Source organism: Vulpes vulpes, chromosome 11, assembly GCF_048418805.1.
Source record: "Vulpes vulpes isolate BD-2025 chromosome 11, VulVul3, whole genome shotgun sequence".
Lineage (NCBI taxonomy): Eukaryota > Metazoa > Chordata > Mammalia > Carnivora > Canidae > Vulpes > Vulpes vulpes.
Window position 1 is genome coordinate 64328436 of NC_132790.1, and position 576716 is coordinate 64905151.

The 576716-nt window shown below is 39.3% G+C and overlaps 2 protein-coding genes, 2 long non-coding RNA genes and 1 other non-coding gene across 10 annotated transcripts; 4 read left to right on the top strand and 1 right to left on the bottom strand.

Moving 5' to 3' along the window:
- Positions 1–57018: 57018 nt before the first annotated feature.
- GADL1 (glutamate decarboxylase like 1) lies at positions 57019–219015 on the top strand. Of its 5 annotated transcripts, none has more exons than XM_072726622.1 (16): positions 57243–57339; positions 83257–83436; positions 84676–84848; positions 92281–92407; positions 94664–94754; positions 98509–98615; positions 99321–99436; positions 105762–105841; positions 105963–106017; positions 110749–110865; positions 115324–115388; positions 115662–115743; positions 146492–146691; positions 156580–156631; positions 166353–166442; positions 217221–219015. In XM_072726622.1, the coding sequence occupies exons 3-16, from the start codon at positions 84696–84698 to the stop codon at positions 217392–217394; spliced, it is 1509 nt and encodes a 502-aa protein (XP_072582723.1). In that variant the 5' UTR covers positions 57243–57339; positions 83257–83436; positions 84676–84695; the 3' UTR covers positions 217395–219015. The 5 variants fall into 5 exon arrangements, with proteins under 5 accessions (XP_025856685.1, XP_072582723.1, XP_072582725.1 ...); XM_072726623.1 differs by lacking the exon at positions 57243–57339 and adding an exon at positions 79231–79713; XM_026000900.2 differs by lacking the exon at positions 83257–83436 and having other exon boundaries at positions 57019–57339.
- On the top strand, positions 163791–163897 carry LOC112921679 (U6 spliceosomal RNA). Its single transcript, XR_003235290.1, has one exon. It is a non-coding gene; the product is annotated as a U6 spliceosomal RNA (small nuclear RNA).
- Positions 219016–225560: 6545 nt separating the features above from the next.
- On the top strand, positions 225561–255470 carry LOC140594450 (uncharacterized). Its single transcript, XR_011995242.1, has 3 exons — positions 225561–225622; positions 254624–254723; positions 255311–255470. It is a non-coding gene; the product is annotated as an uncharacterized lncRNA (long non-coding RNA).
- TGFBR2 (transforming growth factor beta receptor 2) lies at positions 246397–336175 on the bottom strand. 2 transcript variants are annotated; one of them, XM_072726627.1, is made up of 7 exons: positions 335708–336175; positions 300422–300590; positions 295216–295406; positions 267233–268032; positions 265383–265524; positions 252093–252220; positions 246397–249110 (listed from the first exon to the last, which is right to left on the bottom strand). In XM_072726627.1, the coding sequence occupies exons 1-7, from the start codon at positions 335799–335801 to the stop codon at positions 248931–248933; spliced, it is 1704 nt and encodes a 567-aa protein (XP_072582728.1). In that variant the 5' UTR covers positions 335802–336175; the 3' UTR covers positions 246397–248930. The 2 variants fall into 2 exon arrangements, with proteins under 2 accessions (XP_072582728.1, XP_072582729.1); XM_072726628.1 differs by lacking the exon at positions 335708–336175 and adding an exon at positions 304759–304931.
- Positions 331246–341297, top strand: LOC112921590 (uncharacterized). The gene is made up of 3 exons (XR_003235266.2): positions 331246–334760; positions 336606–336728; positions 337436–341297. It is a non-coding gene; the product is annotated as an uncharacterized lncRNA (long non-coding RNA).
- The last annotated feature ends 235419 nt before the right edge of the window (positions 341298–576716 follow it).

Here is a 576716-nt window from a genome sequence, read left to right on the forward strand (position 1 = left end):
GAGTGGGCATACCTTGCAGTTATACACAGCAAAAATTTCCTTGCTGGGATCATAGAGAATGTCAGCTCTCTGGACCTTAGCTTCCTCATTTACAAAATGCTTTTATTTGGATTTAAAACAAAATAAAACAGAAACTGGGACTCGATTTCTCTTGTTGCTCTGTATAGAGCAACTGGTACTTCCTGGGAGAGTGGATCTGGATTAGCAGTTTTCTCTAGAGACCAGAACAAAGATCAGCAAAGTATGGCCCTTAAGTCAAATATAGTTTGCCACCTCTTTTTACAAAGATCGTTGAAACACAGCCATACCCATCTGGTAACATACTGCCTATGACTGCTTTCATAGAGCTGAGTAGTTGTAACAGAGACTGAATGTTGAAAATATTTACTATCCAGACCTTTCAGAACAAGTTTGCTGCCACAGGTATAAAGTAGGAATCTCTGAAGTGGAAGTATAGGTATCCTAAGGGGACAGGAGGAAAATACTAAGCCAGAACTTCAATGAGTATTTATTATTTTTAGCTCAACCTTTCTAATTTCTATTTTTGATATGTGTCTTATAATGTACTTCTTATTTAAGCACAAGAAATATGTAATGATTTATATCAATAAATATATATACAGAAGCATATTCATAATGATTTGGAGGTCAATAGCCAAGAGACATGAATGTTACAGATGAAATACATGAATATAATCTACTAAGTGATAGCAAATATACATGTGACTTCAATCAGGGCCAGGCTACATACAACACTTTCTGTCCACAATAAGAATCAAGAACTTTAGGAAAAAAATCTGTGCTTTGATAATTTGGAAATGTACATCTTCTACTTATATTTCAGAATAGTACTTCTTGAATTCTGTGAAGGATCAGTTTTTTTTTTTTGTTAATCTCCAAACAACCACCATAAAGCCATGTTTTTGTAAATATAATAAAAATTAATTACCAGAAAAGTGAAATGAAAATTTAAAAATACAATGTCTATTTTTTATTATTAGATTTAATAAACACGTAATTATTGTGTCAAATTGTATAAAAGTCTCTAAATGTTTATTCTCAATGATCTCTTTGTAGACTAGTGACAAAAATGTTTGTACACCATGATTAGTTCACCACCACATTTAGAGCAGCAGTGGTGTACAGGACTCAAGGATTTCTAATAATAGGCTGGCAGTTGGGATTGCTTCTACGTCATCACTTTTGGGGTGGTAGCATCACTTAAATGGGTGTTTATGTCAGCCATATATTAGCATATAAATATTTTTTAATAAAAAGAAAAGTCCTGAAGTCCAGAGTATCAATTCAATTCAAATCATATTCTTAGCTTACTTACAAGGCAGTGTGATGGCCTTATAAAGAATAGAAGGATGAGGGAGAACTTTCTTTGCCTTATGGGCCTGAAAGTCAAATAGGACAGCGTTTTTCAAACATATTTTGACAGAAATCCAATATTAGAAATATTATTTATATCACAAGCCAATACATGGATATAAAACAAAATTTCACTAAATAAATGTTTACCCCTATTATGTATAATTTATTTGATATTTTCTATCTTATTCTATTTCTATTTTATTTCTATTATGTTCTATTTCTAATCTACTTCTCTTCCATAATTTAAAAATTATGATCATGAAACACTATTGATATCATGACTCACTAATGGTGTGCTACCCAGAGTTCAAAAACCCTGAAGTAGGGGCAGGTGACAAATATAAAGATACCTCTCTTTCAAGGAAGAATGTGCCATAAACAGAGATTTAAACTGAAATCCCACAAAATAGCAAAGGAACTATTAAGCTACTTAAAACTTAAGAAGAAGCAGAGCTTCACTGATGGGAGAGTCAGCAGACCTAGGGATATAAGATCACATTCATGGTCGGGACTGAGCAAAAATACTTGGCATGATTATGTTTTTGTTCTCAAAACCAAGAAGGTCTGCAGGGTGAAATATTTCACCCTAGGTGAAATGGTTGGCTTGATGAGAGACCTTCGCTTAAAATTCTTTGGCCAGCAAATACACGTTGAGAGTCTGCTGTGTGTCTGTCACTGCTGCAGGCTTGGGTATACAGCCATGAGCAAGGTAGATCCTTGTCCACATGGAGCTGGCATTCTAAGATGTGAAGTTACTGAACACCATGTGCAAAAAAAAAAAAAAGAAAAAAAAAGAAAAAGAAAGAAAAAGAAGGAAAAGAAAAGAAGGGAAAAGGAAAGGAAAAAAGCAACATAGAATAAATAAGAATCTAGAGTGTCAAGGTAGGGGGTTGAAATATTAAATAGGGGAAGGTCAGCCTCACTGAGGGGGTAAGATTAGAACAAAGATTTAAAGGAGGTGAGGTAGTGAGCCAAGAGAATGAGGAAAGGGCATTTTAGGCAAGGCTTATTCAGGCAGAAATGCTTTGCCTCTCCCAGGAGGAGCAGGCAGGCCCTGTGTGGCTCAGACAAGTGAGAAGAGAGAGTGTGCTAGGAGGTGTGGTCCTCAGAATGCTGGAGATGACTGTGAAGATTTGACGGTTACTATCAGGCACATGGGAAGCCACTGGAAGCTTCTGAATAAAGGAAGGTGATCTGAGTCATGTTTTAAAAGTGTCAGCTGGCTCTTTTGCTGAGAGTAGACTGTAGGGAACACAGGTGTGTGTGTGGGGGGATATTGCAGTAGCCCAGGAGAAAGAAGTTGGTGGTTGGTGCTATGACAGGAATGGCGGATACGGTGACAAGTCATTAGATTTTGAATATATCCTAAAGATGGAACCCAAAGAGTTTTCTGGAAGATTGGATGTGGGGAGGAGAAAATGAGAAAAGTCCCTAGTTGTCCTGCAGAAGGTTTGGAAAATTGGAAGGATGGAGTTGTCCTCAATGGAGAGGGGATGTGCACAGTGTAAATATTTTAAGGATTCAGTTTTGGATGTTTTGAGATTGAAGAATCTATTGGACGTCCAAGTGGAGACAGTTATATATATGAATTTGGAGTTCAGTTTGGGCTGGGTGTCTAAGCTAGAAATATAAATCTGGGATTTACATTTTCACTTTTTTTTTTCTAACATTTGTCACGATCACTACTCACATTGTTATTCTACTTAATATTAGAAGTGGAGAGAAGTAGAGGTGGAATCTTATTTTCTTTAACCCCAGCTTCTTAAAACTGGCAGTTTGATGTGAGAGGTAACAGCTGTTTTGACAAGAGATGCCTTTCTATATAAGAACTGTCTTGATATTGGATCATGGAAAGGGAAATGAGAATTATTGCATGGCCACACTTTGTGTGACAGATGCATCACTGAAAGCATCTGATAATTCAAAATTTATGTCACTCAGACATCCTGGTCAAGAATAACAAGGATTTTGGTTTACCAGCTATAGTGGTGTCTCTGTGTGGCAATAGGGTAAATACAGTTTACAACTCTCACATTGTCCCCCTCTGTACAAGAAGAAAGTCTCCTGTGTATCTCCTTTACTCACACACCACTGCTACATCCTCAGCACTTTTGACCCCAAGTGGGTGAGTTCTCTCCACACTGAACAATTGGCAACACCAGCCCATGTCCTACAAGTCAATCTTGTTCTGACACTAAGTGGAGTTAGTGCAGACCCCAAGGATTAAGTGCTCCGTCCTGCAAGATTGCCTCCCACCCCCTACCTCAGATGCCAGTTGTGTGTCCTAGCTTGTCACCTGTGCTTCTGACCCACTGGCTATAAATCAAGCGTTCCTGAAACTCCTTCTTCAGGTTCTATTGTTTGCTAGAATGGGTCACAGAATTCAAAGAAGTACATGCTTACTTTTGTTTACTGGCTTATTATATAATGAAAGAAATGATGAAGGATACAAATGAACAATCATGGGAAAAGATACATATGGTAGCGAGGTCTGGAAAGATCCCGAGCATAGGAGTATCTGTCCCTGTGGAGTTGGGTTGCACCAGCCTCTTGCTATAGGGATGTGTTCAGTCAAGGTAGAAACTCTCCCAAGCACATGCTTTTGGAGTTTTTATGGAGGCTTCATCAGGTAGGCATGATTGATCATTAACTCAATCTCCAGACCCTCTTCCCAGCTGTACCAGAGACCGAAAGTCCTAAGCTTCTAATTATGCTCGGCCTTTCCAGTGACCAGCCACCATCCAGGAGCCTGCCAAGAGTTGCCTCCTTAGAACAAAAGACTTTGCTATCACCCAAGAAATGATAATGAATTTTGGAGCTCTGTGTCAGGAATTGGGGTTAGAGACCAAAGATTAGAACATCAACAAAAAACTCTATTGCTCTTATCTCTTAGGAAATGATAAGGATGTTAGGAGCTCTGTGCCAGGAACCAGGGGCAGAGACCAATGAACATGTTTTCTATTATTTCATGCCATCTTTTGAAATATCACATTTCCTTGTATTTTATATGAAGAAATCAGCACTTTAAAAATTCACAAAGATATTAAGATTTTAATAGTATTTTTAAAATCAAAACTTACATAAAATGCACTTGTTTCATTCTTCTTGAACGCTCATTCAAGAAGATTTAGCCCAACTTGTGGAGCAGATAATGTTTGCTGTCCCCTAATCTCTATTCTCCTTCTTTCTAAGTACTAGAAACTCTGTTCTTTTTAGCTTGGCATTTGATTTCCAAAATAAAGATAATATTTCCCAGCCTGCCTTGCAGTTAGAAATGGCAATATCATAAGTTTTGGCCAATGGGATATGAATAGAAATGATGTATACAATTTTTATATTAGGTCTATCTTTCTCTCTTCCTCCACCCTGTTGTTTGGATTATGGCCATGGAAATCAGCTATTTTGATCCATTGGGAAAAGGGAAATATCATGGGAATGGTGGAGCAAGAGCGTGGAGCAAGAGGGTGGAAGGAGCCTAAGTCCCACAATGATGCTCTATAACAGAGCTGCTACAACAGCCCTACACTGCCTACCTCCAATCTGCTACACAAAAAAAGAAATAGTTTTAAAGCTTTTGCTTAAACCACTGGGGTCTTTAGAAACGACCAAACTGTTTGGGGTCTTTAGAACATGCAATCTGTATTCTAACTAATGAGAGTGAGTAAAATACTCACTTCTCCAAATTGTGAAAAGATACAAAAAAACATTTGCTTGGGGTGGCATGGCTTAGCAAAAAAGGCATGGACTTTGGTTGAACTTCAGACAATCTGGATTTGAATTTCCAGCCTTTCCTTCTGCCAGCTTCATGACCTTGACAAAATTATTCAAATTCTTTGACTCAATATTTATCTTCTAAACAACATAAAGCAAAACAGAAGTAAAATATCTAACACATAGGCCTCCATAGAATTAAATGAGGTAATGTAACTGAAGTCCTGCAACCAAGTAGGCAATAAGATATATTAGGTCTTTCCCCTCTTTCTTCATATATTCAATGATCTACTGTAGGACTTACATCTAGTGAGTACATCACACTCAAAGTGTCCAAACTGGGCTTCCCTCTCCACCATCTCACTTTATGGTGAATTTCCTTAGAGTCAGAAATCCTGAGAGTCATCCTACATGCCTCTCTCTTTCTCATAAAAATTTATCAGAAAATCCAGTAAATTCTACCTTCAATTTGGATCTAGAATCTGACTTTTTCACAATATCCCACTGTAATCACCGTGGTCAATAGTAGCCACCTACTATTAACTACAGCCTATCTACTATGAATTTTACAGATATAAGCATAGTAATATGGGCTATGTAGATGTTTATCAATCATATATTAAGGAATTTGTCACATTAACAAAGATTTTAGTTCAGTTGTCCCTACATACGTATTTGAGCATCTGAGAATTATGCAGCAGAGTTTTGCCTTATAATTTAATTTACAGCACTTTGCAAATGCTCTGTTTTGCTGAAACACGAGTGGACGCTAAGTGGGATGGATTTTTATTGCACTTTTGGCACACTCTGTACTTTGTAAATTAATTAGCCTTTTTCAGTTTTGTTTTTAAGAAGTAATTGTTTGCAGCTGTCTGCTGCAGTACTTATCTTCCTTTTAAAGGCTTCATTTTGATGCTTTTTATAATAAAACTAGCTGGGATGAGGGCAGATTCTGTATTCTGCCATTTATCCAACCTAAAGAGATTTCTAGAAGAATCAGGGGTGAGACATCCTTTTGTGATCAGAATGGAATTTTAGTTATGTCTCTCTCCTTTTGTTTATTTCTTACTCCAGAAAGAGGAGTGATTCTGGCTGGGTGATATCACCTCTGGAGCCTCAACCATTGATCAAGTGAATGTAAACAGTGTTTTAAATAAATCACCAAGTTTCTACTTACTTTCTTTGGCAAGAGTCAAATTCTAATGCAACTCATTAGGAATATCCTATAATTCATTTAATGCGTCCAACAGATTGAACCATCACTTCCAAGTTTTGTTAATTTTCAGCTTCTCCTCTTCATTGATCAGTTGTTTTCTCATTTAGTGTCCCACCCAGAAAGACAAATATTTCTGTATCACTGACGAACTTAATTTCTAGGACGGGACTTGTTGAAGCACCAGAACACAGAATTATCCAGAAGAGAGAAAGATGGCAGAAGACAGTGATGCTAAAGTAGATTCTCAGGTACCCTCAGGGGAGGTGACAGCTATTGGGGAACAAAGAGACACCACAACTATTTCCTCTAGACTCCTGAGATATAAGAGCTTTAACTGCCTTTCCTGAAAATTCCCTTCATGCAACTCCAGATAATTCTTTGTTTTCTCTTAGAAATGCCTCTTAAAATAACAGAACAGAATTAGTCACAATCTGATGATGTCAAAAGAGCAGGGACCTTGGAGTCCAATAGATTCATGTGCATGTCTAGGCCTTGGGCAAAGTTCTATCACCTCCTAGTGTCTCAAATTTCTAATCTTTAATTTAGAACAATTGTAACCAATTCAGTGTTACTTTCAATATTAGGATGATGATATACATAAAGTAGCTACAGCATAGTAGGGTTTCAGCAAATGTTAATGGCCTCCATGGATAGGATAATTTTTTAGGTAGAAGGTAATAACCTTTCAGAAATATTGCAAGAGTTAACTTCCAGAATTGTTCAAATTGGGAAATACATTGTATTATAAGAGTATATGAATCACATATGTACAGCTTAAGAAACAATGGCAAAATGAATCAATACAGTATGTACTCTTTGTCTGGCTTCTCTTGCTCAGCATAATGTTTTTTGAGATTGATCCATATTGTTGCGTGTATTGAGGGTAGCACTCAATTCGCCAGTTGAGTGCTCTGTGATCAAATATTTCAACTATTTTTCAAGCTGTTGCTGGCATCATGTCTGCCAATTTTCCATCCACCAAAGCAAGTTACATGGTCGTGAGTAAAATCAAAGTGCCTGAAAGTACAATCTAGCTGCTGAAATGGGGAAGGAGGACAATATGAGTAGTTTTTAATCTATCTATGGGGGGAAAAACAACTTTCCAAAATCTCAAAACATCCCATTCAACAACTCGCCCTAGTTCAAGCAGAAGGTAAGAAGCAGAGCTACATTTCAGTCTCAATACTTCCACATCATGTGCTCTTTCCAACACACCACTGTTGGCAACTCATTTTGCGATTTTAGAAGCAAAATAATGTGAAAGAAAAGACAGCTTAATAGGCCTTAGCAAAAATTTTAACAGCATTATCTGAAATCCCTAACCTCATTACTGGTGGTTGATGGTGATAAGAAAGTTAAAAAGTGACAGAAGAAAAAAAAATTTTCCCCCATTCTTCCATCTCCTTCACCAATGCAGAATAATCTACTGAGAAAGCATTTGCTAAAATTTTGTTTAATTACCCAGGAGTTTGATGAGAGTGTTTCATAATTTATAAGCCAATTCTTGTTTACCCAAATTAGGTCTTTAATTCTTGCATATTATAGCAACTATAAAATACAATTACATGTTACATAGGAAACAAACCCATAAAACAAAATGAACCAATCAATATAGCTCATTTCCCCCATGGAATTCTGTTTGGTATTTTAATGAGCCAAACTCCAAAACTAAAAATCAATGTCCATTATGATCCTTTTAGAAAGGAATAGTGGTCATATCTTGTTACAATGAGTATTAGCCACAGAAAGTTCCCTCCAGCTTGTTTCTCCGAGGCCTAGCAGCCGCCCATGGCAATGGCTTGGTTGATCTCATTACAGCGACATTTGCTACTACAAATAATTTAGCAGGTGCACATTTATCTATGTCAAAAACTTTCACTTTGATAGAGAGGAAAGATGAAGTCAGTGAAAAGACAGGCTCAGCTCTCTGACTCACAAAACTGGGGCCTCTCCAGAGGGTGGTATGAGGGTAACATAAACCCCTAGGCTCACCAGTAACAGTGACTCTGGAAAGGTGAATGAGGAGAGCCAGGGCATTTTACTAGGAAAACACAATAGCAAAGATTCAAGTATTAAATATAAAGGGAAAGAATTCACTGATGATCCTTCTAATTAGGGGATAGACTAGCAGGGAGAAAGAACAGAGGAGAGAAGGAAAAGAGGGAGGCAGGAAAGGAGGAAGGGAGGGAGGGAGGTTAAAAAGAAGAGAAAGCAAAGAGAGAACCCACAATTCATATCTGTCTTCTAGAGGAGATTTGACTGAAGAGTTAGAGGTCTGGTCAGTGCACCTGAATTTATTTGGTCCTTGGAAAATAAAATATAGCTCTTATTCATCACTTGCTAAGTGCCCAGGCTCTAGAACTTTCTGTGGGAGTGGAAATACTTCTTTTGTAGGCACATAGGGTAGCCACCAATCACCCATGGCTCCCAAAAACTTGAAATATGACTGAATTTTAATTTTACTTAATTTCAATAGAAATGCAGCTAGTGGCTATGCTATTAGACAACACAACTCTATCTTAAGGCTTTATGTGTGTTAATACCTTTAATCCTTATGATGACTATTGCCATCTCCATTTTGTAGATGAGGAAGTGGGACACAGAAAGGTTATCAATTTGCTTGAAATCACACAGCTAATGAGCATCAGAACTGGGAATCACAGCCATTATGCTTTATACTGATCTTAAGTCCCAAATGAAGCAGATTTTATAGGACAAGACAAAACGTTTTATAATGACAAAAATAGGGCCAACAGATAGATATAGGCAAGATCTTTGGAAATCAAATACAAAAAATCAAGAAGGTCCTAAGGTACCATCCATGGAAAGCTCCTCAGGAGCCCTGCTGGCCATTGGCTTCTTTCTATATGGTCACAACCAGCCACTTTGAATAGACTGGGCACAACCTTTCCCCAGTGTGTTTCTTTTAATATCAATCTTGAAAGAATAAAAATAGGGTAGTGGAAGAATGGGGAGTATGTGATCAAAAACAGAAAAACTCCCATTACAGTGCTCTCTTTGAGACACCTAATGCATGCAATCATTTAAAAGCTCTGATTCCAAACCTATTTTTTTTGCCTTTATTTAGTGTTTCCCTCATTTATTTGACCAGTAAAACATTTTGGAGGTGGGTAGGTCAGACAGTGATGGACTGAACATACATTGGAAAAGGCTGAATTCTGCCTTGAACCTGACAGGGTAGCAGATGTGTAGATGAATATATATATATTCATACCTCAGAGAGTTGGTGGTATAGGTCTAGTCTAAATAGACAGGCTTAAAAACAAGGAGAGACAATGGTATAAGTTCTAGTTCAAAGGTGAGAGAAGCCTGACGTTGCAGCTCAAACAGGCAGTAAGAGCTCTTTCTTTCTTGCTCAACCTTTTTGTTCTTTTTAGGTCTTCAACTGATTGGATGTGGCCCACCCACACTAGCAAGAACAGTCTGCTTTACTTAATTTGTTGATATGAATATTAATCTCATTCAAAAATACCCTCACAGACACACTCAGAAGAGTATTTTGACCAAATGTCTGGGCATCACATGTCAGTCAAGTTGACATGTAAAATTAACCATCACACATAGGATAAACTTATTTTTAAGCAATATGTAAGTTGTATTATCTTCAACCTCCAGACACATGTATTCATTGAAAAGATACTGTAAATTTAAAGCAATGAACCAAAATGTTCCTCTGAAAAAGTTATAATAAATACATTATGCTCTTTATGTTTCCAGACTTTTTGGATATTCTATAGTGCATTCATAATGATACATATTGTTTTAAATTTAGGAGCACTTTCTTTGAAAAGATGTCTAGAGGTTGAAGGCGATTATGTTGAGCCTTTCATGTGAAGAAGAGCCAACATATTCTTTAAAGATAAGTTTATTTTTGGTGTCCTGACTCTACAGACACTTAATAGGCTTTTTCTTTCTTGCCCTCCCTTGTGGACTTAATGTCATTAATTCTTTGCCCACCAGTGTTCTTGTTCTTTCTTTCCCATTTATCAAAACCTCCTCTAGGGGTAATAATCTGATAACTACATCAGTTTGTTCATTGAGATGCTCAGCAGGCATCTGTTGGAATTTCACCCAGTGCCTGGTTCTGTTGCCTGCTAGGATCCACAGAAGAGTCAGACCTCGCCTGCCTCAGTGGCCTAATGAGTCCACAACCAATACAGTCAGAGAGAAGAAGAGCTGAACTCAGTCAAGGCTCCCCCAGTGGCCCAGAGGATGAGAAGTGGAGAAGACTCAAGGCTTTCAGTAGAGCACAGATCACAACGGCTCAAAAATTTCTAACAAGAATTTCCAGGGGATGCCAACTTGGGGATCCCTGTGCAAATTCCTTGGGTATACCTGGAATCTTGCATGTCCTTGCTGGCCTGGAGCTGCAGGCCAGGGAGTCCAGGGTGGAGAAGGCAGAGAGTGTGACTCAGGGCACTGGGCATTCCAGGGGTAGACTTGCTCAGACTTGCTTAGCTCCCTGAGAAGCTCAGGAGAGCTGCTCTATGCAGGATAGAGCCTCTGATGCTCTCATGGGGGAACCCAGTCCAGTTTTCTTCCCAACACAGGGTGATCATATAATTTATCATGCTAACCAGAACACTTCTGAGAATTGAAGAGGGAGCTCTTAATAATTCTACCATGACAATGTTCATGAACCAGGGCTATCCTGGGGAAATTGGAACTATGGTCACTTTGCTCTGGGGTTAGTTAGATTTTTACACCAGTGGCCTTCCATCACCTACTTGGAAAGGAAGCAGTGTCTGAAAATAGTAGAGTTCAATTTGTTCTCAAATAAGGCATGTCTAATTCCCAGGGAAGCCACTAAAATACAGGTTCTTAAATTCCAGTACCAGAAATGCAGATTCAATATGTACAGTATGGTACTTAGAAATAGACATTTTGACAGACTTCCCATGTAATGGTCCAAGGTTCACATCTTGACAAACACCGGCCCTTGGGGTTAGTGCTGGGTGTGGATCTGGAACTTTTTCATCACTGGCTACGTGACCTTGGAAACATAACCTTTCTAGACCTTAATTTCTTCAAGTATAAAATGAACTTCAAGTATAAAATAACATCCATCTCACAGAATATTTTGGGGGCTAGAATAAACATTGCTGCAGTACTTAACACAAAGCCTGGTGCATTATAAGCACTCACTAAATGGTAGATATTATATTATGTTGAGATAAATGAAATGGCAATTTTTGTAGATTGAAAACATCTAGTAGCAGTGATTTCACATGGTTCAATATAATAATTTAAGGAAATATTCCGAAGCCTTCCTGAATTGTGTGGTACTCGGTATTCGTCCTTGAGTGATTCATAGGTGATGCACCTGGCAGGTTCTTTGAGAGAGGTAGAGGGTGAACTCTAACCTGCGGAGTGGGAAGATGCTTCCTTAGATCTTAGCCTAGTGGATTGATCGAGGACAGCATTTCTCCAACTTCAGAAGACACAAATCACCTGGGGCCCTCATTAAAGTGCAGATTCAAACTCAGGTTTGGCCTGTGCTGCTGCAATTTTAACAAGCTCTCAGGTAATATTGATAATGATGCTGATGGTCCAGGGACCCCACTCTGAGAAGCAGAAATCTAAGAAGCTTAAAGGGAGATCAATTTTTAAAGCTGTCCCCAGGGGTCTTGACTCTCCAGTGAATAAAATGAAGTGCTCATCTTCCTAAAATGAATGATATGAAGGAACATCTCTGGGGCATCAGTGTGCCCTGAAGTTAATTGCTTTTTTGATAGCATTTTAAGCAAAATTACTGTGCATTTATCTTAACACAAATCCAGGAATTTGAATATATCCATTTTTCTGATAACTGAAGCAACTTCCTTTATTTTTTTTATTACTATGCAGAGAAGCATAGAATTTTAGAGCTTAAGTGCATTTATTCATTCATCAACTATATCTCTAGCATCAACCATGTGCTTTGCATTCTGCTGGGTTCTGGGATAAAGAGAGAAAAGCAGAAAGGGACCTGAAAAAGAGGTTCTGGAGCTAGTTAAGATGCAGCTGGGACCAGATCACACAATTCCTGAGCCAGTTTTTCTTCCTTCTTACCGGATCATGTTGTAAGGGTGGCCAAGAGTTATAGCACTCATTTAAGATGATAAGGTTTGGAAAATAAAATTCTGCAAGCCCAAATTCTATTTTTCCCATTAGTTTTTACTGGGTACAGTGGAGAAATAGTCTCTCATTGAAAGAAATGGCCAAGGGATATGTACATTTTCCTCTTTGGCACCAGTTTTCCCAACTGTAAGATAGAAATTCGTTTAGATAATTTCTAAGGTCACTTTTGACTACAAAATTCTATAATTCAAAGCAGGGATAGGAATTTTGCTTTTAACGGACATCTCTTCTTTGATCCTTTGGGCCACTGTTTCAAATTGGGACTTCATTCAGTGTCTCCGCCCACAGCATCCCCTCTCCAGGAGTGTTAGCATCTAAGAGTAAAGGATAATGGATTCCATAGTCTAGCTGCTCTGTTGCTCCAGAGAAGTTTCAAGCTAAGGCCATGAATCAAGCTCCCCACCTACTGAACTGTATCTAAATATAGATTTAAATTAATGTATCTGCTCCTAGATTGATGTGCTCTGTAACTGAGAGGTCCTGCACAGCAGCCCACTCCATAAACAATAAGGAAGGATCAAAGCCTAATTAATTGCTTATGGTGGACGTCCCAGGCCTGAGGATTTAGTGTGGCCCGTTTCTTTGAGTTCAGTGTGGAGCTGCTAGCTTATTAGCCAAACTGTGTCATTCTGGGTCCCTGGAAGATCACTATAGTTCCATCTGTTCCATCCATTTTTTTCTTCACCCCATGAGGCCAATTGCTCCCTTGACTCGTTGGCCTATGACAAAAGCCAATCAGTGCCCTTGTCTTTTTGGGGGGTCCAGATGGAAGTGTCCTTTATTGACTCAGCTCTCCATTGGCCTATCATCAATTTTATCTTAATATGTCATCTCTGTGTTATTTTGTTTAAAGGTATTTAACTTTCCCAGAGGCCTGCATAGATAGATGATAGATAGATAGATGATAGATAGATGATAGATGTAATAAAATTGTCATTTCTCTTTTGTGTACCAACTGTAGTTTGAGAGAAGACCTTTACCAGGACTGCAGGAGACACAGTGTGCTAGGCTGTTCATCAGACATGGATTTTGACTATGAAATGAATCTTCTCCAAACTGTGTAGTGAGCTGATGTTTAAGGCCATGGATTCCCTTCAAGGGCTTTGTTCCAGCCTGAACTGGAACAAAGGGACTTTGTTCATTAGAAGTTATCAGGGTAAATACTTACTCTGTCAAGATTCCTATAGCATCCAGAGGAGCCTGGGTAGCACTTTTAACTTAGAAATGCCCAGAGCCTGATGATCATTTATTGTGTCCCTCCTGGTACCATGAGCATCAAACAATTTTAGTTTCAGAAGGCACCTCGCTGTTCCTCCTATTCCAAATCCTCCATGTGTTGCTGAATTCTTCCTGTCTCAATCACATCGTAGGCCAGGCTCACCTCTTTCCAGTAGCCTCCCCACTACTCCTCAATTCCCACCCCTAGCTCATAAGGTCTGAAACACGCCTTAATTGCTCCAGGTGTGTTTTCACTGCTCCATCACTTCCGCCATCCTTCACCCCCTCCTTAAAACCTTTGCATCCACATCAACATCTCTTCTGTTTATTGGTTCCTCTCTGGTCTCAGACTCTTGTTTCCAGCTCCCAATGTGAATGTCCATTTCCAGCTTCTGCTGGATCCAGTAAACCTACTAACCCCACTCCAGGCAGCCTGGGCCTCATGTTTTTTAAGTTGTTTTTTTCTACTTTCAACTTTTAGCTTTACCCAGTCCTCTGGCCTTTCTGGTTCTCACAAAGACTTCCTGCTCCAGCCACTGGCTCCTAATTGGCACACTTAGCAGATTTCTGGATATACCCGGTCAGGGGGATCAAATGCCTTACTATAGCAACCCTCTAAAAATGCTCTGACAGTCCATGCTTAATACTTCAGTGGCAGAAAATTTATTTCACCTTAAGACAATCCAACCCCTTTACAATATATTCCTTTATTGGACCCAAAACGGTCTCTAATTTACTTTTTTTACAACCTGACCTAGCTCTACCCTCTTTGTCCACACAGAGCAACTTTAGCCCTCACCCCCACTCCAAATATTCTTAGGTGGATGTGGCAGATTGTATTTTGTAATGATGGCTGCAACAACATTTTTGGTCCCACAGGCTTTCTCAGAATCTTTCCTCTCTTCTTTCAAGAGAGTCTATGCACCCTCTGGACAATATGCATGCAGGAGAAGGCTCTCTGTGACTTGCTGGCTGAGTAAGAAAAAACAATACAGCTATCACAAGACTCTATCTCTCACTGGGGTCTTTACCTATGAAGCTCTGAACCACCATCTAAGTAGTCCAACTGCCCAGAAGCCAACCTACTGGAGAGACCATGAGGAGAAATCACCTAGAAAGAGAGAAAGATGCATGGGGAGCCCCAGCTGTTGGTGTCCTCCCAACTCAGGCACCAGACATGTGAGCAAAGAAGCTTCTGAGATGATCCCAGCTTCCACCACCATCTGACTGCAACCATTTGAGGAAACCCTGAGTAGGGATCACTCAGAGAAGCCCAGTCAGCTCCCAGTCAGACCATCAGAGAGAACAGTAAGAAATCACTGTCATTGTTTTAAGCCAGTGGTTGTAGAGCAGTTTGTTACAGCAAGAGATAACCAAAGCAGCAGATACCAAGAGACTTTTTTCAAGCTGCAGTCAGTCTTTCAATGATTATTTATTAAGTACCTAATGTGACAGGCTACATTGCCAGTGTTTTCTTTTCCTTTTTGTTCAAGTGAACACTACTCCCTAACATAGGGCTTGAATTCATGACCCTGAGATCAAGAGCATGCTCTACTATTGAGCAAGCCAGGTGCCATAAATTGCCTGTCATTAATTGGGCTTCATGTGATGTGTTTGATGTGGTTCTCTCACTGTCCTGATCAATGTCATTGGCTAAATTTTTGGAGACAGGTGAAACTTTTGTTGAACTAAACCCTATTCTTAGCATTTTGTTGGACCAGCCCAGATAGTTTGAGAGCAAGCCTTTTTGTTCCTAAGCTACATCAGCACAGTGGGGTTCCATTGGCATCCCGGCTCTATGTCACCAGCTGTGTGACGTTAGCCTAGTCCCTGAACCACTCTGGACCTCAGTTCCCCCATGGAGGAAATAAGGTTATTAGCATTCACATAGAAAGGATAATGGGGTGATTAAATGAACTAATGTATGTAAAATACCTGGCCTGACGCCTCACCGTAGTAAATGCTTACTCCATGGTAGATGCAGTTATTGTTCGCATTCCCTCTTCTCTTCTGGAAAAGTAATTGTTTTAATGTACTCTAAAATCAAATTAGCAGATCGAATTAGCTTTGGCAGCCCCTTACATTATTGATCCATATGGAATTTACAGTAAGGGAAAATCTTTAAGGCAGTGCTGCTCAAACCAGGACAGGATGATGACAGAACCCAGAGGCACGGCTCCCAGTCATCTGTATCTTAGAGTGGGCATGTGTCCTTGGGCCCTGGACATGTCTTTTCCTTACACACTTTTTTAGCAGCCACAGACTTTAGCCTTTTCCTCCTCTTGGCTCTCCTGGTTGACTAATAATAAACACGGTTAAATTTCAGCCTGTTCACACTGGCTTTGTTGTAGCACATTGAGGTATCTTTAGATCATAATTCTGTCATCAAGAGTATTCAAAGATAGTCCTTTGGACTTTATGTCTTCTTCAATGTGACCGACACATCTTGTATATCTTCATGTGTCATTGATGAAAAACAATAGCATTTTGAACAGGAGTCCTCCAGCCTTCTGCTAAAGAGCTGCCCCCAGCCTGATGTGGACTCCTAATCCAAGCCTCTGGGGACGTACTTTCAACTGGTCATAAATCCATCTTGCCATGCTATCACCTGAGCCACAATTCCCTCCTTTTTCTAAAGATCACGAGAGACTTTGACAAATGTTCTGCTGAATCCAGGGGCCTTATATCTACAGTATTCCTGTGACAGGCCTGTCAAGAAGCCATAATAAAAAGTAAGAGTCTTGAACAATCCACCTTTAGTGGACCCTGGTGATCTCAGCTTTCTTTGTCTTTGTCTTCCTCTTCCTTTTTTAAATTTCACTTTCACCATTTCAAGAACATGTCCTAGAATCTTACCTGGTATTGCAATTGGAATCATCAGTTTGCCAAATCTACTCATTTTGAAGAGAACTTGGAGGAGATACTGCCCTCTCTGAACATTTCTCTTTCTTTATTCCTTCCTTCCTTCTTACCTTCCTTCCTACCCTCTCTTACTCTTTCCTTCCTTCCTTATTCCTTTCTTCCTACCTTCTTTCCTCTCGCTTTCACTTTTGCTTTCTCTTTATCTCTTTCTCTTTATTCCTCTTTCCCTCTCTCCTTCTCTCTATATTTCTTTCTCTCTTTACGTATGTATTTATTTACAACCTTGAATTTAGAAATTTTTAGACATACTGAAAAGCAGAGAAGCTAATGTAATAACCCCCCACATTCTGATCAGCAGCTTCAAGGCCTATTCCTGTGGCTAAGCTATTTTTGCTATGTCCCATCCACTCCTACCCCAGTCATCAACTGGATTATTTTGAATGATATTAGATCATCTCATTGTAAAATATTTCAAAACTTGTACCCCCAAACAGGGTAAAAAACATAACTATGATACCATTTTAAATTGAAAAATTCCTTAATATCATCAAATATCCAGTCAGTAGTAAAATTTTCTAGGTTATCCCATAAACTGTTTTTCTTTTTTTTACAGATTGTTTGAATCAGGATCCTAACAATGTCCTCAAGTTACATTTGGCTAGTAGGTCTCATAAGTCTCTTAAGAGATTTCTAGGTTCCCCCTCTTATTTTTCCACTGAGTAAATTTTGCTGAAGAAATGAAATCACTTGTCCTGTAGAATTGATCACATTCTGAGTTTTTTTGCACCCCATTGTTGTTTAATGGGTTCCTCTGGTCCCCCATATTTCCTTTAAATTGCTAGCTATATTTAGAGGTCTGCCCTGATTCAAGCATGATCTTTGGCAAGAATATTCCATAGATGGTGTTAGGTCCTCCCTCTTGTATCCTATCACCAGACATATCCTTCCTGGTTGTCTTGCTTTATCATATTAGAATCTTTAAGGATATTTTCTCCCTTCTGGAAACTTACACTATATTTAATATTCATATCTATATCTATATTTGTACATCTCAGATCTCTGAATGATCTCTGACCACATTTTAAGGTTTTACTTTCAGATTGTCTTAGGTCTTTGAATGGAATTGTCTGTATCAGGATTTTTTCTCTTATTTGAAGAACCCAGCTAAGTGTCCTAGATACTTGCTTCTCAAAGTGTGGTCCACAGAAGAGCAGCATTGGCATCACCCAGGAGCATCTTAGCATGCAGAATCTCCAGCCCTACCCAGAACTGCCAAACCACAGTCTTCATCTTAATAAGATCCCTCTGATAATTCATAGACATATTAACATTTTAGAAGTTCTGAACTAATATGCCAGACCTTTCCATACATATACCAACAAAACACTTGAATCCTTGAGGCTTTAGGCATCCCTGGTAGATTTCAGTCTGTGAGTGGGACCCTCTTTCTATTGTGACATAACTTGACTGTCTTATGGACTAGAAGGCCTATCATTTGTCTCATTCACTGTTCCTTTCTCCTCCATACAGTTTTTCCTATTATTTGACACTCCTTGGTTTTGAAAGTCAGAGTTCATGGGTCTCAACATTGTGAACCTCTTTGGAAATAAAGATGCCCATGAAATAGCTTTTCAAATCATCAGTGTGGGATAGAGGAGAAAATACCAAACTGTGTGTCAGGAGACTGCCATTAATTATGTGATCTTGAAAAAGTCATGTACATTTATTGGGCCCAAACATTCTCATGTATGGAAAGAAGGGGATGACTTAAGCACTCTCCAAGGCCTTTATATTAACTGTGATGATTTCAAGAGAGGCAGCATATGGAGATGTTAGTGTATAAGCTTGAGAGCCAGAATGCTGGTTCTGCCAATTCCAGCTTCATGTCCTTGGGCAAAACTGTTCCCAGCTTTCTTCATGGGAAAAATAATGTTCTTCATGGGAAAAAGTAGGGATAAGGTTCATGCCTACCTCATATGCCTCCTAAGACAATTCAGTACTAACTCACAGAAAGTGCCAGATAAATATTTCTTAGTTTTAAAAAAAGTAGTGGATTCTATGATCATTTGGACATATTCCCTCTAAGAAGAAAGCTCCATGCTTCCTGTCTACTCAGCAACAGACACAGAGAGGCAAGTCACAACTGTGAGTTGTCAGGCCACGTACTTACTCTACAAACATTTCTTGAGCTCCTCTTGTGTGCTAGATCCTGGTGAGAAAGCTGAGCATTGTCCCTTCTTATGGAGCATGCAAACAGCACAGGAGGCAGCTAGTGAAGGGCCTGCCTTTCCTTGTCTTCCACTTTTCACCTGTTTCCCACTCATGATCCCTACCCATTCTCTGGCATAGTCATTGCTATATGGTATTCAGATATCATGCTTATGACTTATGTTCTGCATCTGTGTGTGTGATCTTGTTTACAGAGCATTCCAAGCCCCATCCTGTGGAGGCTCCAATTTTAGCTCCAGAGCCACAGGATTTGAGCCCATGATAATTCAGATTCTCCCAGCCCTCAGTGCTGGCGGGGAGAGATAGTTACCAGACCTTCCCACCAATAACAGAATTAATTGTGAGGTGGTATATCAGTTACCTATTGCTCATGAAAAAAAAATCCCACCAAACTTAGAGTTTTAAAATAGCAATCATGTTTTTAACTTATGATTCTATGGGTCAACAATTTAGCGGAGGCTTAGCTGGGTAGTTCTGGTCTTGGCAGGGTTCCTTTGTGCAGCTGTTAGCTGCAGGCCAGGTGGACAGGTTTGCTGATGTTGGCTGGGCTTTCTCATATCTTTCAGGCTTTAATTTCTATAACTGGGCTCACTTAACACTGGTCCACATGGTCTTTCATCTTCTAGCAGGTCAGCTTGTGCTTATTCTCATGGTGGAGTCAGATGTCAAGAAAATGCATGAAGGGTACAAGGTTCTTGAGGCCCAGTCTCAGAACCAGCACAGTGTTATTTCTACCACAATTTGTTTGTCAAAGTCAGACAGAAAACTCAAAGAGAGGTGCAATTAACTTTATTCTTGATTGGGGTTGCTATAAAGCCACAATGCAAAGGTGATGCATATAGGAATGGGGCAAAGGATTATGACCATTCTGGCAAGCACTGGTACTGTGAATGGTTTATGTGTAGTCCTACCTGAGAATGGAGGGCTAGAACTAAGTACTTTTTCTGGTATTCTACTGCCTTCTGTCTGCATCTAAGTAAATGAATGACCTGTCAGCCAATACATGACCAATCACTCTGAGAGTGAATCACTTCGAAATGGATCATTCTGAAATTTAATATGTGCAGAACCAAGGTAAAGAGTTTCTGAAACCAAGGACTCAAAGCTGAAGATACTTGTACTGGCCTCTCCAGGAGATCCCAGACAACAGTTAGGGGAGAGATGCAAGACACATCTTGCATTGATCTTTGAATAATTTGAAACAAGTCACAGAGACTCCCATATGATAGGTCCCCAGGCAGCCCACCTCCCTTTGTGTGTTATTTCCTTCTAACATAACATGCTTGTCAAAGCAGTGCAGTATTACAGAGAAATGGGCTGTTGAAATGCATGCAAAGCAGCGTTTTCTATTTTGATGCACCAGGAGTCAAAGTAAACATCATACAAGCCATTTCATTTTGAAATCAACGCTTGTGAAGCTTGTTTCATTGCTGTTCAAAATTCAATTGCCCTCCTTCTGAAAGTACCTTCTCCATGGAACATTTTTTTGCCCCAGCTTAGTGTATGGAGGACTTGTTTACTGGAGGAATGCATTATGACCTGAGACGAAATCCCTCCAGGCTTTGGGGGAATTGATTCTACCCAAGAGCTTCCCTATTGCAATATTTTCTCTATGATTGTCTATTTGATGCCTCCCAATTGAGTGCAATGGCCGTTTTATTATTTTGTACTTCAATTTAGCGGGAAATTGTGCAAATTGTGCCATTCACTTCTTCCTTTCCTGTTCCGCCACACACCCCCTAACCCAAGAATCAGGGGGATCATCCTGGTGGTGACTTTTACCTTACTTCTAAAAGGAAATGTCATTGCATATTGACTCATTTTTGGTTTTGTGGATATTTAAATACCACAAAGTTGATAGGTGTCTATCTTTAGGATCCATGCTACTATCCTGTGTGCCTTCTGGGCCTAAAAAGACACAGAACATCTTTAGAGGCACTGAATAGTATGACAGTTCAGAGCTTGGGTTGAGTGTCCAAAGGCCTGATTTAGTATCCTAGCCCTGCTATTTATGGGCAGTGTGACCTTGGCAAGTTCCTTCACTTCGCTAAGCTTCAGTGTCCTTATATGGACACAGAGACAGTGTCTACTCATTGGATAGTTGCAGTGATTTATGAGATGATGCACAGGAGATGCTGAGCATGGGGCCTGGTATATAACAGGAGCTTACTAAATGTGGGCTATGGTTTGATGCCATTTCTATTGTGGTGTTGGTGATGGTGGTAGAGTTCTTCCTTTTATCTTTGAGTGAGGTCACCAGCTGGAACAGAGGCTCAGCCAGGAGCACCTAGAACCTTGTTTTTGGAGATATCTTAAGTTTTAGATGATAAACTGAATTTAATTCCAGTGATAAAATGCCATGCAAGTGGCTAAAAGAGAAACATGATATTCCTTTCCCTTTCTTTCCTCTCTTCATCCTTCCTGCTTCCCTCCCTCCCTGTCTTCTTTCCTCTCTTTTTCCCTCTCCTTCTACCCACCCCCAAAATATTTATTAAGGCCTATCATGCAGCACTGCACTGGACCCTGGGATGCATCCAAATATAACAGTCTCTGCACTCCAGATGCTCCCAACTCCTGTTAAGGAGATGTAAGGAATCAGCCATTACAGTCCAGTTCTGCAGGGAAGCACAGTGAAAGTCCACGTCCTTGAGCTAGACAGAGAGAGGGTGTGGGGAAAAGTTAATGCTAAAATGGAAGGCGGTAGGTGAGTACAATCTATCCAGGTAGCTGTAGCCAAGGGTGGTTTTATGGGGAAGAGAAGAAGACTCAAGACAGGAAAAGAAGGGCATCTGAGAAAGACAAACAGCATGTCCTATTTGGGCCAGATGAGGAAACCACAGAGCTGCCTCTGCCAAGGTGCTGGCCTGCTCATGCCCAGGTAGATCAGAGCTGCCCAGGTAGATTAGAAAAAAAGTTCATACCACTGATTGGTAAAAAAAAGCTCATACCACTCAAAAAAAGCACATACCCTGATTGGCAGAAGTGGTTGTGATATGTCATAGAATGTGAAACATCAGATACAGTCTTGAAACTGGTCTCAGAAGCTCAGAGGGAGAAAGGGAAGAGGTGAAGGTCAGAGGAGGGATAAGCAGCCCCCAAATGCACCAGCATTCAAGAGAGCCGATTGAGGCTGAGTTCTGAGGCATAGAGACCTGAAAGGCAACAGAAAAAGTCAGCAAATCGAATACAGACTGTTACAAAGCATGTAAACGCAGGTGGCCCACAGCAACTTTAGAAAAGTGCCCCTCCTGCTATTGGCTTGGTGGGGAATTTAAGATCCTCCAAAAGGGTTAAAGTGCACTGAATGGTCAAGCCCGTAGGAATGGGAAAAGTGCTTTTTTAAAAAAAATTATTTAAAAAAATATTTTATTTATTTATTTTGAGAGAGAGAGAGTGCGCTCATGCTCATGAAGGGGGGCGGGGCAGAGGGAGAAGGAGAGAGAGAATCTCAAGCAGACTTCACACTGAGCATAGAGCCCAATGTGGGGCTTGATCTCAAGACCCTGAGATCATGACCTGAGCTGAAACTAAAGGTCAGATGCTCAAACAACTAGGCTACCCAGGCATCCCAGGGAAAAGGGCTTTTAAAATGATAGCACTTGAGATCAAGTGTTCTGGGTCTTTAAAATTTTTATTACCTAGCATGAGGTATAGAACCTGAAACATAGTGTGTACTCAACTAATGCTGGATAAAGAATGGAAAAAGTAATTAACAATGATCTGGAAAGTTTTACTTTGTGCCTACATGAGATGCCATGGAAGATATGGAAAAGGCTTTGGATCCATACGTAGAGGTTTAAATCTCAAGTGGAATGCATACCAGCTGTGTGACCCTAGGCAAATTATTTGCCATCTCTGGGCTTCAGTTTCCTTATCTCTAAGATACGAACGATGATGCTAACCTTTCAGAGCTTTTCTGAGAGTTGAACATATTTGTTTGTAAACTGTCCAGCACTAGGTAGGCATTCCTGGGATAAGAGCTTGGGTTTTTTATATAAGGCACAGAGTCACATGGTTAATATAAAAAATATGAGCTTTTGGTCTTAGGACTGGCAACTTCTTTTGCCTCAAATTAGAAACCTTTTAAAGAGTGCAGGAACAACCAGAAAAAGAGTTTTAAAGGGCATGACCTTCTTAAATATCTTTTAAAAAAACTTCAAGGAACTCATGCATTTAGAGAATTTCAACTTTTAAAATTTAGGGATTTTGCATTCTTTAGCTATGCTATTAGTTAGGGTCCAATCAGAAGACAGAAAAAGAGAAGTCTAATAGGAAAAGCTATTAACAGGGGAATGGAGTAATAGGAAATTGGCTAAGAGGAGAGATCAAAAACACTCCTAAGGATACCCTAAGGCTGAGAGAGGGTACCCACGGAAGGAACAAACTTGGGAGGGGAGTATCCTTCTCAAGGCTGGGATTCAGACCTTGTTGGCAAGGCTGTGATTGAAACCCACTGGATGAAGGAGAATTGTCTGTGCTGTGGTGTCCAAAATCAGTGTGATGATGCTGAGGCTGGCTGGTAGAGAGCCACCTGCTAGGAGAGCTCACCAGGAAGCTTCCAAGGGGGAAAGGTGTGGGTGCCATTGACTTCCTAAAAGGCCAACTGAGACATTCAATAGATTTCCTAGAAAATTTCGGAGAAGCTCTCTAAAATTGTGGTGAGATACTGTTTCCTCATTGGGAAAAAGCTGTCATCAGGGAATTACCAGAAAATGAACTGGGTGCCTGGGGAACTCATTCACTGTCCTTAGGAGCTGCTAAACTCCACATGAGTGGGTGACTCTTGTTGCTGGCTATGGGGACACTGCCACAAAAAGCTACCCACTTTGCAGGAACACAACCAGGCCAACAAGAGGGACACACCAGAACCTCTTCCCTCTCTAGCATTGCTTTAGTGCCCTCTACTGACAAGGCTTAACATCATCCTGGCCATTGTAGGAGAAATATTCATAAGGTCCACTTCCCTTATCACAGAGCAGGCAAAACGGGTGACTTTGGAGCTTAGAGGCAATGAATTGATGACTGGCACAGCCACATGGGAGGCAGAGATATATTTGAGAATTCAGCCCCATTTGCTTTGTCTTCTCCAGAAAAGAAAGGATGAGTTTGTACAATGATAACATATCTACATCTTCCTGTATCTCCGAAGAGAATTCTCAGAAACTGCTTATAAAATTTCTGTAACTTGAATGAATAATTCTTATGAGTTGATAAGTATGCTTGTCATCTTAACAGTGCTTAACAATGCTAGTACAGAGCATAATTTTTGTATCAAAATTACTTATACAGTTTTATCTATGGTTTATGGATAAGTGTCAGAAAAACTATATATTCAAGCAAATTATTACAATTGGCATTTTTAGGCTTAAGGACCTGTAGCAAACTATTACTTCCCAGAAACAACATTGTAATATTAAAAAAGGTAATATGAAAACCTCAAAAGCTATCTTAATGTAGTAACACATCTGGAAAGACTTGTTTGGTTTTGTTCAGTTCCTCCTGGCCAACCAATATTTATTGCCAAGTTGTCTTAACACTGGTTTCCCAGAAGTGTGCAAGTGATTTATTGAGGAAGTGCTCTTGTTGAGGGCAAGTAAGAGAGTGGCGACACGGGACACAGAAGGGAAGGCGGCCAAGCAAAGTCCCACAGAATGTAGCTTTAGCCTGATCCCACAGGGAGCTCTGGGTTATGTCTCACTTTCTGAGGCAAGGGAGCAGGGACATTTACTCTCTTGCACCTGTAGGACAAGGGATGTTCTACTACTACTTCTAATTCTCTGTTCATGTCATGCAGGCAAAGTGGGTTCCAGTAGGTTGAAAGGAGTCCTCAGAAATAAAAGTATTGGACATGAAAGCACGCTACTGTCCCCAGCAGAGGCAGACAAATGCACACACATACTAACTAACAACTAACTAACTAACTAACTAACTAAATGCTACAATAAACAGTGTTCATATCTCCATATTTGAGGGAACCTAAGCAGAGTATGACATTAACGTCTTCACCATTCTGTCTTTGTTCTCCATTCCTTCCTGACTAGCTTTAGCATAAAACTATTGACCTTGGAAAGCTAATGTGTTTGACAAGGACTCTTAAGTTCAATTCCATGTGTACATCGACTTGTGTGGAAAATAAGGTAAGGACAGTCAGTGAGAAATCATGGAAGTCAATAAGATATGGGCTGAAAATTGTCTATTGCATGTAGGAGGTAGACAATAATTGTTAGCTTAGAGATTTTCCATAGAGTGGTAGAAACCAAAGGACAGTAGTTGGGAAATTGCAACTGGTTACATGGACTCCTATAGCAGAGATGGCTGTTTATCTCCCCAATATCCATTTTTCCCTTTTATTTATTTTTAATTAATTAATTAATTAATTAGTTTTGTTTTGCTAAGTGTGGAGTAATTTAATCAGGGCAATCAGCATTCTATGTTAAGTGACACAGTATCAAGTATAGGAAGATGATTTGGTAGAAGCTTGTTGAAACAGAAGCCACTGGAAAGGGCCAGAAGCATAGTTCTTATGATCATAATGGGTTACACTCCTAGACTGCATGTGGCCCAATCAATCCACCAAGTCAGGATCTTCAAGGGACAAGATTCTCATAAACTCCTTTCTGGATTGGCACAATGGTTTTAGATGGCCTTTCTCTGTTAACATCATTTTAACATTTTGTTGAGTATCATAAATTTTTAAGGACTTTCAAACCAAAGTTCAGAACTCTGCTAGCAGTGCTTTTTAAAAAAAATTCAATTCAATTCAATTAATTACATATAGTAATTAATTAATTAAGTAATAATAGTGTTATTAGTTTCATAGATAGAGTTCAGACTTATCAGTCTTAAATAGCACCCAATGTTCTTTACATCACATGCCTTCCTTAATGTCCATCATCCAGTTACCTCATCCCCACCCCTCCCCTCTAGCCACCTTCAGTTTGTTTCCTATAATTAAGAATCTCTTATGGTTTGTCTCCTTCTCTGATTTTGTCTTGTTTTATTTTTTCCCTCCTTTCCCCTATGATTCTCTGTTTTGTTTCCTAAATTCCACATATAAGTGAACTTGTATGATAATGGTCTTTCTCTGATTGACTTATTTTGCTTAGCATAATACCCTCTAGTTCCATCCACATTGTTGCAAATGGCAAGATTTCATTTTTGATGGCTGACTAGTATTCCATTGAATATATATACAACATCTTTTTTAATCTATTCATCTGTCAATGGACATCTGGACTCTTTCCATAATTTGTCTATTGTGGACATTGATTCTTTTTTTTTTTAAAGATTCTTTTTTTTTAAATTTATTTATTCATAGACACAGAGAGAGAGGCAGAGACAGAGGCAGAGGGAGAAGCAGGCTCCATGCAGGGAGCCCGACGTGGGACTCGATCCCGGGTATCCAGGATCACATCCCAGGCTGCAGGCAGCGCCAAACCGCTGAGCCACCAGGGCTGCCTGTGGACATTGATTCTATAAACATTGGCATGCAGGTGTCCCATAGTATCACTAAATTTGTATCTTTGGGGTAACACCAGCCATGCAATTGATGGATCAAAGGGTAACTCTATTTTCAACTTTTTGAGGAACCTCCTACTGTTTTCCAGAGTAGCTGCACCAGCTTGTATTCCCAACAACAGTGTAAGAGGGTTCCCCCTTCTCTGCATCATCACCAGTATCTGTTGTTTCCCAACATGTTAATTTTAGTAATTCTAACTGGGGTGAACTGATATCACATTGTGGTTTTGATTTGTATTTCCCTGATGCTAAGCGATGTTGAGCACTTTTGCATGTATCTATTGGCCATTTGTATGTCTTCTTTGGAGAAATATCTGCTCATGTCTTCTGCCCATTTCTTGATTTGTTCTTTGAGTGTTGAGTTTGATAAGTTCTTTATGGATTTTGGATACTAGCCCTTTATCTGATAAGACATTTGCAAATATCTTCTCGTATTCTCTCAAATGTCTTTTTGGTTTGTTGACTGTTTCCTTTGCTGTGCAAAAACTTTTTATGTTGATGAAGTCCCAATAGTTTATTTTTAACCTTTGTTTCTCTTGCCTTTGGAGATATGTCTAGCATCATTCTTCTTTTTTATAAGAGAAACCCAATATTGTTAGAGGAAACAAAAAGGCCAGATTTTAAAACAAGAAACAAACAAACAAAAAAACAATCTCTTTCAATCTCCCTTGAATTTAGGGTAGTCTAAGTTCTGGTCAATAAGAGGTAAGCAGTTGTTGAATGGTGCCTTGAGGAAAGATCCTTGATACCATGGCTGACTCAGCCAGCCTGAACCTTTTGCCTCTTGCTTATCTGTCTTCCTTCTTCAAACCTGGAGGCAATACTGAAGGGGATTCAGCCACCTGGGGACCATGAAGTGCCCTGGACCTGTGAAGAGTGACGGAGTGGAAAGAGAGAAGGTACCCGGGTCTCTAGTGACATTGTGGAGCTGCCATATCAGCCCCGAAGTTCACAGCTCCAAATTTATCATTCCATGAGCAGTGGAAAACTCTCAACTTGTTTAAGCCGCTCGGGTTCTCTGTACTAGTATCAAAACACAATTTCTTCATGGTTATTATTTTTCTAGAATCTTAGCACTGAAAGAATAAAAAGGTAGGTGGCAACCAGATGTAGACAGAGGATCGAAGGAGGATGTCTTGGTTTGGGTTTTCCCAGAAGCTGATTTTGAAACATGGATTCAAGAGTAAGGCATTTGTTTGGGAGGGAATCCTCGCAAATATTGCTAGAGAGGTACTAAAGGAGATAGGAAAGAAAGGAAACACTGAAAAAGAATGTATTTTTAAGCAAATTACTATTAGGGCCAACTGGAGTTTAATCCTATCAGAGAAGTCTCAGTAACAATATAGAACATGTGCCTTAGGGTTCTTCCTACCTAATGGGTTAGGAAGCTGGGCCATTTCTATACCAATTACTACTAATCACTGGTGGAAAGCTGCTTTGGAGGAAGGGGGCAGTTCATTAATTCCATGGAACTTCTCAGCTTGCTGAATGAAAGGGCCAGAGAAGCTCTCAGAAAAATAGATGGCAGATGTCAGCTGTTTAAAGTCCTGCTGGTGTGCCCTGAAATGGAAGAAGTTAAGGATATATGAGTGGCACACTCCCACTATCTGTTACACAACGGTGTGTTCTCTTTTGTTTTGGAGCATGAGAAATTCGAACATGTTTATAAGTCAAGGAGAAAGAGTCAATAAAGAGTGAGAGGTGTAAGGTTCAGAAAAGAGAGAAACTGACTCATGTTTCATGGAGTCAAAGGGAGGTGCCATCTTGAGCTTCAATGGGAGGAGGGAAGAGCTACAAAATAGCTGCTCCATGTTTAGAGGTGGGAAGGAAGGAGAGTAGGATGGAAGTGGATGTAGACACTTCTTTAGGTTGGGGGTTGACACACTGAGGTCTACCCTATGTCACGATTTTAAGTTATGAATGTACTAGGCAGTCGTCTTTTTAATGAGTGAGGGAATTGAATATTTGTTAGGTAACTTGAGGCAAGTTCTGAAGGTTTGAAATGGTCAATCAAGGGAATGGGAAGGGAAGCTGACCAATAGTCCTGCCGCATTGTATAACCCAAGGGGCACTGTTCACACAATGGTGTGCAACACAACACACTGCCAATCAATGTGGAAACAGTTTATAAAGCAATATGGGTAGGCCAGCTGAAACTGAACATCCAAAAATTTTAATGGCATTAAGATTTTTTTTTTGGCATTAAGATTTATATGGGATGACATTTACTCGCGGGGAAAGGATCACACCTAAAAGTAGGCCGGTTGGATGATTCACAACAGGAGATTTTCCAATATGGTTAGTAAAAAGGCAGAAGAGCAAGAAGAGTTAGCATCTTAGAAGACTGATTGAATTCATGGATCCTAGAGTCAGGGAGACCGGTAAGGAAGTGGTCAAGAAGTTGGGGGTGTTTGTGAAATGAATGAATAAGGGATGGGGGGACACCTGGGTGGCTCAGCAGTTAAAGTGTCCACCTTCAGCCCAGGGCGTGATCCTGGAGACCCCTGATCGAGTCTCACGTCAGGCTCCCTGCATGGAGCCTGCTTCTTCCTCTGCCTGTGTCTCTGCCTCTCTCTCTCTCTCTGTTCTCTCATGAATAAATAAATAAAATCTTAAAAAAAAAAAAGAATGAATAAGGGATGGGGAGCAAAAGCAGAGGAACATGGAAGAAGAGGTGGTTGCAAACAAAGATTAAAAACAAACAAAACAACCCAGGGACACCTGGGTGGCTCAGTGGTTGAACATCTGCCTTTGGCTCAGGGTATGATCCTGCTATCCCGGGATTGAGTCCTGCATTGGGCTCCCCAGGGGAGCCTGCTTCTCCCTCTGCTGAGGTCTCTGCCTCTCTCTCTGTGTCTCTCATGAGTAAATAAATAAAGTCTTTAAAAACAAACAAACAAACAAACAAACAAACAAACAAACAAAAAACCCCGGGTGATGTTAAGTAGGAATCAATACTGAGAGATACAGTCCAGGAAGTGACCCTGTTATTGAGTTGATGGTGTTGGGTGCAACTGATGGTTATGGTCAAAATGGAGAATAAGGATCCTGGGGTTTGTGGGTTGGGAAATACACAGCATGTATGTGAACACAAACGTCTCCTCACCCACGGCAAATGTGACCTGTCGTGGCACTGATAGCTTCATCATCCTTTTCAAACAGCACTGCTCATTTTTGTGTCATTATCCTAGGATGTGGGTATTTTGTACAGAAGGCGATAAACACTGATTTGGACTGAATGTTGTTGTTTGTGCAAAGTGTGTCATAATAGAAAGTGGCTGGACCAGCATCTGGAGCCTTAGGTCCTTCCTATGTCTATTCCTAGCTAACTGACCCTGCGTAGGTGACTTAATTGATCTGTATACTTGCAAATTGGGGGTAATTACACCTACTTTGCCTACCCACTGGGAAGTTGTAAAAAGACTGCTCTTAGAAAAAGTCAGGGGCATGTGAGTGGCTCAGTCTGGTTAAGTGTCCTTCTTCAGCTCAAGTCATGATCCCGGGGTCCTAAAATTGAGTCCCTGCATCATGCTCCCTGCTCAGTGGGGATTCTGTTTCTGCCTCTCTCTCTCATATAAACAAATAAACAAATCTTAAGAAAAAGTTAAAAATGCTATACAAATATTTGTCATTGATGTCGGTATGTAGAAAGCTACAAGTGGTAGCATAAAATGGGGGCAAATATGGGACTAATTGAAGAAGATGACCTATAGAGTCAAAGTTCAAGGATAGATTCTGTGTTTTGTTTGTTTTTTTCTTATCTCCACTTTCTGAGTATTTTAAAATTCAAACTAAAGCATTCATTTCAATGATTGTCACTGTTATTAAAGAAAAAAAAAACCCCAAAAGCTTTGCTATTTCAAAAAGTGTTTAAAAGAACGCTGGAAAAAAAAAGTAAAAGAAAGCTGGAGGTTGGAGGCATTATACAATATTAAACAGTGCTGCCCCATCATGCAGAACTCTGAGATTTCTGATATTTTCTGCTTTTTATTTTCCAATGATCTTCTCCCCCGCATACCCCCCACCCAGCAGCAACTCCTAGCCGGCTGTTCACAGTCAAGTGTAAATTAGACCTGTTGCATTTTATGGCTTGGCCCTGTTTGACCATTCCCATGTCAACCTGACCGCTCTCTCTTCTATTTTTCCAAGGAGAAAATGAAATGTTATTCACGCCTCTCCTGCCGGAACTCACCAATGGACGCAACTTCTTCCCAGTACACTGTGAAAGCATTCAAACGCCACGCTGATTGTTCCCCCTGTGGTCACAACAGAAACTTGTTTGTTTTCTCTCAAATTTATTTGGAAAGGATGTTGTTACAGCAATGCTGTTTGAATTATTATAGCTAACCTTTTCCAGTGTACATGTCCAGAGGCATAATTGGATTCCCAAAATGAACTCCATTGACAACAGCTACAGAAGGATGCTTCAGCTTGTTTATTCTTAAAATTAATGTTGCTTTCATCCCTTCTCTCCCCATGCTTCTCTCTGTCTCTCTCTCTCTCTCTGGCTTGCTCACTTGCTCCCTCAAAAATCCACTAAGTAAGTAAGACTTAGTGAATAGCAGAACTCTTAATTATTTGCAAAAAATAATAGCTTCAGCAGTCGAGATGTGGTGACGAAACCGACCCCAGTCCCTGCCCTTCCCTTGTCACACTGCGTTTACCTGAGCCATGTGTTTAGTCGGGCAGCAGAATCCCTATATTTCTCACTGTTGTATGGTCACTATCCCTTGTGACCTCTCAGATAAAATTTAGTGGCATCAAGCTCTGGTAGCCACTTCTGCTCCTGGAGCATCGTTATTCTTACAAATTGTACATCATTATACTTTTATGGGAAGGCTATTATACCTTGTAAATAGTACAAGCCCAGCAGCTGGCCCAGCAGGCTGCACGGGGGCGTTGCCAGCTGCCTGGACAGGAGGCTCAAGAGAAAACCAGCCCTCTGCCCTGAAGTGCGCATACCTGGTAGCGGAAGGACAGGTGCTGATCACTTTGGGAGGTTGAGTACTTGGGGTGGAGAAAGCCCTCGTTTGGAAAGCCCATGGGTACAGATTACCTTCCAACTCTGCCAATGATGAGCTTGAGCACATTCCTTGACCTCAGCACATTAACTTCTTGAGCTTTAAAAGGGAGATGATATTCCAGCCTCACTGGGATGGGAAATGTTGTAGCCATTTTGGAAAACCAGTCTGGCAGCATCTATTGAAATTAAAAATCTGTGCATTCTTAAAACCAGAAACCTCACTTTTGGAATCTATCCCATAGAAATAAAAGCTCCAGTGCACAAGGCTGTGTGTGCTCGGGTGTTTGTACAGATGACTGAATTGGAACGTCTACACTCTGGAACATTGTGCAGCCCTCAGGATGAATGAGTTTTCACGGAGATATTTTCATAAGGTTTGCTTGAAGAAGAAAAATGATATGCAGAAAGAAGTAAATCATATATGCTATTTAAAAAACCCTTCTATATGTTTGTATGCATGTGTATAAATTAACGTGTATGTGTGTTTATATTTGCTGTGAATATGGAAAGACATGGAGATGGAAAGATGCATGCATGGATTATCTTGAGGGAGGGGAGAGCACAATGAAAAACACAATAGGGAATTAAGAGAAAAAGGGAAAGATTGTTTCCTTTGCTGCGCAGAAGATTTTTATATTGATGAAGTCCCAAGTTCATTTTTGCTTTTGTTTCCCTTGCCTGTGGTGACATGTCTGCTAAGAAGTTGCTATGACTGAGGTCAAAGAGGTTTCTGGAAAAAAACAAAAACAAAAACAAAAACAAAACAAAACAAAACAAAACAAAACCCCAGAGGTTGCTGCCTGTGTTCTCTAGGATTCTGATGGTTTTCTCTCTCATATTCAGGTCTGTCATCCATTTTGAATTAATTTTTATGTATGGTATTAGAAAATGGTCCAGTTTCATTCCTCTGCATGTTGCTGTCCAATTTTCCCATTTGTTGAAGAGACTATCTTTTTTCCACTGGATATTCCTTCCTGATTTATAAGGAATAAAAGTCAATAAATCTTAAAGGCAGCCTACAGAATGAGAGAAGATATTTGCAAACGACATAGCTGTTAAAGGGTTAGTATCCAAAATCTACAAAGAACTTATCAAACTCAACATTCAAAAAATAAATAACCCATTTAAGAAATGGGCAGAAGACATGAATAGACACTTTTCCCAAAAAAGGACATCTAGATGTCTAACAGACACAACGAAACAATGATCAACATCACCCATCACCAGGGAAATACAAATCAAAAACAAAATGAGATATCACCTCACACTGGTTAGGATGACTAAAATTAACAACACAAGAAACAACAGATGTTGGTGAAGATGCAGAGAAAGGGAACACACACAGAGGGAAGACCAGGTAGATGGTGGAAGGAGGCAGCCATCTTTACAAGCCAAGGAGAGAGGCATCAGTAGAGGTCAATCCTGCTAATACCTTGATCTTGGACTCCAGCTTCCAGAACTGTGAGGAAATTAATTTCTGTTGTTTCAGCCATCCAGCCTATGCTACTTTGTTATGGAAGCCCTACCCAACCAATACATTATTATCACACTTAAACATTTCTATGTAGCCCTCTTAATGTATATAATAAATTAAATATATGGAAAAATGCTTGCTTCCCATATAAAGTATCAAATGCTCAATAAATACCAACTATTATCATTGTTATTATTACTATTGCTATTGATTTCACCCCACCATATGCAGCTGGTGTTTTTCATTGCTATTGTTTTGTTTAGAAATTCCTAATTTTGATTTGTAGACAAGAGTTGTTCATAGAGACTTTCCATTTTTAGATTGAAGTATCTACTTTGTTTTACTTTTTCATTCTTATAATTTATTTGAAGTTTTATTCCAATAAGATCAGAGCATGTTGTTCATATTCTTTGACTTTACAGAATTTATTGTGGCTTATGTGCACACTAACATATCAGTTTTTCCACATATGTCAATGACAAGGCTGTAAAACCTAGTAAATCTGCATAAGACATACATTAATGTAACATGTTTTAAGGTCACTCTTACCACTTGCTGCTGTGTGTATTTTGTTATATGTTTTTGTGAGGTTGTTTTTTTTTCTCTGGGTAGTCTGGTTTATTTTAAAAATTCCTTTTTTGACATTTAGAAAGAGTTTGTATTTTTGTTTTAGTATTTACCCATAAATTAATACCTTTTACATGTTCTTAATTTTTTCTTTTCCTTACTTAGACTTCTATTTGTCATGTCATCTTTCAATGATGACTTAGAGTCTCACCTATTACCCATGTGACAATAATGAGCTCATTTTGCTTTCCCCTGTCTCCCTCCCTTTTCACCCATTTTTTTTTAGTTTTGCTGTTTCAACTTTATCAAAACATTTAACATTTATAAGCTATTCTTCTACCCTTACTGCTATCTTTGTTTCTGTCTCCCTCTATATAGATGGCAGGGGCCTCATCCCAGGACTCTGGGATCATGACCTGAGCAGAAGGCAGACACTTAACTGACTAAGCCACCCAGGCTCCCCCTCTTCTGTATTTCTTACTTGAAATGTTCTCCTATATCTCCAAATACTTATTAATGGCATGTAATTCATGTTAGAGTGTGTGTAGTTTGATCCTGCTTTTCTCTTAGAATTTTTCACTGATTCTCATTTTCAACATCTTATAATAGATTTATAGGTTCTGTTTTTAAATGTCTTGAATTTAACTGGATGATCAATAGAAATTGTAGCAATCAGGGGTGCCTGGCTGGGTCAGTTGGTTAAGGTCTGCCTTCAGCTCAGGTCATAATCCTGGGGCCCTGGGATCAAACCCCCCAGTGGACTCCCTGCTCAATGGGGAGTCTGCTTCTTCCTCTCTCTCTTTGCCCTCCCCCCCCCCATTCATGTGCTGTCTCTCTCTCTCTCAAAAAAAAAAGTAAATAAAATATTTAAAAAAAATTGTACCAGCAATAGAAGGGTTTGGGTGGTCCACAGGCTTCTTACTTTAAGAGTTCCCTCTTCTGCCAGGGTACTGAAGTGTGTGTTCTTCATTATGTGGTGTCTTTGGAGGAGGAGGACTGATATGTATTCTGATTCTGTTATGTTCATTTGTTCCATAAGAATCTTAATTACTACCATTTGTTTCATTCTTTTATTTTATGAGATTTTTATTTATCTATTTTATTTTATTTATCTATTAGAGGGACAGAGAGCCAGTGAGAGAGAGCGCAAGCTATAGGAGAGGTAGAGGGAGAAGCAGGCTCCCTATTAAGCAGGGACCCCAATGCGAGCCTCCATCCTAGGAGCCCAGGATCATAATCTGAGCTGAAGGCAGATCTGAAATCGACTGAGCCACTCAGGGGACCCTGTTTCATTCCTTCTCCTAGGACACGTTCCTATTCCATGTTGCCTACCTTTTCCCTAGAAAAAGTGGTTTATGCAGACAGACTGCCACTTCTAGTGCTATGCATTCCAAGACTGTACCTCAGATTATTCCAGAGCTAGTGGTCTGTCGCACCAGGCCAGAAGTGACCTTAGAGTGAGCTCATTTCTTATCTACCAGCATTAGAAACTTGAAACATTCTTCAGGTTAGGGAGCATTAGTATTTGTATAATATTGGTTATTTTCAATCCTTGTATATGGTATGTCTATCCATTAATATAGATATTTAGTAATTGACCTCAATGAGGTTTGGAAATTTCAGTATAGAGGTGCACACCTATTGAATCTCTTATATTAGATATATTTTATTCTGGTGGTTGTGTTCTTTTAACAAGCAGTATACTGTTAGGTTTTTGTTTATTTATCCAGTTGTACAATCCAAATCATTATTTAGAGTACTTAGTCTTTTTTATATGTAACATAATTACTGATATATTGGGGTTTAAATGTACTATCTTTAATTATTTATGTTGACCTAATGTTTCTTCTTCTTTCTTGCTTTATTTTAAGATTAATACAAATTGTAAATGATTTCATGGTATCACTACTTATTTGGGGACTAATTGTTTAAATTGGAGATTTTTAGATATTAACTGCAAATGATGACTATTTTTCAATTAAAAACGCACTTAAAAAAAAACGCACTTAATATCTAACATCAATGAATCTCAATAAAAATAATAGATTTTTGTTTTGTCTTTGTTTTTGGAAACACTTTTACTAGTTTTAGTTTGTTTTTAAGATGGCAGGAGATCAACATAGATTTGGTGAAAGAAGCAGCAGGGGTGAATGTTACAAATAAGGATATTTGAGGGAGAGATTGCTACACGCTGGGCAAGGTGTTCTCACCTCTTTGTAAACCGCCTCAAGATTTTAGTCAGGTTTTTTTTTGTGTTTTTTTTTTTGTGTGTGTGTGTGTGTGTTTTTGCTTTTTTTGTTTTGTTGAATAATTGGATTTGTCTTTCTTGTTCATGTAACTCTGTTGAGGTTGGTCACGAGGCAGATCAATTTCTTTACATTTTTTGGGAACTTGCCCAGGTCTGAGTACCAGTCAGGGTTCAGCGAGAAAAGAGAACCTACTCTGGGTAGTTTGATGGAAGGAAATGACTATAATGACCTGGTAACTAAAGTCTTAGAAGAACTCAAGAAATAGAAGGTAAGGAATCTCAAAGAATATTAACTGCAAAAGCTGCCTCTATCTTTGGGGGCAGTAAGACAAAGGGAAAGGCCATTGTCACCAGATTCCAGGAGTTGTTGCCACCTTGGAGTCTATGTGAAAGGAACTGGACACACAACCCAAAACAAAGAAAGAAAAGAAGGAAGAAGGAAAGCAAGCAAAATTTTTTGGTTTCTTCCAACCATGTTGCAGTCTCCTGTTAGGGCCTCCCCTGATAAAGCAAAATGAAAACCAAGAGGCAGAGGCACCTGGGAAACATAATTTTAAAGAGTTGGTCTTCTGTGATTTAAAGCAAAAGAAAGGAATGGGAGAGAGTGAATATCAGGGTAAAAGGCAAATGACTGGTATGGCACATCTTGTTGTCAAGTCTTTCTTACACATGCTAGGTGACTTCCAGGCACAAGGAGACTGCCTGGGTGGCTTCAGCTGCCCTGTTGATGGCAGTTTGTTATACTAGGAGTAATTGAGGGATGTGGTCTGTGGCCAGTCCTGGCCTGGCTCTGGTGAGTGTCCCGATCTGGGTTAAGAATTGCTTTTTTCAGGGCAGCCTGGGTGGCTCAGTGGTTTAACGCCACCTTCAGCCCAGGCCTGATCCTGGAGACCCAGGATTGGGTCCCCACGTCAGGCTCCCTGCATGGAGCCTGCTTCTCCCTCTGCCTGTGTCTCTGCCTCTGTGTCTCTCATGAATAAATAAATAAAATCTTTAAACAAATAAACAAACAAAAAAGAATTGCTTTTTTCCAGGGCACCTGGGTGGCTCAGGCAGTTAAGCATCCTGATTTCCTAGGATCATGATCCCAGGGTCCTAGAATTGAGCCCCATGTCAGGCTCCCTGCTCAATGGGGAGTCTGCTTCTCTCTCTCTCCCTCTGCTCCTTGTTCTGCTCATGCTCTTTCTCACATTCACTCTATCTCAAATAAATAAATACAATCTTTTTTTAAAAAAAGAATTGTTTTATTCTCACCTATTACAATCTTGTAGGTGGGAGATGTGTTTGAGGAGACTGAGTCATTATTAAAAAACCACAATGCAATATTTTTGTGGGATCCTCTCAGGGGAGGGATGACATCCCCAGGGAAGTTTTCTGATGCAGAAGATCTAACCCAGTTCAACCTCTCCTGGGCACACCCGTCCTCAACTTCAGCCTCTGGAAGTAAACCTTCATCTTCATGCTATTGAGTTGCTCATGCCTGGTGACAGTGCCACCTTGAAGGGAGTTTTGTCAAGACTGTTCAAGCATGGTCATAGTGACTGGCATTCCCTTAATTGACGCTTACCATTACTCGCTATTCTAAACAGTGAAAATGCAGGATGGTAGCTGCCTCTCCATTTTCACCCTTGTCAACTTTTTTTCTAATTATTTTTCCCAAATAAAGAAGTAGGAAGGCGCAAGGAAGATGGTCAATTTCCCTGCATAAGCAGAAGTTAAACCTAGGGAGAAGCTATTGGCCAACTCTGCCTTTTCTTTTTTCATACCATCTTGTTAGTTTATTTACTTATTTGCCCTTACTCCCCAATTATAATATAAGCTCCATGTTTTATTCATCACTCCATCCTCAGCACCTAAGGCATTGCCCAGCACATAGTTTAAGTGGTCAGTAAATAACTATTAAATGAATGAACCTACAAAAGAGACCAAGAAGTAAGTAAGAGATAGGGAGAGGGGGACACTAGGAGGTATGATGTCCTATAAGGTAAAGGAAACGAGTTTTGATAAGTATAGTCAATATTGCCAAATATTGTGGAGAGATAAAGTAATAGAAGTACTTGACAGTAGCCATTGGGTTTGGTGATAAGGACATCATTGGTAACCTTGGCAAACATGATGTCTAGTGAAATGCTGAGGGCCTGAAGACTGGTGGTGGTAAGAGGTGAAGAAGAGGAAACCGTGAGTGTGGACAAGTCTTGACAAGTTTACTAGCTAAAAGGTGAGTGGGGAGGTATGGTAGTAAGAAAGTGTTTCTTTAAAAAGTGGTAGGACCTTGAGTGTCTTTACATTCTAATGGGAAGGAGCCAATAGGTTGGGAAAGTTTAAAGATGCAGATAGAATTAGGAATAGTCAAGAGTAAGACTTGTGAGAAGGTAGAAAAGGCTGTAACCTGGAATATGAGTAGAGAGATTAGCCAGAGCTAGGACCAATACCTCTTCTACGATAATGGGAGGAAAGGCAAAAAGGCTGGGAAGAGAGTTTTAGGCACATTTGGAGGCTGACAGTGGGTGGGAGGGTAAAAAAGCTCTCTGTGGTGACTTATTTCTGCTCTAGAAAGGTGAGGTCACTCATTCCTTTGGTAAGTGCTTACTGAGAGTCTACTCTGTGCCCATATTTTGCTGGGTCCTGCATGCAGTGGTGAGCAGAGACTGACATGGGTCTGGCTCATGAGGAGCTTAGAGGATAGCAGGGACATGGTTCTTGAGCAAAGGATCACATCCCAAATTATAAAAATACAGCAGCACTGTGATTAGCAAGAGGTATATTGATCTGCATGGTTTTGTGATTTTTGTGTGATTGTAAACTCAGGAATCAGGAAGAAGCCCAGAGGAAAGCCAAGGGGAGAATCCAAAAGGAAGAGTTTGAGCACCTGACTCTGGGCAAAAACTTTTCATAGGTTAGGGAACATGAGAAAATTCCTCCTGGTGCCTGAGTCTGCCCAGGTGAAACTGAGTCTGAGACAGTCATTGCTCTGATACTAGACTGCGTGTCTAACCCCCCAGGTGAGAATTCAGCTTGCTGCTCTTCCCATACCCCTCCACGCCCACTGCCTTTCCCAAGGGGAACTGGCTCTGACTGCTGCTTACTCTGCGAACAAACTCTTACCTGATAGAGAATATGTTTCTTCTAATCTCATTTATTTATAAGGTACTTAAAGATAACAGTGAAATTAGAATGGAACTCAAAACTCTAGCTAAGGGATGAGCTTTCTGGAACTTTGAGTTCTTTGTAGAGCTTTGGGGTTCTGTAGGTTGTGTGCTCCTGGCTCTTTTTCTGTCTTAATTTGTTTGAGGGGAGAAAAAAGAAAAACTAATCAAGAGTTCAAATATCTGGATATTAATTTGTGTCCTGACTCTAATTAACTGTGTGACTTTGTCACTTCACTTCACCTCCCTAATTTTATGTTTCCCCTTCATTGGATTAGATGAGCTTCCAGTTGTCTGATCCTACCTATTAATTTGAAGAGGAATTTTTAAATGTACAATCTGCTTTCTGAACAATTCTGGGTATGAGGCACCTCCTATATGTCACAATAATTAGGTAGGTTGACTAAGTGTTGATTTAATTACTAAACTTGTTTCTCAGTCATCATTTTCAGAATTCTCTACCCTCCCATTACGTTCCTGTACTCTTGTTTTACTTACTTTCTTACCTGAGCAGGTCATTTGCACTGGCCTCCCCCGCATTTCTGCCTCTTCGTTTCATACTGTGACTGTGCTTATCCTTCTTTCATTAATGATTTTTCAGGAAACAAGCTACAGCTGATTATTCTGAGGCAGAGCCATCCATTTATAAACTTAGCTACCTCATTATTTGAAAACATTAAGGAGAGAACATACTTCCTTTGACCTAAAGACTTTCAAAAGAACTTACCATAGACCATGAACTATTAGGGATAGAAGAGAGATTCACCCAGATGGATCAGCTCCTTGACAAGTGGCCACCTGGGTTAAGCTTATGTTCTTCTGAAAGGTAGTCTCCAAGCGCTTGCAGCTTGCAACGAGGATCACCCCATGATGAGAATACTGGGCAGGAGGAGCTGTTCTACAATTTTCTCAATTGAACAGCAGACTCTGATATGAAAGCCTGCATGGCTCAGCTGAAGAAATGAGCCACCTATAGGGACACCAAATAGATGATGGCTGACTTAGTGAACTTTCTAGAAGGACCATGAGAAGGTGGTGTCTCTCAGGTCTAATCCTTCCCCTCCCTCAACACACACACACACATACACATACACACAGATACACAGACACATAGACACACATGCACATTAGAACTGGAAACCATTAACCATTGGCTTGTACAGGGTACACTGGACAGAAGGTTGGCTGCACCCCTGGAGACCCCAGCAGCCTATTCACCTGAGGGCCTTCTAAATACAAACCACTCTTCTGGGTGGATACCACCCACTCAGTGAGTATTTCCTTGCTGACTAGGGAAAAAGCAAGACTTTCTGTTTTAACAACCAGAAGCTTATCTATCAAATTTAATCAGAGGTGTAGGTAACAATCAGCTCCCCGGAGCAGAACTTTGTCTCTCCCTTGTCCCTGCCCCCACGCTTCAGCATTGCCATTTTATGGATTTCATTTATCCACATCCCATTTTTTTCCGGGACCATTTTAAAATAAACCCCATAGTTATAAATTTCACCTGTAAATATTTATGTATTGCTAGAGCAGAGGTCGTTATCATACCAAAAAAATTAATAATAGTTTATTAATATCATCTAAACTGAGACCATATTCAATTTTCCCAAATTGAATCAAATGTTTCTTTTTTTAAAAGATTATATTTATTCATGAGAGACACAGGAGGCAGACACAGACAGAGAGAGAAGCAGACTCCCACTGAGCAGGGAGCCTGATGTGGGACTCGATCCCAGGACCCCTCGATCACGATCTGAGCCAAAGGCAGACACCCAACCACTGAGCCACTCAGGTGTCCCTCAAATGTTTCTTTTCAAAATTGGTTCATTCATATCAAGATCCATTCAAGACCACCCCTCCCCGCCCACTCTCCTGTTGGACTCCTCACTGATACAACAAAGGGGAAGACAAAGGGAGCAAGAGGGAATTGTTGATACAGCCCAAACCGGTCAGCCTCTGGAGGCAGAGACCAGAGTGAGGAAAGATGGAGGAGGTAGATCTACAGAAGAAAACAGGAAACTCACCATGCCTCAGAACACAAAACTGAGCTCTGTTTGCAAGGAAGAGTGTGGTGATGCATGCAAGAGCTGCAGGGAGACAAAGTTTCTGCTGTCTCAGGAAACCTCAACCAGTTCTCCAGCTGGAAAGGAGAATGGAATGGGTCCTGTTCATTATCCTCAGCAACATGCAACAAAGGAGAAAGAAGGACATATGGGGAAGGGAAACGGGAAGGAAGAAGGAAAAAGGAAGGAAGGATGGAAGAAAAACACATATTGCATTAATTATAGCCATCAGTGGTACTTGGATATTGCCACTACTGAGACATTAAAATGAAAAAGTAGGGGCACCTGGGTGGCTCAGTGGTTGAACGTCTGCCTTTGGCTCAGGTCATGATCCCTGGGTCCAGCGATCGAGTCCCACATCAGGCTCTGTGCAGGCAGCCTGCTTCTCTCTCTGCCTATGTCTCTGCCTCTCTGTGTCTCTCATGAGTAAATAAATAAAATATTTGAAAAAAATGGAAAAGTAATACATCGGACTGAGTATAGATTTCTAGGGCAGTGAAACTACTCTGTATGATACTATAATGATGGATACTTAATAATATAGTTATCAAATAATCAAATAATGATATGGTTGTCAAAACCCAAAGAGTGCACATCAGGAAGAGAGAACCTAATGTAAACTATGCACTTTAGTTAATAATAGGGTATCAATATTGGCTCATCAATTGTAACAAATGTACCACATCAACACAAATGCTAATAACAGGGACCGCTGTGTGTGTGTGTGTGTGTGTGTGTGTGTGTGTGTGTGTGTGTGTAGAGGTATGGAAAAGAGATATAGGGGAACTCCCTCTGCTCAAATATGTTCTGCATTACTACAAACTTAAACTGCTCTAAGAAATAAAGGTAATTATTTTTTAAAATGTGTGTTAGACTAAAGGAAATACAGTTAATACACCAATCTTAAAACACTTTCTACTTGTCAGAGTATCATGAGCATGGTGAGAATAACCTTAACTCAGGCAAATAGGCAAAGTTAATCAGAACATGAGTGTCTCTGCATTCCTGTTTTGATAAGCATGGATTTCATTACATTTGTATAGCTTGCTCAATGCAGTTACAAAATACACTGTCTCCCAGTTACACAAGACAAAACGTAAAAACAGAGGCAAATGTTTATTTTCTTTCGAGACCTCACTTTTGCTTTAAAAATAATGATAGAAGAAATAATAATAGTTTTCCGTAGTGATGAATATCTAGTTGTCCTTAATATCAGTTAGAATCTAAGGCAGGATCATAATTGGCTACAGAGCAGACAAACTAAGGAATATCAGTGGTTCGGGGTCCTTCAGCCCTGGCAAGTTGCCAATAGATTATTCAGTTTGTTCTTTGGTCCTCTGTGTTGGCAGCTCTCAGTGTCTTTCTATGAATAGAACTTAATGAGCAGAATGGATAAAATAATTTGACTGCAAGATGTAACAATTTGATGGCCAGTCAAAAAGCTAGCCATACACAAAGGGGCAGTGACAGTTTGTTTTTTATCTGCTCTAGTCTCCAAAGATGGCACCCAATGAACCAAGCCTCCAAATGCAACTCATCCCCTCCCACTTATGTGAGCTGGCCCTGTGATTCACTTTTGACCATAGAATATAAGTAGGGTGACAGATATTAGGGAGGGCACCTATTACCACCATGAACACTGGGGGTTGTCTGTAAGCGATGAATCACTGAATTCTACTCCTTCATGAAGCCAATATTGCACTGTGTGATAACTAGAATTTAAATAAAAATATGAAAAGAAAAAATTAAAAAGTGTAGCAGGTCAAAAGTTTTGCATCTTCCACATAGAACTCTTGAAATATTCTGAGGGAAGCCAGTCGCCATCTAAAAAGTTCAACTCCCCTGAATCTATCTCAAGTTCTCCTTAGCAATATACTTCAGAGTACGATGACCTCTGTACCAAATACTGAGTGAAGAGAGCTGTGTTTGTAACGTTCTGATTATCTATTGTTGCAGAATAAACTGCTCCAAAACTTAGTGATTTAAAACAATGTTTTTTTATGGATCAGTTTGTCAGCCAGTCTCAGCTGGGCAGTTGTTGTCTGGGGACTCTCATATGGGTACAGTCAAATATGGGAGTTAAGGAGCACATAGGTGGGTCAATGGTTGAGCATCTGCGTTGGGCTCAGGTCATGATCATGGGGTCCTGGGATCAAGTCCCATATCAGGCTCTGGACAGGCAGCCTGCTTCTCCCTCTGCCTATGTCTCTGCCTCTCTCTGTGTGTCTCTCATGAATACATAAATAAAATCTTGTTTAAAAATATCAAAGTTAAGTCTGGGGTCATCTGTAAGCTCAACTGCACCACACATCCAAGATGGCATCTTCAAGCACATGTCTATCACCTTCCCAGGTAGCTGGAAAAGCTAGAGGCTGCCCCAGGCATCTCTTTCTCCACATGCTGCCTTTTTGGTGGCTAGTGTGGGCATCTTCACAGCATGGACATTTGGGGAGAGCTGAACTGGACTGTATGTAAAAGCTGCAAGACTTCTTTTGACGGAGCCTCAGGAGTCCTGTAGTACCGCTTCTGCCACACTTGGTAGTTAGAAGGGGTCATCTTTGGAGACTAGTGGCCTACAAGAGCAAACAGATTTGAGTGCCTCTGTTCTTCTGTAGAAGTGTTTTGTGTGTGTGTGTGTGTGTGTGTGTGTGTGTGTGTGTATGTGGTTGTTTCCTTTTCTTAAAGGTTTCCTTTAAGTAGCAGGTTCAGATAATAATAACAAAGCAACTATTCCTGGGGGCTTGCGGTGTGCCAGGTGCTGACTGCCCTACTGCTTTATCTCTCTCAGTATCCTGTGAATTACTACATATTTATCTCCATTTTGCAGAAGGTGAAACAGTGAAGAAAATAACTTATTTAAGATCATGTGGTTAAGTCAGGGGCAGGCCCCTGCGCTGTCCATGGCAGAGCCATTCTGATTTCTAGTCATCTATGTAACTGTGTTAAATTCTAATCATTTCTAATGCTTTTGTTTCTTTGCTTCTTTAGGAGAAGCCAAGAGAACCTTGAGGCAGATGCGCTAAAGGCAGGGTAAGAAAGGAAGATGTTGGAAATTACCACCAGAAAACAAAATTATTTCCACTGACTCATCCTGAGGAGAGCACAGATCATTCTCTGTGATGACTCCTGCCTAACATCCATTCCCCCACCTTATCCCTTATTTACTTGTCACTGTGCTTTTGGTCAGTGGTTCTTAAACCTGGCTTACTTTATAATCATCTGGGGAGATTTAAAAACTGACGGTTCAGCAATAGCTTAGACCAATGAAATCACAGTATCTGGGATAGAATTGAACTATCTGTATTTTATAATTCTCTTAATCCCACAGAAGTCAAATAATATAAACACTGCTCAGTTATCGAGAACAGTTTGCATTTATTTCACCAAAAACACCAGGACATTCCATATTGCTGCCTTTTGCTTTTGCCACCCATTTTGCTTGGCAAAACTCAGTTCATCTTTCAACACCCAGAGTGTCTCTTCCTATGCAAAGCCACCTTAACTTCAGACCACCCTTCTTCAAAGAGGACAGACAACACTTCCCACTGCCGGTCATACCTCTGTTGTAGCAGCAACAGATGCTGCTATGATATGTAGCAGCATATTATTTCTCTGGCTTACTTCCCTGGCCCTCTCCTCCTACCACCTGCCATTCTAATCCTCTCCAGGGCAGGTAACATACTTTACTCAATTACTAGCACAGTTCCTGGCACATAGTAGGGCCACGATAAATGTTTATTGACTGATGAATGACAAATGAATAAATGAATACATGGTGGAAGAATGAATGAATGAATAAATGAATGAAACTTGCAGAATGAATAAATGAATGAAACTCTGCTACTTACAGTGGTTTATTCCAGGGCTGAGGTTATGGGCATAAACTTCCTTACTGAGACTATATAAAGAATATCAGACCTGCCCATATGTAAACATTAGGCTTTATCCCTTACAAATGACTAAGCATTGCCTATCAGACAATGATGTAATCAAACCCAATATCTTACCCATAAAGATTTGAAGTTCAGAAAAATTTGAAAGAACTGTTTCTAAACACAAGCAAGATAAAACGGGTAAAGGATATTCTAAAGTAGACAAGTCTATCAGTCAGGGTTCTGGCAAGAAACCAATCCCACATTCACAGTGGAACAATTAAGAGTTTAAAAAAGGGATTATCTCAATGGTGCCCCAGGCGTTAGGGAAACCAAAGAAGAAGGATGTACTATGCTTGGGCTGGCAACATGGGGGCTCTTTGTCATCATCCCTTGACCTGTGTGAAGAGGCAAAGGGAGAACAGTTCCTGGAACTTAAAGAGAATAGCTGTTTGGAGAGGGCTATGTGTCAGGAGCCACCAGGGGTCATCCATGGAGACACAACCAGTTGCAGCAACCAGCAGAGAAGGAACATAGGACCTCACATGTCCCCTCTCTCTGACCTCCTGCCAAAGCCCCTCATTGGCTGAATCCCACTGGGCAGAGAAGGGCAAGAAAGCCCAATATAGGTCCAAATGGGTCAGCCTTCGAGGTTGCAGAGCTCGGTGGACGGGAGCTCTGGGAAGAAAATGGAAAAATTGCAGCAGAGTAAGCCGGGTCAGTCCTTGGGGACAATGAGTACACCCCTGTTGGCCTACATCTCTTCTACCACCTTATTCCCCTGGCAGGTTGCTCAAGCCCAGGCTACTTTCCCATGACTAACGGTGTTACCAGGTCTTACAACGGACTTTTCAGGAGCACAATCTTGCCTTGAACCTTTTATTTGCTTCTTAAACACATCCAAAATAGTTTGAAGTTCCCTAAGGGTTTTTACCATTTCCAGCCACAGAAGAGAGAGAGAATAAACAGAAGGGAAAATCTCAAAGCTTCAAACTTATACTGCAAAACTGAACAAAGAAAGTGCTCTGAAGTCTATGATGCATTACAGATTTGGCCTCTATTTCTTCTCAGTGGATTAGTCTTGGTCCACTCGAGATCTTAAATTCACCAGGGCCAGCAATTTTTGGCAGGAAAGTGCTAGCTCCCTCCAATTTCCTTTGTTTTCCAGAAAGTTCTAGGTCTATTATCTTTTCTGTGGCTTCTACCAAGGGTCACAAATGCAAATGAATATAAGGGCCTGATTAGGAATTTAAATAAATTGAGCTGAGTGGAAACTCTGATGCTTACTATATGCCAGGCACTAAGTGTTTTACATTTATCAGCTTCTTCGCTCATCACAATTCTATGAGATAGGCATAATTATTACCTGGTTTTCAGAGGAAATTGAGACATGGAATACATTTCCTGTATAAAGGGAGCAGCAGGTACTTGGCTCCTCCTTGTAATCAGGCAGAGAGCCGAGTCTTGACCCTGTATTTTTTTAAGAGCTTGAAATCTGAATTTCATGGGAACTCTCTTAATTAAGGAAGAAAAAAATGGCAACATTTTAGAAATTTTTAAAATGCTATGCAGGCCAAAGAAAGTAACTCTGTGGGTCAGCGATGGCTTCGGAAAGATCATTTACAATCTCAAGTCAACGGTTCTAGAAGCCTTTTAAGCAGCGAAGCTCAAATATTTTAAATCAAAAATAGAGAGAACCATTATAAAATTAGAAGTTGCCCCTATAGGTCCCTGCTTTTCCTCAGCAGGAGGCGCCAGCACAGGACGCACCCCCACCACCAGGCCCCAGCCATCCAGAAACAACTGGAAAGACAGCCTTCACACTAAGTGAACTAGAAGCTGTCCAGGATCAAACAAACAAACAAGCAAACAAACAAACAAGTGAGTTTCATTTGCATTGCTCCCAGGAGGCCAGACACTTCGCTTCTCCCTTTCAATTACCTTCTCTTACAGAGAGTTGCCCAGAGGAATCTAATTTCACCTCCAATCATTTTTTCCATTACTTTTACTTAGGAAAATAAATAGCCATCCCTTGTGCTGAGTACTCCAGATGAAACTGTAGAACTGCTACCCAATTGGAGGAAAATGTTTGGTTTGCCGAGCCCATTTACGTTTCTCGCGGTTCCTGTTTTTCATAATGTCAGGTTTGAAACCCCCATACACACTAATGACTGAGTCATAAATACACCAAAAAGTTGCTACGCGTTTCCGAAAGTTAGTTCCTGGGTGTCTACTTGTAACTCTTTTCAAAGTGCTTTCCCCCACAAAGAAAATACCAGCAGCAATTAAAGCAGACAAATGACTCATTTGGGTGAAAGCAGTTTTCGAGTCAAGGGTGTTTAAAAGCAAAAGTTATTTTTGAAAAATCTTCACAATCAGCTCTAATTGGCAGCGCTGTTTCTTCTTATTTTGCATTATTGTGAGGGTTTCAAGAGACCTCTTGGCCATCGTGATCCTCCCATGTGTGGGCAGAGCGCGGAATAAGGCACAGCCAGCCTGGTGGGCTTAATCCTACAGAACAGTGATTCTGGAAGTGTTGCCCTGGTGCCCACCTGCACCAGAATTACCTGAGAAGAGGAGGCGCTCATCTAAAACGCAGAGTGTGGGCCCCCTCACCCCCACCCCTACCCCAGACCAGCTCCATCAGAATCTCTGGAGTTTGAGCAGTGGAAATTGGCATTTTAACAAGCTCCCCTAGGTGATTCGTGGGCAAGCTATAAACTGAGAGCCGTTATGACAGAGGCGTGGGATAAAAACAATAAAAGCTGACATTCCATGTACGTTTCCTCTGTGCTTGACACTCTTGGCCTTGCCCTCCATATGCCAGCTCATTCGTGCCTCACTTGTACTGTTGCAGGACATCAGGAAGACGTGACTGCCAGTTGACCCACTCACGAGCTGGACTCAGGCTCTTGGAACTCCTCACCCCCTCCCCTGTCCTGGTAATGTGGGTTTGGCTTGCATATCCTGCTCCCAGAAGCAAGGATAGAGGACACAGCCTTGAGATGGTGATGTGGGGTTGTGATATATCCTGCGCTGCGGTGTATGTGACTGAACCCAATAAAGACCTCTATATAAAGTTTTAAGATTTGGTGGGTGGGTGTAGGGATCTTGCTGCTGCCCAAGCAAAACAGCATGTCTAAGTTCCCTTTGCTTCTTAAGCCTGGCAAAGGTCAGTTCATCTTTCAACACCCAGAGTGTCTCTTTCTATGCAAAGTCACCTTAACTTACCAATCAGAGTGGCCAGCCTCTTTTTATTACCTGGATCCAAGTATGGATCCAGTTTCAGATTCTACCTGGGAAGCTCCCAAGTGTGTTGGGAACCACAAAATAACCCCTCTGATGAGGTACTATCAATCTTATATTTCAGAAGAGGAAACAAGGCACAGAGAAATTTTAATAAATTTCCCAAGATCATCTATATGCCTGATTAGTGGCAGATATGAGAGCCGAACTCAGGCAGTTTGGCTTCAGAGGCCACTCTTTTGCTATGATTTTGGAGTCTTTCACCCATAGGGGTCCCCCAGGGTGCTGGTTTAAAATGCAGACTCTGGGGCCCATGTGCCAAAGATTCTGATTTGGTGGGTCCTGGGAAAGGCCCATCAGCCTGCTGGGGTTTGGTGAGTATCCTGGGGAGCACCCCCTTGCTCCCTGTGGTCACACTTTCACATACCAGATTTGTCACAAGACGGTCATCAAGGCATTTTCCCTCGTAGATAAAGGCCTTACGTGGAGCATGACCCAGAACCCCTTCCTGCTGCACTGTCAGGCTGTCTTCTCACTAGGTGCTTCCCTCTCCTGGCAAATATGCTCAAGATGTCTGTAGTTGGAAACGTGGTAGAGCTGAAACCCCACCACAGGCTACCTCACACCTCTAGCTGCCCTCCTTGTTTTTTTTTTTTTTTCTTTTTAATTTTATTTATTTATTCATGAGAGACACACAGAGAGGCAGAGACACCAGCAGCGGGGTGAAGCAGGCTCCCTGCGGGGGATTCCGATGCAGGAGTCAATTCCAGGTCTCCGGGATCAGGACCTGAGCCAAAGGCAGGCAATCAACCACTGAACCACACAGGTGTCCCCCTCCTTGGTTTTAACATCAAACCTTTGGAATTAACAGCCCACCTTTCCGTGTCCAACCTCCATTCCCTCCCCAGCCCACCACCTGTGGGTGGCTTCTACTACGATGCCCTGGATGGGGCTCTAACTAAGGTCTCAGGTGGCCTCTCCCCACCACCTCGGCCCCCTAGGGACATTTCCCTGCCCCATCTCTGCACAGAGCATCAGGGCTCACCCCTTCCTGACACCCCCTTCCTTCTGGGCTCCCGTTGCCCTATTCCTCAATTGTCTTTCTGCTATTCCTGGATCTTTCTTCTACTCTTTACTTTCAGGGGCTCCCTGAAGTTCTGCTCTGGGACTTTATTTTCTCTTTCTTCTGGCAATGTTAGCCTTTCATGTGGCTTCAGTAATTATCTATAAAATCCCTGTCCTGACGTTTCTTTCTCATTCTCTTGGTCTTTGGAAGTTTTATTCTTTCTTTTTAAGCATCTTTTGGATAAACTTATTTGAAGGCCCCACGGTGTTTCAGTCTTATCCCAAACAGCTCATTAGATGTGTATCTTCCCCCAAACACATTTTTTAGCTTTTTATTTTTGAAAAATTTCTGTGAATAAGGTGCCTGCGTGGCTTAGTCAGTTAAGCATCTGCCTTCGCTCAGGTCATGATCTCAGGGTCCTGGGATCCAGCCCCGCATTGGGCTCCCTGCTCAGTGGGGAGCCTGCTTCTCCCTCTTCTTCTGCCTGCCGCTACCCTTGCTTGTGTACTCTCTCTTTCTCTTTCTCTGTCAATAAATAAAATCCTTAAAAAAAATTTGTGACTAGTTTCATCATCTACCTAGTTTCCCAAGTCAGAAAGTTGATTCATCCTCAACTCCCCACCCTACATTTAATGCAAGTCTTGAACTTTCTAGAAAGTATGTCCCTACTGCTTTAGTTCAGCTTGACAAATGACCCCAGAACTGGTCTATCTCCAGTTCTTCCTGCCTACTCACCAGGCCTGACTGCCAAAAAAAAAAAAAAAAAAACAAAAAAAAAACAAAACACAACAACAACAACAACAAAAAACCAAAACCAAAGTTGGTGATGTATCTCTGTTGCATGGACATTCAACCTACAGCTCAAGTCCGAACCGCTTGACTTGAATATCCGAGTTTATGCCAGCCCCTTCTCAGACCCATACCACCCCTCCACTTGCACTCTGCCCCTGCCACCCTCCACGGCTGCTCGCCGCATCGAGCCTCCAGGTTCTTGATTTGCACAAGCGGACCCCTCTGATGCCTTTTTTGATTTCTTCATTTGGTTAAACTCTGACTTATTTTCTAAACCCAGTTGAATGCCATCTTGTCTGGGAGGTCCCCATTCCTCCAAGCAGAGACCAAGTTACTCATGCTCTGACTGCTCCAGGATTTGATTCTACCCAATGCATCTGAATTACCTTCTTACACATCTGTCCTCATCCCTCAGCTGAGAGCATCGCAGGGAAAGACCTCTGATTTGTTGGATCTGTCTCCGTAGCCTCAGAGCCTGCACACAGTGGATACTCACTAAGTGTTATTCTAACAGATGGCAATTGCTCCCCGGCACTCAGAGTGCAATCAATGTCACAGTTACTTATCTTCCTAAGCTCCATTAAGTTTGGCTCGAGCACTCACTTGCCAGTGGAAATCTTGTGCAGAGGAATTTTGAGTCTTATAAGACCAAGTAATTGATGATGGGCCAGGGTCCCACACACTGGCTTGTGAGGGTCACCATTGCCCTGGCAGACTAAAGTCATGGCTGCCCTTGCAATGGAACAATCAGGAAGTTTAGGTCCATTATATCCGTACCTGTCTGTAGAGGTGCCTACACTGCCAGCTCCTGCTGAAGCCTGCCTATCTCCAAGGCCCAGGACCTAGGCCAGGACCTAATTACTATAACCATTTGAACCCCTGACCTGTCCTCACCCAGACCTCCTGGGGAGTCCATGGCCTCATCTCCTTCCACCTTCAAGTATCAAATTCTCTGTCTTCTTTGTTCTATCTGGGAAGAAGAGAGGGGGTAAGGATGATGGCTGCTTTTAGTTGCAGCTGATTGACCACAGGAGGGAGCGCAGCCCACTGTGGCCAAAGGGTTCTTTCTAATTTTCTGAGAGAAGTTGGGAGTAGAGTTTTTGTAAGAAATATTTTGGTACTTGATTTTTATAAACATCATTGTTGTGGGACCCCAATAAAACCTGTTTGTAGGACAGATTCAGCTGGTGGCTGGGCAGTTTGTGACCTGTGACCCAGGCCTCTCTTTCATAAGAATTTGAGGGTTTGTCTATGGTGGCCCTCCCCTCCTAGCAAATTTTCTTCTGCTCTGGGAAACACAAGACAACTGCTTACTCTGACTGGAAGTTGTAGAACCTAATACTGGCTGCTTCTCTCTTTGGGGCAATGATGGGAGCTCTGTAGACTTCTCCATGGTGGGTTCTAGGAGCAAGTGCATAAAAAAATAAAGACTGGCTAGTATCTTGATAAGTTATCTTGTAATATTTAGTTATTATGGCAGAGAGATGAAGGATAGGCCAGGGTTGTAGCCTTTCTTCTAAGGAACACTTCTGTATTTTAATAATGACCTGTATCAGTGTGTTTTAAGCTATCTGTGGGGAAGGACCATTTTTAAAAATCTGTCATGAATTAATAGTAAAATATGGTAATAGCAAATTATTAGAAAAGGTGAGATAAAAAGATATACATAGTACAAAGCTCCAATTTTATTTTTATATTATTAGATACAACAGACATAAAATCAGTCTGCCAAATTGTGATAGAGCAGTGGTTCTCAACCAGAAACATTTATCTCATCGGGATTTTTGTCAATGTCTAGAGACATTTTGGCTGACGTAAGTAGGAGGAGGGTGTTACTGGCATCCAATAGGTAGATGTCAGGGATGCCGCTAAACATCCTAGAATGCCCAGAACAGCCCAACGACAGTCACCAGGCCTAAAAAGTCAATAGTGCAGGGGTGCCTGTAGCTGGACCTGTTGAGTGTCTGACTCTTGATCTTAGGTCTTGCTCTCAAGGTGGTGAGTTCAAGCTCCATGTTGGGCTCCATGCTGGGCACGAAGCCTACTTTAAAAATAAAAAATGTCAATAGTTCCAAGGTTGTTTCTATTATAGTTTTTAAATTACTCCCTCGTTTTCTGTCTTTATTTTTTTGTGGACTAGTTATGAGTGCTTCCCCAACTGGCACTGGTCTATAGATCACACTCCAAAAAGTAGCATTCCAGAGGTTTTGCCAACACCTTTCTGGCCAATCCCAAAGCATAAGCCAATAGTGGGATTCCCAGAAAACTTAGCTTATTATCTAGGGGTCCTAATAGCAGGCGGTTAAAAATAAATCTAAGATTGTAAATTCATCAACTTCCATTATGGTACATCCAGATAACATTTCATCCTATCTGGGGGCAGAGGCACAACTGAGGAAAAGTCTCTGTCTTTTTAGACACTATTGTGTCAGGTGTGTCTGAACCTTTCGTATTTAAATCCTATGTTCATGGGGAGAAATGCGATGGTATCCTTAACTTTCTTGAATTTTAAAAACTAAAAATAAAACATGAAAAAATCCCTTGAAAAGAGTTATTTAAGTGAATGATTCATGGTCAAATCACTATCGAGTGTCTTCATTGTTTGCTGGCTGCAAGAATCATGTTCAATTTCAAATGGCTTTTAATTTCTCCATGTCATCCTCCAAGACACTCTGTAGACCCAGTGAGGCAGATATTTCTTACAATACCAAATCTAGATAAAATAAAACATGGAAGTTGTGTCATATATTGCAAAAAGGAGGACCCTATGTAAGGATCTTTGGAATCTATGAGTTTGAATCTCAGCTCTCTTGCTTACTATTGTAGTCTTAGGCAAATAACTGATTTTAAATTTATAAAATGAAAGTAGTAGGACTGCTGTGAAGATGACATGCCAAGTGTTTAGCAAATTTGGCTCATTGGGATAGGTAGTTGGTATTTGTCTTTTTTGTGGCCGTCCTGCATCTATTCCTCCTTCCTATGTGTGTGTGTGAGTCCTCTAGTTGACTATGGTAGTGGTGGGGGCACTTTAGCACCTGGGGAAGCCAAAGAAAGGAGATCAGCCCATCTCTGCCGTTGGATCCGGGTAGGCCAATCAGGTGCACACACCTGATTAATAGGTGATTAATAGGATTAAGTGATATGAAACTAAGAAACTGTATTCTCTCGAGGTACCTGAGGTAGGGTCTGATGGTGGTAATGGGGTTTTCAGGAAGAGAGGATATCCTAGGACAGACTTGTCCCTGCAAAAGTATGCTTGCTGTGCTTGCCATTTATTGACTTTCCCAAACTGGCTTTGTTCTTGTTTGACTTCTAAATCTGATTTTCCACCCTCCAACTCAAGTCTGTGTACCCTTGGTATCCTCCTAAATAAGTGCTTATAAATATTTTTTTAAGATAGCCAGATGCCATTTGGTTTACTTGAAAACAATAAATCTTAGATCTCTTTGTTATTTTTTTCTATTTTACCTCTCCATTTTTATTTCTATGAATTGCTGTAAACTTTGTTTCTCTTGGCCTAGAATTCTTCTGTGAAGTATCTAAATTGGGTTCCTTCTCAAGTTTTTTGCACTAACGTGTACTGATTATAATCTACATGATGTTTCCTGAGTTCTGCTTGAAACTTATAATATGAATGAATGTTCCTTTATGAACAATATCCACTTGATTCAAATTCTTTCCTTTCCCTCCCTGCCCAAAATGCATGTACAATTAGACCGGCCCTATTATTATCTACTTATTTGTGCTTTTTTTTGACTCTCTAACATAGCTACTTTCTCTATTTTGGGGGATGAGTGGGTATTTACTTTGTGCCATGCACCATGTCAGATGTTTTTCTAACTGTGACAGAGATTGCTGACTACCTACCCAATATCTATTCTCTTCCTTTTCCTCAATAACAGAACCTCTAAAGTGCCCATGTTAACACATACACACACACGCGTGCGCGCACACACACTTCTCAGCTTCACTTGAAGAGGGAGTATCTACTGAATTTTACATGGAAATTATTGGATAAGACTTCCAATAAAGTTATTTAGAGGGACCTGACTCAGCTTCAAGGGGCTACTTTTTCCCTTTCTCTCTTCTTTCTCCTTGTTTAAACATGAATCAGTCCAGAGTTCTGGCAGCCATTTTGTGACATAAGGAAGTCCTGAAGCTGAAAGCCTGTATTAAGGATGCTGGAGCAAAAAATTAGAAGCCTCTTAGGTCACTGCTGAAAACATGGAACTGCAGTACCAGCTACAGACCATCTACTTCAACTATCTTAATAGTAAGTGTGAAAAACCATCAATTTATTTAAATTACTGCTAATTTGGGTCTCCGCTATTAGCAAATGAAAGTACTCCTTTACTAATACATAGATGGTCATGCAAAATTCCTACAGGGCTTGTTCTTTTCATACACTTTACAGATATGAAGTTTTAGGCTAGCTAGTTATGTAACTTGCCTGAGTTATTCATTGGACAGTATTGGATTGACCCAGTATTGGGTCACCACTGACCCAGTATCACACAAGTCAGCATTTGAGCTCAGTATTGGTTTGACAACAAAGACTGGGTACCTAATCATTACATTTTACTATCTCTGAGTTGAGCATGAGAGTAGAATTTTAGACCAAAGCTATTTGTGGACCTGCTTGGATAGGTATGATTGCTGGAAATTTGGTTATTGGACTAGGTCCTCAGGCTATTCTTCTCTTTCATGTCCAGTCCAGTCCACTTTTGACTAAATTGGCCTAATGGCCAACTTTGCATGGAAGGGAGATTTCCTTTTCTTTTCTCTGAATGCCAATTTATAATTCCTCAGAGCATTCCTCAGCTTCCAGTAAAGTGTGTGTAACACAGTAAGTGCTCAATAAAAGTTGAATGGATTTATGAATTAATGAATGCTGTTGTCACAGCAATTCTCCCTGGAATACTGATTCCCAGGCTCTTTTTGAAAAGCCATTTTTGTGTCCTGCCTTGTTATGAAAAGTAGAAGCTTCTTTGTGAAAGAATCCTGACTGCCTGGGCACAGTCTGGTTTCTACAATACCAACTACCCCATTTTTGTACTCTTTAAGGATGCATTTTTTTTTTTCTGAAAGGTTCTGGTGAAAAGCTCTTATTAGAGACTACGGAAAGTGTTTTTGCTAACCAATGCAATCCAGTGTAGAAACTGGGCAGAGGCCCTGTAATCATAGAAGCTACATTCCAATTATGGTTCTGAAACTCCTTACCTCTGTGTTTGTAGGCAAGCTACTGAAGCTGAACCTCTACTTGTCCATCTGTAAAAAGTGCACAATAATAATTCCTGTTCTTATAAGGATTATAGGAAGGAATGTATTTAGTGGAGTGCCTCGTTCACAGTGGCTGTTTAAATGATAGCAGCTATCATTCGTGAAAATAGCCACTGCTGGTTGGAAACATTTCTTAATCCTTCAAAGAGAATTAAGCTCCTTGGTGCCCCATATCTTTCAGAAAACGTAAGACCTCTAAGAAAGGTTCTGATTCTAAGCCTGTTTTACCTACACTAAAGTATTCTGAGGGCAGAATTTTTCCTGAAATTACTAGTAACTGACACAGGGAGAAGTAAGTGCTCAATAATCGAAGACTAAAAACATGAAAGAATATAACACAATGCCTTTGTTATAAGAATAAATATGAAAGTTAAGATGAGCTAGTTAGAGGTAAGCACATAGAGCAGTTCCTGGTTTTCAATCTAAGAAATTCTGAATGGAGGGTACCTGGGTGGCTCAGTCGGTTGAGCACCTGCCTTCAGCTCAGGTCATGTTCTCAGGATCATGGGATCGAGCCCCATGACTGGCTTTCTGGTCAGCGGACCAGAAGGATAGTGCTCTCTTACTTTCTTTGTCAGATAAATAAATAAAATCTGTTTTTAAAAAAGAAATTCTGAATTGTATATTCACTGATGGAAGAAGGGAAGAAGAGAGTGTAGGAGGGCTCCCTTGTTCAGGTGTGTAAATGGACATTTCTGCAATCCACTGTGGCCTAGCTGGTCCTGGTTTGTCTCCCACAGAGAGATATATAATTTAGCAGTGGTTGATACCAGTCACTCTTCCGAGCTAAAGTAGAAAGGGTTCACTTACAATAATGCTAAAAGCCAAAAGAAAAACTTGATGAGTGTATACTTCCTTCAGTATCTTTTAAATTGAGTTACCAAAGGTTAACTCCTGGAGTTCCTGTTTATGTTTTCATCATTTAATCTCAGTCCTTCATCTGCTGAAACTGTATACAAGAAATTAGATGGGGGGAAGAGGTCACAGAAATTTCATAAAATTTGTCTTCAGGATCTTCACTTTACTATCTTTAATAACTCTAATTGTCTGTATATTAGGAATAATAATAATTCTTACTTGAGAGCAAAGGTCTGCCCTGTCTTCACTGATAGGGACTTAAACTATGTTAAGAGAACAGGAGAAGTTAAACTATGTTGGGAAGCAGAGGAAAGAATTCACCTGCTAAGGAACCATACTAGGCTCTGTGCAAAAATAAACCAGGATTTTTTTTTTTTTTTAAGCCGGTTGAAAGATCAAGATTACAAATGCAGTTCCCTGATGTAGTTGTCATAAATGTGCTTTGGAATGGCATTAACTGATTGCTCCTCTCATATCAACAGCCTAAGTTAAAAGCTCCCAAGGGAATTTCACTTTAAACATAAAGCTTGTTAGAGGAGTGACAAAAAAGCAGCATTCACTGATTAAATTTAAATTTACAACAGGAACATGGCTACAGCCCAAGTTCCACGGGCTTGCGGGAAGAAATACAACGTGGAGAAAATTTCAGTCTGAAAACCAAATAGATATTGGGTCTTGCTAATTCACCACCTCCTTTTGCTCACCGGCCCGCTGCCTTTCCCTTCTCCAACTTGGAATTTTGCAGAGGCAGGAGAGGCTGAAATCGGAGAGGGGAAAAGGGATTCACTTGTAGAACTCCGAAATGTCAAGGCGGTACTGAATGAATGGGGTGCGGAGCCTGCTCACCACCGCGGCGGCCCTTAAAATAGGTTCCCGGAGCTGGTGGCCTGCAGCAGGCATCAGATTTAGCCGAGGGCTTCTGGGGCCAGATCGGACGCTGCGGGACAGTTACTCCAAAACGCTGGAGTCTGGGAAAGTCACAGGCCGAGGCTCGCTCACCTGCCTGGCTCGGGAGAGGCGCTGGGGCAGTTGTCTGCCTAATTCCACCCATCGAATCACCCACGCTCCTAAAGCCTGTTCCCCAGCGCTCCCCAGCGAGGGCAGAGGGCCCCTGGCCGCGGGTCGAGTCGATGGCATGCAGCCAGCTGCACGCCAAGTATTAATAGAGAGCCTTGGGCTGCAGGAGGCTGGCCCTGGAGCCTCGGGTTGCAAAGTGAGAGGAGCGCCCGGCGTGTGTCCTCGGCTCTCCCTCTGCAGTGGCGCGCGCCCAGCTGCTGCCCGTGCACCTGCGGGGCCCCCAGGGGGGCGCTGCCTCAGCAACTGCAGCCGCCGCCGAGGCCGCCGAGGCCGCGGGAGCCGCGCGGGGGGACAGCCCGGAGCCGCGGAGCAGCGATGAGCGGCCACCCGGACCGCGACGGCCCGCTGGACGGTAACGACTGGCCTCCGCCTCCGCGCAAACGCGGTGCTAGCCCCCGAGGCGCTCCCCACGCGGGCTTTTAGCTCGTGGATGCTGGTTGGCCCGGGGGCCGGGGAGGAGGGCTGTTTCTCTGTACCGCGGCTGGGTGGGGAGGGCGTCCGCTTCCTCGTGGAGTTTTTGCAGCCCTTTCTGCAGCTTTGGTTTTTTTTTTTTTTTTTTTTTTTTTTTTTTAGAATTTAAACAAGTTAACTTTCATAAAGCGCGGGGAGCGGCGCTTGCGCGGCCCTGGCACTGGGCGGGTTTGCTAAATGGAACGAGACGCACGTCGGGGTCTCCCTGCTGGGCGCGCCGCGTGGGCATCCTTAGACCCCGTGGAAGCGTCTTCCCGGGAAGAAAGCTGATTTTGCTTCTACTTTGGGTCCAGCACAGCATCACCGCTCCCACCTCCCAAGAGGCTACCTTGATCTTGCAGAGAGGGCGATGCCCTGGGAGCCTGCGGGTGGGGGGACTGCCCTGGACGTTAGTGCCTGAAGGAAAGTGTGGTGCAGCCGAATTCCCCAAACGGATGCTGTAAGGCGGAGGTCATCCGTTCTACCGGGATGTCCTGGTGGCCAGCTTCAGCGAGCCAAGGGGCTTAGATTGCTCTGAACGTGTGATGAAATACTGCGAACCCTTTTGCCTTGGAAATGCCCCCATGTACAAACGTTTGAATGTTTGCTGAAGATTTCAAGCTGGGCCCCTTACCTGCACCCCCACCCTCCCGGCGACCCCCGCTGGTGAAGAGCCCCTGCTTGGAAAGGTCATTACTGTTGCTACTCAGGCATTTCCACTAACTAGTTAGTTGTTGACCTTTTAGGAGGAGCGTTCCTCCAGGAATAACTCCTCTTTGCATCAATACCCTTTCGGATTATACTGAACACGACTTAATGAAGCTGTGCTAGGTTGAGGCTCTCTGGGGGTTTGGGCTCAACAGGTACGTCAGGTACCCTGGCTTGCGTTCCCTGCGGATCATTCTGAGGGCGGGGAAGTTTGCATGGTAGTTGGCAAGACCGGAATCCTTGTACTACAAGAAATATTTTTTCGTTTGTTCCTTTTAGTGTCACCCCAAAAGTTCCCAGCATAACTGCCCCGGATCCTATCCAAAATGTTTTTGCAAGTTGCAATGTTATTGTGTTTCATTATCTGGTACCCAAAACTAGCGCTTTAAACTGCTGGAGCTTTTCCTAAAGCTATTACTTTTGCGTTTCTAGGGTCAGCACACTGTAATTTAAGACATCTGGCTATTTGACAACTGATTGAGAAGTATAAAGTAGACTATTGATTTAAAAAAACAATCGTAATAATATGGCAAGCTTCTTTATGTGAGGCAAGGATGAGCAGGGTAGTTGATCTGACTACCTGAACCCTGCACTGTGGTGTTTGTTTGTTTTTGTTTGTAATCTTAATTCTTGTTTCAAAGCTATATACCCTTTAGAACTCTGATAGGAACCTAAAAAAAAAAAAAAGCATCTATTCTTCCAAAATTAAACATGCATCCCGAAAACTGGACATGTCTTGTGATGATTTCAATAGTTGCCATGTTTGAATAGTGAGTGCAAAGTTTAACCTTAAATTTGAATTCCAGGGGATACCAGAAGGCTTAGGCTGTGTGTCTGGCCATCCTTGAGCAGGTGATAAGGCGATAACATGTCTGATAACAACTAATTGTGCCAAATGTTAGCTATGACTCTTAAAAGAGCACAGTGTATCTATCTGTGAGACTTTGTAAATCTCTAAGGATGTATGATCAGATCCTGCAAGGTGACATTTGATGAGTATGTTAAATGATATGCCTGTGTTAAACTCCTGTTGACTATCTGTTACAACCCTATACATTATGGAAGAACATCATAGGGAATCCTGTTGCGGATACAGAATTCTTCATGCTTGAAAACAGTTTATGATCTTGCCATAGTACATCCGAGAGAAGTTCAGGCAATTAATTATATCAGATTGAAATTTTAATGCCATTCAAAATTATGAGTTCGTTGGAATCAAATAATATTTCCCCCTGTGTTTTGAAATAATAACACAAACCTTCCACATAAATCAGCCTCCAAATTCATTCTTTTTACTTTATTTAGCTTAGATTCTTGTTAAAACACTTTTAAAATGGAAGCAAATTTCAAGCTTCAATGGCGGGGGTGGGTATAGATAATTTTTTTCTCTTGAAAAGCTGACCTTAAAATACTGTTATAAGTCTGGTATATTGTAATGAAATCAGAACTATGATATCCAGGAATAAATTTTTACGGTAATTTGTTTAGTGCTCCCTTTATGACTCAAAGACAATGACAAAAGATACTAATTTTCCAACATGTTGTCATGTTGAATACACTGCTTTGTTGAAAATCATAGTTAAGCTAACTTTTGATCTCCCCTCTGCCCTTGGCTTTCCCTGGTTTGTTATATAAAGATGCTGTGACAGTTCATGAATAACTAATTTGTAAGTGTTCCCTACTTGTTTTGCAAATGTACTTGAGGTGCTTTCGGGTGCTTGGAAGTTGAGCATCTTTTGCTGATATTTTGTTTGTAGAGTTGGCTCTGGAACACAACTGTTGTGAACTTTTGTAAAGTGGGGTAGCCCTCTTCTCCCCACCCCCCACCTCCTCTGCCCTTTTTAAAAATCACCATTCTTTTGAATGGAAGGGTGGATGAGTAATCTTTAATCGGATATATTTACACACTTTGCAGAAATTATCATATTGCTTCAACACCATCCCTGGGAACATCATGATACTGTTCTTTTCAATTTCTCACTGCTTCTTCAGTTTTCTAACTGAGAAGTGGGATCCTGGGCCTCTTTTTCTAGGGTCTACCAACAGCACCACCTTTCTCTTCCAAGTGGAGAACTTGGTTCTGAAGGAGATCCTGATCTCTTTTTCTGAGATGTTCCCTCATGGGCCCCACTCTGGTAACCTCGCTGAGTGTCCCTGCGACCCCATCCCTGCCTTAGTCAGCCCTACCATACTTCTCTAGAAGTCTGAATCTCTGGATTTGAGGGTGGTACCTCTGTTCCATGGCACTGTGGTAGAATGGAGATGGAAATGGGATAATATCTCAAAGAAAACAATATCACAAAAGTAGAATCTCTCCCCATTAAATTTGTTCCTAATACTCATGGATTCTGGCACAGTCTTTGTCTCTTCCCTCCCCACTCTCCTTTCACCTTGAGCTTCTTCTTCTTTTTTTTTCTTCTAAGATTTTATTTATTTATTCATGAGAGACACACAGAAAGAGGCAGAGACACAGGCAGAAGAAGAAGCAGGCTCCCCGAGGGGAGCCCAATGAGGTACTTGAACCCAAGATCCTGGGATCATGACCTGAGCCAAAGGCAGACACTCAACCATTGAGCCACCCAGGCGTCCCTTACCTTGAGCTTTTGATGATCACTGAGAGACCAGATGGATCTCCATGGTGGTTGGTTCTGTGCTCACTAAACTTCTTTTTGGATTATGAGGGATTGATTATGTAAAACATCTAGCTATTATTTAATACCCTTGCAAGCACCACATATGTGAAGAAATATAATTTTGCTATCATCTTGGGGGCACATATCCTATGCGGCCCCTTCCAACCATAGCCCCTTCCCTCTTCCATAAGTGACCACTACCCTGACTGACTTGGGATAGCAATTACTTTCTTGCATTTTTTTATAGTTTAACCATCTAATTATGCATTCCTAGACATAGCATTTTAGCATTACCCATTAAGAAAAACCTGTGATAGGTCTTTTAATTTATGGATTTATCCTCCTGTCCTTTTCTATTCTTATAATTTATCTGTTAAAGACTCTATGTTATTTGGCCTTTAGAACTCTCCACAATCTGGATTTTTCTGCTTTTGTGCTCACAATTCAATATTTTCCTCAAAGATCATCTTCTTTTGAGCTTGTTTATATCACCCTAGCCCTTCCTCCTACATTCTCATGGTTAAGTTACATTTCTCAGTTTAATCCTTGACTTTTAGAAACAGCCATGATTTAATTTTATCTATTAGGCTTTTTATTATTAGGCAATAAAGGATTTTATTGACCTTCTCATATTCTGCCTTCAATACTTACATTATTTTCATTAAGCATTATAATAAGTTGATTGAAAATTGATGCTCTCATTTACTAATTATTTTAAATACTAGTAATTTGGGAGCACTATGGGAATTTTGTAAACTTTTATATTTTAAGCCCTCTTATGATCTATTTTCAGAATTTTTCACCTTTTCTTCTATGCTATTTTTGGTCTCATAATTAATATTCAGGCAATTATTTCTTCTTTCTATCATTAGTAAGACTAAAATGTTAGAGTGCTTTAAATGTAGGATTTAGTTTGAAAAATGCATATGTTGAGTTACTGAAATTGTAGTAGGCTGCAGGATAGTTTGTACAATAAGAGTATGTTTTATTGAAAAATAATAATTCATTTATACATATTGAACTGGAACTGAAAAAACTTACACTTGAGGATTAAAAGTGGTTGTATACGATTGGATGGATAATGGATTTTTTTCTTAGGTTCTTCTGCTTATCTGTATTTTCTGTAGTGTACTTGCAATGCCTTTGACAGAAAAAAAGAAAAAAATTAATTTGTTAAGGAAGAGTTTGGGGATGGGGTTTTTGCTTTGCTTAAATGTTTTTCTCACTTATTTTAGGCTAGGCTTTCATTTAGGTTTTTTTTTTTTTTTTCTTACTTAAGCATGAATGTCATTTCTATTGTTTAAACAAATCCTGGTATTGGAATCTAAATGTGTTCTTATTAATCCCCGATTGCTGAACACTCAAGTTGTTGTTTCAACAGTTTTTTTTATCACAAATAAGATAGAAGATAAATAATTGGCTAAAAATTAATTTAAAATACAGAAGCAAAAGAAGAGAGAACTCTAGAAATCTAGAAAAGAATTAACAATGTTTTAAGGCATAATATAGAGATGAAAATTAGCATAGGAGTACATTAGGATTGCCAATTCCTGAAAATCCACTGATCAGAAATATGTATTTTTTCGACCAATGGTCATCCTGACCAATTTGCACTTACTCACGGCAGTGACGGGAAAGGACAGAGTTTGAACTTTGTTTTTTATAGACCAAAGCTCAGTTTCTGACTCATAAAACAGTAAGGCCCCTTTCTAAGCATCAGTTCTGTGAGACTGTATGTAAAATACCTGGCACATTGAAAATTAGTATGTCCTACCTTCTTCCCTCAATAAATATTACCACATTGAATTATATGGATAAATATGCATAGAACTCTATATGCATAGAACTTTATGCTTTAAAGTAAGATTTAGTTTAAATAGAACCTTCAAAGCAAGTAACAAATGCATTGTAATAAATGCATTGTAACATGAGGAAGGAGACCTTTGACCTGTATCATGCCTAATAGAGTAATTGAAAATATGACAGTGATTTTTTTTGAGAGACAGAGATTTCTACTAGTCTTCCTACTCAGAACCGAAACAGCACAGACAGAGAATACAATAGAATATTATAGCACAGGACACAGGGTTTTTTGTTTTTGTTTTTGTTTTTGCTGCTGATTAAGTTATGATGGTTGAGGTCAACATTTTCCTGGATCTCTGCAAGGACAGTCTTCCTCTGGAGAATGTAGGGAACTGAAGCTGGTTGGCTTCCATTGCCAGCACTATTTTAAGGACCATCCCTTCAATAGATGATGCAGGTTTGAACACAAAATGAATCACAGAGACCTCCAATGTGGGTTTTCACTTGATACTCCTTTCATGAATAATACAGCATAAAATTCTCATGAAATGGAGTTATTATAGAGCAGGGATTTTCCTGACTTAGTGAAGCTTCATTGCAAGTTCCCAGATGTGGTTTAAATACTTAAAGTTGTCTTGTCTGTGGCTTCTGTGGTAGGGCCCCTTTCAGCTAGGGATGAGTCCCAATAAATGTTGGTCCCAGACTTAAGAGGACGCCATGGAATGCATCTTTGCTGTTCTTTTCCTGCTTCGTATTGGCGGTGGAATGTCTAACTTTAGACTAAAACAGGAAAGCATGTGGATTTAGAATTGAAAGATTTAGACCAATGGGATGCCAGCTATCTGTTCATAGCTGGCTGTCTTACTGATAATCTCTTTAAAAGGTATACACTTAAATTTTGAATAAAAAACCTTTTAAGAGGGATCCTTGGGTGGCTCAGTGGTTTAGCACCTGCCTTTGGCCCAGGGTGTGATCCTGGAGTCCTGGGATCCAGGCCCACATCGGGCTCCCTGCATGGAGCCTGCTTCTCTCTCTGCCTGTGTCTCTGCCTCTCTCTCTCTCTTTCTGGGTCTTTCATGAATAAATAAATAAAATATTTAAAAAAAACCTTTTAAGATTTATAGTAGCTCAAAAAGAATACCTACAGATATACCTAACCAGGGAGATGAACATTTTGACACTGAAAACTGAGAACATTACTGAAAGAAATTAAATAAGACACAATTAAATGAAAAGACATCCCATGTTCATTGATTGGAAGACTAAATATGGTTAAGATGGCTATACTACCCAAAGTGAACCACAGATTCAGTATAATCCTTATCAAAATTGCAAGATAATTTTCTGTAGAAATAGAAAAATTAATCCTAAAATTCATATGGAAACTTAAGGGACTCTAGCCAAAACAATTTTGAAAAATAAGAAATTTGAAGGACTCCTACTTCTTGATCTCAAAACATATTGCAAAGCTATGGTAATAGAAACCATATGGTACTATTGGCATAAAGACAGATAAGTAAACCAAAATGGACTAGAAGAGAGAATCAAGAGATAAACCCTCATATATGTGGTCAAATGATTTACAACACAAGACCACTCAATGGGGAAAGGACAGTCTCTTTAGTGAACAGTGTTGAGAAAACTAGATATCCACATGCAAAAGAATAAAGTTGGACCCTTATTTCACACAATATGCAAAATAACTGAAAAATGGATTAAAGACCTAAACTTAAGACTCCAAACTACAAAATTCCTAGGAGAAAACACAGGGGAAATCTTCATGACATTTGATTTGGCAATGGTTCCTTGGATATGACACAAAAACATAGGAAACAAAACCAAAAATAGACAAGTGAGACTTCATCAATCTAAAAAGCTTTTGTGCATCAAAGGACACAACCAACAATGAAAAAATAACCTATGAAATTGGAGAAAATATTTATGAATCATATACCTGATAAGGAGTTAATATCCAGACTATATAAAGAACTGTTACAACTCAATTACAAAAATTCAAATAACCCAGTTAAAAATTAGGCAAAAGACTTGAACAAATATTTCTTTAAATATGATATACAAATGACGAGAGAGCATATGAAAAAATGCTCAATATCACTAATCCTCACATTCACTAGGATGACTACTATTGGAAAAAAAACACAAAATAACAGGTTTTGAGGAGGACATGGAGAAATTGAAACTCTTGTAGATGATTGGTGGGATTATGAAGTGATGCAACTGCTATGAAAAACAGTACAGAAGTTCCTCAAAAAATAAAAAAAGAAGGGGTTCCTGGGTGGCCCAGTTGTTTAAATATCTGACTCTTAATCTCAGTTCAGGTCTTGATCTCAGGGTAATGAGTTCAAAGCCCAGGGTGAAGCTTACTTAAAAGAAATTAAAAGTAGACATACCATATTATCCAGAAATCCCACTTCTGGCTAAATGTACAAAAGAATTGAAAACAAGATCTTGAAAAGGTATTTGTACACCCACGTTCACAGTAGCACTATTCACAATAGTCAAGAGGTGGAAGCAACCCAAATGTCCATCAGCGGCCGAGTAGATAAACAAAATGTGGTTTATACATACAATGGAACATTATTCAGTCTTAAAAAGGATAGAAATCTTGTCACATGCTACCACATGGATGAACCTTGAGGACATTGTGTTAAATGAAATAAGCCAGACATAAAATTGTGTGATCAAACAAATATTGTACAATCCCACTTGAATGAAGTAATTAAAGTAATAAAATTCATAGAAGCATAAAGTAGAATGATCATTACCAGGGCATGGGGGAATAAGGGAGAACAGGGAGTATTTAATAGTTATAGAGTTTCAGATTTACAAGATGAAAAGTTCTGGAGATCTATTTCACAACAATGTGAATATACTTCAACGTAGTGAACTGCACACTTAAGAATAGTTAAAATGGTGTATTTTATTTTATTTTTTTATCACATTAAAAGAGGACACCTAATTTAAAAGCAAAACAGGCTTATAAGAATAGAATAATTTGTAAAATAATTTTAAAGCTTATTTGCTTCAGTCAACATGTTTAACTCTTTTTTGTGTATCTTGCTTGCCACTATGAGCACTGAATAATATAACATTTCTAAGATTTGAGATGTATCCAGATGTTTTTTCCTTCATTGAATGATGGGCAGATAACAGTTTTTGAATTCTTGTAGCATTTTTTTATACTGTTTCTGCCTCCTTTATCATGATCTCCCATGAGTGTCAACTATAATTTCTTTCTTCTCATAAATCCTAGTCTCTTTGGTCACCACTTGCCACACTTCCTCTAATTTATTGCTTTTAACAAGCTTGGTTATTGTCTCGTGTTCTTGGTTTTTCTAGCCCACAAAAGGCTGGAATTGTACCTGATGGAAGGTAGATTGCTTCTGAATGAAATGTGAATAGGCTTATCTAAGAAGAGTGTACAGGTATCTATCACATCAGTATTGTTCTATTTGTTTATTTTGCATTCTTTTATATTTTTGTGCACATTTTGGATATTTGATGTTGCCTGGAAAGAAGCTTCCATATAAAGTGTATGCCAGTGAAAAAATATTTTTATGTAAACATATGCATGCACAATTACAGTTCATGCTTACAATTTGAAGAAACTGATGACATTTTATTGCTTGAGAGATATACATGTAAACAGATTTGGCAAGTAAGTCCCAGTTTAAAGGAAAATTATAGCTTTCTACTCACTGAACTGTACTGGGAGTATGATTGATCCCTAACCCGTGTGGAAGGGACAATGCCTGCATGTGCTCACCTTGCTTGCTCTGTTTCTATTGCTCTCATCAGCAGTGCCATTAAGAGATCTATAGCACAGCCTACCGGAGGCTGAGCAACTGTGCTCACTCTTTTTTATACTGCACATGATTTTTTAAGAGCTTTACTGAGGTATGATTTACATATCATAAAATTCACCTGTTTGAATGTGCAATTCAATTTTTAGCAAATTTACAGAATTGTGCAACTCTCAGCACAATCCAATTTTAGACCACTTCTATGCATATGATATTTCAAAAAATATTACCATGCTCTTTTTTTTTTTTTCTGTGTCTGAGTACCTGCTCTTTTCTGCAAATAGCTGTCTGCTTAAGAAAGATTACGATCCTTACAGGTAGAACACAAAGTGAAAGATAATTACTATTTAGATTCCAGTGGTCAAAATAGGAATTTCAACAGAAAACAGTAGTTTCATAAGTCAGGCTATTGCCTTGATATAGGACTCTCTAAATTCTTTTATTTCCCCCCTTTAACATGACATACTAGACGTAGAGGACAAATCTGTGGAGTTTTTCCATAGTATAGAGAAGATAACCTTTATGCACCTTTAAAACTAGGATGTAAAAGGGAATATTTAATGTAAGAAGAGTCAATGAAAAATCTCCATTCCTAACATGAGGTGATAATAGGGAGGGAAAAAGAGATTGAATCAAGGGAGACAAGTGTTGAAAGACATGGTATCTATTTCTCACTACTTGGGTTCAAAGCCCATGGGCTGGTAGAGGCATCAATCATTTATATAGTAGGTTTATAGAAACATTGAAGGCAACAACAGAGATCTTTACCAGCTTCTCTTGGAGGAAGCCACCTTGTAATCTCTTCAAAGCAAAAGGATGGCTCATTGAAGTTGGATGAGGAGAGAGAAGCTGGATTTAGTCTTTTAAGGTGTGGAGGTGGCTCTTTCAGAGGAAGGGGGTTGGATCAAGTACTCTTGATCTTTCCAAGGGTCCCTCTGATGAAGATGAAAGCAGAAATCATGGGATGGATCTCCTCTATGGGGGAGGTGATGAAGGATGTGGCATAAGCCCAGAGAGTCTATACCATTATCAACAGCCAAGGAAAGGTCACCTCAGTCATGGAGCACCCCAGTATCTGACCAAGGTGAGGGAGAAGAGACCATGAATATGCCTCAGCTGTGATGGCTAGGTGGTAAAAGATGTAGAAAGTGAGACTGTCCAGAGACAAAGGTGCCAGGGGACACTATGCTAGAACCAAGGACCTTACCATTCTTCTACCATCTTGAAATTGAGTAACTTGCTTTTCTACCCATATACCTAGAAGTCATCAAGAAGAGTATCAGGAGAAGGGAAGGGAAAGTGGAAATCTTAGAGATCAAGCATTTTTACACAGTAAAACTGAGCATTGTCTAAAGAGACTGTTTAATTTATTATATTTGACCCAATTTTAACAGGATTGGACTATATAAGGTAAATGTTGTTACCTATTTCCAACAATGGGGCCTCATGGGAAAGACAAGATATTAGAAATAAGAATAAAAATACTTAAATTTTCTTAGAATACCGTGTGTCATAAAGGTAATGATGCCACAAATAAGCTTGAAACAAATGAAACTGGCTGCTTCAGCCATTACCATTTGACACCGATACTGTCTTTGAGGAGTGCAGTTGACAAAAGTAAATATGCACAAAGCTAGGCCTTAGGTATTCTGATGAAGCTCCCATGGTAAGTGATACTTAGCAGAAAAGTTATTTATTTTTTAAAGAGGGAAAAGCAATAGGTATCAAATGTCAGTCAAGTCACATTGTAATTTGAAGCTAAAGTATTACTTCATTCATTCATGCCTACAAACTTTTAAAGGCAACGTAATATAGAGAGGCTTTTGCCATAAAACAGCTTAGCTGTGTTTAAAATCATCTCCATGGCCCTAACAACCACCTTCTTCATCATTTCCTCCCAGGAACCACCACCATGGCAGTCCAGAAACATTTTAGGAATTCACAGTAGTATAGAGCATTGATGAGGACCTCTTTTAGAATTGTTGGGATATGGGGCGCCTGGGTGGCTCAGTGGTTGAGCATTTGCCTTCAGCTCAGGTAGTGATCCAGGGGTCCTGGGATGGAGTCCCACATCAGGCTCCCTACAAGGGGCCTGCTTTTCCCTCTGCCTATGTCTCTGCCTCTCTCTGTGTGTCTTTCATGAATAAATAAATAAAATCTTTAAAAAAAAAAAAGAAATGCTGGGATGTGATTTGTGTTCATTACATGAATAGGATTTTAACTGAAAAATGGTTCTAGCCATAGAATCATTGACAGGTGGAATGGCAAGACATCTTGTAGAGCATCATTTAACCAGAGTAAAGTTCTACCAGCAGTCACAGAATTATGTAGGGCTAGACTGGGGGCTAGAACTCCCCCATCCCAAATTTCAAAAGGTTCTTTCTGCGCATATTGTCAGAGAAGATCATTAAAATTAAGAAATCAACTGTAAAATACTGTCAAATCAGAGTTAAATTTTACGTTTGTTTCCACCAGCATCTGAGGTGTAGTGCTAAGAATTTCAGTATTTGGGAGTTTCTTAATGGGAAATATTACAGAGCAACTCTCTAAATTACTGGATGTCAGCAGGCCATTGTTAAATATTAAAATCTGGTTTGGTGATTTCGCTGCAGCACTGACAAATTTTGAATTTCCACACTCCAATTTTTGCCTATTAAGTATATTGCTAAGTCCTCCTTTTGTTTGAGTTTCTTGCTGATAAGACTATTCCCAATTCAGCACCTCTGGATGTTGTGTTGTTTGATCTCCTAATGCTCTGCATCGACTTTCAAAATCAATAGAGACTTAATTGGTATTTTATGACATATCTTATCTGTTCTTTCAAATGCTATGCAGGCCAAAAAATACATCCAGGGAACATATTTTCTTCATATGCATTTTCATCATGGTATATTCTGTTATGCCATCAGCTCAGTTTTATTTCAGTACCTAATTTGTGTGAAGCACTGATAGAGGAGAAAGAAAATCTATGAAAAATTGAATTTCCTAATATTTGTCGGTGGCCTTATTTTTCAAGTTGATGGCACAACAAAAGAGAATTTCAGAAAGTAAATGTGGAACATACATATGATGACAGTTTTGCCCAGAAGTGTTCAATACAATATGTCAGTTTAGCAGCTAATTGTTCTCTTATTGTTTCATGTGTGTTCGTCCAGTCTCCCTGGTGAGAGAGGCCGCATGGTTTAGTGAAAAAAGAAGAGACATTGCAATCAATCATAGTTTGAATATCAGCACTGCTATTTATTATACCAGCTATGTGACCTCCACAAAGTTAATTAACTTCTCTGATCCTCATTTTCATATTTATGGAAATGGGAATGATACTCATTGCATGAGGTGTCATAAAAAGTTGTGTAAAAACATGTAAGTGTCTAATACAGTGTCTGTCTGGGCCACAGGCATTCAAAAATGGTAAATATTTGTCTTGATTTGGGTTTTCCAGAAGCAGACCATAAGTCAAGGATTAGAGCATAATTAGTTATTTTGGAAGCTGGTTTCAGAGATAGCTAATGTAGAATATATTATAAAGCAAGGTATCACTATGGGTAATTGAAGCTTAATTCTGCTGGAGAACTCAGGTTATTAGTGAAGAATAGACACCTCAGAGTTATCCCATATAAAAGACAAAAGAGCTGAATATTTATACATTAATTTCTATCAGTGATTGGTTGAGGGATGCTGAGAGGCAACTATTAATTTTTTGGAGCTTCACGCTTGCCACATAAATGGACAGAGCAGGTTTCGCCAAAATAGAAAGGCTTCAGGGAGAGAAATGCAAATGATTGACTTGGGAATCAGATGGCTTGAGTACAGATAAACACGTGAAAAACTGCTCTACTCCATTTTTGTTAACTATTATTACATTTTCTTACTGAAGGACTTTTGTTTCCCTAGCTCCCTACCCTGGGGTGTGCCAAAACCACTTCATACCAGCTCATGAGAGTGTTACATATTCAGAAATGTTGTAAGTCAATTATTAAACTGTTAGTATCTTGAAATTAGGCCATTAGGAACTTTTACACCATAAAAATCAACAAGTGCTACCAATAAGAAACCAGCTTACTAGTGCACTACTGTCCTCATCCCTCTTCTCCCAGTAGATGGAGAATAGGAGTTGCATGCATAGTCTCAGGAATCAGATAGACCTGAGTTCAAATTTGAGCTCTGACACCTTTTGGCTATGTAGCTATGGGCAAGTTACCTAACTTATGTGGGCCTCAGTGTTCTCATCTGTAAAATGGATGTGTTTATAACCTGTACAGCTGTGGTAAAGATGAAATGCAATAACATATTATAATGTAAGGAGTATTCTGGAAGAAGGTATTTATCATACAACTTAAGCCTTATATAATTATGGGAGAGGCTGAGGAAGGAAACTTCCATAAAGAGGAATTGGAAATCAGAGAAAAGTCACTAACTAGTCTTCTGAAGTACCGGTAAGAATGGGACATTTGGAGCTTATAGAGGAATCTGGGAATGCAGGCAGGTACAGTTGCCAAAGTGTGACCAAGAGCAGAGCTGGAGAAAGAAACCTCTTTCTCTGATTAGCTTTCATCTTTGAGAATCAAGAACCACAAATTCAGTTGAGAGAAGAGACAAGGACAAGCCGATATGTGCTGGCATGTCTGCAAGTACTCATCACCGTATCTGACATCAAAGACGGTCAGAGAGGCTGGGTCACTGCTTCACTTCTGAATGTAGACCCAAGAGTCACAAAGAAAAATGGATTAGGAACCATCCAGAGGGCAGAAGCAGACCCTATTTAATATGTTCAATGTGTCCTTGGCTAGATTTCAGAACTGCTGTGGACCAGTGACCGGCCCTGTGTCTTCCATTCTTTCCTGGGAATGTCTATGGCAGTAATCCTGTCCTCACTATTTTATGTTGAGTGTGGTGTCTGATACTTTGTGTTTTTAGTTTTTATGGGTCCCTGAACCAAAAGCAGCTGTAACTGAACTGCCTTATATGCTTGTAGACCTGATACAAATCATGAGATCCTGGACTACAAGTCTGTTTCTGTAACAGGATGAGATTTGGGAAAATTTGGAGATGGGAATAAGAATATCTTGTAGGTGGAAGAAATATGAATAATTTTTAGTAAGAGGGTGAACCCTAGTAGATTAGGGAAAAAATGGCTTCAAATTCCTTTATTCCTTCCTAGTATGCATACCACTTTGCAACATGACAATGTTTTCTGTCCTTAAGAGGTGGGCTTTTTTTTCTTTCTTTGGATCCAACGGTTTTTGTGACTTGCTTTAATCAACAGAGTATGGCAGAGGTGATGTTATGTGGCATACAGTCCAAGGCCTCAAGAGACTTTGCAGCTTTTGCCTTCACTGTCTTCAAACCTGCTGTCACCTTGAGAGGAAGATCAGTCTAATCTCTTTCGAAATGAAAGCCTTTGTGGAGAGAAAGGTCCGGCTTTCCCAATATTTCCAGATGAGTTCAGCTCCCAGCCAATGCACAAGCTAATGCAGTTGTGTGAGTGAGCCCAGGCAAGACCAGCAGAGTCACTCAGCCAAGCCACAGAATCATGAGAAATGATGTATCATTGTTGTTTTAAACTACTATGTTTTGGGGTCATTTGTTACATAACTATAGCTAACTGATACCATCCTCCCAATAAATCATTTTTAGATTTAACTTAACCAGAGTGAGTTTTAGTTGTTTGTATCTTCACAGGATTGCTGTGTGGGATAAATATGCTACTATTTGTAAAGGACTCACCAAAAACCTGGCATGTAGTAAGTCCTAAATAAATCCTAGCTACTATTATATGAAATAAGTTCCAGATGCTTATGAAAGGTGATGTATGGACAGCTCTTAGAGGCTCTTTAGAAGAGAGCACATGACCATCAAACAATCTGTGTGCCACAAAAATCTCATTTTTCTTAAATTCAAAATTAGGACATTTGCTAAGTTATCTGTAAGAGACTGTCAAGCTCCAAGATCCCATGTTCCTACACAAAACTGGCAGCAAACCAACCTTGGCCCATATTCTAGATGGATAGAAACTCATGCCTCAGTGGGTCTCAGCTATAGATTAACCCATACCAATGCCTTTATGTTCTCTTATGCTGTGTTCTGTACTTCATTTATCAACATCAGAGTAGCAATGAGATGTATGTGCATCCCCGAGAGCAACCACATTTGGCACTTCATGGGTACCATCTATAGTAGCTTATGTGACTGTGTTGGCTCTTAGATAGGTTAAAATTTTTATAATATTTGCTCTAATTTTATATGGGGGCAAGACTGATTCTGTGTAGCATAAAGGATGAGAAGGAAGATGCTGGTGGCAGACTCACCTTCTTTCATATTTCACTGAATAGTTCATCTCTGTCCCTAAATTTGCATACTTCACTCAGCAATGCATTTGTCCTGCAGGTGACAGAGTCTTTCCTCATAGAAGGCAGTTTAGACCATCTATTTTTACCTTAAGATGCTCCTTGAAAGGGTCTTACTGCCATTCTAAGCAGCTTCTCAGTATATTCCTCACAATCACATGGAATAGACTCAATAAAAGAGTTTTGGTAAGTGTAGTTTTCTGCATTTGAGGTTGGCCTCGTGTGAGTGTCACAACATGTGTGTTGAGGTGCTAAAGAGATGAGAATAGCTGTCCTCTACTCATCTAGAAGGTGATCTGCCAAAGGCCTGGGCTAGGAGGCAGAACTCTGGGCACAGATGAGCTTCATATCAGAGTTAATCAACAGATCATGCAAATGAGGCACCCATTTATAGCATTTATTTAAATTTTCATTTAAATTGCTGGTTAAATGGAATACATTTAAAATTCTGAAGTCAACACTTGAGCAAATTGGTTTTAAAACTATATATTAAATTGCAGCACATTGCAATTTAATGCATAGTTCCAAGATAATTGCTTATTGCTTTAGGAGTACAAAATATATGTCCAAATAGTTTAGTATGGTTGATGAGACACAGAAGCAGTATCTTCTTGTTTGCCTTTTTCTGAAAAAAGTTACAATGTGGTAATTAGCAACATGATGTCTGAACTCAGGGTGTCGGGCTTTGAATTCTGCCTCTACCACTTACTAGCTCTCTAATTTAGGCAGTTTTCTTAATTTCTCTGTCCTCAGTTACTCTATCTGTAAAATGGAGTTAATAAAGATATTTTCCTCAGAGGGTTATTATGAGGATTAAATGAAGTAATTTGTGCAAGGTGCCTAGCTCAGTACCTGATCTATTATAAATATCCAATTAATGTTAACTCCTGTTATTATTTTATAAGTCTGTTGTGGCATCTGCTACTAGAAAAGATAAAATCACACAAGTGGCTTCATCAGTGGCTTGCAATATATATCGTTTTGGCAGTTTTGTACTAAACTCTTTTTGCTAAGACAGTACTCTACCCATTGACCTCAACCATCCCGATTTGTACTTAAGAATAATATTTTTTCAAAGAGAAAAAAACACCATATTTATTTTCTGACAGTAATTGGGTGATATCCAAGTTTCAGAGAACAATACAAATAGATGGGGGATTCTGAAGGTCCAGAGAGTATACTGAGTATGGTCTGTCTGGTTGGTTTTAACTTTCCTTACTTGGAATTGGCTATAGAAGCTAAGTTATTCAGAGTATGAGTTATGGCTCTCTGGTTGCACAGAAGATTGAATGACTCTTGCTCATTTTTAGGGGGAGTTTATTGAAAGGATCTGGGAACTCACAGAATTGGAGAGAGAGAGAAATAATTAGGCCTTTGAAAAGACAGGAGCCAAGGCAACTCTGGAAATCTGAAATACTTGGTACTTAGAGATAGCCAGAAAAGAGCATAACTTTAATTGACAATCATCACAAGACTGTCTGGTGGGGGAAGGCTGGTTCCATTTGGGATGTTGGTTAACCCCAAAATGCTCTAAGCAAACAAACTAACTAAAAATGGGTATTCTCCCTAATTCAGCCTTATCTCAAAAAACACAGAAGTCACTGATGCAGCAATGAGTTAAGTCTGATGTTTCACAAATAAATGTGTACAAGAAGTAAGATGAAGAGTCAGGACAAGGAGCCAAGATGGCACAGGAAAAAAGTAATAACAAAAACTGTGATGACTAGCATGGAAATGACTAATGAAGGGACACACAGTGAGTACAGTTCCTGGGGAATACATTGCGCCTTGGTGCAGTAGCACCTGCTGAGCCAAATGAAAGTGAATCTTCCATAGCCAAGTTCTCCAGCCTGGGACTGAACCATGGGGCTGAAATTTACTATGTGGGTAAGACAAATTCAGTTTTCTTATAGAGCCTGACTACATTCAGGTCCTTGCAATGTGAAGTTGTACCCATATGAAAAGTTCATAATATTTAGAAGTGGGATGGTGGGTGGGTGGGGTTTCAAGAGCTGCTTATCAATATGACAAGCTAAGCATACAATAGCAGCTTATCACATAATAGTTACTCAGGCAATAGAAATAAATGACTCTAGAAAACCTACTCTCTTGAAAATATCGCAAGGTTACTGTATTCCTGGCCTAGTGTCCAGTGAAAGGAAAACATTTTTGAAATTAAAAAAATATCAATATCCATTATCAGATATCTAATATCAAGTGTGTATAAAGGTCATATACCTCAACATCACAAAAGCCATAAATGACAAGCCCATAGTTAATATCATCTTTAGTGGTAGAAAGCCTTTCTTCTAAGATCAAGAACCAGACAAAGAGGCCCCTTCTCATTGCTTTTATTAAACAGTATTAGAATTCATACCCAGAGCAATTAGACAGGAAAAAGAAATTAAAGACATCCAAATTGAAAAAGAAGTAAAACTGTCACTATTTACAGATGATATAATATTATAAATATAAAACCCTAAGGACTCCATCAAAAAGTTGTTAGAACTAATAACGAATTTGGTAAAGTTGCAGGATACAAAATCATATGCAAAAATCTGTTGTATTTCTGTACACTAATGAACTATCAGAAGGAGAAATAAAATAATTCCATTTAGAATTTCATCAAAAAAGAATAGAATACCTAGGGATAAATTTAACCAAGCAAGTGAAAAACATGTATATTGAAGACTATAAGACATTATGGAAAAAAAATGGAAGAAAACACAAATAAATGGAAAGATATTCCATGTTCATGGATTGGAAGAATTAATATCATTAAAATGTCCATACTACCCAAAACAATGTGCAGATTTGATGAAATCACCATCAAAATTTCAATGGCAGATTTCCAAATAGAACAAATAGTCCCAAAATTTGTATGGAACCACAAGTGTGTGCACACACACATGCACACACAAAGTCCAAAAAGTGAAAGCAATTTTGAGAAAAAGGAGCAAAGCTGGAGGCATCATGCTCCATGATTTCAAGCTATAATACAAAACTATAATAATCAAAACAATATGCTATTGGCATTAAAACAGACATATAGATCAATGGAACAGAATACAGCCCAGAAAAAAAAACACACACACATATATGGTCAATTAGTTTATGACAAAGGAGCCAAGAATATCCAATGAGGGAAAAGATAGTCTCTTTAATAAATGGTGTTGAGAAAACTAAAACTAAATAATCACATGCAAAAGAATGAAACTCAACTATCTTATACCATACATAGAAATTAACTCAACATGTATTAAAAATTTGAACATAAGGCTGAAACCATAAAACTCCTAGAAGAAAACAAAGGCAGTAAGTTCCTAGACATAAGTCTTGGAGATGATTTTTTAAATGATCTGAAACCAAAAATCAAGAGCAACAAAACCAAATATAAATCGGTGGGACTGGATCATACTGAAAAGCTGCACAGCAAAGGAAACCATCAACAAAATGAAAGGGTAACGCAATGAATAAGAGAAAGTATTTGTAAATTGTATCATTTGACTAGCATCCTGGATTCTGAGACACGGGATCTCATAAAACAAAATCCTGGGTGATAGGAGTATGTCACCTCCAAGAAATGTTATATGTTCCGCAATGCTGTGCAGTTAGGAGATGATGCATGGATGCACAAATGATTTTTTCCTGTCTTATTCTGTCACCTTTTCATCCAAAGATCATTAGAACATAGACTTGCTGGAGAATGGGGAACTATCCTATCTTTGGACAGCTCTAGAGCTCATTAGAAAGACATGGAATTCCTGACTTCAAGTTTGCAGCAAAACACTTGTAGAGGAGATATTAAATAAATATAAAGCTACCATCCTGTTCACTATCTAGTTCATGTCCTCCCTCTCCCTAACCCGGATTATTGCCATCATATCTCCCCACCTCTAACTTTTGATCTCCCATCTGACCTCTACATCTATACTCCCTAAATCTTTCTAAAGTTCTCTTCTTATGCCATTTGACATTCACAATGCTTTTCTGAGCAGCAGAGTAGCCTGGGCTGATACAGTTGTGCCCTCCTAACACTCACTTCTCCCCTCTACACACCGTGCCTCTTGAACAAACAAATTCTCAAGAATTCCTAGGCACCAACATACACCTTCATTTCTTTGCCTAGTTCATGCTGCTTTTTTTAATGAATGTTTTGACCATGACCTTTGTTTCTACCCCATGATAACCAATTCCTACTAATCAGTCAGAAGTCTTGATTATCCACAGTCACCCCACCATACTCTTGCTTAACCTGTGGTTTTTCCAGTGGTCCCCATATCATGGTAGGTTTCCACCATTTACCTGGTGGCTAGATGCCAAACCCAAGACTCACCCTAGATTCTTTGTTTTCTTGACCCCTTACATCCAATCCACTAGCAAGTTCTCTTGGCTTTACCACCAAAATGTCTCCCATATTGCACAACATTGCTACATCACCATTGTTACCTCCACATCAAAGCCATCATATCTGTTGCCTGGACTTCCAGGGAGCTTCCTCCTTAATCTCTCTATTTCCATATATGCCTCTGCATAGAACGAAAGTAATCATTTATAAATGTAAATTAGATCATGTTGCTCCTCTGTTTATAATTTTTAAAAATATTTTATTTATTTTTGAGAGAGAGAGAGAGAAAGAGAGAGAGAAGGAGCACAAGCTGGGGGGAGGGGGCAGAGGGAGAAACAGACTCTAGTCGATCAGGGAGCACAATGCAGAACTATCCCAGGATCCTGGGATCAAGACCTGAGCTAAAGGCAAATACTTAATTGACTGAGTCACCCAGGGCCCTGATCCTCTGTTTAAAACCTTTAAATGGATTCCGATTGCTTTTAGAATAAAATCCCTTACCTGGTCTGCCTCCTATCAGTCTTTCCAAAGCTCAGTTTATTCCTTCCTTTTTCCTCACACTTAGGCTGTAGGATCTTTTTCTATTTCTTTCAGAGGCCGATTTATAGATTATTTGCATTTTCTGTTCCTTCCTTCTAGGCTATTCTCTTTACACCTCTTTTTGCATCTGGCTCCTTTTCCTTTTTCACATGTCAATACAAACATCTCTTCCTCAGAAATAGTTCCCCATGACCGGATCTAAAATAGCTCCTTCTTATTCTATTGAGTTATTCAGTTAATTTCCTTTAGAGCATTTATTAAGGTCTGTAATTATTTTAATTAGCTATCCATTTGCCTTTTTATTCACTATATCTTCCATCTACCCCAAGTAAATGTAAATTTGTGTCTTCTTGTTCATCCAGAACATGACAGGCTCTAAATTTATATTTACCGAATAGTTGAATGAAAGGCCATCCTAACTACCATCAAGTCCATTTTTAAAAAGGACTTTCTGCTTCTCACATGCAGAAGCTCTTCTCTGGAGTTTCAGTGTGTTTTCTCTGCCCACAAGCATCATGTTTTATAGAACACGGGATGGGTGGGATTCCAGGTATTCATAAACATGTGTAATTTTCCTTATTAGATTTTGAGGTCACCAGCTATGTGTCTGATTCATCTTTGAGTCTCCACAGTGCCCATCCCAATGTTTTGCACACCGTATTCAATAAATATTTCAGAAAGTATAAATAGAAGAAGTAGCAACTCACTATGGATTTCAACTAAGGAGAACTTATTCCTCAAATATGACTTAACCAATGATATAAATGTTCTTTTCCTTTTTTTCCTTTCTTCCTTTCTATTTCTTTCTCCCTCTCTTCCTTTCTTTCCCTCTTCCTTTCCTTTCCTTTCCTTTCTTTTCCTTCCTTCCTTCCTTCCTTCCTTCCTTCCTTCCTTCCTTCCTTCCTTCCTTCCTTCCTTTCTTCCTTTTCCTTTTGCCAATGGATAGCCATCTTTAGCTGACTAAAATTGAAGCATAGATTTGCCTTTTACTCCTACAAGTGGGTTGCACCATGGGAATTATTCAATCTCTAAGTAACCTTTTTGATTCTACAGAATCACAGAGGTAGATTCAGAATCTAAATCCCTGCATTTGTTACTATTATCCAAATCTTCAGAGGTTTTTCTGCCACTGCTATGTATTGTTATTATTTCTTACTCTTTGTTTATTTCTTATAGTCTTCTTCCTTGTAGGTTGTCCTATAGACAACAAAGGGTAACAAAGTTACCCTCTCGTTGATATGTTGTTTTGAGTAGCAAAATGGCTTAAAAATGGTGTGAAATTTGAAAGGGATGCAAACAATTTAAGAGCCTGGAGTACTAGCCAGGTATATAAACTAAATTAGGTATCCACTCTTTTGAGGTTAGATGAGACATCTGACATAGAAAACTTGAGAACAGAGGAGTGTCTCCTCAACTTTCAACTGTATTTTCTTTCATTCTATTTCCCTAATTATTCTCTTTCTGGATGTTTAGCAAATTGAGAACAGAGACTCTGTGTTGTTTATGTCTATATCCCCAGGCATCAGGTTGGGTGCTTGGCACATAGTAGTCCTTTTTTAATTTATTAATTAATGCTATCCTCTTTTTCAGGCTTTGATTCTCATGCCTATCTTGGACTGACTTGCTGGGCTTACCAGGTCCTGACCCTCAGAACTCCCTTGGTCCTCAATGTCCTTTGACAAGTTTTCTGAAGAGTTCCTTGGTTCCCACCTAGATGCCTGGATTCATTTTTTTTTTTTTTTATTGTTCCTCCTTCCTATCATTTGCTCAAGGATTATTTTCCTATGGCTAATTTTTTTCTTAACAATTAAAGTCTTGGATGGGACACGTGCCTCTACCTGGCAAACTTTCTGACAAAGACCTAAGGCTATTAATTCTAGCCTTTATGTGAGCCAACAATGTAATGTGGGTGCCAAAAGAGAGTCCATGTAGACTCAGTCACATTAATAGTTACTACTTATTGTTCACTTTACTCCCTTCCTGGCACTTTGCTCAGCAGCTTGCATGCTTTGCCACATTTAACCCTTCCAATGACTCAATAAAATGGACATGGCTATTTTCCCCCTTTGTCAGGTAAGAAATCCAAATCAAATGGAAATTAAATAACATGGATGAAGTCACAGAAGCACAATTAGAATTTGGGCCAGGATCTACCTGATTTCAAAGCTTAAGCTTTGTGACAAACTGGGGTGCTAATGGAAACCTTGTTAATGGAATCATGGTGACCAGAGCATGGGAGATATGAATTCATTCTATTTAGTGCTAGGGATACCACACCTGGAGTTTTGTACTAGGCCTCATTTTATAAGATAGAAATAAACTGACCCAGACTAGTGACCATGGGTTACTCAGACACAAATGAACAAACTGGAGCAGTTAACTAGCAGAGAGAGAGAGAGGGAGAGAGAGAGAGAGAGAGGAGAGTGATAGAAGTCGTTCTATATTTGGCTTAGAGTTCTATGGAAGATAAATTAGACTCTGTCTACCTACTCACTGCAAAAGCCTGTGGAAATGACACGGGATGCATATTTGAAGTCACTATAAGAAAAATGTTTGTGACCATTCCAGCTGTCAGTGGACTGGTACTTTAAGTGACAAAGTTTTAAAATTATTATTAATTACTGCAGATATTCAAAGAGAAGACAAATCCTCTAGTTGAAAGGTTTCCTCTTATACCTTAATTTCTCCTATAACCCTAAACCTTAACCTCAAATGTTTGCACTGTTTATGTTCAAAACAAAACTTCTCTTTAAAAAAACAAACAAACAACAAAAAAAACTTCTCTTTAGTGTCCTTCTCATAGCACTTGGCACCTACTATCTTGTAGTGTGTGGTTGTTCAGTACTCTGAGGCTGTCCATTACAAGGACAGGAACTGACTCTGCTTCATCTTGCTTTCATTATTACCTCCCTAATATAGCCTTACAAACTGTAGATGCTTGCAAAGCAGCATCTTACTGCTCTTTCATAGAACTTCAATGTTATTTACTCCGGTTTCACTACCTACTAGCTTCGTGACATTGGGCAAGCCAGTTCAACCCTGTCTGTCTTAGTTTCCTCAGCTATAACACTGAGTCACTGGAGTTTTTGTGACAAACAAATTTGTTAAATCTATAAAACTTCAAGAACAGAGCCTGCCACATAGCGTGTATGTGTCTTGTGTTGATGTAAATGTTGAGCTCTGGAAAGCTGCCCATGCAGTAGGGGCTGAACTATTGACTGCCATCTTGGGGCAGGAACATCATGGCGGGAAGTTCTGCTCTCATCACAGAGGCAATCCCCTACACTGTGGCCCCTCTTTCTACTCTTCCACAAGGGGCAACTCACTGGCCCCTTGTCTAGAGTTCATTATCTTGGCCATTTGACCACTTTCTACTCTGGTAGCTTACTTTCACATGGAGATTCACTTATGTTCTATGCACTTATGCATTTTTAAAAATACTTTATTTATTATTTATTCATGAGAGACACAGAGAGGCAGAGACATAAGCAGAGACAGAAGCAAGCTCCCTGCAGGGAGCCTGATGCAGGGCTTGATCCTAGGACTCTGGGATCACGCCCTGAGCTGAAGGGAGATCCTCAGTCACTGAACCATCCAGGCATTCCACACTTGTGTATTCAATAAGTGTTACTGATTGCCTATTACTGGCAACTAAAATTTATTGAGTTGGCTAATATTAATGACATTTATTGAGTGCTCACTATGTAGCAGGCACTGCTGTCTTTGTCTCTGTTAATTCACTTAATCCTGTGTCAAAGGAAGGGCCCCTGTTCAATATCCAAAACACTATTTGAAGTTGAATTTATTGTTTGTTCAAAAGGGAAATCTGTACATCTCTTTAAACAAAGCAAAAGTTGAGCTTATATAGAGCATCAGAAGGCCTGGGATTGAGGAGCTGGTGGAAATCCAGAAGTTAGAGAGTTTAGAGGTTGACTGCTTTTCACATTTAGAAGCATGGTTCATAGGGTGAGACTTGATGGACTGACTTTCAGAAGTCAAAATCCTACAAGAAAGAGGACAGAGCATGGAAAGAGAGTGGCTGCAGCACAAAGTATGGAGAAAAGAGAACAGGGGAGGTCTCTATTAGTGGTATCCTTTCACAGTCCATAGATCACAACTCAGTTTTGCCTGTTGACCCTGCTCCCTGGTTCTTCTTCTGGTCCCTACCGTGTCTTCTCTAGGCCAGGAGTTGTATAAAGTGTATTCTACATCTACCCCATCCCTAGCCAAAGGTGTCTCTTGCTAGGTTAGATCAGGCAACAGGCAATGACATATCAGAGAAGGAGGACATTATTACTAGTTGGTTGAAGGACTAGGCAGGACTACTTGTATTTAGTGGTCAACAAATGTTTATCAAGCTCCTGTAAACTGCCAGGCACTTTCTGGGTGCTACAGAAACAAAAGTGGAACCAACGGATGCAAGCTTACACTCTTAGAGAGCCAAGCCTCTATTGGAGATACAGATACTTAGACAAGTAAATGAATGAGTATATGTTATCTGTCACCTGGTGGTCACTGATTTTGAGTCAACTAAAGCAGAGAAAGAAGATGGGGTGAGAAGGTGCTACAGTTTGTAATATGGTTATCAAGGAAGGCCTCTTTGAGAAGCTCACTTTTAAGGAAAGAGTGAAGAATAGTGAAGAGGCCAAATTTGGTGGAATTCGGTGAGCTTGGAGCACAATAAGAAGAGGTGAGGTTTGAAGTCCAATAGATGATGGAGACAGGAGATCATTTAGTCTTAGAGCTCATTATGACTTTGACTTTTTGTTTGATGAGATAAAGATCCATTGGAAGATTTAAGTCATCTTGTGAACTGACTTTTCTCTTCAAAGGTATGTAGGAGCTACTATGTTGAGCATAGTCCACACACCTTGCAGAACAAGGGTGAGAGCCATTTGGGGGAAGGGGGGGATGTTAATTGGGAGGCCACTGCACTGATCCAAGCATTTATGGTGGTTTACGCTAAGGTGGCAGGAGAGGGGGTAATGAAAAACAGTCAGATTCTGGATATATCCTTCATAAAAGATTCTTCCCATTGAAAGACTTCATTATTAACTACCATATATACTCTGTGAGTTAGGTTGGAAGTTCTGAGTATGCATCTTAAAAGATCAGTTTGACCTCCTATACAAACTCCAGGGGTCTTTTCCAACCTGGGAAAAGGCAGGTGGAGGAAGAGGCATATTTTCGCCTCTGGCAATAGAAATAGAATGTATCTATCAAGAAAAAAGGCATAATCTATATCCAATTCTTTATAGTTTTTAAGTTGTATTTTCTCATAGATAATTGCATGAAATATAGGATTTCTTAAATTGATTGCTGTGGGGACAAAGATGACTTAAATTTCAATTTCACTGCTTTTCTGGTTGCAAGTGGGTGTTTGACATTTTTTAGTGTGTGTGTGTGTGTGTGTGTGTGTGTGTGTGTGAGAGAGAGAGAGAGAGAGAGAGAGAGAGAGATTCTGAGAGAGCTATAGAGTGGCTGCAATTCCCTGAACAATAAAAACCTGAAATCCTACTAATGAGGTTAAAAAAACCTAACTTTTTCTGTGTGCCTAATAATAGCACTGCCTACTGACATAACCAGGGTTCCCTGAATAATCGCCCTCTTTTCCAGTTTATTTTTAGGACCTAAAATTTGGGGGAGGAATGTGCCTTTAGGTGTACAGCTCAATTCCAGGGCTTCATCATTTGTCCCTAAAGCATGTTGAATACATCCTTTCAAGTGAAAAATAAGTAAAAGTGAAAGCTGGAACTAAAATTCATCATTGGAGCACTGGATGGTTCAGCCTTCAGGGTGAGGATAAAAGATTGATCCTTCACTGCAGACCCCATCTTTCCCAAATTGGGGAATCTGTGCCATTTTTATCTGCCTCCAAGGACACCATTTGAGTTTGCCAGTAATAGAAGTAAAGGGTTTATAAAGGCACAGAATTTTATCAAAACATAGTACTTTGAGGAAAAGGAGGACTTTAGGGCATAATAAATGTCTATAGTGTTGGAGCCCTGGGTAAGTATAAAAATATTTGAAATGTATATTTACCATCAATATATTTAAGGTAGATTTAAAAGTATAAATAAAGCATTGTGCTGGGTGTGGTGCTGAAGGATTGTTTTTAAAAACTGTTTCTGTAAATTTCCACAACTCAGTGAACATGCGCCTCACAGGGAAGAGAGAGAGAGAGACTGATTAGAGAAAGAATAAAATCCAATCAAAGCTTGTGGCAGATATTGGTGGAATATTTCGATTAAGTTGCCAGAATTATTTTTGGGGTGGGCTATTTTGGGTAGGCAGTAACCTTTATTCTCAGATATAGATTTCCATGTTGACTTTTAACCTTTAGTCATTGCCTGGCAATTGTACAGTCCTGAAAATGTTCTATTCCATCTTTCTGTCTGTGCCCAAACTGCAAGTTTGAAAAGTTTAAGGGCATCAAGTGTGGATTTACACCAACCATTATGCGACTCACTTTCTTATATTCTCCCTTTATAAGGAAGTGGCTGAGTACGTGGAAGGAGGGGCTCTCAGGGACAAAGCAGTGTCTTTAATATAGAGGGTTATTTAAACATGGGCTTCAAATGCAAAATTAGGAGAGGTGATATGTCAATAATATTTTCTTCCTTAGGAATGACTTATTCCCACAAAGAGGATCCATGGCAATCCTTAACAAATTACGAAAGAGCGTGTGTGCACAAAATAGACATGGGTTTGTGTCTACAGCAATCTTTATGTACATGTGTTTCAAAGGTGTTTGCAAGAGTGAACAAAATGAGTTGAGTTTACTTTTCTTGAGCTTCTCCACACTCCCTGATGCTGAACAAGATGCTGTAGGAATGGAGAATAGAATTTCTGTCCTTAACTCTATTATGCCATTGGAAACCATAAAAAAAAAACCTGTCAGCTTCAACGCCCCAAAGAAGTATTAATAGAAGATATGCCATTTGAAGCTGTGATAGTGATCCATTTTTTCCCCTTGTGTTTTGTCGTGATCTAATTAGATTATATCTCAAACATGATTTGTTTGTGTGCTTCCAGGAGATACTCATCAACGCGAGATGGTTCCAAGTAAGAGGAGTGCTGTTCTTGTGGATGGGGTTATACTGAATGGCCCCACAACAGATGCAAGAGCAGGAGAAAAATTTGTTGAAGATGCCTGTAGGCTAATAATGGAAGAGGTGGTTTTGAAGGCTACAGATGTCAGTGAGAAGGTAAAAAAAAAAAAAAAAAAAAAAAAAAAAAAAAAAAAAAAAGATATCTATTAGAAATCCTTGGAATGGAAAAGATAAATTCTTTCCAATCTGATGGTTAGATGTAAGGGAGATAGGAAGCTCATGTTATTATTGCCTCTATACCTTTGTTTCAAGGGGATCCCAGCTACCAAAGTGTATGCCCCCCTACCCCTCACCCAGTATCTGCTTTCCTGGAAGGTTTGGCTTATAACCTCACAAGCCATCATTTGATGGGAAACTGGCTGAGACCCCAGGCCTTCTGGACATGAAGCACAGGGATGAAACCTTCTGCCTTATAACAGTATAGGTGATCAATAATCTGATGATCTAATATATACACTCTCTAAAACATACTCTGCTTTCCATTTTCTTGGGCACATTCTTTCTATCACTAGTAAAACAACTAGCAGAATGTGGAAAAGACCATGAAAAGTTTTCAAATTTATCTGAGGGTCCTTCCCAGGAGCTGGTTTGAGTTTAGACTGGAAATCTTGGATTGTAAAGTCTGACTTCTGACTGGCACCAATTATTGCTTCTAGGTTTCAAATTCAGGCTCAAGTTCAGATTCAAACTGATATTGCAATTATTACTAATGACTTCTACTCCTAAAAGTACTCTCTATGTGCCAGGTGTTGTTCTCAGGACTACTCCCTATGAATTCATGTATTTAATTCTTACAAAACCAAGGGCTATATGTTTACTCGATTTTAGGGAGGAGGAAAGAAGTGAGGCACAAAACCAAGGGTTATATGTTTACTCGATTTTAGGGAGGAGGAAAGAAGTGAGGCACAAGCAGTTCAAGTACTTTACCCAATATCCCATGTTAGTAAATATCAGAGCTGGCACTAAAATCCAAGCAGTCTGGCTTCAGTCTGGGCCTTTTACTTCTCCTCTGTATATCTCTTTATCCTTTATCACATTGATTATCTTTCATATTGAAATTGAACGATCAACAAGTAGATGTATAGGAGGGATTTTGATTCCAATTCTGTTGGTCAAAAATAAATGTCATTTAACAAAAAGATTTTGAATCTGAAGTGGTATTTATTCTGAATTTTTGATCGCATGCATTTGGGAAAACCTATTAGAAAACAGATTGAAGTGTTCTGTGAACTTAGCATAGCCGTATTCAAGGCAAAAATCACTGATGGTATTTCTTGATCATATATTTATAATTGCATATTTTCTGGTCTTATCTGTACTTGTGAAATATTTTGGACCTGCTTTACTTTGGAGCACACTGCTTTTCTGGTAAGCTTTTTTTCTTTTGTAATTGGCCTTTATTCAGTCATTAAATATTAACTGAGTGTTAGCTATGGGTAAACCACTATATTTGGCCCTGGGGGATATAAAGACAAGTAAGATAAAGGCTCAGCTTTGAACAGAATTTATAGTCTAATTGGAAGGATAAGTTTTCATTGGAAAAGAGATGGGGGGTCCCCAGGCATGTGATAAATGTGTGTGATTGGGGCAGAGTTGGGGGATTTCATAGAGGAATGGGCTCTCTGAGCTTTGATGTAGGATGTGAAGGTCAAGTAAGATTTTGATGGGCAGTGAGAAGTCAACCCATGTATGTTGAAGAAAGCAGGAAGGTAAGGAATAGAAAGATCATTGCAGAAGAGAACTTTCTCCCTCAAAAAAAGGGGTTATATAGGTGACTAATGGAAGGTAAGACAAGAAGGGGAAGCTTAGGATCCTAAGTTATCAATTAAGGAAGCACATGTTGATTGCAATGGTATAGCCATGCAGGCTCTCCAAGTGAAGGTGGGTTGAAAACTCTGTTAGGGTTGGGGGAAGGAGGTGGGAGTTTTTATGTCACTTAGTCTGACTTTGTTAAAGATCCAACAGGGCACCTTTCAAAGGTGACCTTCAGATAGATCCATCCCCACACTTTGTGAGTTGATTTCTTCTAGTTCCTTCTCTTATAGACATTCTTTCTCAGCCACCTTTTTTCAAAAACCTGAGTTATAATTTGCATTTAGTAAAATTTGTTCCCTTTTTTTGGCATGTAGTTATACGAGTTTGATAAGTCATGTAACAACTCCACCACAATCAAGATATAGAGCAGTTCCATCACCCCTCAGATGTCCCTCTGCCCCTCTATAGTCAACCCTGCCCCTTGCCTTAGCCCCTGACAGCCACTGATCTGTCTTCTGTGCCTGTATTTTTTGCCTTTTCCAGAATGCCAGACAGGTGGAATTCTATCACAATTGTCTTTTTGAGTCTTGCAGTTTTCTCTCAGCAAAATGCATCTGAGATTTGATTATGTCATTGTGTAGATAGGGATTTTTTTTAATTGCATTTTACTTCATTGCACTTTGCAAATATTATGCTTTTTTACAATTTGGAGGTTTGTATACCCCCTGCATCCAGCAAGTTTATCAGTTCCTTTTTTTCAATAGCATTTGGTCACTTCATGTTTCTGTGTCACATATGGTTAATTCTCACAATATTTCAAACTTTTTCAACATTACTGTACTTGTTCTATAACATATTATATAACATAGTATATATATTATAACATCATATTATAAAATATAACAATATTTTATGGCTTTTTATAATCAGGGATCTCTGATGTTACTATTGTAATTGTTCTGAGGGACTACGAACCACATTCATAGAAGACAGTGAACTTACTGATAATGTTGTATATGTCCTGACTATTTCTATCCACTGGCAGTTCTCCTATCTCTCCCCCTCTCCTCGGGTCTCTCTATTTAGAAACATGACAACGTTGAAATAAGGCCAGGGAAGAACCTTGAAATGCCCCCTAAGTGTTCATCTGAAAGGATTAATTTCAACTTAAATCGAAAGCTAGGAGTGAGGAAGACATTTTGAAAGCCAAGAGAGGCCAAAAGTTAGGCCTTTTGTCCCAAAGAGTCAGCCATATTTTGACTACAAAAAGAAAAGTTCTGGAAGGAAATTAAAAGTGCTACTCCAGTCAACACATGAATGATGAGTAAGTCAAACAGCCTTTTTGCTGATCTGGAGAGAGGTTTACTGGTCTGGATAGAAAGTCAAACCAGCCACAACATTCCCTTAAGCCAGAGCCTCATCCAGAGCAAGGCCCTCCTCTCTTTCCTCTACTCTAGGAAGGCTGAGAGAGGTGAGGAAGCTACAGAAGAAAAGTTTGAATCTAGCAAAGGTGGGTTCATGAGGTGTAGGGAAAAAACTATCTCTATAACATAAAAGTTCAGGGTGAAACAGCAAGAGCTGATGTGGAAGTTCCAGCAAGTTATCCAGAAGACCTGCTCTAAACAATGGATGTCTCAATGTAGGTGGAATATCCTTCTATTGGAAGAAGATGCTACCTAGGACTTTTAAAACTAGAGAGGTGAGGCCAATGCCTGGCTTCAAAGCTTTGACAGGCTGACTCTCTTGTTAGGGGCTAATGCAGCTGCTAACCTGAAGCTGAGGCCAGTGCTCAGACCACTCCAAAAACCCAAAGGCCCTTAAGTATGATGCTAAATCTACTCTACCTATGCTCTGTAGATGGAAAAATAAATCCTGGATGACAGAACATCTGTTTAAAACATGGTTTACTGAATATTTTAAGCCCACGGTTGAGACCTACTACTCAGAAAAAAAGATTCCTTGCAAAATATTACTGCTTATTGACAATGCACATTGTCACTCAAGAGCTCTCTCTGTAGAGATGCACAAGATTAAGGATTCCATGGCTGCTAACAGTATCTATTCTGCAGCCCATGGATCAAGGAGTAATTTAAACTCTCAGGTCTTATCATTTAAGAAGTATATTTTGTAAGGTTATAGCTGCCATAGATAGTCATTTTTCTGATGGATCTAGGCAAAGTAAATTGAAACCATTTTGGAAAGGATTTGCCATTCTAGATGCCATAAATAACATTTGTGATACATAGGAAGAAGTCAAAATATCAACATTAATAGGAGTCTGGAAGAAGTTGATTCCAACTATTATGGATGACTTTGAGGGTTCAAGATTTTGGTGGAGGAAGTCACTGTGGATGTGGTGGAAATAGCAAGAAAACTAGAATTAGAAGTGGGGCCTGAAGATGGGAGTACATTTCTGCAATTTCATGATATAACTTGAATGGATGAGGAGTTGCTTCTGATGGATAAGCAAAGAAAGAGGTTTCTTGAGATGGAATCTACTCCTGATACAGATACCCTTAAGACTGTTGAAATGACAGCAGAGGATTTAGAATAGCACATAAACTTAGTTGGCAAAAAGGCAGCAGGGTTTGAGAAGATTGACTGATTTTGAAAGAAATCCTACTGTGGGTGAAATGCTATCAAATAGCTTCACATGTTACAGAGAAATTGCTCATGAAAGGAAGAGTCGATTAAAGCAGCCAACTTTATTTATTTTAAGAAATTGTCCCAGCCAACCCAGCCTTCAGCAACCACCACATTGTCTATCAGTCCACAGCCATCAACATGGAGGCAAGACCTTCCACCAGCAAAAATATTACAACTCACTGAAATCTCAGATGATGGTTTGCTTTTTTTATTTTTTAATTTTTAATTTTTTTAAAGCAATAACTTAGTGTAGGTTCATAATCTCCTCAGGAGTTTCCTGGGTGAAATCTGAAACTGGCTCCTGGCAGAGAGCAGAGAGAGACCAAAGAAATAAATAGGCTGCTCCAGGTTGGCAGGTGGCAGTTTTAATAAGCAAAGGGAACATACAAAGGAGACATGTGTTGGATGGCAGCAAGATGAGTGGACCCTTACACCTGCCTGCCAAACCTTAAAAGTTTTGATAGATAAATAGATAGGTAGTTAGATGGATGGATAGTTAGATATAGATAGAGGCCTTAACTGAGCTTAATCAAATATACTATACAACAGTTTTGAATACCACCTCATTAAGTCAAGGCCGAGTCCTTGGAGACACCCCTAGCAGCAGGAAAGGCAATCAGAACCCACATTCCAAAGACTGGGGAAGGGGTGAGGAGCCTCCAAGTACTCGGGTCCAGCTCGTGGGTCATCTGGTGGTCACCTCTTCTCGATGACCTCCCTCAACAAGTATTTTTTAATTCAGGTGTGTACATTTCTTAGACCTAACGCTATTGCACACTTACTAGACTATATGGTACAGTGTCAACATAACTTTTATATGCACTGGGAAACCAAAATCTTGGTTTGACCCACTTGATTTCAATGTTTGCTCTATTGAGATGGTCTGAACCACACTTGCAGTATCTCTGAGATATGCTTGCATCAGGAGCCATTCTTTTCAATGGTCTCAGTCACTTTCGATTCCCCTCTGCCTATTATGGTTCCCACTTCAGAGTTTAATTTCATCTCTCTTGTACAACTCAGTATTTCTTCCTGCTTTCCCCAACCTCCCACCTCCTTAGTCTCCTGACTTCCTGGCTACTCCCCTGTCTCTCTCCTCCCCTCCACAGTCGAACTTTTTAAAGATTGTCTATGCTCCCTCCCTCCCTCTCTTTCCTCACCTCCCACACCCTCACTCCGTGGCAATCTGGCCTCCACTCCCACCTCTCTAAGTCAAATTGCTCTTGCCAAGAACACCTCCTTGTTGATAAATCTCATGAGCACTTCTCAGTCTTTATCCAACTTGGCTTCTCAGTAGGATTTGAGAGTGATGACCATCTTCTCCTTAAAACCTTCTTTCTCCCTTGTTTTGGTTGCACTGAACTCTTCACAGATTGTCCATCCTTCTCCGGCATGTCCTCTACCTCACAAGTGAGCTCCTCTCCCCTTTCCTATATCTTTCTTAAGTGTTGATGGTACCCAGGTGAGATCCTGTGCCTTTTATGTTAGGGAGTAGATTCTCTCTATGTCACTCAAATTGTATTATCATGGTGTGTGTCTGGAACTCTGTTCTTGGTTTTTCACAAGAGCTTCCTACCAACATCTGAACCCCTTTTTGATGTCCTGAGAGGCCTCAGACTATTTTTGCCCCAAACTCATCATCCCTGCCCCACCCCAACAAGATTCGTTTCCTCATTGCCACCATCAGCCTACATGTGTAAGCTACAGACCTCAGAGTTGTCCTTGGCTCGTCCCTCTCCCTCATCTTTACTGTGTAATTGATTTTTGATTTGTGCATTTGAAATATCTCTGGAAGTACTTCATTCCAATTGTATCTACCTTATCCAGAATACTACCCTCTGCTTGGTTTATTAGTCACCTCTTATTCTCAGTTTTACTTGGAATCTCCATATAGCAACTAAAGCTATTGTCCAAAGCACAAAGATGTTCATATCACTCCCCTGTCCAAAACATTTCAATGGCTGCCTTAGAGCCAAGTTCAAATTCTGTAACATGCCATGGAAAATTCGTCATGATCCAGGTCTCATTTATCTCAATCATTCATTCATCCTTTCATTCATCACATCTTTGTGGAGCACCTCTTGTGTGGTAGGCACTGTGTTAGTTACTTGGGAGCAGTGAGCAAACAGATGGACAGCTCTGCTCTCATGGAGACTATGTGGGACACAATAAATGAGTTACATGGTATGTTGAAAGATGGTAAGTGCTATGGAAAAAGAGAGAGCAGGAAAAGTTAAGGGAGCTGATAAGGGTGGGGTAATGTGAAGCTTGTGATTTTAAGTAAGGGAATCAGATTGCTGTCATTGAGAACGTGATTTTTGAGCAAAGCTTTGAAAAAACTGAGGAGATTAGCCATGAGGACATTTGGGGTAGGAGCATCCAGGCAGAAGGCACAGCCAGTTTGAAGACTCTAAAGGAGAGTGTACCTGATGTGTTTAAGGAACAACAAAGAGGTCAGGGTGGCGGGGCAGAGTCAGCCAGGAGGAAAGCAGTGCTAGACTCAGGAGGAAACACCATGAAGGGAAGCAAATTATACAGAATCATCTGAAGTCATTGTTAGGACTTTGGCTTTACTTTGAAGGAAATGAGCCACTGAAATATCTTAGCAGAGGTACAGCCATGGCTTAGGGTATCATTCTGGATTCTGGGTGCCAGGTTGATAGACTGTATGGGACAAGGGTAAAGGTATAAGCAGGGAGACTAGCTAGAAAGTTATTTTGGCATTCCAGCTTCCCTTCTTGCCTCTCCTTCCACCAATCCCATGTTCTAACTACACCAAACTAAATCCATTCTTCAGATGTGCCCTTATATTTCAGCCTTTACGACTTCTATTAATTCCACCTAGAGTGCCCCTTACCTTCCTCCATCCCCTAATCTTGCCTTGGTTAGAAATCAGTTTCTCCAGGAAATCTTTGACCTTCCAAATTGAAGATGGGGCCCCTCATTTGTTCTAATGACATCTGGGTCACCATCACAGCTTTTTCACACTGGACTATGGTTGTATATTTAAATCTCGGTCTCTCCCACTTCTCTGGAAGCTTCATGAGGGTAGGGTCCGTGATGCTAACATCCTCTTGATGCCTGGCTCCAGTGGGAGCTCAATTAACTACCATTGCTGAATGTCCAGGTTTGTGAGTGGCGGCCCCCTGAACAGCTGAAACAACTTCTTGATTTGGAGATGAGGGACACAGGAGAGCCACACCACAGGCTGTTGGAGCTCTGCCAGGATGTCATACGCTACAGCGTCAAAACTAGTAAGACCTTTCATTTGCCTCCTTGATCTGTGCCCCTAACAAGTTCTTATATTTTCTTAAGCACGTATTTACCTCATAGTAAAGCTTAGTATGGCAGTGTTTCTGGGATAAGAAAATGGATCCCAGTGTTCTGGAATAAAAAAAAAATAGTGGTTCTGATATTTTTACAATGGGCTACTTAATCCTTAATACAGATTTTTGTCAAGGCCGAAGATAAATGGATAGAAAAACTGTTGGTATTAGTCATCATACAGAAATATTATCTACTCCTTGGCAATCCTCTATCCTCCATTTATAATCAAGACCATATAATATGGCTGCTACTTATCTTTGCTTATGTTGGTGCACACTGGCAAAGGATAGTTTGATTATAGAATTTGTTAAGGGACTTTAAATTTTGATGGCTCAGAACATGCAAAATATGTGCTGGAGGGTGTCTTTACTATAAACAGGAATAGATTGGAAAGATACTAATGAAGTCTTGGCAGTTGGTAATGCTGAATTATTTGATCAAATCTAGCAGGATCAGAAATGAAAAACTAGGAAAGTGTAAAAAAAATGAACACATAGGGAGTTTTTGCTGTGATAGCTTCACAATACTGCTTAACCACTATGATCGTTTGTAAATGCAGTAGCATGGTAGCGTGGTATTAGTCTTGTGCTGACATACTATTCCAACCATTAATATCTATGCACCCAGTGAACAAGTTCCAGAACTAAGGAAGTAACTTTCCAAAATATGCATTTCACAGTGTGCTGTAAAGGTAATCTAGTGCTTAAGACCATGCAGGCATTATGCTTTGTGAATTCTGACACTGAACTAAATTTAGTGGAAAAAGCATAATAAAATCCTGGCTAAAAATAATTGGTTTATATTCCCTTGGGAAAGTCTGGTGTATGTATCAAAAACCCAGTTAGCATTTCAAAAGCAGAGATACATATCTTATTATTATGGTGCATGTCAGAAGTGTAGAATGACATTTAATGCAGTAGATTTTTCAGTTTACTGGATATTTTCCATAATGTTACCATGGAAATCAATCATAAATTAACACAGAACTAAAAAAAAAAATCTTATTAAAATTACTTGTAGCAATGTCTGGTTTCCTTTGCCAGATTAGGGGAAGTTTTCCATATTTCATTTAAAAAAACATTCTCTTGGATTTCTGTTTTTTTATGGGACCTCTAGTTTAAAGAGAAAAAAACGCTAAAACCAAATGTTGTACGTTGCAATGAGAAGTCACTAACTAAAAAGGTTCTCAAATACTCAAATTTAGAAACAGACCTCCTGCCTCTTTGTTCTTTGTCATGCTGGGCCTCCTATGATTGAGAATGTCAAGTCAGTTAGCCTGGTGTTTGGTGTGAATATTCGCACTGTGTAAAGCCAAGAACCTTTATGAGACCTTTTATAGGAGGGGGAAAAAAATAGAAAGTTGGAACTGAAGTTGAGTCTTAAAGGCTACTGCCTTTGAAGTAAGTTGAATTAGAAAGTTTATGTAAGCTGCATGATGAGTCACATCTTACTCCATCTACATAATGCCAGTTGCACTATGAAAAATGGTCCAATCTGAAAAACGAAAAGGCCACTCACTGCTGGTAGCCCGAAGTGAACCTTGTTGGTGGGTGAAATGCATTTAAAGATAGGGAAATTGATATTGATAGCTTCTGAAGAGAAAGGTAGCAGGCTTTGATACCAGACAAGTAGTTTGAATAATCCAGTTCTCAAGGGTTCTGATTTGGATCTGGGTTGTAGAAAAAAGGGAACAGATAAACCAGAGTTCTTAAGAGAATGCCCAAGTGTTACTTAGAAGCAAGCTATTGTTTAGTAGAAAAGGTTATGAGGTGGGTCTTCAACATTTATTTCCCTTGTGCATGATTAGATTTTAAATTCTTTTTAAGATAGAGGCATAATTTGCATTCAGTAAAGTGGACAAATCTTCACTGCTCAGCTCAATGAATGTATACATATCCATGAGTGAGTAACCATCACCCATATCAAGATATAGACTCTTCCCAGCACTCCAGAGCCTTCCTCAAGCCTCATCCTAGTGAATATCACCTTCCCAATTCTAACCTCAGTTTCCATAGATCAGCTTTGCCTGATATTGAATGTCATATAAGTGAACTCATACAGTATATCCTCCTTTGTATCTGGCTGCAGTCACTGTCTGAAAGATTGATTTATGTTACTGTTGTATAGAGAGTCTTTTTTTTTTTTTATTGCTGTGTAGATGAATGCTCTGCTTAAATTTACAGACCATCCAAGATTTTTCAACCAGTTGTATGCTGGACTTGATTATTACTCCTTGGTGGCCCGATTTATGACAGAAGCATTAAACCCAAGTGTGTAAGTATCACTTTACTCGACTCTTACACAGAGCATGCATTAGGGATCTCTTAGGTGAAATTTTATTCCATGAATTTCTATTGCATGGTTTCATTTGTCTAGTGTCATCATAAATAATGGAATGACGCTTAGCAGTATTTTAAAGAGATGTTTGATTTGATAGTGGTATTGTGAGATGGTTAATGCACGCATGGTTATCTCCACTTAACAGATGAGAAAATTGGTTAAGCGGCTTGTCATTCATTCCCACATGAAAAGCCATGTCTCTGCTAAGTGCTGGAGAGACACTCTGAATAAAAACAAACCTTGACTTGGCCCCCATGAAGCAAAAAGTCTCATGAGATAGAGATGCTCCATGCAAATTAATCAAAATTCTCCACACAAATTAATGTAAAATTTTAATTTGCATATGAAGAAGTGCATGATGCTATAAATATAAATGGGACAATTTTTCCTGGCTGGGAGCTCAAGAAAGTCTTCTCTGAGGGAGTGATAACTAATAGCTGAAGAATGAGTAAAAGCTAAGTAGGCAAAAAGAGGAGAGATGAGTTTCAAACAGAGGGAGCTGTATGCACAAAGGCCCTGTGGCAGAAGACAGCATAGTGTATCTTATGAACTGAAAAGTCAGTGAAGGTATAGCTGAGAAAGCTATAGGAATCTAAAAGAGGATGTGGTTTGAGAAATGGATAAGAACCAGATGTGCAAGACCCAGTGAGCCACGTTTGTGAGTTATTCTAAGTACAAAGGAAAACCTTTAAAGGTTTCTAATTCATTATATGCCATTAGCTTGTTGAAAAGATCCCTCAAAATATGGAGAGTGGATTTGAAGGGGACTGATCAAGAGGGCATTATCTTAGGTGAGAGATGGAAGTAGCTTGAACTTAGACAGAAATGGTAGGAAGAGAGAGAAAGAAAAGTGTGTTTAGAAGATAAAACAGAAAGATCTGGATGATATATTAGACCTTGGGAATGAGGACAAAAAAGGTGGTTTATACAATGATGCCTCAGTTTCTGACTTTTGTAGCTGGGTTGATGGTCACGTCATTTATTGACATAAGAAGCATTGGAAGAGGGGACTAGTTTTCAGGGATATGGTGAAAAAGGCAAGAGCAAGAATTTAATTTTCAGTTGTGAGCATCTGGGTTTGCAGTGACTTTGGGCTACTCAAGAGCATGTATCAGCCAAACTGAAGGATACCTGGGCCTGGAATTCTGATATCTCTATGAAAGGTATCAATTTAGGACTTATAGGGGAATGATAGTAATTGAAATGGTGGGCATGGATGGGATGCCTTAAGTCAGTGAAGCTCAACTATTCCTGTCCATTAGAACCAACCTGGGACATTTCCAAAAAATTATGTTGAGGCCTGGGTCCTAACCCAGACCAATTAACTCTAAATTCCTGTGGCTGTGTCCCAAACGCTGATACATTTTCAAAGCTAAACATATGATTTTGATGAGCAGGATGAAAACACTTTGAATAAAAACAAACCAAGAGATGGAGAAGCAGGGTCTGCAGGGAAGAATATAGAGTGAGGACCAAAACATAGGATGAGCCTTGAGGACATCTAATACCTCAAGGTTAGGAGGAGCAAGACCAGCCTACAACGGAGAGAGAGAAAAGAGGGAGAAAATCAAGCAGGAAGGCGTGGAAGCGGTGGGGGAGAGTGTGTCTAGAAGCATATATGTTGAGTATTTAACTAAGTCAGAGACTAAAAATTTCCCCTTGAATTGGCAACACAGATATCACTGGTGACTTCAGTTAGAGTCACCCCAAGTCACCCCTAGTTTTGGTGGGGTAATATGAAATGATATTAGTTTACACTGAGTAGAAGGGTTACATGGTAGGTGGGACAGAAGAAACCGTAAAATTACCCAACTCTATGAACCTTTCCTTCTATGCCCTGGGTTTTCTAACTTCCTGTTTGGGTTCTTTTAGTTAAAACATGCAGTGGTTTGCAAAGTATTAAATTGTTGCTAAGCTGAACAATCTGCTGAAAATGTGAGCAAGCGGCGAGAGCATTCCATATTGTCCCCTTCTCCACCTCCATGGCTATCCCCAGGTTTACAGTTGAGCCTACAGTTTTTAAGGCAGGCTTAATATTAATTTTTTTAAAAAGTGAATGATTATTTCATTTATAGTTGCAGGTGCACATAAACATATATACTTTTTCCCCACACTTTTGATATGTGTGAACTGGCTTCCTAGCCTGGTTGAAAATAGAACCTGGATTGTTTGCAAAATGACATGATGTCTGTAGAGTGCTTGGCATGTAGGGAAGTAGGGAGGTGACACATAGTAGGTGTTCTGTTGTTTTGTTTTATATCATTTTGTGCTTATGTTTCCCCTTGTTTCCAAAGTTTTCCCTTCAGGGTGTTAAAATATTTGCATTAAATTCTGTGACTGTAAATTTAAGTGTATCTGGATAGCTTACATATTTGGAATACACATTTATTTAGATACACTTTAATGTAATGGCCTAATTGTTAGAGAAGGAAATTATAGATAATTTAGTCACCCTCAAGTTATCTGGAGAAAGAAGAGGCTCAAATATTATGAAACAAGGCATGGTAACCCTCCCAGGTGGGGTTCCCTGGGATTCTTCTCTAAATGAAGTTTAGTGAGCAGGGTGTTTATTAAGAATGCCCTTGGGATCAGCATGAGTGATGGGGGGAAGGCAGCAGGAGTGGGCAGAGACAGACAGATTGGCTGACTTCATGGTGGTCTCTGGTGTTGCAGTGGCCCGTAAGAGCAGTCTGGAGTTGGGGCTATATGGCCAGGCCTTTATACCTCCAGCTAGACCAATTATAAGAGGAAAGGTTGTGACCTTGGGAAAGATGGCTCCATGCCCCTGAGGCAATTCCCAAAAGGGCTAAATTAGTGTTCTCTGACAACAGCAGTCCAGCCTGGAGAAACAAAGCCTTCAGTGACAGGGGATTTGGGTAGTCCTTTGCAATAAAATCATCACATGATAAGAGAAATCCCACAGAGCACTTCCCATTTGTGGAAACACAGTCATGTAGTGGAGAAAACCCTAGCTCAGGATGAGTAGTTTCCCTGTAGAATAACTAGAGCTGATTGCTAGAGTACTCATGGTAGTAACCTAAGAAAACCTAGTTACCATGACAATAGTTTTTTAAATTATTTATTTATTTATTTATTTATTTATTTATTTATTTATTTATTTGAGATAGAGAGAGAGAGAGAATGCACAAGCTGGGGAGAGGGGTAGAGGGAGAGAGAAAGAAGCAGACTCCCCACTGAGTAGGGAGCCTGACACAGGGCTCAATCTCAGGATCCCGAGATCATGACCTGAGCCAAAGGCAGACACTTAACTAGCTGAGACACCCAGACACCCAATAATGGTTTTTCTTTAATAGCATCCAAAGCAGTATCCAAAGAATGAAATGGTCACTGCTCATGACTAATATTAAGAAATCTAGATGCACTGCTTTTATCTCTCTCAGGGGAACTGAAGGGTTCCTGTAAATTATGATTGCTGGAGTAGCTTGTGTATCCCTAAGGCCACCAGCCAGCTATTGGCCATCATGCTAGCTAATTGCATTTATCAAACCATGACCAGCACCATCACTGACTGCACATTTCTCTATTTCCAATTGGATAAATTTCCAAAAACTCTACCTGTACTTCCGTAGCCACTTGGTTGAATAAAACTCTATGTACATTTCTTGGGACCCCAAAGGGATGGTTTGACTCTAGTCATAGAAGTGAAGTGTTTTTTATATCTATCTAGTTATACGTATGAGGTGTCCCCAGTGTTTCTGTTAGTGGAAGAAGCGGTTCTGAAGAAAATGATTGAATTTATTGGCTGGAAAGAAGGGGATGGAATATTTAACCCAGGTAAGTACAGCTAGTTATTGCCATCTCCCTTCCACTGCAAACACCTAAACATTTATTCATGTGTTATATGAGGAACAACTCCTTGAAGATTTGCACATTCCAAAAAAGTCAGATAAAAATAATGCTGTTTGTTGAAAATCTAGCTTGTTCCTTTCTCTGGAGAGACAACATTTTGCATACATGCTCAACAACTGACATAAATGTTAAGCCAATGAGATGTCTACAATTTAGGACTTATACCTAACAAATGAAATTATCTATTGCTGGAAATTGGGAAGGGCTACAAGGTTTTTAATCAATTTTACTTGAGAAGGTTTCTGAATCACATGTTGTTCATCCTACAGTCCTTTCTTGGGACATAGATGAGCATGTATTGTCATTTTATTGGTCAGGGGACAGACATTGTTAACTATGAAGACTTGGGTACTGGCCCTTGCCCATAGATTGAAACTTTTAGTTTGGAAAAGCTCTGGAATGAGAGAATAGACCCAAACTTCGGTCTTCACTGAGATTGGAAATTGCTGCAGTTGGGGGTCAGGAAGTGTGCAAGAGTCATGGGTGGGGCATGGTGCTCGGATGGCTCCTGGGGGGGATATGTCATTAGACTAGAGCAGCTGTAGCCTTTCATGTCTTCCCCCGTGGTCAGCCTTTAGGGAGCTATAATTTCACACTCTAAATATGTCATTTCAATTTTGTTTTTTGCAGGTGGTTCGGTGTCCAATATGTATGCAATGAATTTAGCTAGATACAAATATTGTCCTGATATTAAGGAAAAGGGGCTGTCTGGGTTGCCAAGATTAATCCTTTTCACATCCGCAGAGGTAAAAAATTATTTTTGATATCAGATCTAGATAATGCATTATTTAAGGGGGTTTGTGTGTGTGTGTGGGGGGGCTTCTGATACACTTTGGTCCTATCCATGTGTGACTAATATGCCTGAGTATAACACCGTATTTCATTTCCAAGGAAATTCTGATGGGTTTGATACTGTAACCCCTGGCCACTCAATTTTGTACATCACCTTTATTTAAAATTTAGAGTCTATGACATTTTTCTTTGAGAAAAGAGAACATTCAATTTGAAAGCGTTATCTCTTTCTGTGAATCTCTTCTCTGAGTGTCTTATTTATTAGAACATAGATGATCACTCAGCGCTGTCAGAAGACTCACATTGCCTTGTATAACTGATTACTTTGAATGGCTAACACAAAGGCTTTTCAAGAGGAAAGGGAGATATTCAGAAACTGAATATTACCCCTCCCCCCACACACACATGGTTCCATGCCACAATGCCTTACGTCCTTTTACCCTCCACCAAAGACGGCGGTCTGATTGTGGCTTCGAGCTAGGCTGCTTGCCTTCAATTCTTGTCTCCACTACTACTCCACTACTATCTGAGTGACCTTGGGTAAGTTGATGATATCCTCTGTGCCTCCATTTCCTAATTTGTTAAAATAATCATCAGTTAACTGGTGTATCTAACGAATTGTCCCAAAGCCCAGTGGTGTAGAACTATAGCTAGATATCATTGCTTACGAGTCTTGGGACAGCCAGGACCCTTCTGCAGCTCTTGGCTGGGCTCCGTTAGGTATCTGGGGATTGCCATCCGCTGGCTGATCTGGGACTAGGTTTTCAGAGATGATTTCAGGGAGTTCTCTCTGCTCCGTGTGTGTCTCATCCACCAACAGGCTAGTCCAGGTGTGTAGTGATGACAGGGATCCAGGGGACAAACAGCATGGAAACCTACTAGGCCTCTTGAGTCTAGGCTTAGAACTGGCTCATTGTCATTTCTACCTTATTTTCTTAGTGAAGTAAGTAATGTCAAGGAGCCCAGATCTAAGAAGTTGGAAACAGACTTTATCTCTCTCTCTCTTTTTTTTTTTTAAGATTTTATTTATTTATTCATGAAGGACACACAGAGAAAGAGAGAATGGCAGAGACACAGGCAGAGGGAGAAGCAGGCTCCATACAGGGAGCCCGATGTGGGACTCGATCCCGGGTCTCCAGGATCACGCCCTGGGCCAAAGACAGGTGCTCAACCACTGAGCCACCCAGGGATCCCCCCAGACTCTATCTCTTGAGGAGACTTGCTGCAAAGTCACCTTGCAAAGGGCATGGATACAGGGAGAAGTGAACAATTTGGGGCCATCATAGCAACCCAGCAGCCACATGAGCTTAGTAGTCACGGCTAAGTGGGTTGTTGCAGAGACTGAATGAGTTAATGCATGTAAAGCAGCATCTGGCACATTATAGATACACAAAAATGTTAGCTAGTTTTACTACTAGGAGGAGAATTACCTAGCTATAGTAATATGGGTAGAATAGATGAGCACAGCTGAAGGGCAGTCTTAACTAAAAGAGATTTTTTTTTTTCCTTTTCTCTTCTTGTGCGATTCCAGTGGGTGGCTCTGTCCAAGCCACCATTGCTTCTTCCTGGCCTCCTGGCAGTAAGAGTTGAGCTTCTGTACCTTCTGTGATAATCCAGGAACTCCTGTGAAACACAGGCAGCATCTAAAAGTTCTCTGTTATTTCCAGTTGGGCCTTTCTGTATCTGTTATTTCCCTAGAAGAGCAGGAGTTACTTTGTTATTGCAGAAGCCTATATTGTGGAGTAAGTGGTAGGCAGTGGGAGAAAACCTGGCCACCTCCCATGTCTTCTACCTGCCCTGGCTTCCCTTTGCCCTGGTTAGTTCAGTGCCAAGTGCAAAGTGGGCGCTGGCTGTGGGAGGCGTCTAGAAGGAATCATCTAATCTGAGATTCTTAACTCAGCCACTCAAGGCCCTTCTTCATGAAAGCTTCTTCTGTAGCAAGCAGAATGTTTGGGAATGTAGACATCTAGGGAAAAACACTTGGTTCTTTGAAATTATTATAGAGTTGAGTTTCCTTCCCTGGGTTCCAAACTTGAGCATTCCCATTGGTGGAAGCCAGCATATCAGAAATGCAAAGTTCCTTCTTTTGAATTGCTATTTCCATTCCTGTGAAAGCTGATTTGGGTGGGCCTCTGCTATCAGCTCAGTGCTTTCACTTTTGCCTTCTTCATTCTCTGGTTTAAAACATACTAGAGCTCTTTTCTGGAACACTTGCTCCAGAAAAGGGGAAGGAATTCTATGGAAGCCTAGAATAAAGATTATGCATGGGACAGATCAGTGACACAGGTGTAGCTGGCCAGATTGGGAGTGAAAAGAAATTGAAACCTCATGCAGTTGGAAAACAGAACTATTGTTTTTTTTAAAACCTCCAGTGGAGATATTTTAGCAAAAAGAGGTAAAATGTGCTGTGGCTAACATGCCAGCTGAAGATGAAGCCAGAAAAACCAAGAACTAGATAGACATCTTAGTTTATTCAGGCTGCTATAACAAAATATCATAGACCAGCTGGCATAAACAAACAACATTTATTCCTCACAGTTCTGGAGGCTGGGAAGTCCAAGGTCAAGGTGATGGTAGACGTGGTGTCTGGTGAGAGCCCGCTTCCTGGTTTGTGGACCACCGTGTGCTCATGTGATCTTTCCTTGGCTTGTGCTGGTGGACAGAAGGAGAGGTCCCTGCCTTCTCTCCCTATAAGGCCAAGAATCATGAGAGTCTTGCCCTCATGACCTCATCCCAACCTAATCCAATTGTATTGGGGGTTAGGGAGTAAACACAGGAATTTTGAAGGTAATTTTTTTTTTTGTTAAGCACTGGGCTCATAACAATGCGAATTCCACAGTAAAACTCCATAGCTCTGAACACACTATAGTTCCAAATACAGATTTTCACCCCATTCATCCAGACTCTACCTTGTTGCTCCTTCCTTTCCCTACTCTGCCAAAGAGACTAAAGTCATAGCATTTGCATCATTTTAGCTCCTATTTTGGTGATCACCTTCACCACTTATTACAACAAACCATTTCATCAGTTAAAAAAAAAGTATTAAAGAAGGTTGTGTTTCCTCAAAGGGTTTAAACCCTATGTCACTCTTTTTGCTCTACCTCCCTTGTTTGCTTTTAGGCGTGAGGGTAACCATTCCATCCCTGTCTTGTATCATTGAATGCAGGGTATATGCACTCACCACTGGAGGTATATTTGCATATTTGGGGTTTTGATTGTAAGTTCACTCTTGACCAAGACCTGGAACATCATGATAGAACCCCTGCTCTGTCAAGTGTACCCACAGTAGATGCCCCCAGACTGAGTAGGAACCAAAGTGAAGGGACTTTTGGAGAAAAGCAATAAAAGTAATAAATCTGTGGCTTGATTAGCAGTTAGATATGACTTCCTTGAATTTATGGAAATCATAGGTTTATAATTCAAGTCATTCGGGGAATTGGCATAAGTAATGATTGCCTGTTACTAACAAGTGAGGGGAGAAGAGAAACCCTTACCTCCCAGCCAGCCAGCAATCAGCCTACTTCCTGTCTAGCAGGATGGAGGCTTGGGTGAGGTGAGAGAGACCAGGGTACACTTCTCCTGGTCATGGTTCCTCACGTACCTCATTCACTCACTCTATTCTGTCTAGGTGAGTCTGACAGGAGTTTGGATGCTATTGCAAGCATTCTCCACAGGCCAGCAGGTGCTTCTTAGGAGGTCGGGCTGAGCATAAGGGAAGCCCATCTGAATTGCGACTCTGCTTTAGGAATTGAACCAGCTATGTGCTCTTGGAGAGGTCCCTATACTGCATTGCTTTTCTCCATTCCCCAATATATGACATTCACAGACCCCCGGTTTCCCCACCACCTGGAGCTCATTTGACCACCAGACTAGTCAGCACTAGAAGGATCCTGAGTGTCCAGCATACAACCTGTGGAAGAGAAAGCAGCAGTTCCTTGAGAAACCCAAGGTCAGAGAAAAAAAAATGCTTGTTGGAATCAGAAAGGCAAATGCCAGGGCACTTCTGTCTTTCAGAGAGCACTTGCTGTTGTATCATTATAGAAATAAATGCCCACTGGGATTTTTGTGTCTTCTGTAGATGAATGAAACCTGGGTGGGGCTTCGGGGGGGAGGGAGATGGGATATTAGAACGAATGACTGACTTACCTTTCACCAGAGATGGGAGCAAATATTTTTGTTTTTAAAGGCAGTGGTTACTTCTGAACTCTGGCCTTCTAGGGTTTTCCCTTCTTTGAAAGTACTCAGCATGTCTGAAGCATTGCCTCTGTCGTCGTTGTCTTCCTCCTCCTCTTCCTCTTCTTCTTCTTCTTCTTCTTCTTCTTCTTCTTCTTCTTCTTCTTCTTCTTCTTCTTCTTCTTCTTCTTTTGCACTTCCAGGGCTCTTTGCCTCCTCTGATGCCTTCAGATGTTTATACTTTGGTTTTGCAGACTTTTATTTTATCTGTCCCTATCCATTTGAGATTGACATTGGACTCTACTTTGTCCTGAGGTAGCCAAAGATAGCTCCACTGAAGCTTTTCTTCAGATTACCAGTTTTTTAATTCAATAGACACATTGGATGGGGACACTTGGCTGTTTTTCAGGGCAAAGCAATGTGATTTTCCTTATTGGCAGATGCCAAGGGGGTAGGCTACTATTTATTCATTACGAGATCAATAGTTGGTTGCCAGAGCCCAAATCTCTGGTGAGAAATAATTCACCTTGGTTATGTCACCCTAGCTATGGTGGGCTGATGTCGCAAGTAGAGAATTAATTACATTTTCGTGTACATTATTACTCTTCAATATGCATACGTTCCTGTAACAATTTGAAATAAATGCATCCTACAGGCATTTGGCCGTGTCCTATTTGATATTGGAAATTAATTATTTAGGATGGTTTCATTTCTCCTGATGGTGTTACTTCTGCATTTATTTTTACAGAGTTAAAAAAAAAGAGCTTCCAATAAAACTCTCTTGACAAAAGAAGAAAAAAATTACCACATTTGGGGTAATATATCAAGTTAAGTGTGAAGGCATGACTACTCTTTTAATGTATTCATACCTACAAATTAAATTACTAAGGGTTTTTGGTACAATAATGTCCTTTAGCACCTTCATTTTTCTGGCACGAAAAAGAATTAATTGACCACCTGTCCACACTAATGTATAAAGAGTGACATCTCCAATGTTTGAATGCTAATTATTTTATAGGCTTTATGTAGCAGGGGGAAAAAAGACCCAACAATCTAAAACATATACTACCATTTCCAATAAGAAATAGACCAGACCTAATTCTAGATCCTCCTATTAGCTTCATGCATGCCAAGGCTGCATAAAGTGAGGTGTCCATAAATTATTATTACTTTTTGTTATTATGATTTTAGCCACATTCCTATGTGTCTCATTTCTTTTTGTTTGTTTGTTTTAAAGATTTTATTTATTTATTCACAAGGGCCACAGAGAGAGAGAGAGAGGCAGAGACACAGGCAGAGGGAGAAGCAGGCTCCATGCAGGGAGCCCGACGTGGGACTCGATCCCGGGTCTCCAGGATCAGGCCCTGGGCTGAAGGTGGCGCTAAACCGCTGAGCCACCTGGGCCACCCTATGTGTCTAATTTGAATCTTACATTCAATTTTAAACAAGATTGGTCAAGTGTTTGATCAGCATTTATAACTCACCGTTGGCTCCCGTTGGCTCTTGAAAATCTTTCAATTCTTCTGTGGTTTGCGATTGCAATTTTTGAAGCAGAGTCTTGCTCACTCTTCAGAAGGTTTTGAGTTGGCAGTGGACTAGATTGTTTCCGTTAATATTGAGTCTTATTGGCTGCATCTTATTGGCAGCATCAAGAGCAATTTCTCTCAACCTTTTGGAAAAACGAAAGCCTCCAGTGACCAAACTTGCTTCCTAGGATAGGCTCTGTGCTAAGTCCTTTACATATATTAGCTCATTTAATTCTACAAAAAGCAGATGAATTAGGCACTGACACATCCCCTTTAAGTGAGCAAATTGAGGCTTGGAAAGCATACGCTGTTTCCTCAAGATTCCATAGCTGTAACTGGGAGAGCTTGGAATTAAATCCTGATTTCCCTCATCCCAACCAAAGTCAGGGTTTTTAACCACTATCTCACGGAGCTCGTGTGAATCATTACTTTCTTTTTCTCTTATGTGATAATGTTGCAAAGATTGGGCTCAATCATACGACTTTATTTTTTTTTTCATATGACTTTAGATTAACAAGCAGTAGTTTTTTCATGTTATGCATTCATGTTTTCCTTTTCCCCCTCAACCCTTTTAATTTAGTGTCATTACTCTATGAAGAAAGCAGCCTCCTTTCTTGGGATCGGTACAGAGAATGTTTGCTTTGTGGAAACAGATGGAAGGTAATGGGGACAGGATCCGGAAGCCTGGTGGGCGGAGGGGGAATGCATACTTTTTAAAAAGCAGTCCCAATGTCTGCTCACGACTAAACATAACTGAACGTCTCCAATCTGTGTCTCCTAGAGGTAAAATGATACCTGCAGAACTGGAGAAGCAAATCTGGCAAGCCAGCAAAGAGGTGAGAGCGGGAGAAAAAAAGGCAAAGGAAACGTAGGCTGTGTCTGGGTATGAGGGAGGGAACACAAGCAGCCAGACCTGTTTCTGTGTGTGGGAGAGAGAAGAGAGCTTGTTAGAATTAAAATAGGGAAACTCATTTACAGATGTTCTATTTCCAGGTGCTTGGCTCTCCATGTTCTGTGCAGTTTCTCAGATGTTCTCATTCCCAGGTGGCTGGAGCCTGTTAAAACACTGACATCACCATATCCCGGATTCTTGCCTAGAATTAGCCTTAAAAGATGAGCCCAGCCTCGCCAGCAGGGCCCCTGCATCCACCCTCCTACCTAACTAGTGACTGAGGATTCTGGAGGCCAGACCAATCCTGCCTGGGTCGCATTCAGAATGATCTGGATTTCTTGATCAATCTCAACGCCCAGGTTGCTTCCACCCAAAGCCCATCACGGAGACCATCACACTGTATTACGTCTGGGTCTGGTATTTTAGCTCTGGCAGGTGTCCTTTCTTTCTTAGCTTCCACAATATAGTAAAGCTGATGTGCTCATTGGTGGAGAAGGTGAGGCCTTGTCCTGCTTACCTGCTATGCTCCAGGTGAGGCTGGCCCTGACCCCTGCTTTGTAGGTGCACCGGTGCCTTGGTGGCAGTCATCTTGCTTCTTGGGCCAAAAGCCGGTTGGATTAGGTGCACCTGCTTCACCGCATCCCTCCCATCCCACCACAGCTCTCCCCGTAGTTGGAGCCTCAGCCAAGAGTCTCCAGTAGGTAGCAGCAGAGTTGAGTGTGAAACTGCTGGAAACTGAAAAGCCCAGGTTTGAGCTGAGATAGAAGTACATTTCTTCTTTACAGGATTTCACACTCTAAGAACGATAGGCTCTTTAATTTTTATGTTTTTGTTTAATACATTTCTGTTATTTTACTCTTTATATTTTTTTAGATTTTCATGAAAATAACCTTATCACCAGGGCATGCTAGTTCACTATATTTGGTTTGAAATTCTGTACTTAAAAATTCTGCCTTTTTTACAGGTGTACCTGCTTCAGCTGTGTGTCCTTAGATCTATATTTATCTTTGTTCTTTTTTTTAATTCCAATGACAAGGGGACTTGAAAGCTGTCTGGTGAGACAGATTATCAGATTTCATTCACTCTTGGGTAAAATTCTTTATTACAACTTGTTTGTTCTGCTGTAAACCACGGATATTGTGTTCTAATTTTATCTTTTTTCTCCCCCCTAGTTGTATCTTCTACAGAAGTTCCTATCAAAGAGAACTTTGTTTATGTCATTAGTGCTTGTTGGGGGGAGAATATTGATTATGCTTTCTGTATGGTTCATATGATTCCTTCCTGCTTCCCTTCCCCCTCTCTTTTTCTCTCTTTCTTTCTTTAATCATAAACTTTTCATTATGGGAAATTTCAAATATATAAGAACTAATATAATGAGCCTCTTTATACCCATCATGCAACTTCAACATCTGTGAGCTTATTATGCTCTGTTCTGTTTCTGCTCTGTTCTGTCTAAACCCTATCCCCTCCCACCATCATTAGATTAGTTTGAAGCAGATCTCACACATCATGCCATTTCATCTATAAATAGTTCAGTATATCTGCAAAAGGTATGTATTCTCTCTTTATTAAAAAAAAAGAAAACCCACACACCATTACAGGAAATAGTTTCTTAGTATCATCAAATTTTCATTCTATATTAAAATTTTTCCTATTGCACTTTTTTAATAGTTGGCTCGTTTGAATAAGGATTCAAGGTCCATATGTTGCATTTGGTTGATTCATCATACCAATCTTTTCTAATCTGTAGCTTCTCCCTCCTCCTTTTTTCTCTCCCAGCAATTGATCTGTTGAAGAAACCAAGTCCTTTATCCTGTAGAGTTTTCCACGTTGTGGATTTTGGAGATCACATCAAGAATTGGAGGATCTAAGTGCTCCCTCCCCAGTACAGTCCATCTGTTCTCTATATTTTCTGTAATTTGGCAGTGAGATCTTGAGACGTACTGAAATTCAGATTTGAACTTTTACCAGGAAGGCTTTAGAGGTGGCGTTTTGTCCTTCAATGAGAACACATCTCCAGTCTCTTTTTGTGCTAATGTTGATCCATGGGTTCTGGTATTACGGATCCATCTATTACAGAGCTCTGCATCAGCCTCTCACCTCATGAATTTTGCTGCCATTGGTGATCATTGTTTAGACCCATTATTTCAACAGGTGATGTTCTTCTAACCTGTTCTCTTGTTCCTCCTTTATTTATTGGTAGGCTCACTACCGTAAAGAAAAACCTTTCCTCATTCCCATTTTGTTTCCCTAAGGAAACCATTTGCACATCCAGGGCAGGATAAATGTATGATTCTTCTCCCTCGTTTATGAGTTTTCAGAATAGTGAGTTAGTTGCCTAGCATCCCCTAAAGATAGCCGAAACAATTTTTCTTTTTTAGAATCATTAGGGATAAACTAGGATATTTGATGGATTTTATTCCACCGCAGTCATTGTTATTTTCATTGTTCAAATTTTTGTTTGTTTTGACTGTGAAAGTACATGAAACTGACATATCCTAAAGTTGAGAATTTGAGAAGAGAAGTTTTGAAAACGTGAAAATTGCTTTAGGCATATTTAAAAGTAGGGCCATGGGGTGAGAGTTGGTATATCTCCTCAGTTTTCTTTCAAGTTAGTTAAAACTTGAGCCTGGATTCACCAAGGACAAACCTTGTATCCATTCTGAGATAATACTTGGTGATTAGTTTTGTTTGTTTTCAGTAGCTTCAGACCTAGCTTTATTGTTTTAAACTTTGAACTCATATTGTTACAGATTTGGGGATGGCACATCAATTTTTTTTCTGGGATTCAGTTCCCTGGCCCACCACAACCCATTAAAAATCTGTTGAGCAGTGACCTTTACTTGATGCCATGACAAAGATGGTGAAAACCACAGAAGTGTCAGAGGTTCTACAGTTCTCATGAAAAGATCAGACTCCTATAACCACTGAATATTTGAAAGTATTTTTGTTGAGTGTTTCAAGTGACAAACTTTCTTAGGGAATACAGCTCATCAGCAGCACACAATCAATACCCTTTACACTGAATTTTCTCATTAATAGCAGGAGATATGAAAAAGGAGAAAAAAATTGGAAGGTTAAGTCCGGATTGCAAAAGTTTGATTTCTGGGCCTGATATTTATAGCTAGATTGTTAAAAAGGTGAGGAAAACTCATTAATAGGCTGTAATGGCTTGCAAAAGTATCTTCTCACAGCTGTCAGGGTGTCACATAGCTTATGAGGAACAGTCCAAACATTAAAGACACCTTCAATGTTTTTAGGAAATTACTTTTTTCTCTTACTTTTAACGATTGATGTGAATCTGGTCTCATTTTGTTTAGGTCACTGACATGATAAAGATGCAATCTGTTGGTAGTTGAGCACAGGGAAAAATTCCCAAAGCCCATGGTTCTTTAGGGGCTCTATCACCCACTGGTCCTGTTCTAACAGCTTCAGGTGGACTAGATCCCATGTGCCACAACCATCTCCATAGATGGCAAATGAATTCATTGGGTACCATCGCTTTGTTTCCTATGCCTCTCAATTTAAAAATGTAGAGCAAGTGTCTTTGCTCTGCTCCATTTTCCACTGAGAAATAACTTCTTTCTGTCAAAGGTCAGCTAAATTGGAAGGAGTCTGGTTCAAAAGGCATAACTCCTGACATTAAATGGGACATAAAAATATATTGCAAGAACAACTGCACTTTAAGATAAAACCAAGAAAACAAAATGACTCCATCCTAAATGGAGATAAAATGACTTTATAGACAGGGAAATGTTCTTGTCACTTATTCCTCAAGTGCTCTGAAGCCTTAGGATTCTCATTGCTCTCCCCACCCCTACCTTTGTCTGCAAATTCACCCTCCGAGGCGCTTCCACGGTGAGCAATGCATCTGGCTGCTATAAAGTTCCTTATGGGGCCAACGTGCTAGGCTAGCTCGGCCAGAATTACCATCCAGCGCTGCATGTGTTCCACAGTCTCCCTTCTCCATCCCCCATGCCCTCTGGCACCCGTTACTTTACAAGATGCGACCATCAGTTGTATGAAGAGGCAGAATCATGGTAGGAGTCATGCACGTTCTCTTTTCTAGCACATTCTAAAGGATTCCTTATGGGAGCACCCAGTTTGGAGAGTGTATCCCAACGAGGTTACTCTGTCCTCTCTAATGCCAATTTGTGCCTAATCACACTGTTTTGTAATTGCACTTACTTGATAAGGAGACAGGCAGACAGGCCTCCGTGGTTTGCACCTGGAACTGTTTATTTTCCCATCGTCCATGTTTTTCTTTCGCAGAGGCTTAGCAATGCTGGCACACGGGCGCCAGTGAATCACCCCCAAAAGGATGTAGGAATCACAAAGAAGGCCAGTTGGCCATTGCAGTGGAGGTTATTCACTTTCTATGTGGGAAATCTAAAGAACAGAAAACCCTTCGGAAAGAAAATGAGAGTAAAAACAGTTAACAATGCATATGGAGCTGAGACAAAGGACTTGTCCTAACACTGTCTCAGTTTCCTTGACTTCTTGGAAATGGCTAGAGGTCATATTCTGGAGAAGCTGAACAACACTCTGTCTGAATGGTTACTTCCAAAGGCAACCAGATAAATTACTGGATGTGTAAGCATTATGTTTACCAACCAACTATAAGACCAACTTAGTGGTGATGGTGATGGTTCTTGTATGTGCGTCCTCCTCACAGGGAGCAGCTCCATTTCTGGTCTGTGCTACGTCTGGTACAACTGTGTTGGGGGCCTTTGATCCTCTGGATGAAATAGCAGACATCTGTGAGAAGCATGGCCTCTGGCTTCATGTGGACGTAAGTGCATTTGAATGTACAATCGGTTTAACTTTCCAGTCTGTTTGCAGCTTTGGTAGGAAGTGTTTTGTGTTCTCAGAAACTAGACGTGAGGTCCCCAGCTCCTCTTATTTAAGTGTAGTGTTTCTAATTAGGAGAAATAAACCTGTCATTTTCCATAAGGTAATAAAGAAGACTATGCCAGATTTGATGTAAAGTTTGGTTTTGTTTTTCAGATTCCATTTTATCTCCTCTTCTCTCATGAATTATTCTCTTTGGTCCCTTGCTTCTACGGTCATTGAGGCAGTATGGTGTGAGGGACACACTGAACTACAAAATCAAGAGGCTTTGCCTTTGGGTTCCAGTCAGCCTCTTCTTCATTGCAACCCACGCCATTTGGGCTTTGGTTTCATTTACAAAGAGGGAAGTGGCTGATGTGGTCTGTAAAACATCTTCTAGCTCTGACATTACATGATTCCAATTAGCTGGAAAATGCAAAAAGCTGCATTACATAATTTCATGCTATAATTAAAGTAGATTTTATCTGGATCCATCATAGATAATTATTTGAGAAGAATTGGGATAACTTACATTCTTCATTATTTTCTGACTTAAAGAATTGGCTTTTTTTTTCTAATTAATTTTGTAAGTCCTGGAGTTGTTCATAATAAAATTTTCCTTAATTAAAGGTAACTCTTCAAATTCTACTAATCCAGGGTTAAAAATCTGAATTCAGACAGTTATGAATGCCTATTGAGCTTTCCCCTTTTTCTTTTCTTTTCTTTTCTTTTCTTTTCTTTTCTTTTCTTTTCTTTTCTTTTCTTTTCTTTTCTTTTCTTTCTTTTCTTTTCTTTTCTTTTCTTTTCTTTTCTTTTCTTCTTTTCTTTTCTTTTCTTTCTTTCTTTTCTTTCCTTTTCTTTCTTTTTCTTTCTTTTTTTTTTTTTTGTTTTTGTAAAGCTGAGAGTTAATTAGTTTGATTCAACCAAATAAATAGAGGAGACTATTGAACTTACTGATGACACTGTAGGGAACTTTCTTCTGGTAAGTGAGTGATTCATATTCTCCTTAGCATTAAAAAAAACAAAAACAAAAAACAAAAAACAAAAATGCTCTTTTTGACTTTCTGAATGGAAGGTAACAGCATTTGGGGGATATACCTACACATAGTTTTATAGTTTGTATGATCTTATGCGTTCAAAGTAAAGTGTCTGTATAACAGAGAGAATTTTTCAGCAGCTCAAGGCCTTCATTAAGCATATGCTAATACTTGGTAAAAGCAGCTGTGATATAAAGCTCACTAGAGTTACAGGCTCTATTAGTATGCCAGTGGCAATTCTTCAGGTAGATTATTTGTGACTTTAAATGGGATTGTAGCATTTGTATCTGTTCACATTTCAACTTTTATCTTATTGATTTTTATAGACTTCGGAGCATAATAATACATTATGTCCTAAAAGATAATATAAAATGAGTACTTTGTGACTATGGAAATAAGGGGGAAAAATCAAATATGTCAGCGGTTATACTTAAAAATTCTATTCTCATAAAAGAAACATCAAATATGGATTATATAGTTTATATAAAGCAGAGCAAATACAGCAGTTTCTAAATTGGGAGTGAGATTAAAAGACTTAAGAGAGGCTCAGAGAGAATTGCGACTTGTATGTATGAATGAGAACCTCCTTTCTAAAAAAAAAAGAAAAAAACAGAGGTTGAATTTTTTAGGGAAACACTTTTATAAGGAAATGTTTAAGCCACACAAATTATTCAGTTTGCACATAGTAGGCATCTAGTTGTATTAGACAAAATTGGACAACAGTATGTCTCACCTGGTAAAGAAATTAGCTCTCACATTGAGATAATATTCGCTCATGTTTTAATATTGCAGGCTGGATATAATGTAATATTACATTATATTGTCATAATAATAATATTAAATCTGTTGATACAATTTGATAAAGGGGCACATAGCTTATCTTGAAGAAATTTCATACATGATGTATAGTTTATTAATTTTAAAGATAAAAATTAACAAAATTGCAGTAGTTATCTTGGCCTGTTGGAAATTTTCTATAACATACTTTAAAATATAAAAAAACTGTCATCTACTTTATTTTTTAACGTAATTATGGTTGCTGATCCTCCTGGGTGTTTCATAAAATTGAGTTGCCCTGCATATGTAACATATTTCATTAATTCTAAGATACACTGATTTTGTTACATATTAAGGTAGCTGAAGTTGGTATGTTGGTCATTTTTTTTCCTTTCTTTGTGGTACACAAAAAAATGGTGACTCTTACTTTTGATAGGCTTATATTTGGTTAATTACAATGCATCTTTATGCAACTGCATAAGGAAAACCTTAGTTTTCTATTTCTTCAGGAGGGCAAATGTTACCTCAGCCTCTGCCTCAGACTAGAAGAGCCGGACCAGCTAGACTAGGAAGTCCCAGCTGGTCTGACACTTCTCCAAAGCAGAAGTTGTGTGGCTGCTGCAAAGCTTCCTGCTCCCAGTAGAGTGTCTTGAAATGTCTCACCCACTCTTAGTTCCAAGTCTCGGGGAGGTAGTAAACACTGTATTTAAAGTCAGGGGCTTGCCTCTACTTCCCTGTGTGTTTGGTCTTACTATTAATTTCTTAACTAATGAACTAAAGAGGACAATATTAAGTAAGATGGTAAGTGTGGTACCTAACAGGTAGTCTTAGCTTGATAAATGACGGCCCTCACTGAGGTGAAAAACCACACTTCTTCAACATTTAGGTAATTGTTTTGCTGTTTTTGCAAGTTGAGGGTTAGGAATTCAGAAATTGAGGCAAATAGAAGTAGGGCACTGCCCTCAGGGCTGTGAGGTTCTTCTCCTGTCAGCTCTTTTGAGGACTAAGTCTGTGGAGGAGCTGTTTCTGACAAGTTCCTCTAAACTGGGAAGCTAATGCCTCAAAAGAGTTCACATGATTTTAAAACTTCCATGCTGCTCATTAGGATAGGGAGCATTTGTTTACTTTTGAGGAAGGAAAAGGAGACCAAGGTGCTACAGCAGATGGGAAGGTGCGGGAGTATGGTGTGTGAGCTCCTGGACTCACCTCCTTCCATCACCCTCCGCTCCCCACACTGTATTCTACCATTTGACCCTAAGCTTTGATGCTATCCTGAAGCAAGAATGGGCTTTGGTTCCCAGATCTAATACTTAGAGCCTGTGAGACCTTGTACAATTCACTTCCCACCTCTGAGCCTTAGATTTTCCATGAAAAGTTTGAGGTAATAATGTCTTCACTCCCAGTGCAATGTTGTGTGGTTTTGATAACCATGGAGGCTTTCAACACGGCCCAAGCTGGTCCCCTCATATTCCCTCACAGCCATGACCCTTTCTCGTCCTACAGATTAACACTTAGAAGTCTGCTCAGTTGCAGGGACCAGACCGACTTCCTTATTACTCATGGTAATTCTCCCTCCCTTCCCTCCAGACTTCCTGACTGTGAGGTTTCCTTCCATTTCCTATTCTCAGCCATCTTGTCCTTTGTTCATAATGCATAAGTCTCCAGGGGACATCTTTCCTAAGTCCCAGGCTTCCTTTCTCCCACTCTTGCATTTTTTATTTGCACTTATTTCTGAAAGCTATTTGGCCAAAAAGATCTAATTAGTAGGATCTACCTAGCCCTTCCTAGTTGGCCATGAGTTCCTGTGTACCCCTCTAACCACCCTGTCAAGCATAAGCCACATTTATTATTCGGAATGCCAGCCCTCAGCTCATGCTTCATTACCAGCATTTGCCTGTTGTGTCTGAGACAATGCCAGCATTGCAAAGGATATGGTCTATTTTACTCTTAAATATAAAAAACAAACTGGTGGTTGCCATGTAGGTGGGTGGGGAGAGGGTGGTTGAAATAGGTGAAAGGGATCAAGAGGCACAAAATTCCAGTTATAAAATAAATTAACCACACAGATCAAAAGTACAGCATAAGGAATATACTCAATAATATTGTAATAACAATGTATGGTGACAGATGGGGACTCCACTTATCATGGTGAGTGTGGAGTACTGTATAGAAGTGTCAAATTACTGTGTTGTACACTTGAAACTAATTTAACATTGCATGACAGCTATACTTCAGTAATGAGCCTAAAAAAAATAAAAAACAAAAGATATTGTCTATTTTAGATTCTAGATTAGAGAAGGGTTGGACTGTGTCTTCTGAATCACTTTTTATCCACACACAACTCAACAGGTTAATATACTAACTTCCTTATGATGTGTGAATTTAAATCCTGCGGGAGGCCATCTATTGTGATGAGGCTCTGCTCTCCTGCTGGAGTGAGAGCCGGTAAGCAAAAGCTTTTGGAATATACATTGCTTAATCTCGGTTTAAAGCAAAGTATCAAGTAAGGCACCTCAAGGTTGTCACTCAGAGTCTTCTATGACAACGGACTGGCCAACAAATAATATTGAAATAACATTGTTGTGATTATATAAATATCTCAACAGGCCTCTTGGGGTGGCTCAGCTTTGATGTCCAGAAAACACCGCAAGCTTCTGCATGGCATCCACAGGTAAATTCATTTTCTGGGGCCCAGCACCTCTTGTTTAGGCAAGGGAGTCTCTCTGGATTTTGCACACTTAAGTGACATGTGAAACGGACAAAGAGACGAAGTAATTGTTTTACTTTAAAACTCCAAGCTTCCCAAACAACTCAAACAAGTAATCCTGTTGAGGACTTGGCTATGAGTGTTGAATGCTTATGCTCCTAAAGGAAAGTATTCCTCTGGCCAGTAGAAGCTAATTAAATTCCCTCCTTCCCATGCCCTTTTTGTTTTACATAACAGAGCTGACTCTGTGGCCTGGAACCCACACAAGATGCTGATGGCTGGGATTCAGTGCTGTGCTCTCCTTGTAAAAGACAAATCTGTGAGTTCTCTTCTGGCCTTTGGGCTTGGATGGGGGTTAAACCACTGTGTTTGCAGAGGGTTCATTTTTTGCTTACATTTTGGTGCTTCGGTACAGATATAGATGAAGGTCTTCGGCGAATGTTGGTGGCCTAGAAAGGAAAAATAAATAGGCTCAGATTAAAAAAAACATTATCTAGTGTTTCTAAACACTAGAAAACATTCTAGTGTTTCTGCTTAGGTCATTTTTCAGGTTAGATTTAGGTATTCAATAATCTCATTAGTTACAGAAAAATGGTCTCTCTTGCCCTCATTTGGATTATATTTTAAACCTCAGTTTTAAACATTGCCAAGATTTTGTTCTCCTTGATTAAGTCTGGGATTTAAGTTAGCATGAAACTTCTGCTTGCTGAGAAAGTGGAACAGATGTGTGTCATACATTAAATTGAATGCCTAATATGCTTAGCTCGGGTTTAACAGCACATTTATACAGGAAGATGTTAGTTCAAGACTGATCACTGAACACTGATTTATTAGCTTCTTTTGGAGCATTGCGGGGAGTTGGAAACTAGTCTGGATCATGGTGGGGCAATTGTAAAGAGTTGCTGAGTTTCCTCCTGGCCACAGGTATAAACCTTGTGTTTTTTCTGGGTAAAATAAGGATTCTTGTGGGAAGTGGCCCAGGCTGGGAAGTGCCACTTCATTCTTAGAAATGCCTCCTCAAGATATGTGTGCAGCATGTGGGTGATCTTTCTCAGCCATCTGTTTACATTTTTTTCTTAGGGGACTCCCTTTGCCAATGCTAAAGTCATTTTCTCTTTTTAAGGAATTTTATTTCAAATGAAAACCATATTTAAAATTAAAACCTAGTCTTGCATGTGCAGATAGTTACAACTCTCTTTAAAAATGAATTGTGACATTTGTATGTCAGAGCCCTTTGTGTTTTGAGATGTCCAAATGGAATACTATAAGGACTAAGGGCAGACCGCCCAAAATGTACCCCAATGGCATACTGATTATTTTGAATTGAAGGTACTTGGGAATCAGCCAGTGCAAGGACACTCAAGCCCGCTCTGTCCTCCTGAAAGCAGGACACAAATCTCCTGCATGAAAAATACCCTCCCTGTACTAAGAAGTAAGAAGGCATCCTACCACCAGAGACAGAAATGTTAAAGCCAGGAAAGCTCTAGAAACAAACCTGTTACTTTTTCATTAATCCACTACCTCAGCCCAAACTACACTTAGAATTCCTTACTAATTAAAACTCACACATCTGTTTTCTTTATCCTATCCATTCCTCACAAATGTATTGTCTCATTGTCTAAAATGTGTAAAAACAGCTTTGGTCATTTGTTTAGGTCTCAATTTCATTATTTGGCCTCTATGTGCATATCATAAAACTTTGGTGTCTTTTTTCCTGTTAATCTGTCTTCATGTAAATTTAATTCTTTGTCCAGCTAGAAGAACCTAGGACAAAGAGAAATTTCTTCCTCCCCTTTGGTATCCATCAGAAACTATGAACAGATTCTGCATTTAGAAGTAGAGACACTTTCGGAAATACAAATATATTCCTTAATATTTTATCAGGTTGGCTTATATTCAACCCCACTTTTTTTTTTTTGCATTTAACTTTTTAGGTTGTGACTTCATTTTATAATGGAAAGGTAGTTTAAGATTACTATATCATTTGTGAACCAAGGAACATCCTCAGCTTACCCGTAGTTACATATTTAGGACAAGACAGAGTTAGGAATAAACCCAGGTTTTCCCTTGCTCTAGATATAAGAACAAAAATATGTCAAGCATCCTTTATGTGCCAGGCATTCTACATCTGCCTTCTTCCCAGTAAGCCAATCTGAATGACATCCTTATCTATTGGTGTGATGCTCTTAGGAGTGGAAAATTCAGACCAAAAATTTTATGACTACTCTTTTAAATAACTTTCTAGCTTTTATATGTTTCTCTTGTTGAATGATATTTGAGTGATTCAGCCAAGAATTGATTTGCATTTATGTACTTGAGGCAATTCAAAATTTTCTGGATCATCTAACTCTATTACAGGGGTGACAATTTTATTTTATTTTTTTAAAAGAATTCAGCTCCGGATCTTAATAAAAATAATACCCATGTCGATTCATATGGCAGGAATTAAGAAGTTAGGAAAATGGCATGCATTGTGCAAAGGATTGAACACTTTTAAAAGTTGCCATTTTTTTAAATAAAAGATTGTTTTAAAATTAAACGGAATGGAGAGCTGAGCCATGAGAGATGAGATGTGACAATAAGCTTAAGCAGTTTTGCGTTGGTAATTTTCTCTCTCTTTTGTACCTATTTTCTGCCCCTGTTCTCTTTCATACTCATTCATTCATCACTAACCAACACTAACTGACTTCCTGTGTAGGCCAGGTGCTGTGCTAATTCTGGGCTTATGAAGCAGACGCATTCCCTGTAGTCAAAGAGCTCATCATCTTACAGAGGAGACGATGAACAAAATGTTCCTATTTAATTCTTTAATTATTAATTTGATAAGTGGTCCGAGGAATGTGTCAGTTGCTGTTGATCATATATTCTCCAGCCATTACAACCTCCTTCCCTTCTCCCTCCTGATACCCATCTAACTAGGCTCCCTTGCACTAAGAGCCACCACATCACATGGTCAGTATAGTATAAAGGAAGTATGATGAGGGTCTTGAGCAAGGTTTTACTTGCAATTAGGGATAATACATATGAAAGGAGAGCATCTTTTCCCTTATTTCTACCTCGAATGCAGTTGTGTCAGAGCATGATGCATGGAACTCTGATAGCCACCTAGTCACCATACGACAATGACCTAAATCAAAAGGTGAACATGCACAGAATTGCAGAGCAGTATGGGGAAAAGTCTTGGTCTTGTGTAATGATTTTGAAATGTTGCACAAATCCTAGAAGTGGTTACTTACAAACATTTTGTGATATGAGGTCATTAAATGTCCTTATTGCTGAAACTGCTTCCATTGGGTAATCTGTCTCTTGGAGCCAAATGCACTCCTATCAGATACAGAGAAGAGTATAATACTCAGAGAATACATAGCAGCGAGTCCTGAGATGTTTCATGGAAGAAACAGCACAGGTGCAATTTTTAAGAAAGGAAGGTTCTTTTCATTTCATTTCATTTTTTATTCTTTATTTTTTTTAAAAGACCGTATTTATTTGAGAGAGAGCACGTGTTCACAAGTGGGGAGGAGGGGCAGAGGGACAAGCAGACTCTCCACTGAGTACAGAGCCCAATACGGCTCGACTCAGGCCTCAATCCCAATCCCTGAGATCACGACCTGAGCCAAAGTCAGATGCTTAAATGACTGAGCTACCCAGGCACCTAAGGAAGGTCCTTTTCATTTTAGAAACTGAAAAAAGTCCACTGTAACGGAAGCATAGAGAATAGTGCTAAGACAGACATGAGATGAGGCAGTGTATGGAACATGCAGAGTCTTCAACCATTTCAACCATTTTAGACTTGATCTTCAGAACAAAGAAAGAATTTAAAATTTAAAACCAGGGAGTAATCTGAAAAGCTTTTCATTTAAGACAAAGAATTGGAGGAGGGCAGGAATGGATGCAAGAGTAAGAAGCTTATAGTCTCCAAGCAAGAGTTGATGGCAAGGGAGGTGGGAAAATGTGATGAAATTCAAGATCTACCTTAACTATTCACTAGACAGGGCTGAATTACCAGTTATATGTGGGAGATGAGGAAGAAGCAAGTGTCAGAGTTGACTCCTTGCTTAGTGATACAGCTACTGCATGTATGTTTGTGTGTAGATAGATGAAGACTGCTGGAGGAGGAGAATATTTGGGAGTGAAATAACTTTATTTTAGCATCCGCTACGTTAAATTTGGGATTCCTAGGAAGTCTTCAAGTGAAGTTTCATATAGGCAGTTGACATGTAGACCCAGAGCTAGGAAAAGGGGTCTGGGCTGGAAAAGTATGTTGGGAGGTGGTGAAATGTAGATGTCTTCCGAGGTCCTAGAAGTGGAACGGATTGTCCTAGAAGAAGAACTTGGGAGTGAGATGAGAAAAGTGCGTAAACTTAGTTTTGAGGAGCTTGTGAATCTGTGAAAGTTGAGGTCAGAATGGCCAGGGAGGGAGGAGGAGGATTAGGAAACAGTGTCGCTAATGAAATACTCCTTGAGGGATGAGTATTATGAGGAGTATGCATGACTGTCACCCTTTATGTTGAAGCTTAAATGTCATCTCCTTAAGGAAGAGATCCCAGTAAGTGCTCATCATCATCTGTAATTATGATTTCTCGTGTATTAAATCTCCTTCTCTCTAGAACATAAGCTGTATAAGAATAGGTATAATGGCATGATATTTGCCACTGTATTTGCAGTGCTTAGCAAGTATTCAGTGAACAGGGACAAAATTAAAATTCACTGAAAAATTTAATGCTTTAAGTGAACGAAAAAACCTCAGAAATATTTGCCATCATGTCAGCAATAACTAGGAGTTCCCAATTTTCCCCCTACCCCAATTTATTCCTTTTGAGAGCTCTGCGATAACAATGATGAAAACTGCAATTGATGAGTTTTATTGCCTGGGTCCTAACACAAGGCTTGAGCATGCCTCCAAGCAATAATTGATGAATAGTGGTTTTTAATTTGGACTTACTTCTCCAGTTAATGGAAGGGGATAACTCTAGTTAAAAGAAAGCAAATTACTTAGTTGATATACTTCTGTTAAGGGAAAAACTAATTCCCTAATTTGTACCCTCACAACCCTGACATTCACAATGCTGTTTTCCTGATTGACTAGCAGTGGTGTTTGCATTTTTAATGTCTTGTATTAGCAAAGAAGACTACTTCCCAAACAAAGCAGAGCTGCTGCTCTCAGAGTTGTACTATCACTAACCGTCTATGCTTCATAGGGAAAAGGAAACTCAGATTATAAAAAATAAACTGTGATTAAAAATAGGTTGACTTTAGATGTAAATGCTGGCACTACATGGCTGTTACAGATCAAAGACAATTTTGATGCTTTGATCTAAAAGAAAAGGCAATATATTCTAAGAATCAGTTGCATAGAGAGGGAAAAAAATCTCAATATTGGCTTTTTGACTTTTAGTGTTTATTAGAAGGACTTTTTAGTTAAAAGAAAACTAACAAAAAAAAAAAAGAAAAAAGAAAACTAACAGATACATGAGAATGAGAAACATGCTAATCAGATGACTTTCTGAGTAGAGATTTTTCCTTTCCATTTCTACTGACCATTATCACCTGATATTAACTCACAGGGACATCCAGTTTCACTAGACAATTTCACTGAACAATTTGAACAATTTTGGTTTTTTTTTAGAAAGACTATGTTACCTGTGGATTTTGTTTATTATGTCCATTTTTATATGTTCATTTCAGAAGTAATTCAAATGTATCATAGATGAATCAGAAAATTCAGATAGGGAGAAAAATGAAGAAAAAAGCAACAGAATACAGACACTTGAAGAGGCCCTTTATATACTTTCTTTTGTATATACACATTAAATGTATACATATTTGCACATACCTAATCTAAAAAAATTATACCATATTATACAATATTTTGCTTTCATGCTAACTTCATTTATTTTTATTTTTTTAGTTTTTTTTAAGATTTTATTTATTTATTCATAAGAGACACCGAGAGAGAGGCAGAGACATAGGCAGAAGGAGAAGCAGGCTCCCTGCAGGGAGCCCGATGTGGAACTCAATCCCAGGACCCCGGGATCATGACCTGAGCCAAAGGCAGACGCTCAACCACTGAGCCACCCTGGTGCCCCGCTATCTTCATTTAGTCAAATACCTTTTGTTTAACCAATATGCATTCTATACATTGTAAGAGTTGCATAGTAGTCTATCATTTTGACATATTATGATTAACTTGACCATCTTGTTATCACTGACCAATTAGGTTGTTTCAGGATATGTACTGCTGAAGCAAGCACTCAATTAGGTCATTTTAATATTTGGCCGTTAGAGATTTGGCTATCATCTTTGAGGCTAAATCTTCATGGATATCCTATATTCTTTCCTTATAATAAATTCCTATGCATTGAAGAACCATTATCATCATTCATGATGCTTTTTTATACTTGTTTCCTAATTTTCCTTCTAAAATACCTCTTACATAGGGGTGCATGGGTTGCTCAGTTGGCTAAGCATCTGACTCTTGATTTCTGCTCAGGTCAGGATCTCAGGGTCATGAGATTGAGCCCCATGTCGGGCTCCGTGTTCAGTGGGAAGTCGACTTGGGATTCTTCTCTCCCTCTCCCTCTGCCCCTCTCCCTGCTCACCTTCTCCCTCTCTCTTAAATAAATCAATCAATCTTAAAATACCATCTACCTTCTCACTAGCAGAGTATGAGTATGTGTATGTGTGTGTGTTAACATTTGACATCACAGTAGTTTTTTGCTTTGTCAATTTGTAGGCAAGACATTTGTATACCCACACTTACAGACGTAGACATAAACATTTCCTTCTATCTATTGACATAGCCCCTTCTAACAGCTCTTTTTACTTTTTTAATTAAAATATATTTATTTGAGAGAATGAGAGAGTACAAGTGGGGCAGAACAGAGGAAGAGGGAGAAGTAGACACCCTGCCAAGCAGGGAGCCCTATGTAGGGCTCGATCACAGGATCCTGAGATCATGACCTGAGCTGAAGGCAGACTCTTAGCCCACTGAGCTACCCAGGTGCCCCCTGAGGGATCTTCTTTAACAAAGGTATTGACATGCAACTCTGGACTAGGTTTCAAGGGTGAGGTCAATAAGCTTGCAGTTCTTTTCTTCATTCTAGAGGAGGATCAGAATATAGTCCCAGGTATTCTTTAGGAGAAGGAGTGGCAGGAAGAAGAGGGTAGGAAATTCATTTAATGCACTCACAGAAGGTATATATGATGGACCAGGTCCTGTGATGCAAAGAGAAAACTAGAAAAAGGAGCCTAATATCATCCTCTCAATGTGGTCCCCCAGGAGAAGGCAGAGAGTTTTCACTGGGATTCTATACCTGAGAAATACATTACCTTTCAGCCCCGTTTATATTTTTATTCTGAGTGGTAACTGATACTGCAAATAACAATTATGTTATGCCATTTTTTAAAAAAAATATGCAAGAAAAAGAAAGAAGGGAAAGTAGATTTATCAGAGAAAGCAGAACACACTGTGCCTGCTTTTGTGAGAATTTCTTTTTTAGCTCTTGTTTTTCTTCATGGAGTTCCTATGGAAGTGCCATCAGGTGGTTTGAAAATACTGAACAATCTTATCATCAAAGAAATTCTTTTTTTCATGCCAGAGAACACTCACACTTCCTCTATGCACACATATTATAAGTTTCTGTGGAATGACAGCCTTCTAGGTAATGTGGCAGAAAAAAAAAAAAGGAAGGTAGGTGTTTAAAACTGATTAGGAGAAAAAGAAGCATTTCACTTGTAAGAGAGACATCAATCTCCTGTGCTTGATGCTGCCAAAATTATTCTCTGTGTCCTGGATGTTCTTGAGTGAACAGAGAAAAGTTTTGGACTTTTTAGCAAGGTTGAGATTGCATGAAACTGTTAGAATTCATCAAATTCATGGTTAGTAAATAGCCCTTTCCTTTTTAAATTATTAGGGTTTTTTAAATTGTAAAAAACAAAAGTTGATTTTCTTTGCAGGAGTCTTTTGGAAATTTGTGCACATGCACGTATATATGTGTGCATGACATCAAAACCAAACAAAAACCTCGCATGGTGTTAATAGTCATGACAAACACCATTATCATGTCTGCTTTCCTTCTCCATAAGGTAAAGGGATATAATAATTAATGTTAGAGTTGCACATATTCAAAATCCATTATGTCTTTCTCCACCAAACAGACCAGTAATATTGGGTTTTAGGGTTTCTGTATTGGTACTGAAATTGACATTAATTTTAACAAAGGATTTGCATTTTGTTTTAGATCTATGCTCTATGTAGCCTAATATGTTAATTCCTTTGTGAACTGTGGATCCAAGGGATGGGTTATTGCATAATTGATTATACTACCATATTTCAATCAGTAGTTACAACTTGCCATAAATGGGCACTAGTCCCAATGCAGAACCCATTCCATGGTCCTTGGGATCATGTATCTAACAGACTGAGCTACTGGAGGGCATAAGGGTCTTATTCATTGCTGTAGTCCCCCTACTTAGTACAAAACCTGACATTCAACGCTCAGTGAAATGTTTCCCAAAGTGAACTTATTTGTGTCTTTTTCCAATACCATCAAATGGTAATATATTCTAAATCTGTTACCTGCATTATGAAGTAGTATGTCCTTTATCATGACAACCTTATCCCTTTCAGGTCTAAAAAACTGTCCCTTCCTGCCAGTTTGTTGGAATTTTGACAGAGTGCAGAAATTGTCTTATCCATATGGTTTGACATACCCATTACCTCCTCACATCCCATTTCATGTTGGCTCTTAAAAAAAGTCTTCTCTAAACTGTGCCAGCATTTGGCCTTTTATCTACATGCCTCAGAGACCAATAATAAATCAGTGACTCATGCTTTCCTTTTTCAGAAACCATATTGTCTTTCCCCTAGGACTTATTTTCGTTTTAGTGTCTAATGATGCTGTTCTTTATTGGCAACTGGACAAGCGGAAGAGATACTTGCTTTTCTAAGGTTCCCTGGGTCCTCTCTTGACCCTTTCTAATGGACAGAATGACATTCACAATCTGCCAGTTTGCTGGTCGTGGCTGTTTGTAATGTTGGATACAGTATCTTGGCCAACAGCTTCCCAATTTCATCCTTGAGTTCCTTCAAACCTTTACGTGACCGCCACCTGGTCCTACTGATTAAGCTACATTAATTTTGTCAGTTTGACTTAGATGAGTTGGGGTGTTGCCCACTATGGGATTTAATATCTTCTGCTTGTCTATTTTTGGAGAACCCGAAGAGTGTGGGAATCTCTCTGATATCCTTCCAGGTAAAGAATTCATTCTTCATGGCAGCCATCCCATGTCAGTAGGGGACCCCAACCTTTGCTTCTCTGCCAATCATCACAAAAGATGACAGATTTGCTAATAGATGATTTAAAGGGGGGGGGGATGAAATTCTACTTTTGTGTCCTAGCAGTTGAAAATACCCCAGAAGGAGGGTTCTATTTACAGATTGTAACTTTCTTTCCTGTCTTACCTTAAAACAAAACTGATTAGGGTCTCATAATATGGGAGAATTATATAAGCTTAAATCTAAGAAAAACGAGAAACGTAGGGTAAGGGCATAAAAGGAAACCTGGAATGAAGCTAATGGAAAAATTCTTGCCATAATTAACATGCTACACCTGCCTCAGGTGGATAAAAGTTGGTTTTCGAGTTTTTAAAGGATTCCAAGCATCTGCCATTTTTTGCCCTTTATTTTACCATGAACTCATTGCAACAAGATTTCTATTTCTACTCTCTGGTATGATGCTGGAGGCCCTTTTGACTTCTTGGAATAAATCGTGCTGTTTGTTTTCCTTTGTACAATTCTAGTTGTCATATATATTGTTTTCCAAGGAAGATATCTAAAAACATACCTGACATTCCTAATTAGGCTTTCCAGCTTTGTTGTTTCAAGGACAAAAGCTTTCAGGGAGTTAATTTTTTTCTGGGTTTTTCTTCCATGATAATTCAAAGTATCAATATGAGTACACATGAAGAGAATTATTCTGATTTTGAAGAAACTCAGAGGTGGTAAATATAGATTTATTTTACATAGGCTCTCAATAATTGTACCTAAACCCTAAGTTATAGGAAAATTGTTAATGGCATATAATAAAGAAATAAATTGTAGGCTCTATAGAAAAATGGAAACTCTGTAAAAGAGTCACCATATCTTTAAATTCAAGGTATGCACAACTCATGTGTGCAAGCACTTGTGCATGAACATTCACACAGCAGATATACCTGCCCTTAAGCCATTATGATACTGATAGAAAATCACAACTTAGGGAGTTTTGTTAATTGGAAAAAGAAGTCAGTATCTTCTCTGGTAGTTCATTCTGAGGGCTTTTGGGAGTCTGGAAGATCTTGGTCTTTTTTCCAATGAATTGTTGTGAAATATAAGACAAATATAAAAATATGTATAAAATGTAAATAAACAGACTGGTTGATTGTTATAAAGAGAATAATCAGGTAGTTCTCAAACAGATTAAAACAAAGAACCTAACCAGAAACCCAGAAATCCTCTATGGTCTCTTTCCTTTTATTGACTTTCTTGCTTTTCTTTTTAGTTTTGCTCTGCAGTGTGGATCCTCAAATAATATAGTTTACTTTTACCCTTCTGAAGGAATTTTGCAGCATATATCTATTTTTTTGGTTTGATATTATTGCTGTTGTTGCTCAGATTTACCTTATATCTGTAAGATTTATCTATGTTTTGGCACAATATGATTATTATTTTTCTCTGTTTTATACTATTCCATCTGATTATGGCACAATTTGTTTATTCCTTTTACGGGTGATGGACATTTGGGTTATTCCCATGTAGGGCTTTTACAAAAACTGGCTATAAACCTTTTTCTGCAAATATCTTCATTGCTTGCTATGTCTCTGAGTTTCCATCTGGTCTAATTTTCCTCTTTCTTGAAGACTATATTTAGGAATTTCTTAGTGGATCAAAAGGTGGCATATTTTGTCAGACTTTGCTTCTTCGAAAATGTCTTTATTCCTTTTTTCTGGGAATAGAACTCTGTCAGTAATTTTCTTTTACACTGCAATGACTTTTTCCTTTTTCTTTTTGTGTGTTAGAAAGCTAACTGTCATTTTTTTCCCAGTTTATTTATTAAGTAATCGCTATACCCCACATGGAGCTTGAACTCATGACCCCTGGGATCAAGAGTCACAAGCTCTTCTGACTGAGCCAGCCAGGTGCCCCTATTATTTTTTTAATGACAAAATTACTTTTTATTTTGGCTTCCTTTAAGAATTTCAAGCTTTCTTTAAGTTTCTGCTGCTTATCTATGGTGTTGCAAATATGTATTTTGTTGGGTTTATCTTGCTTTGACTTTATTGGGCTTGTTGAATCTGTAGATTGTTTCCTAAGCTTTAAAAAGTATCCATTTATTATTAAGTCATTTCTCTTTTTTTTTTTCTGACACTCCAATTAAATGTATATTAGATCTTCTCATTGTTTCTTTTGTTTCATTTAATTTTTAAAGATTTTATTTTAAGTAACCTCACACACAATGTGGGGGTTCAAACCACAACTCTGAGATTAAGAGTTACAGGCTCTACCAACTGAGCCAGCCAGAAGCTCCTGTTTCTTCTGTTTCTTATTGCATTTTGTATATTCCCTAATTTTGTCTTTTCATGTTTTGTTATGAATAATTTTGATGACCTATCTTGAAATTCATGAATTCTGCCTCTAGCTATATCTAATCTGCTATTGAAGCCATCCCTTGAGTTTTTACTTTGTTATTGTCTTTCTAGTTCTATTATTTTAATTGAACCTTTTTTTCATGTATATAGTGCCTCTAGGTTCTTGTTGATGTTTGTAAGATCATCCTTTATCTCCATGAACATTGTAAACATAAATTTACAATCTACCTCTGTTAACTCTAATATCTAAATTCCCTTGAGTGTTATTCCTATTGATTCTTCCTGGCTCTCATATTGTCTAGAGAGTCATCTTATAATTTTTGATGGTTTACTGAATATTCTGTTTGAGAAATTATCTTTAGGAATGATTTAAAACACAGAGTAGAGTTATCGTCCTTGAGAGGACTTTATTTTCATTTTCCTGGGTATCTGGGACAATTAGCAGTCTAGGATGAAGGCTTGACATTTTTCTGATCTCCAGATTATACCCTGTACCACCATTTATTTCAGGGTGGAGACTTTTGCATCCTGAACAAGAGAAAGGATTCCTTCACTGCCCTTAGTGACACTGAACACCTTTGAACTGTTTCCTGAAGTACTTGGAGAACCTGCTGGTGACACGGGATGGTGATATAACAGGTCTCCACACGTGGCTGTCACAGTCTCTGTTCCCTCACTTCTCACCCTTCTGGCTCTTGCCTTAGCTGTCCTCTCTCAGGCTGAAAATGTCCCTGGAGTAGAGATATTTCTGGCTGACCTTCTGGAGCTGAATTCCTCTCCTTGGACCTCCCAGGAGTTTATGCCTGTCTTGTGTAGGTCTGTGATGCTTTTCATTAGATGCAGTTTCTATGTTCTGTTTCAAGCATATTTTGTTTTCTACAGCAGGAGCATTTCCAATTTATCTAGTCCTTTATTACTAGAATCGATATGTACTAGGCTTTAGTTTTTTATTTTTATTAAAATTTTTATTTATTTATTTTTTAGAGAGAGAGTGTGTGCAAGTGGGGGTGGGGAGGAGCTGAGGGAGAGGGACAAATAGACTCTGTGCTGAGCATGGGGCCCCATATGAGATTCTATCCTACAACCCCAATACCATGACCTGAGCCAAAATCAAGAGTTGGATGATTAGCATCCAACTGAGCCATGCAGGTGCCCCTAGTCTTTAGCTTTTTAATAATCAGCTGCTATTCAGTGCTGCCAGCAGGGTTAAGCATTTGTTAGTTTACTCCTCCTTTCATTTAACCTGCAAATATGTATAGCTTCCTGTGTGTTAAATGAGTAAGACATGATCCCTGCCCTCAGTGAACTCAACGGCTAGTAGGGGAAACAGATTTCAAGCAAATAACTAAAATATGATATGTAATGTTTGTAATAGAGTTATGTGATGGAGTAAAAAGCAGGTGTTTAGGGACTGCAGAGCAGGTAAGAGAACAACTCTGCTGGAAAGGTTGGTCCAGAACAATTAGGTGCTGCAGAGGTGACTTAAAATAACAGTTATTTATATTTTCTGTCTGTTTTTAAAGAAATATATGAACATGATAGCACAGTCAAGCATAATGAGGAACATAAAAACTACTTTAACTCATTAGCCAATGTTAAATCCTTTAAAATCTTCTGATAGGTGAATATTATGTATTACTATATCTATGCTGATGTAGATTAATATATTTTGCTTCCATAATCAGCATCTTCCTTTCTTTGTCTATTCCTACCCCTTCTTTATATAAGAAACAGGTAGTTAGTCTTGTAGAGTATTTTTTAAAAATATTTATTTATTTATTCATTCATTCATGAGAGAGAGAGAGAGAGAGAGAGGCAGGCAGAGACACAGGCAGAAGGAGAAGCAGGCTTCATGCTGGAAGCCCGATGTGGGACTTGATCCCGGGTTTCCAGGATCACACTCTAGGCCAAAGGCAAGTGCTAAACTGCCGAGCCACCCCGGGATCCCCAGGCTTGTAGAGTCTTAAGAATACTTACTTCTTTAATGTTGGTTACCGTCATCATGGAAGCTGCTAACTCAGCATTTTGCATCCAGCTCAGAAATGTGCATTTATGAAGTTCTATATATGTTTTTTAAGATTTTATTTATTATTAATGAGAGATACACAGAGAGAGAAGCAGAGATATAGGCAGAGGGCCAAGCAGGATCCCCACAGGGAGCCCGGTGTGGGATTCAATCCCAGCACCCCCGGATCACACCCTTAGACAAAGGCATATGCTGAACCACTGAGCCACTGAGTATACATATCTATCTATATATATATATATACATACTTTGTCCTGAGAGTTTATTTAGGATTATATTAAACCTATGGGTTAATTTGAGATTTAACATCTTTGCAAAATTTTAGCCTTTCTATCTAGGAACATGGTATATCTCTCCGTTTCACACAATGATTCTTTTAAAAATTTTTATTACAGTAAATTTCAAACATATACAAGAGCAGAGATGAATGCCTATATGCTGATTGCATGATTTTAATAAGGATGAATTCATGGCTAATCTAGTTTCATACCCACCCCTTCATACTCTCCTGTATGATTAGAAAAAAAAATCAGATTTTAGGTCACAGAGTTTTGATGGTTTTTCTCACAGAGGACTGGAATATGCTCTACTATTATTTATAAATATTTGTATTGGTTATTCTTATAAACTCTTTTAAAAATCTTCTAATTGTAAATGCTTCTATAAAGGAAAAATTTTAAGTGTTTATTTATATTTAACTACTTTACCAATTTCTTATTACTTCTGAGAGATTTAAGGTTATTCTCTTATATTTTCTAAATAGATAATTAGATCAATATACCACTGTAATTTTGCTTTCTTTCTAATATGCAAATTTTGTCAGTTATCAGCAACTATAATGTACTGATAGAATTTCCAAAAATGTATTCAGTAATAACAGTAAATAGAAAGCATTCTTGTCTTCTTTGTGATTTCATTAAAGGTGCCTTAAAATACACATTCTTTATTTGTTTTTAAGATTTTATTTATTTATTCATGAGAGATACAGAGAGAGAGAGAGAGAGAGAGAGAGAGAGAGAGAGGCAGAGGGAGAAGCAGGCTCCATGCAGGGATCCTGATGTGGGACTTGATCCCGGGACTCCAGGATCACGCCCTGGGCTGAAGGCAGGCGCTAAACTGCTGAGCCACCCAGGGATCCCCAAAGTACACATTCTTTATAAATTATCTTGAGAAAGAATCTAGAAATTAATATTGAATTTTACCATATTCCTTTTTGTTATCTAATAAGGTCGTTCTATCATATTATTCCTTGAATAGAGTTAAATGTGACTTAATAGATTTTTACATCTCTGATTTACCTCACTTTATTGCAGTAATTTGCCTTAATGTATTGATAGATTTGTATGTTTAGATTTTTGCTTCTGTCCTCACATGATTGATCTGCTGTGTGTGTGTGTGTGTGTGTGTGTGTGTGTGTGTGATCTTGGTTGAATTGTATTTTTGAGTGCATTTTTAAACTGTCTTAATTTTAGGATAATTACAGTAACACAGAGATCATCAGTTTTTAGGAATGTTTGGGAAAGCCAATCATAAAAGTGCCCAGAAATTTTGAGGGAGATAATCCTTTGCTCTAGTGTTTATTTTCCCCATTTTTATGGAACTATTACGAATTTCATTCTCTACTGATCAATTTCAAGAACTTACATTTTCTTAAATATTTAATACATGTTACTAAGACTTTCAAATATGTTAGTAGAATATATGCTATCCCTTTATCATTTTCATTTAAGCTTTGCCTTATATGCTTGCCTAAAATCTTAATTTTTAAGATATTTTTTCCTGATTTAGTTTATCTTCCCTTCATAAGGAATGACTAATTGTATTTATTTTTCATTTCACATATTTATTAGGTTTATTTATCTGTTATTCATTTTCTCCTGCTTCTTTACATTTTTGTTCTGTAAGAATGTTGTTTTATATTTGAGTGCAGTCTGGGCTCAGTTCTGTAAATTTTGTTTTGGAGTGTTCTCATTTAAATTATTTTCCAATTAATCCATAATAATAGTGTTGATTTACTCTTCTAACCAAGAATGGTTTATAAAAGAAATATTAACCTCCCAAGTGCTTCAGATATGTTATGAAATTCTGATATGTTTTATTATAGTCAGATAATGACCTAAATGAAAGCAGAAATCAAGAGTGACAAATTTTTACCTTTTCAACTCAAAAGTTACTCTTTTTTTTTAAAGATTTTATTTATTCATTCATGAGAGACACAGAGAGATAGAGAGAGAGGCAGAGACACAGGCAGAGGGAGAAGTAGGCATCATACAAAGAGCCTGACGTGGGACTCGATCCAGGGTCTCTAGGATCACGCCCTGGGCTGCAGGCGGTGCCAAACCACTGCGCCACCAGAACTGCCCTCAAAAGTTACTCTTGAAAGGATACCTTATCATTCAGAATCCATTTTTAGTTTGTACTTTCTTTTCCAAATAGATATACAGTCCTAAAGGTTTGGGGGTGGGGAGAAGAGTGTTTGAAGAGGAACCAAATATTAAATATGAATATGCCAGCCTAAAAGGACCAAGGAAGAATAGAACTTTCTTATAAACGCTATATATGTCCTTTCCTGCCTTGGGTCAAGTTCTAGGTGAGGGTCAGAGAGCTGGGAAGCCTCTTCTTTCTCTTACCCCTCATGTTAATGTGGAAAGTAAAAATTAAGTAGACATACTGGGGGATATATTAAGGTATAAAGTGCCTGAGATAGTGAGATATCCCTGTAAATTTCAGAGTGGCTGGCAGAGAACCAGCTCATCTAAAAGTGACTAAAAATGAATAAGAAGACACAAGAGAGTCTGGAAGTAAGGGAAGAAGCAAAGAGCATGGCTGTGACCTGACAACCAGAGGCTATGGCAGGTCCTTAGCTGTAAGCAGGATGATAGAAAGATCATCTAGGGATGATCTAATGATGGGACAAGTGGTCGGTGGTCAGCACAAGGACATTAGTGACCACACTGAGGAACCAGATGTTCACTCCCCAACTTCAGTAGAGAGTTGCTGGATTTAGCGAAGAAAATACAAGATACTCAGGTAAGTTTGAATATCAGATAAAGAGCAGATAATATTTTAGTATAAGTCTATCCCAAATTTTGAATGGGTTATACTTTTACCAAAAATTTTGGTTGTTATGAATTTATGTGAAATTTTTACATAATTCAGATTCAGTAAGATGTTTTGTATCTTATCTGGCAACCCTCTTCAGTGACATTTGTGAATATCCCAACAATGTTTTTTAAAAAGAGCAAGAAGAAGAAAACTCTCAGAGGAAAAATCTTGATTGTCCATGTTTTATGTCTGAATAGTCTAACATATCACTCAGAGTTTTGAGGTTTTCTGGAAGGGACCAGATTAAATATTTGGCATTAGAAATAAATGTAGCTCTGAATCAGAAACATTTTCAGATAAGGAAAAACAAATTGTCATTTTTGCACATCCACAGTGATGCAATTTTGAAATGCATAACAATGTTATTTGTTCGTAAGTTCACGTGGCAGGTAAAATATGGTATTACACAGTATGATGTTTATATCTCTGTCCAAGAGACCAACAAGAGCTAAGTTAGTATCTCTCAGTGTTAATTCCATATTCCTAGTCTCCTCCATCTCTGGTCCAATCAGCCATGACCAGGCTGGGAGTAGTGTAATGCAACCATCTCAATGGGTGAGAAAGGAAGTTAGTGGTCATTATGGACGAAGCAAAGAGCCTAAATTGTGTGTACTATAAACATCTTCCATCTCCTGCTGTGACAACTTCCTAATGGATTGTTGAGCTTTAAACTTGGTCCAGAAACTGAAAAGAAACGAGGAAGATGGATTGTTATCTTCCCCATTTCTGGCTCTATACCAGTTGTCAGAAAAAAGTTCATGGCTTCTTTTTTATAAGGCTACTCTCTTTCCAGTACATTTCATTATGCCCTTGTCATGGAGTAGCACATGTCACTATTATATGTCCTTTGGATCTTATCTTGACATATTATTCCTCTGTTTTATTACCAGTTTTAGACAGCACCATAGTGCAGATTAAACCCTCGACATCCAGTTACAGAAATACCGATGCATTCATTTAGAGTACTGTCAGAAGCTCTGTGCCCTTTCAATATCCAACTTGCCAGAGATGTAGTGAAATGCAATGAAATACATAGCTTTTTTTCAGAACTAGTGAGAACCGGGAATTTATATATAATAAGGAAAAGATTGTTTTCTGCCTCTGAGGTAGCCACAGCAAGCATTAGAAGCATAGTCTCTCTAAGATGTTTCATTTCCCAATTATGAAAGTTATAGGGGCCCCTGCACTTAAAGGGTTCGGTTGAAATCCAAGAGGAATATCTCCAAGGGAGTGGAGTTCGTTATCTGTCTCTTTAATTTCACAAGACTGTGATTGGGGAAATGACTCACTCATGACTGGTGGGGAGGTTAATTTCATGGAACCATGAGTTGTAAGTGTACTCCGGAGCCTGATATTAGTTTTACAGTTTCACATTGAATTAATGTGAACCCATGGGGTTTGTCTTTCCCTATATGGGATCGCCTCCCAATGCTTCTATTGTGTTAGGCATTCTTCAGAAAGGTCATCACTTATATTCAAGACATTTGTCATAATTGTTGAGAATCAAAAAAGACATTCATCAGTGCCAAGCTAGATGAGATCACAGGGAAGACATTTTGTCTCTCATCATTGTGCCAATTTTATGGATTTCGAGAAGCAGGGGAGAAGGAACGTAGCTGTGGTTCATTTTAGGTCATTGTGGATCTGGGGTACTGTCCCTGCCAGCCCACAATGCCTTTCTAGAGGGTATACTAAGCAGTGTTAGGTTTGAGGGGCATGATAGGATATGGGGCAGGAGTAGAGGTGAAGCCTTCATCCCAAATGCTGTATAGCACAGTTATTCCCTGAACAGTCAGAAATTGAGAATGTGTGGTCTGGGGTAGAGTAAGGCAATGTCCAGGCAGTGACATGTGCCAGGTGTCTGGGACTAGGGAGAGCCGTGTTGAGAGATGGGGCTAGGGAAGGATCTTGGGTGTTGAGAGCTTTAGACTTCACATTAAGAATACATTCATTTTTCTCGCAGATAAGTAGTTCCCTCTGTGTGGATACCAGACAGTCTCTTCTTTGCAACCCCGAATCCTGTTTTTTTTTTTTTTTTTTCTCTCATGGTATTCTGCTCAAGCATTGACTTACCACAGAGGCTTCTTGTTTTCCTGGCTGCTTTACAGGTCTCTTCTCTATCTAAGATCTATTGCAACATGTATTACAAAGTCCTCTGTGATCTAACCATTATGTTAGCCTGTTACCAATACTGCATTTCAGGCTTCTCCATTGCTGTTTTCATGGTCAATACAGTCTTGGACAAGTGTGTTGGACCCAGAGCTGAGTGGAGGAATTTACTAACCCATTTGATCCCCATATCAATCCAACGTGATAGGGACTATCACTCTGACCACTGGTCAGATGAAGAAACAGTACAGAAAGCATAAATAACATGCCCCAAGGCTCCCAAGCTGATAAGGGATGGCCCTGGAACTCAGGACCGGTGAGGCTTCACTCCACAATCCATGGTTTTAATCACACAGCTTTTGTGTTCCTAAATCGAGGTGACAGGTAATAGATCAACCTCATTTCCTACCTGAAACTGTGAATTCTAAAGCCATGAGGGTGTACAGAAATAGAAAATATTGATTTGGGAAGATAAGATTTGAGTGTTTAATCCTCTTAGAACCAAGACAAAATGAAATACTGTTGCTAATGATTTTGCTTATTCTAACACTTTTCACACACCCAGCCAGGCTGGTTAAGCTCACCTGTAAATTTCTTTTGAATTCTTTGGTGCCCAGACCTGGCATGTACGTTTTTCTCATTTGTTTTAAATATAGTCACTCTCTCCCAGGATTTGTAGTCAGGGCTATTCTAAATACTTTGGTCCAATAGTCCCCTTTGAGACACTTGCAGTTCATCAAACGAGGGTTTGGTTTAGAAAATACAATTCTCATACCTAGAGACCAACTGATCCTAGAAGTCATCTCATCTCTGCTTTGACCTACCAGAGAGACCTTCTCTCTGCCCTCCATCCTGCCCTCCTTTCTTGCTCTATGATCAATTGTAGCTTCTACTTGGTGTTTGCATATGAGCTTCCAGTCTGATATTCATAGCTCGTCCTGCTGCATTATTTCAGCAAAGACCTACCATAAATGTCAAAATACAATCTTAAAACAGAAAACAAACCCAGACTTAACCAGTTTTATAACAGAGTACTTTTTTCTCTTCTTGGGGTGTTACAGAAACAAAGGAAATTAGAAATTATAAACCATTGTCCAAATCTATGTGTCTGGATAGTCAAATGCCATTTCCTATGGAAGTTGCATAAAAACAAAATTTCCAAACCAAAAAGAAAAATAAACTGTGACAATTTTATTCTGATTTGTTTTAAATTAAATATTCTTTTTTAGAAGCAACGTATTTACTGATTATTATAAAAGGGATTAAGAACTTGCCTCAGTGAAAATGAAAGACAATGGATTGGAGCCTTCATATAAATGTTTAACTCTTCTTACCTCTACAAATTTGGAAATGGTTGTCTTATTGAGTGTATCTCCTCATTGGATGTATCTTAAAACAAGGGTCTGCAAATTATGGCCCCTGGGCTAAATCCTGCTAGATATTCGTTTTTATAAATAAGGTCTTATTGGAACACAACCATACCTATTTGTCTTAGTATCCCATATGGCGCTTTCATACAGAGCAGAGTTGAGTAATTGTGACAGAGACTGTATGGCTTATGAAGCTGAGAATATTTACTCTCTGGTTCTTTTTTTTTTTCTTAAGATTTTACTTTTTTTTTCATGAGAGATGCACAGAAAGAGAGAAAGGGGCAGAGACACAGGCAGAGGGGGAAGCAGGCTCTCTTCAGGGAGCCTGACCTAGGACTTGATCCTCGGTCTCCAGGATCATACCCGAGGCCGAAGACGGTGCTAAACCGCTGGGCCACTGGGGCTGCCCTACTCTCTGGTTCTTTAAAGAAACTGTTTGCTCATCTCTGCTTTAGAACATCCAAAGAAGAGGGCTTTGCATTCCTTAGTGTCCGAGACCACAGTTTGAACTAGGAAATTCTGGGATTAAATATGATTTCTCAGGGGGAAAAATTCACTTTTGGACCTCAAAGCTCAGTAAGACCTGTGTTCAAATTCCATCTTTGTTTGGGACTACTTTGCATGTAACTTGACAAGTTGCTGGACTCTTCCAAAACTCAATTACTTTATCTGTAAAATGGAGACACTTTTTGTTGTGAAGAACTACTATGCAATCAATGGGATAATGTTCAAAGTGTGCACTATGCTGCCAGCCACATAGTGGACACTTAGTAAATACATTTTTTTCCTTGTTATGTCCGAATTGAGGAGTTGCTACATGTGAATGCACAGATTCTTCAGTCTGGACAAATGTCCATTTGTGTAATGGAAAAAATCTTTGTCATTTTAGAACATTTCTATATTTAATTATGAGTCTTTGGGAAAAAAATATCTTTGTCCACTACATCTCCAGTCCTATTCAAAGATTTAACCGAGTACTTCCTGATTTATTGTAAACTATTCTTTAAAGCCAGTTTTAAGTAGGCTTGCCCATGGTCATGGTAATTATCAATGATTTCCAGCAACTCTTTAATGGGATTTATGCAATGAAGAGCAGGGAACTTGTGTTTCAGAAATTGCCTTGCTGCACAGCATTTTCCCCCTGTATAAAATCAATCTCTTACCTATAACTCCAGGCCTCAGAGGCCAGACCTCTCGAGGATGCTCCAACTCCAAGAAATGTAGGCCTTGCTGCTGAATGTGTAAAATTCCATTTGAGAAGGAACCAGGCCCTTGTTAACAGCATCACAATCAGCTGGAGACCTCGATTGATTTTGTTAAATATTGTGCTCCGAGTGTGGAATCACTTTTCTAGCCTCAGTCCAGGGAAGCACACTTGCTCTGTGTCCATTTTGTTTGAGATAAAAGACACCATTTCTAGAGGCATCTGCCCACTGATTTTGGAGAGATGCAAATAGACCTCATCTAGACTGAAGAAATAGGTCTTGTATTAATGAATATTTTTTCCAGACATTGCTCTTAAATATTATGGCACAAATGCTTATCCCCAGGAGGTGGGCTGCCATGCAGTATAGTTATCCTCAATTTACATTTGAATGAAAATGTGACACAATGGGGCAAAGTGGAGTACTTAACAGAGTAAATACTTAGAGCTCAGAAGAGCAAATGACTACTAGATACTTTTGCCATGTGTAGATTATCAGGCGTTCCAAGAAACTGGCAAATAGTCTATGCTCTTCACCCTCCTTCCAGGATGACTTCTGTGCCCAAATATGACTCCAGTTGCATTGCATTTCCCCATGGCGTTTCCTTTAGCCTTGATCTCATCTCTCCTCCTCCTTTCCCTTCCTTACCTCCCTTCTCTCTCTTTTCTCACCTTCTTCTTTTCTCTCCTTACCCTACCATATTGTGTTTTTGCAAGCTGCCTTAAATCTCTTTTGCAACAAAATAGGGCATAAATAAATAGATAGCAGAGAGAATCACAGAAACTCATAGTTGGAAGTCATGGAAAGGAGACCAAGGATGATAATTCCTCCTGCCAGAGCTGAGTGAATAAAATTTATGTATAGATATGATTAAGCTTCTCCAAACCAATATTTTTTTTGGTTCTATGTCACAAAAGCAGAGCAAATCAACAAGTTGAATAGATTAGGGTTGTGGGGAAATGGTTTTACACATCACAGTCAGGCCACAGTCCTTGGCCTTATATTTCATAGCTTGAAACTTTCCTCCTCCCCAGCTTTAAGAGTCCAGCATTATTAATATTAACCTATATTTTCTTTATTTAGGTGCATAGGATAAAGTCATTCTTCACACAGAAATAAAACTTTGATAACAGGAAATAATAGCCCACAAAGTAGTTAGATAATCAACTGTGTGTATATGCCCTTGTAAAATCACTTCAGAATTCTCTGGACTCAGTGTAAATGTAATGCTCACTGAAACTTCTGGATCGAGAATTTTCAACATAAGATTAAGACCCATTGGAACAATGGTTTTCAATCCTGGCTGCACATTAGGATCATCTGAGAAGCTGAAAAATAAAATACCATTGCTCTTATCCTACACCACAGATTCTGACTTTATGGTCTGGAGTCAGGACTCTGCATTGGTATTTAAAAACAACAACAACAACAACAGCAAAACCCTCTTCAGATAATTCTAATATTAGCTAGGGTGAAGAACTGCCATACTAATTGGTTTTGAGTTATATAGTTGATTATAAGTCACCTCAGCTTTTTATTTTCCTTTTTAATGAAGAGTCAGAACAGATAGTAAATATCAGCATGCTGTCCATGTGGTAATGACACGCACAATGGCATGAAACTCCTGTTTCAGTTTCATGTATATTAGGGTAAATACTGTTACTATTTTCAAATAATTTCTTACTGTGGGTTATAATCAAAGTTTGAAAAACACTGCTTTAGATTATCTTTAGTAGAGAAACTATGTTGATAGCTACCTAGGGAAAATCAGAAAATCTTCATCTGTCCTAAGAGAGAAGCCCAATTGCACTATTTTTAAATGCTTGTAGGGCATGCAGAGGTATCGCCAAGTGATCTCTGCACTATCAAATGTTTCTTGCCTATTTATAGAAGCACTTACACATTCTCTAAGATACTGAGCCCAACTTTCTGCTCTCCTGTAGTCACCCTTGCTGCTTAAAAATTATTAAGTTGCATTTCTTTAAATTTTTTTTTTTTTTAGCTCAGGCTCCGCATTTTAAAATCAGCTCATTCTGACAGATATTTACAGATATTTACAGATATTTATGGAAGACTTACACTTGCCACACTTCGTTAGCAAACACAGATCTCCAGTCTGGCGCTAAAGTACTCTTTCAGTTCTCTGAAAATCCCCATCAGGCCTGCAAGCCTAGCACTTAACAAAACTTTCTGGAATCTTCCAGGAGGCTTTGTGGAAGGAGAAGTGGAGCTTTGTTATTAACACTAAGTGCCCAGCTATTCCAGGATAATTAGTGGTTTTGACAGATGATGTCCAGGTGATTTGGCCCTGCTGATCTTTTAATGGTTCACAGTGATAGTAATGTAGAAACCTTATCAAGAAAACTAGGGAGTTTCTGGCCTCACTGGCCCCACCCCTGGGAAAGGGGACCACCCCTCCCACCTCGTTGTGGGTAGGCCAACAGGCTCAAATGATTCACCACGTGGTAGAAGACAGGAGGGCAGATTGTTCACCCAATTCTTCAGGAATTCAAGCGCAAGCATCTTAAATACAAGCAAACTTCCATACCTAACACCTTCCAGAAAATACACATGACAGAGGGGAGTGAGAATTGGAGAATTAATTGAAGACCTAGGCAGAGGTTGATCTAGGGGTGATAACTAACGTCTGGAAAATGCTTGAATGGAATAAGAAAGAGGGCTGAATCAATTGATCAAAAAATGATTCAGAGCTGCAAACAGAAGCCTCTAGGTCTGGGTGTGAACCTTCTGCACATACTGAGGTGGCCTGTGAGGCACAACGTGTCTGAAACTAGCCTTCAGATGACAAAGGAAAAGGCAAATAAGAACCCCGATCTACTGGGGAGTTTGGGGAAAAAAATCTGTGGCCATTCATTAAAAATAATAAGCTTTCTCTCAAGCAGGATGCAACACCAGATGATTTTTAACAATTTTCTGCTCTGACAGCCAGTGAAAAAGCTTCATGCAACAGAAAGAAAATAAATTAAATAAATCAATCCAAAAAGAAAGGATCAAAGGCATACCATGAGAAAAATGAAAGATGTCTATCCAAAGAATCTGCAAATGAAAGGGTACCTGCTTTGGATTATAGATGAATGTGATTAGGGCAAAATGCAGAAAAACTGTGTGTAGAAGCCCAGAAAGCTGAGATCTAACTGATTACAGTTCAATTCCCAACAATGAGCAGAGCTTACAGCAGAGTTGAGTGTATGAAACAAACACACCCATTCAGTGTCTGTCATTCAGTGACTGTCCGAGACTAGGGGAGTCCAGTGGAAGGTGCATAGCACAGAGGGATGGAGTCGGGACTCTGATGAAGGCAAATGCAAAAATTTTCCTGTTGCCAGTGATTTTGATGACCAGATCTAAGTCCTGCCACAAGGATTAATAAAATGCTCTATACCCTCGAAAGTCAGAAAGGAAACATTTGTGCGACTGAAGGGAAAACAGAGAGAGTCAAAAGTAGTGGATGGACATTCCACTGAAGGAAATGAGGATATATTCTCACCTTCCTACTTTGTAGATCGAAAGCTATTTAGACAAAAAAATGTCAATGATTCCTGAGGGTGTGTGCTAGGACGAGAACCTTGGTGTGTTGGAGGAGAAACTGAGCAGTCTGGTTTCCACAGGTTTCTTTTTTATTTTTTATTTTTTTATTTTTTATTTTTATTATTATTTTTTTTTCCACAGGTTTCAAACACACCCATAAAAACAGATAACTGGGGCATAACTGGGATTGACCTGTACTTTAAGACTTGAAATCTCTCCTTGAAGAGATATCTTTATGTCATCTTTTTTCCTTTCCTTCCTTCTCCCCTACCCCATCCCTTACTGTCTGTTTTTCACTTGTAAAGATCCACAGTATCTCCGAAAGCCATCAAGTGTAAGAGCTTAAGCAAGGTTAAGGCTTATCTCCACTTGGAGGATGAAGACCATGGACAGTTCTTCCTATCGCTCTAAGATTTCTCTTAATAGCCTTAACATAATCTATCAACTTGTCTGTATAGCTACAGACACATACCATTAAAAGGGGAGGAGGGTGAGAGGTATAATATGCTCATTTCATACACAATGAAGACGTCGGGAGCTGGCATCTTGTTCTTCAGCTTGCTTGGGGAGAGAAGTAATCACCGGTATGGGAATATGTCAGAGAAAGGAAGTGAGGAGCAGGATTTTGGCCAAAGACTGAGAGGTGTTCCTGGTTGACATTTCTTCATTAGATTTTCACAGTACTCCTGTAATGGCAGGTAGAACAAGTATCACTGTCTCCTTTACGTTGATGAGAAAAATGAAGGCCAAGATGTTGAGTGAACTTGCTTTGAGCTCTGACACCAGGTGACTAAATCAAAAGCAGACTCCCACATCTGCTGATTCTCACTTTATTCCACCAGTTCAGTAATGAAGTTTAAGTTGAAATATCTGTACAAGCCTGGGAAAATTCCATGGCCAGTCATTCTTATTGTGGCACTTAAGAGCATGGTGACCTGGCTACTCTTTACCTTTCCAGCCTTCCCAGCTCTGCCCTTCCTGGTTAATTAGCCCAAGTCATACTGAATTAATTCTACCTTCTCTTCTACCCAGCTGCTCCCCATCTTTCAGCTCTTAGTAACACATTTCTTCTCCCGAGCAGCCCTATTCTAATGTCTCCAAGTTAATGAAAGTTGACCTGCCTTCACATTCCCGTGTTCCTACCCCTATTCTAGCACCATCCTGTAACTGTTTTCCTATCACTCTCTCCATCTTAAACTCTTAGGGATAGCGATTTTCTTTTTTACTGTTACATGTCCAGTGCCAAGCACAGCTTTTGGCATATACTAAGCCTCTCAGTGTTTGTGCAATTCATCAATAAAGCCAAGATCAGAAGATATGATCATTTTTAAAATTCACTTTTGCATTTTGATGACAACCAAGCCTTTCTGCTATTTATAGCCTAAATTTAGTTTTGCGCATGCAATCAACAAATGTTAGCTGAGATGCTTAGTACCTCTACGGGTTGTATGCCCAGGCTTCTTATAGTGCTTGTTATATAACAGGTCCTCAGTACATAATTTTGTAATGAATTAATTAGTACAGAGATGATGAGTATACCACTTTCCTAAGGCATTTAGACAATGTCTTACATATAAATAATTATATGGGACAGAATATGGAAAGAGCCATATGGGAAGCATTTGGGGTAGCTTTCTTTTGCTAAGCTGAAAAACGTGATTGCAAGGAGTGAGGACTTAAGTAGGCCCAGGTAGTCACTGACTCCTGGGCAAAAGGAGGTAGCATTTGTTCTAGCCTATGAAAATTTAAAAAAATGGCTTGACTCATCAACAAGGAAAACATGCAACCTACCGGGTTCATTATGTACTTGTAGTAGTGATGACCTTAAATATCACAACAATTGCAAGTATTTAGAAACCTATAAAAATGTTTTATAAACAAGATGCCACTGCTAGTAAAACAGAGGTCATACTTACAGGAACAGAGTAAGGATCTGCAACAGGACTATAGTTACTTTGATCTCTATTTCAATGTGTTCTTGATAGGCCATCTCCCATTTTACCTGGCTCTCTGAAGTCTCTTAATGAGCATTGCTGGAGCACTCTTCCACATGTACTTAAGGGCCCACTGTAGAAAGACTGGAGTGTCATGGATAGAGTTCAGGTTCTTAATCCCAACGCCCTGGTTTGAAATCCAGCTCCACCACCTAGTGGCTACGTGATCTTGGGTAATTAACTGAACCTCACCATGTTGGAGTTTTGTCACATGGACAATAGCATTGACAAAAATAACAGAACTTACCTCATTGGGCTGTTTGGAGATTTAATGAGTTCATGCATATCCAGTACCTGACACACAGCAAAAACTCCATTAATTCTAGCTCTGGTGATTACTCTCATGTGCTACATTAAGTGCTGTGAGCCGAACAGTGAAAAGGGAAGTTGTGGTTTCTGTACTCATGCAGCATGCTTGCCATTTGCTTGTTTCCCTTTGCTGTGTAATTCATTCTTCAGCCTTCCTCTGCTTGGCTCTGAAAGGGGCCCAACTCCTACAAACCACATTTCCCAGACTCCCTTGCCAATTGGCTCCCTGTTCAGTTTGGCAACAGGACGTTTAGACAAGAGAGTGAGATTGGGAGGCCAACAGGCCTTCTCTGCTTCAGTGACATCACGGGCAGAGGCTGTCTCTTCTCCATTCCCCTTCTCTCTCCAAACAGAGCTTCTTTGGATGCTTCTTATCAGCTTTCTGCCTTGGGGAAGAGGCCAATACAAAAGAGAACAAGAGGAAAAAGACAAATTCCAGATATGATACTAGATTCACCAATGCCTGAATATTGTCTATGACTAGACTTTTAAATATATAAGCCTACCAAAAAATTCCCCTTTTCACTTAAGCTACTTTGATTGCATTTCTTTCACTTGCCACTGTGTGAGTGCGATAATACAATAGCTACTAATTCCTGAGAACTGTTTGAGATGGCATCACAATATAAACCAATTGGTATTCTCATTGCATCCATGTCCCTGGAAATCACATAACTAGTATTTATAGTCCTGCTAGCATTAAGATTGTAAAGATGAGCAAGATAAACAGGGTGTTTCTCTTTGATGATACAATAATGACTAATTGTTTTCAAAAACATTAACTTTTATTCTACGTATTCCAAAATGCTCTTTTCTCTGGAGATCTGAGCATCTTCTCATACTAGATGTGTATCTTAAAACTAAAGACATCTCATCCATTTTAACACAAGGATGTAAACTAAAATGCAAAACAGGAACTTTGTGGTGAAAGTTTTCATTTATTTTCAATAAAGTGAATCCCAAGCCTCCAGTTGTTCTTTATGAAAGCTTCCCAAGGCAGGAGAATTTTTTTCAGTGTAACGAAATTAATGGTGTCGCGACTACAGGACAATCACTCATTCTGCTCTATGCTTTTTTGGCTCTTCTCTTCTCCATTTGCCTATGATGATGCAATTCATCTCCTGATAATGGATAGGCTTCCTCTCCTTTTCAATCACTAGCCTGAGGCACTGAAACTTTCCCAAGATGTGTCCAAAGTTCATCTGTTTGGGAGTTTTTTTTTTTTTTTGAGTCTTTCATGGTTGATGGAAGTAAATTTATAGTCATGATGCAAGTATAAGAGTGTATGTGCATGCTTTGTCCCTAAAATGTATGCAGTGGCCTTTTTTTAAAAGATTTTATTTATTTATTCATGAGAGACACACAGAGAGAAAGGGAGAGAGAGAAGAGGCAAAGACACAAGCAGAGGGAGAAGCAGGCTCCATGTAGGGAGTGTGGGACTCGATCCTAGGACTCCAGGATCACCCCCTGGGCCAAAGGCAGGTGGCAAACCCCTGAGCCACCCAAGGATTCCTGCAGTGGCCTTTTAATGTTATAATATATGGTCAGGCTGCAGTTGCTATGGAAATAATAACCAAATTTTCTGACCTTTGAGGGTAGGGAGATGGAATGGTGGCAGCTGTGATCACAGCTGAGGATTGCTGATAGAGTTAAAGATTAAAGAGTAGGGAATCCCTGGGTGGCCCAGCGGTTTAGCGCTGCCTTCGGCGCAGGGTGTGATCCTGGAGACCTGGGATCGAGTCCCATATCGGGCTCTCTGTGTGGAGCCTGCTTCTCCCTCTGCCTGTGTCTCTGCGCCTCTCTCTGTGTCTTTCATGAATAAAATAAAATTTAAAAAAAGGTTAAAGAGTAAGGGGCTCTTTATACCTTAATGTGGAAATCAGAGCCATCTCTTCTTCCCCTGTGTCTACCAACAATATATATCAGAGCAAAACTAAGGACTTACAAGTATTCCTTTAGCTATTATTTTATGCTATTTATTTTGGATGCTGGTTGAGTGGAATTTTGGAGTTCTTGATTATAATTGGTCTATAATTTTTTACACAGCATAAAATCATGCATTCTGCTAGTGGAACACATTATATACATATTAGTGTCCACACAAGATAATGTTACTATCAAGACAGCAAGTGCCTGCTTTCATTTGGAATGTACCACATTGATTAGTCAAGTGAATACCCTCTCTGTTTAGAGGAGATCATTTTATAGGACCTCTGTGACCACTGGGGAGTTTCTCTGATAGCTTCCTGTACAGCACTGATCCTTTCATATCATTAAGACTTAGGAGATGTGCCAAATGAGAAGCTCATATATCTGTGTTTATTCTGTTCATACTACATGTCAGGAGAATGTTAGGGAAGTGTGGAATACGGGGAGTGGTATCATCACCCTAATTGCTTAGGGAGGGTCCTCTATGCCCAATACAGTGTTAAGCTCTATCGGTATGGACATGAATAGGAAATGATTCCTGCCCTCAAGAACTTGCTTGGCAACATAAAGAAAGAATCTACACAGACTGCATGTTGAGTACCAGCAGCACAGGAGCAAAGCCAGCAGAGGCATCCAAATATAAAAGGGAGAAGTGAGTCCAATGAGATGGGCAGGGAAGATGCTGAAGGGAAAGCATAACTTGAGATTCCCAAAGGAAGGGAAGATCTAGATAAAGAGGAAAGACTTTATTAAACTTTTAGTAAACTTCAGAACTTGTAAGTACTCCATATGTATTTTTTGAATGTGTTAAATATTATATTAAAATAAAAGTGAGGTCAAGCAAATGGTGTGAGCAAAGATGCAGATGGGGCATGATCTAGTGGTTAAGGGACATTGAGTAGTCTGGTTATGTTGGGGAAGCAGAGGGTTTTACTAGGTATTCTGTAGCAATGAAGATGCTCAGACAATTGGAGGACTATGAAGGATGGGTTAGGAAATCTGGGATTCTGTAGATACCAGGTAACTTTGAAGGCAACAGGTTTAAATTCTAAAAATTTAGAGGTCAAGGTGAAGAATCTAGAATGGTAGTAAACAGAGTAAATTGTTACCCACTGCTTAGAGAGAGGTAACCAGTCAGTAAATGAGAATTGAATTTGGTTGCAAAACCAACCCCCAAACCACTTTGGAATTGCAGCTGATATTTGTGGGGATCATAACTTGCTGGCTCTTGCTGAACTCTTCCACAGTTCTTTCTTCAGTTTTGTTTTTTTTTTTAATCCCTGGGTTGTTTTCACTTCTGGGCTTGTCAACATGGATATAACTTAAAAGGAAGGAGATATAAATGCATAGTTTCTTGCCTATGAAATTATATTAAGTGTGTTCAATACATTAGGTATTTTTTTTCCAATATAGAGGTTTGAGTGAGTTATAGATAGATTTCTTTCATCTTGAGAAACTGATCCACCTTGGTATTGTACAGGTGTTGCCAAGGTCACCTCCAAGCTTCCAAATACTCATCAATAAGATTGTGAAGATGCACTTGGCATTCTCAACTCGGAGGTTTTTTTTTTTTTTTTGTTTCCTTTTCAAACAAAAATGGTAACCTGTGTCTGAAAGTTAACACATATTGCTTCCTATGCAGGGCAGTCATAGAGTGAGAACAGGTGCTTTGGCACAAGGTAGTAGAACATCCTACAGGTTTTGTTTGTGGGTGTGTTTTTGAAATCATTCTAAAAATGGACAGTCTTACAGTCTTTCTTTCTTTCTTTCTTTCTTTCTTTCTTTCTTTCTTCCTTTTTTCCTTCCTTCCTTCCTTCCTTTTTTTTTTCTTTCTTTTTAAAAGGACCTTCTTAAGAAATGCTATTCTGCCAAGGCATCTTACCTCTTCCAGCAGGATAAATTCTATGATGTCAGCTACGACACTGGAGACAAGTCTATCCAATGCAGCAGGAGACCAGATGCATTCAAGTTCTGGATGACTTGGAAGGCCCTGGGCACATTAGGCCTTGAAGAAAGAGTTAATCGTGCACTCGCTTTATCTAGGTACTTGCCTATGTGTGTGTGTATGTCTGTAACAGAATCAATGGAAATAACATTTGCAATGTCTGTATATCTGTTCTTTTGTTTGTGCATTTCTTCTTTCATCGAATGACCATTTTCTCAGTACCTACTATGTGTTAGGAATTGTGGACAAAGCAGTCCTACCCTACCCTCTGGGATCCCAGCCCAGTAAGAGATACATCTAGGTGACAAAGCTGATAAAATGCAAGTGAACTTACTTTTTGGTAAGGGTGGGTATATGGTGCTCCAGGAGCACTCAGGAGGCTTCTTTAATATCCTTGATGGATACTGATAGAAGCCCTAGAAATGGAAGAAAATGGGTGTAGGCAGAGCCCAAATCATGGTGATTTTAAAGACCTGAAAAGTCTGGGAGAATGTGGGGCTGGAATAAAGACACAAAGGTAAGGGTAATGTGAAAGTGCTATAGTTACTTGCTTCATCATAGCAGTGGAGACAAAACTTTTGAAGCCATTTTCCAAGACATTAGAAAAACTCTTGAGATATAGGTGGTGGACATTTGCCACCCAAAGAAGACTCTTCTGCTAAGCGTGGATCAGTGGGTGCAAATGGGCAGATCATAGCCGAATTTAGTTTTAAATCTGATTTGTTGAGCCTGAACTACATAGGCTTAATCTTCTTGGTGTTAAAAAAAATCAAACATTTGAAGATGTAAAATATTTAAAAATAGGGAGATTGTCAAAAATCTGGATTTTTGGCTCCTCTCAAAGGATCAGAATGCTCTCGATCCCACATGGTGACAAACCACTGAACATGTTGATGCCTGTCTAGAGAACCACACTCCCCCTGCTTCCTCCTGTTTTTTGAAGACAACCTGGACTCAAAACTTAGCTCCATCATTTACAACCTAGGTGACTTGAGCAAGTTTCTTAACTTTTCTGTACTACAGTTTTGTCCCAATAAAACGGAGATAACAAAACGGAGATAACAATAGTACATCGTTCAAGTAATCATTATGAGGATTAAATGAATTGACATATGTCAAACACTTAGAACAGTGCCTGATGTATGCTACATGCTATATGATTTTTTGGTGATTCTTACTTGCTTAACCACTATAGGCATCAGCGTTTGTGAACTCTGTTTTGGATTCTCTCTCCTATTCACATTTCACTTGCAAAATCCTGAGGTCCCTTCTTAGAGATTTAAAACAATTTTTCTCTTTCTATACTGGAAGCCGTATGGGTGCTTTGTCTAACAGCGGTCTGAAAATTCAGTGTCTTAAAACAGCAATTATTTATTCTCGGACATCTGCTTGTGGGCTGGAGTGGCTTTATCTCATTCTGTGGTGGCTGTGAGGATTGGTGGAGGGTCTCTGTCTATTCCCCACATGCTTTGCATCTTCCTTGGATTAACAAGTGAGCCAGAGTATGTTCTTGTGTTGAAGATGACAGAAGGCCAAGAAGGCAAGCCCCATTATGCAAGCCAACTTTGTGTTTTATTTTTTAAGATTTATTCATTTATTCATGAGAGACAGACACAGAGAGAGAGGCAGAGACATAGGCAGAGGGAGAAGCAGGCTCCATGCAGGGAGCCCAATGCAGGACTCGATCCTGGATCCCAGGATCACGCCCTGAGCCAAAGACAGACACTCAACTGCTGAGCCACCCAGGCATCCCTGCAAGCTGATTTTGAAGTCCTGATTATGTCATATCTACTGGCATTCCAATGGCCAAAGCAAATCACATGACCAAGCTCAATGTCAAGAGGGAGGGAATACAACCTGCCTTTTAGCAGGAAGAACTGCATATTTACATAGTATTGACCTTGAAAATGAAACAGCCAGATTTTTACCAGCAAAATGGACGTATTTGGGAATGGCAGAGGAATTGAAATTCACGACACGCAAACTATGGCAAGCCATAGGCGAGTCTGGAGAACAAAGGAAAAGGAAGAGTTCACTTGTATAGAGGAAAGGGGGAAGTTGAGAGGGGATGTTTTCAACATGATTCCATTGGAAGAGACAGAGAATGATGGTTTCTCACTGGCTGGTAGTATGGCTTCTCATTGCCTAGAGCTTTTGCTAGACAAAGAGAAAATCTTCCTATTTGCTGTGATAGTAAAACAGGCATCTTTCTGTTGGAAAATACAAGGCATGCCTCCTCCTGTTGAGGTCTGCAGTTGATGGCGAGTTTGTAGAGCAGGAAAGCTCCATCTTCATGGCTTCCTGACTCCATTTCAAATGAGGTTTCCTTTATTCTTTTTCATAATGGTTTGGATAAAAGGACAGGTAAAGAGATGGCTTTGGCACTTTTAGAAGATTGTTAGAAGTCAACAATTCTAGTGATTATGATTTAAGAAGTAGTTTTAAAAATCTATAAACTGTACTGTTTAAGATGGGTTAGGTGGCAAGCAAAAGAAACCATAATTCAAGATACTATAAACAAAGAAAGGTAACTTATTATCCCATGTTCCTTCTAAGCTAGTATAATGATGACATCTGGAATGACTTTATCTAAGGGCTTAAACAACATCGCAGGCCTCGATTTTCCTCCATCTTTCAGGTTTGCCATCTTTTATGTGGCTTTATTCCTATGTAGGAAAAAGGCTGCCAGAAGTGTCCGCTCTCTATCCTCTCTTGTCCCAGATTCAAGTTCAAGGTCAAAATGAGAATGTGCTCCTCTCTCAGCAATCCCAAAGGAAGTTTTCATATTTGAATGAGGCAAAGGTCTAACTGTCATCAGTCACTGTTGCCAGGGAAATGTGATCTTCTCACTGGTCATACTGAGTCACATACCCTCCCTTGGCACTAGGACAACATCAATTCCTCTTATAGAATATATGCTGAACAGGTGAAAATATGCCTTTATTAGGAGCAGGGTTAGTGTACTTCCAGCAGAATTAAGGTAGATAACTACTCAATGTTGAAAATAATGAAACTGTCTACCATAAATATTCATAGTTTCTGTTCAATTAGAATAAAAGTTCAAAAAGCTCTATTTCCTTTTTTCTGGCATTTTCTCATACTACTTGAGGTAGACTCTCCACATTATTTGATTTAAGCTGCTAAGTAATTCATTGACAGGTGTCTTGAAAGAAGGCTAGATATAAATATTTGATGATCATATTTGTTATAAAGTTAAAATTCATCTCAGGGTAGGATTTAATTTATAGTCTAAGGATACTCTCTAATTTTTGCAGCGAGATATCACAGGAGGATAAATGTTAACACTTCAATTCAATTCAACAAACACTTATTGTTTGTAAATGTTTGTCAAGTTGAATTGAATTGAATTAACATTTCAGCGAACATCACTGCAGACTCTGTGACCTATATCTAAATATTTGAAAAATAATCCCTCTTCTTCTTCTTTTTTTTTTTTTTTGCCTTAACTTTCCAGTTTTCATACATCCAACCCTCTATTCCTGGGATGAGCAGAAGTCATCCTCTTCTCCTACCCCCAAGGCCAAGCAAATATTGAGTCATTTTCTTTTTCTTTTCTTTTCTTTTCTCTTTCTTTCTTTCTTTCTTTCTTTCCTTTTTTTTTGTTTGAGAAAAAGAAACAGAGAGACAGAGAGCTGGAAGGGAGGGGCAGAGGGAAAGGGAGAGAGAGAGAGTATCTTAAGCAGACTCCATGTCCAGTGTGCAACCTGTAACGGGGCTCAATCTCACAACCCCAAGATCTTGACCTGAGCTAAAATCTTGAGTCAGACAATTAACTGACTAAGCCACCCAGATACCTCTATTTTTATTTTATTTTTGACTAAGCCCTTTAAGACATATCACTTGGAATGAATACAAGATTCTAAACTCAGAGAAAATTTCTCTAGAATTAAGAATTATATCAAGTTCGAAACATAAGTATTTATTCTTATGGTTTTATTTATTTTCAAATTGGCTAATTGGTTTTTGGTTCTGCTCTTCAGGAAAGGAAAAGCTTTTTTTCTGTTCTAGGATCTATTGTGTTTGAGCCCAGGTACAGTGGTGTCCTGGTTAACTGGCTCTCTGGAGGGAGAAACAAAAACTCCAGTTTGTAACGTCTGCCAACCTCCATGGTGTAAATATTCCCATTGTGTAAAATTTCAAGTTGCCAACAGTTGAGATTTGCAAAATTCCTGAATATTTAACACTTGGCACTCACTAGCTAGTCCATACTAACTGTAGAACACCATTGATTAAGTGAGCCAGTGTAATCAGTTCAAACCACTGACTCTTGAGAGTTAAAACACCATTTCTCATCAAGCTCGCTGACCCTAGGCCACTGGCTTTAGAGTTTACCTAATAAAAACAATTCTCATTTGTGCCCAGAAGGCTCCGCCTGGCATAATATCTATAATTTCATAATTAATGTTGTTTTATTTCCAAGACATATTATTTCCTTCAGGAGATAAGAATTAGCAAAGTAAAGCTGCAAATGAGGATTGCATTACTATTTGGGATACCCACCAAATAGCCTGATGTAGAAAAGACACCCATTTCCCTAGACCCTCGGTCAGGTCTCTCAAATACTAGAAGGGCCGGGCAACTCTTTCCCCCTGAAATATTGCAAGAAAGATTGCCCTGACTCCCTAAAAACAATATTCCATGTTCCTGAATCGAAATGGAGCTTAGTTTTGAAATTTGTATATTTACTTAAGATTTAAGGATCAGAGTGTGATGGAATGATGAAATGGATTGCCACCACCTTCATCAGATAGCTTACTCTCTCTTCCCTTGGGAAAGCAAAAGCAGACATTAGAGGACAAAGATTCCTATTTAATGAGTTGTCAGAATCTAGGAAAAAGGGGAAATTAGTGCCTGGAAGATCTCTAGGGCCTTTACTAATTTCCATCTGACCCTTGTCATTACAATCTGCAAGAAAACTCTTATCTGGAGAAATATTGATGACTAAAAGCTTGATTGCCCCTTGGGTTGTTTGAAAACCAGTGACACTGGGAATTTACAACAATATGCAATTATTAAGCATGATCCAAACCCAGAGGAGGGATTTAAAACCACCACCTCCTATACCAGGCAGGTGATTGAGTATCCCTGATATCTGCCTAGGAAAGTTGAAAATGTTTCCCAATACCCAGGGCTACCTGTTGCCAGCGGCTCCTTCTAGGCCTCTGCCATGGCCCTCAGGTTAAATGGATATTCAGTAAGAGGTAATTTTTAAAGCCAGCCGAGAAAAGTCATGTGTGTAAATCTTTTCAACAACAACAAACAGCTTAAGAATTCCCATTCGGCTACTTTGTTAGATCTCCAGTGTATCATCTATCTAGTCCCTTGACACACAATCTCTGTAATCTCTCAGATGGCATTCATTTCACAGACTTACATGAATACTGAGGGATTTATTGTTTTCAGTGTGGCAAAGGTGAGCAGTTACACAATGGCACCTCTGTGCTAGTGTATTTCTGTAGGTGGGAAGAGGAGGGGAGTCTGTGGGGGTACGAGAAGGCCAGTGTTTTCATTTCTTCTTTATATTGGTAATTTTTCAAAAATCACAATTGCAGTAGAACGTATCATGTAGGTGTCTGTGATGAATCACACAAGTCATGCAATATGTTCTAATATATGCAGAGCATACAGAAAGCAGATGGAGAAGCCTCTCAGGAGTTCTGGGAGGCTCTGCACATCAGAAAAAAAATTTCAAATGAGGAGGTGAGACTGGGAGAGAAAGTTGGTCAGAGTGTTCCAGGGAGACTCTGAGTAGCTGAGAAAAGGACTGGGAAGGCTGCTTCCAAAAGGGAAACAATGTCCTGCCAAAGGACAAGTTAAATGCAAAAACATCAGACATCATCGTTTAACTAATTGGGGAATTGAGGGTCTTCAGTGTTGGAAGCATATTTGTAAGCAAAGGAAGAGGATGTGTTTGGAAGCAAAATTATCATTCGTGTCTGCTTCAAAATCAAGCTGGAATCTTACAACAAGGAGTTTTTTTAGCTAGTAGGACTGGTGAAAATTCTTGTTAATGTGTATTTTTTTCCTCCCTTCTCTCTTTTTGCTAAGCTTAGTAAGAAGCACAGTGATGAGTTTTATAAGCTATTGTTTCTTCTTCTTCTTCTTCTTTTTTAAAGATTTTATTTATTCATGAGAGACACAGAGAGAGGCAGAGACATAGGCAGAGGGAGAAGCAGACTCCCTGTGGGGAGCCTGATGCAGGACTTGATCCCAAGACCCCAGTATCACACCCTGAGCCAAAGGGCAGATGCTCAAGCTCAACCGCTGAGCCACCCAGGTGCCCATATTGTTGTTTTTTGAACCCATTTACCTGGATGCCTTTTGGTTGAAGTAGTTTCTGGTTCCTACATTATGTCCCCAAACTAAAAGTACATCTTTTTCTAGTTTGCATCAGATAAGATGCAAACTTATTTTCTTTCTTTCTAATTATTTTATTTTTTCTATTTTATCTTTGGTCTATTTCCATGTATTGAAAAGAAAAATTGTGAGGAACAAATCATTCCTATGAATGTAGGCAGAAATGACTCAAACCTTACTTGGATTCCCTCCCCAAACTCTTTTCATTTAAGCTTTAATTGGGGAAGGTACCCTACTGAAGATGCACTTTTCAACTAGCATCTCCAAAACTGCTCTCTGTGGGATAATAGACTTCCAGAAGATCTTAATGAATGTTCTTCCAAAAAATGTTTCCATGGTCAAATATGTTTGGGAAGTGCTAACTATATTATATTACTTCTCTCTCAGAGATTCAGTGTTCCTGAGGGGGCCTGTAATATAGAAACACTTTTAACTTTGCTTTTAACATTTTTAATATGCAGACATTGTTTATCGTTCACCCATCAACCATTCTTCCCTCTTTTTCTTGCTAAAGAACCTTGATTTTATTTAGGTAGCAATGGTGTAGCTGGGAACATTGGTCTAAGCCAATCTCTGCTGACTGTAATGAGTTTAGGGGTAAATATATGACTCGGCCTCAGTCAAGGGCTCACTCCGAAGAGGGAGAATTCTTCGAAGGCTTCTGGGGAAAATATTCTTACCTAAATAGAGAGAAAGAGAGAGGGAATGATTTTGCTCTGGCCCCCTCTTTTCCTTCTTGGACACTCATATAAGGATGTGAAGTGTGGAGTGTAGCACACATTTGAGAACGTGAGACAATCATTAGCACTCTGAGCAAGGCAGGCTGAAATGATAGAAAATGCCTGGTTCTTGATGACAGTATTGAACCATCCAACCAGCTCAATAAATGTCTTTATGAATTAAGCCAAGTACCCTTCTAATTGTAGACAAAAGTAATCTAACTGGCATGCCCAGCATTGCTCACATTTATTTGGCAACTGAACTTTTTTATGTGGGAAACCTATTAACATGGATTGGCATGGGGCATAGTCAGGTGACTCCAGCATAAGCCTTTTATTATGTATATAATAGCAACTCTTCACCCAAATCACCTCTGCTCTCAACTCAGTTGAGTGTTACACTTTGGGCTCTGAGAGTGGCTACAATGGGGACAGTGGCCCAGACAGAAAGCCCAGGTCCCCATCATTACCAAATAGCAGAGTTTTAACTGAAATGATCCAGCTCTGTTTTAGGATGCCTTTCTCTAGGGAGTAGCTTTAGCCAGTTTGACAGAAATAGCTTAAATTGAGACTTCTGAGCAAGTTTCCTACAGTCATCATCTGTTAGGGAAGGATTTTACCCACCTAGTCCCACATCTCCGTTACATACAGAAGGAAACTGAGGCAGGCTCAGGAGGCTAGGAATTATCCTAGAGTCACAAAGTTGATGAGCTGTACAATTAGAATCTTCTAGAGACAGTTCCAGGATTTCTGGCAATGCGAAGTTTTTCCATGGCCTCAGGGTGTCCAGGATTAGTGTAGGCTTCCTCAGCATGAGGTGTGGTATTGCTTTGGAGTTCACGGATAGCCTATATGTGTTTGTGTCTGAGAAGCTAAAAAAGTATGGTTCACAATCTTTCCTTGTAACGACAGAGATTATATATGCCTATCTATTATGTTTTTTGCTTTCCTTTTTTCTTTTATTAAGTTCTCTTTCAAAAATTACATGAAAAACCACATCTCTGAAACTTTGCAAAAAAATTTAAAAAGAGAGTTAGTAATCTCTGTCTACCTCATTGCATCCTGTTTGTTCCTCCCCCAGGTAAACGCAAACAACTTATTGTGTACCTTCTATTCTTTACTCTGTGAAAAAAACTATAGATAGATATAGATATAGGGATAGGTATTACTTTTGCATTCTTTTTGATAATTTCTTAAAAAGCAGAGTCATATTATCAACATTTCTCAATACCTTGTTTTTATCTCGTGCTAATACATCATGAGCATCCCTGTGATTTAATTGAAGTATATATAATTCATTCTTTTTAATAGCTGTGTCATATTACACTGCATTGCTATAATACATTTTATTTTACCATTTGCCAATTTCTGGACTTTAATCTTGTTTCTAGTTATTTTGCATGAAATACATGCACATCTATGTACACATAGATTTAGGTAAAATTACATATATGAATGATTTTATTTAATTCTTTTGAAACAATCTTTGAGATTATAAAAGCAGATTGTGTTATTTCAGTTTTCTTGGAATTGAGGCTCAAGAGAAACATTTTTATTGTCCTTAAGTATGAATTGAATATATGTAGTTAGTGACATAATCATACTCCATATAATTATTTTTTAAGAGATTTATATTTATTTTTTTTAGAAGGAGGGAGGGGCAGAAGAAGCCTCTCTCTGAGGCTCTCAGAGAGAGAGAGAGAGAGAGAGAGAGAGAGAGAGGATCTCCAGTTTTTGCTGAGCACTGAGCCTGACTCGGGGCTCTATCTTACAATCCTGAGATCATGACCTGAGCTATAATCAAGAGTCAGATGCTCAACCAAATGAGTCACCCAGGTGCCCCTTCCAGATAATTGTACCGTAATTTCATATGATGAATGGACCAGAATTTTCAAAGCCAGTCCTCATGAATGAGTGTCATGTTTTCTTTCTTTCTTTCTTTCTTTCTTTCTTTCTTTCTTTCTTTCTTTCTTTCTTTCTTTCTTTCTTTTTTCTTTCTTTCTTTCTTTCTTTCTTTTTCTTTCTTTATATATAAAATCACAATAAGTATTCTGGCAAGTACATTTTTGTCAATGCCCCTGATCATTTCCTTACATTTTACCCCCAAATTTGAAATACTGGGTCAAGGGGTATGAACTTCTGAAGGCTCATGATCAAATCACTAGTTTTTAAGGCCAATTATTTCAAATGGCTCCTCTTTTTATAGAAATAATAACCAAGCCCAAGGGAGAGGTGTCCATGTTGATTTACTCTATGTTCTCAGTCATTTTGGTCTTTTCTTGATCATATTTCACATCTCGTGTATCTGTGCCCTTTGCTTATGGCAAGATAGTTCTCTTTTCTCTGATACTGGAGATGACTTCATAGATATTCTAGTAGTGGCTACAGCCCACTTACTTTTAACATGATACTAATGATCAGTCCTTTTTCTCTCTGTTTTGGCCTTAGAAAACACAATGTCAAACTTCCTTGATCTTAAATGAGCTTACAGGTAGAGGTACACACCAAAAGCCAGCTAGGTCATTTAAGTACCTATGCTAAATCCCCATCTAGAACATGGATGTAAAACCCACATGGTCAGAGGTCTATCTCTAATCTATTTTAGGTGGTTTTCATACTGGGGTTAAAGTCTGATGCTAACACGTGAGATAGATATCACCTCATCCAAAAGATATATCTTTTTACTTGGGCCCCAGGAGTCTGTAGTACGTTCAGGGATATGTGTCAAAATCCTTGCTTATCCCCATCCCTCTGCCCTTCCTTATTTCTAAGCCTGTATTTCTAAGCCTTGTCTCTGCATTCCGAAATAACAGTGTTTTTGTGCGCCAGTCATGTTCATGGAATTGTTAGATGCCAGATTATAAATATTACTGTGACTCTCATTTTCAGGTACCTTGTAGAAGAAATCAAGAAAAGAGAAGGATTCAAGTTATTGCTGGAAGTAAGTGATTATGGAATTGTGCTCTTGATTTTGTCAGTCAACAGTGATGAAGGTGGCAATTTTCTAATCTGTTATATTTCATTGGTTTTTGTGTTGCAGACTTAGAAACAAGTCATTAGCTTAATTCATGGAGTCCATTATGTTAATTTACTCTATTAGTGAGTATTTTGCCTTTGTTGGATTCGCAAAGAACACATGTGCCTTAAGTATTGAAAATTAAAGTGCTCAGTAATAATTACCAAGGATAATACTGAATAAATATATAAATTGCATGATGATTGTACTGCGAATATTCCACTGTGGTGTAGTGGTGCCTGCACGTGAAAAATCAATTAAGTGAATGTACAATAATGCATATAGTTTTCTCTTTTTATAAAATAATAGGAACATATTAGCTTTGAAGCAGTGGGAAAATAAGTCATTTTGTGGTGGGACTGTTTGCTATATACAAGAAATAGAATAGTTGCAAGGATAGAGAATATTGGATTTTTCCCCCTAAAATATATGGTTAGAAAATATGAAGGATCTTATTTAATTCTGATTTTTAAGAAATATGAAGTGTGGGATGCTTGGGTGGCTCAGTGGTTGAGCGTCTGCCTTTGGCTCAAGGTGTGATCCCAGAGCTCGAGGATCGAGTCCTGCATCGGGCTCCTGGGGGGAGCATGCTTCTCCCTCTGCCTATGTTTCTGCCTCTCTCTGTGTGTCTCTCATGAATGAATAGATAAAATCTTTATTAAAAAAGAAATATGAAGTGTAAGAGGTTCTCTTAGATCTTCTGATAGCATACATTATATAGCAATCTTTAACCTGAGGCAAAAATCACCTGGAGATTATAATCTGGGAACCTTTTCATATGTAAGCAATCTGGCTAACCTTTAGCATTCATTTATTCAGCAAGATTTACTGAGCAATTACTATGCACCAGGCACAGTTCTAGGTACTATAGGTATAAGACAGGGAAATTCCCTGCCCTGGTGGTGCTTATATTCAAATGGCAAGTAACAGGCAAGCAAATTAATACCTAGCAAACATCAGGGAGGCAGATGTCTCAAGAAAATAATAAAGGAGTTTCATGAGAGAGTTACAAATAAATGGAGAGTTACAGATGTGTGTTCTATAGTAGAAATAAGGGTGGAATGCTGGAATGATGATGTGGATGGCAGTGTGGTGGCCTGTTTCACTTGGGTCATGCAGGTAGGGCCTTCTGAGGTCATCTTTGAGGTGAGACCTGATTGATGGTAAGTAGTGTGCCATGCAGATATCCTAGGGAAAGATGTTCTAGATAGAATCAGTAAACAACTACAAAGGCTTCCAGCTGAAAAGAATTCTATGTATTTGAGTAATCAGGAGTTATATTAAGCAAGTGGGGAGTGTGCAGGAGGTGATGCAGGTGGAGGGAGGGGCAGAGACCAGATCAGGTGGAGTCAGGTAGGTTCTAGTATTGGCTTTTATTCCAAGTGTAATCATTGGGGAAGTTTTATGCAGACAGGAGTCTGAATTCCATTTTATTTTATTTATTTATTTTTTAAAGTTTTTTTTAAACTTTATTTTATTTTCTTGAGAGGTAGAGAGTGCACGAAGAGTGGGGTGTGGTACAAGAGAGACTCTTAAGCAGGCTCCAAGCCCAGTGTGGAGCCAGATACAGGGCTTGGTCTCAGGACCTGAGATTATGACCTGAGCCAAAGTCAAGAGTTGGATGTTCAACTGGCTGAGCCACCCACCTACCCCCCAAATTCCACTTTAAAATATCATGCTGGATGTCCTAGGAAGAGAGGAATGAGGTGGGAGGAGATGAAGGGAGGCCAAGGAAAGGGTAAATCAGACAAACTGAGATGCTGTTGCAGTGGCCCAGGGGAGATATGGTGATGATGGTTTGGGAAAACCATCAGAGTTTGGGGAAAATCACAAGTTTGGGAAACACTGCTCCAGAGACTCCTGACCATGCCTTCCACCACTATCCACAAAAGAATCCAAAGTTCCTGAAAAAATAGGGACATAAGGGAACTTGAATAGACAGCAAGAGAATCCATATTTAAATAACTTTCTGGTAACACCTCAAAGAAGCAAAAAGGTGAATTTAGAGTATGGGACAGTCTACAGGACACCTGACTTGGTTCCTTCAACAGGTTGGTGGCATGAAGAAAAATTAAGGAGGAGGGAGTGATGATCACTCTGGGTTCAAAGAGACAGAAGAGGCCCCCTCACCATATGCAACACACAGAGTTGTTGGGATCCTAGTTTGAACAGTCGTAAAAAAAGTAGATTTTGAAACAGTTGGGAAGTTTCAAATGTGAAACTGGCTATTGGATAATACCGAGGAATTACTGATAATTCGGTTATCAGGTATGATAATGGCATTATCACTACGTAAGAAAGTGTGTATATTTGTAAGAGATACACACGTAAGCACGTGAGGGTAAATCAACAGCTCTAGGATTGCCTGGAGTTCAAATCTGAGTGACTTTTTAAGTTTTCTTGAGTTTAAGTTGCCTTCTTTATTTCCCTGAGGTTGAAATAAAGAGGGAATTCTACAAGTTTGAATCGCCTTCTTTATTTCTCTGGCTGTGGGAGCCATGGTGCTTATGGAAAGTGCTTTACACCTTTGGAACTGCAATCTTTTGATAGAGCTGAAAGAAAAAGTGATGAAAAGAAGGTGAACTGTTTTAGAAGTTATTTATATATTCTTCCTAGAGGCTTAAAAGTGATGGGAGGAAACGCACACCATCATCTTTATGGAATTGCAAACATTCACATCCTTCTAATGCAAGTTAAGGTGGGTTTTCATCCTTAGGCAGCCTTCTGTCCTGGATATTTTATCTATGGGAGCCAGATGGCCCCAAAGCAGCGAAGGTGGCTTTCTCAATAGCACTCCAGAATTCCTACTTCTAAGGGTTTTTATATGTGATCTGCATTTGCGTCTCTTCTCTGTGTTCTGTTTGGAGGAATAATGTACATTTAGACCTTGAATCTCACATCTAAGTGTCAAGGCAATTATCCTTTTTGTTAACAAATGCTTACTTTGGATTGATGAAATATAACTCTAATGCATACTTAAGAGAGATTTGATTAGAGTATAGTGTGTGAAATGGAGTCTTTCAATTTAGGAAAAATGAAAGTCTCTAAATATATATATATATACACACACACACATATACATATATTTTTTATATTTTCTTGTCTATATTTTGATTTATATTATATAATGAATATATATATTCATGCACTTTTTAGCAGATAGAATGTTAAGTGGAACATTGAAAATAGGAAATGAATACAAAACAGAGTATCCAGTACTTGAATATCTTTTCCTGAAAACAGCAAAAATAAGGCATCTCTTTTTGAAGATGATTGAAAGTTATCATTTCAAATGGATTCTGCATTATTCATGGCCCCCTGAAAATCATTTCTGTTTTTCTGTGTGGGATCTAAGATCTAATAGATGTTTTCCTAGAGGTTCATTCATTCGTATACTATCATTCACATATTTCCTTTTGCTCTCTTGGGAGAGTCCTAATTATTCAACTTTTTGTTTTTCTCTTCCTGAGTTCCACATTAGGAAGAGTTATTTAGATTTCATAGACTTGCCAGGTTATCAAGGATCTTCAAGGACATTGAGTCAATTTCCTGTTCAAGGTGGGAAACACCTTTCTTGACAGTAATGGTAACAGGAAGTTAACATTTTCCTGAACACTTCCTGTGTCAGATAATTCACAGCTCAGTTCTCTTCCTCAAACTCGAATTATTTATATTCTATTACTTATTGACCTGTACTATTAATATGTATCAAGCACACTGCAATTTGTAGTTATCTTTTAATCTAGTTTTATTAGATCACAGCACCCTTCTACCTGCAAAATCCAATGTACAGTCTTAGATCTTCATTCTGTTGAATTTCTTTAGCATTTTACACCTTATCCAGTCATTGCCTCCCTTTTGAAATGCTCTTCTGTTATGGTTTCTTTGAATTTCTCTCCCAGTTTTTCTCCTTTCCATGTGGCTTTTTCTTCTCAGTTTCAATGAGAAGGTGGTCTCTTCATCTGGGTACCCCATTAAATATTATTTTCCACTCCTCTGTCTTTTTTAAAATTTATTTAGTCATGATATAGAGGTAGAGACATAGGCAGAGGGAAAAGCAGGTTCCCCACTGGGAGCCCGATGCAAGACTTGATCCCAGGATGCCCAGGATCAGGAACTAAGCCAAAGGCAAACACACAACCATTATGCCACCCAGCCGCCCCTACTCTTCTGTCTTTAGTTCTTTTTGTTTCCACATACTCCTCCTGAAATGTTTAATCCATTTCTAGAACGTTGTTATCATTGGCTTCACTAATGCCTCTATCCGTGACTTGTCTCCTAAATTCTAGTCCTTTATACATAGGCATGTCCTGAAATTTTCAGTTAGACTACCACAGGCACTTCAAATTCAGTATCTCTTTTTTTCTTATTTTAAAAAAATTTTTAAGATGTACTCATTTATTTCAGGGAGGGGAATCAGAGGGAGGGAGAGAATCTCAAGCAACCTCCACGCTGAGCACAGCCTGACATGAGGCTTGATCTAATGACCCTGACATTGTGACCTGAGCTGAAACCAAGAGTCAGACGCTCATCCGACTGTGCTCTACAGAAACCCCTCAAATTCAACATTTTGAAACTGAAGTGTAGCCATTCTCTTTTCCCAAATTCTACATTCTTCTTTCAGTTATTACAAGTATGATCCATCCAAACAAAAATCTTGATGTTGTCTTCCCTATCTCCCTTGCCCTTCTCTTAAAGGTATCTTGGGCAGTTTTCTCCACTCCTGAAGCCACTGCTTCAGTTCAGGCTTCCATCACTCTTCAGATTGGCCTGCCTCATAACTCATCCTCTGCTCATCTTGGATGCCCCTCCAGCCCATCTCCACACGGTACCCATACTGTGGCCTTTCTAAAGTGCAGTCTGCTTCCAAGATTGAAACTCTCCAGGATTCCACATTGCCTTTAGGATCAAGCCCAAACTTCCAAGCATGGCAGATGAAGAAGCCCTTCGTGAAATGACTTTCATTTCCATGTCCATCTTCATCTCTCTTTTTTTTAAAAAAAAGATTTTATTTATTTTTTCATGAGAGTCAGATTGAGAGAGAGAGAGAGAGAGAGAGAGGCAGAGACAGAGGTAGAGGGAGAAGCAGGCAGAGAAGCAGGCTCTACACATGGAGCCCGATGCAGGACTCGATCCCAGGACTCCAGGATCACGCCCTGGGCCAAAGGCAGGCGCTAAACTGCTGAGCCACCCAGGGATCCCCATCTTCACCTCTCTTCAGTACGCCTTGTCCTCTATTCATTCCAAGTTCTTGCCATCCACCCGAGTACATGGGCTTCTACATGTGCGCTATGTCTATTGCCAGAGATGCTTCTTGTATTATGAGAAGTTTCTTCTTTTGCAATTCTCATTCCATTAAAGTTTAATTGCCTCTACCTAGCTCCATTACTAGTCGCTGAGTTCCAAGAGATAAGCATCCAGTGTAAGTCATTTTTCTCATCTTAATGTCTGGTCCAGTATCTAGAACACAGAAAATTCTGCTTATTGAATTGAATATTTCAGTTACTCATCTTTGGGCAGGCTATAATTCTTTACCATTCTCCATCAAATAGTGTATGCAAAAATAGTGATGCGTCTCACCTACTACAGATTTTAATGGGGGTTATTCATCCACTTGAAAAGGACATCTCTTTCTACCAATATAGCTCCAAGTAATAGTCACTAGGCTAATAGAGTGCCTGCTGTATGCCAGATACAGAAATAAATTTTGTAAATAATCTCTGTGCTCATCAAACCAACTCTGTGGGATAGACAATATGATCTCCATTTCATAGATTAGGAAGCTGAAGATTAAAGTGTTCAACACTTGTCCAAGCAAAGACCTGGTAAAGTTGGGATTCGAGCCACATCCATGTGACTCTAAAACCCAGGTTTTTTTGTGCTACTCAGTGCTGCCTTTGAAATGTTTCAGTAGTCTAATCAGATATTTCAGATCGAATACCTTGAAGTCAGTTAAGATCCATCATGCCCCCTTTCTCCATTTTATACTTGCATGATTATTTCACTCTGTCTGCTAGATTCTGCATTTCTACTTATTAAAATGCCCAGTGCTAGCTTTGTCTTTTTTTATTATTGTGATATAATGATGTCATAAGCAAAGGAGATGAATTTCTTTTGATGTGACTTGGTTTTAGAGAATGCCAGCTATGACATCTTGGTGACCCTTGACATATTTCCCCAAAGGGGTCTCATATCGTTCGCTCAATAATCCTTGCTGAAATTGACATCATAGTTACCTGCTTTATTTCTTAGACTATATCTATTTCTTTTCTCTCTGAAATTCAGGCTAGAATGCAGCCATCCTTTCTTTAGTGGTACTTCTGTGTTTCTCCATGAATTTTTAAATATTATGACAATGTTTTCCCCACTACAGGTGTTTTTGTACCCTTCACTATCATTTGTCTTCTGTCGACACTTGGATTCTTTTTTATGCCTTTTCAATTTTATGGTGTTAGAGTACATAGACTAAAGTATTCCTAAGACACTTGAGAGGTCAGGCTTTCCTATACACAGGGAATAAAATGGCATGTGAATGGCTCTACTCTGAAAATATTCATTAGTGGTTTGAAGCCTCTTGAACAGAGTCACTGTATCAAATTCAAGCTACACAGGCAAAGAGACAAGGAAAACTCAAATATGTTCCTTGTGAATATTCAAAGGGATATTTTTCCCAAATCTTAATAATTTTGGAAATGATGAAGTAGAAATATTCCACTAAATGGAATCAAATTTTCTCCAATCAAATGAAGTGTCAAAAGGACTTCATCAATTTTCAAAGGCCACGGCACTGAAGCCACACCATTCTAAAAGATACTGGGAAAAAGGGATCACAGATATGTCACTTCAAATATATCAAAACAGAAACTAAGTAAAACAAATGTAAAAGGTGATTTAAAAGGCCTAGGTCCTAACTTCTAAAATATAGAGCAGCTACGGTAGCAGGTAAAAACTACTACAAAATGATTTATGATGTTGCCATACAAATGAAAAGTAATGAGTTAATGATGTATTAGTCAGGGTCCAATAAGAACACAAAAACTGCACAGCAATTTGAAGTGGGGAAAGTGCAGAATGAAAAATTATTGTGCTTGCTTCAGCAGCATATATACTGAAATTGGAATGATACGGAGACAATTAGCATGGCCCCTGTGCATGGATAACACACAAATTTGTGAGGCATTTCATATTAAGAAAAGAAGAAGAATTATTAATAGGGGATTTCCTCATAAGGGAAAAAGAGAACCCTAAAAAACCCACAGAAATAGAAAATGTAGAAAATAACCACCACTCCTAAAATTGGGATAGAGCACCCCATCAAGAGGCCACTCCCTTCCAGGGCTGAGATCCAGTCGTAGTTGGAGAGGGCACAGTGTAGTACACTGGATCGCAAAGAAATTCACTGAGATATCCCACTACTAGAATTTGCTAGGGATCCACCTTCTGAAGTGCTAGAGGAAGCCATTTTCAGAGCTGTGCCTTGAAACTCACTCGTCTACACACAGGTGCCAGAGAAGACATCTGAAGCAAGGCACCTTGCTGGCAGCACTCCCCTGTAAAACCACTTGCAGGGAGTGTGCCAGAAAAAACAATTTAGGGCACTGACCAATCTGTTGTGAAGCCATCTGAGGGGGGTGGTGCTGGAGGAATCTATCAGGGGTCCGCTTGTGGGGCACCAGTACTGCTGAAAACCCCACACATATTGGAAGAGATCCATGAGGTTAGCACACCAGAACCCAGAAGAGACACCTCTTCCTTCTCAGTGTCCCTCCAGCACCCTCTGCTGATAAAGTCTAAGATTGGAGCAGATGTCAAGGAGAAATATTTATAGAGTCCACTTCCATTTTCATAAGATACAAAGTATGGATTTGAGCTGAGCAGCAGTAAATTGATAACTAACATAAATGATATCTGGAAAAAATCATTATTGATATAAAGACATGAATTCCTAGGACCCGATGGCAGATAATAACTATATTTTTCTTCTACTTTCTAATCAACCATAGTTACTTTATTTGAAAAGATTTATTCACATTAAATGAGTAAAGAATTTTGAAGTCCAGTACATTTCTTTCATAGAGAAACCAAATCAATTATATCAGAAATCCAAGTATAAATTGTGTGGATTTGTACAGACTCTTGTAGTCTCATGATAAATGTTTGCAGAAATTGAGTTGAATTAAATAGTACTCCATCTTGAACTACTTCATATTTTGAAGATTTTTGGCTCTTTTTCTTTTTTCTTTTTTTTATAAAATCCAGTAAGAATGTTACAGTTTTCAAAGGTTAAAGGACTTATCTTTTGAGCTGGGAATATTTCTGAGCATTCACTTGTGATTTAAAATCCACTAGAATCAGGACTCTACATAGTACTGGTCTTGATTTTAAGATATAAGATGATAGCTGTTTCCTCTTTCTGAAATACTTGGAAACTTTATAGTGATACTGGAGCATAACTCTGGTGGTTACTGAGAACTATTATAACATTGGTATTACCTGCAAACTGTGTTTGTGTAGGAAAATGGAAGTTATTTCAAATACTCTCGCTGCTAAGAATCAAATGAGGAAGCTGTTGAGTGGGTAGGGATGACCTAGAATGTTTCCTAAATATCTAATCTCTTCCTATGTGTCTAATTTGTAAGCTCTCACCATAATTTCCCAAGTCAGCTGGTCACTGAAAACAAGTCTTGTGATTGCCTGTGATATTCCTATGTTTTTGTCCAGTGAGGATGGACAAAAGGAGATATAGTGGAGAAAATTTTGTCTATGTGACAATAGTTAGACTAAAGCTTGTTCTGGAAGATTATCCCATGTTTAACCCAAAACAGATTACCAGAAATGATGATTGGGCTATGGCCACTTTAGATCTGAGTTTCTCAAGCTTATACCATGCACTACTTATTTCAGAATCACCTGAGACGCTTCATAAAATGCCAATTCTCCAGCCTTTTCAATGATGAACTACATCAGATTCTGGGCATTCTAAGCACAGGGTGTGAGAATCTGTTTTGAACAAGCTCCCTAGCCGATTCACACCTTACTGATACTTGAGGCTGACACTGAGACTTGAGAGCCAAGAGTCAAGGTGATGTTCTTTTTCCCAAAGCAGTATAGACTAGGGTCACAACAGGGCTCATTAAGTAAAGTCCAAGCATGTTGTATGTTATCAACTCATAGATAACCGGGGATTTTCCATGTGTCTTCCATTACCTGCTACACCTGACAGCTTTGGCTACCTTAGATAGAGAAGGGGTTATTGGAAGGAGGTGGAAGTGAAAGAAATAAGTTAAGGCTCAAGGTTGAAGAGGGGGGATCCAAGGCATCTCTGGGCATGTGTGTATCGGTGCTAACTAATCGTCAGAGCTTGGTTGAGGCAGCTTCAAACTTGATTATGTTTATTCCCAATTTTGTGCTCATCCCTTACCTGGAGGAAACAGCTCCTTCTGGGTTCATCCAACCGAGAAGAAAATTTCCCAGTAGGCTGTTACCCGAAGTAAAGCAAAATGAACATCTAGCTCTATAAGATTCTGATGTGTTATCAGTGTAATACACACATGACAATTCTTAAAGAAAGTAGCTAAGAGCTTAATAACATTCTAAGATTAATCTTAGGCTAACAAAACAACTTCCATTTTTTTTTAATCCTCAGCCTGAATATGCCAATATTTGCTTTTGGTACATTCCACCAAGCCTCAGAGAGATGAAAGAAGGACCTGAATTCTGGGCAAAACTTAATTTGGTAAGTAACAAGTAAATTGCATTTTTCCTTTTGATGAAATGATTCAGTTCCCATTGTCTATTGATCCTATGAATAATTCTGTACTTGAAAGACTGCCTGAAGATCTAGAGAAGTGGCTCCTAGGATACTGAAAGGTAATTTATGACATGCCAAACAGTTGTCAACACTGTGCTTAAACAATGTGACTTACTTGATCCACACATGATTTCAAAATAATAGCGCTGTTTGCAAGATAGTTATAGGATGTATTAGAAGTTCTAATTCACGGTGTACTTCAGAAAGTATGATCTGGTAACAGGACACAAGGCTGAAGTTCCATGATGAATGGCTCCTTTTTCAACTCTGCCTCTGCATGTCTATGACTGCTTGTATACCTTGCATGGAGATAATGTCAAAAGTCTACATCTGGTACCCTTTGTGAGTGTAAGACCTTCTGTTCTTTCCACCAACAAAAGCATCTTATGCCCAAAGGGCTTATGTGATAAAAAAGAAAAGTGATTCCAGCAGTGGGTTTCGACGATGATAGAACAAAATGTGCTTGAAAGTCTCTCCACACACAGCTGGTGAGGGCTGACAGTCCCACACAAGGAGCAGGCCCAGGCTCTAAGGACTCCTTGTGTATCACATGCACCTCTCCTAGCATGGTCCTGCCAGCTAGATTTCTGCCTCTAAACCAGATTTCCAAGAACCGTGAAGTCTCACGACCGACACTACTTGTTCCCCGTCCCCTGCTGCATGGACATTGTGTATTTTGAAGTGAACCAGTGGGAGTTTGCCCTGAGGATTCTGTGGCCATGACACGTAGAGTGAGAATACACAATGGGTTAGAACCATCAAAGTTGGGTAATGCTCTACCCCTTGTGTCTTCCCTCTCAAGCTCAGCGACCTCTATCGCCCTGGTTAGTAAAAACTGACTTGCAAATCTCTCTCTATCCTCTGTGGGAAAATCAGTGATACAGTTAATAGCTATTATAGGCAATAGCACTTCTAATTCCCAGTCAGGTAAATGACAAACCTTCACTGAGTGCTCACTCTACTGTGCACTGGAGGTACAGACATCAAAAAGACTTGGCCCCCAGCCTTGAGAACTCGTGAGTGAGGAGACAAATGAGTAAAGGGATGATACAAGGCAGCTAGTAAGACCCCAGATGGAGATGGGCCCTGTTTGCACAGATTGCAGAGGGAAAGATTATCTACATTGCTGTGTGACACAGTAGAGCTAAGTCTTGAACAATCAGGAGACAGAGGACAATCATAGAGAAGTATATTCTAGGAAGAATCACAGCATGATGACCTAGAGACGTAAGAGAAGAGCGTGTGATTCAAAGATCACAGGATTGCAAAGAGAAAGTCATGGGGTCCTTGTCTTTCATGACAAGGAGCTTGGAATTTGTGGCTAATTAAGAGAAAGAGGAAAGACTATGGCCTTTAAGCCATAACCACCTATAACCTCACCTACAGCATCTTCTCTTAGCTTCAAGTCATTTTCTTTTTCTTCATGGTTCATTAAACCCCCTACACTGTAGCATAACATATACGCAATATATACATATTCTACCCCTTGTCAAAAGAGAGGTCCGGCAGCAGAGTTGGAGAGAGAGGGATGCTGGTATCTGTTCCTTTGCCTAGAAAAGTTAATTCCCTTCATTACCCATTTCAGGCAATAAACTCAGTCCTGGGGCTCTGTCTTGCATTTTACCCACTCAGAGCAAATAGAACAGGGCTAAAGAATGCATTTCACATGTAAGTAACCCATAAAAAAAAAAAAAAGACAATGTGAGAATTTACTAGTGAGGTTTCTAGGGACATTATGTACTTTGATGGAATACAACTGACTTTTTTTGGGGGTGGTGTGGGGGAATAATTGCTCAGGATTGAGAAAGATCTGGTTGCCATTCTTCTCACTTTTCCATTGTTAAGAAAAGCAACCAAGAATGTGTTATTTGTGTTTTACTGACTCAGTACTGTTGCGTGGACATGGATCAGGAAGTCCAAAGAGTCCCATTATATTTGGGGATCTTTTTGACTCACTCTTCCTTTATTTAAAGAAATAGTTATATTATCTATTCTCAAAAAATTTGAAATTGAGGACAGATATTTGTGCTAAAATCAGATAATTAAGCAAATAATGCACTTTTAATCTTAATTGGAAATTGAATATTAATCAGGACATTCTCTTCTATCTCTAATATTTTCCAGCATTGAGTCTCTGATAGTTTATATCCATGATTCTCTATTACTTCATTTTGGAATGTTTTGCTGCCATTTAGAACCATGGTTTTCTTGACCCATCCAATGTCATACTATTTTAATTGTTAGGGTCACTCCTAACAATAAACATGTATGCGGCTGACATATAATCATTGGTTCATAGAGTGTTAGTTTCCTTTTATTGTCTCTCTTTGTGTGGGTGTGTGTGCATGAAAGGAAGGAAGGTGTAATCCTTGTGGTTTTCTGCTTACTGTAGTATGGCAGTGCAGGTATATGATTTATAACCTGGAATGTACTTGAAACACGCTTAAAATTTATTTCGGGGTTTATCTTGGATGGAGAATCACAAACAAATAAATAAACCAATAAGGCTTTCCCCCTCTAACTTGGGGTAGCATCGGGTTGGGGGGTCGGATGGAGAATCAGTGACGTGACAAGTCTTCCTTTTGGCAGCAGGAGGGCAGAGGGACTGTGTGTGTGCTGGCAAATGTGTGTGCACATGCATGAGACTACGTTTGAGAACGCAAACACCGTGTAGTCACTCCATGACACTACATTCAATCACTGAATTCCAGTCATCTCTTTTTAAAGACGTCCTCTGTAGAATGTTCTTCTTTCTGATGCTTGCAGGCATCGCAATATTCTAGGTTTGTGTTCCTTCCCTGCCCAGATTGCGTTTACTTCCTCTCTGGTCTCTTTGCCTCATGTCATCTCTTTTTTCCCATTTATTTTCTTTGCTCTCTGCATATCCATGCCTCCAGCTCTGCTTCATCACGTTGCTCTCCTGCTGGAAGCCTCTGATGGTTCCCGGTTCTTTATAGTAGCAGTTTTCAACCCGGTATCGCCAATGACCAATTTTTATACTGCATATTGTTGATGTTCCTTTACTCTCCTAAAATGAGAGCAGTAATAAATGTGACCTACCTCCACCTAATTTCATAAAGGGCAATACAAGACCTTGCATATAACACAAAGGAGAACTGATCTTTGAAATACAGATATGTATTTCTCCACAGCATGAGTGGGCATGACAGTATTGGAATATGTGAGGAAGTGAGCGGTAAGATTCTTACACATACTCTTAGAATCACAGTGAATGTAAGCCACATACAAACGCAGACTTTTGTAAGTAAGTGATGTTGACGATGCAAATGACAGACGTGGATTGATATTAGCAATATAATTTTTAAAAATGGTGCACAACTCTTGTAAAGTTTGTGAAAAGAACACATTTTTTTTCTCTTGATTTACACAGTAGTAGAAAACTTGGTGTTTGTTAAAAATGGGTACAGAATATTATGCATGTGTATGTAAAACAGAGTTAGAGTATGAGCTTGTTTGGATAATGGTAATCAGCCTCCTCACCTCATATATTTCCAGTAGGACGTGTGAAAATTGGGCAAGGGGATGCCTGGCTGGCTCAGTGGTTGAACCTCTGCCTTTGGCTCAGGGCATGATCCCAGAGTCCTGGGATCGAATCCGCATCAGGCTCCCTGCATGATGTGAGAGCCTGATTCTCCCTCTGCCTATGTCTCTGCCTCTCTCTGTGTGTCTATCATGAATAAATAAATTAAATATTAAAAAAGAAAAAAAAAAGAAAGTTGGGCAAGACACAGGACAAGGCCTAATTGCTCAGGACTGTTCTACACATTGCGAGGCAGATGATATATCTTGTCCCCGCTAAACATCTACAGCAATCCCCACACAGCTTGAAAACTAAAACATCTGCCCAGAGTTCCAAAATATTCCCTAGAGGTGTAGTACTATTCCCTGGAGAATGGCTCATCCACAGGATAAAATCTAGTTCATTCTGCTTGGCATCCAAGGGCCTTCATGTCCGATCATCAAGTATTAAAATAGCAAGAAACTGAAAAGAATCTAAGTATTCAACTATAGGGAATTGGTTAAATTTTAGTACATAATTTATATGCAAATTTCTGGCGCATAGACAATTAAAATTCTGTTCCAAATAACATATTCATAATTTATTATTAATTGAAAAAAATGAGTTATACAAACAGCCACTATAGTATAATACCAATTTTGAAAAATCCTGTGTTTATATATGCATGGATTCTTTTTTTTTTTATTGGAATTCAATTTGCCAACATATAGCATAACACCCAGTGCTCATCCCATCAAGTGCCACCCTCAGTGCCAGTCACCCAGTCACCCCCACCCCCCGCCCACCTCCCTTTCCACCACCCCTTATTCATTTCCCAGAGTTAGGAGTCTCTCATGTTCTGTCTCCTTTTCTGATATTTCCCACTCATTTTTTCTTCTTTCCCCTTTATTCCCTTTCACTATTTCTTATATTCCCCAAATGAATGAGACCATATAATGTTTGTCCTTTTTGATTGACTTACTTCACTCAGCATAATACCCTCCAGTTCCATCCACGTGGAAGCAAATGGTGGGTATTTGTCGTTTCTAATGGCTGAGTAATATTCCATTGCATACATAGACCACATCTTCTTTATCCATTCATCTTTCGATGGACACCGAGGCTCCTTCCACAGTTTGGCTATTGTGGACATTGCTGCTAGAAACATCGGGGTGCAGGTGTCCCAGTGTTTCATTGCATCTGAATCTTTGGGGTAAATCCCCAACAGTGCAATTGCTGGGTCGTAGGGCAGATCTATTTATAACTCTTTGAGGAACCTCCACACAGTTTTCCAGAGTGGCTGCACCAGTTCACATTCCCACCAACAGTGCAAGAGGGTTCCCCTTTCCCCACATCCTCTCCAACATTTGTTGTTTCCTGCCTTGTTAATTTTCCCCATTCCCACTGGTGTGAGGTGGTATCTCATTGTGGTTTTGATTTGTATTTCCCTGATGGCAAATGATGTGGAGCAATGTCTCATGTGCTTGTTGGCCATGTCTATGTCTTCCTCTGTGAGATTTCTGTTCATGACTTTTGCCCATTTCATGATTGGATTGTTTGTTTCTTTGCTGTTGAGTTTAATAAGTTATTTATAGATCTTGGATATTAGCCCTTTATCTGATAGCTCATTTGCAAATATCTTCTCCCATTCTGTAGGTTGTCTTTTAGCTTTGTTGACTGTTTCTTTTGCTGATGCCTGGATTCTTAAATACACATAAACTAGTGCTTATATGACTAGATAAGGGGCAGACAACAGGCACCAAAATATTTTAGAGATAATTATAAGTGATTTTTCCTTTCTTTAGTATTCTTCCACAATGTCTTCATTTTCTACATTAAAATATATTGCTTTCATAAAAATAGCAATAACAACAATGACAATAATAATAAACCAATATATAGAGTAATTGACCTATGAAGCAAGCCTTTGGGTTCCTTGAGCTGCTTACACAAAGACTATCCAGGTATTAAGCACAATCTGCTAACAGTTAAAAAAAAGAAAAAGATAAATTGAACTGGGCACTCACCCCAGTATGTTTATTGTTTTGAAATTATCTGCATGTATTACTTTTAAATATAAGATGAGCACTTAAAAGTACACATAATCACTTTTAAGGATGAATTTTCAAATTTTAATTATTTAGAGATGTTCTAATCTTTTCTTCTTACACCACAGGGGATTGTCTTGTTTGGAGATCATAATTATACCATATTTCAATCAATTAGTTCACAAACTATCTTCTCGCATGACTTGTTCCCACATGTAGTGTATAATTTTTCTTCCCTTCCAATCTCTCTATGCTTATGAAAACACCCACACTATCTGCACTGATTTCAGGTTCAGAGGCATTGCCACTAGTGGTCTATGTTGAGATCTTCAACAGAATTTTCAGGGCTCCCTGGGAGCTTCCAGCATCGTGATGGAGCTATGCTTTGCTCTTCAAAGTCACGGCCCCAAAAAAGTTTCTGTCCATGTGTTTCTTCAGAAGGCTCAGGCCAGTGATTAGATATGGAGGGGGAAGGGAGTTAGGGAGATTATGCAAGGATAAACCTGGAAGGGTAAGATCCAGAGAATGCACTTGAAAATGCCATCAGTTTGCTTTGTCTCATCATTACTCAGTGTTCTGATGCAGATTTCCTCTTCAGTCAACATTTCATAAATAATTCTGCATTGTGCCAACCAAATTTACATTCTTAAAAGTAATTAACAAGTTGTCATTTTGTACTCATGTGTGGCCATTACAACCTTTCGTTGTTGTTGTTTACTGACCTGCAGATTTGTGACTAATGTTAGTCATTTATTACAGGCTTCTTGCTCCTCAACAGTAGAAGAAAAATAAATCTTTTAGAACCTATTTGATGGGTGCATTGTTTTATTGCTTATTCAGTGATATAGCTTGATATGATATTCCAGATATCTTTACAGAGAATTTACTATTCTCCCTGGCAGGTTTCTGATTAACGGCACTTGAAGATGAGACTCTATAATCTGGGTGGGGTGACGGGCTTCTTTGGAAGCATCATCAGGAAGACATCCATAAGGCCACTTACTTCCTGGGTGTTCAGGCAGGACTTCACTGCCCTTTGCTGCGTTCCATTTATTTCTTGTGCGTGTGTTCATGTCTGTGCATAAGAGTTCATACACATTTTGAGAGCTTCTGTTATTTTTGAGGATTCTGATTCTAATTTTCTTTTCGTCACCATCTGTGACATTGGTATATCCAATCACTCATTTTTGGATTACGAACTAAAAACACCCATTTCTTTAAAGATGCAACAGTGTTTTGTTTTGTCTTTAATTTTAAAGGGTGAGTTTCTTTTTTAACAATGTGACACAGAATTTATAACATATTCGTCAAAGCTCCTGTTTCCTAGTGGCTAGAACTCATCTTAAAGCTGTGTGCTTTCCTTAGAATTTATATTTAAGGAGAATCTAATATAGACGTGCCCTTTAAATGAAGTATTTCTGAATGTGACTTGAGAGACTCTCATTCTGATAGTGGCTGGGATGTAGATTTTGAAAATGCTTAACTAACGAATTTCCTCTGTCTTGTAGATACTGTATTTTCTTTTCCCTAACAATTAAGACCCGAGATAAAATGCTGTTCTTTTAAATATTCTCTCAGGTAGAGTTTTATCTACAATTTGTTAGATATCTTACTAGTTGGTAGTCAGTTTTTTCTCCCTCGTATCATTCTGTAATTCAGGGTCAAGGAGCCACTAAGGTGCATGCCCTGTAAACATGGCCTCCTTTAGAAATCATCTGGGGAAGTTGGGGTGTCCTTTCTTCTAAAAGGTATGGGATACTCTGAATGTTTCATGGGTTTAGGTGCATTTCTCTTCCCTAGTTTAAGTCATCATCTTTCTAGATAGCTATACTCCATTGTATTTAGAAAATTTCTACCAGCAAAAGATTCTAACAGCATTCCTGTTGGATATGTGTGTGCGATCAAGGAGTGCCCAATGAGCTCTTCTTTGTATTCAACACCTTTCAACACATAGAACACAGTTTTTATTTTTTTATTTATTTATTTTTTAATTTATTTATTTTTTAGAACACAGTTTTTAGATTGTTGTTGTTACTAATTTACTTATAATACTTTTTGGTCTTTGGGGCTTTAGACATTATTTTCAGATGCATACAGAGGAATTTTTAAGGCTAGTAACCTGAATTCCTCAGGAAAGCCACACAGGTACAGATGTCCTCATTAAAAAATGATTTTTTTCTTTCCTTTTATTTTTTTCTCCTGTCTACAAGGCTCTCCTCTCTTGTTTTTTCTCATTGATTATTCTTCTTGTGGACTCTTCTCATTTACCATGGAAGAAGGTCTCAGCTTCGCCTATCTATTGAAAATTAAAATTGAGCAAAACAAAGTGTCTCTGCAGGCTGAGGCTGAGCTCATGGGCCTGGGGTCAGGACAAGATGGGTTCTGAAAGAAAAATATGCCTGTGTGTGGCCCCTTGTGGCATACACTTGCTCCTTGGGACTGGCTGATCCACTGGGCACTTTTTTTTTTTAAGATTTTATTTATTTATTTGACAGAGAGAGAGCACAAACAGAGGGAGAGCCAGAGGGGAAGCAGACTTCCCGCTGAGCAGGACACCTGACTCAGGGCTCCATCCCAAGACTCTGGAATCATGACCTGAGCTGAAGGCAGACACTTAACCAACTGAGCCACCCAGGTGTCCTCCCCTGGGCACTCTTGATAACACGATGGAAATCGAAGCCAAACAAAGGAGTTCAAGCTGCATTTCACAAACATCTTTTTTGTACCTTGGGTTTACTGTTCGGCACACAAGCGTGGATATAATCTGTATACTGGGAGGAGCACAGGCCTTGTCTGCATATGAACCAAGTCAGTAACCGGAATATGCCAATTTCTTTAGTCTCTGCAAAAATCTTAAGGCCATCTGAAATAATGGTGGGTTTCCAAATACATCAGGAGGAGCATTGACGCAAGACAGAAGCTTAGTCTTAATCTGTCTAGAACACATTACTGTGTCCTGAATATAATTTTATTTAGTTTACTTGGTCAGTGATTGCAAGCTCAAGCACCCATAGAAGCTAGGCAAGTAGCGTAAGTAAGGGAGGTAGACTGGCCATAATACAATAGGGACTGGTGTGATAAAGCAGAGATCAGTGGCCTCGGCCAAAGAGAGCAGCCTCTACTCAGCACCTACTGATGACTGCCCTACAGGAATGCAGAGCTGGGTCACACACCTTACCGTTCAAGAGATGTCGATATACAGGTACTTACATGAACTATCCTTTGCTTTTGAAGTTTTACATGTTGGCAAATGATTTAAAAATTTGCAACTTATATCCATCAGTGGGATCAGGCCTTCTGGCTCTTAATTTGCAACTCTAACCTAAATTTGTCAGGCCTTAACTACCTGTTTCTGTGCAGGTATCACTGGAAGCTCCTTGGGATGAGGGCATGTCCCTTCCTTGCCTTTGTTCCTCAATGGCAGCTGGTGCGATGGCTGGTCTTCAGCCCACCATGAACTATGAGGGATGTCCAGGATCTGTGGCATCCACCAGAAAAAGAAATCTCATGGTCACATGCTGTCAGATTTGCAAACTTGGGTTTTTTTTTTATGTACAGTAATGTTGAGGCAAATGTGGCAGCACACTTAGGATATTCAGGTGATTTCTGCCCTTGGGTTTTCACCTTTCCCCATCCTGAGAACTAGATGAGGCCTCTGGGCTCCATGCTTCTCTTGAGACTTGTGTAACCCCGAGGGCATCTGTCGTCTTAGGTTTCCTGAAAGCCATGGCTGGCCAGGGAAGAGACCCAGAGGAAGGCACGGAGTTTGGAAGAGGAGAGGCAGGCCCAGGGGAGTGAGAGGCTGAAAGAAGGGTGCTGAGGGCAAGAGTTCTACAACGAGGGATGACTCCCTGCTCCCCTCTGTGAGCACCCTAAGGAGGTGTGTGTGTGTGTGTGTGTGTGTGTGTGTGTGTGTGAGTGTGAGTGTGTGTCTCTGTGTGTGTGTTCCAGAGGTTGGAATGTCTGCTCATTCCTAATAGGTAAGGACATGGCCCCGCTACCACGTATCAAGGGATCACATTGGTTCAGATTGTAAGCATTTCAAGTATTGGACCAGTCACCTAAATACTAGCACTGAACCTCTGCAGGACCCCTGGGAGCTGTGGGAGCTGTATTAATGACAGCAGTTGGCTTTCAATCTGGCCTAGTAGGACCATGGCTTAAGGTTGGATTTAATTTTATTCAAAGGATATAAAGTACTGTGACATTTTGTGCACACCTGAGTTTAGGGAGCAAAATTCATACCCACAACACAAGCATTAAGGAAATTGCCCTGGACTTAATGTAGTATTTATTGTTGCAAAACAAAGAGTGGACCTGGAGCTGAAAGAAATTTTTTTTTTTTTTGCAAGATATCTTTTGAAGTCCTTTTGCCAGAACCAAACCTGCCCCCTGGTGGCACTTTTGCTCATTTTTCCATTCCTAGCTGGGAAATGCCACAGAGAACGTTGACCAGAGAAATGCTCTTGCAACATGGGATAGAATTTCAGCCTGGGTGTTTTCCCAGCTACTGGATTCTGCCAAAACTAGAAAGGCTCACCTGAGTACGAAATTCTCAAAGGATCAAATTGATCCTTGTCTTCACTTTAAATAACGAGTTCCTATTTCCACAGTCAACTCTATATTTACCTTTGGATCTCGCATCCAGGACTTCATCCCTTGGGCGACCTCTCTACCCCACCACCTCCCCATCCCTTCTTGCTCTCCCTCCTTCTCACGTTTGCATTCTTTCTTTTTCCTCAGATATATTGCTGCCCTCAATCAATAAACACATCCAGGTTCTGACAATCTTGAAGGAAATCATTTTATGATTTTCTTTTAGCATTGCGTCCCTTCAGACAACTTCCAGTCTCTTTCTCCTTCCCTCTGGACTAACCTGAGAAGAAAAGCTTAAAGGGTCTTAAGCTTTTCTTAAGCTTAACAACCTGTGTAATGACCTGTGTCATAGTTTTTAAAACCATTTCCACAATATTGGGCATTGAGGTTGGTTACAGTGCTTCGCCATTGTGAATGATGATGGATGAATGTGTCCATGCTCACACTCACTCCTGCTTTTATTATGTCCAGAAGACAAAGTGCTCAGTATATAATTGCTGATTATGAAAAACAATGTAGTTTTGAGCCTGACTCTAGCTGCGTATTGTGATACTGACTTTTAAGAAGGTTGTAACCATCCATTTACAGTGCCACCAGCAAGGAATGAGTTCACAAGCTTCAATCCAACCTAGTGTTGCCAGTGTGGGGGCAAAAGAGAAGAGAAGAGAAAGTGAAAAATTGTATCTATGTTTACTTTGCCTTTTATTATATTAATTGCTGGTGGGCTAAACAATGTTCTGGTTTTTCCCTTGCCGATTATGCTTCTCTGGGTATTCATTGTTTCCTCCCCCCCCCCCCATATTTTCCATATTAATATTTTGAGGTCTGATGTTTTCCTTACACATTTGAATGAAGGTATGTATAGTTTGAGTTTTCAGGCCCTTTTTGTCAGATAGAATGCAAATATTGTCTTCGGTATAATGTCCTTTTTATTTTAGTCTTGCTGTTTTTTCATTGTACAGAAGTTTTAAATTTTTTATGTATTCAAATCTGTCAGTCTTTTCCTTCATGATTTATTCTATTGCTTCAAAGCTGAAGTTGCTGTCTTTCACAAATCTGATAAATATTCTATTCCAACTCCTGCTGGTTTTCTGTCATTCTTTTTTTTTTTTTTTTGTATTTAACTCCTTAATCCGGGTGGAGGTTATTTTTGTATACAATGTAAACTATCGCTGTAACCTGGACAGTTCCCCAAATTATTACCCAGTTACTCCAGTTGGATTTACTAAGTGATTCTTCTTATCGTTTTGATGTTGGAAGGCTTATTGTCATATGTTACATTTTTAAAAAAACTTTCTTCTACTTCTGAATTTTCTAATCTGTTGTACTGATCTGTGTTTCTGGTCTCGAGCCAGGAACAAAGGTTTTAAGGGGCATCGCTTCATAACGGGCTCCCAAAGTTGCTAAAATTCCACCCTTTTGGTGTTTTCTTTTTTTAAATAAGATTGATATTTATTTATTTATTTATTTATTTATTTATTTATTTATTTACTTATTTACTTATTTATTTGAGAGAGAGAGAGCAGAGCAAGCACTGGAGCAGAACACGAGTTGGGGGAGAGGAGCAGAAGGAAAGGGAGATTCAGACTCCTCACTGAGCAGGGAGCCCGACATGGGCTCAATCCCAGGACCCAGAAATCATGACCCAAGCCAAAGGCAGACACTTAACCAGCTGAGCCACCCAGGCACCCCAAATTTTACCCTTTTGATTCTTGTTTAAAACAGCATTTGGTAATACTATATTTTAACTTTTTCTCATATTTTCCGGAACTTTTTTTTTTTTTTTTGGTTAAAAAGACAGCTCATTAGGATTCTTATTGGCTCTTAAATCACTAGATATGAAGCTAAATAAATAACGCCTTTGCTGCTCACTGGCTGTGTGACCATGGACAAGTTACCCTCGTCCCCTGGCCTCTTCTTTTTTGTCAATCGCATGGGGATAATAAAAATCCTTAAAGTGTTTTGATAGGGACTGGATGGTATAATCCAGGTATAATGTCTGGCACAGACTAAATGCCCATTAAACATTAATTTTCATTATTAATCCTATTACCCCATGTTTGAAGTATTGGTCTCAAATGTCTTCTTGGTGCATTTCTGTTTGCTTCTCTCCAAATTACCTTATACGCTGTTACAATCATAAACTTTCTAAAATACAACCCTGGTCATCCTGTCACTCCTTCATGTTTTTTTTGTCCCAAAGGGAAAAAGTCCATAATCCTCCAGGGACTGTGGTGGTCCAATTTATTTCAACCTTCTTGCTCTGTCTCCTGCTTATCTTCCCCATGTACCCTGCTTTCTAGCCAATTGAACTGTATTCCTGTGTTTACTTGGAAAACTTGCCTATCACTGTCTTTAAACACATGTGCTTGGCTTCATCACTTCTTTGTATGTATCTTTTGGCAAAGGACATTACTACTCCATGCCTCAGTTTTTCTTCGTCTATAAAATTACACTAAAATGATACCTCATGGATTTGCATGGGTTAAGTGCGAGAGTGAGTGCTAGCCATTTTGCACAGTGCTGAGTAGGGCTGGCTACATCATTTGCAGAGCCCAGGGCAAAATGGAAATATGGCACCCCATTTTTAGAAATTATTAAGAATTTCAAGACCATGACAGTAGAGCATTAAACTAAGTATGAGGCCCTTCTCAACTTGGGGGCCCTGTGTGATTACATAGTCACACAGCCTTGAGGCCAGCCCTGGTACTCGGTGTTTGATAATGGAGATGAATGTTAGTATTCTGATCTCCTTGTATTTTCTCACACTGCTTCCTCTGTCTCTGGTGTCTTACTCCTATGTCCTTCCCCCCTCTATGGCTTATCTCATGTGCAATCTCCTCCTGGAAGCCCCAGAGGTATGCACTTGTTTCCTACTTTGAAAGAGTATGGCTATGATTTGGTCTTCTATAGGCCACTTATAGCTTTTGGCCTAGGATATAAAGAATTTTTGTGTATGATCCCATTTTAGAATTAGGCTGTCAGCCCCTTGCCCTGGAAGCATTTCCTGACATTTGAGTATCAGTTTTCTTCCCAGATACTCCTATGACACCTTTGCTACCCTGTCTTGGCTGTTACTATAAGATAGCAACTTTTTTTGAGGGTGGAAAACATGGTGGCAAGCTTGAGAGGAGAGGAGAAGGCGATGAGAAGTTTCCCCTAGGAGGAAAGATAACTGATGAATTTTAGCACAGGGATGATGCATTGAAACCCCCCATTATCAACTAGGATTCCCTCACTTTGTCACTGATACTGTTGATGGTCAGGGAGAAGAATAAACTGGGGCAACATGCCCCACTGGGATCAGCTATATTTGAGCTTCAATATCCCAGGCCTGGCTGGTAGAGAGCCCAGCACAAAATAAAAATGATAAGCCCCTTGTTCAAAAATTATCAAGAATTCCAAGGTGATGATGGCAAAATATAAAGCCAAGCACGGGGCCCCGTGCAGCTGCACAGGTTGCATACCCATTAAGACAGCCCTGGTACTTTACTGAGTGTTGATAAGGGAGGAAGGAGTGATTGTTAATATTCTTACTTCTTTGCATCCTCTCACATTGCATGCTACCACATGGTAGATGCACAACAAATATTTATTGAATGAATGGATCAATGAATACAGGCATGAACCAAGTGTCACCCTTTGGGGTGACTTACTTCTATCTATGCCTAGGGTGGTTTCCTAGACACATAGTTGTTCTAACCTTCTTTGCCCATCAGTGTGCCCATGGAAGACTTTTTTAAATACTGTTTTTTTCTAAGAATGTGATTGAGCTTGTCTGGAGTGATATCCTGGGATCATCTTTCTGATCTGACTTCCAATATGCAGGAGGGACAGAGAGCCATCACAGCCCGAGTGGTGATCTGTGTAGGGTTTTCTCAGGAGAGGGCAGCTTAATAAGGAAGACATTTTAGTAAAGATGAACATTTTAATTGCTCTTTTAATTTTGTCTTGGAGGCCAGCTCCTCTGTCTCTGTAAGTCTAGCAGAGCTGGTGTTGTAAGTTGCTTTCTTATAGCTGTGTTCTGTTGGCCAGATCACCATCAGTTCAGAATGCAGAAAAATCATTTTAAAGTCAACATTTGCAGGTCTCACTTCAGATGGCTAAACTTCTCTTGGTTTTCATTTCGACTTTTCCTACTCTTTATCTTTAACTCATGCTCTGCTTCTTATGACAGTGTCTCCCTATCTAGGCTGTCACAGAAATTATAGCACCCCACTGTTTGTTGGGGGTGCAGGGATAATTCAAATGCTGGAAGTACAGTAGCAGAGCTTGCTTCGGTGAATTGTAATATTACCTGCCTAACTCATAATAGAGACTGTCTTTCAGTCTGCAACCCAAGGGGAGCCGATTGCCAAGTGGTACTAAGGTAGACCAGATTCTCGTAGTTAGAGAATTGGGTCCTAGTCATTTCTTCCACACAGGTTAACAAGACTGGAGTGTAAAGCAACAATCAGGGAGTCAGAATTCTCATTTGAGTCTGCTCATTCATTCAAAAATGTATATGGAAAAAAAAAAGGAAATGGAGCACCTGCTATGTGCCCAACACTCATCTGAGTGCTTAGAGTGCGTCCCTTTTGTTGAGCCATTTCCCTAATTACCATGTTGATCAAAGGCCTTAGGAAAATTACAATTAGAGACTGCAGTTTTTATGAAAGAGAACAGGAAAGATTAAACAGTGATTAAAACAAATGCTCCTCCATTGGCGCAGAAGAAAGCTCTGTTTGGTCCTTCGTTTGCAATGCTGTGGTCCTGCTGTATTATTTTTCTTACACTCATATTGTAAGTGTAATCTAACAGAAATGCGGCAAAACTGAATTATGATTTCTGCTGTACTTTAAACACCAGAATCTATCAGACCATGTCTTGGAAACTAGTTTCTGCTGTGTATCTTCTTCCGGTTTGAACAGAGAAAATGCTTTAGATCTCAAATCTCATCTATAACTCTATTAAGAGATTTCTTCCCCTTCATAGCCTCAGTTATTATGTAAGAGAACTAAATTTTAAGACTTTCTTTAAGCAGTTTATTTTTTATTTATTTTTTGGTAGGAAGTTTAAAGATAAGATGGCTTTACCAATTATTTTATTAAAGATAAAGATGAATATATTAAATAGTAATATAAAATGTAAATTCATATGTTAAATAGAAATTTCCATCTTTGTAAAATATTTCTTATATTAAAATTGTCTATGCTACTATCATAAAAGGAATATTGAATAAAATATTTTATTGCCTAAGATCCTCATTCAGGGGCTTAAAGTTAATTTAATACGAATACCCTATAAAATTTTGGTTCTTTTTACAACCAAAATAAATATCAATGGAAAGACACTTTCTTTCATATTATTGAATTTATTTATAAAATAATATTTTCCAAATATATATAGCCACATTTCACATCATTTTGAAAAAGATATTTTCTGATACCTGTACTTTTCTTCATTTCATAGGTGTATTAACTTTTATCACATAAATTAAAAATTTGGGGTCAAAACTGATGAAATATTTTATATGTATATACATGTTTAAACACACATAGACATATATGCACACATACATATATAATTTGAATGTATGTACACACATGTATATATACATACACATAGAGGGAGATTTTTAATGTAAGTAAGAGGACAGAGAGGACTTAGGTATGCTTCATGTATTGTTTTTTCATGTAATGGCAATTCACAAAAATCACATGAAAACTTTGAATACAGCTTTCCAAAGGAAACTTGTATTGAAGTACTAGATAGAAAAAGAAACTATTTTTTTTATCTTAAATATATTTAAATCACAGTAAAAAAACTCAGCTGGAATTGATACACTGTATTTTTTTCTCCTCTATCTAAACAATCAACAGATCCATTTTTTTAAACTGAACTATAGCTGGCATACGACATTACTTTAATATTAGGTATACATTTAGTGATTCCACAACTCTATATGTTATGCTCACCACAAATGTAGCCACCCATCTGTCACCATACAACACTATTACAATACCATTGACTAAATTCCCCATTCCTTACCTTTCTTTCCTCCCTGTATGTTCCTCTCCCCATCACCCATTTTGACCACCTCTACCCCCTACTCTCTGGCAACTAGTTTGTTCTTTGTATTTATTGGTATTTATTGTACTCTAGTTTGTTCTTTGTATTTATTGGTATTTATTGGTCCCTTTCTGCTTTTTGTTTGTTTGTTTTGTTTTTAGATTTCACATACAAGTCAAATCATATGGTATTTGTCTTTTTCTGACTTATTTCACTTACATTACATAATTCCCATCCTTGTTGTCACAAATGGCAAGATCTCATTCTTTTCATTGCTGAGTATTAGTCCATTGTATGCATATACCACATCTTCTTTATCCATTTATCTGTTGATGGGCAACTTAGGCTGCTTCCATAACTTGACTATTATAAATATGCAGTAAACAAAGGGGTGCATATATCTTTTCCAATGAGTATTTTCATAGTCTTTGGGTAAACAACCATAGTGGAATTCCTAGATTGTACGGTAATTCCATTTTTAACTTTTGAGGAACCTCCATACTGTCTTCTTTGGTGGCTACACCAGTTTGCCCTCCCACCAACAGTGCATGAGAGTTTCTTTTTTACTACATCCTTGCCAGTGCTTATTTATTTCTTATAAAAGGAATCTACTTTAAGTGTATGTCCTCACTGCTCTTTTCTTACCAAGAAAACTGCCACAGACATCTCAGACTGATGCACTTGCTTCCATCATTGCCTATACACCGAGCCTTTCTCTTCACATGTTTGAGGGCCACATATATACAGCCCTTGAATCATTTTGTTCCACTGTGTAAAGAGTTTCCCACTACATTCTCTACAAAATACAGGTTCCTAAGCAGGACAGTCCACGGCTACATGGGCTGTGCCTCCTTTTGCACCCACATGGGCTGTGCCTCCTTTTGCACCCACACCCATCAAGTGTCCAGGCACAGGAGCTTCAGGTCCCCAGGAACGCTTTTCTCAGTCTCATCTCTTTCTTTTGTACCTTTGTTCCAGATGCTCTCTTTTCTTAGGCTCTCACTCTTCCCATGGCTCTGCCTTCCCCAATATTACATAGGTTTACGTTTATATATGTGTGTGTATATCCACATATATCAATTACATATTATATATAATGTAAAATACAAAATATTGGTGTGCTGTCCAGTATTAATACTGTCTTACAAATATTAACCTTAGATCTGACCCCAATTGGTATCTGAGGGAGGGTGCTCTATTGCGACTATAGTATAAGAGTAACTGTTCCAATATGATTTTTCAACTTAATGCTAGTCCAATCAAGTTATTTTCTCTCTGAACATTCCCCCTCACCCCACAGATTTCTGAAAATCTCCTCCCAATTTCTATCATTGTAGTCAGCTAAATATTGTTATGTTCAAATAAAGTTTGGTCTAGACCCAAAGATGTTTTTGGGTGAAGAACTAGGAGCAACTAGTTGGGAAGAACATCAGGAAGAAAGCTTAACCAATTTCCATTTGCACAAAAGACTTGGCTAGCGTAGGAGCTAAAATATACCATGCAGTAAAAATAAACATATAAAACCCCAGATTCTACAGTTAATGAAATGTGGAAATGTGTGTGTGCTGCTGACACAGAATGCCTGGAAGAAGCCTGAGCCACTTGTTTTGTCAATAAACCCCACATATACTCTGTAAACATAGCCATCACTCATTCCTAGAATTTACCAAATATTCTCTGAGTCAACTTTAACTCAGAAACTTGGTAAGGGGCTCTGATAGGCTCTAGCTGCCTTCTCCCTGGAGGTTATGCTCAGAATTCTCATTGCTATCCATGATAGAACATTTCTCAATAATGTAGAATGTGATAGAAATTCATCCAGATTTGAAGGAAACCTGGAATTTTATTAAATGAGCAAATAAAGTGCACAAGACTGACACCCAGGGTCTCTTCGGAGGTCCTTTGTTAAATGCCTGTATGAAAACTGGTAGTGTGATGCCCTTTTAAATAGAAAAATCTAGTTGCAAAGATTTTATGGGATGTGTTCTGCATGGTAAATTTTAATCCTTATTTTGCCAGTCTGAGTTGACACTGCTTACATTTTTTATTAGTCATTGATTTTTGAATGGTGGCACAGGATAGCAGACAGACTTTAATTTTGATAATCAAAGTAAGAATGGCTACAGTTTTTTTGTATGCTTTCTCCCTCACCAAAACCCTCACTGATTCCCTCAACCTTTGAATAGATGAGCTCCACCTTCTGTCCATCACCACCCTGCTTCCAATTCAGGATAAATATGCTTAATAAAAATTCTGAAATTAGAGGGACGCCTAGGTGGCTCGGTCACTCAAGCATCTGACTCTTGATTTTGGCTCAGGCCATGATCTCAGGGTTGTGAGATCAGGTCCCATATGGGACTCCATGCTTAGTGGGGAATCTGCTTGAGATACTCTCCCTTTCCCTCTCTGCCCCACCCCCACTTGTAGTCACTCTCTCTCCAATAAATAAATAAATAAATAATAAATAAATAAATAAAGTCATTTCAAAAATTCTGAAATTAGGAAACACATTCAGGGAAAGTCACATTACCAGAGTCACTCTTTGCTTTACAAAATTATTATTATTATTATTATTATTATTATTATTATTATTATTTTACAAAATTATTTTGAATAGTATCTTTTTAACTTAGAAGCTCCATGAACCTAAGTAACTCTGAGTGCTTCTCCAAGCCATGTCTATTTCACCTGCAAGGATTTGGCATTATTAAATTTGGAGCATGCTTTGATGAGAGAAAAAATAATTACTTAAGCCTGAGATTTTTGAGTACAGATGGCCCAGAAAATGGTCAAGAAAATAAAGAAGAAATAGCAGAGTACATTTAAAGACATTGCTGGCTATGCTTTTGGGAGTCCTGTGTGAGAGGTACTTGGGGAATGCCCAGTGGACACAGTCTGTGGGCAGCTAGAACTCAGTGGCTATGATCCAAGGAAAACTTTAGGGCTGGGGATAGAGTGTGGGAGTCTTCCACGGAGAGTGATACAAGTCCCTGAAAATGATAATTAAAGGAAAGAAGAGGACCTCATGAAGAGAAGCACCATTTTGAGTAACATCTATTGATAAGACACAAGGAGAGTGGGGGTGGTGAGGTACAGTCAGAAAGTAGTTACAGCCCTGGCGATGTATATTGGTATATAAACGAAGAAGAGGAGCCCCAAGGAGAGGTGTGAGGGGAAGGAGAAAGGGAAGGGGAAGGGGAAGGAGATGTGTTCCAAGGAGATATTAAAACTTCATGCAAGATACACCTTCTTTTTCACATGTATCCAATCTTCTTTGAAAGGGAGAATTTCCATTTTGCCTTCCCAGGGACATGATTTATTGCTACAAGAATACCATGTAACAAATAATCCCAAACCTTAGTAATATAAAACAGTAGGCATTTACTGCTCATGCATCTGCAAATCAGCAGGGGAGGGAAGATGTTGGGTGGCTAATTTAGGCTGTACTCAGTGAGGGTTGGCTCTCCTCCAGGAGTCTCTTATTCTCTTCCTTGAACTGGTAGATTATCTGGGGCATGTTTTTATGGCAATGACAGAGACTCAAGAGCACAAAAGTGCATAAGAACATTTCAGGAATCTCTGTCACACCATGTTCGCTAACATAGGATTGGCCAAAGCAAATCACATAACTGAACCCAGTGTCAAAAGTGGTGGAGATTATCCTCTTTCCCATTGTAAATCCAAATCAAGCCATATGGCCAAAATCAGTATCAGTGAAGCAGGGAAATATATTACTCCTATGGAAGTGAGGATGTAAGAAGAAATAATTCTGAAGAGTTACGTAATCTATCACAACCCCTGATGGTTACTTTGAATCTAGCAACTGAGATATAATGTAACAAGAGAGAGAATATGGAATAATAAAGTACAGTGATAATTCAAAATCAGTTGTCACCTACCACAGTGTTACTATGGGAACCTGCATCCGTTCAATTCAGCACATATTTTGCAAAGCACTGTGGGAAAAATCAAAGATGAAAATGACATCACATCTTCTATCAAGCAGCTTTCAATTTGAAGAAGAGAAACATCTAAAAGTTACTCTAATGAAAAGTCAAGTGTAACAAGAATTATGGGCAGGGTAAAGTATGTTGGGTACAGAAAGAAAAGCAGGAAGAAATCTTCTAAGTGATCGTTTAGGGGTCAAGTGGAGGACATAGAATAATACTGTGGCTAATTTAAGAAGAAAGGAATTTATAGAAAATTACATGGTCACTAGAGGGCTAAAAAGACAGATGTTTCAAAGCCATGCCCTAGAACTGGCCTACCCAAGGTGCTGCTGCTCCTGTCCCCATCTGAAGTAGCCTGTTTTATTGTGAATCTGCTATAAGAGATGCTCTCACTAGAACTGGCTATCTCTACCACAATCTACCTGGCAAAAAAAAAAAAAAAAAAAAAAGGATTCCTGTCACTATACCTCTTCTCCCATTGAACTCAGCTCTGAAATCATAACTCATGCAGGTGCATCTTATTGGCTAACCCTGTACACCTTAGCTGCAAGGGAGCCTTGGAAATGCATCAGCCTCTGAGGGAGAGGAAGGGACTTTATTTAGAAGGGTTGGATTGACACTGGATCGATCCCTACTGTCTTCTACAGGAAGCTCAGGGAAGACTTCCAACAAGAGGCAGGCATTTACACCAGGGCTTAGAAAGTGCTGCCTTAGGGGCACCTGGGTGGCTCAGTCGGTTGAGCATCTGACTCCTGATTTTGCCTCAGGTCATGAACTCAGGGTAATGAGATGGACCCCTGCTTTAGGCTCCACCCTCAGTGGGGAGTCTGCTTGAGATTCTTTCCTTATGCCCCTTTCCCTGCATTCTCTCTCTCTCTCTCTCTCTCAAAATAAATAAATCTTGTAAAAAAAAAAAAGAAAGAAAGAAAGAAAGAAAGAAAGAAAAAAGAAAGAAAGAAAGAAAGAAAGTGCTGCCTTAGGGCAAGGTTGGCATAGGATTTTGTTTATGAAAGTACTCTATATATTGTAAAGCAGAAAACAAATATAAAGTTGACTTGCTTTATGGATGCACGGTACAGTCCTCCTGACTGGGGTCATTGTGGAGACCTTTTCCTCAGTAACGAGAGTCTGAATAGTTTCAATTTTCTTCCTTCACCAAATCTGTATGTTCAGGGAAGGGTCTGTATTTATTTTTTTTGTAAAATGTCTTGAACACTTACTATATTACCTTAAGCCCAATATGTACATAATCTTATTTCGTTCTATGAAGCAGATTCTATTATCTCAGAGAGGGTAAGTGAGTTGCCCAACACCTCATGTTAATTAGCTAGTCAGCTAGTAGCAGAGCCAGTCTGATCCTAAAGTTCTTAAGCCCAGGCATGGTGATTCTCCACAAGGGGAAGGAAGGAGAAAGTATGAAAGGAAGAGTGTAGGTCATGGAGAGCTGACACGAGGCAGAGCTGGGAGAGGCTGCAGAGAGTGGCTAAGAGAAACACCATCAGCCTACGAGAGGTGCCACAGAGAGGCAGACCAAGCCCTGCCAAGGAAAGGGACTTAGATGGCAAGATATTTTATTCATGCAACTGTACATGTGACAACACTTGGCAGATGGTGACATGTTGTACAAGCATTTGCTTCAAAAGTAAAAAATGTGGAGGTAGAGCCAAAGCTTAGGTTGTGGAGATGGAAGTTCTTTGGTATTATCCTGACTTGGTTTTGCTCTTGGCTCTGCCAAGAGCTAGCTATGACTAGCTTTTGGGAAAAATTATTGAATACTGCCCAACCTTGAGTGTAGAGTGGGTTCAATAATATCTGGCTCATGGAGATGACAAATTTGAGATAATGAATGAACACCAGGGTGCACAGTATAGTCTATAAATGTTATTTCAGTCATTGTAGATGGGTCTTTGGTCTTCCCATCTTAAGCTCAGATGTTTCTTCTTGGTTTCTGCTCATCTGCTGATAGTTTGGGCAGCTTTGCTGCTGGTGTATTCTGTTAATAGGAAGGAAGAAGAAAGGCTGGGCATTGAGAAGGAATGCTATAAACGAGAACTCTTTAAGCAAAGGTGGGAATATATTTGTAGGAGTGGAGGATTCCTCCAAGTTCTCATAATGTTGTGAATATGATCTACTAATCATGAGAAATATTTGGATGATTGGAGTTCTAGGGCATCATCCTGTGCTTATGCATACTCTGTTGCGGGGGGGAAGGGGGAGGGGGTTATGCCCTGAGAAATATACAAAATGCAAACAAGAAAGCAGAAATAAAGGGAAACATTAATGCATGGGCTGTTTAATTATCCTCAGAATATTCAGTAGTGATGTAACATAGTCTTAGCTGTATGTGGCTAGAGCTCTGTGAGCAAGGACCCCTTGGCCACAAAGAAGACTTTGATGTGTTACCTTTTCATTTCTTTGTAAATTATCCTTCTACTTTCCACACAGTTTTTCCTGAGCATTTATGATGTTTATAGACTTTTGGTGATTTAGCCTCTGATCTACTCCCTTTTCCACTTTTGCTAACTAATCCCTTCCTGCTTTCCTGTATCAGCTGATTTTTAAATGTCAGGTTGAGTAGGTTGATTTCAGAAGCTATATTTAAAAAGAGACCTGCCTGAGTATTTGGCTCTTTATTGGAACAGCATACTCAAAGAGGGATTTGATAGGAGTCAAGAAGCCATTTCTTACTTTCTTTTAAGATCTCATCTTGGAAGCAGAAGCACAGCTGTTCACATAGTGTTCTGTGAATTAAGGGCAGGTTTTTTTTTTTTTTTTCTTTCTGAGAGCGGAAGCTCTCAGCCTTAGTCCTGAGGTCAGTTAGGAATTGTGGTCAAAACTACCCTGGAAATGCTGAAGGAAGCTGAAGGGGAAAGCTGAAAGATAAAATTGTCATTGATTTGTAAGATCTCATATTGTCTGGCTATGTTAGCTCTTCTTTCTGGACATTTCTCCAATGGCTCCAATTGGAGGCTATAATGCTGTGTCAGTTAGCTATTGCTACATAACAAACCACCCCCCTAAATTACTCCCCAAAACCAATGGTTTAAAATATTAATTTTTCATCACTCTTCATGAATCTACAGATTATCTGGGTTGCTCTGCTGACCCTGCTGAGCTTAGTCTTACACCTACAGTCAGCTTGAAGTCAGGTAGGCAACTTTGCTGGTCATGGTTGTGTTTGCTGCCATAGGCTAGACTGGGATAGCCCGGGTGGGACAACTGAGCAAGGTTCTACATGGTCTTCAATCCTACCTCAGGCTCTTCTGGCCTCATTCTCCTGGCAGAGGTAGGAAGTTTGCAAGACTGCTTGAGGCCTAGGCTCAGAACTAGCACACCCTTCCTTCTGTTGTTTCTTTCTTTTTTTTCCCTAAAGATTTTATTTATTCATTCATGAGAGACACAGAGAGAGGCAGAGACATAGGCAGAAAGAGAAGCAGGCTCATTGCAGGGAATTTGATGCAATCTCAATCCCCAAACTAGAATCATGTCCTGCCAAAGGCAGACACTCAACCGCTGAGCCACGTAGGCATCCCCCTTCTGCTGTTTTTTTTATAGACAAGAGCAAAGTGCAAGACCAGCCAGATTGGAGAGGCGGCATGCTGGAGGAATAGACTCTGGAGGGAAGGAACTTCAAAGTCACATTACAAAGACTGGTAGGTGGACACCTAAGTGGCTAAGTGGCTGAGTGTCTGTGTTTGGCTCAGGTCGTGATCCCAGAGTCCTGGAATCGAGTCCCTCAGTAGGCTCCCTGTGGCTCTGCCTAGGTCTCTGCCTCTTTCTCTGTGTTTCTCATGAATAAATAAATAAAATCTTAAAAAAGAAAAGTGGTGAGTCACTGCTGCTGCTGGTTCCCTGCTGCCAAGGCATTTGGTAGAGCTCCCTCACTCAATGAGTTGGGGTGGGGGGAGCGGTAGGCATGAGGGCCTCCTAAATAGTTCTAAGTCTCTTCTGGCAGGCCTGGGTAAGGTGACTCTGGTTGATCCTGAAGCTGAAGTCTTCAATACAGATAGGAGAATGCTTGTGGAAGTCTATCAGCGACATAGCACTTACTCATACAAAGCAACAACTATTTAAGGTTGACCTGGGATTATGTGTATGAATGTTGGGTTTTCAGATGATTACCTCTGTCCTTTAGTGGGAAAAGAGAGAGTATTTTGGCCCACCTTTAAAGAATTTTCTATCACAACATCTATATCTGGATATTCAGCTTTTATTTCATTTCCTCATTTATATATACAATATGTACCTATAAATACATATAAGTATACAGATAAAACATATAAGTAAAAAAAAAACAAACATATAAGTAACCATAACATTACCCTCATTCAGCAGGTATATATTCTCTGTGACTGCCACACCCTAACCCAAACAAAATCCCTGAGAATGTCCAGCCAAACAGTATTGCTAAGGAGATAGTCCTCCTAGGACAGACCTAGGAGTTGCCCTGAGGAGAAGAATTTTAACCTATTTGGCTTAACCTGTTTAGCTTTTAATGTGTTAATATTGATCTTTGTGTTTATTCCAGTGATGGCTTAGATAAATTTTTTGACTTATGAAAAGTTTTACTCTGTACAATTATTTATAGTGGTTATCTTCTTCCAAGAGCTGGTTGGGACTATCCCTCTGTTATTGTTACTATTTAATAACAAGAAGAAAAATCCAGATTCTTTAATAAATCAGGCTGGTGGCTTCAGCATGGGAACATCTCTGTCTACTGCTTTCAAGTCAATAAATAATTATTATCACCTAATCTATATAAGACAAATCTAGTCGGGACACAATTATAGTAAGATGAGGATTCATTCATGGTATCAATGTGAACCATTGAGCTATCTTGCTAGATCAAACAGTATTCTTCCTGCAGAAAATCCTCTTCAGGGATGCTGGAATGTTGAAGTGGTTCCCCTTTTGTCTGCTGTCTCTGGGCTTTTTGATATTTGACCATCTTATTAGCTACTGAAAACATTTTTAAAATTCTTCCCAAGTGTGGGAGAGACTTCCCTTTAGGAAGAAAAGAAAAGAATAGAAAAAAAAGAACCCAGTTGCCCCCACACAGCACAGAGTTAAGATTCATTTTTAGAAAAACATGCTGGTAATTACATCTTCTACATTTGCCAGTTTATCTCTGTTAAACATAGTAAACATCTCACTGCTTAATGTGCTCTGTCAACCACGGCTTTTAAAAAACTGGAGCTCTCAGGCAGTTGAGATTTTATGTCTGCAGTATAATATCACAGGCAGGCCCCCCCCCCCAATTTTGTATTCTTGGCTCATTTACAGTCAAATATCTTCCACTCCATGAAGCTTAAATATTTAGTCATTGAGGTAATACACCCTTTATCATGTATCAGCTTAACTGTAGGGTCTGGACTTCATATTCTTGATGCTCACAGGCTCCTGTAGAATCAAAAGTTTGTCATTGGCATTCCTATGGAGCTATTCTTTTCCATATCCCTCTAGGATTCAGGCTTTACTATGCTTCTCCTTATGGCTGAATCTGCTCTCAAAATATAGTCACAACTTACTCCATTTTTCTTTCCTTAAGGAATTTGTCAGATAATATTACTTGATTTCTTCTATTTCATCAGCTGGAGAAACTTATCATTGGTTCCCCAAGAGGTTTGCATGTAGGCCCCTCTTTAACTCTCTTGATGAAGACAAATGGTGGACTTCCTGCCCATTACCCTATACTGAAATTGCCACCTATGGAGAAAGCAAAAAAAGATGGAGTCATTTCATTTCCTCATTTATATATACAATATGTACCTATAAATACATAAAAGTATACAGATAAACATATAAGTAACCATGACATTACCATCATTTAGCAGGTATATACACCATTTTACCTCATTTTTTCTTTTTATTAAAAGATCCTTTTTTAAAAGATTTTATTTATTTATTCATGAGAGACACACAGAGAGAGAAGCAGAGATATAGGCAGAGGGAGAAGCAGGCTCCATACAGGGAGCCCGATGTGGGACTTGATCCTGGGACTTGATCCTGGAACTCTGGGACCATGCCCTGAGCCAAAGTCAGATGCTCAACCACTGAGCCACTCAGGCATCCCAATTATTAAAAGGATCTTTACTCTTCTGAAGTCCATATATCAACCTGATAGCTGTTCGTAGGAACCTCTGTTTCAATAATTGGGTATATTACATGAAAGAAGAAAGTATGGAATAAATTTGGTGATCCAAGTGTCCCTCAGTTCCCCTGAAAGGCCATGTCTATGGGTGGCCATGATTTTCAGTGTGTTCTTAATAGAATAATAATATCATTTTAAACAATTGCTCCCTCTTCTCTAATTAGTCAAGATTCTAGCTACATTTTACATGGGACCCACTAAAATTAGGTGCCGATTGAGGAACCTCATAAGTGGATTAAAATGTCTAAGGAAACAAACCTGTTTTCTTCCAATTGATGAATTAGCTAAAGCCCTTACAAGTTTGATTGTTAAGAAGCAAATGAGTATTTGCGCTACTAGATTCACATTGGTTTTCCCATACTATTACCCACATGTCAACTGGGACCTTTTGTAAGCCTCATCCCACAGGTAAATATAGGGTTGACAGGATGCATTTAAGCATTGCCAAGGAAAAGGGCTAACATGTTGTCCTTTAAGGTCTGTTGGTCTTTGATTATTTGGTTGGACAAGGTCAGTGGTGGTAGGTGGGCAAAAGAGTCTCCCATTAATCACCCTTCTGTAAGAAACCATCTTTCCTTAATAGAGGTTGTTTGGTTTCTTTGCAAAAATGACTACCTGAGAGAGTATTATATTCTTTTTTCCCTAAAAATTAAAATTAAGAACATTGGAAAATAAACAATAAGCAAACCTCCCCAAGTAACCGAGATAAATATGCAAATACTATATGCAAACCTGTCACTGGTGTTTTTAAAGATGGATTTGGAACTAGGAAGGCTGTATTTGAGGAAGGACTTTTGAATCAAAGGAAGAAAAGTCAGAGAAAGAAATGCTGCTGTGTATAGAGCATGTAATGTAAATTGGACCGTGTCCACTCACACAGCCTAAAGGCAATTTTCTTCAGCTTGCATGCAGTCATGGGTGGGGTCTTTGGGATGTGATTAATATTTCACAAGGTAACTTAGCAGATTGATATCACAGAGACAGTAAATCGTCGTCTCACCAATAAGAGAAAACACTGCATTTGTCTGTTGGCAGTGATAGTTGTTTTTAAAGGGAGGTTGGTTTTGGAAGATGCCTGTTATGCTATCCTTTTGAAATCTGAATTTACCTAAAATTTAATACTTAATTAATATGTACCAACAATGGAGCATTCTTAACTGACTGAAGTTGGTGAGAATAAAGATTCCTAGTTCTCAACTGAGTTCAAGTTCAGTTCAAACTAGAAGTTCCTCCCAGTTCTTCATTATCCACTTACACTGGTTTGACTTCCATCTACCTTATTTTAGCAGCTATTTGTTTTGATACTTCAATAAATAATTATCCTATTAAAAGTTAAATAGAACAAAGACTAATCTCCAAATAGTTGGATCATTGTAACATATCATTTTGGAGGAGGAAAAAGAATTTTCCCTCCACCTTTCTAGATTCTTGGCTGAGACGCTCTTGGCATCGCGACATTAATAGGACAGAAGCAAGCAGAACTGTAATAACATGGTATGCCTCCCGTATATATGAGAGAGGCCCAGGAAAACCAAGTAACTCCCTGAAATGGCCCAAACCATCATCTTAAATACCATCTTTGGCTAAAGACTAAAGTAGTTTGGGGGGGGCGGGGAGGCCAGTTATGGGAGATTACCAGGAAAAGCACAGTAAACAAGGGTAAAGTTGTTACACAGATTTAAGTCCTTGCTTCTCTATTGATAAGAGTTCTAGAAATTTAGAGTCACCTTTATTTTCCTGCTACAGAGAGGGAGACATCTTAACAAATGGAGATTTACCTTTAAGCATAAACATCTTTTATAAAATGTAACTTCTAATTGCCAACTGTTCCCAGAGCTTTTCCTAGGTCTGCTGTTTTTTTGTTTTGTTGTGTTTTGTTCTGTTTAATAATCAGCCTAAACTATTTCCTATACCAAAGAGGCATGTTTTGGGGTGATAAACTCTGCTCCCCTTCATCATTAACATCTTTTAAGCATTAACAAACCCTTATTTGAACTATAGTACTCTCTAGATGCCCACAAATGAACCGAGATGGGAGAAGTTTCTTCTAGAACAATCCATGCTGCCCTTTCACTTCTGTCGTCCTGCTGTGGGGTATGCTCCAAGGATCACTTCCCTGCAGGTGTCAGATGTTCCAGGGGAAGAGGTTGAGAGAAAAAGGGCAGGGAAAGAATCACTTATGACTCCTTGAGACTGGGTTTCTGAGTGGTTCTGGTGATTTAAGGAAGCATATGGTGTCCAGTGTCATCTTCATCTCCAGGGCGATGGTAAATTTATGGCAGCTCTCGTAGCTATTAGATGCAGGGCGTTATCTGAAAGCTGAGGTTGGCTGCGACACAGATCCCACTGTTATTCCCCTCATCTTTTACCATAAATTTCTCCACCTCCATGCAGAGTGCTCCACCTGTATGGATTTTGTGCTTCAGCTGCAGCTCACGCCTGTCAGCAAGGCAGAGAGCTGGGCCCCACAGTGTCTGAAATGAAAGAAAGTGAAGCTTTGTCTCATGGCAGCCTGGGCTAGTACTCGGTGTGTGGATCTGCCTGCATTCAATGGAAGAGAGGAAAAAAGCCATCGGTAATAACCTGGAAATTGCCCGAGGAAGCCTGGTGAGCAGCGCCACCTGAGCGCTGCAGCTCTGCTCAAGCTTCTCAGTGAAGCCCCCGGTCAGGCCTCTGTGGGTTGAGTGAGAAACCACAACGGCGCTTTAATGAACCGGGTGTCAGCAGCAGGGCCGGGCGGCCTTTGCAAAGCGTTCGGCCTGCTGGGTTTAATTTCAGAATCTCGGCCTCTCTTATTCCGACGGCCTCCTTTTCCCCCCCTTTTAATCCTTGGCCTCATTACCCTTTGCCATTCACTTGGTGGAAAGAGGGGAACAAAAATGGGGATAAAGAGGAAAGCGGGATTTAGCCCTGCCACTTAATCCTACTCCAGCCTCTGACCAAAAAAGACCTGTGTAAAGTCTCCCCGGGGCCGTCCTCCAAAACCCTGACTTGTGAAATGCTAAGACCACCACGGGCCGCCAGTGCAACAGAAACCTAATTGAGTCTCTCAGTCCGTCTCTCAGTATCTTTGGGACACAACTGGAGTAAAACGGACTGGGGAGGGGCGGAAGGTAATCCTTCATGTCATTTCCTTTTACATTTTCCTATTAGCCTATTTTCCATAGATGCGTCTGTTCAAATTCTGGAAGGATTTGTTTTTCCTGTTCTGCTTGGTACATTCAGTTTGCCTAACAGCTTCTTTTTACTTCTTTCTCTACCAGATACATGTCCCTTTACGTCTGCACCTTGTACTGGGGATAATATCCTGTGTCTTCCAAAAATATGTAAAATGTATAATGTCCTGTTTATCATAGGCTCTACCAGGTTCTGATGCTCATTGTAAATTTAAAAAAAAATGAGCTTCTAAGTCAGGCGAATGAATTAGCACTTATTTTGAGTCAGCTGAAAATGAATGAGTTTGAAGAAGATACTAATTTAAGCAATAGGAAAGCACAGAATGAGTTACAGACATGCTTGTGTATATTGTGCGTGTGTGTGCGTGTGTGTGCATGTGTGTGTCGCTAATATTGGCTGCTGGTTGTAGCAATTGTGACCAACAATTGGCACCAGGGGCAAAAGGGGGGGGGGGGAGATGGAAATTTTTATCCAGTAAGCTTTTCTGTCATTTGAAACAAATTGGGAACCTTCCATTGGCACTATGACATTTCTTGCAGCCTCACCTTTGGAATGGCATTCGGGTGTCTCAGGAGACATGGCATTTTGGCAGGCTAAGCAGAGGGAGACTGGCAGTGCTCCTGGAGCCAGGGCATGCTGATAACGCATCTTGCCTGCGTGGGCCCCACCATCCACTTATGCAGCATTTATGAGATAGACGGTTGGTATGTGTCTGGTGACCAGAGAATGCACTGCCCAACTCAGGACACTTTTGAAACTGAAGTGGATACTATTAATAATTATACCAGGAAAAAAAACCATACATAAATCAAGACTCCTCTGAGCAAACCAGCATCCCTAGTTATATGCCCTTTTGATTGTAATTTTCGCTTCTTTCTCATTCATGAAAGCATATCAGAGCAGGACTGAGAGGGATGTTGTATGGGGATAATCTGAAATGCTCTTAACTTACTTTGAAGGAGGAGGAGGATTCCTGTGCTTTATTCTGATTAATATTAAATTGCCCACACACCACCCAGCTGATTGAGTGCCAGCAATACCTCTGCACCCTTGTCAAAAGGATGGAATCTCCTACCCAAAGCCTTATTCTCTTTTTTTTTTAAAGATTTTATTTATTTATTCATGAGAGGCACACAGGGAGAGGCAGAGACATAGGCAGAGGGGGAAGCAGGCACCCCATAGGGAGCCTGATGTGGGGCTTGATCCCAGGACCCTGGGTTCATGACCTGAGCCAAAGGCAGAAGCAAAACCAGCTGAGTCACCCATTTGCCCCTCACATTACCATTCTTCATTGGAAGCTTGCTCTGTCATTTTTTTTAGCTGTTGCTCTGAACTTAAATGCTCAGATTGCCACTGGGACATCACCATTTCTATGAGTAACTGATTCTAGATAAATCCATTTATTCACGAGAGACACAGACAGAGAGGCAGAGAAGGCTCCTCGAAGAAGCCCGATATCCCGGGACCACGACCTGAGCCGAAGGCAGCCACCCATCTGTTGAGCCACCCAGGTGTCCCAATAGATACAAAAATCTTTTAAAAAAATGGTAAAGTGAGGTTTTCTGAAAAGCATGGAAAGATGAATGAAAATTCATTAGACACTATTGTTAGTGATAGTAGAAGTACCACAACATTGAGCTCGGGAGGTTTGTTATTGTTTGGCTTTATTTCTCCCCTCCCACCCCTATGGGAAGTTTAAAGGCAATCACATAACATTTATCCAATTCCAAGAGCACAGTTTTATATAGAAGAATTCAGAATGTAATAGTTGAATTATAGTCAGCTTTCTTCCCCAGTTAAAAATTCTAGCTGCCAATGTTAGTTATTGAACAATGCTATATTTATCGAGTGCTTTTTGTGTGCAGTGCACTGTGAAATAGGTACTGTTGGTACTGATTTTCTGGTGATAAAAACTATTGAGTTCTAGAAAAAAATTAATTTCTTGATAGCTAAGGCCTCTGACACATATATTGTTTAACTGAAAAGCACTGCAGCTGACAAATACATGTTTGAAAATCTGGTACCCGGGCATCATTCTTCCCAAACCCTTTGGTGCCACTCCCAGATGCTGACTTTCTGGCAGAAGTAGACTATTTCTTGAACTGACTCTGTGGGGGATTTCTTATGTTCCTTCTGTGGACAATGGGAAAGTGCTAAGAGAGGATACCATCCACTTTTTCTCAAGAGGCAGATGGGATAATCAGCCGATACTGGTCTATACCAGTCTCTGGTCATTCTGTTGTGCTTTTGCCCTAACTTGAAAAAAAAATCACACCACTGTTTAGTTTGGAACCATTCAAAAGAGTCTAAAAGAAATTATCAGTTGAAACATAATTTGGCATGGCGTTTCTTTCTGTGTTCATGCACTTCCTCAAATCCTTCACTAGATGGAGTCCCAAATCAATCCATAGTCTCCATACCATTGCGTTGGTCTGGGAAGAAGGGGAGGAACACAGAGCCTTCTGCAACTGACCTAACTGCCTTCCTCTGGCTTCAAGAATGACTGGCCCTTTCCCCACCCCTGGGTCTCAGTCCTTTTGCTGGCCATACCTGTCAATATTTGGGGGGTGGTTCCGACAGGAAGCATTTTCTGTGTGATTGGCAGGAAGCTTTGCTTCTCCATTACTAGTGGTCCCAGGGATCTAGCTGGTGTTATGAATCAGGAAGAGACTAATTTTAACTCCGTGGTGAAGACAGTTCAAACCACAGGCCACAGCCCTGACAGGAGCTGAAATCCAAGTTTGGTGAGTAGGCGGACAGATGGGCAATGAAGAGAGAATACTGTGATAGGCCAGTGGAAATGTATAATCCCTGCACCCTCATATGTAAATCTTCAGTCTATGTCCCCTTGGATGTGCCATATCTAGGATCTCCACTTCAAAGGAAATGACAAATTACTGTTTTTTTTAAAACAGTAATTTGTTTTTTAAAATACTGAAACATTCATTTGACTCACAAAAAAAGAGTGGGACTGTCTTTCAAAAATAAACTGGATTTGAGTAAAAACTGTCCAATGAGCTGTATTCAAGATATGAATCCATCCTTTTCCAGAATTATCAAGTGGGTTTAGTTTCAGACTCAGTTCAGACACACTTCTCTCCCTCCCCCTCCTCTTCCTGCTCGATTATTTAGATAGCTAAACACACCATCATTTTGACAGCTAGATAGGCGGTTGATTCATTATTGTCAGTCGTCAAGGAGACTGAATTTTTTCATGCTACGTTTTGAGGTCTGGAGCTGGATGAGTGGAAAAGAAGAACTTTTAGACAAGCCAGTGGATTGGATGCTGAAATCCCTAGGAAGGAACGATGACTGAGCTCCACTTGTGCTCATTTGGCTGTCAACATAAACAGAGCAGAGCCGGATGCTAACTGTCTAGTCTGATGATATGCTTCATGTGGAAGGCTTGGCTCGGGCCGATGGTCATGGGAATCACCTGAGGGGCAAAGTGAACAGGGCCAGAACCTGAAAGTTGCCATGTTGTAGAGACATCCTTATGTAGCTGCTAAAATGTTACAAGGTGAGGATGATGGATGGAGAGGATTCCTGACCTAAATTGCCTTCTTTCACTGAAGGAAATTTTCAGGACATTTCTGCCTTCAAATGCTCAAACTCACAGTAGTTTAATTCCCACAGACACACTGAAACACAACACTGAATGTGTAGACAATGATTTTTGTACCCTTGATAGAGCAGGCTCATTTTTTTCAAATACTCTAATGGTGGTTTTTATTGACAATTATTTGGATGACAGTTTTTCTGTCTTGCATCCCCAAATTAGACCTCAGGGTTTTTTTTTCTTTAAGATTTTCTTATTTATTCATGAGAGACACCGAGAGTCAGAGACATAGGTAGAGGAAGAAGCAGGCTCCCTGCGGGGAACCTGATGCAGGACTCAATCTCAGGACCCCAGGATCAAGACCTGAACTAAAGGCAGATGCTCATTGAGCCACCTAGGCGTCCTGATTCATTGCTTTTTTAAAAAAAAACTTGGCCTCTTCATCTGAGTTCAAGAAATCACAAAATTCACATGTGTTTAATTGAGCAGATAGCACTGAGATTTCGTTTTCTACCCTTGTCCATGCAGGTCAGAGTTCTAATGCAAGACTTTAGGAATTGTATGACTTTTGTATAAAACACAGATTTATTATATCCCTGCATTGAGAAGAAAGCATTTCTTTTTTTTAAAGATTTTATTTATTTATTCATGAGAGACACAGAGAGAGATGCAAAGACACAGGCAGAGAAAGAAGCAGGCTCCATCTAGGAAGGCTGATGTGGGACTCGAACCTGGGACTCCAGGATCACGCCCTGAGCCAAAGGCAGATGTTCAACCACTGAGCCACCTAGGCATCCCGAGAAGAAAGCATTTCCATGTCAGGTTAATATAATTAGGAGCCTAATTAATGGACATGTAAATCATGACATATATTAATAGTTATTCTTAGTTATCATAAGTTTATCTTAGCAAGCCAATTGCTTGGCAGATGTTGACTTAAAGATTCTCTGCTTCACCTCATTACTATTTGACCTCATTCATTAACTTGGCAGGCATTTAATTGGCCTTCAGTGAGAATCCACTCTGAGTGGACAAAGATGAAAAAAAGAAATGAAAGATGAAAGAAACAAATTCATTGAATACCTAGTCACTGGCACTTTATATGTCATCTTAAATAATTCCTACAAAAACCTTGTGGATTCTCTTATCTTTATTTTAATATGGGAAAGGCAAGAATTTATCTATGTCCTTCAGTGACCACCAGGTAGCTTTAATGTTAAAACAATACGAACATGATCGTAAAACATTAGGCTTGTATTAAGATGTTTTTGTTTCTTTGCGTTGCTTTTTAAGTTTTCTTATGCTATAGCAGGGGTCAGCCTACAGACCAGATCCAGACCATTGCCTGTTTTTGTAAATTAAGTTTCACTGGAACACAACCACGCTCATGTGTTTTCTATTATCTGTGGTTGCTTTCACCTACAACCTGAATAGTTGGCAACAGAAACTGTATGACCTGCAAAACCTACAATATTTACTATCTGGCTTTTTACAGAAAAAAATTTGCCAACTCTGTGCTATAGATTGATACTGTCTCTGTACATGTCTAAGCCACTTTCATGGTGGCAGTCACTCATTGAATAGTAGCTTACAATCATCCAGTTTTTGCCTTGAATTCACCTATGGAAATCGAAGTGTGTGGTATCCTCAGGGTTTGAGGGCTTTAAGTCAGCTATGTCTGATGCAGGGAAAATTAGAGCTAAACAAAAGTTAGCTAGGTTCCTCTGAAGTGAGATTCATCCCGGATCTAGTTCGATCCAAACACCTTAGTTTGATCTGTATTAATTAGGTTTCACTTAGTTACGCTACAGCAACAAATGAGCCCCACTGCCCCCAAATGCAGTGGTTCATAGTAACTAAGATTCATTTCTTGATCAAATTTCATGTCTACTGTGGGTCAGTGGCAGTTCCATTCTGCCCCCATGGTCTTGATCCCAGCACCCACGCTGAAAGAGGACCTCCCTTCTGGGACATATCATCCTCACAGCAAAGGGAAAGGAGGCAAGGGCTGGTAAAAACACACAACAGGCTCTTAAAGTTTCAGCTCAGACCTGACCACATCATAATGGAATGGCTACGTATACCCCAGCTCTAGGGAGACACTACAGGTTTCCAGGCAGAGGCAAAGATGCCTACTCTCAGGGCAGGAAGGACGTGTGAATAATCAACAACGATAATAAAATCTGTAGGCCCCGGCAATCGGTCCCCCATTTGCCAACTAGAACACATCCATCCTCTTAGCCATCACTTAGGTAACCTGAGTTGCTGCGAAATCTCAGAGTTATTGCTTCCTGTGAGCACTTCTCTACCCCACTCTCGTCTGGGTGGGTTATTCTGTCCTTTGTTCTAGCAATCCAGCCTTATCTCATCTTCTCCACATGTGTTTCTGCTTTGCTTTCTGGAGTGAGTGCCTGTGACTTGACAAATAATCAATGGTGAGGTAAAAACAGGTGCAGTCAACAGATTTTGATTTACTTCCATCAATAGGTACGCACTATACTGAGGCACTTCAGTTATTCCGCAGCCTTGCCTTCTATTTGTCAGGGTTATAAAATAGAAAGTAAAATCACCTAAAAAGCGGCCTTGTGGTATGAGTTTCAATTTCCTTTTTAAGGAAAGCTGACCCTTTTTGTGAGCCCGAAGATGAAAGTTCCTGTTAAATGCAGATATCTCTGGCTCTTCTGCCCAGAGGTCAGTGAAGTAGAACAAGATATTAAAGATACTTCCCCCAAACTGGGTCAGAACAGTGTTAAAAGACGAGAGGATTATTTCAGGGAGCGACACAATAATCCACTCACACAGTTGAAAAACTGTAATTTATGTCGTGTTTTTTGGATTCCCAAGAACTGTCTGAGGAGATGGATTAGCCAGCCAGCGGAGCACATGGTGTTGCCGCACGCCTCCCATCTTCCCTGCTCCATGCAGCAGAACTCCATTATTTCAAAAGCTAAGCAAAAGCAGGCTTTAAAAAATGGAATTTCATCATCTTCTACCTATGTCTGAACTAGTAAATCAAGAAAGTATTCCAAAATTATTTCTCCCACTTTAAAATGAAGCAATAAAAAAAAAATCCCTTAGAAATTTGGGGGTGGAGGGGAGAAATACGTATAGGTTGAATGACCAAAATTAATATGGACACTTACAGGTTATCTCGTGGTTATATCCTTTGTTTGCTTATGTGACGTATTAGATTAATATATATTCAATGTGAAAAGCCTTCTCATTAAACTTGGTAACGAATTAGGAGCATGTGCCCTCACTGTTGCGCGTTTATGTCATTCTGAGAGTGCTAACCAGTTGCGATGACCAGAAAAAAAAGACATAGGCTTTAAAATAGTTCAGAAGACAAGACTCAAATGTGTTCATTTTTGATTGCATGATTATGTATCTACAAAACCCAAGGGCACCAACTAAAAAACTTTTAAAAATTGTCTATAGTAGATATACAAAGTTGAATATCTAACAAAAGCTTTTTCTTATGCAAAGAGTAAGAATCTAGGAGCTGGAAATTTGAAATTTGTATCAAAGGCAGCATTTTATTTTATTATTTTTTTTTTTAGAAATCTTTATTAATTTGAGACAGAGCGCAAGAGAGAGCAGGAGTGGGGACGGAGGGGCGCAGAAGGAGAGGGAGAGACAGGCTTCCCTCTGAGCAGAAAGTCCAATGTGGGGCTCAATTCCAGGACCCCGGGATCATGACCTGAGTCCAAGGCAGACGCTTAACCGATTGAGCTGCTCAGGTGCCCCAAAAGGCAGCATTTTAGTCAGAATAATTTTATCAACCATGATAGCAAAAAAAATACATTAAATAAGAGTTAAATAAATTATAGTACCTATAGAAGAAAATTGCAAAGCTATAAAACTTTAAGGACCCCCTCCAAAAATCCTCCATGTTCCAGTAACAATCTCTGTTTTACAAATTATTCCAAATGTAGCAGCTTTAAACAGCCATTTTATTATGCTCATGGCTTCTGTGGGTTAAGAATTCAGACAGAGCACAGGAGTGGGATGTCTGGAGCTTCATTTGGGAAGTCTAAAATACCTGAGGGTGATTCAATGGCTGGAGAAGGAATATTCTGGAAGCATCTTTACTCACATATTTGATGGTTAATGCTGGCCCTTGGCTGGGACTCATTTGGGCCTATGAACCAGAGCCCTACCTGAGGCCTCCCCAGATGGCTTGGGATTCATCATAGGGTGGTAAGCTCAGGATAGTTGGACTTCAAGAAGTGAATGTCCCTGAGAACCAGCTGGACACTGCTCTACCTCCCCTAAACTCACGTTGGAGGCCATGCAACATCTACTGCATCCTATGGTAACTAGACTGCCACAAATACTTTCTAATTCAGGAAATCTCTTTGAGAAGAATGCCAATGAATATGCAGCCATATTTTTAAAAACCACTTCATTTAGAAACTGAAAAACACTGAAATTCTAAATGAGATTATTCTTCCCTAATTAATATGCAGGATAAATATAATTCTAATCATATTAATGGAAAGATTTTTTTTTAACTTGTCACAGTGTTTGTCAATGTCATCTAAGAGACCAAATGGATAGTAATAGCTAAGAACATCTTGGGAAGGATGAATACTGAAAGGGGAACTCAATATTTTATAGACTGCAATAAATAAAACAGCTTGATTATTCTAAGAATAGACATATAAATCCTACAGAATAGAAAACTCAGACCCAAGTATTCATAGGAATATTCATCATATGCATTCCCAATACGTGCTGGAGAAAGGCAAACTTATTCCATCAATGGTGTGGAGATTCTTGGTTAAACACAGGGAGTGTATCTCTAATTTATACAAGGTACAAATGGAATGTTCGAATGGATTAAAGGTTTTAGGCATCAAAATCAAATCAGAAAAAAAAATATTCACTTAACTGGTGTAAAAGGCTTTCTAAGTATAAAACCAATGTTGGAAAAAAAAACATGTGTATAGTTGATAGATCTGATTATATAAATAATAATACCGTACATGAAATAACTAAAAACAAAATTAAAAGCAGATAAATAACTTGCAACATGTAAAGCAATCAGATATTTAATGTTCTTAGCAATAAAGTGTCCTTTTAAATCAGTAAGATAAAGATGGTCACCTAAAATGGTCAAGGAACATGAATAAGCAGTTTACAAAATAAGGCCACTCAAACGGCAAGTGGGTAAGTTGAAACTCTGGGTGATTATGGGAGAATAAAAGCACAGGAATGAAATAAGGATCACTTGTGAGACACAAAATGGCTGTTGGATGGGAAGGTGATACAGCTTTGCTATGCAGCTGTACTAGGACATACTTGAGGTTCAGTTATGTGAAATGGCCATCATTATCATTGTGGCTCTATTGGAACACAGTTTGGCAATGTCTGACTTATCCTTAACCCTCAAGCAAAGGAAGCTTGGTTTTAGCAAAGCAACATGTTTCTCTGTGACTTCTCTCAGATTCCCCAACTTGGTCAAGAATATCTGGTCAAGAACTTCCCTCTCCCCTTAAGATTCAGCATGTAGGAAGCATCCCCTTCGCCAAAATCCCTAGGGGTATTTTCCGGTATCTCAAAATGATCAATCTTGAATAATAATAATAATAAATACATTGCAAATCAAATTCGGACTTGGTCTTTTTAAATGGCAGAGCCTTTTTAGTCAAATTCTTGCATAAAACTCCAATATATAAGACATGTAAAGTGAAAGCTGGTTTAGGCCAAGAAGGGTCCTGTCTGCTCTGTCTCCTTGCCCCCGAGGCAGCCCTGCTCCCCCTCTGCAGCACTGTAGCCTGTAGCCCCCTGGAACCACTGGGCCACCATGATTTTTGAGGAAAAGGCAACTTCCAATTTTCAGCACTAGTTAAAGAGTGTTGAGCGAGCTCCATAAGGAAGAATGTATAATCACTTTTGTTAATCTGCACAAAATGTGCAAACCTAGAGCATTTTGTTACTTAAGTAAACTGTATGGGTTGCCCTTAAAAGCTGTTGCTTAATATTTATAGCACTAATTGTAAAAAAAAAAAAAAAAAAATCCTTTACGGGCGTTGATAAAGATTTTAGTGAAGAACACCTAACACCTATTTTCTCAATATTTTTATGAGTGATACAGGAATAATAATTATTTTTAAATATCCTCATGGGCATCTGCCTTTGGCTTAGGTTGTGATCCCGGGGTCCTGGGATGGAGTCCCGCATTGGGCTCCCCACAGGAAGCCTGCTTCTCTATCTGCCTATGTCTCTGCCTCTCTCTCTGTCTCTCATGAATGGATAAACGGAATCTTTAAAAAAAAAAATTCTCATGGTATCTCTCTTTGAGTTAATTAAAAAAAACAAGAAGAAAGAAAAAGAAGAAAAGAAAGAAAGAAGAAAGGAGAGAAAGAAAAGTAAGGTACATAAAACATCTGTCTTTAAAAGTTCAGGTTGTCTCTGAGTTTGAAACAGCAGGCATTTTAGGATGCACTAGAGCTCAATTAATAAAGTTCAGTGAAATGATGTGAAAATCGCTTGTAAATAGGCATGCAAAGAAAAGCCATAAGAAGAGGTGGGAGTATCTTGTGTGTGCAGCTTCAAGGTGGACAATGCGCATCTGTAATCCACCAGGCCAAAAAAAAAAAAAAAAATGATAAAAAAGACAAGCTGGACTTCAGTTTACTCAGGACACAAATACCAGTGCAAAAACAAAATAAAAACAAAACCCAAAATCTATAAATAAGATAAGGATGCAGATGAGTGGCTGCAGGTAGGTGATTCAGGCCAGTGTGCACCTCACTGAGGCATACTCCAGATGTGAAGGCAGGCTGGGCAGAGTAAGATGTCTCTAGGTTCAGAGCAGTGTAATCTCATGGGCTCACTTTCCGTTTTACTCCCTGTCTGTCAGGCCCAGAATCTATTAAAAAAAAAAAATCAATAATTCTGCTACTCAGGAAGCTAAGCCTCCCTTGCCTAAATGCAGGTTCTGCAACCTCAAAATTACTGCTGTACCAACACAAGACTGCCTCCCCCACCTGTGCCTGTACTGCCAGGTAGGGGTTTGGCGTTAGGCCCCAGAAAGCTCCATTGGCCGTTCGAAGCTTGTTGGCATGGCTGAATCAAAAGACAAGATTTCAGCTGCTAATTGCCTGTTGCCAAATATCTATAGGGAAAAGGATTCTCAGAGAAAACCCATGGGAAAAAGAATCAGTCTCTCATTGGCTTTAGATGTTTACCTGGTACTTCTTACTCACTTAAGTGTGTGGAAGAGATGTGAATGCCCTTCCGTGTGCCTACAACCTGGGGAGTCTGAGCCACCTACCGCAGAAGGCAGTAGTAGTAGAACTAACTGGAGATCCCCAAGCTGTGTCCCTGCTCAAACAGCCAGATGCAGCATTTAGAAATAGGGACCACTGCCCAGAGGACCTAGAGAGAAACCTGGCCTGTACTCCCCCTCTCCTCTCACGTGGAGGGATACTCAGAATACGTTAAGAATCTGTGAGCCTGCACTTCACAATGTATATGTGTACCAGCGCACCACACAGTACACTGTGATTATACACATTTTTTAGTTGTCAATCATACCTCAATCAAGCCAGAAAAAAATAAAACAGAAAGAAAAGAATCTAAGGGCGACAACAGAAGAGACTGTTGGCTTCTGAAGATCCCACTCACTTTGCTGATCCGTCTACTGAAGTCTTCTGTTCTGGATGGAAGCAAAGTTCATAGCTCTTGAGGGAAACTGAAAGGATCCAGAGGTGTCAAGACAGAGGGTGGACGGTTTCCCCGGAGACAGGGGGCTCGGGATCTGTGTTTCTCAGCAGGGGCATCACTGGCATTTCGGCCACCGTGACTCTTCCTTAGGTGGGTTTAGTTCAGCGCCCTCGACCTCCAGACGTCAATGCGGGTAGCCTTTGCAGCAATCCAAAACGTGAGACACGGATGCCCCTAGCAAGGTGGTACCACCCCAGAGCGGTTGTCACTTTAAGGAAAGAATTAGCGAATATCTTGTCAAATTAAGGAACAATATGGGGATGTCCCCAAATGGGCGAGAACTTTGGAGTTGGCCCACAGCAGTTACTGGGCAGCTATTAGCTCAGATGGCCGCTGTGACACATCGAGGATTAAGTTTTTGCTTTATAGAGTGTGTAAAACGTTTATTGTGTCCATTCTTCAGCTAATGCTTTCAGTTCAGTTTGGTTTATTTTTATGACTGTTCATTTCAGCTGCCTTGAATATATGACTGACATTAGGTTTACTGGAATTGCTGTCATTGTCATTTCCACGTTGTAAACACCAAATGTGAAGCTGACTGTGTTTTTCAGTCTTTCTGGGATGCTAACCTGTTTTAGTGGCTTGGCTCCTCTGTATCAGAAAGGGCATAAACCGGACAGTTCTTTTAAGTTGAGACGCTTTTTTATTTTGTGCATGTCTGATTTTGAGAGATACTCTGGAGGAAAATAAGGGTAAAAATCCATATTTGAAAAGAGGTATGTCCAGCCTAAGGTGGCCTATTTCTCCATGTTCTGCCAAGCTGAAATGATCTTTTAGATGCATCTGATTTCATGGGCTATAGACCACCAATAAGCTCATGAGACTTATACCAATGAAGCTCAGCTCTAAATGATAGGGGGGCAGATGCCAGGGGAATGAGTGACTGTTGTGCACAGAAGTAAGAAGAGAATTGGACAGGTAAGGAATGGCAGAAAATATATGGAAAGAGGCAAATTGATTCTCCAAGCAATCAGAACAAAAAGCTTTATTGTTTCCTGGGCCATGGTTAAGTGTTTTCAACACTTTATTAGGTTTTATGATTAATAGAAAAGTTGGCTAGCAATTTCTTTGAAGGTCACTAGTTTTGTTTTGTTCTGTTTTGTTTTACTTTTTATTTATCATGAGCAGGATATCTCCTGCCAACTAAGTCTTACGTTACTACAAAATTGACATTAGAAATTCAAAAAGAGGAGATTCCCAATCTCTTCTCCCCTCCTTACTCAAAATTGTCTTTCAGGTCCAAAGCATCTCTCACCTCTACCTCTACCTCCCTGAGGTCCCGCTTAAAGGACTGTCTGTCATTTGCCCTATTCCCAAACTTGCATAGCAATAACAAGCATTTGAAGTTCCTGGTAAATATAAAGACCATGAAATCTAACCCATTGAGATTCAAATTCAGTTGCACTGGATTGGCATTCCTGCCTCCCCCTGCCCAATCCAGGTCATTTGTATCTTTAGGCATATTTGCGGGGCTCCTAATACTACTCTTCAGTCTTCCTTTGATAAAAATGTAAGTGGAGGGACAGCAAAGGAGACCGTACAATTTTGGACAAAAGCTCATGAATATGGGGACAAATGGCCTTTTCAGTATATGACCTTCCCATGTGTCCAAAGGAGGAGTGAATTTTTACTTAGAAAATATCTCTGTTTTTGCAAAATACTTACACCACACATAGAAATTTCTAGTATACAATAGAAACTCACCATTTTCCACCATACATTTCAATGGAAAGCTTCTTTCCCTGCCTCCCACCATCCCACCAAGATGATCAACTACTGTCTTATTTCTTAAAGGAAAAAAAATTTACTTTGCCCACGTAGGAAAAAACTTGGAACTTAAATAGAAAATTAATATAGAAGTGGCATACATGTGGTATAAGATTTAATTTCTAAAACTGCTAACTCACAACCTCTCAGAATTATTTAAATACAGTTTGCAGGCTTTGGAGAGAAAGAATAAATTACAAATCATGTTTTCACAGAACTTTCAAATGCTCATCTCTCAAGAGATAGTAATGAAATAGTGTAATAAAAGACCAGGTATGAATATAAGTTGGTTAAAAACAAATTCGTTTTAAGATATTAATAAGCCTAGTTCATATTGTCGAGGGCCTAGTAGATGCCAAGTTCTATGCTTGGTGTGTTCATATATATTATTTCATTTAGTCCACATAACAATTCTACAAGGGATTATCAGGTCTTGATAGAAAAATGTGAGTCCCAGAGAAGTTAAATATCTGCCCAAAGTCACATAGAATTTCAGGAATTGGGCCCAGGTCAGCCTAAACTAGTCTGTTAGTCTCTGTATGGTTATTCTAAATCTGTAATTCAGCATCTATCTAGACTGTAACAATGAAAGGGATGCTATTGAAAATTACAGGTATAAATTGATCTGTTGTGAGGAAACTGGGTAATTGGTTACTCTACTAAACAGAGTTAGTTTATTTAGCCATCAGGCAAAGTTAGCTTGAGGGCAGAGGAATTGAATCCGTAGCCATATATAAATGACCTCAAAATACAAAAGTACAAAGTCAAGACCTTATGTTAGTTTAGTCATCTACAACTCACGTGAAATCATCGATAATCATATGTGAATTACATTCAATAAGCATGGGGGATACATTTTTTTAAAGATTCATTTATTTATTTGGGAGAGAGAGCACCAGCAGGGGGAGGGGCAGAGGCAGAGAGAATCCACAAGCAGGCTCCTGGTAGAACCTGGAGGAGCTGACTAGGGGCTGGATCTCGGGACCCTGAGATCATGACCTGAGCTGAAGCCAAGAGTCAGATGCATCACTGACTGCACCATCCAGGTGCCCCCAGCATGGTGGGTACATTTAAATGTTTGATCTAATGTGCTGTAGAGCCTCCAAAAAAAGCCTCACTGTGAAGAAAAGCTTCAAGTGCCACTATGTCCAAAATAGCTTTATCTTTTTTTTACACCTAAATGTGGTTACCATGACCTTTCTCATTTCAAGCCGATAGAGAAATTAAGTGATTTGCTTAAGAACATGAAGTGAGTGGTAGAATTGGAAGGAAACATCCCAATTTAGAGCTCCATTTCCTTTCTGGAGTTTGTACTCTAGACTTTTCTTGAATAATAATATTAATCTCCATCATATACTATCTGTTCCCAGCATTACAGGCTGCATCTGTAATATCACATTCCGTGTTTTATCAAATGTGTGAAGGGGTACCATACCACTGTCATCTCCTACCTCGAGATGAGGAGACTGGGGTTCTAGAAACTAAAGTATAAATATGATTTCATGTAGTCATACATGTAGCTTACATATCCTCTTAGGCCCTCTTTTATTTTTTAAACGATTTACTTATTCATTTTTAAATTCACACACAGGTAAAATTCACCTCTTAAGGTGTATAGTTTTGTGAGTTTTGATCAGTGCCTGTCATTAGTACTGGCAAGGCTTTATATTTAGGAAGAAAGCATAAAGCAAATTACTTTTTTGTGATTGCTCAAAAATAACTGCTGGAAGAAAGTCAGAGTGACTATCTGCCCATCTGTGTACTGGTTTCATGCTCTGCTGGAGAAGGAAGGTCCGTTAGCATTTCCTGACTCAATGTAGAATTTCTAAAAAAACCCAATGTACCTAACTTTCTATGTGCTTTTTTCTCTGAAGGAAATAGATTTTACATATTGTAATGTATCCTTTTGCTTTGACCAGAGAGTTGATATGTATGACCCAGACCAAATCTAGCTTTTAGCATAGAAGCTACAAATGGCTTTAACATTTTTAAGTGGTCGGGAAATAATCAAGAGCAGCTTAATATTTCTTGGTATGTGAAAATCATATATTAGATTTCATTGTCCTTAAATGAAGTTTTATTAGAACACAGCCTTGCTGGCTCATTTGTTTACCTATTGTCTAGGGCTGCTTTCATGCTCCAGTGGCAGAGTTGAGTATTTGCAACAGAGATTGTATGGCTTACAAAAGCTGAAATAGTTACTATCTGACCTTTAAAGAAGAAAAGTTTGCCCCTCAGATCTAAAATAACATTAAAGTGTCGCAGCTGAATTGAGCCCCCATTTTATTCCTTTCTTGGTGTTTATTTGCTTAACCATGCATAGAAATGTGTAACCTTGGTATGGCCATAAACTGTTCTGGGGAGTACAGAGGAGGCCAAAGTGGTATACAGTATAGACACAGGGAAATTGAAAACTCTTTCAAGTGACTTTTTGTAGAGAGAAAATATCATAGGTAATTTTCTGCATTTGGTATAAGTTCCTTTTAGGCAAGATAATCTTGCAACAAGATGTTAGTTACAATACAACTTTCATAATTTACTCTTCAGCTTAGTAGCCTGCCTACCCACTCTATGCTCTATCCACAATATCTGCATATTATTATGAGTATAGCCTCCTACCCCCACAGAATCTTTACTTCCTTGAAGAAAATGAAATGCAGATTAATTAAATTGAAATTGAGAAGTTAACTCTAAAACCTGGAGTTTGAGGAACATTGATTTGTTCATGGTTTATGGGAGAATTCAGCAAAATTCAAGTCTTTCTGGACTTATTAGAAGTTCTGAATGGTATTGCTGGCTAGAGTCAAGAGTAGAAGCTTATATGATGTTTGTCCCTCATATTTGCTTCAAACAGATACCCTCTTTTAATTATGGGTTTGTCTTCACAGCTATTCTAGGTGTTGTGGTGCTCCATATTCAACAAGTGAAAAAAATGTGACTTGATTTCACCTGCCCAGAAAGTAATGGGGAAAGTTGTATATAGATCCTAGAAGTTGTATCTAAACCATTTTGAACCATTTACTATTATCATCTCTTTTGAAGGGCTGATTAAGAGGTTTTATGATTGGGTCCATGGTTTCACTGAAACACCATTGTAGCTGAAGCAGGTCCAAGATTTAACAACGGGGAAATGATTTAGGTAAACTAAGGCATCATGGTACGATGGAATACAAGACACCATTCAGAGTGTTATGGAGACCATGGCAATACCTATAAATAAATATGCAAAATAACATCAAGATTCATAATTAAAATAATATACACCCACAAGTAGTCAAGGGAGTTAAAACAGAGGAGCAGTCCTCAAAATGTGGTCTCCAGGGGCGCCTGGGTGGCTCAGTCAGTTAAGTGTTTGCCTTTGGCTCAGGTCATGATCTTGGGGTCCTGGGATCTTAGCCCCTACTAAACAGGGAGACTGCTTCTCCCTCTCCCGCTGCCCCCCAGTTTGTGCTCTTTCTCTCTCTCTCTCAAATAAATAAATGAAATCTTTAAAAAAAATGTAGTCTCCAGCCCTATGCAGATCCATAAACTGAATATTACCAGTCTGCAATGAGAAAAATATGGAAGCCAAGAGCTGCTGTTTAGAAACTTATGACAATTTAACAGATTAACTTTATTGTTGAATTTAAAATATCTTAAAAATGGGCTTATAATTATTCTTTTTAATTTCATTTTTATTTAGTAATTCATTTTCAATCAATAGTTAACTTTTATAGTTCACAAAATTATTTCTGTAATGCATTGGAAAAAATAAACTTCCTCACAGAGAGTTTGAGAAACACTTTGTATATTGAAAACAAATGTGTTGTTGTCAACCTTAAATATGTTACACATATTTAAGAAGAAATACCATTTTATGGACATTAAAATTTTATTTTCATAAAAGGCTGTGCTGGTGTCTGGTCAGTTACTGTTTATCAAATTATTGTACTTGGCCAGAATGAGAGAATTTTGTTTTGTTTTGTTTTCCTTGGGCTTAAGCAACTTTTAAGTATCAAATGCTGTTTTATGCTGCAGGAGGATGACAACAAAATTCTGTTTAAATGACTAAATCATTGCTGAAACATAATTTAAGGTGGGGGGGGGGACAACAATCCTACAGAAACGTGTCGATTAAGTTTGTGTGCAACCAAATAGAAATGTCAGGATCTTCCTTCGCTTAAAATGCAGGGACCAGAGCATTGAGGCATGCGAAAAGAATTTGATTTACAATTTGAAGAAAAACCAGCAGTAAAATAATTGAGAGCTGGAAAGCAATCTCACTCCTGCCAAATTGCTTTCCTCCATGCATGCTCCATTTAGGAATGATATTCAGATACTTACATTTAGTTTGTGCGTATTTTCTTTCCCCTGTGAATATTCCATCCTGTCGGATTAGGACTGTTTCTCTGCTTGGATCAGCAAAAGAGAATATCCAGTACCCAGCACTGGATTGTGCCTGGAGTTTTAGAAATCGAACATGGTTGATTTTTTAGGTGCAAATGTTATAAGCTGGCTGTTAATGGGAACGTTCTTGGTCTCTAAATTGCAAACATGGGTTGCTTTCAAATAAGCTTTAATCTGAGTTCACGGGAATCGGGATATGTGAAAGTGCATTACAAATTGTAAAGAGTTGCTAAAATATTTAACAACAACACTAACCAGTGCTACCACTACAATTGTAATTTGTGTTGGAGGTTTAATGAGTATCAGCCTCGGTGTTGCTTTTGACTTGCTTTTCCCATGAAGTATTCATAGATAAAAGAGGTCTTCCCCTCTTGCCTAGGAGTAATTACCTCTAGGAATGAATCATATATTCATGGATACATAAATAAAATATAGGTTGTCCTGCTAAACTCTTGCTTAGTTTGTTCTCTGGGTCACATAGATATACAGTCATTTATTTATGATTTTTGAAAGTCAGTGGCAAAATTTGGCTTAGAATTTTGGGTCTCCTGCCATGAGTTTCACCATGGAAGCATATTTTACAAGAGCAAGAATTTTAAAGAATCAGAAATATCTCCATATTAAAATATCTGAGGGGTCCTCTTTTATCTTTCCTGCTCACATTAGAAAATATTTTTGGTTGGCTTATGAGAAATGCAAACCTGACAAATTCATTTTGATAATTGCCTCATGCAAGCCTCTGACACTATGAGCTGGAATCAACATCTCATGGTCTCCAAAGGTAAGGCATAAAATATCATTCGGGGAGGGGAAAATAGGGCCATTGAAAAATAAACAGAAATAGACAATGCAAATTAGGCTTGAGCCAACCACATGCTTGTTTTAAATTTAAATTTGACTATAATCCAGAGCTGGCTATACCCTGGGTATCTAGAGGAAGATGGTGATGAATAAGAAAGGACTTTTTATCTTAAAAAAATTTTTGCCAAACCACAACTTGTAAGGTCTAAAATTGACAGTTTGTGACTCCCTTGGCCAGCCATTTGTCTTATGTGAACCAGGTCACTCTTGGTTTTTCTCTCATAGTTCAGTTCACTTTCAAGAGCCTACTTGTTCTTTGAATTAAAATTAAATACTTTTTGTCATGAGCTTAAGTCAAACCATGGTTTCATGTTGCTCTGTGGCAAACTAGGAAGACTTTAAGAGCAGTTAATGATGGATGGTGGGTTAAAAGCTTAAGTTACATGTGATTGTGTGTACACTTGTGCACACACACATACACATGTGTGCATGTGCCCTTCACAGCCACATTTGCACCAGAAGCCCTCCTACCCAAGGTGAGGAGGTCCGTTAAAGCAAATAAAGAAAAAAAAAGTGATGCACACATGACTTAAAATATTTTAACTTACAATGTATCTATGTGTGTTTATGTCCCCACCTTTCAGTGGCAAGTTGTTGTTTGTTTGATTCTTTTCTTTCCCCAGCAAGTGAAGACTTCTAAAAGCTTTCCAAAAGTAAGCAAGGCTTTTCTAAAGTGAGGCTTTTCTTGAGTACAGGTCTGATGATCAAAGGGACTCTACTGTTCTTACATTAACTATACTCTTCAGAAATCATCTGTCCCGTCCAGCCCGGGTTTCTGTAAAGAGAGTGAGGGGTTGGCACCCGTATGGCCATGTGTGTGCAGAATTAGTCTGGACTCTTAGATTCTGCTTGAAGGCTTTTCTAGTTCTCTTCCCACATCTAGCTTGCAGCGACGCTTAGCAGTCCCTCCTTACCCAGCCTTTTCAAAGAATTCAACTTAGTTTTTATGGAGAACACTTTCTTTTTGCACTCACCTTTCATTTGCTCAGGTCTCATTTCACCAAACTTTTTAAATTCCAATAACAAATGATACCTGAATAAAGAGCTTTGGAAGAAAACTTAGCGGCTGCTTGAAATGTTCAAATGTCAGGGTTTCAGACAGATATGCATGGAGCTTGAGTAGGTAGAGACTTACCTCCTTGTTTCCTTTCTGCATCCACTGAACATTTGTCACTAAATTTTGCAAAGAGATTGGAGATGATTTTTATTTAACCCTATTTTTCTAATCTCTAAAGAGCTCAGAATAAAATCGGTGACACATTTCCAGAAACCTACAGAACTTGATGGTCTATATTTTTTCATTAACTTGACCTTTGAATTCATCTTCTTTGTCTACATTTTTTCCCTTTTATGCTCATAGATTTTCTTTTCTATGTCTCATTATACAGCGAGAGAACTCCAATACTTTGCTAGAATGGCAATGTGGTTGTGCTTAATGGATGTTTGTTTTTGCTGTTGAGGCATAGTGTAGTCCATGTTATGCAAGATTTAGGTTCTAAAATTAGCACATAAGAGAAAAAAATACTTAGTTGAAATTATCCTCACATCCCTTGAGAAGACTCTGTGGCTGAGTCCAACATATCATACCTCTAGAGGTCTGAAACACCCATGTTTTCCATAAACTTTGCAATAGATCAAGATTATGTTGAATATCAGGTGAAGGCCTGTTTTCAGGAGTATATCTGGCAAAACATCAGTGTGTTTAAAAACTAGAGAGGTGTGGGATCTTCACACTCTGAGACAGGCCCTGGGAACTGAGATTTATGCCCCCTCAACTAAGGAATTTCAAAGCACATCATGCTTGGTGTTATTTACGTATGCGTTCTTCCCTTCCAGATTAACTAAGTCTCATCTTTCTGAGAAGATAAGGACAGAAACTCATTATATTCTCATTATACATTCAAGTAGGAATGCTCAGAAATTTTGAAAGAATTAAAATAAAAGGAAAATGGAAAAATTTTGCTTGCCTTTCCAAGCCAGGAAGAGTGCACGCTTAATTTTTTTAACTTAGTGTTTCAAAGATCAACTTCACTACTTTAAAAGTTTATAACCTAGTTTTTGGGTGGTCACACTACCGATATGAAAACAGACTGATTTTTCCAGATGGTTCTTAAATTAGATCAATTTTTTCAAACATTAAACTTGTAGAAAAATTTGTGCATTTGGATTATCAGGTCTCATTCTCGCCTTGTTTTCTGTAAATCTTGAAAGTGTGGTTTTCCTATTTTATTCCTACCTTTGCACCTCTTAATAAAAGAGTATTTGTGTTTCACATATCCTATTAATAAACTAATAAACTATTAATCTTCAAAAGAGGACTGTGAATAATATCCGTATTCGTGTTTTCCTTGGTAGACTATCAATGCAAGGCTGTTATTTTGTGTATGTGTTTCTTTCCCATCCAAGACTAATTTTCTTTATTTAAGATGCCTGAACAGAAGCATTTTTTTAGTTCAGACGAAGTTGGGAATGTACCATTGGACACTTTTAAACCTGTGCTTCCTGAGGACACCCGATTTGTTTTGAAGGAGACAACATTGCATGATGATTTAGGTTTCAGAGTCTGTGCTTACGTGAGGCTGCCTGTTCTTTCACTTATTTTTACCGAGCGTGGGACCTCAGATTGTCTAATCTCCTTGAACCTCAATTTCTTCATCCATAAAGGGGATATTTGTATCTCCCTTGTGAATTTACTGTGAAGATTAGATGAATTAATTTATCTAAGGGCCTTGGATCAGTGTTCATATGCTGTAAGTTCTCAGTAGATTGTTATTAATATTGGCCTTGATGTGTGTGAGGGAGTGGGATCCACAGTGGATGCCAGTGGGTATCACGTGACTGGTTGGAATGCAGCTGGAATGTGCTCAGGTCTTTCACCTCCTCCCTCTTCTCACCCCATGCAGGTGGCCCCAGCCATTAAGGAGCGGATGATGAAGAAGGGAAGCCTGATGCTGGGCTACCAGCCCCACCGGGGGAAGGTCAATTTCTTCCGCCAAGTGGTGATCAGCCCTCAAGTGAGCAGGGAGGACATGGACTTCCTCCTGGATGAGATAGACCTCCTGGGGAGAGACATGTAGCTGTGGCTTTTGGTTCCCCAGAGACACGGGTCCTGTTCTGGGGAGACTTAGAGAACCAGGGCATCTGGGGACACAGAAGAGATGGCAGCCCTTCTGGTGAGAAGTAGGAAAAACTCCCTGGCATGGCCTGGTAAAACAAAAATGCTAAGGAAATAGTGTTAAGGACTCTTTAGCTGCCTGGGCACTACTGTTACTATAAAGGAGAAAGTAAAAAATTGATAGTCTCAAGGACTGTCTTTAGGATACCACCTTGAAGACAGTTTAGTAAGTACTGCATAGGGCCTGGATTCTAAGCTTCCATTGTTCTTTCAAGAACATATAAATTCATAGTTGAAAGCAGTGGTTCTCAAAATGGTGGTCCCTAGACTAGCACCATCAACACTGCCTGGGAACTCATTAAAAATGCAGATTATCAGCCCCACCCCAGACCTACTGAATCAGACACTCTGGGTATGCAACTTGGCATATTTTAAGTAGCCTTCCAGGTGATTCTGAGGCAAGGTAAAATTTGAGAACCAGTAGTTTAGTGAAACCTTATAAAGACTGAATAATAACTGATATTTTTCCAGCAAAGAATTACCTAACATTTCAGTGGCTCCTGAACCAGTGTCTGAAAATATGGCTGAGCATCTGTAGCACTAATCATTAGGGACATCAGAAGTATATCAAAACTATTTTTAAAAGGAGAAACTATTTAAGATGTTTGCTTTATGAAGATATATCTTTTATGCAGCTGAATGCTTATTATCAAAAGCTAAAATTAACCATTATCTATTCTAAATTACTTAACTTAGAGGTAAGGGTAAAGACAAACGTGTTGTAGCATGGCCCTTTCAATCAAAGCAATAATTTCAATTCACTTCCCAAAGCACTTGTGTCATTAGCTTGGAGTAGACATTAGGCACAGATATCTCTGTGTACCTGCTTCAGTGTGAGGGGCCCATTTCTTATCTTGTTCTCTGCTTAGAAAAAATAACCAGAATGAAGTCCAGGGTTATACAACATTCCCTTTCTCAAGCTTTGAATCGTCAGTGTAGACTATTAAGTGGTTTATATTAGGCAGAGAATCTGGGAATTAGAGGCCTTACAGTAAAAACACCTCCTCCATTTCTCCTGGGAGTGGATGATTATAATCCTATCTCTGATCCTGGTCCTGGATTTCTAGGAGAATTCTACTTGGCTAAGAAATAAACAGAATTCAGAGGTGTGGGTGCAGAGTTAAACCAGGTAAGATTGTGAATCTAATTAGAACTCTGGTTTGGAAGGCAAAAGATGGAAGAGCATTTAAGAATTAAACTTAGCGTATTCAATAACCTCATACAATATTACAATATTATTAGCTTTTGTTGATTAAATTTGAAGAGTAAAAAGCAAATGTGTACTATTTGTTTTTATTCCATATTTTCACTTTAGGATATGTGGTTTCTCAATAGCTCCATTGGTCAAAGAATATTTTAATCTTTCTCTGAATTACTTTATTCTCTGGCGATAACTATTTGTGAGCGAGTGTGTTTTACCTACCTTGTTGCTCTTTTTGTTGTGATGTCTACATAAAATGTTCCTGAAATTGATGTTTGCAATAATTCTGGTTTAATGAAATAAAAAGCAACATTAGCACACATTTAGTGTTAGTGACTTTTTTTTTCCTGTCATCTCCTCCTTACTGGGTTGTCTCAATACATTTTAGAAGGAAATTGATTTCCTTTGGCACTTTAGCTAAAGAATTGAGGGAGCAGGTTGGAAGCTGTCTGTTTCTGAGTTAACACCTTGAATGAAATGGAAAAAGCAGTTCTAGCAAAGTAGGGATTTGCCTTTTGTTTAGTCTTCCACCCTCTACATGGCAAGCCTCGGGAACCAAATAGCCACAGCTCAGATCCTGTTGGGCCTCTTCTTGAGAGATGATAGTTCCTTGATGAATGAAAGTATGAACAAGTATTAATAGACACTTTGAAGATTCCATTCCTTTTTCCTTCAGGTGTTCAAATATGCTACACCCAATCAGGTATTTGAATGAATGGTCAAGAATAATTTTTCAATAAAAGTAATAATCCATTCACATATTGAACACATTGATAGTGTCCCTATGGTGTCCTAGGCAGTGATCCAGGTGCCAGAGATATGCAGTGAATGAGACAAAGTCCCTGCTCTTTAGAGGCTTTCAGTCTAGTTGAGGCAGACAATCCACAAGTAAATATGTAACAAGTCATGTGATAATAAGGATTTTGAAGAAAAATTAAGGAGAATAAGAGGGAAAAAATGGAAAGGAGAGAGAGGTGTGCCATTGGAGAGAAGTTGGTTGGGGTACCATCTCTCTAATAAGGTGACATTTGAGGGGAAACTAAGGAAACAAAGTGGGGAGCCATCTGGCTATCTGGGGAAGGGCATTCCCAGTGGAGGGTATGGTAAGTGAAAGGCCTGAGTAGCTGCGTTTGTGGTATGTTCAAGGACCAATGTGGAGATATGCAAGCCTGGAGCAGATGGAATCATGGGGTGAGTGGCAGATGACGAAGTCACAGAAGTATCTGAAAGTCAGTACCCTGGGCCCTGTGGGTGGGGACTTAGGTTAAGACAGAAACACACTAGAGAATCTAAACAGGGTATTGATGTGATTCAATTTAGATTTCAGAAGGATCACTTTGATTACTGTTTGGAGAATAAGGTGCCCATGGGCAGTGTGAATTCAGGGACACCAAAATGGGAAATAATTACAACAGTTCAAACAAGAAATGATAATAGTTTATACTAGAGTTGCAGTGAGGGAAGTGATGTAAAGGGGTCCAATTCTCGAGGCATTTAGATGTAGAGTTGAGGGGTCCCTGTGTGGCTCAGTAAGTTAGGTGTCCAACTCTTGATTTCAGCTCAAGTCATGATCCCAGAGTTGTGGGACTGAGTCCTATGTTGGACTCTGTCCTGAGCATGGAGCCTGCTTGAGATTCTCTCTATCTCCCTCTCCCCACCCACCCAGGACTTGTTCTATCTCTCCCTCTCTCAAAGACAAAAATAAATTAATAAAAATAAATAAATGCAGAGCTAATAGCGTTGGCTGATGGAGCAGAGTGCTCCAGGAGAAATGAGGAATTCTGAAGAGTTTCATATACTTTCATCTTGGGCACTATAAGAAAGGAATTCCATCACTGAGATAAGGACTGCAAAAAGTAGTTTTACCTGGTTTAGTCATGTAAAATTTGAGTTTCCTATGCCAGCCAATCAGATCTGATGTGAGGAATTACTTTGGAGTCTCAATTTCAGGGGGAAGTTGGGGCTAAAGTTACTAATTTAAGATCCATCAGCATAGGGATGTTATTTCCCATTATGGAATTGAGTTCATCTGGACAGTGCCCATGGATATAAAGGAGAATTAGAGCAAGGACTGAGCCCTTGGTACTTCAGTCAAGATGGAGAGGACCAACAAGGAATACTTAAAAAGATCAGTCAATGAGGCAGAGAAAGAACCAAGAGAGTGGTCACTCACAGGCCAAGTAAAGAAACATTTTTGGGGAAGGACAGAGTGACCAGCCATATCAAATGTTGGGGACAGGTCAAGCGAAAACTGAGATTTCCTTTAGAGTTGTCCATGTAGAGGCCATTTATTTGCTGAAATTTTATTTGCTAAATATAAGCATTTAAAATATTCAATATTCAATAAGATTTAATATTCAATTCAGATTCTATTCAATCAAAAGGCTTTCAAATTCCACTTTGGGCTTTTGATTTTTAACAATGGTTCTTTGTTAGAAAAAAATCTAGTAACATAAAGGGGTTTGAACTGAAAGAAGTATTTCATTGCTAACTGGATCAAAGAAGATGAGATGTAGAAGCCTATAATAGAAAACCCAATTAATTCTAGTTTCTTTGGAAGGGTTTATTTTTCTCAGTTCAAAAGAGGTCCCAACATAGATAATCAGGAGATAGTATCCTACATTTGGTTACCCTGTGAGCAGACATGGACAAGGATTTGAGAGCAAGCAGCCTGTTCACTTGGCAATTCCAGGAACCACTGTTCAGGAGATAGTGAGAACAGTGTTAGATAGAAGGAAAGGACACCTGGATAGTGAACATGAGTGAGAAAATTAATACTGTGACAACTGAGGACTAATGCTGCCCATGACCTCTGGGGAAGAGAGTAAAATGTACTTCAGAGATGTCCCATCTGAGGGATAAGAAAAATGGGGTATTTAGCATATTGGTGAATTAATTGGATGGGAGCTGATCCCAGGAGCGTTAGCTCCTTGACCATCCTAATCATGCTTCCATGGTCTTTTCTGGTCTTCAAGCAGAGAATACAGGTGTTTACAACCAAAGCCTTGACCAGGATTGGTGAATATCGGGGAGATTTAGGAGGGGTGCTGATGGCTTTTGTAACAGCTAGATGGTATCCCAATCCTATTGTCAGGAACCCCAGATCCTTCCCTATTTTCACTCTGCAATCCTTAGAGATGTATTCAATCAAGTGTTACTCCTGGGTGTAATCTGAGCACCGTGTCTCTAGCCATCTCCACATTTCAGGCAGCAAGTGATAGAAAGGAACTTTCCCAGAAGCTACCCACCACCCCTTAATTTACCACAACTTCTATTCAGGGAAGAATGGGAAATTTAATATTTTTTGTTGGTTTGTGTGTGTGTGTGTGTGTGTGTGTGTGTGTGTGTGTGTTTTTAAAGCTAAGATGTGCTACTGTCCGCAACCATATAAGTAGTTTTCTTGGTGGTAAAGAAAAATAGCAGAAATGGATGCTGGGAGACAACCTGTAGTTTTTGCTACCATGACATGTGCATTGAGTGGCACCAGTTCTGAAAGCATTATTTTTAGACAGCTCAGAAATTAACCTCAGTTAATAAAGTTTGATTCCATTCGAACTGGAATCTGGTCTGGTTGGTTCAAGCTGAGCAAGTTAGCTTTGCCCCATTCACATTTATCTAATCCAACTTCAAATGGATTGATACAACTTGAAATGTCTTAATCCCCTTTACTCAATTAGAGCCAATTTTGAGCTGGGAAAAAAAAAAAAAAGTTTTTAGATTCCATTTAACCTTCTCTGGACCAGCTTTATTTCTCTTAATCTAAATTGATCTGGACTCACCTAAAATAATTAGAACTGGCCCGATTCCAGTTTGAACCAATTTTATGTCTCCCTACCTCAATCACATTCCATTTGAGCTAGCTTGATCTTGTGGGAATTCATTGCAAAAAATTAGAAATTGTTTGATTTTTTTTTCAAATTTGTTCAAGAAATATTTTATGTGGTTTAGTTCAAGAAAAGTCAGGTTACACTTGCCTAATCCAACTGGATGCATAAAAAAGCCCCCTTTCAGAAAGCTCCTGGCTTTAGGGAGCCTGTTCAAATAGCAGGATTACAGTAAAGGAACACTTGCCCAGTTCTCCAGAGAATAATCACCTCACAGCACAAAAGACAACCCCAGGTTCAATTGGGGTCACATATGAGGAAAAATGAGCGCTCTCCACCTGCATTCTGTTTTGCACTCCCTTCTTTACCGAGATGAGACTAGTTAAATGAAGCATTGAATATTCGGACACTGAAAATAGAGGTCTCTGGAGGGAGGGATGTATGTGGAAGGCAGTAGCCAAAAATTAGAAAAATAATGTAGGCATCCTGTTTCTTTAACCTCTTAGTCCTACAGGTGTGGTGTTTCTCATGGCTAGATTTTACATGTTTGAGAAACTTGTAATGTGGAGAACCAAGGATGATTGCACCAATATCTAACGTTTGCTGAACCCATACTACAGCCAAGTGCTATGCCTGCCAGTACCTTCACCATCCTCATGAAATGCCATCATAGTGGAAATGATTGTTAGTCTCATTTTTACTTGAAGAACCTGGGACTCAAATAGTGTAAGAAAATTCTCCAAGATTACCGAACTAGTGAGTAGCAGATCCAACAGTCAAATATAAATTCACCTCACTCCAGAGCCCAGGCTATAAACTTCTTCACGCTGCTCTAGCTACATGGAGAGAAAAGAGTCATCATGGGCTGATACTAACCATCTGACTGTGCCCGGCATCCCACAGTTTACTTGGCAAGCAAAAGCATCAAGAACCAGCTTGGTCTCAGAGGGCAATAATTATATCATACTGACTTGGCGCCTTTCTCAAATCAGAATATAGGAATTTTCTGACATGAATATTTTTTTTTGAAGTTGGAGGGCTGTAGAGAAAGCCTTTGGACTTGAAATAGTGTAAGAAATTTTTACAGAGACCACAATGGAGGTGAAAATAAGTATTTTCTGAGCATTTGGTCCTTCCTTTGTTTTCAAACTTTTTTGGGTTCCAGGACCACTGTGCTAATGCTTACTTGACATCTCCCCTCGGGTGTCTCACTCAAATTCAGTACACCCACAACTGACTCATGATTTCCTACTCTAATCCTACATCCCTCTTCAAACCCATTTCTTTGTCTCTGTTTTCATCTCAGTGAATGACATCATGTTCTATTTAGTGTAGCAAACCAAAATGTGTAATTCATGCCTGATACCTTGTCTCCCTTTCTCCCTCCACTGTTTGTTCTATGAGCAAGCCTTGTTGGATTTGCCTCCAAGACATGTCTCTGATCCAATCATTTATCCCACGTCCATTGTTTTGTCCAAATTCCAAACTCCTTTCACCTCTCCTCTGGACTATAGCAATAACCTCTTGCTGCATCCACATATTGGCTCTGAGCTTTGTCTAATCTACTTAACCAAATTGCAACCAGATTAGATCACGAAACTGATCTCTCACTTCGTTTGCCCCCAGGATTGACAACTGCCAACTTTGCAAAAAACCCTTCAGAATACCTGTTGGTCAAGCAAAGCTAAGTTTCTTGGCTCTACCGAGCACAGGGAACCCTGCCTTGAAAGAGTTTTAATGATGTCTCAGAAGAGGGGAAATAGAGGAGGATATTTACAAGCTTTCCGTCTGTGCTGGTGGCTGAAGGTGCTTCTTCCAACTGATTGGGACACAGTTCATCATGGGATAGTTTAGGATTTGTGGGTGCAGGAAGGTGAGAGTCTTGATGGAAGGCTTGATAAATAAACTGTTGTGTGATAAGCAAGCTGCTTTTGCAGGTGAGCATTCCTTTGTCCTGATGGGAGAGATGAGTCAAACGTTTGGATAAATTAGTTGGCAGGAATTTCCTAAAGCAAACAGCAAAGTTTCGCTGATTTACAACCTTAACTTTCTGAGCGAGAATCTCCTGAAATGAACATTTAAATCATGTTGACGATAGTCATCTTGGTTCTGGGCCCTCGTAGTTAAGCTACAGGGAGGTAAGAGACTTCAATTCTCAGGATAAAGATCAAATTCTGCCAGTGGCTGCCAAGGCTCTGCCTACTTTCAACTCCCATATAGTTTCAACTTCATGTTGCGTTACTTCCCTCCTGCTGCGAGCCAGAAAAGCCAGTATTTTTCCAAATGCTGCATGTCAGAACTCTTGGATGTAGTAGTTTCTTTTCCTAGAATGCTACTCCACATGTCAAAACTTTTGGATGTGGTACTTTCTCTTCCTAGAATGCGATTTCCCCCCTTCTCCTAACTAAATTTCTGCATGTAATTCAAATCTCAGCTTGAGTCTCAGTTTCTTAGGGATACCTTCTCTGCTTGCCCAAAGCGGATCTGCATCAATATAAATAAACTCCCTATAATTTTCTTTGACTGTATGTATTTGTAATTATATATCTCTATATGCTTTGAAAATAAGACTATGATATATATCGAGGGCTTAGGACCTAGTAATTGCTCAATAAGTAATTGTTGCAGTAAGGAAGGTTGGCAGGTAAGGGCTTTAATGTGCCTTGAGAGAGAGCATTTTTATTTAGGGAACATTTGGATACATAAACATAAAGTAACTAACTTCTGCCTGAGAGAAAACTCTTAAGTCACTGTTAATCTTAAAAAGCATGCTACAAACTGAAATGCCAAGTGTTAGTATATGTGCTCCTGCAGAGAAAGAACAGTTTCCTCTTAAAAATGAATTAATGAATTTAGACTTGACTTATCTCAGAAAAATGTTCTTAGTGGAATAAGTATAATTTATAATTTTGATTTCTAAATATTTTCTCACAAGAGTGTGGGACTAAAGCCACACCTACCTTATGGCATCACAAGTTATGGTCTGGTTAACATTTCACTAGCACTGCCTAATACCAGCTCACGCTGGCAAAATTCTGCAATTCTTCCTGGTGGCTGATAACGACGTAGAACACAAAAGGTCACAGATTGTCCCTCAAGTGAATGGTGAGTCCTAAACAATTTTTATTCTGGTATTTGGAAGCTTTAGGTTTTCTTGGGCTAGCTCGTATTCTGCTGGAGACCAAGGGGTGAGAAGGTTCTTACACCATTATGGAAATGCATAGGTGGAGTCCCCTGCTCCTAGTGGGCTGGGTGAGGAAGGAGATGAACAATGCATGTTTTGGGGGCGCTTCATGACCTCTGCCTTATCCCTGCTCTTAGAACAGGACCTTAATGCCCATTGCAGAAAGCTAAGTATAAAAAAAATGTCTTTCATATTATATGAAAATCAACATATGAGTTGGACTTTTAGTTGATTGATTAGGTCAAGTGTTCAAAAACCCAAACACATGTTTCCCTAAGGCCTCCCAGACTTGGGTCTACTAGAGAGGAATTTTCTTATCCTGAGACCAACAGCCTCAACTTAGTGTTTACTGGCTATTCCCCTGGAGTATGTGGATCAATTCTGGTATTTCTCACATCCTTAGGGAAGAACTACACAACCCAACTTGCATGTCTTCCAGGGAGGTTTCACATTCATATTATAGAGACTTGCTGGCCTGCCAGGCAAAAGCACAAACGTTTCTCTTAATCTAGTCTGCAAATTGTAAAAATATGTTCTGCATTCTCCACCATCTGCAAGCTCTGGGCACCCGTTATAGTTGCAGCCACATACTAAAGTCTAGGTGGGAATTTCTGCATCACACCTCATGGGAAAAATCACGGGTGAAGAACAGATCCTGGGAATTACACATAAGAAGATTATGTAGTATGTGGATCTGTTCCATCCTTTCTGTGGCTAGCTAAACCACTGGAAAAAAAATCATTTGCCTAATTCTGCAGATTTATGCTGTAGCAATAGTGTCCTCTACCTGCTTTGGTTGGTGTTATAAAAACATGGAAATGAGATCTCAATAGTGTAAGGCAAAGGCTCTACTCCTAGTTTCTCTCCTCTTTCTCTCTCTCTCCCTCCTCCCCCACCCCCCCGTGTGTGTGTGTGTGTGTGTGTGTGTGTGTGTGTGTGTGTGGTTATAGACTGGGGCTCAGGTATAGGTTGAAGGCATAAGGTTATAGGACTGGGGCTGGCTTCCTATGAAACCAGGAAGGGAATGCAAGATTTTAACTGGAATGCAGTGATTTAGTAGCATCAACACACTCTTCACCTTGGGAAAAGCATGGATTGAATGCTGGAGAGGTCAAGCTTCAATAACAAAATCCAGATACCAGTGATGAGGAATAAGGTAGAGTTAACAGGGTCTGACAGAGCTGTGAAAGCTTGACTTCTAAATGAGATCAAATTGGTACCAACGTTCCTAACTGAATACTAGCTGATGTTGGAATTTCACCTTTTCAAGTCAGCAGTTTAATGTGTGTGATGTGAATGTGGATCACACTCTCCTAAAGGGCCAAAGTCAGCTGCACTATTATTAATGAAGGCATTTGTGGGAGACTGATGTAAGTCTTCAATTCTGAGTAAATGAAAAAATGGTTGTTGGGGTACCTAGGTGGCTCAGTGGTTGAGCATCTGCCTTTGGTTCAGGTCATGATCCTCAGGTTCTGGGATCGAGTCCCACATCATGCTTCTTGTGGAGAGCCTGCTTCTCCCTCTGCATATGGCTTTGCCTCGCTCTCTGTGTCTCTCATGAATAAATAAATAAAATATTTTTTTAAAAAATGAAAAATTAGTTGCTATTCCCAGAGAAATTTGAAGGGGAGCTAGTTTGACAGACAAGTGGTTGAATCTGATTTGTATAAGCAAGTAGCCTGCAATAAGAGGGATGTGATACAATGAAGAAACTGAAAGAAGCTAACAATCATAAATTGCCATTATTTATGAAAACTGAAAGATAACGTCAGGAAGATGCCAACTTATGTCCCAAAAAACTGCCTGGCAATTAGAAACTAAGGACTGGCATTTTTGCTGCTGTGGCCAATCTCAAATTCCATGCTGAGTGTTGTGTGATGCTCCCAGCTGTAATGATAATTGAATGGCTTCCAGTCTTGGGCCTCATCCTATCTAAATGGATTGCCTTTGGTTCTTATTTTCAAAATAAGAAAAGATCCAATGAATATTCATCAAAGCTTTTGCTGAATTCAGAACAGGAGCTGTATGTTTGGATGACTTTGGACCCCATTGTGAGCTGGATTGAGCGCTGATGACTTTTCTTAATTTGAAGAGTAATTTTCTCTGAAATCCCTTCTTGTCTTTTCCATCTAAAATAACCATTAAATCCCGAAAATAAAACAAATACTCAGCAACTGTTACTCTGGATGACAGGAGTCAAACATATTCTAGATCTAGTTAGATTACGTATCAGTTCCCTGCTTGGTAGAAAGTTGATCCCAGTGAGTTTCAGTGGTGAAATGGAGGAGAAACAGTCTCACCTGGTTCAAGGAACCAGATTTACCCTTCTGTATGGAAAAACCAAACAACTGAACAAAATATAGGAAATAGCAGTTTTGAAGACATTGGATATCAGGCAATTAAGGATAGTGATTTCTGTGAAATAGGGAGCCAGTGAGGTGAACCCACAGACTGCTTCATATTACTGAAACGTTTTTAGTGTGGCCCAGGTAAGGGAATCCCAGGTGGAGCTCAGTTAGCCAAGCTAACTCCTTATTTAAGGAGGCCAGTTTGGGAGAATAGAAGGATGGGGAGCTAGAAGGTATGGGACAGACTACAGTTGACTCTTGGTCGATGTGGGTTTGAATTATATGGGTCCACTTATAAGGGTATTTTCTAAAAGAGCTAAATTGCTTCTGTTTGGCCCATGGTTTGGCAGAAGTCTCCTGGGTGGTTAGATAGTTGCCTAGTGGCTTCAGGGAGAGGCTCAACAAAAGCTCTGATACTAGGGGGATGCCAGAGGGACCCCTCCAGGGCCACTGGGCTTCAGAAGCTCCTAGTCTTGCATGAGAGTGAGCTTTTTTTTTTTTTAATTTTATTTTATTCATTTATGATAGTCACAGAGAGAGAGAGAGAGGCAGAGACACAGGCAGAGGGAGAAGCAGGCTCCATGCACCAGGAGCCTGATGTGGGATTCGATCCCGGGTCTCCAGGATCGTGCCCTGGGCCAAAGGCAGGCGCCAAACCGCTGCGCCACCCAGGGATCCCGAGAGTGAGCTTTTTGAAGAGATACTTGTCCAGCTCGGCCTACGGAAGTTCATCATGTGGTCGCCATTTTCTTGATGAGTTTCACCTTTCTTTTTTTTTTTTTTTTTTTTTTTTTTTGAGTTTCACCTTCTTATCTAGGAAGTTATTCTCCAAGAAGTCCAGGATATGGGGGTCTTTGTGGGCAGAATCCAGGGCATGCAGATCCAAAAGGGTTCAGATTCTCTTCCAGGACCATGGCGACTCCCATGGCAACCAAGGTTTTACCCCACTTACTCTGAGGCAGCTTCTGCATGTCCTGGAAGAGAGGGCACAGCAGCTGTGCTGGGTTTGCATCTTTAAAACCCCATATCTTCATCTTCTTTTCACCAAACTCAAGGAAAAATAGCCCACACTGTCCTGAGCCACATCATGGCAGGTGAGATAAAAGCCCAGAGAGAGGTAGGTGTAGGAGGCCTGCAGATGGAGGTTGATCAAGAAGCAGATAGGGACAGCCTCCACTTCAATGCATTAATTCTGAGCAATCTGGGAACTCATTTGGCAATAAGGAGCGAAGCTAAAAAATTGTGTTGGCTGGTTTGGAAGGTAGAGAATGGCTCAGAAGATGGTCTCCAGACGTGGTAGCAGGAAAAGAGGTTGGAGAGTGGGGGGACGCTAAAAGAAGGGGGTCTCTTCTGTCCAAATTGAGTTTTTTAGAAGAAAATATTAGGATATTTGTTTTCAGGATACAGAAGGGATTTTTTCTTTTTTCAATTTAAATTTTCGCTAACATACAGTGCAATATTGGTTTCTGGAGTACAATTCAGTGATTCATCAGTTACATACAACACCCTGCGTTCATCACAAGTACCCTCCTTAATCCCCACCAACTATCAGCCCATCCCCCATCCACTCCCTTGCATCAACTCTCAGTTTGTTCTCTATTATTAAGAGTCTCTTATGGTTTGTTTCCTTCTTTCTCTTTTTTCCCCCTTCCCGTGAGTTTATCTGTTTTCTTTCTTAAGTCCCACTTATGAATGAAAGCATATGGTATTTGTCTTTCTCTGACTTATTTCACTTAGCATAATACACTCAAGCTCCATCCATATCGTTGCAAATGGCAAGATTTCATTTTTTTGATGGCTGATTAATATTCCATTGTGTGTGTGTGTTTTTATATATGTATTACATCTTCTTTATCCACTCATCAGTTGATTCTCCAAACACCATTGAAGCAACAAGCAGATCCATGAGGCTACTGGGCACACTGCCCATATACAGATTTTTTTATGGTACAGTACTGTAAACGTATTTTCTCTTCCTTATGATTTTCTTAACATTTTCTTTTCTCCAGCTTACTTTATTGTAAGAATCCAGTCTATAATACATATACAAAATATGTTAAGTGACTGGGTTATGGGTAAAGCTTCTGGTCAACAGTAGGCTATTAGTAAGATTTTTGGGAAATCAGAAGTAATAGGGGGATTTTCAACTGTGCAGGGTTCAGCAGCCTTAACTCCTGTGTCATTCAAGGGTCAAATACATTGGATAGGAGGAAGCTCCAGAAAATTCTGGAGACCCAAAAACAGATCTTCTCCCCTGAGTATTTTGACAGAGTCCTGATTGGCATGTGCATGTAAAGAAACTGCCTGTGGCTGGAGAAAGAACTGTCTTGAAGAATTGGTTAGAGGAAACAGTCCCCAGTGCCACTACCTGGTCTGCTTCCTCCCATCATGAGAGTGGAAAACCTTATGATTCACAGGACACTGAGTAGAATACTCAAAAGGGCCTTATCTCAACAATGGGATAAAAAATGAGTCTTAGCCTCAGACATGTGAGTTGTTTACTGGTTTCTTCCTAGTGATATTAACCTCAATTATTTGGTTATAGTGGTGGCTACCAGGCTTCTCCACTGCGAAGTGACTCTTTTCTTCCTTTTCGTATACTAGTCCTTAAAATTAAGTTACCTAGTCCAGGCCACACTCAAATGGAAGAGAATTAAATACTGTCTTCTGGAGAAGAGATTGTCAAAGAATTTGCAGACATATGTTAAAAGCACCAGCAGTGATTACTAAATATTTTGGGGGAGCTATGTTAAGGCTACGCACATATCCTATTTCTCCTTAAAGTTTTACCCACTGATTTTTATCATTTATCAGTGTATGCTGCCTTACAGAATTATTACTTGGATGTTCTAATAGTGATTTTCTATCCCCCTCTTGCCTTCATATTCATTAAATGGAATTATTTTGTAAGAAGGCTTGTCTCTTTTCCTCCTATTTATTTAACTTGTCATTTATGTATGTCTGTATGGACTCATAGATACTCATTTTGTTCTCTTAGTCGTAACCTTGTACCATTGTTATTTATCTTGCTGCTCAAATTGTCCCAGCTTTGACCACTGGGAGCTTGTACAGGTTGGTTCCTGTGCTGTTTTGACATGTTCCTATCTCTTTTTTTTTAAAGTACTCCCTACCCTTTCGTACAACCAGACACTCTAGGCTCATCTTTCATTACTCAGCTCTAGAGTTAGCCTTTCTCCATGAAGCCTTGGCTCTTATCATTACAGAATTGTAGAAGCCAATGTGTAGACCCTTAAGGGTGCTGGTTATAACTGGGGTATTATTGCATCTAGAGCATCTCAGAATAGGAAACATATCCATGTATCATAGCCTAATACACTTACACTCACACACACACACATACGATTTATATATATTACACACACACATATTTAATGTGAATGCATCCTATGTGTGTGTAAGTATGTATATGAACATTAATTCACACAGATGTCATCAATACTAATCCAACACTACAGGGTTCTTTCTAGCATTCTCTGCCCTGCTTTTTTATAAGTTCATTCTCTGACAATACAAAATCTGACTTTTCTTAGTTATAATATATTTACTTATTTGTTCAATTGTACTATACACATAAATTAATTTTGGAATTGCTAACCTGCATTATTGTGCCCCTGAGATAAACAAATTTACCAACTAGGGTATGGTATTTATGAATATTTCTTTTTTTCCTTAAGTTTACAGTATTGAGCCAAAAATTTATTCCCCAAAGTCTCTCAGCTTAGTACATTTTCCCCCATCCCCTTCAGTGACATTGTATCACATATTTGCTGCTCAATTAGATTTATTTGTCTTAGACTATATCCTCTTCTGGTTGTTGGCAAAGAGTTTATCTTCACCCAAACTTTGATGGGCCCTTCTGAGCTCTCTTCTCAACTAGGCTTTGACTTTGGACTTCTACGTTTATCTTTACTGAGAATCTAGTTTCAGTAAGAAGTCCACTAAGTAGGTTTACAAAGAATCCCTGATTTGGTTTCTGACCAAGTTCTTCATCCCCCACCTTTGATGTCTGTCTTGACATGCCACTAGCAAGAATTTTGTCAGGTCAGCCAGGCAAGAGCCCTGCCAAAACTTGATGGCTCTTCTTAATAATTTTCTATTCACTGACCCCCCTCATTCTGTTCATTGGCTACCAATCCATAGCCGTCTTTGAATTCAAAGTTGAACCTAATCTCTCCCTTTTTGAGGTATTTTTATAGCCATAGTTTTGAATAACGTCTTTCTTGACGTTTTAACCAGTGTCAAAATAATTTTTTCTTTAATATTGCCCTGCCATCCTACTTGAGTTTTTAAAATTTGCGTATAGTAAAATTAGCCCTTTGTGGTTTATTTTTATGGGGGTTTTTGAAAAAGGAATATAGTCAGATATCTGAAACTGCAGAATAGAAGAGTTACATCAACCTAAAAATTTCCTTGTGTGGTCCCTTTGTTATCAGTTACTCTACCTTTAAGTCTTGGCAACCAATAATCTCATATTATTCCCTTTTCTATAGTGTCGTGTATATGGAATCATATAAATGTTGCATGTAGAGTCTAGCAACTTTTATTTGGTAAAATGCCCTTCAGATTCACCCATGTTGTAATGTTAACAAATAGTTCATGCATTTTTTTGGCTGAGTAGTAATCCTTCAAATGCATATACCATAGTTTTTTGATCTATTTATCTGTTGAAAGATTTCTTGGAGGGACGTCTGGGTGGCTCAGTGGTTGAGTGTCTGCCTTCTGCTCAGGGTGTGAACCTGGAGTACCAGGATGGAGTCCCACATTGGGCTCCCTGCATGGAGCCTGCTTCTCCCTCGGCCTGTGTCTCTGCCTCTCTCTGTGTGTGTCTCTTATGAATGAATAAATAAAATCTTTAAAAAGAAAAGAAAGAAAGATTTCTTGGATATTTCCAGCCTGGGGCAATTATAAATAAAGTTTCTATAAATGTTTGTATACAGGATTTTGTGTGAACATAAATTTTCAACGTTTGACTAAATGCTTAGGAGGGAATTGTTAAGTAATATGGAAAGTATATCATCAACTTTACAAGAAACTCCGAAATGATTGTCTAAAATGACTATACCAGTTCATATCCCACTAGCAGTCTATGCAACTTTTTGTTGCTCAATATTCTTACAAGCACTTAGTGATATCAGTGTTTTTGTGGATATAAAAGAGGGATATAAAATATAAAAATGTTTCCCCCTACCCTCTTGTGTTCAGTACTGGAACCTGTGAATTAATTGAAAAAAGACAAATTAATAGGACAAAGATTTATTTTGCATGCATGTTAGACCCAGAGACCTATACACCATTTTATCAAAGGGTCAGAAAATGTGGGGAAGATATTAGACAAAGGAAAAGAGTATTTCAGCTTTTAGGGGAGGAAAGTAAGTGGTGAGAAGGGGACTAAGAAATAAATAGTAAATAAGGATTGTTCAGTAAGGTTTGTTATACAGACTCAAATCATTTCAGGTGATATACTTCCTTTGTAAAAGAGAAAATTTGCCTTGCTTCTGGCAAAAAGGAAAAAGGAAGAGAGTTCCTCCTGTGTTTGCTATTTCTCACTTACCTTCAGCTCAAAATTACTCTTATGCCAAAGTGGCATATTTTAAGGTGGCATATTCTGATCCCTTCAATGAGCATTTCCAGTGCCTGTACAGTGATGTGTCTTTGTGGTTTTAATTTGCATTTCCCTAACGACTGATAATGTTGAGCTTTTGTATATATCTATTGTCATCCATCTATTTTATTTGGTGAATTTCATGTTCAGTATTTTGCCCATTTTTTAGATTCTGAATACAAGTACTCTCTCATAAATATAATTTAAAAATATTTTCTTCCAGGGTGCTTGGGTGGCCCAGTTGGTTAAGCATCTGACTTGGTTTCAGCTCAGATCATAATCTCAGGGTCCTGAGATTGAGCCCAATATCAGGTTCCACACTGAAGGAAGAGTTGGCCTGAGATTCTTTCCCCCTCCCTCTCCTCTCTCTCTCATCCTTGTGCTCATGCTCTCTCTCTCTCTCTCATAAATAAATAAATAAACAAAATCTTTAAGAAACGTATTTTATTCCAACCCTTGATTTATCTTTTCATTCTCTTACCAATTTTTTTTCACAAAACAGAAGTCTAAATTCTGACCAACTGCAGCTTGTCAATTTTTCTTTTATGGGTCATGCTTTTGGTGTCACATTCAAAGAAACTCGTTGTCAAACTCAAAGTCAGCCAGATTTTTCTCTTGTTTTCTTCTAGAAGTTTTATAACTTTACATATATATCTATGATCCATGTTGCATTCGTTTTTATATAAAAATGTGTGTTATATATTGAGGTTCATCTATGTTGCATAATTACTCCTGGTTTCTCTAATACCATATGTTGAAAGAACTATCCTGTCTCTAAGTTGCCTTTGTACCCTGTGCTAGGGCAAATACAAATATAAATAAATCAATTCTCCCTCATACCAAAAGAGGAAGAGAACTTACTGCTCTCCTTTCTCTTTAGCATTTCCTTTGGAAAATATGAAAATGTAAATGCTCTCTTTGTTTTTTTTTTAATGCAGTTTAGTCCTTTTAAAAGCTAAATGAGCCTCTTGCCAGTTTTGCCTTCCAAAGATTTCTTTTTTGAGAATAATGGACTATCTCTTTGAAATGCAAAGATCAAGAAGCATGACCTTGTCTCTCTGCCTCTGGGGGAGTTTTAACTTCGGTGTTTGACTCTCTTTCTGTTTGTTATAGAGATATGAGAAGTTTTATTTTTCCTTTTTGATAAAGACAATTAAAATGTATGTAATGGATTGTATCTGCTTTGCTATATAAAATAACGTTATTTCTTTCTGTCTTTATAATCTCCTTAGATGTATCTCACATTTTGATTTAATGTTTATTCAATAATAAAGCTATTTTTTTTTCTTTTCTACTTTTGTGGATAATTTTTTATGGGTTGGCAAGAGATTTTATTTATATAACAAGATTTCTCTTCAATTATCAATAATTGGTTACCTATATTTATACAGTTTATTTCTGGGCTGTTTATTCTGATGATTATAGCTTTATATTATGTTTTCAAACTGGATAGTCTGCCCTTCAAGTTACTTTGTTCTCAGAATTGTTTGAGTTGTCCTAGCTCCTTTGTATTTCTATATAAATTTTGGAATCTTCTTGCTGATGTTTACAAAAAGAGTGGGGGCTAGGATTTTTGTTGGATTGTGTTGACTCTACAGTTCCAGTTGGGGAATAATGATGTCTTAACAATTTCGAGTCTTCCAATTAATGGTCACAGTGTAGTGCTCCAATTATTTTGTTCTTGTGGGGAGCAAATTTTGCCAGTTCAAGGTATGCCTCTTTGACATTGATTATTTTAAGTTGGCTATTTGTTTTTTGAAATTTGGTTTATTTATTTGAGAGAGAGAGAGCACAAGTGAGACTATGGGGTGGGGAAGGAGCAAAGGGAGAGGGAGAAGCAGACTCCTTGCTGAGTGGGGAGCCGATTCTAGGCCCTGACATCATGACCTGAGCTGAAGGCAATGCTGAACTGACTGAGCCACCCAAAGGCCCCTAAGCTAGTTATTTTTAAGAAACTGTAGACACAAGCAAAGCTCTGAAAACCAAGTAGAAGTTGTACTTTTGTAATAGACATTTATAGGTATAAGGAAATCTCCATTTGTAAACATGTCTCCCTTTGTACCAGGAAGAGAGGGATGACTCTAAATCTAAAAATCTTCATCTATGGAGAAGGTAATGACTGCAAAACAAATTTACCTGTGTTTATCCTGCTTTTCTTGGTGACTTCCCATAATTGACTTCCCATCCACAATATCAGCTTTTGACTTTAGCTGGAGATGGTATTTAAGGTGATCGTCTCAGCCATTTTGGGGTGTTACTCAGTTTTCCTGGGTCTTTCCCATATATATATAGGAGATATATATACTATTAAACTTTTGTTTGCTTTTCACCTGTTAATCTGTCTCATGTCCATTTGATTCTTAGACCAGCTAAAAGAAACTTGAAGGACAGAGTAAAATGTTTTCCTCCTCAATAGTCCTTTATATCCCTTGTAATCAGTTTATTACAGTTTTTAGCATACGTATTTTGCACGTATTTTGTTAGCATTTAAACTAGCAGAACTTTCCTCACTTTGGGAAAGTCATAATTTTGTAATTTCTCCTTATTCTATCTCTTTACTAGTTATGCTCAGTCTGTATATTTACTGATGAATTTTATAATCTAAATTATTTTACTTCTTTTAACTAAATTCGATATCATTTTATTTTCTAATAAAATAGATCCATACTGTCTACTTAGCACTTTCTAATAATAAAAAAAGAAAAATGGGAACAACCCCAGTATCTTCGAGCAGAGTAAATGAAAAGATTGTAGTGTATTTATGTGTATGAAAAGATAAACTGAAGGATATTAAAATTTTGAAGTTTATTTGAACAACTATCATTTTGACTGGGCAGCACCAAATGAAAAGTTGTTAAGAGTATTCCACTGACAGGGACTAGAGATAGAGAAGACACAGAAGCAGAGTAAGGAAGTTATTTGATTTGCTATAGCTTAAGTGATTGCATTATTTGGAATAGACTAGTTTGCTCTTTGTGATTGGTTGTTCTTAACCTTGAGGCATTTATAGGATTTTTTTTTTTTTTTTTTTATGATAGTCACAGAGAGAGAGAGAAGCAGAGACATAGGCAGAGGGAGAAGCAGGCTCCATGCACCGGGAGCCCGATGTGGGATTCAATCCCGGGTCTCCAGGATCGCACCCTGGGCCAAAGGCAGGCGCCAAACCGCTGCGCCACCCAGGGATCCCGCATTTATAGGATTTAACTCTGGGTTAAGTTTTAGTTTGCTTACTAGGCTACCAAGGCATTTGAGCCACCTCAATCTAATGGCATTCTTGTTTGATTACATTAACATGTGATTAAACACAACATGGCAGTTAAAATGAATAAGATATGTATCAACATAGATGGATTTCAAAAACATGACCTTAAGAAACAAGGTGGTAGAACAATACATATAGAGTTACACTCAGAAATTTAGAAAAATCCTACATGGAAGATAACATTCCAGACTGTAGGTACATGCATTGATGGGAAGGATCCACATTTAATATATAATAGGGGTGGGCTCTGGGAAGCTCAACAGGAACAGGAATTAGGAACTAAGAATAGCTACCGAGATGGTGGTGGTATATTTATAATATTTTGCTTCTTTTTAAATGGAAGAGTAAATGCTGAATCAAATATGAAAAAGCACATTTATGAAGTCTGGATATATGGTATAGGCCTGGGTATGTGCTGAATTTTTCATTTTTTCTAATAAAAAAATGAATGAGAACAAAAAAAGCATGAACAACCACGGCAAACAACCAAAACAAATAACAAGCCATAGTATTGAAGAAAAATCTGGGAATTGAAAATTATAAACATTAATTAGAAATGACATTATCTATAGCAGCCTTGCACTGAAATTTGGAAAATGGAGCAAAATGGTCCAGAAGTAGTTTTTATTATAAGGACAAATCTACTGTGTCCTGAAGGAAATCACACAAATCAATCATAAATTAGTTTCTTACCATCATCCCTATGTTACATGATGTTGGGGTATCTGATTGGCAATTATAAAAATATAAATGATCTTCCCTCAAGCCCACACCATACACCTAAATACATTCTAGAGAAAATAAATAATTATTAAAGAGAGTGTCACAGAAAATCTTTAAGAAAATAGCATTGGTTATTTATTAGATTTTTGGAAGACAGTTATTTTCTAAATCTGAATGCAGGAGAATTCATAAGGAAATAGAGTAAGTGATTTAGCTCCATACATATTTTAAAATTTGGATAGATTAAATGCACATTAGCAAAATGAAAAGGGAGATAAACCTGGGAAAGTGTGTCAACTATTATAATTTATAAAATTATTTAAGTATAAAAGATAAATATGTAAAAGACATGACAGATAATTCTCAGTGATAAAACTACAATCTCTAAACACATATGGAAAAAGTTCAACCTTCTATGGAAGAAATGCAAATAGTATCAACAATGATGTATAATCATGGAATATTAAATTAACGAAAAAGATACTATGTAGAGATGTAGAGCTGGTGAACATGCTGGTGTTCTCATGCATTGTTGGTGGCAATAAAAATAGACACAATTATTCTGGCAAATAATTTGGTCATAGATGACAAGAACCATGAAAATATGAAAATATTCATCACTTCTTATAATCTATCTTAAGGAAATGAAAAATATATAAATGTTAACATATGTAAAGATGCTCATCCTGCCAATATTCATAATGCTGGAAAATGGAAAGTGGGAAACAATGTAACAGATACCAATGCAAGAATGATAAATTAATAAGCATAGATACATGTGAAAGACAAAAAAAAAATTAGAACAGGATACAAGATTGTTTGTTTTCCATGATTCTTCTCAACTCCGTATTAGGTTATGCATAGCAGTCTACATAACTCGTCTACATGATTATCCTCTGACTGTAATTTACTCAATCACTTCTATAATATTGACTGTTAAGTTTTTGAATGTTCAATGAATTTAAACTTAGTATTAGCATTTTAAGAAATCACATTTAGTATCAATTACTGATGATTTATAACTTGTGGATGATTTAATGTCTTTACACAGTGCTACTGTATGAATGATTGAATTTCCTAACAAGTATCTTTATTGTTAACAAAATTCTTGTCTCATAAAACAGAACCACAAGGTATTGCCTATATTAACAGCTTTCTCCTGCCCTGTTTGTGCCAATAGCAGAGACATCCCTTCTAGTAATCATGACTCAGCACAGTCCATAGGGGAGCTATAGTGAGGAGGTGTTCCAACAAAACTGGTTCTGTTCCAGAGGTAGGGTCTACTACCCCAACCAGGAAAAGCTGAAGAAAATATAATACTTCCTGGTTTCAGAAGATTTTCAGCTGATTCCATTCAGTCCCAAACAAGTTCAAGTGTGGAGGTTGAGAAGCTAGGAGGGTTTCAGCTAAATACCACCACCTTTATCTTTCTGCGTACCCAGTGTTCCACGCTCTAACTCGAAGGGCTTCTCAGTGCCCTGGGAAATTGAAAGGGGATTATCCACAAAGAACCTCAGATAGTGAATTGTAGTCTGCATTTTACTTTCAAATACTTCAGCACATACATTTGAGATGCATATGTTATATAAAGTAACTTTAATATACATTCCTCAGATAGATAGCTGCTCCGATCTTAATAAATATTCCAGGGATAGTTAATTCATATATAATTAAATGTCACATTTCATAGACTGTGACTACAAGTATTGCTCTTAGGCAGGGACTTGAGGATATGGTGAGTTTTAAGGGAAGCAAATCTGGATCTGTGATGCTCAAGTTTTCCCAAGAAAAATACCAGCTCCCTAGCAAGGCAAGAGACCAGAAGAGAGACAGAGCTGAACAAACCCAGAAATAATTTTCTTATTAAGATTATTAATAATATTTATTAAGTAATATATTTTAATATAATATATATTTTTAATATTCCTATGTGCTATGTGTTATTTTCCCCAGCCCAGGAGAAAAATCAGGCTCCACTGATAACTGGAAACCAGAACTACCCAACACCTTCTTCCTTGTTCTTACTGCAGGAAACCTGAAACAATGGTAAAACCTCAAGAGTTAGTGGGGAAAGAAGCCCCCAAAATAAGGGCTGAATTTCCCACTAGTCCAGCAGGATAGGGATTCAGAATCAAAATTAAGTAGATTTATAGAAAAATAAGATATGTGACATTTCTTACACATCTGAGTTTGTAATCGGAGGTTAATAACCAGTACAAATGAATTAGGATATCAAATTTTACTGCTACATACCATGTTTAGCTATAATGGTAACTGGTGCCTCTTAAAAATAAGATTCTAGAATGTCCTTCTGGCTTAATTCTGAGAAGAAGTTTCCAGAATGGGGAACTGGTGAGTTTATCACACTCACACACAAACACAAAAATATACACATAGAAAACAATTCTAAGATACATAAAAGTCTAGGGAGTCTATAGAAATGGAAAGTTTTCTTTCTTATTTTCCTTCATTTCCTGTAAAATGGTTATTTTGTAATAGAAAAAAGGAAAGGACATATAAATATTAATGTGAGTAATTGAGATAATGAAAAGAAAGTACTTCGTTGGCTCTAAGTATTAGAGGAGTCTTACAATGTAGTTCCATTTTACAAATGAGAGGCTGAGCCCCACCTACTGTAAAGTACCCATGGTAACTTTTAAGCATTGCCTAAAATTCTTCATCACTTCTCCCATTGAGAGGTCTGAGGCCATGTCTCCTTGCTTTGAATTTCATTGACTTGCAACTACTTGGTTTAGGAGTGTGGGAGAAGTGATGTTATAAGACTTCCAACAAAATGTCATGTCCATGCAGTTTCTGCCTGGTTCTCTTGGCGCATTCACCCTAGAGGAAGCCAGCTGCCATTAAGAACTCTATTGCCCTGACAGTGCCAGCTGGCGGGGCCATGTGTAGGTGTTCTAGGTGTTTTAGATGATTGTCCCAACTGAGCTCCCAGCCAACAACCAGCATTAACTGCCAAGTGAGGTATCTTGGTTGTCCAGCTCAGCTGAGCCATCAGATGATTCTACCCCTAGTCAACATGGGAGTTCATTGGTAGAAGGGAGTACAAGTGAGATCTGTCCAGCACAAGATTTTCTCCTATTCCTGTCCCACAAAATTTGAGGAAAGTAAAATGATTGCTTTAAGCCACTAGGTTTTATTTACAGTAATTTGCTATGCTGGAATAATAATTAGAATACCTAAGGTCACAGAGGTAAGGGATTGAGAAATAAGACTTAGGCTAGACCTTAAATTCCCATCTTCACCCTTCCTGGGTTCCAAAGGAATGAGATGGGACATTGGAACAAGATGCATGCATATTTTCACACGTTCATAGTTTTTCTAAGTTTGGCACTGGTGTGAAATTCCATAATATAGTTGGAGTACCATGAATTTTTCCCTACATGGTATCAGGGGCTGTCAAACACAAGGTGACATCCAAGGAAGGTATAGTGGGTAAGAAAAGAATTGCCAAGTTCATTGCATTCCCATATTTCTGGAGGACATGTGCTTCTGGAAAAAAAAATGACAGGTGTATAAAAAGAATGTGAAGTCATTGAGATAAACGGTAATCCTTAAGTGAAATTTTAATTATTGTACAGTATAAACATACCATTTGTGTATGTGTATTCAGGTAGAAAATGAAACCAAATAAAATTTGTGAATCTGTCAGTGTCCTCTTTCAGAATGCCTCAAGTGACCAAAGGAAAGAGTCTTGGACTTGAGATTTTTTTTCATCTTGAAAGAATTTATACCAGAGGAATTGGCCAATACTCTATACTGGGTTGAATGATGGTCCCAAAAAAGATGTATCTATGTCCTGGTCCCCAGAACCTGTGAATGTGACCTTATTTGGAAAAAGGGTCTTTGCAGATGGAATTTAGTTAAGAATCTCGAGATGCAATCATCCTGGGTTATCCAGGTGGGCCCCGACTCAAATGACAAATATCCTTATAAGATACACACAGAGAAGAAAAGAAAAAAGGTAATATGAAGATGGAAGCAGAGCCTGTAGTGTTGTGGCTATAAACTTCCAAGAAACACCTGGAGCCAATGGGGTCTGGACAAGTGAAGTTCCAGGCCTGACTATTCCCTAGAGACTTCAGAAGGAATGAGGTCCTGCTGACACCTTGATTTTGGACTTCTAGACTCTAAAACTGCGAGAGATTAAATTTCTGTTGGTTTAGGTGGTGGTAATTTGTTGCAGCAGCCTTAGGGGACAAGTGAAAGCTCCATGAGAGTGAGTTCTAGGGGAATTGAAGAAGTCAGACCATCCTGTTGGGGGGGTAGACGTGGTGCCTGGAGCATTACATCCATATGGGTAGGACAGGTATGGGACAGCAATTGAGTCCTCACTGGAATTTCTCTGCAAAACCTAGGCCTTTTTGGCCTCAGGCTAAATCACTCCAATAGGCCTTACCAGTAAGGACATGTCGATCATGTACTGTTTATTTGTATGTCTGTCTCCTCGGTCGGATTGTGAACTTCTAGAGCCAAGAGCCTTCTTTTCTTCTCTCAGTGGAAATTACTGAACAATTGTTATTATGCTCCACTCTGTGCTAGATGCTGGTATAAAATGCCGAGTAACATAGTTCTTGCTTTCAAAATGCAAGCAGATCGTGGATGGCAAACCACTTTGCATTTAACCAATGTATGCTGAATGAAGGAAAAAAAATATGGACAAAACAGCTTGGACATGTGGACGGTTTGTTCCAAGAGAGACTGGGTACAAACTGTAAACTTGCATGAGATACTTCTCACAATTTCCTTAACTGCAAAAGGGGGAAAATCATCCCTACCTCATAGGGTTGCTAGGAGGATTACCATACACATATAAATGTTATACATGAGTGAGAATCTAATGTCCCAGCAAAGTTTCAGTGTATATATCCATGTCCAAAAATGGTAATACATCCTATCTTGCATCAACACTACGAATACTTTTCCCATGTATTTTTACTTAGTAGGTCATTTGATTTTTCTCCAACTTTCTAATGTCATCAGGATAGGGAGGGGTCTCAGGTGAGGCACTAGAGCAAGAAACCAAAGTCATGGAAGAATGGGGTGGTGGATGGTGAAGCTATACTAAACCCCAAGATTGCTGGTCCCCCAGAGTCCTGCATTTACCACCACAACCATGCCAGACACGTTGAGTAGAATACTCCCTTCAAGGATGTGGGGTGTTCTGCTCACAGTTACAGTGAAATATGGTTCATTTTCCTCAAGAGTCCATTTTGCCCTCAAATTTGGGGAACAGTATGTCTGTAAAATATTACAATAGCTTCATCTTAGAGTAGAATGGAAAAAATGATCATCATCATCCTAACAACTAGTGCTTATGTGCACCAATCTCTATCCTAACCACTCTTAAAAGAGGAACTCTATTCTTATAGCAGTTCACACTACTCTCCCAGGTAGGTCCTATCGCTTCTCCCATTGTACACATTTAGAAGACAGAAGAACAAAATGGTTAACAGGCTTGCACAAAGTCACATAGCTAGTTGGTGGCAGAGCTGGGATTTGAACCAAGGGGTTCTGGCTCTAGAGGTCCCGATTTTAATGATTTTGTTATGAATATTCAGACGAAACAAAATTCAAAGGCATTTTATCTTTTTTGATGACCTGAAGGCATGTGGGCCACAGTTTTCCTGTCGTTTGCCATTGTGGGTTTATTCTGTCGTTTACCATGTAGCTGCATACAGAAGCTGATTTTTAAGGACCACTTGTGCATGCACGCACATTACTAGAGTGAAAGAGAGCAAGCATTTTGCAGTGTGTGCAATTTCAGCTTAATTAGAATGGGAAGACTATTAACAAGTTATTTTTAAATGCAGCAAAGATCAGGAGAGGTACTAGAATGAAATTACGCTGCGTGAGGCTGATTGGCAGGCCATGTCATGTGGGAAAGTTCACAATCTTGTCCTTATCAGCGCAGTTTGCAAAATGCCTGAAAACTGTGGCCCCAAACCCATAGTCTGGAGCGATAATTATTCAAGTAAAAAAAAAAAAGTAATTGGAAATGTGATAAGTGACGATTAGAAGGCCTATTTCAGGAAGAAAATGAACAGTGAGCACATGCCAATTGCGGTGACTTTTGTGGACAAGGACAAGGACGGACATAGTAGTTGAAATGAAAAGTTTCCTGTCTGTCACCTCAGGAAGGGACTTCCCTCAGGACTGCACCATTAGCATGTCAGCACAAAGAGAGCTTACCACAAAGACTGCCGCCCCTAAACAGAACCTCCTGGACACACTGAGCGCGCCTGCATTCAAAAGCTGGTGAGTGGTGCAAGAGACCGCATCCTTGCTGAGGGCACTTGGGAGACTTACTGCCAACTGGGAATGCTCCTGACCTTGCAGCAGCCAGCACTGAAATAACCCCAGCAAAACGGAGCCTGCAAAGGGGGTCAGAAGACCTTGGCTCCTGTTTTGGCTGAAGCTTTTGGGCTGGAGCCCAGAGTCCGTGTGCCTTTGAGGAATGACTTTCTCTCCCTGGGCTCCCTTATGGGCAACTCCCTCCCCTTCAGTGCAAACTGCATTTTCCTCTTCCATATTTGAAGCTAGCGAATCAGACTCTGGAGCATGCCAGAGGCTCCCCCATGGCCTTTTACACCAGCTTTATCTTGTGTCTAGTGTGGGCTTTGGAATCTCATTGCTTCCATTCAAATCCCAGCCTAAAGATGGCTAACCATGGGACTCTTAGTAATAGCTCACTCTCTGCCTCAACATCCTCATTGCAAACATGGAGGTAAGGCTACCTTGCAGGTTCGTGGTGAAGATTACAGCAGATAAAGAAGGCAAAAAAGAGAACAGTATTTGGTGCTTCTGAATACTCAGGCATATTAGTGCTTAATATAGAGTAATATTTGTGAAACCCCAGGCTTAAGGTGTTTATTTAATTTTTTTCATTGCATGTTAAAATAAAATCAGACCCACTGAAACCATGTATTTAAGGGTTGGCACAATCTGAAGTCATCTGAAGGACCTGTGTACATTTCACACGTTAGACAACGCTATCCACACAGATTCATTCATCTTCAATCGTTCTTAAGGCTTTAGACACCATTGATCATATGAGTGGAGAGCAAGTGGACAATAGAGATGAAGAAGCACCTTCCCTGCCTGCGCTGAGCAAACAGATCCATGGTGGGGAGATGAGAACAATGATCACACTGTCAATGGAGTAGAACATGCCATCACAGTGTGACCTCTCATTCCACTGGGCAGGCCAGTTTCCTCAGGAAACAATTCAAGGTGGAGAAAAGAACCAAGCATTATTCCAAATTATTATTCCAAATTGTCCTAAATTCTAGGACAACTTGGCCTTGTACCCAGATTCTACTTCTGGGAAACCTTAGGCTTCTTTCTTGAGTTCTCTCAGCGTGACTTCTTATATTAAAATTGGCATAATATCTACCTCAGGGAGGTAGTGGGATTAAATTTGATGACACAGCAGGTACTTAGTGAATGAGAGTTCTCCTCAGATTATAATACACAGGACAGAAACCTTTCTGTTCTACAGATCTGTAGCATGTGCCCAGATCTCTTCTAGGTTGTTAATGCTTTTTAGGGTCTACTTCAAAATCTACCTCTTTGCAAAAGCAGCCATTGGCATACTAAACCAATTTAATGTTGGCCTATATGGTTTGCAGGCTTTCCAAGTTCAAGACACAATTCCAAAAACCTTTGCATGTATTCCTATCACAATGGTATCTTGTATAGGATGAGGCCTAGCTTACCATATTTAAACTGAGACACGGAGAGGTTAAGTAATTTATCCAGGTCACATAGCTGGTAAATGGAGGAGGAGGTTCCCACTAAAATTGCCAAGCTACTAGTTAAGATAGCACTGTAACTGATGCTCACAGTAGGATGGGACCACATTATCCAGTTCAATGATTCTCAGCTGAGAGTGATTTTGTCCCCTAGGGGACATCTGGCAATGTTTGGCCACATTTTTGGCTGTCACAGCTGTGTGGTGGGTGCCAGGAATGCTGCCTGCAATGCACAGGATGGGCCCACTCCCCAAACAAGGAATTATACAATGCAGAACGTCAGTAGTGCTGAGATATAGAAAGGCATTATCACATTAAATATTTAGAATCTTAACTATTTAGAACTCAGTTGGTAACTTAGAAGAAGCCATAGAATCTCTCAGATTCCAAAACAGGTAACACAAAATTTGGGCAGTAGTCATATAGTTACCAGAAGCTCTTTAAGCCATGACCTGGAACCGACTGCCTAAGGCACATTCATCTGATGATGCAGAGAACCCTGATTAAAATCCCCAAGTAGGATGCTGTGGCTAAGTAGGAAGGAAGAGGGAAGAAGCATGACACATGACAGAAGTCAAATAGACAGTCAACGGCTTGCAATGTGAGGGAAGAGGAAAATATAAGAAACAGAAGAGAGCTCTTAGCAGCAGGGTTGGCTGTGCCAAAACCTGGAAGAAGCAAGCAGTCATGTGGTTGGAGGCAGTTCCTGGAACAGGCAAGGTGGTGGCTGGGAGACCTAGAGACTTCATGCCCAGGCCACCAGTGGCATCCGGTACATCTCATATTATGGAACTTTTGCGATTGCTTTTTTTTAAAGAAAAGGACTCGAGACTGTCAGTTGAAGGAGACGATGACTACTGGAAATTTGGAGAGAATGTGTCTTGTGACTTTTCCTGCACAAACCACAGAATAACCAAGTCAGGTTAAATGGCTTACTTATGATGAATAGAATCAGGAGGCAGGAAGCTGACCTGAGTATTTTTGCTTTATTCCATCTAATAAACATTTTATTTATATAAAAGACAAACAATGCATAGAATGAAAATAGGTGCTTGAGACATTTGATATAAGAAGAGTATATAGCATTCACATTCCTATTTTAATACATGAGTACTGCTGAATTGTTCCATAAAAGAATAAAATTTTCCCTTTATGTATAGTAGTAAATCAAAAGAATCAGTATTTTTAGGAACTACAGAATGTTATTCCTTGGTCTTCTTCTTGACAAAGAAAAAAAATAATAAAACAAGCCACAGTATCATCTGACACTACATTCCAGTTTATGCTGATGACCACCCAGACGTGATAAAGCTCTTTTGGATCTTGGAAAATCCCATTAATGGGCCAGCATTCTAGAAATTCACCACTAGAGGTCGATGAGCAACAGCTATTGGGACAGCACCGACAAATCCTAAGGTACATGGAATTTCTGGGCGCTTCCATGGTACTGCAGGCAAACTGTCCCAAATTCTCTCAGCCCAACCCCAGGAGCAGGGTGCCTATGAGGTTCACCTAATCCCAAATCACAGCACATCTGCTAAAACCTCAATGAGATGAGATCTTCCAAAAATCCAAATGGAACTCACCTACTCCCTGCCAGCCCTCTCCAATATTCCTATTTGGCTGAAAATAGGTAGCTTTAAAAACATTTTTTAAAAAGAGATTATTTGCAGCGTTTAACATTTGTTCGTGGATTAACAAGTTTCTATGGAGTATTAAAGCTCATTCTTTGTTCTTGCTCACGTGGACACAGACATCTTTACTGCAAATGGGACTCTCGTGGTGTCCCACATTCAAGTCCTGGCTAGCAAATCCTGCAAAGGGCGGGAAGGCTTGCATGGTGGAGAGGCTGATTACCGTGGTAAAAGCTTCTAGGTAAGAGCTCCTCTCCCCTAATGCAGGGGCGAAAGCTCTTAATATATAGACAAAATAGATTTGGCTTACCTGGGACCCCTTAGAGGGGGTCCACTTCAGTCCAAGAAAAGACCAACTTCAAATCTTAACACCAGACCCAGAAGAGGGAGGGAATCAAATTCGTAGTATAGTGCCAGAGAGTGACTGATGGAAGGCACATTTCTTCTGAGGTGCCTTGGTTAGGGGCAGGTTTAATTCCCAGACTGGGGTGGGGTGGGCAGTGGAAAACTCAAATATTTACGTTGAGAAGTTAAAGCAGCTTTATAAGTGTGTCCACACCTTTGTTTTGTGAATAATGTGGACTGGGAAAAAGTGAAACCATCTGCTATCTATCCTCACTTGCGGGATCCAGATTTTTTTTTTTTTCAAAACCTCCAAATATTTAAAAAGTGGCTCAATTTTGTTAAATGCCATGCTGGCCAAGCAAAACACATGTTCAGAGTGCCTGAGGAAACAGTTCTGATCATGGCAGTGCTGCACAGCTCAGATCCTACTGACTAGCCCAAGATATACTTGAGCATTCAGGAGCCCAGAAAGATGGAACCCACTGGTGTTTGCATAGAAAGCTACAGGCTCAAGCCAAGCCTCACAAAAAATCAAACACACCGAACCCTGGACGGGACATTTGTTCCCTTTAAAGGATAGGGACACTGGCCGAGAGTATAGTAGCATAGATATGGGGGCAGGAGGTGGGAATTAAAGAAAAAGAAAGAATGATCTCTCCTTAGTAGAATATGTGTCAATTTTTTCAGTGGGGAAATTTGTCCTGCTTTTCACGCCTGTAGAGCCTGCAAAGGTAAAAAACGGAGCTCAAAGAACTTTTAAGCTCTTAGAAATGGGACAAGGCATCTGAGCTGGTTGAGGAAGGTGGCTCACAAACCAGATGTGGGCTTGAAGCTCAAGTGAAAAGTCCAGGAGACACAGTGGCACCTGGGGACCCCCAGGATCTGGTCCCCAAACAGTGCGACTATAATTGGCTCCATGGCCAGAAAAGCACCCCCCACCCCCGCAGGGAATTATTATCTTGCAAAAGCAAGTGCAGCGTGGCCACAGCAGGCTCTGAGACATGGAGCCCCCACTTCATGTAGTCAGGAAACCAGCGCACGTGTGATTGTCAAGTGCTAATGCTGTCACGGATCCCTTCCTTCTGCGCCTGGCTCCGGAGCTCTCCAAACAAACCAATATCCTGGGATATTTGATTTTATTTTCCTTGTCTCTTTCCAGAGTATGGCTGTATATATATAGATATAGACATATATAGATATATATAAAACAGAGCTATTCCATATTTATATACAGGCATTAATAAAGTGCAAATGTTATTGGCTAATGTAAAAATCATTCTCATTTCCTGAGGAAGTGCTAACACAGCTTATCCTATGACAATGTCAAAGGCATAGAATGCTTCATGTCACCCACTCCCTGCTGCCAGGGGTTCTGCTCATTGCCCACAGCTTACAGGGAGGGGAGTGACCCCCTGGGCTTCCAGGAAGCATTGGTTCAGGTTCAGGGGCAGCCTCCTGCTGCCTCTGTTCTTTGGTGACAGGGGCAGCCTGTTTAGACTTAGGCCATCCTGCCCCGGAAGAGCTATTTGGTAGTGTTCAGCGAGCCATCTTCGGGAATCTTCTCCTCAGAGCAGCTCCTCCCTGAGAGCCTGTCCAGGTGCTCCAGTTCGCTGAAGCGCTCCGCCACGCACTGGGCCGTGAGCCGGGCCTCCGGGTCGTGGTCCCAGCACTCGGTCAGAGTCTCGCACACCATCTGGATGCCCTGCAGTGGGAGAGAAGGCACAGGCACCCTGAGCTGCTGGTCTGCGGGGCTCCTCGGAGGGCGGCGTGGCCCACTGACCTTGCCTCTGCAGCACAGGCCCGGTGCCAAAGAGCCAGTGCATTCCCACGTCCTGACTGAGCGCCCACAAGATGGGGCCAGCCGCCTGTCTGTGGAGCAAAGGGGGAGTGCACTGTCCCGGAAGCCTGCTGTGCCCATTTGCTCCCCTGCACCATTTGATCACAACAGGCTGTGAAATGGAGAGACCACAAGGACTCCCCAGTAGGCCTCTTGGGTACAGTAGGCCTCAGGGGTACAGTAGCATCCCCAATACCAGAAAATTCCCATGAAGTGGCCCCTAATGCTCTGTCACCATTTCTTTTTTTGGGGGGGGGTGAGGGGTCACTTTTTGGCTTTATTGTTTAGAGTGGTTTTAGGTTCATAGCAAAACTGAGTGGAAGGCCCAGAGGATTGCCACATACCTCCTCCCCCACCATCGACATCTTGCTTCAGTGTGGTATATTTTTTCCAATCAATGCACCAATGCTGATACATCACTACCAACCAAAGTCCACAGTTCATATCGGGGTACATGGTAGGGGCCCTGACAAACATACCGTGACATGTATGCACCATTATAGTATCCCATGGAATAAGTTCCCTATCCCTCCAAATCATCTGTGCCCCTCCACCCCTTCTTCTTTCCTCCCTGAGCCCCTGGAGACTGCAGATCTTAACGTCTCTGGGGTTTTGCCTTTCTAGAGTATCTTTATAGTTGGAATTATACATGCATTTCTATTTAAACAGCACTGAATACCCCAATCAGAGTGAAGTCTAGGCTTTAGCCTGGTTTCAACTTGTAAAGTCACCTGTTCTGTGGACAGCTTCCAACAGCTGCTGAGGATGGCTTCTTATACCCCACTGCCCCCCAGTAACATCTGGCTGCACTCTAGAAGCAGTTGTCTGGTAGGTCACCTGTGCCAGACTCCAGGTGACATCAGAGGGTTTAGTCCAACCCCATAAAGGGCTCATTCAAAAAGCCCATCCAGGAAATGCTGCCCAGTATGGTGGCATGGGTCTACACTCACAGTAATTTTTATTTTGCACTGCAAATATTTTTATCATTTCAAGCCCTTTTTTGGCAATAAAGCGGGCAACAAATGGATGGGCAGAAACCGAGTGTGCTCCTGGCGGTTAGAGGCTTGCATGGTCATTGGTGATCCTTCACACAAGTGGTCCAGGTGGGATGGATATATCCCAGCACTTTCCAGTTCAATATCTACTACCAGTAACTTTCCCAACACACCTAGGCGCCTCTCCCTCTTTCCCGACCTGTGAGCGAATTCATGATGTTGAATTAATTGTATAATTCACCTAATTGACGGTATTGATTGATGGCCTGTTAAGAGTGTAGTGGTATTGTTGGTACACAAGTAACATTTATTTTATTTTGGCACTGTAATTACAGGCAGTAAATTAAATTAAATATTAAGCATTAACTTGAAATCAATAGGGCAACAAATCTCATTAAGAGAAAAAAATGTATTATGCAAATTCTTTCCAGAATTTTATCATCATGAATAATGGCTTCATTACAAGAACTGTACAGCGGAGTCTTCAAGAAATAACACCAGTGCCTCCTGATTTCAGACGTAACACCAAACAGTCTTGTGTTTTCAGTCAAAGAGGCTTTGCCCGAAACCCTGGGGAAGCCCTGGGCTACCGTGGCCTGGTTCTCGCTGTCTCCGCAGACTTTATTAGGGTCTGTCTGCTGCAGTGGCTCCAGGCCAGGACTGGCACAGACCCGGCTTCCTGCTCCATCTGTCTTCCTGATTGTGCGTGATTTGTTGTTTCTGTTTCTTATCTCCATTTGCCTTGCCCCGAGGAAAACCTATGACTTAGCCCCAGCCCATACTGGATAAGGAAATTCTTTCAAAGGAGGCAATAAAATGTTTTCCTCAGTAGAAAGATCAGTTCTGTTGGTGAGAGAGGACACTATTCCCTCACATTCTTCCTTCACACTCTCTCCTGGGTATATCCCACGGCCCCCTTGGCCTCGCAACCTGCCTCTTCTCTCTTCTCTGACCATTGCCCTCGTCAAAAGGCCCCCAGACAAAGAATCTGGATAGTTCTCCCTTACCCTGTAAGTCCAGAACTATTGCCCTTGCACAGATGGCCTTGCCTACCATCTCATGAAAGGAAAGACTGCAGCCACGAAGATGTTCCCCACAGACACATTTCCTATTTGTTCACTTGCACTGTCCTATTTCTCTTGGCTTTCTTTTAATCCCCAACTGGCTTCCTCTTTGCAAACTGTATTCGTGGCCCGCACATGGCCCTGAGCACGCGGCCATCACCCCCAAAAGCCAGCTGGCTGCCAAACTCTGCTTACTTCTCACTCTGCTAAGTACTTCCCTCCTAGAGCTGAAGATTCCCAGGAGAACATATTTGGAACCCAGAAGGCAACACAACACAAGAACTCTAGGTGAAGGCTTAGGGGTGAGGGCAGAGGCTGCGAACAAAATATTTTAACCCAGAAACAAACGGACTAGCACAGTGGGACAAGTGCCCTTGAGAGCCTTCTCTGAATGGTATGTCTACCTGCTTGGGACTTAGAACAATAGGTCCATGCCGCTTTATCGAAATGTTCTTAATAAACAAAATGTAACAGGGACGCCTGGGTGGCTCAGTGGTTGAGCGCCTGCCTTTGGCTCAGGGCGTGATCCCGGAGTCCTGGGATCGAGTCCCACATTGGGCTCCCTGCAGGGAACCTGCTTCTCCCTCTGCCTGTGTCTCTGCCTCTTCCTCTGTGTCTCTCCTGAATAAGTAAATAAAATCTTAAAAAACTAAACTAAACTAAAAGTAAGAGGATCTTAGAACACAAAGAGACCTGCCCTTAGGCTGAAGCCCAATAGCCCAAAATTCTCTCCCATCTTAGGGGCTAATTCAGGTAAATCTTCTCCCCTCAGAGCAGCCACTCCTTACCTGGTGGTTGAGCCAGGAGCTGGGAATTTCTGGTCGTCCTCGGTCTCTCAGCACATTGTCCTTCATGCTCTCAACACAGGGATGCTCTCGCACCTTGGAACCAAACGGGGGCTCATAATCTTTCACTTCTGTCAAAGAGAGCAGGTGAACACAAGGCCATTGAGAGTGGATATGAGCAATTTGAGAGGACTGGCTGAGGAGCTTGAAGCACCCAGCATCAGGATATATCTGTGATTACTCTGAGAGCAATTTTTAAGAACAGTGGATTCAAATAAGGAAGGAGTGGTTGTGGAAAGAGCTTGAGAAATATGCAACAGATAATTGTTGAGGGTTTGCTATGTGCTAGGTACTGTGCTAACAGTTGGGGACAGTGAAAACAAGACCAACAAGGTCACTGAGCTTACATTTTATTTATTTTTAAAATTAATTAATTAGTTAATTATTTTGGAGAGAGAGAGCGCGGGTGTCAGTGCATGAGCAGGGGGAGGGGCAGAGGGAGAGGGACAAGCTGACTCTGCACTGAACTCAGAGCCCGCTTGGGGCTCCATCTCACAACCCTGAGATCACCATCTGAGCTGAAATCAAGATTCAGATGCTCAACCACCTGAGCCATGCAGGTGCCCTCTGAGCTTACATTTTAATGCAAAAATTCTCAATGGGGTGATGGTTCTTGGGAGATAGTTCTTAAGGTCCCCACTACACAAGCATGTTTAATATGTGGTGGAAAAACCTCATGGGATATCCAGCCTCGAAAGGAATGAAATTCTGACATGGTTCAACATGGATGAACCTTAAGAATATTAAGTGAAATAAGGTAGTCACAAGAGGCAAATATTGCATGATACCATTTATGAGGTACCTAAAATAGTCTAATTCAGAGAGACAGAAAGAACAGTGGCTGCCAGGGACTGGGGGGAGAAGAGAGGGAGAGTTATTGTTTAATGAGTATAATAGAGTTTCAGTTGCGGGGGATGAGAAGGTTCTGGAAATAGGTAATGGTGATGGTTAGGCAACACTGTGAATGTACTTAATGCTAGTGAATTCAATACTTAAAAATGGTTGAAAGGGTGAATTTTAGACTATGTATATTTTTCCATGAAGGAAAAACATTGATGTTGAGTGTCAATGAAGATAAAAAAATGTTGGGGCACCTGGCTAGCTCAGTAAGTAAAGCATGTGACTCTTGATCTCAGGGTTGTGAGTTCAAGCCCCACATTGGGTGTGGAGGCTACTTAAAAAACAAACAAACAAACAAAAATCACACATAAAACAATGTCTATAAAGGCTCCTTACCATAGCACAGATGACACAAATGTTGAGCAATGCTGTTTACTAGGATGACGGAAAGAGATTAATAACACACCAACAAACAAAATTTAGAAAGGTAATTCTCCTTTAGTGATACAAAGGAGATAAGAGAGGGTGAAATACCTCTTCCCTAGGGGTTTAGATTTCAACTAAGGTCAATCTCTTTACAGAAACTTCCTTGAATATCCCCCAAGGCATTCCTGGCTAGGTGTCCTGGGCAGAGCTCTATTTTAGCCTGTATCATATTTTGATATAATCACATGTTTATTTGTCATCTAACAAGACTGTGAGCATCTGAGGGCAGGTTCCAACTCCCTTTTGTCATTCTTGTATTCCTAGCACCCCTGACAGGGCCACAAATATACAAGAGGCTCTCAACACATTCTTTGTTGAGGAATGAATGAATGAATGAATGAATCTTAGGTCCTGTCCAAAGTGGCAATGCTTAAACTCTAGGTGAGTACTAAAACAACACACTAATTTAAATGGGTGGATCAACATACATGTCGTTGCAGCACAGGACAACCTAAAAGAAAACACTCCTATACTAAAACATGTCTGCACTGGGAAGGGAGGATGGGCTGTATCTAACATTCTTCTCCACAGAAAGTAAGACCTTTGACCTTTAACAAAATAATCTTGTTTAATGAGTAAAACTTTCAATAATTTGCCCTTCCAGGCCTAGATTTGAAGGAGCTTTCAAGGTACATTTTGAAAAAAGCTGGCCTATTCTTGTTTATTTTTCTTCCCTTTCCCAGAACCCCATTTGCATATTCATCTTCTGTGATATCCCTACCTCCACCCCCCAAATAGAAGAGCAGCCAAGATACCATCCTTTTTTTTTGGAGATTTGTGATTAAGGCCTCCCATCACATTGAGACAAGCACAAAATAGCCTTCTGTGTATCCATTTTGCCCTCAGGTGCCATAGCACTTAATCCTTACTGTTCTAGGGGTGAGATCTGGATTCTGATCAGCATAATATTCCTATTTCTTTCTTCTATTCCCTGATCTTTTATAGACTGTAAATTCCTAAGGTCCAAGGCAGAAGCTGAGTCTAGAGTCTTCCAATTCCCTGCCTAGTGCTTAAGATCGTGCCACACACACACCGGAGGCATTCAATAGATAGGAGTTGGGTTGAATTCAGACAAAAGCAGAGGACTGGTAACCAGAGCTGGTTCTCAGTACAGTTTCCTCTAACCTATCTCTTCCTTTCTATAAAAGGAAGGGGCTGAATTGGATGACCTCCATGTTCCCCTCCAGACTTATCTTGTACTCCAATGTAATCGAACAATATGATGCTCTCTGGGTACCATGACTTGAGGTATGTATCTTCAAATACAACATAATGTGATAGGATTTATTTTTTTTTATTTTTTTTTATTTTTTATTTTTTATTTTTTTTAAATTTTTATTTATTTATGATAGGAACACAGTGAGAGAGAGAGGCAGAGACACAGGCAGAGGGAGAAGCAAGCTCCATGCACCGGGAGCCCGACGTGGGATTCGATCCCGGATCTCCAGGATCGCGCCCTGGGCCAAAGGCAGGCGCCAAACCGCTGCGCCACCCAGGGATCCCATGTGATAGGATTTATATGTGATATAAAATGTTCCTTAGTTAATCTACCAGTCCACCCCATTTCCATTTCCAATTGTTTTGGCTGCCATAACTGGTGTCACTGGCTCCCTGCCTGGATCCCTTTACTAAGCCAGGAGCACCAGACCCAGCTGCCACAGGTGTTGAGTCCTGAGGTCTCATACCTTTGCCCTTCCCTGGAGGACTGTCCTTGACTGATGAGAGAGCTGCCTGGCCTGGAGGTTTCCAGAAAGCCTCACCCCCAAGAGGCAAGCCTGCAGCCAATGATAAATTAAAGTGGTAGTTTTAATTGTCTAACCCTCTTGCCTCTGCAGGGAGATCACTGTGGTGCAATTCACTCTCTACAGTTTTCCATGAGATCAGGCTGAGGCTAGACCTCTCTTGAAACTACAAGTTTGCTGAGCTCTTCCCCATCCTGCTTCTCTTAGTCCCTTCCCCTGAAACCCATCCTCAATAAACCATTGCACAAAAATCTTTGTGTCAGACTACTTCTAGTAAAGCTGGCCTAAGATAGCTGCCAACGAAGTGCTTTCTCTTTAGGTCAACCTCTAAGTTAAACTGCCCCATCTGACCCTGGTTACAAAGCCACCCCGAGGAAACCTTGAGAGGACATCTTCTTAAAAAAAATGAATGTACTAATCCATCAATAATTCTCACAGCATGGGTCTCAGAAAGGGGCAGGGAATGGCCAAGGTCAGCGAAGGAAAATGGTGGGATCAGCATCAATCCCAAGTGTCGATCTCATGGCTGAGATTCCTACACAACAAAGAAAAAGTCTCCATAGTTGAGGTCATAACCCAGCCAATTTATTTCATTTCTAGTCCTAATCTTCAAAGTCACATAAACCACAGTGTCTAATTTTGTACGTTCCGTGGGGGTCAAAGCAGGTTTTCATGGGGAATGGAGGAGAGGTCAGAGAGGACGGCATAGGACTTGTTTTCTGCTTAAAGAAAAAGTAATGAACGCTCCTTTGGAAAAGAAGACAAAGGCAATGGTCCTTTCCCAGGGCAAGGAGAATTGTAACTGGATTATTTCCTATGCTTCCTAAATCCTTGGGAAGATGTGAGATTCTCTAGTATCCCTGAGGGATATGAGGCCTGGTACCAGTCTGTGACTTGTGGGAGATTTTACAGGGAAAGGAGATCAAGCATAGCCTGAAAGCTGAACTGGGAGAGTGTGAATCTATGAATCTCCTTCAAAGTCTAAATTAGACAAGTCTGGGTAACCATCATGTGACCCAAACAGGCACACCCTAATCCCTTAACACTGAAGTAGTCTTTCAGGTGATGGAGATTTAAAGTGCATGAATGCTTAAAAAAATAAAAATAAAAAGAAGGATGCCTGGGTGGCTTAGCTGGTTAAGAGTCTGACTCCTGATTTCGGCTAAGGTCATGATATCAGGGTCGTGAGAGTGAGCCCTGCACCAGACCCTGTGCTGAGGGTGGTGGCTGCTAAAGATTTTCTCTCTTCCTCTCTCCCTCTGCCCCTGCCTTGCCTGTGCTTTCTCTCTAAAATAAATAAATAAATAAATAAATAAATAAATAAATAAATAAATGAAAATGAAAAATAAAGTATGCACATTTTAAGCTGGCCTTTACTTCACCTTTACTGTCATATTTATATAAGACAATATTTTCCAAAATAGCTAAGTGGGCTTTTTGTCTTATTGCGGATTTTCGCGATTCCTCTTTCTTTGCTCTTTGCCTCGGTTTAAACATGCTACTCCCACCCATTTTTTTTAGTCATACCCTAGAATGTATGTAAAGATGACCTAGGCTTGGAAACACTTCTCCAGCCACCAGCTTTAATATCTGATTGTGGCCATCATGAAAACCACTGTCAGGCAGCCTTCATTTGGGGTATTTCTTTTTTTTTTTTTTTTTCCTCTTGTCACTGTTACGGCAAGGCCATTCTCAGGCCTCTGTCAGGATGCAGAAGATAACCGCTGCCAGACACTATGCTGGAGGCCTTTTCTTCCCGGAGGCCTTGTGCTAACTGCTCCTCAGGTCTGCCCAGGGGCCCTCGGGATGTGAAGCACATCTGCTCTGCCTCAACAGAAGGAGGAGGCCACAGACACCAGGGTCGAGGCCTTAACTCCAGGGCAGGTGGTTGAGGGCAGGAGGCCTCTGTCAGCCAGGTGGGTACCGATGGTCCTCCCTGGGACAGATTGTCAAGTACTGACACCTGGATGGTTCTGGGAAATGGAGCAGCGGGCGTGACTGGCCAAACCAGAGGCTAGTGTTAGCTCCAACTGTCTCTCGTGGTTTCCGGCATCTGGAGGCCGAGACACTTCATCCACTCTGGAAAAACTGCTGGGTTCGAATCACATATCTTTTATCCCGATCTGTTTATCTTTTATCCTTATCTATTTATTTTTCATGCTGGTGCTTAAATTATTCTTATTTTAGAAAAATGCATGTGATGAAAACTCCAAATTAGTAAACAAATGGATATAGGCGAAAGCAAATCTTTCTCTCGCTCCTCATCATTAATTGCACCAAAGTGGCTTAGATTGAATGCTGGGTGAGAGGTGATTTAAATTTTCCCTTTATTGTTTACAAGGAGCACTTCTAAATCATATATATATTTTTATAAAAGATGAGGTGCTTTGCCATCCCCCCTCCCCCATCACTGGGGACTGAGGCTTGAGTAAAACACCATAGAAACAAATCACAAGAGAAATGAATGCTACTTGGGTGTTGTGGGCAACAACAAATCGCTATTAAAGTCACCGAATACCCACTCTGTCCTCATCATAGCACAAATAAGGGACAACGCATCTGAGGACCAGCACCGTCCACAGACCACACTTGGAGTAGCACTGCTGCAAATGTTTGGCAAGGCCCAGAAGTTGCATCTTGACAGAGGAAGTGAATACGAGTTATTAAACATACTTTAAGCATTTCAGATGAGTCAGACAGAGAATGTTGAAGAAGAGTCTTCAAAGACATGATCCAACACTTCATTTCACAGTTGAGAAAAGAGAGGCCAGAGAGTGCGCTGGATTCCAGGAAAAACACTCAGAATTGCATACTATATTACCGTTACTCTGAAAATGGCTTTGCCTTTTTAGGAAGCCTGCATGCTGTGTCCTCTCTACCAAGCATCTCAGGGAGCTCTTTCTCCCCCCAACCAGAACAAGCCCAGCTGGGGCAGCCCCAGGTGGGAACATGCCTGTCACAAATGTGACAAATGTGTTCCTCCCTGCCTTGGCTGGCCCCTCCGCACCGCATGACTCTGAGAAAGGGAACCTTATGGAGCCTCTCAAATGGGGATAGTTTGTAATTTCTGAACAAGTTATGCAAAAAGTCACTGATTACGAAGAGCAGCCCTCTCCTTAACTACTATTATTTACTGACATTCAACCCAAACATTCGTCCATTTGGGGTTTAGGGAAACAAGTGAGACTGGTGGTGGTGGATGTGGGGAAAATGAGCCTGTCACCACTGAAGCTGTGAGCACTAGATCAGGGAAGGGTTGGGAGTGGAGTTAATGCATGATTTTCTAGTTTTCTAGAGTTCCTCTTTGAGCATTTGATCCAATAAGGCCCAGGCTCAGGTCTCCCTTCTATGAAGAACTGCAGAGCAAGCAAGTTAAGGGATGAGAGGGCTCCCTGCACCATTACTCAGTATCCTCCTGGAAGACAGCTGGCTGCACAACTTTCCAGGTCCACTGGCGCAACTCCATGTGGAACAGGCTGGGCAGCTTGGGTTCCCCCTCCAAAGAGCCTCAGGAGCAACCCTTGACTCAATACGGATGGGGGCTGGAAGGCAGACATCCAGCTTCCTTGCAAGTTAAGTGGTGTGTGTTGGATTCTGCATCCAGGGTTCCCGGCAGGACTGGGCTCCAGCTGTCCACAGTGGTGCCCTGCTCAATGACGCACCACTTCTTGGCTACCTTCTCCTTCCTAACTCACTTCCCCAATCCGTAACTGGCAATTCCTGAGATCGTTTCTCAAATAAATCACTTAGGCTCAATTCTTGGTCCAGGCTCTGAGGCACCCAACCCAAGTGCCCATACAACAGAATCACTCAGTCAAACCAAGTCTCTTTTCCACCATTGGGCTGTCTCCATTGCCAGACACAGCAAGGCCCAACACCTCACTATCTCCCTGATGGCCTCAAATCATACCTTTTCTAAGAAACTTCTTTATTGGGAACAACTTGCTCTTCTTTCCAGCTCCCCTTCCCCAGCCTTTCCCCCAAGGCTTTTCACTAATGGAAGCCACCCTGTGCTCCCAGATCCTTGCAGCTTCTTTTAATTTCTCTCCGAAGACTCTGAAGAGAAACCACGCCTGCCTCTCCCTTCCACTCCTGCCCCCCTCTCCCCCCCCCCCCCCCCCCCCAGTTCTGTGCACGTAGAGGGCAAGTCTCTGGGACACAGTGCTGTTCCTCTGGAAGTCAGCATCTGGAACACAGCTGTTGTTTTGATGCAGTTCCAACTTAACAGAGCAGCAACGCTGTTGACAGTTTTCCCCAAAGCAGCACCCCTGAGTTTTATATCTGCTTTCAGATTATTCTCCCCTGAAACCCAGGAAAACGAAGCGCTTCTATCCTGTCTCCCTTCAGCCCTTCTCCCTTTTTGCTCCTTGTTGTTGTTGTTTTCTCTGTCTTTCCTTCCTTCTGATGCATGTGCACTTTCTGTCTGTTCTACAAGGCTGTGGCAAGCTGACAGTCTGCTCAGGAGCTATGTTTCTCCTCTTGTTAAACGCTTGCTCGGCTGGCTGCTGTGTGTCAGCTTCTATTCAAAGGACTAAATGGCCAGGGATTTGGAAGTCGGTTTGCTTGTGGGCCTGTTTTGGCTGGGGTTTTGGCTGGGGATGATGTGAATGTTGTGCCTGCTGTGCTCGCCAACAGGGGCCCTGAAAGGGTCCCCACCTCCATCCGCCTCCCACACACCACAAACACTTGCATGAACACCAAACAAACCGAAAGCCGGACAGAGATTTCTTTGTAAAACAGAGCCAGTCTCTGCGTCTGTCTTTGCTGAATGACGATTTCATGACTTTCCTTCCTCTTTATAAGACAGTAATAGACCAATCACCTTCTTCTTCGAACAGCTCTGAGAGACCTGTTTTCTTGACTTTTGTACTCTTTCAGATGATCCAACTGTCTGAAATAATGCCCTCTGTCACATTCTGTCCCTAACTATTTTTCTTTCTAAAATCGTCATATCTGCCTCCTTCCACCCCTAGTGTTGTATCACGTATCTATTTGTTCACTGTTTGTCTTTCTAGAATATTAGCTCTTCAAAGAATCCTTGTCCCTTGAGGACAGAGACTGTTTTTTTTAATTTTTCACTGCTGTGTCCTTAGCATTTTGAACATACCTGCCATGTAACTGGTACTCAATAAATATCTGAGGGAAGGAAGGAAGGAATAAATAGATCTTCAGAGAAAAAAAGGACAAGAAAATTATCTCCAACTTTAAGGCACTGAGCCTATAACATGCTCAGAAATGAAACAGCTTTGTGATTCTGTTAACAGAGATGCACCCAGAGGAGACCGGCACATCAGCCCCTGAAGACTTTCATGAGTAAGACCATCACTGAACATTTCCTCAAGCGTGTGACTGTCTTGCCAGCTACTTCCAGGAAGGCATCTAATTAAAAGCCAGGATGCACAAAGTAGTGCTGGGTGCTTGACCCATAATGATAATAAAAGTGATGGCAGCTGTCCTTGAAGATGTCCTTCTCTGGTCAGGCCAGCGGTGTCCTAGGAAGGTTGGGGCCAGCAGGTTAGAGTCAGACAGCAAGGCTCTGATTCCTGGCTGCACAGCTTGCCCACCTCCTGACACTTCACTTTTTCCATCTGTGAAATGCAGCCAATCACAGCACAGTGGTCCTTGGTAGACAGGATGAGCTGACCCTTGAAGCAACTGCCACTACTCCTCCTTCATGGCTTTGCTCATGATCAAACCTGCTTCCACTAGGAAACCTTTCCCTTTTGACCACCGATTTCGATGATTACAGACCATTTCTTGAGCTCTTAGGTGCAAATGGAGCTGTACCAGTTGGTTTCCAAAGAGGATTATTATCATCTGTTTGCATTTTCTCATCTGGTAAGAGACTTCTCCAGCGTAGTGTCCTCTCTTTCTCTGTTCCCCCCTCAGCCGCTCTGCACGGAGGAGAGGCTGATCAAGAAGTAACTCAAGAGGGGGATGCCTGGGTGGCTCAGCGGTTGAGCACCTGCCTTTGGCTCAGAGCATGATCCCGGACCCCTGGGATCGAGTCCCACATCAGGCTCCTTGCATGAAGCCTGCTTCTCCCTCTGCCTATGTCTCTGTGTGTGTGTCTCTCTCTGTGTGTCTCTCATGAATAAATAAATAAAATCTTAAAAAAAAAAAGTAACTCAAGATGACACTCCTGAGTCTTTCCTTTCCTTCCAGAGCTGACCTAACCCTCCCTGCCTGCTCCTACTGTCTCACTCCCTTCGGTTGACATGGGCTTTCAGCCTCCCATGCCCTTGCCTTACCTTCCTGCAGCGCTGGTCACAACTGAACCACACTTGCCTGTTTAAAAGTCTATTTCAGTTCCAGCTAATGGCATGAGACAAAGCCTAGTGTTGAGACCTAAAAGACATTCACATTCATAGAAGACGTGCAGTGAGGAACAACAGTACTTGGGGAGACGAGACTAAAAGGTGAGCAAGGGTCCAGAGTCCAGGTTCAGAGTCCAGGGAAGAGTCTGGGCTCAACCACAAGAACAGAATCAAGTCTCTTAAAGGCAGAAAAGCTGGGGTACCTGGGTGGCTCAGTAGTTGAGCATCGGCCTTTGGCCCAGGTTCTGATCCTGGGGTCCTGGGATCGAGTACTGCATCAGGCTCCCTGAAGGAGCCTGCTTCTCCCTCTGCCTATGTCTCTGCCTCTGTGTTTCTTATGAATAAATAAATAAAGTATTTTTTAAAAAGGTGGGAAAGCTGGGGTGTCTTATTCCTTGCAAGACTGTCCCCTGATGGTTAGTATCCTACCACAGTTCAGCTAGATGCTTTGTTGCCCAGAATAAAACCAGATGGAATATTAGTTGGACCTGTGGGGCAAAATAAAATCTCGATCTACAATCGAAATCATACCAAGTTAAGCTTCCTATTCCACATTTCCTTTTTTTGAAATGAGACTGTCCTCGAAAAACAGTAATTATATACATTGTATTTCAGGTTACAGAAAAGGTTTAAGCTTAAAAGGAAAGGTTTTTTATATCCTGTCCTCTTTCTTACACCTTCAAAATTAAAGCCTAACTTATCAACTGGAGGGAATTATTAGACATTTTATTTCTAAGAAATGTGTCCACATGTGTAAATTTTTAAAAAGTAAAGAAGAAAAAATAAAAGTCTATCAGTAGGCTACAAACTTCCTGAGGGCAAGACCTGTCCTTCTACCACATATCTACAACAGCTGGGAGGGAAGGCATTGACCTGTGGGCTTTGTGCTGTTTCCACGGGACTCCTGAAATATAGAAGAAAAGTCTCTGAAACTAAGACAAGGCTAGGAATCTGTCTTTCATGTTTTTAAGATACATCCCCCCTCAAAAAAAAAAAAAAAATCCTAAACCAAAAAACAATACTTTCAAAAGAAGGTTAACTAAAGGGCTTAATACGTGAGTTCACACAGTAAATCAACTGAAATGCTTTCAGTTGGACCAACGTGAGCACAGATAAATAACTTGGGTTTCTGCAGCCTGAGAAGAGATGGGAGAAACAGGACTGTGGGCTTAAGATCAAACAACATGAGAACCAGGATGGCCTCCTTCCGGTTCCCCAAAAGCCGTCTGTTCTTATCCTAAAGGTTATGAAAGGTTTTTGGAGACTAGCTGAGCAAATGAGATCCTGTTCCTTCCTTGGGAAAACTTGTTTATACTGTATCCATTTTTAGACCTTGTAAAAGTTGGTGAACTCACTTCTTCCCCCATTAGCCCAAATTCTTCCCCACTCAGCAAATATCAACAGGAAAAGGCTTCAGTCATTGATAACAATGAAAGCAGGGAGCTCACATAGGGCCTTAATAAGGTGGCTGCGCTGACAGAGGGAAAGACAGAGACACAATCTCCAGCTCATGTTTATAGAATAACGGGTTTGAAAGGAGAGAAAAAATACCGAAATCTAGGTAAATTTATTCTGACAGTGACAACAGCATTGTCTCTTACACAACTCATACCTCTGAGGATTCATTTTGGAACTGTCAAAGCTTTCAAGCAGAAAATTATTCTCAGTGGCTGAAACTTGGTTAAACAAATTTCACTGTGCAAGGAAAAACCAAGTTAGTTTTGGAAGTGCTATGTGGGAGGAAACTCAGGCAAGACAGCCATATAGGAAGTGCCAGCCCCTTGCAGGGACCCAGACAAATAGGTGATGGGATGGTAAGGTTTCCAGTGGAAAAGAGTGACCTGGACCCATCCTGGAAAGTCAGCTAAGAAAGTTCTAACAGGATGAAGACTCAGGGCCAGCGCGGTGTCAAGCAGATCCACCATGAGTAAAATGTTGGGTAGTGTGCTCCAGTGACCAAGCTGTGGCAATCTGAACAACAGAATAAATATTGCTGATAATGGACACTCATAGAATAAAATGCATAGTCACAACTCCATACTGGTATAAATGCTCAAGAAAAAGAATAAATACCAGGGGTGGTAAGAGAAAGGACAGATCTTCCTTACAGTAGAAGATCTACTAATACATGTAGAAGGGATAAAAAAAATAGAAAATCACTGTTAGGCAAACATGGCAATCGTATTTGTTGTCAGAAAGAATGACTGACAGTAGGTAAAATTGTGATATGAAACAGGTCTAGCATCCTTACAAAACAGGGGTTGATTATCTTTAGAAACAGGTCAAGGCACCTCCTTATAAGATATGTATTAATAACAAATGGAAAAAAATAGTATCTCTACAGGGTTGAAACCTGGCAGACACCAGGACCAAACTGAACAGACACCCCAACATCCTGTGCCCCCGTCTATGAGCTGCCGAGGAGGGCACAGAACCGTTTCTATGCTCTTCTTTCCCCAAATGCACAATCTCAACTCAACCATGAGAAATACTGGAAAAACCCCAAGTGAGAGACCATCTATGAAATAGCTAGTCTAACTTCTTCCTGAGTTGCAAGGTCACAAAAGACAAAAGACACAGACTGAAGAGCTGTGACAAGTTGGAGGACACTAAGGAGGCATGGATGTAATTTTGGATCCTGAACTGGACTCTGCTCCAGAAAAGGACATTACTAGAACTTGGAAATACGAATAACTTCTACAGATGAATTAAGAGTACTATGCCAATGTTTATCTGTCTTCAATAGCTGTGCTGTGGTTTAGCTAAGATGTTAACAGTAGGGGAAACTGGGTGCAGAGTATATGGGAACTTCCTATACTATTTCTGTAACTGTTCTGAGAGTCTAGAAATATTATAAAACAAAGAGTTAAAAATAAAATTGGAGTTGGCTTGGCTTCATTTAGCAGCTAGCCAGGATCAAGTTGAGATGCATACATTTTAAGGTGAGAGCTAAGACCATTATAGAAACTACTGAAAAGAATCAGAAAAGGGTAAAAATGTAGACCTGAGCCATTCTCATGTCCGGGGAGCAGGAGGTGGATGGGGCATCCACCCTCCCATCCCTGAAGAATACTGCATTCCTTAATCACCTCTCTGTTAGATTTTTAAAAAGCTAAACAAATATATATCAAATCATCCTGCTTGTTTTCTCCAACAAAGGAAAGTCATCTCCATAAAAATAAGTTTTGAGCCAAATCTACCACCTGGACCTTATAATTTTTAAGGTTTAAAAACCTTAAAATAGAAAAACCAATAAAAATCAGACATTTTCCTGAAAAATATTTTCCATTTGATAAATAGAACTAATTCTTATAAATATTATCAGTGTTCATCTCCTGCCAGATATTTAAATATCTGTGGAAAGATGTAAGAGAAAAGCAATTATACTTCAAAAGGGGGATTAAAAAGCATTATGTTGGGCAGCCCCGGTGGTGGCTCAGCAGTTTAGCGCTGCTTTCAGCCCAGGGTGTGATCCTGGAGACCCAGGATTGAGTCCCACATTGGGCTCCCTTCATGGAGCCTGCTTCTCCCTCTGCCTGTGTCTCTGCTGATCTCTCTCTCTCTCTCTCTCTCTCTCTCTCTGTCTTTCATGATTAAATAAATTAAAAAATACAAATCCTTGAGGAAAAAAAAAACTTTATGCTCCAAACATGGCTTTCAGCTTAAAAATCTAGGCTTTTTTAGCGCAATTCCCAATCATTCTGGAATGGGTACATACTAACAGATCTCAACTAGTTCTCACTGTGGGGCTAACTCTTCGGTATCCTGGAATTATGATGGAAGCAAACAACATGACATCATTTTGAAGACACATCAACCCCTGCACCATGATGGCAGTCCATACATACCTCCCACTGCATTACAGCGAGATGTCATTTCCCAGAGTACCAGGGCCATGGAGTAGACATCAGTCTGCTTAAAGGATTCAACGTTCTCCAAATTCATCCTGGACTCTAGGACTTCGGGAGCCATGTATCTTGCAGTTCCCACCTAAAGCAATAAGAGACACAGAGGCCCATCATTTAATTCCAACTGCATTTTTATTTTAAAAATATAACTGATATGTGTTCTCTACACATGCAAATGATCTTTGAAAAGCACAATGCTCTTTTAAATAATGAGACTGGCAAAAAAAGGTACAGCTTATGAAATTATTTTTAAAAATAGGTTTTTTCTCCCTGAAAACACTTTAAAAAATTTAAACAAAGTATACCAAAATAAGGAAATGCCAAACCCCAGAGCTGTTTTATCTAGCTTCATGATATATGTCATCATATTATACAATAACATCCTCACAGATAACTGGGGAGACAACCTCTGTGACACTTTAGGTCTTTATTTTTGCTTTTGCAAATTAACTACTTTCTCATTCCCAAAACACCGAGATTTGTGGGGCATATAAGAATTATTGCTATTTGCTTCAGTCACTTAAGGACTGTCTCAATCTTCTTTGTTTACTCCATGGTACATTCTAGTGTGCCAAGAATGTAGTATCATTTCATAAAATCTCTATTAAACTAAACTGCACGGAAGTATTTCGACAGTAAAAGACCAAATCTAGATCATTTTATAATTTTGATGGATATGCTATGTAGTTTTGTTTGGAAAATGACGGATAATGTGAAAACGTTGGTATACATAGGAAAAAAGAGAAAGATATTTCAAAGGGAAGGAATCACTTTTAAATGTTTGATTTTGTAGCATGTATAGCTTGACTCAGTAACAATGAAGTCCTACCTTTTTGAGAAGCTAAGGAAGGAAGCTAAGCTCAGGTGAGTTGATATTATTATCCTAAGGAATGTTTCTTAATGGTATGTATCAGGAGAAATTTTTCTTCTTAAGAGGTCACTGCATGACTCATTACGCTGCCATATTAATCTGTTCATATTTCACTCAATACGTTTATCTGGACATTGGCTGTGCAGCCAAGGACTCAAGAGGTCAGACGGAGCAGTAACCAAATGCTTCAGCAACACATATCCTCACCTGCTTAGAGGAAACAATGGTGCTTTCCAGACTCCACTGTAATCCACATCAACATTTCAGTGTGTGAAAACATGGGGCACCATCATTCATAAAGGATGGCTTGGTAATTTCTAGTGACCTTTCAATATCTCCTTACCCAACAAAGGTTTCTATTTTCATTTGTGAGATGCTTCAAAAGAACTGTAGAATTATATATTCACTCTGTCCGTCAACTCACTCAATAAATATTTATTGGTCACTCTCGCTCATTCAAGGCATTGTGCTAGATGTGACCAAATGGATGTGGATTTGGGGTACAAAGAGGCTGCCTTCTAGAAAGGTAAAAAGAAAACAAGGTAGCCACCAATAGTTCAGAGTAGGAAGGGCTAAGTATAAGCATACAAGAGGAAAAAGAGAGACAAAGCATGAAGCGTGTTGGAAGCAATGAAAAGTAATTTGCAAATGAGAGATAAGAAATGAAGATGGGCTCAAGGAGAAGAACGTCTGTCCTGAATTAGGTGGGGTTGGCAGAAAGAGGAGAAATAGCCTTCACCAGAAAAGCACCTTGACAGAAAAGAGTGGGGCATGCCGGGATGAGTGTCAACACCTGACTTCAGCTAGATTCCCTAGACAAGTATCCAGAGTATAAGGCTGTTTAGGACAAAAGACATTGAGAGACGGATGGAGGGGTAGCATAGTCTCCCTACAAGTAAGGGATCAAGGTCTAACTTACTTGCCCACTGTTGGCCAGGTCATCCACGGACAGAGTCGGGTCCAGGCGCAGGGAAAGGCCAAAGTCACACAGGCAGCAGGTCAGGTCGTTCTTCACCAGGATATTGGAGCTCTTGAGGTCTCTGTGCACAATAGGCATCTTGGGCCTCCCACACAGGGTGTGGTCACTGTGCAGGTGAGCAATGCCCCGGGCGAGGGAGCTGCCCAGCTTTCGCAGGTCCTCCCAGCTGATGACATGCCGAGTGAGGTACTCCTGCAGGTTGCCCTTGGCATGGAAGGCCGTGATCAGCCAATACTGCTTTCCCAGCTCCGTCTTCCGCTCCTCGGCTGTCAGGAACTGCAGTATGTTCTCGTGCTTCAGATTGATGTCTGAGAAGATGTCCTTCTCCGTCTTCCAGGAGGCATACTCCTCGTAAGGGAAGATCTTGACTGCCACAGTCTCGAACTGCTCTGAAGTGTTCTGCTTCAGCTTGGCCTTGTAGACCTCAGCAAAGCGACCTTTCCCCACCAGGGTGTCCAGCTCAATGGGCAGCAGCTCCGTGTTGTGGTTGATGTTGTTGGCGCAGGTAGAGCTGATGTCAGACCGGTCGTCTTCCAGAATGATGGCCAGGTGCTCGCTGAACTCCATGAGCTTCCGTGGCTTGCTGGTCTCCCATGATGGGCTCAGCTTCTGCTGCCGATGAACGCGGTAGCAGTAGAAGGTGACAATGACAGCTATGGCGATTCCCAGGGGCGGCAGGAGGCTGACGCCTGTCACTTGGAATATGACTAACAACAAGTCAGGGTTGTTGGTGGCATATTCTGATATGGAAACAAAACGAGGGAGAGAAGTTGGGTTCAGTTGGGTTTGTCAGGGAGTGGGGCCACACCACAGACATCTGGAGGTTTTAACATCTGTATAGTTTTTTGGGTAATAAATTTTGACTTTTTATTCTGGGGATGGATGCACCTGTCCAGACTTCTCTATCTCTGGCCACCTATTCAAGATCTCCTATTCTTCTCTCAAAGTTCAGCTTAAATGTCACTCTCTAAAGGAGATCCAGGAGGGATGCCTGGGTGGCTCAGTGGTTGAGTGTCTGCCTTTGGTTCAGGTTGTGATCCCAGGGTCCTGGGATCAAGTCCCACATTAGGCTCCCTGCAGTGAGCCTGCTCCTCCCTCTGCCTCTCTCTCTGTGTCTCTCATGAATAAATAAAATCTTAAAAAAAAAAAAAAAGATGATCCAGGAAACCGTGGGGGAAATGTTTTATTTTATATATTCTCATAACACTCTCCATTTTTCATATGTGACAACTTGGCACACTTTGAATTATATCCTTATGACTCCAGTTATGGGTTTCATATTGCCACCCTCAATGGATTGAGAACTCCATGCTGGCAGGGGCCATGTCTTTTTTCTTCACTACCGTAAATAGAGCCAAGCACACACATCAGGTCTGCAGTAAGTGTTGGATAAATGGACAAGGCATTTACTGAGTGTTGACTAAGCCCAAGGCATGACAGGAGGCTTTGGGAATATGGAAAGAATGATATAGCTCCTGCCTCCAAAAAGCTCGTGTGGATGTATTAAGTAAAAATGAAGAGACTGTCATAGTTCTAGCATCATCTTTGTTCTTTTCTAAACTCCAGCTTGTCTTCTTCTGATCAATACCCAGGCCACACTTAACATAGGTGGTGGGGAGACAAGTCTATGCAAAAGGGTCTCTTTGGAAGTCAGTTACCTTATATACACTCAACATCCCTCTTTTCAATGTGCATGTGACTTGCAGTTTTCTAAAACAGGAAATCTTACCAACAACAGTGGGGATATTACTACAAAGAGGGGTCAAAAAAAGAGGGGTAAAAAGAAGGAAATGCAGCCAGTTTTCTAATTTGGACCCGTGGGGTAATGGAGGAGAGTCCTTAGAATCAGCTAACTGACAGCATATAAAGTCTTACATGTCAAACTTTGGTTCATGTGCTAGCCTTGGCCAGCCCTGGTTAAACAGTTTTCCTTTTAGGAAGAAAAACATGGATGGAAACAGTCAGTGGCAGGAGATAGTGAAAGGCAGTTACGGTTCAATGAGAGCTTTGTGCAAGAATGCCAGAATTCTATTCCTTTTATATGTCATTCATTTTCCCTCAAAGACAACAAGCAGTCCTCATGATCGGATGTTAGATTCACTCATTAAACACAGCACTGCTGGGTGCCTCCTACGGGTATGGCACTGCCCTCAAAAAGGTTATAACCCAGGAGAGGATTAGGGTGCATACACAGATGCATACTGACATAGGGCAATCCAGGGCAGGGGCTGAATGGGGATTGCAATTGACACATTGGTGGAATGTAGAAAAGCTTAGAGAAACAGGGAACCACATGGCAAGGACTATCTTTGAGTTGGTCAATGGAAGATGGGAAAAAGTCAATGCTGGCTAGAAGGAATGCTATGTTAAAAAATACGAATATAGGATCTATTTGAGGAAGGGCAATTTTCCTAAACCAACAACTCCACACAAGGGAATAGAAAGGAAAAGAAAAGGTTGGGTGGGTGACATGTAAGTGGACATCATGCCAGAGGAGAAAGTAACTATAATTGTTCCCTTGGCAGTTTTCAGCTACTGTAGGTGTTGGATGAGAAAACGGTGATAAGAATATAGTTCAGGTGCAAGGGAGAGAACCAGAACCTCTCGAAGAGAACCCATTACCTAAATTATGTTTGATACCATCGCCTAAAGAAGCACAGTAAGAAATGAAGCTTGTATTATGCCAGTTTGGGGTGTTCAGGTTTTTATTTTGAGGAGGTATTCAGGTTTAACTGTCCTAAGGTCAGTTCTAATGGAAATGCCAACTTCTACTGCCTATATGTTCTAACGGAAAACCTTAGCTTTTAAATTTATTTGATGACTGAAAAACTGGAAAAGTAACCCCAAAACATCTGAATTTCAGCAACCAAGAGGAAAAATAGTCACTATTTTTGGGAAAGATATATCACTGCATTAAAAAGAAAAGGAAATGAGAAACAATAGGGTAATTGACTCTTGGAAACCCAAATTTTTTCTCACGCTGGGAGGCATGAATACAACAGAACAGGGAGTGAGAGTAGGGGGGAATTGACAATGGGACAAAGCAATGACAGAGGGCACTGGAGTCACAAAAGAAAAAAAGCAAAGAAAAGTGGACAAGTATAGGCTTGTCCCCATGTTCAGCAAAGTACAAGCCTGGAGAACAAGGTTAAGGGGGCGGATGAAAGAGGTGTCAGAGCAGAAAACAACGTTCCCTCCCAGTAACTCTGCCTCTATTATTTGAAATATCTCATGAATGTGTCTGCTTGAAGCACCCACTCATCTCTAACACAGAAGATGCCTTATAATCATAAATCTGTTTGATTCCCATGTTGCTTTTTTTCCTCAAGAGAAAGTGAGCTCTACAGGGTAAATCTACTCCTTGATCATGACGCTATACCCAGCAGCTGGCTCAGGTTAGGGTACCTACAGTACTCAGCAAATGTTGGTTATAGAAGCCGAATGAATGATGATTCACACGAGACAGTGACCCTCACACATTTTTATGTTCTATAGCAAGGCTGGCAAACCATGGCCCCAAGGCCTATTTGGTACAGCCCTATAGACTACAAATGTTTGTGTTTTAAAGAGTTGTTTAGAAAAAGAAAGAAACTAAGAAGTTCATGCAGCAGAGATGGTATCCGGCCTAGAAAGCCTAAAATATTTACTAACTGGCCCCTCTTGTATAGATGTTATTTGTTTCACAATCTCTAAGGCATTGGCAAAATTTGGGGAGAGTTCACTTTGGTCCAATGTGAATATTCTCTTTCACGTATGGGGCAACAACACAACTAGAAAATAAGAGATACTAATTGCATAATAACTTGACTATGTCTTCAATTGGTTAAAGAGTGCAAAATGTTCAAATGAACTGTTCACTTATCACTGATAATTTTATTTTATAATTCCTGGCCATAGATGAAATTTTATAATTCCTTGCTAACTTCTATTCTTTTTCAGGCTAAGGAAAACAAAAAACAGAAATCCCCTGAAATTTATGTGTGAAGAAGATTCTAGAAATCCCCCGTCCAGTATCAGAAACCAAAGTTTTACTTTCCCCTCAAACTTCCTGTGATTTCTTTTTGAAAACCTACATGTAAAAATTTGGTGGGGCGGGAATTACTGAATAACATCTGTCAATCTTGAAACTTCAAAGAGGTGGTGAAAAACCCTAACAATAGCAAACCAGGTTAAAAGGGAGCTTTGGGATGTGGTTTTATCTAAACAGGAGCCACCCACACCCTCTTCTAGTATTAACCCTTGGGCTGCTACTAGAAAACCAACAGCTGTATGTATAAGCACAAGCTGGCACCTCCTTTACTCAGAGACTAGCAGGAGGTATTTCTTTGGGCCAAACCACAATTACACGAAAACTCAGAAATCAAATACTTAGTATGAGCCTGGTTATGTGCTAAGGGTTTTATATAATATTTGTATCAATCGACAGAAAAACCCTATGAGGTAGGTATCACTATTATGGTAAGCCCCATTTCACAGATAGGAAAGCTAAGGGTTGTATGGATTAAATGATTTCCCAAGATCATACATTTAGACAACAGCAAAGCTAATATTTGAAATGAACTGTCTGATTGGAGACAAGACAATTAATCCTGCTCTTAATCCCATGTCATGTTGTCTCTACACTTCACATTGGTGAGAGTCAATTAAGATTGACTATAAAACTTCTTGACTTGATAAACTGGTTGCCTTCATTGGGGGATAGGCTAAGTGGTTTTACAGCCATCAATTAAGTAATACTGGTAATTCTTAGATAATGCATTCCAAAGGGCATATTCTAGGTGTGCACACATTTTTCTTTGGTTCCTAACTAAGAACCACAGTTGAATAGTATCTCTGCAAATATATATTTTTTTCCCTGCTGAGGAAGAAAAAGTCTTACATGAGGAAGAAAGACTCTTAAAATCTCATTTGTCAGAGTTTAACCTAGGGCCTATAACATAGGATGCTCAATATATAATTCCTGAACCACTGAAATTTTTATATAAACTGTATCTTACATGTCCAGTAACTAGTCCTTAAGAATTTGACATTTACATCATGTTCCCTTGTTACGTAACATCAAGTCAGACATTGGTATTCTCCACTTTTTAAAAGTTCCTATTAAGCCACTCGCTTTTATAAAAGACCTATATTAGTACCTGTTTTTGCTAATTGCAAGAAATTCAAAGAGGACTTTCAGTTCCATGAAAGAAGGCAAAAAGAGAAAACAGCAGTCAGTGTTTGTGTTGTAGTGAGCTGCTACAGAGGTGACACACATCCCAGTAGCAAGAGTGGCCCCACCAACCTCCTTCCTTAAGAACCAACCATACTCAGCATCTCAGCATCCAGCTGCCATAGCTTTGAACTCTGTGAACATCTGTGCTTTATCTCAATTTATTTTGTGCATCTGTTAGCAAGATGTGTCCCAAAGTATCAGAAAAGCCTAAAAGTGGTAATTTCGGGGGGTGTCTGGGAATGCTCAAAAATGTTTCCAAATAAATTAATGGTAATTGCTTTTTTGCTTCATACCATTTAGGCTGGCAAAAGGTTTCTTCTTATTTAAACTTTATTTATTTATTTGTGTGAGAGAGAGAGCACAAGTGGCATGAGGGGAAGAGGGAGAAGCAGACTCCCCATTGAGCAGGGAGCCCAAAGTGGGGCTTGATGCAGGGCTCCATCCCAGGGCTCTGAGATGATCACCTGAGCCAAAGGCAGATGCTTAACTGACTGAGCCACCCAGATGCCTCTTGTGAAAAAGCTCCGTAGGAACGCTCTACTTTTGGGTAGCAAGAGACACCTGTAAAATGCTGGGAGGGGAGGATTAAAGATAAGAATAGAATTTCTCTAAAGATTCATAAAAAGTAAAGCTCTATAGTGTAATAACAAAAGTTAACCTGAGTTCCATGGGTAGAATTCAGTAGATCTTTGAATGTGAATGGGCAAAACTTAAATCTTTTTATTTTCCTCCAATCATTAGGTAAAATTTAGCATTTCCTATTAGCAGCTGTTACCAATGGAAACCACAGATATTTCCATACCATGTTACATTTGCTGCAGGTGTCTTGGTGTATCATTTATAGTCATCATTTAGATATTTTAATATCTTAGATCTGATGCTGGATCTTGTCATTTAAAGCATGACTATAGAAGCACATATTACTATACCTCAAGTTTATTTTTTAAAAATATCTGTTAATTATATTTCAGTATCAGTAATTTTCTTTGAAATCCCGTGTATTGTATTTCATGCATTTCAAAACATCCCTTTGAGAAGGGGTCCACAGGGTTCACCAGACTTCCAAGAAGTCCATGGCTCATGCACAGAGTAAGTGAAGAACCCTTGGCAGAGGGAAGGCACTGTAGCTCCAGTCTCTGCCAGGATTTCCTAGAGCAGAGATTTTGAGATTTGGCTGTTTCTCTGGGAAGTTACTAAGGGAGCAAGCTGGTGCCAATGACAGATCCTCCTGGCATAACGTGTTCTGTCCCCCAAGGGCAACTCTGAATTCTGTTAGACCTTCTGTCCCTTCTATCCTGCATAAAGAGAGGTCTGCAATGGAAAATGCTGGGAAGACCTTCTTTGAAATCCTCAAAACAATAAAGATAACATAAAATGTGCTTTATTGAACTAGGCACTGAGCAATTCACTTTATAAGCATCATCTCACTTTATTTCTCCAACCACTAAGTCAGGTTCTGTGAATAGCCCTGTTTTATAGAGAAGGATACTGAGCCTCGGTGGATTCTACAACATTCTCCTTTACTTAGTTTACTTAGGAAACAAAATAAAAGCTGTCCCTTGTATCAATTTTCCTGCCAATTTTCTCTGGCACAAAATAGAATTATAGTGGTTAAAGAGATAGGTTTTTGCTCACCAACATAATGCTCACAGCTTGGCACACAACTAAGGAGACAAGTCAAATTTGCTGAGTGGATGAATAGAATAGATTTGATGAATCAATCTGATTAGGAATAATTCTGCAGAATTGACCCCCTCTCCTCCAAAGGCCAAATTCCAGGGATAAGCCAAGCTCTCCTGTTTAAGTGCCTGCTTCATATCACACTCAGTCTCTCTGTAGTTTGCATATAGCATGTGGGGACTGTAAGCATGAGTACTTAGGATGTGGTGTGAAGGAAGGAGCGTTAGATTGGAAATCAGGAATCTGAGATCCTATTCCTGTATCTACCATAATCACCATGAAATCTGAGGCAAGTCATTTAACTTCAGTAGGACTCCAGTTCCTATAAAAGCTTCTGGTTCTTGGTTCCCACTTGAGAGAAAAAAAAAAAAAAAAAAAAAGGAGCCTCATCAACAGAATGCTTCCAATAGAAGAAACCAGAGTTTCTTGGCAAGATGGCCAATTCTAGGTCTGGGGCTGGAAATAATGAGTTTGGAAGATTTTGTTACACCGAATAACAGGAAGTGATCAAAGACTACTAAGGTCATGACAAAAGAATCCAGGAGCCAACTTGAAGAGACTCTTGCTGGCCTTGCAAGATATGACACGTAGAAATTTAATGAAGATTTTTTAAAAAGCAACACACTAGGATACATTAAGTATGCTTAAGCTTATGATATCAGAATGATTAAAAAACAGATTTATCAACTTCTGAAGATAAAAGGATGTCAGCTCATTATATTGAAAACTAGAAAATGAAAAGAAACATCAAGCATGCATCCTGCCTTTTTCATCTGAACCATAGTACCGGGTAACCAAAGAGTTGAAGAAAGCAACTCCTTATTAAATTATTCCAGCTAATAAATGAAAATGAATTGATAGAAATAGATTATCCTTTTTTAACCCTTAATTTATTAAATGGATCTAGGCAGCAAGCATCCATGCCAACTAATATTACAAAACAAGAGCTACGCAGACATCATAACCTGACTTATAGACTTGACAAAAAGATCTAAATGGAGTCTGATAAAGCCTCCAGATCCAACTGCCAATTTGCAAACAATACGGGAGGCAGAGAAACCCAGCAAACTGCACCATGAATGCATTAGCAACATCCAGACTGTAAAGTAGTACAGGTTAAAGGGGTTCTTCAACAGATATGCTATAAAGGAAAAAAGAAGGAATTGGGGAAGACAGTGATTAACAGAAACTGTAGGTTTATCAAATTACCAAAATAATAATAATAATAATAATAGGACTAAGCTAGTGTCTACAGAGGCAAACTTGGATGATAAAGCCATTTAAGAAAATACAGAAAGTGATCATTATAAAAGAAGAATAGTAGTTAACTTTGGAGGGAAGGAGGGTTTTGTGTTGAGTTGAGGAACATGCAAGAACCCAGATGTCTGGCAAAGTTGTATTTTTGAGGCCTGGGCAGAGGTTATAAGAATGTTAGCATTATTCACTAAGCAGGACATTTATTTATGTGATTTTCTCTATTTGTATTTTATTTTGGAATGAAAATATTTTTTTTTTTCGAAAGAGAGAAATCAGAAGAATAATTATGGAAGCCATGCCTTGCTCCTGCGCTAAGTTATTTTGGATGCTCTTGAGGGGAAAAGAAAGGGGAGACAAAACCAATTTTATTTTGGTGCACCCACTATATACCAGGAATTTCAAATATGTAATCTCATTTGATTTTCATAATACCCCTTCAAGTATTCACCTCATCTTAGGGATTAAGAAATTAAGTTCCTGTCTCAACATATATGGACCACTATTGGTCCTTTCGAGGTACGACGGATGCTGCAAGAAACACTCTTGCAATGTGGAAGGAAAGAAGGAAGAGAGGCAGGGAGGGAAGGAGAGAGGAAGGAAGAGAAATTGAGACCTAAGATGAATCACTCCTAGGCAAATAAGGGAGCCTGTTTCCCCAGTGTGAGTGACTCCAAAGCCTTTGTTCTTTCAATGCCATCAAACTGTCTCCCTAGCAAGGAACTCAGAGTTCTATTTAATAATTATGAAAATCTCCAACCCAATGTGCCCCACATACAGAAGCCAGACCTAGTTGCAAATAAGGAACCATTTGCAAATGCCATAGCCTTGATAAATATTTTTTTAAAGACAAACGTCAAAGATAAATGTTAGTATGCCATAAAAAAATACAAACTGGCAAAAAAATCTCAAGGGGAAATTTCATGGTATACATGCCTTTTGAGAGATTTTAAAGTAAACAAGTTGCGGAGTAATTTGTGCATATATACACAAATTGCCTAACAACACACACACAGGCGCACACACACACACACACACAAACACACACACACGCACACATGCAAATGACCATGAAGACAGGCTCTTCCCAGCCTCTTCTAAGTCCTTTCTTAATGCCCAAATCCAACACTGGTTGCTAAAAGGAACTTAAAATTGAACCTCTCTAATTCACAGTTTCAAAAAAAAAAATCAGACAGTAAAAAGGATAGTAAGTGAAGGCCAACATAGTAAAAAAGACACAGGCATATTGATAAAAGCCAAATCACCACAGGTGAATTTGAGAGATGGACTCCTACTTTTAGTATTTGAAATTGTTTCGGCAATTCCTCTACTTCATGAAGGAGTTTTGGGCACAAATTTACCAAGATATTGGTATCCAAGCAATAGAAAGGGGTAGGGATGATTGTTTTCTGCAAGCTTTGGTGTGTGGGTATACTAATGAACACCACATGACAGCCCAGAGATTCTTGAAGATGGCAGTGACAATCTAATCACTAAGCTTTTACCCACAAATACCATCTAAAGCAACAGGATATATATGCAACTGGCTGAGATCCAAAGAAGGAAACTGTGCTAAAGAGAGATAGGCTGGGGGGCAGGGAGGGAGAACTTCCTGTCTCAAGTCATGCTGTTCATTATAATGTTAAAAAGCACAGTACTCATTTATTGAGCACCTACTTCGTGCCAAACACTGTTTTGCATGGGTTATTTTGAGCTTTTGTAGCCACACTGCTAGATACGTATTCTTTATTCCCATGTCCTAGAAATGGTAACTGGGAAAATGTACACCAAGTGAGCTGAAGCAAAGTGAGGGAACCTTGCGTGATAGGTAGTGGCACACACAAAGGGAGTGGAATTTCACTGAAGAGGGATGTTTCTGATAGCTATGGGGTCCTTCAGCCAGCATGGGATTGGTTCAACACAGAAAAGAGGACAAAGAAGAGAACAAGAGCACTAGAAAGAGGACAAGACTAGAGAGCCACAGAAGAGTAGAATGAAAGAGATAGTAAAGATAAAAGTTGAATGGTGAAATAGGAAACAAAGACACAACACCCCAAATTGGTTGTGCATACTGACTAATGCAATATATAAGCTTCTGTGAAATTGTTAAGGCAATAAAGCAAAGTCATAGAGGGGGCATAATTACAGGTATAGCAAAGATTCAAAGAACCATGAAAACTTTTTGCTAATAACTGTAAAAATTTAGATAATGGCTAAAGTTCTAAATATATACTCTATGTGTAACTTACCAAAACTAACCCAAGAAAAGCTATGAAACTTGAATAATCTCATAAATATTAAAGAAATTGAATGAGTAAAAATTTTCCTAGTTTCATAATTTTCTCTCTCTCTCTCTCTCTCTTTTTAAGCCTTTTACTGTCAAATTAGTGTCTTTGGTATTAATATGTCTGAATATACATCTCAGAATTTTATTTTTGCAGGACTGTCAACCTTCCACCCCAAATTTTCCCACAAAAAAACAAACAAACAAAAAAAACCAAAAATGAGTGGGATCCTTTAAAGAAAATTTAGTCTGAATCTAATCAATCTGAAGGAAATGAAATCATTATCCCAAAGAGATAGATGTACCCCTATGTTCATTCCAGCATTATTTACTATAGCCAAGACATGGAAACAACCTAAGTGTCCATGGATGGATGAAAGGATAAGAAAATACAATGTATACATAAAAATATATAAATACAGACACAATAGGATACTATTAAGCCATAAAAAGAAGGAAGTCCTACCACTTATGACAACATGGATAGACGTATGAGTGCAGTATTGCTAGGTGAAATAAGTCAGACAGAGAAAGACTAATACTTTATCATCTAAGTTATACGTGGGATCTAAAAGGACGAAAAACAAAACTAAACTCATAGATACAGAGAACAGACTGGTGGTTGCTAGAGGTGGGGGTAGGTAGGAGAAGGGCATGAAGGTGGTCAAAAGTACAAACTTCCAGTAAAAAAACATGTCTGGAGGATGTAATGTACAGCCTGGTGACCCTAGTTAAAAATACCATATTGCATATTTGAAAGTTGCTAAGAGAGTAAAGCTTGAAGTTCTCATCACAAGAAAAAAAATGTTTGTAACCATGTAGATGAATGTTAACTAGACTTATTGTGGTGATCGCTATACATACACTGAATCATTATGCTATACACCTGAAACTAAAATAATGTTATATGCCAATTATATCTCAATAAACAAAAAGAATCTCATTAAACAGGGGCCATCAGACAAATCCAGAATGAAATAAATGAGCTAGTCTGTTTAAAGTCAACATCACGAAAAACAAGAAACACACACATGAGGCAAAAAAACAAATGCAAAAGGTAGTCCTTGACTGGATCCTGAATTTAAACAACAACGGCAACCCCACAGCTTTGGGGAAATATGAATATTGACAATAATATACACAGACATGTGCACACACATGCAGGCACATAGAGAGAAATGAGGATGTAGTAAAATGTAGTAAAATGGGGTAAATACTGAGAAAGGGAAGGAGTGTACAGGGTAAACTGCATGATGATCCTTTCAACTTTTCTACAAGTTTAAAAATTTTTTAAAGATTTTATTTATTTATTTGAGATAGAGAGAGCACTTAAGCACAAGCAGGGGAAGGGACCAAAGGAGAGGGAGAAGCAGACTCCCCGCTGAGCAGGGAGCCCAGTATGGGGCTCGATCCTGGGATCCTAACATCATGATTTGAGCTGAAGGCAGACACTTAATGAACTGAGCCACCAAGGCACTCCTATCTTTTTTAAATAAAGAGTGGGGGAGAAGGTAACCCAAGACATTTGAGCAACAGTGTTCCCCCCAAAGCGCCAAATGCATACCAGTCCCAGATGAAGTTGAGTGCTACCAAACTTGCAAGAAACAGGTCATTTCAATTTCACACAGTCTTTCAGAGAACAGAAAGAAGTGTACCATGGCTCAATTCCTCTTATGTAAATAAATACAATCAGAGCGACAAGAAGAGTATGAGAAAAGAACATTATAGAATAATCTCACTCTGTCAGCGATTAAAAAAATTAATTCTAACTAAATGGCAAATCAAATCCATTAGAGGATATAAAACAAAGATAAGACAGCAGGACCAGGTTACCAGGGAGGCATGTCTTAGCACTAAAAACAAACAAAACAACCCACTATTGTTTACCATCTTAATAAATTAAAGGAGAAAAAACTATATGATCAGTTCAGTGTACACAGAGAAAGTAGATGAGGACTCTAAACACCTTGATAAGGAATATACACCAATGACCTTCAACAAATCTTAAAGCAGAAATGTTAGATACATTTCTTTTTTTTTTTTTCCCCTAAAGATGTATTTATTTGGGAGAGAGAGAGAGAATGAACAGGGGAAGTGGTAGGGGCAAAGAGAGAATCTCAAGCACACTCCACACCAAGTGTGGAGCCTGACATGGGGCTCGATCTTATGACCCGAGCTGAGATCAAGAGTTCAACGCTTAACTGACAGAGCCACCCAGGTGCCCCTCGGTGAATTTCTTTTAAAAACAGCAACAGGATGCCAACCATAGCTATCTCTGCTGAACATGAATTGGAGATCTTAACACCAGCATAGTGAAATGAAATGGAGGAATCTGTGTTACAATATAAATAATTTTTATAAATCTGCAGCTTTGTCTAGCTTAGTACCTGGTCTCAGTGACTATCGGTCTCCAGGTGTCCCTGTGCTAGCTCACCCGCTATATAACCAGATTCACTGACACGTGGCTTCTTTTCTAATGAAATAATCTATTTGTAAACTATGATATAGGTTATCAGGAAGGACAGGAATTCACGTTATTAAATGCACTCTTATTTTCAGCCAAGGAACTATTATTTGCAAATAAACTAGCACTGAGAACATTTTGTTGAAACAGCTCATTTGAGGATTTTTATCCCAAGTCGCTCAATATAACCCAGAATCATCTTTCTTTGCCATGCTGTTTGGCTGCCGGGATTTAAGGTCCCTTTACTTTCCTTAAACTATTTAGCAGTATATTCTGTAGCAGTCACTACATTTAAAACCCTGAAGTGGGATCCCTGGGTGGCTTAGCGGTTTAGTGCCTGCCTTCAGCCCAGGGCATGATCCTCGAGTCCAGGGATCGAGTCCCACATCAGGCTCCCTGCATGGAGCCTGCTTCTCCCTCTGCCTGTGTCTCTGCCTCTCTCTCTCTCTGTCTCTCTCTCTGTGTGTGTGTCTCTCTCATGAATAAATAAAATCTTAAAAAAAAAAACAAAAACCTGAAGCTCCTGCCACTCTTGGAGACAGAGTTCTCTTGATTCTTCCAGGAATAAGTGACGAAGTATCCTTCATGCTACTTCACCCCCCAACTGCAGTATTTCTAGACACCACATTGAGCTAAGATCCAGTTTCATGACTTTTTCAATGCACACTGAAAAGCTGAGTTTTTGGCAATTTGCAGGGAGGAAAAAAAAAAACAGCTCTAGATTCAAACTAGTAACATTTCATCAGGCAACAGGAAGCCCCAAAACCAAAGTAAATCCTGAGATTGAAAAAATTACAGAAATCATTCTGTATATTTAGAAGCAGTATAACTTGGTTTTCAAAAAATTTGGAATCTGATTTTAGATCCAACTTTGTTTCTTTCTCCTTCCTCATTTGCATAATGAAGACAACCCAGGACCAACCCCACTGGGTTCTTCGAAGACTTACAAGAGATGTGTGTCAGGCTCTTAAGTATTTCTCAAGCTCTTTAAGGTAGGAAATATTCAATAAATATGTTTGTATTATTCTGTGATAAATGCAAACAAAAAATAGTTCTCAATAATAACATATTTCACAGATTTTCAACCAGAAAAAAAAATCCTGATTTGGTAAAGAAGCATTAAAATATCACTAGGTATGTGATTTGATTGCAGTTTTGCTTGGCTTCTTTTTGTATCATGTCTGACGATAATGCTGCTTTTAGAGAACCCCCATTTTCCCTGTGACTACATGAGCTGCAACATTCTCTTTCTTGAAAAAATGAAGCAATATCACCTAGTCAGAAATAAGTTTAAGATAGTGTATACTGTAGAGTTTGAAGTGAAATAGCAACGGTAAGGTAGAAGGCTTATTTAGGGAAGTCAGGAGGTAGTCTGGCTATATTGGAAAAATGACAGCATGCACTTTTTGGTTTGGTTGTTGTCCTCCCAGGGACACAACTCAGTTGAACCATATGCCTAACCGAGTTGGACCCCGTTACAATGAAGAAAGTGGCAGAAGGGAACAAAAGATATTGATAACTCCTATACATTTACTGAATATGTTTCATGTATGTTCACTCAAGATGCAAAGAAGGTATTATGAAGCCACAGCCTTCTTCAGGCACACACATGCAGGGATCCCCGGACAGCAAGATAAAGGATTTTATAAGAAGCAAAACAAATTGTCTCTCTTGATTCTGTTACATCCCATATCCTTATTATCTTTCCTTTGTTCTTGCTCAAATCACCATATTTTACACACACACACACACACACACACACACACACACTTCCTAACTTAGGGGTTCTAATATCTTACCAACATTTTCTGCATTTAAAAAAAAATTTGGTGGTGATTAGGCTCCATACCTCAGTGGGTTAGAGCACTGTCTTGTAAAAACTTTGGTAGCATGATACAGAAGGAATCTCTTGACACCCTGCTGCTCAAAGTGTGTTCCCCGGTTGTACACCTGTAACTAATACAACATTGTGGGTCAACTATACTCAGATGAAACATTTTAAAACACACACAGAAAAAACCAAGGTGTGTTCCCCAGACTAACAGCATCAGTAGGCAACACTTGGGCACTTATTTGAAATGCAGTATCTGAGCCCTGTCCTAAATTCCTGAATCAGAATCTGCATTTTACAAAGATCCCTAGTTGCTTAATTTACACAGTAGAGTTTGAGAAGCTGGGCTTTGGCAAACATGAAACAAGCTCCTTGGTACTCTGCCATAGAGTTGTTTACCTTTCACTTAGAAAATCTGGAGCGTTGGATGCCTGGATGGCTCAGTCAGTTAAGTGTCTGCCTTCAGCTCAGGTTGTGATCCTGGGGTCCTGGGATCCAGTTCCACATCGGGCCCCCTGCTGTGTGGGGAGCCTGCTTCTCCCTCTGCCTCTGCCTCTCTGTCTCTCATGAATAAATAAATACAACCTTTTAAAAAAAAATAGTGGACCTTTTTGCAAAGCCCTAGTAGAATTGTATTCGGCGCTAGCCAGTGAGAAGATGGTCTGTGAGAATTTCCTAGAGAGATCAGTGCTGCAGGAGTGCAGAGTGAGATAGGATTCCTCCTCCATCATTTCAACAAAAAGCAAACAACTACATACAGGCAAACAACAAGAAATCATTTTAATTAAACAACAGAATGACAGTGAGCTCACTGAGCATATACAATTGAATTTAGCTTCCAGATTATTGACAGGACTGCTTGACAGTCTGGACAGATTTTGAGGATAATTTTTCCCAGGATAACGGAAGATGTCTTCCCTCCTACCCTTGTGATTGTCTTATTCCAATTACACATATTTCAAAATTAAGCCATTCCCTAGCTTTGAATCATATTCCATTGTCTTCCTTACATTATTTCCTTCCCATCTCTATCAACAAAAGTACCTTACAGGTAGTCTGGCATGACAACCTTTTCTGGAATATTCCTGAGATGCAGAGATCCGGAATGTTATGACAGAAGGACCACACTTCTCTGTAAATCATCCCATAATCTAATCTCAATAGATCTAGCTATGGATCTATTAGGATAAAGCCTAAACACTGGGATATTTAAGAATTTATTCTTTATATTAAGTCAAACGTAGCCCTCCTGCTCATCTACGTACTGGTTTTCATGCTGTTCTCTAAAGCAAAAGACAACAAAATGTATTCTTCTTTTATGGGATGGATGACAGCTTTTAAACGCTTGGTAAGCATTTCACCTGTTTCCCCAAACTGTTTATTTTTCAGGTTTCACATCTTTGTTTCCTTCAATCACTCTTCAAAAGATTTATGGGTCAGACTCTCAAGTCTGCCTGAGGCACCTGCTAAATGTCAGGTCCCTTTTCGAAGTGTAAAATGATCAATTCTCTGAAATCATTCTTGCTACTCCAGATTCTCCATGTTTCGCTAGAGCCAGCCACAATACTTGGAATGTAATCTGTGTAACAAAGATTACATTGGGACTCTTGGCGCCCCTTCCAATGAGCACAGTTGAAGACTGTGCTAACCAACTTGGTTGGTTAGTTGGTTCTATTGTTTTGTTTCCATACACTCGGTCAGATCACCCTGTATTCAAAATGACCTTAACTCACGAGTAAACCCCTGGGTCTTTATCACATCAACAGATGCTAAGCCAGCTTTTGATGAGCTCTCTTCTGCCATCAATCAGTTAAGCCTATACGCCTGACTTTACATGAATCTGTTAAGTTTCATATGACTGGGCATTCCACGCAATTGAAGCCCTAATTCTGTTTCTGCTGTAGTGGGCATTCTTTCCATTGCACTCACCATATTTCATGGTCCTCCTTGGGGTATAGATTCTTGCTACTTTTGTTGCTGTGACTTTAGGAGGTCAACCAACATTAATAGAGAACCTAAATCATGCCAGGCTTTGCCCAAGAAATGATCACATGTCTTATGAATGCCTATTTCCCCACTGACAGAGATGCAGCCTGACATATGTTCTTTGGAGCTGCATTTTTCTTCATGTTAATCTTCTGACCACTTAGCCTGGGTTTTGTTAGGCTCCCCCACCTGCCCTAATTCTTCTATTCTTTTTTGGGATTGCCTGTCTGGAGGACATCTCGTAACCTGTCTAGGGTCCCTTCATGCAGTCAGAAAACCTGAAAGCAGAGAGACAGTAAGTTATTTCAGTATCTTCTCCAACAGGGAGACCAGACGACTTTAGAAGAGCACATTAGTTTTTCACACTAGCAACCCCTCTTTGGCCACTTGAAACACATCCTCGCTTCTCTTCTGGCCTTCCATGGAAAACACCACTTGTTGCACTTCCTTCTACCTGATGGTCTTCACCTCCTACAACTATGCATACCACCTCCCCTCACTGCCTTGTCTTCACCGAGGCAGTGGCACCCAAAATTTGCCATCCAACCTTCCAGTTACACTTTGAAGTTTAAAATACGTCTGCTTTTAATGTATAATTTCATTGGTTCTAAAACCTCAGGTGCCTCCACCTTCTATTATTCCTCAGGGAGGTGGTAATATAGTTATTTTGTTTGGTTGTTTTTCTCCTCCTCTAACCTAGAAGGCTGAATTTCAGCTACTTTGTGTGGTGCTTATCATTCTCTAATTGTTACCATCCCTTTCTAGGTTATATGAGGAACCTGAAAAAAATATAAAAATATTTGGCAGAACAAACTGTCTTGAGTTAAGTGGTTCCCAAAACTGGCTGCATATTAGAATATCTTGGGGAGTTATTATTTTTTTTTAATCCTGACACCAGGTCTCAGACCAATTAAGTCTGAATTTGCAGGGCTAAGACCCAGTTAATGAGTAGTTTTTAAAGATTCTCAGGTGTTTCCAAAGTGCAGCCAAAGCAGAGAACAATGACTTCAGCCGAATGGGAGAAATAGGCATCCTGAATAGGATGGGACCTGGAGAAAGAAGGAATGGAAGGAATTTTTTTTTTTAAATAAATTTTGAGCATGGCAGTTCCTAAACACTATTTTTTTTAAGATTTTATTTATTTATTCATGACAGACAGAGACAGAGAGAGAGAGAGAGGCAGAGACACAGGCAGAGGGAGAGAAGCAGGCTCCATGCAGGGAACCCAACACGGGACTTGATCCTGGGTCTCCAGGATCATGCCCTAGGCCGAAGGCGGCACTAAACAGCTGGGCCACTGGGGCTGCCTGGAATGGAAGGAATTTTAATGCCTACTTTTAGGACCAATTGTTCATGACACTGGAACCAGCTATATCCTAATGAGCAATGTAAGGTATATATTTTTTTAAAGTAAAATATGAATTTGGTCCTTGAAATGATGAAATGTTACAACAGAGAGAGCCTACTCCTCCGTAAATAATCCCATAATCTATTCCCAAAAGATCTAGCTATGCATCTAGCTATGCATTAGACCTATGAGGATAAGGTCTAAAGGCTAGGATATTCAAAAATTCATTCTTTACCTTAAGTCAAAGTGCCTCTCTGTACATCCACTTACTGGTTTTCATGCTGTTCACTAAAGCAAAAGATAAGACAAAATGGTTCCTTCTTAATGACTGTACAATGATTGCTGGTAAATTTGATATTTTGCATATTTAGCACCATGCAGGAGTGATTTCAGGATCAGAAAAGGTTTTACAAAAGCATGTCAGCCAGATGTCCAACTGGTGGTAAGTACAGCCACTGGAGTTTAGGTGAGTGGAAATGAAACTCAATTTCATGGTGGTTAGCTAGCTTGCTAGTGTTTTTCCACTGGTGGGACAGCAGGAAAAGGATCTCCGTGGGGACGCCTGGGTGGCTCAGTGGTTTAGCACCTGCCTTCAGCTCGGGTCATGATCCTGGAGTCCCAGGATCGAGTCCCACATCAGGCTCCCTGCTAGGAGCCTGCTTCTCCCTCTGCCTGTGTCTCTGCCTCTCTCTCTCTCTGGGTCTCTCATGAATAAATAAATAAAATCATTAAAAAAAGGGTTTCTGTGGACCCTTTTTGCTGTCACCCATCCGTGTGTCATTTGTAGAACACAAGGGGGTGGTCCCGGGGTGATGAGAGACTGCAGATGTACCACCACCAACTGTTTAACTGGTCACCCACACCCAGTGGCTGGGATTTGAGACAGATTGTATCCTTACTGGATTCCACTCTGCCATGATTCATATCAAAATGAGGCTCCAGGGCAGAAATAGTCACAACTGGCAACCACATGTAGCCTCAGAGCATCTTTGTTTACTCTGCTGCTGGGGGTGGGGGTTTGGGGGTTGGGGGGGAATCTACAGAAACGAGTTGCTTTGCCTAGAGAAGCTACAAATATGTTCTAAGCTTCACTTGACTGAGTCACAATGCCCTCTGGCATGTATGATCTTTATTATTTTCTTGGCGAGACATGGGCCATATTCACATATTCAGAGGATGCTTTCTAACCTAGCTCATTCACAACCAAAGGCTCCTTCAGCACTGAGTCATCACCTCAAATAACTGATTTCTCTTCCCAGGAATGAAACCAGTGACTTTCATCCATAATTTTCTTCCTCTTCTAACAACTCTTCACAACTATATTTCCACACTCACTTTTTTCTTCTGCATTTAGACCGGAAAGTAAATCTGGTTTGTTTCTCCTAAAACAAAAACGCACGGCTGGCAAGCCAGCTATTTTGAGTAGTGACTGCACAGTTCAAAGGCAGCACACCCAGAAGTCCCAGAGCTGCCAAAGCACCATTTAGTCTTCTCATTCCTTCCATGCAAGAACTAAGAGTTTCCTCCAAGAAGCCAGCTCCATGATGCTGGGTCAGAACAGACACAAAATGGAATTTAAGATGAAGGGGGCGGCACTCCCAGGTCTTCTCTGACTCACGAACCAATACGAGTCAATAAAGTGCATGAGGCATGTGATCAATACACAGAGTGGGTTTACTGGATGGCGTGAGGCCATGTTATTAAGGTCACAATAGGTCTAAGGGGAACCAGCTGGCTGAGATGTTCTGCTGGCAAGTTAAACATAGACAGGAAACCGCGTGTCTGATACTGTAAAAAAATCATTTGTCTTCCTGCCAGAGTTAGGCCTGCAAACCAGAGGCTGTTTTCATGTAAAAGAAATTCTACAATGAGAGAGGAAGGAATGAAACCCTGTTGCTACTGGGAGCCCCTCTCTCTCTTCTCTCAGCCTCTCAAGTTCAAGGGCATGCTAACTGCAAAAGTCTGCATGTAGCTGCCACATCAGCAGTGAACACACATTGGGTGGCAGGCGACATCGGATGGTCTGCTTCTCTGTTTAACCACATCGGTTGAACTTTGAGTCAGAAGTGGTTTCTAGAGTCCTCGTGTCTAAATTGACTGCATATAATTGATGTATTCACTGATAGTTCCATCCTGTTTAACAAAAAAAGCTCAGGTAGAGTAGGGAAGGAAGACAAGAGAAGTAAAAGTAAGGTGATGGAATGAAGACAATGAGAAGACAAATGCGGAACACAGGCAAGCAGGGGTGTTATCAGTAGACACATACTTGCTAGAAGCCCAACTTAGTTGGTATTGAACGGGGATATACCAAAAAAAGAAAAAAAAAAAAAAACAACCCACAATCTACGTCAGGAGCTGAGGTCTGTTTTTGTAAATGAAGTGTTATTGGAACACAGCTGCATCCAATTGTTTATATGCTGTCTCTGGCAGCTTCCACAGCAGAGCGGCGTAGCTGGAACAGAGAGACTCGAGGGCCCACAAAGCTAGAAACTATTTACTAAGTGGTCCTTTAGCAAAGGAGTTTGCTGACCTCTACTCTATACGCTTCAAAGTGTCCTTAAGATCAGAAACAAACAGGACCCCATGAGGGAAACACTCTTTCTAAGGGGGGCAGCTGAGAGAAATTTCTCCTGGCTTCTTCCTGAACAGAACAATGCAATGCAACAGTTTCCCCAGCAGTATTCCTTACAGTAAACATATAGTCCTGATTTCCCTTCTCAAAGCTCCTTGCTCATCTGCCTACATCCAATGATAAGATATCTGAATCTAGGGGAGCAGCAGTCACCAAACAGCCAAAGTTTTATTGAAGACTTGTCTCTGCCAGGTACAACTCTAAGTCCCCTACACGGACAAAGTCTTTATCTTCACAAGAATCCTGTCCAAAGAAGCGTTATTTCTATCCCTATTTTTCAGAGGGGAAAGCAGAGGTGAAGTAGTTCACTCAGGGAGAGTTTATAAGTGGTGTAGTGGGCATCTGCACTCATCATCTTACTGGGGGAAGGGGGGAACCATGAGCTTCCCAAAAGGTGAGCATCCTGCTGGCCATCCGTTACATTATAAACATCATTTCTCACAAATTCACGAACAGCGTAAGCCGGAGATGGTACGTCTTGCCAAAGATTTGTTGAATAGTGAGTCTGTACTTCAGTTCAGTGACTGGTCCTGTATCCACAGAAGAGGCGGCCTCTTATGTGAGGGGTGCAAACTGCCATGGCTGTACACCTGACAAAAAAGCATACACCCCTACACACCCGACCTGACTGTGGAAGACTGAGGGAATTCCCTGAGGAAGAGACAAGATTCTCTGATTCTCTGTGGACAAAAGGTGAAGAACCAACTGTGAGATCTTGGGAAATTCATGCCACTCTCTGGAGACACACTTCTTTGTAATAAGTAAAATGAAAAGTTCAGATGAGCTTATTTCAAAGGATTCACTTCAGTGTAAAAGATTATGACCCCGAAAGAGGCAGGAGATAACAAATGTCAGGAAGTGGAGAGAAGGAAAACTTGTTTGCACTGTTGGTGGGAATGTACATTGGCACAGCCACGAAACAATATGGTGGTTCCTCAAAAAATTAAAAGTAGAAATACCATATGATCCAGCGATCCCACTTCAGATTAAATAACCAAAGGAAATGAAAACAGGATCTTAAATATATATCTGCACTTCCATATTCACTGCAGCATTACCTGCAATGGTTGAGAAACAGAAACAACCTAAGTGCCCATTATTTGGTGACTGGATAAAGATGTAGACTATATACACACACAAACACGATGGAGTAATATTCAGCCCTGGGAAGAAGGCAGTTCACAACAACATGGATGGACCTCCAAGGGCATTAACTGAGTAAAATAAGCTAGACAGAGAAAGATAATTACTGCATGGTATCACTTTTATGTGGACTCTAAAAAAAAAAAAAAGTCAAACTCATAGAAAGTAGAAAGACTTCACAGGCTGGAGAGAAAGAGAAATAGAGGTTGATAAAAAGGTAGAGCCTTTCAGCTAGAAGGTGAATACGATCAGAAGATCTAATGTAAAACATGGTGAATATAGTTGGTAATGCTGTCTCGTATCATCGAAATTTGTTAAAAGAGTAGAATCTAAAGTCTCACACACACACATAAATATGTGAGGTGATGGCGGTTATTAACTGGATGAAAGGAATCCCTTCATAATTTCATAATGAATGTGTAAACATTTAACATCTTACAATTCTATTTGCCTATTATACATTAGTAAAGCTGGAAACAATGCTGAACATGTCAGGAAAAAAACACTAGGGGTGCCTTGGTGGCTCAGTTGGTTGAGCATGCAAATCTTGATTTCAGTTCAGGTCATATCTCAGGGTCACAGGATCAAGCCCTGTGTGGGGCTCCACACTAGGTGGGGAATCTGCTTGGGATTTTCTCTCTCTCTCTCTCTCTTCCTCCACCCTTTACCCCTCTAAAATAAATAAGTGAATATTCAAATATATATGTGTCTCTAGGAAACAAGACCGCATACCTGAGAGCGGTTAGCACAGGTGACCATTCCAACCCAGTGCAGTGATCATTGCTGCTAATGTTCTAATTATTCTATGAATTTCCACAGCGTGGGTGCTAAACAAGGCATCAGCTTGCTAGCTCTTCAGTTAAGGAAGGGGCTGGGTCTCTAGCCTTGAAACTAGACTTTTTAAAATTCAGGACTTGAGTTTAATGCTAATTCCCTTTCTTGCAGAGCCATAGTGTCTCTCAATTTCCAGAATGAGAAGTTCACAAGTCAGAGGGAAAGGTGGGATGGCCAGGGGTCCAGTCATCTGGGAGCTGGAAGCTCCTATAAGTCACCTTCTTGTTTTCCACATATCCAACTCTAGCAAATGATCGTAACAGACAACTGAGGAACAAACCGATTTAGGCAAATTCTTCTTAACGTTACTGTATTACTTGGCCAGAGCTCCCCAGGGCTACCAAAATCCCCTCCTCAGTAGACCCAATTCAGAACCACATCCGAAAAGTGTTCCCAAACATCTTGCTTTGAGATGTATCAGGGGACAATCCCCCAGACAGATGAACATAAACACTATCATGGAAACCAAAGAAATGTTACCTAAAAGGTGTTTGATATCTACATGCAGCTGTCAGCACCAACTTTGTGGAGTATTTATAAAAAAAAATGACCTTTACTATCACTGTTGAAAGACACACCCACAATTCACTGGGGAGTTCTGCTACATGATACATGAATGGACTGAATACAATGACTTTAGCTCATTCCCAAATGACCAGGTTTAAGGCCAAATGTATTTCTCTTGGGCTGATTAGCTCAGCAAGTTACCAAGCATGAACTTCACAAGGCCCAGCTCTGGTACCATGTTCAGCTGGGTGAGTTCACACCAGTGCTTTTCACTTCGGTGTGCAAATGAATCACCAAGGACATTGTTATAGAGCAGATGCTGGTGCAAGAGGTCCAGGAGGCTGTGTACATCTGACAAGCTCCCTGGTAAGGCTGCCCCTGCTGGTGCACTAAGACTTTGTGTATGAAAGGTTCTCACCATTTGGAAGAGTTGTTCTCCTTGGCACAGTGTTCCCCTTCCCCAGCAAGGAAAGAGTAAGCCAGACTCTGTACTGGCTACTGTGCTGGGCTCTCCCAGCATCACCCACCTCCTTTGGCCACCACCCCCGCCCCAGCCATGCCAGGCCAGAGGTCCCACTCTCAGCACGAAGAGGTCAATGGTGGCACAGCCACTCAATGAGAAGGCACATGGCCCAAAGCGAGCCTTCTGCTGAGAACAAGTATCGGGAGTGGATTCCTTCAGCAAGGACAGTGTGACTGCCCTGGTCACTGATCTGAGAGGTACTTGTGACTTTTATTTAGCTGCCTCCTGCTGTGATTCTGAGTCAAAACAGGAACAAGGTGCCTAATTTGTAATATCATCCGGCCATGTAAGGGATGTGGTTCGCTTTGATTAGAAATCCTAGACTCAACATGTTCCCCTTGCCTCCATGAAGGCGTGTGGAGGATGAGACAAAACACGCCCTCTGTGTGATACCCAGAGGGGTCTGAACACTCTGCTGGCATGCCATGGTCAACCCACAACTCTACAACCTCAGTCCTGGTGCAGACCTAGGACCTAGACGCTACACGGTTCTACTCCTCATCTCAAGCAAAAGTCCCAAATCCTGTACAAAGCCCTAAATAATATTAGCAGCCAAGAGTGACTCCTCCCACCGTACTACTCTGCGTGCACCCATCTATTCAACTCTGCCAATGCCACCTCACTCCCACCCCGCCCTTTCATTCCCATCTCACACACAAGAGGACTGCAACATAGAGATATCAGGCAACTGGCCCAAGGTGGCAAAGCTAGCAAGCAGCGGAATAGGCCTTCAATGCTGGGAAACCCATCTCAGGCTCTCACTCTTGACCAAAGTCACACTACATGGTTTCTCTCTTTCCTAAAACAGCAAAAATCACCCCCGTGCTCAGGGCCCTGCAAATTAAGGATCTTTGCTGCCCTGAGAAACTGTTTATGGAATGAATAAAACGGAGTGGTTGTGTTGGATTCTTAAAGGTTCAGTGGGAGCTGAATAACCGCACACCCACACTGTCTTTGCAAAGTGGGTATCTGCAAGTCAATAGAGCAGCTGCTTACTCCAGATTCCCCTCCTCCCACATTCTATGCTCAGTCTAGAAGCCTGACAGATCTCCTCTAACAGCTGTCACAAGCCCATCAATAAGGATTCTCACTGGAATTTGAGGTCTGGGTGAGTCCAAGGGGCATTCCCTGACTTCTCAGAATTCTACATAGCACCTTTTGGCCAAGGGTCTTTCAGAGAGAGACAGGATCCATTCTCTCGAATGTCAGCTATCATGAATAAGAGCACTGAAAATAAAGATTACATTTAAAAAGAAAATCTTGTGGCTCATCTTTTTCCCTTAAGTTTTTTTAAAAAATTATTTATTATTATATAGAGAGATTGAGATTGTAGGAGGCAGGGGCAGAGGAGGAAGAAAGAGAGAGAGAGAATCTCAAGTAGACTCCCCACTTCTGAGCACAGAGCTCTATTCAGGGCTCGACCCCAGGACCCTGAGACCATGACCTGAGCTGAAATCAAGAGTCATGCTCAACCAACTGAGCCACCCAGGGGCCCCTTCCCTTGAATGTTTAAGAAAAAAGGAAGATGTAAGTAATTATTATTCACTGTGTTTGCAGATCAGAAATCTGGCAATGAGAACAGAGCACTATATAATAAAAATAGAGCATAAAACACTTTAGAGTGTTTGTGTTTAACATTTTATTTGACTTGGAGTGGAGAAATAAAGATTGCTTCAAGAGATTTCATTCCTCAGTGTAAGGGAGAGATGGTGGCAATAAGAGTGGAAGTGGGTCCTTAAATATTGCTAATTATGTGGTATTTTAGGTAGGGGAACTATCCCACTGCAGAAATGGGAAATGTCTAAAAATCAAGCATTCCCTGGAGCATTTTAGGAGACTCTGAAGTCATCCAAGCAACCAAGTCATCAGCTCTGCTGGATTTCCTGAGCTGTACAAGGAGAAATGCCTTTATGCTGATTATCTCGCATCATAAGGAAAGAAATAGTCTGATAATGAGGAAGAGGGAAAATATAGACATGGGCCCGTGATTATCACCTGAGTTGAAATACACTGAAAACTGAAGTCATGAATAGCTTAAGAGCTTATACTAATATCTATACTAATATCTATTATCTCCAACTTGTAGGCCATTTATTAACTTTTGTTCCTTTTGGGTAAAATAAACTCTTACATTGTAGATAACCCAGTAGACAAAAGGACAGAAAAGTTTTATGAATGGTAATAAACTTGTTTGGATATTCTGCTATTAGAGATTAATTCCTTTGGCTTAAGCTGGGAGTTCTTTGAAAAGGTGAACTACTTGGGGAAAGAAGATGCTATGTCAGGATATCCAGTGTTACCATGTTTTAGTGTGATTTAATACAGTTACATCTTCCCTCCTAACTCAAATACATAAGAGAAATGAAAGAAAAGGAGTATTTACAGGATGACAAGATAGGAGGGAGAAGTGATTTTAGAAAGTGTGGTGCCGACAAGATGACTATGTCTTACTTTGTACACTGAATAGTTGGCATCGGTAAGGGGTTGGACAAAAAAAGCAGGGAAATGGCAATAGGCGAAGGACACAGAGAGAGAAAAAGGTGGGTGAGCAGTGCTATTGAGTACCACACACAAAGCATGAGACATCGTTTTCATCGTTGGGATATACATAGTAGCAGGGATGGTGTGTAAACCTAGAACTTGTGTTCTAATACTTTAGAACTTTTTTATTGAATACTTTTTTTTATTGAATCAGACCTATTTGGGGCTAAAATAATCTTTCCCCACTCTGAATTTACATTCCTAAAACCAAGATAATATTATTTTCATTATCAGACTGGCAAAATTAAAAGGCTTATATCTCCAGTGTTAAAGAGACATGGATATCCACATACCTAGATATCTTTGTGGGGAGAACAATTTAATAGTGGTTATCCAGATTTAAAATGTGTTTAACTTCTGACCCAAAATTTCATTTCTAGAAATCTATCTTACAGAAATATTAGCACAAATGTACAAGACATTTTTACAAAGATATTCAATGTAGCGTGAAGTGGAAAAGCAGAGACACCTAAATAATCTACCAACAGGGTGAATAGCTAAATCAATCAGAGAAGATAATCCATATTATGGAATTTCTAGAAAATAGTTAAAAGGCACATAGTATATCCATATATATTGTTTTGTTTAAAAGGAGAAGCAAAAGTGGTTGGGTGAAAAAATATTGTCAAATAATATTTATTGTATGCTCAACTATTTGCATTGAAAAGTGGATGAATGTATGAGATGGATGGATGGAGGGAAAAATGGATCGATGGATAGATGAGTGGATGGACAGATACGTGGATTGAGGAAGAGTCAGAAGGAAGAAGAGAGGGAAGAAACAGGGAAAGAGAGGAGGTGAGGAAGGATAATATAAATGAATGATAGAGGCAAGTATGCATCCAACAGACTATCCATGCTAGTTATCTGTCAGGTCAGGAGATGGGATGAGGTTCACGTACCTCCATTTAAAAATTCTTATATACTGTTGGACTGTTTCAATTTTTGACAAGGAGCATACGCTATTTTGTAGCTAAAATCACTGAATAGTGTCTTAAATCGAAGGAGCTGTGTGTGCTCTCCTTTTAAGCTGAGCGAATCCTGAACTTCAAAGATGGAGGATCGAATCTAACCTTGCCTTTCCCTGCCTCCCTGGGTAAACCCTGCCTCCCTGGGTATCCCTTACATGCCCTCTGCATTTCAGTTCTTCTCTCAGAAAGTATCCTTCAGCCAAATCCTAGGAACATGTAGACAAAACCACTTGAGTTAATTCAAGGTAAGTCTCCCCCCAGTATCCAACAGCTTCCTCCAATCTCCAGACAAGTAGTTTTCACATTTGAGTGGCATCAGAATCACCTGGAGGGCTTGCTCAAACACAGACTGTGGCACCCACACCCAGAGTTTCTGCTTCCATAGTCTGGTGTGGGGCCCCCAGATTCTACGTTGCTGGCAATTTCTCAGGTGATTCTGCTACTGCTGCTCCAGGGGTGAAGAACCACCGCTGCAGGTTGAAGGTGAGCAATAATGTGGGCTCTATAAGGAAGAGGGGCTATGGGCCAGGACCAACCCCGCACTCCTTAAGCATCTTGTCCTGCCCGGTGACTAGGTTCCTAAACCACAGAGTATAAACTCCCTCTCCAGGCCCAGAAGACGGAGTTGATGACCAGAGACCATGGACAAGGGACACAAGACATGAACACAGATAAGCTGGGCTCCAGACTCTCAAAGGAAGAAAACTCACCTTCGGAGAAGATGATGTAGTCGTTACACTCGTCGGAGCTACAGGAACACATAAAGAAAGTCTCCCCCAGCACCTTCTTTTCCTTCATAATGCACTTCGAAGAGGCAGCATCCTCGAGAACAATTCCATGGTAGGTATCCTTGGGGTCATGGCAGAGAGTCTCCAGTGTTATGTTCTCATCGTTCTTTCTCCTAGGGTGCAGAGGTTCATGGCAGGGAGAGAAAAGAGATAGAATGAATGAATAAAGCCTGGACAGAAGACCAATCTGGACTGTATTTCCTGCACAAAGTCGTTCAAACAGTGGCAGCTGATTCCTGTTCTCCAATGGTAACACGCTGGCCTCCAGCCTCCTGTGCTTTTCTACTCATTTCAGTTTTTCTATTGCGTATTCTCAAAACCCATCTAGGATTGGAAACATGAAGACCTTTCTTGGGGGCTGTCTGACTAGAGCACTTTACTACATGTTAAGTCCTAAGGAAATCAGTAGAAAGGAAAGCAAGGTAAACTGAAGACCACAAGGTCCTCGGAGTTAAACCTTCTGTCCTGAAAGCACTGCCAGGCTCATGCTGCCCCCCCCAGTTTATCTGACAAAATGGGGGTCACATCTAGCTGAATTGTTCTCAAGGAGCATTCCGGGAAAGTAGCTGCAGTTCCCCGGGTCTGTTTGCTGGGCCCCAGCATGCTCTGTGTGAGGGCGTATTCCGTATCAGCAGCTGGCTGTGTGGACAGAACAGAACACACTTCCTCGATGAAGCACTGGAAGTTTTTTTGACTCACAGAAAGGAACGGAAGAGGGAAAAAATGAAAACACATGGGGAAAGAACTGCAAGGTGTTCTTTATTTGCAGTTCAGTAAAATATTTTATGCTGTCATGAGCGAACTGCTTTTACGTTTACTAGCCCTTCACATCACGTAGCTGAAGCCTAACTCAGCTAAGGGCTCAGAGAATCTCTCATGTGGCATTTTGCTGAGGCCCTAGAGAGTGCTCAGTTGGCTCTATGAGTACATTACATTTAAAAACGACATGACTAATGCCCACTAGTATAATTGCAAAACCAAAATAAAACTCCAGTATCCTTGGAAAAGTATATTATTCTCTGCCTCCTCCAATCTGCTTCTCTCATTAACTTGCCATCTTGGATGACTCCATCCAACACATCCAACACAGAGGTTGGTCTGACCTCTTTCCTCCAATCTCTGACCTTTTCAGATGCAAGGTACCTGTTGTCTTGAACGGTAGTGTCTATATCTAGAGGGGGAGTCTAGGGGAGGGCACCAATCAGGCCCGAATGACTGTCAGTTTTGCAGATATAATCTTCCCTGGAAAGGACTGTGAGTGTGTGCAGGGGAGTGCCTATACATGCCCACATGCCTGCTCACACACACCAGCCTCCCCTCTACAAGCTCACTGCTCACAGCAAGGACAATAGAAGCCAGGCCGAGGCAAGAAGCAGCTAAAGTACAGCCTTTTCCTGAAGAACAGGTGGGGCCATCTCCACAGAGAAAGAGGAACTGGACGGTACCACCTCTGAGAGTGCAACACAATATGTGAACAAGGGGATAAGATGCAGCTGGAAGAGTCTAACTAGGAATGGGAGCCAACGTGTCTGACATCCATGCAACCCAGAGGTGGCTCCTGCAGAGGCATACGTGGCCTTGGTGAAGGAGCTCAAGGGTTCTGGTTCTGGAACTAACACTCCAGCAGGCACAAAAGAAGCAAGCCCTTGCTAAGTAGGTCCCTACTGGTAAAGGAAGAGCCATGATTGGATTCCTTTTTCTAGGGTAGATAGCAGGGAACTATGTGAAACTTAACTTGGCATGATCACACAGCAAACTGTGTACATTTAAAAATCCTCTTATCCTGGGGCACCCGGGTGGCTCAGTGGATGAGCATCTGCCTTTGGCTCAGGTCATGATCCCAGGGTCCTAAGATCCCTCTGCCTATGTCTCTGCCTCTCTCTCTGTCTCTCACGGATAAATAAATAAAATCTTTTTTAAAAATCCATTTATCCTTCACCCAAAGCTACTGGGAAGTCTTGGCAAAAATGGCAGCCATGAAACTATAGTACCTTCCTTCCTGTCCCCCCAGTGGAGCAGATGTATGTGTATGTGCACATGTGCATGCCCAATGAGGGTTGTTTCCCGGTTTGGGTAACAAAATGAAGGCATGCTCAGTCTTCCATACCCCCAGGTAAAAGAACAGTGTCTCTTCCTTAGGAAGCTTCTAGAGCCAAGGAATGGAATGAGGAAGGTACTGGGAGTCCTGAAGGAAAGCTGCTCTATAACCACTGGGCAGTTCTTCAAGAGAATCTTGCCTTCCACTCCCTCGCTGCTTAGAGAATTAAAATCACAGAGAGGAAATTCAATTAGACTACTTGAGCCTGGGGAAAGTCCTTAACTGCTTTCTCCACTCATTCCTCTAACAGTGCTCCTGGGCACGCAAAGTCAACTTTGCAAAATATCTTTGGATACAGCTGAGCATAGGAAGGGAAAATACAATGAAATAAATACAGACTTCCTTGTCCTGAAATATTAGCTCTGAGCCACTGAAGAGGTTTTTCATGATCCACTCACAAAAGAACCACGAAAATAAAACCAATTTCAGTTCCAGGGGATTTTTATCTTGGAAAGAACTTACACATTTGACATGGTATGGGTGCACAACTGACTTCAGTTAAATGAACAAGCGAATCCATGAATGAATGAAAGAAACACCAAGATGAATCGAGGCACTGCAACATACTACCAGGATAGAGCCTTTCAGTTTCCACATCTGGCTGTTAGTTTGGGTTCCCTAGAAACAGACCTTAAGGCTGTGAGATTTCTGTGCAGAGAGTTTTTGGAGAGGAACCTGTAAGGGAAGCAGCACTGCACACAGTGGGGATTGAACCACAACGCAGATCTTAGCAACTGACTCTGATCCCTTGGAAGCTGTGAAGCTCAGATGGTGGGTCAGAGCTGTCCTGAAGGACAGCTCCACTCCCCAAGGAGTATTTGTCTTTGCTTAGACAGGTAAAAACAATATTCACTGCATTAACTCTTGATGGTGGGAACAGTGAGGAGACAGGAAGGTTTCCTCTCCTCTACATGGTCATATTTTCTGAGACAGCAAGTAATGCCTCAATTCTAGTTATTGGAATCCCAGGGAGACTTGATTCCCATTCAGTCACTGGGTCTTGTACCATGGGTCAATAAAAAAATATCTTTATTAGATGAGCCTGTCTGGAGTAGTAGAAGTAAGCTGTCTTGCCACAGTGCATATGTAAGTAAGGATGATCAGCAGAGAACAGAAGCAAAGAAGGAACCACTGAAGCCACCCAATCTGGTATCTCAATCTTTCCTGCACTAGACTTGATGGGTGGTCCCTCGGCATCTCCTGAACTTTGACTCCTCAGAGGAGGAAGCCTGTTTTGCTGTTAAGAAACCACGATTGTGAAAATGTTTAAACTTATACTGAAGCCTGCCCTCTTATAAATTTTATGGATCCTCTTTTTGCCCTTCAGAATTACCCAGAACAAGTTTATTATATTTTCTACTTGAGAACCCACCCAGCACATCTCTCAACAGAACTCATGTCTTCTCTCTACTGGACTTGCTGTGTCTGATTTCATCAGGCATTCCTCACGTGGCAAACTTCCTAAGCCTGCAGTCATACTGGCCCCTTTGGGTCTCAACAGGATCTATGTCAAAATCCTTTTTGCAAAAGCATTGTTCAAAACCGGACCTGAATGAAGTTGGCAGGTACAGCAAGCTGTCACGACAGCTCTTTGCTCTTAACATTCCTTTAGTTCTTAAGAAACTAGTTCATCCTCAGCATGTACAGAAATTTGCAAGCTGTTCAGATCTACCATCAAGGCTAACTGTATGTGGTCAGAAGACTTGTTCCCCAAACGAGGGGGTGGGAAGATATTTGGGTTTATATCCTCATTTATCAATTGGCAGGGAGATGCCTAGGTTACTTAAGAAAAACGTGGCTAATAAATTAAAAACATCAGGATAAGTCTGCAAATGTTTTATTTCTTTTTCTTTTTTAAAAAATATTTTATTTAATTGTTCATTAGAGACAAGAGAAAGAGGCAGAAACATAGGTAGAGGGAGAAGCAGGTTTCCCTTGGGGATACGGATGTGGGACTCAATCCCAGGACCCTGGGATCACATCCTGAGCTGAAGGCAGACACTCAACCACTGAGTCACCCAGGTGCCCTGCAAATGTTATATTTCACTAATGAATTTTTACCTTTTTATAAAATGAGGGCTCTTTTTTTTTCTTTTTTTTTTTTTAAATTTTTATTTATTTATGATAGTCACAGAGAGAGAGAGAGGCAGAGACACAGGCAGAGGGAGAAGCAGGCTCCATGCACCGGGAGCCCGACGTGGGATTTGATCCTGGGTCTCCAGGATTGCGCCCCGGGCCAAAGGCAAGCGCCAAACCACTGCGCCACCCAGGGATCCCAAAAATGAGGGCTCTTTTAATCTCTATTCTCCTTTTATCTCTTGCTCATACTCCCAATCCATAACTATGAAGGAATCAAAGGATTTGTGAGAATTGTGTATGTGTGTGTATGTGTGTATTAAGATGGGGGAGATGAAAGAGGAGGGGGAGAGAGAGACCAACTATGGTGGAAATGTGATCTAAGAGAAATGCACAGTGCCGATCCAAGACGATGTAGTATGTAGCCCGTGGTGCTGTGAGTGACATGGCCAGGGTTTCTGACTAAAGAATGAGTTGTTTTTCTGGTGCTGCAAAAAGCTTCCCTTTTTTTGACAAAGCCTTCCCTCTTCCAATAGCCCTCCTTTCATCATCTCTCCTTCCACAGAACAAGACTGAAATGGCCTCAGAAGAACAAAGCTCCTGGTGTCACTCTGGGGTACCAAGGGGGTGACAGTTAAAATGACAAGTGGCAAATGTCTCTCCTTCATACAAGGAAGGGGCCCTCCTGGATTTTATTGTGAATATTAAAGGTCATCTTACATACTGTCACAGGCATACACACACACACACACACACACACACACACACACACACACAGATGTGTACGTATCTGAGAATGTACAGAACATCTCTGGAAATTCCATTTAATATTTGAAAGACAAATAGCCTGAAGGAAAGGTACATGTGAGGCATGGAGACACCCTCAACTCTATGCACCATGGTGTGCATCACTCACAAAATGGGGGAAAGGAAGATTTTTAAAGGTCACCTTACCAGACAGCCAGACAGACTTCATGTGGCTTCTCACAGATGGATGTAATGCTGCAGTTGCTCATGCAGGATTTCTGGTTGTCACAGGTGGAAGATCTCACATCACAAAATTTACACAATTGTGGAAATTTGATGACACCATTGCTGTCAGTGACCATCATGTCATTATTAACTGGGGAGAGAAAAGAAAGACACGTTAAATGAGTATCTCACTGCTAGGCTGCCTGCCAATGAATTCCTGATGATGTTATGCAATTTCAAATGAACCAAAATAATGCCTTCACATCCAATTAGAATTTCCTTCACATACGCACTTTGTAATGAAAGTCATTGTAGGGTGCTGTGGCTGGGATAGAAGGGGAGGTTCGAGTAACTCCTTGCTTTTGTTAGTGATTACCATAAGGCACTCTAGCTCCAAACACAATCATTCAATCAAGAAACATAGATCTGATTGGTCCACTGCATAGTTATGGGTGCTAGGAGTGCAGACAATACTACCTGAAGGAAATTATCATTTAGTTGAGTAGACAGACAAGGAAACAGATGAGGGTAGGGTAACCCAAACTAGAGAGAAGCATGGAGGATAAGGGATCCTGACATGTGTCACCATCCAGATGGGCAGAAACAGATCACAATGGAGCAGAGCTGGTGCAAAGGGGTGTTGGCCTACTCAGAGGAGACAGTGGAGGTGAGGTAGGAGACTGCCCTCGTTCTCTTGACCTGTATAGGAAGAGCACTAAGGGCCTTCCTTGCAAGAGACTAGTTCTAATTTCTCCCCATCACCTTGAGGGAAATCAGGTGATTAATCAACACTGTCTCTGAGACAGAATCCCAAACATTGGTGAGGCTCAAAGCACTGGAGTCCTGCAGGTGAGGACAAGCTGAGTTCTACCTCAAGAGTCTGTTTTATGTCCTGCACATCTACCTCACTCACTTACTTATCATCTATTCACTAAAATGCAAGCTCCACAAGCTTTTGTCTGCCTTGTTTACATACTGGGTCTCCAGTGCGAAGAGGAGGACCTGCTACATAGAAGATATCCAAAAGTATCTGTTGAATGAGTGACTGAATAGTGAATACACAAAGGGATCAATATAACAAGTTCACATTTGGCTCTTTAAACCAAGTAGAGGGATCCCTGGGTGGCGCAGCGGTTTGGCGCCTGCCTTTGACCCAGGGTGTGATCCTGGGGTCCCAGGATCGAGCCCCACATCAGGCTCCCTGCGTGGAGCCTGCTTCTCCCTCTGCCTGTGTCTCTGCCTCTCTCTCTCTCTCAGTCTATGTCTCTCATAAATAAATAAATAAAATCTTTTAAAAAAAATAAACCAAGTAGAAAAAGATACAAAAATTCTTCACTCAGATGGGAGGGTTGCGATTATAAATGCAATATTCATTCACAGTCATCCATAACACGTTAAAGATAGACTGTTTTGAGAAAAAACCATGCTACATGTTGAAAGGCCATTAAAAAAGGTGTAACACTGCCGCCCCCATCTTTTTCATCCAAGAGATCTATCTATTGGCAAAAATGGAAGTTAAAGGGATGAGTTTGGAGAGTCAAGTGAAGTAGGACAAGGCTATGAGGCATTTGGTCAACAAACATGACTTAGAGACACTTCCAAGCTAGGCTAAGAAATGTTATGTGCCTAGACCACCTGTAGCACTGGCCACTAGGAAGCTGGGAGGTGTGCTTCTCCCAGGGATCTCTGTTGGAAAGGCCTGAGGCGAGCCTCCTCATCTCCTTCCTCTCTCAAGTATGCTCCTGCCTAATGCCAGGCAAACAACTTCAATGTCCTCCCATGGTATCTCTCTGTCCTGTGAATTTTAGATTTCTGTCATCCACACTTTGCCACGAAACCCTTTTTGTCACTTGAGCATAGCACCTGTTTCCTAGGTGTCTAAAAATACAAACATATATAAATTTAAGATTTGCTTTCTTGTGGTAACATTAAATATAGAAGGAAAAAAAAAAACCTCATTCATCCCTCTCAGGCCTCAAGTTCATTTCAGGAAGTATATTTTTAGGCAACAAACTATTTTGAAATTTGTCTCCCAGACCAAGAGCCCTATGCTAAGCTAAAAATACAGGCCAAAATGCTTTCTGAACTTTGTGTTCAACTTGGTATTAAGACGACAATAAATATATATATTTTCCTACAACAGTTAGATTTGGATCTTTCTGTGAAGCAACTAATTTATCCCTCTAGGTTTCCCTATAAGAATGGGTAAAACAACAAAAGCCTGGGTCATATTTTGTTATGAGATTTTGTGTTTTTGGTACAGGGTATATTTTACACAAACAAACATGTCTTTGCTGGTTAGGAAGCTTTGTTGTTTTTAAATATAAAATCAAACCTCCATGAAATGGAATTCAGCCTTTTTGCATTTTAGGATTTCAGCTTGTACTAGTTAGTAGTTATCAACTTTGAGGGCATGTTACAATCAATCACCTAGGAAATTTCAAAAATAATAAGTCCTGAGTCCCACTTCCAGATTTGCTGATTTGATTATTCTAGAAGGTGGCCTGAACATCAGGATTTTTCGAAGCTGCCTAGATATTCTAATGTGCACCCTAGGCAGAGAACATTGACCTAGAATGAGCTGAAAACAACACGACTGGCACAAAACAAAAAGGCACCACACCACCACACATACACACACACATGCACACATTCACACACAACTTCTGTGACAGTGAAGGAGCAGTCCTTCAATAATCTGGAAGGAGTTTTCTTGTGAAAAACAGGTTCTTAAAGCTATGTGATGAACTCTTTTACACCTCACATGGAAAGGAGTCCTTTGCTTGGCTGGCCAATGATTTTCTAACACAAGCTAAGAAGTGTGAGAAAAGCTAGAGGAGGCAGGAGTGAAAGGAGAGAAGTGCAAACAGTGAGTCTGCTGTTGGAAGCCACAGAGGCGGCCACAGACGTGTTGACAAGTATAAGTGGTTTAGATCTGATGCCTACAAAACACAATCAACAGTGAAAACACAAAACACAAAAGAGGGCCATCAAAAAAAGAAAGAAAGAAAGAAAGAAAGAAAGAAAGAAAGAAAGAAAGAAAGAAAGAAAGAGAATAGAGAAGGGTCACCAAGCTTCATAGCTCTGGAGGTGTTACTCAGACCGCAGTCTGCAAATGGGGCCCCTGGAGACATACAGGTGTACGATGCACACTGCCTACTGTAAGACCCAGGAAGGGAAGACCTTTGCAATGAACTCTGGGAAAAATGCAAACAGCCAATTTCACTCTGTTCTCAGAGACACAGGCCTATGGGGGAGGGGATGGCGTACAATGGGAACTCATACATGAAGTACCTACTGTGTGCCACTTAAAGTACGTAAGTTATCACATATCATGTCATAAGTACCCAGTGAGGAGGCCTCATTTTTCTATTTATTATTGTAAAAGCTGACCACTGCTAAGGTGAACAGACTTTTTAGTTTGATCAGCTTTTTTTTTTTTTTTTTAATTTGAAAGCCTTTACCAGGGGCATATTCACTATAATGCATAACGTCTTCTCCCCATTCCCCAGCCAGCCACTGCCTACTAACTGACCTCAGGAGGATCCCACCTTGACAACCCCAGTCAGTCAATAACTGTCAGTCTCTGCTTTAAGCCTTGTGAATGGGATAGGGTGAATTATAAAGGGTAAAGCTACCCTTAAGCTTTGTTGGAGGTCACCGAATTTTGATTAAAAACTTTAGTAAAGTCAGTCTGGGGAGAAGGGTGGAGACATACACATAGTTTTGCTCATCATTGCAGAGGGTTGACTAACAGGTATCCTGAAGACCCATAAACCCCTCCTGAAGAATCCAAGGACTGGCCCAGTGTCCTCAAGGGTCACTAATAGCACCCTAAGTAGTACACCATTCATCGGAGTGGGGTGGAGGGCTCCTGGGGGCAGGAAACGAGGCAATGGCTTATTCACTGTAGACACAATTACATCTGTACATTCCAATCGTCTGGAAAAGAAGTTACAATTGCGTTTGCAAGTATCAACCATTTTATGTTCAATAATGTTCGTGAAGCCTAAGTAATGGAGATTAAATGTATATATGTCAATAGCCAGGGACAAAGATAGTACCCTAAACAGCGCAACAAAACACATCTGATAAACCCCAAAATAAACCCTAACCAACTTCAAAATTACTTCCAATTCAGGTTAAATTACTCTCCTGTGTCCTTAGTTAATATGTTCTCATGTGAAGGCAGTGTATTTTAGTGTCTATAGGCCCTCTGCATGCAGCTGACCATCCTCAGGGAATTTTCAACCCATAACAGGCAAATTTGTTATTCATAATGTCCCCCCGAAAGAGGTTCCACTAAGAGTATTTCTCACCTAGAAAGTCATTCACTAAAGGAAGTGAGCATGGGCAGCTTCTTTCAGCATATGATGGGGTCACATGGCACATCATATTTCACTTCTCTTCAAACAAACCCATGAGTAATATCAAGACCTTCAGTCTGGGTCATGCTGCCTTCCTCATTTTGGGGCATATTTTCCCCAAACTCATTGCCTGGAGACACAAGTTACAAGTCTTGAGAATATGAATTAAGTAAATGCTTAGCTGTGTCTATTTCTGGAAAAGTACTGTTGTCTTTGAAGATCAGAGATAAGCAGCCTAATAAGGCTTAGATTTACTCCAGATAAATATAGGGAATTTTGGATATAAATTCTTAGTCCATATCTTGGGAATGGTGTCAACTATTAACTAAACAATTAGGTAAAATCTCAAGACTCTACAAATAATCTTAAACACTATTCATGTGTCTTTAAATTCATGCATCTATCTACTATTGTTTAGTGGTGTGTTTGGGGGGTAGGACACTTAATAATTAATTTATTCTACAAATGCTTGTGACTGTCTTGCTAAGTGCTATATATTTCAGAGCAGGACCACGAAAATTAATACAACTACCTGCAGCACCTCAAAGAATAATCCATGGCAACTGGCAAACAGAACTTAGTATGCTTCTGAGCAGTGCTTCTCAGATGTTAAGAGGGACACAAAGCTTTTGGGAATACATTTAACCCACAGGTGTGGGGTAGTGTATTGGCTCAGGGGCTAGCAAGTCTGAAATTTATAGGGCAGGCCAGCAGGCTGGAAATTCAGGCAGGAATGAAAGTGGCAGTGTTGAAACAGAATTTCTTCTCTGGGAAAACTTTTCTGCTCCCAAGGCCTTCTAATGTATTGAAAGAGGCTCAGTCACATTGCCGGGGTTAATCTCCTTTATTTCAAGTCTAGGGACTGCAGTTGTTAATCACATCTGCAAAGTACCTTCACAGCAACACCCAGGTTAATGTGTGATGGAAGAACTGGGCCCCGTAACCTGACCAAGCCCTCATCACACTGAGCATTACAGGTAGGAGCTGAGACCATTCTCAGGTTAGGCCCATGCTGCTGGTTCGTATGTTGAATGGGAAGGCAAGGGTGAACTGGGTTTTTGACTGGCCACTATTTCCCTTTCTCCACTCATGCCGGATCCAGCAAAATTAAATACTATTCCTCACCTTTTTTACAGGCATGTCTCATCTTACAGTTCTTTCCATCTGCTTTTCTCTTGAGTCTGGCCTCTTAAACGATCACAGGCCCAGAGGCTCTGATCACCATATGGGCCCAGAATTGAAAGACTTGTTCTCTGAAAGAAGGTTTTTAATTGCAGTTGGCATTTCAGAGTCAGACACTGAGGCAACCATCTGGCAGGCAGCCGCCATGGTCTGTGATGCTGGCAACAAACACCACACGGCCCCCGAGACCAGGTGGGACAAGTGTATTGGTCCGTCACACACGTCCTCCTCTCTAGAACAAAGCAGCAAGTCAAGCAGCCTCAGAGGAGTCCCTTCATGATTCTTCATGAAAGAAAGACATTTCCAAGTGAATAAAATACTTTGGCCCATTACTATAAACAAGCAAAAAACACCTTGTGATTAAGTCAAAGATATTTTAAGTCAAGGAATATTTTTTCTTCTCTACGGCATACCTGGAAAGTCTAACACAATGCAATACCTTCTGTTTTTAGTTTCAAAAGTGCTTGAACCCTCACTCTCTAAGTTATTATAAATATATTGAGAGCAGGGGAGGTGGGCTTTCCTTCAAGTGATGGTCCTACTTGGTCTCTGGAGCACTAGGATCAGTAGGAGAGAAACCACCATGTAGTTACCTTGGAGACCATGGTATGGATAGGAGAGAAATAGAGGCAGAAGCAGAATTATCAATTGCAACCTACTTGCCTTTAAATTTAAGCAGGATGCCAGAAAAGGAGAAAGAGCTGCTAGAGTCTGTCTTTGAAGAATGGGTGGTTTTGAGAAGTAGGAGGACAAAAAGGCACCCTGGGCTGAGAACATAGCTCAAACCAGGAAAGGTTGAGCAAAATGAGGGATGCAGACAATCTAGAGACGAGATCTCTGAAGACAGAGAATCACTCAACAAATACACATCCTGCATTTTACAGATGGGAAGACAGAGAGGCACATGTATGTCCTGGTGTGTACGCTGTTCATACAACTGGCCAGACCCAAATGAGATTTAGAAAAGGCAAAGAGAGTTGAGGTAGAGAAAAAGGCCCAGCAGAAGCACAGGACCAAAAACAGAATCTCAGACTTTGTCCACCTACTCTCAGAAACATTCTATGCTAGACATGAACTGAATAAACTCAAGGCCTGGTTTAAAGACTTAGAAGTCAGGGGCTGGCAAGTAAACTAATGGATCTGGACAGTTGTCAACCATCCTAATAAAACTTCACTAAAACCCCGGTAACTGTTGGGGCACTTGGGTGGCTCAATGGTTGCGCATCTGCTTTTGGCTCAGATCATGGTCCGGGGTCCTGGGATGGAGTTCTGCAACAGGCTACCTTGCAGGAAGCCTGCTTCTCCCTCTGCCTATGTCTCTACCTTTCTCTGTGTGTCTCTTATGAGTGAATATATAAATCTTAAAAAAAAAAAAAGTATAGGTAACTGTGAATGAATTAGAGAGGAGGGATATGTGTGTATGTGAATGTGTATGTTCCCTCCCTCTTTGACTAATTCAACTGAGGAATTTGGCTTTGAAGGTTTGGGTTTCTTTTCTTTCCTTTTTCTTTTTTTCTTGTTTTACTTTTTAGCCTTTTTGGTAAAATGAGTTGAATTGTTCACTATGGGTTGCTTTAAGGAAAACTGCATAAACAAACAGAGAGATTTGTATTCACCCAACAAGTGAATTAAGGGATAAAGGAATGTTTCAAGGGGATTAATCCAATAGGGTACTTAAGTTGAAAACTTGACTGTGTCTTTAAAAGAGGATTTTTAAAATTTGATTTTTACAAGGAAAAATTTTAAAGCCATATATAGAATAAAACAAGCTGTAGCTGAATGGAAAAAGTAATTGGCATTTTCTAGTGACAAACATAAAATAACTGAGCTGGAGTTTCAATTGCAAACTTCTCAATTGAACACTCCCCAGCTCCTATCGCTCCAAATAGCTCCCAATATGCACACTCTGTTTTCTTGCTTAGCCCTGAATTTCTTGGATCGCTGAGGATGATGTGCAGCTTGAGTTCTCCCAGCACTTGCTGAATCTGCTTTCTTTTTTTTTGGATATATGTCCCAGAATCAGGTCACATATCAGGTGACAAAACCCAAACACTTAAAATGACTCTTGCAGATGGAAATATCTATATTATTGCCAAAGGCAGTATTTCAGAACCCTCGCATTTTTGCCATATTCAAAGAGCTGAAAAACTTTTAGCTCTCTCAATCATCTTCCTTCATCTTTAATAGGGATCTAGTAGAAAAACAGCCCTCAAAAAGCTGGGCAGGGGTGAGCAGTTGGCCACAAATAGCACCATCCATACGTGGCAATTTTAGTTTATCATTGAGAAAGCTGATTTTCACAGTGTGTTTTATCTGGCAAATCCTAACTATGGAGACTTTGAGATTAGCCAATACCAGGAGCATGCAAGGGCTGGGGCTGAGAAAAAGAGGAAACCAGTTGAAAAATTAAGCCACATTGATGCAAATGGATACTATACCAAGTGAAGGAGTACAATTTGGAACTATTTCACAAACTGTCAACACTGTAACTGTTCTTCCCCTGGGAAATGTTTTAAAGTTGATACTTTATGTAAAGTAATAGTAACTGAGAAAACAATTCTTCCTGAGTTGATACAGCTTGGATGGTATACTGAGGCAACAAGCAAAAGGCTCCAGAGATTATTGCAAGTAAATGTGATTAACTTAACTCTCTTGGTGACAAACACTATTAGTAGATAGCCCGATAGAGGCAAGAAAATGAGCACACAATTTATGGAGTGCTACAGCATTCCAATTCAGCTCAAATAATATGTTACTAGAAAAATTAGCCAACATAAAACCAACATGCATTATGTATCTGCTCAGTGAGCCCTGTCATCTTAAACCCTTACGGCAAGGATGTATGATAGTACAAGACAAGATGCTTACGCTCTTGCAGGGAACCAAAAAAAAAAAAAAGTACAAAAATGATTTTTATCAAAAGAACTTTGGAGATGGGAAGACTCTACATGGAGATGTGCTTCTTAATCAAGTTATTCATTTAAGGTTTAAGCAATATTTTATCTTGAAGCATTGATGCAACCTAATGCCAAATTCAAAACCTAATAGAAAATCTGAGTTTTTTTTTTTAAGGTAGGAACTATTAGAGAATCAGAAAAAATAGGCACTTGAGCCATTTGTTTCAACTAAGCAAGGAATTTGACCTGCGTATCAATTTCCTCTGAGATCGCACTTTTCATTTAGAGAATTTCTCTGTAGAGGCTTTCTCCCCTTCTCTTTAACATGTGCAGCAGCATCCTGGTGCATGCCTGGTGCCTGAGAGATTTTTCTATTACATTTTTATACATATGTGAAAATACTGGTCAAAGCAGATGATCTCCATACTCGTGCTCTGTAAAGGACAGGAAATATGATAGCACTCAGGTCAAGTACTTTTTTAAGAGGTGAGGTCCCAGATGCTTGGTTTCTGACACCAAGTAACCTGGGAGCAGACCAGGCTGGGAGACACTGGAGCAGGGACTGCATGAGCACCGTACAGTCCACAGATGTGCTCTGTTCGGCCTAAACTCTTTTCCTTTGAAAATGTGAACCAGGGGCGCCTGGGTGGCTCAGTCGGTTAAGCATCTGCCTTCTGCTCAGGTTGTGATCTCAGGGTCCTGGGATCAAGCTCCATGTTGGGCTCCCCTCTCAGTGGGGAATCTGCTTCTCCTCTCCCTCTGCCTCTGCCTTTCCTCCTTGGTCAGGCTATCTCTCTCAAATAAATAAATAAAACCTTAAAAAAATAATTGAAACCAAGTTTTAAAATGAGGATATTTCACGTGAAAAGCCAGATTTCCAACTCCAATTAAGAAAATTAAAAGATGTGGCAGGATCTTGTCTGGCCCCTGTGGCTATATCTGAATTTTTACCATTAATGACTTTTTTCATTTAAACTCAATTAACATACATTATTATTGTATTATATTGTATTATATTGTATTATATTGTATTATATTATATTATATTATATTGTATTGTATTATTTAGTTACAGAGGTAGAGTTCAGTGATTTATCAGTCTTATAGAACACCCAGGGCTCATTACTCAAGTGCCCTCCTTAATGCCCATCACCCAGTTGTCCCATCCTCCCACCAGCAACCCTCAGTTTGTTTCCTATGGTTAAGAATCTCTGGGCAGCCCGGGTGGCTCAGTGGTTTAGCGCCACCTTCAGCCCAGGGCCTGATCCTGGAGACCTGGGATCGAGTCCCACATCAGGCTCCCGGCATGGAGCCTGCTTCTCCCTCTGCCTGTGTCTCTGCCTCTCTCTGTGCGTGTGTGTGTCTCTCATAAGTAAATAAATAAAATCTTAATAAAAGGATCTCTGATGGTTTATCTCCCTCTCTGGTTTCATCTTATTTACCCCCTTCTGCTACGCGCCTGTTTTTTTCCTTAAATTCCGCATGAGTGAAATCATATGATATTTGTCTTTCTCTGATTGATTTATTTCACTTTAATGATTTTTTAACATGTCCAATCATTTCTTTCTTCCAATATTAGAGGTTTAACTGGAACACATAATTTCATGTCTAATTCTTCAATATAGATATTTTCCAATATGTATGTGATTCACTAATATGGACATTCACATTTCAGTTTAAGGAAAAGGAAAATTTTCTACTTTAGAAGACAGATCTGTTAGATAATAATAATAATAAATAATAATAATAATAGTTATTTCTACACCATTTATTTATTTTAAAGATTTTATTTATTTATTCATGAGAGACACAGAGGCAGAGACATAGGCAGAGGGAGAAGCAGGATCCCCTCATGATCAGGCCCTGAGCCACCCAGGCATCCCTACACCATTTATTGAATGCAGACCAAATGCCTAGTCCAATACTAAGTGTTGTGATGATTATTTCATGTGTTTTTGTCATCGCTATTTTATAGATGGGGGAAATTAAGGGTCAAAGAGGTGAAATAACTATCCAAAGTCAATGAGAGATAGCTAAAGAGAAACAAAGCCACAGGTCACAAGAAAACTCTCAGCCCTCCTAATACTAGCAGTGCGATAGCTATTCCTGTGGAAAGGTTCCCGAGCAGAACTTTATACTCCTTCCAGCCGAAGGCAAAGGCACTGAGTGGGGCCAGAAGGGGTTGTGGGTGGTGGAAGGGGGTGGGGGTGGGAGTAGGGACAGAGAAGCAGTACATTTCTTATAAAATAGCTTTGATTCTTTGTAATTACTTATTTTAGAAGACATATATAATACAGGCAGCTTGGTAAAGTCCAATACTTTTCAAGTCAAAGACTTCAGAGTTGAGGTTCTGTTAACTAGAGCCGCAGGACCCAAGGCAAAACACTTAACTTCTTGGAACCCCCCATTTCTGAATCTACGAAATAGTACTTTCTGGGGTCAGGATGGAGAGAAAATATGCTTCAAGTACACGTGAAAATCATCCGGACAATAAAAAGTGCCATACAAGCACTCTGGTTAGAAAAGTAACACAGCATGCAACACTCTCACAAAAGAAAATTATGGGAAAGGCATGACAAGATAATTAAGAGTTTGGTAAACCTATTCCTAGTCATCAACGGAAGGCAGCAGTTTGATGACTTCTATGAAATATTTCAGGAAATTTGAAGGAATAGACAAACTGAAATATAGTAACATTTTGTGACCACCGCGCTTCAAAGCTTTCAAAGAGATCTAATGGAATCAACCACTGCTGTAATAAAGTTCCCAAGAGTGCTCAGATTTTTAAACACCCTTCTAGAGCCAAATGATCTGGCTTTAAAATATTGTTCATAACCCGCGTAGGTCTGGCAAATAGGCAGTAACTTGAGCATCAAGTTCGATTTTCAAATCCTCTGCTGACTCTTGCACAGCACTCAACAGGGGGAGCTGATCCGTCTTGACTTCGAGGCACTTCGTGTGTTGTTTGGCAACATGCTAATAAAATTAGTGAGTTTGACATGCAGAGATGGGGAGGCACCGAGGCGCCTTGAAGGTTGCGGGATTCTAAAATGCTGAAATAAAGTTATGTTTGGCCTCCTTTCTCAAGGAAATAAAACCAGTACAATTTGATGCGCAGCTGATGAAAAAATTGGAGGAGAGTATGAGCAACAATTTGACTAGATTGTTAAGTACCTGGCCAAGAAGTGTTCTATGCCATTCAGATATGTGAAAAGCAATATTCTTCAATCTCTTCTCCTTGAAGTCATTTACTCATGTAAAAATTAATTATGTCATATTGCTATGCAGTTTCTACCAGAGAATTCATGCTGGGAATAGAAGCAAGTTGCATCAGAGAAGGCCCTGGACAAACTGTGAGCTGGCTTTGAGTTCTCTGAGAAACTATTCAACCACTCTCTGTGCCCATCCTTTGACCAGTCAAATAGGTGGGGTGAATATGATGATCTTCGAGTCCCTTTCATTTTGGAAAATATTCACAGTTCAATCCCCCAAAATCAAGAAAGTTGAATATTTCAAACATGTCACAGCATTGACCTGGCAGCCCTGGTTAAATAGAATGAGATGCTATGTTTCAGCTTACAAGATAAAGGGCTTCGGGACTACCAATCAGTGTGATTTAAGCTCTGTTTTCTCTGCTCATTGAGAAACCCACTCTCTGCAACTTTGGGAGGTCCACCTCTCCTGTTAACACTCAGGCTTAAACCTAATCACTGCAGCTGATCCATCTTGCAAGAACAAATCGTGCATCGTGAGGTTGGAAGGAAGGAAAATTATGTCAAATGACAAAGGATCACTTTCCACTCAGCCCTTGTAGGCATTTCCTCTAATTTTATGGGGGATGTGGAGGAAATTCTGGTTTGGAGCACAGACATTCACTCTAGCAGTTTAAAAAAAACAACCTCTAGCATTTGAAACATGTATGTTTACTCTGAATCCATTTCTGGGCTCAGCTGGAATGATAAGTAATAACATGTATGATTGTACAAAAACATCCTATTACTTGATCTATACTTTATGTTTGACAAGCGACTATGGAAGATTAGCATTATTGCTTCCATTTTACAGAAGAGGGAAATCTTTAAAGTAACGTGCTGAGGTTGGCAGACAGCAGGTTGTAAGCTTCATGAGGTCAGGGACCATCATCTGTCTTATTTCAAGGTGTGTAGGCTCGGCCCAGGGTGTATCACAAAATAGGAGTTCAACAAATGTTGATTTAAAAGCCAAAAATTTGGGGCACCTGGGTGGCTCAGTGGTTGAGCATCTGCCTTTCCCTCAGGTCATGATCCTGGGGTCCTGGGATGGAGTCCCACATCAGGCTCCCCCTGGGGAACCTGCTTCTCCCTCTGCTTGTGTCTCTGCCTCTTTCTCTGTGTCTCTAATGAATAAATAAATTAAAATCTAAATAAATAAATAAATAAATGCCAAAAATTCAAATCAAGCTCCTTCTATAATGCCATCAATTGAAGGTTAATTTTCCCTAAAATAAAAATTAAGGCAAAGAAATACAGTCAATTTTAAGAAAATAAAAGTAAAAACCACTCCTGGTACAGTTTTAGCATTATATTAAAACTGTGATCTACTTCTAAAAGAATTTGAGAAGGCTCCTAATTGACTAGTAGCAGCCAAACTACCCTTGACTAGTTGGCATAAGAGAACTAAAAGGCACATTCAGATTCACTTTGGTTTCTAAGATAACACCAAATATTCTGAAACCTCCCCTTCATGTTTTTCAAGCAGAGGAAGTGAAATAAAAAAGAAACACGTTTTAAGCATTGTGAAGCCTTCAAGAAGAGACAACAAAGGGTAGGAAATTTGAAATGAAATCTGAGAATCTGCCCTTAAGCTGGGCAACTTTGCTTGTTTTCTCACAGTGCAGTTGGACGAGAAAGTGTGAGGTGGATTTATGCCTTTCCTGGGCATTACTCATCGCTGTCATGACCTCAATGTTATTTGCAGTAAACAGCATAACGGGCTCTCCTAAGGTAAAGTAGCTGTGATTTGTATGATGCTATACTCCACTGAGTAAAAAGTCAACTGCCCTCCATACCGTAACAATCCGACTGAAGTTGGTGAGAAGAGAGAATGTACGTGAGGATTTTGCTTTCCTTGTCAACAGGCTGTGGCAGTGGCAGAGTCAAGACAGACTTCCAGTAGTCATTTCAATACAGAAAATGAGAGCCACACCCACAGTGCTGTTGAGGTGCGCTGTTCCTGCCACTGAATACTGGAGTACTGTGGGCTCCTTCCATCTCTGGGAAAAGCCACATGTGCATATTAAAATATCATTTATTACTGGGGCTAAGTGCAATAAGTAACTCAACCTTTGAAATGTTCTGAATTGTCTTTGGGAGGTTAAATGACAACACCTTCTATATCTTCAGAAGACTTCTTGCACAAACTCTTGTATGCAGATAACTTCTGCCCCTTGGATTTGCCCCCCACTCAAATAATCTTACCCATTAAACCTACCTAGTGCTGGAAACTATCTACTGATGGAATGAGAGCTGAGAGGTATAGAGTGCTGCATGGCCCTAGTGGTGACTGAGAAAGCACATGTGGACTACATTTCATGGTGTCTCATCCATTTTAATCTAATCTTTTTACCAACCCAATGGGGTTGCGGATGAGCCTGGCTCCATTTCTTGAGGAGTGCAATGTAAAGCCATGTATCTATAAATGTGAAAAGAGAAGTTGAAAGACCATGTGGATGCAGAGAGGGTGTGAAGAGGTAAGCACACTCTGGTTTTAGGACATCTGGACTTGCTATTCCCTCCAACTAGAATGTTCTTATCCCAGATAGATGCCTTCTTCAGATAGGGATATGACAACCCTTTCTAAAATTACACTAACCATCAGTTTTTGCCCCTCTCTCTGCACTTACCCCCCAACATATTAGTAGAATCCTGTTCGCTAGCTTGAGCATACTGGACTTTGTTTAGGTCACTGCTGTACTCTAGAATCTTCAACATTGCCTGGCACATGGTAGTTAGTATGCAATAAACACTTGTTTCTGGTTTTCCATTTCCCTCTCTCTGGCAATGCCAAGTTTCATATCCCTCCCTTGGGTTCTGAGAGAAAATGTCTACCTTTCTGACAAATTCCTCTTATTTGTTAAAAAAAAAAAGCATATCTGTAGTTGTTGGACAAGGAATAAAGATATGCTCACAGAGGAAATAGGACAATAGAAGAAAAAAAGGCACGTTGAACCCAGGTGTGGAGAATGTGAACAGTCTGAGCGGCACGTCTAACAAAATAAAAATAAAAATCTCAAGTTTTCCCTAATCAAAATTAGCAGTTCAAAGACGTCAGTTCAGAAGTTGGGAGAGTTTCTTTCCTGGGAAGAGCTGGTTCACAAAGGGAGAGGACCATGTGGCACCCAAGAGAAGATGCTTCTGTCAAGGCACATAGTTCTGAAGCCAACGGCTCAGTCCAGTGCTGTCCTGTGTAACAGGGTAGCCAGGAGTGCACATGGCTTTCTAAATTTAAATCAACTAAATTAATAAACATAAATAACTAAAGCTAAGGCAATCACATATTCAGTTTCAAGTAGCACTGGCCATTTTCTTTTGTTTTATAATTTTTAAAAGGTTTTATTTATTTACTCATGAGAGACACAGAGAGAAAGAGACACACACAGAGAGAGAGGCAGAGGCACATGCAGAGGGAGAAGCAGGCTCCATGCAGGGAGCCCAATGTGGGACTCGATCCCGGGACCCAGGGATCATGCTCTGGGCTGAAGGCGGTGCCAAACCGCTGAGCCACCCGGGCTGCCCAGCACTGGCCATTTTCAAGTGCTTCGTAGCCACATGTCACCAGAAAAGACTAAGAACATTTTTGTGACTGTGGAAAATTCTATTGGACAACACTGATCTGAAGAAATCCTAAAAGACCTGGCTGGACTCCTCAGCTGGAAGCTGGAAGGGAGCTCTGAAATCAGAAGCTAGAAGGGATACAGAAGGAGAAGTAGGGCAGAGCCAGAAAAGAAGTCCCCCAGGGAACGGACTTGCCCACTGGCTTGGATGTCTTTTGCAATTAATGTTTCATCCCAACTTCTTAAAGGATATGTTATGTGTGAAATGACTGGCTGTCTACAGTATTACTGCTGAGATAAGGACAGAAGACAGTTAGGGACAAGGACTAGAGTTCCCCAGTAAACCCATGAGCCATGAGTGGCAGCAACAGAAGGACCCAGAAGTAAGAAAAATGGACCAAACTTGGTGTGCAACAAGCTGAAACCTGTGAGAGGCTCAAGTCAGCTGGCATGACCTCTCAAAATGCAAATCCCTGTGCCTAAGATAAAAGACTGTTAAAAAAAAAAGTGAGGCTCATCTGACTCCTAAGGTATCAAGTAATTCTTATTAAGCCCCATTTCAGTGACTGAAACATAATGCAGTGACAAGGCACACAGATTAAGTTTCCAGTCAAAGCCTACATAAGCCTAAAGCAAGGAAATTAACATTTTAGAAAAAAATACTGGCTTCTTTTCCAAGTCACGGCATGTCAAGGAAGGGTGAGTTTCTAGAAGAACACAGTAGAGAGGTGGCCAATGGAGGAGAGAATTTATTCACGGGGGAAAATCCTGATGCCCTCAGGGAAAGCCACTTTGCTAGACTCTTCTGAGGGAAGCTAAATCTAATTAAAAGCATTCCTCCAGTGCAAGTTTCCTCCTTGGAGACTTCTATCTGCCTCTTTAACTTCTCTTTATCCAATATTTCCAGGAGAAGTTTGAATGTCTTATAATCTCTACAGCTCCATGGGCATCGGCTTTAAGCCTATTTTTTTCTTGCAAGACAATACTATTTGTACAGCCTTTTTAAAATTCAAACTAAAAACGCAGATGATAAAAGAGACCTGGCTGGATCCTCTCAGAACAAAGTATTATAATTAAAGTATACTACTGAAGAGTATTTTCATAAACATCAGAATAGCACACATTCAGGACAGAGACAGCCTACAATTCCCAAGTATAGGGATGGAAAGGTATAAGTAAGGTAATCGGCCCCACTATGATTATAGGTGCTAAGAAATTACCTGATTGTGTTCCTTTAGAGGACTCGAAGAAAATGAGGATTTTACAGATCTTCTATAATTGTTCTGTGCATTATGGTAGCCACCAGCCACATGTGGCCGTTAACACTTAAGTGTAACTGAAATAAAATAATATTTAAAACTCACTTCCTTAGTTGCACCTGCCACATTTCAAGCCACATGTGACTAGTGGTTAGCACGGTGGAGAGCACAGATATAAGATACTGTCACCAGTGCAGAAAGTTCTAGTAAACAGTGCAGCTCTCTAAAACAGTTACACAATTTGTCCCAATGTTGTCATGGTGAGTATGAAGTTAAAAGCTCCCTAAATATAACATTTCTGGGCCTTCGTATCTTTCTCCACTCTAGTAAATTCCTTGCAATGGTTTATATATTTGTCCAATCACTCTAACCTCCCTAGTCTCAAGCCCATTAAAAGGGCATTAGATAGAATAAAAATATTCCATTGAGGCTCTACCCAAATGAAACTCTAAATTCTTCAGATTTCTAAAAGTATGAAGCATATGTTGGACATACGTGGAATGTGAACATGTCAAGAAAACATCTATGAGTGAGGCCTGGCAAAAGAAAGCACCTCCTTGGAATTCATGAATTCACGCCCGTGTTCAGTCCATTCACATCTCATTCGAGAGGAGTCAGCAGACTACTTTCCATGGAGTGAGATCTACATAGAACCTAAAGAGTAGGTGGAGATATTAGAAGTTCTGGCATGCTTAAGAGCTTCCCCATATATCTTTTGAGGTGCACCAGTGGACAATGGTACCATGGAGGTGGGCCCAGCCAGGTCAACTGTTTGCTCCTTTGTAAAGTCATCCACCTGCAACCCACCCTACAGTGCTCCAATTCCTCTGGTTTTGATTTTTAATCACTTGTGCTATGAGACAGGCTTTTAGACGAGTATCTAACCCCACTCTACTGATGAGTTTCTAGAAGGAAAGGGATTTTGATTCTCCCATAGTTCTATAATAAAGTCTTGCTCTGATTTGTGACACTGGATTTAGAGTCCGAAGACGGGAAGTTCCGAACCTAATAAATGGTACTGCTTTGCTACAGGATATTAAGTGAATACCCTGACTTCTCTGTTCAAATTTTCCATTTGTAGCAATCAGCATTTCTCACCCTGGGTTCCATAACAGAATCCTCTGGGGATCTTTTAAAACAATATTGATGGGTGCCTGAGTGGCTCAGTGGTTGAGTGTCTGCCTTTGGCTCAGGTCATGATCCCAGGATCCTGGGATCGAGTCCGGCATCAGGTTCTCTATGGAAAGCCTGCTTCTCCCTCTGTCTATGTCTCTGCCTTTCTCTCTGTCTCTCTCATGAATAAATAAATAAAATCTTTTTTTAAAAAATAAAATAAAACAATATTGATTCCAGGGCCCTATATCAGGGCAAATGAATCAGAATGTCAGGGGCTTGGCTCGGGCACTGGGATTACTTTAAAAGCTCCCCAGAGGTGCAGCCAGAAGTGAAAAATAAATAAATAAATACAGTCCAGGAAAGGATTTATTCTGTATGGAGCAAAGAACCAAAAAGGAACAGACTCAGGGGTTAGAAAAAGGGGGCAGTACAGAAGAGAGGAGTGCAGGCCTATAAGCCATGTTTCTCAACTTGGCCTGGCTGCTAGGAAAGTCACAAAGGGCATTCTACAAAATGTTTTTATCCATGTAGACAGGTAGGGTCAAGCCCAACCCAAGTGATTTTCTTATGTGACTCAAACTCTATTAATGTTTTGGGATAAGGCAAGGGTCATAAACATAATTGGTGCCAAGGCATTTGGTTGCTATTGTACAAATTCTCCCCGGAAGGTTATTTTTAGATTTTTTTTTTTTTTTTAGTAGGAGTTTTACAATTTCCTATCTTTTTAAAGGGTGGAAATCCTTTGCCAATCACCAAGGGCACAGTGAGTTTGAAGGAAGATCTGTTTGAAGACCTAAGGGGCAGGTTTCCTGAGAAAGCTGAATTTCATAAGCAAAATAAATAATGACTTCAGAAAGTCCAATGTGAGAAAGTGTATCTCCCTTTAGATAAACTACTAATGAAATTAATAAGATAAACAGTTCCTAAGATCAGAATTAACAGCTGTAGATAAGCTTTTCCTTCAGAAAATCATGTAGCTAAACAGATATAATGCAAAAAACTAACTTTTAAGTCAATATACTCCTACAATTTAATTTCTCTTCCTAGTCTCTGTGATTTTTTTTTCTTTTTTATTCTATTTAACACATATATATTGAGCACCACCTATGTACCAGATCTGAAGAAGGACCATCTCTGAAATGTTCAAAATTTGAATATTTTTCTTAAATATAATTACATCTGCCTTAACAGGAAACAGTATGTACAAATTACCATTTTTAAAGGATTATATAAATGGTAGTCTTCTAGAAGATTTACTATGGCATCTCTTTTCCACAAGAAGTACACAAAAAGGTAACACTGAAGTCTAATTTGAAGACAATCTCTCCACTTCTAATATAAATTCATGAACCCAGTCATAACTTAAAGAAGTCGATCTCTTCTAGGAAATTTTCACAGAGGAGGAAGGATCAGAATAATCCTCAGTCCCAAGTCCTCTGGAAAAATCATCCTGATGAATAATGGTGGAAAAGAAAAGAAAGAAGTCCATACTATAGTGTGGGAGCTGATTTAAAGGGGTTTCTTTCACCAAAGTTAAGTAAAACAACGTGATTCAACTTCTCTTTTTATGTTTTGGGGAAAATGACATTTTATAGAACAAACTGCAGGACAGTGGGAGTATCATTGAGCTGTTGTGGCTAGCAAATCGAATGCAGTTTCTGCTAATACAGGTGATTCTTTACCATAGCCTTTGAAAATGTCAGTCGAGTAAGTAGGCTTTGCTACTAGTCCTCAAGACAGAAGTTCTTTTACAGAAAAGTAATCTAAATAAATACTAGATGTCTGTGTTTCTTGTGTTCTGCCTGTCAAAACCATCTTGTTCTTCTCCCTATCTTTATGCAGACATTCATCTTTAAGAAGTTCTAGGGAAGGAAGCCAAAGACAATACTTGTCTAGGGCCTCTAGGCCCTATATGATGAAGAAACACCCTTCCTATGGAAAGATGTCCATATTCTTGATTATGCCAGGCACTCTGAAGTTCTGGAGAAGAGCAAAACTACAAGACTTTGGCAACTGCCATGGTATGTATGTATGTATGTATGTATTTTTAAGATTTTATTCATTCATTCATGAAAGATGCACAGAGAGAGGCAGAGTCATAAGCAGAGGAAGAAGGAGGCTCCCTGCGGGGAGCCCAATGCAGGACTCGATCCCAGGACCCTGGGATCACGATCTGAGCCAAAGGCAGACGCTCAACCACTGAGCCACCCAGGCGCCCCACCACTGTCTGTTATAAATGGCAACCTGTGTTTACCAGCAGGAGAGACATAAGCCTCAAGAAGACAGACTGCTTTGTGTTTAAAAGAAAAACTGCCTCATGAGAAAAGGAAAAAAATAAAAAATGACTCATTACATCGCTTGAACTCTAGTAAGACCGGAGGACAAAACCCTCAGAGAAGTGTGTCCCGGAGGAGGGAATTCTCTCATCCTAAATATGGTTTCTGATTTTTGAAGCCAAGAACAGGGCTTCTGACATCAACCCTACAATCCCCTCTATGACAAGTTAACTCGGAAATATACAAACATCATGTCTGTTCCATAGTGTTCATTTTGTATTTACATGGAAAATTAAGTGGCAAGAGAGCACAAGGACGAAAAAGCTAAAATGACAGAAACACAAATGTGTGATGCTTCATAATACCTCAGACGGTTTCATCTTCCTGGGCTGCCTTTGCCGTATTATCCATAAAACAGCATAATTATATCCACTCAGAGGGCTGTTTCCAAAATTAAATACAACATCCAGGTGAAACAGGTTTACATAAAGCACTCTATTACCATAAGGGATTATGAAAAACTATTACAATTCAGACAGGGTCAACATATTTTCTTCAAAGTAGACTTTTTTCCCACTAGTGTTCTTTCCCCCTATAAGCCTCAAAAAAATAATAAAGTTATTCAAATCACTGCTCTTTTCTGTTTTCCTGACATTAGTTTTTTTTTATCTGCCTGGACAAGTTTGCAAATGACTCTTTTTATGATGTTTGTTGTGATTTTCATATTCATTTAACAGCTATTTTAACAACAAAGGACATTTTATATGTTCCCAAGAGATATGTGCCAGAGAGGGCTGTGGGCAGATATGTTCAACTAAAATCAGGCCCTTCCACTGCAGCCCTGGTCACTGCTGATAAAGAGCACACAAGTGGCTGCTTTCAACCAACACAACCATCAACTACCAACTCCAACCCCAACCCTTTCATTTTCTCTTAACCTCAAGGCATTTCCATTCAGAGAGTACGAGCACCAAGCTGGGCTCCATGGTCACTTTGTGTAACACGGGAAGATGTTTTAAGAAAGTGACACTGGATCACTCAGATTTTCCCAGGATTTTCAGGGGCTCCCTCTAAAGATTCTATCATCACTATTATTATTAATTGAAATATACTTGTCATACAATAGTCTATTGGTTTCAGGTGTACAACATAGCGATTTGACAATGATGTCCATTATAAAATGCTCACCATGACTTGCTTTAACATAAATTTTATTAAAGTCCTGATTGTAATAAAAACAGTACTTGGAGGAAAAAAAAAACAGTACATGGTATCAGAGGTCAAGGTTAAGACCCCTTTCCCAGAACTTAAAGATGAACATCTGGAAAAAAAATAAAGAGATAAGAACAAAACTGTTTTGACTAGCAGAACACGAGTAACGCAGACATCTAACATACAGTCAATTACTTTCAAAAAGGAGTTACACCTTGAGGAGGAACAAGGCCAGTAAGCTTGGAGCAGAGTTAACTGGAGTTCCAACAGTTATGCATGAAACAAAAAGGAACTATTAAGAAACTACATTCTTGCCTTGTCCCCAAAGGTACCATCAGTATTTCATTCACACACTGGTAACAGGAGACTCTCTTGAGTTTGACAAAATGCTTTGCACAGGTCAGCATAAGTGATTATATAACGGCCACAAACATCCTCACCTACATCACCATCAAAATCTTGAAAGAGAAATGTTTTCTCTTTTGAAAGCTAACCAAGAGTACATCAAATTAAAAGTATCTTCTCTCAACCATTTCCCATTAGTGCCACAGAACATTATGACAAAATTTTGAGTGCCTGGGTGGCTTAGTCAGTTAAGTATCTGCCTTTGGCTTGGGTCATGATCCAGACGTCCTAGGATCCAGCCTCACGTCAGGCTCTCTGCTCAGTGGGGGAAGTCAGCTTCTCCCTATCCCTCTGTCACTCCCTCTGCTCCTGCTCTCTGGTCTCTATCATATAAACAAATAAAATCTTTAAATAAGAAAGACATAAAATGTTTATTTTGTCTCCTTCTTCCCCTAGATAGAGCAGGTAGGGTATTGCTAGTCCATGCCTAAGTAATGTTATGAAGTCAGGGGTAGCTCCTGGATTTCCCCAGAGAAGGGGCTCTATGGGTGACAAATCCAGCTGGAAGAGAGGCAGGAGCTGTATCTGGAAGCTGTGCTGTTAAAGCCGGGACTCATCTTTGCAATATGGGCTGTCTTCCCTCAGCCAGTTGGAAGGCGTCTTCAGATGCTCTCCATTGCACCAAGACCCCTTCATTCAACTGTCCCTTCTCCCACTATCCCAATGATAAGAGAAAATCTACAATTCACAAAAAATGAAAGGCAGGAGTGGCAAAAAATTACTCTGGGTCAGATAATACAATTTACTTTATGACTTTTTCTGGCATCTATAGCCGTGACACGCTGGGGCCTCTACAAAAGATTCACATACAAGAGGATAAATGAAACAAAAGCAGTCTGTGAAGATGGAAAAGCAACAGGCTTCAACACCCACAGGCTGCAACTTCCCCAAATTCACGGAAACTAAAGACTGAAGGCAGATGGAATCCCCATGGCAAAGAGCAACTTACACACATTAGATGGTTTGAAATTTCCCACAAGCCCACGGTTCCCTCAAGGTGGCTAAAAATGACAAGCCCACTGATGACACACTTGGTGGTGAGAATATAAACAGTCTAGAAAAAAGTATATACAAATTTATATATAATAAATACATAAATATGTATAAATTTAATATATACACCTATAAATATATAAATACATGTTATATATAAGTATATATAAGTGTGTGTGTGTGTATATATATATATATATACTATATATATATACATATACACTGTGTATATATATATAATGTCATCCTGTCTTGGATTTGTAAACAGTTTCCCTGGCCTTTAAAAGTAATGAATTCTTTTTTTTTTTTTTTTTTAAGATTTTATTTACTTATTCATGAGAGACACACAGAGGCAGAGACATAGGCAGAGGGAGAAGCAGTCTCCCTGTGGGGGACCTTAGGACCCCAGGATCACAACCTGAGCCAAAGGCAGACGCTCAACCACTGAGCTACCCAGGCATCCCTAAAAGTAATGAATTCTAAACAACAGCAATCATTCAGTGAGAATGTATGGTGAGTGCTAGAGAAGAATAAGAGAGAAGATTCTCCTTCAAAGAATCTTCATTCTAATAAGGGACACACACATACAGTCACAGGTAGCCTGGTGACCAAAGCCACCTGAGTGTGGAAGCCAGGCCTGTTAGTGAGGCTGTGAAGAGAAAAAAGATGGGAAATCTGCCTGGGTTGACTACCTGAAGGCTCAGGAGAGGAAATGGATTTGGATCAGGCATTATTTCAGCATGGGGAAGGTATTGTAGGGCATGGGCAGAGAATGGGAAAACTGAAGGGAGCAGAACAGTCACAAGTCAGAAAATCTAAAAGCAAAAGTATGTGTGAGGACCCCAGGTCGAATGGAACCAGGGTCTGAGGCATCTGCAGGAGCAGAAAGGGAAATGGGGGATGGACTGGCCTCATTCTTGCAAGCAATCATCAAACCAATCTTGTGACTCATTGATGGGTCTTAGGAACCAAGGATACTAATACAGCCTCTGAGCTCAAAGAGAAAGTAAGGGCCATGTAATCAATCTCCTAGGATCCACAGAGAAGATCCATGGAAAGCTATCAGGAGCCACCTATTCAAAATGACATCTGGGGAGATTAAACTGATGGCCATGTATAGGTATTCAAGAGAAAAGGGATAAAGGGTGTCCATGGGCAGAAACCAATGAGCTTCTTAGGACAGAAAACACGAGTTCAGACTTGCGTGGTCGTAGCATGATTTAAGAGTAAAACTGAAACCAAATGGTTATGCATTTCATGTAACGAGGTTCCTGTTGTAAATAAATGTCTGATTGAGAGATTCTGGGTATTAAGATTTACAGTTATTCTGATGAAGAAGTTGATATTTGAGGCAAATATTTAATGGAAAGGGTTTTTTTCCTGTTTTTTATTTGTTTTGGTTTTTGCTGAGTATAGTTACAGTATCATAAGGGGGGGGAGTCGGAAAATAAAACTGAAAAAATCTGAAAGAGCTGTGAGAACTGAATGTTATAACTCCTAGAGACCCATGATTCTTAAAGACAAAAGTAATTGAGGTGCAAAAAAATGGCCTAATGGTGAATAAAATATAGATATCACTCACTGAAAAAGCCAATAGTGGCACTCTCAGAACAGTCTAAAGCAAATGCTGATGGATTCAAGAAAAATTTAGTGAGTTCTCACTCGGCAACAACCAAGTAAGTTTCTTAAGGCAAAAGATTTTTTTTTTAATGTTGAAGAGTAGAACCATGTCCTGAAAAACCTGACATTAACTCATTAATTTATTGGGTACATACTTTGTATACAGCACAGTGCTATATACTTTAAGAAATGCCAAGGTATAATAGCTCTTAATTAAGGCCTACAAATGTGAAGGTGGTCTATGATTAAATGCCTAATGAGTAAACGTGATAAATGCTGTGAGTTCAGCAGAGAAATGGATCTCAGGATCTACAGTTGTTGGTCAAGGGAGAGAGCCCTGGAAAATGTTTTGGGTAAACAGGGTAAAACTGACTCCCTAATTGACTTGACTTGCTGTCAGAGCATTTGCTTCAGTTAGCCTCAGTGTGTTAGCTACATACAGTTAAAAAGGGGCCTTGTAGCTAGGAAGGAATCAAAACACCCTCATAAAACTAGAAGCTCCTCTCCCTGCAATCCTTCTCTTCTTCAGTGACAGAAACAAGTCTGATCTGATCCACCAACATTGCTGCAGATCTTTTGATTCCTCGGTGGGAAATGTTTTAATGCTACTGGAGCAGCACTTCTCAAACTTCAATGCATATGTACATGAATCACCTGGGGATTTTGTTAAAATGCTGGTTTTGAGCATTTGGTCTGGAGAGGGGATCAACATTCTGCATTTCCAGTAAATTTCTCATTAATCTGATGCTGCTGGTCACTGGACTGCCCTTTGAGTAGTAAGGTAGTAGAACATCTTCAGGGGATGATCTGAAAAAGCATCGTTTTGGGGTCAGAATGCTTGAGTTCAAGATTTGAACTTCAATGCATATTAGAACCCAAGACAGCTAGATGTTAAATAAGGTTTCTGAAGGAGTGAGAAAGTAGAACAAGCAGGACTTGATGGAGGTGATGGGAAACAAAAAACAACAAAAAGAAGACTGGCTGGTCTGGGACTCCTTGGAAAAAATAAATAGGTGATAAGAGACGCAATACAAATCATATAATTATAATAGAAATTGTAAGAATAAAAGAGTGCCCAGGAAGGGCTGAGATTGTTGGAAACTATTGTACAACAATGTAATTTTAGGGATTTCAGAATAGTGAATGCAAAATGTGACCACTGGTTGTTGTTGTTTTCCCTTTAAACACATTTGAGGTAAAATTTCATCATAGTTTTCCCCCAATACAATGGGTTTTAGAGAACAAAACATAAAGGTGATATGAAGTAACAAGACAGTCACTCAAAGCAATAGTTAGAAGATTCCTCCTCTGTGCTGTTGTATGCAGACCATACAGAAATGCAATTATGGGGCTCATAGCTACTCCCCTGCCTAAAAAGGCAGTCTGCAACCTGCCAATCTGTAGCAAATTCTGTCTTTTCTGAAAATATTTTAAGAAAAGTGGTGGAGAAATCTTTGAAAGGCAAGAGAAGACTAATTATATTCAGACAAATTTCCTTTCTCTTCCCAAAAAACACAGAAGCTCCTTTAGGACTTTCTTTTCCTAGACATAGTAAAGTGTTTCATAATTCTTTTCCTCGGAAAAAACCTTCACAGACACTTCAACCCATTCAGAGGAAGGGGAGAATGAGAACACCATAATTACAAAAGAGAAATGGTATTACCACCAAAACCAAGTAAGCCTTTTCTTCAGCAAGGAAGAAGCACCAGCTCAAGTAAACATGCTATTTAGTTAGGGTGTATGCTCAGGCACCTGTACCAGAAAATTTTCAAAATAACTATGGTTTCTTTTTCTTTTTTCAATAGTGGTCATCTCCAACAAACTCCAAGTGGATGTTTGTGGTATCTGTTACGACTTTTATGACTTTTGAGTTTTCTACTTCAATTAGTTAAGGATTAGGTTTTTGAGTCAACTTCAATGGTTTCCTCCACTAAACTGCAAAATGAAAAATTTCAGAAAAAACTGAAAATTTCATCTAGTCCAATTCTTCCCACTGTACTTAGAAGAAAATGACACCTAGTGGGGCCAAGGGACTTGGACAGATCACCTGGACACCTTGGTGGCCAGTATAACATGCTTTCGTCTTCATCAGCTGTCTCCTAGGCAGTCTTGATTGCAAACTAAGGGTCAGATCTAGGTTTCATTCAAAATCAAGGTTCTGTGATAATTACATATTTACAGCTTCTTCTATACTTGACATGGAGCCTCTAAACTAGGAAAATAATGAAGGGTTTAGCTAAACCTGGGGAAAAAAGTCTGGGTTTGGTGATGTAATGATGCAGACTTCAGTCTCTGTATGGGGGTGGGGAGTGGAGGAAGAGGAATTTTTAATTATTTTCTCGGCCAACAAGCAAATCCTACCACTAATCATAGAGTTGGGCCTTGTGAAAGCTGCAGTTTTTAAATTTCAGGGGCACTCATTAAGAAAAGAATATAAAAATTAAGAACAGAAATTTAGGTATGAAAGTGAATGTTTAGAATTCAAAATGTCATCTTACAAAGTGCAAATTTTAAAAAGCTACAAATACCACAAATATAAAATTTATTTTTATTAACTCTCTGACAGACCTCTGAAATATGTTTACCATCTTTTTTGATTACATACCCTTTGATTCCCTCTTCCAATGATATTTTGCAATATCCTCTATAAAGAGAATAGAAAAATAATTCAGTCTTCCCACTAGAATTTATAATTTATTTTTGAATAGCTTGGAAAAAGTTTCAGCTTCATCATTCATTTTAAGTGATATCCTATAAATGTTCTGAATTGCCTCTAAATTTCAGGAAACCTCTATCATGTTTCTTTTATGCATGAGCTCTAATACTCAGGCACAGCAAGATTTCTTAAATATTCTTGAATGACACATACTAACCATACTGCCAGTCTCTGTTCCAGAGCCAGGAGATGGGCTTATATCAGAGATAAGCCTTGAAGGTTACATTCCATTCAGCTCATGGTGAATCCACCTTGGCATACCATATGTATCCCCCACATATTTATGCACCCTTGAATTCCCCAATCCTTCCAAATAAAGGGCGGGTATTGCTCAGAATACCTAAGAACTCCTTGATGGCATAAATATCCCATGATTCATCAACTGAAGTATATTTTTTCATTTTCCCATTGAGGTTACAAGACAGTCATGATGTTTGATTACCTGGTGTATGAATCAAATGTGATTTTATTTAGCTAAAGAAGTTAAATAGGATAATAAATGAAAAACACTAAAGCATTAGAAATATGTTGGATAGCACCATTTTTTTTCTTAACCCCTATGTTTCCCCACCACCCATGCTACAATAGAGAACAGTTTATGTCAACTGAGGTGACCTAGTCTCAATATAGTATATAACAACTAGAGGGCAGGTCCCTAAACCAGAGCATCTTGATTCAAACCCCAGCATAATTATTTGCTAACTGGGTGGCCTTTGCTAAATTTCCTAAACTCCAGAGGACTTATAATGAACATTATAAAATCTACCTCATGGAGTTGTTTTGAAGGTTAAATAATAGAAATGTAGTGCTCAGCATGATCCAGGCAGTAGTCTCCATAAGTGGGTTACATACATTATTGGGAAACCAGTCCATGAAGGCTCATGCATGAAACTTCAAAATAAATAAATAATAAATAAATAAATAAATAAATAAATAAATAAATAAATAAAATAAACCTTCTTCAAGAGAGAGACCCACTCATGGGAGCATGAGGTCAATTCGATTTCTCTATGTAGAAAAGTTTCACAGAGGTTTAGGATGACCAGTAGTCATCCACAAAGCAGCAGTGAGTTGTCCCCAAAGTTCATGAATCTTCTCTAATGATTTACAGCTTTTACAGATAAGACGTGCTATGACATATGCTCAGAGTTTGCACCTGACCCCATATTTTCCTTCAAAACATTCATGTTTGCTCTGCCCATTCCCTGACTCTCTAAAATGCACAGTTTTGACAATCCTATACCTTATATAGTATCAGAAGGGCTTTAGACTTTTTAACACTGTTCTTGTTTTCCTGACAGACACTGAGAAGGGCATGGACCACTCAAACAAATATTTACAATAGTAGAAGAAAACATCCAGATAAGTTTCACCTTGCCCTAGTGTTCCTAGTACATGGAGGAAATGCAACTACAGTACTAGGAAATCTTTTAAAAAAATGCATAAGTGAAATAGAACAATAGTCAAATTAATAGAACTAAGGTTAAGGTTTGTATTTTCCTTCAAGAAGATATAAACTATGAAAAACTGAATTTTGCAAATGAAAATACATTTGATTAAGAATGGAGTCTTGGCTTTTTCGTTAGTGACCAATCTCTCTGGAGAAAACATAATATAATCAACAAAAACTAACTTTGTGACCCAAACCACTGTAAAGGAATGTTATTGATGCCAGATGCATCCCTGGCCTTGGAAGACCCAGGGTGAGGACAAACAGAGGTCCACATACCATAGACCAAAATATCAGAAGTTATAAATCAAGCTGAGAAATGGTTCAATAAAATAGGTTTTGTCCCACCATGACTAACAAATATATCTTACTAATACTTTGGAAGACCAGTATAATTGTAAAAGTCTTGAACTATTCAAGTCCCTCTCTGGAATGGGGAGTTTTGGGTAAATACTGTCCTAGGTCTGGCCACTAATATACCTTCCTCTTTCCACTGCCTGCTCCATACTGGATCAAGAGGTACCTTGTAAGATATGCATGGGCACCCAAGTTGTAACATATCCCTGCACACACCCCACACATACACAGCTATCCCTTGGCCACCCCTTAGGTGCAAAGACTAATGGCTATAAAGGCCCTCACCAAGAGGTACCCAAAGGTCCATATAGTCTGAAAAGCAAACCCAGGGCCATTTGAATGGTGAATTATGGTTCTCAGTACTTGAAATGTGATCTAAAAAAGGGAGTTTGGACTTAGAGGTTCAGAGTCTTCTCACCTCATGGACAGGGGTTTGACTTGAGAAGACGGTACCCTCTAAGAGTCAGGGCAGAGGCTCCTCTTGCCCATATACTATGCCTATATTTTAATTGCGCTGAAAAAAAAAACTGGTGGGGAAGTCTCATCATAAAAGAAGAAAAGGAAAGGAGGAAAGAAGGAAGGAAGGAAGGAAGGAAGGAAGGAAGGAAGGAAGGAAGGAAGGAAGGAAGGAAACTGCACGTCTTAATAGCAGATAGCCTTTCCCACCTACATCCTCAAGAGTCACAGGCACTGACTCTGCAGCTAAACCCGTTCTAATGATCTAAGCTTCAGTCCTATAAACAAAACAAAGATGCTAGGGAACCCTTAAAAGCCTAAGGGGGAGATCCTGAATTGAGTATATCTAAGGAGGCAGGTGCTTTATGCTGAGTACCAAGACCTAAAAAGCTGATCATAGCAAGTAAAAGGCCAGATCCTATCATGAGGAGAAGAGTGTTAACCAACTACAAGTTTTCAAATTAGTGGAACCTCAAAAGTCAAATCATCCGCCATTATGTTGGATAAATTCTGTTCTTTCTGCCCTCACCAACAGTTGCTGCGGCTTCGTGCCTGGAACTGGTGCACAATACACACAGCTTTGAAAATGGTGCTTGTCCAATTGCTGTAAATGGTCGAACCATGGTTCACATGAACTCAGTCCCGCCACCAGGACTCTGTGATCAGACTAGGAAGAGTAGAGTTTCCTTGTAAAGGGACAGCCTTATGTTGATTTTCTGTGGTGCAAAGATAGGAAGGAGGCAGATCATGCAAGCAAAGCAAATTGTGAAATCAGGAGCACTGAAATGATGGTATCAGATGGTAAGTTTTCCCTTTCTCAAACACGTGGACTCTTTACCCCCTCCCTAACGTCCATCTCAGCATATGTACTCATGGATACACTAAGTAAAAGAGCCGAGCAGAATGCAAGCAGGGCAAGCTGAGAACGCATGCACACACACACATACACAGGCAAACCTCAACTGACCTGGAGCAGACTCCATCTTCCCCATTTAAAAAAAAGATAATAAAACTTATCTTGCAGACTTCTTCTGCAGATGAAATTAGATAAGTAATGTCAAGCAGCTGGCTCAGAGCAGATTTTCAAATGTTAGTTTCTCTTCTCCCGACTTCTCCCTGAGATGAGCCAATGTGCCTGCTCAGCATTCTCAACCCTTCTGACATGCCAGGCAAGGAAGGGGAATCATCACATCGCCTCAGTCAGAAGCAACAAGTACCTGGGGAGCAGAATATTACATGGAAAAGGCACAGCACAAAATAAGAGGTGAGTATTCTCACTATTCTCACTACTAATGCATATCTGCTAAGTCACTTCCACCGAAAATCATGCGTTAAATCTGCCAAAGCTATACCTGCAGAGCTGGAGGGCAGAAACTAAGAAGGTGACAGAGCTATGCTTTCATGTGGAAGTTGGCCAAATAATGCCATGCTCTAGCGAGGAAGTATGTTTCCTCTGCACCCTATTTTAAACTGTTTTGGTGGTTTGCATCAGACCTAAATAATATCCACGCAGCTCTGCGGCATACTGGAGCTGCTACAGGCCCACGCTTCCCTTAGATCAACTCTGCTTCACCGCTTATAAACCAAAACATAAAACCCTGATGAAAAAAGAAACTTAAAAGCTAAATTTAGATTTCAGCACTTCTTTTTTAATGAAAGTCTCCTTTTGACAAACTTCTAGAAAAAGAGAGAGAGAGAGAGAGAGAGAATTCAGTATTTACTGGAAAATTTCTTTGGTGAAACCCTAAAGTTTAGGAGTGGCTTAGAATGCCTTACAGCAATTTCAAATGTACAGCTGAAGGGACTGGATAAGGACTTTGCATCATGTTTGTCAGAAGCTGAAGCATCTTTTTTCCATATCTCATCAGAATTAAAAAAAAAAAAAAAACAATTACATACAATAAAAATAGCCAAACTGTCACTGAGATCAGAGCCAAAACTATTCTAACTAAAAGTAAGATTTTTTTTTTTAAGACTTTATTTATTCAGAGAGAGAGGCAGAGAAAGCAGCAGGCTCCATGCAGGGAGCCCGACGTGGGGACTCGATCCCAGGACTTCAGGATTATGCTGTGGGCCGAAGGTAGGCGCTAAACCGCTGAGCCATCCAGGGATCCCCTAAAAGTAAGATTTTACCATTCAGAGTAAATTCCCAGTACACAGAGCCTGCCTGGTTGTTAAAATACTTGACCTGGATTGTACTAGCAGCTCCGCTCAACATTTCCTGGGTGCTACATGATTTGTCAGGTACTTTCAGAGATCCTGAATATGGATAAATTAATAAGATACACCCCTTGCCTCTGAGAGGTATGGTTGGCAAAGGAGTCACATAAAGATCTAATTTTGGCTATTGTTATGAGCTAAGACAGAGGCCTGGCCCCAGGAGGGGGCGTTTAGCTCAACCTGGGGCAAACAGATTTCCTTAAGCAAATGACACCTGAATTAAGTCTGAAAGGCTAGGGGAAACTATTCAGGTAGCAGGAGTTCCAGGCAGCAGCTTGAGCAAAGGCACTAAAAAGCCTAAACTGCCTAGGGTTTGTGTATGCAAGATGACTCAAGGATATACTGGGAAAACATGAGCCATGGTGGGATGTGAAGTGTCAGAATCAAATGGCAACCAGGTCAGGGAGGATCCTGTGAGGCCTGATTAAGGAGTTAATAATAATAATGAAAGCTGGTATTTACTGAGCACTTACTATGCTGCAGGCACTAAGCTAAGCACTTCAAAGCATTATTTCATTTAAACTTCACTATAACTCCATAATCCCCATTTTACAAATGGGTTGGGGGGTTACAGAAGGAAAGGGACTACACGGCCATCAAGCTACACAGCCAGTAAATGGAAAGTGGGTCTGGAATCCAGGAGGCCTCTATTCAAGAGCCTGTATCTCTAAGTCACTCCTCAAGAGAAAGACTGGGTGGGCACATTGGGCCCACCACAGTGGCTACAGAATGGAGGACTGGGGTGACCCAAGTGGTGGCCTGCAACATGGTGGGCATAGAAAGGAACAGATCAATGAAAAGACATTCAAAGGGACTGAGAGAAAAAAAACAAAAACACCTAGTACATCTAGTTTACACCCCTCCAAGTGCATTCAGCACCAAATGGCTTTTGAAAAAAAGGGCCTGGAAAATAAACCACCAGTATTCATTAATGTCTCCAAATACCTAGGGTTAAACTACGCATCCTCATCTTTGCCTTTAAAACCCTCCCATATGTTAAACTGTCTTATTCATTTGGGATAGTGTCTCTAGGTCTGAGCCTCCTGCCCGGTATAAGGAGATGCTCTATAAATACTGCCGAAAAGAAAAAATGAGTGATGGTCGTTTATTACAATGGCACCGATGAGACATAATTCTTAATTGGAAAAATGGGGTTAAAAAATAAAGAAAAATTTTAAAAGTTGTGTTGATAACAAAGGGTTGGTAAACTAAAATGGAAACCATGTAGCAGTTATGCTAGCTCCCCAGACAAGAATGAGGATTCATCACGGTGGGGTGCTACCTTGAAAAAAAGGGGGCAATAAATCCAAAGTATGATGAGTATTTTGTATAGATCAAAACTGGTGAAAATTAAAGGAAGCGGCAGAAAAAATGGTTTTTCTAAAATGCAACAGACCAAAGATCAAATTCTGGACCTAGATCTCTAGTCTCTGACCCTAACGAAGAGAAGTACATCATTAACATAATTTTAGGAAAGAAGTTTATCTGTATGACACTTTACCAATACTGAGTCCTCAACAGAAATTTCTTGTTAGGTATTTGAAAAGTAACAGTCATATTTTTCAGATCTGAAGAGTTTTCTGACATTTAAGATTTTCCCCTAAAGAGTAATTACTTAATTTGGGGCATTTAGGAAGGGTGGATCTACAAAATTAAAAAAAAAAAATTAAGAATTAAGCATATATCTCAGTGAAGTTTGTTCTTATCAAATCCACTAAACAGAAGATGGACTTTTTTAGGTGTCCTAATAGGACTCCATTAGCCATCTAATTATCTCATATCTTATCACACAGTAAGATATTTTGAAAAATGTCTTGACGGTTTACCAATTATTTTAGAAAAATCCTGAAACCCCTTACTTACACAGAAAATTAGAATGCAACTGGAAGTAAGTTTCTCGTTTTCATTATAGCTACCTTCTACCTTCAACTATCTTTGAAAATTTAATTTCAAATGAGTAAAATTCCAATGTTTCCTTAGTTCAAATTGGGCACCTTTAATTCCATCAAAATATGAAATCTGTGGGTTTTTAAAAACTGATCAAAGTCCAAATAAAAAGCCACTGGGCTTTTAAGTTAATTATTTAAAAAGTATACAGATGAAATGAAACTGACTCATGAACTACTGAGCCTGGAATTTGAAAATTCATAAATCTAATCCTTGTAAACAAAATCTAACAAAATCAGGATCTGTTGATTTCCTCCTTTCGTAACCTGAAACAAAAGTTTTAATGATTTGTAACATACTCAGAAAATTAAGGATGCCACTTAAAATCTTTATTAGCAACATATAAGTCAGTTTTTAAGTGCCTGGAGTATGATCAGAGACACTTGGACATTCTGGTACTGCAATGTAGAACATCGGAGAATGAGACAGTAGGACTTTATGAAATTCAAATTTGAGTTAGGATTTTTTTGTTCACAACAGTCCTTTTTTCTCACTCCATTCAGAACTCCCATCTCCGTGCCACCTTCCATAAGAAACATCTTTTTTTTTTTTTTAATTTTTATTTATTTATGACAGTCAAAGAGAGAGAGAGAGGCAGAGACACAGGCAGAGGGAGAAGCAGGCTCCATGCACCGGGAGCCCGACGTGGGATTCGATCCCGGGTCTCCAGGATCGCGCCCTGGGCCGAAGGCAGGCGCCAAACCGCTGCGCCACCCAGGGATCCCCAGAAACGTCATTTTTAAAAAGGTCTCAGTCCACTTCCAATACTCCGAAAGGTCACCATTTAGAACTTGGTGCTAATCTCTCCTAGACAACCCAGAAGGTAAGACTGCCTGGGGCCCTCGTGGATGAAGGAGTGCCTGGGGGTGATGCGGGCTGTCAGGGCCTCTAGGCTTCATCCCAGGTTTACACAGGGCATTTCCAAGTCACCAAAGGGGGAAGACAGCGGCAAGAAGAGCCGCAGATGAAGGGGATGTCAACTTATCCAGATGGAACCATTTTACAGATGAGGAAGCTGAGGGCCTGAGGCCTTGCAGGTACTCACTTATGTGGATCAGCGCATCAAAAATAAGAAACCTCTAAGGTGGGGGAAGGGGGTGGGGAGTTCGGTCGTTTCCCTAACACATAAGAACTCAATTCCTGCATTTTTCACGTTGGAAACCCTCCAGGCCAGGGAGGACAGTTGGGATTTAGGCTTCCCATTTCCCTCAGAGGTCACTTGCGGGGAACCCTCACCTCCGGGACGGCAGGGCGGTGTCGCCGCAGGCGGCCTGTGCAGCACCCCGCGCCCAGCACCCCGCGCCCAGCACCCCGCGCCCAGCACCCCGCACCCCGCGCCCCGCCGGCACCGAGGGCACGATCCCCCGCCGCCACCTGACAGCCCCGCTCCCCGCCGCGCCCTCGCCCCGCCGACGGGGCAGCCGGAGAACTTTGCTTCGGAAACCGCTTCGTTCCCTGAAACTTTCCGACAGCGACTCCGGGCCCGGAGGCCGGCCTGGGGCCCCGGGGCTGCGGGGGCTGCGGGGGCTGCGGGGGCTGCGGGGGCTGCGGGGGCCCGCCGGCGGGGGTGGGGCGGGGCGGGGCGCGGCGCGGCGGGGGCGGCCGGGCCCTCGGGTGGGCGACCCCAGGTGCGCCGGCTGCCCCGCGGCCTCGGCGGGCTCGGCTCCGGGCCGCGGCCCCCTGCCTCCCGGGATCCCCGAGCAACTTCGCAAACTTCCCTTTCCGGGGCTGGGGGCCCGCCTCGGACGCGGCCGGCACGACGCCTTTCCTGGCCGCACAAAGGGGGCCCGCGCCCCGCGCCCCGCGCCCCGCGCCCCCCCCCGCGAGCTCTCCTGCTCCGGGCACAGGGAAGTCCCGGCCGCGCGGGGCTGCGGGCTGCGCGGGGGCTGCGGGCACCCTCCGTTTCCGCCCGAGCGCGGGCGCCGGGGCCGCTGTCAAGCGCAGCGGGCCCCCCGCCCCCGCCGAGCCCGCCCGGGGCACTCACCCGACTTCAGGACCTGCGGCGGGATCGTGCTGGCGATGCGCGTCCACAGGACGATGTGCAGCGGCCACAGGCCCCGGAGCAGCCCCCGACCCATGGCAGCCCCCGCCGCTCGTCATAGACCGAGCCCCGCGCGCAGCGCACGGCGCCTCCCCGAGCCCCGGCTGCGCCTCCGCGCCGCGCCCTCGCGGGACCCCGCGCGGGCCGGGCGGGCAGATGCGCGGCCCAGATGTGGCGCCGCTCGGCAGCCGCGCGGGGGCGGGGGCGGGGGCGGGGGCGCGGGGCGGGCGCGGGAGGCCCCCGGCGGCCGAGGGGAGCTGCGCAGGAGGCGGGCGCCGGGCCCGGCGAGCGCGCGCGGGGGTGTCCTCGCTCGGTGCGCGCGGGTGACTCACTCCCCTGCACCCGGGCGCCGCGGGGGAAACAGGAAACTCCTCGCCAACAGCTGGGCAGGACCTCGCGCCGCCCGAACGCCCGCTCCCGCGGCTCGGCTTCCAGCCCTCCTCTCTGCCGCCTGCCAATCACGTCCCCGAGACCGGCCCCTCCGAGGGATTTGGCGAACTTGCGGCCGCCCCCAGCGCCCTCGGAGCTCCCGGCTCCGAGGGTTCGCCCCGCGCCGCCCGGGGCACGCGCTCCGCTCGGGAGGGCCGCGGGGCGCGCAGACGGGGTGCACTGTCCGGGCACCCCACGGGGCATCCCGCCCTGTCCCCCGGTGCCCCGGGGTCGCGTTTGCAGACCCCCGAGGGCCCGACTCCCGGTGCGTCCCGAAATCGGAGGCGTGAGCACACTTTTTTGTGTTTGTTCGTTTCGGATCCAGTAGCCTAGGCTCTGCCTCACCAAACCTCGGTTTCGGTTACGCGTATACACGCGCCGCCGCTGTGTAACATGTTCTTCTTAACTGCAGGTCGAAGTCCGGAAGTTTGTTTTGTTTTGTTTTGTTTTGTTCAACCCCGCGCTTGGCTGTGCATCTCCACCACCTGAGTATCTTGTTTAAAACGCGGATTTTGATCCGGGATGTCCGCCCGAGGTGCGCAGCGTTTCTGACGGCCTCTGGGGAGCGGCCTCCTATTTAGACTTGCCTCCCCCTGGGGCTGCTTCAGGGAGTTAAGTGTCAATAAGCAGTCCCCACGGAGTGATGGTGTGTGTGTGGGGGGGGGGGGGGCATTTTAGGGTTTAGAATGTCCCGAGTATGGCAGAAAATGTACATAGAAAAGTGGCCTGGGAGTCAGCTCAGTGCCAGGGTTTGCCTTCCAACCCTGCCCCTGAAGACAGTCCTTAGAGTCACCTCTGCCTAAGGAGAAACAAGGATCAACTTTCGACTCTCCCTTCTTGCGAGGGTGACCAGCTTTGCCCTAGAAAGATCCTGGGGGACACCTTTGAAGTTGAATTATTATAGACCCACTCTCGTCTTTCCCGTGGGTCTTGGTTGGGTAAGGAATTGCTCATTTTTGCTTCCAACTCTCAAAGACTTAGGTTGTGTATAGTTTGCCCGCCAGGAGACCTTCCCGCAGGTTACACAACCAACTTCCTTTATCTAAGACAAAGAGTATTTGCAGAGGCAGGTGGCCAGGCTCACTGGGAAGAAAAGCAAATAGCACTCCCCAGAAACCCAACTCCAGAAAATGTCCCTGTCAATCTATGTGTTCATTCCCTTGATCCTGAAACCTTGCGTCCTATCACCATTCGCCACCCCCCCCCCCCCCAACACTGAGGCTGCCTCTTAATGTCTTTTAGGAAAACACTACTTCCCAGCTCTGGTGTTCAGGATGCTGGAAGTGCAGTGGAATCGGAAGCACTGGGCATCTTCTTGTTGACCAAACAGCCTTGCAAGGCTGGAGCCACGTGAACCATGGAGGAAAGTTGTGTTCAGAATCTGCCCCCTTGCCATTTCCTCCACTGCCACCCCACCTGTGCCACTGCCATCCCTCGGACAGGAGTCTCCCAACCACCCATCCCCAGTCCAGGCCATCCTGGGCCCTGTCACCCAATTTCTCAACTCAGAACTAAAGGGCATTTTTCAAAATGCAAACCTAATTATACCAGCCCTCTGATTAAATTCATTCAATGGTTTCCCACTGCTCTTGAGATGGAGGTTAGAAACCGGATCCCTCAATGGCTGTCCCTCTCTGCTAACCTTTCTTTAGGCTTCTCTTCCTCTCCTGCTGATAGCCTTCTCCAAATTCGTACAGCACATCCACTGTTCCTCCTGCATAGAGCCTTCCCCACGGACCCGTCCTTTTCTCTGTCCCTCCTTTCTTCTTCACGCAGACAACTCCTGGGTCTTGCTTTGGTATATGCTGACTTCCTTGATGGACAAGCTTTCCCTGACCTCCCTGAATAGATCTTTTATTATAGGTTCTCTTGGCACCTTTCGCTTCTCACTTTTAGCCCTTACTACAGCTGTGGTTTTATGATTATTTTGTGTCATTCATTCACTTCTATTCCTCTCTTCCACTCAAGTCCAATTTTTTTTTTTGAGGACAGGGATTAAATATTTTCCCTCCACTCACTATTACAGCCTTAGTACCTAGCACATAACAGGTGTTCAGTAAATATCTGTTGGATGAAGGAAAGAATGAGGTAATAAAGATTCAGAAGAATGTTGGACTTAATCATCCTCGCTATTTCACAACTCTGGAGAAGGCATTCTATTACCTACTAAATTGAGATGTAAACAGGTTAGATTTTAGCTGAGGGTGATGTCACTATTACTTCCTTTTCTTTAAAAAGGAGAAGTGTGTGAGCTTTTTTTCTTTTTTTCTAAATTTGCCCAAGTTCCTCTGGGCAGCACACATATACTTCCTTACTCCCCCAAACACACTGAGAGCCAAATAAAAAAGCCCAAGGGATTCCAAAGGCGTTCTTTCCTACACTTATTGCAAAGACAGATGTTTGACACTGCTAGAGGCCAGGTGTGAGATATTCAATCCCATGGTGAAGTATTTAACTGGTGGTCTTTGTCATCAATGTATCACAAATGTTGATTTTAATTTTGTTTGCCTTTAACATTTCTTTTTTTCTTTTTTTCTTTTTTTCTTTTTTTTTTTGCCTTTAACATTTCTGATTTAATCCCCGTCTCCTGTGAAATTGAGAGTCTGAATTCAGCATTCAGTGCCAACTCCTCCTTTAGAAGCTGTCACAGTAAAATCAGAGGAAACACACCTATTGCAATTGGACAACCTTAAAAATTTGTCAATATGAACTTCCTTTTGGGATTCTTCCTGAAAGAGAAGTCTGGTACTCTGGACTGAAACATTGTTTTCACACAGAGAGTTCTATATTTGACTCAATATAATTTGCAGCTAATATACATATGCAAAAATTGGGCCATTTGCAGATAGAAACAAAAATTAAAAGCTCAACTCGGGACTTAAAAAACAAAGAGAGTAATTTTTAGGCCCTTACCAAGTTGAAAAACAATAAAAACCAAGTTGAACCAAAGTTAAACAGCTTGAGCGTCTCCATATTTCCAGTTTTACGAAATCTGAACACATACACAGACACACAAAACAATTGGACTGAATCAAAATGTAGTTAATTTAAGCCCTGTATTTTCCAGTTGTGATGAGGCAAGAACTTTCTACTCTCCTGAACTTCTTGACATGCAGCTGTTGAGGTTACTGGCAACCAAAGCAGTTGATGGGGAGACTCCTCTCCATATAAATCAAGCATTTTCCATTCTCAGCTCTTGACCAATTTCCTTTCTATTGTGAAGCAGACCAGTGAGCACTGAGACAATAGTAAAAGTGTGAGGATCACTCCCCCTTTCAGAGTCATACACAGGTTAGTTCCTCAGGGAAATGGTTTGTGACTCCTCCAGCTTAAACTAATCCCTCCTCTCCCAAAGAAAACCTGAGGAGCATTTAGTTTATTTCACCTATTTTTAAAATGTTTAGCCCATTCTGACATGGAGTGCATTATAATTATTCATTGTTTTCTAGAATCCCATCCCACCAATTGTGAAGTCCTTGGAAGCATAGATTATTCCCTTTTCAACACGTTGAAACCACACTAGGTGCCCTATAGTACTTAATGTATGTTTCCTGTCTTCAATAAAGGGGAAAAAATGAGAGTATCTGGTTTTCTAATCCAAACCTTTGTTTACAGTTCTTCACAGCTATTAATAAAACCTGAAAATATACCACATGTTTAGAGAAAGCATGAATAGTTGCTTTTTGAAAAAAACATAGCTTTGTTTTAAATTACAAAAATAATATATGGTAACTGCAGGTAGAAAAAAATATGAAATAAAGATAAGCCAAAGGCAGAAAATAAAGATCCTTCCCTCTCTCACCCAAAGATAATCACTTGTTAACATTTGGGAGCACATCCTTGCTGTAGTATTTTCTAAGCTTCACTTTACGGGTGAAGAAATTGAGGATTACAGAGATTAAGTAGTTGGCAAAGGTCACATAGCTAGTAAGGGAGAGAGCCCAGGTTTAAACAGAAGCCTGTCTAGCTTCAGAGTCTGCACTCTAGAATAAGTTGATCAAAGGAGTTGATCCTAACCACTTGACCAGCCTGATCATCACAGTATTTTGGGTGACTGAAGGCTGATTAGGGCCTCCCCTTTGCTATTATTACTTCCTCATCTCTTACTCCTTAATCAACCCATGGCAGTCACCTCTCCATTGGAAAGTTCTTTGGCTTGGCACACATTTGTTTTCAACTTGTACTACTGGTGGGCACATTCCACTCAGTGGCTTACCTGACTTCTGTCTCTATTGCCTTGGATACTACTAACATGCTCACCTCTCTTCCTTAGCATTCTCTCTTCTTTGACTTTCACGTTGCTTTTGCATTCCTAGATCATTTGGGGGACTGGATAATACCCCCCAAAATTCATGTGTTGAAACCCTAACCTACAATATGACTGTATTTGAAGATAGGAACTTTAAGGAGGTACTAATAATGGTAAATGAGCTCATAAGGTTAGGGCCCTAATTCAAGGTGGCTGATATCCTTAAAAAAAAAGAGAGAGAAAGAGACACCTGGAGGAAGAGAGAATAGGCTATATGAACACAGTGGAAAGCAATTATCTGCAAGCCTAGAAGAGAGGCCTCCCAAGAAACCGAACCACCAACACCTTGATCTTAGACTTCCAGCCTCTAGGACTGTGAGAAATAAATTTCCATTGTTTAATCCATCCAGTCTGTGGTATTTTGTGATGGCAGTGCTAGAAGACTAGTACACTCCATTTCCTGCTTGTCTAGCTGTTCTTTCTTAATAGCTTAACAGGCTTATTTTCTTCTACTCATGGGTCAGATGCTAGTCCCCACCAATTCTGTTCTCTGGCCCTTTCATTACTCCTGGTAGCACAGCTCTTTCTATGGCTTTGCTAATATATGATGATTTCCAAATCTAATCATCAAGCTCTAATTTCTCACCTAAGCTACCATTATTCCAGTTGCCTATTTGACTCTTCATGGGATGGTCCACTGGCAGTACAAACACTCATTATTCTAAACTTGGGACTCCAAAATGTAAGTCCCCTTGGTACATTCCCCTTATCAAAAACAGCTCTATCTCCAATGAGTAATCCAATCCAGAAACATTAAAAATCAGGTTAGAGTTTGCATCTACTCTACCTTCCTGAACTCAGTAGGTATTGGGATCTGTTTACCTTCTACATATCTCTTGCGTCTGTGCTGTTCTCATCCCACCACCATGTTTTAGTTCTGTCTCTTGGTACTTCACAGAGGATTTCTTCAGTTTCTTCATCTGCTTGCCTTTCTAGTTTTACCACATCCCACTACATCCTCCTCTGTGACCAAATATTCCCCTCCAAAAACACAAGAATAACAATCACATTTAAAATTATCCAACTATTTCCCGTTGCCTTCGGGATAGAATTTCAACCTGCCATCCATCCACTTATGCATTCCACCAGCATTTGATCCTCTACTATGACCCAAAAACTGTGTTAAGCACTGAAAACATGAAAATGTAATCCTGGCCTTAATTGAAGGGTATTAGGCTGTCCTTATGATCTAACGTGAAACATAGATAAGGAGACAAATAATATTAATAAATCTGATAATATGATTGTTGCAATGGTGATAAGCTCAGAGTACCTCAGGAGCAGGCACTAGAGGCCATGAAGAGGCCTAAGGGGTGAGAGAAGGCTGCCTGCCAGAAGTGTCTTTTGAGCTGAACCTTGAAACATGGTCAGGTGAAGATATGAGGAAGGGGGTTGCAGACATACAGATTGGCAGTGCAAAGATAAAGGGGAGTATGAGTATAGAGTGGGTAGGGAAATACGAAGACTTCAGAATGCCCAGGGTATAGATTTGAAGGGATTTTTGATTATATTTTTTGGCCCCAATTCTGTACCCCTTGCTGAATTCATGCTATTTTGCCTTGTGAGTGTGGAGTTCCTTCTGCTAGAGGCAAAGGATTCTTACCGGCAAAAACTATCACGGGACTTGTCATGGGGTGGGAGATGAGGAGGGCAATACAGCTCTAATTTAGATTTTTAGTATTATCTACAAATTTATGTATGCGGTTACAGAATAAGGCCATTGCTTGCTTGCACAAAATTTATTTTTCCCCTTTCTACTTTGCTCTCAAAGTCTAATTTTGTTGAGGATGTGGATTTAACCATATCTTAGGTAAAGAGCTCATCCTTGTTTGTGGGTGAGTATGGAATCCAATTCTGGGCAAAGAAACTTAAGAAGTAATCAAGTTGGGGCTTGTGAGAAAGGTTGCTTTCCAAGGAAAGGCACTCTACCCACTCCTGTTTCCTACCTTTGAACATGATTGGGGGAGGGTAAAACAGTTAGAGGTGATATAATCGCCTTTCAACGACGACAGGAGGCCAGTAGAACCACTGAACCAATTCACATAACCGCCTCAACTTGGACATTATCCGAGTATGGTAAGATAGTCTTCACAAATGGCTGTGATTCCCTTCCTTCCTTCACTGACTTACAGTTCCTCCTCACATCAAGAGGTGAGATGGAGCTTATTTTCTCTTTCCTCTCTCCTTGAATCTGGTCTAGCTGTGTAACTTGCTTTCACCAACAAAGCATGGTAGAAATGATAGTGCCTATTCTATCTAGAACTAGTCTCAAAGAGAGACGTCTCTCAGATATCAGTTACCAGGTAAGAAGGCTGAATACCCTGTAACCGTCATGCTGTGAGGAAGCCCAAGTTAGCCACATGAGAGGCCACGTGGAGAATGAAATCTCTAGCCAGCCATCAACTATTCCAGTCTTCCTGGTGGAGGCACCAAATTATGTGAGTGAAGAAGCTATCTTGGACTTTCCAGCCCTAGCAAATGCCAGAGGGAATAGAATCAGCAAGGTGACCCCAGTCCAGATTGCAGAATCACGAGACATCACAAACTGATATTATACAAATCGTTAGTTCCAGTCAAAATTATTTCAAACTAACAGGGAGAAGTCCACTAATGAACTGGAAAGAAGAAGATGTTCTAGTCACCACATGGCTGTCAATCTGTGTACCAAATACAGAATCACGTCAATTATGAATTAAGAACTGCATGATTTCTCCAACTATCTTGAGACTCATTCAATTATATTTGTATTCACAAAGAAATACGTATTCACATGTGATCATACATTGCAAACATGTACCAAACTTTTGTGATTTTATTTTAGTAGTTATCCATTTTTAGACATAAACGTGGAATCTCAGAACCCAAGAGTGGCCCAGGATAGCTTGAGTTTGAGAAGCCATTCTTTTTCATGTCAGGCTAAAGAGTTTGTATTTCATACTTCAAGTGATAAAAGACATTGAAGGAGGTTTTGATTAGGGGAGAGAGATGATCAGAGCTATTCAGATAAGATTTTCAAAATAGGAATGAGAAAGTCTGAAGGATCCATCTGAGGGCCTAAGACTAAGGCAGGAAAACAAGTGTGAAATAACAAATCTGAGCCAAAGGAATATGGGAATGGAGGGAAATCAATTGAAAAGAAAGACAATAAAGAATTCCATTTGGCAGGAACTGGTGTCTGAATTCAAATAGGACGAAGCAGAGAGATATTCTTGTAGAAGGTGGGTCCTAAAGCATCTATGCTCAATAACTGTAACCAGCATGGGTTGCCCTACACATCTATTATTATGTGCTACAAGCACAAAGTGGCTTCTTTGTAGCATGTGGATCCAGCAGCTGGTCTCCACTGGGCTGGAATTCTGACTCTGTTGTTACTTAATCTCTCTGTGGTTCAGTATCCCCACCTATAAAGTGGGTATGATAATACTACCTACCTCACAGCAGTGCTGTGAGGACTTTAGGCATTTATTTATTATAATAATAATAATAATAATAATAATAATAATAATAATAATAAAACACTTTGTCATCTGCTGCCATTGCACTTGCTACCCTACAGCTTCCCCAACTGAACTGTGACATTCTTGAGGTGATGACTATGTTTTTCATACCATTAGCTTCCTGTGCATGATCCATGTTTGTTGCTCAATAAATACCTACGAATGATAAGATGATTCAATGAATAAACTCCATAATATAGAATATTCAAGAACTAAGATACTCCAGATTAAGGATCTGGAAAATAAAATCTGTAACCCACTAAGTGCCTGGCTAGCCAAGGAGTTTAGAAATGCTCACCATGGAATGTAAACTCCAGCATAAACTTAAAATTAAAGATCTTAGTGAGAAATGCTTCTTATAGGTGAAAATGCTACAAATAAATGAAAATAGATTTTTATCTCCAAAGAGAATTTTTTTTAAAAAAGATTTTATTTATGTATTTATTTGAGAGAGAGACAGCACAAGCAGGAGGAAGGGCAGAGGGAGAGGGAGAAGCAGACTCCTCGCTGAGCAGCGAGGCAGACAGGGGGTTCCATCCTAGGACCCCAGGATCATGATCTGAGCCTAAGGCAGACGCTTAACCAACTGAGCCACCCAGGCACCCTAAGAAGATTTATGAAGATTTATTTTGATAGTTACATTAATCAGTTTCATCCTGGTAAGTGTTCATGGCTAATTTTTAAGTTTAAAAAAAAAAAAAAGAAAATCGCAATTAAATTGCAGAAATGCTGGATAACTTCAGTCTCGTTTTAACATTATTTTCTCAGCTCCAAAATCATTCAGTTGAATAAGTAGCTGTTCACCAAATTATAAGACTTGAAAGTTAGACACTTAATCAAACGTAAATTATTGCTTTAATTACAACAAACTGTTTTAATTGTTCATTTCACAAAAGTACAAAATCACTTAACAACACTGGTTCATTGACTTAAAAAATTATACCTTAAGGTGGATTTATTTAGTTGGTTTCAGAAAAATAATGATATAGCCATATTAAAAGCTACATTTAATTTGTACTTTGATCCCGTGGTATTGCACATCTTAGAACATGTAATATGCATGTGTGCTAATTAAATTCAATGAATATTTGAGATTTTCTAGTGAAACTTTTGTACCCTAGTCAAAGATAAATAGCATGAGAGTAATGGTAGCATCTAGGAAGCTCTTATCAAAAGACAGCACCCATCTTAGATCAATTCCAAGTTTGTTAAGTGTCATAATGGAGGTTAGAAATGAATTTTCACTAGTGAAATGATTGCAGCTCAACATATGTAAATTAACTGAAAGAAGGGAGCCCTAGGCCTAACCCAGTACCCTGTATTTGGACACTTTGGGGAGATTCTGACCCTTGACCTCAGATTAATTGAACCCTACTGCTAAAAAAAATGGTCACATTTTCCTGGAGTGACTATTTCCTGCCAAATACTTTCAGGGTGTGTGAAAGGACACAGAGCAGAGTCTTAAGCTTTCCTCAGAGGAGATCAACATTGGTTTGCTTAACAAATATATGTATGCGTAGATGAATTCAAGCTGAGACTTACTTCCATTGTTAACTGTTACCGGTAGCAAGGAACTGGGGAGACCTCAAGTTCTCAACCCATCTCTGAGTTCTCCTTTCTACCAAACACAAACAAATATTTGGCAATGACAAAATGACTTGAGTCTGTTCACAGCAGTTCTATAAACGCAGAAGCTTTAGATTAACTGCTAAGGATGATTGCAAAGAATATTTGGTAGCACAACACTTATGCTTTAGTGTATCAAGGGTGAAGAATTCACAGTGCGATATGTGCTCTTGCATAATCATTTGCGAAAGTCTCGAGAGGTTATTAATTATTAACTCACTGAATCATTGGAAAAGCATGTGCCACTTGTGCCTTCAGGCATTTCAAAGGGTTGCCTCCTTCCTGAAGTTGACAATAGACGTACTGGTTCTTGTTTAGAATTGCCATAGTAAATGCTTATCTCCAAGTCATAATAACATGAAACCATCTGCTCCGTGCGTGCAGTCATTCCTCACCTAAAGGCTATCAGAATGTTCCCAGTTCTTTAGGATTCCACAGGAAGTAGTTCAGAGCGGCTGCCTTTGAAATTTATCATTATCATTTTGCCTCCCTACACAAAATAAACTCTTGAAAGACAATTAAAACATTGGGCTATTTTCCCAACACTTAATGTTTTATTTGACTGATTTTATAGACACCTTTTATTATGTTCTACTTGTTTTTTTTTTTCATCTCAGCCATCTGCTCTCATGAAATATATTTGCTTCTTTTATGGAGAATACCCGTATTCCCTAGGACATTTTTCTCTAAGTAAAGAAAACTAGATCATGGTTTTACCATAGAACTTTTATGGGTTTTCAAATCATATCTTTAATGTAAATGTCTTTTACAGAAAAATAACAATTCTGCACATAGAATTATACTTCTGGGTGAAGTGTACAATCTCTAGTCAGACCTAAAAATAATATTGGTGAAGCATTTTCCAATTTACAAGAGTCTCTGCACACACAATCTTATTTGCGTCTCATGGAAACCATGAGATGTATGTAGACAGGGCAGGAATTATTAACTCCATTTTGCAGATGATGAAAGCGACATTCCAAGTCATCAGTGACTAGCCCAAGGCTGCATAGCTAGTAAAAGCCAAAACAGATTGGCTACCGGACTTCTTTCTTCTCTTCCTCAGAGACTTCTTAAACCTCTCTTTTTTGCTAACCTACACATCTCTACACCGGGCTCTCACCTCTGCCCCTAATAGAGGATATACTGATATGCCTAAGTCCACCCTCAAAGTCCAAGCACTGTCACTTGCTTCCTATCCAGAAGGGGCTAGAAGTGTCCTGGAGCCAGAGTGCCCTGGGAGCATGGCTACAGCCCATGAAGCAGGGTGAATGAAAACCAGTGGACAGTAGCTTCACACATACTGTGGGACTGCCTGTCCAGAATAGTCATCCCTGAAAGAGTTGGAGTATGGAGTAGACAGAAAAATCCTGGTGAGAGGAGGGGAGGGGGATGCCATTCAGCTTAACTCCTGTTCTTGGCATTCCCATCATGCCCTCAGGGTTGCTCTCTCCTTACTACATGACATCTGATCATTAGGATCCTGAGGTCAGTTCTTGAACCAGTGAATGACCTTTTAGAATGTGATTTTTTTGCTGCTGCCTCATAAATGTGGCCTCTCTCTTCTCAAATGTAAGCCTACAGCATACTTTTCTCCAAAACCAGAAATCCTAATCTGGAATACATGGAATTTTCCACGATGTGCAAAATTTTGTATGTATTTATATAAATGTGTTTTTCAGAAGGGGAGATCATAGCTTTCATCCGACTTTCAAATGGATTTGTGATTTAAAAAAAATGCACTAATAATATTTAGAATGAGTGATAGATCTGGGAACTGGACCCAACCCATCTCATTCTAGAGTCCTTATTCTTGACCCATTTGCTGATCTTTCACCTCCTAACTGGGAGACTCTGAGCAGTTTATCCAACATTTCTGAGCCTGATTGATTTTAAGTTTAAAGTCAAGTTGATAATAACATCAGACTTCCACTTTGAAGAAGATGGCACAGATCCACTTTTCCCTATTCCTCCTTGCTAAGTACTACTAAAAACCTTGGACACTATATGTAAGAAAACATAGGAAGACCATGAAAGGTGGAGAGAAGTAAGACCAGCTAGGGATTTTGAACTGAGGAATCACATGGTGGTGAATTTCACAATTCCTGCCTCCCCTCCTCCTAACCCCACCCCCTCATTAAAGCTTATACTTGGAGCTTAAAGAAGCCAACAACATGGAATCATTAATAGGTAAGACAAACAACAACAACAAATAAAACAAAAACCCCCAACCAAAGCCTCCTTTCTTTAGCCAAAAGACTAGAAAAGAGGCAATCTATGAAAACAGAAAAATTTTAGACAGTAACTGCTATACTCCAGCAAAATACCACATAAAATATTATGGCTCCACCTCCATTCTTGCTAGCAAAAACCAAATGGGAAACTTAGATTCCCACGCTTGTGAAGTTGGAATGAAGGACCCTAATACCCCCACCAAGATGTGTTCGAGAAGGCCAAGAAGGCTCTCTTCATCGTGTAGAGAGCCCCATTCTGCTCCTTCCTGCTTCTGTGCAGTCAGTGGAGACCATGTAGAGAGCCTGGGCTTCTACCCTATCCTGCAGTAATAAGGTGTCTCTACACCTCCCCAATGGGGTGGTGCCAGAGGAGAACTCCTGGAGATTCAGGACTTTTACTATCACCCAAGAGTAAAACAGCCAGCCACTTCTACCATCATGTCAATAGATACCACATCAGAGCTAGAACTCCCACCTGCCCCCAGCAATGAGAATCTCCCCACCCCAGAATCGGGTGTCAGGGGAGGTCAGTTGGGCAGCGTGGACTCTGACTTGTAGCTGTCAGTAACAGTATGGTGTCCCTCAAGCTACTGGAGCAGTATTGAAAACAAAGTACATGCATGCACACACACACACACACACACACACACACACACACACCAAAAACCCTAAACAGAAGATTTAAATAAGATCCAGAGTTTCGAATCATAATTTAAAAAGTCCTGGTTTCCGTAGGATGTCACTCATACCAAGAACCAGGAAGATCCCAAACTGAATCAAAAAAGAGAATCAATAAATGCCAATACTAGAATAATAGTAATATTATAATTATCTATCAAAGATTTTAAAGTAGCTATGATAAAAATGCTTTAATAAGCCACTGGGGATATGCCTAAAAATAAATGAAAACATAGAAAAACTCAGCAAAGAAAGATAAAATTAAAGAAGAATTACATGGAAATTTAGAACTCAAAAATATAAAAACTGAAATAAAAAGTTTATTCAATGGGCTCTTCAGCAGATTAAAGATGACAGAGGAATGTATCAGTAGATTAGAATAGAAAAATAGAAACTACTGTCCCTATTTTCAGATGACATGATTATCTACATAGAAAATTCCAACAAATCTACAAAGACATTCCCTAGAAATAGTAAGTTCAACAAAGTCACAAGATATAAGGTAAACATATAATTATTGCTTGTATTTCTATATACTAGCAATGAACATTTGGACACTGAAATGAAAACTACAATGCCAGCTATATAGCTCAAAAATGAAGCACATAGATGTAAATTTAACAAAACATGTATAGAATTTGTATGCTGAAAAACATACATCAATGAAAAAAATCAGCAGAGCCTAAAATACATGGAGAGACATAACCAGATCCACTGAGTCTACTGAAAATAGTAAAGATGTCAATTCTCTTTAAATTGATATACAATTCTCAATCAATTCCAATCAAAATACTAACATGATTTTTGTTGACTTAAGAAAAATATTCTAAAAGAAGAGAATTGTTCTAAAATGTACATGGAAAGGCAAAGGAACTTGAATAGCTAAACCAATTTTGAGGGACGCCTGGGTGGCTCAGCAGCTTAGTGCCTGCCTTCGGTCTAGGGTGTGATCCTGGAGTCCCAGGATCAAGCCCCACATGGGGCTCCCTGAATGGATCCTGCTTCTGCCTCTGCCTGTGTCTCTGCCTCTCTCTCTGTAGCTCTCATGAATAAATAAATGAAATCTTTACAAAAAAATAAACCAATTTTGAAAAAGAATGATAAAGTGAGAGGACTCAGTCTATCTGAGTTCAAGTTACAGTAAATAATCAAGACTGTGTGGTGGTGGCAGAGAGACACATAGATCAGTGAAACAAAACCAAAATAAACCCTATTAAATATGCTCAAGTGATGCTTGGCAAAGATACAAAAGCAATTCAATGGAGGGAAGAAAGACTTCAAAATTTGATACTAAAACAAGTAGACTTCCATTTGTAAAAAACCAAACCAAACCAAATAACAAAAACTGCAACCCAACTCTCCTATTTTATAGAAAACTAATTCAAAATGGATCACAGACTTACACGTAGAAACTAAAACTATAAGAAGTTTAAAAAAGTAAGCATAGGAGGAAAAATCTTTGAGATCTGGCTCTGGTCTAGAGTTCTTAGTCTTGAGAACAAAGACACAGCCATAAAAAAAAATTGATAATTTAGTCTTCGTTAAATTTAAAATGACTACTCTATGAAAGACCCATTAAGAAAATGAACAGACAAGCTACAGGTGAGTAAAAATATTTTCCACATACCTGATAAAGAACAACTATCTATAATATATAAAGAATTCTCAAAACTCAACAGTACAAAGCATTTAGGACATGGGCAAAAAAAATGAGAAGACATTTCACCAAGAAAGACCTACAGATGGCAAATAAGGGCATAAAGAGATGGTCAATACCCGTAGCCATCAGGGAATTGTAGATTAAAGCCACAATGAGATATCATTATATACCTATGACTATAGCTAAAATAATAAATAAGGACACCACCACGTGCTGGTGTGGACATAGAGGAATTGGATCACTCTTACATTACCAGTGGGGATGTGAAATGGCAAGATCACTTTGGAAAACAATTTGGCAGTTTCTTAAATAACTAAATATGCAACTACTGGATCACTGAGCAATGCCACTTCTGGACATTGATCCTATAAAAATGAAGATGTTTGTTCACAAAGAAAAATGGACAAGAACGTTTATAGTAGATTTACTCATAATAGCCCCAAAGTGGAAATAACAGATATCTTTCAACAGGTGAATGATTAACTAAATTGTGATACATCAATACCATGGACTAGTACTCAGCAATAGAAAGGAATGAACTACTGGTGCATTTAATAACCAGGATGCATATCTAGAGAATTACACCAATAAGTAAAGCTTGTTGCAAAGAGTTATATACTACTATATGCCTCCATCCATGGAACATTCCTAAAATAACAAAAATAGAAGAATGGAGAACAGACTAAGCTGTTGCCAGGTGTTCAGGAGAGTATAAGGCAGTAGGGAGTGGGTGTGGCTAATAAAGAAGCAGCATAAGGGGTGATACAAATATTCTGTATCTTGGCTGCATCAGTGTCAATATCATGATTGAAATATTGTACTATCGTTTTGCAATGTTACCATTGATAGAAAGCAGGATCTAGAACACATGGAATCTCTCTGTATAATTTCTTATATCTGCATGTGCATCTGTAATTATCTTAAAATAAAAGTTTAATTAAAAGAGTCATGTCTCACTCTCTATGTTTCCTTGTGAATCAAGTGTGATGATGTGTATGAAATATGTGATATATATATATATACATATATATATATAATTTATTATCAAAACAGCACCAACTTTAAGCTTTTCTTTGCAGGTATTTGAATGTGATATTTAGTCTATTGCACTCAGTGCATTTTCAAGCATTTAATTTTCAGGCTCTTTAGTGTATATAAATGAGAAATAGTTAATGAGTATGCAGGTCTGATTCTAACGATAACGAGAGAAAACCTCACTCCTGAGTTAACATGCACCATGTGGCTTTTGCATTTGAGGATGCTGTTGCCAACTATGTAATTAACTATCAGTGATACACCAGTGAATGGATTCCAAAATTGGCTTCAAAAACAATGGTTGGAGATCACTGGACAACTATCTTGCAGCAGTGTTTGGAAGATTACATAACAGAATGATTTTAATGAGTTGAGCTTAATCCCAAGTCTACAGTAGGTGTATAAGAAACATTTGTTGAATAAATGAATGACATACTACTAAAATAGTAGCAGACTATGCTACAATTAAATCTATGTTGGAATGTTGTGAAGACACCTTAAACTCATAATTCCCATCCCTGAACTTGGCACCTCTGCCCTTGCAATCAAACCAGACACTTCCCTTGTATTCTTGTCCTAGCAAATGACACTTCTATCCACAGATATTGATTATATCACACCAGAAATTTCAGTCTTTCTGGACTCCTGATCCAACTAGAAACCAAGTCCTTAGTATCTTCTTAATTGTCTACCATTTCCTGCCTCACAACCTCTGGCCTCCTTCCTTCCTTTGTCATTTGTCTTCTAGGTAATTTTGAATTGCCTCTGTCGTCAACACTCAGAGTAACACATCCTATGGGAATTTTTCCAAATCACACTAGTCTTCTGTAGATAGCAACATTAAAAACTATTTATTGAGCTTTTGCACATACTACACACTGTATTAAGCTCCTTTCATACACTAACCAAATTTAGTTTAGTGAGCATTTTGGTTGTTTTCCCAAATCTATCTGGCCCATGCTCATCTCCACCTCCAGCTCCACATAACTTTTCCTTCCTGAACTTTCTTCCAATTGGCCCAGTCAATCAAGATAATTCTAACTTCCTTGTGACATTTACAGTTTTAAGATCATAATATGATAAAGGATGATACAATGTGAAGCTTAACACTTTTAACTCTTGGTTTGGGGTTAAAGGGAGGGAAGAAGTGAGGAGGGAGCTCTGGCAGCCTCTGGGAAACCACTGGCAGCCATCTTCTTACCATGAGGGAAGCCAGCCTAAGGATGAGATATAAGCACAAAGGAGGGAAAAGCTGAAAGGATTGCAGAAAAATGAGAGCTGATGATACTGTGAGTCTTCGGGTCAAACCAAATGTAAAACCTGCCTTAATTCTGAACTTCCCAATCTTGTGAGTCAATACATTCTTTCATTATATTTGAGTTGGGCTTTCTATTGCTACAATATAAAGAGTCCTTACTGATATAATCTTAATTACATTTTAAATTAAAACTTATTCCAAATAAAAGATCACATTGCAAATTGTGTAAATATAGACTCTAGTCTGCATTACCCAGCTATAATAATAGCATTTATTACTTGTGCTCCTTTTCAGTTACAGTATTGAAGTATTATAATTCTATATCTAATTTTGTATTGCTTAGTTATAAACCATTTAAGAATTTTGGGAAGTGAAGTGTGAATATTAACCTAAAAAAAGAAAAATGAAATTTTATCTCTGTACAATTAATTCTCCTTTGGGTACCGTCAAATCATGATTTGGGCATAAATACAAATCCTTCATAATAAAGAGAAATAAGATTAGTGTTTCATTGCAGATAAGGCTGGGATCCAGAAATCACGACTCTCCTACCTATGGCAGAAACTTAAATCCAATAATCCTGGGAGCTCTATTCCTTTCCTCAGAAATAAAATATTTGTGAGGAAATCTATTCTTTTACCTCTTGCATTTGTATATACACACACAAACATATCCACACACATGCATTTATAATTATGAGGGTTTTTTTCCTGATGAAGGCAGAAATTTGAAGTTTTAAGATCTTGATGTTGTATTTGTTGAAGGAATTACTGAAACCTGGTAAAAATTTCTGGTAAGAGCTTATAAAGAGTTTAAGAATCCTGAAATTCTGTTTATTTGGGGAATCTGCCTTTGGAAAAATTTAGAGATTTGTTGGGGGAAGCAGTGGAGATGCTACTTGAATATTCTGTTCTAAAAGTGAAATCCCTATATAAAGCTTGCAGACAGGGAATAGGTATTTAAAAGGGACAAAAGCCACTCTTTGGCTGTTATGTTGAAAGAGTTCAACAGCCATAGGACTATTATTGAAGTTAGCAGCACAGTGCTGTGAAACAAATGGACTCTTCTCTTTGTCTTGATGAAAACTTGGCTCTCTTCTTAAGAGAGCTTCATAATCTTTCACAATCAAAATTTAACCATGGGTCAGTAATATGACTACTTGGTCTTGTTCACAAGTAGCTAAAATGACTTTAATGCCAACTGTCTACTTTTATCTGCTTTTATCTCTCTGAGTCTTCCACTTGACTTTGCTCTCGATAAAGAATTAATGTTTGAGGGACAGCCCTGGTGGCTCAGTGGTTTAGTGCCGCCTTCAGCCCAGGGCCTGATCCTGGACACCCAGAATCGAGTCCCTCATCAGGGTCCTTGCACAGAGCCTGCTTCTCCCTCTGCCTATGTCTCTGCCTCTCTCTCTCTCTCTCTTTCTCTCTCCCCTCTGTATGTCTCTCATGAATAAATAAATAAATATCTTTTAAAAAAAAGAATTAATGTTTGAGCAAGTCTTCAAAAGGAATGACAGAGATATATAGAGATATAATAAATAAATAAATAAATAAATAAATAAATAAATAAATAAATAAATAAAGTGAATGGCAGGTAATGAGACCAGAGGTAGCCTGGCCTTATGATGAAGGAGTTTTACTTTGTCAAGACAGCTCTAGGGTGTCCCCAAGGAACTTACATAAGGAAGAGCCCCTCTGTGTGGTCAGATTTGATTATTCCCTTAATGGAGATTGATGCAGTTCTAAAAGAGAGTCTTCCTTCCCCCCAAGCCCTCTCCTATCCTTCCATGGCCTGGTTTACTTTCCATCCGCTATTCATTCCCCAGCACCAATCTGGAACATACTATCTTCTTTCATAGGCCAACAACCTCCAAAAAATTTTAGTTATCTTTATCAGTTAGAAAAAATGTGAAAAAAAAAAACCAATTTTCTCTCACACAGAATATGCCCTAAGGCTGCCCTACCAGGGCTAGCATGGTGGCTCTACAGTGTCTTATGCTTTTTCTGTCTTTCTGCTCCCATATCCCTTTTATGGCTTCTATCTTCATAGTGACAAGATGGCAACTGGGGCTCTAGCCATCAGATTGGAACCAAAGAAGGAATAAAAGGAAGGACAAGCTCAAAAGGGTTGTATTCTAGCATTCTGTTCTCACTTTCAAGGAAACTTCTCAGAAGTTCCATCCAACAACTTCATCTAATTATCCAGAGTGTAGGCCCTTGACCATAGATATGTACTTGCAAAGGATGCTAGGGAATGTAGTTCTTTAGCTGGATACACTACCACACCAAAAGATACTACAGAAGGAAAAAATACTATTCCTGCCAATTGGATTTAGAATTTTATTTTTTCTAGTCAAAACAGCCACAGTTCCTCTCTAAAATATTTAAATAATGCATCATCTGTTGTACATCTGTCCCTCACCAGTTTCCCAAAATGTATCTTTTCATGAATCTCTGTATCACAGAAGAATTTACTAAATAGCGTAAGTGGAGACAAGTATTTTTCTGCAACTACACACCTTCCCACATTGTCATTTGTTGTAAATTTGCCTCTTTCACATCTCCATCAATGTCTTCTGGGAATTTCTTGTAAGTTTGTCAGCAAAAGCCCTTTAATTTGGTTCCACATTGTGCTGTAATGTCATTTTAGCCATTTTTATTCTGGAAAGAAAAATTAAGCAGTTATAATTGTTGAATGACATTTTGTAAAACACTGGCTTGAGCATATGGTGACTTAAACTTCACTGGATATCCTGGATGTTTAGTTTTAAGTTGTCTTGTTAGTCATGTTTTCATACTAATATTAGCTATAAATTCAAGCTGCTTCCCTTAAGGAATTTTTGGCATGTTGCTGTAGGCCTAGTTTCTATGTTGTTAGTATGACATAGCCCTGTGACTTAAACTGTTCAGATAAGTACTACCAGAGATTTGATATAAGCCAAGTTTGTACTTTAATATTCTAGTAGCCACAATAATAAATATAAAAGGAAACAGGTAAGATTCATCTTAATAATATGCGTTGTTTAACCTAATAGACCTAAACTATTATAATTTCAACACATAACAATAAAAATTAATGAGATAATTTATATATTTTTTGCACTAAGTCTTTGATTTTAATTATGTATTTTACGTTTATCATACATGTCAGTTTAAACCACATGTTAAGTGTTCAATAGTCACATGTAACAAATGGCTACTGTATAGGTCAGCACAAGCCTATAATCTGGGAGATATATGCCTAGTTATATCCTGGAGATGGGGACAAGGGTCTTGTGGTTTTCTAAAATCAAGGTCAATTCCAAGGATACATTTCTCAGAAAATCCCCTTTAGGATTAAGTTGTTTCTCTATTGTAATGTAAGGTGGTGGTGAAGATATTTGGCTATTTGACCCAACTGTTCTCCCCCTCCCCTCACCTCCACAATGTCTCAATGGTCATTACAATTTCATTGGTGGAAATGAATCTCACTGATCTGGCTTAACTTCCTAGCATATACAAATAAGACCTCATATATTCAGCATATCCTCAATAACTATTATCCCAGAAACATCTTGGTCATTTCCTGAGTCCAAGACCACTTTGCTCTAGGTCTTCTAGCAGCCATTAAAACCTGACCTTTAAGTAGCAGCTCTTGCTGTGTGTCTTCCTGACCCAGATTTCCCAGTAAAGTCCATCTGCCTCCATGTCAGAACTCAGGAAGTTTCAGCTACAAGTGGCAGAAAGACCTTATTCATACCATCTTCAAATACAAGGACTTACGCTGGTTCACACCATTGAAAGAACAGAGAAAGGGTAGGTGCCTGGGATGGTTTCATCATGCTTCCAGGCACTGTCTTGGGTTGGATTCCAAGGGAAGAGAATGTGAAACAACCATTTGAGTCCATGTGGTTTATGGAAAGAACTCCCAGGAGAAAAGGGGGTGAGTCAATAAAGAGGCAGGGAAAGGAGCTAAGCAGAGACATGATATCAGCGGGATTGGCTTTTGCCTGGTTGTTAAGGGAGCTCTCTCCGGAGCAGGGATTGTACCACAAAGCTAGTCTTACTGTGAGTTAAGAAGGTACCCTTTTGTATCCCTGTGCTAGTCAGTCATTTGCTGTAGGTTATTTTAAGGATGGAAGGGGTGCATGACTTTTAGGAGGGGACAGTTGGGCATCTCATCCCTAGAGAGTAATTCTCAGGAGAAAAGAGTAGCTGTTAGCTCTTTGCAGCCAACACTCCTGGCAGTGGCATATGTCAGTAGGGTAAAGTACAGGGCAAGGGCAGGGTACCCACAGCAACAACTGGTTGATTTTTCTCTGCTTCTCTTGGTTATATTCTCCTCTATGTATGGATTTTGTCTTCAGCATTTGTCTTATTGTCTCATGATGGCTGCTAGCAACTCCTGGGGAAACCTACTTTTCAATTCATATTCCTGAGTAGTCAGAGGACTAGAATCTGTATGAACCTCACAAAGGAATTAGGAAGAGTCCCAGAAGCACCCAGCGATTTTTGCTTATTGTTTATTGGCCAAAATATAATCACAGGATCATTCCTGACTCTTTCATTAGCAAAAAGAGTGGGATATTACATTGAGACCAATCGGATTTACACCTGATCTGCGGTCACGGCCCACCCAAGAAGTGGAATAGATAGATGATGGTGCAGCAGCCTCCCGGTATACAACTCCCTCTGAGAGAAAGCCTGAGAGATTGGTTTCTGTTAAAATGTAAGTAACTGTTAATGGCTTCTAGGAAAGTGGTCTTTTCAGGGACTTTTCTCTCTTATGACACAAAAAGGAGAGGATTCAACCAAGAATATTTTCACAGAACTTAGTGTCACATGGTACAAATGGGAGCCATTGCAACTTATGTTCCTAACAAGTTAGTAAAAGAAACAGATAGAAAGGAAAATTTATACATTGTAATATTATACATTATTATTGTAATTATATTAATATATTGTTATTATGTATATATGTACCTGTGTGTATATATATAATATATATATATAGTTATCATTAAACTGTAGATGAACTGAAATTGTCAATGATTACCAGATCTCTATCATGTAAATAAACTGTATAACTGTACACTTATGTGTTTGAGTACATTTATTCCCATTCACTCTACAGAGTAAAACAGATTGCAACATGAATTAGATATCTTGGGTTTTGTTCCCACCTATCCTGTTTACTAGTTGTGTGATCCTAGGGAACTGACTTCTCTGAATTTCACTTTATTTCCATAATAAAAAATATGTATACATTTTTCCTCCTTAGATAGAGATAATATGACATAATGAACTAATGAATATAAAAGTCCTGTGAAGAATATGCTCACATATTTTATGATCTCTTTATTTCAATAGGAAATTGATTTGGCGGCCTTCTGTTCTAGAACATTTCTATGGCTCCAATAATGTTCCAGGCACTGTGCCTGATACTTTTTTTTTAAATTTTTTTTTAATTTATTTATGATAGTCACAGAGAGAGAGAGAGAGAGAGAGAGGCAGAGACATAGGCAGAGGGAGAAGCAGGCTCCATGCTCCCATGCCCGACGTGGGATTCGATCCCGGGTCTCCAGGATCGCGCCCTGGGCCAAAGGCAGGTGCTAAACTGCTGCGCCACCCAGGGTTCCCGAGCCTGATACTTTTAAGTGTAGACATTTAAGTACCAAATATAGGACCTATGTGTGCTAGGTTTAGCTTCCATTTAGCTTCCACCTTGTTTGCTGGGACATTTGCTGTTGAAATTCTGGGCTATCATGTAAGAAATCTGATCACCCTGTGGTTACCATGATGGTAAAGTCTTGAGAAGAAATCACAGGGAGAGGCCTCAAGGCTACATCAAGAGGGATGCCAGTGAGCTTAGTCATTTGAGTCATCTCAGCTCTGGCACCAGACATGTAAGTGAAGAGCTCTTTAGGTAGTTACAGTGCCATCCATTCAAGTCAACTCTAGCCATTTGAGCCTTCCCAGCTGAGGTTCCAGACAGTGCAGCACAGACAAGCCATATTGGCCATACCCTATTTCCTAACCATACAATTCATAAGCCAAATAACATAGTCATTGATACACCACTGCGTTCTGGAGTGGTGTGTTATGTAGTAACAAATAATCAGAACAGTTTCTCATTTGGTTTCCACGAACTCCTATAACTATATATATAAGCCCATTTTTTATAGATGGAAACTAAGAAAGAACCTCAGTAAATGTTAGTCCTACCATTGATAATGGTAGATCTAGGATTGGAACTCAGGGTAGACAGAACCTTTGTTGTTTCTAACCACCACCAAGCTGACCTCTGAGGGAGGGCACATGTGTGTGTGGCCAGCCTGCTGAGTCCACAGGATGAAGCATCAGAAGGAGAAACATGTACTCCTGCTTCAGTGCTTATTTGTTTCCAGGCTGTCTGCAAGATGCTCATTTGGGGAGCTGAATCCCTCACATTTGTTATTATCTGCCTCAGACATCTTAATTAAATGCTTTGGAAGCCTGTACCATACAATCAAAACTCTAAGCACTTTTCTCTCCCTGGGAAAAAAAATGTAAACTAAAATTCCTGTCCACTCTTCAAGCTATTGATTTCTGCTCTTGATTTGAACCTACTTTCTCTCTAAGAGTGCAAGTCCCTCAACAAGATAAGAATAAATAAAAGCAAGTTGGTGTACCTGTGTGAAAGAGGGAGGGGGAGAAAAGAAGGCCCTGATAAGGGCCTGGGTTGATGGTTCAATAGGAGAGGGGTTAAGGGACCTGAAGTCAAAACTTGTTTGAACTTGAAAAATGCATTCTTGAAACCCCAGTGGAAGGTCTTTATTCTTTCACAGTGCACTTTGCTCTACATAGGGTCCCACAATAAGAATATAAACAGTTATGAGAGAGAACAAGAAAGCAAAGGAATAGTGTGTGAAACAGTGAGCATTTCATCTAGTAATTTTTTAGATGGAAAAAGAATTTACTCCCTCAATTTTATTAGATAAGGGCCCAGAGAGCCATGTGGTGTTGCTAAGATGGTGGGTAGCCAATAGAAGCAGTGCCTGTGAATTCTCTATTCCGTATGCTTGCTCCCAAAGAGTCACCCAGCTTTATTTTTATATTGTTCCTATTTATTTGTATTCAATGGGATTGTTATGACTGATGTTTACTTTGCATAAAATTGGGTCACTTTAGTTCTGTGGGGCGTGAGTGTGATTGAACAGCTATGACTGAGTATCTAAATTACCTATGGAAGGCTCCAGTTAGGGGCTTTGCATATGTTATTTCATTTCATACAATTCCCTGAAGTCAGTTTCCATATCTTTATATTTACATGAAGAATTGACTTTTAAGGAGGTTAAGTTACCTTGACAATGGCAAAGCTCTGGCTTGAGTGCCCATTTATCTTCTCCCCAAATCTATGTTAATGCCACTGTGTCAGTGTTTCCTATGGTATTTACAAAGTGATTTCAGAGAGTTCTAGGATAGACATAATACATTGCAATATTTATGTGTTGATTTTAGTGCACATTAGAAAAATAATATAAACACATTAAGTTCGAATATTCACAGATGTTATTTCTTATAATGTTAAGGTATTTATTTACATTTTAAAAAGCATATAAAATTAAAATATTTACAAAATAATCACATGAATAAAATGGCTTAGGCAAAAATATGAAGTGGTGTGTAGTGAAGTTGAAGTTTGAGAAACTATTACACTACCCTGTCATGATATCATTGATGGCTATTGTCTATTGAAGGATTCCAAAGATTTCATTCAGATTTACTGATACTTAACACAGTGAGGTGTAGTTTTAAAGTCTATCTTATATTAAGGATAGCTCTTAAAGAAAATGTATGGCTTCCTTAAAATGTATCTGCTTAATTTAGTAGAAATGTATATCTCATGTAATCACAAAGCGTTGTTCTCAGATGAGAGCACCGTCCATTCACCTATCCACTCATCCATCCATCCATCCATCCATCCATCCATCCAACCATCCAACCATCCAGTGGTGTTTATAGGCACCTGAAATATAGTAGGAATACTAATATGTAATATAATATAAATAATATATATAATATATACTAATAGTAATGAACATTCCCTGTATTATAGGAACTCATGCCTATTGGGGGAGACAATGCTGTAAACATTTATTTATGACATATTTGTTTGTGGGCAAAGTGCTATGGGATCAGCTGAGGAGCAAATAACTCTAACTCTCCAGGAGTGGGACCTCTGGGAAAATATCACAGTGCAGAGAATTCTATTATCAATAATAAGTTGCCACTAAATTTGTCAAGATGTGGGCCAGGTGAAAATCTGCTACCTATATCTGATAAATTCTGAGAATCTAGTTTGGGATAAAGGCAGAACATGGTACTTCACAAGGTGAAAGAAAGATCAAGCATAATTGTCACCTGGAGCTTATCCTATTTTAACAGGATTTGGAGCTTTATCCTATTTAACCTTTCTTTACTAGATAAAATTAAATTTATCCTACTTAACCTTTCTTTACTAGATAAAATTTTCAGTATATTCTGAAGGAAAAAGATTCATAACAACGATGGTTTGAAAAGAAACACAGAGTTATGGATTAATATTTTTGAATCACATTAATGTACTCTTTGAACAAAGAAGAGAATGTATACCATTATATCGTTCACTCACAGTTATGAATAACAACATTACAGTTCATTTTTGAGGCTTAATTTCTGAAAATTTGTCCATGGCTTTATCAAAATTAATCTTCACACATTCCTGGAAAAAAGAGTGTACTTAGAGTTTTCGATCGATTTCATTCACAGTTGATTACAATACATACTTCATTAATTTCAATTTCCAAGGGTTGTTTTTACACTAAACAATAGGCATGGAAATAATTATGAAATACCTTAAATGGAAGGATAAGTTTGGCAGAAATTATAAAAATTCAATTTTATAGTAAATCCCCCAAAATACAACTAACCATATATTCATTTCTTCAAGATAAGTCACTGATTCTAGGGGCTTTAAACAAATGTCTCTGCAGTTGAAGAATTATAAACAGAAACTAAAACACCAATAAATGACAGAACTAGTCACTCAAGTTCTGTTTCTTGTCTTTGCAATCACTAGACCATCGTTATTTATTTCCAAGTTACTATTTAAATATGATAATACATAGTATAGCAGAAGTTGGACATAGGAACTTAGCCTGAAACCAGCCCGAAGGATTTCAAACTGTCACTAACTTATTCTCAAAGTGAATTCATATATACCTGGATCTAGGTGTTCTGGGTCAGGCTGTCTAACTGAGGACTCTCTGAGATTCATGTAGAAATAATAAAAATATGCTAAATTTCTGCTTACGTATATTATTTTAAAAATTCAGTTACGACCACCGCAATTGTTTAGAACTTAACAGCATACATTTTTTAGAGAGGAACATCTCTAGGTAACTGACATTATTTAGATTTGCTAGTGCATGTGCATGAATACAACATAAGCTGACTTTTAATCAATTTTATTACTGTTTTAGCATTGTTTACAGGCACTGCATCCGTCTTATTGACTGCAACGGGGGCCAGCTGCTCCCTGGCCTGCCTGTGGTATGTTACTGCTCTTGGGCAACCTTTGTTAGATGGTAGAGCTGTAGCATGTCTAATCAGGCCCTGGGAATTGGGCCTGGCCTTTCCCATAAGACTAACCATGTAGTTAGTAACAGTAACAGTAAGCCTCTAATCCCTGGTATGAGACTCACAGTTTACTGGGAGACAGCAGAAGCATGCCAGGTAAGGAATCCTGCTCATATTTATTTATTTTTTTTTTTAATTTTTTTTTTAATTTTTTATTTATTTATGATAGTCACAGAGAGAGAGAGAGGCAGAGACATAGGCAGAGGGAGAAGCAGGCTCCATGCACCGGGAGCCTGATGTGGGATTCGATCCCGGGTCTCCAGGATCGCGCCCTGGGCCAAAGGCAAGCGCCAAACCACTGCGCCACCCAGGGATCCCGGAATCCTGCTCATACATCCTGCCCTCTGGGACTCTCCCTCACCTGTGTCTGGAATGACACCACATCACCTTCTCAACACAGAGGAGTCTGACCCTCTGAGTTCTGCTCATCATCACCCCACGAAGGGGTATGCTGAATCCATGGGGGGCTTGCAAGTTCAGTCAAGGCCTTTAATTCTTACCACTGCATCTCTGCATCTGGAAGTGTGCAGATGTTGGACTGCATCCAGAGACACACACTTAGATGGCCAGGCAGGCAAGAGTGTGAGTAAAGACGGCAGGGCACTCACTGTGCAAACCAGAGCACCCATATTCTGTTCAAAGGGGAGGAGCACCTACTTGGTTCTTGCCATTCACTGCCACATGCAGGTATAGTGTTATGGGATATTTAAAGTTTCCCCAAAAGATTAGTTATCTTGCTCTTCTATGTTAGATCACATATATATTTTTAAGATTTTATTTTTTTGAGAGGGAGTGTCTGTGTGAGAACAGGGGGGAAGAGGGGCCAAGGGAGAGGGAGAAGCAGACTCCCTGCTGAGAAGGGGCTCGCTCCCAGCATCCCAGGATCCCAACCTGAGCCCAAGGAAGACATTTAACCGATTGAGCCACCCAGGCACCCTTAAATCACATATTTTTAATATTAGAAATTGCTTAAAAGCATTTAAAACCCTAATGAACCAAACAACATTTATCTGCAAGCCAGTTTATGAACTCCAAACTTCAAGAGCTTTTAGATCCTTGGGACTCTTTCGTGATTCTACCTTGCTGGAAAAGAAGAGGCTTGGCTGTCTTTCCTGGGTAGGGCATCCAAAAAGCGGTTTCTGGTCTGATGCCAAGCTCACAGCTGGGACTTTCATAAATCAATGACTACATTGTTGGTTTGGTCCAAATCTATTTAATCCATCCAGATCTCATCCACCAGGCTGGGAGAAAAGGGGATTACCTTTTATCAATGGTCTCCATTCTACAGCATGGCTTTGAGGTCCATTGGGGACCAGGTTGACTTTTTCTATTAAGATATAAATACAAATCAAAATGGAAATGAAGCAAATCGAAACTCCCAAACCAGACAGACAAAATGAAGGTATAAAATCTTTTCATACTAAGAAGACTCTTTATTTTTGTGGTGAAAGGTGAGGTTATACCCTTTTGGAAAAGGTAAATTAAGTAAGATCTATCTTTACAGTTTGCTTTTTACACACTCTGTGTGCATGCCTCTGTGCACGGGCGCATGCACACTAATATTTCCAGCTTATTCTTTGAACACCTCATTATTAGGGAATCTTCTTTCTTTTTTCTTTTTTCTTTTTTAACTTACAATTTACTGCAGCTCATTGCCTGTTTCCGTTCTTCATCTTCTTTTCTTGCTTTGATATTTTTCTAAAAATATACAAAATATTATTTTGAAGAAGTTCTACAGACAACTCTTAAAGATTGAAAGAGACAAGAAGTCACTGAAATTAAGAAGGAAGAAAGGGAAGCAGGGGACCAAGAGAAAGCAAGGCAGGGGAAACAGAGCCTAAACAGAATTATTACTCATTGTAGTCATTAATCAAAACCATTGCTCTGTATTATCATGTTGAGTCCTGGTGGGTTTACCTCTGCCACAGAAACCTGTGCTCTCATTCTTTTGTTCAATGTTTCCATTGTAACAGGAGAGGGGACTTATTCAAATATAATACCATTTCTGGAGAAATTATAAAAAACATTGAAAGTTAATGTGTGCGAATTCTCTCATCTCCAATTTTCCATGCCATAAAAGACATTTTCATTTGCATTGTTTGTTGTGAACAATGAAAGGAGAGGAGAGAGCATATTCAATTACAAATTAAACCTTTTCAGAAGAGGATTAAAAATGATCTCATAAACAGGCTTTTTAGTGCGAGGGCATAAGCTTTAACTTTGAATTGAAAAATCAATGCCACGTAGAAAGAGAAGCAAAGCATTTAATTAATCTACAGTTTATCCTTTCGTATTGTGATAAACAAAAAGAAACTGTAATTTTCTTGGGACCTTTCTGTTGAAGTTTTAGGAACAATTGCATGAGTTGAAAGGCTAATTATTACTGCAAAGGAATGCCTGTGGATGCTTTGCAATCACAGGAACAATACTGAAATGAAAGTCTCTGTGCTTGAAATTTAATCTCTCACACTGCTGTATCTAATACCAGAGTACCTGAATTTCAACCATTTGCAAAGTAATTCTTGCATTTGTCTGTACTTGCCTGTTTTTATTTAACTCCTGGAAAAAAAAAGAAAGCTTACATCAGTCATTTGAAACAATTATTCTAAAATATTGCCTCATTGATGAAAGGAACAAAGCATTCCTGGCAGGGACCAAGGAGTGATTTATATATAACACTTTCAATGAATATTTCACTTTCAATGAATACTGCATACAGAGACACAAGCCAAGAGAAACCAGAAATGTAATTTCAGAACCTGTATGAGCATTTCAGAGCTGAATGTCAAACAAGAATTTAGGAGAGAAAAAAAAAAAAATCATCATTAAAGACAACCAGGGATAATCATCCTTGTAACTTAATCTTTGCTCACATCCTTAATTACTGAAGTAGGTGTCTTTTTAGGGCAGTATTGGTTATACAGGATCTTGGTAGGTTTCCAGTTATAGGTCTTGCTTAAAATGCAGAAATTTGGGGCCCTACCCCAAATCAATGAATCAGAATATCTAATTTATGGGTCTGGAATAAGATCTAGGAAAATGAATTTTGGACAAGCATGCCTAGGGGATTCTGATGCAGATCACATTTTGGGAAACCCTACACTACAGCTGCAACAAATTACCCATGTTTATCAGACATGTTGCTAGCAGCTAACTGCTTTTTAAACTCAGTATAGAAAGAGAACAAATACAAAGTTGCTCTGGCAAGGGCACGTGGTCATTCTAGGGACCTGTGGCCTTGACCTGCCCTCCAACCTGAAGAAGTTAATCAGAAAGTGTCCCCATGGACTGTTGAGAACCAGTACACCTTTCTCCTCAAAGCCAGATTCAACAAAGCTCTTTTATTTCCTTCCTTCCTGGGAAGAACTACAAAGTTGACATGAACATTCTTGTGAGAATTTCACTAATGTTTTTGGGGATTTGTATGTAATCAAGACTAATATGTACCAGGCAGCCCCGGCGACAGTCTAACCAGCTGTTCAAGGCCATCCTCTATTCTGATTGGTTATTACGCAGGCCATCAACACAGTTAAATATTTTATATCCGCAGTGTTTTTTGTTTTATTGAATTCTTGTGGCAGGCAGCAATATCTAGCTGCTTAACAACTGTTCCTAGCCTCATTTTGCTTTTCTGCTTTCTACTATAAAGGTTCAAAAGCCACAGTTGCCTTTCTAAGCTTTCCCTGCAGCAAGGAATAGCCCCGTCACATAGTTTTGAACAAGGAGATGGAAGGACAGTCTTCTGGAGTCCTTCTAAGAAGGACTTTTCCTCCTTGACGAAAGCAGAAGGGTATCTAAGGAGACCTTTCTTGCCATCCCGGCTACCCTCCATTTTCTGCCTTTGGAGGTCATCACATGAAGTGGAAGTGGCAGCAGCCACCTTACCACCAGGGCAGAGTCCAAGAGGATGTCAGACCCCAGTCCTCCACACCATTATAGCAGAGCTATATGGGGCCGCCTTTGGGCTTCTGTGCTTAAATTACAGGTCTCCTTGTGGTTTAGTATTTTTGTTTCTTTTACCTGAGAGCATTCTCACTGATGTTGTCTCCAACAAATCTCTTTCTTCTTTTCTGGACCCTCTTCTCTTAGTGGGATATTTTCCCAGGTCCTGCCTTTTAGTAATATTCTGGAATTTCCAACAGGGTGACTGATGGTATAATTTGTACACACACACATACTTCAGATTAAGATCAGTATACTCAAGGTTAAATTCTGTAACTTGCACAAGAACTCAAAACTGTCTTTGTACTCATGATTTTATTAATTGATTGATAGTTGTCTCTCACTCTAAAATGTATTTAGGAAAACATACTAGTATTCACAAATTATAGGCACATTAAATTAAGGAATTAGGACAGAATCTAAAAGGGAACAAAGATTAGGACCTAAAATAAAGCCTGAAGAGGGGAAGATAGAAAAATGCATAATCTCAGGTCCTCTGTAGTAGAACCATACATTTGTTTTTAAACCAAATAGTAGTTATTCAAAGCCAACCAATTGTTCAGAACAATTGTAACTATTCCTGACCCTCATATCAGGAAGGACATTTTTTTCTGGGGATCCTTATAAATAGAGCATTGTGTAATCTAATCAGGTTCTGTGTTGTGGAATCCCTCAACATTCACCTATGGCATCCCACCAGGCTGTGTGGTCCTCTGTGAAGTTCATCAGCACAGCCCAAAGTGAAGCAGAGGAGAGCAAATAATCCGCCTAAATAGACTACCTAAAAAATATTGATGGAGCATACTAGGATAACCCTGACATAATATGAAGAAAGGGAATCTAGTTCTTTTTAAAAACAGTGCTGTGATTTTAGTGTGTTAAGAGCATAGACTCTGAAGCCGCGTTGCCTGGCTTTGAATCCTAGATTTTCTTCCTATTAGTGACATAATTTTTCTATAGGATGGTAATACTAATACTTAGTTCATAGATTTTTGATTTTTGGGAGAAATGCATGTGTTACAGTGCCTGGCAATAGTAAATACTATGCAAATGCTAGTTATTGCCCTATTTCAGGCTTTGAACTAACCCATGTAAAATGTTCTATACCCAATTCCAATGTGGACAAGGGAGCACATGAAGCAGTTCTTGGGCACCAGCTGGGTGTCCCACAAATTAACCCAATGTTGACACCATCTGTCTGGAGGTAATATCAGATCCTACAGATTCAGGATACAGTCCTGATTCCCCCCCCTCCCCCAATAAGAGCAGCTTCTGACACCAAGTCCAGTTTATTTCCTTTGCTCTGACTGACCATTAGCTATAGATGGAAGTTCTTATGACCCTTTCTTAGGTTCAATTAATTTGCTAGAGCAGCTCACAAAACTCAGAGAAGTATTTACCTACTAGATTACCAGCTCACTTTAAAAGAATAGAACTCAGGAACAGCCAGATTTCATATCTTAAGACCTAACCTTAGAAGTTCCAAAATATAACTTCCCCGCATTCTATTGTTCAAGCAAACACAGAGGTCTGTGTAGTTTCAAGGGGAAAGGGATCAGACTTCACATCCTTGCTGTCATTTCTGATCGATCATACCAAGTATACACCCTTCTGGTTCAATCTGGGATATGTACCACTGCATCGTTGCATGTGACCACATTCCTTCTTTAGTTCACAGGTGCTGTTGGATGAATTAATAAGCTTAAACATTTTTAGGATAAGATTTGTATTTGAGGACTTTGACCAAGAAATCATTGAGTACTAATCACTGAGTATTTTCTTAGTATCAATATAACCTAATTTGTACCATCAAACAAGTCCAGGATTTCCTGATTTCAAGATTGGCTATCTCTACTTTCTCTTCAATAGATTGGGGAACAAGAGAATTCAAGCTTTCAGAACTTGGCAATTAAGCGCTTAGACATCTATTACCGGGCAGTCCCGGTGGCGCAGCGGTTTAGCTCCGCTTGCAGCCCAGGGCGTGATCCTGGAGACCCAGGATTGAGTCCCACGTCGGGCTCCCTGCATAGAGCCTGCTTCTCCCTCTGCCTGTGTCTCTGCCTCTCTTTCTCTCCCTGAATCTCTATGAATAAATAAATAAAATCTTAAAAAAAAGACATCTATTACCTACATGAAGGTATTTGATGCCACCAGAGATCACAGCTCAATATCCAAAATTCAATACTAATCAGTGTGCCAGTTTTCAGACTTTGAAGGTCAAGTCTTTTGTAGGTCAAGTGAAAAGTGAATTACCTGTGTTAGAATCTTATAATAAAATATTATGGTGGAACCCATTGCAAAACTGCCTACAAATGAAAAAAAAATGCCAACAAACAGAAGAAACCATGAGAAACACACAAATTTGGACTTAAGTAAGCTGTATAATAAAAGAAAGTGCAGAGTTTTGGAAGAAGACAACTGGTCTCATGTTTGTCGTTTACTTGGTAGAAGTCTCTTAGTGGAGGATCCCAGACTGAATTCGTCCTTCACACTACCAGCAGGGTAAACTGTTTTCCATATCGTTATTTTATTACTTGGGCTATGGTCATTTTGCCCAGAGTCTGAGCAAACTCTTACAGCAGATTGCTCAATAGCTAATATTTGTAGGGAGGACTCTTAGACAAGTCATTAGAACGTTGTGAGATGGCCTTTATTAATCACAAATCAACCACATCAGATCAAGCTTGCCCTTGTTTTGACAAAGCAAATTCAGAGTGCACTTAATAAATGAATCTATTTTGTCATATATATTTTTACTCTCTAGAAGATATATTTTTCCCACTATGCACATACATATTCTCTACATGTTTCTTCATATTAATTTCTCCTCATTGCTGGCACTTCAAGAACTTTCAGGTTAGCCAACAAGTTGGAATGTTCCACAGGTCTCAGAGTAAGCAAATTGCTGTGTTTCATTCAGGAAATTCTGGACTTGAACTACAAATCATGGTTGGCTCTCTAGTTTAAAGGTCACCCTTACTCTTAGCAGGCTGTCCAAACACAATGCAATTTGAGACCCTCTGAGTTTTTCATTTTCCTATACGTCTTGCTTTTTGGTCTTGTGTCAAGGAATTATTCTCATTAGAACAATAACAACAAAAACCTTTTGTTCTTTCAGTGGTCTCTTGGGTAGTTTTAGTGGTATTGAACTCAGACATATATTTGCTGTTTCTTGAAACCGTGAATTTCACATCTCAATGGGATCATTATAGCTCTCTAGCATGAGATAAATCAAATTGTATGGCATTTGTTTGAAAGATTTCTAAAGAACAAAAGGAGTGTATGTGTCGGGAGGAAGGATGGGGGTGGATAGAATCTATTCATATCTCCAAGATCATGGAAAACTCCCTCTCCTTAAAATAGCTACCCTTTGTGGCAGGTACCGCTTGTTGCCTACCCCAAATCCATTTCCCTTCTTCCTTCCTAGCAGGATCCCTGATTTTGTGGAGGGCTGCAATGTATGTAGTTAAAAAAACCCATCTCCTAGAGTTCCTTTGTGTTATGGATCTGTTCTATGTCTTGATTTTGACCATAGTTATATGAATCTGTGATAAAATGTCACAGAACCATATACACAGACATAAAAAAAAATGAAAACAGTTCATGAAAAAAGCTGGTGAAATCTTAATAGGGTTGGGTATTTAGTCAAATGTAATCTGTCAGTTTCTTAGTTTTGATAATGTGCTACAGTTATGGAAGATGTTACCATAGAAGGAAGCATGGTTAACTGGGACCTCTCAGTATTTATGCAACTTCTCATGGTTCTATAGTTATTTTCAAATAGAAACTTAAAGATAAAGCTATTGATGGAGACTTCTTTACAAATAAGAATGACCCAGTGACCCAACTTTGACCAATGAGAAAAGGCAGAATTACACAGATAGTGGTCCTGGGTAGGCTATTTTATCATATTTAAGGGGGGGGCATAATACTGCTTATATTTTCACCTTTGTTTTTTTAGCCTTCTTCCTGCATAGAACACACGTATGGGGCTAGATATGTAAGTATGAAGTAGAAAGCTTGCATATGTAGATACAGTAGAAAATTAGAAGGAACTTGGTTCCTTTGACTCTACTATCCCAGGACAGCCTACTTTGGGGTTTTGTATCATGTGAGAAAAATATAGCCCTTTGTGTTTAAGACTGTTTTATGTTTTTTAATGTTGCATGTAATCTTAAATAATACCTTCTTTTTGTATGTAACCATGGTCACCAAATTGGGTGCCAATAGACTTTTATTTCATCATCCTGAGGAGAACTTTGAAAAATGCTTTGGACAGGGGCACCTGGGTGACTCAGTGGTTGAGCATCTGCCTTTGGTTGAGGTCATGATCCTGGGATCCCGGGATGGAGTCCTGCATCAGGCTCCCCGCAGGGAGCCTGTTTCTCCCTCTTGCCTATGTCTCTCTCTCTCTCTCTCTCTGTCTCTCTCTCTCTCTCTCTCTGTCTCTCATGAATGACTAAATAAAATCTTTTTAAAAAAGAAAGGAAAAGAAAAATGCCCTGGAGAACAGTGTAGGAGTCCTGTGTTCTTGTAGCAACCTATTCATGATCTATTGGTATTTGGAAGAGAAGCCCATTTTCTCTAAGATGAGAGAGTTGGACTTAACACTGAAAGATCTTGTTTGTATAATTAAAGAAAAACCTTGAACCAGGAAATGGAAAATGATGGAATCTAGGGATATGTTAAATCACTACCCAGTAATCACAAAGTATTGATAGAGTAAGGGGAGAAATAAATTGATATTGGGAGAAGGGAGGCAGATTTAATCACTTTCCATAATTACTTATACTTCTTTCCTTTGTGAGAGAATAATCACTCCTGCCTATTCTCATAAATATCGCTGGGCTTCCTGGAAGAAGAGTAAACATGTTGTCTCACTGACTTTGGGCTTGGCCATATGATATGGTTTGACTGTGGAATATGAGAAGATTTGATGTATCTCATGTTCACAACAAACTTTCAGAGGCACCATACATTTTCTTCAGAGTTCTTGCTCTTCTATGCTATGAACATAGCCATGGCTCACATAATAGTTTCTATTCCTTTCTAGCACGCTGAATGAAAACACACAAACACACATACACACACACAGCATACGTACATCCTGACTGCAGTCAAACTGCAGTTGAGATATAACATGAGGAATAGATATTTGCTATTGTAAGCCATGAAGGTTAGAGTTTTTGTTACTGCAGCAAAGTTGACTAGTACTGAGAGGAACCTTCAAGTCTTTAACAAGAAGCCATCCATGGAGGTACCTGCAAAAGTGCAAAAGCTATAATTTAAGGAGGAGATTGTGATTAGAAGCTGGAAAATGGGGTCAGGCACTGAAGAATGGGAACTTTAGCTCAGTTTAGTAAATTCTCTAAATTCCGCCAAACATTTCCTTTTTTATTATATGACATAATGGTTATAAGCAGGGGCTCTGAAGCCAGTTGCATGCATTTGAATCCCAGATTTTCCATTTGCAAATTGTGTACCCTTGGTCAAGTTACATAATGTTTTCTCTAAAATAGGGTAATAAACAGGATTTAACTCACTGGTTTGTATACAAGGAAAATTAAATGTACTAGCACTTCAAACAATGTTTTGTCTATACTGTGTACTCAATTGTTAGCTACTATTAGTATGAGTGGGTTTCTTTTTTCCATTATGCCACTTTACTCTGCTTTTAACTAAGACAGTAAGAAAACTACCAGAGCTGTGAACATGAGCACTGACCAATGGACAGACATCTAGAAAAAATTAGGGCAAAACAAATGAAAGCCAGAAAATCAAAACCATTGAAAAATGCCCTGTCTATCTATCATCTATCTATCTATCTATCTATCTATCTATCTATCTATCTATCTATTTTCCTTTCTGTTTCTCTGTGAATTGGTCTCTAAAGAAAAAATGCATTTACTAAAGACAAAGGCAGACTTTAAACTGGTTTTGATTTTTAGCTGATTTGCTATTTTGTTAAATTGGAAAATTTGAATCCTACACAAAACTAGAGAGAAATGTACAGAACTCCCATGCATCTAGCTCCTAAGTATAGTATTCATCCACAAAGATCACTCTTGTTTCATCTAGGCCTTCTCTCCCTCTGCCCCACTAGATTATGAAGCCAAACCCCAGATGTTATAGCATTTGGTTGAATAACTTTGAAAAATCATTTACAATTATCTTTTTCTAATAAAAGATTGCATGTTTGGACTCTTAGAGTATTCTCATTATGAGTTACGTAGCATTAGAAAATTAGAATGTAATAATTAGCTGGTGGGTGGCATATCAGCTTGTTAAAATATAAAGTGTAGGCTGTGATCATGGTCTGGAGCCAAGAGACTGCCACACATGCTTCCCACATGGCTTCAGGGCACTTCCTTTTGGAGTGCACTGGCATGAGACAGATTTTGAAGAATGGCACTTTATAAAAGCTTAAGAACAAATTAATGCAAAACATCAATTCACTTTACTTCAATATATATTTAAAGACCACCAAGTATACAATATGCTTTCATATTTAAGAAAATAGGTGAATTCAAGATGGATTGTCTTTAGTGAAGGTTAGACACATATATAGTTAATTATAACCCAAGTTTGAAGACTTTTTTAGTATAGAATTCCAAACCAAAGGCTGTATCATCACAGAGGGTATGAATAATTTGAATTTGGGGAGATGAGGCAAGGAGAGACAGTTTCATAGAGGAAGCAGTTTTTAAATATAGCTTTTAAAAAATGAGTAGCATTTTGACAGGTGGACTAGGATGTGGGTGGGTAAAAGCCAAAAAACAAAAAAAGGAAAAAAAAAAAAAAGAAAAAAGAAAGAAAAAAAGAAGAAGCAAACAATTAAGCAAGAAATTTTAAAATGTGTGAAAATATACCCAGAAATCAATGATGTTTGTGGTCCCAATTCTGGAATCTTCTTTCCAGGATTATGTAAGCCTAAGCATTGTCCCAGAAATTTGCTTTTTAATAGATGTGTCATTTGCTGGCATAACACATTTTCTACATACTGATGAAACTTAATAGGCAGATCAAATAATGTAACACATATTCATTTTAAGTATTCCCATAAAACTGGAGTCAGCAAACTATAATCCTTGGGCCAAATCTGACCCATTGCCTGTGTTTGTAAATAAAGTTGAACTGGAATGTAGCCACACCCATTTGTTTATAATGTATGGTGCTACAATGGCAGACTTGAGTACTTACAGGAGACCTTCTAATCTACAAACCCTAACAGATTTACTCAGGGTCAGGACTAGGGTGAGACGAGGGAAGTATCTACAGTGCAAATTTAGGGTATCTACATGACACTCATGCTCCAGGGTATCTACATGACTCTGAGAGAACTTTAAATTTTGCAACTTAGATGCCTCCCTTGCCTTACCCTAATCCTGGTTCTGTATTTACTCTCTGGCTCTCTATAAAAAAGTTCTTCTAAACCCTGCTATAAAATAAAAGGCGTTGTAGCAGATTATATTCATAAATTATTTAGTTTTCCTGGGATGAGATGAAGACTTTTCATTCTCCAATGGACAAGAAGAGTGGGAAGTGATGGATCTAACTTTTGTTAACTATTATTCATTATTATTCATTATTTATGGCACACATCACTGAAGGTACCAGAATATGCCACTCGAAATTAGGTCACTTTGGCATAACAGTATTTTGAGCTACAGGCAATTTAGAGCCAACAGACACAGGAAAAGCTCTTTACCTCCTACTAACTGCCTAAAAATAAAGTATAAATTTCCCCTTTGCAAGGAAATTTACATTTCTAAAGGAAACTTCCATTTGTAGAGATGTGTCTGTACCAGGAAGAGAGACAACTCTTAACCATCTCTAATCTGCATAGCAAGACAACTCTTATTTACCATATATTTCTTACCCTCCTCTTCCCAGAACTTGCCTCTCCTGCACAGAAGCCTAAGATGAAATGGAAGCCTTAGTCTTCTGGCTGCCTCCTGGAGCCACATTTTCCTTTGTGACGTCTGGAGCATATGTACATAATTACAACTATTTGTTATTATTTTTTATCTCTCTCTTTTGCTAATCCGTCTTTTATTAGTTTGATTTGCAGGCCCCAGTCATTGAACCTAGGAAAGTAGAAATGAAGAGGTTCAAGGCAAGTCTCCCCAGAATGTGCCACATTGCCACGTGGACTGTTTTGAACTAAAGGCAACTGAGATGCTGTGGAGCCAAGAGGAACTTTGCCTCTAGCCTTAACTATCTAGAACAATCTAAATGGAGGAGTCTTTCCCAGAATTAGAGTTATTAGCAGAAATCAGTTTTAGCTGAGTGCCCCATCTGCATGACGGAGCACACATTGAATTACCAAACATCTGTTCTTCTTCTACTTTTTTTTTAGATTTGATTTTATTCATTCACGAGAGCCAGAGAGAGAGAGAGAGAGAGAGAGAGAGAGGCAGAGACACAGATACAGGCAGAGGGAGAAGCAGGCTCCCTGAAGGAAGCCCGATGTGGGACTTGATCTCAGGACCCCAGGATCATGACCTGAGCCAAAGACAGACCCTCAGCCACTGAGCCACCCAGGTTCCCCAACATCTGTTCTTATTGCTCTGGGAATTGCCTCCCTCCCATTTGAAACCCCAGGGCCCTAGCCCAATCCTTAGCTCAAGGTGGCATATATACTTATTTATACTTTTCTGTCTTTGAACCTTCTGTGCATATGGGGTTCCCACGCATACAAAATCAAATTTGATTTTCTTCTGTTAATTTCTCTCATGTCAATTTAATTCTTACTCCAGCCAGCCAGAAGAATTTCTGAAGGGCAGAGGAAAACTTTTCCTCACCAGTAGAGGAAGAGAGATTTTTCTTCCCTGACATCACTAAATACAAACTCTATTTCACCATTTATTTCTGCAAAGTATGCCGGGGCCAGGACTATTGATTCTGGCATGAATGATTAAGTCAAATAGGATTACCCATTGGTCTTTTCCCTTTCTTGTTTATCTCATATATTATTTCCTTTTCCAGATATTTCCCTTAGTAGTTTGAGTAATTTTAAAATTCAGGTTATAGATACTGCTTCGTGTTTTATGCATTTGTAATCAGTGCATGCATTGAGTTTAATAAAACTACTCCCATAAAATGAAAATAATAAAAGTTTGTTCTTTTACAAATTTACAGAACCAAACAATGGGAGATTGGCCAGAATCAGTGAAAGCTGAAATGAAATAAGAATGGCTCTTACTACTTTATCCTCTTCTAATTTTTATCCAATTTCTGCAGGCTGCTCTACAGAGCACTCTGAATATGCCCCAGTTTCCAAGTGCTTCTAATGGAACATTTTTCCATGTGAACTCTATTGTCACATCAGTGAGGGCATTCCTTTCAGAGAAAATTGCTTTGGAATAATTTTTCATGAGATTTTTTCATCCATCTTCTTGTAGCTCTTAACCATGTAAAAGATTTCAAATTTTATAGTTGAAGAGCCTCATACCACTAGTGCTACAAACAATAGAGATAACCAGGGACCCAGATATAATGAGAACATGTGAGACTTTTGAATTTCTTTCTATAAGCTAGAAAGAAATGGTTAAGAAATGGATATTGTTGGTATGTTTTGAAACCTCATGGATAGATATGAAATATTGTGTAATAAAAAAATTCATTGAGTCAACATTAGATTCTAACCAGAAAAAATGCAAGTGGTGGGAAATGCATGGTTGCATTTGAGGTTTTCAAAGCATTCCAGGGTGAAAACGGCTTTTTTTAAACAGTTGTGCAGAAAAGTAAATATCAAGTAGAGATAAATAAAAGAAACTTCTTGATTCTCCAGGTAAACTTAGAGATCATAAATTTTTATAAGTTTAATCAATATAGACTATTAGAAATTATTAGTATTCCACATGCAAGCATGGAAAATTGAATACATAACATTTACCCAAGGTCAAAATAAAAAGCTTAGGAAAGGTGGTAGTGTGATCGGCTTAGGGAGTAGAGGAGGCAAGGCACAGAGAAACCAAAGGGTGGTTGAAACGAGTAAAGCACATAGTGAGTTGTCACCGTTTATAGCATATTTTTCCCAGCTCAGAAAATCCTGCTAATCAAGGTCCCGAGAATTCCAAATAGAGGACAAATGATTGGATATTGTTTATACATCCCACATGCTTCAGGAAGAAAACCACCCTTCCCATACTCTCCAAAGGGCCCCCACTCCATACTCCATCAAGTGGTACACAATAGGGTGCTTATGTGGTGTTTAGCCCTTCCTTAAAAGAACCTGGCATAAATCTCAGTAGGAGACAGGATATCAGAATAAATAGGTTATTGTTCCGTTCCATTAGGGCGATTCTGGTGTTCCTGTTGCTTGACAAAGACACCAGTGCCGGGAAGTGAGGTTGATTGTTTCATAGAGCTCACATTTTCAAGTTCTCCTCACTTACTTCTTTGGAGTAGTTCCTCTGCTACAAACCCATCTGGGAAAAAAGGTCTTGATAACCATGCCACCGGGAGGTAGCTTTTTCTTTTATTCTACGTCTCTGTTCACCATCTGTTATTAATTACTTAGTAGTTCCATTTGCTAGGCATTTTAAAAGCAGAAAAGTGAGAAAGCAGCTTCAGGTCTGAGCTGTGTAAGGTCTTGTGTTTAGAACTGGAATGAGAAAGTCTTGTGATCAGCCCCAGGAGACCTATAGAAGTCAGATCATGATTTGATGATATTTCTTCTTTCCATGGTAATGAGGGCACATTGTAACCAGTCTCCCATGTGTGATTTAATCTAGGGACCAACTGGATTTAGAAATATAGGAGAGGTGCCTATTTTAGTTTGCCAGGGCTGCCATAACAAAGTACCACAGACTGAGTGGCTTAAAAAGCAGAAATTTATTTTTTCACAGTCCAGAGGCTGGAAGTCCAAGATCAAGGTGTTGGTAGGTTTGGTTTCCTCTGAGGCCCCTCTCCTTGGCTTGGGGCTTATCGGTGGCCATCTTCTCTGTGTCTTCACATGGTCTTACCTCTATGTGTCTATGTCCTAATTCTTTCCTCTTATAAGGACACTAGTCATATTCCAAATACAGTCACATTCTGAGATATTGGGGACTAGGGCTTCAACATACAAATTTGCAGGGACATCATTCAGCTCATAACAATGCCTTTTTCACTTCTTACTAGCAGAAATCTTTTGGTTTATTATTGGACAAACAAATATCTGGTTTATAAGTCTCACCTGCTCTGTCGAGGGCCCACCTCAAACAAGAGAAACGTCTTTGGACAACTCAGGTTAACTTGGGTGCCAGCAGACTCTCTCCTCCTGAATTCTGGGCTCAAACATGTTGTTTCTCTAAGTTTCCTTAGAATGAGGTGGGAGGCCGAAGGGTAGATTGCTCTGTTAAGTTCTGGTCAGAATAAACAAATTTAATTTTAAAAATGGAAAAATTTGGCCTATGATTTGCCATATTTTGTGTACTTTACTTTTTTGACATAATTATTTTCTATTTTACCCTGCTTATGTAACTTTTCCTGTTCATCTTTCTTGCGATGGCAGTTTAGAAATATTTTATTGCACTCGATCTTATTATGTCACCTCAACCTAACTAAGTCGGCAACTTACGTCAAAATTTATTTCTCTGTTAGTATTGCTTATCAAAACCTGCCTTCATTTTCTTAAACCGCCTTCATTTTAATCATCACTAATAGTGTCCCTTGAATCCTAAAAAAAAAAATTAAAATACCTTTCATGTGTGTGTATATATATGTCAAATATAAATTTATTTTCCATTAACCCCAAGAATTTTATTTAAAAATCTTAAGTCCATAAATTTGAAAGGAATTTAGAATATCAACAACTAAAAGGAGAACATGACCACAAACAAATAGTGGCAAGATATCTGAGATAACTATCAGTGGGGATTAAGCCGGATTTTGTAGAAGCCCAATAGAATAAATTCTTATTGTTTTACAGAACTACGAAGCATTTTCTCTCTCCAGGCCACATTTGGTGCCTGGAGAAATCACTTTCCACTGTCGGATTGATATGGCTCTGTAAGATCCACCTGGAAGGGCAGTGGTGACATGGCTAAGAAGTGAGCCAAGGAATTTGGGTTAGTTCTTTCCAATGACTTGTGGAACTATGGCAATTTCTCTAAACTATAAATGAGATAAGTAGGTACAGATCATGCCATGTTGACGACAGTACATTCTAGTCTTTATAACTATGTTTAAAATAAAGTCATCCTTCCCTCTCACAATTGCCCTGTGACAGTGGGCAGTGTGTCCCCTGAGTTCTAAATCATTGAGAGGTCACACAGGTGTCTGATCTTCATTTGAGAAGAGGAAACTGAAACTCTGAAAATAAAGAAGATGATTTCCTCATCTGCTAGTCAGAAAGCTTAAAGAAAAGATTAGATATTGGTGGCAGATTTGTGGGATACATTTACTATAATTCTAGATGGAGTTACACAATTTTTATTGTACTACCATGATAGACAGACACAAGCCTCTACTTGAGAAAAGTAAATTAATCCAGGGATATATATAAATCTTTCCATTTTATAGATTTTCTAAAATTTCTTTCATTAGAGAATCTATTTTGTCCTGCTACTCTTTTGTCTACTTTTATAAAATTGTAATACTTTCTTCACGTCCAGTAATTGGGATACCTAAGGATTATATACGTACATAAACAAAGTTGAAATCCAGCTGAATCTATTTGTTCCTACAAATAGAATGTTGTGAGGATTTCTCACAATTTCTAAATGAATTTTACCATCTTAATCTGAATGATTTATTTTTTTCTTAAAACTTGTGATACTAGTCAGAGAAAGACAAATACCATAATGATTTCATTTATATGTGGAATTTAAGAAACAATACAAATGAGCAAAGGAAAAATAAAGAGAGAGAGGGAGAGAGAAGGAAAGAGAAACCAAGAAACAGAATCTTAATTATAGAGACCAAAATGATGGTTATCAGAGGGAAGGCAGGAGGGGGAATGGGTGAAATAAGTGAAGGGGATTAAGAATACACTTATCATGGGATGCCTGGGTGGCTCAGTCAGTTAAGCGTTTGAATCTTGACTTTGGATCAGGTGATGATCTCAGTGGTGTGAGATTGAGCCCAATAGAAGGCTCCAGTCTGAGCATGGAGCCTGTTTAATATTCTCTTTCTCCTCTCTCTCTGTCGTGCCCCAACCTAGCATTCTCTCTCTCTCTCTCAAACAAAAGCAAAAAAAAGCAACACTTATGATGAGCACTGAGTAATGTATAGAGTTGTTGAATCACTATTTTGTACACCTGAAACTAATATAACACTGTATGTTAACTATACTGGAATTAAAATTTAAAAAATTAATTAAAAAAAACCCCTTCTGATATTTACCCTTCAACCAAACTGACTAAAAATGTCTTTGGTGGGAAGGCCCTATTTCTTGATACTTTCTGCTCTTTCATTGGCTGCCTTTTACTGAGTTAATTAGTCAGATAAATGAGTGGAAGGAAAGCATTTTAGAACTGGGACATGGGACAAATACATCTTGATGGATGGGAGGTGGCTGGAGGTACAGAGTATAGTGGGTCAAATCTAGTGGGTCTTCCATATAGCTAGGAGACACCTACAGCAATAATCCATCAATGACATTTATGGAAAAAAATCCCCAGCATTTTCCTTTGCTCTACTGAAACCTATTGGGTCTGGAACCTGTGATTTCCAGTATGGTCACAGGGGTTACTACCTAGGTAGTGCAGGTCTAAAACATTTCCATTATGCAGCACCAGCATTGTGGGTAAAGGAAAGAACTTCATGAGGGAGCAAATAAGTGCCAGACAAGAGGTATCAAAAGCATCCTGTGACTACTTCTGATGTGACCTTGGCTGAACTCTGAGATTTTATAAGACATAAACTTCTCTGCCCCTTCAGGATACTAGGGATTGAACACAACATAGCCAGACTTCCCAGGATTAGTCATTTGCTTTTCCATCACTACCTGAGTTCAACACTGTAGCCTCCTTGCTATGGTGCTGTGTTATTACTACCTTTCATTTAACAAATCACTTTTTGGTATTTCTTCATGAGGTGTCAATTCAGTTCACCTATTCTTGAATTATATTCTACAACTGATCCCCACTAAATTTAATCAAAGTAAATATGTATATTTCCCATATATCCCAGAAGAAATTTTTTTTCCCACCAAACATCATTTGGATTAACATTTGGTGTATCACCACGTCACAACATTTTAGTTTTAATGCTGAAATGTTTTAATCATGTGCTTAAAGTAAACGGAAAATGGGTCATAGGATACATGAATCTAATTTTGTTTTGTTTTGCCATTCTAGCACATTCTTAATTTTCATATATGACAACCATTAATATTATACTTTAAATGAATCTCACTTTTACTTCCCTTTTTATGCTCAGTATTAGTGACTTAAAAAAATTCTTTGAATTCATTTGTCCTAGCATCCAAGAATAGGACATTTCAGCTCTCCTAATAATTGCACATAGAAGAGATGAAATCATCTGTTGGTTTTAAATGCTTTTAAGTTGAAAAATCATTTCCATATGGCTGAATTAGGCATGATCTCTACACTCATAAAGATCCATATGGCTGAAATTATATATACATTTTAGATAAAATGGAGAGAGATGAAAATTTTACCACCAATGGCATGTAAATTAGCAAGGATGGATCTCTTTTCCAGAGCATCTAATATCAAATTGCCAATAACAAAGACATTAGCATCAAGATCTGGTTTTAAAGGTAAAACTAAAAACACCTATAATTTATTAGCACTTACCATATGCTAGATACTGTATTGAGTGCTTTATTCAGATTATCAAATCAAGAGTTGGCAAACTTCTTCTGTAAGGAAGGCTACAGGGTCTTAGACTGCAGGGGTCATACAGTCTTTGTCACAACTACTAAGCTCTGTCATTATAGTACTGAACTGTAACTATAACTATATCAGCCAGAGATGATACTGAACATAGTAGTGGTTTTCTTTGTTTCTTTCTTTCTTTCTTTCTTTCTTTCTTTCTTTCTTTCTTTCTTTCTTTCTTTCTTTCTCTTTCTTCTTTCTAGATTTGTTTGAGAGAGAGAGAGTGGGAGAGAGAGAGAGAGCATGAATGGGAAAGACAGAGGGAGAGGGAGAGAAGGAGAGTCTCAGGCAGACTCTGCACTAAGCACTGAGCATGGAATCCTGCAGGCTCAATCCTGTAATCCTGAGATCACAATCTGAGCCAAAACCAAGAGTCACTCAAGCAACCCCACCACCCCGGTACTCCAAGTCATGGCTGTGTTTCAATGAAGCTTCATTAACAAAGATAGACATTGAACCTAATTTGGACCTTTGGGCTCTGATTCATCAACCCTTGATCTAAATGAATTCTCATAACTGATGGCTACCTACTAAGGACATGCCTCTAGGTCATTGGAGCTTGCTGCTAATGCAATGGAAAAAATGAGAAAAATCTTTACCTCTACCACCCGGATAGGTAGGGTCTACCTCTGAAAATAGTCTGTGGTTCCACATCTTTGGGAGTCTCAGCATTACTCCTCATCGGGGCTCCCCACTGGGGCACTGAGCATAGGCTTAAGATTGTAGACCAGGACCATAGTCTGTGGGGTTATCAGGTCTCTGCTACCACTTGGATTTAGGACACTGGTTTACCTATACCAAAAAATCATCTTTCTCTAGCAAATCATTTGAGAAAACCTTTTTCCTAAAATATTAGCAGTTTCTGAGACTCAGGGACAGGGAATCCTACCATGACAACTCATATGTCCAACATCCACCACCCATAGTAGGGTGGGCACCTCCTTAATAAGGAGGTCAGCTCTCCTCTCATATACTTTCACGGTGTGTTTCCTTCATAATCATCTGACTTCCTCCTCAGCTTTCTGTTGTGTTCTGTGGAACCTCATTCCATTGTAAATAAACTCCCCTTCATCCACAGACTCTCCATAAAATTCCTCTTCTATAGTTCTGCCTTTAATATGCTTCCTATTTCCATACTGGCCCTTTCCAGCTTCTATGAGGATATACAGTTATCCCTAACCTCAACCCTCAGAGTGGCCACATGGGAATTGTCACAGCCTGCGTGTCTGGGATATATATTGCCTTTACTGCATTCTCTCTAGGCCATAACAAAAAGAAAGAAAGAAAGAAAAAAGCAGAGCTGACACTATTCATTTACTCTTTTGTCTTTAACCAGTTACTATACAGGGGACTCTCGAGTATGCATCATTAGCTAGAAACTTCTGAGCTCCATACATTTAAATATAACTGTTAAGGGGCAGCCCCAGTGGCACAGCGGTTTGGCGCCGCCTGCAGCCTAGGGTGTGATCCTGGAGACCCGGAATCGAGTCCCACGTCGGGCTCCCTGTAGGGAGCCTGCTTCTCCCTCTGCCTGTATCTCTGCCTCTCTCTTTGTCTCTGTGAATAAATAAACAAAAATAAATAAATAAATAAATAAATAAATAAATAAATAAATAAATAAATAAAAACTGTTAAAATACATTTTCCACTTGGTTATTCCACAAGTATCTTAAGCTTAATATGTTCAGGGATGAACTCATGACCTTCCTTATAAACTAGTTTTTCTTTAGATTGGTGAATGAAACTACTTTCTATCCTTTCATCAAAACCAGAAATCTGGGGCACTCCTTGACTCTTCTCTTGGCCTGAAGCTGGTCCTGTAAGATCTAGCTTTCTGACCTCTCCAATAACTATTTCCAAGTGGTTTCAAATGGTTGTCCTCTAAAATCACCTTTCTCATTTTTACTTAATAATCAGATCATTTTAATTAACATGTTTACTTGGAATAAAGACCACATTTTTCCAGATTCATTTGCAGCTAGGAGTAACTGTGTTACTAAACTCAGATAAGGAGAGACAAGCCGAAGTCTCATGTATGACTTCCAGAGGGTATTCTTAAAGAAAGGATGAACAGCCCTTTTTTTTTTTCCCTTTTTTTCTCTCTCTCTTTCCTGATGTCTGGAATGGAGATATGATGCTTGCATCTTGAAGAGCCATCCTGGATCTTGAAGTGGAATCCACATTTTTGAGGATGGAGAAGCAGCAGGATGGAGGAGTCTTAGTCATGGAAGAATTTTGGAATTTGCCCTATCAAGTTGCAGGCTGGGACTGGGCATAAATGTATTTCCTTTACAGAAAAAGAAGAAAGAAGAAGAAGATAAAAGAGAAGGAAATGTACACACATTCCAAAACACACACACACACACACACACACACACATACACACTCACTTCTATCTTATTTAAGCCACTCTTACTTTGTGGGTTTTTTTTTTCCCTAACTCACTTCAACAATTTCTAGCCATAGAAAACCTTTCTAAAAAACAAATTTGATCATTTTCTTTCTTTGCATGTCAACCCTTCATTGATTCTTATTTGTCTTTAGGATAAAGTCCCAAATCCTTAATGAAGCCTAAAACTGATTCATTGTGACCTTGTCCACGATACTGACCCCTGGCATCTACCTTTATGGAAGGATTCAGTGGCAATTATGGTGATAATGACTCCTGAGTTGAACATTCTGTGAAATCTCATAAAAAATTCAGGTAAATAAAAAATCAAGGCTAACATTTATTAAACTTGTACTATTATCTAGCTCCAAGAGCTTTCTGTAGATTAACTCGTTTAATCCTCAAAATAACTATGTAAAATAGTACTATTATCCCTACTTTATAAGAGAGAGACTGAGGCACAGAGAGACAAGCTGAATTTCCTAGTGTTGCCTATTAATGCATATTAGGGCCAGGGTTTAATTCTAAGTAACCTAATGTGAGAGACTGCTTAACTACAATGCGATATGTCCCCCACTAGTGCTATGGGAGGCTGATTCTAAGAGCCCCAAAGATTTTCCAGGGCTCCCTTTTGCCTTCTCATGAACTTCTAATATCAGAAGCAGACACCTGTGCTGTTCCATCTTCCCTAAGATCACCTCAGCAAAAGTGGGGGAAGAGGGACTATTTCATGATTCATTCATTAATTCCTAAGTCATTAGAAGTATGAGCTCATTTCTGGTTCACTTGGTTATTATACATTGTTCTAGGAAACATTCAGCACTAATTATAATGCACTTTCATACTTAATGCCTGTCATGAAATGCAAATTCATCTATAGTGTATTATCTACAAGCTTCTAGATATTTTCTGTTTAACTTTTCCTTTTTTTAGGTGAACTCAATCATGGCGACCGACGTTAACTAGGAATTTCCTCATCCTATAGTCAAGTGTAACCCATGCATTCCAACTACGTGAAAAGAGGGAATTTTCTCTGTGTCTCTGCTCAGAGAGCCAGAAATATTTTAATCGAATCTTGGGGTTCTGTAACCTTTATATTATTTTTATGCCTGAGCATGCATAAGCAAACAAGATTAAGGGCAAAGCAAAGAGATTTGAAATTGTAGGACATTTTCTAAATTCTTTCCTCAATAATTCTTTGGGAATGCACAGGGCCTATTATATTCTACTATGCCCGCAGATGTGCCAAGTCACAGAACGTTGTTAGACCAGTTCTTGGTGTCAAAAGTTGAAATTCTATCCAATTAATGGGTTACAACTTTACTAGAATTACTTCACATAGCAATCTGTGCAAAATCACTTAGAATACATTGGCAGAAGAGACTGTTTGCTGTTAAGAGAGTTCACTGATTTGTTGGCTTTGTAAAGACCTGTCTACTTGTTAATAATTGGAATACGTTTATTAATACTAGCCTTGTCCCAGAAAGGATTTAAAGCAACTTATAAAGATCCATCTGAAATCATAAATAAATGAGAGAAATGAGTCAGGGTAGCCCAGTGGAAGCAAGGATGAGTCAGGACGCAAAAATCACACTATGAAGTCATGCATATTTGCTAGAGGTGTGCCAACAACTTGATTTTAAGTTTCTGCTGGCCAAGAAAAAGGAAACTTTATAGGTGGGTGATTCACACTATTTATAATGTTAAAACTATCTAGTTGCTCAAGAAATGAACAATGCTATCTGATTCTGAGATCAGAATTTGCTCCCATAAGTCTTTATGCAGGAAAAACAGCATGTAACATAATGTCATAAACATCATCGCAATGGTAAACACAGACACAAGTTGTATAGAGGAGTTTCATACAATGCACCACAGCATCGGCTCCTGGCATCTGGCCAAAGTGCAATCAAGGGAAAGAAGAGTTAGTGGGGCCAATGTGATGGACCAGAAGCCTAGGACTCCCTGGTGACCTGGTTCAAAGTAGATTAGGGAATTTATAATAGTCATTCTCCAACATTTATGTACATAAGGATCAAAACCTAAGAAAGATGAAGTGCTGTGCTTCTCTTAGAAAGGTTCTGGGTTGGTTGATGTGGAGCAGGCCCCTCTCTCTGAAGTAATTTCAACGTGGAAGATAGATGGGCCCAATGGAAGGCACAGGGATGAAAAATAACAGGCAGCATTATTTATTATAAATTAATGATACCTGGAGATACCAGCAAGATGTTATCATTTCACTTTGAGAATAATCTATAACTGTTTTTGGAGTAATGTTAATGCAAAATTAGTGGGCTTTCCTTACTCTGGAGGATGTTCAACTTGGAAATGGCCTGTATTTTAACTCTTCTCCACAAAGTGATAATGCCTGCTGCATCAAGAAGTAGAAGGGAATAGGAAATCACTCAGGATCGTTGAGTGTAGATTTCTTGAAGGTGATATTCCTTAGATGTGTGAGTATGGGACAAGGTCTTCTTGGAATCACCTCAATAGGGCTTCTTGGAATCACCTCGATTTCACTTTTCAGGAAATTGTAGCCTAGTATGGTGGCATCCAGATTCCCACTTCAGGATTGAGACACTTGATCAAGTGTCTATTGCCAAGACTATTTTTTTCTGATGGTTTACAGATAAATCCCAGCAGGGCTTGTCCCCTTCATCAAGGTTACACCCGTGGGCAGCCAGCATCCTATGGTTAGCTGGTGTGGACCTACAAGCAGACCATCTGTGGGCCTGCAGTCCCGGAGCTTCCTGTGGGATCGATGGAGGTCACTATTGAACCTGCACCAAGGTTCAGATTCTTCCTCCACCCAATCCTTTGTTCTTCCCTCCTTACAGTTGTGAATCCTTAGGGCACCCTCCCCAGACTTTCTACCTACAAATCCCCATCTGACAGTCTACTCACCTAAGACATGTGGGTACCAATTTCCTCGTTTTCACCTCAGTGATATTACCCATGTTACTTTGCAACTGAATCTTAGTTACCAATCTACCACTCCTTTCTGTATCTTTCTTTTTCCTTTTCCTCCTGCTAGAACCTTGATATTTAAGGGCCCCCTACAGTGGATCTCTTGTTTCCTCTGTCACTGATTTTGTTAGGATATATCTATTTTTTACATGTTATCTCTCTCTGCCAGCCTGGCCCCAAACACACACATAAACTTACAAAACCTTGAGGTCTCTATGATCCAAGGCACCAAGGCATTTGAGAAATTCTGAGTTAAACAAATTTCTGAGTTGCTGCAGGAGTTTCGAGTCTTTAAAATGTTCCTGTAACATACAATTATGATTTGAAAGCACACCATTCAATGGCATTTAGTACATTAACGGTGTTGTGCAACTACCACACTTGTCTAGTTCCATAACATTTCTATCACTCCAAAAAGAAATCCTGTACTCATGAAGTAGTCACTTTCCATTGCCCCGCTTCCTTCCCCCTGGCAACCACTAATCTTCTTTCTGTTTCTGGATTTACTTATTCTGGGTATTTCATATAAATGTGATCAGATAACGTGGTATGTGATCTTTTGTGTCAGACTTCTTTCATTTATTTAGCATTATGTTTTTGAAGTTCAACTATGTTGTAGCTTGTGTCAGTATTTCATTCCTTTTTGTGGCTGAATAATATTCTCTTGCATGGATATAACACTTTTATTGGGGTGCCTGGGTTGCTCAGTGGTTGAGCATCTGCCTTTGGCTCAGGTCGTGATTCTGGGATGCTGGGATTGAGTCCCACAACAAGCTCCCCAGAGGGAGCCAGCTTCTCCCTCTGCCTATATCTGTACCTCTCTTTCTGTGTCTCTCATGAATAAATAAATAAAATCTTAAAAAAAATAACATTTTATCTATGTACTTATCACTTGATGGATATTTGGGTGGTTTTCACCTTTGGCTTATTATAAGTAGTGCTGCTATGAACATTTGTGTACATTTTTGTTTGGATATCTATTTTCATTTCTTTTGAATATATACCTAGGAGTGGAATTGCTGAATCAGATGATAATTCTGTGGTTAACTTTTTGAGGAACAAAAACACTTTTTAAAGAGCATATTGATAACAGCATACTTAGGAGTAATATACTTAGAAAAGCTTTCTATGTGAATTCACTTGATGTTAATGGTTTAACGAATGAATGTGTTTAACCTTTAGAATTATCTGATGTGTCAGATATCTTTAACTCAAAAGACCTGAATTTACAATAATGGAGTTTTAGGGCTGGGATCTACAAAAGGACGATATTTTTGAGAAAAGACCTCTTTTAGCATGCAATTCCAGGGACTCATTATTCCTCCTATGTTTTTTGCAATCTACTTCTGAACTTTTAATTTTCCTTTATCTTATTTTTAGTCTGAAAAAAATATTTGGTGGGGGGGGACAATTTTGGCTTTATATTTTTCTATATATTCATAGAAGCATATCCCTTAAATATTTTTGTATACTGTAGGGGAAGAAAAATCTAAATATTTCTATGACACACAAAACTTAGCTGAAATAATATTTGTTTATTATTTAATTAATTTTATTATATATATAACATATTATATGTCTTATGTATAATATATTGATATTTATAGTTAATATATATTATATGTGCACATTATATATAATAAACCATGTTGCATATACTATTTTCACATGTATTATATTTGGGCGCAGTATATATGATAATATTTTATGTATAAATATATCTCTAACTCTCATGAATATTTTTGCTTATTTAGAGGTCAATTAGAAGTCATAATACTTAAAAAAAGTTTTTACATACCTCAAAGAAACTGCTAATTACATTCAATATAGCATTATATACTGTGCCAAGCCTGGTCTGTAAGGATCACATGAGTTATCTCATTATGGCAGACTGAGCAGATATGGAAGACTTCTTATATCTACTTTGAATGTACAGAATCCTGAATAAATAATTTTTCCCTAAGACATGTAGTAAACATGCATGAAATATTTCAACTGCATAATCAAAACAAAGAATGGCAAATCACATACCAAAGCTGATGAAAAAAATCCAAAGATGAAGTTGTGAGAGGAGTTGAAGACTTGTGGCCTGTGTGTCTCTAGAGGATGGTGTTCTAATGCCCTTATAGAGATGAAGGTCACAAACTACAATCAATAAATGACTCTGAAAGTACTGATAAATTGGGCTTAGGAAAACTCTGCTCTCAAATCTGTTAATGGTACCCATTTGTGATTCTCACCTATATAAACCCCCTATCTTGCAAATATATGTTATATATTTTACCTAACATTTATAGGTGCTTTGTATTGAAATGTTTTCCCAGATTTTCTGGTATATCACTGCATATTTGAATCAGTGATAACAGTAAATATAAATGAATTAAACTTTTCTAGTAAAAGACAATGATTCTCACATTACATTAAACAGACACAAGTTACTATGAATCAAGTATATGTATATATTGACATGGATAGTTTTTCATATCACATTATTAAAATGAGTGAATCATAGCTGCATTCATTAAAATGAATCAATCTCTAAAATAGAATGCATTTTGTATAACTGCATTTATATAAAGTGCAAAAGCAAGCTGTAATAGACATGGGTCACCATTCCATTGATTTTTCTTTAACTATACTAATACATATAATATACATTCCAAATTTTTAAAAAGAGCAAAAAAAAAAAGAGCAAATTACAGATTGATAATACAGTATGATACCACTTATATAAAATTTAATAGCACAGTACTTTATGTTGTTACTAGGTAAATAGATATATTTAAAAAATTTAAAAATGCACGGCAAAGATCAATGCCAAATTCATGTGTGATTGCTTCAGAGATGGGAATTTGGAAATGAGACAGAAAAGAGGATAAAAGGGGACTTTCTAGTTTCTATAGTGTTTAAACTTTTTTAAATTGAAAACAAGATAGGAAAAACAAAGTCATAATAAAAAGTTTATGTAATGGTGAAATGATAATGAGCACTTTATACAGTTCATTGCTGGGGACTAATTTCTTCCATGACAATTTAGAAAGGAGTCAAACCATTAAGCTACATATAAAAGTTAAATTTCCAGCAGTATATCAGTGTCCGTATTGCTGGAATATCCTATATCCAAAAAAAGTTTTAATGAGGAAGGAGCTCTGAGGGAAAACAAAAACAAAAACAAAAACAAAACAAAAACAAAAAACCCCTGCATCTCTAGAGGACACCTATTTATCCTATTTATCCTATTTATCAATAGGATAAATTATCCCTCATGGTTTCCTTATAGATATATAACTGGAGCAGAGCTTGAACCAGTGTCCATTGCAGTGAGCAGATAAGCAGACCACGGAAGGTCACCGCATTACTATGCAATGAGCCAGCTGTGTCTGTTTCACTCCCTTCTCAGAGAGAGAGCCTGAACTCTAGCTTAGATTCCTATGAGATCAGGGTCTTCCTCACCTTCCAGGGTAGAATGCAATGTCCCATTGGCCCCAAGGTCGCTAAGTTCTGGACAGTCAACATTTCCAAGCAATAAGCTGCCACCTGTAATTCAGAATGCCTGGCTCCAAGAAGCATGTGTGTTCCCTATGGGCCAGACTGCTTTCTGGACAGCTAGTCTACACTGCAGAGACCCACAGGTTGAAGAGATTTGTGTCCTGAAATGCAGACCTGTCTTCCAGCCCCAGCAGTGTCCTGGCCTAAGGAAGCCTCTAATGGGATAATGTGAGGATTAAGTAGACCTGAACTGATGTCGTCCTGCATAAATTTTCTCATTAATGAATGTTCCTTACCCTATGTTGTCTGTATTGTCGAATGTGTCTTGACCTCCAGAATATAACATGTGAAAATCTGGATAGTCCTTGATCTGCATGAGGCAGAGAGAAACATTGGAAGAGAGTATATAAGCATTATAAATATGCCATTCATTTCCAGTGTATAAGAAATATGGAAATCAAGAAAAATGTTAGTAATAGAGCAAAAGCTTCAAAGATTAATAAAATATTCTTTGATGTTCATGATAAAACAGCAGCCCTAGGGACCTGGTCATTTTGTTCCTTGGAAATGATTTCATTTGTAGCGTTTATATTACTGTCTCTGCCACTTTCCTGACTCCCTTTGCTTTTACTATGGCTGCTTCTGGTTCTCTGTGTGGATCTCAAGCTCAGAACTCCTGGAAAGAGGATCAATTGATCCTCATACAATTGAAATCCTATTGAGTGATGTCCTTTCATTTTATCAGTGCTGGACTTCTGGGATTGATTTCTAGTCTAAGTAACTATTGTTAGAATCAAATCACCTCAAATATGGTGATTTTCATACAAGGGGTAAGACTAGTCTTCTAATAAGAACTATGGTGTTGCAGGCCTTTCTAATTTTATGCAGTTTGCTCCAGTATAGGCAGTGTGAGAGAGTTAGGATGCCACATTATCTAAACCAGGATTCATCTGAGAGCCAAAGGAGGGAAATATTAATAATTAAAGTGAAAGGATAAGCTAGTACCATTCTGGCATGGCGGGAGATACGTCACCTTAGAGCAAAACATTGATAAATAGCAGATTGAGCTATAAACCCGTGGTGGGCCTGGAGTTAGCCATGTTTTTTCTGTGCCTCATCTATAATGCATTTTCCTACCTATAAATGTGGGTGTAATGGTTTCCTATAGTAGTCTATGATTTTCACAGTTTTGCTTCTTTGTTTCTTCAATATCTGACTTCCCTGTTAGCAGCATGAGGGCAGGACTCTGACCCTCTTAAACCACATATCTATTTATAGCAGGGCTTAGCATATGGTAGACACTCAGGAGCCCTTTACTGAATGAGAGGATAAAAGGATATGTCCAGACATATCAGATATTATCTGCTTTCTCAGTCAAAATATTCTAGAGAAAGTGGTTTCACACTTAGCTTGCTAATACTGACAGCAGGAGAAGTGGATGTTGATGCCATCCAACCAATGTTTGGAAGGGGCATTTTCTCCAAATTTATTATGTTAGTTCTCAAGTTGCTGTAAATGTTGAAATTAAGAATTTTCCACACTTTAGCTTGAGGAAACACACACACACAGAGATGCACATTATTTAATTTATACTAACCAAAAGTGAAAAAAGCATTTTTCACTAGGGAGGTTGAATCTTATAGAGACACTCAATATTAACTCTTTTATCAAATGTTTATGTAATGTCTACTATGTGCCAAGAACTCTTTTATGTACTGAGTGTGCATACAGAAGAGACATGACCCTTACTAACACAGGGGGAAAGAAATAAACAAAAATAGTAAACTAATAAAAATCGATACATATAATTTTTTTTAGTGATTGTGCTTTCAAGAAAAATATAGCAGATTACATAGAGTGAAAAAGGTTGGGTAGTGAAAGAAGGACTCTTAGGAAGTAGCATTTCACTCAGTACCTGAGTGATGATAAGAACTGAGATACGTAAAGAATGGCGAGAAGAAAATTCCAAGGGGAAGAACAGCATGTGCAAAGGCCAGGAGGTAAGAAGGGCTTGGATATGCAGAAAACTGTAAGAAAATATATTCAGAGCAGAGCATGCAAAGCACAGAGCATTAGGAGATGAGGTCAGGGAAGGCAGAAACCAGATCATGCAGAACATTGAAAATAGGGAGTTGAATTTTATTCCAAGAGGCTCACATGATTTCATTTACATTTTAAAAATATAACTTTTTTGGGCACCTGGGTGGCTCAATGGTGGTTGAGCATTCAACTCTTGGTTTTGGCTTAGGTGGGGCTCCATTCTCAGCTGGAATCTGCTTGGATATTCTCTCCCTCTGCCCCTTCTGCATGCACACACTCCCTCTTTCTCTAAAATAAACAAGTACATCTTTAAAAAAATAAAAATATAACTTTGTTGGGTGGAGGGACGATAGACTTAGGGAGACAAGAAGAAAGCAGGCACACAAGATGGAAGGTGATTGCAATCATTCATGTGAGGAAGGATAAAGATGATAAGAACTAGTTGGCTTTGGAATAAACTATGAAGATACAGCAGGGTGTTTGCTAATGGATTGGATGTGGGGTATTAGAGAAACAGTTAAATCAAGGATGATTCCTAGGGTTTTGCCCTAAACAGCTGAAGAATGGTGATATGGTAATGCTGCTTGCAGAGATAGGGGAGTGGGATGAGGTTGGGGATAGGAGTGAGTGGGCAATCAAGAGTCTGTGTGGACAGGTTGAGTTAAAGAGGCTGGTAAATATCTAAGTGGAGATGTCAAATTGGCTGTTGGTTATATCAATACAGATTTTGTAGGAAAGATCAAAACTAGGGATGTGATTTGGGGATTCATTGGGCTAGAGTGGCTATTCAAACCATGGGCTTGTATAAAATTCACCTGGGGAGTGGGTAAAGAAGGAAAGAAAGCTGTGTTGTGAGATTTAAAACTGACATAAGGAAGGAAAGGCCTTCCTTCCCACCCCCCAACCTCCTCCCAGTGCCTGGGTGGCTGCTCAGTTGGCTAAGTGTCTGCCTTGGGCTCAGGTTATGATCCTGGGGGCCTGGAATTGAGATGGGTGTGGGGCTTCCTGCTTAGTAGAGAGTCTACTTCTCCCTCTCCTACTGCCCCTGCTATGCTCTCTTTCTCTCAAATAAATAAATAAAATCTTAAAAAAAAAATAAGGGCGGAGGGGAAGGACCCCCCCCCCCCCAATAAAGGGTTGCTACAGGGCCATACTGGGAGAGAGGAAAACCAGAAGAATGGACTATTCTGGACAGCAAGGGGAAACAGGTTGAAGAGGAAGAGTATGAATCATTTGTGGGTGATGCTGTTAATTTTTCTGAACTCCATTACTTCTTAACTTCAGCTTGAATTTGAAGATGCATCATATGGATTTCCGAGGCTGAGATAAACTGTGCTTTTTTTCCCCCCTCTGTTTTTTTTCTCTGAGAAGAGAGAAGTATCACAATACATCTCTCTTCATCTACTTAAATAAGGTGTGAGCAGACATTTCCCTCAATTATAAACAATGAGCAAAGAGTATAGTAAGCATAGCAGGGGGATGTAGATTGGTAGAACTTACCAAAGCTAAGTTAACATTTACACAGATTTTCCAACTGCCCGTCATCTTCTGAGGAGCTGCAAAGCACATTACATTATTCAGTCTACTTTTTAATTGAGTTTTAAGTAACTTTATATTCTCTTCCAGAGTAATAGGAAAAGCTATTTTGCTCAAGGTAAGAGAAAGCTTGATGTCTCTAACATGGCTTCTTTTCTTTAGGCTTATGTCATTCTGTTTATTTTGGAGTTTTCTGAATTAAATGTCAAGGGTCAGTGTCTGTCACTTGACCTGAGAGAAATGGCAGGGTTTTTTTTTTAATGTTTTGCTTTCCGTTTTCCACAGAAAGGAAAGGATGACAATATATTCGCCTCTTCCTCTTCAGTGTCAGGTCTCACAACGACACATGGGATCGCCGATACTTCAGAACACTCTTAGGTAATGGATCATTTGAGCTCTAGGAATGTCAAGGGCTTACTGGCTTGAACATAATTTTAGGTGACTTACAGTCTTCAAGCCTCCATTGATGTGATGTGGAGACCTGTTGGAGAAACTGCCCAATAAAACCAGGTCCTGGAGTTATCTTCTCAGTGCCAGGGGCAGAAATACCTAGAGGAAAAGTAAAATTTACCTCTACAGGGTGTTGAATCTATCCTTCCATTCTTGCACTAGGACTTGCACTACTTGGCTCTTTGCTCCACCTCTGCTGTAGCTGTGTGATCTGGCACATGTCTCTCCGAGGCTCTGAATTCCATTTACTATCCTTTGTGACACTAGGTTTACGGAGCCATCCCTACCTGTCTCACAAAGTGTGGGTAAGTGTCAAAATTAAAGTGTGATAATGTATCTCTGTGTTTTGAATATTACTAGTACTACAAGTATTCATAATGTTATTTTTTTTAATCATACCTCAAATCCTGGATATTTCAAAGTGTTTTGTAAAGTGATCCTTATTGTTGCTTGTTGTCTTTAAGTCTCCCGGGGTTCAGTTATCTCTCTTCCAATTCTGACCATCAACTTCTGTTCCCTCTTTCATCACCATTCACTAAATGCCTGCCCTGCTCCTCACCCCGAACCAGACACCTAGAAGACACCCTAAACCATCCCTTCATCCTACATCAAAATGATAACAAAGTTCAGACTTAAAATTCCTGAGTTCCTTCCCCTGCTTTGTCCATTCTCATCGGCATGACCCCAAGGTCAATAGCATCATCAAAGCCCATTACTCTATTCTTCTAACTGCCTCCCAGCTTCTTATGCTTCATGCAGCAACCTCACAGTGATCCTTTAAAACAAAACAAAACAAAATCCAAAAATGATTTTATCGCTCCCTGTTGAAAATCCTCAAACGCTGCCTCACGGCTGGCAAGATAAAAGGCATGTTTTTCAAGATGGACTATGATAAGGTTTCTGCTGGCATCTTTATACACAGAGTATCCTTTCCAGTTCTTATCTCCAAATCCCCAGGCAAGCTGCTGTCCTTGCGGTGCCTTGATCCATCCATAGATGGATCCACATGTCCCTTCTCACACTGCACACTGTTCTACACTCCTGGTCATCAACTTCTCATCTTTTAAGTTTCTGGGTCATGACTTACCACATTCTGTTTTGATTTCATTTCTTTAACCCTCTACTCCAGCCAGAATGTATACTTCCTTCTACACTTTGTGGTCAGCTTAGCCTTCTATCTCAGCCCCTGAAACATAGAACTTCAGGTCGGTATTCACATGGGTATCTCCTTCTAGACTGTGAGCTCCTTCAAGGCAGGCACCATTCTCTCTTTGTCTTGTTCATTGTTTTACTCCAAGACCTGGCAGAGAACCTTGTAATCACTCAGTGTGAAGGAAGGAAGGAAGGAAGGAAGGAAGGAAGGAAGGAAGGAAGGAAGGAAAGGGACTGAAGGTGTATATCACTTTATTTATGTTGCAATTTACATGTGCTCCTAATACACAAATAAATGATGTCTACCCACCAGTCAACCAAAAATTTATGTTGGAAACATTTCTTTAACTACAATTCATGAAAACTACTCTATATCTTAAGCAGCCTTTGGTAAAAGGTGGCACCATTCTTATTATTTCTGTGATTTTCCCTAGGCTCCATCCTGTCCCTGGGAAGCCTCTACTTCTGAAGGCTGCAGCTGTTAATACCAGAACTTGATGAGGAAGATGCCAGAATCCCATCTGGAATTCACAAAGCCCTGGCCAGCCCACTCACAAAGGTCTGAATCTCCTTTAATCCAGCAAAATTAACTCAAGAGCATGTGGGACCTGAAATCCATGTTCTGCATATTATTGCAGGTGCTGAAGGCAAAGCAAAGCACCTGCTTTTCACATCTGAGATGCATTTTAAACAAAAGGTCTTCTCTGGTAGCTCCACAGGGAAGCGTCAACCATACTACAGAAAGTTTACATCCAGGAATCTCTCTTTTGAAGTGTGGGAATTGACTGTGCCCATAACTTCCCCTCTCTGTGTTAGTGTTGTCAGGGCAGTTGATTGAAGTCAGCCATAGTAAGAGTATTTAAACCACAAAAATTGGCATGAACAGCAGGGCTTTTTCTTTTTCTCTGGACAGCCAGTTTAATAGCACACTATCCTTCCCATCTTGCCCCCTCTCGTCTCCTACCTCCCTCCCCAGTCCATATTTGAGGATTTGTGTCCTAAATGAAATACTGGTGAGAAACATAGAGAGCCTGTGTCTGCACAGGAAGATTTATTTGTCCATTTACCTTAATACAGGAAGTTCCTCTGCAGTGTTTTTTAGATGGAAGTGCTGAAAGACCACGTCCTCTTTGGCTCTTCACTTTAACTTTATGGGGCCTTTGTTTGCTAAGAAAGTGTTGAAATCTTCCCAGTACACAGTCAATAGAAACTGACCGTGAAAAATCCCCCTTAGTGGACTACAGTTATAACACGCACACACACATGCACACATACACATCTTTAGATCCATCTTTACTACTTTCCCTTCAACTTCTCTTTTCCAAACTCCCCCAGAGGACTCAGGAGGGAAAGTGTTGAAATCAACAAAATAAGGAATTCAAGTGCCTTTAGCCCCTGGTTTGAGTGATTTTATTATTGTTGTTGGTACTGTCTCTGAAATGGTGTCATGAGAAAGGAGTTTATCATGATGCTAATGAGACTTAAACCTCAGAACCCTTCCTTTTCACAAGACCATTCCCAAATTAAAATGTGTTCACGCAGACAAATGTCTTGTAAAAAAAAATTACAAAAGTCAGGGGTTTTTTGCATTATTTTTCTTTGAAAAATGTGCTTCATGTTATATAAATTTCATGTCCCACGAAATCTAGATCCACCCCTGAGGGTTATTTTACATTGGTTTTCCCTAACTTATTTGAAGTCACAGTCATGCTTTCAAATCTATCCTTCTCATTAACTAGATTCCATCCTACTTCCCTCATTCTAATAAATGCACAGTGAAACCTCTATGTTATAGACTTGCTGTTCTTAAAGTTCTATATTATTACCAAGAAAAAGAAAATGGATATTCATTTTAACTTCTAAAGGGAAAATAGAAGCTTTCTGGCATGAAAGCTCAGAGTTCAGTTGCCTTCTAACTCATGCATCAATAGTGTCTACCCTCCCCAACCTCCCCCAGCCCTGCCTAGAATTCAGCCTTCTTCCTTAGCCTGATAACTTCTTGTCCTTCAGGCTCAGCTTAAAGTTCATCTCATCTCAGAAATCCTTCCTAGGTTAGGAGCCCCTCTATGAATTTCAATAGACCCTGAATGAAAAGTCCCTACAGCAGACTTATCATATCACTAGAAATGGATTTACCATACCATTAGAGTGTGATCTCTAAAAGTATGTATCATATACACTCCAAACATGTGTGCTATACATTGCCTCTTGCAGTGGTTGATACAAAACCAGCCCTCAGTACATATTTATTGAATGTATACATGAATGAAGAGAACACTTTTCTGAATTAGGAATCAGAAAACCCAAACTCTGGTTGCATCTCTGCTACTATAGAGCTTGAGAGCATAAACAAAACCCATAAACTCCCTGGACAACATTTTTCACATACAGATATATACAGCAGGTATCCCAGGTAGGCCCCAAACAAATTATCTTTTGGTTCTCATGTGTCTGGAGCTAGTTTTTACAAGAAGGAATGAGAAAGATTCTCCTAAGAAAGATCACATTCGAAGGAAAGACAAAGCAGTAACAGACAACTTGGTTCAAGAGTACTGTGGGTTGGTACCGAGGAGGGCTGGACGTCTTGAGTATACCTGTGGCCTGTCACTGTGATGGTTTTTTAGTCCAGGTCCTAGGGACAAGCAATATGAAAAGGTAAACAAGGTCTGTCCCCCCCCCTTTTTTTCCTTAGTAATTGCTTCATTGGGTTTTTGGGATCTCAATATGTCAGCCCCATTAATACTGGTTAGGTGGGCACCACCAGGGTTGGCACTGTTGGCAATGGCTTGGTGGCATCAGCAACAATTGATGGGCACTGGATTCAGGCAGTCTCTCTTGATATTATAAAGAGCCAAAGACACCATCACCATGAGATGAAGCAAAAGTGAAGGGAAATAGCAGACATCTACTGTCTTAAGAACAACTCACACTGTGTGTAGCATGAACTACCTACACATCTGGAAAACTCCATGGAAGGAATACAAGGACGGCTCTATGTCTCACAAAATCAAAGAAATGTGGTTTTACTATTATAGTGTGAACCTCCTTTTACTCCAAGGCATGAGCTAGAATAAGATTTGGGGGTTTTCTGGAATTCAAAATTACAAATGATTATTCTTATCCAAAGAATGTGATATATATTCACACCTCAGATATTAGTAAACTGGAGAGAGTTAAAAACACATCTTGCCATGGCTGTGAAATTGGAGAAGTTAAGTTCAGAATCTATTACTTCTCTTCCCAATGTGGTAGAAAGGCTTTGGAATTGGCCTGGTATCCTGACTCTGGTACTCGATAGATGCATTAAATGAGTCAAGTTATTTAACTTATCTGAGCCTCAGTTTCTTAACTGGAAGATGGGGATATTAATATCTACTTTTCAGGGGTGCTGGGAAGAGATTTGACATATGAAACACCTAGGCAGGTGCCTGGTCCTTGGTGGGGGCTAGATAAACATTAGTTCCCCTTCCCTGCTTTCATCTCTACTTACTAATAAAGCTCCTTCCTCAATCCCAAGGTCATAGAAGTTCAATGGATAGAGGATATAAGAACAAGACAAAATAAACTTCATGTGGTTCTGGAAGTTCCCTTTTGACATTCATTATTTTTTTAAAGGATTGAAGACTCTATGAAGTATGGAATAAAAAGGAAATGTTTGGGTTTGGTCACTGAGAACAATTTTTCATCATATTTTCATATCAACCTGTTCCCCCTCCGGCTAGGTCCTGTGCTCACACTCCAGTTGCTGGAGATTGGTTGTGGTCTTCTCCTCCAAAATATCAAGGCTGTAGGTCCTATAGAATAATCTTAAAAACTAACCGGTTAAAAACTAACCGGTGCTTTTTTCTTTTTTTCCTCCTGGGTTATACAAATATAATATTCACAGGTATGTAAACGTGCTTAACTATCAATAGATTTTATTGACTTATTCTTAACTGTACCACACAGATACTAGTGAAGTTCCCAATGGAATTGTAAGTCTAGGGCATAGCATTCCATTCTAAACATTTGAATTCCTAGATTCAACTATTTCCATAATTATGCACATCTTTCTTTATCAGCAGTTGCTTTGATTGTGTGTGGTGAATGTAATGGAGTGTGTATGGTTTTGTGTGTGTACACACACAGTAAGGCCTAACATGTTCTGGTGAACAGATTATGGTGTTTGGACTGAGGTAGACGTGGGTTTACCAGTTCCACCATTCACTAACTTTGTGACCTTGAGTATTTTACTCAATCTCTCTAGGCTTTAGTGTTTCATTAATTTAAAAATGGAATTTGGAAGATGTAGGCACAAACAGAGCACTCCCAAATGGTAGCTATGCTATTGATATTCCAACTATTAATAAAGCATTATACTAAATGTTGTTTGCAAACTTTGTTAAGGTTTTAGGTGAAATTTTAAACAAATAATGGATCCAGCTATTTTGATAGTAAAGAGCACAGTGATAGCCACAAATTTTCACTAATCAAGGGAAAAGGGGAGCAACTTATTAAAAAATGTTATTGCTTTAGCATTCCTTTCCCACCCAGTCATTGGTAGTTAACAATAAAAACGGTATTTGATTCGTTATACTTACTGAAAATTTACCCAGCAGTGATCCTCCAGAGCCTGTTATCTTTCTGAGAGAAACTCTGGCTTAGCATTCCTAACTTCCAAAAATTATCTGGCAGAAAACAATATCCTGCCCGGAATTCACAACGTGTCTTCATTTGTGAAAACAAACAAACAAAAAAGTTCATTTCCTCTGAAATCTTCTCAGGATCTTTATTCCTAATTTATCTTCTGGAAATCAATTTTCCCATAGCCTTCTTTACTCACTTTCATGAGGGGCAGCAGGCAGATCCTCTTCAAGGTGGAAAAGCAGCCTCTGGGGAGCAATGTACTATCCCCCAAATAATTTCATGATTAAGTCTAAGAGGATTTAACCAAACTCTACATGGTAATTCTTTCTTTTCTTTAAAAAATTTTTTTGATTTTTATAAGGTTTTATTTACTTATTTGAGAGAGAGCACGAGCAGGGGGAAGGGCAGGGAGAGAGGGAGAAGCAGACTCCCCACTGAGCAGGGAGCCCAATGCGGGGCTCTATCCCAGGATCCCAAGATTAAGACCTGAGCTGAAGGCAGACACTTAGCTGACTGAGCCACCACCACCTGACTGATGGTTCTATAAGCAAAGAAACAAGTCTTTTTTTTTGACTTATCTATATTTTCTGGATTTTCTACAACAAAAATTTATTACTCATGAAGAAACACAATGAAAGCTAAAACAAAAAGGGTTATCAAGATTGCAGCTATGTACACTTTTCTTAAATTTTGACTGTCCTCATCTGGAGTTGTTTTTCTGGGCTCTGCACTTGACGTATGCTATTTCATTCTCCCTACCATATTTACTCAAGTTGCTCATTCTACCCTTGGAAAAAGCAAAACCAGAGAGTTTCATAGGTTGATCTAAGTCTTGTCTCTAGAAGAAGGCAGTCAATCATTATTGAATTAAGGGCTCATTTTAAAACTCCCTACAAGTAGGAGGCAAAGAGGGAATTTGAACTCAGGTCTGTCCCAGCAAAGTCTGTATTTTCAACCTCAGTTATTCCTTCAGATATCTTCCAGAGGTGAAAAAGTCAGAGCTTGACAAAAGTAATTACTTTTGTAGCCAGTTAACATGAAGAAAAGAATAGTGCTTCCCCGGACAATGAGTGGCCAGTTCTGATTTTTGAGACTGATAGATTTTATGAGATAAGCACCTCTGCTATGTGCATTACTCTTTACTGAAAGGCTCCATTCTACTGAAAGGCCCCATTCTGAAGGTCCGTAGAGGGATCTTCACTTTGAACTTTGTAGAGATGTTTCCAAAGATACTAAAAGGCAAGAAAATATGAAGAAGATGAAGCAGAGGAATAACTGATAGGGGCATAATAGAAACCCCAAAATGAGGCCAATGAATTTTAGAAGAACTTAACTCCAAAACACATTCACCACTAGTAAGTAATTAAAGAAGAAATGCCTTAAAATAACTTAAGTAATGCCTAACATTCTCAATTTTTGTAGGCAGCATTTGAAACTCTTAATTTTCACTGGGCTACAATTTAATGACCATTAAGTGCCTTCTAAGCCAGAAACATTTTGACTTCCTTTGAGTTTTAAAAACTTGTCCCCAAAACCTTTCCCTTCCATACTTATATTTCCCCTCTTCAGACTTTGGTTTTGCTTTAAAAAAAAAAAAAAGTTCTTCTGTTTATTTTCATTCAATTCAGGGTGAGAGACAAGGGATCACTTCTTTCATGTGGAGTTCCAGCACCAATACTGAGTTTAATTGAATGGCTTGGGGAATGAATCTAATGGCAGCAAATATGAATTAGTCCAACTGCCAAGGAACAGATTATAAAACTGGTCATACAATAGCCAAACTGTGGAAGGAGCCTCGGTGTCCATCGAAAGATGAATGGATAAAGAAGATGTGGTTTATGTATACAATGGAATATTACTCAGCGATTAGAAACGACAAATACCCACCATTTGCTTCAACGTGGATGGAACTGGAGGGTATTATGCTGAGTGAAATAAGTCAATCGGAGAAGGACAAGCAGTGTATGTTCTCATTCATTTGGGGAATATAAATAATAGTGAAAGGGAATATAAAGGAAGGGAGAAGAAATGTTGGGAAATATCAGGAAGGGAGACAGAACATAAAGACTCCTAACTCGGGGAAACGAACTAGGGGTGGTGGAAGGGGGGAGGAGGGCGGGTGTTGGAGGGGAATGGGTGACGGGCACTGAGGTGGACACTTGACGGGATGAGCACTGGGTGTTTTTCTGTATGTTGGTAAATTGAACACCAATAAAAATTAATTAAAAAAAAAAAAAAAAAAAAAAAAAAAATAAAACTGGTCATGTGCTTGCAAAGCAATTCCAGGTTTCACTTTTGGAAATCTGGAATCAAGAGTAACTAAAATCAGTTCCTAGGGGCTAATAGGGGAAGAAGAAAGTCTTGATCTGCCTTTTTCATATTAAATTTCACAGCCACCATCCTCAGTCTCCATTGCAAGCAGAATTAGCTAGAAAGCTTGAAAATGAGGCATTTAGGGAGTCTAGGAGAATTGACAGAGAAGGGAGAATTCAAGCTCATTGGGTCAAACTGCACAATGATGCCTGGGGAGCTTATGCTGCCAATTTGATAAGCAGCCCTATTCTATTCTGCAGCTCATCAGAGTTCCGGACAGACAGATGTATGATTTTATTATTTGTTTATCCCTTGACCTAGAGCCAAAATCAGCCCCTGAACTGAATGTCCAGCTTTGCATCTAAAGCATTTTGGTGGCTCCACTGTGGCAAAGGAAAACACTTTTTCCCCCTGTTGCTATGTATATTGGCAAATAGCCTATCCAAAGAATTGTGCTCCAAGAACTCTGGAAACACCTGCCAGCAGAAAACTTGGGAGCTTTGTTTAAACAAGTGTACCTGCCAACTTTCCAGAACTGTTGACTTTAGAGGACTGAAAAACGTGGACTATTTTAAAACCTACTTGATGGATAACAGGAACTGGGCCATGGAGATGAGGCACGGAATGTGCCTAGAATCATGTTTATCTTTTTTTCTTTTCTTTTTTTTTTAACATTGCATAGTCTGGGCCTTGTGCAAGGATGCTGCAATGTTAATCTCACTTTAGCATGGAGCCTACAACGTGGTTGTGAATAGGGAAAAAAGTTGAGACTGAAGTCAAGATATCTGGCAAAACAAGAGTTTCCAAGAAATACTCCGGTGATCCAAAGCACCAGGCTCTGTGACATGCACAGGCATTGAAAAGTGTCCTTTAGGTTGTTATTCACATATAGATTCCTTTTGCATTATCTTTTACAGCATGTTGTCAATCACCCAGTGTGGAACTGTTGAGTCTTAGATTGTAATTGCAAATCTGAGTTCTGGCTGGACTCAAATATAATAAACAGTTCCGCGCTCATCTCTCCTGTCAAATTAACTACCATAGGTAATTGTCCATTGGGCAAGATGCTATGTTGGGGTATTAAATAAAGGCATTTAGATGTATACATCTTAACCGTTGGCTTCAGGACATTTTGTCATGCTCAGGACAATAGCATTTAATGGCATTTGTTCTCATTTTGCTAAGGCAGCACCTGATAGTTGGAGAGTAGCCGAGCCGAAGTGAGCAGAAAAAGTGTAAGGACACTAAGTCCTCACCTTGAAGAGCATGAGGTGGTCCTATTAAACTTCGGTTGTTCCCTTGGCTGGGCAAGATATGATGAAGTTTTCTGGAGAAGACCAGTACTGCTACTCCAATGGCACATTGAGCTTGAAGATGCTTATTTACTTTTTGCAGTTAGAAGGAAGAATATTGAAAACTTCCTTCTCAGGGTTTCCATCTTCTGGCTTGCCATGAAAGTCTTACCATTTTGAATTACTTCTTTGGATGAAGCCTCCTTAGGATAGACACTTGGTTTCTTAGATTCTCAGTTTCCTCACCCATAAAATTAGGGATTAAATTATGTATTATTTAGCTGTCACCATGATAAATGCTTTACACTGAGGGTTTACAGGTCATTTCTGCCTCACTTGCCGTTGGCTAAGGTAAGTTACATGACCAATCCCAAAGTCAAGAATTATACCCCATTCATGAAAAGGCCGTGGCAAGGGTGTGGTACAGGGAGAAAACTGGGGTTAATAGTTCAACCTACCAAAGACTATTTCAGTGGGTTCTAAACTCTGAGGTTTTTAGAGCTGTAACAGAGTTTTCAAATACAATCTGTTATAGAATCCCAAAATTTATATATATATATATATATATAAATCTAGAGGACCTGCAGAATGTTATGTATAGAGAGAGTCCTCTAGAGAACTCTTTAGGCATTGGTTTTCAAACATCAGTGCATATAACAATTTGAGTTTGGAAAAATTGAAGTCCTGTGGCCCTCTGTGATGTTCCAATTTAGTGGAACTGAGTTGGGGGTCTAGGAAATCCCATTTTTAATTAAACACTCCAGATAACTCTGATGTAAAGGTTCTGTGGAGCCTAATGACTCTAGGATTCTGAGCAGCAGGGTTCTAAGCAGCACTTCTATTTTGAAAGCCCACAGGAGTATCAGGTACCAGCATGGTTTTACTGAGTCAGGTTATGTATGTCAGCTGAAATATATTACTGTTTTTATCCCACTTGATACATTTGGCAGATACAGCAAGTCCACAAGCCAATGCAAATAGAAAAGGTGGAAGCAGGAAAGGAGCAAAGGCATTTTATCAAGGTCATGTTTACAACAACAATACTAAACAGTAAAGGCTAGTGCTGATTTTAAATACTGTTTCCAGAAGCCCAGAGTTAATAAGCAATTATCCCAGACAGTGAAAAACTCAAGCAAAACCTCCAATATTTGATGTATCATTTAGTGTGCCACTAGAGAAACAGAACCAGTAGGGTATCTATCTATCTATCTATCTATCTATCTATCTATCTATCTATCATCATCTATCTATCATCTATCCATCTCTAGTCTCTCTATAGATCTACTATTGATCTGTCATCTGTCTATCATCATTATGTATCTCTTTATTAGCTTATTCAATTGGCAATTGTCTGGACTGGCTCTACATGTTAGAAATCCTTGGGGCAGGCCATCCTGTCAGGGAGGACAGGCTGGAACTCTTGGATAGGAGCTGAAACCTGAATCTATAGGCAGATTTTTTTTTCCCTGCCATGGAAACTTCAGTTCTGCCCTTAAATTCTTTTAACTGATTCAGCCAGGCCCAACCAGATTATAGAGGATAATCTCCTTTACTTAAAGTCAACTTATTGTAGATGTTAATCATATCTACAAAATACTTTCACAGCAACACCTGGATTAGTGTTTGATTGAATATCTGGGTACAACTGAGCCAAACCAAGCAGGCACTTAAAACTGAGCATTATAATTGAGGATTCTCCTTCTTGCTTTTTTACATACTTGTGTGTTATCTATATTCTTACTATTTCATATTAAGCTAACTCATTTTCCTCTCATTTTAGCTTCTTTTGAAACAGTAATTACTATGAAATTACTAGTTTGATTTGCTAGTTATAGACATTACAAAAATAAAATTAATTATAACTATTAAAAGACCACCTTAGATAGCTTATCACACCTTCTTGGAAATGCTAGATCACCAAAACAACTGTCAAGGAGCTTTGTCACAAAGAAGGAATTTTAATGCATAAAAGAAAGTCTTGAGCCAGTTGCTCACCTAGGCCTGGAAAAATCCAGAAAGATGTTTCCTGTTGGAAAAAAATCTTGGGAAAATCTGGTGTGTGGGTACCCAGGGTTTGGAAGTGAGATACCTGTGTTGAGAATGAAGAATGAAAGAATGCTAAGGTCTTTCTGGCTGTTTCATTTATTTATTTTTTATTTTTAAAGATTTATTTATTTTAGAGAGAGAGAGAGAGAGAGAAAGAGTTAGTGGGGTGGAGGGGCAAAGGGGGAGAGAGAGAGATACAAAGAACCTCAAATAGGCTCCATGCTGAGCTGCTGAGTGTGAATCTGAGTTGGGGCTTGACTTCACAACCCTGAGATCATGACCTGAGTCAAAACCAAGAGTTAGATACTCAACAGACTGAGCCACCCAGGCTCCCCTCTTTTATTTTTGAGGAACAACTTTAGCTTCTTGTATTATAACTTTCAGGGGACTATGTTGCAAAGAATTTGAAATAACTGATTTCATCAAACCAAAGAGACAAAAGATGAAGAAGAAATCATCCTTGCCTTTAACACTCTTACTGTCTAGGGGGTAAAGAAGAATAGTAAAAAAAAAAAAAAAAAATGATTGCAGACCAGTATGGAACAAGCTGCTAAAGGCCCCCGGGGTAATGAGCAAAGGAGTGGAATACTCTGGAGAGGCTGCCTGGAAAAGAGGGTATCTGAGTTAAGGCTTGAAGAATAGAAGAAATTTGCCTAGAGAGCAGGCCTGAGCTAAGGGGTAGTGGGAACATACCACATAATATGGAAGCATGAAAAAAGTCACAGATTTGAACTTGCACAGGGTGTGTGTGTGTGTGTGTGTGTGTGTGTGTGATATGTGTGTAGGGGATAGGGCTAGGAATGGGTACAATATAGGTAAGAATAGGCAAAACAGGGTCACACACACACAGGCAAAAGACACAAACCAAAACAGGTTTGTGGTGACACTACACAATCATAGGGTTCTCTGATTAAAAAGGCTTTAGTTCCCACTGCAGCATCTGCATGGCCAAAGGTGCCTGAGGCAAAACATGGAGGATGAAATGGTAGGAGGTGATGTAGGTAGAAATTAGATCATCTTGAATTTTTTTTCTTTAAGGTCTTATTTATTTTTTCATGAGAGACACAGAGAGAGGCAGAGGAAGAAGCAGGCTCCATGCAGGGAGCCTGATGTGGGACTCGATCCGGGGACTCCGGGATCACGCCCTGAACGGAAGGCAGACACTCAACCGCTGAGCCACCCAGGTGCCCCAGATCATCAAGAATTCTTAATGATGTGATAAAGAGTTGGCCTTGGGCAATCAGGCTATAGGCAATGCTGGATTTCCCAATGGGAAGATCAAGCATATGCTTAAAATATCAATGAATCAGAAGAGCAATACTTTTATCTTGAAGTGATTTATAAATTTTTTAAGTGGAAAAGTAATTATTTTAGGGGAAAAAGTCCCCAAACATTGGGTTTTCTTATATTTATTTAATGTTTTAGCATTGTTTTTGTTTTTGAATTACATATAACAGGATGGGGGGTAGGTAGGAGGCAGTATAATCATTTCCATGTTTTGGACAACTCAGGGTTTTCTGACCTTGTTATTGATGATGTATAGCTTTTGAAATGTATTAACATGAGAAAGGAGGGAGAACCTTGGTGACTAGGGTTAGATGCCTCGTTTTGGGATTAGATGAAACAAAGTATTGTTTGGTTTTTATTTTTACATTCACTGACCTTTGTGTAATGCATACAATAGCATCTTGATATTACAAAGTTTGAAAGTTATTTGAAGAAAAATACACTAAATCAAAGTTCCTGACAGGAAACACATGACACATTCCAATGGAAACTTCAAGGCAATTTACTAAAGTGATTATTTACCAAAGAGGGAATAGCAATCACGTTGGTTTAAGGGAAACCAACATGGAATATGCCAGGGTTTAGCAACAACAGGAAGCCATTAGCACCCCAAAGTGTAAAGGGACAAGGACTGGGAATAGTAAACAGAATCCTGAGATGCTCTACTGGAGTTGTAAGGAGCCACCAGAACTGGAACTATGACCTCTGGGTAGAATTAACCAGCATGGTGAGAGCTGGAAGAAGACACAACCTGTGCTAATTCTCCTCCTGCCTTCTAGTTTTCTAACAACACCTCCTGTTGACCAAATTCAAACAGAAACCAGGGGAAAATCATGTCCAGCAATGAATCTGTGGAAGTCCACTTCTACTACAGAAAAGAGGATAAAGACTAGCAAATAAGTCTGGAGAGGTGAACAGAAAATATCTAGCATAGGCATAGACAGCAAGCAAACATTTAAATAAGTGTTAACCTTCCACAGGGTATCAGCAAACCATGGGCTTAATCCATTCTGCAGCCTGTTTTTGGAAATAATATTTTTAAATTTTATTTATTTATTTATTTATGATAGTCACACAGAGAGAGAGAGGAGGGAGAAGCAGGCTCCATGCACGTGGAGCCTGATGTGGGATTCGATCCCAGGTCTCCAGGATCGTGCCCTGGGCCAAAGGCAGGCGCCAAACCGCTGCGCCACCCAGGGATCCCGGAAATAATGTTTTATTGGAATATAACCATGCTCATTTATGTGCATATCTGGCCCCCTTTGTGCTATAAAGGCAGAGCTGAGTAGTTGGGACAGAGACTGTATGGTCTGTGAATCTGAAAACATTTATGATCTGCCCTTTTACAGAACACTTTTGCCAATGCTGGGTGTCCACAGTAAAAAGTAGGCCTTCCCCTTCATACAAATGTTTTGTCGTGATAACAACATATGTCCAGGAGGTGATCTCATTTTTCGACCTCTGTCATCATCACCAAATGTGGATTAGTTTCAGTCCTAGTTTTTTCATGGACTAAAGCTATACTTTTATATAAATAATAAATAAATAAATAAATAAATAAATAAATAAATAAATAAATAAATAGGTAAGAAAGTAAATAAATAGAAATATATGGGAAATAAATAGAGGTAACTAGTAAATCTAGATTGGCATATGCATGGTGGTCTTCCTAATTTACCTGGTTGCTCAGATTTTTATATATATATGTGAAATAATGCTTTTAAAATGGCCAGATTCAACCATATAATTATTTAAGTGCACTTGCATCATGGTGAGAGAGAACGAAAGAAAGACTTGTTTACACATAGGGAAGGATTGAAAGACAAGTAGTAGATTTTCACTTCAAGGATCATATTAAGGTCACCTGTGACTTTTGTTTCCAAGTGATTTTTACCTTTTTTTTTTTTTTTAAATGAATTTATATCCAAACTTTAAGGTACTGCTCTTGTAAATTTTGGCTTGGATCTGCCTGCCACTGTGCCATTCCACATTTCCACCAGGGAACTTTCTACCAGGGTTTATTATGTGCTCTGTAACAGTGAAGACTAACCCTGAAGTCAGAGAGTATGCCATAAAGCTTTTCTTCAAAGATTGCTGGCAGAAGGAGTAAAGAAGAGGGGAACAAAGACAATGGAAGGTAAAGAAGTGTTTATAGTAATACACTGCCTCCTATAAATGTGTATAAATATTGAATTCTTTTAAACTCTATGTAAAAAATTACATGTCCAAGAACACCATAAATGAAGTCAAAGTACACATTGAAAAAGCAATACATACGTTCATGTGTGTGTATTTGCCATGCATATTATTAAACTTCAATGAATGGTTGTAAGGGAAAAAGTCAAAATGAAAAAATAAAATACAAGTGGTACTTAAATTATGGGAAAATGTTCATTTTTATTTGGAGTAAGAGAAATCTGAAATAAAATTATGAAATGACATTATTCATCTTTCTCACTAATGTGGTTTGATTACATGCACCTATGGGATCAGGCACTCTCATGTGTTACAATACGTGAGTGTGAGTGGTTGCATCCTTCATGGAAAAAATTTAGCAATTTTTTTGGCAGTATAAATGGCATATGGTTTTGAACCATGATTCTACTTCCAGAAACTCTGGTATGCTCCTATATGTGAGAAATGACACGTGTACAATAGCAGCATGTGCATTATTCACTGTTCCATAACATGCGTGTTACAGCAAAAGATTGGTATCACTTAATGAGATCTAGAAGATTGGTTAACAAATTAGGAATTCAAAGCATAAATGTAAGTCAACACATAGATCCACGTTCTCCTCCTAAAATGTCCCCTCAAAAGGGGGTGGTATCTTCCATGTGCCATTCTCTATTCAAAGGTCATGAACCTTTGCCTTAGGAAAAGTTACAAAGAATGAAAAATTAAGAAGCTATTAAAAAGATTATGGCAGCTCTGTACTCAAACAAAATGATCTTGAGAAATATGCTATAGAAGCCTGGATGGTACATTTCTTGGGATTCAGCCTTCCAAAGTCACTGAGCAAGACAAAGGCTTGAGAATAGCTCTAATGGGGCAAGGGAAGGAAAAAAAAATTATTATTATAAAATATGCCTCTCACAGTGTTGTTACTATGAAGGTCAAAACTGGCAAAAGGCTTTAAAAAGCACAATGTGTGATATGACTGAAACAACTTTTCATTAACCTGTTGGATCCATTCATGGGTTAAGTTCCTTGTTGGTTCCAGGTGAGACTTAATTTTCATCTATCAATTACTTGACTGGGGACATAACTTGAAATACTTGGAGAAGGAAAAACAAGGGTCTTGAGTAATAATCACCCAAGACTGGCAACCATCCTCCTGTGACTGTGTTCCTTTAAAAACACTGAGCTCCAATCACTCTGATCTCAACTCAGAAAGGGAAGGGGGGGAGTTAGCAATAGAAAAATACAAGTAAATGAGGTGCTCTCCTGTTTCTTTGGGTTTAGACTCTTATAGACAAAAATCAAAGACAAAAAAACCTTTACCTCTTAACTCCAGATCAAATCTTGGATGAGAACTTTCTCAAATGCTAGATTTACCATACAGCATGTTTTGACCTTCACACTGATCTGAAAGCCACTTCTCACTTTCCTGAAATCCCCTCGCACTTTATTTTGTATTCTTTAGATGTGATATCTTATACTCTGTCCCTTTGTCATGTAGGGACTGGAAGGTCTGTTGCACAGAGGAAGTAACCCTCAATTCATTCACCTTTGTGAGTTGTCTTCTAAAATGTCATCAAAGTGCTAGATACATAATTAATAGGTGTTACGGGCCAACTTGTGTTCCCCTATAATTGCTTTGTGGAAATTCTAGCCTCCAGTATCTCAGCGTGTGACTGTATTTGGAGATGGAGCCTTTCAAAAGGTAATTAAGTTAAAATGAGGACTTTAGGGTGGGCTCTATCCAATCTGACCAATGAGAAGAGGAAGTTAGTGCACACAACAGACACCAGTCTGTGAGGACACAGTGAGAAGGTGGCCATCTGCAAGCTAAGGAAAGAGACCTTGGAAGAAAGCAAAACCTGCTGACACCTTGATCTCAGAGTCCTAGCCTTTAGAACTACAAAAAATAAATATTTGTTGTTCAAACCACCCGGTCTGTGGCATTTTGTTTTACAACCCTAACACACTGATACAGTAGGTGTTCAGAGAAATATGACTCGTAATACCCTACTGAGCTCAGCTGCCAAGTCATACTGCATGTCCAAACTTGACTGGAACTTAATTTATTTAATTCCTGGAGAGTATATATCTGAACAAACAATTAAAGCTAGAGAAACGTGTGCCATTGAAGAGAAAGTTGATAAAATTCATTCATAATGGGCATTCTGTAAAGGTAAGAACGTTGAAAATTTAAGAGTTTGTGTGCCAGAATCAGATAACCCCTTGATGAGATATCAGCTCTAATCCTCCCTATTTTATCAACTTTGGGCAAGTTATTTCAAACTTTGATGCATATCTTTCTTACTTGTCAAATGGGCATAATACTACTTTTCTACCTCATGGGGTGTGTTGCGAGCATGAGTCCATACAAAGTGCTGAGAACACTTCTGGGACCAGAGTAAGCATTCAAACTTTTTTTTAAAAAAGCTCTTATATACTAAAGCTAGTTATAAACTAGGGTGACTGTGATAGCTCATGCAAAAAGAACAAATGAGGGGCACCTGGGTGGCTTAGTCAGTTAGTGTCTGCCTTCAGCTCAGGTCGTGATCTCAGGATCCTGGTGTCCACCCCTATGTTGGGCCCCCTGCCCAGCTTGGAGTTTGCTTTCCCCTCCTTCCCTGCCCCCTCTCCTCAGCATGTACTCTCTCTCATAAATAAATAAATAAATAAATAAATAAATAAATAAATAAATAAATAAGTAAATATTAAAAAATAACAAAAAAACTGAAAAGAACAACTGAACCAGCCTCTGTCTTAGATGATCAGATAATTGACAGACACTGTCTCATATTCTAACTTCTATCCTTAGCAACAGAGGAGTGTGGTTTAGTTCATAGCCACAGAATCAAAGCCTCAACAGCTTAAGGAAGTGAGTGACAAGAAAGTAGACTTTTTGGGTGCCATTTTGTGTATAAACAGGTGTCCTTTTACCGTTGACTTCCAAAGACTATTGACAATACTAAATACTTACAAGCAGGGAGTTTGAGTGTGACTTGTGGTATAAGTATCAGTTTCCAAATGACAGATGAGGAAAGCTGATATTGAAGTAGGATTAATGGGGAGGATTCCGGGTCATTTCTAGACATTGACTATATATTTGTCAGTTTTAGGATGAGTCTTTACTGAAAGGCAGACAACTGAATGTCCAGGCATTCTGGAGGTTATTTAGAGTCTTAAATCCTAAATCCCAAGGAGATAGAGCTAATATAGGGAGCTGAACAAACATTTCATGTTGGTGGATGTTGTTATCTATCAACATTCCATGCTGATGTAGCCTTTCCTGGAAAGAACTAGCTGAATGGGAAATAAGATGACAAGCAAGGACCTCAGACACTGGATCATCCTAGAATTTGCATTAGTGGGCTTGTCTTTAGCTTTGCAGGTATTGGAGGGAATTAAGAGTCTCATTAAAAGTCGTGACCCAATCTTTACACAGAGAAAATAAAGAATATGTTCCTCAGAATTCTCTGTAAAGTAGAAATAACCATAATATCCTCACTACAAAATTGTACTCTTTCATGAAATAATGGGGTTTCAGGTAATCAGAACAATACCCAGTGCATGGCATGCATGCATGCATGCATACATGTACATACACACAAATTGTCTCTCTTTTTCTCTCTCTCTCCAAAATCTCAATTCCCACTCCTTTCTCGCTTTTCTTTCTGTAGAAGGGGTGATAACTTTAGAATGATGCTTTTCATTTATTGAGCCCCTACTATGTGCCCGGTGCTATTTGATTTTCATAACAACTTTGCAGTGTAGACACTGCCTCTATGTTATAGATGTGTCTCAGGAAAAGAGGGTAACTTGTCCAAGCTTTCACTGTGAGTGATTTGTGAGTCTGGAATTTGAACCCAAGCTTCACTGGCAAGAGCACCACCCATTTTCCATACTAACACTTCAACATTTTACAGGAAAGTTTGCACCAAGTTCATCTTGTTTGTTTATTGAGTCAGGAGGACCTGGTCACTTGGTCTAAGCAGGTACTCATGGTTCTCAGTTCTATAAGATGAACAACAGACTCTTTGCATAGTAGAGACCAGCATGGAGAGTATAGCCCACTTTTCTCCTCCCATCAAGAGCAGCCATTTTACTGGTGGCAGACATGCCTCTGCAATGCAAGTATCTAGCAATGTCTCTGCTTTGCAGCTCCAGCTGGAAGTGGATAGGGACAGCTACTTGGCTTCTCCCAACTTGCCTCCAAAAGTGATGTATTTGGGTTGTGAATCACCATTTTAATACTTGCACACAAGTCTATAATACCAGAGGATATGGGAGGTTCGGTTGGAGTGTGAAGGAGAACAGGCTGCTAGAGTGACCGCAGTCTCTCTAAACTCTCCTAGAAAACACACTGGTTCAGGACTTCCAGCTGAAAAAAAAAAGTTGCCAACAAGAAACAAAGGGCCTGTGGCACCACTCAGATCTGTCTGGGGTTTATGCCTGACTTCCACTGTCACCACTCAGGGCACCCCTGAGCCAATGACTGACCAGGGCAAGACTCAAAAGACTCACTCATCTCAAGGTAGGACATACCTTGGTCTATCGTTTACCCTCTGGGGCTCATGTGAGATGAGGATGAGCTAAAAATCACCTGAAACTTCTTTGCCTAGGTTCTTCTCCTTCCCTATCTCACTTTTCTCTCTTTCTGACAGATTTTTCCTGGAACCTCTCTTTCAGTAAGTCATCTGCATAAAAATTCCCATCTCAGGGTCTGTTTCTAGAGTATAAAGAATTGTCAGGAGCCAGATGACATTATCTGTAGAGTGGAACCAAAAGACTTAGAAGGAGGAGGAAAAGTGCTGTCTGGATGAGTTCCTATGACAGACCTCCTGTAGGATGTTTCGCAGGGGGGTCATGGCTCCATATGTGGCTATGGGTGGTGAGGGCAGAGAGGAAGTGACAGGAAGGGGTAAGAGGAGGAAACCCAAAAACCTCCTCCAGGATTCTCGAATTCTCTGAAGAATTACTCCATCCCCCCAACTCTGCTAGATTTATAATGTCTCTTTCCACAAAATGTTATAGACTTCCAAGTCTAGGTCTTGAATCCTATTATGTTTTTCAATCTTAGAGGATGTGGGTAGGAAGATACGTGGTTAGAGTAGGCAGTTCCAAGTGTGTGGTGCCTCCTGCCTTGGCACAGATATTCTCTTTTATTTTCTACTTGGGCATGGAGGGGAACCCTTTGACTATGGCAGCCATGCGACACTGGAGACCCTCAGGATCTGTAAGATATGGATCTCCAAATTTTTAGAGACAACTAGAAACATTAAACTTTTTTATTCAACCTCAAAATATTAATTTGTATGAGACATTTGTTCTAGACCTTGAGAACCCAAAGATGGACAAGATAGACTTGAGCTCTGGCCCCATGGAGCTGGTGGTCCAGTATAGGAGACAAAGTAGTAATCAGGGAAGCTCCATCCAAGGGCTATGTGTTGTAATCAGTGACCCACTGTGCTATGGGAACTTGGAAGAAGAACAGCTTTTCCAATTGGGGGGTTAGGGGCAGGGACGCCTTTCCAGAAACCTGATACTGAAGCCAAGGATAAGATGGAGCTGCCTAGTTTAAAAAAAAAAAAGTGTGGGAGGATATATTTGCATGAGAAGGAGAGAACTGCCTAAGCAAAGATTGGAAAGCAAGAAAGCTGGGGATTTCTTGAGGCCAGAGGAAGTTGAGAATGTTTAGAGCACAGAGGCGGAGGTCACACTGGGCAGGTGCACAGATCATTTTGAAAGCCAAGTTAAGGAACTTGGGTTTTACAGTATGAGCAATGGGTGGGCATCAATAAACTCTTAACATGAGCAATGCATATTATCATATGCGCTTTAGAAAGATCACTGTAGCTTTTCATGAAGGGTAAGAGTAGAGGAGGCAAATAAGTTAGAAAGTTCTTAGCACAGTTGAGGATTGGGATAGAGGGAGAGTGAAAGAAAGAGACAGAGAGATAGATAGATAGAGAATAGTGACCTGCACTGGACTAGAGATAATAGAGATGTGAAAAGATCTTTAGAAGATCAAATAACAGGACTTAGTGATTTGGTGTTGGAGCAGAGAGGAAGGAGTGAGGGAGATCAAGAAATCAAGGCTGACTTTGCAATTTGGGGTTTGATGGTAAGGCCATTCACCAGAATAGGGAACAAAAAATAAGAGAAAATTGGTCAAGGAAATAAATCCAGTTATGAAATACCATGACTGAAAGATCTGTAGAACATCCCAGAGGGGAGTTGCATTAGGTTCTAGAGCCTAAGAGGGAATTCTGGGCTTTACAGGAGTCCCTGGGATACAGACCATAGCTGGTGCATGGGTATAGGTGAGAATATCCAGGCAGAATGTATAAGAAGGTAAGATGGACTAGGGCTAAAATCTGAATTATCACTGGACCTCCATAGAAATATCTGGACCAGGACTGTTCAGAGCCTGACATGTTGGTGGTGGAGAAGATGGTCGTGGCAATGATAATGATAATAATATTAACTACTAATTGTTCTTGAAAACTATTTGCTATATGCCTTATATATTTTTCTCTCATAAGTCTCTAACAGTTTTATGAGATATGCATTATTATTATCCCTATTGCAGATGAGGAATACAGTTCAGAGAGGTCAAGTGACTTACTCGACCTCACATGGCTTGGAAAGAGCAGAACTGGGATCCCCATCCAGTCATGTCTGTTTAGGGCTCTCAGTTGTCGTGTTTTCAATGGTGGTCTAAAGAACAATCTCAAGACCTTCCAAATCTCAGTGCATAGATTAAATTAGAGTCATTGCCCTCGGGGGGTAGATTTAAGTGTGATCTGATTCTTTAAAAATTATTAATGAGTTATTAATGCTATTGATAGTAACTATTAGAATATTTGCTGTCCAAAAGATCCTATTTCCTCATGAGTGTTAGAGACAGAGAGACAGAACATCACAGCACTCTAGAACAGGAGAGCTAGAGGGTACCTTAGAACATCTAATCACAACCTCTTGGTCTATGATAAAGAAAGCTCAGGGACTCAGGTCACCTAAGCACATAAAACAAATGTCAGAGTCTCTTGGGGCTCCTTTCATTACTCTCCTATCTTTTCAGTTTCTCACAGCAGAAAATATGCCCCATGTGCCCTATTCCAGCACTCTGGAGAAATGAGAAGCCACAGGTCAAGCCAGAAGGTTGCCTGGGTCCTACTATCCCCAATCCTGGGTGTTGTCTTCCTTGCTTTCCTCTGGGTATATGACCCATGCATGCGCAGAGACAGGGCATGTTTTCCTAGCCCAGATGGCTGGGAACAGCACATACCCTGGTTTCCTGTCCCATGTGCACTGAAGTCATTTGATCTCATTTCTATTTCTCTTGTGAGCTTTTTGCCCTTCTGTGTAAGACAGACTTATTTGGAATCAGTTGCAGCTGCCACTTATGGGAACACTCATGACCCTTCTCTGTGGGAGAGCCATCTGAGATGGACCCCAGAGACATCATTGTGCTGTCTCCTGTCAACATTGAACAGATATTGCCAGGAGCAAAGTTCGTGTGTGTAACCTGTAAACCTTTCCTTTACAGTCCCTCTCTGTCCCATCCCATCTAGGCCAGGGCAGCCTCCTTTGGCAACCCGGGAATACAGGACCTACTGCCATTCAGGCACCAGGTCTTCTTGAATTCAAATTTCAAGTCATATCTCAAAGTTGGGAGGAAAAGGAAGAAGGAAAGGAACATTTATTGCATCTACTGTGGGTCAGTCTGGGGCACCTCTTTGTATACAAATACCTTCTTTGAATCCTCACAAGATACCTATGAAATGGACATCATTGAGCTCATTTTCCGACATAAAACAGAGGGTCAGAGAAGTAATTTGCCTGGATCAGAAGTGAGCAACACCCTTGCCCTCCTAATATTGTTTCTTCTAAGTGGCTTCCTGTGTTTTGTGCAGTCAATACCCTCTCACTTTTGTGGGGGCTTTAGAGTTTTCAAAACAACTCTTTCTATTAATGTCGTTGGATGGTTATTATCTCCACTTCATAAACAAGGAAACTGAGGCGCATAGAGATTAAGAGTTTGTTTGAGAACAAATGGAGCAGCCACAATTGGAAATTGGATCTTCCAACAGCTTGGAAATAATCAGTTCACCGGGAAGTCTTCAGGAGTGGAATGTTCTTTCACTGTTCCCTGGTGCCTATGTACCTAAAAAGCTCTTATTCATCCTTCAAGCCCCAAATCATGATCATAATAAACATTTAACAAGCACTTACTATATACCAGTTGCTCTTACGTATCCTGTCACGTGTGTCTTCCCCGGAAGCACCCTATGAGATGGATACCTTCAGCGTCCCCATTTGACAGATAAGGAAATTGAACCTGGAAAGATTCAGAACTTCGCCAAGGTCACTCAGTTGATCAGGCATGGAGCAGGGCTTTAAATGCAGGCAGAGCTGCTCAACCTGCCAGACTGTTCATATTACCTGCGCAGCATGCCAGATGGCTATTCTGGGATGTCTGTCCTCAGCCCCATTTTTGTTCCGCTTCCTCTGCCTGTCTTAAATAACTTGATTGTTGAAAACACATGATTTCATTGCACTTACTGATTTGTATCTCTTTTTACCATTGGACTGTGAGCTCCCTGAGGATGGGAACCACATCTTCCTTACAGTTTTAACTACTGGCGTTTGGCCTGATGCCTAATGTAAAGTGGCAGCATGAATGTCCCAGGCTAACAGAAGGATGCGGTACCAGGTGTCATGATTGCAATGTCACAGCTTTTCAGGATGTGTTTTCTCAAATGCTGAACAAAGCCACTGTATCTTGATAACCTCCCCCTTGTTGTCTTAGGGTTTTTGTTTATTTATACAAATTTAGTGGTTCCCAGCAGTGTAGGGCATCAGGAGATGTGTGTTATTGGTTCCATTTGTCCCAATGTTTCAGGTCACCAAAGCACTTTAGTGGGTGCAGGCCAGATCATGGACTGAATGTTGTGTCTGCCTCAAATTCCTATTTTGAAGTCCTAATCCCCAATGTGATAGTATTTGGAGATGGGACCTCTGGGAGAGAATTAGGTTTAGATAGGGCTAAGGGTGGAACCATGATGGAATTAGTGTTCTTCTAAGAAGAGGAAGAGACACCAAATCTTACTGTCATTACCACTTTACCGTCATTACCTGGTGGCTGTCTAAACATGAGTAGAGGGCTCTCACTAGACATCAGCACTTTGATCTTGCATCTTCCAGCCTCCAGAAGTGGGAGAAATAAATGTTTATTGTTTGAGACACACAGTCTCAGGTATTTTGCTATGGCAGCCTGGGCCCACTAAGATGGAGGCTATATATAATCTTCCAGTGTAATGTGCAAGACAGTCCACATGACTGAGAATTTTTCTACCCTAAATACCAAAAGTAAACTAAACACTGGTCATTAGGTCCACATGTTTGTACCTGGGGCATAGTCCCACAGGTCAAAATATCTGGTCAAGCTGAAATCCTTCAGTGTTTATGGAAGGCTTTGGGAAAATCCCAGGTTTCTATGAGAAAGGAAAAGATGGGTAACGACAGCCTGAGGCAGAGGCCAAAGGTCACAGCATCTTGCTTAATAAAGTCCTTTACTATCCTCTCAGGTAGGATGTATCTGCAGTTGTGCTGGGTATTAGAAGATTATACAGTGCTAGCTTGGGAAAGGCAATTTTTATGGCTTCTATAAGTCATAGTCAGAAAGACATACTTTTGAGATAAGATCGACACACCATATTACCTGAGCCCCCACACACCTCATTAGTGTCTCCAGGATATTAATATCTTTCTAATTATAGTGAGCCACATTTCTTTGAGAAACTCTAGGACCTCAGAGTTGTTCAAGTGCTGAAAAGAGGGTCCTTGCCATGGTAACAAAATGTCTGTGAAGAGAACAGATAATTGAATGGAGGGAGGCAGAGTTTACACCAGAGAATATGAATAAGCCTAATGACTTCTGTCCTCTCCATACCCCTGGCCAGGTCCCCTTGATTCTGCAAACACTGGGGATCTCACTGGACAGGGGATATTTTGACTCACTTGGGTACTCTCATGTGCTCTAAAGCAGAAGAAGAGAGAAACTTTCCTTTTCTCAGACATGTCCCCTCCTTGTGGTGATCTAACACATTAGTAAGTGAGGATAATAGAGAAAAGTCACCAAGACGTGCCCCATAGGAGAAGTGCTTCTCATTGATAGCCTCATTGTGGTTAACTCTTCTACCCTCCTTTCTCATCCCCACCCATTATTTACAACCCAAAGAGACTAAACAAAGGGGCAGAAGGTGATGGAAACTTCTTGAGTTTCTTTCACCATGCATTCCTTGAGGAAAGTAGAAGTTTTCCAAGATAAGAGGAAAAAAGATACCACAAATTAAAAGGTGTATTTGATAGACAGTTCTAGATCCTGCCTGCCCCAGCAGCTTTCACCATTCCTGATAATGTGTTAGCCCGTTCTTTTATTTTCTCAAATACCAACAGTTGTACAAGTCTCCCAGCATTACATGAAGTTTATTCTGGAAATGCTGAGCTCTCCACAGAGACTTGGGGCAAAGAAACATAATTAAAGGCCTTTATCAATTTTTATATCATCTTGTCCTAGTTTTACATAATGCTCTTGACGAAGGCAGAGAATGGCAATGAGTAATTAGTTTCTTCTCATAGAGAATTATGGGGGAATAGGAAATTGCACAGGAGCAAGTATGAAGGGCCATGTGTCCTGTGGTCTCACAGTCCTAGGAGCTCAGTCTCTTTCTAAGAGAGGAGAGAGGCAAGGCAGGACTTTTACAGGATGCCTATGCCTGTGGAGGGGGGTGAATGAACTAGTTATGCCATAAAATAGCCACATCATTTCTTGCCACCTTTTTCTGCTTCCAGCCCATATACACTTCATGTGTTTCTTGGCTTCCTTATTCGGATGAGGTACCAACGTCCAAGTGAGTTGAGGGCGTCTTTTTAAAAGCTGCACTTTGAGATGGGGTGGTGGCCGAGCCCACAGGAAATGAAGAAAGCTGATAGGCCAAACCTTTGAGCTCCACACTGAGGCCCGGAATCAGGACACTTGCTCTTGAGGACAAGAACTACTTTGTAAAGAATAACCAGTGTACCCGCAGCCCAAAGGCTCTGTGCTTAAGCAAAGCCAAGCCCCGAAACTCATTTTTCCATAAACAAGACTCAGCCTTAGACATAACTCTCTTTAGAGTCTCTGATGACTTCATTTACTAGGCATGCCAAAGTGCCCAGATGTATGACTTGCTCAGCCCCATTCACTGGGGAAACTGATCTTGTCCTTTGATTTGCTATTAACTGAAATGTCATTTATCAAAGCTTTGCCAGGAGGTCACCGATCTCTAATTCGTCTCTCAGGACCCCAAGGTCATTTGGGGGGCGACTGTCTTTCCCCACCTCCATTTGCCACAGTCATGCACACTCTCTTCCCAAAAGTATCCCGGCCTCCAGTTCCCTCATGGAGTGGGTGTTTCCTTAATAAAGACTGATCCAGCCCATTTGATCTCTTGGATATTTCCGTGCATAAATGGCCTGGCACTTTTATGACTTGCTATGAAAAAAAGAGTGTGTGTGGGGGGGGTGGGATAACTGTCTTCACTGCAGTCTTTTTAATGTAAAATAATCCCAATGACAAACATCAGTAAAAAACAAGCTTATTTTCCTGCCAAACATGTTTCAAGTTTGACAGGCATTTCTCGTGTGTCCTCGCTGTTGGAGAGAAAGCAGGGTGGTCAGGGGAAAAGTGAGATCAAGAAAAAAGTGCCTCATTAAATTGAAGGAATGGGACCGAGGCAACACAGGCAGGAGAAAATAAGACACTTCTCTAAATTTTTATAGGGCTCAGCTTTTTTTTTTTTTTTTTTTTTTTGGTGGTTTCAGACAGATGGCAGAAGTTAGTTTCATCTTCCCATCAGCTGTCAGCCACTGAGACAATTGTGAATTCCCATCTAGCTGGTTTGCGAGGTTTTCGAGAACTCCAGGCACCACATCTCCTGGTTTTCCACCCTAATTTCAACGGCGCTACCCCATTGTTTCTATAAATTCTTGACTTTTTCATGTTTCAGTCTTTGTTCAGTTTTGATTGTTCATTAAAGTATCACACACATCCAGTAAAGTATACAAACCTTAAATGTACATCTTGAGATTCTTACATATGTACACACATACACAGACAGAATATTTTCAGCACCCAAGGAAGTTCCTTCTTGCCTCTTACCAGTCCCAGAAACAACTTTATTGCTGACTGTGGCATCATCTTTTTTTGCTTTGCCTATTGTAGAACTGTGGAGAAAGGGGACCCACACTGTGTGGAATCTCTTGGCTCTGGCTTCTTTCATTCACCGTAACACCTGCAAGTTTCATCCATTTCAGTGTTCACAACAGTAGCTTATTGCTTTTTACTTCCATGTAGTATTCTAATTTATGAATAACCATGAATTTTGGTGGTGGAAAATTTGGTCACTATACCCACAAGACATCAGACATCAGCAAAGAGAGGGATGAGAAGTATAGGGGCTTTCAAATCTGATGTCAGGGTTCAAATACTCATTGGCTCTGCCACAGATTAGCTTTGAGCTCCCAGGGAAGTTACTGAATTTATCTGAGCTTGCCTTTCCTGGCAGTGCAGATTTCCTATCTACTATTTCAGAGAATAATCCCAGAATGGGGTTCTGGGAATTGATAGAAGATTTGGCTTCAAATCTTCTTGGCCCCAAAAAGATTTGGCCCCAAGGATTCTTATTTCTAGAGACACATATTAATTAATTAATGTTCACCCAACAAATGATTTTGAAGCAACTATATATATTCCAGACACCATTCCAGCAGTAGTTTCGATGGGCAGTTTGTCCTCATGGCTTAGAGGGGAGACAGATACTAAAGAATTAAACACTTCAATGAACAAAATGATTTGACATCAATAGGTGTTGATGTAGAAACAAAGGAGGCAAGGAGATAGAGTAGTGTTTGTCAGGTGCTATTCCAGACCAGGACGTCCAGGAAGATCACATGGAGGAAGTCCTATTTAGGTAAAGAGCCAGTGTGTATGATTCATTTATCTAATTCTGGGGAGAAAGACTTCCAGGTAGAGGGGAAGGCAAGAATGAAGCCCTCTAGACAGGTAGGTATATTTGGTACATTTGAGTAACAGCAAGGAAACCCAGAGTGCCTAAAGTGTAGGAAATGGGTTGGGGGTGGGGAGAGTGAAAGTGGTTGAGGTTGGAGAGGTAGTCAGGGGCCAGACTCTTGGGACCTCACCCACTCACTTTCAGTCAGAAGCTTCCATATGTACTTTTTGAGCTTATGGGTCAGGGAATGGTTTTAATGACTTCTCTAAAATCATTCAGAAGACTCAAACAAGAGTTCACATCTTCTATTTCCATTTTTCCCATTACCTAACTGTAAATAATATAATTTCAACTCCATTGCCAGGGCAGGGGAACAGAATGAATGTGAATGATATTTGGTAGCCTACACCTGAATGATTTCTGAGGCTTAAATTAGCATGGCATGAGGTATGTAGCAGGGGTGGCAAACTACAACTCAAATCTGGGCCAAATCTGGCCTGCTGCCTGATTTTGTAAGGTTCATGAGCTAGAGTGGTTTTTACATTTTTAAATGGTTAACAAAGATCAAAAGAGGAATAATATTTTTGGACATGTAAGATTATATGAAATTCAAGCTTGTGTCCATAGAGTTTTACTGGAACACAGCTGTGCTCATGCATTTATATATTTTCTATGACTGCTTTAAGTGTTATGATGGTAGGGTTAAGTAGTTGTGACAAAGACGGTATGCCCCCCCCCACCCCGAAATCTAATATATTTACTATCTGGGCTTTTGGAGAAAGCTTCCTGACTGATTGTCTCTGTACCATAAAATCTGGAAGTTCTGGAAAAACAGAAACACCAGTCCACAAAATACCAAACTTTAAATAATATAATATTTTGAGAAATATGCAGGACAAGAATGTTGCAAAATATACTCCTAGATAACTGGGTTGACTTTCTGTGTAGACTTGCCAGCTATATACCATTATAGGCAAAATAAAGATTTTTGATTCTGGAATCTTTGATCTGCATGCCTTCTCTCCATCAGCAATTAGGTAACAGTTTTAAATTCTTATAGTTTATTAAGGCTACTACTTGTAGACATAGACAAAAAATGCCTATTAGGCTATATGATCTTGCTTATTTTTCTGTTTTATATATCAATGGGACCTACTAAGAGTGGACCTAAAACATTAAGAAAGGACAAGCTTATGTGGATGATGAAGGAGAAGGAAAGGCATTATGGACTGAATATTTGTGCCTCCCACTTCCATGCTGAAGTCCCAACCATAAATAGGCAGGGCCAATTAGGTTTAGATGAGGTCATGAGGCTAGAGCCTTCATGATAGGATTAGTGTCCTTATAAGAAGAAAAAGGGACTAGAGCTCTTATTTTTTTTTCTGCAGCGTGAGGATACAATGAGAAGGTGGTCCATCTGCAAGCCAAGCAGAAAGCCCTCATCAAGAACTAAATGTGCTGATACTTTGATCTAGGACTCCTCAGCTTCCAGAACTATGAGAAAAAAATTCCTATCACTTAAGTCATCCAGTATATGGTATTTTGTTATAGCAGCCTAAGCAGATTAAGACTGAAGGAAAAGAGGAGGAAAAGGCTAAAGAGAGACAGAACACATTCTTACTTAACTCATAGATAATTACTTCTAATCTTTCAAGAGAATAAAAATTTCTAGAGAATTCTCACCTACCTTGACTTAATATTTAGGTTTTATATAAACATTACTGTTCTAAGTCCATGCTAACTCTATGGCTAATTCTCTTACTTCTTTCTGTTAAATAAAGGTCAATAAATCCTGAGAACCATGTCCTGTATTCCTGACAGATATCACTCCAATATGATAAAGAATACGAAATCTTTTAAGATTTCTTGTCAATAGAGAAAAGAAGAAAGAAACTGTAATATATTGAGAGCCTGAACTGGGCCCACCTTTATTATACACTATATCCATAATGTCTTTAACAACATTATAAGGTAGTTATAAGGTAGTTAACAATTATTATTCTCATTATACATTAAACGACCTTGAGGCTTGGATACAGGAGATAAGGAGTCTTCAAGGTCACATAGCTAGCAAGTGGTGGAATTGAACTTCTAGCTCTCTCTGGTGACAAAGTCCCAACTCTTCAAAATGAGAGATGCAGTCGCTTGGTCCTCAAGAAAATCTCTTCACTCTGGGTGCCAGGGAAGAGAAGAGACTTCCCTAAAGGATGCTAGCTCATCTGCTGAAGAAAAGAAAGATGACATTTCAGACAAAGGGCAAGAAATCCCCTAAAACAAAAGCTTTATTTTAGAACTATAGAAAGTCCCCTCTGTCTGGGACATTACTGCGTCAGAAGAATCATCCAGTGGAAGACCTGAGGTGGTCACTCAGCTGGAGAAGGCACTGAAGGGCCAAGCTATTCCACAAACTTTCTCCGCTTCCTGTCCGCCACTGCTAGTGGGGATTGACTGTGCACTTTGGTAAACTCTAGTACAGCTGCAAGTCAGTGCAAAAGGACTACTTCCTGATCCTCCTTTATTCATCTTCTTTAGGGAGGAGAATATAGAGAAGTGGGTCATTCCCAAAGCTCTGCAAAATCCTTCCTTGTAAGACACTGAGAAATCTATTTGCTTTTGAGGATTCGCTTTGTCTATCTAGAGAATAAAGTGTTTTATGTTCTTCCTCATATAAATATATATATTTCATATAAATATAAATATATATTTCATATAAATATATATTTATTTATTTTCCCTGAACTCCTGACCCTTGTAATACTTTTTCAACTGTTTTGAATTTTTTGTTGGACACCTATTAAGTGCACGGCATTGTACTACATCCATTGCTAAAAACAGTGATGTGAATTGACAAGCAGCCATTCCCACCCCCAAACCCAATCAAGAGTTTACAGTGTAGTGAAATAATCTGACCACAGTATAAATCTCTAACCAATAACTTCTTCTCTTGCTTAAACGTATTTGAATGGTCACATGATTTTGTGTAAATGTGTCTTAGGAGACACTTCATAGCTGGAGCATGTTAAGAGCAAGATAATATTCCTTCCATTAAGAATTTTAAGTGTCTTTGTTTTTACAGCAGGATAGAAGTTTATCAAAGGGATATACACCAGCATTGGAGAAATACTGACTGGGGTTCAAATCACAGCATTTATTCCTATATCACTTGGGACAAGGCATTTAAGTTCCCTAAGTCTAAAATACCTCTTTTAAAATGAACATATGAAAAGCAAGTAGTGGGCAGCCCGGGTGGCTCAGCGGTTTGGCACCGCCTTCAGCCTAGGGCCTGATCCTGGAGATCCAGGATCGAGTCCCACATCAGGCTCCCTACATGGAGCCTGCTTCTCCCTCTGTCTCTGCCTCTTTTCTCTCTCTGTGTCTCTCATGAATAAATAAATAAAATCTTTAAAAAAAAAAAAAAAAGAAAAGCAAGTAGTTTATAGAATCATTCTGAGCTGATGTTTGATGTGTCTGGTGTGGAGTGTTGACTCAAATGTCCTCTGCAATTTCTAGCCTTCCACGTCTTGAACTGAGTTAATTAACTGCTTAGACAAAACCTATGTATTCTACAGTGAAAGATCCATTTTGTATTATTTCCTTCTTGCCTTTCTTTTATGGAGGAATACCTTCAAAATGGTACAAAAGAGTTTCAAAAATGCAAGATTGAACGGTTATACATGTTCCTTTATTGAAGAACCACACAGAGCCTTTACTATATTAATAAGCATTTATGCACTATGAAGTAAAGAGGAGAAAGTATGCAGTGTTTTGCTAAATAACCATAGAATTCTTTGATTTTCTTCTTCTTTTTTTAAAGTTGAAACTTGTAAGTTGAATATTCCAAGGAACAAATTCTGGGACAGGCTGATTTTAATAATAGCTGTAAGGGGACTTGACTCCTTATTAATAAGGAAAGAAATGCTTCTTAAAATTAAGAGACAAAGTAAAACTTGAAAAAAAATCACTTATTAAAATAAAATAATCATCTATTAAAATAATGAATGAAGAACACTGTACAAATAAATGTTAATGACATGAATTATGCATATAGATATATAATCATAAATCATATAAGAAGCAATAAGATGGCTAATAAATACATGAAATCCAACATTTAGAGATATGCAAATTAAAATAAGGATATAATATCTTACCTATAAAATTTCTAATGACTAATCAATACTTATGAAGGGTTTTTTTTTGGATGGACATTTACAAAAACTGGGGGAATATTAATTGGTATCTCCTTTATAAAAGATAATTTGGTATGATACATCAAAATAATTGCAAGTAACATAAACATAAAAAAGTGAGGATACGATTAGGAAAATGAAAGAATGTGCATAAGAAAAAATATGTTATAACTCTTAAAATGTTTATGAAGATGTTTAACACCTGGATAACACATGGATAATTTTTCAGACACAATATGGGCTCAACTAAAATAGGCTTATTAATAAATATAACTGAAAAGCTCAAACGTTAATCTTGATCACCTTTTGATTGGTGGAATTTTGAGTGTTTTTGTTTTCTTTCTTAAACTTTCTTATATTTTTTAAAAAAGGAAAAAACAACAAACTTTAAAAAAATGGCAGATTGGATTGGCATTTCTGACACTGATTATGTCTGTGATGCTAGAAAAGGAAGCAGGGGTCTCCCAAACACTCCACAAATGCCTGTTAGTCCATTTACATATATATCGCACTGTTCGATACCACAAATAATATGTCATGTCCAAGCTCAACTAGTCAGCTGACAAATTTTTATCTTGGGTGGTGAGAGCCATCTAGAAAGGAGAATGAAGGAGAGAGAATAGAAAAGAAAGCAGAAGTTCTGGGCATCCCAAGAGGATTACCACTGAAGTTGGAGGATGTGGTAAGCATATGTGCTATAAATTCCAAGAACTATCACGAACTAACACTATTACGATGAAAACCATCTGTAATAATTCTTTCTGGCAATATAGAGACTAGCCAAAGCCATAAAGTATTGAGGCACTTTGGGTTATGCTAATGAATTTCATAAATAATGAACTTAAATCTGTAATGACAATCCCATAATAATCCCATGATACTTATCAACTACTTTCTTAAGGGGTTTCTACTCTGGATTCTATATAAAGTACGGAAATTTGCAAACATTTGTTGAGTTCCCTTTATGGGTACAGGGCATGAAGGGAAACACCAAAAAGCCCATCCTTCTAGTGTTTCAAATTTTGGTTTTGTTTTTGTTTTGCAATGCATATTGCCAAGACATGAGTACCTCATGTTATAGGATTGAAGAGTTATAGAGTAAACTGAATCATAAAATAGCCAACATGTCATAATTTTCTTAGCTCTTCTCTCTTCTTGATGTAGAAAGGAACAGGATGGGTCTACAGCAACTCAATACCTCTGGGATCTACTCACAGTGGGTTTCTCTGCCCCTGGGTTCTGGCACTTCCCATAGGTGTTTACCTCCTGTCTCTCCTGTTCCTAAGCCACTCTCCTCTCCAAGAATTACCTTGTGATGTACAGGCAGGTGCCACCACAGTCGGTGGTTACTTTCTGTCCCCAGCTCTTTCTTATTGCTTCCTGGGGGTGGAGTGAGTGTGTGTGTGTGTGTGTGTGTGTGTGTGTGTGTGTGTGTGTCAATATGCCTGATCCAAAGTGAGCCAGTGAAAATCCTTCTTTGGGAAATTGCAACTCATACCCACAGACAGAATCTACTACAACATGTAGCTGCAACAATAACAGAGGATAGAAGCAGTAAAGAGAACAGAACAGAATAGGGGCTCCAAGAGGACACATGGACAAGAAAGTAGACAGTCAATTTGCAGGCATTTTTGAGGAAAAAAAAAATGACAGGACACAGCTGGAATTTTGCAGCATTCTCTCTCCTAATTTCAGTTTCTCCTTAAAACCTAGAGACATTCTGACTTTCAAGTTCTGTGAAGCACCCCTGTATATTTTATAAAAATTATCCTGCCCTCCTCCACATCCTTTTTATTTTTTATTAAGGAAGTTTAAGTTGACTCCAGTTATTGGAAAGCCAGGAGACTTAACTAATATAAACTTTTACGGAAGATAAATATTTCATTCGCCTTATCTCCTGCAGCCCTCCCCAACAAACCTGTGCTCCTTTGGGGCTGCTTCTCTTGATTAATTTAAACCTGAACTGTATTTACATCATTTATATAATGTTTTTGTATCAGATTGTTTGAGCGCCTCTGGAGTAGTTACGGTCTATTGTGTAAACACAGCATCGATGTGATTTATACAACTTTCATTATTTACCCAACAGACTGCATAACTGCTCCAAATGAACCATTATGACTGTCATGTGGCGTAAATCCATCTTCAGGCACTTTTGAAAGCATGACTCACTGTACTCCTTTGTGTAAGGAAATTTCTGAAATGCGCATTATCCATTCAATAAACTCAAATGTCTGCCTGTTGAGTTTTAAAGCTAAATTAATCCACTGGAAAAAATATGAAACGTATGGATAAAGAAAAAAAATGATTACTTATACCAATGAATTCTAGCAACTCTACACAAAGAAAAAGTGAATCCACAAATGTTAGTATCTAGTCCACCCAAAACCAATTTGCAGGTGTCCATTAATGTTTAATCTACTCAGAAGATCTTATTTATCTGTTTCCTTCATGTGACTAAAAATTATGACCATGTTGGTTTTCCTTACTATTTTATCTATAGCCCTTGACACAGGACCTGACATAGATACACACAATACACTTTGCTGAACGAATGCCCGATTAAACCCATCTAAATGATCTCATTCAGTTCTAGCCAACAGCCCCATTTTACAGATGAGCAGTGACTCAGGGATGGATGGTAAATAATTTCTTCAAAGTAGCATAAACCTGTAAGCGGTAAAACTGGAATCCAGTCTCTCTTCTCCCAAAGCTTACTTCAATTAAGTCAAAAAATACCAAAAAAAAAATGCAGAGATAATAAAACATTCCTGCAATACAGCAAAAATCATGGATTCCAAAGAATTCAAAAGCAAGCAAGTAAAGCAGTCCAGGCTGGAAGTCAGGAGATCTGTGTTTCCTTCAATTTTCTGCATGCATATGGTAAATCACTTCACCTTTTTCATCTTTCCTTCCTGGTGTCCCAACTCCTTTTCTGAAAAGTGCAGTGTGTATACTCAATGTTTCAATTGTCTTTATGCTCTCTTCCTTGGTCGGCACCTGAGAATGAATGCTGCCTTTAATGTTCCTCCCTGGACACCTGGCTTGCTTTGCTCCTGTCTTGGCCCTGGAAGCCCAGTAATATCCTATCACTGATTTCAACTGAGTAAATCTATCACTAATGATGTTTGTAGGAGGCCCTAGGCTCACCTCTCTAAGGAGGCTGAGAATTAGAAGGAATATATTCTCAGTGAAATTGTAGAAGTCTCACATTAATACCAGGGTGAATGGGTGGGTTGTTCTCTCTCTCTTCCTCTCTTTCCTTTCTCTCTTTTTCAATTTTGCTGTGTGTAGAAATCTCCCAAGGCCTTTGATATCCTATCAGGTAGATACCCATCAGGGCACCCTTGAATGGACCATGGTAAGAAACAGTAATACCATCTCTCTTTTCAGGTGACATTATCAGATATGACCACTTTTACCCTCTGAATGAATGCTCTGATGAGCATTCCCACCCTTAATTTGGCTTTGGTATCCTCTCAAGTGATGTTGACATAATCTTTGGTTCATGTCGTCTTCTTTTAACAATCAAAGTGTGTCACAGCCACACTTTGGGCAAGTTTGGGCCTGTAGCATGCAGAGGACATAGCCCCATGGTAAACTTCGTTTGTTCTCAGATCCACCCAGATCTGAGGATAGCATAGCTGGCTGATTGCTCATAGCCCCTTGGTGCAAGAGCAGGAGAAACCCACAGCTGCCAGAGACCGAGGCACTTAGTGATTAATCTGAGTTGGGATGATCTCAAAGCCTCATTTGGGACTGACAAGAAAAGTCTCCTAAGCTTTTGAATTGCCCTTTAGAGAGCCTTAAAATAGTCAAGTGAGACAATTCTGGGTGAGAAAATCTGGGGACAGACCCGGTGGCTTTTCTCTCCCTGAAGATCTAGTAGGCTCCATTATTTTAGCTCTCAGTGATGTGGATTTCAAGACTGATAATTCAGGATATGTGCTGTCTCTTAAAGTCAACTGCCAGGAGACTAAGCAGTTATTGATTGATGTGAGCAATTTTTAGATGAATACAAACATTGGGTGGTGGTTTATTTAGGAAAAATTTTTTAAAAACATAAGGTAGATTAAATTAAAAAAGAAAAAAAAAAGAAGCAACCACACCAAAATAAATAAATAAATAAATAATAATAACAGCATGAAACCAAATCCTACATGAAGAGGATCAGAAAAAAACAAAATTAAAGCCCTTGAATGGCATTGAGTAATGGTGAAAGACAGAACCAACACATTGCCTTGTCCTTAAAATTCACTGAAATAGCAGAGAATGATGAATAATACACATGCAATGAGGGAAACAAAAAATCTCTTCATTTCCATGCTCTCCAGAGTTTAACTGAAATAAGTCCCCATCCCTATTTGAATGTGGCCTTGCAGAGCTTTGAAATTGGAAAACAATCCCCACTTGCGGAATTGGATGCTCACTAGCTAGCATTTAAAAATAGGAAATGAAAATGAATGACAAACTAGCACACTGGAGGAGAGAGAAGAAGAAATATCACTTTCCTAGCCTTCTGCTCCTTTGCAGTCCAATCCGTCCCACAGGCATAGTGGAAATTGCTTTGCCCATGCTGGCAACGGGTTTTCACCGTAAGTTATTGAAAAGGCAAATCAAGGTTTTTAGATCCTTGTAATTACAAAGCTAAAAAGCAATTGGAAAAATATATTCAGCACCTTCAGAGCATTTGATGTGACTTCCTGGTGACACTTAGAGCACGGGTATGCTGTTGAGGGAGGATTTTTCTATTCAATTCTGCAGACCTTTCTAAAAGAAAAAGATTTCTTAGCACAGTTTTTCCATTAAGTGAATTCAGTTAATTAGCTGCACAAACAGAGCACATGCATTATTCAGCAGCAGACATTCATCAAAATTGTCTCTCCACAGCCAGCTCTTCTTCTCACCTCTCGGCGAGATGGGGCCAGCCTCCTTCCATTAGGATAAGCATTTGAGACAGTACTGACATGGGGGTTTCGGTGGAAGACAAGGACATATAAGGCATTTGGAGGGTGTATGAATTGGGGGTGGATGAGGGCCTGAATTGTGAAAAAGAATCTGAATGATCTCATGATTTGAAAAGAGAAAAAAATGCCTTGTGGCATTTTTTGTGGCCTCTCTGGCGTGCGTGTCCTAGAGAGATTTTCCTGCCTCATCATATTTGTTGAGATCCAGTAACCCTGATTCATGAATTTATCACAGTTGGGCTGAGCAACTGGCCACACACATGTCCAGGGAATAGATTCTCTGACCACTCCCAGTGAGCACCACATGTAGCTGGGGAGGCAACAGCCTGGCAAGAATCTCAAGACATAGTCTCCAATTCACCCAGAGACTCTATTCTAGGACGAGGAGAGTAACCCAAGCCACCCATCTGGATTTTTGGATGAAGTTGACCATATGGCACAGCAGATTCTAGGAATGTTTAAGCTTGTCCAGGGTGTTCTCTTGGTAATGAGGAAACAGTCTAAGGGATGTCAAGTAGTAGTGGAAGATTCCCCACTTGGCCAAGAGCAGAGACCCTAAACACCTGCTGCTTGACTACTGCACATCAGCCTCAGGACAGCCTTGAAAATCGGCTTCTCTGCCATCTTCTGTCTAGTGGATTTCTTTTTCTCTATTCTCACTGAGAGTCTTTAGGGAGTAGTGGCTTCTATAGACAGTCAGTCAGCTTAGGTTTGAATCCAGCTGCTGTCACTTATCCACTCTGGGATTTGGGGCAAGTCATTTAACTAATCTGAGCCCTAGTTTTCTCTCCAGTAAAGAGAATTCTTATGAGGTTATGAATGACTTAGTGTCAGTAACATGACCGAGCTCCCCTGCTACCCCTCCTCACTTCCCTCCTCTCTTTAAGTAACAGGCTTCATCCACCTGTGATAGACATGGGGACAGAAATTCATCAGACCGATGGCGCATAAGGTACAAGTAAGGCTCATACGCTACAGTCTTGAGGTGGATAGTTTTGTCTACCTAACATATTCCCCTTCTTCTCAGAATAGAACATCCCTTTCTTGGTCCATTATTTCTTTACTCATTCCATTAATGTGCTTACGGAGTCAGTCTCTCTGTTCTTAGATGGCCCCATCCCATGGATTACAATTAATTTGTCCAGTAGTGATCACCCAAACCAAACTGAGCAAATAGGTTATTCAGCTGGATTTTTCAAACATTACTCAGAGAGGGGGTAAAAGCTCCTCATTTTTTGTGATGAAGCTGGGGTACAGGAGACAGAGAACTCTGATATTTGCTATGTGGAAGAGGCAGGACTTCAATGACAGAAAGCGAAACCATCAGAGTAAGAAGCAGAGATGAACTGGAGAAAGTCTTAGCAACATTTAAGTTCCTAGATCTAGCTTTTCCTGAAGCCCAACTACATTTCTACCTTTGATATGTTTGACATTTTCTTTTTATTATTATTATTTTTTTATTTTTATTGGAGTTCAATTTGCCAACATATAGCATAACACCCAGTGCTCATCCCATCAAGGTATGTTTGGTATTTTCACCTTTTTTTTTTTAAATTGGGTGAGGTACCCCAGTATCCAGTATTCATCCACTTGAATGAGGCCTTTACCTAAGTGCTTCTGCACAGTACGTATATGTCAAAGGTACATCACCTTTCTTGCATGGTTGACTTAGATGATTCTTCGTGTGTAAATATGTTTTATCTTTACACACATTTAAATACAAGATCTGCCATTGGTTAGATGATATGCATGTCAAGTTTCATGTGGATCATTTATCTGTAAGATGCCAGTGATAGTTACTCCATCATAGTGCAGATATTAGTATTAAGTAAAATAATAATTGGTATGTGAGAGTGCATTGTATATCGAGATGCTATGTGAGGATATGATAAGGCAAGACTTTTGTCGTATTACATTAAACCTTCCACAATCCTGAGTCTAATTGAAGGAAATTTTCACATCACACTCCCCCTTATGCATTTCATGTGAATTGCTGGTATGTAGCATAATTGAAAAATTGCAATCTAAATGCCACCAATTTATATTTCTTCAGCAAACCATCAGCTAGAATTCGAAAACAGCTAAAACACCGAAGCAAAAGAAGCCAAGGATCCTATTAGTTTGGGAATCATCACTTGCCAAATATGAATGTACTTGACATATGCTTGACAAGTTACTTGAACAATTATTAAGTCACTAGCAATGATTCTAAAAGGAAAATCTCCAAACCTTCCTGGTTGTGCATTTCATATCTTTGTCCTTACTTTTGTTTGGGAGTGAGATTTCAGAATCCACTGAGAATCAAGGCATCTCATTTCAGGTTAACCAGGAGGGAAGAGTAAGGTAGACAATTAATTCAGTTTTCATAATCAGTGATTTAAACAGAATAGGCAGTCATTTTTAAAATGAGGGTTTCTATCAATTTATTAGGCAAAAGAAATATGAATGGCCAATGAAGAGATATGAATGAAAGAAGGATTTCATCCTTGCATTTTTCCTATTTGAAGCTTATGACAGTTGGGTATGTTTACTGAACACCAAATATGCACCAAGAGATTTATATGTAGTAGAGCCTTCATGACACTAGTTTTCTTATTCCATAAATGGAAAGACTGAGCTTCTGCAATGTGACATGACTAACTTGAATCTACAGCTGTCTGGGTCCCAATCACTGCTTTCCTACAATGCTGGATAGACAACTGGTTAGAGGTGAGATGGGGTGGGCAGTAAAGGGGTGCCACTGGTTACAATAAATGATGTGTCTGAACCACATATTCCATGGTGAACAACTTTTCCAAACCATGCAACAGGCGCCCATCATTTCTGAGTTTTGCCTGCAATGAATGCTATCTCCCCATTCAGTGCTTTCTTGAGCTTGTGGAGAGACTCCTCCAGATGTTTCCCCAATCAGGAAATGTGAAAAAGTCCAACTGTGTGTAAGCCATTCAAGGAATCTACCAGGTTTCAGGAGGAATTGAAGGGTTTATCGGTCAGAGAGCAGTTGATGATATTCTTTTCCTTTCTTTTTTCTTAAGTTTATTTATTTATTTAGGAATCTCTACATGCAACATGTGGTGCAAAATCATGACCCTGAGATTGGGAGGCATGTGCTCTTCTGACTGAGCCAGCCAGGTGCCCTTCTGAGATGATTTTTTAACTGAGAGGAGAACCACTCCATCTGTAGTAAGTTAAAAAAATAGAAAACATGAAACACACACACACACACACAAAAGGAAAACACCTCTAAATTTCTCTCTTGCAAAAAAAATTCTTTTACGTAGAAATAGAACAGCTGCTGTTGTAATCATTACTACTACCATTGTTATTATTATGACTGCTTATTCAAAGCATCATTAATAAGGCCTCATATAAGAGCCCCCCTCCCCTTGTGAGAAGGGGTCAGGAAGGCTGCTTTGTCATTTCTTTTCCAATTTGCTACATGCACAGCAGTTTCTACCACAAAAGGCCCCCCAGCACTAAATTCCTGTTCATAGGAGAATGACTTTCCTTCTGCTCACATCTCCCTGGCACACTAGCTCAAATACTACTGCACCTGTGCCTGAAATTCCAGGATTAGTGGTTCAGTCCGCCACAGTATGTGTTCTTACTCTTAGAGCCTTCCTTGAACATGGTAGTTTCTCAAACTCATGTTCAACCTGAGATGTCTGTAGATGAATTTCTATATCAGTACATATTAATTTTTATTTTATTTTTTATTTATTTTTTTAAAGATTTTATTTATTCATGAGAGACACAGAAAGAGAGAGAGAGGCAGAGACACAGGCATAGGGAGAAGCAGGCCCCTCGCAGGGAGCCTGACGTGGGACTCTATCCCTGGACTCCAGGATCATGCCCTGGGCTGAAGGCAGAAGCTCAACCACTGAGCCACCCAGGGATCCCCATATTAATTTTTTAAAGATTTATTTATTTGAGAGAGAGAGAGAGAGAGAGAGAGAGAGAGAACATGTGTGTGAGCAGAGGCAGAGGGAGAGGGAGAGAATCTTAAGCAGACTCTCCCTGAACATAGAGTCTGGTGCAGGGCTCAGTCTCACAACTCAGAGATCATGACCTGAGCCAAAATCAAGAGCTGGAACCTCCACTGACTGAGCCACCTAGGTGCCCCTCAGCACATGTTCTTTGCCTCTTTTTCATATATTTATAATTTTTGCTTGGTAATCTTAGTGATTTTATTCTTATGTCTTGTCTCTCCTTGACATAAGCTATTTCACAGCAGAGAAACTACTGGACTTCTTTTCTTTTTTAGCCATAATCTTGAACTGGCATAAAGCTGAAACAGATTTCCTTTTCTAGGCCCTAGACCTTTATTCGCCACATATTTACCAGGCACTTTGCTGGATTGAGTCTAGCGGTGTCTCTTCTTTCATATGGTTTTCTCCCATTAACGAGTGAATAAGTGATGAGATAAGAAAACCTCATACAATATCAAGAGAATGCAATATGATAGAAAACCAGCAGTGTGAGGACCCTGGGTCAAGAGGACCCCAAGCTGAGAGACCAGCAAGTCCAAAGCCCTAATGTGATATCTGAGGTGCTATATCCTTTCCCCACAGTGAGGGGTGCAAAGGCCAAAGAATAGGAGACTTAATGAATGAAGTTCTCCTTTATAGGGAAAAATGGAAGTCAGGGGGACCAGGATTAGAGAAATCAGGTCTAGAATAAAATTATGAAAACTCCCCTAAGTATTTTATATTCACTAAAATGATACAGAAAGCCACCCATCAGAAGAGAAGATCGATGATGTTTATTTATTTCAATTGGTAATAATTCTTATCTATCAAGTTCTAATAGTCTTTAGGCAAATTTCCCCAATGGGGAAGTAAATAATCAAACTGAATAAGATGAAGTGTGGGCAACAATATCTCAAGTGTTCTTCTAAGTGTTCTTAGAAGCCATATTATGAAGTCTGAGGTCCAAGGTGTTAAAATCACATACCTCCTCTGGTATGAAATTCAGGGTAGGCACTTACCTCTGAGCTTATAAGAGCAGAATGAGTAATGAATTGCATACATGCCCATCACTGATGCCTTAGGCACAAATGAATATTTGTAGTTTAAATGATTCTCCTCCCTAGAGCCAGGGATTTGAAGGGGAATCCTACTTCATAAAATATCTTTTCCTATTTCAAATAGTCTTACAAATCTTCTCAAAAATGTCCCAATCCTTAGTTTGTGACTTAAGGCCCTCCCTGATATGCCTCCAATCTCCCTATCTAGTTAATAACTCTCCTCTTTATCCTCCAAAGTTCAGAGTATTTGAGGAATAGACATACGAATCAAACCGATGATGGCAAGACATTAGCTTTGTATTTGCTAAGCTTCTTACATCTATAATCACCGCGAGAATTCCAAAAACCCTGATTTTGTGACAGTCCACTCAAGAATGAATTGGGGTCTGCTGAACAAAATGCTTTCCCAGAGCTGATGCCTTATTTCCAACGCATTCTCACGTGTAGGGACATATAACCTGATTTCAAAAGTAGTTCTCTGCCATGATGGTGTTTTCTTTCTTCATGGAACTGGGGCAACTCATGCATGCTCAGATATTCTTCCCATTTTCATCAGTCAGAATTGTCACTCCTTCTTCCTGGACAGTCAGGAAACAGAGACAAAGGGACAGACAGAGAGGCACACAGAAAGAGTGAACACAGATATGCTATTTCGGCGGGTGTTCTTTTTTATGGAAATATGGAATCTGTCTAGGGGACTTTTCCTAATGCTTAACAACTTTATGATCTCTTCATCCACTGGGCAAACAATGGTATGTGTTTTAATGAAGTAATTTTTCTCCCACTCTCCTTAGGCTACACCTCCTGGTAAGTAAGCTGGTTTTTACCAAGAGAAGATACTGAAATGGTTCAGAACAGGACATTGATTAAATCAACTCTGAAGCCATGCTGTACCTTGAGTTGAAATACCGCTTCCTATTCTTTTTTATTTTTTTTTTTAATTTGAGAGACAGAGATAGTGAGAGAGAGCACAAGTGGGGTGGGGCGGGGAGAGGGCAGCGAGATGTGGTGCTCGATCACAGGACCCTGGGATCATGACCTGAGCGGAAGGCAGCCGCTTAACTGACTGAGCCACCCAGGTGCCCCACTGCTTCCTAGTCTACTTCCCTTTTCAACTCATGCTGCAGCCCCTTTGTTCACTGTAGCTCAAGAGCTGTTCATCAGCACAAAACCATCACAAATGATACAGTAGTAGCAGAATGAAAATGTCCCCACTTTGAATAATATAACTTCCTTCTTCCTATTAAATCCTGGGGGGGACAATAAAAGGCTTCAAATTAAATCCCCTTGTCATTTTAAGTTCAAGTCTGAAGACATAAAAGTCCAAATCCTTCTCCCCTGTGCCTAATTCTGTCTCGTCTTTGCCAGGGGCACCTTACCTGGGTGCCGAGGTATAAACGGAAAGCTTTTAAGCAGCTGCCACCTGGTGAACTCTCATTGGATTGGTCAGATCCCTGATTGAAGTAATTCAAAATGGAATTTCAGATTGTATAGATGCTTTTTGAAGAGTCCCCAAATTAGCAGGACATACTTATTATAGCGGTAAGGAGGGCCAGTGGAGATACTTCTGTCATTTTTGCAAAGTGGCCCTGTCACAGGTTGGATTTCCTAGGAAGTAGATTCTAAAACAGAGCATAGTGTGTGGGATGTGTATAAATGAGGTCCCAGGGGATTAAAATTTGTGAAACGGAGGACACGGAAATGAGTTGGTGAAGGGGGGAAAGCAATGACATAGACCCTAGACAGTATTGGCCACCCTCCATGGGGAGCTAAAAGGATTCAGAATTGTCCTGAGTTTTGGGTCAAGATTCCAGGACTTTATCCTGCCTCCCTGACCAGTCACTGAATGTGGGCTGTCCAGACAAGGATGTGACCTGGGACCATGTGGCTTTCTGCATCTGAGTCAATCCTAGAGGGGGCTGACTGCTGTCTTCCCACCAACAGCCTTCCCAGCAGGTGAACAAGTGAAAGGGGCCATCATGCCTACCACATTTTCTAGCACTATATGTTGCTCTAGTCTTCCTGTTCCTCATGTCACATACCCAAAGCTTCTAAGTGTCCAAGCTCCTTTGAGTCTGGTGCTTCTCCAGGGCTGAGTGATGCTTCTGTCTGGCAAAGGAATTGCCATTTCCAGACATTTTAAGAAGCATTTAGCCCTCTTACAAAGGTCTGCCACCACTGTTTCTTGCTGTGGAGTGAATTTCCTTGGTCTCTGAAGTCTGCTCCCCTGGGGGCCACTTCCTTGTCCTCCCTATGTTTGCTTCCACTGCAGAGTCCCTTTCAGCAAATTCCTGAAGCTAAGCCACTCTTGATGATTTTTTTAATTAATTAATTTATTTATTTATTTATTTATTTATTTGAAAGAGAGAGACAGAGAGAGAGAACAAGCAGAGAGGGAGAAGTAGGCTCCCCCTTGAACGGGAGCCCAATGTGGGGCTTGATCCCAGGACCCTGGGATCATGACCTAAACTGAAAGTAGACACTTAACCAACTGAGCCACACAGGCACCTGATGATTCTAAAACCTAAGGTCCCAGGGGTCTTACAGAGACCTAGACCTCTGCCACAGGCCCTTCTCAGGAATCCATTCTATTTGTAGAACAAGATGTCTAACCTTTAATTAGTATATTCACTTTGGAAAACTATCTGGCAGTATCCACTAAAACTGAACCTAGACATACCCCTTGACCCAGAAATTCCACTCCTAGGTGTGAGCTCACAGAAATGCAAACATATGTTCACCAAGAGACAGGTACTAGAAAGGCCATAGCAGCCCTATGATAACAGTCCCAGATTGAAAACAACCTCAGTGTTCATTAACAATGATACCTATAGTGAAGAATCCTCATTTGGTGGAGTTCCATGCAAACTATTGCTACATTACAAAATATGGAAGCCTCTCACAAACACAATTGGGTCAACTAAGACACGAAAGTGTACACACTGTCTCATTTTATTTATGTAATACTCAACACCAGACAGAACTAAGTTATACCACTAGAGACAGGATAGGGTTACTCCTGAGGCAGTATCAGTCAGAAGAGGACATAAAGGAAGTTTCTCAGGCTGGTTACACAGCTGTACTCACTTTGTGAAAATTCAGTGGATCATGTATGTACCTTTAGGATTTTTGCACCACTTTTCTGTATGTTGCTCCTAAATGACAATTTACTAAACACAAAAAAATAAATATGACTCATGTGTAGATCTTGAATTATTAGCTTCTAGCTCAATAACAGTAGTGAGGGATGCCTGGGTGGCTCAGTCACTTAAGTATCTAACTTGATTTAGCTCAGGTCATGATTTTAGGATCATGAGATCAAGTTCTGTATCAGGTTCTGTGCTCACCTTGCAGTGTTGCTTGAGATTCTCTCTCTCCCTCTGCCCCTCCTCCTGCTCACACATGTGCTCTCTCTGTCACTCCCTCTCTCAAATAAATAAATAAATAAATAAATAAATAAATAAATATTTTAAAAAATAACAGCAGGAACATTTCTTCCTTCCTCCTCATATTTTTCAAATAAGGTATACATCCCTTGATGGAATTGACTTTGCCCTTTCTCCTTCTGGGATGGCTCACTTAAGTTTGATCAGTTTAACAGTATTTCAAAGTTGTTTCTTTCTTGCCCATAAGGCTCACACTGTTTTCAGAATCTGAAACTTTTCTTTACTTTTAATCTTGTTTTTATGCATTTCTTTCTAACATACTCTTTGAGACTTTTTCTTGTGCTGTTAAAGATTTGAAGACATTTAGAATCAGCGAGCCAAATGGATGTACCCATTGTTCAACAAAATCTTGTCTTCCTTCACTTCCTTGAGTAAGAAAATACTACCCAGAAGAAGTCTCCATTAAACTAACCTCCAAGCTGTATGTAGGCTTGTTCTGCTATTGTCTTGTCTTGTTTCCCTTCATAGATCTCATCTTTCTTGTACGTTCTCTTTAGATTGATCATATTCCCCTGGTTTGCCCAAGACAGTCCTGGTGTAATCCTACTGGCCCAGTAAAATTATTTGTGGTCAGTTAAATAGTGGAGATGTAGAGATATATCCCTGGGAACTCTCATAATATGGTCTTATTTGGAATCAATGTATTGGCAGATATAGTTAAGGTAAGGTTCTCAATATGAGACCTACTTGGGTAGAATGAGATGCGTGCTAAATTCAATGATGGTGTCTTATAAGGAAGGGAAAAGATACAGAAAAGAAGGCCATGTGAAGAGCCAGGCAGACATTGGGGTGATGTAGCTACAAGTCAAGGAACACTAACAATTCCTGGGAACCACCAGAAGGTTGAAGGAGGAAAGGAAGGGATCTCCCCAGAGATCCCACAGAGACTTCTAGCCTCCAGAAATGTCAGACAATAAATTTCTGTTGTATTGTGGCACCACATTTGCTGTCATTTGCTATGGCAGCCCTAGGAAACTACCCAGTTAATAGTTCCCCTTCAGTATCAATAGGTACCAAGGTATGGATGATAAATTACATGATAACCCTTGTACTCTAAGGGTCCTCATTCTGTACATTTTCCTCAGGCATCAAATGCCTAATCAACCTCCCCCAAATAACTGTGGCATATTAAAACTTACTTGCTTACTCATGAGGTAATTTTTGTTGGCCTTCACGGGATATGCCTCTCAGATCTGCCCCCATTTTCTGTGGCTACTTGGTTCTACTAGTCCAAATTTCATGGGCATAATTTCTCAGAAGCTTATATGGAAGATGTTTTATCTGCGGCTTTACAAGAATAACTCCCTACTTTTCCTTGGATCTCAAATTCTTGAGGGCAAGAATTTTTATATTGATTCCGAGACTTCACCTCTCTTTCTCTGAAGATGTCTTGATATTTTCATAGTCACCTTTCTCAGAGTAGAAACTTCTCAAAGTAAAGCCCTTCTCCATGTCTTGGTCCAAGTTTTTCTGATTAACTTAAACTGTCCAGAAGTTTCTCTACTCTACTTCTGTTCCTACTATACATTCTGTGCACAAGCTTACTTTAATGCATTTCATAGCTCATTGTCCTTGTGATAGGTCTTTCAAATTTCCCTCCATTTCAGTTGAAATGCATGTTATATTTCAATAGATTAATAGATTATAGGCCATTCCTTAGAATGGCTCATTTTATTACATTCCCATCTCTGTATAGTTGAAGTCAGAGTCTGTGGCTCTAAAATATTAAAGCAGCTACCATGAAACCATGTGATGGTAGATGACTCCAAGAACCTTGGAAGGGGGTGTCCCTCTTACATTCTGCAGGTAACCTAAACCACGGTGAAGAGAATTGGGGGCCTCCTGTCTAATGGTGCCTAAGTGTGCCTGACAGAATAATTCTAAGGTTAAATAATATTTTGGTTTACAGCTCTGGCTATGACCCAACACAAATAAGATAAAACTATTTCACCTACTAGAAAATGTAGAAACAGATGCTTTGCTTTTTGTGATGTAAGTTTCACCTTAAATTAAGAAATCTTCTTTTCTTCCAGAAATAGGACCATTAACTAGTCCTTCGTCTTTTTTCCCCCTCCTTTGTCTACTTTCTCCTCACCCCTTTGGAAATCTCATTCAGTCTCATGGAATGATGTTCCAAGAATATACTGCTGACCCCATTTATATTCTCTCCTCCAATCTTTTGCTTAAACTCTTGAATCGTATGTTCAACTAGAGTCAACACCTCAACTGAGATGTCTAACAAACTTCCCAAACTTGACACACTCAAAAATAAACTTCTGATCTTCCTCTTCAAACTTAGTCTACTCTATTAAATGGCAATTCTGTTATAATTTCCCAGGATAAAAATCTTAAGAGTCATCCTTAACTCTTGCTTCCTTATCTTCATCACAGTGGTCAAGAATTCCTGTTGACTTTCACTTTAAAGATACCCTTAAATTAACCACCCTTACTTCCTCCATTTTGTGACGTTGATCAAAGTTACTGTCATGTCTCATTTGTAAAAATATGCAGCAGCTTTTTAGATGGTCTCCTTACTTCCACCTCTGCCCCTATATTCTGTTTTAACACAGCAGACAAAGGGTTTTACAAACATAATTCAGTTTAGGAAGTCTTTGGATGACTTCTCATCTCCTTCAGGCAACTCTACCCAATTATAACAGGTTCCTACATTGTTCTTCCTCCCTTATACCTCCCTGACCTCTCTAGAACTCTCCTCTTTGCTTACTTGTCCCAGCCTCACTGGCCTCATTGCCATACCGCCACTATCTTCTTTTTTTGAAAGCTGTTCCCTCTGCCTGGAGTGCTCTTCTACCTCATTTCCCTCACAGATGCATGGCTCACTCTACCACCTCCTTCCAGTCTTTGCTCTACTACAACTTTTCAGTGTGGCCTAGCTTGACCAAGTCATTTTATATTGGAATCCCTCCTCTGACCTCTGAAATTTCTAATATTGCTTTTCTTCTTTGTTCTTTGGTGTATTCCAAAAGTTTAGAGCGGTGCCTGGTACTTAGTAAGTCCTTATGAAATATTCGTGTATCTGAATAAATGACTGGTGATATAATCCCTGCTAAAGCCAATGTGTGCCCTTAAACACTGTTCAGGGTAATTTGTAGAGGCCCCCACAGCCCATGCCTGTTCAAAAATAACTGCATAATCACCCTAGAAGCTGCCCCAAATAGAGGCTTGAGTTTATGAAACAGTGAAGCTTAAAATTTAATTTTCCTGCCCTGATTGATCCAATAACCTTCATGTCTCCACGGATTCCATGGATTCTTTCAGTCTCTGAATATCAGTGCTTACAGCTATCTATCCAGATTCCCAGTTGATTCATTAATTGGAAGTTTAATGAGACAATAAATAACATTTTACTCTTGCCTTTCTGAGTTCAGAAATAAGGAATAGGTAAATGAATTAATTAGATGTACATCAAAATATCAACTTTATTTATGGTAAAGGAGAAAGCAACTCAGGTGTGTGGCTATAATCAGGTCCTGGTGTGTCCACCATTCCTTTGTGTTTGTTCATTAATAAAGTCCACCACAACTCCATAGGTCAGTTTAAGTCTTCCAAGTAATGAGTCCTGAGGAAAGAGGCTTTATGTCTCGGTGTGTGGGAAGGGAGGTTGATTTGAAATAAAGATAAATTTTATCTATTGCTAACTTTTGCTATGGGGACCATTGTAAGTAAAGAATGAATCTTTCAGAATTCAAATTTCCATAGTGTCCTTGGTGATATGAGCCAGCATATTCCATCAAATATCATATCATGTGAAATCTCTTCAGTTTTGACTTCTTTATTTTTCTACTTTTCTATGGCTTCCAAAAGGGAGAAGAGGAAAGGGAAGATAAAACTCCTGTCATCCACTAGCTAATTATGTTCTCCTCTTTCCCCTCATCCATCTCTCTCTCCTTCTTCTCTTCCACCTTTTTTATTCCCCTTTCTGATGGCAATATTTTTCTTTTGTGACCTAAGAAAAAGGGAACTCCGACTTTTGGCTACTTTAATTTCTCTTTTCTTCTCTTTCCTTTTGTTCACTTGACTCTCCTCCCCTTTCCTTCTGTTCCTGCTTCTCCCTTCTTTTGCTCTCCTCTATGCTGTCTCTGCTTGGATTTTGGGTAATTTTAATTTATTCTACACTCCATGAGCCTAGGTGTTTTAAAGTTTGTTGCAAAGAACTGTATTTTCTTGTTTCCATTATCTTTTTCCTAGGATGATAAATTCTAAAATTCTTGAGCCAATGAATCACTAACTTATATAAACAAAGACCAGAGAAAGCACACTGTGACTGAGGCATCTTAATAGCTATGGTAATCTGAGTAGCAAATGTTTTCTGTCACCTTCTCTGCAGCTGACTGCTGCTTCAGATACCATTGGTCCATGAAACCATTTAAGATTCAGTTTCAAAGCACAAGCACAGTTGATATTTCTAGACTTGTTCCTGATATAAAAACATTCAGGGTTTTTCACTCGAACGTTTATGAAAGATCCCAAACATGCTAGAATTTTTATGGTATCAGCAGTGATATATGGAATGTTAACTAATATTCACAGATTGAGGAAATGTTTATCATAAAATGTATAGCACACTATGGAATATCTATAAGGCTAAGCGTCTGATAACAAGAGACATAACTCTCACCCTTCCTTCTACCTGACCCTCATCCTGCATTTAAACCCCTACTCTTATTATAGGCTTAAAATTATCCATTGACCCACCCCTTCTCCACTGACCCCATAAAGCTATAGAATAGGGCTGACCAACTCAAGTACCTACAGAAGCCAGAAAGGTAATGTAAATGAGAGAGATGGTTGAATGGAAGAAAACCAGTAGAACAAAGTTAATGATAAATAGTCAGTCCCTGCAGTGTCAGAGATACAACACTGAGTGGTAAAAGATTGTGATGTATCAGAACCCACATACTCTGTCCAAAGGGAAGGGAACAGATACTCTGTGCATTGTGGCCTGGTGAGAACACAGCTATGCATTGCCAGATCTTCTAATGTTTCTGGAGAAGCTGGACTTTGGATATTGTTTATGGAATATTCTATTACCCCCCAAAGCTAGCAGTTTACTCAAATTTCTTAACAGCACTGGGTGGAGCAATGATCATCTCTAAAAATTAGAATTGGCTCAAAAAAGTCCTACAGCTTTATTATGGAACAATTAACAATTCTATTGCTTTACATGGACCCCAAAGTCATTAATTAACTAATGAAGGCAAAGTAAAAATATAAAGGAAATAAGATTTAATAGGAACCTAGTATGGTTTGGGCAGAGTACAAATTACTTCAATACCATTTAACAAATATTGGTTGAGTATGTGCTTCATGCCAGACACTAGGTAAAATGCTTGGGATACACCTCTGAACTAAAAAGACAAGGTCTCTAATCTCACTAAGTTCATTCTACCTACGGTTCTCTTATTGAATATCAACTTTAATCCTGGAGGGAAGATATATTATTCACACCAATTTTTAGATGAGTCAAAAAGTGATGGAAACATGTTTAAACTCAATTTGGTGAAACTTCAAATCCTCATTTGTTCCTATCATGCTATATTCTATGCTGGTTCCCAGGAGAAAAGGAATAAAGAGACGAGTAGAAGGATGGCCTTCAAAATAAAATCTTTTGATGTATATTAAGGGAGTGGGGTCTCACTGAGTTACAAATTACAGTGGACCCTTGAACAATGTGGCAGTTAGAGGCACTGGCCTCCCCACTCCCTCAGCCCCCTGTGACGTCAGAAATCTCATATAACTTTTCACTCTCTCAAAACTTAACTACTTAACTACTAATAGCCTACTGTTGACTGGAAGTCTTACTGATAACGCAAGCAGTTGATTAACACATATTTTGTATATATATTATATACTGTATTCTTGTAATAAAATAAGCTAGAAAAAAGAAATAGTTAAGAAAATCATAAAGAAGAGAAAACACCCTGATAGTACTATATTGTATTAATTGAAAAAGTCTGCGTGTAAGTGGACCCATGCAACTCAAACCCATGTTGTTCAAGGTCAACTGTACATTTCAAGAAGGTAGTATCAGTAGCAATATCAGCACACATTTATTAGGCTTATTCTTGGCTAAGCACTGTGCTAAGTACTTTTCATATATTAAGTTTTACTGCAGTAGTATTATTGGGTAAAAGCTATTACTCTCATTTTAGAGAAAAGGTAACTGAGGCTTAAAAAGAATAAAAAATCTACTCAGGACCACACAGATAATCAATAGTAGATATCCAGTTCAAGGTCAGATCTGTCCTGATCCAAAGCTTATGCTCTAAATCCCAGTTCTACTCTGAATCTCATAATCAGTCCTTCTGAGATCAGCAGAGAGTGGAGTGAAAAGTTAGACATTAGAGGCCAAGTTTGATTTCCACTGGCGGGAAAGCCAATGGCAAGGGTCCATTTTTAAGGAGTGTGGTCAGGAATTTGAACTCAGCTCTACTCAGCATGGAAAGCATAATAGCAGGAAAACAAAACCTTTCTTCCCTCTGCTCCCAGTCCTTAGCCCATAGGCTGCCTCAGAGAATTTGACTCTTGCCCTTCCCTGTGCATACTCTTCCTGATAAAGCTGGCTGTTTCAGGAAATTCAGTAGGCCATGTAGATGTCAAAATAAGAAGCCCACTAAGACAATCATAAACGGGAGAAGTTACGACGTAGACCTGTCAGGCCTGTCACATTAAAGCCACATGTTCTTTGCATAATATATACACAGCTAATAATTATTAATGAGTAATTCACCTCTCTAATTTGAGTGAAGCCGGGAAAATATTTGGGCTATTTATACATAAATGTTTTCTCCTTTTCAAGTATTTATGCACAAGCATTGAGTTTTATAGATTATAAACTTCTCTCACAAACCTCTCTTGTTTTCTGTTTTTCCCTTGGTCAATTTACCTAGTTAATCGAGCTAGAAATTTGAGTTATTTTAACTTTCCCTCTACTTTATCCCATGTATATATTAATCATCAAGGCCTATGTAGGCACCTCTAAATGTCTTAGAATCTCTTGTTCTTCTTCATTTCTGCTGTCTTTGCCATAGGTTAATCTTATAATCAATTGCTTGGACTATTACAATCGCATTCATACTGGTTTGGCTGCTTTCACTTTTTTCAACATTGAGGTTTCAAGACATCTTAATATGATTCTGTCCTATCAAGACCCTTCAAGAGTACCTTATGGCCTATAGAATAAAGTTAAATTCCTTTGCCATGCATAATGTTTAAGTGCATTTATTCATTCAAACTTTTATTAAGCATCTGTATTATTTAGTCTCTAGAGGAAAAATTATAATAGACAAGGATAATTTCCTGCCATTGATGGAAACTACCTAGAGTCTAGTGGAGGAGTTGTATATGTAAAGACATATACAATAAGTATATATGCATTAGTTAGAGGTTTGTTTGATATGAATAAGCATTTAATGAGGGATTGTTAATTAATTTCTGTAGGGTATATCTGTTGGTTGACTTTGTAGCATCCATTCCATACTTTTCCATAATCCAACATCATGCTGCTCTTTGTTTTAGTCACAGAAGGTATGACATAGATTAATCCAAGTAGTGTTTTCCTTGCCCCTGGTCTCAGTCAATGGTTTAGGGATGGACCTGTGAGGTTGGCTGGTCAAATAAAAATGAGTATTGCAACTTTTCAGAAAAATGTGGGCCAGGGATGCTCTGTTTCTTTTCGAACAAAAGACATGATAACCCAAGACTTGCTGGCAGCCATTTGGAAAATAAGGTGGGAATCAAGGTCAAGATGAAGTCAATAAGACGAAAAAGAGAAAAGAGATGATAGAAATGTATCTTTGATGATGCTGTTGAGCTAAGGGATCAAGTATTAAACTCTGCCCTAATCTGAACTTTTTAGTTAGATAAGCCTCTTTATTGTTTAACTAAGATTATATATATAATTTTGCTCCCAGTTTTTAATTCCTTTTCTCTCGGAAACTGCTGGAAATCTTACTTCTGCAGTTTAAAGAAGACCTCCTATCTGGTCCAGATTCCCCCTTGTGAGACCTACTTTAGTCTTGTCAGCTATGTTTTTATGTGTTGAAATGTCTGCCTTTTGCTTTAGGACTCTCATTATTAAGACCAACCTCTCTCTTCTCTTTTTCTCTCTCTTCCTCTCTCCCTCTAAGCACATGCTCTTTCAGGTGCACTGCTGTTGGTTCCTCCCCAAAATCAATCCCTCACAAATTACCTTTGGGAAACCACCCTTCTCTTGTCCTCAGTCTATATAATGTGTCTGTGACTGTAGCCTATGGCTCTAGGAGATAGCACAAGACTTATGCTTGGTTAATGAGTTCGCTATATTTCTCTGGTTATAAATATTAGGTTAGCAGGGGATCTGTGGCCAAATCTGGTCAATATAAATTAATAAGCACCATGTCTGGTGTATCAGTCAGGGTCTAATCAGGAAACAGATATACATAATAATTTGAATAGGAAGATTCACTATAAAGGATTATTAATGATTTATAAGAAATTAACTAAAAAGGGATAAAAGAGAAAACTAAAGAACATCCTAGGGCTGAAGGAGGATATTTAAGGAAGAAACAAACTTGATAGTTGGGAAATTCTCACCAAGACCAAGATTCAGACTCTGCTGGGGAAGTTGTGATTGTAGACACTGGTTAGTGGAGAGGTTCCTTAGGTTACTCAGACAAGAACTGCCTCAAAGTTGGTAGGACATGACCAGTAAGAAAAAAATCGCCAGTTGGGAGTGCCCATTAAACTCACCAGGAAACTGCCTGTATAGGAGGTGCTGAAAATCAAGCTGGAGTAGAGTGGAGGTGAGGTTTTAGATCCTAAAGGAGACACTGAGAAGCTGTCACCAGGAAGCTGATAGTAAGATAGTAAGTAAAGCACCTATGGAACTCACTCTGAGGAGGCCCACTCTGTCACTCTAAGAGCTTTCCTGGAAGCTGCCCAAAGGAATTTGTTCTATGGATCTCACTGCTGGGAAGTCACCTAAGGAGGTAAGCTTTACTGAGTGTCCTACAGACCAGCACAACACAATAGCAGCTAGAAAAAAACAAGCATGCTGGAATCAGGAAGAGAAACCTTTTACTTTTCCAGGGTCCCTCCAGCAACTTCTACTGACAAATCTTAACATCATTCTACTGGAAAGGGAAGCATGTTCCAATTATCACAAGAAAGGCAATGAAGGCTGGATTTGCAGGTGAGAGGCAATAAATTGCTAACTGGCACATCTGAGATATTTACTTTAATACTAAAGAAGAGATGCTCCCTAGTATCTACTGATGGATGCTCAGAACAAAATGGTGGCGATTTTGCCATCAGGAGGTAAAAGTTCACTTTAGAATAAAACCAGCACATAAAAAAACACAAAGCTGAGATATAAAGAGAGGCAAGTTGGTTACAACATTGTTTGAGTGCTTAGATCCATCCATGCCTTGAATCCACAGTGAGGGAGAGCAAAACATATGACTTCAAAATGCCATTTGGCATGTGGATTATTTTGAGTTAAAGGCAATCAAGACCCAACACACTCAAGAAAACCTTTTACCTTCTCCTTTAACTATCTGGAAGAATTTAGACAGAGGACCTGGCCCAGAAAGAGAGCTATTTCCAAAAATAACTCTTTATCTGAAAGACCTATCTGTATGGAAGGGTAAACATCTAATTGCCAAACATTTGCTCTTCTTATCATCCTGTGAATTACCCTCCTTCTCTTTGAGGTGTCAAGCTTCTATCTTATTTCTCACCTCAAGAGGGCATGTAAGACTCAATTGGCCTATTTGTCATGAGGTCTCATATTCTTATGAGACTCTCACAGTGGCATAATTTTGTTTTTTCTGTTAATTGATCTTATGTCAATTTAAATAATAGACCAGCCAGAATAACCTAGAAGGGAAGAACAGAAAAGCTTTCCTCCCCTACAGCATGCACTTGGAATTTTTAGTTATAAGGCCAATAATTTATTCCCCTTAACTAAACCAGTTTAAACTGGATTAAAGTGTCTTACAATCTATAGCATGCTCATCAAATATTCAATAAATCCTCAAGCATTCATATCAGGCTGTGTTGTCTTTTTAATCTGCATGTATTGTCTCTCATTCTTTGACTCTGGTTCCCAAATACATCATCCCAGATACTACAGTGATCTGGGATCTGAAAGCTCCATTAGTATGAGGAATCTTCTTGAACTTAAAATAAATGCCACATTTGCACAGCACCATAAAACTTCTTATGGAGCATCCTCAGGCTTCTTGTGTCACACCTTTTGCAGGCGTATCTTGCACTGTTATGGTTCAATCATTTCATATGCAGTATCATATTAATTACAATAGAGCAAACAAAATTTAAAGGGGTTGAGTGACCATGATGGGGATGGAGTTCTTAATGAGAAAATCCAGGTTTGAGAGTCTTAGCATTTGTTTTCCAGATTTGGGGTAATGCCTGGCTGGATGAAGTCTTTAGAGGGAGCCAAGATACTCAACAAAACCCAAAGTATTACCTGCCCTTTTCTGAACTGAATGATTTCAATGTGAAAGACGAATGAATAGCTGTAATATGGTCCCATAAACTTAAATTGTCGCAATTTAAGAAATTGAATTGGTTTTGATGGGTACTTTTTCCTACTGCTGTTGAAAGGTAATTTGCCTGAAAGTCAAAGACAAGGGGAGGGAATTTTGTTGAACACACGGAGGAATGGTTTCCAGGTGAACCATTAGCTCTGCTCCATGATCTCAGTGCCCTCAACCAAGGCTGAAGTTGTATCAATAGCAATCACTCATGTAATCTGACAGGGCAGGGATTGCCTGATGGAGAATATTTCCAAACACACGATAGCCCAGAAACTACTCTCAAATAACCTGGCACTGTTCCCAGAGATGACAGTCTCTATTATATATATCTTTGTAAGAAAAGATTTCTGCATTTCTCCTATTCCACAAACTTAGTTCAGTCAGAAGGTTTGCAGCAGAACAGAACTCGATGTTGGATGAAGTGATACAACTGAAATACTCATCTCATTGATCTTGACAATTTTCAACCTTCTCTAAGTTATTCTATATGAAACTTTGGCCTGAAATACAGTTTGAATGTGAAAAAGGAGCATGAAAAGGAGACAAAAGGAGAGTGACAGAAGTGAGGAAGAACCATTGGAGACTCTTCGTTCAGAATCAGGAACTTGACACAATGAAGATGTATGGGGAATCAATCCCCTTTTCCCTGATGGTCTTCTACTTTTAGAAAGAGAATCAGGGTGCACATATAAGCTAAATGTTACCCCTTGAAAATTCTGAATCACCAGGGCAGATTATTGGGAGTCCTCTTGCATGAAGGACCATAGACGTTCTAGGACAAACAAGGTATATTCCAAGATTTGAGCCCAGAGCTCTCTGTTAGGAGATAAGTGGTTTCCCCGGTCTGTTGGGAAACAAAGTTTACATTTATTCAGAGTGCAGAAAAATTCTTCCTGAGGAAGGAGTGGTCTAAAAGATACACAACTAACAAGTGAAGAGTATAGTAGATGATGTTTCACATAGGCACTGGGCCCTCAGGGAGCTTGTTCTAACTTCTTGGAAAAGGATGATCTTTCGACTATACCTTTAAAAGAATCAATTGGCCTTTGGAAGACCTCAGAGAATCATATTCATTGACAAGCTGACACCCACCCACTGTAGGTCAGAAAATTTCTGCTCACTTTATTTGTAATATCCAAAAACTAGGAATAGCCCAACTGTCTATTATTAGATGAATGGATAAAAATAAATTGTAGTAGATCCTTCAAATGGAATATTATTTAGCAACAAAAATAAATAAGATAGTGATGTATGTAACAATATGGATGAACTTTCAAGTAATTATGCTGGTTACACTTATAAAAACTATGGAAATGCAAACATATCTATGTTCACGGAAAACAGTTCAGTGGTTGCTTGAATATTTGGGAAGAGAAAGGAAGTGTGGGAAGGGTGAAATACAAAGGGACACAAGGATATTTTGGGTGATGATACATATGCTCACTGTTCTGATTGTGATGATTGTTTTACAGGTATATATACCTGTGAAACATATCCAGTTGCACCTTTTAAATTCCGTATGCTAATTATGCCTCAGTAAAGCTGTAAAATGTACAAACAACTCTGCTCACCCAACGGCCAGAGTAATTAAATTTGTCTCTGAGAGCTGGAAAAGAAAACTGCCTCCCAACTTCAGGATGCATTTCGTGGAGATGTTGAGAACATCAGAGTGGCATGCCATGGGAAAGCTACATAGCTTCCAAGGTGGTCAGAGCTACTGGATTTGGAATCATAATGATGAGACGAAGCAAGAGTTCGAGATAAATCAACTTAACTTTGTTATTGATGTCCAAGTCCTTGGTTATATCTAAGACTTGAATTGTAGTTAAGGATAGAGAAAGATTACATGATAAATACCACAAAGGGTAAATGTGGACTTGGTGTTTACAGCTATGAAACTGGGATGCTATGAAGAGACAGGAAGGCAGGAAGATCAATTTCATTGTCCTGGACCAATACCTCAATTTTTTCTGGTTCTGTCTATGGATAGCAAGGCCTACCTCCTTCTTGTCATTTTGTTGAGAAGGAATTTACCAGGCAGGATTATACTGGCCCAGGATAAAGAAAGTAAATGAAGAAGAAGTGTGACAGTTTTCATGCCGTGCCATGCATAGAAGAAACAAGACTTCTTTGTGGCTCAAGAGGACTGAAATTAGAGTGAATGGATAAAAATTATTGGGTGATAGCACTTGATATAATATGGAGAAGTTATTAATAATAGTGGGTAATATTTTTTAAATAGTTATTAATAATAGTGGCTGCTTTGTGAGACAGTAATCTCCTTGTCAGCAAGAGCATTGGATCAGAAACTAATTACCGATATTGCTTCTATAGTTTGTGTTCCCTTAACTAAATTGTGTGTAATTTAATTGATTAATTCAGGAACACAATCTGTATTATGCAGACCACTATTAGGTATAACATGATAACTGTGTGCATAGAAAAAAAATATTGCAGGAAGCATAGTAATACATAGATTTTAAGTGGCTGCTTGCTTAATTTGCATTGCATTCTTTTGTTCAATATATGCAATTATAAATTGTGTTGTAATTCTGCTTTGTAAAGTTTGCAATATAACTTGAATTATGTTCATTTTTTTAAACAGTATGCAGTATAGGTAATATGGAAATATATATTAAACTATGAATTGCTCGATTAAATTAATTGCCTTCATGACACACTTTTTTTGTAAAGTAAGATTCCTTACGATTAAAGCTCTAACAACTATAGTGTCACAGCTCCTGTAGAAGGGCTGATCACACTGAGCAATATTAAACTAGATGCCCTAAAGTGATTGTCAATTCTTCAGTTGCCTAATTCTAATACTCTTAGAAAGGTTAACTGATGGGATTGGAGTTCCTTCTACTGGGAACATTTCCCCTAATTCCACCACCCCACCCCTTTGCCTGAATTCCTCCTTCTTATTAGTTAGGTCTCAGAACTTCTAGGAGTAAATGTTATAGGGAAAGGATCAGTAGTTTAGTTTCAGATGCTTCCTTGACACTCAAAGAAAGGTATCAGTTGGAGCCTGAGTCTGGAATGAGGAAAGAGAGAGCACTGGTGGATGGGACTTATTCCCGTGAAATTTAGATAAAACCAGCAAGAAAGAATGTGGATAGAGGAGAGAGGAGAGTACATGGAGCACCTAGACCTCTCTGACATTTAGAGATCAGTAGAGAAGACAAAGATGTAACAGCCAGCGAGGTAGGAGGAGATGCAGGTGAGCACCATGCCATAAAAGCCTGGGGAATTTCCAAAAGGAGGGAAGGCCAAACACCATTTTTGCATTCTTTTTATAAAAAATGTGTAACTGACTGTAGTCATGGGGAAACATCATACAAACTCAAATTGAGGGACAGTCTACACAATAACAGGTGGCTGGGATTCTTTAAATATATAGAGGACAGGTATGATAAGAAAAAGTGAGAAACTGTTCCAGATTAAAAATAATAAAGAAAAATCACACATAATGCGATGTATAATCTTGGATTGGACCTGGGTGTGTATATATTTATATTTATATTTATATTTATATTTATATTTATATTTATATTTTTATATACACATTTTTCCAATATATTATAATATATAATATATTGTAAAAGACCTTATTAGAACAATGGGCAAAATTTGGGTCAAGTCTGTAGATGAGATAATTGATTTATATCAGTGTTAATTTCCTGATTTTGATAACTTTAATGTGGTCCAATAAGAGGGTATCTTCAGTTGTTAAAGATAAAGAAAACTAATGTTTGGAATGTGTTCTCAAATAATTCAGAAAAAAATACTATCTCTCTCTCTCTCTCTCTCTCTCTATCTTATCTATCTAGACAAAGATAAAGCAATATAAAATTTTAATTTGAGGAAGGATGAGTGAAAGTGATATGATAATTATTATACTATTTTTACAAACTTTTTATTTTTTTAAGAGAAAGAGAGAGAGAGAAAGCAAAGAGGGAGGGAGGGAGGGAGAGAGGGAGAGGGAGAGAGAGAATCTTAGGCTGACTTTGCACTGAATGTGGAGCCTGACTTGGGGCTTGATCCCATGACCCTGAGATCATGACCTGAGCCAAAATCAAGAATCCAATGCTTAACCCACTGAGCCACCCAGGCACCCCTACAACTTCTTTTTATCAGAAATTATTTCAAACTAAGATTTCTTTAAAACTTAGGAAACTAGAAGAGACAGTGAAAATACAGGCACATGTCTCTGTCAATGATCAGTTTATAGATGGAAAAATGTGGCCCTTTATGGCCCCTAACACCTGTCATATGTTATACGTATGTCTCTTAACCTCACACGTGACTTTCCATCTACTTTCTGATTCAGAAATTCAGAACAAATTTGCCAGACCCAAGGTGCCTTAGACCATTTTTCCCATAGAAGGATTTCTAATGATCCCAGATACAATTAAGCTCTGATGAAAGAGTACTTCAGTATGGTTTATAGGCCTATTCTGCTTGACATATAAGTCTATTAAAATGACTTTTCTCATGAAGGGATTCTTTGATACATTAGGACAACAATGATATTATTGTCACTCAACCATTTCATTCCAAGAGCCAGAGCTATATATAAGTCATAAGAATGCATTCATACGAGTTGGAAAACACAGCTTTGTGAGATTGACAAGAAGACGTTTTAGTATTAGAACAGGCATGCTTTCTGAAGAGCATTTCAGAAATTGGGGTCAAGAAAATGGCAGCTGGGTCTGTAGGATATTCACATCAGCACTTTTTCCCTTTAGCATTTGCAGTCTTACAGAGGCCAGAAATTATATCTTTGTTTCCCCCGGATTTTCTTGGCCTCTCAGACATCTGAGTGATTCCTTAGTTGTCACTCACCAACAAAGACTTAACATTTACCAGAGGACTTGAGAGCAAATTCCTCAGGCCTTCAAACCATGGATGATTAGAAAAGCCAGCATTTAGTAATTAAAGCATGAAATGAATGTGAACCACGGAATATTTGGAAGGTTATTGCAGAATGTGCCCAGCAGCTGTCAAGCATGAAGGACTTCTACTCCAAGAGAAGCCCTTCAGTCTTCAAGATGTCCAGGGGACCCCTCTAGCTATGTTGCAGTGTTTCCCTAGCTGGAGATTTTCTAATACTTCTTAATAGCTAATATAAATCATAAAATTTCATAATGGTAGACAGGCATCCCAGGGTTGGCTTAATATGTATCATCCTAGCAATTTGCAGTACGACCTACTGGGTAACTCTGCATAAGTTATTTTGATCAGTTTATGCAGCATAATGATAATGGCTTTTGTAAATTGCTTGTTTTTCCTTTTGCTTGATAGATTTACTGCTTGGGATTCTGAGGGGGCTCAGAGACTCATAACTTTGGAGAAATATCAAGCCTTTACCCCTCATGTTAAAACATGAAAATTCTCATGAATTAAGAATATGCACTCTGTATTTTCAGAGCTACGCAGTCACGGTAAGATACCATCAAAGTATCTGTCTGCTGAGAATGTTTACTAGTATCAGCTTCTGTAGTAGCATTTCCTGACAGGGTCCCCATGTTGAATGATAATTATTGCTTTATTCATGAAGAATAATTCTTTTTTCGATTGTTTTAAAGATCACTCTTCTTCTTCTTCTTTTTTTTTTTTAAGATTAGTGCTCTTCTATCAACTCGGAAGACTTACACCAAAATTAAAGAAAAAATAAGTGAAAATGACAGTATGCTAGGCCCTTTTTTAACCTTACCCAAAGCAAGTGAATGAAAAGTATACCATCTTTACTTTTCTCCCATCCAAGTACGAACCAGGCCCGACCCTGCTTAACTTCTGAGATCAGACAAGATCGGATGTGTTCAGGGTGGTAAGGCCATAGACCATATTTACTTTTCTCACAAGTATCAATAAATATTCAGCAAATAGTCTCTGGTATCATCATGAACACTCTGAGGGGGGTAATAAAAAATAAAATATTTTGCTACGTTTGCCACTCTATCATATCTCCAATTCTTTTTGGCCAACCAAAAGGAATTTAGAGTTCGTATGAGTCCTCACCTCTCCAAGTGTGGTCTGCAGGTAGCAGTATCATCAGAGCCTGTGAACTTGGTAGAAATGCAGAATGTCAGAACTTGTGTCCACACACACAAGTTTGAGAAGCATTACTGCAGGTAACAGAGAGCCCTTTATGTGGATTGTGGGGCAGAGAAAGAGGTGAAAAGGAAAGGTGTATCTTTCAGGCACCAGTGTTATCTCAATAAATACGAGGAACTTCTGTTATCTTCTTTGCACAAAGAGGAAAGCTGACACCTGGGGAGGTTAATTATATCACCCAAAGTCATGATTCAATAAATGGCAAAGCAAGAATCTGAATCCTGGTGTTTCTAGCTTGAAAGAATGTCTGGCTCCATTTTGTCATCAAGTGATTTCATCATTGTTGAGTTTTAGAAAGTTCAACGTGAGTCCATGAAGAGGAATGAGGCTGCTTCTTGTCATTGGAAACTAGCTCTTTTGCTCTGTGAGGACTGAATGAGATGGTTTAGGAAATGTGAGGGACACATGCCAGGGAGGTGGTATTTGTTATTATTAGTAACCTAGAGTCTTTGCTGCAGTCCTCTCTTCAGGCTGTGTTTATGTAATCCAGTGTCTCTGTGGTTTCTTTCCCTTTTAACACCCACATATCAACTATCTGAGTTGTCTTCCTGAGTGACTGTGGAAAGTCTGGTCTTTTATTTTATTGCCCCCCCTCCAAGTATATCTGAAAATGCCAGAGGCTTGTTTACATATTTAATGATCCCCAAATGGTTTTCAGTTTTCAATTTTACCAGCCTTCTGTTTGAGATCTCCTTCCTCAATGGTTTCACCCTAACAATGGGCACAGCCATCTTCATTAATTCCTCAAAGGACGGTTAAGATTAATGTTTGGGAACAAGACTATGAAATGACAATGCAGAAAATATAATTGGATCCTGAGCAACTTTTTAGTCTCCTTTCCTGTCTTCTTCTCTTTCCTTAGCTTTACCTTTCTTGTTGATGTCAATGTTTGGTGATTTCTAGTCTACCTTGAAAACAGGTTCCCAGCTTCCTCCTGGGTCAGCAAGAGGGGAAAAGAGTTCTTATCTCCCGTAATTCCAGTTTTGTTTGCTTTTTTTTCTTCCCCAGGATTTGTGAAAATGGAAATGTTCATTTCCTTTAGAGGAAATATCAATCTCTATCCAAAGGGTGTAAACTGGCCTCCATGTCTAAATTAGGCAATTGTAGTACTCAACATTTCATTTCCTGTTTGGCTAATTCAAGCTAAAATAACACCATGGGGGTGGATACCAAACCATGAAGATAGATCCCTCTAGCCCTTCAGCACTTCATTCCTCCTGATGTGGCTTGGTGTCCTAACTAGTAAGAAGCTACTTTTCAAACACAACTGTACATTAAGAACAAATAGCTTTCTTACAAAGGGGAGTCTGAAGTCTAAACAACATTTAATATCTTGGGTTGAATTAGACGTTCCCAAGGATAATGAGTAGATATTACATCTGTATAACTCAATGGGCTTAGTAAACCCAACCTACACTGTCAATTATGACTGGCACATGACATTGCTCATAGAACAGATGTGTTTATGGGTAGGTATATGTATGCATATGTGTGTAAAGAAGTAACCACAAGGTTATAGAAAAAATAAATCCATCCAATTGTTATATTCTTTGACAGAATGTTGTTACAATAAATCACAGAAACTGGCAATATCCAAACAAGCAGGATTCATAGCTCCTGCTTGATTTAAAGGTCATTCTATATTAAGGATTGGAGGGGTGGTCTCCAAAGAGGGTATACAGACCCCAAAGGCAAATTTTACATCTACCTTGAAAGCAAAAACTTTGTATAATCTATCAAATGGCACAATAAGCCTCAACAATTTTAATATACACTCCCTCCTCGCCCCATGAGTTACCATATTACCCATGCACTGTTGTTTGCCTTGGATACAAGATGAAGACCTTGCATTCACATCTCTGAAAATTATTCAGGTTATATTTAGCCACAGAATAAGTTTTTCTGTCCCTAATGGACAGAATCTGTTTTTTAAAGCTTGAGTTTGAAGGAGTAGGGAGAAAGAAAGAAGAAAGAAAAAACACTTTTTTGAGTTTTATGCTTTTGATAGTACATACCCTTACGCACCTAGAAGCTAAGGGCTTAACCCCTAAAAAAGTACTCACAGATAACATTGAGAAAGTAATTTGAACTGATATATTTTTTCTTTTCTTTTTTTTTTAAAGATTTTATTTATTTAATCATGAGAGACACACACACACACAGAGAGAGAGAGAGAGAGAGAGAGAGGCAGAGACACAGGCAGAGGGAGAAGCAGGCTCCATGCAGGGAGCCCGACATGGGATTCGATCCTGGGTCTCCAGGATCACACTCTGGGCCAAAGACAGCGCCAAACCCCTGAGCCACCCGGGCTGCCCTGAACTGATCTATTTTTTCAAAGCTTTCATGGACACCCTCCATGAAGTCTTTTGATTTAAGATTATTTTAGAGAAATGGGGTAGACAATATCTTGGTATCTTTAAGTGGAAGAAAATGTTAATATCCTTAAGATAGTGGAAGACTTTATACCTTGAAAAAATAATCTCAGCATCATCTTCTTGCTTTAGTCTGAGGTAAAAGATGGACTTCATCTGCTACCATGATGGGTTTCCTGAGGCCAACTGAGTTGTTGACCAGATTTATCCCTACAGTAGTTAATGCTGGATGCCTACAGCTTGAATGGCTTTTGAAAGTGGGCAGGGGCTATAAATCAACGGTTGGATATTGCTAGTTTCTGTGGCTTAGTCTTCAAAAGGGAGCCAAGGAGAGTAGCAATTTAAAGGATTTAGTTTCTTAGTGACCAGGTATTTCCTTTCTCATACGTACACTTAACTCACTGGGTGAGAGTGTATGACAATCATTCCTGCTCTTTGAACACTTGTAAAGTGTTCCATCACTAAAACCGATGGAGTTTCTTTAATAGAGGCTTCCTCATGACTTAACCTTTTCTTCTGGTAAAGAGACAATTTGTGAATGTTCTCTAAAACCTAAGGGGGAGAGACAGAGTGAGCTACAGAGGGAGAATATCACATAAATGGGTCAACCAGGATTTCTGATTTGTGAATTATGGAAGAGTCTGTGTACCTCAAAGTAAAGAAGGGAAGGCAGGGCAGGATTAACATCATTTATGTTATCAACACACAGGCAAAATGATGGTAGATCTTAGCACTTAAGTCCTGCAGATTTCAGAAGGTGCTTCTCTGGGGTGTAAGTTTTTTTTTTTTTTTAAGCCAAATTTTAAAAAGAATGTCAAAATGTGCTCAACACTTGATTATATGTCACTTTGTGTCAAACCTTGAAGATTCCTGCAGTGTAAATTATTCAAATAAAGTCTCAAATGCTAAATGTCAATGCAGAATAATGGCTTAAAAAAAGAAAAAGAATAATGGCTTGAGTTCATCGAAACTTGAAAACATGGCTACTCTGGTCCGAGTCACTAGCATAGCAAAGCAGAATCATTCTTTTTCTCCCCTTGTCCCTCCATAGTCCATTCTCCACGAAGCAGGAAAGAAGACAATGTTGAAAAAAATATGTGACTCACATTGAACTTAAAACTTTAGAACTTCACATTACACTCCGAATAAAATCTAATGTCTCTCTTGGGGCATGGGTGGCTGTGTTTGATTGTGCCCCAACCTCTCTAGGAACTTCATTTTGTACCACTTTATTGCTTGCTCATAACACCTCAGCCCCATGGGCTGCTTGCCATGCTTTGAACAAACCAAGTTCATATTTCTTTGCACTTGTTATTTCCTTTTATTTTGGACTGCTTGCCCTCTACAAATTTCAATGTCTGGCTCTGCCTTCTCATTTGGGTCTCTGTTGAAAGTCGTCACCTCTGAGAGAGCTTTCCTGGAACGTGCAATCCAAGCTGGTACCCTCCCTCTGCATCTTATCACAATGCCTTATTTTCTTTATAATACCATTACTTAAAAATACAAAATATTTTTGTTTATGTGTTCATGCTCTCCTTAGTAGGATTTAAGCTCCCCAAAGGCAAAGAATTTATCTTATTCAGAATTACATCTCCAATCTTTAAACATTGCCTGCCACCAAAAAGAAAAGAAAAGAAAAGAAAAGAAAAGAAAAGAAAAGAAAAGAAAAGAAAAAAGAAAAAAGCTGTTTGGAATGAGTGAATGAATGGAAGGGATAACTCACTGAGATTTCACATGTTGGATCTTATTATGAAATATAGAATGTTGGAGGGCAAAAGTACCATAGTTCTCAGATTCATTAGGCCTCCCTTAAATACAGTCTCAAGCCTTGCTCTTTTGTGAGCAGATGAAGAGAGATCCCATGGAAGACATAGGGTGTGATACTTGGGAACTCCTATAACCACTGGAGGGAGGGCTGGAAGAAGCTTCAAAAGCCAGCGACAAATGTGGAAAGGGAGGGAACCCTGGAACATAGCAGTACATCTCTCTGGACAGAGCACCTGCTTAAGTCATGGTAATTTTTCTGTTCCTTGGGCACAGAGAAGGACTTTGGGACCAGAATACAAATTCAAGTCCTATTCTTGCTATGCATTCTGAACAAACCCGAACAAGGCCCAGACTCCTTAGCCTGTTCTATCGTTTGTGAAGTAGGAATGCTAATTAACAGAGCTAATAGTTGTGTTGGGTCTTTTATTTTATTCCAAGACCTACATAAATATTTGCATGTCTTATTTTGTGTAGTTCTTACAATCATCCCCAGGACATGGGTGTTATTGCTATACCTGCCCCCACCCCACGTCACAGATGAAGATCAAGAGGGATTTGATAATTACGGGAAGGCAGTGGCCAAGCTAGGCTTGAGGCTTCATATCAGTTTGAACTAGGAACTTAGGCTCTTCATGGATAGACTATATGGTTTTGCCCTTTCAAGGTAGTTGGAAGAGCAAAATGAAGTAACTATGTAACTCTAATTGAATATAATTGTCATAAACACATAGAACCTCCACCACTAGACTGGGAGAGTTTCAATGTTACAAACATGCTTTTTATTCATCCCTGTGCATCTAGGACCTAGTGCACAGCATGGCTCATAAAATTTATAAGCTCCCTTTCCTTCCTTACTCCCTTTCTTCTCTTTCTTCTCTAGTGACAGAAATTACAGGTGCCCTAACCCACGGGGTCATAACAAAGGTGTTCCTATGGAAGGAATGAGAAGCATATCAGGTCCTGAGCAAACTCCCTGGCTTTCCCTCTTTCAACCTGCTGAGAATCCACACTGCTGCCCGGCTTCCTGCAAATCCAGCTTTGCCAAGTACTCCGTGCAATTCCCAGACAGGTTAGGGTAAGTGCTATGTTTAGAGCACAACTGTAGGTAGACCGGAGTTTTAAAATTCTAGGAAGTATCATTAGCTCTGTCTGAAGTACTGGGCTTGGCTTCATTAATTTCACAAAGTACAGGAACAGGACTCCTGGCCACACATTGTATTTAGATTCAGTGGTATTAATTTTAGGTAAGAGGGGAAAGGCTCTGTGATTCTGGATCAGGTGGGTATCCAACAAATACTATAGGTTACACAAGGTTTAGGAAACAGATTTTTGTGTATGTGTGTGTGCCACCTACTGCTAAAGTTATGGGGGAAATCGTTTAGTTCTTACTTATTTGCTTGGTTCTATATTAGGGTCCCAAAGGAAATGTAAACAGCTGTTCTCAGCTGTGTGCTTTTGTTTTTTAGTGTTTTAAGTTTATGTTTGTGCAATATGTAATTTCTCTTTGCATCCTTTTATTTATATAGATAGTAAATAATAATATGACAGTCAACACAACGATATATTAATCATTCTTGACAGGTAGAGAGCTGCTACTCATCGTGCAAATAGAATAAAATTTCAAGAGCATTAAATGGCATGCCTTGGAACAGTGGATCAGACAGCCATGAGCAAAATTGAGGAACAAAAACCAAACCTGAGAACTTCCTCATTAACTCTAATCAGAATCCGATTATGTAGAGGCATATTGGAAAGAAAACAAGAAAGCAGGCTGATACTTCAAACTAAAAATAAGCTTGGGGAGTTTTGAAATTGTTTACCTAAGCTGTCCTCTGCCCTATAAATGACCTTGACTGGATAGTTGGGATCCTTATGGCTGATCTTTTCCTTAAGCAAATAAGACTTTGACAGCCAATAGAGGAAGTTGAATATTTGGAAGGGAAAAGTTGTGCCAAACCATCTGCACTTTGGCTAATTTCACTTCTTGATATGTACATGGTCCTTATTTGAGAAATGAAAACACCATCACCCTATTGTGGAAAGGTAGAAACTGTAGGAATAGGCCAATGGATTCACTTCTTGATGTTGCAGTGAGCTTGTGTGCTTTAACATTCTTAAAATTCCATAAATAAATATTGGGGAAGCCTGCTGTTTGTGGCACTCTCTACAGACTCAGAGGGCCGGATAGAGTGCTGGAGATGGGCTCCATTTAACAGATGAGGAAACTGAGACTCTTACAGAAATGAAGAATTACTTGAGGGGACATTTCTATCTAGTAGCACAACTGTGACTTGAACCCACCTCACTTAATTCGTAGTCCTCTTCTCAAGTTCCATCCACCATTTCTCACCACCACCATCACTGATTTCCATGCCTCACAGAAAGTCATTCAACTAGCAGATTGCAAAACACAGATTTTTGGACTCAGTCCACTAGCCTTTCCACCTTCCCCCATCATATTTTGTGCTGGAATTAAAAAAAAAAAGTAAGAAAATTGTTCCATTGTACCTTCTGGCCTCTAGACCTTATTCTGCAAAAATGATATCCTAATTTCTGTTCTCGGAGTGCAAATATTTCATAGAAATAATGGGTTGCAAGGAGAACCGCAGAAAGAGTCCCAAGGCATTCTGCTGATGGAATTGATTTTTTAGAGTTGTCTCCTCTCTTCTGAAAGGAAACAAGTTGGCAATTGTCTCATTGGAAATGAGGACCACATTAATTATTTATTATAAGTTATAACCATTTACACAGAGATACAACAGAAGCAGGTTTGGACATGTTTATTAATTATCCCAAAGCTAATTTTTTTTTCAGTACCTGACTTCTTTTCTTTCTATAGTCAATGCAGGAAATCAGAGAAAAATGACTTCCCTTCAAGATACATTGAAAAAATACTGTTTTAAAATATCTTCCAATTCTGGGAGATAACAGTGCTTTCTTTCAAAATTACAACTAGATCTCTCTGGCATTTTCTTATTAATTGTTCTTCAAGACAACAGCTAAAATCTTGAAAAAAAAGAAAGCACAGGGAGATTCCTGAAAGAAAAGCTAAGGAAGTTGTTTCTGAAAATGAAACTTGTTTTCCTTTTTTTTTTTTTTAAGATTTTATTTATTTATTCATGATAGACATAGAGAAGAGAGAGAGGCAGAGACACAAGCAGAGGGAGAAGCAGGCTCCATGCTGAGCCCGACGCGGAACTCGATTCAAGGACTCCAGGACTGCGCCTTGGATCAAAGGCAGGTGTTAAACTGCTGAGCCACCCAGGGATCCCCTGAAACTTCTTTTCCATTGCAAAGGAGGACATGATTGTTAGTCCCAATCTTTTTATTTATTTATTTTTTTAGTAGTTCTGTTGAACTGAGTGCACTGTGGAAAGGAAGCACCACTCTGCAAGGACCATGGGTCATCACCTTTAGGGAAAAATTGATCAGAATGGTTGTGAGGGTGAGAGGTGTTGGGGCTGAGCTGAGTTGGTGGTATTAGGGCATAATAGCTGAATTTCTTGAGAACTTACGTTCTTATTTTCAAAAGTAATGCTAGGTGGCATATAACAAAAGACACAGGTACATTAAGGGAATCAAATGAGGAGTAGAGTTGAGCTTCATGTAGAGGGCTCTTTACAAATAAGCTACCCTGCTGCCAGGCCACCTCTCCCACTTGTGCCTCTGATGACTCTGCATAGAGTTCCTGATTCCTCTCCTCGATAAATGACATTTATTTATTTATTTATTTATTTATTTATTTATATCAGACCAGGAGAGTCATCTTTCCTTCCCTCTGCCACCCCATTTTTAATTCAAAGTACAATGTAGATGTGGTGAAGTATACAGGTCACAAGTATCGAATTTGATGTTATACTTTGACAAATGTATGCATCTACTTGGACCCAGACCCCATTTAAAATGTAGAACATTTCCAGAAAATTCTGTTGTACCTGACAACTCCTAAGAAATAAATTATAGGTTTTAAAAATAATGTATTTGTTTTTCTTGGTGACCTGGCAACATTTCTGTGGTTTCCTTTGTCAGATACTGGGAATCAAGACTGTGTGAGACCACGGTGCTTTCAGTGGCCTTGGCTAATTGGATGTTTAATGCATTTCTCAGTGGTAATTATCACTGAAAATGTCAAATAAGCTCTGCAAATAAGGTGACATGGTCAGAATGCCTAGGTCCTCAATATAAAACCATCATTTTGCTTTCTGTAGAAGCAATGTGTTGATGTGTGTTGAACAGAACAGTGCTCCCTGATGCCAAGGGTGTTCCCCAGCTGTAGGGCAGGAAATATTGGGAGCTGCCTTTTTATGACTCTCTTGCTGGTTAAGCAAATTCTCGTATCTCTCAAAGGAGTGAACTTAATTTCAGGACGAATAAGCACTGGGGAAATAAAGTTTCACATGGGTAAGCAAGCAGAATTCTGTGTACTTTTATAGCTGGCTCTTGAAAAGTCTTTGAGCTGGATATATCATTCACACCACGGAGTAGCCAGGTCACATGACAGGCTTGCTGAAAGTCGCTCAACCAAGGCTTTGTTGCAAGGCTCCCAAATGCTGGTCTCTGGTAAAACCTATGTTGACTTTATGACAAGCGGTTATTCAATGCACTCAGTCTTTGGGGACCAAAGCAGTGTGTAGATACCGCCTACAACATTCCACTCCTACCACCAGGCCTGTGAAAATGCTTGTTAAGGGAAGGGAGAGATAGAGATTTATCCTGCTTTTTAAAATTAAAGATGCCTTTCCTATACTAGGGCCTCCTGAGAAACATGAACTTTCTTTAACTGCAGTTAGTGCCAGCAGCAAAAGTACCAGCAGGGGAGCTGTTTAGCTGAAACCGGGCTGAGGTGCTATAGTTTATTTTAGATTAATGGGCTTCTCTGGTTTCATTCCCCAAGTCCCTACCAATGGATGTCGACATTTCTCCAGTCCTGGAACAATTATACCTGCCCTAGGTTTCTAGCAGGATTCTGCTTGCAGATGTCATTCATTAATCTGGGGCATACAGGTTGTTTTCTTAAGGATAAAAGATGGAGGATGAAGGAGTGATAGTGTCCCACTGGGAGACTGGTCTGACTAAAATCTGTTGGAGTATTTGTGGAAACTCCTTGCACACGGATGCCTGGGTGGCTCAGCAGTTGAGTGTCTGCCTTCAGCTCAGGGCACGATCCCGGTTTCCTAGCATCAAGTCCCACATCGGGCTCTCTGCATGGAGCCTGCTTCTCTCTCTTGCTATGTCTCTGTCTCTTTCTTTGTCTCTCTCATGAATAAACAAATAAAATTTGAAAAAGAAAGAAAGAAAGAAACTCCTTGCATAACATCAAGAGTACATTCATTCTTGAGTCATGCTACTAAAACTCCTGCTGAAGGAGTTTTGGAAGGATGTAGTCGTGAAGCTTTGAGGATGTGTTGGCATTATTCATGAGGCACCATGGTACAGGAGCACAAACTGGGCTGAGAACTGGGAGGTCAGTGTTGCAGCCTCAACTCCCCTGCTAAATTGGTGAATCACTTGCAAAATAGGAGATTAGAAAGAGATACACACTGAGGTCTTTTTTAGCTGTACATTTTTATGTAGATAGGTAGTATCTAATCAGATTCAGTTTTATGGGAATGCAGTTAAAATTTCAAGATTGGCAATAATGATGATCTGAAACTGACATAAACATTTCCATCAGCATATCTTTAACAGAATGTGACTTCTGTTTTTTGCAATGATGGAGTAGTTTATACAAGCTGATAATTCTGCTTAGACACCAAAACAACGAGGTAAAATTAAAAACAAAGCACTGCAACCTCCCCCTAACCTTTCAGGTGTTTGAAGGCCTTGGAGAGCAAGAATGATTTTGAAGAAAAATGGTGAGCAATATGCCTAGCTACTTTTCCCCTTGAGGCATTTACTAATTTGTAAGAAGTGTGGGGTTAAGAAGCCAAGTAGAAGAGAGACAGCTCAAGCCTTCTGTAGTCTAACTAGCTATAGGAGACAAAAAGTGGTTTTCAAATTTATTAACTTAGCTGAACTCGAGGGTACAACATCTCCGAGAAAAGGAAACTCTAGTGAAGTGATTCTAAAACTCTATGCAAGTTTTACCCTCAAAGCATTTGCAACATCATAAGCTATGTGGAGTGAAAGCATACATAAGAAGCAGGGAGCAGCAGCTAGAAACTTAAATGTTAATTAAGCACAGGTTTTTTAAGGAAGTTAATGATGCTGGTATACAGAATCTGAATTTCAGGGCACTTCAAAGGAGGTTCCTGATGAACATGCCAGTACCCCATTTGAGAATCTTAGGAGGTTTTGTCTTATGAGCAAAGCAAAAATTAGAAGTAGATTAACCCTTACTGCAGCAGAAACTCAGGCTGAGTCATCCTATTTCTTGGTTGGATAGAGGTGATTTGGCCCCTAACCTACCTGAATTTCAGAAGAAAATAAAATTTTCTCTGAGAAGAAATAGCATGAATAACATGATATGTACAAATCTGCTGTGGTAGTTCATGTACAATGCCCAGCATTGATTAAAAATTATCAGATTTACCTGGAGACAGGGCAAAATAAAGGTAAACCGAAAAGGAAAAAAAAATAGTAAAGAAAAATAGGCCCATAGGCGATCCTTGTATCAAAATTATTAGTCACAGAATTTAAAATAAATGCAATTTCTTTTTGGAGTGATGAAAAACTGCTCTAAAACCAATTGTAGCAATCATTGTGCAAATACATGAATATACTTCCATGCTATCGTATTTTACATTTTAAGTGCGTGAATTGCTCTATATGTGAATCGTATCCTAAATAAAGCTGGTTAAACAAAATCCTAAAAAAAAAAAAAATCCACTAGAAAAATTCAACAATATTAAATATGTGTAATGCAAAAAGAAGGCAGCAAAGTATACAAAGCAAAAATTAACAAAATTTTCAAAAGAAATTAAGAAATTCAGAACTGCAGAGGCATATTATAATCCTCCGAGGAACTAATAAACAGACAAACAAATGTAAAAGTAAAAAGTTGATTTTTTAAGTGACCTAATTGACCACTGCAATCAATAAATGCAATGTTCACAGTGAGGTTCAAAGGAACATTTAGCAAAATTGATCATAAACTGAGCTGTAAAGCCTGTCTCAACCAATTTGAGAAGATTAAAATCTAGCAAGTTATGTTCTCTGCCTAGGATGGAATTAAGCTAGAAAAAATTGATTAAATGCTAAGTAGAAATCCTCAAATGATAGAAAATGTAAAAATAAATTTAAATAAGCAATGGTTCAAAACATCATACTACAAATCAGAAAATATTTTAAGCTCAATGGAAAAGAAAATATTTATGTCAAACCTTTGAGAATGTAAGCAAAGCCTTGCTTAAAGAATTTAAAGCCATGATAGGAAGTCTTGGAAATTAAGAAAGGCTAAATGGTAATGATCTAAGTATGTAGTTCAAATAATTAGACAAAAGAACAAATAAGATCCAAAGAAAGTATAAAGTAGAAAACAAAGATAGAATGGATGTGATCAACAGTCAAAAGTTGGTTATATGGAAATATTATTAAAAGTGGTAAAATTCTGGTTTGACAGATTAAAAAGAAAAAAGTAGTGAAAAATCAATCACCTGACAAAAATCACAATATAATGAATGACAAACGTCATTATAGGTACTCTAAACAATAAAGAAATAATAAAAGAATTTTATGAACATTATTCCAATATATTTTAAACCTTAGATTGAAGGAACCATTTTTGTGCGTGTGTGTGAAAAATAAACTACCTAAAGTGACACAAAGGATAGATAATGTGAATAGTATGATATTCATTAAAGTCATAAAATCATAATGTAAAAAAATCCAACAAAGAAAACTTCAGACACAAGTGGCTTTGCTGGTATTTTTTCCCCAAACATTAAAGGAGAAAATATCAGTCTTACAAACTCTAGAAAATAAGCAGCACTTTCCAACTCAAAGTCAGTCTTTCTTGTGATCATTGGTAGGAAACCCTAAACAAAATATTTGCAAAAACCCATCAATGCATAAAATATATAGTATCACAACCATGTTGGGTTCATATCAGAAAAGCATGGCTAATTAACATTTAAAAATCAATTCAAACTCTCACATTAAGAAGACAAAGGAGAAAATTATATAATTATCTCAGTAGATGCAGAGAAAGCATTGATAAAATCCAGTACATATTCATGAATAAAAAAACAACTTTTTAGCGATTCTGAGAAGAGAACTTTCTCAATCTAAAGAAAGGATAAAATATATATATAAATGAGCATACTTAATGGTGAAATATTGAAAGTAGTGATAATCTTAGGATAGAGGCAAGGAAACTCACTATCACCACTTCTGGGGTAGGCAACATCCAACATGGCTCCCAGTGATCCCTGAATCCTGGCATTCTTGCTTTTGTGTCATTGTCATCCTCTCCCCTTGAGTGAAGGCTAGACTTACTGATTCAGTACTCTGAAATGAAATATGACAGAAATGATGAGATGTTATTCTGAGATTAGTTATAAAAAACTCTCACTTCCATCTTGGCTCTTATTCTCTCTCATTCTCTTATGTCACTCTCCATGGGAGAAGCCACCTGCCATGACTTGACACAGCCCTGTGAAGATGCCCCAGTAGTGAGGAAGCTGGGCCTACTAACATGTGAGTGAGCTTGGAAATGAATCACCTCCTCCACACTTCTCCACTGGGCTCTTCTGTTAAACCATGGCCTCTGCCTACTGCTTTGACCACTCTCTCATAAAACACCTTAAACCAGAGGTACTTAGGTAAGTTTCATCCACCTACATGGCCTAGGAAATAATGAATACTCATTGTTTAAGCTACTAAATGTAGAGGCAAATTGTTAGGCAGTGACAGATAACTAATACAACTTCTACTCAGCATTGTCTCGTCAGTCTTAGAATGCTCAGTAAGACAAGAAAAGACATTATCATTGAGTATATAGAAAATAAATATAATTTATTATACTCGTAGATTACAAGATCAATATACAAAGAATGATTGCATTATATTCATACAGATATAGGTGTAAATATAAATTAGCAAAAAATAATTTAAAAATAAAATTTAAAACGGATCAAAAAAGCAGATAATAAAGAGATGGATACATTGAACCCCATGAAAGTTAAAATTTTCTGTTTATCAAAGGATAGTATTGAAAGACCATAGATTGGGAGAATATGTTTTAGAACATATATTCAATAAAATAAATTTATTCAGAATATATAAAAAGTATAAACTAATTAAAAACAAAAAGATAATCCACCATTTAAAAGTGGACAAAAGTCTTGAACAAGCATTTCCCAATAAAAAGATATCCAAATAGCCAATAGCCATATGAAAATTACTCAATATCATTAGTCATCAGAGAAATATGAATCAAAACTCCAGTGAGATGCCATTCATTATATACCAAACAGAATAGTTAAAACTAAATAAATAAATTGAAATACTAAATGTCATTACAATATGGAACAATGGGAATGTCATATATCACTAGTGAAAGGGTAAATTGATACAATCACTTTAGGAAACTGTTTGCATTATCTATTAAAGCCATATTTATGCCTCCTCTCCCATATAGCAATTCCAGTTTTAAGTGGATTTCCAAAAAAGAAGCTTGTATATATTCATCAAAGTACATGTGAAATAGTGCCCATAGCAGCATTACCAATAAGTGTTACAACCTGGAAGCCATATAGAGAATTCCTACACTGTGATCTGTTTACACAATAAAATACTATACTATAGAGAAAATGAGTGATTCCTATGAAGAAATAATATGAATGAATTTCAAAATTGTTATATTGACTTAAAGAAACTACAAACAAAAAGTACATTAGTGATATCCCATTTTTATTTATTTATTTATTTTAATTAATTTTTTTTTTGGTATCCCATTTTTAAAAGAGCAAAGCCAGACAAAATGAAATATATTTTGGAATTCAGAAGAGTTGTATTTTTTAGTTGGTAATGATGGGGGATGTGAGGAAGGGGCAGTATGAAGGAGAATTTTGAATTGCTGTACTATTTTCTTTCCTGTTCTGGGCAGTGGTTATTCAAATGAGAACTCACTGAGTTCTGCTGATTCAAGCACTGTTGTTAATTGTGTTATATTTCAGTAAAATGTGGAGTAAAAAGATTCTCCTTAAAGGTCATAACTTTTCTTGTTGGAGTAAACTCATTAATTCCTCCCAAGGCAGGAACAGTAAGCTTAGAAAGCACAGTGCCCAGCAGGCAGAATGAGGGGAGCAAGCCTGAAGGGCACTCTGGCAAGGTGGTACCTGCCTGCCTGTTCCATCTAGCTGGGCAGTCACCGCCACTCAGCCCACGGTGGTCTTTCGGGAATACAGACCAGCCTTGACACACCATCTGGTTTTTCAAGGAATGTCAGAAATTCACATTTGTATATGAAATCTCTTGACTTTTAATGTTGGTATAAAATCAGAATTCTTTTACTTAAAAAGATTTTATTTAGGGGCACCTGGGTGGTTCAGTGGTTGATCATCTGCTTTTCTCTCAGGGTGTGATCCTGGGGTCCTGGGATCGAGTCCCACATCAGGCTCCCTGCAGGGAGCCTACTTCTCCTTCTGCTTCTGTCTCTGCCTTTCTCTCTGTGTCTCTAGTCTATGGGGCCCTCTGACATTTATGCTATTCATGGAAAAAAAGAAAGGCCAGACAGGTGATTTATAAGGAGCAACCAGTGGAGTGAAAAAAAAGCAACGCAGGTGTAGACTCACAGAAGCCCATGGATACAATATATTATGAAGGAGGAGACAAAGATGAAAGTACAGTCTTGGATCAATGACCACTCTCTATGATGGAGCCCCCTAGGGCTTTAACACACACACAATGTAATGGTCTAGGCCCCAGCTCTTCTTCAGACATGTCATAACATTCTTTCCTTTGTTCATGATATTACAGGCACACTGGCCTTCTTCCAGACTCCAGAAAACCAAACCAGCTCCCATCACTAGGACTTTGCCATCACTATTGCTTCTACTTGGCAAACATCCCTCCTGGCCTCTCACTTGATTGGCCTCATCTATACATCTCAAATACCACTCCTCACAAAGGCCTTACTGATGAATTTCCCAAAGCAGATCCTGCCCCAGGCCCTGTATCATCTCAGTCTGTTTAATTCCCAACTCAGCACTTAGCATCATCTGAAATTACACTGTATACTTGTTCGTTTGATCTTTTATCTTCTGTCCCTTAGGGAGAACAGAGCTCCATGAGGGCAGGGACATATCTGACTGTGTCCAATGCTGATCCTAGCATCTGGTAAAGTGTTTCTTTTGGTTGAATAAATAAATAAATTAGAGGAAGAAAACTGAGTTCAAAATCATAAACTCAGCAATATTAGAACTCAGCGGCATTCTTATTTGTCTGATTTTATCAGTCTGCTAACACTGCCATAACAAAATATCATAGGCTGGGTGGCTTAACAGAATTCATTTCTCATAATCTTGGAGTTCTCTAGAAGTTCAAGATCAAGGTGTTGGCAGGTTTTGTAGGGGTTTTTTGTTTTTGTTTTGTTCTGTTTTGTTTTGTTTTGTTTTCCTGAGGCCTCTCTCCTTCGCTTGCAGATAGCACCTTCTTACTGTGTCTTCACTTGGGTTTTCCTTGGTATCTCTCTCTTCTTAGAAAGACAACAGTCCTATTGGAATAAGACCCTACTCTTATGACCTTATTTAGCCTTGATTACCTTCTTAAAGGCCCTCTCTTCAAACACAGCTTCACATATGAATTTGGAAGGGTGGGGCACAATTCAGTCCATAACCCCTGTGTCTATCTCTGGGGCATGCCCACTCCCCCACTGTGAGTCTGTGACTGGTGCCATTTGTAATCTGCTTGAATTGGCTGAGAAGGGAGAGAGTAGAGTCCTTACTTAGTTAAGTATAAATGGCTTTGCTGAGAACCAATGCTCAATCTAGAGGACAGAAATGGATAGTATGCTCTTTTCTTAAAAAAAAAAAAAAAAATCTACCAGGAAACTTTGATATTTCCATCATCCAGTCCAGAACATTTGCTTTTTTTTTTCCTCCAAAGATGTGAAAATTCAAGCATGAAATTCTGTTATTAAAGACCTCATTGTTTCTCTTCAAATAGCATGTAAGTCCTGGAAGTATAGTTTAATTATCTAAAGGGACCATGTTATAGCTAATGATTGACTACTACATTGCTTAGGTAGGAAAAAAAAAATCATGTTGGTGCATTTAATTTTGTTGAGTAGTGAGCAGTGACTTCATTCTGATAAATGGTTTCACACTAAGTGCTTCTCAATTTGCTCTCTGAAACAATAAAGATTAGGTACAATTAGAATTACCTTCACCTTTCAACTTGGCGAGCTCTCTTGGTCTGCTTGTACCTTCATTATTTACCTGGAAAACTGCATCACAGAAAGGCATGACTTTGAGAAAAACAAAAACAAGACATTGTGATTTTTCCAGGGATTCTTGGGTAAAAACAGAAATGATACATGTTCCTTTTGCCATCATGCAAGGATTGATCATTAAACAGCGGTTTCTGGCCTTTCTTGAAGCCACGTATTATAATATAATGCACCAGCATTATGGGAGACCCAACAGTGTACCTAGTATAGTAAACTAATAGTGCCTAGACTGGCTCTGGGGTAGAGATTTTAAGCTGTATTGGACTGGGGCTTCTCAATGTGTTGTCCAAAGAGTATGTTGAACCAAGTCTGACATTCACTGTGAAAAAGCTTTTTTTTTTTTTTTAATGAAAGTATTGAATTGACTTTTGCAGAAGTTTTTCTTATCAGACTGTTGTATGACAACACTTTGTTCTAACAAGTAATGGAGACATGGTTGCTTCAATTCCTGATGACACAGCAATATCCTTCCAATTTGGGTATTCTGAGCATTCCTTGTGAGATAAAATACATCTGGTGTTTTGGGGCTTTCCTGCTATGATCTGACCTTAATCACACTTTGAACACAGCCAGACCTTAAAAAGGCAAATTTTTAAGAAGCAGAATATAGGGAAGTTTTCTGCTCACTCTCTCTCCTCTCATCCTCTAGAAGTGATACAAATTCTTTTCCTGGTCATTTATTCATTTCATCAAGAATTAAAGGTAACATCAGAAACAGGGTGAGAGTGGATGGGCTTGTCAAAGCCCATTTTCAAATTAATTACATTTCAAAATAATTACATTTACAAATTAATTATCCTTTTCCAAGAATGTTTCTGATGAATACAATTTTGACTGATCCTAGCATAAATTTTTATTCCTCCGGAGTCACCTCAAACTTTAAGAGAGTGGAGAAACCATGGGCTTTCAAATTACATATATCTGGATTGAATCTTATGTTACCAGCTTGATAAAATCTGCTGTCCTCTATAACGTAGGGTAACCAGCAGTAAATGGTGTATCAACAAGGTAAGATACAAAGCTCCCAGAAAGAAGCTAGGACTTTCCTATTCCCTCTACCTTCTTTACATTATGTGCAGTACTTAGCATAGGTCCTGGAGCCTGCGTCATGCTTACACGCTTGATAAATTGAAACCAGTTTAAAGTGAGCCCTGGAAGAGGCACTTCTTTACCCTGGAAGAATTTTATAGACCTAGAACAGCAGTCTCTAATGAGAAGAGGATAACTGTGAGATTTGTGTGGCTCTTTGAGTGTTGTTTTTTAGAGGTGGGATTCTGCTGTGCTAGGTACAGTTATGATTATATAATAATCTGTTGCTTCTGAACGCAGGGCAGTAACCTTAGCATCATTAGTTTGTGGAGAGTGAAATATTTGGGGGAAAAAAAAACAACTGAGAACTTAAGAAACTGTAGAAGCATCGGCCAGGGATCCAGAATTACTGCTGGGGGTGAGGAGACATAATGGTGAGAGAGTCGCATTAAGGTTATTATTTGGGGTCTGTAGAAGATAAAATAGTTCTCTAACCTCTGTCTCTGGTGTAAGTATGTTCTTCTCTCTAGAGAAGCGTAATGTCCTGCCAGATGCAACCCCACACCAGGGTAATGTCTATAGTTAGCTCCTTCCCGCCTTCATGTTTAAAAGCTCCTTATTGTAGAGTGCTCCCTATTGTAAAATCCAATAAAAACAAAGGGCTTGTTTTCCATCTAGGCTGTTTTCCTAACTAAATTTCTCCGAATGAGTTTAATGAGCGTTGATTCAATTTATAGAAGGTGCTATTTCTTCAATAGCCCCCAAGCCTATAAAACCACAAGAGGCGAATATTCCTATTCCAGGTGGTAAAGCGTAAATGCATCCTCTACCCCACCTGTTTTCATTTAATCTTGGATTGTTTGCCTCATTTTGTTCTTCCCAAGTGGAATGGAAATGCCTGGTGCTGCTGAGAGAAGCCAACGAAATTGTTAACATTTCAACATTTAAATCTCTCCTCAGTCAGTTAGAAAATAAATTCAAACTTTTTTTTTCCTGTTTGGAATTAGATCTGAAGTTCCCACCCCCCAATTCCAGGATATGCCAAACATACTTTGCATTTTGCATTTTAAAGTGTCTGACCCCTTTGTCTAGGAAAAGGCAATGTAGAATAATATTTACATGATAATTTTTCTTTCTCCAAGCTTTTCAAACTCTAGCCTCAAGGTTGTCATTTTCCAACTGCCTTGGTACCCAGAATTTCAAAGCTCAAAAGGAAACAGTGAGAGAAAGAAAAAAATGGTGGAAATTTAGAAACAGAACCCACTGAGTATCCTAAAGACTCTGCGTTTGTCTGGCTCTGCCAGTCTATTCCCTTTTTCATTGAGCAGATGAATATCTTCAAAAGAAAAGAGCCAGCCTTCCCTATCCAGAAGACTCTTCTGATACAGTCCCAGAATTGATGGGATGTGGATCAGTTAGGAGGAAGAAAGGGAAAAGAACAATTTGTAAAAGCAAATGAGAAAGGGAAATGGAAAGTAGGCAGCCAGTTACTCAACCTGTCTTTTCCCAGTTCTTTCCCTCGAAGGCCCTTTTATACCATCTTCTTGGAGGTAGTTTTAATTTTATCCATTTAACACTATAGCCATTATGTAAGGAAGTGGTTGTTCAGAAGGCTAGAGTGACTTGCTCCAAATCACATGCTCATTAGTTGGTAGATGGATTTCATTTCAGGTTTGCTGTTTCCATGACAATATCTTCTTTGGGTACAACTAAGAAAGGATGAAAAGATAAAGGAGAAAAGACTCTGAAAACCATACTATGCTGTCAAATAATTACTTATATTTGAAATATGTAATACTTTAAAGATTATGTATGTATAGACTCAAAAAATTGGAAAATTTAGTAAGGTTTAAAAGAGGAAATAGAAGTGATCTATGAGAAAATCTTTGGAGAAGAGGTAAATGTGAGTTTTACAAGGCTATTTTGGGGTTGTTTTTTAGAGATAAGATTCTGCTGTGCTAGGTACATTTCCTTCCATGGCTCAAAATTTTCTTTTGCCATAGATATACCTGGAGGTTATCTATTTTTAATATGCTTTTTTCACTTAATATATTATGAACATTTTCCTTTGTCTACATGTAGTCTTCTATAATATGATTTTAAATGACTGAGTAATTTATTCAATAAAAAAAGTGCTTCATTGAACGTGTTTTATGTCCCAGGTACCATACTAAGAAATAGGGATTCACAATAAATGAATGAATGAAGCAACAATATCCCGGCCCTCAGGAATTTCACATTTGTTGAGAAAAACAATGAACAAGTAAAGAAGATAAACACAGAATTTGATTTACAAAGCATTATGAAGAAAATACATATAAGGATATAATTTTAAAAATAACTATTTCAGTTAGGAAAATCAGAGAGAGCATTTCTGAGGATATGCTATGGGAGTTGAGAATTAAAGAACAAAAGAAGGAAGTTAAAAAAATAAACTAAGAAATTCATTTCAAGCAAAGGAACAGCAGTCTACACAAAGGGCCTAGCAAGTAAAAAGGCTTTAGACAGGAGAAATCTTGCTCTATTCAAAAGAAAGTCTGTGCTGCTGGAATATTGTGGGAGCAAAGGAGAGGGACAAGAAATGAGCTGAGAGATTTAATCAAGGAAGGGAACATACGGTGTCTTCTCTTCCCAGAGTTTGGATTTCATTTGAAGCACAACTGGGAAGCTATCAAGTGTTGCCAAGCAAGGATAGCTCTGATTTGATTAAGGTTTAATAAGCATGAATTTCTCAGTCACAGACTTAGGCATGTAAAAATAGAATTTATTTCTATTTCAATTTAATTTCTGACTTTTAGCCTCAAGCTGACCCAGCAGCAGACAATCAAATCTACCCAACTGTAAGTTTCTCACAGTTCAATTCAATGATTTTCTAGTAAATCCACAAGTATAATCACATTCTGCCCCTCATCTCTTCCTTTTCCAGGAAGAAGAGGATTATAAACATCATGTTGAGATATGTGTGTGCATGTGTATGCATGCGTGTACACCATGTTGTATGTGATGGTGGTGGTGTGGTTGGTTTAATGGTTTTTTGTGGCTGGTATACCTGGTCCAGTCATCAGCACACTCCCCATTCATGTGGATATCTGAATTGTCCAGTTGTTAACCAATGGTCCCATTAATATTGGTCAGTGTCAAATGTCACCTTCAAAAGTCTACTATTATAGAAAAAGGTTGTTTTTTTGTTTTTTGTTTTTGGTCTGGGATTTAAATCATTTTCCTTTGATATCCTTATTTCCACTTTAATACCACAGTTTTAATTATTGTCTTATATATGTATTTCCATGTTTGCTTAGGAAGTTCCTTTTTTTATAGAGGGAGGGAGACAGAGAGAGAGAGAGAAGGGCAAGAGAGAGAGAGAGAAAGAGAAGGCAGAGGGAGAGGGAGAGGGAGAGAGAGAATCTTAAAGTGACTCCATGCCCAGTGCGGAGCCCAACGTGGGACTCTATCTTACCATCCTGAGATATGACCTGAGCCGAAACCAAGAGTCAGACATTCAACCAACTGAGCCACCCAGGTGCCCTGGGAAGTTCCTTTTTAATATTTGTTTATTTAAAATATTCTTGGCAAGTATCATCCCCATATTTTTCAAAATGAACTTTTTTAAAAGATTTTATTTATTTATTTGAGAGAGACAGAGCATGAGCAATGGAGAAGAGGCAAAGGAAGAGGGAGAAGCAGACTCCCTGCTGAGCAGGGAGCCCAGTGTGGGGCTCGGTCACAGGACACCGGGATCATGTCCTGAGCTGAAGGCAGATGCTTAACCAATTGAACTGCCCAGGTGCCCCCAAATGAACTTTCATTAAAGTAAAATTAAAGAAAAAGAATAGAAAAAGAAAAACTTAGAATGAACTTATATCATCAATTTTCTACTTTTTTAAAAAGAAAATACCTTGAGATTTTAAAAAAAAGCTTTGTATTAATTTTTAAATTTATTTGATGAGAACTTATTTTCATTCCATGTGTGTAGCAACATATTCTTTCTTATAAAATTATTTTGTGTGTTTTTTTTCTATTGAGTTTATTCCTGGTTATTAAATGCTTTGTTTTCTGTTGTGGAAGTAGTCATTTTTCCACTGTAGCTATTGGTTTTTACATAATTACTTGGTCTCTGGACATTTTATTAGTTGTGTAAGATTTTCCAGCTGATTCTTTTCATTTTTCTAGTCAAATGATTGTACCTATTACTAATAATTGTATCTCCTCCTTTGCAATTGTTAAACATCTTATTTATACTTCTTGTTCTGATTATTGATTGAATCTTTCAAGACAAAAGGTTTAAGAAAAGGTGGTGGCAATAGTTCAAATCTTAGTCTCTTTCCTTATTTTAATGGGAATGTTTCTTGGATTTTGTTCTTATACTCTAAGCTGGTCTTAGATTATTTTTTAACCATGATAATATGCCTTATATTTGTAGTTCAAGATTTTTTGTGGAATGTATTGATATTCACTGAATGACTTTTTAACTTATTACATGGTTTTTCATTTGATGTAACCAATTATATCTTGTCTTTTACTGAGAGATCATAATACAAGGATAAGATTTTTAGATTATGTCCTACTCACTCTCGATATATCACACTGAATTTATCTATCATTCAAGAGCTTAGAATTCATATTGATAAGTGAGATTTATGTTTTTACCTGGTAACTTCTATTGAAATGTAGCATTTATAGAAAAAAATCACACATAAATATATTGTGAAACATCACATGTAATTTGCTTTTATTTTATATTTTACTTTTAAAACTTTATGTGTTGGTCTTATCTGTTAGATTGTGGTCTCCACATTAGACTTATTACATAATATGAGCTATGAAGTTTTCCATCATTTTCAGTGATGGAAAAAGGTGGCATAATATGAGAATTTTCTGTTGCTTAATACTTTGAAATAACTAATCTATAAAACCATGTCTGAGCCTAAATCTTTTTTTTTTTTATGAAGCTTATTCTTTGGAACATTTTCTATTTCTTCCATAGCTATTGTTCCATATTTTATCTGTGTACAATTTTGTGCTGTTTTGTGTAGGAATTGTTAATATATTTTGTTTTCTTATTCTTTGAAAGCAATATCCATTTCTCTGGTTACATCATATTTTTAAAGTTGATCTTGTGAATTTATGCTTTTCAATTTCTTTTTGAGATTACATTTGCTAGAATAATTCATTGTTTTCCTCAAGAACTTGTTCTTTGATTTATGCAGTCTATTTCTTTCAGTGTAATTATTTATTTTCTGCTTTTAACTTTATTAATTCCCTCCATTTTATTAAGTTTCTTTTATTCTTCATTATTAATTCCTTCCATTTTATTAAGTTTATTTTATTGTTCTCATATAACTTCTTGAATTCTTTTCTCATTTGTTATTTTTCTTATTTAATAATGAAAACATTTATCACAATGAAATAACTCTGAGAACATGCCATGTATTTTTATATGAGTTTTATAGTTTTTTAACTTTCTAAAAATCCTGCAATTGCTCTCTGAATTAAGAGTTCAGGAAGCTTAAAGTGTCTAAGTTGGGTTTCAGTTGTCTTTAAACTTAAAAATAAAAGGTAGAAGCTTATTTTCCATTCCACATAATAGGAGTTCCGAGATGGTACATAGCCAGTAAGATGGCTCCTTACATGTTGTCCAAGGGCCCAAGATTCTTCAAAAGATTTCCACCAACATCTTAGCAGAGAGAGGGAGGGATACCTTCAGAAATATGGCCCTAGGGGTACCTGGGTAGCTCAGTGGTTGAGCATCTGCCTTTGGCTCAGGCAGTGGTCCTGGGGTCCTGGGATGGAGTCCCACATCGGGCTCCCCATGGGAAGCCTGCCTCTTCCTCTGCCTGTGTCTCAGCCTCTCTCTACATCTCTTATGAATAAATAATTAAAATCTTAAAAAAAAAGAAATATGGCCCCAAAGTTCATCTGAATGATAATTGTGAATAATAAAACACTCTAACCAGTGAATTTGTTTTAATCCATTCTTGTACACCCATATGCAGACACCTATCAACAAAGAATTCAAGAATTACCTGAGTTGTCATTAGAATATGAATTTTTAAAAAGCTATCAGGAGAGCCCCTTGCCAAATTATTTTGCTTCTTAAAAAAATTTGTGCAGTTCAGGTATGAACCAAAGGCTTCAGTGCTGAATGGTATGACATTTGAAGCTAGTCACAAACTCTGTCAAGGAGACCAAAGCTCCTCAAGAGGAATCCTGAAGGTCAACTTTCAGAATAGAGTGGTACCAGCACAGAGTTCTCACTAGCCTAGGGATATTAATGTGGAGGAGAATAAGGACCATACTGATAAGTTCTCATAAACCAATATATAGCTATTAGGAAGGGGGGATTCAAATTTCCTTTCTTTTTAAAATAGTGACACTCATACGTGGTATTTGTTTGTAGGTTGTTTGTTGTTGTTGTTTTGAAGGAGAGCAACAGCAAGGGCATGGAGGGGCAGAGGAAGCAGGAGAGAGAAACTCAAGCAGATTCCACACTGAGCATGGACCCCAACACGGCTCGGGTCATAGCATGACCCTGAGATCGTGACCTGAGCCAAAATCAAGAGTCAGATGTTTAACCAACTGAGCCACCCAGATCCCCCTGTAGGTTGTTTTTTTTTCTAAATGTCTTCACTCAATAAAGTTAGAAATTTGCAAATCTTATGTCATACCACCCATTTTTTAGCTATTAGTTTTACGTCTCTTAGACTCCTAAACACAGGCAGCCTGTGTAAGGGAAGTGATAGTTTTCAACATTTAGATTCTGTCAGCAGCCCTAGTCAGTGTCATCTGTCCACCGGTGTCTTTCGTGTCGCTGCCTTCATTTGTCCCCTCTGAGGATGTCTCTTCGAAGAAATAATAACTGGCTCTGGCTTCATCAAGAATCATAAGCAATTGGAAGTACAGGTTCCCCGCTTCTCCTCTGAGCTTGTTCTCTATTGGAGGGGCATGAATCCTTGTGCCTTCCCCGAGTAGGGCCCAAGGCCTGAGAAATTAACATTGGATCAGAAGTTGCTTCAATGACAAGAGGTCACAGGGAAAGGAAGATACTCAGGATACAGGTAGGGGAAAATATAAGACAATTAAAATATTACCCAAAAAATCTGAGAAAATATTTTTCTTTGGATGTAGAAGCATGTATCTTCATTAGAAAGGAAGATTACTCTATCTCTCTCTCATTTCATAATGGCCACACCAGCTCAGGTCTTTATGCAGTCAGGGCAGTGATACAGGTTCTGCTTTCCAGCCATTGTTCCCATGAGATTCTTCTTATCCTAAGGCATTATTCAATTTCTAATTTTCGCAATGATAAGCCACACCCATCCCTTTTAGTTAATGGGTTTTAAAATATTTTTATAATTAAGTCCTGGTTTCTGAGCAGTATGTAATAAAAAGTTTTTAGTTCTACTTGTTTTCCTTTTTAAAATCTCTTTCTATTCACTTTCTCCTTGAAGAAAAGAAAACAATTTATGCTAAAAGAGCAAATTCAGTTGTATTTTACATTGTAACAGAAGATACTGATTTATGACTTATTACACTCAGCTAATCTCAACTAATCCTCCCTTGAGATAGATGTGGGAGAGAGAGAAAGAAGGAAAGAGGGAGAGAGTATCTAGAAAGATAATTTTTAAATCATTTTCTGAGGGGTTTTTTTTTTGGGGGGGGGGGGGCCAAAATTGTCATGTCTCTGCTTAGTTGGTATGTGTGCATGCGTGCATAAAATGCTGTATATATGTGTTAGGTTTATTTCATGCAGGATAACACTGACAAGGTGGCTTTTGTAGGGAAAGTGTGCTTTGGGGCAGGGAAGGAAATAGGAGATGGAGAGTCACAAAAAAGGACTTGGGTGCACCTGCTCTCACCATCCCCATGTGGTATAGATGGTATCAGGGCTGTGGGAAGGGAGCATACGTGCCTATAAAGGGAATTCCTGAATAAACATCCTGAGGCCCTATGAAAGACAGGGTGGTAGAGTCTGTTTAGATTAAATGATTGCTCCTGCTTCCTGTGGTCCAGAAGTGGAAGAAAATAATCTTTTACAGGAGTCTTTATCCCTTCTGGGAAACAATATTTCTGGTCTGACCAAGAGATGAACAGATTTGAGGACAGAAGCACAGAGAAGATGGGTGGATCCCTCCTTGTGTTGGAATTTTTGGCAGAGACTACTAATTACCGCCCAAAGGCATTCTTCTCTTTGTGGCAGATTGTATCATTGCTCTAAATATTTTCTGCCCTTCTATCTTAGTTTGGATTTTCAGAAGGAGACCCTGAAGTAAGGACTTAAGTGCAAGTAGCTTATTTGGGAAGTGATCACAGGAAATACTAATATGGAGATGAAAAGCAAGACATAAAATGGACAGATGCCAACAAAGGGCATGGTATAAAGCAACTTACCATTGAGAACAACTGGAGCTCAATCTTATCCCAGTGTAGACCATAAACTTCAGAGTTGCCCTGAGAGATGAGAGATCTGGAGTATTTATTGGTTGAGGTTACCCATGGGAGCAGTGGAAAGAGGCTTTAATTCCCTGGTATTTTGTAAACATGGACAAGGAAGGCTCCATGCTGACCACTGGTGTTAGGGCTGATTTGTACTGAAATAGCAACCACTAAGCAAATATTCATAGTGGGCTCATTATATCTGCCTTACCCTCCACGTGAAAGGATTATATATCCTGAGGCATTGACTCTAAGCTTGGATATGGAATGCATCATTTTCGTCTTTTCTGGGAGGATATATTTCTCTACCCCATTGACAAGAGGATTTGGCCAATGAAATGTGAGCAGAAATAATGTGTTCAATTTATTAGGAAATGATTTAAGAGTTATCACATTTTTTCCTTCCACCTTGTACCTAGCAACATTCTGGATAGGAACTGCTCATCTAATCTGGGCCCTGAAATGAGAAAATATGCAGCTGGGCTTCAGCATGGTTAGAATGATAAATAAAAATAATTCTTGATTATAAGCCTCAAAAACTTTGAGGTTACTTATTATAAAAGTATCTAAAAGTAAGCTGTTGAAAGGAAAAACAATATATTTAGTATCCACTTTGTGTCTGGGTAGAGAATGACAAGGAAACTGTTACTGAGGCCATAAAGATGACATCCAATTCATGCAGTGGCAAAACTTTTCATGAAATTATAAGCAGTAGTTTGGAAGGCAGGATCCAAGATGGCAGCATGGAAAGATCCTGAACTCACCTCCCATGGACATATCAAATATATAGCTACATATGAAACTGTTCTTTCTGAAAAAGACCTGAAAGTGGGCTGAACAGCTGGATTTTCCATGTGCAAAAGATAAAATGACCACATAGAAACAGATAGAAGAAGCAGAGATAAAGTCTTGCCCCTAACCCCATCCCCTGCATGGTAGCCCACAATTGAGAGGGATATCACAAAACTGGAGTGTATTCCTGAGTATCTAGGGGTTTGAGCCCACAGAAGGCATTCCAACTCTTGGGATCCGCCCTGGAGAGATGAGCCTCCAAAGTGTCTAACTTTGAAAAACAGTGGGTTTATATCTGAGATATCCAAAGGACGGTGATGACAGTGAAATACCAGTCTTAAAGGGCTTGCATGCACACTCACTTGTCCAGGAACTCAGTGCAAAACAGCAATTTGAAAATTGCCTAGACTATTTGTGAAGAAGATTCATTTGCTAATCTTAAACTGCCAGGGGGTACAGCTCTATCGAGACTCTCTCTGGAACAGGAGTACTGGTGGGCATCATTTCCACACTCTCCCTTGACCTTGCTGGTGCTGGTAGGTGTATGCATTTTCTATAGACTTCTGCTACACTGCTAGAGCTGGCAGGCATGCATTGCCCCTCCACTTTCTAATCTTGCTACAGCTAACCAGTACCTCCTAGAAAGAAACATGTACAGTTGTCTGCAGCCCTGATTTTTGCAACTGCTGTCTAAGAACACCTCCAGATCATGTGTTCTGGAGGACGCAAGTTTTACAACTGCAATTGTAAGGATCTAGGATCCTTACTAGGATCCTAGACTGGTATTTCACTTTCATCACCACCCTTTGGATATCTCAGATAGAAACCCACTGTTTTTCAAAGTTAGACGCTTTGGAGGCTCATCTCTCCAGGGCAGATCCCAAGAGTTGGAATGCCTGCTCTGGACACAAACCCCTCGATCCTCTTGCACATATTAAAAGCTGTGGTCCGGGGGTCTGGCTTCCAATCATTCTGATACTAGGAACTGACTGAGATCCCATCCTTTGGAATCCTGACAGGTCAACAACCAGAAACTACCAAGAATAAATCAAGCTACTTAGGTATTCACAAAGTTGCAAGAGGCAACCAAGAGCTAGAGCAAGGTTGAATGACAAGTTTCATCTCCTACATAAGGCCACTCACTCAATACTGAGAGATAGCTGTTTTTCCTAATACAGAGAAACAAACATAGAGGTCAAGAAAAGTGAGGAAATAGAGGAATATGTTCCAGACACAAGAATAAGATAAAACCTCAGGAAAAAACCCTCAGGAAATGAACATAAGTGATCTACCTGATAAAGAGTACAAAATAATAGTCATAAAGGTGCTCAGTGAACTTAGAGAAAGAATGGGTAAACACAGTAAAAACTTCAACAAGGAGATAGAAAAAGTACATTAAACGGGTTCAACAGCAGACAAGATAAAGCAGAAGAAATGACCAGGAGCTAGAAGGCAGAGCAATTGAACTCACCCAAACAGATCAGCACATATAAAAGAATTTTTTTTAAGATTTATTTATTTATTTATGATAGACACAGAGAGAGAGAGAGACAGAGACGCAGGAAGAGGGAGAAGCAGGCTCCATGCCGGGAGGCCAATGCAGGACTCGATCCCAGGACCCCAGGATCGTGCCCTGGGCCAAAGGCAGGTGCCAAACTGCTGAGCCACCCAGGGATCCCTATAAAAGAATTTTAAAAATGAAGGTAGCTTACAGTATGTATGGGACAACATCAAGCAGAATAATATTCATAATATAACAGTCCTAAAAAGATTAGAGAGAGAAAAAGGAGCAGAAAAATTTGAAGAAATAGTGCATGAAAACTTCACTAATCTGTAGAAAGAAACAGACATCCAGATTTAGGAAGCACACAGAGTGCCAAACAGACAAGATGAACCCAAAGAGTTTCACAACAAGACATATAATTAAAATGTTGTAATTGGGCAGCCCAGGTGGCTAGGGGAAGTGCCACCTTCAGCCCAGGGCCTGATCCTGGAGACCTGGGATCGAGTCCCACATCAGGCTCCCTGCATGGAGCCTGCTTCTCCCTCTGCCTGTGTCTCTGTCTCCCTTTCTCTCTCTCGGTGTCTCTTGTGAATAACTAAAATCTTTTTTAAAAATGTTGTAATTGACAGAGCTTTATTATTTTATTTTTAAAAAGATTTATTTACTTATTTTAGAGAAAGAGAAAGAGGGAGAATGAGTGGGAGGAGAGGGAGAAGGAGAAGGAGAGAGAGAATCTCTAGCAGACTCACAGCTGAACATGGAGTCCCACACAGCGCTTGATCCCATGACACATAAGACATGACCTGAGCTGAAATCAAGAGTTGGATGCTTAACTGACTGAGCCACCCACATGCCCTATAAGTTAGAGAATTTTTAAAATAGCAAGAAAAAAACAACTTTTTACATATGAGGGATTCCCCCACAAGACCAGCAGCAGATTTTTCAGCAGAAACATTGCAGGCCAGAAGCAGCTGGCATAATATATTCAAAGAGCTAAAAGGGAAAAATTTCCAACCAAGAATACTCTACCCAGCAAGGTTATTATTCAGAATGGAAGGAAAGATTAGGAGTTTTCCAGGACAGCAAAAGCTAAAGGAGTTTATCACTACTAAACCAGTCTTACAAGAAATGTAACAGGGACTTCTTTAAACTCAAAAGAGAGGGTACTAATTATTGACAAGAAAGCATATGTAAGTGTAAAGGTAGTGGATTAATCACTTATAAAGCTAGTATGAATGTTCAAATACAAAAGTGTTAAAAATTAAGTACAATAATTAAAGGATATAAAACATAAAAAGACACAAAATGCAATAACAAAAACATAAAATATGGGATTGTGGAGAGTAAAAATATAGTTTTAGAAAGCATTCAAATTTAAGTTGTTATCAACTTAAAATAACTATTACAAACATAGACTGTTATATGTGAGTATCATGGTAGCCACAAAGTAAAAGCCTACAGTGGATACATAAAAGATAATGAGAAAGATTGTAAACATAATACAAAACAAAGTCTTCAAATCATAAGATAAGAGAGCAAAAGAAGAAGAAGAGAGCAAAGAGGAACTACAGAATAACCAGCAAACATTTAACAAAATGGAAGTAAGTGCATACCTAGCAATAATATCACTTAAAAAAAAAAATATCACTTTAAATGTAAATGGACTAAATTCTCCAATCAAAAGACATAGAGTGGGGTAATGGATAAAAAACAAGACCCACCTATATGCTGCTAATAGAAATACACTTCAGATATATGAACACACACTGACTGGAAGTGAAGAGATGGAAAAAGATGTTCTGTACAAATGGAAACCAACAATTTGGGTGGCAGATAAGAAGCTAAATGAGCTTGTGGTGTTAAGTGAAGAAGTTGGCGTACAGAATATTAGTAGCCTGACTTGGTGCTAATGACTGAATTTCATAATAAAGAGATAAACTCAGAAAAATAACTGGCTGGTTTGAAAGTAGGAATTGAAAGGAAAAGAAGAACTCCAGAAATTTTAGAACCAACAGTGCTGCAAAACCTTGGAAAATGACAGAAAAGTGGGAAAAAAAAAAAAGATAAAAAATAGAAGGATCCTGGCCAGTAATGGTACCTGAAGCTAACATAGCTGTCCTGCCAATTTATTTCAGTGTTATTTTACATGGAAAAAATAAAACTTTAATCTTTTCAAAGCCACTGGAATTTTTGGTTTCTATTACTAATATCTGAATGTAAATCTAAGCTGACTCAATATAGTCAAATGCCTCAGTGAAGTGTTAGCTCCATGAAACTTTCAAGACTGGTGAACATGATCTGGGTTTGATAAATGTGCCTTCACCTGGGAGGGCCTAGATTTAGGTGCCAGGTTGAGAGGAGGAGTATGCACCTCTATGTCAATGGATGTTGCACAGTGGCTTGTGGATGGGCTAGCAGGGGAAACTAGAATAATAAGCTGCTGGCTTAGCTGATGATGGCCTGAAACATTGGCTATTAGTAGTAATTATTAGGCTTGCCTAAGAATGTCACACAGTAGGGCTTTGGCAGGAGTTTATATTGTCTGCCAATCACTATAAGAGATCTTTTAGTACTAAGGGATTATTCTTCTTACTATTTGCATAGCAATCCTCCTTATAATTATTTGTGGAAAAATATGAGAAAAGAACTCAGTCTTATCATTTTATACCTCTTCCTTCTGGCCTTGCCCCATACTGATGGAGTCATCTTAAGTGCATTCTACAGAATTCTGATGAAAATCATGGAATTCCATGACACGAAGAACTTGGTGACAATTAGCTTCATGTTCTTGACAAAAGAATGCTTGTTCAGCACATAGATGGGGCTAATGATGGGCAAGTTTGGATTCCCTTATCAATACTGAAGTGCAACTTCTCCTTAGTGAACATATCCTGCAGGTACTAGGCTCACAGGACTGTAAAAGTGTTAACATAACCATCCAAATATAAAATAAGCCTTCTTTTTCCAGGGTCTATTAATCATTTGCAAAGAATGACCATGTTTGGTTAGTAAAGAAAACCTCAATAAACTCCAAAAAGAAATTATAAACCAATCTTGTCTATTTAGCAGTTAGATTTAAAAATCTTTGAATTCAATCTTTACAACAAGTAAATATCATGAAAAAAAAGTGAGAAAGTTAACTCATTAGATTAACAAGGCTTAAGTGACTTAAGCAAATACAAAGCATTGATTTGTTTAGATTCAGGTTCAAACAAACCAACTCTAAAAGAGTAGGTTTTTGAGACAGTTGTTCAAATTAATTATGCACTAAGAATTAAAGGACACCTGGAATTATTGTTGATTTTGTTAGGGTGATAATACTGCTTCCTCCTTCCATAACTTAAATGCTGTAATAAAACAAAGTTTGTCAAATGGGAGGCAAAGGATTCAGCTTCTGTAGACAACGCATCATAGTTTGGCCCTGCCACATCCTGCCACATCTCCAGCACCATCCTTAACCATCATAACAATGTATGTTGCAGCCAGGCTGCTGTCCTCAGAGTTCCTCACATATACCCTCATATTCTTTCAAAATTGAGTGCTTTTGTTAAAAGTTGTTCCTAGGAGTTTGCCTGAAACCCTCCAACTCTTCACCTGGCAAAACTGTCCTGTAAGACTCAGCTCAAAAATTGCCTTCCTGCATTCTTTCTTCAGCAGATATGGTACATTAGTCTCTGTGTCACATTTTTATAGCACTTACTCCTTTAGACCGTATTTATTTCTTGGAATATCTGTGTTTCTCCATGTGCCCTGTATATGCTTCTAGTCTTCCCATTTCTTTCAGAAGACAGTTGTCTCCATTTTCTTATTTCCTTTTGCTTTTACTTCACAATCTATTTTAATACTGCTTCCCACTCCCCTCTCCAGGGAACTGATTAACTGTGACCACCAAATTTCCTAATTTATTTGACCTCTGTGTAGTATTTGAAAGTGTTATTCACCAACATTTTCCTGATCATTTGTGGGTTCAATTTTTGTTGATTGTCTTATTTTGACATATCTTAACATAGCTTCCTTCTACAAGCAAATGATGAAATAAAGGCTTGTGTGCAGGGAATTCATTTTAAGAAGAGATTCTAAGGAAAGTGAGGGGGGAAATTGGAAGAACAGAACAGGGAAGGAGAAAAAGCTGATCTAAGTATGCAAGCTTGACTAAGGAAATCATAACTGTGGACCAGAGGATTTTGTCTTGCTAAGCTGTGTAAGGAGCAATGAGGATGCACTTGAGAATGTTCTTCCTGAGGATCAGAAGAGAAAAATTTATCCATCATTTTCCAACCCCCACTAGTCAAGGGTTGCTCCATGGACTATTAACAACCTTGTACTTCAATGTTTACATGAGTGGGATAGGAACTCAGTGGATCCCTGCAGGTGCCTTTTTGCTGATGGCAGCAAATCCCCACATAAAAATTTCCCATTACTTGGTATAGCTGTGACAAGATTCATTCATATTACATTTGAGCTCAGCTGATTGATCAAAAAATGACAATGATAAGAAAGTAGAGGAAGTCCTAACCTCAGCAATAAGACAACAAAAAGAAATAAAAGGCATCCAAATTGCCAAGGAAGAAATCAAACTTTCACTATTTGTGGATAACATGATACTCTATTTAGAAAACCCAAAAGACTCCACCTAAAAAACTGCTAGAACTAATACATGAATTCAGCAAAGTCACAGGATACAAAATCAACATACAGAAATCTGTTGCATTTCTATACACCAATAATGAAGCAGCAGAAAGAGGAATCAAAGAATTGATTCCATTTACAATTGCACTAAAAACTACAAAATACCAAGGAATAAACCTAACCAAAGAGGTAAAATGTCTGTCCTCTTGAAAACTATAAGACACTGGTGAAAGAAACTGAAGATAACACAAAGAAATGGAAAAACATTCCATGCTTATGGGTTGGAGGAAAAAAATATTGTTAAAATGTCTATACTATCCAAAGCAATCTACACATTTAATGCAATCCCTATCGCAATACCACTAACATTTTTCACAGAACCAGAAAAATCCTAAAATTTGTATGGACCTACAAAAGACCCCAAATAACCAAAGCAATCTTGAAAAAGAAAAGCAAAGCTGGAGGTATCACAATTCTGGACTTCAAGTTATATTACAAAGCTGTAGTGATCAAGACAGTATGGTACTGGCACAAAAACAGACACATAGATCAATGGAACAGATTAAAAAACTCAGAAACAAACTCACAACTATATGATCAATTAATCTTTGACAAAGCAGTAAAGAATATCCAATGGAAAAAGAAGAGTCTCTTCAACAAATGATGTTGGGAAAATTGGACAGCGACATGCAAAAGAAAGAAACCACTTTCTTATACCATGTACGAAAATGAATTCAAAATGGATAAAAGGTCTAAATATGAGATAAGAAACCATCAAAATCCTAGAGGAGAACAAAGACAGTAACCTCTTTGACATTGACCATAGCAAATTTTTACTAGATATGTCTCCAGAGGCAAAGGAAACAAAAGCAAAAATAAACTATTAGGACTTAATCAAGATAAAAATCTTCTGCATAGTGAAGGAAACAATAAACAAAACTAAAAGGCAACCTATAGGATGGAAGGAGATATTTGGACATGACATATCTGATAAAGATTTAGTATCCAAAATATGTAAAGAACTTATAAAACTCAACACCCAAAAACTAAATAATTCAGTTAAAAAATGGGCAAAAGACATGGATAGACATTTTCCCAAAGAAGACATACAGATGGCCAACAGACATATGAAAAAATGCTCAACATCAGTCATCACCAGGGAAATGCAAATCAAAACTACAATGAGATAGCACCTCACAGAATGGCTAAAATTAACAACATGGGAAACACTAGGTGCTGGTGAGGATGCAGAGAAAGGGGAGCATTCTTACCCTATTGGTGGGAATGCAAACTGGTGCAGCGACACTGGAAAACAGTATGGAGATTTCTCAGAAAGTTAAAAATAGAGGTACCTTACGAACCAACAATTGTACTACTAGGTCTTTACCCAAAGGGTACAAAAATACTGATTCTAAATGATTTACATGCACCTGATGTTTATAGCAACATTATTAGTAGTAGCCAAATTACAGAAAGAGTCATAAACATATATATACCATTTTAAAAAAGAATGAAATCTTACCATTTGCAATGATGTCATTGAGGTTGAGAGTATTAAGGCTAAGTGAAATAAGTCAGTCAGAGAAAGACAAACACCAAATGATTTCACACATGTGTGGAATTTAAGATACAAAACAGATGAACATAATGAGGGAATAACAAAGAGATAGGCAAACCAGAAAACAGACTCTTAACTATAGAAAGCAAACTGAGAGATACTGGAGGGCAGGTGGGCAGGGGGATGGGTTGGATGGGTGACCGGGATCAAGAAGGGCACTTGTGATGAGCACTGGGTGTTAACATGTAAGTGATGAATCATTAAACCCTATACTTGAAACTAATGTTACACTGTATGTTAACTAACTGGAATCTAAATAAACACTTGAAAAACAAAAACAAAATAATAAATGTCTGCAGCAAAGAAAGAAAGAAAGGAAATTGATGAGTAGAATGTGAAATATGGTGCAAGAGATCTTCAATATTCCTTTTTTTTTTTTTTGTCTTGGATCCTTTTCCCTTCCCTGTCATTCAGATATTAATGTTCCCCAAGGCTAGTCCTCAGTCAAGTCCTACATATTCATTCATTTATTCAGGAAATATTTATTGAGCACCTATTGTTTTCTAGACACTTAAGATTTATTAATAGATGTTAAATAAAGATATCTGCATTTATGGGGTCAACATTATAGTATTACATACTAAGTAAATTAGCATATTAGAAATGTCATAGAAAAATATTAAAAGAAGATTAGACCAGGAGTTTTGAGTACAGGGATAGGCTAGGATAGGCTACATTAAGGAAGTGATAGTTTAGCAAATTCTTAAAGGAGGTTAGTGCATTATCAATATGAAAATCTGGAGGAAGAACATTCCTGATACAGGGAAGAGCTTGTTCAAAGACCCTGAGGCAGTGGCATGACTAGCTACCATGTTTGAAATTTTTTTTAATTTAAATTTGCCAACATATCGTATAACACCCAGTGCTCATCCCATCAAGTGCCCCCTCCAGTGCCTGTCACCTAGCTAATAACTACCATGGTTGAAGGGTGATGAGGAGGCCAGTGCAGTTGGTCATGCTAAGCAATGAAGAAAGTGGTAGAAGACAAGATCAGAAATGTAATAGCAGCTGGATTATATAGAGCATGCAAAGCTATTGTCAGGATTTTGGACTTTACTTAGGATTAATACAGGAGGCATTGCAGGGTTTTCACAAAAGGAGTAACATGACCTGGCTTACAAAGAATCACTCTGGCTACTGTGTTGAAAATAGACTGCCAGGAACCAAATACAGCAACAGGTTAACCAGAGAGGAAACTGTGGTAGGCAGACTTGTGAGAAAGCCCCCAGTAATTCCTGCCTCCTAGAATTTACATTTTTTTCATGGGATCTCCTACCTTGAAATGTGGGCTGGACCTAATGAATAGACTATGGCAAAATAATGGGTGTTGCTTCCAAGATTAGGTTATAAAAGATGATGATTTCTCTCTGGTTCTTAGCATTTACTCTGATGAAGCAAGCTGGCATATTGTGAGCTGCCCTAAAGAAAGGTTCACATGACAGAGAGCTGCATGTGGCCTCTGCTCAGTAGCCACTGAGTTACTGAGGCCCTCAATTCTATAATCCATAGGGAATAATAAATCCTGCCAGCAACCTCAAGAATGAGCTTGGAAGTGGATCCTTCCACATTTGCACCACAGTAGGTAGCCCCAACTGACACCTTGAAGCCTTTGAGAGACTGAAAAGAAGATATTTCAACTAAGCTACACCTGGATTCTCCAACCTACAGACTATGAGATAATCAATGTTGCTGTTTTAGCCACTAAGGTTTGGGGGAAATTTGTTATCCAGCAATAGATAACTAATATAGATGTTGTTGCTGTATTCCAAGTAAGAGGTGATCATGGCTTAGAATAGGGTAGTAGCAGTGGAGGTGGTGAGAAGTGATCAGCAATCAGCTATGGTCTTGAAGGGTGAATCAGGAGAATGTGAGAGAAAGAAAGGGCCAAGAGTGATGTGCAAAGGGCTCAAGTGACATCAGTGACAGAAGGTCATTAGGTAAAAAAAAAAAAAACAAAAAACAAAAAACAAAAAACAAAAAAAAAAAAAAGAAGGTCATTAGGTATACAGGTTCCTCGTTCCCAAGTTGTCTATGAAGGAATGTGCTTGGGCTGGAAGCAGCTGGATTAGCTCTAAGAGGAGGGACCTGTCCTCCCTTTTATGGGGCTAGGGAGAGAACAGTAATGTCAGTAAAGATAAACAGATTGTTTAGACATCAAGCTGGCTCAGAGGAGGTCATAGATGTTTATTAAAAAATTGCTAGAAAGTCCAGCTGCTAACTCCTGACAACTTTAAGGGAGACTGAGTTTGAGTGCACTCTCTCTAAAGTGTAAGAAAGTGGACCATAAAATTCACTTTTAAGATGGAAGAAGTAACAGATTTTTCCAATGGCAATGATCCAGTGGAGGGAGAATGAGAAAAGAGAGAATTGCTGAAACAAACCACAAGTAAGGGATTTGCTAGATGAGTTTGGTTTTAGATAGACATGCACAGCATTTCATCATTCTGACTACATGGTCTTTCCCGGTAAAGCAAGAGCAATAAAATCAAGCTAAATGCCTCCATTAGACTGTGGCATGCCAGAGAACACCCACCTTGTCCAAAAAAGTCACGTTCTAGACACCCCAAGCTCAGCCAATTGTTGACAGCTCAGGAATGTGAACCCAGAGCTGCCAGGTCTTTTGATTTGCAAAAGCGGCCTGTAACCCTGCTTTAATGTGAGAGCTTCCAATTTTTAAATGCTCACGACTAATTCAGAATTTAAAAGAAAAGAAAAAGTACTCCGTGGCCCAGAGCACATTAGCAGGTTGAATTGAATTGTGTTCTTTGCCCTAGATAATCACATGCAGGGTCACTATTCTAATTAACATCTCCTTTTCCACACAGTAGCTGGAGTGAGTTTTTAACATACAAATCTGATTGTCTCACTACCCTGCTAAAAATCTTTAAGTGGCTTTCCATTGCACACTGGACAAAGTTTTGCACACCAGACACAGTTTTAACTCTATAAAACAGTTTTTCCCCATGATTGTGCCTAAGCTAATTTCCACAGCCTCAGCTCTTGCCACTCTGCTCTTGGATTTGATGTCTGCCTCATGCCCCTCACCCATGCCTACTCTTTGCTATGAACCCTTTCTATGTTCTTGCCATACTTTGTATTTCCTCCAATAGCATGAATATCTTCTAGTACATTTACCTTCATGTACATCCCACAGATTCTAATACCTTTGGGGGCAGGGGCATTTTCCATCTTATCCACTGGGTCTGGTTTAGTGACCATTATGTGGCAGGCAGTAAGCAAATAAGTGATAGAATTTGGTACTATCTATGTCACCAATTGTTTCTCCTATGCTCTTTACAGCCATTCTTCAATGATCTCTGGATATCTAGAAGTCTACTGGCCCGCCAAGTTCAACCTGCCCTCTCTTATTTTCCTATTGATGATACCAAAATCCATTCAGTTATATGGACTACAGAATTGAAGTCTCTCTGAGTCCCACATCAGACATGACCAGATTCCATTGGATATTTCTTGGCCATCCTTTAATAGGCTGTTGTTTTCTTTCCCACTACTACCATCTTAGGTAAGACTTTCTTATCTCTCAGCTGTGCCAATTCTATATGCTCAGAAACATCTCCCTGTGTCTATTATTCACTCAACTCTGCCTCAATTCACAATCCTGCTGGCAAACCCAGTCCTATTTTCTTCTGTTTCAAATGCTTCACTGACACTTCATAGGCATTTAGGCCTAGTTCAAATGCTGTAAGAGGTTCCTGACATTCAACTCTTACCCATTCATGACCTATTTTAGCTTGCATCTCCTACACTGCCCCATCTTGCACATTATGCTTTAAAAATACCAAGCCTCTTATAGTATCCTAAACAAAATTTCTATACCATGCCTTAAATGCATTTACCCAGACTTTTATTTCTACCAACATTCTGTTTCATCTCTCCAGAGAGACTATTATTCATCTTCTGAATTCAGCTTAAATGTCCTCTTATCCAGGAATCACTTTTTAATATTTCCCTCTAAGAATTACTCACTTCCTATGAGCTGCCTTGGATGTTTATTTATATTTCTATTGTACTTTACTTATAAATTCGTTTCTCCCTCTAGGCTATGAGCTCTTTAAGAACAGAGCCTGGGGTTTACTCATCTCTGTTGTCCTACAGACAAGCACAGAACCTGATGCACAGTGATTGTTTATAGACACTGTTTCTTTGAATGGCGGCCATTCTTTATCACACACAGCTCAAATATACCATTGATTCAAGGAATGTTAAATACTCCCATTTGTATTTAAAGCACTTACCACAGCGTTTAGGTTTCAACATACAAGAAAATAGAAAGGATCCTATTGCCCTGATCTTGAGGTCAATAAACATTTATCTGTTCATGTCTGCTGCAGAGTAACCAGTAAAATCTAAGCAAAATTGTGAGGAAAAGGAGGTTGCCTTTGGTATCTTGCCCACTTCCCTTCCAGTGTTCATTTTAAAATGTTTTACCTTCTAACTTTCTCCCTTTGCCTCCAACATGCTTATTCTCTTTTCTATTCCCAAGGCACTTCATTTTCTGGTTTCCAATAGAATCAGAAATGTTGATCACAATAATCTTTAGAGTATATTGAGAATTGTTTTTGAATTCCTGGTCTAAATGTAATGAATCCACTGGCGAGAACAAAAGGACAGGGTGTGTGAAATTGAGTCTATTCTAGAAAGTGTATGATATATGTTCCATTAACTGAGACAGGAAAACTGAAAGGCTCCATAAAAATCTGCTTTTTGCTTCTTTTCCTGCTTCTATTCTTCCTAGGACTTGCACCCCACCCCACTTTACACATGCCTTGTAATGCAAATAGCATATGTCTTCCTTGTAACGGACAAAGAGTTAATGACGCTCCAGAATAAATAAGGACTGGGTGAGAGTGACAAAACAAACCTATCATATGTGAATTTCAGACCACCTGCACTAGACATCTCTACACCAAGGCCCTGTGGCTCCAAAGAATAATACCTGGTCCTCATCTTCATTCTAACTGGTTCCTGGAGAACGCCTACACCAGATCACCATCCTCACTAAAAACCCCTAAACCCTGAACAAAGACTAGACCCCTCTTTTCTTTTCTAAGTGTTTCAAATGCTGAGTATCTCTCCTATATATCTTCAATAAACCCTGCTATCACCTCCTGCTGGCTTGCATTTGAATTCTATCCTCTGTGAAGCTAAGGACCATCTTGGCTGGTCCTGCGAGACTCTCGAGACTCTCATCTGGGTCCTCAGACGCAGCCTGCAGCATCTTAAACAGAAATGACTTTGCTTCACACTTCATTTTATGGATGAGAAAGGCAAAGCCCTCAGACGCTGCTCAGGGCTGCACTGCTTAGTGGTTCCAGGACAATCTTCCATGCTGCCATTCACAGATTGTCATAAAGAATTAGGCGTGTAAGAGCAAATAGTTTTTCTACTACATTTCCAGAAGGAACTCTTGACATTGGAATACTATAGAGGATTCAGAAGAATAAATCTCAACTGACAAAATGCTGAACGTAGGTAGGTAAATAATACATGATATTTAATTATAAGCATAATATTGAATCATGAATGCCACATGGCACATAGAAGAAAACAACATCCTATAATTTTTCTGTTCAGAATCTCAGACTAAAAGAGTGAGCACATAAACCTAGTTCTTGTTTTCAAGTGAATGAATTTGTGATAGCACATTATAGGAAATATCTATTGTCACTGGCATAAATCTTCAAGGTTTTCTTCTTTCTTTGAGATGAACTACAAATATGGTGGGCATCCTTTGGAGAAGATAGCAATGGCATCGTCTTACACAGCCGATGCCTCAGATGCTACCAAATGAGGATTAAAAAGGCTGGCAAGATTTTGGGAGTTGTGACTAATCAATAGGCCTAGCTTTGCTAATTGTAGTGAGTGTCAAACTGCAAATTTTGCTGATTGCAGTCCCTGTCTGGGAGCTGCACACACCATCTCATAATTAGCAGTAACAGCATTAATAATCTTCTGACAAACACCTTCCCCCTGCTCTTTGTTTTTCTGTTTAATTTCTATAGTTCTTTTCCCAAGGTTTTCTCTCTGGAGTTGGAGTTAGGAAGGTAAACGATAAACACTGAATACTAATTAGATGCCAGGCACTGTGAAACACATATTATTTCATTTTGCTATTAAACAAGCTATAAGAAAGCCCACACTCCCATCTACAGATATGGAGACTGAGGCAGAGAGAATTTAATAATTTGTTAGAGGTCATAACAACTAGTAAGCACATTGCCACATCTTTGACAATTTTTTCTTTTCTTTTTTTTAAAGATTTATTTATTTATTCTAGAGAAAGATTGAGAACTAAGCAGAAGGAGGGGCAGAGGGATCCCTGGGTGGCGCAGCAGTTTAGCGCCTGCTTTTGGTCCAGGGCGTGATCCTGGAGATCCTGGACCGGGTCCCAAGTCGGGCTTCTGGTGCATGGAGCCTGCTTCTCCCTCTGCCTGTGTCTCTGCCTCTCTCTCTCTGTGTGACTATCATAAATAAATAAAAATTTTTTAAAAATTTAAAAAAATAAAAATAAAAAAAGAAGGAGGGGCAGAAGTAGAGGGAAAATCACAAGCAGGATCCCCACTGAGAGTGGAGCCCAACATGGGATCATGACCTGAACTGAAATCAAGAGTCAGTGCTTAACTGACTGAGCCACCCAAGTGCCATAAGTACTTTTGTTTTTTTTTTTTTTTTTTTTTTTTCTGAATTTGGAGATATAGGTCTGCAGTTGGTAGGAACTTCATTTCCCAAACTTAGGTGTGCAAGAAGCATAACTTCAGGTTTTGTACAGAACACAATTTCCACTATAAATCCTCCATCTAATCAGTTGGCAGATACTCAGTCAATTCTGGATTCCTCCTCTTTGCCCTTTCTTCAAAGTAATAGAAATTTATTTTGGCCAATTCTTTCTCTCTTGCCTATTTCTTGGAATGGTGCCTAAGTTCTGGTGGGCTTGTATAGCAATGTCGGTGCTCCAAGGGAAGCACAGAGCTGAGGCCATCAGATCTCCATGCTGGCATCCACTATGATGACTTCATTTCTGCCCATCTTTGGGTGCTGGTCCAGGCAAGTCCTTCCTGAGTTGGTCTTATTTTTTTAAAAGATTTTAAAAATTTATTTATTCATGAGAGACACACAGAGAGAGGCAGAGATACAGGCAGAGGGAGAAGCAGGCTCCCTGCGGGGAGCTTGATGTAGAACTCGATCCCAGGACCCTGGGATCACACCCTGAGCCAAAGGCAGACGCTCAACCACTGAGCCACCCAGGTATCCTTGAGCTGGTCTTAATAACCAGCCTCAACTCCAATAGCCAAATTCCTTTGGGTCTAGCACTCTCTCATTTAACTCTCAGAACCTTTTTGGAATTTGGAATCATTATCCAAATTCAGGCTACACTGTGATTAAGAAAGTTGGTTTGATCACCTGTAGCTCTCTCTTTATAGTTTCCATGTTCCTCTTGGTTGTTCTCATACTTTAACTGTGCCTATGTTACACTGGGCAGTGGGCAGCTGCTGAGGCTGTCAGTGCCATGTGCCTGGACAGTCACTTCTATCCAAACATCTTGCTATTACTTTGGGCTTGGTTGTAAAAGAGAGCATAGGTTTCTCCTTTTGGAGATTCCGTATTAGAACCTCCAAAATTATCTGAGGCTCCTTACATATATCTGTACTCCAAACTGATGCCAGAAAGAGGCAGGTTCCCGCCTATCCCATATTTCCAAGGTTTGCACTACCTTTCAACCCCTTGTTAACTCTTTCAAACCTCTCCTCCACCTCAGCAGGGTGGTTTTGGTTTGGGGAGGGTAGTGTATCCTGACTCTTATTCTCAGAAAATCCATCCTTTATTCCACTTCTGCTGTGTATTTTACACATATAATTTTTTTCTCTGGAAAATCTAGACTTTTGAAAGAAAAAAATGTAATATTCGTCTTTATTTTATGTGCTAACATTTCCACCCTTCCTTGAGGCAATGACCATAGAGCTCTCTAAACATATGTATGAAGAAAAGAAGGATCACAAAAGTAATAAGAAATCCATGAGATGGGAAGAATATTGGTTAATTTTTCAAAAACATTATTCCACCACATTCTAACACAGAGGGTCAAGTTTGGGTGGTGGTTGGAAATGGGAGAGAATGCAGGCATTATAGCACAAATGAAATGAAGGTAGATTCTAGAAAATGATCAACAATATAATTTTAACCAAGAGAGGCATCTGTTTGGGGTCAGGCTCATTGCCCCATACTTTTAAAAAAATTCCCTTTGATCCTCTTCACCAATCTACTGGACAGGTTTCATTATGTCCATTTTGCAGATGATGAAAATTGAAGTTTTTTTTTAAAGATTTTATTTATCCATGAGAGACACACACACACAGAGAGAGGCAGAGACACAGGCAGAGGGAGAAGCAGGCCTTATGTAGGGAGCCCTACTCAGGACTCGATCCCAGGTCTCCAGGGTCAGGCCCTGGGCTGAAGGTGGTGCTAAACCTCTGAGCTACCCAGGCTGCCCAAAATTGAAGTTTAGAGAGATAAAATGGCTTGTACAAACTCACCCCACATGATACATTCCGAACTTAGAAAGGACTAGAAGCAGATACCTGTCATGTAAAAATTTTTCCAAGAAATAAGAATAAAAGGAAATTATCCCTTTCCTCTGAAGATGCCAGAATTCCAAAACTGGATGAGGATTATAAAAGAAAGAAAATTATCAGCTCACTTCACTTATGAAAATAGATCCAAATATTTTAAATAAAATATTAACTGAAGCTAACTAAAGTATTAAAAATGCGTCATGATCAATTAGGGCTTATTCAAGGAGTAGAAAGAAAGTTAAGCATTAGAATATCTAATTTTCTTAATCACCTCTGGGGTTGGGACCACAGTGAGAAGTGTGAGTCGAGGGGACTATTTAAGTGGACATACACTCTCAGGCTAAAAGCCTCCTTACATTTTGTGCCTTATGCTCCTAGCTTGCCTTCTTTAGTCCTGGCTCCATTGTCCACATTAGGAATTGAAAAAAAAAAAATTCACATCCGCTATTTAAACAGCATTAAACCTCAACCAATTTATATGATAGACTTTCAGAAAACGATGAAAAAGGAACTGTTATTCATAAAAGCTACACATCCAAAACTTAGACAAACATAAAATATAGGAGAGGAATTTTAGATGTATTTTCTTCTAAAATCCAGAAAAAGATGAAGAACCCTTGTATTCTACATGGTTGGAAAGAGCCTGTCCAATTAAAGTACTAAATGTTGCAAGCACAGGAAGAGGAAAGACAAAACTATTATTTGCAGATGACTTAATCATCTACATAGAACCCTGCAAAATCAAGAATTTATTAGAATTAATAAGAGAGTTAGCAAGGTTGCAGAAAATAAACAGAAACTGATAGTGTTCTTTTCACAGTAATAATCCACAAGAAATAATCAACAACAACAAAAAAAGATACCATTCTCAATGTGCTATAATATTTAGGAACTAACTTTACAAAGACAATAAAAAACATAGAAAGGAAATTTGTAAGCTCCATTGTAGGACATTGATGAGGAATTTGAATAAATGGAGAGCTATCTATTGTTTATATTTACAAAGACCTAACACTATAAAGATGTCAATTCTCCCAAAATTGGTTTTATAAATTCAATAAAATTTCAGCAAGATATTTTTAGAGAAAATGACAAGCTTATTTTAAAATTCATTTGGAAGAATTGAGGTGTGGGCAATTTGAAAAATATGAACAAGGAATAAGGGCTTGAGTGATCAAAGTGTTTGAGATAGTGTGGTGGAAAGGATTTTATAAATAAACACCACTCCCTCTTTCACAAGTCATAAGGCAAAGATTAATGAACTTGACCAATCAAAATTACTACTACAGCAAGTTTATGTTTAGTGCAGGACACAATAAACAAAGTTGACAGACAGATGTCATACTGGAAGATGATATTTGAAAAAAAATGGCAATTGTTAGTCCAAACATTTCAAGAATATTCTGATCAACAGAAGGAAAGGAAAGATAAAAAAGGCTAGGAGAAACATGTGCAAAGGCTCAGGATCAGCAATTGCCCAAAGGGTCAATAAGGATACAATATTGGAAGAGGGCACTGCATTTGGAGCAAAAGCCAAGGATAGAAGGACATAGAGGCATGAATTTAATTTGTCTTGAAACTCTGACATGTAGTTGGCATGTAGATGTTTAATGATTAATGTTTGCAGCTGTTTCCCATGGCATGTGTTGCTGAGACAAGATCTGAAAGCAACCACTACCACAAGGGAGGGTCTAATTTGGAATTCATAGATTGGACAGTGAAGCTCTCAGCACCTCCTCCCACCACAAGGGGTCTATTTATACTTTATTTACAATTGTGTTTCCCATTTGGATAAGGGATTCCATTAAGAGTGAGGACTACCATTTACCATTATAATTCCCCTAGGAATCCAGCATAACATTTGGTACATTGTGTGTATGGCAGCCATTTGTAAAACAACAAAGTTCAGTATTGGCAAAGGTGAAGAAAAGAGCCCTCTAGAATGGACTTTGATTCTGTAATTATTACATATCACTAATTAGCAAAAGAAATATTTTTACAATTTGTCTTTAAGTGGGAACACTCCCTATTCCACTATATTTTTAAATTGACATATACCAGATTAAAAACTATATGAAATAGGCATGTAACATGTTCTCGGAAGTTATCTAGCAGTACCATCTGCCTGTATTTATTTAGTTTCCAAAGTTGTATGAATACGTTAATGCCATCATGGGTATTTGAAATAAAAATCTAAGTAAGACATACATGTATTTGAGATAGTTTTATATTCTTTATTTCATCAAGTGTATTTATAGTTTGTAAACCTCCTAAAGATAGAGAGGATATCACGTTTGTGTATATGTAAATATATGTAAACAAAGCTAATATATATTATTAAATTATAGTAGTGTATAAATAATATATTACCAAATATTAAAATATATACTTTTCAATTTTTCCTTTCAGCTCCCAATATAGTAATGAACTTTGAATTGGTGAATACATTGAATGATTTCCTTCAGGGGAAATACTAAGAAAGTATGAGCTCCTTTGAGGGTCTATTTTTATTTTGTAGGATTAAATGATTAATGATATCCTCTGCCCATGGGACTAAAGAATGTCTATAGTAAAAGGTGAAGCTATGTTCATAATAAATATCTTTATGCTTGAGTCTAAGCCAACTCATGTAGTAAACAATGTGAGGGAAACATAATTAACATTCTTGGTTTACTGTCAAGGCCTGAGTCATGGGAAGGAAGGCGAGTGTATAGGGCAAGGTCTTTATGAAAGCATTTATGAAAAGTTGAAAAGACTAACAAGTAAAACTAAAGAAAGGAAAAATCAGTATTTCATTGGGTTTGAAAATAAATTTGCATTCCATACAGTCCCACATGGCTGGCTGAATATTAAACATGCAAAGAACGATACTAACATATATCCCACTTTCCCATACATGTTAGGCAAATAACAAATGCAAAATTAGAGCTAAAGCCATAACAATGTGCAAAGTAAACAAGCATCCCATTTTAAAAGAACTTGGTGATTTTTAGAAATGATGAAAGCTAGTCCTAACACTGCAATCTGAAGAGATGGGAAACACCCTCACCCCCACCCCCACCCCACCACCAGGAGCAGTTTACTCCTTTCCATGTTAAAGAAAACAAAAACTGAAAATAGCATTTTAAATAAATAGACCACCTTTTCTCTTCACATTTATCAACCCTGTTTCATTGTATTTGCAAACGTGTTCACTTTTATTCAAAGACAGGATGTATTTCTTGTCAGTTTCGGACATTAAGAACGAAGCAAGATACATTTCTTAGCAATTTTATATTTTCTGTTCTCCAGATAAATTTTTTCCTTATCCTTTATTTGAAGAAGAGGCACTGTTTTCAGGTAAACTGGGTATAAACTCAGATAGTCTAATTGACATTGATTTAAAACTTCAGTCTGGAAAACGACACTGAGAGTTTGGAAAGATTTCCACAGTCCAAACCCAAAAAAGGGCATTCTGACTCCCCACAAATCCATTCCACTAGAGGACATTTGTCACATGTTATTCAGATATAATTTTAAACCACGTCTCTTTGTATTCACTGAATTATCAAAGCTAAGATGATTGGCTTATTTGCTGTGTCTTTATAATGAATATTTCTGCCAGAATAATCATGAAGAATCCATTACTGAGGAATATTTTTCTATTAGTAGTACAATATTTCAAACCAAGTTTTAAAAGTTTCTTAGCAAATAATGCAAATATATTTTCTGCCTTTATACTCACTGCAAGTAAAAAAGCAATTTGCTCAAATATCAGTGTTAAGAAATAAGACTTTTCTTATTGGGGAAAAGGATAGTAATTTGCATAATTGGACTTAAATTTTACCTTGGTGTGGCCCCTTATTAGCTATGTGAACTTAACAATCATACTTCACTTCTATATGCCTCAGTTTCCTTCTCTGTACCACGCCCACCTCCCAGGGCATTTGTGAAGAATGAATAAACTCACTTGTGGAAGGCTCAAATTGGCAATTTGTAAGCTGAATCCTGCCCATAGATATGGTTTGCTTGTCTTATACAAAGTTTAAGCATTTTTAAATTTGTTTATATCATTTAAAAAATTAGACAAGTCAGATTTTTGACAATTAGTTTTTAAATCTAAACACTGCAAAACCTAGAACTGGCTAGAATTGGGTATACGCTTAGATACATTCCTGTCAAGGCCTCTTGTCTTCATCCATATTGCCCAGTAGATGTTTCCCATTATAAAATATATATATTTAATTGACTGCCCTGATGGCATCCTATTAAAGAAAATTTTTTAGACAAGGTGATCTCAAGCACAGCAGGGAAATAGTGAATATTCCAAAACAGGAGAAGAGAGAGACATGTATCCACATGATAGAATGTTTATATAAGTCACTGGACAGTTATACACAGATACTGGTTTATTTCACAGAGCTTTAAAGCCACCTTCTCTTTTACAACTGATGTGGACTGCTTTTTAGGACATGTGTGACTTGAGTCATTCACAGATATGAATGAACCATTCATCAGAAAAAAAATAAGTAATCTATGTCAGATATAATAAGTAAATTGATCTGTGGCTATTACTAATGTAATAGCAAACAATAAGGATTTATCCCTGATACAGCCAGTAAGGCTGTAGGCTCCAAACAGTGTTTTGTTTTGTTTTTAAAGACTTTATTTACTTATTCATGAGACACACACACACACACACACACACACAGAGAGAGAGAGAGAGAGAGAGAGAGGCAGAGACATAGGCAGAGGGAGAAGCAGACTCCATGCAAGGAGCCCGATGCGGAACTCTATCCCAGGACTCGATCCTGGGACTCCAGGATCATGCCCTGGGCTGAAGGCAGGCACTAAACTGCTGAACCACCCAGGGATCCCCTCCAAACGGTGTTAAGTAAAGCTCAGCGGATAAAAGCACAGGGCCCTGATTCTTCTCAACCAGCTATGAAAAAATTTTCCACATTGTGAATTAAATATGTGAATTCAGTTTAATCCTTATTCCAGATACAAATGTATTTTTTCAACATCTATCACCCCAGAGATCAATCTATATTTCTATTTTTTCATATTTTCATTAAAGTATAAAATTATACATAAGAGTGACTGTACAGCTTGCTGGATTTTCACAAAGTGAACACATCTGTGATCAAAACCCAGAATAGTTGTCCTCCAGAAGCTCTGCTACCTGTTTCCCACCAGATACTACCTGCCTACCCCCTGCAAGGGCAACAGCTATCATGACTTTAAATTCTTTTCATTGCTTTTGCTTGCTTTTGAACTTCATTTAAATGGAATCTTAAGATCTTTTTAATGTCTACTTCTCCTCACGTATCATCATATTGATAAGATTCAACCATATTTTCAGGTATACCTGTAAGTTTTCTAGTCACATTGCTGAAAAGTATTTCATAGTATAAAAATGCCACAATTTATGCATTCTACTGTTAATGGACATTTGGGTACTTTCTAGTAGAATATTAATAGTGTCCATTATCAATAGTGTTTCTAAGAATATTATTGTATATTGTTTTTGGTACACACATAATGCACATCGACTCAGGTTCCCCAGTGATTTCTAACATCCATTCTCAGAGATTTCCCATATGCTTACTGTAATGAAGTACTCTGGATCCAATCACAGGGGCTGTCTTCATTATCCCTTTTGAGGTAGAAGCTTCTTTGGGTTTCAAGTGTTCTTAAATTGTACTCCTAACCATGGACCCTCTGTCTTTCTGGGGCACTTTTGTTGTCTTCATCTCCGACATCTGACTACTCTCTCCTGCTGTTTGCTAGTTCTGAGGTACTGATGACATTTCTTGGGTCCAGATCACTCCTGCTTTTGCCTTGTCCCTCCTTTGTCTCTCCTGCCCTTATTCATCATCTTTGGCTAAAACACTTTTCTTCAGCCAATAATCTCAATATAGTTCTTTAGACTTTAGCATGTTAAGAAACCTTGCCCAGTAAAATAACTAGGGAGATGGTAGAGTAGAGAATCTAAGAGCACAGGCTTGAAGCCAGACTTTCTGGGTGAAAATTCTGGTTGCCATTTACCAGTTGTGTAATAGTGAGTTTTCTCTGTGCCTCAGTTTTCATAATGGTACAGTTTGGGAACTTATGTCCAACAATACTTGCAATAAACTTCTCTTTGTTCAAAACTACTTTTATTCTTTTGGGCCCTATCGGGTTGTTCTATGTCAATAACTCTTCCTGTATTTTACTTACCTCGTGCTATGTTTACCTCATTTCTCTTTACATGCATATCTCAATTGGCATTATCTTGCATTATGATGATTCCTTCAAAAGCTCATTAACCAGAACATCATCTGTCTTATGGGTATTAATACACCAGACCATGTAGGTCTCAATTTAAGATACATTGGCTGCATTCCTTTTCTGTCACGCTGTAACAAATTGCCACAAATGCAATCCCTTAAAACTACATAGATGTATTATCTCACCATTCTGGAGATAAGAAGTTGAAAGCAGTCTCATGGGCCTAAATATCAAGGTGTTAGCATTCCTTCTGGAATCTCTTAGAAATCTGTTTCTTTGTCTTCTTCAGCTTCTTAGTCTTCATGCCTTCTTCAGGCATCCTGAATTCCTCAGCTTGTGGCTCATTTCTCCATCTTCAAAGCTAATCACCCCAGCATCTACTTTTGTCATTAGATGTTCTCTTTCTGATCTTAATCTTCTTGACTCTCTCCTAAAAGGACCCCTGTGATTAGACAGGCCCCTCTGGATGATCCAGGGCAATTTCCTATCTTAAAATACCTCATTTATTCGCAACAGCAAATGTCTTGTTGCCGCACAGTCTAACATACAGGTTTTGGGTTCTAGGATGTGGAGATTGTTGAGAGGCCATTCATTATTCAGTCTAGCACAATGGTCAAACCATTTGTTGTAATTACTTTAGCCTTTAACAAAGACTAAGGAAGTCTTTGTTACTTTCTTTCCCTCAGGGCAGTCATACATTCACAGAAAATTATTTCCTTTCTAAATAAATGAGAAAACAAAAAACAAGGTATTATTCTAGTGACTAGTGTGCTTGCTAAATATTAAAAGTTAACTATTGTTACACCCTGGCAGGTAAATAATTAGGAGAATGTAGGTTATGCTCTAGGTCTGGCTGTGCCTCCATTGAATACCAGCTAATCCCCAGATGATAAAGACATCAATGAGCATGTAATTACATATGTAATAAATTCAGCATGTAGAAATTCATCTGCATAAGGATTACATCACAGTGGCTCTAATAGCCTTTATTCACTTAGCTCAAACAAATCCTCGGGGCTAAATGAGATGGGCCTGCGTCTTTTTGCTTTAACCTAATTACTATATATAGTCCTATCTCTTAGGAACATTTTTTAGGAAATGTGACTGCCGTAGGAGACCCAGGATGAGATAATCTCCATACATTTTCCATTTGTGGCATCTATTCCTTTTTATATTTTACAGCATCTTTTGGCTGAGGCACCAAAAAAGAAAAATATTATTAACTTCTTCCTAAATTTATCTCTGCTTTATCTAAGATCAAACTTCCGCTTTATTCCCACCATTCAGTAAAGATTCCTTAGTGCACTGATCTGACCCAGACACTAGATGTATATCTGGTGGCCTCCAGAGAATTTACTATCATAAGTAAAGTGTCTAACTAATTAAGTTATTAAAATATGGACTGTGGACACAGAATAGACTCTTGTCATTTTTTAATCCTTGGGGTTTATGTTGCCCAAATGGAAAACCTTTCTCTGAATTTACGGAGGTACATTTTTCTTTATTTCAGATTCTTAAATAGGGAAGCCAATTGGGTGGAGTATGATGCTACATTGTGGGTAATAACCTGGTTCTGAGTATGGGATTTGGACATGCAGTTGGGATGTATGAGAACAGCAGGAAATGGCATGTATTGGGAAAGATGTGGGCCTCGTTCCTGAAAGGAACTGTCATTCTGACCCATGACTTAGAAACAAGCCCAAGGTTGGCATAGCAACACTTTGTTTAAGTCAAAAATGACTTTTTAAACTAACTCATGAAAGGAAGCAACAAAATACCTCTTTCTGCCATTGGCCAACCCTTTTGCTTATCTACATGGGGAGAACGAATAGAGGGACTTCAGCAATTACTAAGATAATTCAGCTGCAAAACTTGGTAATCAAACATGCTTTTTAAAATAATCAAACTTATAGATAACAGAGAATAGATTGGTGGTTGCCAGAAATGGGGTATGGGGTGAGTGAAGCGCACCATAAGGTATACACTTCCAGTTGTAAAACAAATACGGGATGTAATATACAGTGTGGTGACTTTGGTTGGTAAAACTGCCATGTCTATTTGAAAGTTGCTAAGAGAGTAGATCTTAAAAATTATCAACATAAGGAAAAATGTTTGTAACTATCTAGAGTCATGGATTTTTTTTTTATAGAGTCATGGATATTAATCAGACTTACTGTGATTATTTCAGTGTATATGCAAATACTGAATTATTTAATACAACTTAAATTAATATAATATTATAAGCTAATTATATCTCAACCAAAAATAATAACAAATGAGTTTAAGATTTTTTTCTGACTTTTCTATCCAAAATAATTCCCCTCAAGGTCTGGGCAGCACCTTAATAAGGATAATATGGATACTTGTTAAAAATGCAGATTCCTGACTCATGATACACCTATCCATTTGGAGGCAGGCTTAGGAATCCTAGTGCAAATTGAAGTTTGAGATTTGTTGATTTAAGGGAAGGTGTAAAATTATAAAGGCAGACAACCAAGTTTGATTTTTTTTTAATGACAATTTCCTCATTTCTGGTTTCGGTGAAATATTTGTGAAACCCCTACAACAAAGAGAATTGTTAAATAATGCTATTGTTTCCACTTCAGATAAAATCTTAAATGGCCATAATTTATGTCAGCACCAAAAATTGTTTTCCCAGTTTGAAATGACCTCACTAACTATGGACAAACACATCAAATCAATCTGCTTGTGTCTACTGAGCATGCACCCTCTAGGAAGCGATACTAACGTGTTACCACTGTGAGAATTATAAAAAGAAAAAAAAAAGATTATTTTAAAAGCCCTTTTTTATAATTCATTATTGCTTATACAGTGCTACCAATAATGCTAATAATGACATTAATAATGATATCTATTTGCCTATAGGATAATCGTTTTTTATTTTTATCTTGTTTAGTTCTTACAAACCCAGGAGGTAGATACATTCAACATCAACACTTAATGAAGAAATTAAATCTAAAGGATTGTAACTAAGCCTGTAAATGTCACATAATTGGTAATTCATGGAGCTGTTATTTAAATCCAAGTATGTCTGTGTCTATATTCCACAATCTGTATCAAGGCATTATATTGTTTCTGGATAAATTTCCACTTTGGGGGTCCACGTGAGACTCTTAAGTCTCTACCTTTGCTTGAGGCAGTCTTAGGAACAGAAGTCCCTGGGGTCAAATAATGAGTACTCTAAACAGCCTGAGGCCATGAGCTTTGGAACCTAGAACTACAGATTTGATAGTCATTAAACCAAATCTGTACCTATGATTACATTGTAATCAGTCACGTTGAGAACTTGAGGTAAGGGAAAAAAAAAAATGGAGCAAAAAATAAGATCAGAAGTCAGGAGGATAAAAACTAAAATTAGAGAGGGGGTGAGAGGGAGAATGTGGTGGGAGTTCAGAGCTCAGATAAAAGACTGTGGTCTCTGAGCAACTATGGAAGACAGTGTAGAGGAGTAACACTGGGCTAGACCATGTGGCCCTCCAAACTGGGCTTTTATCTAGGCCATTACTGATTCTCAGTCTACTTGCTTGGGTGGGGAGACGAAGGAGAAGTATTTTGAAAACTGATTATTTTTTTAGAGTCAAGTTGTATCTTTCCTTCTTATTTAAAACCTTCCTTCTTTTATGATGATCCACAAAGCACTGATGTCTGCAGTTTGGAGGACTGTCTCTGTATAACTGGCATTATGAACAAGCCAGTTTGGAGCATTTTATTAAATATGGCAAAAAGGTAGAGAATCCATTTTTCTGGAAAACAAAGCCCAGTTCAATCAGGCAGTGCTTGAATAGTGAAGGCAATTAGCAAACTTGCCATTGTTCACATTACTAACAAATGTGTTTGTTATTCAGAAGACTATCCGGAGCTGAAAATTAAAACAGCTTTGTGGCTTTTTTGAGGCAAATACTAAACTGTTAGAAGTGAGAGCTAACTGTTTATGGCATGGGGTCTGCTTCAGGAGTTTGGTTAAAGAAACTGGTAAGTGATGAGCATGATCTAAGGTTGACCTTAAAAACAAACAAACAAACAAACAAACAAACAAACAAACAAACAAAACATCACCTGAAATGAAGAGGGATAAAATGAACTTTTCTTGGGTTGTATAAATAGGGTAAGACAGATAAAAAGGATGTAATATTATAATAGCACATATCCACATGCAGGAAAATAAAGATGTATGGAGCAAATACCCACAGCTGGTTCTAAACTACTTGCCACTTTTGTATAAAGCTTTATGAATTTGTGTCTACCATCTTAAAGCTGTATAGAAACAGGTAGAAAACCCAATAACAGATCAAAAAACAAAAACAGCAATGCTGAGCCTAAAAAGAGGACTTGATCTACTTTGCTTTCTCCCTACTCTTTGCTTCACCCCAACTGTTTCGCATCTAAGTCATTTTTAATCTAGATTTGTTTGTTTCCAAGAAGGCTTCTGCACAATTTAAGCATCAATAGATTCTTTCCTTATTTGTTATTCATACAAATATGAATTTGTGTTTGAGTTATACATCTGATACAATATGTACATTATTATATATAAGTATCAGTTGGGTTTATCTCCCAGTAGACAACGTTAGGGCCAATGGCCCCTGGGGCTCTGCCAGGAAGTTTGGGTCTGTCTGTCCACTCTTGCACTTTGTAATACTCAGCACAGAACATGGAACAGAGGAGTTGCTCCAGAAATATCTGATGAATTAAACCAGATTATCTCCCTCTTTTATCATCCGAAGAAAGTGAGACAAGAAGTCAGGTGCTTTATTTGAAGACAGTAGGAAAGACAGAACAAGTAAAGGAACGTCCATACACACGTTTAGAAGAGAGAGGAAAGGAAAATAACAAAAAAGCAAAGCTGCTGGTGTGATTAAAGCATTCTCTTTCTCTCTCTTTTTTCTTTAAGGAGGCTACATACCCAGCATGGAGCCTAATACATGGCTCGACTCACGACCCTGAGATCAAGAGTTGGCTTCCTAACTGACTGAGCCACCCAGGCGCCCCCACAATTAGCTTTCTTAAACCTTTATTTCCCATGATATGAAACCAGTCAGCAAGCTCAATGGTATCTGCTGCCTCCAATTGCCACTGCCACACACGTTACCCTGGTTCTAGGGAACAGTCTCCAGGGAGACTCTCTCCTCGCTGAGCCAGCCATTCTTCTACAAGAAGGGACAGAGAGAGAAACTTTCCATGGCTTGTTAAGCTACTGATGTCTGGGACATGCATCCCCCTGCCATCCAGAGATGGTGTTTTCCCTTCCTGGAGCCCTAGGGCTTAAAAATGTGCTCTACATTTCAGGCAGGTCAGCTTGAAATTGTGTTTAAATATAACCACACTCATGTCTAAATATAACATTCATCTAAAGCTGGACAATATTGGAATGAGTGAAAATAAGTAGAAACATGAAAGTCAAGAGCAAATAATGTCTTGGGGACATCAGATTATAGAACTGGTAGCTGGGCCAAGTCTTCCCTATTTGGCTGTGGGTCACTTGATCTCGAAATTGGCATTTGCATTTACAGTTTTAAGCCAATTTCAGCTTTCTTTTCTCATTTTAGAATTTACCTCCAATGAATCGAATTACTAGAAAACTTGGTCTCTCAGAAAAAAAACTAACAACTTTGTGGCAGTTTTTAAAACTGAGAGTCAAGACCCGTGATCTCTCTCTACTCTGGCAGGTTTCAGCTGCCTCCACCAATGGAGCAGAGTTTCTCAAACTCAGTAATGTTGCCACTTTGGGTCACAGATTCTTTGCTGTTGGGGGCCGTCCTATGCATTGTAGACTATTCAGCAGCACTGGGGCTTGAAGCTCTAGTCCGTCCTCCACCATTCCCCAGTTGTACAAACCAAAAGCATGTTCAGATGTTGGAAAACTTTCTGTGGGGAGCAAAACTGCCTCTGATTGAGATCCCCTGTAATAGAGTATGGTGGAAATGAAGTTACAGGACTTCAAAGGTCACTCAGCATTCTAATTTTCTTGGGATTCTTGTTCTGGGAGAAACCAATTGCTATGGAAATCTAACTACCATGAAACTTCCATGCTGGAGAGGTGGTATTCTGGGTGACCATCCCAGATGAGCCCAGACCATAGCCTCCCCTGAGTCTCAGCCAAATTCTCAACCCACAAAACCTATGAAATAATAAAATTGCTGTGTTACCCCAAGTTAGTGGGGAGGTGTATTAATACAGTAATGGCACTTGAAACAGAATTACTGGGAAATGAGAAGAATATATAGCCAACTCAAGAGACAGGTTTTACTTGCGTTACACGTGTAGCTTATCAAATGAGGAACAGATATACAAGTACCCACAGGCATGAAATCTGCACACTCAGTTATCTGGGTGTGTGCTTATGGTATGCTGAGAAAATAAGAATTGGCATCCGAAACTTGTTCTAATCCTTTTTTTTTTCTCCCTCAAGAGAAAATATTTTAAAGATGTAAGAGTTAAAGAAAACATCTGGTTTATGGGAAAATTATAAGAACATGCTCTTCCCTCCCCCACTTCCTACTACTCCCCCAGTGGAGCATTAGCAGATTCTCAGACCTTAGCAACAAAATCAATAACAACAGGCTAACATAATTACGCTGTAGAGGGCAGATTGTGTCGGCTCTTACTTTATTAAGAAAGAACAACATGTGTGAAAGAACAGCATCCTGCAAGGACGGAAGACTCGAGAGAATGCAGGAAAGAGGGCAAGGCAGTTCACAAATATGCTGAATTGAAGGAATTAGGATCACACCCTGAAATAGCAGGAAAACGAATGTTTGCTTTCTCTGGCTTATTATTTGCTTAGTGATACTTCAGCATTTCTAAAAGATAAATGCCTTGGCTGTTGTTCTATCAGTCGCTCTGCTTTATTTAATTTTACAAAGAGGAATGCTCGGATGTTAAAATATTTGCTCTCTTTTCACTTACGATTTGTTTCATTTTCTACTCAAAATGGAATGACCCTCCAAGGTAAGATTTGAAAGCACAGAGATTACTTCGTGTTCATCTGGCACTGGTTCTGTGATAAGTTCTTGGCATATTTTCATTATTTTACAAAACACCCCTGGGAAGTGTTTTGAAACAAAATGATTTGTCCCCTTTCACCTTACTCGAGAAGGTCAAGATAAAATATTTAGAACTTCAAACCTTCCATACCAGCCCATTTTTCCCTTCACTTGTTTCAAAACGGAAAGTAAAGAAGCCTTTCACATTGGGAGTGGACAGGGCATTTGCCTGCCTGCCCTGAAACTCCTTTCCTGGCCTTCCCCTGCTTTACTTAGTGCTGCAGGGACTGCTTCAGCCACACCACCTTTCCCAGGCTCCTCTGCCACCTGCTTCCACTGATGCTCAACCAACAGGAGACACAGGAGGGACTGAAGGGTGGGAGAGGGGAGAGGCAGCCCTCCCTGCGTGGTTCTAGTCTCTCCAGGCAACTCTAGCCTTGGATGGATGGGGTTTCAAGCCAGCTGTGCTACAACATCTCCTCCTATTGTCCTTCCAGCCCTAGTGCTGGTAGCAGCTGATATGTCCAATATTAAATTTCATCTGTTGAACACACGATGTATGTTCTGTTTTTTCCTCCCTGGGACCTCACTAGGGAGGGAAATACAGGGAGAATTTTGTTCCATTTCCTCCCTGGGCCCTCACTAATACAGGGAGAATTTTGTTCCAAATGAAGCCCCGCTTGAGACCTAGATATTATATAGTATGATTTCAGAGAACATTAAAAAAAAAAAAAAAAAGGCAAGAAAACCTTTGTATTATCTCTTTAGAGTTTGTTGATTGACTTTACAGTTTAGGTCAAATGCTTTTAGAGTAATATAATATAAAATTCTAGAGAAAGCCAAACGAATGTATAGCAACAGAGAACAGATCAGTGATTGTTTTGACCCAGGGATGGGACAGATTAACTGCAAGGGGCATGCTAGGAACTTTTTCTCATGAGAGAGGTATTCTGAATCATGATTTTTGTGATGGCTACATAAGTGTTTATATTTGTCAAAAGTCACCAAGCCATAAAGATAAAACGGAGCATTTTATTGCATGCAAATTATACCAGAGTAAGTAGTAACGGATATTCCCCAAATCTTGTCTGCATCATTTATTTTTACGGTGTTTCTGTAATAATGGTTCCTTCTTTCTCCATTTATTAACTTGAAAACTATTGTGAGGAAGAACTATCTGTTCTCCTGCATTTATTTATTTCATTATCTACCTATATCATTGTGGACTCATGGATGTTTATTCATGGATTAAAATCCAGATTTGTTGCTAAAACTTTGTTGCTAACATTTTTCCAGTTTTGGCCATTAATGCCTCCTTCAGGTGTGTTCCCGTGCTCTTTTACCAAGACTACCCCCAACTTTTTGAGCATTTTCTTACTTTGGACATCACATGATGTTCCTAGGATCACTTTATTTTATCTATCTATCTATCTATCTATCTATCTATCATCTATCTATTTATTTATATCTCCCCCCACCCCTGTTCACTTTATATTTGGGATGTTCCAGCCCTAGAATTATTCACTTCTCAAAGGAACCTTGGTTCCTTTTATTTGAATGTAGTGTTTAGAGCCAGTATCTGGGTGTTAGGTATTCTCATTGCTATTGGGGTATCATTGCTCTGACCTTCAAGCAAGCAGAACTAGTTATTTTATGTATGTACACTAATCCATATGTACGTATATTTTTTGTATTTATATGGACACATATTAAAATTATGAGTCAATACTAAGAAAATATCATGAGTTAATACTGCTATCTCTGATTCTAATCTTATACCATGGAGTTTATTTTAGGCTTCTTTTTTTCCTTATTTATAAATTCTATCTGGTGAGAGTGGTGAGAGTGCTCTCATTATCTATGACCTATTCATTTTCTATCATTATCTATGACCTATTCACTTTTTTCACAATAAACATAATTTCAGAACTATTAGACCTTACCCTTGTTTAAAAACAAAAGCAAAAAATTAGTTACTAACTAGATTATAATTTTTAGGTACAGTTATTTTTGTCTTTAGTCTTATAGTATCAAGTCAAGGTACAGGTTCCCAGAGCTACTTTGGAGAGTTCTTTTCCCATGCCCTTAGGTGTGGATATATTATTTACCTGTAATAGAGTCAGGTTCATTTGCTAGTGTTTGTATTCCATTTTGAGTTACTCTCATGTCCTGATTGCTTTTAATTATTTGTTTAATCTTGGGGTATGTAAGGGATGTATGAAAAATTACTATGGTTCTAGGAGTCACAATTATATCAAAAGCTATATTCAAGGAAGTATCACTCCTCCTTCAACTCTGATACCCTATTCCCTCATCTCTCTATTCCCAAACTTTCCCCCATAAACCCCTGCAGCTAATCATCTCCTTAGTCTCTGGTTTGTCTCTCCAGAATTCCTTCTTCAGGAATGTCATTGTTAGATAAATGAGCAGATATGGATGTATGATCTTATATTTCTTTCTTACATTAAGTGTAACATACTATAGAAAATTTTTGAGGGCTTAGCATTTTTTCACTTAAAGCTGTGTCATGAAAATCACTCCATAATTTTTTCAAAGAGATTCTCCTCATCTTTAAATTTTTTCACAGCTGCATAGTGCTCCCCATAGTGTTATGGTTGGTAATTTTTTATTGACCTTCCACTGCTGTAAAATTTGTGTTGTTAGACCTGGACAGTTTTGTATTCCTATAGATATCCTTAAGCTTGGCACTAGGGTTGCAGTGAAGTTGCCTGGAAACAGTTTGATCTTTCAGATTCTTGTTTTCAAGTTTTGTTGGGCACTACTGGGACAAGACCCATTGGCCATCTACCTCCTGCCCGACGAATCAAGAGGGTTTCCACTCCCGCAGGTGGGAACTGGCATGGTTTCTAGACCTGTGCAGCGCTGGGAACTATTACTTCGAATTCTTTCTGTGGCTCTCTCCTGGGTTTGGTAGTTTCCTCACACTCATGCACTGAGCAGAATTCAGTTATATACCCTGCAGGAATCCCACGTTATCTCCTCTTCAGTAGGCTGTCTAGTAAATTCAGTCTGCCATGGTCCTTGTAGATGCCTAATTCCATCTCCTCAACTCAGAGAGTCCTTTCCTTGCCCCACCCCACCCCACCCATCCTTCCTCCTCCCTTCACCACAGCCTGGAAACTATCTCGTGACACTAAGATGAAGCAATCAGATGATTCATCTCATTTGCTTTCTGTCTCTCAGGAATCACTGGCCTTCTTTATCTGATGTCTAGTATCTTGAAAACTTTTGTTTCATGTATTTTGTCCTTTAAAAAAAAAAAAAAACTGTTTCAGCCAGAAGGGTACATCTGGTCCCTGTTATTCCATCTTGGCTAAAAGTGGATGTCTTTGCTGTTGTAAACAAAATTGTTTTATTTTTCAATTTCAATTTCCAGTTGTTCATTGCTAATATATTAAAAATTCAATAGATTTTTGCAAGTTGGCTTTTTATTTTGCAAAATAGCTAAACGCAGTTATTAGTTATAGTAGCTTTTATTTTTTGTAGATTATATTAGGGCTTTTTCTATAGACCATCATGTTGTCAGTGAATAAAGACAGTTTTACTTTGTGCTTTTATTTATTTTTCTTGCCTTATCTATGATCTCCAGCACAATGATGAATAGAAATGGTGAGAGTGGATATCCTTGCCTTGTTCCTGATCTTAGGAAGAAAGCATTCAGCATTTCACCTTCAAGGATGATGTTATCTATAGTTTGCTTTCTTAGATTTTCTTTATCAGATTGGGCTTCTAATTGTAGCTTTCCCTCAGTTTTTATCATGAATGGAAGATGAATTTTGCTAAATACTTCTTATTCACCTTTTAAGATAATCATGAGTTTTCTTTCTTTTTTTTTGTTAATTTGATGATTTACAATAATTGAAAGTTTTCTAATAGGTTTATTGGGGTATAACTCATATACCATTAAAGTTCATCATTTTCAAGTATACAATTCAGTGATTTTTAGTATGTTCATTAGGTTTTGCAACCATTACTAAAATCTAATTTCAGAACATTTTCCATTAATTGATTTTTAAATGATAATCCAATTTTGTATTCCTGGGAAAAAATTCACTTGGTCATGATGCATTATTTTATTTATAAATAGATTCAATTTGCTAATATTTTCTTAAGGATATTTGAATTTATGTTCATGAGGAATATTAGTCTGTGGCTTTCTTTCCTTTAATGTCTTTCCTGGATGTGGTAGCTGAGTTATGCTGGCCTTGTAGAATGAGTTTCAATATGTTTTTTTTTTTGTTTTTTTTTTTTTGTCCTCTATTTTCTGGAAGAGTTTGGGGGAATTCATATAATTTTATTTCCTCTTAACACTTTGATAGAATTCAATAGTAAAGTGAGTCATCAGAGCCTGTAATTTCTTTGTGGGAACATTTTAATTACAAATTCTGCTTCTTTAATAGATATCAAGCTCCTCATATATTCTATTTTTCTTGTGTCAGTTGTGATCATTTGTATGTTTGGAGAAATTTGAATTTTTTCATTTGGGTTGGCAAATTTATTGTCATTAAATAATTCCTAGTCACCTTAGTTATCTTGTCTTCAAACATGGTGGCTTAAAACATCAAGGATATATTTTTTATACCTCTAATGGTGTCTGCAATCCAGGAATTCAGGAGTGGCTTGACTAGTTCTGGTTCAGAGATTTTCATCAGGTTGTGGTTAGAAGTCCCTGATGCTGCAGTTGTCTGATGGTGTGAGAGGGATCAGATGATTGGTTTCCAACATAGCTCCCCCACATGGCTGGCAAGTTGGTGTGGCTTTTGGGGTGGGGATTTCAGTTTCCCCACCATGGTAGATGGCTTTTCTTAACTAACGATGTTTAAGAGACTAAGATGGAAGCTCCAATGCCTTTCTGATCTAGCCTTAGAGGCCAAACACTATTACTTCTATAGTGTCCTATTTGTCACACAGTTGAGTCAGATCAAATATTTTTTTTCTTTTTATTTTTCTTTTTCTTTTTTTTTTTCCTTTTCTTTTTTCTCCTTTTTCTCTTTTATTTTCTTTTTCCCTTTTCTTTTCTTTTCTTTTCTTTGCTTTTTTCCTTTTCTTTCTTTTTGCTATGTATGCTCTACACCCAGCATGGAGCCCAACGCGGAGTTTGAACTCACAACCCTGAGACGGAGATCTGAGCTGAGGTCAAGAGTCATGAGTATGCTTAACTGACTAAGCCACCTAGATACCCCTTGTTTTCTTTTTTAAGAGTGTTAGACTTTATTCTCAAAGGCAGTTAAGGACTTTAGAACCAGCTTGATCTTTCTGGGGCTTGTTTTCAAGTTTTTTTAATGTTGCCATAGTGAGTCTAAAGTTGTGGCTAACATGTAGCCCTTAGCCAATGTGGCTATTTAAATTTGCAAGTAAATGCTAAAGACAATTAGAAGTTAATTTCCTTAGTCACACTAGCCATGTTTTCAGTACTCAGAAGCCACATGTGTCTTGTAGCAAGTGTCTTGCACAACACAAATACAATCCATTTCCATAAGTGTAGCAAGTTCTGTAAGACAGAGCAGACTTCAAGTAGCTTTTACTGTAGGACTGCTCTGGTCCTATTACCATACTGTTTACTATTCTGTGTCTCTACTGACTGCCTTGCATTTGCTGAGAAGGAGTCAGAGTCTCCCCACTGGCTTTCCAGAATGCAAACTTCTTCTAGTTCTGTGAGATGTCTGGAAAATGGTCAGTTTACAGATCTCCAATCAGTTTTCCCCAGCCTCATGGATTTTCATCCTGTATTATTATGTGGCTCAGAATTCAGCAACACACTCAAGACCGTAATGTAGACCTCTGGAGCTATTTCTCTACGTAGCTTCCTCCTTTCCATTCTGTTTCACAAAATCTAGTTGCCCCAAACTCTAGGGGCTCTGATCTCTGATTCCTTAGCTAAATTTAAATGCCATGCTATACATGGTCTCCCTTCCTGCCCTCTCTTGAATATGCATTGAGAAAGAAAGCTGGAGTGATTCTAGGGTGACCTTCATTAGTTTCCTTATCTCAAGGAAAATACCCTACTTTGCTCTGTAGCCCAATGTTTAAAAGATGCTAAATGTATTTTTTCCAGTTTTCTAGTTTTTATGGTGCTCAGTCTAGTCCTATTTGTTCCATAGTGGCCAGCAGCAAATTTGTCCCCTTCCCTTTGAAGATCACAGTAAAATTTATACATATATATATATGTATACATACATATACATGCATATATAGATAAATTTACTCTACTATTAGATTTTTGGCATGTTGGTGTAATTGCACTTGATTTACTTCTCAACCCTCACTACCATTACTATATAAAAAACACTGTTTATGATAATTGTCTTCGTTTTATTGGGGTAGAGTCACTCTTGTTTTGAAAACTTTTTCATGTATGATTTTTTTGTTTGTTTATTTAAGTTCTTAATTTTGTAACATGTCAACCTTTGCCAAAATTCAACAAATACAAAATCAATGAAATATTTCACCTTTATCTGTTTTTCCATTCACTCCATTACCAACCTCCAAAGAGGTAACCTCTGTTAACCTCTGTTCCTTATGTATCTTCCTAAAAATACTTTATGCTTATTCAAGGCAATAAAAATACAGGGTCTTATTTTTCTTTTTTAAATAGAATATCTTAAAGATCTTTCTGTATCAGACAACAATATGGAGTGATAGGCAGAAACATTAAAATGTTTCCAGAAAAATTGCTTCTCAGTAATTTTTCTCCTAAGTTCTTAAGTAATCCCTAAAAGGGGGAAAAATGGAATTTTAAAACTTGAAAGATTGTGATAAATTCAGGAAATAATTATAGCATCTTTTAAACCCAAAAGACCATGATAAATTTGACAGATAGAATATGGCTTTTCCATTACTCACATGTGTGGCCTGATCAAAATGGTGGAGCTCTAAATCACAAAAGCAGTCAGTAACGAAACCAGTAACAGAGACAATTCATGTGTTAGTAACTATATACTCTACTTTGTTTCAGATATTATTTCAGGTAACAATGCCACATAATATTGTAAGTTAAAAATTAGGCAAAAGAAAATAAATTGGACAAAAGAAGAGAGATAAGACATAAAATTTAAGTTAAGATGTAGGCAGGGATAAGATGGAAAATGCACCGTTGAGTCACAAATCTGGCTTTGCATAATCTGAAAACCATATTTATATATCTTTGAGCTCTTTAAGATAAAAACAGACTAATTGTGAGAGGAAAAGCTAAAACAACATGAAATCAGAGAAGGAGGCAAACCATGAAAGACTCTTAATTATTGGAGACAAACTGAGGGTTGCTGGAGGTGGGGAAGTGGGGGAACGGGGGAACTGGGTGATGGGCATTAAGGAGGGCATGTGATGTGATGAGCACTGGATATTACATATGACTGAGGAATCACTGACCTCTACCTCTGAAACCAATAATACATTACATGTTAATTAATTGAATTTAAACAAAATTTTAAAAAGAAGTATAGCATGTCTGCCCTTTGGTTCACAGTGATTGTAAAGTGACATCAATCCTGTATTAAAGTGTTGTGTGTGTGTGTGTGTGTGTGTGAGAGAGAGAGAGAGAGAGAGAGAGAGAGAGAGGGAGGGAGAGAGATCTGATATTATGATATTACATGTGTGTATTAAATTCAAATTAAAAAACAGACTAGTCTCTCAGGGAAAGTATAGCTGATTTTGGAACAAAGCTCTGACAGGGACTTCTCCTTCAGGGTGCTTCATAAAGAGGCAATGACCTTTGTCAAGGTCTCAGAAATCCACTCCCATGGCCTTGGCAGGCATGGCTGACTAATGACTATCCAGTGTTTAATCATTAGCCTGTTGAGGTGAATTTTGTTTTTTTTTTTCTTTTTTACCTTCTGCTGAGTGCTGACCAGGCAAAAATTCATCTAACAAAAGACGATCTGTAGATGGTAACATTATGAAAACAGAACACGTGTGGAATATTAGTGATTGGCCACCCGACAAGAGCAAGAGGTCTTTAAAAGAAAGGAGGAGAATCAATGACATCTAGAAACCACAAATGGGACCCCTTTTCAGGTGGAAGCATATTTCAAATCAATTTGAGTACTTACTTAGCATGGGACTAGGCCTTTGAGAAGTATAAGATGTGGTGATGAAGAAAATTTACTATATTTAAGAAAAATAATTGGTAAAGTATCTTATCTAGGGGTAGTCAGCATACATTTGCGCACACTATTTTCATGAATTCATCCTGGCATGGAGGTATAGTTGACAGTCTAGAGTCTTTGACTAAAGTAATCAAGAGATTAGAATATGAACAAAATAATGAAAGTGGGTCTTCATGTAGATTTTGAGTTTGAAAGAGGAATTCTCGGGATCCCTGGGTGGCGCACCAGTTTGGCGCCTGCCTTTGGCCCATGGCGCGATCCTGGAGACCCGGGATCGAATCCCACGTCGGGCTCCCGGTGCATGGAGCCTGCTTCTCCCTCTGCCTGTGTCTCTGCCTCTCTCTCTCTCTCTCTGTGACTATCATAAATAAATTTTAAAAAAAAATTAAAAAAAATATTTACAAAAAAAAAAAAAGAAAGAGGAATTCTCTATAATTAAGCATTAGGGTGAAGCAGAAAATTTCATTAAGAGTAGAACAGGTAAATCAATTGTGGTATATTCACACAATGGCATACAACCACATACCATAATATGAATGAATCTCACAAATATCATGTTGAGTCAAAGAAAGAAGCCAGACATGTAAGAATACATATTTTTAAATTCCATTTAAATGGAGTTCAAAATTAAGTAAAATTTAACAAGAGTATTACAAGTTAGGATCATGGTTAACTTTGGGGGGAAGGGTAGGTGTTTTGACTGATAAAAGACAAGCAATATTTCTGTGGATGTTGGTAATATTCGCTTTCTACATCTGAGTGGTGGTAACATGGATATTTGCTCTGAGAAATTCATTATTGGATTCACTGAACTTCACAATCATGTTCTGTATGCCTTTCTGTATATGTGTTTTATTAAAAAAACTAACATGAAAACTTTAATTTAAAAGTTTTAAGTGAAAAATATTCTAAAACTCAGTTTAGAATCAAAATATTAAAATATTTTGTAATTAAAAGTATATGAATTATCCTACAAATGATGGAAAGGAATGTTAACTATTCAACTATAACTTTGTAGAACATTCTAGAAACACCCTCTTTGCCTAATATAAATATATATATATGTATTTATACACACATATATAAATATGCATATATAAAATATATGTATATAAATATACACAAGTATATATGTATATGAATATGAAGAGACAATATGAAGAGAATGCCAACTATAAATAGTTTCTGGCTATTAGAATAATTTCAGGTTAATTGTGTAACTTTATGTACTTTTTTTGAGTTATAATCGGGAACCAAATGTATTTCTGAGAGTTAAACGGTTGAGATTTCTTTGGGATCCTTCATGAATGAAGAGGTTTTAGTTTGTGTTTACTGCTGTATGTCTGGTACTCAGAACAATGTCTAGGGCATAATAGGTGCCAGGTAAATAGCTGTTGAGAAAGGGTAAATATATATTTGAATATTTTGCTCTCTGAGAGGAGAGGATGGTGATCTTACTAGGGTGTGGCCGACACTCTTACTTCATGTCTATTAAATGCAGTGTTGCAATTGTAAATAAGTCTTAGCCTACTGGACATTTTTGTCATTCTTGTTGCCTTGGGAACAGAGATGAGGTAGAAAAAACAACACAGCCAAAGGCAAGGGTGTGGAATAGCCTGGCTATGTGTGGAGAAGAGTGAGTAAGGAGTTCCTTTTGACTGAAGGGCTGGGGTGGGGGGAAGGGAGTGAGTTAATGGTGGAGGACGGTAGAAATCATAAAGTTAGCATAAGATGAATGAGTGACATTAAACATCAAACAGTGACTCTAGAGTTTTCATTTGAGCTCACACATGCCTGTGTGTTCTAGTTCCTAATGTCACAGTGAAGGCCAATGAAATGAACTGGCCCCATGGTAGTGCGTGTACAGTTTTCCCCAAATCTGCAAAATTTTCTCTAAGATGTTATCTGGGTGTCTAGAGAACATCAAGTTATCTGCGGAAAAAAGTATCTGATTGCTGTAATGTGGTACTGAACGCTTGAAAGTACACTTCAATCATTCACTCATTCAAAATGGATTTACTGTTCATTGGGTAAATGTCTGAAGGTTGCAGGCATCTTAGAGACTGCACCTTTGCCTGGTCATCGCTCCAAATTGCAAGACTTTTGAGTCAGCCCCAGGGGTGTTGTGACTGGTTCGGTGCAGTCTTTTCCACGTGTCTTAACAACTATCAAAAACAACCCATAATCACAGAGTGCCTCCTGGAATGCCTTGATTTTATGCATCATAATAAAATGAATCATATACACTTAAGTAAAAGATTTTAAAAATGTAAAGCAAGCAGGACAAGCCCACATGGTTCTGACTCCATTGAGCAGTGCTGAATGTGCAATTACATGGCAAACAATAGGTACTCATAAATCAGGCATAATGCTCATGAGAAAACCATCCTCTAATTAAATAAAAGGAGAATCAGTGTTTCTTGTTGCAGGGATTGTTGGTAGGATTAAAGGATTGTTCTGGAGCCCCGCACACAGAATGAGAGACCTGGCTGCCTGCCTTGGAGTTCTGCAGCCCCCACCTGTTGAGGCGCCCCATGCCCTGAGACCAACTTGGTTTCACAAAGCGGGAGGATTAAAAGAGATCTTAACCATCCCTCTCCCTTGGATGTGGCTTTCCTCATCTGGGCCACTCTGTTGCACAGTCTGAGCACCATACAAAAGTCGTGGGCAGGAGTGGAGAGGTGGGGCAGGAGTTCAGTCCACAGGCCAGTACTAAGTCATGTGCCCTGGGGCAGGGCTGCCGGCCATATGAGTACCTTGTTCTGATTCACTTAAGGGTGTTCTGTGGAGCCATGGGGCCTGCACATCTCTTATACTTACAGTTCTCTGGGGTTAGGGACTTTCCTTCTCACTCTCTCTCTTTTTTTTTTAAAGGTTTATTTATTTATTCATGAGAGACACACAGAGAGAGGCAGAGACACAAGTAGAGGGAGAAGCAGGCTCCATGCAGGGAGCCTGATGTGGGGCTCGATCCCTGGACCCCAGGATCATGCCCTGAGCCAAAGGCAGGTGCTAAACCGCTAAGCCACCCAGGCGTCTGAGGACCCTCCTTCTCTTACCCCAGGCTCAGTGTCACGGCTTCTTACATCCAGTACCAGACCTTCCGAAGCAGTGACCTATACTCTCTCAAATTATGAGCCCAGCACCCATCATTGATTATCTCCTGCCTCAGCAACCTCTTTCTCCAACTCTTGGAACCTACCATACTGTGAAGTTTCTGTCTACTCTCAGGGTGCCCTGTACGCATTTCCTCCCAGTTGATTCTGTGTACTGATCCTGGTTAGGCTGGATGTTGGGTTTCCCATTAAGTACACGGGAGTGCCGTAATATGAACATCTAACACAAAACCCCAACTATTAGAGATCAACAAAGAAAAAGAAAATGTTCTCATTCATTTGGGGAATATAAATAATAGTGAAAGGGAATAAAAGGGAAGGGAGAAGAAATGGGTAGGAAATATCAGAAAAGGAGACAGAACATAAAGACTCCTGATTCTGGGAAACGAACTAGGGGTGGTGGAAGGGGAGGAGGGCGGGGGGTGGGGGTGAATGGGTGACAGGCACTGAGGGGGGCACTTGATGGGATGAGCACCGGGTGTTATTCTGTATGTTGGCAAATTGAACACCAATAAAAAATAAATTTATTATTAAAAAAAGAAAAAGAAAATGAGGAAAACAGCTAATTTTTCATTCACCATTCCACTAAATAAGTGTAAAACCATCCTATACGTAGTGTGAACATATTGTTGTACTAATTATGACTCCACTTCTTAAAATAATATATATATTTATATATCACCCAGCCCCTAAATGCAAGCCAATTGTCTCCTCTGGCATTCAACTGAAGACAGAATTATTTTTTTTTCAGTGCTGGGGAAGAAACAGCTGGGATGGAGGGCATCTGTTGAATTTATATGACACTAGAAGCTATGAGAAATCTTGGGTACGTTCTACTGTTATTTTGACTACACATAGTTTTTGTCTTATTTTTTTTTGACATTTTTTAAAAGATTTTATTTATTTATTCATGGGAGACACACACACACACACACACACACAGAGGCAGAGACACAGGCAGAGGGAGAAGCAGGCTCCTCACAGGGAGGCTGACGTGGGACTTGATCCCTGAACTGGAATCATGACCTGAGCCAAAGGCAGATGCTCAACTGCTGAACCACTCAGGCATCCCAGTTTTTGTCTTATTGTTTAGAGCACTTGGTATAAAATATGAATCTGTTATGAATATTTTTAGGCTTTTACTTACACACACTCATGGCATGGTGTGGGAAAGAATGATGATTCCCCTTTCTCCTTTCAGGGTCCTCGTGGTCTCAGGGGTTTGTGTGCTAAAGCTTCACTCAGCAGGATGCAGAATATGTGTAGAATCCTTATAAAACACCAGGAAATGTTTTCTTCAAAACGTTTTCTTCAGGCTCAAGACTGTGGCCTTGTCTGAAATTCTGCATCTGGGATGGGTCATAAGCCTGGTGAGCTGGGACTGCAGCAAACCACAGAGCAAGTAAGACAGAGATACAAAAAGACAAGCGTTGAGTCTAGCAGGCGAGCTGCACACAATGGTCAACTGAGAGAACAATCTAGCTTAGTTTCAATTTTTCTGGACTCAAATAAAGACCAGTCATAGAAGATTAGAACTGGATTAAGTTCAATAAACTCAATTAACAATAAGTCAACTTTAATAGTTTAATGTTTTCTATACACCAGACACTCTTCTAGCTTTCAAAAATTCATAGACAAGTAGCCTTGTCCTACCTTGTCATTTTAGAAAGAAAAACCCTGAAGCCCAAGTTGGCCAAAACTTGTCCAGTTATACATAGGATACCAATGCACACCTGAAGATTTTGTTTTCTAGAAGGATTTTGTTTTTATATTTCTACGTGGAGTCATCTGTTTACATTTCTTCAATATCATCAAGTGTTCTCTGTTATCACCATTTTTAAAAGACTTTTTAAATTTTTATTTTTTAAATTTTTATATGTTAAGATTTTATTTATTTGACAGAGAGAGAGAGCGAATGAGAAAGAATGAGAGAGAGAGAGAGAGAGAGCACAAGCAGGGGGAGTGGCAAGTAAAGGGAGAGGGAAAAGCAGACTCCCTGCTGGGCAGAGAGCCCAATGTGAGGCTCAGTCCCCGGACGCCGGGATCATCACCTGAGCGGAAGGCAGACACTTAACCATCTGAACCATCCAGGTGCCCTGATTTTTTTTTTTAGAGCAGTTTTAGGTTCATAGCATAATTGAGAAGGTGTATGGAGATTTTCCCATGTACTCCCTACCCCCACATGTGCACAGCCTCCTCCACTTCCCCCTCCTGGTGGTGCATTTGTTATAATTGTTGACCTCACACTGAGACATCATCATCACCTGAAGTCCAAAGTTTCATGAAAATTCACCCCTGGTGTACATCCTGTGGGTTTGGACAAACCCATATAATGGCATCTATCCACCATTACACTATCCTGCAGATTTTTTTCACTGTCTTAAAACTCCTCTGTGCTTTGCCTCTGCATCCGCACCTTCTCCCTAACCCCTGGCCACCACTGATGTTTTTACCATCTCCATAGTTTTGCCTTTTCCAGAAGATCACTACCGTAACTTTTTTAAGGTTATGAAATAACAAGATAAACTGCTTTCAGTGCATTCAAGCAACAGAATTCTTACTCTAGTTCCTCCTACAGCTTTTCTACACCTTTATGGCAGAGCGGTATGAAGATGTAGGTGTAATGGCCACAAATGGTGGAAAGTAATCAAAGAGCATGTATGTTCTTCTACCCCATGCTACCTCATACTGAACTACTTTTAAAAAAACTCTGTTTCCTAGGAGTCAGTACTGAGAACATTTTATCATATACACAGAGTGGGGGCAAGTGGCTGTTTCAAAGAACCCCCTCCCCATGCCTAGTCAGTGCCATTCGAAAGGAAGAAGCTCAGTGCTTCTGAAGCACATAAATAAGTCAAGCCCAGCTTTATATTCCAAGATCCTCCAGGTCTCCCAAGGAAAACCCACATTTAAACAGATCAGAAGAATGCTTGGTTATCCTCAACTAGGCCGGCTTCTGAGGGGCAGACCATGCAGAGGAGGCTTCCTGGAGCCCAGACCCTGCAGAAGTTTGGCTTGAGGATACACGTCCTGGGAGAGGCTTGCATGACTCTAGCCACTCATGCTCTTGAGCTGCCATGAAAGGTCAGGCTCGTCTTGGGAAGAGGAGCCAAGAATAGTTAGATGCTGTTCCACTGGGAGCTCAGGTCCCTGGAGAGGGCTATTCTGGGAGGGAATGCATAGTTTACAGCATCCAGGTCATGGGGGCTGGAGCGTCGGTTGATCATATCCCAAGTACCAGGACAAGAACTGTGTCCTGTTTGTGCAAGTATCCTTAGCATTGCACCTAGCACTTAGTGCATAATAGGCTCTTAGCAGATGCTTTTCGAGTGAATAAATAAATAGCATTTAGTTAATCCCCAAATAAAAGATACCCTCTAAATGCTCAAAATCTTACTTTGTCCAGAGTTCTTAATATAGTCAGTCACACAGACTGCTTCTATGGTTCTAGCTGTCAGCAAAATTGGTGCTATTAATAGTGTGGCTGCATATCCTTTCACCTGGCACAGAATTGGCAAACTGGAGACCTTCAACTCATCTCAAATGATAACCCCAGGAAATCGTGTGCCTGTTAGTGTACACAGAAGGATGTGCTCAGGGCTGTCACTTCTCTAGGTGTGCATTTTTTCTAAGTAGGATTTTTAAATTCAGAACATGCAACTCGAATTAGAAACTTAATTAATAATACTACTTGTCTTTCCTGCTCTCCTGTATGTCAAAATAATGCTCCGAGATTATTTTCATCTGGAATAGAGTTACTATGTTGCTATTTGGGTTAAAACCAAAAACAGTTATTTTGTCTTTTTGTAGGTGATTCCATAAATAGATCATGGGACATTAACCATGGATTTGGACTGCACATGGGAGTGCAATTACACTCACAGTTATGAGAACATAAGTAGGTGTGTGTAAATTGTAGTAGCTTTTAAGGTAATTTTTGAGCAATTATAGCCCTATTGCATTTTGCTGAGAATGTTTCATTTTGCCTCTTGATTCCGATACACTAAATGGGCTTCCTTAGACCAGAGATTGGCAAACATTTTCGGAAAAGCCTGTTGGTAAATATTTTATGGTTTGCAGGCTGTGCAGTGTCTGTTTCGAGAGAGCAGGCATAGACAATCCATAATGATTGACCGTGGCTGTGCTTTAATAAAACTTTATTTATAGTCCCTGATGTTGTGATTTTATATACTTTGTATGTGTTCCAAAATATTATTCTTCCTTTGATTTTTTTTAACCACCTAGAAAATGTAAAATCATTTTTAGCTCATGAGTTATACAAAAACAAGTGGCAGACCAGATTGGGCTTGCAGGCCATAGTGGCCTGACGCCTGCCTTAGATTCCTTCAACGTCATTACCAATGCCTCTCATTCACTTGCTTTTCCTCAGTACTCACTGATTCCATTCACACCTGTCCATGGCAAGTTCTACTGATGCCAGGGGTTGAGCACCTACTTGCACTGCCCTTCACTTCCATTGTACAGCTAGTCTCACAAGTCACACGCTTGGAACTTTTGTCTCCTCCTCCCATTTTGAGAATAACGTAAAAACCCTGAACTTTAGAGTGTAAGTCTGACATCATGGAAGCCATGGAAGGGACTAGATCATGCAACCTAGAAGCATGGAGAGGTTAACTTCCAAAGGGGCAAACTTGGTCCAATGGAAACCAGCCGACCAATCTCTCCATGGTAACACAGTTTCTTTTACAAACTGTCTTGAGACATCCTACTTGGCTGAGTGTTTGCTCTTGCCAAGTACAGTGCTATACTCAGCAACATACATCTCCTAGCAATTGATTCCTCTGATTTCCTCTCACTTACCTCTTCTTGCACTCTTGTTGCCCTAGGTTTGCAACTCCCAAATAAAGCACCAGCACTTAATCCTTGCCTCAGGCTCTAATCTCTAGAGAACTCAGCTAACACCTGCTTAAGAATACATATAAACATTTACTAAAAGTTTCCTAGTCAAAAAAAAAAAATGTCTAGCAGTTAGTGTGCTCAGAATACATGGTGAGGATTGCAAATTCAGCACGGGGCAGATAGCTAACATAAATGCAGGAGACAATGAAACATGGTGGCAAACTGGAGACCTAGGTTTCATCTTAAGAGAGGAAATAAAATTTAGCTTCGGTCATAAAAATGCCATGCAGGAAAGAGGGGCTCAGTAGTACCAGATCTTTCTATTTTTCAAGACCAGTTGTCAGTCTGGCATTTCGTATGAAATTTCCTTGTTTTTACGAGTTGGAAACTAATTTTAAAATTTAAACTCCACATAGGGTTAAACATGTCTATCTGTCGACTGGAACTGGTTCCTGTAATCTCTGGTTTATAATCTCAGAAGGGAGGAGATTGGAAAGATTATAAAATGTAGAAGCAGCACTCAAGGAGGATGGAGAGGGTATCACTGAGTAATAGATGTGTTTCAGGTATGGCTATTTTTCACTTGTCAGCTCCCCAGGAGAATGAACAAAGCACCCAAGTATTCACATTTTAGGGCTCTGTTCTATTTCTTATGCTGCAAGGACTTGACCTTTGATTTTTGGAAAAAGCACGTACCACCAGTCCTGGGATGGTGTTTATGATATGGATTAAGACGGGAAATGACTGTTGACATCATCTCTTTCCAGCCTCACGCCCAGTGTTTGCCTCTTCTGGGTGACATCCCCAACAAGGAGGAGCCTTACTTCCTTGAAGACCTTGGCTCAAAACCACTCAAAACACATTATTTCATATTTACATTTGTATGGATATGAATATTACACTCAGTTTACATTTATTTCCTCTACCTTTAACTCTTGACTTTATATTTATCCCCAGGCAATATATTTCAAATGTGTCCTATTCAACGTAGGAGTTCTTTATATTGAAAACAGTTATTCTGTCTCATAAAATCTTTCTTCTTTAGGTTAAAATTGTTCAGCTCCTTCAACCATTCTTCCCAAGGCATTATTTTAAGTCTTTTCACTATTTTGTTAATCTTGACTGAAGGTTTTCCTGATTGTCTAAATCTTTTAGGTCATGGAACCATAAATTGAATAAATATTATAGAAAGGACCTGATTAGTATAGGGTAAAATTAAATGATCAGTTTCCATATACAGAATACTAGATCTTGATTAATTTGGTTTAACACTACATTAGTTTCTCAGGTCTTCATGCTGCTGTTACCTGTTACACTCAACTGCACAGGAATTAATTGCTTGTATTCTTTTAAATTTGTATGTTTTCCTGAATTCGCTTCAGACTAGCTCTGTTTTATATTTTGAGTCCTATTTTTCTTCTTGGTTCCACTTTCATTATCTGCCCAATTTATTTTATTTATTTTATTTTATTTTATTTTATTTTATTTTATTTTATTTTATTTTATTTATTTTATTTTATTTTATTTTATTTTATTTTATTTTATTTTATTTTAATGTACATATTTTGCAAGCTGCCTCAAACACTTTTGGAAATGAGTTGAAGTGTAAAGAAGTAATATATGAAACACTATAGCCAATCATTTTTACTTCTCATAAAGAGCAATATTATTTTCTCCAAACCAACCTAGATTAAAGGTTCACATTTCAGTATTCCTTTGGCAGCCTATCAATTCATATTTACAGAAATGAGACCCATGGAGGTGTTTGCTAGTTAACATGTTATTTTTCTAATTTTCTATGTATATACACACTCATGCATATATATAAATATACACAGGTCTATGCATATAAAATGAACATACATACATGCCTTGAAATATTATCTGATCCAGAATTCTCAAGGTTTTCAGCTGTCAGTTTCATTGCTTTAGAATGGTATTTACTACCATCTGTTCCTATCCCATTCTTCTACTCTACAATGATATTTTCATGAGTTAATTTTGTCAGACATCTCAAGAGGTCCATCCTGTCTTATATCAAATCAGCTGGTAGATAACTGTGTAGACCTCAGCACCAAGAACGCTGGCAAATTTTCTTCTGGAATTTAGATGGAATCAATCAGGCAGTTTGACCAGGGAAAGAGAACCACCAGAACTGATACAGAATAAACTGTCTGTTTACAGACATTTTACCTTTCACAGTCATGGGAGCTGGTTAAGGGGTTTATGCATGGCTGTTGTCTCTAAAACTAAAGCTGGAGTGTGAAGTCAGTAGGGCAGGTGGTCAAGAAGGAAAGCAGATGTGAAGCAATAGAGAGAGAGTGAGAGAGAAAGAAACAAACAAATACAGGAAGATGATCTGAGCCCACGTGGACAAACTGGAAGGCCCAGCAGCCTGGGTCTTAAACCCTCCAACTTCAGTGATGTGAGTGACCTGCAGGAGAAATGTGTGCTTTATCATGGTGCCAAGTGGGCATGTGCTGGCTTGGGACCTCGGACCCCAGGAGGGCACCATCTGTGGGGAGCCAAAGAACCTGTGTTGCCTAGCTTTTGCCCATGCCCACGTGTGCATCCACTAACCTTCAGAGCTTGAAAGTAATATGATTTATGCTTAATTTCTACATGCCACCACCAGGTATGTTTCTCATGGCCCATGCTAACGTGGAATGATGCAGTGAAAGGAACCCTGAAAAACCCAGTTTCTGCTTAGCTGAATTGACACAGCATCAATGTGACATGTAGATTATCCACCCAAACTCATTTTTCCCTAAAGACAGTCTGAAGTAAGAGTCTTATGGTTCTTCTTCCCATCCTAAATCCTTGTCAGCTTCCTCTGGCTCTATTCCCAGTTCTGTCTTGGAGAGGGCAGGCATGGTCGCTTCTTCTTTGGCACTGCAGTCCCAGGTTTAAAAACAGATCGCACTGCAGAGGATGGGAGAAGAATGCTCTGTCAGGATCACAGCATTTCCCAGATTGGGCTGGTTCTCCCCTTCCCCCCTTGGGGTGGGGGCTGCAGCCTGGTTCTCATGGCAGTTCCCAAGTAAACAGCCCTTACTTCCTGGCTTTCTCTAATCAGGGTGGCAGGGGGATGTGTCCACCTCTGCAGCAGTCTTCCTGTGTTGACAACACTGTTTGTTCTTCCCATCTCCCCAGGGAGAAGGCGCCTTATCTTTTCTGTGCAACATATTTGGGAAAAACACATTTTTCTCTCTTAAAGGAATTGATTATTGTGTTCCTTGAGACTGAAAAGAAAAGCCTTTCTGGATCCAAACAGTGACTTAAAAAAATAATCTAAATTCCTCTTACACAGCAAGAGAAAGAACTATATTGGTGGTGATTGGTGGTGCAATTTGGATCACTATGTGCCCTCAAAATATAGTGTGTGTGTGTATGTGTGTGTGTGTGCATGTGTGTGTGTGGGGGGGAATGAGGGGAAGAATTTGAAATATTTTTCAAATACCAGACATACATTTCTTGTTTTAAGTAACCTGGGAATTTGTAGGTATGGTTAAGGTGCTCAGGGTTTTGATAAGAAACTCTAATGGGTACTTAAATGCAATTTAATTAAAAATTATCTCTCAAAGAGACTTAAATACAGAGAACAAATTGGTGGTTGCCAGAGGGAAAGTGGGAGGTGGGGTGGACAAATAGATGAAGGGGATTAAGGGGCGAAACTTCCAGTTATAAATAAGTCACAGGATTGAAAAGTACGGCATAGAGAATATTGTAATAATGTGGCATGGTGACAGATGGTGACTGCTTATCATGGTGAGTACTGAGTAATGTGCAATATTGCTGAATCACTCTGTTGTACACCTGAAACTAATTAACCTTTATGTTAACCATGCTTCAATAATGGAAATAATAAATAAATAAATAAATAAATAAATAAATAAATAAATAAATATCTCTGTATAGGAATTATTTATATGGGGTGGGGGCTAGACTCAGGCCCACTGGAGAAAGGAGTTTAAAAAATATATACATATCTACATTTGATATTTAATATAACTATATGTGTTAAAAATGTATATGTATTTGCAATTACAAGGAAATCTGTCACTAACTCTGCATTCCAACTGTCTTTCTCAGATGGGTTTCCATCTTTCTTTCTTTCATTACAGAAAGCAACAAAAAGCTACACAATTTTTTCTCTCAATAGTACATTTCTATGTGCAGGACTATTGGTCTGTTTTCCTTCCTTGATCTTTTCTGTGGGGTTAATTAAAGCTACGAAGCTGAGAAAAGGGTGGAGTTGCCTCTGGATCTTTCATTGATTAGAATAATGCATTGTTCCCCTCCAAATATTGCATTGTCCAGTGAGGCTATGTGTACATTTTCACTTTTCAGACAAGAGTGGTGAATTATAATAAGTTATGTGAGTGTGTGTGTGTGTGTGTGTTCAGTGTCTTAATTGTCCCTGAAAATATTTTCTGGTCTCAATATCAATTAAATAGGCATTGATGGCATTATCTATCATGAAAGCATTAGGCTTTGTTTGGAATCAAAGATGAGTCCTCAAGAATTTCCTAAATTAGTTGGTGAGACAGTCATTCACCACAATACAAAGCAGAAAGAACTAATTGATGCAGCAGGGATAGACACAGTGCACTTAGGAATTTTGAGAAAGGAGAAATGATCTCTCTGATTTGGGGAATTGGAGCTTTGTTAAGGTCAAGTTGAATTGAGTTGAGTCTTGAAGGATAAGTAGAAAGGAGATAAGAGATGGATAAACTGGTTTAAAGGAACACATTGCATTGGCTGGACTGAGAACTCTTGTTTCATTTTTTATAGGTATTTTGTTATCATCTTTTTCTTGTTTTTGAAGATGTTGGAATACTGCCTAAGGTGGTTTTTGTAAGCCAAGCTATAGATCAGAGCAAAGGATGAGAGTTATGTCCAAGATCTAATAATCAGAGCTGAGAAATTGAGTACCTACTCTTTGCCAGGCACTGTGCATGGACTTTCCCATTTAACCTCTGCAATCAACCTACAAGCAAGGTAATATTAATGTATCTATTTGAGGCTTCGATGGGTCAGGTAACTTGCAAAAGACATAGTAGGTGATGGGACAAAGACTCAAGTCCTGACAGTCTAAATCTGGAGACTGAACTCTTTTATGTGCTAATATGCCACAACAGAAAGCTTGATAGCCTATTATTCTAATGCAGATAGATCTGACATGTGCACTGGCCCAAGCAATGACTGCTAATTTGTCACCCAGCACACTCACATCCTGGGTATGGTTATGGACTAGAGTGAGTCACCATCTCTCTTCTCCCTTCCATGCTCTCCTCATTATCTCTGGAGCCCTTTTCTTCCCTTTGGCTACTAAGCCCTAAGAACTTAATTTTTGCCCCAGCTTTTTCCCCTCAAAGCCACCTGTTTTTTTTTTTTTTTTTTCTGACTCACTTTAGGAATCATCTGAGATTAGTATCCCAGCAATTTTTATTTCAAGTTTTGTTTTCTGACTAACAGAAACATACAACTTCAACAATCCACAAATCATAATAAACATGCTTTATGTTGCATCTGAGAATGATGTCTTAGTGCATCATAATCCCAGAAAGATCTTTTAAGAAATTATTTCAAAATAACTTAACCTGCCATTATAAACTTGTGTTTTCTGAGTGGTTAATTGAAACTGACCAAGGCCTTAGTTATTAATTTCCTAGGACATGACATTTACTCATTTCATTTTGTGTCCTGGATCCTGCGCATTTGTTTTAAGAAAAAGCGAGACTAGCATGAAGCAATCCATTTCAAAATCTGCTTCTGTTACTCATCAGTAGGCTAACATCTTCAAGATATGATCAGAACGCAGGTCAGTCTTACTCTAAACAAAGCCTGTGTTCCTTCTACTAAACTGTAAACACCTTACTTTGGAAGGACCACATGCTGTATTTTTCAAAATTCCAAGCAGGAACAGGAGTTTCTTTTCCTGTTAAGAAAGATCTTTGTTAACAGGCCTAGGATGATCCAACTCGATGTAAACATAAGGGATCTTAACAAAATTACACTGGCTACATGGCCTAGACACCTGACCATATATTTCACTTCCTTTGGCGTAAACTGTCTATTTTTTTTGCAGGTGGAAAATTACTAGTATTAATACAGTCTTGGCCCAGTTAATGAGGTGCACTTGAGCCCTCCCAGTGGGAGCAGGGCCTAATTGCATTTGCAAGCAGCCACCTGCAGGCATAAATTGTCAATTCAACGCTGCATGTTGGAGAGGGGACAGCAAAGCTTCCGATACTGTTCAGTTGTCCCTATGGACATGCAATTTGGTTCAGAATGTTGAATATGTGTGGGGGTGTGTGTGAGCATTTGATTTGTATGTACAAGAAGGGGAGAGTGGAAGAGAAGGCAAAGAAACTCAGAGAAAGGCAACTGTCTTTGAGCCTAGCCATAAAATCCAAACTTTTTGAAAATATATTTTCAAAACCATCACAAACATATGCTGCCACTGTAATATTCTAGCTATAATCTTTTCCTTAGAGAAGTGTGGAACCAAGTTATTTACCTACGGATTGCCATTGGCTCACACAGAGCTGGGCATGCCAGGACTGGTCTAAGCAGTGTGCTTAGTTGTTTAGTTTCTTGGGAATTCATTCAAAATGAAGCTGGTTTAGTACATATGAAATGAAAATAAAACAAGGAAATGATGATGAGATCTTTCTTTTATTTGGATATTTTCCTGTGTTCTACTGTTTAAAAGAAATTCACCCTACTTCGTAAAGAGAAGTGAACTTGATTTTATTTTTTATAGACTGAATGGTAATATTAACCAGAGATTTTAACAGTAGTTTTGTTAAGACATCTTGAGAAAGAACAAAACTGTAATTAAACTGAACAGGGTAAAATCATGGTGACTCAATTAGCTGAGTCATCTCCTATCAGAATTGACATCCTTCTAAATAATAAAAAATATTGCCTAGCAGTTGGAAATTGGCAGGAGAGGTCATTTATTACAATACAGGAAAAAAGAGAGAATCTGTTTCACAATTTTAGTTTGGGTTTGACAGCAATTAAATTCTTCCGGGCTCCCATGGAAAGGGATACATTTGATAAAGGAAATGAATGCCATTCTTTTCTACCTTTGCCCTTTATTTCATCTCTTGGTCTACCTCGTAACAACTTTTCTCTAACAGTTTCCTCCTCTTGCTTTGGCAACACAGGAGGCATTGCGGAGCTCTGATGATGCCACCAGGAAAATTCTGGAGTTTAAAAAAAAAAACAAACAAAAAACGAATACCTGGTTCTGATGACCTACACTGCCACCTGCTAGACAGTGACACTGGGCAAAATACAAAGCCTCTCTGGCATAAATTTCATCACTGACAAAATGAGAATAATGATAAATCCAACGCTGTGAAGTTGTTGAGAAGATTCAGTGATTCAAATTACATATGGCAATTAGCTAGCATAGTGCCTGTCCTGTTGGAAGCGCTTATTAAGGGACAAGAATTCTTGCTATTACTTTCAAGAGACCAAATGAATACTTTCTTCCTTAATAAAATCGTAACCTCTAAGCTATCCGGAGATTTTACTAACCCGTTATGTTGTTTGTAATTTTTTTAATCAAGATATAATTACCCACTGTTAAATACACTTCAGTGTTCAGCATATAATATGCATATATATTACACACACACCATATATATATATATATATTACACATATATATTACACACACACACACACACACACGTGTGTGTGTATTATTATGGTCAGAATACTTGTGCTCTATCCCCCAAATTCATATGGTGAAATCCTAGCCTCAAAGATGATGGCATTTGTAAGAAGACCAATAGGAGTGATTAGATCATGAGAGTGGAGCCATCATAGATGGAATTAGTGCTAAAGAGACCCCACAGAGCTTCCTAGCCTCTTGAATCCTCTGGGATACAACCAGAAGTCTACAACTCAGGAGCCAACTTTCTGACCTCAGATTTTGAGCCTTGAAACTGTGAGCAATAGAGTGCTGTTGTTTATGAGACAGCCAGTCTGTAGTATTTTGTTGTAGCAGCCTGAATGGACTAAGACATATACACATATGTAGATAGGTACATAGGTAGATAAGATAGTTGGATAGACAGATAGCCATGTAGCCAACGCTCCAATCAAGATATAGGGTATTACCATCACCCAAAAAATCCCCTTGATTTCTTTCCAGTCTGTGGTCTTCTTCTCTGGATTCAAACACTATTCTGATTTGTATCCCTGTGAACTAATTTGCCTATTCGTGAACTACCATGTAGATGGAATGATACAGTAAGCACTTTTTCTTTTTTTGGCTTTCTTAGTTCTATGCAGTGTTTTTGAGATTCATCCATGTTGTTGCAGGTATTGGTCATCTGTTGTTTTCATTCCTGGGGTATTCCTTTACATGAATATAATACATTTTACCTACTCTGTTGTTGATGGACATTTGAGTTATTTCCAGTGTGGTTTATAATTTACCTTAAAGCACTTCAGGTGAGATAGTATGGTATATATACTTTTGCATTAGATGCCTTTATTCTCCATCTTAGTATACGTCACATTTTATAGGCATTTCCAAGCTTATATGCATAGGCTACAAGAATCTAATAAACCTTGATCATATGCTTCAGAATGGAACTTTAGATTCAAAAAGATAAATAGATGATAGATAGATAGATAGATAGATGATAGATAGATAAATAGATGATAGATAGATAGATAGATAGATAGATAGATAGATAGATAGATAGATAATAGATAGATTCCCAAATAGCCCAAGTACAGCCATAGATTCCTAGATTTTTCGGTTGCCTGACTCCTACTAGTGAAACATTGTTGCCTTTGTCCTCAGGGGACCTTCCCTGTAGTGTACTGTCAGAGCACTTAGAAAGGAAGAGGGCTGACACTTCTTGAGTTTATTCACTAGTTAATAAACCATTACACCTGTTTGATAATAAATGTTCTTGTGTATGCAAGAGTTTATTCCTAGATTTGTTTTTATTGCAACTTGGTCATGATAGTGGGGAAAGAATACCACAAACAATTGGAAGTTACTGATATTGACCAAAAGAAGCAAGATGGTTTTGAATGGCACAACTAGCTTAATACAAAATATATTTTTGGGAAATTAAATGTAAAACAGAATAATTATAAAGCATTTATCATTAATTTGCCATTTCTAAGTCAAAAGAATCTAGCTGTGTCACAGTCAGTATGTACCCAGGAAAGCTCACATTTGGCTGAATCTTTTGTAAGTATGATTTTTTTAAATAAAAATATAATACTGTATTTTCCTTTTGTAATGACATGTCATCTACAAAACATCAAATATAAACTAGTGAAACCATGACTTTTCCTTTAAATAATTAGAAGTTTGAGAAAGAGATCTTTTCTTAAATATAAGAAATATAATATCAATGAATAGATTTTAAATTATCTACAACTTTATATAATATTAGCAACAAATGTACATCTTTCCTCTCCTACATCTTTTTCCACAAGAATTATCTCTTTACAGTTTGGTATGTATCCTTTAAGTTCTTTTTCTATCTTATATATATTTTTTATTTATTCAAATTCAGTTAATTAATATATAATGTATTATTGTTTTCAGAGGTAGAGGTCAGTAATTCAACGGTCTTATATAATACCCAGTGCTTATCGCATCACATACACTATTTGTATTCTTTTTTTTTTTTTAAGATTTTATTTATTTGACAGAGACAGAGAGACAGCACAAGCAAGGAGAGCAGCAGGCAAAGAAGGACAGAGGAGCAGGCTCCCCACTGAGCAGGAGCCAGATGGGGCTCAATCCCAGGACCCTAGGTCATGACCTGAGCCGAAGGCAGATGGTTAACCTGACTGACCCACCCAGGCGCCCCATGTGCCCTCTTTAATGTCCATCACCTAGTTGCTCCTCTCCCCCAGCGAACCTCAGTTTGTTTCCTATTATTAAGAGTCTCCTAAGTTTTGTCTCCCTCTATGATTTCGTCTTGTTTTATTTTTCCCTCTCTTCCCCTATGATCTTTTGTTTTGTTTCTTAAATTCCACATATGAGTGAGATCATATGATAATTGTCTTTCTCTGATTGATTTTTTTGCTTAGCATAATATCCTCTAGTTCCATCCACATTATTGCAAATGATAAGATTTCATTTTTTTTTTTTGATGGCTGAATAGTAGTCCAAGATATGTTCTTATAGGTCTCAGGATTTTCACCTACTACCATGTTTTTGTTTCTTCATTGCCTGCCAAGGAATATCTTGAGGGTTATTTTGATTCTACCCTATGTCTAGGACCATGCCTTTACATGGTTTTCCATTTTTTGTCTGTTTACTGGATATTTTGCTTGCTTTTTAAATCCATCTCTTTCTTTCTTTTCTTTTCTTTCCTTTTCTCTCTTTTCTCCTTTTTTTTTTTTTTTTCTTTCTTTCTTGGAGACTTCAATAGCAAGTGAGATTGTTGGTTAAATTATTTGAGCTGCATTTACCTATCTTATCACTACCTTTCCCTCAAATGAAAGTTTGCCATTCACATGCCCTTACTTCCTAATGACCTCATTCACGCCAAAATTGGAATATGGAATCTGAGGTCCAGGTTTTTTTTTCTGACTCAGTTTCCTGTGTTCTGAAAGAAACTCCTTTTTCTTATGTTAGCTGTCATTCTTCCTTTGTTAAGGCTTAAGTGGTGTTAAGGTAAATTCTCATGTTATCCTCTAATGCCAATTTGAGCCTTTTAAAATACTGGAAGTGCTCCCACTGAATTGTGTTCCCACAATTTCTTAGCATCATTCATTGCTCTCATTTCACAGATGCAAACACAAAAACACATCCTTTTGTACATAACAATCATAAATACTTTCCCAAGGTCAGGAATATTTGTGTCAGGAAAGCCTTATTTTACCAAAGAACAGGATGTCCTGATAAACTTAATATTCTGAGAATTATCATATGTACCTATCAAGGTTCCCATTGTGAAGCCTTCTACTCTCTGCACTGAGAAAGGGGTAAACCCTTGATCTGTCTTCACTGCCTTCCAAGGGATCCAAGTATTAACTCAAGGATTCACAAATTGTGAAAGACAAAGCTTTATATCACAAGGGAAAACAAGGAAATTTCGATGATCGAGGTTTTTTAAGGTTTTAAATTTATCTAAATCTTTATTTAAATAAATATTTATTTATTTAAATCTTTTTATTTTTTAAATTTATTTGACAGAGAGAGAGACAGATAGCACAAACAGGCAGAGCATCAGGCAAAGGGAGAGGGAGAAGCAAGCTCCCCACTGACCAGAGAACCCAATGCAGGGTTTGATCTTAGGATCATGACCTCAGCTGAAGGCAGATGCTTAACCAATTGAGCCACCCAGTGCCCCTTAAGATTATTCTCATGTGTTAATCCTAGAGCTATTTCAGCTTTGACACCTCCCCACCTTTTTTTTTTTTTTTTTTTTTTTTTTTGCTTTTGATTTTCATCTTGATGTCAGCTCTAGCATTTCTGGTTTTCACTATTGTCTGGACTCCTATGCTACTCAGTTTTTGGTCGGTCTTATTTGTATTACCTTTTTTTGGTGATGGTAAGGTATAACTCCTTACCTCAGCCAAAAGCTGATCCTGACCCAAAGGATTTATCTCTAGAGCCTAGTCACTTTATCAGTATATCTCATGTGTTTACCTGAGACTGCTCTTACTTTGTGAGAAGTTAATGGGTGTTTCATAGACAATAAAACAGTGCTAGCTGTTTTCTAGTTCAGTAATCAAAATATAAATTAAACACGAGAAAAATAGAAAGCACATGTATATAGCTCTTATTATTCACAATAATTTACCTTTCAAAATGATAAAACCAGGAACTTACAAGTAGTTGATGTGATTGTGATGTTATTGTTCAGAAAATACTGCCTCAGTAAGTAGAGATTTTCTATAATTCAGAATCAGGCTTAGATAACCTATCTATCACCTGCCAAGAGTGATGGGTTAGCGACTCTTCAAAGACTATAGCCTGCAAAGGTTGGGCTCCAAGGAATTTGGTGTCAAATTTACTAGTCCAAGTGTTTTGTCTAGCTGTGATATCCTAAGTATATTCCTCACACATTTGAGATTTGGTTATTGCCTTTACAAGTGAGGATCCAAATATCTATCTCATAACACAGTTATAAAGCCCTAATAGCCTAACATATACACCCATACCTATAGCAGATAAGATGGTATAAAAATGGTGGCTTTGATTATCCTGAGAATGATTACAAAGCAGAATTTATAGAAAAAAACAATATCTGCTAAGAGGCTCAGAAACTTCTAACTTGTAACTCACAGGAACCAAATTACTGAGAAACATTGTGCAAACATAGAGGAGTAGAGGCAATCAAATCCAGTATGCAATTTTTACATACAGCAGGTTTGATAACCTAAGGTTCCCATCTCAGGAGATGAATATACCTGCATCCAGGACCACATAGGTGGAGACAAACAGAAGGGGCATTCTTGATCTGAGGTGAGCACTGACAGTGTTACCTTTCAGATCTCTCTGCACCGCTGCTTCCTGACATGTTCTTATGTTATATTAAGACCTTCAGTCTGGGTCTAGGTATGCTTCACTGGTTTTTGCATTATGATCTCTCATTAAGATAGGGGTATATTTCTTTTCTAATCTTTTTTTTTGGAAAGCACACCTCTGTTCACACTTATGTGTTAATATAGTTGGGTGACTTAAGATGGCAATTAGATTTCTTATTATTCACATTCCCAAAAGTGCAATGACTAAGGATTATGTAAGAAGGTTCTCAAACCACATCTACTTAAGCAGGAAGGAGAAGCATGGTTGATAAGTGATGGGTGGGTGAGGAGCTGGGCAGGGCTCAGGGTGGTGGCTGGGGGCCAAACATTTGTTGACCCTGCTTTAGGGCACTACAGCCTGGGCACTTAAAGTAAAAGAAAAAAAAAATATTTCTGATAATTGTTTGCCTAAAACGTTTTTCTTATGAAAGTGGACCTACCTCTTTAGTTTTTTTGGGCTTCCCTTATCCCTCTTAACTCACCCATTGTCAATTTTCTTGGTACATCCAGAAGCAAGCCAGCATCCAGTAGCTGATTCACTGTGTTCAGTGTGACTGATCCACCAAGCTTCCATTTTCAAAACTATTTTTGAAGAACTATTTTTCATTTTTTTTCCCCTGCTTCCTGTTGCTACCAGCTGAAGAATGAGAGAAACAGAGACACGGAGACTGGGGCATAAGGAAGATATTTCACATGGTAATTATTGAATATGAAAATGGCTATGAATATTTTATTATGCCCAAGGAAATATATTGATAAGGATTCTCCATGTACTCAAAAAAATATGTTCTGTAACATTTTTCTTGCATATCAGGAACTATTACCATTGTCTGCTTGCATGATTAATGATATGTTTTGAAAAGTATATTCATAAGAATGCTCCATATTTGAGAACATAGTCTTGTAATTATGTGCCTTGTACCTCTACAGTGTTTTTCTTTTCTGTCCCATGGCTTTCCTCCTCAGCTCTCATTTTCTGCTGTTTCTTTGGCCTCTTCCTCTCTTTGCCCTTTGGCTTCGACAAGAGCAATGGTGACCGTGACAAAAACAAATTAAGCATGCCTTAAAATGCTACAATAAGAACAAAAATCAAAACCCATGAACCACAGCTAAATAGTTGAAAGCAATAAGTAAATTTGATGTATCAGTCATTTGGTGAATTAGCCTTTTGACTAATTGGTTTTAGGCAAATTGTCTACTCAGCAAATTGCCTTCTAGTGAATTCATCTAGACCCTGGGTATTCTGAGAACAGATAGACTGGTGAAGACATGGAACTTGGAAGAGATTAGTTTTTTGTGTGCAAATTTCTCTGAGGACCTACAGTAAACTATAGTTCTGTGTGAGCAATAGTGGCATGACTCAGTTGATCCCCACCTGGAAATATACACACTCTAGTTATGTCCAACATTGATAATCAAACATGACTTATAGCTCCGTGTTCATTGGGAAACTCATCAATTTCATTGAATTTAGGAAATAAGAAGAATGAGGCTGGCAAAGTTTCTGTGATGTGTATGACCAAATTCATTATTTTCAAATAACTGGCAACAAAGATTATTAAAGTGCTTAATTACTATGTTTGGCATATTTTAAAAATATGAAACATCAGAAATGCCTGGGTGGCTCAGTCAGTTAAGTGTCTGACTCTTGATTTTAGTTCAGGTCATGATCCTGGGGTCATGAGATCAAGGCCCACATAGGGCTCTGCACTGGGAGTGGAGCCTGCTTGGGATTCTCACTCTCTCTCCCTCTTTCCCTGCCCCACTCCTCCACTCATTACCTTTCTCTAAAAAAGTAAAAATTAAAAAAAAATTTAAATATGAAGCATCATATGCTTTTTTTGTTGTTTTATTTGGTGGTCCTTGCTGAAATCCGAGTGTTACAGCTCAGTTTCAAAGAGTTACCATGTGTTAAGCATTTTATTTGGTTCTCTTATTCAATCATCACAACAACTCTAGGAAGAAAACACTTTCATTGCTCCCAGTTTATAATGGAAAACTGAATTTAATGAAGTTAATCTGATTATAATCTTTTTCTTAGTACATAGGGATTCAGAATTTGAACAAAGTAGCATTACCCAATCTAGATCAGCACTGTCCAATAACAATAGAATGTGAGCCACACATGTAATTTTATGTTTTCTAGTAGCCACATTTAAAAAGTGAAAAGAAATAAGTAAAATTAATTTAATTTTAATAGTGTATCTTATTTAATCCAGTATGACCAAATGCTATAATTTTAATATGAAATCTATATAAAATATTAATGAGATTTTTGTATTCTTTTTTCATACTAAATCTTTGAAACCAGTAAATGTGTACTTTACATTTAATGCACAGTACATCTCAATTCAGAATATTTCAAGATTATTGGATAATGTAAGTCTCTGATCTCAAAGAGTGTCCCATGGACCAGCAGCATAGTTATCACCCACAAGCTAATTAGAAATGTGGGCTCTCAGACCTACCCCACTTCCACTGAATCAGAATCTTTCTTTTAACAAGATGTGCAGGAAAATTAGGTACATGTTAAAGTTTGACAAGAACAGCTCAAGAGCTCATGCTTTTCACCATTTTATTGCTGCTGGTCCATGGTGCTCATTTGCTCCTTCACTGCACAAATGGGTATTGAATATCTACCACATGGCCACGCTGCAAGGTAATTGTGACTGCAGTGTTACATTGTGAAAAGTGTATTGGCTTAAGGATGAGGTAAATCATTAGCTGCAGTATCTTATGATTGTGCACAATTTTTTATCCACTGTAAGCCTTAATGTCTGCATCGGTAACATGGAGATGACACTGACATCAGTTGCCTATTACATATCAGTCTTCTCTTCTTTGGTTACAGGCTCTCAATTTCTAGGCCAGGACATTTTCTCCAGGAATAAATGTGTTCCTCAGTCTTCTTGTAACTAAGTTCTTACCAATAAGATTTTAGCCTAAGTGTGCCTTCTAACTTCTGAAAAGTTTCTTTAAAATTCCTGAAACTGGGGTGCCTTGGTGGCTCAGATGGTTAAGCATCTGCCATTGACTCATGTCATGATCTCAGGGTCCTGGGGTTAAGCCTTGTATCTAGCTCCTTGCTCAGCAGGAGGCTGCTTTTCCCTCTGCTTCTCCCCAACTCATGCTTTTTCTCTCTCTCTCTCAAATAAATAAATTAATTAATAAAATCTTAAAAAAAAATAAAGTTTTTGACCCAGTTGAGAGTTACATCCCCTTTCTCTTCTTTTCTCTTTCCTTCTGGAAAATGAGCATAATAGCTGGAACTCTAGCAGCCCTACTGAACCATGGTATGACCGTCCACACACTAGGAAGGTAAAGCTCCCAGAAAGATAGAATGCTCCCAGATTCCTGGTGTCCCTGCAGTAGAGCATTTGTACAAGCCTTCTTTGTATTTCTTTTCTGTGTTGTACAGGTAAAATAAGTTAATAAATGTATATAGCCCCAGTAGATAGTAAATATTTTTTATAGAGGTGAGAGACGTAGTCACCCTCAAGGAGCTCAAAATAGAGGGTCGATGATAAAGTAAATAAAAATTAATAATAAACATTTATCTGGCATGCCATGAGCTATTTCTTGCCTTGGGCATGCACATGTAAGTGTGTATCTAGCGGCCTACTAAAATCTGTAATAGTATAACATTGTCAATAGTGGTAAATATATCTATGTCTAGGTAAGACTCCTTTCTCAAATTCAATGTTGCCAGTAGCAGTGATGCTTCTTAGTTAAATCTGTCTCTATTAAATTGCTTCAACATTTTTATGTGGTTTCTGCTACCTTAACAACATTGTCAAGATAGTAAGACTTTGGAATCACGTACTCTGGATTGCTTCTGGTCATTTGGGAGGGAATATACCTATTTTTTTTTTAATGATCATTGGCCATAGAACAAGGAAGCCGAGATTTTTTAGATATACTTATCCTCCAGTTGTTCATTTTGAGGTGAAGGACATCGCTGAGAGAGAATGGACACTTCCATCTGTGGAAGCGTGAGAAAAAGTTTTTGGGTCATGGAGAAACCTTATGGTAAGCTCTCCAAACCATGTTATGTTATAGATGAGGAAATTGTAATCCAGAGATGAAAAGGGCTTATTTGTGTTCATGGCAAGCTCCTTATAAGTAGAGCTGGCGGCAGAGCATAGGATCCCTGGTTCCTAGTGCAATGTGCCTAGGCTATACATCACACATACAAATGTACATGCAAGACGACTATTTTACATGTAGGCAGTGAGTTATAGTTTCACAAAGTACCTCACAAACGTGATCACATGAGGCTTTTTACGAACCCTCAGAAATAGACATTCTTCTCCTATTCTGCAGATAAGGAAACTGAAATAGAGAAACTCGAGTCCGTGCCACAGGTTATCTCACACTCTGGCAGAGGTGGGCTTGCAAGGGGGTGTCCTGTGTTAAGAAAACAAAGCTCTAAGTACTCTGTGGCATGTAGCATGCTTTCTGAAGGCATCTCCAAAATTATCAATTTTTTTTTTAAAGATTTATTTATATATTTGAGAGAGAGAGAATGAGTGGGAGGGGGACAGAGAAAAACTCAAGCCAACTTCACACTGAGCATGGAGCCTGAGCAGGGCTCAATCTCATGACCCAGAGATCATGACTGAGCTGAAATCAAGAGTCTCATGATTAATTGATTGTATCACCTAGGGGTCCCTCCAATTTCAATTTTTAAAATATACATTTATCATCATACTGTCTAATTTTCCATCATTATGACTCAGATAAGACAGTTACTAAAGGAGCTCTTAGAGTACATGCTAGGATATGACATAGGAAACAGGATCTTGGGGTGCCTGGGTGGCTCAGTAGGTTAAACATCTGCCTTTGGTTCAGGTCATCATCTCAGGTCCTTGAATCGAGTCCTGCATCAGGCTCCTCGCTTAGCGGAGGGTCTGTTTCTCCCTCTCCCTCTGACCCTTCTGCCTGCTTGTGCTCTCTCTCTGTCTCAAATAAATAAATAACATCTTAAAAAGAAGAAGAAAGAAAGAAAGAAAACAGAATCTGTCTACTTCATAAATTCTCAAAAGTATTAGGAGAGGAAACATCTAAGTGTTTCATTGGTAAAAAGTGTGTAGTTTTATAATATATATTCAAAATATATGGAAAAAGACTCAGTGCCCCCAAAATGCTTTCTAAAATAATACAAAATATCTCCTTGATGGAGAGTCAGAGAAGACACAATGATTTTGAAACAAGGATATAGTCCCTTTAGGAGGCCATATCATAAGATTGGGAGAGGGGAAGTCTGAGGGCTTTTAATTGTGGATATAGTTTAAATCAGTTGAAGTATTGATCAAGATGTTTTGTAGCTTCAAAAATGAAAAGAAATAAATAGCGCCAAAGAATCAAAAGTTCATCTTACCTCTTCCCAAAGAAACCCCATCATGATGCTGGCAGTTTGGGAGTATGAACATGCAGACTTATGAACCTTCAAGGGGCACCATGCACAGCACAGTCTGGGGGGATGGGGCCCCCAGGGATGACATGGTACTCAATCAACACTGTGCAGGTGGCATCCCCAGGGACCTTAGGTGTCTCTCTCCAACATGCAGACTGAGAACACAAGGATTGGTTTTCATACGTGAAACTTGGTTTCTTTCAGCTGTAAATGAAAATGAGAACACTCACTTCTCAAGCCTCCTCCAGGTTGTTCTACAGACTTAATTAAGGCTTTTAAGAACAGCAACATTCCCTTGACCTGGAGGTAAAATCAATCATGGAAATGATGACGTGACTTGGTCATTGAAAAATGAGTGAACAAAAGAGACACTGAGGTTACTGAAGGGAGGGCAGATCCCTTGGCCTGTGGGGCAAGTTGTGACACAGAGTTAAGACAGGGGAGTGTCACAGTCACTGCAGCAGACACCGCACACTCCACCCAATCTGCAGGATCCTTTCTACTCTGTATCTTCGCTCCAGCTTCTATGCATCTTTGTTCCCAATGGGGGTGTTTCTATAGCTCCCTTCAGAGGATGCTCCCTAGGCAAATGGTGCCACTTTTTCACTTCGCATGGAAATCTTGCTTGGGAGAGGGTAACATCTAGGGAAGACCCCCATCCTAGGATTGACTCCTGCAGTTGTCTGAAAGCCTGCCCCTCCTGCCTTGAGGCCAGCCAGTGGTGGTGTGTAACTAGGTCTCCAGGGTTCCTGGCTTTTCCTGAAGTCACAGGCTCACATGGACTCTTCCTTCCCCTGCCCTTCTTCCTCCTATCCTTACTAGTTTCTCCTAGGAGCTTCCTTAATAAGCCACTAGCACACAAGTCCATGTCTAAAAGGCTGCATCTAGAGAACTGGACTGGACACAAACATCCACCAGGGAGAGGCATGTTTAGAATGGGTTTGGGGGTGATCTGATGACATTGGAATGTTCCCACTGCTAAGAATCCAAAGTTGGGGATCGCTGGATAAGTCAATGTCAATTTCAAGAGAAATCCCATTCTGCCACAAAATCTGGATGCTCCCACAAAATCTCATTCATTTTTATGTTACTAATTTAGGGATTTCTACATAAAGGTACAGGCTAGGAAGAAAAGTTAACTGCTTACACAATCCAGGTGTCACCTGGAGCCTGTGGCACAGGGAAATTAGACTAACTCGGCTTGAACCCCAATTCCAAGTCCTGAGAAAGTGAAGCCTAGCCAACTGTCTCTGCAGCAGTCTCACTTCCATGTGTTTTTCATCTTTTCCTTCCACCCACATCATTCGCTTCTTCCTGCTGATAATTTCAACACTCTCAATGGCTTTTGAATTATTGGAAAAAATAGAGTCACAGACTTTGTGTAATACTTCAGAAATAAACACAACCATAGCAGAGATCTTTCAGACAAGAAAGAAAGAAAGAAAAAAGAAAAAGAAGAAAGAAAGAAAGAAAGAAAGAAAGAAAGAAAGAAAGAAAGAAAGAGAAAAAGAAAAAAAGGAGAAATAAAAAAAGGCTGCCTAGAATAGAATCATGGAACAAGAGAGCTAATAGCACCCCTTGATGGGAGCAGAGGTGGTATCCATTTGTTCTGCATGTAGCTTTGTTTTATCTATGAATATTTGCAAGTTGAAAGTTATTAAGTAGAGGGACATATTTTAGGTAAAAATGAAGAATTCCAGACCAAGTGCATGAACACATGCTATATATCATATATGTGTATATAGATACAGATAGATATGAAAGAAATATTCCAGTGTGAAGGTGGCTCTAAGTTTTGAGGTGATGACTGATTTTAAATGCTTTCATTTTTTATTGAGGTACAGTACATAGGAAAGTGTTTAAACTGTATCACTTAATTCACTTTTTAATATGTGTTCTCCATGTCACCATCATCCAGGTCAAAATATAAAACATCTTGAGCAACCCAGAGGTTTCCATTGTGTCTCTTTTTGTTAATACTACTCCTACATTCCTCTACACCCCTTCTGAGAAGGCTACTTTCTGATTCTTCTCATATCAGGCAATGTTTTACCTCTATATATTTGTGTTCATACTTTCAGAATTTTCTACAGTGAACAAGGATTGTTTTAATAATTTCTATATAAGGGATACCTAGGTGGCTCAGTTAATTAAGTATCTGCTTTCAGCTCAGGTCATTATTCTGGAGTCCTGGGATGGAGCCCCACATAGGTCTCCTTGCTCAGCAGGGAGCCTGCTCTCTCTCTCTCCCAATGCCGCTTCCCCCTGCTCATGCTCTCTCTCTGTCAAATAAATAAATAAAATCTTTAAAAAGATAATAATTACTACATAATGCAAAGTTGACAAAAGGATAGTTTACCTAACAGCTTAGGTGTCACATATTAATGCAGAAAGTGATTTCCAGAAATTCCAAAGTACAGGCCACTAGCAAGGAGGAGTATAGGACAGTAGGATATATTTGCCAGTAGGGTAAAGGGAGCAGAAGGGAGTTCAGAGCCAGAGAGGTCCAGCTGTCGAATGAGGCCTGAATGTCAGTTCCTGCACTTTTGCTGCGTGGAGACGGTATCAGGGCCGTGGCCCATGGACTCATCGCTCTCATAGACATTTTGCTTTCTAAGCAATAAAATGGGATTGCAGGTTTCAAGAATCTGATTCTCACTGATCTAGTTCAGACCCATGTATTTCCAGGCCATCATTATTCAATTGAAGAGTTCAATGTTCTTGAGGAGAGGCAAATTATTGCCTCTGAAGAGCTTTGCTGGCAGAAAGTAGCACATCACCACTAGGGTGGTTCACTAATTATTTTCAAGTCTGTGCTAGAGTCTAAAGCAGCAAGACGGAGAGAATCTTCATTACATCTGTAAAGCCCTTCATTTTGGAAGGGGGTATGATGACAGGGAAGTAACAGCCTTGCCACAGTTGAAAAGATATTGCTGTTCCTCAAAGCATCTTCTCTTGATGGTTTCAAAGTTGTGAAGAATTTCTTAGACCCTGAACTAAGATTTTAAAAGAATTGCATTTTGCCAGCCTGTCACCATTTTCAAACTTCTGACAGTCCTTAAATAGGAGTTTTTGTGCTGGTTCCTGGGGGCACTTTATATTAAGATTGCTCATTTGTCCCTGGATTTTACAGGCAGAAGAGAAAAAATACCTTTTCTGGCATAGCAAGACAATATTATTATTTAGTAAGTCCCATGTTAGCACCTTGGCCTTGGAAATTACATGTCTTAGCTTGAAATTTAGTGTCACCCTTTTTCAGATGATGTGAAACAATATTTAGTAGTAAGAATAAACAAGAGATTTGGAATCAAGCAAGGCCCAGTTCAAATCACATGGAAAATTATCTCAGACAAATTGCACTTAGTCAACCTCTAAGCCTAATAGATTTTTTTTCAGCTGTAAATCAGAAATGATAAAATTTTCTCACAAAATTATTGTACGGATGAAATTCAAAAAAAAAAAAAAACACACACACAGAAAAAGAATCTAACACATCAAATGAACACTCTAGAAATGTTTTCATCTCTCTCTACCTTTAATGAAATATCCTAAGGAGGTGATATCAAGAGAAGTAGAAAAGTGAAAAAGTTAGCAACACATATTTTTGATGTAGGCACAACTGGTTTCAAATCATGAATCTTCCACATACTTGCTGTGCAACCCCAGACAAGTTACTTAGCATCTCTGATCTGTGGTATGCTAATTTAGAAAGAAGGATTGAGATTAATTAGTAATTTGGAGGTTAAGAGAATTAAATAGTATAAACATCTATAAAGTTCTTAGCACAATGCCTCACACTTAGAAACAAATCAATAAAACGGAGTTTTTGTTATTTAAATTAGACTTTAGCTGCTACCATATTATTCACACAAGTGGAGAGGAGGTACTAATACTTTCATGTTACAGTAAATGAAATTTCTTATATAGAGATATGATGATCACTCTAAATCTGAGAACATGGGGCATCTGGGTGGCTCAGTGGTTAAGCATCTGACTCTGACTCAGGTCGTGATCCCAGGGTCCTGGGATCGAGTTCTGCCTCAGGCTCCCCACAAGGAGCCTGCTTCTCCCTCTGCCTATGTCTCTGCCTCTCTCTCTCTCTCTGTCTCTCCTGAATAAATAAATAAAATCTTTATTAAAAAGAAAGACAAAAGAAAAAAATAAACCTGAGAACATTTCTTAAGGATGGTCCTAGAACTTGAGCCACACTATTCCAAACCCCTGCTCAGTGTACTTGTACTTACATTTCCTTCTTAATGTGGAATTGTCTTATTAAGAATCTCTTATTTGAGTAAGGACATGGAATTCTTAACATTATCTGGAAATAGTCATTTCTATATAGAATAAAACTCCTTGGAATTGTTTCTAAATATATAAGTCTGTAATTGGTTCAATCTCGAGGAGCAGAAACTTTTGTATCATTAAACCAATAAAGAGAAATTAAAGGTCCAAGGCAGAAGACAGTGCAGATAACATCCAATACCAAAGGCAAATGCTGTGTCCTTTACTCTTAAAATGCATTTATTAAAAGAAGAGTTCATTTGTACATCCATTATCACTCATAAGAGTCAATTTGTCTTTTGGTGAAATATGTAATATATTATTTTCTGCAATTCATAAAAACATCTTATTCTCACTTTTGGCCCAAATCAGTTCATGATCTGAGAGAATGAATATCTCAATAATATATCTATGCTTATAATTGTGTTTTGTTTTGTTCTAAGTAACAACACAGAGCAGTTTTAGGTTCTTAGCAACATTGAGCAGAAAAGTATTGCCTACCCCATTATCAACATCATGCTCTACAGTGGTACATTGTACAATCTATGAACCTACACTGACACGTCATTATCACCCAAAGTCCATAGTTTATATAAGCGTTCACTCTTGGTGTTGTATAAACTGTGGGTTTTGACAAATGCATAATGACACATTTCCCTATTGTAGTATCATGTAGAACAGTCTCACTCCTCTAAAAATCTTTCTCTTCATCCCCGCCTCCCTCCCTCTAACTCTTGGCAATAACTGCATTTTCACAGTCAATGGTGTACCTTTTTCAGAATATCATATGGTTGGAATCATATAGCAAATAGCCTTTTATGATCGGCTTCTTTTCACTTAGTAATATGTATTTAAGTTTCTTCCATGTCTTTTCTTATCTTGACAGCTCATTTGTTTTTAGTGCTGAAAAAGATTTCATTGTCTGAACATTCCACAGTTTATCAGCTCACCCACTGAAGGATATCTTTGTTGCTTCCAAGTTTTGGCAACTATGAGTAAAACTTTCATAAACATCCAGGTGCAGGTTTTTGTATGGACATAAGTTCTCAAGTCATTTGGGTAAATACCAAGGAGAGAAACTGCTGGATTGTGTAAGAAAATCTTTAGTTTTATAAGAAACTACCAAACTGTCTTCAAAGTAACTATACCATTTTGTATTCTTACCAGCAATGAATGAGAATTCTAGTTGCTCACATCCTCACCAGCGTTGGATGTTGTCAATACTTGTCTAGAACATGTCCTCATGTCAGTTGCTCATATCAATTTTCTTTTCAATTTGCTTATTTAGTTTTCCATTTATTTCAGGAACATTCTATTATGACACTGATGATATTTTCCCTTTCATTTTAAGGGGTTTTCTTTTTTAAGGGCCAAAGTTATATTTTTGGTTGACACCTTTATCCACTATGATACCTATTTTCTTTTCTGTAATTATATTATTACTATACCATTCTTTTTTTCTCTGTATTCTATATTTTATATTCTTTTATCTTTTTTTCTTTGTCAGCAGTTTGGTTGTCATCCATGCTTATTTTTTCTTTGTCTAAATATATGTATGAAAATTATTTGTAATTGTGAAATTTTTATCCTTGATGTTTCTCTTTAACAGTGGGCTCTCAATCTTATCTTGTTCACTTTTACTTTCTCCGTATTTTCATCTTATCTTTGAACCTTATTTCTTAAATTCGTGGTTTTATTTAGTTTATTTGTAGCCTGAAGCACTTCTAGGAACTTTTCCTTTTTTATGAAGGCTTATATTTTCTTCCAGAACAGATTCTTTATCTATTTTTGCAATACCGTAGGTCTCTTCTTCATTATTTTACTGCACATGCTTGGAGAGATGCATTATACCCACTCTCTTTTTTTTCCTCTCTTTTATACTGGATAGCAGTGTTTGAGTTTAAAACTGAGTGGGTGAATTCTAATTGACTCAATTTCCAATTCAGTTGAAAAATGTTTTTATTTTTTTATGAATTAAAATCTAAAGATATTGTTTATGTAGCCTATGGGGTAGCATAACGTGTGAAGCAGTGGGGTGCTGGCACTTGCTCATACCAACCATGAGAATAGGTTATTACATTTTCAGTATTTTTATGAAACAGTTGTTAAGAAAATATGACCATTACTAAAAATTAAATTATGTTAGTTTATATATAAATACATTACATCTTTCCTAAAAGATGACTTGACTCTATTTTACTATTACCCATGCTATTGAGGTTATTTTGCATTCAATGACCTCACATTCATTGCTTAAAATTTGCCATGCTCAGAGTTTTTACATTATGGAAATTGGCAAATGCTACAAATCAGTCGCTGACTTATTGTTTTGTTGACAATCTGAACTCAGTAAGGTGAAGGAGAGAATATTAATAATGCAGGTGAAATTTAAAGGCACCCACTGTGCCTTGGGATGCCTGGGTGGCTCAGTGGTTGAACACATGCCTTCAGCCCCGGGGTGTGATCTGGGAGTCCTGGGATCAAGTCCCACATCGGGCTCTCTGCATGGAGCTTGCTTCTCTCTCTGCCTGTGTCTCTGCCTCTCTCTCTCTCTCTGTGTCTTTCATGAATAAATAAATAAAATCTTTAAAAAAATGTGTTGTGCCTTTTGCCATTACATTGTGATTAGCACAGATAATTGAGGAAACACATATTCAGTATTTGGAAACTACTATCTCATTCAGACAGAAGTTGTTCACCTTATTTACAAATGACAAACATCTTTGTGATTGTACTTTATTTATTTTTAATAAAATAAAGAAAAATATAACGAACATTCATGTGGGAACTATATTCATTTATAAATTGCAGCCATTAATTTGGTCACAGGTCAAGAGTTCAGCAAAATTCAACAAAAATATACTGTGAGAATCAATTGACTCTATGGAATACATGGCATAATTTATTATTACTTATAAATAATAATTGTAAATTTATCATTTTTATTTTTTTAAAGATTTATTTCTTTATTTTAGAGAGAAAGAAAGAGCATGTACAAGTGGTTGGGAGGGGCAGAGGGAAAGACTCCCTCTGAGCACAGAGCCTGTGTAGGGCTTCATCTCACAACTCTGATATCATGACCTGAGCTGAAATCAAGGGATCCTTAACTGACTGAGTCACTCAGGCACTCCATAAATTTATTATTTTTATTATGTGTCTTATATATCCTTTTATTAATATTTATTTTATATATTATAGAAATTATTTTATATACACATATATGTATATATATGTATATTTATATATATTTCCCATATATATATATATATATATATATATATATATGGCTAGATGCACCTTTATTAGTGAACCTGAGGGCTAATCTTGTTTCTCATGGCCAAGTTTATTCTCCTCTGTTGGTCTATATCCTAGGGTAATACTCAAAATATTTAACAACTTGAAAGACAAGTGCTCCCTAATCAAAACAGAACCACTGGATATTAGCCATAGCATCTTGCTCCCATGGAAGGATACTTTTAGGACTGAAATTTTTTTTTCCAATGTACCTTCAGGCACTGGAGCTTTCCATTCAGTTAGTGAGTCAGCCAGGTTGTTCTTTTACCCCATTTTCAATACTATGTCTTCAGTGATCATTACTACTTTTTCTCCTTACCCTGCTCTCCACATGATACAGGAAGAACTTCATGAAAGTTTCTTCCCCCTGCTGCCTGCAACTCTGATTTTACTGTAGTCCTCCTCCCCCTTCACTTCCTCCCCCTTCTCCTCCTCCTTCTCCTTCATCCTCTCCTTCTTTTTCTCCTTCTTGTCATCTCTGTCTAAATCTCTCTCTATAACTGCTGGGGACAACTAGATTGGGAAGTTAATAATCCTTTTGTCTTCCTATTTTCCTCTTTTTTCTCTAAAACTAAGACTTCCAAAGCTTGTGCTTGGCTCTGCTTAGACTCAGAGGTGGTCCGGGTGGAGTTTTTGTGGAAATTGTTACTTCTCCTTCTGGAACTGATGACAGTAGCTGTCCTTCCACTTCTTTCCAAGTTGGATATGTATCTTAAGAGTTTTGTGTGTCTGTGTGAATGTGGACGTGTGTGTCAGGGAAAGAGGGAGGGACATGTTTACTTTCCTTTCTTACATTGCCCCTTGCATGGCTTCCGTGGAAGGCAGGCTTTAAAATTGCTTGAATGTTTGCCAAGCCCAGAATATTAGCTTTCAATTACTAAATAACAAATTCCTACAAACATACCTGCTTGTTTTCTTACAGTGTCCATGGGCCAGGAACCGGGGCTTCTTTGCTGGATCCTCTGCTCACGACTGGTGAGCTTGGAAAATGTTGTTATTTTATTAATAAATTGGCAGACTTCATTTCTTTGTGATTGTAGGACTGAGTTCCCCTTTTTTTTACTAGCTCCCATCCAGGGGCCACTCTTAGCGACCAGAAGCTATTCTCAGGTGCTTGCCCCCAAGCTCTGTACGCAGTTTACAATATGGCTGCTCCTTTTCTTCAGGCCAGCAGGAGCTCTCCTTCCTGATACTTCACTTTCTCCCACTTGATTAAATCAGGCCAATCTTGGAAAATCTCTTTTGGTTAACTCTAAGTCAACTGGTTAGTAACCTAAACACAAGTGTGCTATTCCACCATATTTATAGGTCCTACCCATACTTACTTAAGGGCCACAGGGTCATTATATAAGGCATGTACATGTGTACATAAGCGGCTGGGAGTTGGGGGGGGGGGGCTTTTATAATCGTCTACCACACTCAGCCTTGCCAATTATTAATATGTTCAACTGACAACTTACTTACTCTATATTTTTATGATTGCTACTAGTCTATCTTAGCTGGATATTTTTGTTTGCTTGCTTTTTCCTCTTGGGCTATAAGAAAAGGAAGATTCTGAGGTCTGGCTTTACTATGCTATTTTAATCTTAAGTAAATAACTGGCTGCTATTTATTATTCACTATATTTTAATGTTCTCAGTACTTTTTGCATATAATGGAGTAATATTTATGCAATATCTCTTGATGGATTTTTGATAATCCTTTTTATTCCCTTCTGCACCTCTTTGCAAATTTACACCTAAGTCATGAATACACTCATGCCAAGAAAAGAAAAGAGAGTTAACCCTAGAATAAAGAATTCCAAGTCTTATGTAGGGAGAGTTCTCAGAGAGAAAACGCAAATAGCACCTGTTCAGATGAAGGAGAGAAGAGATTTGGAAGGATCAATATGAAGTAAGGATAAAGCCTGAGACTCAGGAATAGAATGCTCCCTTTCGTGGGCTCCAGGTACATTGAGAAGTAAACCAAGGACAAGATGGGCAGTGGCTGAGAGGATGGCAATGGTGAGAAGGGATGTGGCTGATAAGTCCCTGACAGTCTGTACTATAAGAAAGAGCTGAAATGGTGCCAAGGCAGTGATGTGGGGAAACCAAGTCTTTACTGTGCCAAGAGGCCAGACCATGAGTTACAGCATCTGGGAACACTTCTTTAGTGGATGCAAGGAAGGTAGAGCCCAATGGCTAGAGAACAGGCTCAAGGAGCTACACTTCACCTGTCAGTCAATAGAAGCCATGGAGAAAGAAGACTCTCTGAGGCTATTTGAACTCTCTTTTCTCTAGATGCCATCTTTGGAAGAAGGTGGGAGAGGAAGAGCTCTTTCAGAAAGAAATACAAACCTTACTTTACCCCCAAATGATACAGCTTACAATAGGTGAAACTTTATTACTTGGAATTGAAAAGTTTGCCATTATTTCTGTCATCAGTGGAAATAAGAATGGCAAAAAAAATTGTATCTGTTATAGAAATAGAGAATCTAAACTCCATGTACATTTCAGGTTGTATTGCACTAAACTGTGATCCTCCTTTTCATGCATTATCTCATTTTACCATTCTAGAAACTCTATTACTATTCTCTTTTTAGAGCAGACAATACTGAGATTAAAGGAATCTCAATAATTTGGGCACTATCTAAAAGCTATCGAGTCAGATATATGAGATTCTATTTGACCCCATCTTGATTTATAATATAGGGTACTTATTTCAGTGACAATTTGAGTGAGATCAACATGGGCTTCAGTTCTGGAGGCGGTAAATCAATTAGTCACTAGGACTCCCAGATAGTCACAAAATATATTAATTTCTAAAGTTTAAAGGAGAATATTGAATGGCCAGATGGTTTCCTTTATACCTGTGTCCACATCAGGACTTAGTTACTGGTCTTGCCCACAGACAAAAATGTCAGGCTGCAATAAAGATGCTTTCTTCAGAATCTTTCTAACTCTTCAGAATGGTACTAAATGCCTCTTTGTGTGTTTCTATAGTGTTTGGTTCTAGATAGTACCCTTTATCTAGACTTTATCAAGCTCACGGAGGCAGAATTGGGGTCAAATCTGGTCTATTTCCATTTGCCAACCTTCAGCACAGACAATATCCATCTTAAGACCCAATAGAGGCCCTGGATTGCAAATGACTCATGGCCCAAATTCTTCTAGACTCTGGATCCTGAAGGATGAGCTGTCGGCCTTGCTTCACCATTTTATCCTGTCCTTAATTACTTCATTTCTGAGTGTTTTTCATGCTCCATTCTATGTCATTCTTTTTGTTCTTTCTCTGAAAGTCAGTCATTTTACCCATAAGCAAAGGATTTGATTTACTAGACCGAATCACAGTGAGTATATGCTAACTGCTGCCTTTTAAATTTGGCAGAAGTGACTGGAAGAAGATTCTTATGTTTTCTGAACTGTACCCAAATACAAAATAAAAATCCAAAATGTTCTGGGAAAATATACCTTCTTATGTCTTAAAATTTATTCATCTCCCAGTGGAAACTATTTAGGGATGCATCAGAATTTAGCTGTGACCTAGATATTCAGCCAAAATGTACTTGTTAGCCTCAGTCTCAGCACTGGCCTTTGAAAGATTCAGGCTGAAGATTCATGTGCAATTTCATACTTTTCCTGGTATCCTTAAACATGTGGTAGACTGATGATGACAAGGTTACCATCATCCCTAAAGAGCAAAACCAAAGCAGGAAAACAAGCAAGGAAGTGCATTCCGATTCACTGTTCCTATGTGAATATTCACTTTCAAATGTAAGTACGTATTTTAGATGTACCTTGAAGTGAAAAATCTTCTCACATGCTTTACATATGATAAAATATAGCAGTTATTTGCATATAAATGTACATTTATTATTTCAAGCATAAAATGCTACAATAATTAATAATGATTTTGGAAATTGCTAACGTGGTATGCCAACTATTATTGAGAACTTTTAAATAATTAAATGAATGGAAAATGTCAGAAAATACTTCTACTATGAGGAAGTACATTAGATAAATAACTTAGAAAGAATGTTATATTCTTTTTGAATCAAAATATATTTATAAAAGTTAAGTAATAATGTGAGGCAGAAAAATAAGATCTAAATTACTTCATGTTTTCAATCATTCTAGGAGTATTTGGTATTTAGTATTCACGACCTTAAACAAGATAGGGACACCTGGGTGGCTCAGCAGTTGAGCATCTGCCTTTGGCTCAGGGGATGGTCCTGGGGTCCTGGGATTCAGTCCTACATTGGGCTCCCTGTGAGGAGCCTGCTTCTCCCTCTGTCTATGTCTCTGCCTCTCTCTGTGTGTCTCTCATAAATAAATAAAATCTTTAACACAAATTAGACAAGATATCTTTTAATAATTGTATTTCTTTTTAAAGAATTGTATTGAATTTTCACTTATTTAATTATACTTAGGCCCTAAGTCTGCCAAGAAGTCCTATTGAGGAATTGTTCCCATTTTGTGAGAATGAGTCAAAAGAAGAATGTCAAAAAAAAAAAAAAGAAGAAGAAGAAGAAGAATGTCAACTTATCCAACTTTTTATAGAATGGAAAATCAGAAAAAAGTCATGCAATTGTCATTGCCAACAGAACAAACACGAGGGCTCTGAATGATTCTGAATCACAGGCATTCAACTTTTTCGCACTCTCAGCTGTGTGTTTGGAAAGTAATTATAGCAGTGTGTAATAGAACAGATTTACTGGCTGTGAGCAGAAAGATAGTAGCTGTTTTCCTCATTCTCTTTAAGCCATAGAAAAGCTCCATGACACACTAGAAATGTTGAAACTTCTCATCTGCACTTTTACAAAACGTTCAAACAAGATGGAATAGCGACCATGGCATGTTTAAAACAAAAACAGCTTGAAAGAAAGGAAGTCTTCATACTGAACTTTGCAAATAAGAGCAAATTAACAACAGATGAATGCTTAAGAGAACAGGTTATTTATTGAAATCTCCTTAAGAATAAAACCAATTCATCTTTCTAGAGAGTGTAAGCGTTTCTTATGTGTATCATACTAGAATAAAGAATAATCATTTCATTATTCTATTCCAGGAAAGGTGCATGGATTGAGGCAACTTTGCAGAGAAGCAATGTGCCACGATTTATGCCACTGCCTCCATGAAATTTAAGCACTTTCCAGTTAGGCTTCATTTCTCCCTTCTCACAAAGCTGTCCCCTATAAGCATGTATGTATGTATCGACCTCTTCAATTAGTTATTCTGCACAGGAACAAACATATTTCTGACTGAGTGATAGGATCCACCAATTATGTTAATTTATGAGGAAAGTACATTAGGAAATTTTAGCGTACACACTGCTGTTATTTGCATAAATAAGTTATTAACATAAAACATGTTTCTATACCTGTTCAGAAATACTCTGTGTCTTTTTCTTTACTGACACCTGCTTCAGAAAAACTTTACAACAGAGACTCCAAGAAAAGTCATTTACTGAAGCTTTCACTTTGAGTCTAAGGAAAAGTAATTCAAAAAAAAATTAAAAAATAAAAAAGGAAAAGGAAAAGGAAAAGGAATTCTTCATCTGTAAAAGAAAAGCCTGAGTTTTAGCAAATTTCAATTGCTTAGAATTGAACCATTCCCCTCCAAAATGAACAAGAACAAAACAAGCAAGGAGAGGGGTGTTCACAGGGATATCTTATGAAACACGTCAGATTTTGAATTATTAGATATTTGGATTTGCAATCCTAACTCTGCTACTTCATGGCTGTATGATCCTAAAACTTTCTGAGTCTCAGTTTCCTCTTCTATAAAATGGGAATAGTAATAGAATCTACTGTTTAAGATCATTATTAGGATTAAGTAAACTAATATTTATAAAATGCTTGCCAGCTAGATATTACTGCATGACAAACATCCCAACACTCATGGATTAAAAGAAAAATTAGTTCTTATTTCTCCTTAGACTGTGGGCGATCTCAACATTGCCACTACCTGTACCAAGGTTGGTTGATGTCATTTAGCTCACACACATATTTGTAGTCAGCTGGAGGCTGGCTGGTCTAGATGGCCTCATTCACAAGCCAGGAGATTTACCAGATTTTGGCTGGCTTTTAAAGTGATTCAGGTAACTGGGCCACATACATCTTATCTTCCAGGTGCTTGGCTCAGGCTTGTTCTCATAGCTGACACAGAGGTTTAAGAGATAAGGTGAATAATTTGGGACTTCTTGAGACCTAGGCATGGAAGTGGTACATTACTAACACCCTACTCTATCCTTCAAAGCAAATCATATGACCAAACCCAATATCAATGGAGGAAAGACCTTCTGCCTCCAAAAGAGGAAGGGCAAAGTCATGTGGCAAAGGTCTTGGAAACCTAGAGGTGTGAATAATTGTGACTATTTATGCAACATGGCACAATGGTTGGCACACTGTAAGCATTCAGTAAGAGATGATTCATATTCTTACTGTGGGATAGATTGAAGAGGGCATGGAGAGAAGGAGGTAGTCAGGTTGTGGGTGGGGGTAGGGTGGGATGCTGGCTTAAGAATAGGGTAAAGTTGATAAACCACAATGGTACTCTGGTCTTTGGAAGCAATCCTGAGCTCTGAGAGTGTTCTGGACAGCAGCTTCCCCCATATCTCTAACTGATCAAGGTAGTCAAATAGGATGTCTGTATCACTCTTTTCAACTGTTCAAATATTAAGAAATCCTCAAATTCTGACTCTGTAGCGGAGCAAAAAATGAATAATCTTATATTCCCCAAAGAGCCTTCTTTGTCACAATGGCAAAGTGATTCATCCACCCAAGGTCACTGGTAAATTGAAATCTGAGCCAGGACTTTGAGGGAGTTACTATCTCACAGCTAAGTGTTTTGACAAGGTGGGATGAGCCAGGTTAATAGAAAAAACCACTTATAAAGGGGATATTCTTTATCCACACACTTTGCTGAAAACCTTAACATGAAGATTGATAGCAAGTTGGGAAAATTGCAGGGAAAAAGAGAAAGGCATTGCTGAATGTAAGAAGAATAATTTGGTTGTAAAACACCTCACGAGCTATCAGTGGGACCTACTGAAAGGGCCAGAGGGCGCTGTAGTGGAACGGGAGCAAATAGAGTTATTTTAGGAAAACGGAAACAGGGAACAAATTTGGGTGAGCAAAATTCATTATAAACATGTCACTCATTACAAATGAAGAGAAACGTTGCAATCCTCTACCAGCCAAGCCCAAACAGGCGTAGATCTAACCTGTTCACACGTACCTAAGGCACATGCTCAGATTTTTTTTTTTTTTAATACCAGACCCCTCCTCCTCCCTTTGGCATTTCCCATGAAGACTTGTTTTAAGGGCCCTTATTTTCTTGGCCACAATTATATTATATTTAAGGAGGCATAGAAGAGTCCAAGTTTTTAATATTGTCCTACAGCTGTCCCCCCTCCGCCAACAACCTCCTCAACTCCATCTGAAAGGGGCCTCAGAAAACTAGATCGTCCTGGCCAAAACACTACCCCTCCATCCTCCACCCCCCACCCCCACCCAGATTCTCTACCACTTTCAGATTCCCACTGTGTATTGGACTGCAGACCGCCAGAAATAATACAAATCTGCCTCTTATGCCAGTTTCCATCAAGCAGCAGATTTCCAGGATCCCTAGGGCATATGGCATGCTCAGGCATAAATGCTAAAAGGGCTCCGTGGGGTCAGGGAACATGTCAGCTCCCAGCCTCCAGCCTTGTTTACCTCTTGACAGGTCTTACTTTCTCCATAGCACTTATCAACTTATCACCAACCGTCATACATGTTTTATTATGTTTTACTTACTAAGTCATCTGTTTAATGTGTTAATTTTCCCTCCCTGGTAGAATGTAAGATTGCTGCATCCATTTTGTTTTTTTTCTATATTCCTAGTAGCTAAGATAGTGTATGGCTCATAGGAGGCATCAGTAAATATTTCTTAAACTAGTAAGTGTCGGCACATGCATGTGTAAAGCTTGAGTTTGGGTGAAAAAGATCTATGAGACACACTATCATATTAATAAGGACATATTATGTAGCTATGAATGCTAGTAGAAAGATAAAGGGTATTGGACTCAGAAAGAAGTGGGTTTCTATCCTGATAATGAAATGTGAGTAAAAATGATTTGTGCCACTTCTGGACAAAGCTTACTATAGACAATAGGAGATGCTCTAATACTCTTTGCCAATGTATGGTGGTCAAAATAGACTCTCCACCAGCTTGGTTTCTTGAGTTACTACAGGAGGCAGTGACCCTTGCTGACCTACAGAGAACATGTAACATAAACAAGAAATAAACAAATATTGTGTTAAACCATTGAGATGTGGGAACTGTTTGTTACTGAAGCATCATCTGGCCTATTCTGACTCATATACTGTGTGGCTTCAGAGGTTTCCATGAAGGTGTTGATGCTATACAACAGAAATAATAAGGCTTCTCACACAAACTATAATCCATTTAAATAATATGTGTAAAGCACCTAGCACAACACTTTTATTCATAGTAGGTCTTCAATAAAATTTAGAAAGGTAATAACTACATACAGTTGAGATCAAATATCAACAACCTGTCACTGAGTTTTTTCACCCTTCTGAAATCACGTTTGAATTCAATATCCAAGGAAAATAGTTCCAATCTTTATACTATGGAACTTTTTTTTTATATATATACTCTGGAACTTTATACAGTGAATGCAGAATGCAATGCCTTCCCCAGGAATCTTCCAGGAAAATAAGAATGGGAAAGATTGGATGATGATTGCATTCTTTTGGTTGCTATTGTCAATGCCGCCTTCAAAGTAATTTCCACTTTTGCACTTGCTTTGGTTCCTTCTGCTCACCCCCTCTTTGATTTACCAGCTGCTACATCTCAATGAGGTCCATTTCCCTCCAACTTGTGGATGACAACTTCCCTTCATCACTGGCTCAGCTGCTAAAAATTGGTGCTCTCAAATGGTTAAAGTACCTGTTACTCAGAGAAGATACATCTTGCTGTGTCTATTGCAAATCCTGTGATAATATTAAGCACACAACAAGCATTCAGTAATTCCTTGTTGCTTATTTACTTGTGTGCTACATTCATTTTTTCACTTAAGTCAGGGGCTAGTAATTTTTTTTTTAAATCAAAGGCCAGATATTAAGTTTGTCTTAGTGCCCCATACAGTCCCTGTCACAACCACCCAACTGTTGTGAAGGTGTGAAAGTGGCCATAGTCATTATGCAAATAAATGAGCATGGCTGTGTGCCAATAAAACTTTGTTTAAGATAAAGGTAGCTACTGGATTTGGTTCTCAGATTGTAGTTTGCTGATCCCTGATTTAATTCGTTTCAATTGCCTCCATCTTCCCAGAAAACATGTACATTTAAGATGTTTCCAGAGATATTTTCTTCAACTCCCCTCCAAATTTATTTAACAACATTCATGGCCATCTGCCATGCCCTAGGCTCTACATACCATTTTGACCTATGAACCAAGTGACCAACAGTCCTGCCCTCTGGGGTCTCTTCATCTATAGGGAGTGCTGAGATGAAATATGCAGATAACAATTCAACTTCATTAGTATGAGAAGCTCTATAATAAATTATCTTTTTTCTCAAAATACAGGAACCTGGGTATTGTCTTGGAAGGTTTATTCCACTCTTCAAACCTCCCGGAAAAACTGACACACATCAGCCTGCTGATCTCACAAGTATATTCTCTGTGGCAGGAACTTGAGGAAGCCATCATTTCCATCTTAAGTAGAAACTGAAGCTTTTTTTTTTTTTCTTTTAATTACTGGTTGTTTCTGACCTTAGAAAAACAGGAAGTGAAAGGAATCAAGAACTCTTTCCAAACAGAATTCCTTTCAATGCTCCAGGACTATGTTTAAGTGACGAAACCTAGGGATGAAGGTATCTATCCCAAATCACGACTGTGCCTCTGAGATTGAAGCAGACCGTTGGCAGCCCCAGGAGATCCACGCTGCCATCATGATATTACCTTATTAGAGACTTCAACCTAAGAAATTTATGAACATAAAATGCTTTTTAAAATACTCGCTCTTTTATTTGCCACTTGCAGAAACCACAGTAAGCACTTCATACGGGTGAAGAAAGTGCATACTGTTCTTCACTCGTGGGGATGCTCTGATAACCCCTAGAAAGTGTGGAGTAAGCTGAGAAGGGAACGAGGACTGGAATCCCGCCAGGCCCTGGCACTGCTTCTTGATGGCTGTACCAGATGTCTGAATCAACCTCAGCAGAAGGGCCAGGTGTTCTTTTAAATTTGAAATTACAAGCAGAAACATAATACTGTTTTTCGTCTTCTTTGAAAAGGGAAGGGAATTAAGAAGGAAGGCATTTAGAGGATAAAAAAGTGGTGGCCATTGACCTGACTCGGATTGAGACTTCTCAGCCAGATCTCTGTTAGAAAACCATTTCCTTTTCCTACTCTGAATTAGTGGTGGCCCCATGGTCTCAGACTTCTGCCCTCTCTTCCTGACCACAGAGAGGTTCTCGGCCGATCAAAGAGGACAAACGCTCCGAGGAGACTGCTCTGCCTCCCTGAGTGGAGGACATGCATGCCTCTCCAGGGAACTGTTTCCTCTAGACTTTCTCTAGCAGCGTGACAGCATCTTAAAAAATGTCTGGACTTAAAAAGGCAAAAAGTCAATCTTCAGGCTTGTGTTAAGGAAGAAAGAAGACAGGCTGGTCAAAATTATATCCACTAGACATGCAGTCAGTGAGCCGGCGTACTTTTCCATAAGCCAACAAATATAAAAAACAAGACGTGATGGTGTCCATTGGTTGGATTAGAAACAAGGAAACTGCAAAAGGATTTACCAAAGGTGGCTTTGAATGGGTCTACTCTCCTTCTAGTAGACTGTTCTGTCTGTTAAATAAATTATTCAGAGGATCAGATACTCTTAAGTTTTTTTTTTGGGTGAGGGGAGGTCTTTTTTTTTTTTTTTTTTCTGTTTTAACGGGCCTTAGCCAGACACATTCTTGTGGCCCCAGTGAATGTTCTATAGCTAAAATACTTCAGGGATTGGCAAAAAGCCTACAATATACACAATATACACCTCCTAGAAGGGTTACTTCATCATGCACTTGCCTGGAGTAGCAATTCTGCTTCTGTAAAGAATTTCTGTAACTTTATTGCATGCACCTCCAAGAAGAGATGAACAGCAGGGAGGTGTGCAGGAAGGCCATGTGGACTCAGACCGCAGACCTCAGAATGAAGTCACTCAAGAAGTTTGCATTAGTGTTGGCCCTAGATTTCTCATTGTCCAAATCAGCACAGTGACCTTAACTACCCCCATCCCTACACACAGGCTTGTTCTCAAACACTACACACAAAACCCTCTGTTTGTGTCTCAGGTGTTGTTTCGAGACCCACTTGCCATTTCTTACTTGTCCTGTGCCCTTGGTCTGGGTTTTGGAATCATTTTTGCTTTCAGCCCATTTAAATGCAGACATGACTTTTTAGAATCTCCCTTGTTTTTGCTGTCCAGCAACAGGGTTGTAGCAATTAGTTCCTCTTTCTACCACACATCACAGATGAGAATTGGCTCTTCTGCTTGCCAGACCAGTGAGTGAGTGCAGAGATTCCTATTGCTTTGGAAAAGAGATGGGGACTGTTTTCTACCATGATAGTTCTTAATAGGTTTCCCTTCCTGAAAAAGGACTAGATTGCTGGTTTGGGTGTTTAAAACAGGACAGAGCTGAATGTGGGGTCCTGAAGCCCAGAAAGAGAGAGTAGAATCCTACCTGGAAGGGTTGATGCTGGCACGGCTGAGAGAACCATATCAAATCAGAAACTTGAGAAAAACAAGAGAGTAGAGCTGTGGGGAGATTAAACAGAAATATTTAGAGAAGGGTACACACTCTAGGAATATCTACAGTTTTATTAGCAGGAAAACCACAGGGAAGTGGTGCATACGATTGCTTTGGGTTAAGAGTTGGAAAGTATAGTCTGTGTCTATGGAGACAAAGAGCCAGGACAAACCTAGACAGCTCACAATTAGAGCTTGTTTCTATTCTCAGATACAAAATTAGCTAATTTGTCATTTATTTGCTTTTCTCCCAACCATGTGATGGACAATTATCACCCATTTTGCATGACTGGGTAGTAATTTGAACATAAATTTAGGGAGGCCCAAGGAAAGGAGTTGAAAGTATTCTGATTATTGGAGCCAACTTGGCACTCCCGAATATCTCCCTCTCCACTCATGGGTTAGTCCCTGCCCTAAGATGACTTTGAAAAGTTTACTTTACCTCTCTAAGCCTCAGTTTTATCATCTGTAATATCAAGATGGTAATGTCTGTCTTGCAAAGTTGTTTAAGGTTCAGTGATAGAATGAATATAAAGCACTGAGCCACAGGGATGGATAAAAAGGAAATAGTGCTAAATATTTCAGCTCCAGGGACTTTCTTCAGGTTCTGCCTCTTATTGCCACATCCTGAGCTGACAGCTCTGCTCTAATGTCTAGGTTCTGTTGACTTGATCTTAGTTTCTGTGACAGCCTAGACCTCATACATACTCTGTCCTTTCATCTTTCTTAGGCCTAGCTTCTCCTCAGCTTCCTGATGTACTCATTCAACTCTACATTTACAATTCCTTGGACACAGTTTCACCTGTTTATGGTTTCATCTCCCAGAGTCTAGACAGCTGTGGCATCTTGGAGATGCACAATGGCCAGGTTAGTTATGGTGTGATATGGCATCTTGCCAGCCGTAGCTATAGATGACATTAACTGGACCAAAAGAAAATGCTCACTGCACAGGGGTGTGAGTAAGATAATGGTCCAAAAGCTGGATGGTCAATTCCAAACATACAGAGTTCCTAGCCGACTTCTTAGGAGGAGCATGGGGTATGTGTACAATGTGCCATTTTTTCTAATGCTCTTTGGTATTTCTTAATTTTTTAATATAGTAGGGACTTCAGAAAAGGAAGAGGCTAAAGCCTCTCTTGGACATGAGAAGCACTGGGTTTATAAATCAGATCTGTCCCTTGCATTAAACATTCAGGCTAGCTCATAGGCCATATGCATATCAGCATGGTGTGGCAACAGCATCTTATTTTCATTAATAATAATCAATAATCCTGTCAAATTCAGGGTGGGATTCTTATTTTTAGGATATCATATTGTGGTAGGATAAAAAATGTGTCCCTGAGACATCATGTTCTAATCCCTGATATCTGTTAATTTTGCTTTATATTGAGAAAGGGTCCTTGTATCTGGAATTAAGTTAATGATCCTGAGATAGAGTATCCTGGATTATCTTGGTGGACTCTGTAATCACAAATATACATATGAGAGAGAGAGAGAGAAAGAGAGATTTTTACTATAGACAGAAGAGGAGTAGGAGATGTGACCTTAGAAGTGGGAAGGTGGCCACAAGCCAAGGAATGGTGGTGGGCCACCAGAAGCTGCAAGAGCCAAGAAACGAATCCCCCTCTAGAACTTTAGGAGGGAGTGCAACTCTGTGGATACCTTGAATTCAGCCCAGTGTTAGGGGCTTTGGACTTCTGAAACTATGAGAGAGTAAGTTTCTGTCGTTTTAAGCCACTAAGTTTGTGATAATTTGTTACTGCCACCATAGAAAGCTAATACATATGCTATTTCTCTAATTATGACACATTTAAGACCTTGGGTTCAATCTTCTTAATCTATACAAGACTTATTTGAGCATATTATATATTCAAATGTCTCTCCCTTTTTATAAAACAACTGTGGGAAAAGTATGCCCATGCAGCAGAAGAAAATACATATTGACTTCTGCATAAAAGGAGATACCTCATGTTTCAAAAAAATCTGATTTTAAATAATATGTATGGGAGGTTATATAGACAATATAAAATAAAGATGAAAATAAAAATAAGGCAGGATTCCATCATCCAGAAATAATCTCCATTTTTTGGAATGTGATATATACTCTTTCAAATTTCTTTCTCCAGCTACACATATACCCACATACACACATGTTTATATATCTAATCACATTTATATAATCATGCTACATTATGAAAATTGGATCAATACTATATATTTTATACTTGTTTTTTTCTACTGAATATTTTATGGGATCCATTTCCAGTTAGTAAATGTGCGTATATTATCATTTTAATAGTTGTGTAATATTCTAGTAATATGCTGTGCCCTATATTTTTTTTTCTAGCAAATGATCATTTTCTTGGATATTTAGTTTCAAGTCTTTATTTTGATGAGAATCTGATGCATATATTTCTCTGAACTGGTCTGACCATTTTTTTTTTCTGGTTTGATCTCTAGAAGCAACATTGCTGAGTCAAATATATATATATATATATATATATATATATATATATATATATATATACTTGAAATACTGATGCATAGTGTCAAATTAGTATTTCCAGGTTTATACCATTCTAGTCCCCAAACAACAGTACAGCTTTGCCAATATTGATTTAAAAATTAAGGTTCTTCCACTGCAAGAAACAAAAAAGAATGCCAACTAATGGGGGAAAAAAAAAGGATATAGCAAAAGGAGGCTGAGGTAGCTCACAGATACAAAGAAAAGACTGAATGGCCAAGGTGGGGGCTATTCCTCTCTCTAGAGTCCTTCCAGAAAGGAGTACTGATCTATCCCCTTTTTATTTCTTTGTGATTTAATTTTCCAGAAGGAAATTGGGATTGGGATTGCCAGAGCCTGGCCCCATGCTCACTCATCTGGACAATCACTGCCTGCAGAGCAATGTAGTATTAAGTGTCGATTGGCCATCTCCCAACATAGGCTAACGCAATGAAGAAATACCCGTCCTCCACAGTGTGAACACCAAAGAGAAGCCATTTTCGGGATAAATTCTCCCTGATGTCCAACCTCCCAGTTGTCCATTCCAAGACCAAATTAATAACTGCAGCCAAATCTGCAGAAAGAGAGTGTGACACATTCACTTCTTGGAGCATGAATCACCTGAGAAAATAAAGAATAACATCGAGATTCCTGAGAATATCAGCCAAAAATATAGAAGCTGAAGGATAAAGGAAGGTGACCAAATTCCCCTGAGTCATACCTGCTGAGAGTTTTCCAAATCACATTCTGTATTCCATGTAGTCTCCTGCATGTGACCATGCTTATGTTATACTCTGAATAAACCATGTAGACAAGAGAAAAAGTACCTCTTACCAAATGAAAGGCATATTTCTTTCTAGATGATCTGCATGCTATACTTCATAAGGGATAAAAATTTGACACAAACATTAGACTAAACCTCAGATCCAATATGAATACTGAACTTACCCTTGTATTTCATTACTTGGGTAAAAAAGGCACCTAAAATTTTACTCACACCACCCTTCCCAAACTTATCCTTTCATCTCAGTGGATATCAGTGCCATTTACCAGGTAACTAAGCCCATGTTCTGTTTTTTTCTTGACTTTTTCTTCACCTCTGCGTCCCATCCATTTCTAGATTATACTTAATGGTAATGGATACCACATTCATAGCATTTACCATATGCTGACCAGGGTTCTATGCTTGTTACAAACATGAATTTATTTACTTCTCACTACATTTCTAGAAATTACTATGATTATCCTTGTTTCACAGACAAGAGAACTGAAATGCAGGATCCCAAGTCACAAAGCTAGAAAGTGCTAGAGCTGGGATGCCGCCTTCAGGCATTCTGGCTCCAGAATCAATGCTGTTAACTATTAGAGTTTGTGTTCTGTTTTTTGAATCTCTCCTCTTTGGTCAAGTCCTTATCAAAACTTACTTGGATTTGATCTTAACAGTGGGGCCATAATATGAACCTATATATTTGATAAAATTTCACAAAACTATAGATAAGCAAAAGTTGATAAAATTTGAGTAAGGTTGGGATGCCTGGGTGGCTCAGTGGTTGAACATCTGCTTTCAGCTCAGGGCATGATCCCGGAGTTCTGGGATCGAGTCCCACATCAACCTCCCCATGAGGAGCCTGCTTCTCCCTCTGCCTATGTCTCTACCTTCTCTCTGGGTCTCTCATGAATTTAAAAAAAAAAAATTGAGTAAGGACCATAGTCTAGTTAATAGTATTGTGCAATATCAGTTTTCTGGTTTTGGTACTGTATTGTAGTGAAGTAAGTTGTCACTGTTAAGAGAAGCTAGGTTAAGGATACATGGGTTCTTTGTAGTATTTTTGCCACTTATTGTAATATATAATTATTTCAAAGTCAAAAAAATTAAAGTCTTTTTTAATTAATTATTTTTTAAAAGGAGGAAGTCTCCAGTTTTTTATCTCCATGTCCTGTTCTCCATTTTTTTTTTTTCTCACTGTAGCCAGAGGAATCTTTCTGATTTCCTCCCATTATTTCCTTGGTTCTTCTACGTCCCCCATTGCTCTGAAGGACGCAATCGACATTCCTTAATATATTTAAAGCCCTAGCTTCAGGCTAGATCTAGAATTCCACCGCCTGGCTAAGCCTGCATTTATTTATTTATTTATTTATTTATTTATTTATTTATTTATTTATTATTTTATTTATTTGAGAGAGACAGAGAGGGAGAGAGAGAGAGGCAGAGGGAGAAGCAGGCTCCATGCAGGGAGCCCGATGTGGGACTCGATCCCGGGTCTCCAGGATCATGCCTTGGGCTGAAGGCGGGGCTACACTGCTAAGCCACCAGGGCTGCCCCAAGCCCTGCATTTAATACTACATTTCCATCCTCCACTCTCGGCAGAAGTAACTTTTTCTTTCCAGAATGTATCCCGGGATCACTACTCTGGGATTTTGCTCCTTTGCTTTTCCTCATGCCTGGAGACCCCCTTCTGCTGATGATGCTTCATCATGCAAGCTGAGTAGGTGCTCAGAATTGCATTCTCAGAGACTTTTTTCCACATCATCTTGCTACCCCACCTGAGTTGAGTTTGATCCCTCCCAAGGTCCCCATAGCACCTGATAAGTGCCTCCACCTTGGCATTTCCTAAGTTGCATCACACCCATCTATTAATCATGTGCCTCCTGGCACACTCCCTGAGGACTAAAATAAATCTATCTTACACAGCACCTGGGCGGCCCAGTAGATTAAACAACCGACTCTTAGTTTCGGCTCAGGTAATGTTATCAGGATCATGAGATTAAGCCCCTGTATTCTGTTCTATGCTCAGTGGGAAGTCTGCTTGAGATTCTTACACCCCCCTCTGCCCCCTTTGTTCCTCCCCCTGTTTGTGCTCACATTCTTTCTCTCTCTAAGATAAATAAAATCTTTTTTTAAAAATCTACCTTACATAAAAAATAAAAAAAAAAACCTACCCCATAGTGAGCCCTGAATAAGTGTGTTTCTTGAATGAAAGAAAAATAAATGGATCCCTGGTTTGACCACTTTCTATCTAGCTAAGTATCTTTATTTACTTGACACCTAGCTCAAATTCCTTTTATTTTATTTTTTATCACAAAACAGTTAATACACTTTTATGCTGCCATTCCCAGGGCCACATTTTAATTATTTTTTAAAGCATTTTAAATGATATTTGGGAGAATTCATAAATGTACAGAAATAATTTTAAAGGCTATCAGTTTATGGAAATATAAAAAGTGCATGATATTGCTGTGATTTTGAATATTTCTATAAGGAAATAGAAATATTGGGTTCACATTTATTCTCTCATCCTAGGCTTGATCACTTTATGTAATTCTCCCTCTTGTCTCAAGGCTGCTTTATTCTGCCAAACAAAGCATGCATATAGTTTCGATTTCTTTAAATCCCAATGTAAACTTGATGCTTTAAATATTTGGAATTTTCCGTTTATTTTGTCATGCTTACATTCTACAGAAACTTAAGGTAACTCAAATCTTCAATATGTTTTCTTTTAATCTCCCATGTATCATATGGCACAGATTCTGTCCAGGAGAAAGAGAACTCACCAATTTGAAATTTATATTCTTTTTGATACACAAGGTACGACTTTTTGGTTAAATGTGACCAAAAGTCATTTACAATTATTTGCTGATGGTCTGAGATACCTAAGTATGCACAGAGAGTAATAATGGTGAGTAAATCCAGCCAGACACATTTCATTCTCAGCAAGTGTCTCCAACTAGTTTGATAATTTGACCTCCTCCAGAATGTTCCAAGCAGAGTTAGAATACTACCTTCCTTTCCCTTGAAGCCCAGGTATAGTCCAGGGAAATTTTAAGGCACATGTTCCAGACGTCTTACACTAAAATACCTTTGGCTATTGTGGTTAAAAATACTTTCTCCAAAACTAGAATCGTTCATGAGGGAATTCTGAGATGATTTTGTCGCTTTTGTTCAAAAACAGAAAAGAATGATTTCTTTAAAGAGTAAGGAAAAGAACTTGAGGCAAAGAGTATTAGGTTGAAACTTAGAACTTACATAGCTGTCATGAATTGGCACTTTGCAATCTGGAAATACCTTCTAGTATTGTCAAGATGTTTGAAAGAGAAGTCTTTCTTCTACGTTGGTGTGCTCTTAAAAATGCAATTTAATGATAGGTCTCCTAAAAAGTCTCTTGTGTAGATTTAGTCATGTATTCCTCTGAACTCCTGTAGCTTTGATAATAAGAACAAACTCTACAACTTGCTGGTGTTCTTCTGAGCATATTTTATATATATATATATATATATATATATATATATATATATATATATATATTACTTCATCTAATCACCAAAGTGATCCTTTGAGGTAGATATTACCATCAACTGCATTTTTCAGATGGTACACGGAGACCCAGAGAGGATAGATAACTTGCCCAAGGTCGCACAGCTAGGAAGTGACAGAGTAGCACTCAGCTCAGGCCATGTTACTCCAGAACACCAGTTCTTAACTCCCATGTTTGGTCACTTTCCATTCCATTCATGTCTCTGTATTCTAGCAGTGACCCTGCTAGAATACAGTTCAGGTCTGTGGATGTCTCCTTTGCTGACTGAAAGGCCTTCCATCTCATTCATTCCTATACAAATGCCAAGAAAGTGCTGCCCTTTGTTGGCTACATAAACAGTTGTTGAATTAGTTAATGTCCCTTCTGTTGATTCAATCCTTTGGATTATTGGTAAGACTTAAATACAGGTACAAGAAGAGAAATAAGGAAAAGGCGAACTTGACTACAACATTATTGTGTGCAGTGGGGAACAGCATATTCAAAGACCTCGTGGCAGAAAGGAACATGGGGAGCAAGAAGAAAAGAGCAAAAGAAGGATTCAGATGATCCTGGAATCTCACTGGCTTTGTCCTCTCCATCCCCAGTGTTCATGGGCAATCTAGGATTGACTACAATTGACCGGTTTCCTGTTCAATGTGTTCTTTGGAATAAATTTCATTGCATTCCTATCAGGATAATAAAATCATGTTCCAAATGATTCCCATTTTCTGTTCTCAAAAAGAAATCATTTTCTATAAAATCAGGCAATGGACATTTGACCTTTCAAACTCCTTTTTTATTTCATTTTATTTTTGGTTTTTTTTTCCCCAAAACATTCTGAATTGAAAACTCCAAAAATTAAGGAATCTTGGAAATTTAGTGACCTTTCATTTATGCTTGAGTCCAAGCTCTGATGGCTGCCATCACTGAGCTACAAAAAAGAGGTAGTTGCTGAGAGGTAAAGAGCAATGACAGTCATTTCTTTCAGAGATTTAAAATGCTGAACTTCCCTTCCAGGAATAGAGAGAACTACTTTATGCTCTATATTACACCAGCACTGAGAGAATTCCCATGGAATTTCTTAGGAGACGGAACAGATCTTGTTCTTTCCTTAGCTTTTAAAAATAGGTCAGGATATCAGAACTGAAGTACATGTTTATCTTGGTGTCCCAATTTATCCTATTCTATTTTATAGTCTTCCTGTTTGTGTGTGTGTCTCTCTCAGGGAACCACATGGAAAACAAATGTCTAGTGAGCAGTTTTTCCTCAGAAATAAAAATGTAAAGGCAATATGAATTCCTCAGTAAGCCTACCATCAGGGGAAATGGGGTAGGAAGGCAACTTTCAAACAGGTTTTTCCAGAAACCTAGATAAAGTGTGAGAATAATTGGAGCTGTCCCTCGAGGGAAGCCATAAAACGCTATGATGCTGAAGTGAATAAAGGATTAAGAGACTCCGCAGAGGGCACACTCATTTCCCCAGCACGTTACTGTGCAATGCTCTGTTTTCAGTGCAGATGTCTTTGTTCTGCAGGGAGAAGAGTGAATGGATGGCTGTGCTGTGGGTGCTGGGTGCCTAGTGGGTTTCCTAGAGACCACCGAGATAATTAAAATGCCCAGTAACTAGAGAAAACAAAACAAAACAAACACAAAAAACTTTGATCTCAAGTATGATATGGGTGAGGCTGCCAGAGTATGGCTTGCAAATTGGGTTGCTTTTCTTTGGTCTATTCTTCAGTAATGGGAAGCAAGGATATTTAATATTGGCTGGAATTATGTTCAAAGCAAAATTTATTTGAAAGCCTTCATATTTTATTTTGTTTTGTGTTTTATCTTATTTTATTTTGCTGGTGGTGACTTGGAAGACTAGTGTTGGGTTTTTGAAATGATTAAGATCTTGACCCGGATTTGCTAAGCTGAGATGAATGTGTTTTAAAGATGACTGGGCTTTGGTGTAGGATGTTCTCTATGGGATCATACTGTGTACTTTACCCATGGGCCTCATTAATTACACCCATTCTGCAAAATCACACTACGTAGTCACCGTCTTACATGGTCACAGTTCATCATTAATTAAAATCTTATCTGGCATTGTCTTTTAAACTTTTTAAAATTTTGAAATAATTTCAGACTAACAACAACATTTCAATAAATAGTACAAGAATTACTATTTACTTTCTACTCAGGCTCCTGTAAATGTTAGCCTTTATTACATCTATTATTTATTTTCTCTCTTTGAATTAGACACTGTGCTTTGATATCTCATACCATTTTAATATTAGCTTTTTAGTTGCTGCTGAAGATCTGAGTTGCCATTTAACTTTTGTAGTCTAAAATGTCATGCCAAGAATGAGGTAATTTATCAATTTCCAGAGAACTAAATAGAATGCAAACATTACTTACTTATCCAGCAAATGTAAATAAACACAAGGATAAACCAAAGAATGTCAGGAGGGTGTCTGATGAGAAACAAGGATAAGAAAAAAATGAATCTAATTCCTGCTTCTTGTATCTAAGTTTCAGGGACATCTTATTTCAAAAAAGAAGGCCCAGTGTATCTGAGATATGCAGATCCATAGGTGCTCTTAGCCCTGGGAGTGAGAAGCAGTAGGAGGTAGGCAATTAAAGAGGCAGAATATAAATTTGGTAAGTGTAGGTGAAATCAATACTTATGCAGAAGATTAAATAGAGTTTTGATTAATGTAATTATTTTTTGAAATTCATGTGCCAAATAACTGCTTGTGAAGCTAGGACTGAAATCTAAAGTACCAGCCCCACACCCCCTCACCTCTGCATTCAGTGTGCTCTGCTATCTTCACACAAGCAGTGTGTGTGTGTGTGTGTGTGTGTGAAACAAACTTTTTCATGTCATGAAAAAAATGAAGAAACAATGAAATACATTTTTACTTTATTTACTTTTATGAAATACACTTTTAAATAAAAGCAGTCATAATACTGGCTCAGTTGTGTAAGTCAAGTGGACATCTCTACGGTCACAGTCTCTATCCCTTCCTAGACTGAGTGTATTTTGCATTTTTATGATCAATTGATATCCAGGTTGCTTCATGAATAGGGGCAATTTGTTATACCTTTTGGTATTGTCAAAGATCAGCCAAAAGCTCCAATTCATCCAATCGTCATTATTATTTGTTCTTAGTTAAGTATTCAAGAAAATGTTTAACTTAATTAATTTGACATGTTGATATATTGCCACCAATTGTTAGGGTTGCATGGAGCAAGACAATCTGTGTGGTTTTACTCAGATCAAGATAAGCATCCTTCCTTTAAACAAAGCTCCTGATAAAATCCTACCATAAAAACAAAAAACAAAAACAAAATCCTAAATAATACAGCAACAACATGATTTATGGGGCACCTTTTGTGTACGAAAGAGTGTTCTAAGCACAATACAGACCTCATTTTATATAGTTCTTACCATAGATTACTAATGAAGACATTATCATTTCGATATTGTAGTTGAAGTGATCCAGGCTCAGAAAGAAGAGTAGGTCACTGAACTCTTGGGTGATAAACTTGGGATTTATCCTGTTCTTCTCTCTCACATCAAATTCCAAGTCTTTGTTCATTCTGTTAAAGTGCCTCTCATGACAATTAAAAGGAAAAATGTGTAAAGAAAGTATCAAGGTACAACAGGGATCTTTCCCATCAAACTTTGTCCATTTATTTCATGTCTTGCTAAAACTGGAAGCAGAGCTGCAGTTTATGGTTGCATGGTTTGTGCACTGCACAAGGGTGACCACCCGAGAAGGAGAGTGGGAGCTGACTCATAGCCCTTGCTTGACCCCTCTCTGGATCCTTTCTTGTCCATTCACGGGGAGCACTTTTTCTCATAAGGAGCAGTCAACTGGAACAAACACTGCCACTCACACAGTTCACCCATCTCTTCCGCTTAGTTTTTAGACTTCTACTAGAATGTCTTTTGGCTCCTCATTCTAATGTTTTAAACTAACTATCTTTTCTAAGTTTTAGGCTAGCTTACCTCAAAATGAGCCCAATGCTATAACTTTATTCTCTATCTTCAGCTAATCAGAAGTCTGCTGCAATTTGCTGTTCGCTCAATCTGTGCTTCTCTT

What these genes read in the sequence shown, in the direction of transcription:
- TGFBR2 (XM_072726627.1), bottom strand. Translation starts at nt 335,801, where the DNA reads ATGGGTCGGGGGCTGCTCCGGGGCCTGTGGCCGCTGCACATCGTCCTG. An exon ending in GAAGTCTGTCTGGCTGTCTG is followed by an intron (nt 295,407 to 300,421) that starts GTAAGGTGACCT and finishes TCTGCACCCTAG; the next exon opens with GAGAAAGAACGATGAGAACA. An exon ending in CTACATCATCTTCTCCGAAG is followed by an intron (nt 268,033 to 295,215) that starts GTGAGTTTTCTT and finishes TTTCCATATCAG; the next exon opens with AATATGCCACCAACAACCCT.
- GADL1 (XM_026000900.2), top strand. Translation starts at nt 57,303, where the DNA reads ATGAGCGGCCACCCGGACCGCGACGGCCCGCTGGACG. An exon ending in TCTGGCAAGCCAGCAAAGAG is followed by an intron (nt 106,018 to 110,748) that starts GTGAGAGCGGGA and finishes TCCTCCTCACAG; the next exon opens with GGAGCAGCTCCATTTCTGGT. An exon ending in GATTCAAGTTATTGCTGGAA is followed by an intron (nt 156,632 to 166,352) that starts GTAAGTGATTAT and finishes TTTAATCCTCAG; the next exon opens with CCTGAATATGCCAATATTTG.